Source organism: Polypterus senegalus, chromosome 15 (assembly GCF_016835505.1).
Source record: "Polypterus senegalus isolate Bchr_013 chromosome 15, ASM1683550v1, whole genome shotgun sequence".
Lineage (NCBI taxonomy): Eukaryota > Metazoa > Chordata > Cladistia > Polypteriformes > Polypteridae > Polypterus > Polypterus senegalus.
Window position 1 is genome coordinate 22,053,429 of NC_053168.1, and position 576,716 is coordinate 22,630,144.

Consider the following 576,716-nt stretch of genomic DNA (forward strand, 5'->3'; position numbering starts at 1 on the left):
TTGAATTGCTGTTCCCAGCCCAGCAAACCACAGCATAGAAAATCCCACTGGCCATCAACAGAGTTGTAGAAGTTGTGAAGGATGTCACTTCCCACATTAAAGGAGCTTAGTCTCCTAAGGAAGAAGAGCCTGCTCTGCCCTTTCTTCTCCAGCTTCTTTGTGTTATGAGATCAGTCCAGCCTGCCATTGATGTGGACTCCCAAGTACTTGTAGGAGTGGACCACCTCTACTTCCACTTCCAAAATCGATACCTGGACACAGATGCTCTTTGGTGCAGTTAAAGTCAATTAACAGCTCCTTGGTTTTACTAACGTTAAGTTGCAGTCATTTCCTACTCCACCAGACTGCTCTCTTCTGTCTCATCCCTCATAAGTGCAGTATCATCTGAGAGTTTCTGGCAGTGACATGACCCACTGATATATTTGTATTTGGACATTTAGAGAGTGAAGAGTTAAACAGACAAGCCTGTTCCTTGTGGTGCTCCAGTTTTTGCTCTTGTCATATCAGAAACAGAGTCTTTGAGGTCTGCCTGACAGATAGTCTATTATCAGGACACCATTAGGGCCTGTTCTGCAGTAAGAATGCAGGGACCTCAATGGGCCCAGGACCCTTGTCATACACGGTTCCTGAAAACAAAAATCCTGCAGTGGGAAAGTACTTAATGCTGTTGGAATTAGGAAACAGATTTTAATAGACAAGTATTCATGCTACTCATCCTCTAGGAAAAGAAACCAGACAGAGCTAGGAACCAGGTGGGGTAAACATATGGACAGGGAAGAAGAAACCAGGTGTAGAGGCATGCTGGCACATTAGATAGTATGAGAACCTTACCCTGCTTGGACTTCAGTTTCCAAATGAAATGCTTTTCTGTTCTTCTTGTGTTCACGTGGGTGTCCTCCTACAGATATTTTTAGATTGATTGATAACCTCAAATGGGCCCGATGTGAATGAGCGCTCCAGAATTCTAAAACATTTTTCTTGATGTGTTGTATAAACAAGAGTACATACTGTAACATCATCTCCCACCTGTTTTGTAAGAGCCAGGATTTGTTCTCCGGCTTATGTATATTTTGCTTTTTAGGTGTTTTCACATATGATGCATGAAGCACCTATTGCAATAGCCATGTCTGTCTTTCTGGCCACATGAAACATCTTGGCTCCCCATAGACCAATTTTATTGAGATATGGCACACTTATTCTTTGAATTTGTCGAAACAGTTCAAATTTTTTTGAGATATCTTGAACAGATTGTACTGTATAAACTTTTAACATTTCCAAATCTCCCATTGAAAAGCATTGGTGAATTTGTGAACTCATCCATCTGAAAATGGAGAAGCACTCTGTGCGGCTAAAACTAAGAATTCATTTACTGTTTCAATTTTACCTTGAGAGCAGTTGCTTGAACGTTTGAAAATTTTCCTCTTCTACTCATCTGACAAATTTATTTATTTTGTATTGTGTAGACTTGTCTTCTGGCTATGTTTCCAGTATTCTGTGGATGGAAACCCCAAGCGGCGTGGCCACCATGATGTCACTTCTGAGGGACTGTCCTCCACCTTTATATGCTAATGAAGGAGATGTCGTTGAGTGTTGACAAGTGCAGATTTCTATTGTAAGTGTGTCTTTTTGGTGGTTTATTGCATTGTTTTCTGAATTGCCTTTATAGGCATACCTTTTGGTGGGGATTATTTTCTATTTGTTTTTTTGCTTGACCTGTTTTTGTGGTTTTGGTTTATACCACGGGTTTCTAAACTTTGGGTTGTGTATTGCCTGATTGTGGGTAACAGAGTCTTATAATTGTAATTGTGTGGGCAGTTTAAATAAGAGCCACTGCTCTGCTATGACCTGCATCAGCAGTTCACTAAGGGGAACCCCGCTGGGATAACTGTCAGCAGTGATTCTTCATTGGGGAACAGATGACGGTCAGTGGCAACTCTGGGTCTCAAAGACACAATAAGAGCAAATTTGGGTTTTGAAAAAGTAAAGTTTAAGAGCCACTGGTATATACAAATAAACTCCTTCACTTTCAAAGATTATATTTTGGACTTGTTTTTCAAGCAAGAGGTTTTGACAGTTTCTCTCCCTAGAGAAGTACTTTTGTATATTTTGAGAGATTTAAGATTGGTAACTTTTAAAGCAAGTCACTGTGTAGGCCAAAAAGCCTGCCTATGGGGTTTGGGGCCAGGTTGCTTGGGGTGAGGCCTATCTTTAGGCAGACCTGGCCTGGTCTGTGGGTCTTTTGGAGTCCTGCCACCCTCCAAGAAGTATCAGTGTGGTGAATAGGCATCTGCTTCAGTAAGTGGCACATGTATAGCTAAGGCCTGAAGAGAAGCATTTGGTCTGCTTGTGTCAAGTTAGTAAATCTCACAGCTTGAAGAAGCTGCTCATGTGTAGGAAACATTGTATATGTGGGGACACCATGAATTAGCTACACCTAACACAAATAACACACATACAAATAACATAGTCAATAGTAACCATAGGATAGATGAACCAAAATATCGAACAGAGGAACTTCCATGATCATATCCTCAAGGGATATATAGGGAGGGTTGGCATCAGGCCATAAAAATAATGTTGAAACATAAAACATCAGCCACACATAGAAGTGAGAAAAGATGAAGAGGTGGAAGAAGAGTATAAAGAGCACTTATCATGGGGCATTGGCATATTCTCACAGGGATTAGCAATTAAGAAGTGACGTCTTCAACAAGTAGCTTTGTGGTGAGTGGGCACCTGCTGTGGGGATAGTAGCTCAGGTATGAAGACCGCCATTTGGTCTGCTAATGCCAAGCTAGTAAGCAGCCTTCCATGTGGGGTACCATAAAACAGTCACATTAAAATAAAATTAAATGTCTATGATAACACACCAAGTATGACACTTCAAAGTACAAAAAATGTTTGAATCATCGTGATATTCATACACAACTGCAGCTCGACACGTAAACAAAAATTATATTACTTTATTGAGTTTTTATATTATCCATGACATATTAATATTTATTAAAAAGACAAAGAAAAAAATTACCAATCTTTGTCACTAAATGTCATCTGATCAGGAACAGTCATGTAACTCGCCTGACATTGGAAATGTAAAAAGCAAAAACAAAAGATCCGAATCATTCAGTTTCATCAAGTACATCAGAACAAAAACACACAATTTACCACCGCAGTCATTTTCCTTTGCATACAAAGTGAAAAAAAAAAATAAAACATTGGCATGTACAGTAAAATGTGCTACATTAACATTGCACTAATTTTTAATAATAATAAAAAAAAGATTTAATCAGACAAAAAGGTAAAGGCACACGTAGTAAGGGGAAATATTTCATTACACCTATCTCCCCCCCAAGAGTTTGATTTTGTTCAAATAAATGAATTTAAAGGCAAAAAAGACATTTTGTAAAATAATGTTTCATTGTAATCATGTATAGTTTGACGTTTTAATTATACTTTTGATCCAATTGATTGGAAAAACTTGGAAGAATGTTAAGAACACTCCCAAATCAACAAGGATTCCATTAATGGATGCGGACACACGCCTGTGCCTATGCATATTATACCCGATCCGCCCATCTTATTTAATCCAATTACATTTTTTTCTTAAAAAATTAACACAACGTTTTCTTCATTTGTTATATTTCTATAGCACAGAGAGGCATTCTCGATGCATCAAACCAAACAGTTCAATAAACACGCAATAAGCACTGGAACAAAATCTTACAAAGAAAACATTTTCATACACCGTTCCCTTCTTTTGTTCCTCAATTTTAAGATACCACAGGCTGAGATGCTTTTCACTGATGAAGATACAAATAAAAAAACTTTTTCTTTCCCAAATCTTTTTTTCTGTTGCTGTTAAAATCAGGAAGTGTCTGCAGCATTCAAAATGGCTTGAATGGCGCATTGCATTGTGTAGAGTGGGGAATGGCCTGCTAATCTGATGAATTCTGCTACACAGCTCTCCATTAATATTGCCCTTCCAACAGAACATGAGATCTCAAATCTCGATATTCTAGCTGACTGCGTGGAAGTGTTCGGCCAAGATTCAAACCCTTCTGTGGATAAAAAGCAGGCCGAGCTATAGGAACGTTCCCGCTACATCTGACGACTTATCACAGAGGGGATGGAAGTATAATGTTGTGTGGCTCTTCTACTGAAGCTTGCTGTACATGGCGATAGTCAAAACACAGTTCACCACTGGCAGTAAGCACCAGACTACGTTTATGTTCTGAATGACAATTTCAATGCAGCATTCTAGCTAACCTTTATGTCCCTTGTGGCTTGAGTGGCTGCTAGCGGCTGTGCACTACAAGAACTTAGAAGAGGAGTGGAAATTGTTTAGAACTTCAGAACAACCCAGACAAGAATAGGCCATTCAGCCCAACAAGCTCGCCAATCCCAATTCACTAAATAGATCCTTTCTCCATTCACAATCACTGGTGGACTTGGGCGGGGTTTAAATCCAAAGAATCTGCAATAGCTCCACCCCCATAATTGAAATAAACATATGCAAGTCCGCTTCTCGATTTATGTGAGGGAAACAGTTGTACAGTTCACCACTGTGGCGACCTTAACTACTCAACTCGGACCATGGAGGTCAGCATTGGGTGCAGCTTTTTGCTCCATGAATTCTTGACTGCTATCGTAATAAAAGGCGCCATTATTGTGCCAAATTAGAAATAGCATTTTAAAAGAATTTAGCAATACTGATCCTTCTCTTAAAAGGAGCACACCATCCAAAAATTGATATTATTTATGCGTTACTGACTCCATCTTCTTTGTAGTCAAAGTTTCAAGGTCACATTTTCATGCAGAATGGAGAGAAAAAATGTACAGTAAAATAGAAGGCAATGGGGACCAAAGTTCTAAAATGGGAAATGATGTGAAAAAAGAACAAAAAACTTGCAATACTCGGGTCGCATAATCCACGGGTCAGTTATCCAGTCGTATGCTCAAAATGTGCAAAACGCGGGCATTTTTGCTAAAATGTTTGTTAAATAGTTACTTCCGGGAAAATTGGCACACACGTTTTATTTTCTTCTTTTTATTTCACTTTAACAGAACTTGAACTCCAGATAATGATAGCAGAAAAGAGCAGAAAAAGAAGCAGCTACTTCAAGAGCATCAGTAGCAAGTAACAATGATATTACAAAATAAATAAGACGTTGGAAAATGTTGTCATAGAATTCCTATAAAAGGTAAATATTATGGTATCATAAGCTTAATTAAGACAGGAGCAGGTCTTGGCTGAAACCAAAATCTGTACCCACTGCACAGTCCGAGTTGAGCACCTGTAGTGTAAATTTCAATTTTGCCTTTAAGAAATAAAGCTTGCTTTGAGTTAGAAGACACCATTTTTGGGTAATAACTTTAACCACAAAGTTGACAAGACATGGCAGAATGTCCGGGGGGGTGAGAGAGAAGATGGCTGGCAGATCACCTTGCCTTATGCCAAGGTGTCAGATCTCTCCTGCTCAACTGCCCGGCACTGCCCTCCAATCATCCTGCCAGTCTGCAGCAGCATGGTTTGAAACATGTCATCCCAAAAAAGAGAGACAAAAACGGCAGTAATTCCGTATCTGTGCAATACAATACAAACCTCACATACATCTAGAAGCGTCATTGAAGGTAATTCATCCATCCATTTTCTAAACCCGAGCAGGTTATGCCAGAGCTGGCAACTATCCCAGAAAGCATTGGGCGCAGGCAGGTACAAACTCAGGGCAGGGCAGCAGTTCAATGAGATAAAGGAATATTTTTTTTTTTCCGGAATGGACACTAATACTTACAACTCGCCTTGACTACACTCATACATGATTCTGTTAATAAAGACGGAGGCTACTCTTTGCAATATTCTCATGGTATGTTAGTGGCAGCCAGTGGTGTGCCTGGAGATGTTATCCTAATAAAAATGAAACTGAAAGGCTCAGTACAGAAAAAAAATAAATGGTAGGTAAAGTGTTCATTTTGAAATATTAGCATCTGCCATCATGCACTTTAAAAATGGGACTGAAAGTACAATAAATATGTGATCTCAGTATACAAAAGCTCTTAACAAGGCAAACTGCAGCACTATTGTCACTCCACAATAGTGGTGCGCAGACTAATGAAGGCACTTATTGATATAATGGGCCAATGTGGCTTATGTATTTTCAGCACAGTCTGGAACCTCAATTGATATTCCTTCATTTATAAATAACATTTACCACTCATTTTGGAAGAGAGAGAGAAAAGAAAAACACCTTGCAGAACACTACAAACACACTAGAACATGCAGAATTTCTTGATGAAGCATTAATATCTGTAAATGAAGAAAAAAAAAAACAGTGAAGTGGATTTCTTCTGACTATTTGATGGTTCCCCAGTTTTGTCACAAAATAAGTTCAGTTGTCTTATGTAAAAGCAAACCAACACTAAAAATCACAGACCATCAACGGGGCTTCTGAAGCAACCTTAGGCCACTGTAAATGCCTGGGGTGGAAACGTTTGTGTCCAGAGATTTTAAGAATTTATCGGAATACTGTTGGTAATCAAAATCAGCAGAAACATATGACACTTTCCCAAGACAAAATCTTAAAGAACTAATCTTTCCGACTACGAGTGAGGAGCAACATTTGGACCTGGTGGTGTTTGTGTCAATGCCTGTAAGGCTTAGGGATTTACACACTCAAGTGTAAAATTAACATTTAGGACAATACACAATGAGATCAAAGGTTACTAATATACAAAAGAATCTTTTCAGCTCTTTAAGCCATGTCTGATTTTTGTTGTGGTGGTCTCCAACTGCTATGATTCAATGTATTGAAGAGCTTTTTTAAGGCTTTTTGTAGGCCTGCTATGGCCACCCTGCTCTTGTTGGCTAAAGACAGAGTTATAATCAACAGCAATTATTAAAAACTAGAAAAGTAGAAATAAAATAATGCGGCACAAAAATCGTACTGAGAGGAAGATCATGGTCAGGGATTGGCAGATGGTCTAAACAAAGAGAGTTGTGAAAGAAATTGATTAAATCTATCAAATCTAAAACACAAAAGCAAAAAAATGTAGTCAGAGAAAACCAAAGCAAAGGTACTAACGCTTATATCTTCTTGGTAGCATCTTTTAGTTTCCTTATTCTGAAAGAAATTTTAGAATAGGAAGCCTATATAAGATGCACCACCATCTTTTATAGATGGACTAAGATTGATGTGACTTCCACATTAAAATATGGTTGTGGCCATGCAAAAGACCAAGGTACAACTAGAAATAAAATGGCATTAAAATAGCAATACAAAGTGTGAATAACAAAAAAATAAGTCCAAAGACATCAAACATAAAATTCCACAATCATTACTATCACAAGAAAAAAAGCTGGGGTGAAAAATACCCCCCCAAAAAAGTCAAAAACCATAACCAAAATTATACTTTACAGATGAACGTCTGAAAATGAACTAGTATTTGTTTCCACGTTTGTGGTTTGCCTTTTGTAATCTGGGCCAAGGTTTGGATGGCAAATTGTCACATAAGCACAGATGAGGATTGCTCTCCCAGGCTCATCTGAGGTATGAGATACCATCCCAGGGTGAGAGGGGGCCGATATCACTAAACGTATCTCCCCACAGTATTGAGAAGATGCCCTCTGAGGGAAACTGACTCCGCCCCTTTCATTTGGCACACCACAAAACCCGAGCGCATTGGAATGAGGCGTCACTTGTTAATCTTGATGAACCGCAGGACGGAGCTCTGATAAATTACCAAGGACTAGGAAAACCGTTTGTTTTGGAAAGCCAAGAGGAGGCTATACTTTTGTTGTGCTGGAACGTTTTTCATTGCCTTATTCACCATCGAGCATTTTTTTTTGTTCTTTAAAGACTTTAGTTGAATTAAATGGGGACGACTGGGTTGGAGCCTCAACATTCTATTTTTTCCCCTTGTGTGCTTTTTTGCGTTCTCATGACCACAAAATGAAGTGTGCTGCAATCTGAAATAGTCGTGGAATGAAGATTCAATAACGGGACTAAGCAGAGAGAGTCAAAAGCGGTGGCAACTATTCATAAAACCAAAACACAAGATGCCAGGGCAGTGATACCGCCCTAAGAACGATAAAATGAGAAATCCAAAAGTGAAATAAAATTATTTCTAGGAGTACCAAAATGAGAATTCATTACACTCTAAAGCCAGAAACACATTTGAATATTGAAAAAAAAAAAAATCAGGTGAAACCGACAGACGTAAACCATTAAAGAAAAAGAGACTCAAGAAACTAAAAGAACTAATCGCCACCTAAACGCATGATTTTTGAATCACATTTGCTCCTACCTACAGAAGTGTGGTATATTTAACGAACAGCCGGTGTTCAGGTCAAACCTGAGACTGAAGAACATGGAGCTCTGCTACAATGAAGCGAATCACTTAGCCTAAGAGGAGGCACGGATTGACGCACAAAGTCATCAATCATTAATTGCAAGAACTTTTTCTTTTGCCAGGTTTTCCCTTTTGCATTACATGGGGTGCCTGCAGGCCGCCAACCCTTTATTTTCTCCATCTTGTCTACTCATTTTACAAAATATATTTTAATATTACAAAATATGTTTTTGAGTATTAGCTTTCCAAATTTTTTTTATAATGAAATTTATCATGTTGACACCAAAAAAAAACCAGAGCTAAATTTATTTGGCGACTTTTGTCCTTATTTCTGCTTTGAAAACACACTTTAAAAAGCAGGGGAATGAATATGTGTGCCATTTTTAAACATGGCAATCCCAGCTTTTTGTAATTATAGTGAAGACGCCGACAATAAAAATCTGTAATGAAAGAGACACCCAAAAAAGCTAAAAATGGCAATAAAAGAGATGAGAAATGCAGTCCTTCCTACTCTCAATTTGCCATTGGGATCTGCCTTGGGGGTTCAGGGCTGTCAGACTGCGACACGTTTGCGTTTTCATTTTGTTTCTCCTGTTTTATTGCTATGTAGCCAGATTTTATTCCAGATTACCCTCACCATCCATCCATTTTCTAACCCGCTGAATCCGAATACAGGGTCACGGGGGTCTGCTGGAGCCAATCCCAGGGCACAAGGCAGGAACCAATCCTGGGCAGGGTGCCAACCCACCGCAGGACACACACAAACACACCCACACATCAAGCACACACTAGGGCCAATTTAGAATCGCCAATCCACCTAACCTGCATGTCTTTGGATTGTGGGAGGAAACCGGAGCGCCCGGAGGAAACCCACGCAGACACGGGAGAACATGCAAACTCCACGCAGGGAGGACCCGGGAAGCGAACCCGGGTCTCCTAACTGCGAGGCAGCAGCGCTACCACTGTGCCACCGACCCTCACCATTTTTCCATATTATTCAATGAACATGTTAGCTGCCACTGTACAATTGCTGTGTCTCTGATCTAGACAATGAGAGTGTGGAAAAGGTACGGAAATTAGCAGGACTTCTTGTGCACACTTCCTGTAGTGGTTAGTTTGAGCAGCTGGTCTCACTTGGCAATATGACGCTAATAGAAATTTCATCCAAGGCCTTGAGTGGATTATATTTTAGAATTGATTAATTGAATTGAGTTTTTACTTCACTCTTTTCATGTCGAGCTTGACATACAATTGCAGAAATACATACATTGTTTTAGAAGTTAGCTGAAATGAAACACCAACAGGCACATGATCCCCCCAGGACCAGAATCAGGTGCCTCACTTTAGCCCACCAATAGAGCGCAAATCTACTATAAAGCAGATTATTTCAGAAAATATTGTTTGTGTGTGTCTCTCCCTGTGCTTCTCTGTCTTAATACATTTTTAAAACACAGTACGTCTTTAAATTCCCCTCTTCAGTAACTGGCTTTTTGAACCAATTTATAACTTTGGCCAAAATGAACAGACAATGGCAACGTCCATATTTCAGTCCATATGTAAAGACCCACCCTCATCTGAACATATTGATTTTGCCATTTTCAGCAAGCAGCATGGTGACGTTGTATTCAAAATCGGCATCATGGACCCCCGTGTGCCTAAAAGCTCCAGCTAAGCGGTTATTCTCCCAGTAGTGATGCCAGTTTCCATTACTGTCAGCACCAAATCCATAGAGGTTCACCTGCAAATATAAAATCACAAAAAAAACAAATATATATCAATGCAAATTTAAAACTTCCAAGAAATAAATTATTAAGTGGATTTAACAACATGCCAAGCTAGTTAAATGATTAAATTGGCCTTGTATGAATAACTGTGGGCATGGGTTACTAATGTACAAAAGAATCTTTCCAGTTCTTTAAGCCAACTCCAATTTTTGTTGTGGTGGTCTCCAACTGCTATGATTCAATGTATTAAAGAGCTTTTTGTAGGCCTGCTATGGCCACCCTGCTCTTGTTAGCTAAAGACAGAGTTGTAATCAACAGCAATTATTAAAAATTAGAAAGCAGAAATAAAATAATGCAGCACAAAAACCATACTGACAGAAGATCGTGGTCAGGGATTGGCAGATGGTCTAAACACAGAGTGCTGTGAAAGAAATTAATTAAATCTATCAAATCTAAAACACAAAGGCAAGAAAACGTAGTCGGAAAACCAAAGCAAAGTTCCTAACGCTTATATCTTCTTGGTAGCATCTTTTAGCTTCCTCTATTCTGAAGACAAGCAGAAACAAATTTTTAGAAAGGGAAGCCTATATAAGATGCACCACCATCTTTTATAGGTGTAACAAGATTGATGTGACTTCCACATAAAATACGGTTGTGGCCATAACAAAAACTAACACATATTGGCAGTAGCCAAGGTACAACTAGAAATAAAATGTCATTAAAATAGCAATACAAAGTGTGAATAACAAGAAAATGAGTGCAAAGTCAGCAAACATAAAATTCCACAATCATTACAATCACAAGAAAAAAAAGCTGGGGTGAAAAATACCCCCAAAAAAGTTGAAAACTATAACCAAAATTATAAATTATATTACAAACGTCTGAAAATGAACTAGTATTTGTTTCTCTTAACTATCGCTAACATGTGTGGTTTGCCTTTTGTAATCTGGGCCAAGGTTTGGATGCCAAGCACAGATGAGGATTGCTCTTCCAGGGTCATCTGAGGTATGACATACCACCCCAGGGTGAGAGGGGGCCGCTGTCACTAAACATATCTCCCCACAGTATTGAGAAGATGCCCTCTGAGAGAAACTGACTCCGCCCCTTTCATTTGGCCCACCACAAAACCCGAGTGCACTGGAAGGAGGCGTCACTTGTTGATATTGGTGAACCGCAGGACGGAGCTCTGATAAATTACCAAGGACAAGGAAAACCCTTTGTTTTGGAAAGCCAAGAAGAGGCTACTGTATACTTTTGTTGTGCTACAACGTTTTTCATTGCCTTATTCACCATTGAGCACTTTTTTTGTTCTTGAAAGACTTTAGTTGAATTAAATGGGGACGACTGGGCTGAGGCCTCGATATTCTATTTTTTCCCCTTGTGTGCTTTTTGCGTTCTCATGACTACAATAATTTTTGTTGTGCTGGTCTCCAACTGCTATGATTCATTGTACTGAAGATCTTTTTTGATGCATTACGGCAGGCTTTTTATAGGCCTACTGTGGCCACCCTGCTCTGTTTTATAAACTCTATGCTAAAGACAGAGCTTTTTTAAGGCTTTTTGTAGGCCTGCTATGGCCACCCTGCTCTTGGTGGCTAAAGACAGAGTTGTAATCAACAGCGATTATTAAAAACTAGAAAAGTAGAAATAAAATAATGCAGTACAAAAACCATACTGACAGGAAGACCGTGGTCAGGGATTGGCTAAACATAGAGAGCTGTGAAAGAAATTGATCAAATCAATCAAATCTAAAACACAAAAGCAAGAAAACGTAGTCAGAAATCCAAAGCAAAGGTCCTAACGGTTATATCTTCTTGGTAGCATCTTTTAGCTTCCTCTATTCTAAAAACAAGCAGAAAGAAATTTTAAAATAGGAAGCCTACATAAGATGCACCACCATCGTTTATAGGTGTAACAAGATTGATGTGGACACGTGTGTGACTGATGATGAGCCGGCGTCCCAACCAAGGTTGATTCCTGCCTTGCACGTGATGCCAACACGGTAGGCTCCAGCTCCCCATGACCCCAACATGGAGGAGGCAGATGTAGAAAATGAATTCTTTTACCAGATAGGTTCACATTGGGGTGTTGATTTAATTTAGTCTACTTGTAAAACCATATTTATCAAGTGTCTTCAGAGTAGAAAAGCGATCCTAACCCATTCAAAAATCTCAGAGTGATGCATGTTTGGTCCTACTCTTAGGAGTAAGAGTAAAACATTTGATCAATTTTCAAGGTTAGGAAATTACTCCTAACGTCTTCCAGTGTTTGGAGAGCTGGCATTTAGACAGATATCGGCACACACATAATAGGAAAAGCTGAATGTTTTAGAAACGCTGGACAACAGTAAACTTGCTTAAAGGTAACTCTTTGGCAGAGATGGAATAACATTAGTACCAAATCTTGTACGTTACATGATCGCTCCATCTACGTGGAGTACTATCAGTCCAAATGAAAGTGTTGCCAATGTTAAGTGTACAATGCAGCATTGTAAGAGTGATAATCTGTGCACATCACAACCACTTCTCAAATTTTGCACTCGGTGCAAATTTTGAACTTCCTTATAATGTATGCAATAATATGCAAATTTATACATTTCCCCACAGTACCATGTGAGGTAATGTTAAAGCAAGTTGCATTCATGCAAATCGGCAGCCACACAAAGATCATTGTGGATGAGCACACATATGTGAATCACAAGCAGTACCACCATTGTCAACACACAGGTGGTCATGGGTGCAGACTGTATTGTAGTAGCCAGCTTATTACCCTGAAGAATAGCGGGGCGGGATGTGTGATTGGTACATAAAGCTCTACAATATAATCCATGAGCCCCTGGAACATTCCTATTACATTTTAAAAGCCCGAGAAGGTTCAAGAAGGCAGAGCAGCACAGAAGATAAGAGGGGGACCATGGGGAGAGGCACAGTACAGGACAGTGGAGGACGATTGGGATGCTGAAACAGTGAACGTGACTTCAGAAACAGCACCAGCAATTTGTTTCAAACAAGTTTTGTTAAACTTGACTGAACATTTTTGATTTTAATAAAAAAAAAAATAAAAATAAAAAAAGAAATGGCGACATGGCTGGTTTCCATATAACTGTTACTTTACGAGGCTTTTCCCTTTGTCGTAACAATGGGAAGGTTGATTCATATGAAAGTTACGGCTGTGATCACCCATCCATCCCTCCATTTTCTAAATCTGCTTTATCCTGAGCAAGGTTACAGAAAGCTGGAGCCTATCCCAGAAAGCATAGGGCACAAGGTAGGAACAATGCCTGGGTTATTCATTGTTAAAATAAACGTGCCCGATTTTGGCCTTTACTCTCATCTGGTGTGTGTGTGTGTGTGTCTTGGTCTTGTCATCTCAGTGGTGTTAGTTTTTTTCCATATGTAGTTGCAAAACTGCAACAATTATGTGCAGCGTGACACTTGATAAGGTCTCACATTGTGCTAAATTAGGCTGACCAGACCAAAATGAAACACAAGTGTGCTAGATGCAAGGTTAAAATTAAAAATAGAAGAGCGCCTTATAAAAATGTACATGAAATTGAAGAGCAGTGGTCGGGTACGGGGTTCTTGTGGAGTTTCACGTGTCTTGTAAAAATGTAAAATGAATCAAAGAGCCTTCCCCCCACACCCCTTTACGTTTCAATTGGCTAAAAATTGAACATTTTAATAAATTGTGGGACATTTGTTTAAATTATGGGACGCACAGCATTAAACGGGATTCAATACATATTTGTCCTGAAAAAAACAGGACTTCTGGTCAGCCTTGATAAATTTTAATTGGTGTCAGAGGAGTCACATTTTTACTACATACACTCACGGAACAAATTATTAGGAGCAACTGTACACCTTCTTTTACTTTCCCATGCAATTTTCTAATCAGACAATTATGGGGCAGCAGCACAGTGCATACAGTTGTGCAGATATGGCTCAGGACCTTCAGTTAATGTTCATATCAATCACCAGAATGGGGAAGATATGTGATCTCAAGTGATTTTGACCGTGGCATGATTGTTGGTGCCATGTGGGCATCTGCTGATCTCCTGGATTTTCATACACAGCAGTCTCTATAGACCAGGGGTCCTCAATCACGGTCCTGGAGGGCCACAGTGGCTGCAGGTTTTTGCTCCAACCCAACTGCTTAATAAGAAGCTCTTATTGCTCAAGTAACACTTCTGCTTCACTTAGTTCTTGCTCTCGTTAAGATTTTGAACACTTATTGCTTATTTTAGTCTTAAACATCTGTATTCTTGATTTTTTAATGGTTCCTTATTAGCAATAACATGCAAAAGACAAAAGAGACCAGCATTTCTCCATTTAGCTTGTTACCATTTACTCCTGTGTGTATTTATCATGCACTATAGGGTTTAATTAAATACTTGAAAGGAAAGTGAAGAGAAAAAAGTGAAGGACTGAGAATTACTCCTCCATTTTAGCATTCAACTCATTTGGATGATATCCTTAGAAAGGGGAAGAAAATCTAGGATATGAGAATGGCCTGACATAGCAGAGTTAAAGCACGAACAAGCCGTGAAATTAAATTATTGGCAAGAATTGCTTTCTAATTAAGCAACCGGGTTAGAACAAAAACCTGCAGCCACTGTGGCCTTTCAGGACTGTGATTTAGGACCCCTGCTATAGAGTTTACCCCAAAACAAAAAAAATCTCCCAGTGAGCGGCAGTCCTGTGAATTAAAACGTCTTGTTGATGGGAAATGTCATAAGAAAATGGCCAGACTGGTTGGAGCTGACAGAAAGGCTACAGTGACCCAGATAACCACTCTGTACATCTGTGGTTGGCTGAGCAGCATCCCACAATGCACTGCACAGATGGGCTATAACAGCAGAAAACCACGTCAGGTTGCACTTCTGTCAGCCACATCTGAGCACAGGCTCACTAAAACTGGACAGCTGAAGGCTGGAAAAGCATAGCCTGATCTGATGAATCCTGATTTCTGCTGAGGCACATAGATGGTAGGGTCAGAATTTGGTGCCAACAGCATGAATCCATGCACCAGGCCTACCATGTGTCAATAATCCAAGCAGGTGGTGTAATGGTGCGGGGAACATTTCTTTCGTTAATACCAATCACTCATCGCTTGAATGTCACGGCCCATTTGAATATTGTTTCTGACCATGTGTATCCCTTCATGGCCCCCATTTACCTATCTTCTAATGGCTGCTTCCAGCATGATAATGCACCACGTCACACAGCAAACTGCTTTCATGAACATGACAATGAGTTTAGTGTTCTTCGGTGGCTTCCCCAGCCATCAGAGCTGAATCCTGGAGAGAACTTCGTGATGTGGTAGAACAAGAGATCCACAGCATGAATGTGCGACTGACAAATCTGCAGAAAGTGCGTGATGCAATCATGTCAACGTGGACATGAATCTCAAAGGAAGGTTTCCAACATCATGTGGAATCCACGCCATGTAGAGCTGAGGCTGTTTTCAGTGCAAATGGAGGTTCCTACCCAGTATTAGTGTGGTGGTCCCTAAGAGTTGGCTCACTGAGTGTACAAGGTCTGTCTATTAAATAGCAAGACTGTGTTTCTATCTCTTAAACAAAGCAGTGAAACCCGATTATGAGCGCTTGCCATGCAGGTTTAAATCTGTCTAAACCTACACAACAAACAACAACACTCTCTGCTGTTTAGTTGAATGTCAGTCACTGTTTAATGCAGCTGTGGTGGGCTGGCACCCTGCCTTGCACCCTGTGTTGGCTGGGATTGGCTCCAGCAGACCCCCCGACCCTGTAGTTAGGATATAGCGGGTTGGATAATGGATGGATGTTGAATGCAGTTGTGTTTCCCCTTGTGTGCCAGAATCGTGCTAAGTTTAAAAGCCAAATTTAGTAAAGACATTTTAATAAAATTGAACAAAACACCAACAGAATCTTTTCAAATGCTTTCTGAAGCTTGCGGGGAAGACTGCATGTGTCGTGTGTGTGTTTTTTCTAAATTGAAATTGGTGCTTTTGAGTCAATGGATGCAGTAAAGAAGAAAACATCCGATGTCTTGAAACGGCTGACAGGAACTGATCTGCCCTCACACCTCCGACGAGTGGAAACCAAGACTGCATTGGTGTGTAACTGCGAATGGGGAGTATATTGAAGGGGACAAGCATCAGAATTGTTATATAAATAAAAGTGAGTTATTGTGCAAGTCTCGTTATTTAATAGACAGACCTCGTATATACGTGCTGTAGCTCACTTGTAATTTGAAATAATTCTGATATTCTCTCTAATAAGAGAGCACAGAAACTCTGAACTTCAAATCCTGCCACGCTCTCCTCGAGGTAGTCATTTCAAGTGCTAGCTTTTGTGGTTGGAAACACTATCTCCATTGTTTTATTACTGTTGTAAAGTGGCGTGGGATTTTCTTCGACATAAAAGGCACCATTTATGAAACAAACATTAATTGATTGCTATTGAGGTCCTCATCACAATAAAGAGAGGTCACTTCTGATGAATGAAAAGTTCAAGGATTTGTACTCCGCATTTCAAGGGTTTCCTTAGTGTAAGACACTTTGAAATGAACAGCGTTGCTTGCTTACCTCATCACAGATATGAATTGCGAACATTAAGGTCAGCATCCCGGTGGACGGGTACCTCCCGTGGTTTTCCACCCAGTTGTCGTAGACATATTTAAAAAACTGGGGGCTGTAGATTATGACCTGCAATCAAAAAATAAAAAAGAAAAGCCTTTAATAATCATTGTGCCGATGAGTTTTCACTTTCACAGATTTAGTTTGTTTCAAGGAAGGAAGGAAGCTCTGTCAGCATGCAGCACCTCAAGACTTAAAACAAGTAAATTGGAGGTCAGTTTTCATTCCAACTGGTTTCTTAAGAAGACAGCTTTTGGTGTTATTTGGGTGCTGTTATACCACATCAGGCATTTCTACTGTGACAATTGTTTTCTTTTGATAGAAAAATCAACTTGTGACAGAGGGTTACACTAATGCCGATAAAGGGATTTCTTTTATGTTCCTAAGAATTACTGAAGAATGCATTGAAATAGCTTCTGTTTTTTATTTTTTTGTCTCGCCAGTACAAAAAACCCCCGATATATCAGGTCTGTCTGGAAAGTATCCAGTTATGTAATATGAATAAAATTGAAGAAGATACAAGATATGAGAAACATTTGTCACACACGTGCGAGTAGGAGTCAACTAAAGGGCCTGAATAATGGCAATTCCACATCCGACCAGCGGGCGGTGGGGTGCGCTAACTGTCCCTCTCGATTCCTTGAAGACCATTCTCGGGAACGCCCACAGGGTTCCGGCACCTCCGATGATGTCACTTCTTGTTATTGGTGCCTCCGATGACGTCACTTTCTGTTCAAGCGCCTCTGACGACGTCACTCCCGGTCCCCGCCTCTGATGACATCACTTCCAGTTCCCCCCACCTCTGACAATGTCACTTTCGGTCCCACCCCTGACAACGTTACTTCCCCTTCTGGCCCCGATGACATAATTTCCTACCTTGGCCTTAAAGCCGCCATCTTGACTTCATATAATCAGTTCTGTCTTGGACTCTGTCTTGTAAATAACTCTCAAAAAATTCCTTTTTGCAGCCAGGATATATTATATGGGTGGCTGCCCCAAACCTTTATATTTCATTCTTGTGACACATTGTACATAGGACGATGATGCCTCAGTCCCCTTCAAAGTAGGCACCTCATACAGTTCTCCCAGCCTCTCTTTCCACTGTTGTAAACTCTCTGCAAAATCCTTTGTTGGAATCGCCATCAGCGATATTTTATCGTATTTTCCTGAAATCGCATCCCTTTCAAAGGTGATTTTGGTTTTGGGAAAAGCCAGAAGTTGCAGGGCTGTAGGGAAGCCATCTTTGAAGCATTATTTGCACTGCACTCTTTTCTGAATCATCTGAACAGTTTCCGAGGATGAACGTTCAAGCTTAATGCAAAATCTGATGCAGATTCATTACTCTACTCGTCAATCGTTTTGAATGTGACGGCGACACAGCACACACGCTCGCTCAACAGCATTTAGCACCCCCACTAGTCCTGTGAAGTCGTCGTCCTTCACGAATGCACATTCCAGTCCACTCTCCTTGGCTGCCAGGTTGCATTGATGCCGAGCAAACTGTTCTCGTTGTATTAACAATGGCTGGACTTTTTCTGGACAGACCCCATATATGATATACCGTTCAACTCGCCTTGACGTATTTTTATGCATGACACTGAGCTTTTTCAGGTTCCCTTTGTCACACACATGCGAATAGGAGGCAGCTGAAGGGCTTAAAGAAGAAGGGTAACACATCTGCCCAGGGGGCGGCGGGGTACACTAACTCTCTTTCTAAGTCCCCTGCAGACCTTTCCTGGGAAATCCCACCAGGGACCACTGCCTCAACTCGGGGCATGTCACTTCCGGTCCCGGGCCCGAGGACGACATCACTTCCCCCAGACCTCCTATAAAGCCTCACTCCCTTCCTCTGGAATTCAGTTCAGTTTTGGACTCAGTCTTGCAAGCTACTCTGGTCTTACAATTCTTTACTTTTACAGCCAGGAACATATTATACGGGTGGCTGACCCAAACCTTTCCCATGTCTGAAGTCTCGTCTTGTTACACCTTCTATTTTTGTCTGTCTAGATCCAAAACACCCAAATATTTAGTCCAAGTCTGAACCATATTTTGACCTTTATGATAAACCAATAGGTGGTGTCTTAAGCAAAAAATGGTCAGAAAAACTTGAAGTTGTACACACTGCATCAGCCGACTGCAGGGGTTCACTCCCTAATCGGAGACGAGACATCAGAGTTACTCCTTTTTACAAAACTTTGAGAAGTGGTATGGACGTGGGCAAAAGAAAGACTGATGGGAATGAAAGTACAGAGGAAGAGAAAGTGAGGGGAGGTCAAAGTGGTGGATGGACAAGTAAAAGAGGATCTGAAAGAAAAGGGTCTGACTGGCAAGGAGGTGCAGGACTGAGCTGTTCGGAGAAGGCTGATCAGGCCCATGGACCCCACATAGAAGCGCAAAAAGATGAGGGGGGAGAGCATTGTTTGATGTTAATATTTTTGACATTTGATTCTTTACTGGTGGTTCTAACCATCTAGGAGTCACTCCAAGAAGTTTACAAATGAAACCGCCACATGCTTAAGGGGTTAATGCACCCCCAGATGCCAAAAACTTTTTTACTGCACTTTTTAAGAAAACATCACAATTCACCAATTCATATTATGTGATATCATCTAATGTTAAATCGAGGATTGTTTCTGTTCTGTTCTATGTATTGTATTGTATTGTATTGACCTCCTTCTTTTTGACACCCACTGGATGCCCAACCTACCTGGAAAGGGCTCTCTTTTTGAACTGCCTTTCCAAGGTTTCCTCCATTTTTCCTCTACAGGGTTTTTTTTTTGGGAGTTTTTTCTTGTCTTCTTAGACAGTCAAGGCTGGGGGGCTGTTAAGAGGCCGGGCCTGTTAAAACTCAATGTGGTACTTCTTGTGTGATTTTGGGCTATCCAAAAAATAAATTGTATTATATCCATCCATTTTCCGACCCGCTGAATCCGAAAACAGGATCACCTGGAGCCAATCCCAGGGCACAAGGCAGGAACCAATCCCGGGTAGGGTGCCAACCCACCACAGGACACACACAAACACACAAAGCACACACTAGGGCCAATTTAGGATCGCCAATCAACCTAACCTGCATGTCTTTGGATTGTGGGAGGAAACCGGAGCGCCCGGAGGAAACTCACACAGACACGGGGAGAACATGCAAACTCCACGCAGGGAGGACCTGGGAAGCGAACCCGGGTCTCCTAACTGCGAGGCAGCAGCGCTACCACTGTGCCACTGTGACGCCCATATTGTATTATATATCAAGAAAGAGTTACATTTTAATGGAACACATTTTTTTATGAAAAGAGCATCCCAATTACCCTAACCCTAATTAATGAACCTAATTAATTAACCCTAACCCTAATTAAATGACATTAATCATTTTACACACTTTCAATAACCCTAACCCTAACTAATAATTAATAATCATGATTAATTAATTAATTAATAAATAACCATAACCCTAATTAACCCCAACCCTAATTACCCTAACACTAATTAAATGACGCTGATCATTTTACACACTGCCAATGAATCGTAAAAACTATAAAAAAAACTACTGCAAAAATCTATTATCATATGTACAAGGTGCAACTGACGCCATTGATGAAATTCAGTAAATCACTGAACCAACTGCGCTTGAACACAGAGGCCAATGTTGATGCTTGCAGGCTAAGCTAGTGCAGCGGCTGAATCCCAGGGACAGTGAGGCTGATTCGCTAGGGGGCGCCAGTGGTTATGAGCTGGCTGCTCAACTAATATACGGCACGGACTGATCAGCTCCAGCGTGCTGGCGAATTGCACTGGGAACCGACTCTCGCCGGTTAAAGCGGTTTAAGGGTTAAACATACAGTAAGCGTGTGGGGTATCATTTTAGACTATTTCAAGGTCTGTGATTATGAATGTTATATTATTTTTGATATATTATTGAGCCTTTACTAGAAATCTAGCCCTTTATTGACCTCTATAAGAGGGTGAAAAATGACAATCAAGAATATTCACACTTTAAACATTTCAATTGAAGCACACGTTTTAATATTTCAAATATCTAATGCAATTGTTTGTGTTTATTATGTACTTGCACCTCATGAGGTACATCTTATGAACACGCTGATTTAAGAGTGGCTTACTCTATTTTAATTAATTCAGACTTGTTTTAATTGCATTCATGATGAATGCACATTGGCATTAACAGTATCAAAGGATCAGCTCCTCCATTGGCAATCCTGTTGAGTGCTTTTTAAGCACTAATTCTCAGACCGCTACGACAAAAAAGGGAGCAATTAATCTAAGAAAAAAACTGTTATAATGTGATGTGATAACTTAGTGTTAAAGGTTGTGGTGGTGCCATTCTGAATTTCACAGACAAGTAAAATCTGAAACTGCGGGCAGAGCGGATCTACAGCAGATTCAGAAAGTATTCAGACCACTTTACTTTCTGCACACTTTGCTGTGTTGTAGATTTACTGTTAATTAGATACATTTGCATTTTTGCCAATCTATCAATAACCCGATACGACAAAGTGGAAAGATGTTTTCAGAAAGGTTTGCAAATTTATTGCCAATCAAAAACTGAAATCTCTCATTCCTTTGCTGTGGCACTCCTGTTTGCTTTAATTTCCCTTGAGATGTGTCTGGAACTTATTTTGGAGTGCACCGGTGGAAAACAGAACTGATTGGACATTCTTTAGAAAGGTACATGTATACCCATTGTGAAAGGCGCTATATAGCGCCCGACCCGGCACAGACCACGCAGAGGCACGTGTACAAAAACGCACAGGCTTTATTTTTTCTTCAGCTGTGTGACACGTCTTCCCCGTGCCACACAGCCCAAACACAGTCCCAAACCACAAACTCACAGCAAACCACAATTCTCCACCTTGCTCCACCACTCCTTCCAGACAAGCTTCGTCTCCTTCTTCCTCCCAACTCTGGCTCACCGATTGGTGGTGGCTGGGCCCTTTTATAGCCCACCCGGAAGTGTTGCAGGTGATTAACCACCTGGTCCTAATTGCACTTCCGGGTGGGGCTGCAGGCTCGTCCAGCTGGGTTGTGGGAAGCAGGCAGCTCCCCCTAGTGGCCACGCCGGGCCCCAACCAAGCTGTGGAGGACTCCATCTCCCATGGAGCCCTGCGGGTGGTTGGGAAAACACCGTCGGCCAGGGAGACTGCCACCAAGTGTCCCGGGGGAGGTACTGGACTGTCCATGGCGGCTCCCCCGGAACATAAGCAGCAGGGGCGTCCCTGCCGGGCATGGGACCTGGCTGTCCTTCACACCATATATATAGAAAGTCTCAAATGGTCTCAAAAAAAAGAACTGGAGTGTAAGTTGGGGGAAAATTCCTAATGCAAGAAACTGTATCTGTCGATTAAAGGATTACATGAAAACACACTGCACGTGAGGACAAACACCAAACCATGATGCCCAAGGAACTCTCCATAGACCTCCACAATCACATTGTGATTAGGCATAGATCAGAGCAAGGGGATAAATCCATTTGAAAATTTCCCAGAAGTACAGAGAAATGGAAGAAGTTTGTAAGCTCAAGGTCTCTTCCTGGAGTTGGTCCTCTAGCCGCACGGAGTAACCAGGCAAGAAGGGTCTTGTTCAGCAAGGTGAGCAAGAAGCCAATGATCTCTTAAACAGAGCGTCAGACATCCTCTGCTGGGATGGAAGAACCTGTCAGAAGGAAGACCATCTCAACAGCACTGCATCAATCAGGCATTTCTGGTAGAGTGGCCAGACAGAAGCCACTCTTAAGTAAAAGGTATATGATGACCTGTTTTGAAAACATTAGGAAAAATATTCTCAGATGTGATGAGACACAAATGTAACTCTTTGGGTTGAACTCCAAGCACTGTATTCGACAAAGACCAGGCACTGCTAATGATTTGCCTAAGACAGATCTCTACAGTGAAGCACTGGCTGCTGGCAGTAGCAGCATCATCCTATGGGAGTGCACCTCACTGGCAGATACAGAGAGACTGGTCTGAATTGAGGGAATGAGGAATACAGCCAAATACAGAGAGGTCCTTGAAAATAAACCTGCTCCGGAGTGCATGTGACTTTAAGTTGGCATGATGGTCCACCTTTCAGCATGACAATGACTTGAAACATACAGCCAAGATAACGCCGGAGTGGCTTCGCCCTGTGACAGACAGCCGGGTCCCATGCCCGGCAGGGACGCCCCTGCTTCTTCTGTTCCGGGGGAGTCGCCATGGGCAGTCCAATACCTCCCCCGGGACGCTTGGTGGCAGCCTCCCTGGCCGACGGTGATTCCCTAACCGCCCGCAGGGCTCCATGGGAGATGGAGTCCTCCACAGCTTGGTTGGGGCCCGGCATGGCCGCTAGGGGGAGCTGCCTGCTTCCCACAGCCCGGCTGGACGAGCTTTCAGCCCCACCCGGAAGTTCAATTAGGACCAGGTGGTTAATCACCTGGAATGCTTCCGGGTGGGCTATAAAAGGCCCCAGCCACCACCACTCGGGGAGCCAGGGTTGGGAGGAGGAGGACTAAGCTTGCGGAGGAGTGGTGGAAGAGAAGGTGGAGAAGTGAGTTTTGTGGCTTTGTGCTTTTGGGACTGTGTTTGGGCTGTGTGGCACGGGGAAGACGTGTCACACAGCTGAAGAAAAATAATAAAGCCTGAGTGTTTTGTACACGTTGCCTCTGCGTGGTCTGTGCCGGGTCGGGCGCTATATAGCGCCTTTTACAGCCCAGACTTAAGCCCCATAGAACATCTGTGGGAAGACCTGAAGATGGCAGTTTACAGATACTTCCCATCCAGAGCTTGAGAGGATTTGCCAGGGGGAATGGGACAAACTGCCCAAATCCAGGCGCGCAAGGCTCGTATAGACTTACCCAAGAATTACTGCCAATTGGGCTTTTACAAAGTACCGATTTAAGGGTCAGAATAATGAGAGATTTTAGTTTTTGATTTTTAGTAATTTTGCAGACCTTTCTGAAAATACATTTTCACTTTGTAATTATAGGTTATTTTTAGATTGATGGGCAAAAATGGAAAATGTATCCTGTTATAATTAAATCTACAACACAATAAAGTGTGCAGCATGTGAAGGGGCCTGAATACTTTTTGAATCCACTGCAGGTCCCAGACTACTTAACAGACCATCATAGGTTTACAGGGTCGTTATCATCACGTGCACAGTACTGTTATTACTTGCATGCTCTGACCAACAATAAGAAGTTCTTTGGAATAGAAACTTGCTGCTGCCTTGGCTCCCACAAACAAACTGTGAGGCTCTCAATTTAAACTAAAATTTAACTAGCTGTCCCCCACGGCTGCTCCCATGTAGTAGTGAAACAGGACAAACTTTAAAAATCAATGGATGTTAGCACTGTGTCTGATCGTGTTCAGCTCTGATGGGAGAATGTCACCCGCGTGGGGAGAACAGCATGTGGCCGTGACATCTCTGGCAATCAGCAGCTACCCTCTAAAACACACGTAGCTCTGATCTCTCTCCAAAACGTGAAACGTTACTCCTTAACAATCTCTAGATGATAATGTCTGCTGAACAAACAGGTATCGGTAGCTAAGCGAAGGCAAGGTGCGCTCCAACAGGTGGTGAGAGGTAGAGTGACTCGAACAGAGGCGGGTGCGTGAGTGACGAGGGCCCCATCCCCCTCCCCTTGGCCTGCAGCCGCACTCACAGATTCTCGCAAATAAATCGGTGCCACAACCGAACTCTGACACTTAGCGCGATGAGAGAAGTCACAAAATCAACCAGAATGTTCAAACAAATTATAGAAAAAAATCCGATCTAAATCCGTTAAGCAGTTCTCTCGTGAAAAGCAGACATACAGATAGACAGACATTGGATTTGTTTTATATACTAGCTGATTACCCAGTGGCTTCGCTCACTGAGTGCAAGGGAAAAAAATTAAATGTAGTATTTATAAAATAAGTTAAGTAGTAAAAAATTTTGATAAAAGAATTTGAAGAACATATAAGAAGCGTATAAATTATTAAACAGTAAAACATTTCCATAAGAGAATTTGAATGATATATAAGAAGTGTATAAATTATTAAACATTAAAACATTAACATTTAAGAAGTAAAGATACATTGAGTACTACTGCAGTGGTTTTGGGTTTGCTTGACAACCTTGCGCTACGTGCCTGTGATATAAGAGAAAAATTATTCTGAGAAATGTGGACGCTGCTCTTCTGTGCTTAACGGGCAGAAGGTCCAAATAATTCCCAAGTCTCTCTTCTGTTTCTTTTTCCGGTTTCTTTGTGGTGACGGCCTGTGCCACCACCACCTACTCAAAGCATCCTGATGCACCAACATTGATGGACTGAAAGCCAGAAGTCTACGTGACCATCATCATCAGGTCCTTCCATGAAAACCCTAAATACAAAGAGGACTGTTTGACTTATGTTAGGTAGATTGCCCAGAGGGGACTGGGCGGTCTCTTGGTCTGGAACCCCTACAGATTTTATTTTTTTCTCCAGCCTTTGGAGTTTTTTTGTTTTTTCTGTCCACCCTGGCCATCGGACCTTACTCTTATTCTATGTTAATTAATGTTGACTTATGTTTATTTTTTATTGTGTCTTATATTTTTCTATTCATTTTGTAAAGCACTTTGAGCTACATTTTTTTGTATGAATATGTGCTATATAAATAAATGTTGATTGATTGATTGATTGAAGTCCGATACTTTACTTGAAGAGGTCGGTAAATCATTTTAGATGTAAACCCTCCATCTTCTTAAAAGAATTCATCACAAAAGCAACCTTGAATGTTGTGGGGTTTTAGTGACCCGAACTCACCTTAAGGGGCAGTAAGTAGCCGTGCACCACAATTTACCAAGAGAGTCATGCTTCGATGGCGCCGATTACACTCATTCGCAAAGATTTCCACTGTCCAAGGAGCCAACTGGGCACTTAAAGTGTCACAAACAATGCGAGAAGAGAGGATGCTGCCCGAAACTGTAAAGCTGTTGACCCTGGTAGAGCAGCCCGACATTCTGCGCCTCCCAGCGTCCACTTTGTTGTCACGACCCCTCGCCGCTGAAGGCGGTGTCGTCTTCACATTATTTACAGCTCGGCGCAGTTAAAAAGTAGAAAGACGCAAAGCTGTTTTCTTCATCTCTTCTACTATCAAGTACTGCTAATTAAAAAGTTACAACGTGGCAGCTTCCGCGACCGTCACCTGGACGAATAAATAAAACTTCTCTGTCAGAACGCGCCTGGCAGTGGAGTCCAGAGAGGAAGGCTGGGCGAGGGCGGCGCGGGGTGCACTTCTATGGGCTAGATCGGCGTGTTTGTGTTTACTTCTTTTCAATATCAGTACAATAACTCTCACACAAATAATAACAATTCGCAAAGACGATATAAAAATGGCGTCCACAAACGAAGTGATTAGTTCATGTATTATAATATGTTATAAGGTCATACTTAATTTCCGTTTCGCGTGGTCATACTCAATTTCCGTTTCAAACACGAAAAGAATTTTATATACTGTATATAGATATAGAAATATATAGGGTGGTCCAGATCTAATTATGCAATTTTCATTACGCTATAACTTATTAAGTTTATTACATAGAAAAATCACCCGAAAAATCCCGGACCATCGAGAAGTGTGTGAACTGACGACATGAAGAATCATCTTTGCGCCAAACTGGAATCGTCCCCGCAGTAAATCAAAGTCATCCAGACGATCTGGATGTGCATAATTAGATCTGGACAACCCTGTAGAGTTATAGATATAGATATGGATATAGATGTAACTTTATTACATTTATTTTGACTAGTATTTTGATTAAAGATACAAGAAGAAGACTAAACTTACCTTATCTTTGTCAGCTTTTATTCTGGATAAAACCCGGAAATATGTCCTGTTAAAATTAAAAAGAAAAGTTTCTGTTAGAAATGCACTCCTTCTCCCTGATACATATTTATAACTCTTAGAACTTTAGGAGGCGAATGAATGGAGATCTGGAAATAAAAAGCTTAGCAAGCGGTTTGATAGAACTACTTCTACTCAAACAGGAAGCTGCTGGCGGTGGGTTCAAATACCACCATGGTGACTATGTGCTTACATGTTCTTCTTGTGTGTGTGTAGCTTTACCTTTGGATATTTTGGTGATTCTTCCATATCCTAATAAATCTTACTGGACAGGTTGCCTGGTGGCAGTATGAATGAAGGTGTCCACTAGTGATGAGCGAAACCCGTTAAATTTGCTTCACCTCAAGTTTGACTAAATCACGCAAAGGTTCTGAAATGTCACCAAAAAGTCAGCAAAATGCATTGAAGTCCATGGAGGAGGAGAAGCTGAACTAGGTTTTAGGGGACTATAATGGTGCAATGATCTTTCAAGTGCCCCCTGAAGGCTAGACAAGCATCTGCCAACTATGCTGGACCGATTAAAGTGTCCAAAAATCTGACCTGAGCTATGAGGCAGCAGTGCTATCCAATGTGCCACCCCAAGAAAAAAATTAATAGAATTAAATATCAGAACAACAATAATAATAATAATACATTTTATTTATATATACATTTCTTGTAGACACTAGTCTTGATGTCCTCACAATGCCTCATGGCATGATGGGAAACAAGTTGGTGGAATAGGCACCCCATGTGGTAATTAAGTGGATTAAGCAGTGTCAGATATTGTCTTTGATTTCCAAATCCACTTTATCTACAGTTCACGCTTGCAGTGTATCTGTTTCCCTAGTTTAGAGAAGGCCAGAAAGAGTTGCATTGCATCTTTGTGGACCTGGAGAAAGCATATGACAGAGTACCTCGAGAGGAGCTGTGGTATTGTATGAGGAAATCGGGAGTGGCAGAGAAGTACGTAAGAGTTCTACAGGATATGTACGAGGGAAGTGTGACAGTGGTGAGGTCTGCAGTAGGAGTGATGGATGCATTCAAGGTAGAGGTGGGATTACATCAGGGATCGGCTCTGAGTCCTTTTTTATTTGCAATGGTGATGGACAGGTTGACAGGCGAGATTAGACAGGAGTCCCCGTGGACTGTGATGTTTGCTGATGATATTGTGATCTGTAGCGATAGTAGGGAGCAGGTTGAGGAGACCTTGGAGAGGTGAAGATATGCTGTACAGAGTAGAGGAGTGAAGGTCAGTAAGACCACCAAGACAGAATACATGTGTGTGAATGAGAGGGAGGTCAGTGGAATAGTGAGGATGCAGGGAGTAGAGCTGGCAAAAGTGGATGAGTTTAAATACTTGGGATCAACAGTACAGAGTAATGGAGATTGTGGAAGAGAGGTGAAGAAGAGAGTGCAGGCAGAGTGGAGAAGAGTGTCAGGAGTGATTTGTGACAGACGGATATCAGCAAGAGTGAAAGGGAAGGTCTACAGGATAGTAGTGAGACCAGCTATGTCATATGGGTTGGAGACGGTGGCACTGACCAGAAAGCAGGAAACAGAGCTGGAGGTGGCAGAGTTAAAGATGTTAAGATTGTCATTGGGTGTGATGAGGATGGACAGGATTAGAAATGAGGACATTAGAGGGTCAGCTCAAGTTGGACGGTTGGGAGACAAAGTCAGAGAGGCGAGATTGCGTTAGTTTGGACATGTGCAGAGGAGAGATGCTGGGTATATTGGGAGAAGGATGTTAAGGATAGAGCTGCCAGGGAAGAGGAAAAGAGGAAGGCCCGAGAGAAGGTTTATGGATGTGATGAGAGAGGACATGCAGGTGATGGGTGTGACAAAGCAAGACGACGAGGACAGGAAGATATGGAAGAAGATGAACCACTCTGGAGACCCATACTGGGAGCAGCCGAAAGAAGAAGAAGATCTGTGTTAGTTTCCCTCAGCAGGTTTGGGGTAAGAAGCGAAAATGCTGAAAAAAAAGTCATCAAAATAGGATGAATAGTGTGACTGACTTTATGCATTCTTGCAGGTCTTTTCCGAAATCCCAACACAAACATATCTCTCTCTATATATAAAAAAATCTAACGTCTGTCTGTCTGTCCGCTTTTCATGAGAGTTCTACTTAACGGATTTAGATCAGGTTTTTTGACGTCAGGAGTGGGGAGCCGGGCAGGGCCCTCTTCACTCATGCTCCTGCCTTGGAGTGCATCTTACATCCACTTAGCTAGCGAACAAGAAAACTACTTAAAGGATTTAGATCAGGTTTTTTTCTACAATTTGCTTGAACATTCTGGTTGAGTTTGCGACTCCTCTCATCATGCTAAGAATCATAGTCCACTTGCAGGAGCGATTTATTTGCGCTAATCTCAGACAGAGGCTGTGGGCCAAGTGGAGAGGCAAGCGTGACGTCAGGAGTGGGGAGCCGGGTAGGGCCCTCCTCACTCACACGCCACCCTCTGTTCGAATTGCTCTACCTCTCTCCGTATTTTGGAGTGTACCTTGTCTCTGCTTAGCTAGAGATACCTTTTTGTTTGTTGATTTTTAAAGTTTGTCCTGTTTCACTATTACAGAGCCAGACCGGCGGGGAACAGCTAGTTAAGTTAATAAATATAGGTGGGTGTGCAGAAATAAGTACTGGAACAGACCTGTATCAAGTCCATCATGAAATGATCATGGATGGATGTTCAAAGTAATTTAGCTGTACACAACAAAAGGCACTTACAGTTGCCATTTTCAATACTTCCACAATATAGCCACAAGAGGGCACCATCCAGTAAGAGAAGCCAGTCACATAGTTCATTCATCCTGCTGTTGCCTTCACAAAATATTTAGACACTTTTACTTTTTACACATTGTGCTGTACTGCAGCCTTGCGCTAAAATCACTTACATTCACCCTTATCAAGCAACACTCAATACCCCAGAATGACAAATCAAAAATGGGTTTGTAGCAATCTTTCCAAATTCATTCAATTTCCCATTGGCACAAGTATTCAGACCCATTGCTAGGTACTTTACTGAAGCCCCTTTGGCAATGATTCCAGCTTGGAGTCTTCTTGGGTCTGATGCCACAAGCTTCACACATCAGGATTTGGGGATTTGTCTGCCATTCTTCTCTGTCAGGGTGGGTGGGGAGACTGCCAGTGAGTGGGCAGCCATCTAGATTCATGTCTCTCCAGAGATGACTGATTCAGTTCAAGTCCAGTGCTCTGGCTGGGCCACTCAAGAACATCTGTCCCATTGTCCCTCAGCCACTCCTGTGTTGTCTATGCTTTGTGCTTTGGGTCGCTCTCCAGTTGGAAAGTGAACTTTTGTCCAAGTCTGAGATTCAGAGTTTCGTTAAGGGTATCTCTGTACATTTCTTTGTTCAGCTAGTCTCCCAGTCTCTGCAGCTGAAAAACAAACCCCACAGCGAGATGCTGCCACCACCGAGCCTTACCACTGGAATGGTATTGGGCAGGTGATAAGCCGTGCCTGGTACCCCCCAGACCGGATGCTAATCTTGGTTTCTTATCTCATTTCTTACAGCCTGAGAGTTCTTTAGTTTCCTTTTTGCAAACTCCAGGTGGGCTTTCATGTGTCTTCTGCCCCCTCTGCCATAATGCCCAGATAAATGATGATGTGTCGCAGTGGTGGTTATCCTTCTGGAAGTTTCTCCTCTCTCCACAAAGAGAGCTCAGCCGGAGTGACCACCAGACTACCACGGCTGTTTTTATAGGATTGTTCAGTTCTGTCAGACAGCCTTCTCTAGAAAGAGTTGTGGTCGTTCCAATCCCCTTCCATTTAAGGATTACGGAGGCCACTGCACTCTTCAGGTCCTTCAATACAGCGTACATGTTTTTGTGGCCTGTAACACAATCCTGTCTCTAAACTGCTGCTGGCAGTTCCTTCATACTCCTTCAAGCTCAGTTTTGGGGTCTTCTATAGAGTGGACTACAAGTGGACTCCAAACAAGGTGTACAATACAATCTATATATATATATAATTCACTAAGGCAAGACAACCATGGAAAGCACGCCGGAAGGGGCGTGGATTCACTAAGCCGCCGACAAGTGAGACACCTATGGCGCACGCAGGAAGGAGCCACGCCACCAACTCCAAGACCATTGGATACGACGACAACTCACAGAGCCACGCCCACCAACTCGGACGCGACGACACAGAAAAACCGGCGTCATTTATATTCGTCTGCCTTAGAGGTCACATGCAGCTCCGACCCACGTTGACTGTTAATGGAGGCATTTTTTTCGCGGAGGTGAATTGCCATATGCGGCGTAAAACTGTTTGCGAGGGTATCCCATGGGATCCTTAAAACGTTCCTTTACAACTGAGGTTAAAACACAATGAAGTGAGCAGTCTTTAAAAAACGAGTTTTCGGTTACGACGCACGACGCGTGCACTATAGCAAACTGTTTTACACGCTACATACAGCAATTCGCATCCACAACAAACATGCGTCTTCTTAGATACTCCTGCACTTTGTACACACCCCCCTCCCACCGTGGTCGGGTGTCTTGGTGGATTATATATAGAAAGGCAGCCAAAACCGCACAGAGCAATGAAAAGTCTACGTGAGTCACAGGTGCATCTGGACTGTACAAAGACTCGAGTGACGAGTTGGAGGTGGGCACATGAGCAGGCAGTGTATACTGAACGAGAAACCAGCAGACTAGCATGACGGAGGGAGCGGAGTGGATGTCCTTCTCCTCTCCTCCCGTTCCACCCTGAGCCGCCGCACGGACGATTGTGTGTTGGTTCGTTCCGCATTGGTTAAAACCCAATGAAGGAAGCAGTCTTTAAAACCAATAAGCCCTGTGCCTCTGTTTCATTACCGCCTCACCTGCTTCACCAATGCAGGCCCCGCAACAGACGATCCGCGGCGTCATTCCCATGACCCGCCGGGCAGCCAACCGGGTAACCAAAGTCTTTGGGTTCAGGGGGGAGTATGGTTACAAAGCTGAAACTTAAAGGAATTGACGGAAGGGCACCACCAGGTGTGGAGCCTTTCGCTTCATTTGACTCAACACAGGAAACCTCACCCGCCCGACACGGACAGGATTGACAGATTGATAGCTCTTTCTCGATTCTGTGGGTGGTGGTGCATGGCAGTTCTTAGTTGGTGGAGCGATTTGGCTGGTTATTTCCAAAACAACGAGACTCCCACCTGCCAAATAGTTACACGACCCAACAGCGGTCGGCCCCAAATTTTAGAGGGACAAGTGGCTTTCAGCCACGTGAGATTGAGCATTAACAGGTCTGTGATGCACTTGTATGTCCGGTACTGCACGCGCGCTACACTGAATGGATCAACGTGTGTCTACCCGGCGTGGGTATGGATTAACGTGGGTCTACCCGGCGTGGGTAAGCCGTTGAACCCCATTCATGATGGAGACCGTGGCTTCCAATTGTTCCCCACGAACGAGAAATTCCCAGTACGTGCGGGTCATACGCTCGCACTGATTACGTCCCTGCCCTTTGTAAAGCCCCCCATGGTCGGGTGACTTGGTGGATTATATATAAAAAAGCAGCCAGAACCGCAAAGAACAATGAAAAATCAATGTGAAAACCGACTGAGGCGGTGTTTGGAAAATTAACAGTCAACGTGACTCACAGGTGCGTGTGGACTGTACACAGACGAAAGCGACTCAGGTAGGGAGTTGGGGCGGGCAGATAAGTGGGCAGTGCGTACTGAACGAGCCGCTCAACCCCGCCCTTCGCTTTGAAGGAGAAAGCGCGACGGCGCTCCTCCGGTTTTCAGTCACGGACAATTGTATGTTGGTTCGTAGCGTGCATTGTTGCAATGTTACTTTTCTTGGTGGTTTATTAAATTACGGATTTTTCAAATGTTTATTTTTTCCTCTGAGCTTAAAAATCATTTAAAAAGCGGCCTGATTATGCGGCATATGCTACGCCGCGGGTTGGCTAGTACAATTTGTTTTTGTATAGCCCAAAATCACACAAGGAGTGCTGCAGTGGGCTTTAACAGGCCCCCCAGCCTTGACCCTCTAAGACAAGAAAAAACCCTTGTAGGAAAAATAGTGGAAGAAACCTTAGGAAAGGCAATTCAGAGAGAGACCCCTCTCCAGGTAGTTTGGGCATGCAGTGGGGTCAATACAATACAATACACAGAACAGAACACAAGTAATGCTCAATCTATATATATTATTCACTAAGTCGATGGCAAGACAGAGCCACGCCCGGCAACTCACAGAGCCCCGCCCACCAACAATTCACTAAGCGGCCGACCATGGCACACAAGACAGACCATGTGATATGCACGACAGAGCCCCGCCCACCAACAATTCGAGCGAAAGCGAAAGCATTTGCCAAGAATGTTTTCATTAATCAAGAACGAAAGTCGGAGTTCGAAGACGATCAGATACCGTCGTAGTTCCGACCATAAACGAGGTCCTCCAGTTTTCAGTCACGGACAATTGTATGTTGCTCTCTCCAAAGTTCCATCTTTTCATTCACTTACAGTCGTATCCTCAAACCCACCCCGTTTGGACATCTGTGTCTTTCAGGAAGTGTTCGCCCATCAGTACATAATTATAGGGCGTATGCTACACCGCGGGTTGGCTAGTACAATATAAGAGAGCAATAGAAATATTACAAGTACAGATCAGAATTCAACAGTAAACAGTGGAAACATCTCAGTGATGATCAGTAGGAGATGCACTTGACCCAAATTTCAAGTTTTATAGCAAAATGGTCTGAATACTTGTGACAATGGGGTATTTCAGTTTGTTATTTTTAGTAAATTTACAAAAATTTCAAAAATCTAGTTTCCACTTTGTCATTCTGGGGTATTGAGAGTTGTCTGATGAGGAAAAAAAAATAATTTAAATGATTTTGGCATAAGGCTGCAGCATAGCAAAATGTGAAGAAGTAATGGGGTCTGAAGACTTTCTGGAGGCACTTTATTTATTTCTATAAGGTCTGTTAGAAGAACTTATTGAACACACACTGGACACATCTGTCAATAAACACAGCAAGACCCCCCCGGTGATTCAGTGATTGCTGCTGCTTCTGCTTTTATGGACCTTGCTCCATTTCCAAGTCCTGTCTTTGTATTTGTAGCTTTTGTGTTTGTGCGGCCATTCTCTGGGTATTTCAGTTTTCCTACAGATCCAAATGATACTCCTGTTATGTTAAAAGGTGACTATGAATTGACTCAGACTATGTATGTGAATCTATCTATCTATCTATTAGATAGATCAGGGGTGGGCAATGTCGGTCCTGGTTGGGGGGGGGTTGCAGTGGCTGCAGGTTTTTCTTCCAACCCAGTTTCTTAATGAGAAGTCAACTATTGCTGATGAAGCACTTATTGCTAAAATTACATTTTGAGGTTTCATTTTGGTGGTCTCACTTGTTAAGGTTCCCCACCCTTAATTGCTTATTTCAATCTTAAACAGCTGCATTCACTGCTTTAATGGCTCCTTATGAGCAACAACATGTAAATGACAAAGGAGCCAGCACTTTTCCACCTAGCTTGTTCCCATTTACAACTGTGTGTGTTCATCATGCACTGCTGAATAGAAAATGTGACAGACTGAAAATTATCCATTTTAGGCTTCAAATCATTTGGATGATATTCTTGGAAAGGAAAAAAATCTACGATATAAGAACTTTACATTGCAGTCTAACAAGCCATAAAATAAAATAAGGTCTGAGTTTGGCAAGGATTGGTTTATAATTAAGCAATTGGGTTGGAATGAAAACCTGCAGCCACTGTGGCCCTCCAGGACCGACTTTGCCTACCCCGAGATAGATAGATAGGTTTTAGTATAGTAGGCAGGATAAGATAGATAGATAGATTTTAGTATAGTAGGCAGGATAAGATAGATAGATAGATTTTAGTATAGTAGGCAGGATAAGATAGATAGATAAATATATTTTAGTATAGTACGCAGGATAAGATAGATAGATAGATTTTAGTATAGTAGGCAGGATAAGATAGATAGATAGATAGTTTAGATAGATAGTAGGCAGGATAAGATAGGCAGGATAAGGTAGATAGATAGATTTTAGTATAGTAGGCAGGATAAGATAGATAGATAGATAGATAGATAGATTTTAGTATAGTAGGCAGGATAAGATAGATAGATAGATTTTAGTATAGTAGGCAGGATAAGATAGATAGATAGATAGATTTTAGTATAGTAGGCAGGATAAGATAGATAGATTTTAGTATAGTAGGCAGGATAAGATAGATAGATAGATAGATAGATAGATTTTAGTATAGTAAGCAGGATAAGATAGATAGATAGATAGATAGCTTTAATTTATAGTAGGCAGGATAAAATAAGCACTTTGTTATTTCTTTTACACAAATTAGAAAATGGTGTAACATTCATGTGCATTTGCGCATGGGGTTCATTGTTTTGAAAGTTGGAGCACTTTAAATTTATTCATTTTAACAAAGAAAAATTTTTGTTTATTAAAGATTGTGTCACAGGCAGTGTGTGACATGTGATGAGATTTGTTCAAATTTCCGCACTACTTGAGCTGATTAGACGTGTTTTCCAATAGGAGCTGCAATCAGATGTATAAAAAATGAAAATGCTGTACAAAAATTTTATCTATAAAATGATAATGTCTGTTTGTAGGTCCCCGTGACCATGTGTTTGGATTCAGCGGGTTGGAAAATGGATGGATGTTTGTAGGTTGGCTCCTTCAAAGAATCTGATTGGTCAGTTTTGCTGTGGTGGCTCAGTCAAATGCAAGTGAGAAAGGAAGTGGCAGGCAAAGGTGTTTGACACACACACAAGGATAACTTGGAAAGACTTATTATGAGGAACACTGAGAGTCGCCTTCAAAGGTGGGAAGTACTCACAAGAATACAAATGATATGTTTTTACAGAAGGTAATGTGGGCTCGTCTGCCACTGGCGGTCAAAAAGAAAACAGGAGGCAAGCAAGGCACCTAAGAATGACAGTCGAGAGACAAACACTATATACAGTAAGCTGAAATGGCCTCTCTCAAGCTCAATACAAAACAGTAAACTAATGCAGAACTGAAGTCATACAGAATGCACCTTTGTTGTTTTAAGGTTAGGCAACATGCAAAAGAGAGCTGCTTAGGTGCAGGATGAGTTTAATCATTTGTTGCTTATTAATATAGTTACATTAGCCATGGTCATAAAAAAACATTGGAGTAAAAAATACTATTTTAGCAACCTAGTGTATTCATTAGGGTTGTGCCAGACTAACCACCCTATTAACTCTGCCCATACCTGCTAATTAAAACAGAGGATTCTGTAAATGGATATGCAGACAGCTTAGTGCCTAGGCAGTGAGGTGGAATGGCTGAGGCACTGAACTTCAAAACCCGGGCATGCCAGATCAATCCCAATTTGCACCTCATCGTGTGACCCTCATCAAGTCATTTAACCTGCCTGTGCAGGACATGGTCAAAACATATCCCAATTTCATAAGCTTACTGGCTTGGATGTCCTCCACTCATTTGTGAAACTTCTTATGTTTCTATGTTTGTAACCTAAAAGGCATCAGACAAACTCCATAGTAATAAGTAAGCATTCTCATATTACTGTATTTGCTAAAAACTGTTGAAATTTCAATCGCTACCACAAGAGGGCAACATAATCAAGGCTTTTCTTTTCTTTTTTTAATACCGGTTACTATTACAGTTCTGTTATTCCTTTTATATCTACAGCTGACGCCTTTATTCAAGATGACTAACAAGATCAGGACATACTGACAAAACTGTTTACATGCCACTTTTAGAGCTGGAGTACCAGCAGGTCAAATGACTGGTAGGAAATAAATGGTTCAAGCGCCACTGCCACAGCCACAGCCACTAGGCCACACTGCCTGCCCAAACACCTACAGCTGTTTTATTAATTTTTTAAATTAAACAAATTCATTAAAATATGTAATATTTACAAACTGCTTTCTCTGTAGTATATAGAAATGATTTGTTACGAGTATCGCACCATCTAATGAAACAGATAAAGCACCTTTGTTTAAGTGATCGTGTGTGACAGAAGTAGACAACAGTAAATAAAAACATGTAGAACCCAATTGTGAATTTGACTTTAAATGATGTGTGTATTCACTTTGTGTAATTTATGTGTAAAATTCAGCAGCTGTGTATGTACAGTATATGAAGATGAATGTGTATATACACGTATATATTTATATACACATTCTCTTTATGTACAGTATTCTGCATGTTAGTCAAATCACATTTGATTTTACTTTTATTTTTAAATCTACAGTTATTGAAATGTATTTTGATATGTGCTAAACCTCCTGAATATGGAAATGCTGTAATAAACCTGTTTTAAGTATATAAAAAAATAATTTTGGGTCACGGTAAGCCAGAGCTCCTTTTGGCAACACCAGTGAAAAATTGGAGTCAAACCTGATAGATATGAAAGGCACTATATAAGAGATAGATAGATAGATAGATAGATAGATAGAAAGGCACTATATAATAGATAGATAGATGAAATGCACTATATAATCGATAGATAGATAGATGGAAACACTATATAATAGATAGATAAATAAATAAATAGATAGATGATAGATGGAAACACACTATATAATAGATAGATAAATAAATAAATAGATAGATAGAAAGGCACTACTGTATATAATAGATAGACTGATAGATAGATAGATAGAAAGGCACTATATAATAGATAGATAGACAGATAGAAAGGCACTATATAATAGATAGATAGACAGATAGATAGACAGATAGAAAGGCACTATATAATAGATTTTTTTGTTTTTTCTGTCCCCCCTGGCCATTGGACCTTACTCTTATTCTATGTAAATTAATGTTGACTTGTTTTATTTTCTTACTGTGTCTCTTATTTTTCTATTCTTTATTATGTAAAGCACTTTGAGCTACTGTTTGTATGAAAATGTGCTATATAAATAAATGTTGTTGTTTTTATTGTAGATAGATAGATAGTAGTGAAAGGCACTATATAATAGATAGATAGACAGATAGAAAGGCACTATATAATAGATAGATAGATAGATAGATAGATAGAAAGGCACTATATAATAGATAGATATATAGATAGATAGATAGATAGATAGATATGCTCTATATAATAGATAGATAGATATGGCACTATATGATAGATAGATAGATAGATAGATAGATAGATAAGGCACTATCTAATAGATAGATAGATAGAATGTAATGATCATCATGAGATGAGCATGTATCATTTTGCAAGCCTAAATGTTGGATTACTTTTTATGTGTAATATATTTGAGCTAATCTCACGGCTATATTATTTGTTTTTATTTGTTTTTATTTGTTACTATTTGTTTTTAGTAAGTTACTCTTGGTTTCCTCCCACATCTCAAAGACGTACACTTTAGGCCAACTGAACCTCTACGACATGCTTTAGGCAGTGTGGTGCTGTGGTTAATGCTTTGGACTTCAAACCCTGAGGCCATGGGTTCATATCCCACTAATGACACCATGAACAAGTGTAATGTAACCAATTGTATCTCAAATGCTGTAAGTCGCTTTGGGTAAAGGCATCAGTCAAAGATGTAAATGTCAATGAATCAAACTGGGTGAACATGTCCTGTAGTAAGTTCACAAATTTGGCCTATGAAAAGCCTTTTCAGTCAAGAGGGCACCATGCACATACACGTACAAACACATGCCAAAACCGATTCATCCATTTCAAGGCCACAGGAGTGGAGTATAAGCTGACCGCAGTGGGCACAAGATGTGAAATGACAGTGGACAGGACTTCCAGTCCATCACAGGGCCTCAGTGATGCACACGAAGTGTAATGTATTCTGCAAATCCTTAAAATCCACATGGGATTGTGTCTCTGGTGCCTTCATATTCTCCCCAGGTTTGTGTGGGTTTCCTCCCATGTGATGCTGAAGGTGACGACTGACTAAACTCGAGAGGGGGAGTGAGTGAGTGAGTGGTCCCTGGGATGATATCCACAATTCAGGTCAAGTCAACTGGGCTTTATTGTCTTACCCTCTACAGACATACCTTGGTTCATTAGACAGTACAGTGGTGAAAAGTTATATTTTCTAGGGCCATAGTACAATATTTAAATAGATACTTACATTTATTTGGCCCTTTTCTAGACACTCAAAGTGCTTTACATAGAGAGTTAGAGGGACCACTTCAACCACCACCACCCCAATGTGCAGGATCCACCTGGAAGATGCAGTGACAGCTATTTTTGCACCAGTGTGCTCACCATAGATTAGCTAGTAGGTGATGAAGGGGTAAGAGAGACGGCCAATAGGGTACAGGAGATGATCAGAATGGACGAGACATATCCACAATGTTGGGATACACCCTACACTTTCTGAAAGATGCCCAAGGACCATTTATGACCACAGAGAGTCAGGAAGGTTGGTTTTTTCATCCAAAGGATGGTACCAGTATTCATACAACAGTGTACCCCATCACTGAACTGGGATCCACACACAGACCACAGGTATGTGCTTCCCTGATGGCCTCACCAACGCCTCTCCCAGAAGTAACCCAAGCTTTTCCCAGATGGTCTCTCATGCAAGTACTGGCCGGACCCTACATGCTTAGCTTCAGGAGGATTAGCTGTTCTGAAGTGTAGGTGGTATGGCTACTGGTATTTAGACAATTGGACCCTACATTAGTGCTGCCAGGATAGACTCCAGCCGCCAGGATAGACTCCAGCCCCACGTAATGGACGTACAGCTATATGGGTAGCCCCACGTAATGGACGTATAGCTATATGGTAGCCCTATCTAATGGACGTATAGCTATATGGTAGCCCCACGTAATGGACGTATAGCTATATGGGTAGCCCCAAGTAATGGACGTATAGCTGTATGGGTAGCCCCAAGTAATGGAAGTATAGCTATATGGGTAGCCCTATGTAATGGACGTATAGCTATATGGGTAGTCCTATCTAATGGACGTATAGCTATATGGGTAGCCCCACGTAATGGATGTACAGCTATATGGGTAGCCCTATGTAATGGACGTATAGCTATATGGTAGCCCTATCTAATGGACGTATAGCTATATGGGTAGCCCTATGTAATGGACGTATAGCTATATGGGTAGCCCTATGTAATGGACGTATAGCTATATGGGTAGCCCCACGTAATGGACGTACAGCTATATGGGTAGCCCTATGTAATGGACGTATAGCTATATGGTAGCCCCACGTAATGGACGTATAGCTATATGGGTAGCCCCAAGTAATGGACGTACAGCTATATGGGTAGCCCTATGTAATGGACGCTATAGCTATATGGGTAGCCCTATGTAATGGACGTATAGCTATATGGGTAGCCCTATCTAATGGACGTATAGCTATATGGGTAGCCCTATGTAATGGACGTATAGCTATATGGGTAGCCCTATGTAATGGACGTATAGCTATATGGGTAGCCCTATGTAATGGACGTATAGCTGCTGTTTACGGGTAGCCCCTACTGTGCACATGTTCACTGGCTAACTGACCACCAACTGCCCCATTGTTACTTACAGCATGTTGAGCTGTCTGTCTGTGGTCTACACTGCCAAAACAGGTCAGATTTCAGGATGTATTGCCTGAATCATGATAAAACTTTATAAATATAACTTAATTTTAATATTAATACATTTTATTTTTATATTTTTTTTTTAGCTTGCTAAATTTTAATTTAAAACGTACTCGGATTGATATGTTTGAGAGTGTTATTCTACCATTCATGCTCCTCCATTTTATCATTCATTTGTAGTGTGCAGTGGCAGCCATATTGGCTTGTCATTTGTCAAAACAGCCTTTCACTCTTCCTTCAGTCTTCCTTTGTGTCTGTTTAGAAGGAAACTGAATATTGAATATTCCAATCGTTTTTTTGCACCAAAGCTGGAGGCTATCCATGGTGCAACTGGCACGAAAGGAGAGGCTCACCCCAAATGGGAGGCCAGCCTGGCGCTAGACCTTCACTCTTTCTGATGGCTAATTAGATCTTTAATTAGCCAAACTGACGCGCGATGGTGGCTGGGAGCTGCTTAACCTCCCAGTGGATGTGAGATTCTGAGCCGATTACAATCACGTATTGCCAATTAAAAAGCTAAACTCCAGAGGAGCAGCCCTATAGCATTTCATTGTAACCATTATTAGATTGATTTAATGACACCCAGTGCTCATCACACTTCCACTGCAGTTCTTTATTGGCGTAAAGATTCAAGTTATTGAATGCTAACAAGGTAATAAGATGGAAAAATGACAAATGAAGCAGAACTGCACATTAAGGAACCTGCTTTTTGTTCTCTTGTCATGTAACCACAAAATGTCCCTGCACTTTTCTATATTACTGCTCTATCAAATGTGTCATAGTTCTGCAGACCTGGCTCTCTGTGACTGGTGGGGTTTGTAAGCGTGCCCCACAATAGACTGGCACTCTGTCTGGGGTCAATCCTGCATGGGGCCCAGTGCTACCAGGATAGGCTCTGAAACTCTGTGATCCTTAATACAATACACAGACAGACAGACAGGAAAGGTGCTATATAATGATAGATAGATAGATAGATAGATATGTACAGTAAAGTACTATATGATAGATAGATAGATAGATGTGAAAGGCACTATATAATAGATAGATAGATAGATGTGAAAGGCACTATATAATAGATAGATAGATAGATAGATAGATAGTAGATAGATAGATAGATTGATAGATAGATAAGGCACTATATGATAGATAGATAGATAGATAGATAGATAGATAGATAGATATGATAAGGCATATATATAGATAGATAGATAGATAGATAGATAGATAAGGCACTATATGATAGATAGATAGATAGATAGATAGATAGATAGATAGATAGATAGATAGATAGATCAGCCAATACCGCGCATCTCAGACCCCAAAGACAAGGCGCTGTGTCAGACCCGGGCTCAATATGAGTATTTTATTTAACAAAGTCTCTTTATGTGAATTTCCCCTTGGGATTAATAAAGTATCTATCTATCTATTTATCTATCTATCTATCTATCTAGACGGGCTTCTTTTTCCAAATCAGCACAAACACAATTCAATTCAATTCTTTACTTTTCTTGTATTTTCCCCAGGTGAGCTTTGTCCTTCATTTAATAACAGTACAAACTAAGGGTATGCAAACTTTTGAACAGGGACCGTCTCATTGTTTTCCTCATTCCTATGTTTTGTTTAATGGTTGTGCTGCTCTGTGATGCCTTATAGTTTAACTTGGTTTCCATTAAAAGTAAGTGACATGTCTTTGGCCTGATCCATCGCCTTTTCTTTAAAGTATGGTACACATCTCACAAATTCTGCCAGGGTATGTAAACTTATGAGCACCACTATATAAGCAATGCTTTCATATGGTCGAAAGTTTAGACTGTGTAGATTCTCTCGATTGTTGCCATGCACTTCCGTCTCCTTCTTGTTCTTGGACTTTTTCATGCATGCCTTTCAGCCATTGTGCCTATCTGCTGCTCAGTTGTTCAATATTCAGGTTTGCTCTTGCTTATCAATGTGTTTTAATGTCTAGTCTTCATATTCTTTCTTGTTCTTCCTCACAGAATTGTCCCCTGCAATTTTCTTGATGCTCAGCAGATGTGCCCACTCTTCGAGCTTTTTCTGTCATTATGGAGGTGTTACCCCTTGGTTTCTTGATCACTTTACTGTAAACACATGGCCACAGGTTACTTTCTCATTCTTTATGACCAACAGGTTGGTGCCACCTAAAATTTTATATTCAGGATTACTTCTTCAACTGCGTCAACATTTTGTCTTTTTTATTCTTTCTTTTTCTTCCTAACTTGACAGGTTACTTCCATGATTTACTTGACGCTCAGCAGATGTTGCTGCTATTCTTTTTCTTTCTGCCATAATGGTGGTTATCAGTTAGTCTCTTGATCACTTTGCTCTTAACACATGAACACAGATAATGGCGACCAGGTTCCCACTAACTACTGTCACACATGTGCACTTGGGAGGCAGCTAAAGGGCACAAAAGAAAGTAATTCCTGGTCGGACCAGGGGGTGGCAGAGTGCACAAACCTTTTCTCTTTTTTTCCTGCAGACCAAATGCAGGAACTTCCGCCTGGACCCTTGAACATCACTGTTGGTGCCACTCCTGAAGACATCACTTCCTCCCTCCATCTTTAAAACCCACAATGTCTGTACCAAACCTCACTTCTGTTTTGGACTCTACAACCTTTTTGATTTAGCAGCCATTCTCAAGTATACGGGATGCTGCCCCAAACCTCTTTTTTGTTTCAAGGCGCAATTATTTATCACACTACAGTATATTTTTTTTTACATTTTCAGAACATATCTTGTAATAATCTTTTAATCAAGACTAAGAACAAGGTTCTAGTCGGGCAGACCTTTTACATATATTGCTCAAAACAAATTAAAGGACCACTTTTTAATCAGAGTATAGCATCAAGTCAGTGAAACTTCTGGGCTGTTGATCTGGTCAGTTAAGTAGCAGAGGGGGCTGTCAATCAGTTTTAGCTGCTTTGGTGCACTAGAGGGGCAACAATGAGACGACCCCCCAAAACAGGGATGGTTTAACAGGTGGAGGGAGGCCACTGACATTTTTCCCGCCTCATCTGTTTTGTCACTCATTTTGCATTTGGCTGCAGTCAGTGTCACTACTGGTAGCATGAGGCTATACCTGGACCCTACAGAGCTGGCACAGGTAGTCCAACTTCTCCAGGATGGCACATCAATATGTGCCTGTCATTGCCAGAAGGTTTGCTGTGTCTCCCAGCACAGTCTCAAGGGTATGGAGGAGATTCTAGGAAACAGGCAGTTACTCTAGAAGAGCTGGACAGGGCCGTAGAAGGTCCTTAACCCATCAGCAGGACCGGTGCCTGCTCCTTTGGGCAAGGAGGAACAGGATGAGCACTGCCAGAGGCCTACAAAATGACCTCCAGCAGGCCACTGGTGTGAATGTCTCTGACCTAACAATCAGAAAGACTTCATGAGGGTTGCCTGAGGGACAGGCGTCCTCTAGTGGGCCCTCTGCTCACTGCCTGGCACCATGGAGCTCGATTGGCATTTGCCATAGAATAGCAGAATTGGCAGGTCCATCACTGGTGCCCTGTGCTTTTCACAGATGAGAGCAGGTTCACCCTGAGCACATGTGACAGATGTGAATGGGTCTGGAGAAGCCGTGGAGAACGTTATGCTGCCTGTAACATCGTTCAGCAGGACCGGTTTGGTGGTGGGTCAGTGATGGTCTGGGGAGGCATATCTACAGGCTAGACAACGGCACCTTGACTGCCATTAGGTATCGGGATGAAATCCTTGGACCCATTGTCAGACCCTAAGCTGGTGCAGCAGGATCCTGGGTTCCTCCTGGTGCACAACAATGCCCGGCCTCATGTGGCGAGAGTATGCAGGCAGTTCCTGGAGGATGAAGGAATTGATACCATTGACAGGCCCCCACGTTCACTCGCCTGACCTCAATCCAATAGAACACCTCTGGGACATTATTTTTGGGTCCATCCGACGCCACCAGGTTGCACCAAAGACTGTCCAGGAGCTCACTGATGCCCTGTTCCAGATCTGGTAGGAGATCCCCCAGGACACCATCCGTCGTCTCATTAGGACAATGTCAGGCATGCATACAAGCACGTGGCGGCCACACAAACTACTGAGCATGATTTAAAATTGCTACAATGTAATTTCAGCACAATGGACGAGCCTGCCTGCCGCATCATTTCTTCACTTTGATTTTCGGGGTGTCTTTGAATTCAGCCCTTTGTAGATGTGGCACCATATCAGTCCATATCAGCAGAGATAGCCAGCAGGAGACCTGACGTGTTTTCAAAGTGTTCCTTTCATTTTTTTTTGAGCAACTTATATAGATAAACTCTTATGTCTTTGGCTTCCTGCACAACAGTTTCTTCACATTTCAAAACAACACAGGTTACTGAGAGGCCTTTTACTCACTGTTTGATGGTCCCTGTCGTTAATGCGCTGGTGATCCACTGCAGATCGAGGGTCTTGAAAGGGACTAGGACGAGGATGGTGCTATTTTGCAAGTCTTTGGCACTTTCTGGATACATAAAGTGATGAGTGGTTTTACTCCCGACATCCTTCTCATATCCAATAGTCGGAGCATGGTTCATTCTGCATCCAAAAAAAAAGAAAAATGAAATCATTTAATAATTTTATAAACGTCTGATTTAGCACAGGGGCAAAATACCTTTTCTAAAAGCCCATGATGAATGGTGCACTTGCTTTAAATAATAATTCATTGAAACAGGGTCACAGTGCTAACTGTACTCGTTGCAAAAAAAGAAAAAGTGTAACAAGATGCAGACGGTCGGCTAGACGCGTCGGTTTTATTGTGCCTCTGTGGGTTTCCATGCATGTGCCCAGTTTGTCGACGATCTGCTCTTTTTATTTTTTTTTGCTGTTGGCAGGGGAGTTAAATTTCAAAGCTGCTGCCATTTTTAGGCTGTCTTTACAAAAGACACAATGGACTTTTTTTTTCCCCCTCTCAACATGATCTTGGATTAGCGTCCATGAACCTGTAAACACATCCGTCCTGTTTTATTTATTAATTAGTGGAGCTGCCGTCATGTCAGAACTAATGACTGAGTGGATGTCCTGATTTACTCCTCTTGGCATTAACGGAAAAGCGAGATTGTCTGGACTGACCAATTAATTTTTATCTCTTTTCAAGAGCTCTTTTTTTATAGGATCAAGTCAATTCAGGGCAGCCGGCAAAGCACAAATCAATAATATGAGAAGACGGCAGCAACCACAAAGAAAGCAAATGATCCATTCACTGCGGACTGTAGCAGTCACCAAAGTAATATCAGCTTGTAAACATCTCGGTGGTCTTTTAGAGTTTTCTGAAGATGCTGACAGATGCCTCTCTACCCGTATTACAGCAAACTTCTAAGTTTCTTCACTCTGTCAGAATACATCCATCCATCCATTATCCAACCCGCTATATCCTAACCACAGGGTCACGGGGGTCTGCTGGAGCCAATCCCAGCCAGCATAGGGCGCAAGGCAGGAAACCAACCCCGGGCAGGGTGCCAGCCCACTGCAGGGCACGCACACACATAAACCAAGCACACACTAGGGACAATTTAGACTCGCCAATGCACCAAACCTGCCTGTGTTTGGACTGTGGGAGGAAACCCACGCAGACACGGGAAGAACATGCAAACTCCACGCAGGGAGGACCTGGGAAGCAAACCCGGGTCGCCTAACTACGAGGCATCAGCGCTACCACTGCGCCACCATGCCGCCTTGTCAGAATACAGTCAAAGCAAAAAATAAGACACATAAACGTTCTCAAGAAAGCTTAATTCAGTTATGGGCCGGGAGGTCAGAGCCACAGACACACTGATCACAAGGCAGGAGCCAACCCTGGATGGGCTGCCTTTCATGCAACCAGCCACACGCAAAATAACCTGACCGCATTCTGAACTGCGAAAAAGACTGACAGATCCACCCAGACACAGACAGACACTGAGGCTCACAATGTCCAAAACCACATATATGTTTATTTCTCCTTAGACCTCTTATATCATTGAAAGATGCTGAGAAATGAGTTCACGCGTTTGTTTTCAGTCGACTAGATTACTGTAACGCACTCCTCTCAGGACTACCCAAAAAAGACATAAATCATTTGCAACTAGTGCAGAATGCAGCTGCAAGAATCTTAACTAGGAAAAGAAACTCCGAGCACATCTCTCCAGTTTTGATGTCACTACACTGGTTGCCTGTGTCATTCAGGATTGACTTTAAAATTCTGCTTATGGTTTATAAAGCCTTAAATAATCTCGCCCCATCTTATATATCGGAATGTCTGACACCTTATATTCCAAATCGTAACCTCAGATCCTCAAATGAGTGTCTCCTTAGAATTCTAAGAACAAAACTTAAAAGAAGTGGTGAGGCGGGCGGCCTTCTGCTGTTATGCACCTAAAATCTGGAATAGCCTGCCAATAGGAATTCACCAGGCCGATACAGTAGAGCAGTTTAAAACACTGCTGAAAACACATTACTTTAACATGGCCTTTTTATAACTTCACTTTAATTAAAATCCTGATACTCCATCCATCCATTTTCTAACCCGCTGAATCTGAACACAGGGTCACGGGGGTCTGCTGGAGCCAATCCCAGCCAACACAGGGCACAAGGCAGGGACCAATCCTGGGCAGGGTGCCAACCCACCCAGGACACATACCACACACACTAGGGCCAATTTAGAATCGCCAATCCACCTAACCTGCATGTCTTTGGATTGTGGGAGGAAACCCTGGACGCAGACACGGGGAGAACATGCAAACTCCACGCAGGGAGGACCCGGGAAGCGAACCCAGGGTCTCCTAACTGAGAGGCAGCAGCGCCACCACTGCGCCACCGTGCCACCCCATCCTGATACTCTGTATATTCAACTCATTATAATAACTACAGTATTCATGGTGGCTCTAAAATCCGTACTGACCCCTACTCTCTCTTCTGTTTCCTTTTCCAGTGTTGCGCCACCACCATCTACTCAGCACTGTGATGTTCCAACAATGATGGATGGATTAAAAGCCAGAAGTCTGTATGACCATCAACATCAAGTGACTCCGTGAGAACCCTAGCTACAAAGAGGACCGTTTCATTTATGTTAGGTAGAATGCCCAGAGGGGACTGGGTGGGCTCGTGGTCTGGAATCCCTGCAGATTTTTTTTTTCTCCAGCCGTCTGGAGTTTTTTTCTGTTGTTTTCTGTCCACCCTGGCCATTGGACCTTACTCCTTTTCTATGTTAACTAAAGTTGTCTTATTTTAATTTCTTATTTTGTCTTTTATTTTTTTTTCTTCATTATGAGCTACTTTTTGTATGAAAATGTGCTACAGAAATAAATGTTGTTGTTGTCCTTTGCAACACAGCACAAACAGTGCACAGACCAGCACAATACTCAGTCCTTCTTTCCTTCTGCTGTCTCCACTCCTCTCCTGCAACCTCTGTCCACTGCCACCTGACTCCGGCTCCCCGAGTGGAGTGAGGCGGTCTCTTTTCTACAGCACTCGGAAGTGCTCCCCAACTAACATCTGGCACCACTTCCGGGTGTGGCAGACTCAGGAGCTGTCCTGGCGCCCCCTGGTGGTGGCCACGTCCCCTCCACGGTGTTAAGCTTCCAAGCTCCGTGGCCCCCATCTAATCCAGGGAGACTGCCCTCTTGCGTTCCAGGGAAGACACTGCCCCTTTCCCGGTCCTTTCCTTCTCCCGGCATCCTGGTGGGGCAAGGTCCCCTGACGTCTATCACGAGACATATAATTTAAATATCCCAGAATGCAATGTCTTATGATGTCTTAAAGGAATACTCTATCCGAAAATCGTATTTGTTTTTATATTCTACTAGTGAAACACACCCCCTGCTCGCTTCACTCACCAAACCCGACGCGGGCATCGGGGTGCCCCTCCGTTACAGAAACCGATTGTATTTAAAGAGCTGGTTTAAACGAGAGTATGTGGCGTGCTGGGGTAAGATGCTTTGGTCTTTAGTTAGTAGAGAGTGAAAATCAGTTGCTTAAGTATTTCACTACAACTCTCTATTTTACCAAAGAATAATAAAATGCAGTAAAAAGTAAAAGTGAGAAAATAAATTGTAATTAAATGTAATTAAAATTAAATTACATTAACGCCTCGTCAAAAACAATATTCTGAATTACTTTATCATCTAACTTACATTCTATTAACGTTGCTTTTTTGCATTTCTATTCACATATTGTTTGAGATATTTCTCTCTTTTGTGGTTATTGGACGATTCTCTTTGTTCTTAAATTTTTTTTACTTATATGCAGCTCTTTTTTGTTCATTTTCTTTTTTTGTTTGATGTTCCTTATCAGCTTGTGCTACTTTTTTTCTATCACAGACTAAAATCTGATGTTCTTGAATAGACCATTTGCTTTTCTGCCTTGCCATTATAACCGGTGAATTAGCAGTGAGGGTGTCAGGGGGCAGTCAGGAGCGAGGATGTGCACAGTATGAGTAGTGATTGGACGAGCGGTGTGGAGGGGCGTGGTCACGGCTGAATAATATGGACACGACGGAAAGCCTTTTTAATACAATAGAGAAACTTACTCCTGTGATGCCCTGTGAAATCCAAACCCCTGCACAGACCTAATACCTGGGTAGGGTTACTATATTTCCCCCAAACAAAAAAGAGGACACAAGAATAAAAATGTAAATACTTCCATAATATGCATGGGGCACAATTCGAGAGCTGCAGCAAAGCTTTGCCAATGCATGTTCATTTCTCAACCAGTCCCCACTGGTGCCTCTCCTGTTCTTCTAAATGGGAAGAGCCTCATGTCTTGCACTTTATTCATAGGCCCTCGACCTCAAACTCTAATGGCTCCACTAAACTGCTTTATATATTGTTGAGATGCTGACTGAGCCTTCAAGACTGATCAGCATCTCCTCCAGAATAGAAATGGGTGGGAGGCGAGGAAAATTGGGGAGGTATCCTTTTAGCTAAATTTGTAATTTGAAAGTAGTGGAAGTTAAGTTGTTGGGAAGTTCAATTTGAAGTGTAACTGTTCACAAGTCACAAAAACATTATCTATATACAGTTCTCTAAGTGGTTTAACACTAAATGTTTTCCAAAGATTAAACATTGTGTATGTTCGAGAGGGCGGGAAAGCCAACAAACCATTCAATAGAAGTGTGTCAGGAAACGTTACGGGGGCTCCTTTATACCAACACCAATATGTCTGCGTAATGTCTCACTGGGACTGGGATTGTCAAGTCGTAAGTTTTATTTCTTTTAAGTCACTCTGCTGTGTTTTCAGACCATAGTGTATGTGTGTGTATCTATCTACCACTCATATATAATGTCTTTTCTATCTATCTCTCTGTTTAATGAGCTTCTTTAAAAAGCCAGTCTTCCCTCAAGGAAAAATAAAGTTCCTTTATTATCTATCTATCTATCTATCTATCTATCTATCTATCTATCTATCTATCTATCTATCTATCTATCTATCTATTATATATTCCCTTACAAATCTGTCTATCTATCTATTATATAATGCCTTACATATCTATCTATCTATCTATCTATCTATCTATCTATCTATCTATCTTTGCATTTCTAATTAATGTAAAATGGCTTTTGCATAGTAAGAAGTAAAAATATAGCTTTAGTTATTAACCACAAGGAAAAGATGGCTAAACTTGCTTTTTACATGCAGTGGCCTGGCCCTGCTTTGTACTGCTTGCTTAAACACCAATATGATGAAATGTAAAGCCAAGAACAGTTTGGATTATTAAAACCAAGCAGGCCATTGTTTTACAAATGCAGCTGCTTAAAACTTCAAACTGGAAAGATGCTTATACATCAAGTAACTTTCAGTTGAGTGGCCTAGTATCCCACATACGGATTTTCCTGGCTTCAACTTAAATTGTGTAATTGATCATGGAGTAAGATTTGGTAAAATAATGGGGACATCTGCACAGGGTATGGGGTAATGATGGCCAGTTTTGGTCAAGTGATGGACATTAGGTTATGGTATGGAAGAACTAGAAGGAAGAGAGAATTTTGCATATATGATATGTAATGTAATATAAACTGATGTACTTTCTAGTTTAAGCACTAGAACAGATAGATAGATAGATAGATAGATAGATAGATAGATAGATAGATAGATAGATAGATAGATAGATAGATAGATAGATAGATAGATAGATAGATAGATAGATAGATAGATATGGGAAATTTGGCTTTTTACAGAAGCTCATTAAAAAGTTAATTCTCTCTCTTGAAAGAAGGAAGTCTTGGAGCCCAGATGTAAGTGCAGAAGAATCTTTTTTACACAGTGGAGCAACAAAGAGACTTGGCCATGATATATTGCCTATCTATCTATCTATCTATCTATCTATCTATCTATCTATCTATCTATCTATCTATCTATCTATTGTAAGAAAGGTGCTATATTGCGCCCGACCTGGCACAGACTTGACACAGGAGGCATGTATAAAACAGAAAGACTTTTATTTTTCTTCAACTGGTGTGCATGTCTTCCCCGTAATCCCTCTAGCCACAACACAGTCCCAAGCACTTATCACTGAGTCACCACATTCCTCTCTTTCACCACCACTCCTCCTCAGCTTTGTCCTCCTTCCACCCAACTCTGGCCAACAAGTGGTGGTTTCTGGCTCCCTTTTATCAGGCACCTGGAAGTGTTCCAGGTGGTTGATTGCTGGCCTCCAGCTACACTTCCAGGAGCTGCACAGAACTCCAATCCCCATGAAGCCCTGGGGGAGTCTGAGGCACCACTGCAACCCAGGGATGCTGCCATCTAGCATCTAGGGGGAGATACTGGGCTTCCCACCCTTGTCCGCCTGGCAGATGTTGTGAAGAGGCGTCCTAGCCAGGCATGGGCCCTGGCCATCTGCCACATTATTTGTCTGTCTGTGATATAGTGCCTTTCACATCCATCTGTCATTATATAGTGCCATTCATATCTGTCTGTTAGATAGACATGAAAGAAAGGTACTGTATAACTGATAGATAGATAGATAGATAGATAGATAGATAGATAGATAGATAGATAGATAGATAAGGCAATATATGATAGATAGATAGATAGATAGATAGATAGATAGATAGATAGATAGATAGATAGATAGATAGATAGATAGATAGATAGAAAGAAAAGGCACTGTATATCTATTATTGCCCTTCCTATCTATTTAATACGTTTTTCTAAAAAAGCCAAGCTTCCCCCTGTGGAAAAATGCTGTCTTAGGGAGTCATTTAGTGGTTTCATTGCTCAGTCAAATGAAGCTTTATTTTTTCTTTAAATTGATCAAATAATCCACTCAATTAAAAACATAAACAAACATGATAGCGTTATTGTTGAAAAGTCTGCTCGAATGAAATTTAGATGTTTGTTTAAAATTTTCTATGTATTTTCCTGTAATCTGAAGCTGAATGCACAGAGAATTAAAAAAAAGTCATTGTGTGTGCTACAAAGCATTATATAATAGCAAAGTGAGCCTTGTTAAATATAACAATTGATTTTTCAGGCAAAAACTGCAGCATAATATCAATACTGTATAGATCTGAAGTTAAAAAGCCGCTTATTGAGACTAAGACGTTTTTTTTTTTCTCAATTCCCATCATACTAGGCATTTTAAAATGTCAGAATGAAGCTGGACCTAACAGTCTGTGCCAAGCACTGGAAGGCCTCTTCTGGGTTCAGTTTTAAAGGACTAAAATTATTGTAAATGTGCTCAAACCGACTGAGAAACAGTAAAAAAAAAAAAAAGGGTTAAAACAAATGAGGCGTATCCACCATTACTCTCTTTAAGCCCCTCTCTGTTTTTTTTTTTTTTGTTAAGTTGTTGGGAGTTTTAAACACGTTTGTGATGCCACATTAGTTAAGGCAGCTCCTGGCCTGTACACTATCTGTGTGGACATGGCATGTTTTCCCCGGGTCTGCATGGCTTTTTCATCCTGGTTATTTGGCTTTTTCCCATTTCCAAAAAATGCGTAGTTTAGGCTGATTGGTTACCCTTGATCTGTCCTGTGCAAGTGAATATGGCTGTCGCTGTTGGTTCCTGTGTTAAACCCAGTGGTGCCGACATAGACAGCCTCTTCCTGTGACCAGAACTGAATAAATAGTTACAGCTAATGGCCAGATGTACAGATTTAAACAGAGTCATCGGTACATTGGGGGGAAACAAGTATTCAACACATGAACATTTTCTCATTAGACTTTCAATGCAGTCATGCACATGAAATTCAGACCAGGCATTGGTATTAACGCAATGAAATGACACGGCCTAGCGTTCCAATCCATAAAAACGTTATGTGCAATAAAGTGGAATGAAACAGCAAAAAGTATTGAACGTGCTAACTGAAATGTAGTACTTGGTGGAAAGACAGCTTCCTGTATGAAGTAACGAGTTTCTCTTAATGTCCCAGTGGGTAGCATCTACAGTGCATCCAGAAAGTATTCACAGCGCATCACTTTTTCCACATTTTGTTATGTTACAGCCTTATTCCAAAATTGATAAAATTATTTTTTTCCTCAGAATTCTACACACAACACCCCATAATGACAATGTGAAAAAAGTTTACTTGAGGTTTTTGCAAATTTATTAAAAATATAAAAACTGAGAAGTCACATGTACATAAGTATTCACAGCCTTTGCTCAATACTTTGTCGATGTACCTTTGGCAGCAATTCCAGCCTCAAGTCTTTTTGAATATGATGCCACAAGCTTGGCACACCTATCCTTGGCCAGTTTCGTCCATTCCTCTTTGCAGCACCTCTCCAGCTCCATCAGGTTGGATGGGAAGCGTCGGTGCACAGCCATTTTAAGATCTCTCCAGAGATGTTCAATCGGATTCAAATCTGGGCTCTGGCTGGGCCACTCAAGGACATTCACAGAGTTGTCCTGAAGCCACTCTTTTGATATCTTGGCTGTGTGCTTAGGGTTGTTGTCCTGCTGAAAGGTGAACCGTCGCCCCAGTCTGAGGTCAAGAGCACTCTGGAGCAGGTTTTCATCCAGGATGTCTCTGTACGTTGCTGCAGTCATCTTTCCCTTTATCCTGACTAGTCTCCCAGTTCCTGCCACTGAAAAACATCCCCACAGCATGATGCTGCCACCACCATGCTTCACTGTAGGGATGGTATTGGCCTGGTTTCCTCCAAACGTGACGCCTGGCATTCACACCAAAGAGTTCAATCTTTGTCTCATCAGACCAGAGAATTTTGTTTCTCATGGTCTGAGAGTCCTTCAGGTGCCTTTTGGCAAACTCCAAGTGGGCTGCCATGTGCCTTTTACTAAGGAGTGGCTTCCGTCTGTCCACTCTACCATATAGGCCTGATTGGTGGATTGCTGCAGAGATGGTTGTCCTTCTGGAAGGTTCTCCTCTCTCCACAGAGGACCTCTGGAGCTCTGACAGAGTGACCATCGGGTTCTTGGTCACCTCCCTGACTAAGGCCCTTCTCCCCTGATCGCTCAGTTTAGATGGCCCAACACCAGCAGATGACATGGCTCCCCAAATCATCATTGACTGTGGAAACTTCACACTGGACCTCAAGCGACTTGGATTCTGTGCCTCTCCACTCTTGCTCCAGACTAGGGAACCTTGATTTCCAAAATGAAATATAAAATTTACTTTCATGTGAAAAGAGGACTTTGGACCACTGAGCCATTAACAGTCCAGTCCGTTTTCTCCTCAGCCCAGGTAAGACGCTTCTGTTTCAGGGGTGGCTTCACACAAGGAATGCTGTGACAGTTGTAGCCCACGTCCCGGATACACATGTCTGCGTGTGGTGGCTCTTGAAGCACCGACTCCAGCCGCAGTCCACTCCTTGGGAATCTCCCTCATATTCTTCACAATCCTCTCCAGGCTGCGGTTTTCCCTGTTGCTTGTGCACCTTTTTCTGCTGTCGCATTTTTTCCTTCCACTCGACTCTCCGTTAATATACTTGGATACGGCACTCTGTGAACAGCCAGCTTCTTCAGCAATGACCTTCTATGGCAGGGCTATTCAATTACAAATTGAGTTGGGCCAGATTTTCAATCCAAGAGATGTATCCGGACCAGACGTTTTCTGCGGCCAGTAAGCAGCAGGTAATGACAAATTTGAAATGAACGCAAATTAATGTATATGAAAAACAAGTAACGTTTATTCATTGTGTTCCTTTTAAGTTTGCTCACATCTGACACAGGCACATCTCAAAGTACGTAAGAATATAAAAAAAGTGCACAGTATTAGCTATAACATTTTGTTTCCCCTTTGAAATATGAGATTATTCCCCCAGTTTAAAGGAGTGATCATCACAGGCAAGGGATTGTTTCATAGAACTTAAACTATTTCATTCATCACTGCTATGACACAGGTCGAAATTGAGTTGAACAACAACGCCTTTCCCAGAAAAAATAAAAAACTACTTGAGCAAATGTTTAAGAGCAACTTAACAACAAATATTTTGTCGCGCGCATCTCCACGTCTGACGTCAATTTCGCCACGACCCCCTCACATTCACCGCGGGATATAAACCAGCCTTTATGCGGCTCAGGGATATGCAAGGGGAGCCTGTACTTACACATATGTTAACGGCACATACAGTACGCTCAAGAATTAAAAATGACCTTTTGCATCTGTTACAATATAATAGTTTAAAGTAGAATATAGTATAGCCCAAGTAGAAATGATAATCGTTAAACCTATTTTCGGTCGCATTTGCTATCATTTTAGTTGCAGTCTGGAGCCCTGGCGGGACCACGAGCTGGGACCTCTTGGAGGTTGCTTTTGGGCCGCATTTGGCCCGCAGGCCGCCATTTGAATAGGCCTGTTCTATGGCGTCCCCCCCCTTGTGGAGGGAGGGTGTCAATGACTGTCTTCTGGACAACTGTCAAGCCAGCAGTCTTCCCCATGATGGTGTGGCCTACTGAACCAGACTGGGAGACCATTTCAAGGCTCAGGACCCCTTTGTAGGTGTTTTGGGTTAATTAGCCGAGTGGAGTGTCATACCAGGTCACAATATTCTAATTTTCTGAGATAATGAATTTTGGGTTTTCATTACCTATAAGCCATAATCAGCAAAATAAATGCCTGAAATATATCACTCTGTGTGTAATGAATCTGTATAATATACGAGTTCCATGTTTTGAATTGAATTACTGAAATAAATTAGCTTTTCGATGACATTCTAATTTATTGAGATGCACCTGTAAAGGTAGCCTTGTGCCATTCATGACTGGCGGTGGCTTTGTTTCCTTTGTAATTTCCTTCCATAAAATACCTTTGTGTTGTATATTTTGAAAGTCTGTCACTTCCTTTCTGGGCTAAGATGGTATTTTCGAGATAGAATGGTATACTTAAAGCTCAAGTGGCACACACATGTACTTCAGCAATGATGTCCTGTGGTTTCCATGCTTCTTTACTACAAGGAGCTGTAAGAATTCAATTAACCTTTTCTCACCAGGCACAATAATTACAAGCAGGAATTGACTATGAGGACATTACAGTATATTGCCACCTGCCTGTGACAGGATGTTTCCGTAAATCAAGTTTGTCACAGGGGATGTACAATGTATAAATATTTTAATAACATAATATAAAGGTCAACATAAACCCAATGGAAATGGCCTCAATTTATTACTGCCTAAAAGATTGCATGACATGCTTTGCTGTTATTCAGGCTAAAACAGGATGAGATTTCCTGTTATTTAATGCATGGATAAAAAGGTATACCGCGAGATTAAACTTGGACCTTCAGACGAGGAGTGCGCTTTCAAGGTCAGCTCTTCAGTAAGTCACGCGCTTGTCTAAAAAGCCTTCTTCTTTCAACGTTGTATGCTAAAACAAAAATAGTGGTTTTTAACAGCCTGGCACCACTCCTTTCTGATGCATTTTATTATTATTTACAGTATAGGAAAACACTCGGACCCGTGATTTTAAATAAAAGGGTATAAAACCGTCTTCAAAATAAGGAGCTGTTGATACTTCTCATGTTTTATAAACAGTTAACACAAAAGGCTCGATGTGACGATCTCCTCAGTCGTTGCTGTGCATTTGTCTCTTGTTGGCACTCTTGCATTCTGGATCCTGGCCTTCGTCCTGCTTGCCTATGAGCCATTGTGTTTGTCTGCTGTTCAACGGCTCCATATTCAGGATGACTTCTTGCCTGAGCCGATGCTTTGTTTTCTCGTTCTGTGTTGTTTGATCATCTTCTGTAATGTGCTTGGATGTTGGCAGAGGTCACTGCTCTGTTTTTCCCCTTTCTTCTTATATGGTGCTTGCGATTTGGCTGATGCTCTGCAGATGTCACTGCTGTTCTTGTTCTTTCTTCCATGTCACCTCGTTTTGAACTCACTTTTTTTATTTTTATTTTTTTATTTATTTTTATGCTTTATTAATCCCGAAGGAAATTACTTGGTTTTTCGTATACCCCTTGGGGTCAGAGTGCAGTGTTAGCCATTGTACAGCGCCCCTGGAGCAATTGAAGGTTAAGGGCCTTGCTCAAGGGCCCAGCAGAGTAGGATCTCTTTTGGCAGTGACAGGGATTCGAACCGGCAACCTTCGGGATACCAGCGCAGATCCTTATACCACTCTGCCATAATAAACACACAACCCCAGGCCAAGGTTGCCGCTACCTAAAATTTTTTGAATTTCCAGAACATATCGGGGCACAAGCTTTAGATTAAGACAAAGGTTCTAGTCCCACTAATTTGAAAGTAATCATGTGACAGATGGACAAGCCTTAACACTATATACTATACTATCTAAGATGGATTGAAATCTCAATAATCAACGTAAATTTCAACATATTCAGCACTAACACTTTGCAGTGCACCATCTGTTGAAATGTATTTTGTAATGCATGTAGTAATATAATGCATTGCATTAGTCATTTCAACAGATGGCACGTCACTAATATTTGTACTAATAAATTGCCCTTTTCATTCTAACAGGTGGCACATCACAACCATTAGCACTATTTTTATGAATCCATATTTTACCAAATGGCACATAAGAGAGCCATAGCTCTGGATGAAAACACAGATACAGTGACACACACAGGCACTTGTGTCCTTTTATTAAGGTGGATTAGTGAAATATATGGACCCAAAATCCTAAAATACAATGCATTAGTTCAGGTGGTTCATTTTATTTGTCTGATGATTAGCTGATATCGCTGCTCTTCTTTTTCATACCGCCGTCATGGTGGTCATCACTTGGTTTTGTGATGTATCAGGTTATATTCAAGACTGCTCCCTACTTCTCTATGTGCTTCAACATCCCGTCTGCTTATTGGTGTTTCATTCTTTGTCAAATGACTGCCTTCTGTTGTCATACCTGGCTGGGGTTCAAATTCATGTTTTATGTTTCTTTTGCTTATTTTTAATTCTTTGATTTATGTTGATCCTGTTTTTGATTTTGTTTATGTACGTAAGCTGCCTGTGTTGTGCTCCATATGTCTGTAAGAAACAGCTCATACAGTAATATATATATATATTTTCACACACGTGCGACTAGGAGCGAGCTGAAGGGACCAAGTGGAGGTGATTACCCGCCAGGCCAGGGGGTGACGGGGTGCTCTAAACCTTTGTCTGTTATTTCTGCAGATCAAATACGGGAAAACCTGCCTGACCTGACGTCACTTCCTGTTCCGGCACCTAGACTGACGTCACTTCCTGTTCCAGCACCTAGACTGACGTCACTTCCGGGTTACAAGCTATAAAAGCCTCCATCTTGGCTAACTCAAGCAGTTCAGTGTGGAACTCAAAGAAGCAACATTGCTGTACCAATATAATCCTTTTGCAGCTAGGAACAATATATGTGTTGAGACTCGTTCTTTCACTATATATATATATATATATATATATATATATATATATATATATATATATATATATATATATATATATGATATATATGAGCTGCTTCTCACAACTGAGAGAACTTGGCAGATGTTTGCAGAGTGGCTGACCAACCACATGCATTACCTGGAAGGTAACCACGTAAATAATCAGATTGCAATTCAGAACTAGGAATTATATATATATCCATCCATCCATCCATTATCCAACCCACTATATCCTAACTACATGGTCTGCTGGAGCCAATCCCAGCCAAAACAGGGCGCAAGGCAGGAAAAAAATCCCGGGCAGGGTCACAAGTCATTTTGTCACTTTTTATTTATGCCAGCCTACCGCAGATTTTATATATATATATATATATATATATATATATATATATATATATATATATATACAGTACCTTGGTATACGTCCTTAATCCGTTCCAGATCCTTGGACTTATACCAAACAGGACTTATACCAAACAAATTTTTCCCATAAGAAATAATGGGAAAATGATTAATTCGTTCCAATGAAAAAAAAATCCTATTGTTATTGGCATATTATACATTGATTATGTTGTTTAAAATTATTTAAACACTGCTTAATACTAAAATACATAAATACAAAAGCAATTAGATGAAATAAATGAAAATGACTTGTCCGATAACAATGAGTTTAATTTTACTGCACAACAAAGGAGAGCGTTACAGCCCTTAAAGGAGCCACTTCAGGCGATTGTGTAGCACTGCAGTTGTTCTTCTTCTGGCAGTCTTCAATCCAAATCCCTAAAGCAGATTCCATCCAGACTACTGCCTTATTACATCCACTTACAACTCGTTTTGCACCCTGGTTAAAAAGACACTGCGGCCGTAGATCTTATATTCCTTTCCTACTTTTTAAATAAAAAGAATCATAGCCTTCAACAAATCCAAAGCGTTTACCTTTTCGCAATCGTTAACATCTTCCGCTTTGCTTGGGCACGGCCCTGAAGCAGTAGCAGATCGTTTTAGAGCCATAATGAAGGGCTTGACTATGCACAAAGATAAACACAAAAGAGCACAACTCTTTACACAGCGAAACACGTTGATGCTGAATGAGCGAGACAAGGCTTCCTGGTTAACACTGCATTCAGCACGCAGGAACTTAACTGCGTGCTCTGATTGGTTAGCGTCTCAGTCAGGAGAACTTAACTGCGTGCTCCGATTGGTTAGCTTCTCAGTCAGGAGAACTTAACTGCGTGCTCTGATTGGTTAGCTTCTCAGGCAGGAGAACTTAACTGCGTCCTCTGATTGGTTAGCTTCTCAGTCATCCGCCAATAGCGTCCTTTGTATGAAATCAATTGGGCAAACCAACTGAGGAAGCATGTACAGGAAGTAAAAAGACACATTGTCTGCAGAACCCGCGAAGCAGCGAAAAATCCTGTGACGATGTGGGTTCTGGCTCCACACTCCCTTTGCTATTGGAAGCACTCGAACCCAACACCGTCGATAATGTAACCGAGTGAGCTAGTCAATGGAGGCAAATAAACAATTGAGCAAGGGGTGGTATACAAAAAGTGCAATAGTGCTTTTATTAAAAGCAGTCAACAAAACAAAAACAGTGTTCATAAATAGTGCAGATCTTCATATTCATTAAATAAATAATCCATAAAACGAACGTGGGGTAAAACCAATAAATAGAAACACAACAATCCTTTAAAAACGAAGGTTAAAATCTTCTCCTGGAAGCAGTCTTTAAAACAACAAACAAATCCGGTGCTTTTCTGTATGCGTCTCACCTGCTTATCCCGTACGGGCTTAGCAGCAGGCAAGACGCTCTCTGCAGCTGCCCTCCTACTTCACACGCTCGAGACTGGAGACCTCCCGATGCCTGGCTCCGGTATGGCACTCATCCCAGTCCCCGAGACTTGATTACCCCAATAGCCAGGTCGCTCATATTGGGGACTCCACCACCAAGCCTCCCGACTTCCGCTGCCTTTCCGCGGCCTTCTGCGGCTCGTCGCTTTCACCTTGTCACTCCCGCTACCAGATCGCTCAGCGGGAGCGACATCTACACAAACACCTGGGTGTCGGCCTAACACCCAGCTTCCTCGCAGCTGCCCACGAGCGCCGATCGCGCGCTCACCACACGCTCCGTGTCCGTCTCTCCTGCACCGCTTGCTTCCACGCTCCCTGTAACCTCCGTCCTCTCCTTTCCTTTCTCTCCGATCGATTCTCTCTCCCTTTTAAAACCGACTCGCGCTTCTTTTTAAAATGACGAGGGCCACAGCAGCTGCAGCATCAGCGCGGACAATCATGAATGTGGGCAGTTCCTCACCTGTGCACTAGGTGAGAAACGCCCACACCCTACGGATTGTCCCACGGCCCACTATGGCCCAACGTCCCCTCACTAAGCCGCGAGCACATTGATTATTTATTTAAAAATGGCCTTTACTCAACGAGCTGTGGACCCATAACACCACAAATCCGCGTTATATATTTAGTTATGCTTTCATATAAAATCCATGATAGAGTGAAGCTACGAAAGTCGAAGCGCGATATAGCGAGGGATTACTGTACAGGTGAACACTTGGCCCTTTTTTTTGAAGGCGCGCACCTGGTATACCACACGTGTTGTTCTAGCACACGAGTCGTATTCCAAACAAAGGTTGTATACCAAGCAAAATATTTCGCCTCTAAACAGGACGTATACCAAGTTGGACTTATTCCAAAGCAGACGTATACCGAGGTACCACTGTATATATATTTTATATATATATATATATATACTAGCCATGTGCGCCAACTACGTTGCGCGTGTTAAAGTTATCTGTGAAGGATTCCCTGTTTAAACGCGGCTGCCAGTCGTGAACTGGGCCCTTCGTCGCACAGCATTATGATTTTTTATAAAGGAAACAAAATTACAAAAGAAAATCCTTGGACATTGATTGGATAGGAACGGCCTACTCAGAATCACTGTCCGAATCGTAATTATGTGGTGGTGTAGGAGCATTTCTGCTTCTGTCCGTTCACAGTCCGTCTCATTTTCACGACACTATCATTTCCTCTCACAATGTCTTCTCAACCTTTCTCCAATCTTGCAGGTTGCTTTGTGGCAATCCAAAGAGTAAGGTAATATACACGGAGCAATGGTTATAAAAGGGGGACACATTGGTATCCAGGCTCTTTAAAGCATAAATAGGGATCACTTCACTGACATGTGAGCAAGCCACGGTACAACTGTGAGACGCGCAGCACTCGCTGCTACAACGTAACAATAATAATTTCCGGAGCGTGCTGTTACGTTGTCATTCATTTTACCCACTGTCTTTCTTTCATTCATATGTTACGTAGGCGCGTACCTTTTATCTTCGGCAATCTCATTCTCTAACCAGGCCTCAGGAGCTAACCAGCGTAACACTGTCCACCACCCCTTTCATTATTCCGGCACATTGTTGACATCTGTGAGTAACAATAACGTACTAAACTGGAAGGTGGTCTACGCATGCGTGGAATTCACGGACAAAGAAAGATCAAGATCTAAATGAAGATCTCTTTAGTTAATTTAAAGCACAACAATTTGTTTAGTTTGAATGTCTGTGTTTTGAGGTGTGACTGGAGTACTACAGTCTTCAGTAGTATAAGCCTGGAGGAGATTCTTAATGCAATGCCTATGTTTTAGCTGTCTCTCTACTGCCATCTAGTGCTTCTTCTTCTAATTCCTTCGCGGACAAACAAAGATCAAGATCCAAATGAACATTAAAACCAGCTGCCTAGTATTGTGTAGGCCTTCCTCATAGCACTAAAATAGCTCTAACCCGTCAAGACTCCTCTTAGTCTAAGGTCTGTTCATCTGTGGCACAATTACAAAGTAATGAGGCTAGAACCTTGATTGAAAGCTTATGACCGGATATGTTCTGGAAATTCAAAACATTTCTTGGCACAGTGACCAAGAAACTAAGTGATTACCAACATAATGGCGAAAGAAAAAGAAGAGCGGCAACATCTGCTGAGCTTCATGCGCATTGAATAAAGTAACAAAGAATGAGAAAGAATAAGCAAACAGAATGCTGAAGCACAGATACAAACAAGAAGCCGTCCTGAATATAGTCTGATATGATCTAGAAATTCAAAACAATTTTGGTCACAGCAACCTGGTGGCCAAAAACGTTTACTGTTATAAACGCATGGTCTCTGCAAGCCCATCAATTGGTAATCCCCCAGGGTATGGTACATGCCTTTTCAGCATTTATAATCAAGTCTGAGTACTGCGTTTATTGATCACTGAAGATCAAAGTTTTATTAACTGTAAATAAAAAATGACAAAATGACCTGTGGTTACTGCGGTGGGCTGGCACCCTGTCCGGGGTTTGTTTCTGCCTTGTGCCCTGTGTTGGCTGGGATTGGCTCCAGCAGACCCCCGTGGCCCTGTGTTAGGTTGGAAAATGACTGACTGACTGACCCGTGGTCATGTTTTTACAGCAAAGGGCTGCAATTGATAACTACCATAATGGCAGAAAGAAACAAAAAGAGCAGCAACACCTGCTGAACAGCAGGCAAATTGTAGAAGTCACTTAAGTGACAAAGAACAAGAATGAATAAGTAGACAGGCTGCTGAAGCACGCAGACAAACAAGAAGTAATCCTGAGTATAGTCTGACATGTTCTGCAAATTCAAAAAAGTTTGGAGGTCACTTTACTGGTGGCCAAAAAAAAAACGTTTTGTAATAAAAGCACGGTCTCCACATGCCCATCTATTGATAATGGTGCATATACTGTATGTTCAGCATTCATAATTAAGTCTGAGTATTGTGTTTATTGATCATTGAAGATCAAACTTTATTAACACAAAATAAAGGGCAGCAAAGTGGCCAGTCGTCGAGTGTTTATGGCAAAGTGACGGCACAACCAACTGATAACCATCATGATGGCAGACAGAAAAAGAACAGTAGCAACCAGGATGCAGGCAAATCGCAGAAGGCATTTAAGTGATGAGGAACAAGAAAGAAGAAAATGACAAGTCACTGAAGCACATTGACAAGCAAGACGTAATCCTGAATGTGCGGAAACTGAGCACCAGACAAACACAATGGCTCACAGCCGCTGCAAATCAACATTCAGGAAACAAAGTGCAAGAACGCCCCAAAGACTGAAATGCACAGAAGATCGTCAAGAGTTAAAAAAAACCTCCAGCCATATGAAAGCATTGCTTTTACTACCAAACATCAATGTTTCTTTGAAGACCACCACTTAGCAAGGTTGCTCCAGCGATGTCATCAATGTCAAGTGGAATTTTTTTTAAATGTCAAAAACAAAAGAGTGTGTTGCCAAAATAGAAAAGCTGCACTTGGTCTGGATGCTCCTCCATAAGTAATCAAGTACATTCGGACTTCTAGGAGAACTGAAACAACTATTTAGAAAACATAAGAACTATCAACATCTCCTCGTGCTTCACCTTGCCTTGATTTGCATTTCCACTAGAGACAGACAGAATAATATATCGTGTATGAAGCCACGTGAAAACAGAACAAAAGGCCGTCTGTAACAACTTAAAAAGTCAGAGGCTGAGAAGAGTCGCTCTTCATTTCAAACAGCCTCATTTACCAGTGCCCCCCTACTCATTATACTCAGATCTTCAAAGTTAAACCTACATAAATAAAAGATTAGCTTTGAGCATTACTGTATAGATCCATTCAAACGCAGCGTACCAAAGCATTCAAAGCACTGAACGCTTGCCAGTTTCCTGTCAAAAAGCGAATATTAAATCATGTACTAAGCTCACTTTATGTACGTGTATGCTGAGCGTCCTTCTAATTGATAAGTTGTGTCCATGCCTATCAAATCTCCAATTAAAATAATTAATGACCTTTGTTTTTATGATGGCAGGCTGATTATCTCTGCTCCCCAACCCTTGACTTGCTGTGATAAGTCATACTTTGATAGAATTATGCATCCAAGACCATTAATTCACTCCATCTACAATGTAATGAACTAATACAGCATGATGCTTATCACAATGGAATCACGAAACTAATGACAAAAGTGTTGAAATGATGACATACAGTATGCAGACAATGCAGTGTTAGTGAAGAGGTGGTCACCCCCTAACTAATTTGGGGGAGGGTGCGAGAGGATGAAGGGGTTTTGAACATCTCTTCCCTGAAAAAAACAAAAAAGGGTGGTCATCAAAACTCTGTCAAGATCTATTTACGGTCTACTCCGAAAGTACTGGAATGGCACTTACATGTACACTTAAGACATTTGGGTTTGAGATCAAAAGATGAATTTGAGACAAGAAGTTCAGAAGTTCAGTATTTACTTTATAGTATTAGGAAAGTATTGTAATCGTACAAAAATTTGATGTTGAGATTGTCATGGTTCTTGACCTTTTAGACTTCCCTGACTTTCTCGTACACGAAGTACAGGGAAACTATTGTAATAGTTGTAATATTGTAATAATTCCATTTGCGAGATTTTGATGACTCTCGATGTTTTAGACTTCCCTGATTTTCTCGTATATGAAGTACAGGGAAAGTATTGTAATACTCCAAAAACTCGATGTTGAGATTTTCATGAATCTCGACGTTTTATACTTCCCTGACTTTCTCGTACACGAAGTACAGGAAAAGTATTGTAATCCTCCACAAATTCCATTTTCGAGATTTTGATGAATCTCAATGTTTTAGACCTCCCTGATTTTCTCAAACACGAAGTACAGGAAAAGTATTGTAATCCTCCACAAATTCCGTTTCGAGATTTTGAAGAATCTCATCGATTTAGACCTACCTTAGTCCGAAAACATTTGGAATATTGGAATTATGTCTGTGTGTCCGTATGTAAACACTATAACTTGAGTTCGCTTTCACTTAGGTCAACCAAAACTTGCATACAAGTATGAGGATTTCTATCAAGATTTGAGCTATTTCCGGTAACCGGAAGTGGTACCTTGCCTCAAACGTTTTCCCCACAAGGAGTTAAGGCCTATATGAAGCCCACCAAAAGAGTCACTTTCAAAGATGGCAAGTATAAAACCACACCTGTTGAGTGACCATTATGCTCAGGGTGTGCTGGAGGAGCCAGGAATTAGTAGCGGTGGGAGGACAGTGTCCTGCTAGAATTTTGTTCTAGACTTTTGACAAAATATATACATACATATATATATATATATATATATATATATATATATATATATATATATATATATATATATACTGCTCAAAAGAATTAAAGGAACACTTTTAATCAGAGTATAGCATAAAGTCAATGAAACTTATGGGATATTAATCTGGTCAGTTAAGTAGCAGAGGGGTTGTTAATCAGTTTCAGCTGCTGTGGTGTTAATGAAATTAACAACAGATGCACTAGAGGGGCAACAATGAGATGACCCCAAAACAGGAATGGTTTAACAGGTGGAGGCCACTGACATTTTTCCCTCCTCATCTTTTCTGACTGTTTCTTCACTAGTTTTGCATTTGGCTACAGTCAGTGTCACTACTGGTAGCATGAGGTGATACCTGGACCCTACAGAGGTTGCACAGGTAGTCCAACTTCTCCAGGATGGCACATCAATACGTGTCATTGCCAGAAGGTTTGCTGTGTCTCCTGCACAGTCTCAAGGGCATGGAGGAGATTCTAGGAGACAAGCAGTTACTCTAGGAGAGCTGGAGAGGGCCATAGAAGGTCCATAACCCATCAGCAGGACCAGTATCTGCTCCTTTGGGCAAGGAGGAACAGGATGAGCACTGCCAGAGCCCTACAAAATGACCTCCAGCAGGCCACTGGTGTGAATGTCTCTGACCAAACAACCAGAAAGACTTCATGAGGGTGACCCAAGGGCCCCATGTCCTCTAATGGGCCCTGAGCTCACTGCCCAGCAGCATGCAGCTCGATTGGCATTCGCCATAGAATACCAGAATTGGCAGATGCACCACTGGTGCCCTGTGCTTTTACAGATGAGAGCAGGTTCACCCTGAGCACGTGACAGAAGTGAAAGGGTCTGGAGAAGCCATGGAGAACATTATGCTGCCTGTAACATCATTCAGCATGAGCAGTTTGGTGGTGGGTTAATGATTGTCTGGGGAGGCATATCCATGGAGGGTCACACAGACCGCTACAGGCTTGACAAAGGCACCTTGGCTGCCATTAGGTATCAGGATGAAATCCTTGGACCCATTGTCAGACCCTATGCTGGTACAGTGGCTCCTGGTGCACGACAATTCCTGGCCTCATGTGGTGAGAGTATGCAGGCAGTTCCTGGAGGATGAAGGAATTGATACCATTGACTGGCCACCACACTTTCCTGACCTAAATCCAATAGAACACCTCTGGGACATTATGTTTTGGTCCATCCAATGCCACCAGGTTGCACCTCAGACTGTCCAGGAGCTCAGTGATGCCCTGGACCAGATCTGGGAGGAGATCCCCACAACACCATCTGTCATCTTATTAGAAGCATGCACTGATGTTGTCAGGCATGTATACAAGAACACAGGGGCCATACAAAGTGCTGTGTACAATTTTGAGTTGCTGCAATTAAATTTTGGCAAAATGGACTAGCCTGCCACATAATTTTTTCACTCTGATTTTTGGGGCATCTTTGAATTCAGGGCTCTGTAGGTTGATCATTTTCATTTCCATCAGACGATGTGGCATCCTTTCGTTCCTAACACATTACCCAGTCTATATCAGTATAGATATCCAGGAGGATTTCTTTTTCCCATTGAGATCTGATGTGTTTTCAAAGTGTTCCTTTCATTTTTTTGAGCAGTTTATATATATATGGGAGGCAGCTAAAGGGCCTGAATGAGAGTAATTCCATGCCAGATCAGGGGGTGGCGGAGTGCACTAACTCTTTGTCTCACTTCTCTGCAGACCAATTATGGGGAATTCCACCTGGCCCCGATGACATCACGTCCGGTTCCAGCCCCAGAGATGATGTCACTTCCTCCGCTTGGCTTTAAAATTGCCATCTTGGTGCCAGCAAGTCAGTTCAGTTCTGGACTCTGATCTGTACACTTCAATTGCTATTATTTAGTCCATTTCCAGCCGGGAAACAATATACGGGAGGCTGCCCTAAACCTTTTTTAGGCTTTTTGTCTTTTTTGTGACTATATATATATATATATATATATAACTTCTTATGTTTAATGTTAATCACCATTTGTAAGCCATCATATCATGCCTATAACTTTTGTGTACAAACTCCACAGCCCTGCTGTTGCTACTCCTTGTTCCTCTTCATTTTTTCCCACTTCTATGTAGGGTCGATGTCCCTGATCAGCCTTCTCCAAACAGCTCGGTCCTGCACCTCCTCGCCAGTCAAGTCCTTTTCCTTCAGATCTTCTTTTACTTTTCATCCTCGGCTTTGGCCTCCCCTCACTTTCTCTTCCCTTGTACTTCCATTCCCATCACTCTTTTGCCCACATATTCATTGTCTCTCCTCATCACACCTCCATACTACTTTACTTTCCTGTACTTCCTTAGCTATCTCTCCCACTTTTGCTGTACCTCTGATTGTCTCATTGCTTATATTATCCTTTTTTGTAACTCCACAGATCCACCTCACCCTGCTCATTTCTCCTGCACTCTCTTTACTGCCCGCTGTGATGGATGTCCAGCAAGAGTTGCCGGCCCTCACCCCTAGGCCGCCAGGAGGAGCTCTCCCAACAGCATGGACGTGCCCCGAGTTCCAGCAGGGCCTCATGGACTTTGTAGTTTTTATGCACAGCCCTGCTGGATACCTTGGGGACCACAAGGAGTCGCTATAGCGAGGCTCGTAGACTCGTATGTGCCCTATAACCTGGAAGTGCGGCCTGGTCACGTGAACGGGAGGGATGACGTACTTCCAAGTTGAAGAGAAAGACTTTTACCCTGTAAGGACTTGTGGACTGTGGGGCAGGAACACCTCCGGGTCAGGGGGTATAAAAGGACTCTAGGAAAGCCCAGACACTGAGCTGAGTTGGGAGGCAGGGTGGCTAAGTGTCTGGGAGTTTGGAGGATTGGTTATTGTGTATTATTATTGGAGAATTGTGGAGAAGAGTGTGCTTTGTGCACTTTATTATTATAATAAATAATTATTTGGACTTTTATCTGGTGTCTGACGTGTGATCTGAGGGTGTGAGAAAGCCCTAATCTGTCACACCACGTCTCAGCTCCATATACCATTACTGGTCTTACCACCGTCTTAAAAACCCGACCTGTAACCTTTCCCTTAACTCTTTGATCACACAATACCCTCAACCCCTTCTTCTAATTGTTCCACCTACATTGCACTCCATAGCCCTGCCGCAGGCTCCCTCAATTGTTACTGAGAAGAGTTACGAAGACCCTCTTGATCGGCGAAGAGTCTGGCTAACAGATATCGCCTTTTATAATGTAGGAATTGTAACTCGCTTGTATTTTGTTCAGAGCTCTTCACTTGTGATGATCAGTTTTTTATACCCATGTCCTGTAACACTTGTTCCAAATGAGCCTCCCCAGACTGATGTTTACTCGATTACGTTGACCTCTTTTTCTAAGTCGCTTTGGATAAAACATCTGTTAAGCAAATAAAATGTAAAATAGACTAAGTGGAATCCCAAAATGAATGATCACTCCGGTACGACAGAGTTTCTAATCTAAAAATCTCCTAGACCGGCTGCCCTTCTCATTTTTTCTATAAAAACGTTAGACCTGCTGACCTCAAGCAGCTAGCAAAGTCAAAAAGCTGGAGAATTTAAATTGCTTCCATTTTGACTCCTGTCTGATTAAAAATAAAATTAGGAGAACAGAAAAATAAAAAAAAAAGCACGCCGCTGTCACCCGTGACCTGCTCAATTCAGATCACCCATCCATCACTTCGTTCCAGGGCAGCTCTGATGATTTGGCTTAGGGAATTGCCGTCAACACCTCTCACGCTAAAGCCAAATTCATGCTTAATATTTAAGTGCCTGTCAGAATATGTTTAGCTTTTCTAAATGGTTTACACATTCCCATTAAATCACAACCTTTCAAAAAAAATAAAACAAAAAGAGCAAAATACACATGATGGGTGACCCATGACTGATGGAATCAAGTCAGAGAGCGTGCAAATGAGGACTCCCGTCGCATATAAGATTTACCAACAGGAGAACATAATTATGTTCAATATTTAAAAATGTTAGCATTTAACGGATTAAAGAAATATTTTTGTTTTCATTTATTTATTTTTCTCTTACAGTATTTTCACATCCGGCATATTAAAGCTCAGTATGTGTAAGCAGCAAAGAAAAAATAAAGCATGAATATCACACGAGTCCCGTTCATCATGTCTGGGTTGTACAAACATGTCCTTCTCCTGCTGGGTCCGTTACATGGACTTGGGAAGCCAAAGCTCTCTTGGTAACATTTAGCACAAGACTGGAACATGTCCTGGGTGGGATGTCAGTATACAGTGGGGGAAATACGTATTTGAACCCCTGCTGAATCTGTAAGTTTGCTCACTTACAAAAAAACGAACAGTCTCTAATTTCTATGAAGTTTCATTTTAATGGAGAGAGACAGAATATTAACCAAAAATCTAGAAAACAAACATCTCTCTATTATAATAAAAAAAAAACTTGAGACGAGACGAGACGTGACTTTCTCAGAGAGACACTTTTACGTCCCGAGAGACGAGACTTTGTGCCAAGAGATTTAACCGCACCCGGGTCCAGAAATAAAAGACAAAGAGTAGATGACAAAGTGAACGTCATAAAGAATTCAAAAACGTTGGCATAGTACACATCCAGAGCAGGTCAGAGATAATGGAAGTACGAAAATTCGAAAGTCTCAAAAAAAGGATAGTGAAGATCACATTAGTGCAAACAAAATGGAAATTATTACTCAGTGAAATAACAGAACAGCAAAAAGAGTTCGAATATATTGTTCAGATTTAACCATGCTCGCGGCTAGAAATAAAAGACAAAGAGTAGATGACAAAGAGAACGTCGTAAAGAATGCAAAAACGTTGGTGCGATACACATGCAGAGCAGGTTAGAGATAATGGAAGTAGGGAAATTCAAAAGTCTCAAAAAAATTATAGTGAAGATCACATTAGCGCAAACAAATGGAAATTAGTACTCGGTGAAATAACGGAACACCGAAAAGAGATCGAATATATTGTTCAGATTAATCATTAAGTCGGAGACTTGTAGATCGTCTAATTCATGTTGCCATCAGGGAAAAGTAGTGTTTCTTCCCAATGAAGAGGCGTATCCACGAGAATTAAAAGATTTGTTGTTTGGTGAAAGTGAAATCCCGTGAGAGAAAATTTCAAGCCCCGCGAGACAAGACTTTATGCAAAGAGATTTGGAAAAGTTCTGCCGACATCTAAAACATTTACAACCACACACACGTTTCAATCATTTCTCATTTGTGTGAATGCTATTGTTAGACACAGTTTGTGTAGAGAGAAAGAAACGATATTCACTCACGGGCAGTTATACGTTGCGTTGTCACGATGTAATTCCAAACATGGAATCAAAATTCAATGCGATATTGACGAAAAGGTAAAAGCGAAAAGAGATCGAATATATGGACATGGGTGATATGACAGAAGTATGTAGATAATGTTTGGCTTTACACTTTAAGCCGGAGACTTGTAGATCATCTAATTCTTGTTGCCATCAGGGAAGAGTAATGTTTCTTCCCAATGAAGAGGCGTATCCGTGAGAATTAAAAGATTTGTTGTTTGGTGAAAGTGAAATCCTCATACGCGAGTGGCAGAGATGCGAAGTGGCCGGCGTGTAGCGCTAACAGGGGGGTTGGTGAGTGAAGTTAGCAGTGGGTGAAGCCCCCTAGTTACATAAAAGTTATAAATTGATTTGCATGTCATTGAGAGAAGTAAATATTTGATCCACTACTACCCAGCCATAATTCTGGTGCCCACAGATTGGCTGTGTGCCCATGTGGCATACAGATTAAAATCTATCATTCAATACAGATTAAAATCTATCAATCAATCGATCAATTACAGATACTCCTGATCTCAGAGATGATTTTATTAAAAACTTTATGGATATGGGAAAAATCTGGCAAGTTACACAACAAAATGGATGGGATTACCAGTCCATCACAAGAAACATCCGTCCATCCATCCATTATCCAACCCGCCATATCCTAAATGCAGGGTCACAGGGGTCTGCTGGAGCCAATCCAAGCCAACACAGGGCGCAAGGCAAGAAACAAACCCCAGGCAGGGCGCCAGCCCACCGCATCACAAGAAACAACCGCACCTAAATCATTCATACTGGGTTCATTTGGATCTGCCAAATAACCTAATGAGCCCTTCCTTTGGATTGTGAGTGATGCCCCGTGTCCTTACCTGACCTGGATGCCCTTGGAATGGAAGAACCAGGGGAGAGAACGTGCATGGGGCATTATCTTCCCCAGAGCGCTAGACAGCAGCAAGCACGGGCTCGGTTGCCCGCATGGGTGCCCACAAGGCATGTTGGGTATTGTAGGCCCAGGAGGACAGCCTTACTCAGTTCCCTGAGGGCCACAAGGGGGAGCTTCAGGATTTGGGAGACCTTATTCCGTGGGGCTCCAACCTCACCCGGAAGTGCTATGGAGCTGCAGCATCATATCAGGGATTAGATAAAAGGAGCTTCCTGACTCACAGTCGGGTGAAGGTGAACGAAGCTTGTGAGGAGGAGTGGAGGAGACTGGGAGTGACTGAGAGAGAGAAGAAAACAAGTGATTTTTTTGTGTGCTATTGTACTTTATTCTGCTTGTGGCTATCATTGTGGTGGGAAACACTTATTGGGAAGAGTTTGCCACAAATGAAAACTCTGTGCTTTGAACTTGCGTCCTGAACCTGCTTGTATTGGGTGTTTGGGGAGCTGGAGTGCCCCCTACGGTCCGCAAGATGTATCTTTAATTTAATATTGTTTTTTGTTTTTATTCACTCTTTAATTTAATATTGTTTTTTATCAGTTTGCTGCTGCTGGAGAATGTGAATTTCCCCTTGGGATTAATAAAGTATCTATCTATCTATCTATCTATCTATCTATCTATCTATCTATCTATCTATCTATCTATCTATCTATCTATCTATCATATAGTGCCTTTCATATCTATCTATCTATCTATTATATAGTGCCTTTCATATCTATCTATCTATCTATCTGTGACCCGACATTTGCGCGATAGACATATGCGTGCCGACAAAATTGCACCGATTAAAATGCGGCGTCAAAATTGCCCTGACAAAATCGCGAAAGTTTCATTAAATATGAATTACTAGTTTAAAGCATATATAATAATATTTACTTTAGAAGTCATTATTATGAGACGCGGCATGCCATCAGCACAGCATGCAGATAGTTCTTAAGATCACGCTCTGCATATGTAGGAAGAATTGCAGCAAGGGCGTCCCACTCTCTTGGCCTCTCTCACGATTTTGTCGTGGCAATTTTGTTGGCATGCATTTGTCAGCGCTCATTTGTCAGTTGCGGTTTTGTCGGGGCGCATATGTCTATCGCGCTTTTGTCGGTGAACCTATCTATCTATCTATCTATCTATCTATCTATCTATCTATCTATCTATCTATCTATCTATCTATCTATCTATCTATCTATCTATCTATCTAAAAGGTAACCACACTATCTGGAGAAAACCCATGGAAAAAAAACTCCAGCACACCATCCTGTGCCATTCCATCAAAAGAACGAACCTTGTCTAAATCATTCATATTGGGTTCAGTTAATTAAGTTAGTCAATGTTCGTTATCCGGAGTATCCAGAGAAAGCCACATGGATGTGTTATCATTTTTACATACACAGGCATAATTCTAAAACGCCGAGATTAGTCAAAATCGAATTTTTGGATGACTCTAATACTTTCCTTATACTTCGCATATGAGGACCCAGGGAGGTCTAAAATGTCGAGATTCATCAAAATCTCGAAACTGAATTTTTAGATGATTCCAATACTTTCCCTATACTTCATATACGAGATACTAAAAAAATGATCAAGAAAGTGGGAAGTTTTGACTTGATACCCGACAATAATGTAAATACTAATAAATTCTCCTGTAGTGGAATTCCTAATGTGTCATCAGTATTGCTGTAGGCACATCCCTCAGCCCCCTTTATAAATTGTCCCTTTCAATTGTTCCACAAGCCCATTCCCTAAACCCTGTCATGATTCTCTTTGCCTCCAATTATTACGCAAAACATTGATGGAAAAATATTCCTCATAGCAAAAATCTCCTCATGTGAAAACACCGGCACATAATTATGAATCAGCTGAGGCTTATAATGTATTCAGAACAGTTGCCATTATGGCAACACAGTACATCTTTAGGATAACACATTTAAACATTATTTTAATGCAGAAAATGGTCACACGTGCTAACATGCATATTTATTGCGCTCTTTTAACGACAGCGTGATTATCCTAACATTACAATGAGCACATAGAGAATTCTTAGCCTTTTAGTGCACTTGTCAGATTGAAACTTTGTGATCACGATGGGCTTGTATGCCTTCCTCCTCCATAGGCTCTCACTCATGGCGTCTGGGAGATTTTGTCAACCGGCAGATGTCACTATTTTCAAAGCTTCAAAACTTCTGACCTTTTTCTGGCCCAGTCAGGGAGAAGTTTCAAAAGCTTCACAGGGATCTCTCCACAAATCAATGGCAATACTTACTCTTTTTAGTGTCATCGGAATGGTCAGAGTTTGTGGCGGACATTTTGGATGATTATTCTTTCTCATGTCATGTCTCTCCATCAGCCTATCCTGAGTTTGACAGTATCTAATATATACAGTCGACTCCGTTTAAGTGAACGGCCTACGGAAGAGATCGCCTCGTATGCTTAAGTGGAGTGTGTGCTTACCGTATATACGTCTTGAAACCTGAAAAATCGATCATAAAATCAGACCCCAACTTATACGCCCGTTTAAAAATCCATCCATTATCCAACGCGCTATATCCTAACACAGGGTCACGGGGGTCTGCTGGAGCCAATCCCAGCCAACACAAAAATGCGACACTTAATTTATTTTTATTTTTATTTTTTTACATCTTCTTCCCTCCTCCAATCTCACATCAGTTTCTCAGACACATCGAATTTTGTTACAGCAGCGCAGTTACCAATTTCTTTCGCCACTTCAACAACTTTTAATTTAAAACCAGCTTCATATTTTCTTCTGATTGAACGCTCCATCGTAGATAAGGGAAGCTCTTACGATAAAGATGTATGAAGGTGTGAAAGACAAAAAACACAAAACAGTGCAAACGTCGCTTCAGAATAGTTCGGGTATTACCGTGTGGTCACGTAGGTACAATACATAGAAAAAAAAAGGCTGTGTGCTCCGGGGTTACTCTCTCAGGTGGGCATTAGCATATCATAACCTCTTGGACCAATAGTGTGAGTTTTCTGCATTCGACTTATAGGAGTGACATTAAAAAATACCAGAAATTATACAGTAAGGTCCTGACTGATCTGTTGGAGAACTTAAATGCGAGTACTGTATATATATGGTACTTTAAGAAATCTTGTCAAGTACATTTTGCTTACCCCATTGGCAGATATTTTTTGCTATATAAAAGCAAAACAGCCCCAATTTAAAATAGGATAATATAGATATATATACAGTATATATATATATATGATTTTAGCACAAGGCTGCAACCAAAAAAAAAATGATGTGAGTAAGCGAATGGGCTTAAATACTTTACAGATCTACGGTTCTAGTAACATGGCAATAAGATTTTCATAAATACACAGATAACAAAACTTTAAGCTTTAATGTTTTAGTAGTTTGCTTAAAACTTTTATTTTTCATAATTTACTTAACGTAGTCCTGACAGAGTAAGATGAAGAGGACAGGAAGATATGGTACAAGATGGTCCACTGTGGCAACCCCTGACAGGAGCAGCTGAATGAATAAAAGAAGAAGATGACTTAACGTAGCCCCTTCCTGTTGAGTGTGGCTGCACTGCTGTTTGCCTTTCTAATGCTGCCCCTCCAGGAGCAGCAGAGGGCAGTGTGGCGCTTGCTACGTGTTGACTGCCGTCTAGACAGCTTGTTTGAGTCTGTCCGTGTTTATTGTGAAATGAGTATACGTCTGAAGGAGTATGCTAAGTGAGCGGTTTTAATGGATTTAATTACTATTCTTAAACCGTTTGGTTAAGTTTTAACATCCCACAATTGCTGCAGAACAATTTAGTTGCATATCTAGCTTTACTTACATGATCTAAAATGAGAGAAACTTTGCAAATGAACTAATTCAACAAGTAGAAAAAGTGGAGAGAGTACATTTGTTAATGAGACACAGGGGGGGCTTATTCTGCCTTAGACTTTTGTTTTACTCTGTGTTGCTCCTTGTTTTGTTATCCTGTCTTCTTCTTCATCATCTTTCGGCTGCTCCCATTAGGGGTCTCAGAAGTAGGTCATCTTCTTCCATATCTTCCTGTCCTCATCATCTTGCTCTGTCACACCCATCACCCTCATGTCCTCTCTCAGTTGCATCCATAAACCTTCTCTTAGACCTTCCTCTTTTCCTCTTCCCTGGCAGCTCTATCTTTAACATCCTTCTCCCAATATGCTCAACATCTCTCCTCTGCACATGTCCAAACCAACGCAATCTCACCTCTCTGTCTTTGTCTCCCAACTGTCCAACTTGAGCTGACCCTCTAATGTCCTCATTTCTAATCCTGTCCATCCTTGTCACACCCAATGCAAATCTTAGCATCTTTAACTCTGCCACCTCCAGCTCTGACTCCTGTTTTCTGGTCGGTGCCACCGTCTCCAACCCATATAACATAGCTGGTCTCACTACTGTCCTGTAAACCTTCCCTTTCACTCTTGCTGATACCCGTCTGTCACAAATCACTCCTGACACTCTTCTTCACCCACTCCACCCTGCCTGCACTCTCTTCTTCACCTCTCTTCCACAATCCCCATTACTCTGTACTGTTGATCCCAAGGACTTAAACTCATCCACTTTCGCCAACTCTAGTTCTCACCATTCCACTGACCTCCCTCTCATTCACACACATGTATTCTGTCATGGTGGTCCTACTGACCTTCATTCCTCTACTCTCTAGAGCATATCTCCACCTCTCCAGGGTCTCCTCAACCTGCTCCCTACTTTCGCTACAGATCACAGTGTCATCAGCAAACATCACAGTCTACAGGGACTCCTGTCTAATCTCGTCTGTCAACCTGTCCATCACCATTGCAAATAAGAAAGGGCTCAGAGTCGATCACTGATGTAATCCCACCTCCGTCACTCCTACTGCAGACCTCACCACTGTCACACTTCCCTCGTACATATCCTGTACAACTCTTACGTACTTCTCTGCCACTCCTGACTTCCTCATACAATACCACAGCTCCTCTCGAGGCACTTTGTCATTTGCTTTCTCCAGGTCCACAAAGACGCAATGCAACTCTTTCTGGCCTTCTCTAAACTTCTCCATCAACATCCTCAGAGCAAACATTGAATCTGTGGTGCTCTTTCTTGGCATGAAACCACACTGCTGCTCACTAATCATCACCTCACTTCTTAACAGAGCTTCCACTATTCTTTCCCATAATTTCATGTTGTGGCTCATCAATTTTAGTTACTACAGCTCTGCACATCCCCCTTATTCTTAAATATCAGCACCAGTACACTTCTTCTCCACTCCTCAGGTATCCTCTCACTTTCCAAGATTCCATTAAACCATCTGATTAAAAACTCCATTGCCATCATGTTTTGTTATCCTGTATTTTCTTGTAATTAATCCTCTGGGTTTAGAAGGTGGCCTCCTCTAGAGGATATTGGGGTCTGCTCAGGAGTGTTCCTGTCTGGTCACAACATCTATATTTCTTTGTGTACTATATGTATTGTAAGATTTCTAAAATCATTTGGGACTCCCCCCAACGGGACGACACGGCGAAGAGCATCCTGAAGTGCGATCGCCATGTTTGTGGAAGACAGTTTATCAGTTGCCACTGCAACTGTGGGCTCCTGGTGCTGTGGCAGCTCACCGTGAAAGCAAATCCAAGCTGACTGTGGTCACTCTATAAGCACTTGCTATTGATGGGTGATGCAAGGAACATTATAAATGCAGGGGACAGGATTACTTGGCCACGACTCTGCCTGATTGCTGTGTCAGTGTATAGGAGAGTGGTAGATCCCGCTACAATAAAAACCGTGCTGTTCCTGTTTCAAGTTGAATAAAGCTGGTTTTGCTAAAATACTGAGACTCAGCCTCATGTTTTGGGGTCCAAGACATGGAGTCAGTATATTTGAAGCACCTCCAAGACTCTGACCCTATAGCCTGCCTTCCAGCACACCGATCTGCCGATGGACATCCAGATTGGCAACAAAACACCTGGGAACACGCAATCCTTCGGAAGCATAATCTTTAGTAATTCCTCTGTGACTGAGAAGAAAGGCCTCGACTAGCCTCCTTGGCCTTTGCCGGCCTATGCAGTCGTGTCTTCTGCAATCAAAATCTCCCCATGGCAGCCAAGGTTCTGGTCTAATTATCCTTAGTTCACACTGAATGGATGTTCCCACAGCATGGATGGAAGCCCTTTATCCTTCCTCGCTGTAGTCAGATGCCAACTCTGATCATTTCTGGGTTTCCTTTTCATGGGCTTCCTCAATTTCTTCCTTCAGCTCAATCATAATAACCATTTTGCCTGATGCAGACCATAGCATGATGTCCAGCCTTAATATGACTGAAGTCATTTTGGTGAGAAACCAAAGCTAACAATCCACGTCTACTCTCATTGCCAGAACAAGGCTTGTTTCCGTCTCCCTCCAATTGTTTATCTCACCTTGTTCTACAAAGCGGATTAGCCATTTTTGTGGAGGACACTAACCTTTCCATGCATTTGTTCAGCTTAACTTCTGAACCTCCACTAGCCTTCACAGAAGTTGGTTGACCTTGTGATAGTGTAGTGTGGCAGCTTGACAGAATATGCTAAAGGTTTTCATGTCGGGCATTGTAGAGCCATACCACCTAGAAGAACATCTTAAGGTAGTCCTGGTCATTTACAGTGGGCTCTAACAGACTTCTTTACTTTCTGCTGTCGTGCATGAATGCTTGAGGGGCATCTCAAGGGTTCTGGTGATGGCAGTCACCCGCTGAACTAGGGGATGGTGGTCAATGCTAATGCCTCATCTTTTCTTCTTTTTGCAGAATAAAAGACTGACGGACATTCCATCTCTGACATCACCTCCGTTGTCCACCCTCCTGGAGTTGCCCCTTACTGCCTTGAACCTACATGACCAGCAGTTCAGCCATCTGTGGTTCACTATCTGGAAAGACGTCTACTTTATCTATGTATAAAGACTATCTTCTTTTTATAATACGGGGGTCACGGGTATGCTTGTTTTACACTGCACACTTTTAGGGACAGCTTAGCTGTTAGCTAAACAAATGGACTGAATGGTCTCTTCTCGTTTGTCAAATTTCTTAAGGTCTTATTGTGCCGTATATTTAATTTGAAATGTATACATTTGCCATTGTTGACCATTAATTTACACTCAATAACTCATAATGTCAAAGGGAAAATTGAATACATCTGCAAAAATGTCAGAAATCCTGCTTTTGTTTTGTCATTCTGGGCTATTGAGTCTCCCCTAGACTTTCTCGTATACTCAGATATGGGGATGGATATTTGAGGAGTAAACCACAAGACAATGATTATATGTTTATATTATGTACATTAAAGAACCATCAACAACAAATCAAATCAAATGAATAATATATTGAACAATTATTATAAAAGTAAAGTTGAATAAATCGGACTCTGCAGCTGCATGAATAAAAGGTACCACATCCAGTTAACGGAAATAGCCCAAAAGTAAAAAAAAAAAATCTATATTTTGTACCTAATACTTGTTTGCAAAATATGATTGACCTAAGTGAACGTGTACTCAAGTTATCGTGTTTACACACTCACACACACACACATACAGACAGACACACAGACATAAATCCAAAAATGATATTTTCGGACTCAGAGAGGTCTAAAATGTCAAGATTCATGAAAATCTTGATATTGAATTTTTGGAAGATTACAATACTTTCCCTACGAGGAAGTAAATCAAATTCGGGGAGGTCTAAAACATCGAGATTCATCAAAATCTCTGAAATCAAAGTTTTGGACGATTACAATACTTTCCCTACGAGGAAGTAAATCGAAGTTGGGGAGGTCTAAAACGTCGAGATTCATCAAAATCTCTGAAATCAAATTTTTGGACAATTACAATACTTTCCCTATGGGTAAGTAAATCGAACTCAGGGAGATCTAAAACATCGAGAGTCATCAAAATCTCTGAAATTGAATTTTTGGACAATTACAATACTTTCCCTATGAGGAAGTAAATCGGACTCAGGAAGGTCTAAAACGTAGAGATTCATCAAAATCTCTGAAATTTAATTTTTCGACGATTACAATACTTTCCCTACGAGGAAGTAAATTGAATTTGGGGAGGTCTAAAATGTCGAGATTCATCAAAATCTCTGAAATTGAATTTTTGGACAATTACAATACTTTCCCTATGGGTAAGTAAATCGGACTCAGGGAGGTCTAAAATGTCGAGATTCATCAAAATCTCTGAAATTGAATTTTTGGACAATTACAATACTTTCCCTATGGGTAAGTAAATCGGACTCAGGGAGGTCTAAAACATCGAGATTCATCAAAATCTCGAGGTCAAATTTTTGGATGATTACAATACTTTCCCTACGAAGAAGTAAAAAGTGAAGAGGTCTAAATAGTTTCTAAATCCACTGCTGGTAAACACCATGTTGGCTTTGTGCTCTGGTGGCTAAGATGCTATGGTCTGCCCTGTTGTAGAATGACAGAAACAGACGTATCCGCTTTGAATTAAACACTCAGCTAAATAAAAACATCAGTTCCCCAATTCTATCTCAGTTTGGGGCAGACACATCAATTCAATGCTGTATTTTATGTTTTGCGTTTGTGCCCCCTACTGACCACTCAGAGTAAGAGGACTGACTGAATGGCAGCACTCAATAGGGAATGCTTTTCGGTGAACTCGTCAAAATCAAAGTTTTCTTCGTCGTGTTATCGTGTTACTTTGTTCTGCCAGGTGCTGGCTTGCATCAAAGTGGCTGACAGGACGACTGAAGTGTAACTGAATCCGCCTGCAAAATGGGACGTATTCACGCACTACCACATGATCCCGGGGACCTTTTGAACGGCCTCTTATTGTTCACAACTGGAATATTTTACAGGGGTCGCAGCCACCGTTAGGTAATGATAGGTCTAGTGAATACGCCAGTGTTCAAGGGTATCCCTCAGATATGTGAAAGAGATTTGGGTTAAGGAAGGCCACGGCTGGAGGATTTCAATTATGGTTCATGCCTAATGTGTCCCAGCATCCTCATCTATCAAAATAATCCACTGTCCACTAGAAAGCCCTCACAAAAGCGATGAAGGAGATCCCCTGTGCATTGTAAGTTGCTATTTAGCTTCACCCGCAATTTACCAAATTGCTCTATGAGTCACCAAAAGCCCAACATACACTACGTCTGTGTCAGTTCAGCTTGTTTTTCTGTTTAAAACACATTTTTAAAATGCAACTAAATTAGGTCCCTGCTTAATAATGTTAGGGATAAGGAATTGCCAGAAAACCCAGAAGAAGAACGAGTGATGATGTATGCCTGGATGGGTGAGCATCTTCATGTGTAGTGCTCGCTGGCCATCTATCGTTTTTATAAGATTACCTGTCAGAAGTGTATTACACATATAAAATAACAATGCAGTCTTCTGATGAATGCCCAAGTGGAAGGAAGATAAATGCATGGCTATAAATACACTCTACATGGTTGTTGCTGCAGGAAGGGATATTAACAATTAGTCCAAATGAGGTTTCCCTGGTGCTTCAATGAGAAACAGATGATAACGGGAGAAGCTATTATCCCCCATTTCTCTCAGAGTTGCGAACACTCCGGCCCTGTTTGCTCCTCATCAAAGAGTAACATCGAAAAAGCTGATGGATATCTTTACGGACATCATCAATATTTTCGTGAGGAAGAAAGTTGTCCCCAAGTGCTCCAAAATCACCACCATCATACCCATACCAAAGAAGCCCCTCAGGTCTCTTTCTCAACGACTATTGTGCTATGGCACTAACACCAGTCTCCATCGAGTGCTTTGAGAGGCTAGTCTTGGGTCACCAGAAAGCTGGACATGCCATATCATATGACCCAGTCAAGTTTTCCTATCACCCGGACCACTCCACTGCGGATGTCATATCATCTACTGTCCATCTGAGACACTAATGGTGGAACACTGTTCATAGGTTTCAGGTCGCCATTCAACGCCCTCAAAAGCTCATCAGTAAGTTGGGCCTGCTATGCTACAACAATTCCCTGTGCACCTTGATCCTGGACTTCTGGATACAGAGACCCAAGGCAGTCTACATTGGAAACGTCATGTCCAGCACCATCACTCCCCAGTGCTGCATATTCGACCTCCTTCTGTTCTCTCCACTGACTCACGACTGCATGGCTGCACACAGCTCTAACACCACCATTAAGTTTTCTGATGGTACAAGGGTGGCAAGTCTCATCGACAATGGCGACTAATCACTTTACAGAATGGAGATATGGTGACTGGTGCAAGTAGAGCAACACTCTCTCTCATAATGTGGACAAGACGACAGAGATGATGTTGATTAGTGCTGATTGGGGGAATTCGCCAAAGCGTTTCCCACAGTGAATATGCAGTATTGGTGGTGACCTTTTCTGGAAATTCCTCACGTGCAATGGAAAATCCTAGTAACTGCCATTTTTTTTTCCAAAAATTGAGTATTTTGAGTTTTTGGAGTTACTAGGTCTTTCCTGATGTTACAAGGTAGTGGTGATGGCCAAATATGCCTTAATTCTGGTCATAGCCTGTTGGAAGAAGCTAGCATGTACGGAGTATTTTACATACTGCAAGACGTAAAAGGAGCAGGTCCACTGACCAATGAGGAAAGACCACCTACCAATGAAAACGATCATGTGATTTGAGTGCTGCGACTGTATGATTTAAATGACAGGTGTTGTTGATTTGTGAAAAGAAATTGTGTACATGAAGCTCAGAAAAAATGAAATCTAGAGATCTCTAATTATAGGGGCAACATTTTCTCAATTTGCTGAAATCTTGAAAGATGTGACATAATGGGTTTTACCATAGTTGGTGAGATTTACTGAGTGGGCGACAGATCTATTAGTTTACAAGGCATTTCTAGCTTCTCGACGGAATAAAAAAGTACAAATTATTTGAACAGATAAGTTCGGAAACAAAAAAGATGTGACAGCCGCACCACGCATGGCCAATGTGTGCTCCAAGACTGGAACTCTGTGAGCACAACGTTATTTACCTTTTTAATTACTGCTAATTTGTGGCCATTTATTGTACTTTGGTTGTGGTTATCCTTCAGTGTCCCTCTTCTGTGGTGCAATGATTAGCATGGCTGCCTCACAGTTCAGTTAATATTTTTGGCCACAATAATCAGTCCAGCATAACTGGCAGATGCTTACCTAGCCATCTAGGACATTTAAAAGACCACTGAACCATTACAATCCTCTCAAAACTAGTTCACTTCCTTATATTCTACTTACTTCAATGTATTTTGCAGAATTCAGTGAATTTCCCAGACATTTTTATGATGTTGCTGAATTAATGCAAGGCAAACGCTGCAGTGTTTGTTCATCACTAATGTTGTCTTCAGGAAGGCCAATGTTGTCCGAAAATCAGGGGCTCTGAAGTGGAATTGGCCAAGAGTACCAGAATTCTTAGTGTGCACCTGGCAGATGACCTTACTTGGTCAATTAACACCCCCTACATTGCCAAGGAGGCGCAGCAACATTTCTCTCCCCCCCCCTTCAGCGGCTGAGGAAAGCAAGCAGACTTCCCCCCGTTCTACAGGGGCACCATCACTGTCTGGTTTGGTCCTGCAATGGATAGTACACACAGCAGGGAAGATCACTGGGACCTCCCTGGCCTCCATTAAAGACATCTTTATCAAAACCCCTGAGATTAAGAAGGAGCACTCCCACCCCACCCATGCTCTCCTCTTTGTCCCACTTTCATCTGGCAGAAGGTAATGTAGCATCCAAACCAGTTCTGCCAGGGTCTGCAACAGGTTCTAACCCTTGGCTGTGCAGACTCTGAACTCTGTGTTGCCCACCTACACTCAGATCTGCTCCTAGTAGTTTATCTACATGTAGTACACTTGAAACTATATGTACTGTACTGTTTTAATCATTAGTTCTTATTGATCTGTCTATTACATAGTGCCTTTCATATCTATCTATTATATAGCGTCTTTCAAATCTATCTATCTATTATATAGTGCCTTCCATATCTGTCTATCTATCTATAATATAGTGCCTTTCAAATCTATCTATTATATAGTGCCTTTCATATCTATCTATCTATCTATCTATCTATTATATAGTGCCTTTCAAATCTATCTATCTATCTATCTATTATATAGTGCCTTTCATATCTATCTATCTATCTATCTATCTATCTATCTATTATATAGTACCTTTCATATCTATCTATCTATCTATCTATTATATAGTGCCTTTCATATCTATCTGTCTATCTATCTATCTATCTATCTATTATATAGTGCCTTTCATATCTATCTATCTATCTATCTATCTATCTATCATCTATTATATAGTGCCTTTCATATTTGTCTATCTATCTATTATATAGTGCCTTTCATATCCATCTATTATATAGTGCCTTTCATATCTGTCTATCCATCTATTATATAGTGCCTTTCATATCTGTCTATCTATCATATAGTACCTTTCATATCTATCTATCTATAGTATTGTTCTTTACTTGTCCTGTCTTCATGTATATGCTGCACTGTTGTGAATGCAGAATGTAATTTCATAGGACTGAATACAATATGGTATCTGGATGGTATGACAATAAAGCCACTTGACTTCACCTGACTTGAAAATGCAGTGAAATGTGAGTAGGTTATCCATCAGGCAGCACACTAGTTAACATCTTACCAGCAACAGTGTGGATGAGATCTGAAGATGTTAAGTGTATATCATTAACAGATTTGTGGCCTCAAGCAGTTAGGACAACTTTCTATTTTGACTATTTTGAGGTACATAATACAGGTAACGTAAAACTTGAAGATCGCCACTTACACCTGAGATTTGGTTGAGGATGCTCATCAAGAGCCATTAGAAACATTAGAACAATCTGGACAAGAACAGGCTATTCAGCCCAACAAAGATCACTGGCCCTATCCCCACTTAATTCTTTCCAAGTAATATCGAGTTTTAAAGGCCCCTGAAGTCCTACTGTCTACCACATAAGTCTGTGGTTCTCTGTTTAAAGAAAAATTCTTAATGTTTATGTGAAATTTCCCCTTAACAAGTTTCCAACTCTTTCCTAATGTTCTTGATGAACTCATTTTACAGTCACACCCTTGATCCACTGGACTAACTCCCTTTATAATTTTAAACACTTCAGTCAGGTCTTCTCTTAATCTTGTTTTATTTCAACTGTAAAGGCTCAGCTCTTTAAATCTTTCCTCATGACTCCTGTAGCCCTGAATTAGCCGAGTCGCTCTTCTCTGGACTTTTTCTAACATGGCCTGGAGACCAAAACTGCCCACAGGACTCCAGATGAGGCCGCACCAGTGTGTTATAAAGGTTGAGCAGAACCTCCTGTGACTTGTACTCCACACATCAAGGCGCTATATAACCTGACATTCTGTTATCCTTCTTAATGGCTTCTGAACGCTGTCTGGTAGTATCGAGACTCCTACATCCTTCCCATAAGGTGTATTTTCAATGTTTATCCAAACCTCACATTTTTATTTCCTACACGTAATTCTTTACATTAACTGATATTCAACTTCATCTGTCACAAATCTGCTCAAGCCTGTATTCTGTCCAAGTCCCTCTGTAATGATTCCATGCTGCTTGTGCTTGCGTTATGTCAACTTACGTGGGCTCTTTTTCCAAATTACGCGATCTGGAAGACCTTGAGGGAGTTCTTGAACAAGTGCTTTGAGAAGAAGCCAGGGAGGCTGCGACTGCAACTGCGGGCCTTTGTGTTTGTTATGTGACAGCAGCGTCAGCCATGACTGCACTAACGATGGGTCTTAAAATCAACAAACATGTGGCCGGCTCACTGCATGGGAGGTTATGAGCAGGGAGCAAGTGACGTGGCTGAAAAGGATGTTGGTGTTTTTTAAAGGCCAATGCCGCCTTTTAGTTTTGAAGGCAGCACTTACTAGTCGGCCTTTGAAGCATTCGTAAGAGGAGATCTGAACGGACTCCAGCAGAGAGGACCCGTCTAATGACTCAAATGGATGCATTTAGTGCAGACAGCCTTTGCGACAGACAGAGAATGGTTCTGGGGTCGGGTTACACCTCTGGTTGGTCTTTCCCACGTGGAAGTCCTTAGGGGTTTTTTTTTGTTAAAAGACGTGAGTGGCGACAGGCGGGTATTTTCACTGTCTCTGTGCCTCTTAACACTGAAGGCATGTTGTGTTTTCATCAGACTGGCCTTCTTAACTCTTTAACTGCCACATTCTTGGGGGTTAATGCACAGCCCCTGGATGCCAAATACTTTTTTGCTACTGTGGTCCCAGGAGGACGTGAGGAGGGCTTGTGCCTCCTCCAGACCGCGAGGGGGCGTCCGTCCTGGTTCTGTTGGGAGCCACGGGTCGAGGGCATGGAAGCCCTACCCTGTAGGGGCCCGTGGTCACCTCCAGGCGGCGCCCCGATGCCGGTTTACCCCGTGTGGTCTTTGGCCGGGGATGGAGCCTGGCCGGGACGCCTTGGAGGACCAGAGGAGGGCGTGTGCCTCCTCCAGACCGAGTGGGGCGTCCGTCCTGGTTATGCAGGGGGCCTCGGGTAGGGGGCTTTGAAGCCCAGCCCTGTAGGGACCCGTGGCCACCGCCAGGCGGCGCCCCAGTGCCTGTTTATCCCGGGAGCCCGGCACGGGGAAGACGACCGGGGAGACACGGATGGCTTCCGAGTGCACAGCCGGCACTTCCGCCACACAGGGGTGTGGCCACCGCTAAGTGCCGGGAAGCAGCTGGAACCCGTCCGGGTTCCCATAAAAGGGGCCGCCTCCCTCCAGTCAGGGGTGGAAGTCAGGAGGCAGAAGGACTGAGCTGGAGAGAAAGGACGGGAGGCGGCCAGGAAGGCATAGAGACTGTGGACCTGGACATTGGGGAAATCGGTACAAGAAGGCCCTGGGGGTGCACGTGAGCATAAAAACTGTACATAGTGTAAATAAACGGTGTGATGGGTGAAAACATGTTGTCCGTCTGTCTGTGCCGGGGCCAGCGTTCACACTACCCTTTATCTCTCAAATTAATTTTTTTAAAATGTTTTTGTTTCCGTTGTAAAGTGAACAGAAAAACCATGTAATCATGTTTCTTTTTGTTTACTTATGTAGATACAGCCTGTCCTCTAAATAGGACACTGGGATGACTTGACATAACAGAAGCTCTATGTACAATATGAGAACATATACATTTATTACTCGTTAATTATGACCTTACAAGAAAGGACCAAACATAAGAAGAATCACAGTCCAAATGCCAACACTACGTATCATGATATGGCTGAAAGCAAGTACGGCAAAGTGTTGTATTGCATCCATCCATCCATCCATTTTCCAACCCGCTGAATGCACTTGTTGCAATATGTTTTAGGCTTGCTTTTGCATCCTTCACGCTGACAGCGACACTGTTTATCCCTCGCCAATGTGTCGCATCATGTCAACTCCTGTTGGTAGTCAGGGCACCCTGGGTCTTCCTGCATACTTGCGTTGGATAGCGATCTTCAAATAAATTGTGCCAATTGCTCGTCTGAAATCCTTCAGTGATATGGCATTTCCCCCATGGATACTTTTGTGCAAAATCCACGCATTCACTACTGCCATGTCCATGCCGCGAGTAAACAGGGGCCAGTACCATTTCTTTCCGCGTATAGAAACACGGTATTTTGAAACAAGCCAGTCGCGATGGTCAACACCGCCCATGTACGCATTGTAATCAGATTTCAAGTTAGGCATTTTCACCGTGCTTTTTTCTTTCTGGCCTTTTACACGTCGCTTGACATCATGAAGCGCTCAAGAGAGTCGTGATTTAGTGGCAACTGTTACAATGTTATTGTCGTGCCAACGCACGAGAAGTACCTCTGACGTTCTGTCGTAGACGTACTCGCTGGCACCACGGTCTGATTTCTTCATCTCGTTTGATGTTCTATTGATCCTGTTTTCTCTAATGGTTAGCGGTTGCTCGAAATCCGGTATCTGCCAGTTGAGAGAGCAGATCCATATTTGTAAAGAAGTTATCAAAATACAGAGCATGGCTGCTTGGATCAGCAATATGTTGTACAGCATTCAAGACAACGCGAGAACCAAGTGGCACATCTGTTGCAGTTGTTTCCTTTCCACAATACAATGAGAAGGTGTAACAGTATCCTTCGCTGGAGCACATGGCCCAATATTTATACCCAAATCTGATGGGCTTTCCCTTTGTAAATTGTTTCAGGCTGTTTCTCCCATAATATTTCACGATCATCTCATCAATGCTGACATTGGGTGTAAAATAGCCAAATTTACGGAAATTCTCATTCAAGAGTTCAAACAACGGCTTCACCTTGAATGATCGGTCACCTATGTTGCCGTCTGCAGTAGATAAAGATAAATGAGGTGCACTTTAGATGTAGGCACTACATGCTTGCCATCATCCCAATGTCCTATTCACAGGACAGTGGGAAAATGTCGCAAAATAACGTCGATGTAAGTGTGATTAGAATACAAGTTAGCAATACGGACATGTAGATAGTTTACTTACATTGCGTCAATCTCTCCGTCCCAGCAAACTAGCGCAACATGTCAGAAGCTGCCTCCAAAGACAAAGCACAGCCTGCCGCCCACATATATGGCACATGGCCACCTTCGCGGAAGTGTTGTGACACACAACCTCAAGTCGGCTGTGACTGTACCCCGGATCACGTGCTTGCTTCGGTGCAACAGATATAGGCATATATGTAGCTATCCTACAAATAGGACACTGGTAGATAACAGTTTAAGGCAGTGTTCCTCAAATTCGGTCCTGGGGACCCCCTGTGGCTGCAGGTTTTTGTTCCAACCAGCTTCTGTTTTTAATTGAACTTTTGGGATAATTAAGCGAACTGATATTTCCCAAGTCCTGTGTTTAGGGAACAATATATTAATTAGAAAACTAAGTTTGCTAAAAAAAAAATATTAAAATGTACCAAGCAGTTATATATATATATATATTTTTTTTTTAAACATTCATTCCTCTTTTTGTATTTAATTAATCCATAATTTACTAATTAGTGGGTCTGATGCTAAAGTAGTTGCAGCCTTTGATTATTCAGTGTTGTTTGCCAGGGTGTCTGCTCTGCTCATTTTAAATTGTCATTATTAAGATACAATGAAAGGGGAAAAACTGCACAGAAGGGCGGCACGGTGGCGCAGTGGTAGCGCTGCTGCCTCGCAGTTAGGAGACCCGGGTTCTTCCCGGTCCTCCCTGTGTGGAGTTTGCATGCTCTCCCCGTGTCTGCGTGGGTTTTCTCCGGGCGCTCCAGTTTCCTCCCACAATCCAAAGACATGTAGGTTAGGTGGATTGGTGATTCTAAATTGGCCCTAGTGTGGGTGTGTTTGTGTGTGTCCTGTGGTGGGTTGGCACCCAGCCCAGGATTGGTCCCTGCCTTGTGCCCTGTGTTGGCTGGGATTGGCTCCAGCAGACCCCCGTGACCCTGTGTTCGGATTCAGCGGGTTAGAAAATGGATGGATGGAAACTGCACAGAGAAAGGGCAAAGTATAATGAAATCAACAAAAGAAAGTTAAGCATTTAAATCTATAGCAAAAGCAGAAATATTTATAAATGTAAAAATCATGCTGCTATGCTTATCTGAATGTCGAATAAAAAAAAAAAAATACCAGCTAATTAAATGAGCTCAGTGTTATCTGGTGCTGTCACTGATTAGGAATCTGGCTGGAACAAAAACCTGCAGCCACAGGGGGTCCCCAGGACCGAATTTGAGAAACACTGGTTTAAGGAAACATCACAATTCGCTAAGAAAAAGTGAAATTCGAATGCAACACGTATTTTGTTCATGCAAAGAGCATCACAATTAGTGCCACGCTGATCAGTTGACACACTGCTAATGAACTATAAAAAAACTACTGCCAAAATCTGTTATTATATGTACAATGTGCAACTGACGTCAAGTCAAGTTGGGAAGCATGCACTGGTACAGCAAGTTGTTGCACCCACTACACGGCAAAACAGCTGGGTATCCCGGTTGGCAACCCTCCAGGCAGACATGCGGTCCTGTCCTACCCTCCGGAAATGACCCTCCATCTGCCACAGCCATGTGTTACGTGGGTGACCTCTTGGCCTGGTCCAGCCATTCGGGTCCCAACAATGAGGATCTTACGAGCTGGATCACCCTCGGGTAATCACGCTACACGTCCGTAGTGCCGTAACTGACACTCCCTCACAATGCAGGTAATGCGCCTCATGTGGGACTCCATGAGCAACACAAAGTCAAACCAGCGGTACTCCAGGATTTTCCAGAGAGACACAGTACTGAAGGAGTCCAGTCTTCGTCTCAGGTCACTGGATAGCGTCCATGTCTCACAACCATATAGTAAGACAGGAAGCACCAGGACTCTAAAGACTTGGACCTTCATCCTTTTGTAGATATCGGAGGGGCCACACACTCCTTTTCCAGCGACCTCATGACCCCCCCATGCTCTCCCAATCCGTCTACTGACTTCATAGGAAGCGTCACCAGAGACATGGATGTCACTGCCGAGGTAAGTAAACCCCTCGACGAGGTCGACACTCTCTCCGCAGACAGAGGCCTGATGCTGGTTTTTATCAGGACACTCGCAAGCCCAGACACTCAGACTCCTCACTCAGTCTCTCGAGTGCCCCGAGCAGAGCCTCCATTGACTCTGCGAAGATCACAGCATCACCAACTAACGCCATTAATGAAATTTAGTAAATCACCGAGCCAACGCTGATGCCGGCAGGTTCGTCTAGTGCAGCGGCTGAATCCCAGGGACAGTGATGCTGATTCGCTAGGGGGCGCCAGTGGTTATGAGCCGGCTGCTCAACGAAAATATGGCACGGACTGATCAGCTCCAGCGTGCTGGCAAACTGCACTATAGCCGGTTGTGGCATTCAACGAATATACTCGGCTCTGGCGTGCTGGCAATTTGCATTGGGAACCGACTATATAACCAGTTGCGACGGTTTAAGGGTTAACAAAACTGTTTTCCTTGACCCATTGATGGTTTTGCAAATTCTGTTTTTTATATCACTTAGAAAAGTGTAACAAAATGAGTAGATTGTGTGACGTGTGAGTCGGTGTCTTGCTCCCCGAAACAGGAACAGCACGGTTATTTATTGTGGTGAGGTCTACCATTCTACTATACACAGACACAGCAAACAGGCAGGGTCTGGGGGGCCAAGTGTAGCCAAGTTATAATGTTCTCAGCATCACCCATCAGGCGACTGGCGCTTTGTGTGTGGCAGTGGTCAGTTTGTAGTTGTTTCTGTGGTGCTGCAAATCTGTGGTTGTGTATTTTCAGATATTGTATGATGGTCCCAGTTTGCTGGTCATGTGTTGGCTCATTTTGTATCTCATTATTGTTTGGCAGCTTATAAATGAAAAAGAAACAGTTAAGGGATTTGAGTCTTCAAGAGCAAGTCAATTAAAATGAATTCAAAAGAAGTCAGTCAGTCATTTCCCAACCCGCTATATCCTAACTACAGGGTCACGGGGGTCTGCTGGAGCCAATCCCAGCCAGCACAGGGCGCAAGGCAGGAACAAATCCCGGGCAGGGCACCAGCCCACCGTAGGACACCCACACACCAAGCACACACCAGGGACAATTTAGGATCGTCAATGCACCTAACCTGCATGTCTGTGGGAGGAAAACCCACGCAGACACAGGGAGAACATGCAAACTCCACGCTGGGAGGACCCGGGAAGCGAACCCGGGTCTCCTAACTGCGAGGCAGCAGCGCTACCCACTGTGCCACCGTGCTACCCCCAAAAGATGTTAATTAGCAGCACAAACTGGTCACTAATTAAGAAAAGGGTTATAATGAAAACCTGCAGCCACTGCGGCCCACCAGGACCCCTGCTCTACACACCAATTCTATTTGCCACAGGAGAATTAAAGCAAACCGGAGGCACCTGAGGACACTTTGGAGGGCCAGAACTGAATAGTTCTGTTGGTTATCAGATTTAATGTGGAAAAAACCTGTAAATGTATCCATTTAACAATTAAATCAACAAGAGAATAAAGTATGCAGAAAGCCGAGGGGTCTGAATACTTTGTGAATCTACTATACACAGCACCAGTTGATACTGTTTTGTCAAGATACCATTACGTTTATTTTTCGGGAAATTTTGAACCCACAATTGAATTTTAAGAATGCCAGTACCATACAACTCAAGTGAACAGAATAACAGGTTTCTGCTGTGCCAACACAGTGACAAAGGTTTCTCTAATAACCAATTAGCGTTTAAGACGATGCCCCGCACGTGCACATGGGAGGAAGCTAAATAGTGCAAAACAAGGACCAGCGGGTGGCAGACTGCACTGATCCTCTCTCTTGTTCCTCTGCAGACCGACCACGGGAAATTCCGCCTGGGCCAGACGACGTCTCTTTCCAGAATACACCACTTTACGGTTCCTGCCCAGATGACACATTTCCCCTGCCTGGCTTTAAAACTGCCATGTTTTGTCTGTCTCACCAGTTCTGTGTTGGACTAAAGTGTGATTTTTGATCAAATCTTCGCTTTTGTCAGCCTGTTTCAGGTATACGGTAACCTTCTTTCCTGTGTTGTTTGAATTATTCCACAAGGACTAATTGTGACTTTCCCCTTGGGATTAATAAAGTATCTATCTATCTATCTATCTATCTATCTATCTATCTATCTATCTATCTATCTATCTATCTATCTATCTATTTATCATATAGTACCTTACATATCTATCTATCTATCTATCTATCTATCTATCTATCTATTATATAGTGCCTTACATATCTATCTATCTATTATATAGTGCCTTACATATCTATCTATCTATCTATCTATCTATCTATCTATCTATCTATCTATCTATCTATCTATTATATAGTGCCTTACATATCTATCTATCTATCTATTATATAGTGCCTTACATATCTATCTATCTATCTATCTATTATATAGTGCCTTACATATCTATCTATCTATCTATCTATCTATCTATTATATATCCTTCATCTTCTATCTATCTATCTATCTATCTATTATATAGTGCCTTTCAGATCTCATCTATCTATCTATCTATCTATCTATCTATCTATCTATCTATCTATCTATCTATCTATCTATCTATCTATCTATCTATCAATAGTGAGATTTGAACCCACAGGCCAGGGTTTGAAGTGCAAAGCCTTAAGCATTGTGCCCCATTGCCAACCTGTGCGTGTGTGTGTGTGTGTCCACATTAATAAAAGGACAAGCGTCTGTGTATATGTGTGTCTGTCTGGTTTCCAGGGTTAGGAAGAAAAATGTTTAAAATAGAAAGGTAAAAAAAATCAAAAAGCATAATAAAAGTACCAAATATAGGTCTTAAAATAAGAAAACTGGTCTTATTGGCCTGTTCTGTTGTCCGACTTCATACTCTGGCCAACAGTAACATGGTAGCAGTTTTCTTGTACCCGCTTGGGGTCACATGAATGACGTTTATAGCTGTAATGCTAATAATTGATAACTTCACAACTTCACGTGGTGGGCAGTGGATGAGTGAAAATAAGAATAAATCGACTCGCACATCAAGACAGCAAATCCCCAACACGACTGGGCTAATTTCACTAAAGCAGGCCGGTGGGATAGCAGCTGCATGTTCCCAGCTAAACACTTCGACTGTAAGAGTGGCCAGTTTGACAAGCAGCTATTGATCAAAAATATTTTTGTTATTTATCAAAACTCCCTGCTGCACTACACCTCAAAACAGCAGCTTGATGCAGGACCACTCATTAAAGGAGCCAAACAAAAAGAAAAACTGGCAAATCTTAAAAATCCTACATCTGATGTCAGTATCAGGCTACATGACGGAAGATGAGAACCGGCAGTCAGCACTGATGGGGGCCAACGATGTTTCCCAGATGGACCCCGGAAGGCGGGCCCACCATAAAACTTTAGGACATTTTGTTTAAGGGGTATAAACTGATTTGGCCACTGTGAGCCCAGAGGACTTGCACACAGTATAATATACGAACAAAATAAATACAATAAGGAAAGAACTCGACTCTGATGTAACATTTTCAAGCAATCTGCGGCTCAAGGGGACTGACTGATAATCAAAGCACAAATACGGGGGGGTTAAGCAAAGCGGCCTGCTCCTCATACATTTGCCAGGGCTGTGAAGAACACAGCACTTTTATGATGAGATACATCCCGTTGAATGTATTACTTACCTCAGCACAAAATCATTCAAGTCAATCTCGGCCCCATAATTGGATCCCTTGAGGTTTCCAGAGTTCCCTACCACGGCACACTTCCTGCAGCGCGTGGGTCCCCAGTCCATGTAAATGTCTTGGCCAGGGACGATTTCAAACAGTTTCTTTATTACCTCATTGAAATCGGCAGGCTTCTTCTCTGACTGCAGCCTCTGCACAGATTAGAAGAGGAGAAATGTTAGCAAACAAGCATTTTCTTTTTTTCATTTTTTTTTCCAACAGGGTACTCTAAAGCTACCAATTATTTCCTAAGTAAAATCTAAGATATGCAGAATTTAGCATTCTTAAGCCTCGAGATTTCCCCTGAAATGACTTATCTATCCATCCACTTTCACTCACTGAAATGATTTATTCAAATAAGCAGATTGATTTAGTTTTGGCCCAGCTGCAAATGGAAGATTAAGGTGAATCGTATTGTAGTCAGCTGCCAGGTCAGCGTGAAAATGACAGGCAAGAGGGGTTCTACAGAGAAGGCCGTGACGATAAAGAGAAGCCTGACTGGATAATAAAAGGAGAAGCGTTTGTGTGTCCATCTGGTTGCTGTGCCTCTGCCATTCTGACAGATGATGGAGGACAAACATTTGCTGTAATAACATGCACTGCATTTGTCATTCCAACAGATGGCGCATCACAAATATTTCTAGTAATAAAATTATTGCATTTGTCATCTCAACAGCATCACAAACATTAACTCTACTTTTACAAATCCCATTCCAAATGGTATATAACAGAAACATACTGTAGGCATTGCATTTGTTATTCCAACAGATGGCACATCACAAACATTGTAGTCATGCATTTTACTATGACAAATGTTTGTGATGTGCCATCTGTTGGAATAACACAAGAAAGAATGTTTACTTCTACATACATTACAAAATACATTTCAAAAGATAATGTTAATTTCCTGATCCTGTACAATCAATTGAATTAAACACAGGTGGACTCCAAACAGGTGTTGAAACATCTCAACGAAGACCAATGAAATGGGATGTACGTATCTGACTCACACTGACATCGTACTGTAGTTGGCTGCCTTGTCAACATGAAAATGACATTCAACATGGGTGCTGAAGAGAAGGCCCTAAAGATAAAGAGAAGCCTGATTGGATAATAAAAGGAGAAGCATTTGTGTGTCCATCTGGTTGTTGTGTCTCTGCCATTCAAATAGATGGTGTATGACAAACATTTGTAGTAATAAAATGCATTGCATTTGTCATTCCAACAGATGGCGCATCACAAACATTTGTAGTATAAAATGCATTGCATTTGTCATTCCAACAGATGGTGCATCACAAACATCCATCTATCCATTATCCATCCCGTTATATCCTAACTACAGGGTCACGGGGGTCTGCTGGAGCCAAACCCAGCCAACACAGGGCACAAGGCAGGAAAAAAACCCTGGGCAGGGTGCCAGCCCACCGCAGATCACAAACATTTGTAGTAATAAAATGCATTACATCTGTCATTCCAACAGATGGCGCATCACAAACATTTGTTGTAATAAAATGCATTACATCTGTCATTCCAACAGATGGCACATCACAAACATTTATAGTTATAAAATGCATTACATCTGTCATTCCAACAGATGGCGCATCACAAACATTTGTAGTATAAAATGCATTACATTTGCCATTCCAACAGATGGTGTATCACAAATATTTGTAGTTATAAAATGATTGCCTTTGTCATCCAAACAGATGATGCATCAAGCACGTTAAAACTACTTTTACGAATCCCATTGCAAATGGCATATAACAGACATATTTCTGACTGGAATTCACCTTAATAAAAGGACAAGTGTCTGTGTGTCCATCAGGTTGCAGTGTCTCTGCCATTACAACAGACATCTCAAACATTTGCAGTAATACAATTCATTGCATTTGTTATTCCAACAGATGGCACATTGCAAACATTAACAAAGCTTTTACGAATCCCATAACCAAAGGCATATAACAGAGGCAAATGCATTGGATTTGTCATTCCAACAGATGGTGCATCACAAACATTGCAGTAATGCATTTTACTGCAACAAATGCAATGCATTATATTACTACATGCATTACAAAATACATTCCAATGGATGGCACACTACAAATGTTAATTTCCATTATCACATACAATCAATTGAATTGACCACAGGTGGACTCCAAACAAGATGTACAAACATCTCAATGATGACAAATGGAACGGTCATAGCAAAGGGTCTGAATACTTGAGTCAATGGAATGTTTCAATGGAATTTTAATTTGTAATACATTTGCAAGAATTCCTAAAATTCTACTTCCGCTTTGTCATTCTGGGGTATTTGCCTGCTGCTTGAGGAGGGGACAAAAATTAATTTAAACAATTTTATCACAAGGCTGCAATGTGTAAAAAGTGAAGGGGTCCATATTCTTTCTGAAGGCATCATACATACCTTTGTGCAAGAATAAATAATAACATTAAACTTACATTCTTAAATGAAATTTAGGGTCACAGGGGACTGGAGTCTATCCTGGCAATAGTAATTGTAAGGTGGGAAACTACCCTGGACGGACCACCAGTCCATCCCAGGGCACGGAGTCACCCCACCACTCACTCACACTGGAGCCAAAAAGAAGAACATTCCCGTAAAAGGAAGTCCTGCACGTGGGACTGCGATGACAGAACAGACGTAGTCTTTCAAAATAACGGCATGGCGGCTGATGACAGAATGTAACAGTAGAAGGAGGCAGAGGAGATCAAACAGGCTGCCAAAATAAAGGCCGCCAGGCTAAGTGACTCAGGACGAACTACGGCGATGGAAACCAGAAGACTTAACCACATACCGGCCTGTGGGATTGCACATTTCAAAGTTCTTGTTGAGACTACAAAAAGCCTCATGCCAAACATCTGGGTGGGGTGGGCAAACCGGGGGGCCTTCTTAGAGTACTTCAACACGCTCTTACTTGCTTCTGACAGGGAGACAAGAATTTTCACACACCGCCTAAATTTTAATGAAGCTGAGGCTGACAAAATCCAGACGGCTGTGCCAAAGAAATAACGTTGTATAATTAAAAAAGGAATCAGCATGGGGAAGACCCTCTGCGTTAAGACTTTTAAATGTGTACAGTGCTCTGGGCTCATAAGGGGAAGTGTAATATACTGAATAAGAATAAATTGAATTCAAAATAACACAAATAAGGCATGCTGTATTTTCATTGTCCTGCATATCGGTTTAAATTTGCTTACGACGGAGCGGTTAGTGTGGCTGCTGCACAGCACCAAGGGGACACGGGTTCAATTCACAGTCTAGTAAATGATCAGGTGAAGTGTTCATGTGGCATTCTATACGGCTGCTATGGCAGGCTGTGTGTGACGTATTTGATTAAGACGTGTCCTCTTAACACTAAGCTGCCAGTTCAATTTTCACCACCGGTGTGCTGTGTGACGCTGAGACAGTCGCTTCATCACCCTGTAATTCAAAAAAACATTTTAGGAAAGGCGTAACATTCAGGCGTGTTTGAGGAGCGGGCAGGCACTTGTGAGGGATGGCCGTCAGTTTATCACCCCCAGGCTGCTAGAGGGAGTCCTCCCTGCAACGTGGAGGTGCCCCGAATTCCCACTGGGCATTATGGACAATGGAGTTCGGCTACACAGCCCTGCTGGATACCATGGGGGCCGCTGCAGGGAGACACGAATGTTTCCATCATAGCCCGAAAGTACTATCTCATCACGGGGTCGGAAGAAATGAAGTACTTCCGGGCTGAAGAAAAAAGAATAGTTTTCATCTGACCCGGAAGTGCTATGGCATCACATGGACTGAAGGACAGAAGCACTTCCGGGTCAAGGACTATTTAAAGGACTGAGCCGGAGTTGGGTGGGAGTGTGACGGAGCTGCTGGGTAGAGAGGAGGATTGCTTATGGTATTGATTAGTGTTTATTATTGATTTATTATTGTGTATAGTGGAGGTAGAGGTGCTTTGTGCACATTATTGTATAAATACATTAATTATTGGGACTTTTTACCTGGTGTTTTGGTGTGTTGTCTACGGGTTCAGAGGTCAACAGCGACCCCTGCTGTCACACACTGTAGCCCTCAATGGATTGAGTTTTAGAAAAGGGGGTCTCCTTCAGTCTCTCCCCCTAGTCGTGGAATCAGCCTAGTCACACTTCTCGGGACTTTCTCTGGTGCTGCTATGTCTTTTTGTAATATGGAGACCAAAACTGCACACAGGACTCCAGGTGAGACGTCGCTGCTCGAGCATAACCTCCATGACTTGTTCTCCACAAGTCGTCCTATTAGCCTTCTTAGTGGCTGTCTTGATGTGCAGTAGAAAGTGACAAGTCCACTGTGACTCCCAGGTCCATCTCATCAGATGTCCTTTCAGGTCTCACACCTCCCACTGTGCATTCAAATCTAACATGTTGTCTTTCTATATGTAATAAACTGCTCAAAAAAATTAAAGGAACACTTTGAAAACACATCCGATCTCAAATAAAAATGATCAACACACAGAAGGCTGAATTCAAAGAAACCCTGAAGATCAAAGAGAAAAAAATGATGCGGCAGGCAGGCGAGTCCGTTTTGCCAAAATTTTATTGCAGCAACTCCAACAGATGGCACATTATAAACATTAACACTGCTTTCACAAATCCCATACCAAATGGCATATAACAGAGGTAAATAAATTTTAAGAAATTTGCAAAAACCTCAAGTAAACTTTTTTCACTATGGGGTGTTGTGTGTAGAATTCTGAGGAAAAAAATGAATTGAATCCATTTTGGAATAAGGCTGTAACGTAACAAAATATGGAAAAAGTGATGCGCTGTGAATACTTTCCAGATGCACTGTATATGCAATTCCAAATCGTACTCAGTAGTTTGTATGGCCCCCACGTGCTTGTGTGCATGTCTGACAACGTCCCCATGAGATGACGGATGGTGTCCTGGGGGATCTCCTCCCAGATCTGGACCAGGGCGTCACTGAGCTCCTGAACAGAGACTCTATGATATGGGTGTCAAACTCCAGTCCTGGAGGGCCGCAGTGGCTACAGGTTTTCATTCTAACCATCGTCTTCATTAGTGACCAGTTTTTGCTGCTAATTAACTTGTTTTACCTTAGTTTTAATTAACTTGACTTAGACCCCCTTAGTTGTCTCTTTTTCCTTAATTAGCAGCCAAACAATAATGAGACACAAAACAAGCCGCCACGTGACCAGCTCACCTGTGCCCATCAAGGTTATTATAGTTTTGCCTTTTTAATTTTAGTTTTTATTTCTATATTTTTTCTGACCTTACTTGGAAATTCAGTTTAGTTTTAGTTTTCCTTCATCGTGTATTTTTAGTTTTAGTTTAGTTTTTATTTCACAAAGACATTTCTATTTTATTTTTACATCTATTAGTTTCAGTTTTAGTTTTAGTAATTATGACATGGAGCTCCTACAGAGTTTAGTTTTGTGTCGCTATCAGACAGAACTGTACACTTAACTGTACACTTAAGGTATGGATACGAGTTTAATGTTAGTGGAAGCTTACTGCACTACATGGTTTACAATCTGGTTTTGATTTTGTCTGATAAAAACAAGCATAATCAAAACTAGATAGTGAATATGAACAATTTTCTAAGTTTGAAAATATTTTCTCATGAAAATCACGGGGGCTTAGGAAGAACAGGACTCTTAGACTTGAATCAGTGTGCAGACCCCACCTAGAAGTATTGAGGGAAACAAAGAACAACAAACATGTAGTGTGAAGGTTAGGGGCAGTGAGACTTGAATAGCCCAACATAAAGGACAGTAAACCCATAATGAGCAGAGCAAGAGCAGGTAATAGGAGTACGGATAGAAATAAAACGACAGAGATAGCATCTGAGAGTAAGAACAATATATACATTATCTAAACCTGTTTATCCAGAGCAGGACTGCAGGAAACCTGGAGCCTACCGCAGCAGGTTTGGATGTAAGGCAGGAAAAATCCCCGGTATGCAATGAGGTTGATGTTAAGAACAAAAAGAATATGATATTTCAACTATCTATATTGACAGAGAGAGAGAAACATAAAAAAACTGAGACAAATATTTTAAAATATAATTCTGCTAATGGATTACTTTCACAATATCAGGTATTTTGAGTTGAGAATATGAACCAAAAAAGATAAATGAATAAATATAGAATAAATGCAAAAAACCCATAGTATGTTTAGTTTTTCATCACTTGGCAGACTCTCTTCGCCTACCTACCTTTGTTTGTGTCGCTTCATTGTTAAATAATGTTTTTAAAGGAAAAGTGATTGGTCAGCAACAATACAGAGGGGACTGGGCGGTCTCATGGTCTGGAATCCCTACAGATTTTATTTTTTTCTCCAGCCGTCTGGAGTTTTTTTGTTTTTTCTGTCCCCTGGCCATTGAACCTTACTCTTATTCGATGTTAATGTTGATTTATTTTGTTTTATAATTGTGTCTTTCATTTTTCTATTCTTTAATATGTAAAGCACTTTGAGCTACTGTTTGTATGAAAATGTGCTATAGAAAGTCAGTGTCTCAATCAGTGCCATTTTATTTTCAAAACCCAGGAGTGGTCTCCCGTACACTATCTCGTATACTTGGATTTGGGGATGGATATTTGAGGTGTAAACCACAAGAAAATTATTATATTTTTATATTATGTACGTTAAGGAACCATCAACAACAAATCAAATCAAATTAATAATATATTGAACAATTATTATAAAAATAAAGTTAAATAAATCGGACTCTGCAGCTGCAAGAGTAAAAAAAAAAAAATGTGTTCAGGTAAAGTACCACTTCCGGGTGATGTATTTGGCCCAAATACACATCTACAACTGTAGTGTAACAACCACATGCCGAATTTCATCCATCTATCTAGTTGCGTTTTTGAGTTATCGTGTTTATATACACACAGACACACATACCATTTCAAAAAACGGTATTTTTGGACTCTGGTAGGTCTATAACGTCAAGATTCATCAAAATATCGAGGTCGAATGTTTTCATGTTTATTATACTTTCTCTGTACCTCGTATATGAGAAAGTAAACACGATTTCTCCTGTGCGAAGTGGCAGGTGAATTGCTGTCGACAAAAAGCAGTCACCTGAGAAATAAACTGAAACGTTACTCACGTGGTTTTTCTGTCCTTATGGTAAATGTTTTGTTGACCAGCACATTCTGATTTCAGCCGTTTCAATTACATCTTAATAATATACAACAAGCGCAAAGAAAGGCAGCCGGTGAAATACTTTCTATTTCACACGCTTTACATACCCGTATTCAGCTTGCTCTGTCACCACGAATTCTGTTTAAGGCCTTGTTCACACGGGCGTTAAGTTTTTGGATAAACGAACTTGCTCTGAACGTCCTAGACGTTTATGTTGCATTTGTGGTGGCGATCGATTGACTTCTACACTGGCATTCGTTTGTCTCTGTCTAACGCCAGCCTGCAGCCCAAATTGTAGTTTGTGTGTTAACCTGTGGAGGCAGTGTCGGGAACTGGATATGAAAGCCCTTGTCGTTTTATTTGAGGTGCCTCCTTTCAATATGGACCATTTTGATTTTTGTTTTAAAAATACTCGTAATACGGCGAAGTAAGGGAGAGAAAAAATCGCCGCCGCTACTGGGTTCATCCCCTGACTGCACAACGTCGGGTTAAAGGAAGTTTTTTTGAGCTTTATGAAGAAATGCAAAAATTTCTGCGCAAGTTTTTTAATTACTGTCGGATGTCGGTTTCCACTTTTGATTGTCTGCTGCAGCTGGTGCAATGCCACATTGCACACCGATCAACCAATATGCGACTTGGTGTTAGCCCCGAAGAGAGACTACTTGTCACTTTGAGGTAAGGAAACAGCAGTCGAGTGTGCGCTTACACCGGTGTTATGCACTGAAATGCCCCCATCAAACTCCCCACAAGTCCCTCCGAAGCGTAAAATAAACGGGCAGAAAACGAACTAGAAGCGGTTTCCTTGCGTTCGTTGGGTTTTGAACGCCAAGAAAAAGCTGCATGCAACGTTTTTTTGATGCCGTATTAACGCGCAGCCGGACAAACGCACGTCACCAAAGCCCGTGTGAACACTCTCATTGACTCCTACGTGTAGAAAACACTCGGCTCTTGATCCGCGGTCACCGGACGCTACGAACGCAAAAAAAACCGCTCGATTTTAACGCCCGTGTGAACAAGGCCTTAGAGTTAAACTTACAAAGGTTAAAGACTAACGGCAAGAATATTCATTCAAAAACGAAAACTAAAAATATTTTAGTAAATTATTTCAGTTACTTTAATAGTTTTATTTAGTTTTAGTTTTTAATTTTGGTTTTGTTAATTATTTTATTTCAGTTTATGAAAACGTTTTTTTAATAATAGTTTCAGTTTGGATTTTAGTTGTCGTTAACTATAATAACCTTGGTGCCCATCACACAATATCTGAAAATAAAGAAAGGTGAAGGTCTCAGTAAGGTTGATCTCTCAGTTCACCCAAACATTTTCAAGGTGTTCTTAGAAAAAATAGAAAAATCAGCAGTTGTGGAAATGTCTGCTGTGGCAGCATGAGAGCAGCAACAAGCCATGGAATTACGAGGGATATCCAGAAAAAAAAAGGTTACAAGTGCCCTGGAGGGTGTAGGGAATTTTTTTTTTTCGAAGGTTGGCATACCTGCGTGTAGGGGGGTCCTAACGGTCAAAATAAGCCCGGGATCGCGTCAGTCAGTTGTGAAATGTCACCACAGCAAGCGATTTCGTCAGCCTCTGCTGAGGCCGTTTGCTCCACATACCGCCGATGCGAGATTCGTTCGGTCATCGAATCCGCGGCCGAGATCCATCGATTTTCACCTTTTCACCAAACAGAAAGAATTCTTGGGTGGGAAACGTTTTTCCAACGATGAGGAGGTGAAGGAGACCGTGGAGAAGTGGCTTTCGGAGGTGGAGCGGAGCGTATTCGACGAGGGTATAAAAAAGCTGGTGCCCAGGCTGAAGAAGTGCATCGAAGTTGACGGCGATTATGTTGAGAAATAAACGCATATTTTGTAACATACCCTGTAAATTTGGTTGAAATATACTCATTTTCCGATTTTTAACAGCTGTTGTAACCTTTTTTTCTGGATATCCCTTGTAAATAACGGGTTTAATTAACTGCAAGAATCAGCTTCTCATTAAGAGACTGGTTGGAGTGAAATTGGTTGGAGTTTGAAATCTCAGCTTAGCTGGTCATCTGTTGGCTTGTTTCACATCTCATTTCTGTTTGGCTGCCATTTAATGAAGAAAAGAATCAATTCAGAGGACTGAATCCTTAAAAGCAAGGTGATTAAAAAGAAGGGAAAAGACGTTAATTAGCAATGAGAACAGATCACTGATTAGGAAAGGGTTACAATGAAAACCTGCTGCATGCCTGGAGTTCGACACCCCTGCTCTAAGAGGTGGCACGGCTGGACTGTTTAAAATGATGGTGTGAACTGGTACAGTAGACCCCAGATGTTATGTTGCAACAAGAACTTGTGGGAAATGCTTAGAAACTTGTTAACAAATGTTAGAAAAGAAAAGACATACAGAATAAATGACCAAGTAGTGTGGTGGAGAGGAGGACTTTAGGGACCTTCAGATCTTGATTTGATGTTATTCCAGCTTGTTGGGCTGACGGGCCTGTTCTCATCACAATCATTCGAATTGTGTAATGTTCTAATTTAACTCTTTCAGGGCTGATGTCGACTTTTGTCAAAAGGAGGAGTTGACGATGGTAATCAACTGTAAACTGTGACAAAACCAACCGTTATGTTTCAGTTGGACTCCCGATGCTAGAAGGAAAGTTAGATTCATTGGTTTGACTGAGATTTCCTGCGCTTGCATGAGTAGCAAGGCGCAAACAACAGCATCTGGCGAGAGATCAAAGCGAACGCATAAAGCAAAATACTCTGTGGATGACATTTTGCCTTTTATCTCTGAACTGGACTGTGACTTGTCAGACTCAGATTTTGATACAAGTGACTGAAAATGAATGTGAGGCTCCGGCTTCAGCTGATTGGTCCCCAGTTAATCAGTGTACCGACAATGTTCACCAGGTAGGACTGCCACTTAACAAAGAAACCAGATTGTAATGCACTGCGACCGCATCCCAGCCATGCAAAGACAGCCTGGCCGCAAGCCTGCCACATATTCTTGGCAAACTGGCAGCCACAGCGTGCAGCAACAGACGTTTCATGTTGATTTCTTTGTGAAACCATTCATTTTCAGAAACTATGTTTTTTTGGAAAAAAACATTCAGCCCTCAAAGAGTTAATAACTGCAAAGAGAGCTGTGGGGGCTTTTTGGGATAAAACAAAGCAAAGTTATATACTGTAGCTCTGCATTTCTGGGCATCAGGATCACCTCCGTCTAAAACCTGCTCAGCAATTACATTGGAAAATGCTTTTAAATGCGACAGTACAAAATGAAGAAACATGAATACTAATGAGCTTATGCTTTGATTTTATAAATCTGAGATGCACAGCTTTTGCAGATCAAGAGCAAGGGGTACAAATTGTTCTTTATTAAACTAATTCGAGGTCCATCCCATTTTGTTGTATTAATTGTTGTATGAAATTTTAAATTAATATTCTTAAACCTGCTTAATTCAATTGAAGATTCTCTGGGGGCAGAGCCTACCTTGGCAGGACTGAGCACAGGACAGAAGGTGCCACAAACCGTACCCTAGAACACGTAAAGCGATTGCCCCTAGGAAATGGACTGTGATTACCAAACAGCGAAGTGGCATAATGACTGAGATGGAAAAAATGCCTGCGGTGGGCTGGTGTCCTGCCCGGGGTTTGAGTTAATAACAAATATTACACATCTCTTTGAGGCAAATATTATATGTATCAAAATTAAAAATCCATTTATTATTTATTCTGTGGTGGGCTGGTGCCCTGCTCAGGGTTTATTTCCTGCCTTGTGCCCTGTGTTGGCTGGGATTGGCTCCAGCAGACCCCTGTGACCCTGTAGTTAGGATATAGCGGGTTGGATCATGGATGGATGGAAAGATTGCTATAAATTAGAATTGGAATACAGGTAAGGAATTTTTGTTTGCACTCATTTTTTTTCTGTTACTACAGTACAGTGTACATTACGGTGTATTTATGTCCTCTTCCTTTTTCTGTGGCTAAGTTGTGTGTTTATGTTCTCCAAACTTTTCAGCCCGAGGGCCGCATTAACTATCATGCAGCAGTTTGGGGGCCGACTACACACTCGAGGTCCAAATAAAAAAGAATCAAAACATAGATGTTGTTCTTAATTATTGATTTAATATTATTTTATTCAGTTATTATTTAATAACACATTGATACACTTCACATGAACTCCTGTATTAGTGGGAATGGTGAAATTGTTTCCTTTAATGCCAAAATAGCAGACATTTCTGGCTTTAGATTTGATGTCCCTAACATCAACAGTGACCTGAGATTGTCATCAGACAAGTTTGTTCTCAAATTGTTCTTCACGTATTTCATTCTTGAAAATGTTTGTTCACACAAGTATGTTGTTCCAAAGATTGAAAGGTACCTTGATGCAAAAGTTTTGACATTAGGAAAGTCTTCCTTGGGCAAAAACTGGTAAAAACCCACCAGTCCTTCTTTGAACTTGTCCCTAAGGAAGTCATTTGCTTCATCAGCTGCAGTTCATCTGGGCAACTGGCCACATCTGCTTCAAATGGGTTTTGAAACAGTCTCACTTCTTCTGCCTTTGAATCCAAGTCAGAAAACCGCTCCTGAAACTGCAGCTGATCTCGCATGCAAATGACGTGGGGAACTCGGCTGTTGCTTCAGCCATGAAGACCTTGCACTGCTGAAAGTGCGTCAAGTTGTTGGCCTGTCCTTGTTCCAAAAACAAGACAAGTTTAGATCTGAAGGTCTTAAGGTGGGTGTATAGATCAGAAACTAGATTTTTCTCTCCTTGTAGTTTTAGGTTCAGAAAATTTAAATGACTAGTTACGTCTGCAGCAAAGGCCAATTTCCAGACCCACTCTTCATCAGATAGTAATGGCTATGGCTTACCTTTACTTTCCAGGAAGTCACCTATTTCCTTTCTTAATTCAAATACTCTGCTCATAATTTTCTCCCAACTTAGCCATCTTACTGCTGTGTAATATGGTAAATCTTGTGATTCTGTGTCAGTATCTTTCAACATGTCTTTGAACTGTCTATGGTTGAGCCCATGTGACCTTATTAAATTCACCATCTTCACCACAGGATTCAGTACACTGCTAATGTCCACATATTTAGCACACAAAGCTTGCTGGTGAATAATACAGTGCAGGAACATTGGTTGTGGAATGTTTTTCTCATTACACATCTGCTTCACTTGTCCAACCAAGCCTTTCTTTATGCCACTCATGTTCTTTCCTCCATCAACAGTCTGGCAACTGAGGTTAGTCCAGTCCAAGTTATAATCAGCAAATGTTTTTTTCAATTCATTGAATATATCCTCTCTGGTAACAGTGCCATTCATGCTATGTAGGGAAGCCAGCTCTTGTGTTATGTTCATGTCTTCATCCACACCTCTAATGAACACCGGCAGTTGAGAGGTGGAACAGCTGTCCAGCGATTCATCCATTGCAATTGAAAAATGGCAAAACTAGCTTGCATTTTTCGCTATTTGAGTCCCAATGTTTTCACTCATGTCTGCAACACGGCGGGCAATGGTATTTGCACCCAAAGCTACATTTTGAAATTGTTTCGACTTTTCTGGGCAAAGTTCCTCAGCCACCTCCAACAAACATTCCTTCACTACTTCACCATCTGTAAGCGGTTTGCCACTTTTAGCCGGGACGTACGCAACTTTATAACTGGCCTTAGTTAAGGATTCATTTTCATTTGAGGATTTACTGAACCATGCCCTCTGAGATGTGAGTTGATTTTGTAATTTAGAAAATCTTTCGGCACGAACTTTACCCTCCAGCTGTGCATATTTCTCCTGATGTTTAATTCGATGATGATGGCGCAGGTTGTATTCTTTCATCACAGCCACGGTTTCGTTGCAAATCACACACAATGCTTTCTCATCGGATTTAATGAAGAAGTATTTCAGACTCCATTCTTCTTGAAATTGCAGACACTCATTGGGCACTAAAATAAAGTGACTTCAACATGAATAAATAGTGAAACTGAAAGTATCTTGCGCACAATATCACTCAAAAAACCTGATTATGCGAACTAATTTCGTTGCAATTATAGCTGCAAATGATCCGAAAAATTTTTTGAAAATTCTTATGATTTCTTAAGTTAAACTTACCTGAATATAGTCTGCAAATATATCCACTTATGGTAGAGAAATTGTTGCTTTTAATGTTTCCTCTTCAGAATATTCGGAAAATTCTTGTTAAACTAACATCATTCCCAATACTTCATACACACTGGTAAGTAATTACGCAAAGGAAATTATCACTAAATAAAATAGAGTACAACACGTTTAGCAATTAGACGCTAACTGACACCAAATCCTCCTCATCGCAGCAGTCAACCGCAACTGGCAAACTGTGATCAAAATAATCAAGTCTTGAACAAGCAGCAAACCATTTAAAAACTCTGCCACTAGATGGCGTTATATCATCTCATTGACTGTGAACAGAAGTAGAAAAAGTAAGCAGCGAATAAGGTTTTGCAATGTAGTGATCGGTAATTTGGTAAAAACGTAACGTCCACGTAAGCAGCGGCTGATCTCGGCAGGATACGCGTAAATTTCCGTCATTTTTTTACGTAGATAAAAAAGTTTCTGCGGGCCAGATGAGAGGGCCTCGCGGGCCGCATCTGGCCCCCAGGCCGTAGTTTGGAGACCCCTGTTCTAGATTATGATTTTACAACTGTCTTAGGACAGGTAAGTGACTTAGGCTAGGGTGTGTTTCGACTTACACCAAAATTCAGGTTACATCACCGTCGTAGGAACAGAACTGTGTCGTAACCCAAGGACCCCCTGTATACGGGTGGCTGCCCCCAAACCTCTTTCCTGTGCTGTCTGGATCATTTCACAATGACTTAAAAGAAATGGAGGACTGCTCCAATTCCCCAAGATGAGAGACATTTTTCCTAATTTTGCTGGTGACTCTTCCTATGAAGAGCATTGGGGATGCTGGAAAGGGGTGTGTGGCGCTCCCAATATCTCTGCAAAAGGACGAAGGTCCAAGTTAGAGTCCTGGAGCTTCCTGTTTTGCTATATGGTTGCGAGACATGGACGCTCTCCAGTGACCTGAGATGAAGACTGGACTCCTTGTGTCTCTTCAGAGAATCCTTGTGTCCCGCTGGTTTGACTTTGTGTTGCTCATGGAGGCCCGAATGAGGCACATTACCTGCATTGTGAGGGAGCGTCAGTTACGGCACTACAGCCATGTGGCACGTTTCCCCGAGGGTGATCCATCTCACAGGATCCTCATTGTTGGGGACCTGAGTGGTTGGACCAGGCTAAGGGGTTGCCCACATAACACCTGGCTGTGGCAGATAGAGGGTCATTTCCAGAGGGTAGGACTGGACCGTGTGTCTGCCTGGGGGGTTGCAAACCGGGATCCCGAGTTGTTTCGTCGTGCAGTGGGTGCAGCAACACGCTGTACCAGTGCTTTGGGAGTTGGTACCTGAAGGACTCGCAGACGATGAGAAACGAGATTCTGTGGTCTGATAAAACCAAGATTAGCGTCACGGCTGGAGGAAACCAGACACCAACTCACCACCTGTGCAATACCAGCACGGTGGGGTCGACATGATGCTGTGGGGTTTGGAATTGGGAGACTAGGCAGTGTTGATGGAAATTGATTGAAGGAGTGACAGACAGAGAGAGGCGAGACGGAAATGCAGAAGGAAAATTGTGTGTGTACAATTCGATTGTGGAGGACATGGAGGAACATTCAAACTTAGGACAGTGAGGGACTGGGCAGGGATCTGCACCCAGGGCACCAATGGGAGGCCTAAGCCACTGTACCATTCTAGAAATGTAATAATAACACTGCCAACTGGGACCCTGAGCTGTTTTGTCGTACGTTGGGTGTGGCAACGCGCTGTACCAGTGCTTGCTCCCCAGCTTGAGTTTGGGAGTTAGTACCTGAAGGACTCTCAGACGGTGAGAAACGAGATTCTGTGGTCTGATAAAACCAAGATTAGCGTCACGGCTGGAGGAAACCAGACACCAACTCACCACCTGTGCAATACCAGCACGGTGGGGTCGACATGATGCTGTGGGGTTGGGAATTGGAAGATTAATTGGGAGACTAGGCAGTGTTGATGGAAAGTGACTGAAGGAGTGACAGACAGAGAAAGGCGAGACGGAAATGCAGCGGAAATTCGATTGTGGAGGACATGGAGGAACATTCAAACTTAGGACAGTGAGGGACTGGGCAGGGATCTGCACCCAGGGCACCAATGGGAGGCCTAAGCCACTGTACCATTCTAGAAATGTAATAATAACACTGCCAACCGGGATCCTGAGCTGTTTCGTCGTGTGTTTGGTTCGGCAACACGCTTTACCAGTGCTTTACCAACTTGACTTGACTTGACTTGACCCTACAGACTCATGAAGCTCAATGAATCTGCAGAACCACCCCAAATTCCTTCTGATAATCTTTCAGACGCCATTTCAACTTACCAGCCACCACCTGTAGACATCTTCAGGGAGGACACTGTTATTCTTTGTCATTAGAGGACTTAATGATTGGTTGAATCGTTCATCGAACCAGGGGGAGAGTCCCTGTTCTCCGATGCAGCGTTTACAGGCACAAGGCTTTTTGGGTAAGGAGGCCACCTTGAGAAGAAGGAAATACGGGGAGGAAGGATCGTGGAAACTCAAGCTCCACAGGACGGTGGTCAGTGTCAAGACAATGAATATCAAAGTCAGGGTAGAAATCTTCAGGTTGATGTGTTTAAATCTTTGCAACAAGGGCATTTTAGGCTTGAGAAGCAAAAAAACGGGGGTCCAAGTGGAAAACTAGTCCTGCGTTCTCCGTCGACTGGGAGTTTGATTGGTGTAAGCCTTTTCCTAGTTTTACGCTCTTTGAGAAAATGAAATCATAATTGAGAGTCTTGACTTGTTGGCTCCAGCAGAAAAGGTCAACAACAATGGTGGCCACAGGAATAGAAGATTTAACGTCTCTCCGCTTGGATACACGTCAGGAAGTGTTCAGTACGAGAGTGCATTCCTCAGCAGCCCAGCGTGAAGTGCGCTTTGTAGTTTTGTTTTCCTCATACTGATCATGTGCAACAAAAAAAGTGGGAAAGAAAAAAATTAAAAAAAAAAAAGGCGGACGGGCGCAGCAGTGCAAGCATCTAATTCTTCATTGTGGTTGAGATGCCATCCGTTCTGGCCGCAGATGAAAGGGACGACAAGAAAAAAACGGCTGTCAGCTCGAGCGGGCAGACATGGCAAGACGCTCCGAATGGGACGAGGATTGGCGGCTAACCATTCACAGGATCACAGCAGCGTAGGTGTGACGGGGAGACCACCTAAAGAGAAGAGAGACAAGAGACAAATCAGGTGGGTTAGTGGATTTGCCAGAACGAATCCATTCGTGCCTTCATTTAGGGCTGAGAAGAGAAGGGAAATCAAGGACAGGACAGGACAGGAACCGGCACTTGGCAAGATCTCCAGCCCTGGAGACACTACTGTCATATCAGAAAAAAAATCTACAAAATAAAGGACAATAATTTATAGTTAGAATAGCAGATAAATATAATTTGGATTGGGATATAATTGTAATATACTGCTCAAAAAAATGAAAGGAACCATTTTAAATGAGGGTTAATGAAACTTCTGGGCTATTGATCTGGGCAGTTAAGTAGCACAGGGGGCTTGGTAATCAGTTTGAGCTGCTTTGGTGCACTAGAGGGGCAACAATGAGACGACCCCCAAAACAGGAATACAATGGTTTAACAGGTGGAGGGAGGCCACTGACATTTTTCCCTCCTCGTCACTCGTTTTGCATTTGGCTGCAGTCAGTGTCACTACTGGTAGCATGAGGCCATACCTGGACCCTACAGAGGTGGCACAGGCAGTCCAACTTCTCTAGGATGGCACATCAATACCTGCCATTGCCAGAAGGTTTGCTGTGTCTCCCAACACAGTCTCAAGGGCATGGAGGAGATTCCAGGAGACAGGCAGTTTACTCTAATAATAATAATAATAATAATAATACATTTTATTTATATTGCACTTCATATTTTAGAAATCTCAAAGTGCTACAGAGTATAAATAAAAATAATAAAACAAGAAAATCTATTTATACTTTAACAAAATACCTTTCTAAAAAGATGAGTTTTTAGATTTCGTTTAAAAACATCAGTTGACTGTGGGGCTCTCAGGAGAGCTGGAAACCCTGAGCACAAGTGGGACCAAAATATCCTTTGAGAGCAACTTCTCCCAACCATTCAAGAACAGTTTGGTGACCAACAAGGCCTTGTCCAGCATGATGGAGCACTGGGCCATAAGGCAAAAGTGAGAACTAAGTGGCTCAGGGAACAAAACATTGAAATTTTGGCGTCCATGGCCAGGAAAGTCCCCAGTGAGAACTTGTGGTCAATCCTCAAGAGGCGGGCGGACAAACAAAAACCCACAAATTCTGAGAAACTCCAAGCACTTGATTCTCCAACAATGGGTTGCTGCCATCAGTCAGGATTTGGCTCAGAAGTTGATTGACAGCCTGCCAGGGCGAACTGCAGAGGTCTTGAAAAAGAAAGAAGGGCCAACACTGCAAATATTGACTCTTTGCATAAACTTCATGTCATGGTCAATAAAAACCTTTGAAACTTGTAATTCTACTTCAGTCTACCATAGAAACATCTGACAAAACGATCTAAAAACACTGAAGCAGCAAACTTTGTGGAAACCAAAACTTGTATCGTTCTCCAAATTTTTTTATTTTTTTTATTTTTATTAATTTTATTACAATCCATACAAAGCAATCAAGTTTTTACAAAAAGAAAAATTGAGTTAAGAGCAGATCAATCCCCACCCCTGAGAGAGAGAGAGCAAGCCAAACGGTGTAAAATTTAAGGCTTGTAAACATACCTAAATTAATAAATTCTCTGTGCTTTATGAACTTATATTAAAATATTACTGATTAGCTCCTGCCATGTTTTGAAAAAAGTCTGTACGGATCCTCTAACTGAGTATTTGATTTTTTCCAATTTCAAATAATATAACACATTGGTTTCCCACTGACTTAAAAGAGGAGAGTTTGGGTTCTTCAAGTTAATCAGAATGTGTCTGCGTGCCAACAGTGTAGTGAATGCAATCACAATTTGTTTGTCTTTTTCCACTTTAAGCCCCTCTGGAAGAACCCCAAACACAGCTGTTAATGGGCTAGGAGGGATTGTGAGTCCAAGGCTGTCTGAAAGGTAATTAAAAATTTTGTTCCAGAATAATATTAATTTGGTGCAGGCCCAGAACATGTGACCCAGTGAGGCTGGGACTTGGTTGCAACGTTCGCAGGTTGGATCATGTCCTGGAAACATTTTGGAGAGTTTTAGTCGAGACAGATGTGCTCGATATATAATTTTGAGTTGTATAATTGTATGCTTTGCGCATATGGAGCTCGAGTGAATTCTCTGCATTGCTACTTTCCACTCCTTTTCTGATATATTGAGAGATCTTTTTCCCAGTGTCCTCTTGAATCTTTGAAAGGAAGGGATTGAAAAATGATTTTATATATTGTAGAGATGGAGTCAATCCTGGGCAGGGTGCCAACCCACCACAGGACACACACAAACACACCCACACACACACCAAGCACACACTAGGGCCAATTTAGAATCGCCAGTCCACCTAACCTGAACACTCCTTAACAATTTATACTTTCCCAGAATTCCTGACTATGTCTATTTTGAATACACCCTATAATTTTAATCTTCTTCCAAAGTATGGCAGTGTTGGGGAACTACCTCATGAATATTAATGAGCTAATGAGATCATTGGCACCTGCCTGCCCTTTCAGTTTCAGAACACGTCTGAAGCTCTGAGCCCACAAGTTGACCGTCATTATTTAAATAATCTTTTTATATATAAACATCTACGAGTGGAAGTGTGTGTGTGTGTGTGTGTGTCTGTCGGGCCCGGAAGTGACAGGTGGAGTCGGAGTAAGGGCTCCACCTCTGAGGATACGCAAGTGAGGCCAGCACATCGACAAAGGGAAACCTCTGAAGAAAGAGTCACTCGCTTAGCCGCTATTACAGGAACGATGCAAGCACGTCAGCAAAACAAAACCTCCGAAGAAAGACGTGTGGCTTAGCCGCTAATGCACAGCCGATGCAAGCACGTCGGCAAAACGAAAACTCCGAAGAAACTTTCAATTACCTGATATCTCGGCATTTCATTTTTTTTCTGACAATTTCAGTAGTTTCTATGACCCCATGATGCTTACTCTTCTTATATAATGCCCTACTGTGACTGTCCGTTTGTCTGGCCAGGATTTTAAATCACCTGAAGCTCTCAAACCATTTGACCTTAGGGGACAAGTAAAAGGCCTGAATAAATGTAATTCCACGCTGGACCAGGGAGTGGAGAAGGGTACTAATTCTCTCTCTCAATTCCTTGCAGACCATTCTCAGGAAATCTTGCCTGGATCAGGGGCAACCAGTGATGTCACTTCCTCTGTGAGCATTTAAAAGCCGCCATCTTAAGACAATGATCAGTTCTGCTTTGGACGAGTTGTGCGAACATGTCTGTTTTCTTTAACCAATTTTGCAGCTGGGAAATATTATATGGGTGGCTGCCCCAAACCTTCCCAATGTCTCTGGGTCGTTCTTATTACAACCTATTGACCTGAAATTTGGTACACATATACTACGTGACCTCTACTGTCCACTTTCGTGGTGATGATTTTTATTACTCTTTTTTTTTTATTTTATTTTGTTGTAGAATCAACTCTTGACAGCAGGCAGCAATGCAGCTGTGCTCCGTTCTCATCCCTACCACCTTCGCCGTCACTTCCCTATCTCTTCATATCTTAAATCATTCTTGAGGCAGATTGAAGACTTAAGTGCCAGCTCAAGTGAAAAATTAAGAAAACGTATTAAGAAATTGCAACACACACACTGACTTAATCAGTTTTAAAGTGAAAAGATGCTGACAAAAGAAGAGAAGAAGCAGGCCGCTAGGGTGGAGAAAAAGGAAGAGCTGCTCAGGAAGCAGCAAGCGCATCAACCTCTGAGCAAACGAATGATAAACGTACAGAGAAAGAAAGAGGATGAAAACTAGGAATGCTCACGTCAAGTGTATTTACTGCACAGTATTGGGTAGTGCGCCGTTACTGGTCTTATATAATACTCTACTGTGGCTGTCCAGGATTTTAAATCACCTATTTGACCTATTGACCTGACATTTGGTACACATACACTACGTGACCTCTACTGTTCACTTTCAGGGTGGTGATTGACCTCCAAGGTCAAAGGTCAACCCAGGAAGGTCAAGGTCAAAAATCAAATAATCTGTAGCCTGCAATTTGGTACACATATACTATGCTGAAACTCTGCACTACAGCTCTATATTAAAAGTGAAGAGTTTTGAAATTATTCCTCTCTTTAGTTTTATTTTATTTTATTGTAGAATAGCAAAATACCCGCGCTTCGCAGCGGAGAAGTAGTGTGTTAAAGAAGTAATGAAAAAGAAAAGGAAACATTCTGTAAATAACGTAACATGATTGTCAATGTAATTGTTTTGACACTGTTATGAGTGTCGCTGTGATATATATATATATAGCAAAATACCCGCGCTTCACAGCGATGTCATGTGTTAAAGAAGTTATGAAAAAGAAAAGGAAACATTTTAAAAATAACGTAACATGATTGTCAATGTAATTGTTTTGTGTATTTGGCGGCAGCGTCACAAAGTTGTTTTCGGTAGCTGCATCAGAAAATGTACCACGACGTCTGACACGCCTCCTTTTTACTGTTTTCTCACAGCTTGGATTGCTGCTGTCATATATATACACACACACACACATACACACACACACACACACACACATACATACATACATACATACATACATATATATATAGACATATATATATATAGACATATATATATATATAGATATATATATAGATATATATATATACATATCTTCATATCTACATATCTATATACATATCTACATATACACATATATATACATACATACATACCTATCTACATCATATATTCACACACATACATACATACACACACACAAATTATATATATGTGTGTATGTATGTGTGTGTGTGTATATATATACACATACATATACTTGTGTGTATGTTTGTATGTGTCTATATGTGTGTGTATAGGTTTGGTCACTGAGTGCAAGGGAAAAATAATAAATTATAGTCTATAAGTTATTAAACAGTAAAACATTAATGTTTTAAGAAGTACAGGTACATTGAAATTACATTTTCTATGTGAACGTTCAAATTTGTGCCTCGCCTCGATTGTGAATCGCCTTAATATTATTTTGCCGTGATGTAGAAAAGGGGTCCCGTGTTTGCACTTGTCTGGGCTATAGCGCAGGGGGAGGATGAAAAAAATTAAAAGTGCTCACTTTGACTTAAGGCAGAAGCGCAGTCAGCGTCTCAAAGGCCGGCACAGCTATGCACGCGTGCTGGCTGCTCGACTTTTGCTGGGCAGGAGACCCCAGTTTGCAGACACGTTCATGATATCAAAAGTCTCAGCTCTTTGGAGGTCATTCATATATATATATATATATATAGCAAAATACCCGCCTGGCAGCGGAGAAGTAGTGTGTTAAAGAAGTAATGAAAAAGAAAAGGAAATATTTTAATAATAACGTAACATGATTGACATTGTCATGAGTGTTGCTGTCATATATATGCCTGCCTAAATAAGTCACCCTCGCTTTGCTCTTACTTTATTTACCGTTCATTTAATCATGGCTAGTGGCGGAAAAATTATAAAATGGAAGGAGGATGGCTTTACCAAAACAATTATTAATGGCGAATTGATTATTCATAAAACTTGAATTGGTGATCTGTTTTTCTGTGTTAACCTCATATTTTTTCATACTTCTTCTCAAACTAAGGTGGTGCGAGGGTAAAATGAATCGGGATGCGCTGATCAATGTAATCCGTGTACCAGGAAATCATGCATTGACAAAAGCTCCCTTTGCTTGTAATGCAAAGTGTGATTAAATGCATTATTTTTTAACGCATTATGGAGCACATGCATCGAAGCTTCTCGGCTGTGCTTGTGCTAAGAAAAGGAAAGATTTTAAAAATAACGTAACACGATTGTCAATGTGACCTTTTGTAAGTAGTGCCTGGAGGATTCAGTGTGTAGAAACTCTATAGAGACAGCGTGTGTATTAACTTGTGGATTTTTCTGTGAGTATTTGGTGGCAGTCTGAGGAATTTGCTTCGGAAGACAGCGTTAGCATGAGCTCAGCTCAGAGCAAAATGAGGTGGGAGGGGAGATGATGACGTGACTCCCCCACCCGCCTTAACTGTCAATCCCCCACAAACACAGTCTCTTGGAATTTGCATAAGCACACCCTTTCACCTACAATTTTAACTTAGTTACAAAGTGATCAAAACTCTCGCTTATATCCTCGTCCTCTCATTAAACTTGTATCCCGCATTACCTGTGTGTATGTGAACCGCCAGCGTTAGCCTGTCTATGAACTTAATTTAAAGTTTAGGTTTACACCGTGCTTTCTTTCCGAGCTGGCAACACTCATGAATATGGTAGTATATGTCACTCGCTCGCTTCTTATTGTTTCGCTGCCTTCTCAATTATATAATGCATGTTTTCTTAGCGCTTTTTGGAGGTCTTCCTGGTTTTCTACGTACTGCGTGATTACGTGGGAGGCGTGATGATGTCACACGAAACTCCGCCCACGGCGTTGAAGCTCATCTCCATTACAGTAAATGGAGAAAAACTGCTTCCAGTTATGACCATTACACGTAGAATTTCGATATAAAACCTGCCCAACTTTTTTTTTTTTTTTTTTTATTTATTTATTTATTTATTAATTTTATTACAATCAATACATAGCAATCAAGTTTTAACAAAAAAAAAGAATTATGCTAAGAACAGATCGATCCCCACCCTTGAGAGAGAGAGCAAGCCAAACGGTGTAAAATTTAAGGCTTTTAAAAATACCTAAATCAACAAATTCTATGTGCTTTATGAAATCATTTCAAAATATTACTGATTAGATCCTGCCATGTTTTGAAAAAAGTCTGCACAGATCCTCTAACTGAGTATTTGATTTTTTCCAATTTTAAATAATATAACACATCAGTTTCCCACTGACTTAAAAGAGGAGAGTTTGGGTTCTTCCAGTTTATCAGAATAAGTCTAAACCTGCCCAACTTTTGTAAGGAAGCTGTAAGGAATGAACCTGCCAAATTTCAGCCTTCCACCCACACGGGAAGTTGGAGAATTAGTGATGAGTCAGTGAGTGAGTGAGGGCTTTGCCTTTTATTAGTATAGATCAACTCTTGGCAGAGGCCAGCAGGGTCGCCCGTACGCACGTTCTCATTCCCTATCACCTTAGCCGTCACCTTTCCCTACCTCTTCATATTTTAAATCATTCTTAAGGCAGATTGAAGACTTAAGTGTCAGCTTAACATACTAAGAAACTACAACACAAACACTGAGTTGATCAGTCTTAACGCGAAAAGATGCTGACGAAAGAAGAGAAGAAGCGGGCCACTAGGGTGGAGAAAAGAAGAACAGCAAACACATCAACCTCTGAGCAAACGAATGCTAAACGCACAGAGACGCACTCAGCGTTTTACGACAGACTGACGCAGAGCGAAAGTGAATTGCTCGAGCAACTGAAGGTCAAGGCTCAACAGAGTATGCTCAAGTCAAGTGTATTGTGTAGTGCGCCGTTACTGGTTCTAAAATAAAAGCAAACCTTAATAAAACACACAAATTAAATATTACGAGTCATCTTTATCATACTGTATAAGCTCCGCTTTCCAACAGCATTACAGATGGTATTAAGCAGGTGATGAGCAGTGCCTGTGTTTGAAGTTCTGCCCAAAGAGTTCATTCATCAATCCATTATCCAACCTGCCATATCCTAACTACAGGGTCACGGGGGTCTGCAATCCCAGCCAACACAGGGCGCAAGGCAGGGCGCCAGCCAACCGCAGGGCACGCACACCAAGCATCACCAATGCGCCTAACCTGCTTGTCTTTGGACTGTGGGAGGAAACCCACGTAGACATGGGGAGAACATGCAAACTCCATGCAGGGAGGACATGGGAAGCGAACCCGGGTTTCCTAACTGCGAGGCAGCAGCGCTACCCACTGCACCACCATGCCGCCCCCAAAGAGTTCAGGTTTTGTTTTATCAGACCAGAACATTTTTTTTCCGTCATACTCCCAGTGTCCTTTAAATGCCTTTTCCTCAAGAGTGGCTTCCGTCTAGTCCCGTAGAAGCACCTGACCGATGGAGTGCCACTGAGACGGTCATTCTCCCGACTGGTTCTCCCATCTGTTAGAGTGACCTTTGGGTTCTCGTTGAACAAGGCCCTTCATGCCTTCGATTGATTTCAGCAGGTTTCACTTGCTTTGCCCAAAGAAATCACCCTGATGAACCATGGTGCAATCCCGCAGCGGAGCGTCCATGTTCATCACACCTTGGCTTCAACTGGACTAACAGCAGGGAGCGCTGCTTTGTGCAGTCCAACTCCCCCATGAGCCAGGGATCTCAGACTCCAGTCCTGGATGGCCACAGCGGCTGCAGGTTTTCATTCGAATCCCTTTCTTAATTAGTGGCCTGTTTTTGGAGCTGATTAACCCTTTCGGCCCTGACGTCCTATTACTAGTGTATAAATATGCAGCCATTTTTGTTCGTTAGAACAGGGTGGCTACTATTAACGCAGATTGGAGAGACTGGCATACAGTCTCACAGAAGTGAAAATGGACGCTTACGGACTGTGCGCACCACATAGTATGTAGCTCCACTTTCAATTTTATTTCCTCAAGAAGACTGAAGTATTTGGCAGCTATTGAATAATAATAGTGATCATTTTTTTGTTTTTTGTCTTCATTTTTGAGCTTCCTAGACACCCCAAAAGTAGAATATCTCACAAAATAATTTTTCCCGTAAAAGGGTTAACTTCATTTGAATTCATCGCATTCACTTGGGGTGGCACGGTGGCGCAGTGGGTGGCGCTGCGTACTTGCAGTTAAGACACCCGAGTTCGCTTCCCAGGTCCTCCCTGCGTGGAGTTTGCATGTTCTCCCCGTATCCCCCCCGTATCTCTCCCGCGTGGGTTTCCTCACAAAGACATGCAGGTTTGACGCATTGGCGATTCTAAATTGTTCTTGGTGTGTGTATGTGTGTGTGTGTGCCCTGCAGTGGGCTGGCGCCCTGCCTGGGGTTTGTATCCTGCCTTGCACCCTCTGTTGGCTGGGATTGGCTCCAGCAGACCCCCATGACCCTATAGTTAGGATATAGCAGAATGGATGGATGGATGGATGAATTGACTTGTTTTTTAAGATTCGTTCTTCTGAATTGCTTCTGAAACATGAAGTGAGTGAGCCAGCAGAAGACAGGGCATTAAACTCCAACTAATTTCACTCCAACCAGTTGCTTAATTAGGCGCCGAGTCTTGTTGTTAACTAAACTTGTTCTTTTAATTCTATGGCTTGTTGCTGTTCTCATTGTGAGACAGCATAATTTCCGAAATTATTGACTTTCTCTTTTCTAAGAGCTCTGTGAAAATGTGTCGTGGACCTGAGCAGATCAGCATTCCCGAGACCTGAGACCCTGCAGGGTCTTTATTTTCAGATATTGTATGATGGTCACAGTTTGCTGGTCATGTTTTGGCTCATTTTGTATCTCATTATTGTTTGGCTGCTAATTAAGGAAAAAAGAAAACAATTAAGGGGTCTCAGTCTTCAAGACCGAGTCAAATAAAATGAGTTCAAAAGAAGTTAAATTAGCAGCTGTGGAATATAACAGGTCCACAGACAGACACCGAGACACAAGTCCCCAAAACATACGCTTTTAATTCTTCTTCTGCCTTTATACAACACAAATCAGCCACAAATAATTCAGTCCCTTTTTTCTGCCACCTCCACTCCTGTCCCGCAAGCTCTCCCGACTCCGGCTCCTTGAATGGAGTGAGGCTGCCCCTTTTATAATGCTCAGTGATGACCTTCCTGCAGCACTTCCTGGTGTGGTGGGGATCTGGGAATGGCCATGGACCCCAACAGGGTTGAGCTTCTAAGCTCCGATCCTGTGACCCCGATGCCAACCAGGGCAGCTGCCCTCTCGAGTTCTTGGGGAGGTATTGTCCCTCCCCCTGGTCCTTCCATCTTCCAAGAGGACATCACACAGCAAAAACAACTCACTGTTTTTGAAAACCTGCAGCCACTGCGACCCTCCAGGACTGGAGTTTGAGATCTCTGCCATAGGCCATCGTGAACGTGTTGTATTTGTTTCTGCTTCCTCCGTAGATGTAAAGATGTAATGCTTGTCCTGAATGTCCACTTTCAGTTTTGGCAGGATCCAAATGGCTGTGTCTGATCTCGACTTCAGGTTCTATCCGTTGCTGTTACAGTGAAATTTTCAAATCACCTTTACTTTTTTAATGTACCCTGGACCGAAGACAGCTGTGTGCCAGTAAAATTCTGCGCCATCTTCAGCACTCTCTGCAGTGCCCTGTGGCTGTGAGCTGAGCAGATGCCAGACTAGGAGGGTCACTCAGCCAGCAGGTTCGGGTCCTGCTGTGCACCCCGTAGATACCAGTTGGCCTAAATGGAGACATCCAAGCTTTCTGAAGAAGTGGCGAAATCCGTGAGCCTTACTGATGGCAGCTGAGACGTGTGGCGCTCGCTTCTTCTTCTCAGCCTCTACCTGAGCTGTCTGCCCATATCACCTCATTGTGACACAAAGGCTGCTTTTCTCGCTGCTTGGCACCACAGCCTGCAGCTGTCTAACCTGAGCCCATTCAACTCCATCTTGCTCTTCTAGTTCGCCAGAAGCTAATTGATCCGAGTACTGTTAGCCCATCAATTTCACATTCCCCTTTGGGACTTTCTCCTCATAATATTCAATACTGCAATTCACACATAAATGACCATGAATAAATAATTTGTGTCATTTCAAGGGTCTGAATACAATCGAGACAAACAGCCCATCCACGTGATTTTTTTATTTTTTATCGCCTCAGTCCTCTTTGCAGCCACCGCCACGTACATTAAAATGCGTGTGTGGGATGTTCTCACAAAAAAGGCATCAGAGGAGTTCAAATCAAAGTAAACAAAAACTGAAAAACTGTGCGCTTATGAAATTGCAGCATAACTGCGTCTAGAATTGACAGCCTTTTCTGTTTACTTCCATTTGATATAAAATTGTTTTTAAAAACGTCAATTGAGAAATTATGTTTTTGAGTGATATACTGTTTTGGATGTTCATAAGCACTTGAGCTGAGGATTTAATAAGGTCAGACCGTTATAATATCAGTCTAGTTGTGGCCATGAATTTATCAGCATGTGTAAAGGTCACCCGATTTTAGTGAAATAAGAATATAAAAGGAATTGACTTTGCTAATATCAGATATCGGCACTGCAGGGTGTTTTGACAGCACCAAGCAGGCTGCGAATGTCAGAGTTCTCGTGAGTGACTGACTGCCATTGTTGACCTTTAAGATCTGAGTTCAGCCTTCATGAAAATTACATTCTCACCAGATAAATTCTGGACATGTATTGCACATTATCACTACAAACCACTTCAATTTGAACTGACCTTTTTAAAAACACATTTGGAGATTTCTTTTTTTTTTTTAACTTTTTTATTTTTGAATAATCCTCTTGAGGGTCAGGATTGTGAGGAAGATCACCAGGAGTCCTCGGAGATAGAAGGGTGGGGGGGATCATCGTCTGTCATGGCGGCTCAAGAGAACAATCAACGTGCAGTGGAGTGTCAATCAATCAATCAATCAATCAATCAATCAATCAATCAATCAATCAATCAATTAACCAATCAATCAGTGGACTGAATCCCACACTTCACTTGATTTACGGTCAGGTCCAGAAGTATTTGGACAGGGACACCCGTCTTCATATTCGTGGCTCCGTGTGCCACCATGAAACGATCAAGATGTTCTTTTAATTCCATGGCTTTTTGCTGCTCCCATTGTGCAATAGCAGACATTTCCAAAATTGTTGAGTTTCTCTTTTCTTAGAGTGCCGGGGACCTGAACAGATCAGCATTCCTGAGACGTTCATCTTTCTTTATTTTCAGATATTGTATGATGGACACAGTTTGCTGGTCATGCTTTGTCTCATTTTGCATCTCGTTATTGTCAGTCATCTTCCAACCCGCTATATCCTAACTGCAGGGTCACAGGGGTCTGGCAAGTTACACAACAAAATGGATGGGATTACCAGTCCATCACAAGAAACATCCATCCATCCATCCATTATCCAACCCGCCATATCCTAAATGCAGGGTCACAGGGGTCTGCTGGAGCCAATCCAAGCCAACACAGGGTGCAAGGCAGGAACAAATCCCGGGCAGGGAGCCAGCCCACAGCAGGGCACACACACACACACACACACACACACCAAGCACACACTAAGGACAATTTAGGATCGCCAATGCATCTAACCTGCATGTTTTTGGACTGTGGGAGGGAACCCTTGCAATCATCCCAGCCAACATATCCAGGCTGCTAGATGGAGTCCTCCCTGCAGCATGGAGGTGCCCTGGATTCCTGCAGGGCATCGTGGGAGATGGAGTTCGACTTCACAGCCCTGCTGGGTGTCATGGGTGCCATCGTGTGATGCTGCAGGGAGACACAGGGATTTCTATTTTCCTTATAGCCCGGAAGTACTCCCAAGTCACAGGGATGGAAGAACAGAAGTTCTGGGCTGAAGAAAAATATGAATCTTCAACTGACTCGGAAGTGCTAGTGAATCACGTGGACTGAAGGACAGGAGCACTTCCGGGTCATGGACTATTTAAAGGACTATGGGAAACCCAGCAAGCGGAGCCAGAGTTGGGTGGTAGAGTGACGGAGCTGCTGGGAGGAGAGGAGGATTGATTTATTGTTATTTGGTGTTTGTATTTAGGAGGCACGGTGGCACAGTGGTGGCGTTGCTGCCTCGCTGTAAGGAGACCCAGGTTCACTTCCCTGGTCCTCCCTGCGTGGAGTTTGCATGTTCTCCCTGTGTCTGCGTGGGTTTCCTCCGGGTGCTCCGGTTTCCTCCCACAGTCCAAAGACGCATTGGCATTTCTAAATTGTCCCTAGTGTGTGCTTGGTATGTGTGTGTGTGCATCCTGTGGTGGGCTGGCACCCTGTCCGGGTTTTTTGTTTCCTGCCTTGCGCCCTGTGTTGGCTGGGATTGGCTCCAGCAGACCCCGGTGACCCTGTAGTTAGGATATAGCGGGTTGGATAATGGATGGATGGATGGATAGTATTTGTATTGGATTACTGATTATTGTGGCGTGTGTGGTGTCTACTGTGGCACAATATAAAAAAGAAGAAATTAAAATTATTTCTGGTACTTTTACCTGGTGTCTGGATGTTTGTCTGTGGGGATTGAGGAACAACAGTGACCCCTAATGTCACAGCAGACACACGGAGAACATGCATACTCCACGCAGGGAGGACTTGGAAGCGAACCCAGCGCTACCACTGCGCCACCATGCTGCCCTTATCTCGTTATTGTTTGGCAGCTAACTAAGGAAAAGGAAACAGTTAAGGGGTCTGAGTCTTCAACAGCAAGTCAATTAAAATGAATTCAAAAGAATTTAATCGGCAGCAAAAACTGGTCACTAATTAAGAAAAGGCTTACAATGAAAACCTGCTGCCACTGCGGCCCTCCAGGACCGGATTTTGCGATCTCTGCCATAGACCATCACGAACGTGTTGTATTTTCTTCTGCTTCCTCCGTGGAGGTAAAGATGTAGTGCTTGCCTTGAATGTCTACTTTCAGTTTGGCCGGATCCAAGAGGCTGCATCTGATCTCGGCATTCTGTAAGCGTTGTTTAATGTTGTAAAAAGCGGCACGTTTAGCAGCTGAAAATACGAATTTGGTTATTTTCAAATATAATCAGTTGTTTCTGTCTGAGAAGTAACATTATATGTCACTTAGATGCTCCCGACTCGCGAGGAGTAGATGACAATGTGGAAGCCAAGGCCATTTCCAGTTTCAACGAATCTTCTGGAATCGACGAGCTATCGTGACCTGACTCGCTTGCACATTCGATCCCACTTTCAAATCTGTGCTTTCGCCTGTCTGTTCCAGGTCAGTCTCTGTAAGGCCGTACTTTTGAGGCCTGGCTAGGCTTGGATGAAGCTTTAGCTTTCTTTTCCATTTCTTTCTGAGCACCTCTCCTGCCGTTCATGTTTATATATGCTTGCATATACTGTGATAGACCCTCCTCGGGCTGGGTAAATAAAGGATATCTCGGGATGATAAAGAAATAAGAGATAAAAATAACACCGCTTGTAATAAGTGTATACGTTTAACATGTCACTGTGCTCTGTGCAAATATATTTTACCTGTCAACTTTAATTCAAGGGGTTTAATACAAATGTTTAGAAAAGACAGACATTTTTATACATGGCCCCCCTATTTCCAGGGGCTCCAAAGTATTTGGACAAATTAACATAATCATGAATATAACGATCATTTTCAATACAGTGGAACCTCGGGTCACGAATGTCTCTGAACACGTACAAATCGGGTTCCGACCAAAAAGTTCACCAAACTTTTGCATCTGTTCACGGCCACACACTTGGGTGACGACAAAGCCAGTTTCCCTTCCAGTTCGTACGCGCCGGTCATTTCCACACGTGTTCAGTCGCTCTCTGTACAGTACATTATTCTCGGTCAGACGTGCATCTCGCAGAGGGACTTTACCTCAAAACTTTAATCTCCTCTCCTCCCAGCTTCCTGCTCACTTCCTTCATGCCAGAACTGCAAAGTTAGTTTTCTTGTTTGTTTATGGTTAGTTTTTGTATAAATTACGGATTTTTCAAATGTTCATTTTTTTTCCTGTGCTTAAAACTCATTAAAAAAAAGTGTTTACAGCGAGCGCTTTGTAAGGCTATAGCGTGATCTCTTGCAATGTTAGTTTTCTCTGTTCAAGGTTTTCTCAGTGTTATTCAATGTTTTTACATTTAGTTTACTATTACACTGTGCATTCTATGGTATAATTAACTATCTTTGTCCTTAAAAATCTTTAAAAAAATATATTTACATACAGTTTGTACGGTCTGGAACGGATTAATTGTATTTACATACAATCCTATGGTGGAAATTACTTCGGGTCAAGAGGATCCACTGTGTTTTGTTGAAAATCAGTGGCATAGCTAGAGGCGGGTAGAGGGGGCAGTCTGCCCAAGGCGGCACATTTTTACAGGCAGCATTATTGGCCAAAAGGCTCAGTACAATTCGTGGGTAAGCAGCAGGGTATGGAAAAATATCACAAAAATCATTTTCAGACTGTCCTTTTGTGACAACATCAGACACAGCAGTTGAAATTTATAAAGGCAAAAACAAAAATAAGCCTAAACAGTACACTGATAGTAATATCTAGGAAGATAAACAACTAATTTACAATTCACAATTTTGTTTCATTATCAATCCGAATGTATTCTTGCTCTGTGCAGAAAACATCCCCACCTATCACTTGTACACTACACTGGTTCTGGTTTTCACAGCATAATTATATTAAACTAATAATCAGAACACGGCTTATCAGTGCGACTATACTATATTCTTGTCTAGTTGATGCGTATAAATAATTATATGTAAAAAATTAGATAGATAGATAGATAGATAAGCAGTACAGAATAGATAGATAGATAGATAGATAGATAGATAGATAGATAGATAGATAAGCAGTACAGAATAGATAGATAGATAGATAGATAGATAGATAGATAAGCAGTACAGAATAGATAGATAGATAGATAGATAGATAGATAGATAGATAGATAGATATAGATAGATAGATAGATAGATAGATAGATAGATAGATAGATAGATAGATACTTTATTAATCCCAAGGGGAAATTTGCATACTCCAGCAGCAGCATACTGATAAAGAACAATATTAAATTAAAGAGTGATAACAATGAAGGTATAACAGACAGTCAATAACTTTGTATGTTAATGTTTACCCCCCAGGTGGAACTGAAGAGTCGCATAGTGTGGGGTCTCCTCAGTCTGTCAGTGGAGCAGGACGGTAACAGCAGTCTGTCGCTGAAGCTGCTCCTCTGTCTGGAGATGATCCTGTTCAGTGGATTCTCCATGATTGACAGGAGTCTGCTCAGCGCCCATCGCTCTGCCACCGATGTCAAACTGTCCAGCTTCATTCCTACAATGGAGTCTGCCTTCCTCACCAGTTTGTCCAGGCGTGAGGTGTCCATCTTCTTTATGCTGCCTACCCAGCACACCACCGCGTAGAAGAGGGTGCTCACCACAACCGTCTGGTAGAACATCTGCAGCATCTTATTGCAGATGTTGAAGGACGTCAGCCTTCTAAGGAAGTATAGTCGGCTCTCTCCTCTCTTGCACAAAGCATCAGTATTGGCAGTCCAGTCCAGTTTATCATCCAGCTGCACTCCCAGGTATTTCTAGGTCTGCACCCTCTGCATAGTCACCTCTGATGATCACAGGGTCCATGAGGGTCCTGGGCCTCCTGAAATCCACCACCAGCTCCTTGGTTTTGCTGGTGTTCAGTTGTAGGTGGTTTGAGTCGCACCATTTAACAAAGTCCTTGATTAGCTTCCTATACTCCTCCTCCTGCCCACTCCTGATGCAGCCCACGATAGCAGTGTTGTCAGTGAACTTTTGCACGTGGCAGGACTCCGAGTTGTATTGGAAGTCTGATGTATGGTTGGCTGAACCGGAGAAAGCACAGTCCCCTGCGGCGCTCCTGTGTTGCTGATCATAATGTCAGACCTGCAGTTCCCGAGACGCACACAACTGAGGTCTGTCTGTAAGATAGTTATTGCTGTTTCTCTATATATGAATAAATCTATGAAAAATTGATTTTAATTTTTCTCTATACATCATTTTAATTTTCTATTTAAATAGGTTAACATATTCAGATATGTTGGAGGGTGGCAAATTAAAGCATGGCCCTGCCCAGAGCGGCACAAACTCGAGCTACGCCACTGAGCCTGAAGTGTGACCCCAATGCCATCTCCAAGTGCTGGCCTTCCACCCTACTGATACTTTGCCAGGCCTTTACTACAGTGGGCTTCTGGTGCTGCTTGTTCGCTGGACGTTCTGCCTTCAGTTTGGTCTTCAGTAAGTGAAATGCGTGTCCAGTAAGGTTGAGGTCAGTTGATTGCCTTGGCCTTTGAAGAATATTCCACTTTTTTGCTTTGAAGAGCACTTGGTTTGCTGTCACTGCATTGCACTGTGAAGCGTCCTCCTATCAGTTTTGCAGCATTTGACTGAATCTGCACAGATTGTATAACCCTCTACACTTCAGAAGTCATCCTGCTACTTCTGCCAGCTGTCATATCGTCACTAAACACCAGTGACCGACTTCCATTTGCTGCCATCCATGATCATGTCATAACACAGCCCTCCACCATGTTTCAGAGATAACATGGTATTCATCAGATCATGAGCCGTTTCTTCTATTCTCCATGCTCTTCTCGTTCCAGCATTCTGCTGTATATTGATCTTTGTTCAAAGAAAATTGTTCCAGAACTGGACAGTCAGCCAATCAGTCAGTCATTTTCCAACCTGCTATATCCAAACACAGGGTCGCGGGCTTTTAAAAAATGTTTTCTGGTAAAGTCTAACCTGTCCTTCCTTCCTAGGCTTGAGGTTTACCAGTGGTTTGCACCTTGAGGTAAACCCTCTGTCTTTACTTTCATGAATCCTTCTCTTGATTGTAGACTTAGACCTTTCATTGCCCTGAGAGCGGTCTTGGTTTGGCTAAATGTGATGAGGGGGTTCTTCTTCACCAAGAACAGAATTCTGCAGTCATCCAGCACAGTTGCCTTCTGTGGTTTTCCAGACCTCCTGGTGTTGCTGAGTTCACCATTGTGTTCCTTCTTTCTAAGAGTGTTCCCAAATGGCTGATTTGAGCACTCCTGGTGTTTCTGATGTCTCTCTAAAGGGTTTGTTTGGTTTTCTCTGCCTGTTTATAGTTGCATGGACAGCTATTTGGACCTCATATTGAATGTTCACAGTGGGCAAATTCCACACTTGGAATCAATTCCAGACCTTCTACCTGCTTAATAGTTAATGAGATAATGAGGGACCTGCTCACACCTGGCTATGGAACAGCTTGTCAGTCAAAGGTCCAAATACTTTTGAACCCCTGGAAATGGGGGGCTATGCAGAAAAATGGCTGTCATTCCTTAACGGCTAAAATTATATTTTTGTTAAACCCCTTAAATTAAAGCTGAAAGTCTACACTTCAATCACATAATGATTACTTTATTTCAAATCCACTGTGGTGGCATACAGAGCCAAAATGATGAAAATTGTGTCTCTGCCCAAATACTTATGGACCTGACTGTAGCTCCTAGCCATAATGAGCATCATGCCAAAGTGCACACAAATATCACTTCCAAATTTTTAGAGCTGCTCCCTTGGCAGGTTAGTTGGCTCACTTAGTGAATCGATTCTTTTTTAAGAACTAGATGCTGGTCAGTCATTGTCCAACCCGTTAAATCCTAACACAGGGTCACGGGGTCGCTGGAGCCAATCCCAGCCAGCACAGGGCGCAAGGCAGGAACAAACCCTGGGAAGGGTACCAACCCACCACAACTAGATGCTGGTGCATATGTAAAATTCATGCCCCCCTAATAATTCATACATTATTTTGTACGTATTGGGCTGTGCCCAGCTGGGGCGCCTAGAAGGACCGGGAGAGGGACTACGCCTCCTACGACCACAAGAGGGCAGCCGCCCTGGGTTGTATGGGGCCCACGGGAATGGAGTACGGAAGCTCAACCCTACAGGGGCCTGTGGCCACTGCCATGGGGTGCCCGGACTGTGAAGCCCTGGACATCAGCACTTACGCCACACCTGGAGGTGCTGGCGGAAGGAATACCGGGGACACCTGGAGTGCTTCCGGGTGCACATGTGGCACGTCCGCCACACCAGGAAATTCTGCAAGAAGCTCGTCAGGAGGCACCTGGAGCACATAAAAGGGGCTGCCTCCCTCCATTCAAGGCTGTAGTCGTGAGGAAGAGGACAGAGGAGTGGAGATGGTAAAAGACTTGTTGAAGGACTCAAGAGGGTGATTGGTGCAGAGGCACTGTGTGCTGTGAACTTTGTAAATAAACATGTGCTTTTGAAGACATGGCAGTGTCTGTCTGTCTGTTTCCGGGGCTGGCTTCCACAGTATGTATATATAGTTAACTAGCTGTCCCCCGCGGCTCTGCCCGCTGTAAGATATGGCCGGCCATGTACCCCGGCCAATACCTCCAGGCCACCAGATGGAGCCCTCCTTGCAGCGTACAGGTGCCCCAAATGCCAGCAGGGAATTATGGACAGTGGTCTTTAAATGCACAGCCCTGCTTGATACCATGGGGGCCGCCAGGAGTCGCTGCAGGGAGGCCCAGGGACTATTTTCCTACACTCGAATCGTCCCATTCACATGGACAGAAGAAATGGCGTGCTTCGGGATGAAGAAAAGAGAAGTTTTACCTGACCCGGAAGTGATAGAAAGTCACATGGACTGAGGGACAAACACTTCCGGGTCAAGGAGTATAAAGGACTCTGGGAGATCCCAGACAGACGAGCTGAGTTGGGAGGCAGGGTGGCTAAGCGTCTGGGAGATTGGAGGATTTGTTATTATTTATTGTTATTGGAGTATTTGGGAGTGGAGGGTGCTTTGTGCACATTATTGTTATAATAAATATCATTATTGGACTTTTACCTGGTGTCTGACGTGGTGTCTGAGGGTGCAAGGGTGCGAGCATACCCTTAATCTACCACACCGCGTATTAGTGGAACAGGACAGCGAGGACGGCCCTGCCTGGTTCCCCACTCCTGACGTTAAGCTTTCCCCTCCCCTCGGCCCACACCCTCTGTCTCGGATTAACATGAATATATCGCTCATGCAAGTGAATTATGATTCTTAAAGCGATGAGAGAAGTCGCATAATCAACCGGAATGTTCAAGCAAATTCTAGAAAAAAGCCCGATCTAAATCCGTTAAGTAGTTCTCTCTTTTGCTAGCTTAGCGGGGGTAAGGAACGCTCCGAGGCTGGTGCGTGAGTGAGGAGGGCCCTGCGCAAATTACAGAAAAAAAAACCCAATCTAAATCTGTTAAGTTGTTTTCTCATGAAAAATGGACAGACAGACAGACAGATGTTGAATTTTATATATATAAAGACTAGCAGGAGTACCCGGCGTTGCAAGGGAATCTATAACCGGTGAATTTCTCAAATGAAAGAAACAGAACATAGAAATAGAACAAACAGTTTTCTGATTCACATTTTATTGTAAGTTCCTCCCCTCTGGATTTTGTCTGCCGTTGAAATAGACCTTCTTCTGGCATCTGAAGTGGACCTTCCAATTTTATGTCTTTTTTTCGGTGGCATGGGTATATTAGCGAAAACCAGGACAATTATAATGTGTTACATGGTATTACGTACGGAATAAGCACCACAGTGAGATGAATTTGCCTTATTTACAATACGTCGGAAAGCGAACAAATAGCACCACAAATACGGAAAGCCAGGCACGCGCACTGAGTCGTTCACGTTTTACATCCATACGGCAGTTCCCCTTCACCCGATGAAAGCAGTCAGCCTTCTCGAAACATGGGCAACGAGCGACACACAGGGACCAAATGTGCCGCTAGATGGCGCCACCGTGAACTGCTGTTGCAATGTGCGGTCATCTTGTCGATGATAAGTACGGGAACGTGTGCCGAACATTGTGTCGGTGAAAAGGTGCCCTGCGCTTCACCACAAACATTTTTCACAACCAAACATACCCCATGACCTCCTCCTGGTCACAATGGAGCCCCATGCCCAGTTTGGTGGCGATCGGACGCCCGGTGCAGATTTGTATAGCGGACAAACAAACATACATACATACATACATACATCGACTCTGCTTTATATATTAGATTATATATTTTACATACTGATAATTCATAAGAAATTGTCCTTTTACAGCAGCAACACATTTAAGATTTGTAATTAAAATAAGATGTTACGTTACAGAAACATCATCTTACATAACATTACGTTACAGAAACATCATCTTACATAACATAATCTTTGTTCACAAGTAAACAAAGATTATGTGACTCATTCACAGGTAATGATTCGTTCGTAAATTTAATGTAGGAGAATCGTATAATTGGGTGTCGGTTAATAATTTGTTCACAAATAAAATTATGAGAATCATACAACTGGTCTTTGGGTAACAATTCATTCACAAACTAAATGAATAAGAATTGTACATGTGGTTGTCGGGTAATAATCTGTTCAAAAACGAAATGAATGAGAGTCGTAAAAATGGTTCTCGGATTATGATTTGTTCACAAGCCAAATGCTAATGAATCATGCAACCGGTTCTTGAGTAAGAATTCATTTACAAATCAAATGATTGAGAATCGTGCAACTGGTTCTTGGGCAGTATATTGTTCACAAACCAAATGAACAAGAATCATACAACTGTTTGTTGAGTAATAATTTGCTCACAAACCAAATGAATGAAAATCATTCAACTGGTTCTCAAGTAATAATCCGTTTCTGAATCAAATGATTAAGAATCGTGCAACTGGTTCTTGGGCAGTCAATTGTTCATGAACCAAATGAACAAGAATTGTACAACTAATTTTCGCCTAATGATTCATTCACGAACCAAATGAACGGGAATCATACAACTGGTTCTTGGCTAATGATTCGTTTATGAACCAAATGAACGAGAATTGTGCAACTGGTTGTTGGGTAACAATTCATTCGCAAACCAAATGAATAAGAATATAGAGGTGTGGCAGAAAAGTAATGAGACTGATTTTTTATTTACCAAAGTTTTAAATTTTTTCAAACATCAATGTTATCCCCTTCAAAGTAGTTCCCTTGGGCAGCTACACACCGATGGAGATGTTGTTCCCACTGTTGGTAGCAGCGCTGGAAGTCTTCAACGGTATGGTCTTCAGCATGTCCATTACACTCTTTTGGATGTTTTCTAAAGTCGAAATACGTCCTTTGAGGACATTTTCAGTTTAGGAAAAAGGAAAAAGTCACACGGACTGAGGTCAGGTGAAAAGGGGCTGGGAACCACAAGAATGCGTTTTTTCGATTGTCCTTCTGCTCAATTGTGAGTTTTTTCGGCAACATTTTTGCACAGACCTCTCGCATGTGCAAATGTTCAGTCAAAATTTGATGAACAGTAAATCTGTTCAAATTTAATTGTTCACTCAACATTCTTAATGTTAAACAACAGTCTGATCTCACAAGAGTGTTCACACGTTCGACGTTTTAATTGGTTTTCGAAGTTGAAGGCCTCCCTGAAAAACTTGAGCTCAGGATAAAGAATGTTCCCCATAGGCCTGTTTTAACTTTTCAAACGTCACACTTGCCGATTCAACAAGCTTAACACAAAATTTAATGGCACAACGTTGCTCCAAATTCCGCTGTTCCATTTTTTGTGACGCACAACCAAAAACACAACTTCGCTAATAGCAGTCACAAAAATCACGTAGTTAACGGAAGGAGTTGAAACTCACACTGAGCTATGCGAGGGTACTGATACACGTGCTCTATCAAGGACAACAGCGCAGCGTTGCCAGATTGCTTGCAGTGTTGCCAGTCTCATTCCTTTTCTGCCACACCTCGTACATCTGTTTGTTGAGTAATAATTCACTCACAAACCAAATGAATGCGAATCGTTCAACTGGTTCTCAAGTAATAATCTGTTTCTGAATTAAATGAATAAGAATCGTGCAACTGGTTCCAGGATGATTAATTTACGAATCAAATGAACAAGAATCCTACCACTGGCTCTTGGGTCATAATTCATTTACAAATCAGCAGTCAGTTGGCTGCCATGAGCAGTCACTTCTCACCCTCACTGACACCCTTTACGCCTTCTTCCAAGCAACACCCAACATTCTCCATATTCTCTCCACTGTCTGCCGCTGATGTTTCCAACCTCCTCTCTACTCGCCCCACTACCTGTCCACTCAATTCTATTCCCTCACATCTCCTTCTGGCCATCTCCCCTTCATTCATTCCTGCAATTACACACATCATTAGCACCTCACTCAGCTCAGGCACATTTCCTACCATCTTCAAACACGCTCTGATAAGTCCACTTCTCAAAAAACCAACACTCGATCCATCCCAAGTTAAAAATTACAAGCCTGTCTCCCTCCTTTCCTTTCTTTTCAAAACACTTGATCACACTGTTTCTAATCTCTTCCTTCCTTGTACAGAATGAGTTGCTTGATACCCACCAGTTTGGTTTCAAGAGGAACCACTCGACTGAGATGGCTCTACTGGCTGGTCAGCCAGCTACACTGTGCTAGAGCTACCAACATGTTATCACTCCTGAGTCAGCCAGATCTCTCTTCTGCCTCTGACACGGTCCACCTAACCTAATCCTAACACTCAGCTTCAACCGTGTGCGTGGGACAGTGAGCAATTGCTGATCTGAAGACCCCCACTGCCTGGCAGAAGAATATGGAACAACAAGATCAGCTGAGTACGGTAGAGCCGACCCATGACGGGCTTTAAAAACAAAAAACTAAAATCTTAAAATTCATCCAGGGAGCCAACGAAGAGAGGCCAACATCTGGAGAGATGGTTAAAACTCTAGCAGCTTCATTCTGCACCATTTGCAGGTGAGACAGAGTCGTACGGGATAAGCCAACATGCAGGGCATTACAGTAATCCAAATGAGGCATAACATAAGCACGAAAAAGCTTTTGTAGGTCAATGAGTGACAAAAACGGCTTGGCTTTATTGAAAAAACTCTTCTTTACCACAGCATTGATCTGTTGGTCACGTTTCAAATTTGAATCCAAGATCACCCTGAGATTTTTAGTACAAGACAAGTGGACCCAATGTGCTAACAATGTTTCAGGTAACAGTGGGTTGACCAAATAGAATGACTTCAGTTTTTGACTCATTTAACTGTAGGAAGTTAAATGCCATCCAGGAAGTTGCGCTTTTGCCAAGAGGAGCCTGGATGGGCAGCGTTAGCAGGGTCTGGACTGGCTCTCTGCGGGACACTGTGGATCAGGCGGCGGGGACACGGGCCAGGTATAATGGATATCTGCGCCTGTTGGGGTATGTCTCTCCGTGGTGCAAAGCCTTAGAAGGATAAGCCAAAGAGGTGTCACTTTGAAGTTGGAAGCAATCAAAGATTTTTAACGTTCCCGGTGGTATTTTAACCTCAGATTTAAAGGATTTATTTATTGGATTTGAACCTCCACATTTCACTCGGATTATTTCTGTATTGACGTTCTACAGCACTGCACTCTCTTTTGAACACTGGGTTTATTTTGTTTGGTTTTCATAACACTGATAACACTGCTCTCGGTGCTGGGTAAGGTCCTTGCTAGGGTCGTCCTCAATAGGATCCATGATCACTTGCTCACCTACCAGTGACCGGAACAGTCTGGTTTTACTCCTAAGAAGTCTACCATCGACCGCATCCTGGCACTGACGGTTCTCGTGGAGCGCAAACGCGAATATCGGCAGAGTTTCTTTGCAGCTTTTGTTGATTTTTGCAAAGTGTTCGACTTAGTTGATCAAGCTGCCCTGTGGGACATCCTGAGGGTTTGCGGGATCCCCTCAAGGTTGCTGGACATCATGGCCGGCCTGTACGCTGGTACTGTGAATGCTGTGTAGAGTGGAGGCAGGACCTCTGCGTTTTTCCCAGTTGATTCTGGGGTTTGTCAGGGTTGTGTTCTGCTCCTACTCTGTTCAACGCTTGTATGGACTGGGTGTTGGGCAAGGTTGTGGGGTTTAGCGGCTGTGGGTCATCTGTTGGTGAAGAAAAATTCATGGATCTTGACTTTGCTGACGATGCTGTGATCTTCGTGGAGTCAATGGAGGCTCTGATCAGGGCGCTCGAGAGACTGAGAGAGGAGTCTGAGTGTCTGGGCTTGTGAGTGTCCTGATAAAAACCAAAGTCCAGGCCTTTAATGACCTCTTCTGCACGGCCATCAGCAGTGTGTCTGTCTGCACAGAGAATGTCGACCTCCTCGAGCGGTTTACTTACCTTGGCAGTGATATTCATGTCTCTGGTGACTCTTCCTATGAAGTCAGTAAAGGGATTGGGAGAGCATGGGGGGTCATGAGGTCACTGGAAAGGGGTGTGTGGCGCTCCTGATATCTGCCAAAAGGATGAAGGTCCAAGTCTTTAGTGTCCTGGTGCTTCCTGTTTCACTATATGGTTGTGAGACATGGACGCTATCCAGTGACCTGAGATGAAGACTGAACTCCTTTGGTACTGTGTCTCTCCAGAAAATCCTTAGGTACCATTGTTTGACTTTGTGTTGCTCATGGAGTCCCGAATGAGGCACATTACTTGCATTGTGAGGGAGCGTCAGTTACGGCACTACGGCCATGTGGCGCATTTCTTTGAGGGTGATCTGGCTCGTAAGATCTTCACCGTTGGGGACCCGAATGGCTGGACCAGGCCAAGAGGTCGCCCACATAACACCTGGCTGCGGCAGATAGAGGGTCATTTCCGGAGGGTAGGACTGGACCGCATGCCTGCCTGGGGGGTTGCAAACCGGGATCCCGAGTTGTTTTGATGTGTAGTGAGTGCGGCAATGTGCTGTACCAGTGCATGCTCACCAACTTGACTTGACTTGTTTTTCATAAAAGCACTTCTGCACTTTGCACCTTTCCCTTTGCTTCGTTTGGTGTTCTCATTGTCCAGCTCATCCGGTTACATTACCGACGACGTCGGGTTCAAGAGGCTCCCGAAAAGGAAGAGGGAGCAAGGAGCAAGAACCCGTATCGTCACAAAGGTGCTCTTTCTCTGCATTTGAGTTTACCGAGTGCCTGTGAAGAGACTGACTGATGAGTGAATGTTAAATAGGTAGGGACTGGTGTGGCGTACGTGCGAATCAAACGTAATCATTTAAGCATTTCCAGTATGAGAGAACCTTTTCACCACCCTACACCCTACACCTTTCAGTCCACAGCATAGATAGGAAACGAGAGCTTAGAAAGAATGGGGGATCAATGAACTGGATTGTGTTGTGAAGGATGATGATTGTTAACACTAAAAAACAAATCTAAAGTCTGGCAAGTTTAATCGGATGGAAAATGTAATTATGTTTTTATTTCTTTATGTGCTATTGAATACTCAAAAGAATGAACAAATCATGCTCATCCATTTGTAGTCAGGCTTAAATAAAATGATCACATTTACACCACCGAGAGGTGAAGCGAGTCCAGGGTTAACAAATTGCATCTAAATTGGTGGTCGCTTGCTGCCGATTTACTCCCTGCGGTGCTTTAAAAGCTTTGCAGTTCTACCAGCTGTTGCCTCCAACCCATCAGATTGTAATCATAATGCCTGATATAGCAAAGCTTTGTGATGAAACTACAGAAGAGGGGATGGGGGGGAACTGTCACCAGTAACCACAAGGCAAGGTGCCATCTCATTATCTTCCAAAAAAGACAGCACGTTTGCACAAACTGGGCCCATCAAAACTCCCGAGTGGGCAACACGTCACGTCATCGACAGCACGCTAACAAGCGTAACGTGGGAGTTTAATGATAAGTGACACTCCATTGGTCTTGAATTGTTGTGGAGCTGCTGAAGCCTCGTTCAGTTTCCCCGAACTGTCACACACGGTGCCATTGGTGTTTACTGCTCACTGAACTTCACAGAGCGATCAGAGACGGGCAACCACCCAACTAACTACCTGACCTCCATAAACTCTCATTTAGGGGGGCAGATGCAGTTATTTAAAAATTGTAAACTGTGAAACAAAAGTCAATTACTCTTGAACTATGGGCAGCGGTACTTTTAGTTTTCTATTACTCCATTTAAAAATTTATGAACAGAGAAATGCATTTGAAATGTGCTGACAGGACTCCATCATTATACACAGAAGTTCAATATGGTGTCCCGCTGGGCTCAGTACTGGGACCTTTACTGTTTTCACTTTACATGCTTCCACTGGGATCTCTTATTAGGAAACATAATGTTAATTTCACTCGTATGCAGATGACACCCAGTTATACCTTTCATTTAGATCAAATGAAGTTTCGCCGATGTTGTCTTTAATTAGTTGTGTTATTATTCAGCGGGTTAGAAGATGGATGGATGGATGGATGGATAGTGAATTAAAGGACTGGATGGATGAGAACTACTTGTCTTTAAACACCAATAAAACAGAGATGTTAATTATTGGAGGGAATGACGCTGATCACCACAATATTTTGTCATCATTTTACTCAGATCGAATCCCCATTAATTTTACTGAATCAGCCCGCAATCTAGGAGTTCTCTTTGACTCTAGCATGTCATTTAACGCGCACATTACAAAGTTGTCCAAATCAGGTTTCTTCCACCTTAAAAATGTTGGAATATTAAGTTGTATTGTAAATAAGCGGGATTCTGAGAAATTAATTCATGCATTTATTTCTAGTAGGATTGACTACTGCAATGCGGTGTTCACTGGATGTTCAAACTGTTCTTTATACAGCCTCCAGGTAATCCAAAATGCTGCTGCAAGAATTATTACAAGAACAAGAAAATACAAACACAGTTCTTAAATCCTTACATTGGCTCCTGGTTAAGTTTAGGGCAGATTTCAAAATCCTCCTTTTAACATATAAAGCATTAAATGGCCGAGGTCTGGGTTACTTGTCTGAACTTATCATGACTTACAAACCAGAGCGCACATTAAGATTTCAAGATGCCGGTCTGCGTATGATTCCAAGGATTAATAAAATAACTGTGGGAGGTCGAGCTTTTAGTTACAGAGCCCCTAAACTGTGGAATGGTCTTCCTGCTACTATAAGAGATGCCCCTTCAGTCTCAGCCTTTAAATCTCGGCTGAACACTCACTACTTCAGTTTAGCACACCCTGACTAGAGCTGCTGATTAGCTGATCATACTGCATCTCTGTTGTTAGTCATTAGAACCAAACTATAAGTTATATAATAGTTAGAATGTGTTACTAACCCTCACCTCTCTTTTTGGTACTCAAATGTGGCACTTGGTGCCAGTGCCCACCTGCCAAGTTGTTTTGCCTGCCTAAGGTAATATCAGCTCTGATGGAATCGTCAGGTAGAGGGGTCCTTTCATCGGATTGGCCAGCCCAGCGCTGACTCAGCTGTGGAATGGCCAATAGGAGGATTCAGTTTGATGGCTGAGGTCTCCAGGACTCTGAACAGATCCAAATCGTATTATGTGATATCATCCACTGTTGAATTCTGCTCTGTACTTGTAATATTTCTATTTTACTATTATATTGTATCGAGGATTACTTGTGTTCTGTTCTGTGTATCGTATTGTATTGACCCCCTTTTCTGACACTCACTGCAGACCCAACCTACCTGGAGAGGGGTCTCTCTTTCAACCGCCTTTCCTAAGGTTTCTTCAATTTTTTCCCCTACAAGGTTTTTTTTGGGGAGTTTTTTTCTTGTCTTCTTCGAGAGTCAAGGCTGAGGGGCTGTCAAGAGACAGGGCCTGTTAAAGCCCACTGCGGCACTTCTTGTGTAATTTTGGGCTCTTATAAAAAATATTGTATTGCATTGTATTGTAAGTTAGACCCTGTGGCTGGAAATTACATTCAAATATTGATCGGCATAAGGGCTGTCATGATGTCTGACATGTGTGTCAACTGCTAATTGACAATATACTGCAAATCCCATAATGCAGGATCTCTCAACTACTAGGTGGTGAACAACTTTTGGGATGTGTGCTACCCCTGTTGGGTTGTGAGTTGCTATTGTTTATCATAGCAGCGTGTCTTGGTGGGTCCTGACAGGTCCCTCCACTGATTACATTTGAATCACCAAGGGGGTCCCCCTCACTCTGACCATCTCAGAAAAACGTGGGTTGAGACACCACAAAAACTGAGAAACACTGCTGTAAGCATCTTGTTTTTGTGATGAAGTAGATCAGGGGTCCGAGGTTAATCTGGTGGGTGCAAGATTTTAAGTATCGTGCGGCTTAGACTTTGTGGGCACAGGTGTGTTTGAAGAAAAATCACGTGGCTGCGCAGTGCTTAATGGGGGAATTGGTGGATTGCTTGTCCATGTGTGTGACTGCAGTCGGCACAGCCATCCCTCAGTAGTGCTCTGTGGTTCATTAGGGAAGCACCGTCACTCACTAGGCTACTAGGAGAGGGCTGAGTAGGCCAGAGAGGACGAAACAGGAAGAGGAAGATAATATTGAGGAAGAGGGAGAAAAGAAGAGCAGGATCAGGCATGTGGGGCCACTGCGATGGAGAGGAGGTGAGCGGTCGGGGATGCCCTGCAGTGGAGCCAAAGGAACGACGCTCCAGTGGGGGATCAAGGATGTTGAGTAGGTGGGCTCCAAGGGTCCTAATGGAGGTGGCGGGATGAGTGAGCCGGGCTCAGTGTGTGTCCCAGTGGGACGGGGCTGCATTCATATGTGTGTCTCAGACCTGCTGATTAGACCTTAGGGTGAGTACTGGGAGAGCACTGGGAACTAGGGGAAAGAGTGTCGACTCTGTCTGTGTTTTTATCCTTGGTTTTAGCTGACTGTTGTTAGGGGACAGCCATCAGGCCCAACAAAGTACAAAATAAGACGCAGAATGTGAGCACAGGACGGTGTATTAATGCCTTTCTTCTCTTTTTCTCCAGAAAAAAACGATCCTTCAACACCCGAAGACAACTAAAGAAGACCCACCAACAACAATGTCCTCCGTACTTTTGCGTCAACCTCCCTGACAATTTTATTTTCCGGCTCTTACCGATGTCCTCACTTCCGGCTCCTTTTGATGATGTCACCTCCGCCCCTACTCCATTCATGTTATCTTCACTTTCCCCTTCATCTGTGTCATTTCCGGTGGTCCGGCTCCATAAAACCTCCCCCTTGCTAACTGTTGATTGTCTCGTATGCTATGTGTGTGCATCTGACCGGTAATTCAGTGTTGTTTTCACTGCCTGAGTGCTCTACACTATATGGGGACGGTTCCCCAACTCTTAATATATTTCTCCTGTGCTTTATTTCTTGACTCTGTTTATTAAACTTATTTATTGACTTGAAACTTCCTCACAGCTTAGTTTTATTGATTATTTTTGGATTACAAATATAGCACGGCACTTTGGTAGACACTGTTGCCTTTTTGCTGTGTGAATAAACTTGTACTTTGCACTTCTTCACCATAACTTGTTGTTGTGTCCACGCTTGCCTTAGTCCATCCTCAGTGATGACTTTTCTAAATAGCACAATAGAAAATCGAGATTGATTGATTACCCTGGCATGACCGCTGTCTGTCTGTATCCCACCTTCTCATCTTCAAGTGGGCTTTTGCCTTGAGAGATTGCACCTCAACTCGCTACACCTTATAAACCCTTTGTACAGCATCGGCTTCATCAAGCAACACATTATGGGCTGTCAGAACAAGTGGGGGGCACGTGAAACTTTGGAATTGTGAAACCATCACAATCTTTTAGAATACTTCCGTTTTTATGATCCGCTGTGGGGACCCTTAATGGGAGCAGCCAGAAGAAGAAGAAGAAAAAGATGAAAAAGTATTAATGTTTCATGTATTCAAGGCATAGTGTAATGGGCTATAATTGCAGTTGTAAAGAGAAGGACATTTCTATGTGTTGCTTTTAGGAAAAACACATGGAAATAATCCATCCGTCCATCCATCCAACCATTATCCAACCCGCTTTATCCGTAACTACAGGGTCACAGGGGTCTGCTGGAGCCAACCCCAGCCATAATGAATGTACTGTAAAGGCCAAGAGATGAAGGAGCAATAGGCACTCTTTGCTTGAGACTGGCATAAGCGAAAAGGTAAATTTCCTGAAAAATTCTATTACAGGTTATTGTTGATGGCTCTCTACAGGACATCGATATTTACCCGTCTTTTGCTTTGATTGGCATCTCATTCACATACAATACTGCGACACAGAAGTGCCTGCCTCCTTTGAAAATGAACGAGTTCTGGGGACCCTGGTTTCTAATCAGCATACAGTGCTACAGTATGTGCACCATTTGATAGCTAACAGCAATGCTATTGTTTAATCAAAGAAAATGTGTTTATGCTATTGTCCAGCAAGGGAAATTGGTATGTATCATCGTTTCACTGATGATCATGTTAATCTAAATTATATAGAATAAAAAAAAATAAACTATGCTCACAGACTCCGAACTGCTGCCTGCTTCTTTTATGCTTTTGGCACCTTACAGCTGTGGCTACACCCTGTAGTAACAGTGACTTGTAATACAATACAATACAATACAGTTTATTTTTATATAGCCCAGAATCACACAGGAAGTGCCGCAATGGGATTTAACAGGCCCTGCCACTTGACAGCCCCCCAGCCTTGACTCTCTGGGAAGACAAGGAAAAACTCCCAAAAAAAACCTTGTAGAGAAAAAATGGAAGAAACCTCAGGAAAGGCAGTTCACAGAGAGACCCCTTTCCAGGTACGTTGGGCGCGCAGTGGGTGTAACTGGCCCAGGGTCCCTTAGGCCTGAGGCCCCTAACAATAGAACAAATAAACAATGGCAAACAAAAAAATCGTGAGTGCTCTCCCCTCGACTTTCTCGTATACTCAGATATGGAGATGGATATTTGAGGAGTAAACCGCAAGACAATGATTATATTTTTATATTATGTACATTAAAGAACCATCAACAACAAATCAAATTAATAATACATTGAACAATTCTTATAAAAGTAACGTTGAATAAATCGGACTCTGCAGCTGCATGAATAAAAAATTTGCCATGATAATTTTGTTTTGGCGAACAATTCAGGTAAATTACCACTTTCACTAAGCGGCAGTGGGTCAAAAGTTGCAAGAGACTTTAGTAATGTAATATTTGTACACAAAATTTTGTTTACGTAAAGCAAAACATGTACTCTATATATTACCATTTGAACTTTAAACGGAAAATTGCGATTATCTTGAAAACCACTCGTTTCTCGAAAAAATGCAAGGCAACAAAAAATGCTTAGAATGTGGTACCTTACAATAATATGATGTGAAATTATCACATATATATATATATATATATAATTCACTAAGGCAAGACACCCATGGAAAGCGTGTGGATTCACTAAGCCGCCGACAAGTAAGACGCCCATGGCACACGCAGGAAGGAGCCACGCCCACCAACTCTAAGACCATTGGATATGACGACAACTCGCAGAACCACGCCCGTCAACTCAGACGGGATGACACAGGAAAAACGGCGTCATTTATGTTCGTCTGTCGTAGAGGCCACATGCACCTCTGAGCCACGTTGACTGTTCATAGAGGCATGTTTCTCGCGGAAGTGAATCGCTATATGCAGCGTGTGAAACGGTTTGCGAGGGGTATCCCATGGGATCCTTAAAACAATCCTTTACAACTGAGGTTAAAACACAATGAAGGAAGCAGTCTTTAAAAACCAATAAGCCCTGTGCCTCTGTTTCATTACCGTCTCACCTGCTTCACCAATGCAGGCCCTGCAACAGTCGAGACGCTCTCTCAGCAGCTGAGCTTCTCTGTGCTGACTGGTTCACACAGAGGTAGTGCGAGAGAAAGCCGCACACAAACACAGGCAGCGCCAGAGACAGACAGAGGCACACACACAGGCAGCTGGTGGGCAGCTCTACGTGAGTTTCTCTTGTGGGTGGGCACATGACCAGGCAGTGTTTATGCTTCAAGTGCGAGGGTGGATGTGACAGGACCATCTTGGAAAAATCATGTCGCAGATGTGAATCGCTGTATGCGGCGTGTAGAACAGTTTGCGAGGGGTGTCCCATGGTCTTACAGTATGCTACGCCGCGGGTTGGCTAGTTTATAATATTTCTGTGGAAACATTTCAGGTAAAGTACCACCTTCAGTTAAAAATAGCTGAAAAGTCAATAGAGATCTACGTTTTGTACCTTATACTTGTATGTAAGATTTGGTTGACCTAAGTGAAAGTGTACTTGTTATCATGTTTACATACACACACACACACACACACCCACACGGACACACATACACACATAGTTCCAAAAATTGTATTTTCGGACTCAATGAGGTCTAAAACGTCAAAATTCATCAAAATCTCAAAATCAAATTTTTGGACAATTCCAATACACCTTTGTATACGGGAAAGCACAAATAAGTCATGAAATCATTAAGTGTACAACCTCCATCCATCCATTATCCAACCCACTATATCCTAACTACAAGGTCATGGCGGTCTGCTGGAGCCAATCCCAGCCAACACAGCGCGCAAGGCAGGAAACAAACCCCCGGCAGTGTGCCAGCCCACCGTGGGACACACACACACACCAAGCACACACTAGGGACAATTTAGAATTGCCAATGTACCTAACCTGCATGTCTTTGGACTGTGGGAGAAAACCAGAGTACCTGGAAGAAACCCACGCAGACACGGGGAGAACATGCAAACTCCACGCAGGGAGGTCCTGAGAAGCGAACCAGGGTCTCCTAACAGCAAGGCAGCAGCGCTACCCACTGCACCACCGTGCCACCTTCTATCTATCTATCTATTATATAGTGCCTTATATATCTATCTATTATATAGTGCCTTACATATCTATCTATCTATTATTCTATCTATCTATCTATCTATCTATCTATCTATCTATCATATAGTGCCTTACATATCTATCTATCTATCTATCTATTATATAGTGCCTTTCATATCTATCTATCTATCTATCTATCTATTATATAGTGCCTTTCTTATCTATCTATCTATCTATCTATCTATCTATCTAGTGCCTTTCTTATCTATCTATCTATCATATAGTGCCTTACATATCTATCTATCTATCTATCTATCTATCTATCTATCTATCTATCTATCTATCTATCATATAGTGCCTTTCATATCTATCTATCTATCTATCTATCTATCTATCTATCTATCTATCTATCTACCATTGCCTAAGGAGTGAATGTAGAGAGGTAAGAGAAGTGGACCTGGCACCAATCCTCGAGGCACAGAGTTTCAGCGGTGAAGACAAGGTGTTAAACGAGGACAGTCACAAAGATTGGTTGGCAAGGTAGAACCTGATCCAGTAAAAAAAAAAACACAGAACCGTGGATTCTTAGTTTATCCCAAGGAAAGGATAAGGAAGGAGTTATTAACAGTATGGAAAGCTGATGAAAGGTCAAGAAGGATAAGGACAGAGGGGAGAGAAGCAGCTCGAGCAGATCTAAGCCGTTTGTGCTTGATAGCAGTGCAGGCTCGGCAGAGCGACCCTTGGGGGTTTCAGACTGGAGAGGGTCTTGTACAGCAGGTTGTCATCAGAGAGATGAGAGGACAGTTGTTTGTGGACTATGTGGTCTTGGACAGGGATGGCAGAAAGGAGACAGGATAGTAATTCTCGGGTTTCTCCAGAGTGTTGATCGCATTGGGAGTTCTTGAAGTCAGCAGTCATCAGCAGCCATGCCCATGCAGACACCGGGTAGAACATGCAAACTCCACACACACAGCGAATGGGGCTGCTGCAGCTGTGAGGTAGCACTGCGCCATTGTGCTCCCCTCCATTTATCTCTAATGTTTGTGTAAAACTAAGGCAGTTTAAGCAACTTGTTTGGGTTCGCCCAGCAGTCAGAGTTGTGGTTTAAATGGTTGGCCAGTAATGACACCATCTCCTGTAATTCATGGACCCCAGATGGGCGTAAACACAGATTCATAGGAAAGGTTAGAAAACATCAAACAAAGAGAGCACTGAGGACAGAAATAAACTGAGAGCGGCTGTGCAGAAAACAAAGCAGCGATTACCGTCGGTCTTCTTTTACCTTTGCATTTTCAAGGCTCTGCCCAGTGTCTTCTGTAAGCGGTGCCACCACAACCCTCGTGCGTTTTATTTCCCCGAGTGACGAACTATAAACTGCTGTACTGTAAGCTAACTTTGTTGAAGTCAGTCAAGATAAAAAAAAGGAAAGAAAATGTCAGCTTCAGTGTAGGTGAAGTACAGAAAAAACAAATAAAAAACGGTGCCCACAATGGAAACAAATTGCTCCATCTAAACGGTATTTTTCCTCGGGTGGAAAGGAATTAAAAGACTGTGTACGTAAACCACTTTGGAAAATGATGAATGATTTGCCAAGGGTTGGGCGCATTCCAGCCGACTGCAGGCCCAGATAATGGGAGGCCGAGCGGCGGACTGGCAGCCAATTAGCTTTAGTAGCACTGAGGGCGATCGATACGCGCTGTTGGTGAGTCTGCAGTCTCTTATTTTAGGCAGCATTTCTAAGAGACCCAGGCTACGCACTGTGCCGCCATTATTTTCATTTGGGCCGATTAAGATGAGATAGATTTTTGTTTTACTTGTTTAATTTACTTTTATTCTTATAAAGAGAATGACAGAAAAATCTGATAAATTCCCTTATGGGCCGTTAGAAAAAGACCGACAAGAAAAATTGGGGATGCAAGATGGGGGAATAAGAAGGAGGCACAATCACATTTCAGACTGCGAACAACACAGTTGTTAAAATCCAAATGGCATAAGAGATGGGATGTGAAGTGAGTCGTGTTTGGGGGGTTCACCCTCGACACTTATTGCTCTGATGCAGTGTATGGGATGGTACCCCAGGGAGGTGGCTATGAAGAGTGATGTGGTACAAAGTGTGGTGACATCAGGAGTTCACGTGGGACCCTCTGCCTTTGGAGGTTCTGCTCAAGCTTTATAACTCACTGGTGAGGCCTCATCTGGAGTCCTGTGTGCAGTTTACGGTTACAAAAACGACATAACAGCACTAGAAAAGGTCCAGAGGAGAGCGACTTAGGCTGATTCCAGGACTACATGATGATGAGTTAGGAGGAAAGATTAAAAGAGCTGAGCCTTTACAGGAGATTAAGAGGTGACATGACTGAAGTGTTTAAAATTATAAAGGGAATTAGGGCAGTGGATCAAGACGGTGACTTTAAAATGAGTTCATCAGGAACACGGGGACACTTGTTAAGGGTAAATTTCACACAAACGTTATCAGACTGTGCAACATTACTCTGTATGTACCACCTTTATTTCAACACCAGGCGTCTGCGGGTTTTCTTGTTTCCAAATAAGAGGAGTTTGTTTTATGGACAAAATAAACCCTCAGTTTGGATTATATTCCTAAATATCTATTATGGAGTAAGAGTGATAAAAAAATATAATGCAGGCACCTGTGTGAAGAAATCAGCAGCTCCCTAGCGATCAGCGGCTGGCGCCTGTCTGCTTTAGTGACTGGCGATTTGTGAGCGATTCGTTCTTTTTGAATGACTTTCTTCAGTAAATCATATGAGTTCATTCATGAGCACAAACGGAGCTCAATGGGATTAGTGCTAAAGCGCATGCGCATCCTGTGTGACTTCATCATCGGCTTACGTTTTGCCCACTGGTGGATGTATAAAGCGCATTCGCAAGAAACGCCTGGCTTATGAGTTTCAAGGCATTTGATTCATGAATGAGTCGCTACCCCAGAATCGGTCGAACACTTCTCGTTCATTGGAATTACGAACAAGTCACTCCCCGAGAGTCAGTCACATGATTCTTGATCATCTAATCCGTGAACGAGTCACTACCCAAGAATCAGTCTAACAATTAGTTGTTCATTTGACTTGTGAATGAGTCAGCACCCGAAAATCAGTCTAACAATTCTCGTTCATTTGTTTTTCGTGAAGTGGTCAGTATCCCAAAATCAATCTAACGATTCTCGTTCATTTCATTTGAGAACGGGCCACTCCCTGAGAATCAGTCTAATGATTCTTGATCATCTAATTCGTGAACGAGTCACTACCCAAGAATTAGTCTAACAATTCTCGTTCATTTGACTTGTGAATGTGAAATTTTCATTTATTTGATTTTAGAATGAGTCAGTACCCGAGAATCAGCCTAACAAAAACTTGTTCATTCAATTCGTAAATTATTCAGTATCTGAAGATCAATCTAATGATTCTCGTTCATTTGATTTGTGAACGGGTTACTCCCTGAGAATCAGTCTAACGATTCTTGATCATCTAATCTGTGAACGAGTCACTACCCAAGAATCAGTGTAACAATTCTCATTCATTTGATTCTTGAATTATTCAGTATCTGAAGATCAATCTAATGATTCTCGGTCATTTGATTTGTGAACGGGTCACTCCCTGGGAATCAGTCTAATGATTCTTGACCATCAAATTCAAGAATGAGTCACTACTCAAGAATCAGTCTAACAATTCTCGTTCATTTGACTTGTAAATGAGTCAGCACCCGAAAATCAGTCTAACAATTCTCATTCACTTGATTCGTGAATTGGTTAGCATCTGAAAATGAATCTAAAGATACTCATTCATTTAATTTGTGAACGGGTCACTCCCCGAGAATCAGTCTAATGATTCTTGACCATCAAATTCAAGAACAAGGCATTACCTAAGAATCTGTCTAAAACTTCTCGTTTATTTGACTTGTGACTGAGTCAGCACCTGAAATCAGTCTATCATTCATTTGATTTGAGAATGAGTGCAGGAATCAGTCTAATGATTCTTGATCATCTAATCCGTGAACGAGCCACTACCTAAGAATCAGTCTAATAAATCTCGTTCATTTGACTTGTGAATGAGTTAGCACCCGAAAATCAGTCTAAAGATTGTTGTTTATTTGATTTTTGAATTGGTTAGTATCCAAAAATCAATCTAATGATTCTCATTCATTTGATTTGTGAACGGGTCACTCCCTGGGAATCAGTCTAATGATTCTTGATCATCTAATTTGTGAACAAGTCACTGCCCAAGAATTGGTCTAACAATTGTTGTTCATTTGACTTGTGAACTTGTCAGGAATCTGACATGGAATCCCCAGGAATCTGACTAAAAAATTTCATTTATTTGATTTTAGAATGAGTCAGTACCCGAGAATCGGCCTAACAAAAATTTGTTCATTTAATACGTGAATTATTCAGTATCTGAAGATCAATCTAATGATTCTCGTTCATTTGATTCGTAAATTATTCAGTATCTGAAGATCAATCTAATGATTCTCGTTCATTTGATTTGTGAACGGGTTACTCCCTGAGAATCAGTCTAACGATTCTTGATCATCTAATCTGTGAACGAGTCACTACCCAAGAATCAGTGTAACAATTCTCATTCATTTGATTCGTGAATTATTCAGTATCCAAAAATCAATCTAATGATTCTCGTTCATTTGATTTGTGAACGGGTCACTCCCTGGGAATCAGTCTAATGATTCTTGACCATCAAATTCAAGAATGAGTCACTACTCAAGAATCAGTCTAACAATTCTCGTTCATTTGACTTCTAAATGAGTCAGCACCCGAAAATCAGTCTAACAATTCTCATTCACTTGATTCGTGAATTGGTCAGTATCTGAAAATCAATCTAAAGATTCTCATTTATTTGATTCGAGGACAAGTTACTGTTCAAGAATCAGTCTAACAATTCTTGTCAATTTGATTCGTGAATTGGTTAGCAAATTGAAAATCAATCTAAAGATACTCATTCATTTCATTTGTGAACGGGTCACTCCCCGAGAATCAGTCTAATGATTCTTGACCATCAAATTCAAGAACGAGGCATTACCTAAGAATCGGTCTAAAACTTCTCGTTTATTTGACTTGTGACTGAGTCAGCACCTGAAATCAGTCTAACACTTCTCATTCATTTGATTTGAGAATGAGTGCAGGAATCAGTCTAATGATTCTTGATCATCTAATCCGTGAATGAGCCACTACCTAAGAATCAGTGTAACAATTCTTATTCATTTGACTTGTGAACGTGTCAGTACCCAGGAATCTGACTAAAAATTTTCATTAATTTGATTTTAGAATGAGCCAGTACCCGAGAATGAGCCTAACAAAAACTTGTTCATTTAATTCGTGAATTATTCAGTATCTGAAAATAAATCTAATGATTCTCGTTCATTTGATTTGTGAAGTGATTACTCCCCGAGAATCAATCTAACGATTCTTGATCATCTAATCCGTAAACGAGCCACTACCTAAGAATCAGTCTAATAAATCTCGTTCATTTGACTTGTGAATGAGTTAGCACCCGAGAATCAGTCTAACGATTCTTGTTCATTTGATTTTTGAACGGGTCACTCCCTGGGAATCAGTCTAACGATTCTTGATCATCTAATCCGTGAACGAGCCACTACCTAAGAATCAGTCTAACAAATCTCGTTCATTTGACTTGTGAATGAGTTAGCACCTGAAAATCAGTCTAAAGATTCTCGCTCTTTGGATTTGCGAATTAGTCAGTATCCGAGAATCATTCTAAATATTCTCGTTCATTTGACTTGTGAACACATCAGTACCCAAGAATCCGACTAACAATTTTCGTTTATTCGATTTTTGAATGACTCAGTCCCCGAGAATCAGCCTAAGACTTCCCGTTCGTTTGAGTCGTGAACAGATCAGTACGAGTTATACAACACTCATTCACCTGTGATTCTGTAAAGTCTTATTTTAATTAGGCATCTTAAACGTGTTATAGTGCTTTGTGTAAGCAAACATTGCAATGCCGTATGAATTATCATGTTAAATATATAATGAATTATATATCTATATGTAATTAAACATATATTTATAGGTAATGAATTAAATATACATTAACAAGCAATAATGTTAATTATATATGTATATACACACATATGTACACATATATATTAAACTAATGTATGAATTATTACATTATTGATTTGCGATGCGATCAGAAGAGACCCCCTCCACAGAACTACAGTATAAGATATCCCTAAAAATGAATTAAAAGAATTGATTCACTTAAACTGGTAGTTTGAAAGAATCGATTCAGTGGATTGAATTGAAATGCCCACCTGTGATCAAAAATCAGACAGAGACAATAAACCCCACTGGTGTTACTGAGCATCTTTGTTACTTATCAGAATGATGATGTGTTACCCAGCATGCCCTAGTACACTAGTGTATTGATGGCTAAATCTGTAGGAAAAAGAATTTAAATGAATCCATACATCCATGTGGGTTCAAATCTATTAAATGCTTTAGAAAAGAGAGTGAGACCACTAGCAAAGCCACCAGTGTGTGCCGAGTGTGTCATGGTAATTAAAAAGCCACATCCTGCTGAGGGGCCACCATTACAGACGGTGAAGCTGCCCCGAGGCCCCATCCCGACAAGGCCGAGTCCTTCTAATTGTGACTTGCTCTTTGACCTTTCAGGAATCAAAGCAACTATTTTTACAGCCTTTCTTTCTTCTCCCATAAAGAGCACATAGCTAGACACTCAATGAATGGCTCACCTCCCCAGCACTGGTTACAGCCCCTTAAAACCTCTGGAATTCTTCAAGGCACGGATTCAACAAAACGCTCAAAATATTCCAGACGTATTTGGGTCCACACACTGACTGCTGGTAAAATGCATTTAAATGCTGATGGCCTCATGTCCATGTCAACTGTTGGATTGAGACCTGGGGACTGCGCTCAGGTGATGGTCACACGATGCTTAGATTCACACCATCCTAAAATGGAGATTAGTTTTGTTTATTTTGGGGAGCCCCGAAACACATTTAGTTTCAACCCATGACATGTAAAACAGTAAAACAGTGACAGAAATGCACTGATAATAATGAATATGTTATATTCATAGTCTTTCTATTATAAAATAAAATCTTGTGATGATACGTGATCTTTGAAAGAGAGACAGAGAGACACTTTTAGGTCCCGCGAGACGGGCAGGTCACGTCATACTTACAACCTTCAGACACAAGTCCCATAATACACATGCAGAGCAGGTTAGAGATAATGGAAGTAGGAAAATTCGAAAGTCTCAAAACAAATGAGTTTAAAAATCGCATTAGTGCAAACAAACGGAAAACATTACTTGGTAAAATAACGGAACAGCGAAAAGAGATCGAATAGTGTTTGGGGATGTCTGGGGGAGAAGAGAGACAAGGCAGTGGGACAAAACTGCACAGGCCTTTAAACTTTTGAAGCGCCGCACGAGAAGCTGATCATGTGGCACCGTAGCAGCAGCAAGCCAGCAGCTGATCGAGCAAAGAGGAGGTAAAAAAAAAAAACTAGATTTGTTTCTGATTGTATCACCGTTTAAGAGGGGCTTCACAACAGTGTGTAACACTGGTGTTTGGGAAAGGGGTTGGCAAGTGAAGCGAAAAAGGGGCAAAGTCCCCTAGTACAGCGGTTCCCAAACTGTGGGGCCTTTTCAGGCGGTACGCATCGCGGTCCCTGAAATTTAATTTATCTGTGCAAAACCCTTTATGACAAGCCTGTTGTGAGCAAAAACCAATGAAACTGTTTAAATACAATAATATGTGGATTCCCAAATTTAGTGTGGTGTGAAATTTCGTCATCTGAATAAATAAAACCTATTATTCAAATCAGTATTTAGTTCATTTAACGCTACCATAATTCCGTTTCGTGGAATTCAACTTCTACTTCTTCACTGTTTGAGCTTTTGGTCACTAGATGAAAGCACAACGCCGACACTATTTAGTCTTCGGTAACTCTGCCTCACAGAAACCGCTCGCGTTTGTTGTTATACGTGCCTGGCGCTGTATCGCATCGTAGTCACTAAATCTGAAACCATTTCGTCTTCAGTAACTGCGTCACATACAGGCCGAAGGCAGGATTTAGTTTCGGGGCGGAATTTATCAATTTATGTACATGCACAAATTTTTTCATTAATTTTATGCATAATTTCTTCCAATTCTTTAACTTTTATTCAGATTTTGGGGCGGTTTAGACCCAAACCGTCCCCATTACAGCTCTCCCTCCCTTTCAACAAGGTGTGGGTGGTACGCAACGCAACTCACTTAACCTCAGGTGGTACTTGACGTCCAAAAGTTTGGGAGCCCCTGCCCTAGTATATTAAACAAACAAACACTGCACATGCAAACCCTACCTGATTTCCCCAATGGTGATAAGTATTTAATTAACACCAAACAAAACCCAACAAAGCACTAAGTACAAAAAGATCAACAATAAACACGACAACACAAAGTCCACACACAGTCCAGTTCATGATGCTAATGCAGATGCTGAGTGAAGACCCAAGTGAACAGCTTTCTGTGTAATTTGTAAAGTTTTGTCCTTCCCTGATAAGTTGTAGGTGAAGAACTGCAGGCGTTGGGTGTGTTCCACAGACAAATACATTTACTAACTCAGAGCAGAGCACACAAACATCAGGCACAGAACACAAACATAAATCCAGAAATCTGTAATCCTCAGGTAATCGTATTGGTAATCTGATATATAAAATGGACGACTGAGCTCTTGTCAGCTTCTTCTGGTTCATCATTCAAGTCTGTGCCAAGCCTTATTTCCACCGACAAACCCTGCGACAACACAGTACTACAGGGACTGCTGGGATTTGTAGTCCATTGAAGTAACGCTGCTACACTGTTTATGAAACCAGTAGGAGATGCAGCATTATCAGAACGTATTTAGACTCCTTCACTTCATACACATTTTATTAAATGCTGAAGCCTTATGCTAAAATCATTTAAATTCACTTTTTACCTAATTAACCAATACTGAATATTCCAGAATTATAAAGCAACATTTTTTGACAATTTATTAAAAATAAAAAGTACAATATCACATAGACATCAGCATTTCATGACCCTGAATTTGATGAGCAAGATCACAAAATGGATGGATTGGCATGTGGATGTTTAATTTTTGAGATTGCTTTAAACATCACAGCATATTTTTTTTCTACTTTTGCTTCCTGCTGTGTTTTATACATCTTTCTGAATCCACCTTAATAAAAGGACAAGGTGTCTCTGTCATTCCAACACAGGGCACATTAAAAGCGATAACACTGCTTTTACCAATCCCATACCAAATGGCATTCAACAGAGACATATTCATAACATTTGTCATTCCAACAGTTGGTGCATCACAAACAATAACACTGCTTTTACTAATTCCATACCAAATGACATGTAACATAGACATGTGCATTACATTTGCCATTCTAACGGATGGTGTGTTACAAATATTAACACTGCTTTTACCAATCTCATACCAAATGGCATATAACAGAGACATATTCATAACATTTGTCATTCCAACAGTTGGTGCATCACAAGTATTAAAACTGCTTTTACCAATCTCATACCAAATGGCATATAACAGAGACATATGCATTACATCTGACATTCCAACAGTTGGAACATCATGAACATTAACACTGCTTTTATCAATTCCATACCAAATGGCATATAACAGAGACATATGCATTACATTTGTCATTCCAACAGATGGCACATCACAAATGTTTGTAGTAAAGCATTTTATTCTTCAAATGAATGTAATGCACCATCTGTTGAAATGACAAATGCAATACATTTTATCACTAAATGCATTAAAAATAGTGCACTGCAAATGTTACAGCTGAAGTCTGTTTTGATTTGCTAGATTTCAACCCACTTTACATGGGTAGCACAGCTAAATCTTTCCTAAATTTGTAAATATTTAAGGAGCTCTGTTTAGTTTTCTTAGTGTCAGATGTTTTTCATGTTTTGTCCGTCTCTCCTTTGGATATTTGAGACTTTACAGTCTTTGCTCCACTTTTAGGCCTGTGCTGGTAGTGAGCCTGCCTTTTGAGTTTGGTGCTAGCTTTCCAGAGGTGGTGAAGTCAGTCGTGAGTTAAGAGTGTATGTCTGCCTTTTATTTTAACAGTCCAGTTTTAGAATTCCGTAGGTGACAGTGTGCCTTGACAAGACCAACACAAACACGGAACACAAGACAGGATACCAACTGTCGTCAGGTGAGGGGATCACCAAAGCCTAAAGAAATGTTGGGACACCAAGTGGGTCGTCCCGTTTAATTTGTTTGAGGACTAAAAGCAAAACAAGTGGTCATTGGCATGAGAAATAAAAAGACTTTATAAAGAGTAACCTAGTGTAGCCTTTGGGCTGCTTTTAGTCGCCTCTTTTGGGCAGCTCATTTCGTACTGTGGTGTGCTCAGGCCACAAGTGTGACCTCTATTCTGGGGGTGCCTGGACTTCATAGGGGTCAGACCAGAAGGGACAGAGTCAGTTACCCTAATTGGGCATCTTCTTGGCACTGTGGAATGAAAGGGAGGTGACACAGTTAGTGACAGCGCCCCCTCTCATCCAGGGGTGGTATTACATTCAAGGTGATCCTCTGTCGCCCATGCATGACACAGTCCATTGTAAGGCACTTAAAAAGCTACACTTAATCATTCATACTGGGCCAGAAACTGTAATAGCAATCTAATTCCCATTCCTGGGATAAAACAAAATATCCAAAATGTTAAATATTATATAAATATTTCAGTAATACAGAAGTACACACCAAAGTGGCATACCAAAAATATAATTTTATTTCAGCAAAGCATATTTGAGAGACTGGAGTAACTCAATCTTAGAGTCTATATTTAAATGTCACAGACACTAAAACAAATTGACTTTTCATGTCAGAAAAAGGAAAGCAATTTGATTTCTCAGTAATTGTTCACAGCTTTTTTTCCCCCCCTGATAAATAATAAATGAAGCACATAACACTTTTTTATTGCTAGCCAAGTGCCAGTTTGAGAGTAGAGGGGGTCAATGGGTGCAAGTCCAGCCCTCCTCTTCCTAGACTGGATGCTGATGTGAACGCCGCTAAGTCACTACTCAATCTAACAGAACGTGTTTGGCGTGAGGGTCGAAAGCAGAGTCCTTACAAAGAACTCATAGAAACTGGGAAAACATGCAAACTCCACAAAGAAGACAGGATCCTGGCTGAAGAAAATTCTAGATAACGTGCAACTTCAGTGGTCAACCAATCCAACATGTGCAGATGGCAGATATACTGGCAACGTTTGCTTCATCCAGTTCATAGGTATGGAGGGTCCGGGCGTATTCCAGCAGGACCGACCCCAGTGTGGGGTCTCTGTCAGTCACCTCGCTCACACAATGTGACAGCCTGTGCTACAGGGACCTCGGGATGGATGACTTTGGGCATCCTGTACTTCATGTAATGAGGATAAACCAGGGTGGTGGAGAAAATCGCAGACAAAGAAACAGTACAAAACTACTCTGGGCTCCAAAATCTCACAGTTATGTGCCAAGCAAGCAGTCATTCAGAAAAAAAAGTCAGAATTATAACACAAAATGAATTAATACAAAATAAAAACAATTCACTGATTCATTTCAAGAATCAACGCTCGACTGTAGAAGTTACCTCCACTCCGCTGGGTTCCTCGGAAGGTCTTTTCTCCTGGTACTACACAACCTTCTCCAAAAAGGTTAACTTATTTTTTTTTCTACTTTTGCTTCCAGCTTTGGGTTTTATACATCTTTCTGACTCCACCTTAATAAAAGTATAAGTGTCTAGGTGTGTGTGTTTCCGTCTAGAGGCTATGTCTTTGTCATTCCAACAGTTGGCGCATCACAAACATTAACACCACTTTTATCAATCCCATACCGAATGGCATATAGTAGAGACATGTGCATTAAATTTGCTATTCCATTTTACTAATACCATACTTAATGGGATATAATAGAGACATATGCATTACATTTGTCATTCCAACAGTTGGCACATCACAAACATTAACACTGCTGTTACCAATCCCATACCAAATGGCATATAACAGAGACTTATCCATTACATTTGTCATTCCAACAGATAGCACATCACAAATGTTTGTAGTAATGCATTTTATTCTTCAAACGATTGTAATGTTGAAATGGCAAATGCAATATTTTTTACCAGTAAATGCATTAAAAAAGCGCACTGCAAATGTTACAGCTGAAGTCTGTTTTGATTTGCTAGATTTCAACCCGCTTTACATGGGTAGCACAGCTAGCTCTTTCCTAAATATGTAAATATTAAAGGAGCTCTGTTTAGTTTTCTTAGTGTCAGATGTTTTTCATGTTTTGTCCATCTCTCCTTTGGACATTTGAGACTTTACAGCCTTTGCTCCACTTTTAGGCCCGTGCTGGCAGTGAGCCTGTCTTTTGAGTATGGTGCTAGCTTTCCTGAGGTGGTGAAGTCAGTCCTGAGTTAGAGTTACCTCCATGCTGCAGGGTTCCTTGGAAAGTCTCTTCTCCTGGTACTGCACAATCCTCTCTAAAAAGGTTACCCATCACCTCACCTATAGAAGCTAATTCCACATCTCACATGCGTGTGCATGGGAGACAGCTTTCAGCTTAAATAAATGTAATTCTCCGCCGAGCCACACGTTGGCACTGTTCTCTGATTGGCACCATTCACCTTTCTCTCTTTCTCCCTCTGCAGACCAGGTGACTGACGACCCTACCATCGCTGATGTCATCTACTGTGTCCGTCCTCCTCAACCGACCCCTTCCTACCATCTCACCTTCATAAACTGGCAAACCAGTTACCTACTTCAATTCTTTTTTGACTTCTGTCTGTAAAGACATCACCACAACTAACTGTGAGTATATTTTTCTCAACTGTCAGATTATACCCCAAATCTTTGTCTGTGTCCTTTATGTCATTTTACGCACTCTACAGGGTTCCTAAGAGGTCTCTTCTCCTGGTACTACGCTACCTTCTCTGAAAGGGTTAATCAGAAGGGTCTCATCATCTCATCTCCAGAGGCAACCTCCACTCCACAGGGCTGGTAAGTGGTCTCTTCTCCAGGCAAAACACAACTTTGCTTTAATGACATTCAACTGAGGGAATGCATATGCCAATCAAAGGAAAAACAAAACTTACCAACATCTATGGGAAATGTCTGCTTAGCACGCGTACTTCGATGGAGCTCCTAATCTTCTTGTGATGTTGGCCTCTAGTTGTCATCAAAAGGTGTCCTAAAAAAGGGACAAGGATGTGTCATCAGGTCCGGAAGACAGTCCAGTGTACAAATAATCCAAATGCTCTTGTGTCCAAGCAAACTTACTATAAATGATCAAGACAGATAGATAGATGGATAGATAGATAGATAGATAGATAGATAGATAGATAGATAGATAGATAGATAGATAGATAGATAGAGGTTATATGTAACAAATGTCCCCCTGGGAACAAATGAAGTTCTATCAATCCATTTATCTATTATCTATTGCCTTTATCTATCTATCTATCTATCTATATATTATATTGTGCCTTATCTATCTATCTATCTATTATATAGTGCAGCCTTGTGAAGTAGCTAAAGCACTAGACCTTAAACATCAAGAATGCCAGTTCAATCCCAACCTCTTTCCGACTGTGTGATTCTAAGAAATTTACTTAACTTTTCTGCTTCAGCTGTATAAAATGCCTGTGAACATTTGCGAAGTAAGTTACCTTGCATAAGAGCCAATCTTAGAAAAGTAATGTTAAAATTCACCTGTTTGCTTAAGCTGATGTCACATTACGTGACTTTTTGTCATAAGGTACGTCAGATTTGCTGATTGCTGTCACGGATCTCATCGCTCCTCCATGTCAACTTACATGGCTGAAAATCGCAGCCCATGTCACATTTAGTAACTGAGTGCCAATCTTTCAGGTGAGCCATGCTCGCTGTCCTTCTTCTAACACCCAATAGAGTGCTGCCTGACGGAGATGGCGTTGTATGGAGGGTTAACAGCAGCAGTCTCTGCCCTTAATTTATTTTTGACATTCTGCTATGGCATGTAAAATATGAGACATCAGACAGAAGAGCTTCCCACTTTTTTTTTTTTTTGAGGTCCACATCCGCTGTGCTCTACTGGTGCTGTGTTGAGGGTTAATAGCTGTGGTGTTTTCAGCAGCAGTATTGGCCCCTTTTTTTCTTTTCTCCATTCTGTTTTAGTATATAAAGCATGATATATGAGACATAGGAGCTTCTCTTCTGTTTGTTAGGTTCCAAATACACGTGTTCTTTACTCCACGTCGCTACATTCTATGCACTGGACTGAACACTCATTAGTTCTCAACACTCGCACACAAAGAGCCCGGCTCTCCGACCAAACAGAAACTCACAGCTGTTTCATTTTATCCAAGCCAGTCATAGACAGTCCATCTCAGTTGTTGGGTATGTCACCTTAGATGATTGCCTTTACAGGTGCCCACCGCCAACTGTCTAAGATTGTGTAAGTGAAAGCTACGACTGCAAATTGCTGGAAAAATCATCTATTGTGACATGGCCTTTAATTTGAGTAGAATATAAATTTCAATAGTCATTTAGAGATTGGTATAATCCTTTACTCATTTTGACCACATGGGGGCGCCACTGAGCCCCAAGCCCCAGACCCAATAGTACTCCACACAACCCTGGTTAAAAAAATAAAGTAATTTATTAAGTACAGGCCACCAAATGTGCAATAAAAGACCAATTAGAAATAATCCAAACAATAGTCTGTCCCTGTCTGTCTCATCTCTCCTTCTGTTCCTCCTTTGAGTGTTTCCCGTTGCCTCCCGACTCAGACTCATCCAATGGGCTTCTTTTCAAGCCAAACCTGAGAATCCTTCTGGGGCCACACGGGCCGTACAGAAATTAGGTAGGTCCTCCCCTGACAGAACCCTCTACCAGCACCTAGGGACAGGGTTTCATTTCCGGACTCCTACTCCCAAGCACCCCTGCGGGTGTCCGAACTGGGCTGCCACACAAGGACCACTGCCACCTGTTGTATGGGGGATTGCAACTGCTCCCAACTTCTAGCTTCCACTGGTCCAAACAACATATTACTCGCGTATAAGTCGGGTCTTGAAACCTGAAAAATCGATCATAAAATCACACCCCGACTTGTACGCCCGTTCAAAAATGTGACACTTAATTTTTTTTTTTACATCTTCTTGCCTCCTCCAGTCTCGCATCAGTTTCTCAGACACATCGAATTTTGTTGCAGCAGCATGGTTGCCAATTACTTTTGCCACTTCAACGACTTTTAATTTAAAACCAGCTACATATTTTCTTCTGAGCAAACGCTCCATTGTAGATAAGGGATGCTCTTACGATAAAGATGTTTGAGGGTGTGAGATACAAAAAACACAAAACAGTGCAAACGTTGCTTCGGAATAGTTTGGGTATTACCGTATGGTCATGTAGGCACAAAAGAGACAGAGAGAGAGGTTAGGAGCACATGCTGATACAGCGCATTTCTGCACCCACATAGAAAGAAAAGGCCATGTGATCACAGCATATCATAATCTCTTGGACCAATAGTGTGAGTTTTCTGCATTCCGACATTATAAAATACCAGAAATTATATGGGAAGTCAAGCCCGCGGGAGAACTTGTCTGACTGGACAATAAGCTATTTCTTGTTCCAGCTGGCCAACTGTCCTTCTGTTCCATCCGGGTAAGAAACTGTCCTCCTTCCTGGCCGGGACGCCTGTTCTTAACATGTTGTAAGGTTTCTAAACTCGTTTGGGAAAAATGGGACAACACGCTGAAGAGCATGCTGAAGCGCAATCGCCGAGTCTGTGGAAGACAGTTTATCAGTTGCCGGTGCAACCGCGGGGTCCCAGCGCTGCAACGGCTTGCAGCTAAAGCAGATTCGAATCAATCGTGGTTGCGCTATGAGAGCCTGCTGTCGATGGGTGATGCAAGGAACATTTTAAATGCAGGGAACAGGATTACTTGGCCGCTAACCTGCTGTGTCTGTGTATAGGAGAGGTCCCGCTATAATAAATAACCGTGCTGTTCCTGTTTCAAGCTGAATAAAGCTGGTGTTGCTAAAGTGCTGAGACTCAGCCTCGTGTTTTGGGGTGCAAGACAGGGACTCCACACGTCACAATGTGATAGACCTTTCTCAGCAATATTTCTAACAACACAACACTAGTTAGCCATTTAGGAACACAGCCCGTCTGCCAGAATCATGAACTGTTAGACTGGCTTACAAAGAGAACGATGGCAGGCAGTTTTCTGATTTAAAACAAGGCTAGCTGCGTTTGTCCAAAGTTTCCAAAACTGTGCAGCGTCATCTTAGTTCAAAGAGTAATTAAAGCAGTAAGTGTGTCACAAAGGTGTCACTCAAACATCCCATAATAAAGTTTAACCTTTGACAGGGCTGCTGTGTCCAGTCAGCATTACTCATGAGGGGGCCAGAGAGCACACGGCAATGTGTTATTTGAGCCAGGTCGGCACATAGCTGGCAGGCACTTGGAGCAGATGTTACTAGTTGACTAGACCCCAAGTCTACATGCATGGGAAAATGAAAATTACAAGCTGTTAATAGCCACACAAACGAAGACGAAGAAAAAAAAATGAAAGAATGAAATGCACAGTCCTTTATAGCCACTGCAGTAAAAGTCGCAATGAGTGGCTGGGTGCAGGGGGACTTCAAAAGCCCCCATCCTGCGTTATCTGACATCTCATAAAAAAAGGCAGAGTCAGACACATTTTCCTCTTCCTTTTGACAGTGCTGGGCACACGGCTTTACGATTCAGGGACCAGGGTTCAGGTCCTGCTCAGTGTGCTTTTGTGGGCCTGCAACCTTACCCACAGCGGTCTTCTGTCAGGTCTGCTCAGGTTGGGGCAGACACGCAGTCCAGTCCCACCGTCTATCAGGTGTTACGTGGGCGTCACCTTGGCCTGCTCCAGCTGCTCAGGTGCACAACAATGAGAATCCTGTGATCACCCTTGGTACTCGTACCCGTACTGCCATAACTGCCTCTCCCTCACAATGCAGGTGATGGGCCTCATTCTCTAACTACCACTGTTTCTGCCTGCATCTCAAAAACAGGCGGTTAGATAACTGGTATGAGTTATAAGGGGTACGGGTATGAGTGTGTGCCCACAGCTTTAATGGCAGACCCTTCAAGATTGGCTTCTTACTTACCGCTTCCACCCTCCACTAGTGCTAAGATGATACTAAATTAAATAATGGTTAACCCCCTCCATTATTCACTCTAGTCTGTTGTGCCGCATAATCGTGCACCTCCCTACCACGTCAATACAAAAAACAGTTCCCCTTTAAATTCTACAGCATGTTGAAAGGTGGAGGGGACCCCTGGGGATTTTCTAGCATGTCAAAAAGTAGGTGCCAACCTCGTCAGAGAGTAGAATAACAAAGAGCTGAACTTCTTGAAATACTGGAACCGTATTGTTTTAAAAATTGTTTATCTGGCACTCTTGCCGTACTGATTTACCGCCTAACGCTAATTGGCACCTGTATGATTCCTCTCTCTGAGCAAAGAGCTGAATACGATGGACGCAACAAAGACAAGCGAAAATATTTGAAATGCATCTGTTCATCATGTTGGGCACACAGAGTATTGCACTCGCCCTTCCAGACCCTAAATCTACTCCTTTCATTTCCTCTTAAAGCCAATAACAACAGGCACAACGCTTCTTCTGTTAGCAGAGTCTCATTGAGCGTATCCATTGTGGACTGTAGGGGGCGCTCCAGCTCCCTAACCACTCGACACAAACAGACACAGGCACAAATGAAGGCTTTTGTGTGGGAAACTCTTCTCTGAAGCGCTTCCCACGCCATGACCACAAGCATAAACACAGTACAAAGTACACCAAGCAGCACACAACAACCCTTTGTGTTCTCTGCCATTATTCCTCCTGGCAAAAGCTTCACCATCCTCGTCCTGACTCTCTGAGCTTCTTTTATGCAGCACCCGAGTGTATTTCTGGTATTCCGTCAGCGTGGTCTGGAAGCACTTCTGGGTACGGTGGGAGCCTGACAAAGTAGGCCTCCACAGTTCCTGCAGCACCACCTGGTGGTAACCCCCAGATCCCAACAGGGGGTTCTCCAATTCCAAATATGCCCTGTGGGAATCTGTAGCACCGTAGCAACCCAGGGAGGGCTGCCACCTAGTGATCCGGAGGAGATAATGCCCTCTGCATGCTCTCTCCTCCGGTCCTTCCATTGAATAATAATGTAAACAATTCACTTCCTCTGCTGTATGCCACATTGAGCAAACACTGCTGCCCACCGATTAGGAGAATATCGATGTGCCAATTGAACGGGGCACCACAAGTACAGTATAACTGTGTAATGGTAGCAGACAGCACTTTGGGTCTCAGACTACACGCAAGCTTAATGCGGTAAGTATGAACAGAATTCAAGGAAAGAAGGTCTCAGAACTGGCCTGCCTCTATATAACGATGTGATCACTTTTGAGTGAAATGGATTAACTGTCACATCACATCGCGAGTCACGACACATTCACATACTGTGGGACTTTGTGTATCGCAGAGAACCGGCTTGAACTTCTTATTCCACACTCTGTTTTATTGCTGGATGAATTTCAGCTTGATATGACCAGACGGAGTGAAAAAAAGGCAGCTCTTCCCAGCTCTGCCGTATGATGGATGCAGCGTTAGCTTTGCAGGCAATTCCTTCAGTCCCGCGCTGTCGGACCTTCAATGGACAGGCGTGTGGCTTCCCTAATCAGTCCAATCAATTAAAGTGACCAGAGGCGGACACCAAACAAGGTGTAGAAACATCTCAGCAATGACCATTAGGATGGGATGCTCCTGAGCCGAACATCAAGTGTCAAAGTAAAGGGTCTGCTTGCTTGTGTCAAAGGGATATTTGCGTTTTTTTTTTTATTTTGAATAAAACATCTACAATCTTGTTTTCACCTTGTCCATCCAGGGGAATTGAGTGTGGCTTAATGAGAACTAAAAAAAATGAATTTCAAACAATTTTAGCACAAGGCTGCAATATATAATAACATGTGAAGAAAAGTGAAGGGGTCCCACTCTGTGTGTCACTAGTCCACTGTCCCCATTTGTGCCCCGAAGCCTCAAAGTCACTGAATGTCCATTAATAAAGTCAGATGCGATGGGGGCTCCACATATTAGCTTTATCGCGACGATTTCCTTACTCACCACCAGCACATTTCCGAGACCGCTAGAGTAGAAAATAATATAACAAGGTTCAACGGCTTTCAATTGTGACACGGAAAACCATCAATAGGCCAGCTACTTGATATCGACATAATGTGTGCAACGCCAGGTGAACGCATTAGGAAGCAAAATGAAAGCACTGAATTGTAAAGCGCTGACAGGTTGACAGATTTCTTGTAGAGTGAAAATTCAGGGTCTGAAAGAAAGAAAGAAAGAAAGAAAGAAAGAAAGAAAGAAAGAAAGAAAGAAAGAAAGAAAAAAGAAAAGACAAAGCATTTCATGCTGACTGATCTCTTTTTGATTTCATTTGTGTGCATTTCAGAACCTGCTTTTCCAAAGAAGTACCATGAGACACAGCCCACTCCAGCCACCATATATATATATATACTCAGCAAAAAAAGAAACGTCCCTTTTTCAGGACTGTGTATTTCAACAATAATGTTTTAAAAATCCAAATAACTTTACAGATCTTCATTGTAAAGGGTTTAAACAATGTTTTCCATGCATGTTCAATTAACCATAATCAATTCATTAACATGCACCTGTGGAATGGTCGTTAAGACCTTAACAGCTTACAGAAAGTAGGCATTTAAGGTCACAGTTCTAAAAACGCAGGACACTAAAGAGACTTGTCTACCGACTGTGAAAAACACCCAAAGAAAGATGCCCAGGGTCCCTGCTCATCTGCGTGAACGTGCATTAGGCCTGCTGCAGGGAGGCATGAGGACTGCTGATGTGGCTAGGGCAATAAATTGCCATGTCCGCACTGTGAGACACCTAAGACAGCGCTACAGGGAGACAGGAAGGACAGCTGATCATCCTCGCAGTGGAAGACCACGTGTAACAACACCTGCACAGGATCGGTACATCCGAATATCACACCGGCGTGACAGGTACAGGATGGCCACAACAACTGCCCGAGTCACACCAGGAACACACAATCCCTCCATCAGTGCTCAGACTGTCCGCAATAGGCTGAGAGAGGCTGGACTGAGGGCTTGTAGGCCTGTTGTAAGGCAGGTCCTTACCAGACATCACCAGCAACAACGCCGCCTATGGGCACAAACCCACCTTCGCTGGACCAGACAGGAGTGGCAAAAAGTGCTCTTCACTGATGAGTCACGGTTTTGTCTCACCAGGGGTGATGGACGGATTCGTGTTTATCGTCGAAGGAATGAGCGTTACACCGAGGCCTGTACCCTGAAGAGGGATCGATTTGGATCGATGGCTAGGGCCATTCCCCCCAGAAATGTCCAGAAACTTGCAGGTGCCTTGGTGGAAGAGTGGGGTAACATCTCACAGCAAGAACTGACAAATCTGGTCCAGTCCATGAGGAGGAGATGCACTGCAGTACTTCAAGCAGCTGGTGGCCACACCAGATACTGACTGGTACTTTTGATTTTGAGCCTCCCTTCATTCAGGGACACATTGTGAAACATTTTTAGTTTATGTCTTATGGTGTTGACTCTTTTACTGTTCATACAAATATTTACACATTAAGTTTACTGAAAGTAAAAACAGTTGAAAGTCAGAGGACGTTTCTTTTTTTGCTGAGTATATATAAGGTTGTAGCCCACCCCGGACAGCAGTCTGGTTCATTGTAGGGCACGCTATCATACACACACACACACTCCTACATAATTAAATTAAAAGTGAACCATTAGCCGTGAGCTCATGTCATGTCCAGAGATGGTTGCTGCTTCTGTGATAAGCTTTGGCCCACTTTGTGACTCTGATTTGGACTAAGTGGGTTCGAGAACATTACGTTTGTTAATCAGCCCTGTCCAGTGTGGGCTTCTGCCCTAATGCTGCCAGAAATGGCTTCAGCCTCTCCGTGAACCTGAGAAAGGGTATGTAATAAGCCTAAAGCTTTATTCAGACAGGGTAAGCTTTCAGGACGTATTTACAAATGTAAAGGAGACGCTCACTCTAAATCTTTACGTACATATCAACGAAGAAATGATGAAACAGCTTACTTACTTATCTTGTCTCTACTAATAAAAGGCAAAGCCCTCACTGACTGACTGACTCATCACTAATTCTCCAACTTCCCGTGTAGGTAGAAGGCTGAAATTTGGCAGGCTCATTCCTTACAGCTTACTTACAAAAGTTAAGCAGGTTTTATTTCGAAATTCTACACGTAATGGTCATAACTGAATCCTACTTACGTACATATATACGTCCATAGCCTGCAGCTCGGTCACCGTGTGGCGGCGTTGGGTCCCCCATCCCAACGCCTCCCGTTGTTGGCTGCCTGCCTATATAAGGCCGTCCGTCGCTCCAGTCTCTACATTCCCTTCCTTGCTTCGCCACGGGATTCACGTCTCCCTGCTGATAACTACAGCCTTTTTATTTAATCCACGGCTTCTCCGCTGTTTAATTCTTCGTTTATTACGATTATAGTTATTGTGTAGGTATTTTAGACTTACTTTAAATTGTTCAGGTACCCATTTCCTTTATCGTTCCAACCGTACCCGCATTAACATGTCTATCGAGGTGATCACCATCGATCAAAGAACTGTCACTTACCGAGTGGTTTCCATGCCCAGAGATGACACCTGCCTTTTCCATTCTCTTTATTACATATTGCACGGCCATATCAGGCTCACTCTTGATATCCAGAGGAACATTGTGTCTTATGTATTGAATGACTGGGACAGGTTCAAGGTGTGGACTGATGACGGTACAGGAGATAATTATACTACACAGGAGCACTATAAGAGTGAAATGCTTAAGCCCTTCACCTATGGATCTGCATGTGAGTTGATGGCTGCCGCTGAATTGTTCGGTTGTCGCTTTCAAATATTTTACACCTTTCGACAACCACCTATGCCTCTTAAACATCTTAGGGCCGATTTATACTTCACGGTCAGAACGCGTACGCGCCCGCATCATGGCTGCCACGCGTTCCCAGCGTTCATTTCCCGCATCCTCTGAGCAGGTCCTAAGAAATTAGCACGACGAGTGCGCGAGTTGCAGTACCAGCAAAAAGTCGGGGGGCGCAGTGTGCTAAAAGTCGGAACGTGACGTCAGTGTCTCTGTTTACTATCTACATGTGACAGAAAGCCTCTATTCAGATCCTACGGGATGAATGCTTCGATGTGGTGAAGCAGAATGCCGGCATACAGATGCATTCGTGGTGCATTTATATTCAAGCGTCGCATATTCTCGATCGTAATGACACGATACATTTTAAAAGTCTCACATATCATCTTTTGTGCCGTCTTTTTTTTTTTTCCCAACTTAACAACAGCAATATAATGTATAGCGTTATATTTGAGCCACTGAGAAAAAAATAAAGGACACGGTGAAAACGTGTATTTTGTGATTAAAGTGGAAATTTCGGCTTTAATCTTGAAATGTCCACTTTAACCTCGTAGTTTACTTTATCATTAAAGCAGACGGTCGTAAACGTCATCCCAGTTTTTAATCGCTGCGAGCTTCTTGGACCTGACAGCTGCGGAAAGCAGCAATAGATCACCACACAGAACAAATTAAATGTCTGATATTCCAACTCTCTGCACACTTAGAATCTTTAGATTTATACTTGATATCACTTTCATGATGAAATGCATTAAAGTGTGTATGTTACATTTTATATATAATTTCGTTTAAATAATGAATACTCTTAATAATTACACACATGGGGGTGTCACGGTGGTGGAGCGATAGCACTGCTGTCTCGCAGGGTGTTATGTTGCTGGTATTTCCTGCTTGTATTCCACACTGTGCTCCGGTTTCCTTCCAAAGATATGCAGATTTGGTGCCGTTAAAATGACGCCAGTGTACGTGTGTGCTTGTATTCACCTTGCGATGAGCTGAGGCCTCGTCCAGGGACTGTTTTTCTCACTCGTGCCCAATGCTTGCTGGAATGGACACATCCCTGGATTGATGGATTCAACCAATAAACATAATTTTCAGAGATAATTCGGTAAGGCGTCATTAGAATTTAATGAGTGTTCTAAGCAATTCACAACACAGAGAAGCCGAACATGTTCTCACCGTGACAATATCTCGCACTGCCACCTGGTGGATTCCTCCAGATTTACGTAAAGTACGTGCGCAAGTATGAACACTACAACGCTTGCGTCGCAGGAGCGTCTGCTGCAGCATGCGTCGCGTCGCGTGAAGTATAACTCCGGCCTTAGATTTACAGGTGACGATTTGAGTAGTGGACACTTTGATGTTTATGAATGTTTCAACTCTCAAAAGCCGGATGCGAAGTTATCGATGAAACAGCAGCGCTACCCACTGCGCCACCCTGGCAAAAACATGTTCTGTGTAATGGATGTGCATCTACATCATATAAAAACTGGATGTACATGTCAGCTAATGGCTACCAGCCTGGCCTGGCATGACTGAGTGAAGCTTGACAGAGATATTCTTGACCCGTCGGCCAATCGCCGGAGAGGTGTAGCTGATAAAAAATTGCTGAAAAGCCAAAAAAGTGAAATTATGCAGCACTGACTGTCTAAATGGGGAACTGAAGTACAGTCTGTGCTTCATATTCAACACTCTTCAGGTTTAATACGCTTGTCACAATGGCGCAGTGATACAAATTATTATAATTCTTTGAATTCCATGAATGAACTCCGTGAATTATTATAATTCATATCACACAGCCATTATTACAATATATTTTATTATTATATTATATTAATGCGTTTCAGTTGTCATTTAGCTGGTTTGGCTGCATTTCCCTGCTTTATCAAAGGGGTCGTCATTTCCCACTTTCTCCAAAACGTTGCGCACGCATGGGTCAGAGTTGCTATAAATATAAGCTCAATCACCGGTCAAGTTTTACTTTATAAATCCCGATGTTTGCGAGGGAAGTTGCCCACACACATTTCAAGGCTCTTTTTTTATGCATACACAAACTTAATAAATGAGGCTCCTGGACATGAGAAGTTGCAGTATTCCAAATGTATGCCAGTCACACCAAAAAGCATAACGTTCATATCATACGGCGTTGGAATTTCCGTTGTCTCAAGAGTTAATAACATACCACAGGTAACTGATAACAACCGCTCATCACGTCCCTCTGAAAGTGCTTATTGTGAAGAAGGTGCAGCATATTCTGCTGACAGCTGAGAAATTGATCATTTATGATAATGCAGGGTCTGCCAGAGCTGAAAACCCTTAGAGACAACCCTGAAGGCACATGCATATTAAAAAGGCCCAGTCTCAAAGCAGCTGAGTCAAAAGATGCTCGTCTTCATTAAAGTTTGAAAAGTATTCAAAGGCCTGGAGTGCAGTGACAACTGGTTAGAATGGGAACCTGTGTGGCCCTCCAGGCCAGGAGTTGGACACCCCGGCTTAGATGATGAAGATGGTGTGCCAACATGTTATAAGTAAACTGTGTTATTTGGTTTATTGCAGCAAGCATAAGAGAAAGTGAAAGTATTCAGCGTAGACTTTCACTGATTTACGACCATCGTTCATAAGTAGTGTAGATCTCTTCATATTTCTGGTGTCCTGGCTGGAAGTTGAGACAGTGATCTTTGGGGACTTAAAATCCTCTCACACACAGATGTTAATTGGGTGTCCCTGGGTGGGCGTCTTACTAAATTGTTTTGCTTAATCAATTGCTGGCATTGTCAAAGGCAACACTGATAATGAACTCATCGATTAACGTCAATCCATCAATTCTTCTTTTCACATCATACACATCTCCTCCAGCATTACCACAAGATGTGGTAAACATTTCCTTTGAGATTCTGATCCATGTTGGCGTGACTGCATTATGCAGGTTTTGTGGATTTGTCAGCTGTACGTCGATCAGCCACAATCCCCAATGTTTTTCTGTTGGATTGAGATCTGGTGACTGAACTCACTGTCATGTTGACAAGGCCAGTTTTGCTCTCTGACATGGTGCGTTATCATGGTGGAAGTAGCCCTAAGAAGATGAGTCAGTTGTAGCCATGAAGAGATGCACATGGTCAGCAACAGATAGATAGATAGATAGATAGATAGATAGATAGATAGATAGATAGATAGATAGATAGATAGATAGATAGATAGATAGATAGATAGATAGATAGATACTTTATTAATCCCAAGGGGATATTCACATACTCCAGCAGCAGCATACTGATAAAAGACAATATTAAATTAAAGAGTGATAACAATGCAGGTATAACAGACAATAACTTTGTATAATGTTAACGTTTACCACCCGGGTGGAACTGAAGAGTCGCATAGTGTGGGGTCTCCTCAGTCTGTCAGTGAAGCAGGACGGTGACAGCAGTCTGTCGCTGAAGCTGCTCCTCTGTCTGGAGATGATACTGCTCAGTGGATGCAGTTGATTCTCCATGATTGACAGGAGTCTGCTCAGCACCCGTCGCTCCACCACAGATGTCAAACTGACCAGCTACATGCCTACAATAGAGCCTGCCTTCCTCACCAGTTTGTCCAGGCATGAGGCGTCTCTCTTCTTTATGTCGCCTCCCCAGCACACCACCGCGTAGAAGAGGGCGCTCGCCACAACCGTCTGATAGAACATCTGCAGCATCTTATTGCAGATGTTGAAGGACGCCAGCCTTCTAAGGAAGTATAGTCGGCTCTGTCCTCTCTTGCACAGAGCATCAGTATTGGCAGTCCAGTCCAATTTATCATCCAGATGTTTTCTGTTTTTCGCACCATTCTGAGTAAACTCTAGATAAATGTTGTGTATGAAAATCCAAGGAGATAAGCAGTTACAGAAAAACTCCAACCAGCCCGTCTGGCACCATCAGTCCCGCCAGGGTCCAAATCACTGAGATCTCATTTTGGCCCCCATTCTGGTGTTTGTTGTGAACTTGAACTGAAGCTCCTGGCCTGGATATGCAGAGTTTTATGGATTGCATTGCTGCCACATGATTGGCCAATTAGATAACTGCATGAATAAGCAGGCATTCCTAATAATTTGCTCAGTGAGTGTAAATTATACACTGTGGCATATGGCTGGGACACCTCCATAATGGATGGACCATGGGAGGGAGCATTACCCAGCACCACCCACCCAGAATGCTAAGTTGCAGTTCCCCGGTTTGCAGCGGTGCCTTGGACTCCTGCAGGTCTCAATGGGAGCTGGAGTTTGGTGCAGCCCTGTTGGGTTCCGTGGGCACTGCCAGGGGGTGCTGCAGCTGCTGCTGAACCCTTGTTTACTGCCAGAAGTAGGCCAACGAGCATCTGGGGCATTTCTGGATTCCTTATAAAAGGAGCCAGCAGCCACCACTTCGAGCACCAGAGTCAGGTAGGAGTAGACAAAGCTTACCAAGAGGAGTGGAGTAAAACAGAGAGAGAGAGAAAGAGTGAAAGAAGAAGAAGAGGATTTGGTGCTGGACTGTGTCTTGCGCTTTTGCTGTGCTGGAACCCGTGTCATACTTGTGGTAAACGGGGGAAAGCGTTTCCCACGAGGGAAAAGGAAAAGATTAAAAAGCATGTGTGCTTAACTTGTGTCCTGCATCAGTCTGTGTCAGATTTGGGTGGCAGGAGCGCCCTCTGCAGCCCACAACACATTAGGCTGCACACCCCTTGCCATTTAAGCCATTCGAAAAAATTAAACCCTGATACATTCACTCATTTTGTTCTGCACGCATGCCCTTGTAAAGCAGTGTTCACTTGGGACAAGCCTGTAGTGAGCCAGTGGCTGAATACCTGGATCACAGGAACCATCTGGTAGAGGGGTCCTGTCATTGGATTGGCTGACTCAGCAGTGGAATGGCCAAAAGGGGGAGGCAGCTTGATGGCCGAGGTCTCCAAGACACTGAACAAATCCAAATCGTATTATGTGATATCATCTGCTGCTGAATTCTGCTCTGTACTTGTAATATTTCTATTGCACTATTATATTGTGTTGAGGATTACTTGTGTTCTGTTCTGTGTATTGTATTGTATTGACACCCTTTTTTTGACACCCACTGCATGCCCAACCTAACTGGAAAGGGGTCAAGGCTGGGGGGCTGTCAATAGGCAGGGCCTGTTAAAGCCCATTGCGGCACTTGTGTAATTTTGGGCTATATAAAAATAAATTGTATTGTATTGTTTTGTACCTGGGCGGCACACTGGCGCAGTGGGTAGCGCTGCTGCCTCGCAGTTAGGAGACCTGGGTTCACTTCCTGGGTCCTCCCTGCATGGAGTTTGCACGTTCTCCCCGTTTCTTCCGGGTGCTCCGGTTTCCTCCTACAGTCCAAAGGTGGATCGGTGATCTTAAATTGTCACTAGTGTGTGTGCTTGATGTTTGGGAATGTGTGTGCCCTGTGGTGGGCTGGCACCCTGCCCAGGGTTTGTTTCCTGCCTTGCGCCCTGTGTTGGCTGGTATTGGCTCCAGCAGACCCCCATGACCCTGTAGTTAGGATATAGCAGGTTGGATTATGGATGGATTGTATCTGTGTGTCAGCACATTATTGAAAGTAACCAGAGCCAGACCCAAATATGAGAGATGATGGAACTCTCCTGAGAAATCTCTTTGAAAATGTAAGCATACGAAATTCTGGCATTGGATTTAAATCCCGCTGGGGTCGCTGTTTATGTGGATGTATGTGTGCAATATTTTAAATCTATTATGCTTTTTTTTTTACTGCTTTTTGCTAACCTCTCCTTTGAGGTGTTTTAAAAAAAATAAACTAACTGAAAGCGTTGATCATAATTAAGTGAGCACTTTCATGGAGGACAATGAGATATTTTGAGTCGGCCTGCACTGCACATGTTATCGGCACGTCGTCATAACAACAAGCCCCTAATCTGCGGCTCGTTTCATTCATCACCTCTCAGCTTCCAGTTGCAGGAAATGACGACTTCAGATGCCTGGGGGTCCCACGCCTGCCGCCTTCCAGAAATGACTGACCTGCTTTGAGGCTGCACTGGGCTTCCACCATAACAAACGCTTGTGAAATTTTAGGCTTTCACAATAAAACTACAGCACAGTTTTCTGAATAGATTGATGGATACAATGAGGGGTTTGCCTCAACTTCACAGATCTATCTTTCTTATCATTATAACAAAATACAGAGTATTCCCAAAGCTGCCCAATACTATTTAGGGTTTGCTGGGAGCTTGAACCTATCCTGGCAGCACTCTGCACAAGGCAGGAATGAGCCTGGAAAGCTCAGGGCTATGTGGACATATCAAGATTTGATCTTCATTTGAACAGCATCTTTAGGTAAAGGTGATGTCATTGAAATAAAAACAGTGAAAATGTACATTTCTAATAATTCATTCAATGAAATGGAACATAAGGTATATATCATTTCTGAACATGGTAAGTCCCTCTTGGCTCTAAGCTGGTTTTGCCCATAGCTACTGTCTATCACAATATATATCCACCCATCCATTTTCTAACCCGCTGAATCCGAACACAGGGTCACGGGGGGTCTGCTGGAGCTAATCCCAGCCAACACAGGGCACAAGGCAGGAACCAATCCCAGGAACCAATGCCAACCCACCGCAGGACACACACAAACACACCAAGCACACACTAGGGCCAATTTAGAATTGCCAATTCACCTAACCTGCATGTCTTTGGACTGTGGGAGGAAACCCACGCAGACACGGGGAGAACATGAAAACGATGCGAACCCGGGTCTCCTAACTGCGAGGCAGCAGCGCTAACACTGTGCCACCATGCCACCCACAATATATATTATATATATTAATATTAATAATAATATAGTTCATGTATATATATACATATATATACAGTATGTACGTAAGTAGGATTCAGTTAGCGTTGGGAACCCGTGTACCAAAGTTCTTGAAGATGGGCCCATAAGTAACAAAGACCATTGAAAAGTTCAATATGGAGGCCGACAGTGGCATCATACCACCGAAATAAGTACCAAATTTCAGCCTTCTACCTACATGGGAAGTTGGAGAATTAGTGTCGTTGGAAAGTTCAATATGGCGGCCGACAGTGGCGTCATACCACTGAAATAAGTATGTACATCGGTTTCGGTTAGCGCAGGGAAGCCGCCTACCAAATTTTGTGAAGATGGGGCCATGAATAAGAAAGTTCAATATGGCGGATGTTGTCGACCGTTATGACCGTTACGCATAGAATTTCGAAATGAAACCTGCTTAACTTTTGTAATTAAGCTGTAAGGAATGAGCCTGCCAAAGTTCAGCTTTCTACCTACACGGGAAGTTGGAGAATTAGTGATGAGTGAGTGAGTGAGTGAGTCAGTGAGTCAGTCAGTGAGGGCTTTGCCTTTTATTAGTACAGATAAAAGCACACTTGTTTCATTATACCTTTGCAAAAGAGATAAATGCCATCAACTGAGAGAGGGAGAGGCAAGTTTGTTGTACCATGTGAACGTCACTGAGAGAGTAAAACTGAATAATTAAACAAGTGTAAACTTTTACAAGTAGCTAAACTTTTAACTGGATGTTACAGACTCAAAACAATTGTATGTTTTTATTATATTACTAGACATTAAGCCCATTAAAATAACGGGCGCTAGAACAGTAGTGCATAAACATTAGTAGGAACAGTCTATATTAAATGGCAAGGGACCTTGTATGTGGCTGTAATATGCGTCACTGTATTGTGTGCCTTTAATTTTCTCTCAGTAATCCTGGTTTCTATTTCCGTAAAATGCCTGTAATTTTGTCGGAATGTAATACAGTGGAACCGAAGTAATTTCCCCCATTGGATTGTATGTAAATACAATTAATCTGCTCCAGACTGTATGAACTGTATGTAAATATGTGTTTTTTTAAGATTTTAAGCACAAATATAGTTAATTACACCATAGAATGCACATCGTAATAGTAAACTAAATGTAAAAACATTGAATAACACTGAGAAAACCTTGAACAACTGAGAAAACTAACACTGCAAGAGTTTGCGCTATAGCCTTATGACCCGCTCGCTAAAAACACTTTTTTTAATGAGTTTTAAGCACAGGGAAAAAAAAAGAACATTTGAAAAATCCGTAATTTAATAAAAAACCAAGAAAAGTAACATTGCAACAATGCACGCGTGCATGTCTGTCTCTGTCGCGGGCCTGCGTGTGTGTGTGTGTGCGTGTCTCTCTGTCGGGTGGGCGGGTGTGCGTGTCTCTCCGTCTCTCGCGTGGGCCTGCCTGCCTGCACGTGTGCGTGCGTGTGTGTGTGTGTGTGTGCGTGCGTGCGTGTGTGTGTGCGTGCGTGCGTGTGTGTGTGTGTGTGTGTGTGTGTGTGTGTGTGTGTGTGCGTGCGTGTGTGTGTGTGCGTGCGTGCCTGTCTCTCGCGTGTGCCTGTCCGTCTCTCGCGTGGGCCTGTGTGTGTGCGTTTCTGTCTGTCTGTCTCTTGGGCGGGCCTGCGTGTCTGTCTGTCTGTCCGTCGTGCGCACGCACCTGTGTGTGTCTCTCTCTCTCTGCACACACAGGGAATGCACAGGAAGAGACTGAACACGTGCCGCGTGGCCCCGCGCATGCACACTTCACCAGAAGACACACACACACGGACACTGGACGCACACAAGGGTTTTATTAAAGAGGATGATAGTAATACTAATAGCAGCTGACTACTTAAAACGCAGAGCGCCCGGTCTCAAACCCGGAACCTATGGGTTATAAGGGAGCAGTTCTTACCTCTACACCATTCAAGAATACATATTAGCTGTCTGTCGATTGACATTTGAGCTTGGGTTTTTAACTCATTGACAGCCACATGAAAATCAAATGCTTTTTTTCCCTTTGGTTATATTCTTGAATAAAAGTGCACATGTTTATTTGATATTTGGACTAAAGTCTTCACACATTATATACTTCACGTCATTATTAGTATAACGTGGAAAAAGTTTCTGCTTTAGGTATGTGTTCAGCATTTCTTGCATTTCTCGTATTTCCTTTCATCCTGCACTTACCCAGATATTTGTAGATGCATGTATTTCACATAACGATATACTGTATTATTTACCAAATACAACTCTAGGTACCTCACATGCAGATAAGGGGCCTTGAGCTGGGAGAACTTTTTGCCTCAGTTGAACTCTGTCGGTGGGGTTGGATGGGACAGCAGGCTGCTTGCTGCTTGTACTGATTGACACATTTACAAAACAAAAGACGCTAATGGTGGAGGTGTGAAGGAATTTAAGGTGGGCTGGGATTACAAGTTTTTTCGTAAGCTTCAGGGATTCTAGTGTTAAATATGACACAGATTCTATCACATTTGAGAAATTATCTGTCAGGTCTTAGTAAATAATTGACTGTCCTGCCTTTATTTTTTGAATAATAAAATATATGAAAATAATAAATAATAATTTAAATAATAATAATAAAAATAATAAACAATACTAATAATAAAAAATAAAAATAATTAAATAATAAAATAATAATCTCCCCCAGGTAGAGAATGATGAAAAAATGCCCCCTGGGCGTAAAAGTTTTAAATGAAGATCAAATCTCGAAATTTCCACATATATTAAAAAAGTAAACACATTTCATTGGGGGGTATTTACTTTTTCACAATCTTCTTCAACTGTTGTGTTTATACCTGTTCAGGTCTGAGGGGACTGCAGCCTACCCTGGCAGCAGTGGGCATTAGGCAGGAACTACCGGTAGGTGGGACACCAGTGTGCGGCTTAAAAATATTAATTAACTGAATACAGTTGCATTTCTGGGCACAGGCAAGTTTTACTTATTTATGAATTCACTGTACATGACAATAAACGTGACCCTGAATTTCAATGCAAGGCGGACGGTTATCCGGGAAGCACCCAAAGTGCACATCTCATTATAAAAAGTAAAATATTTAAAAATTGAACACTGTATATACTGTTATGGTTAGAATCTGAAATGTTTTTCATAAAATTGTGTGCCAGCTGTGCCCATTTTCCTCAGGTTGCTTTGAGTGGTTTTCAGTGGACTATGGAGATGTTTATGATACACCAGGCTCCGATGATACTGACTGTAAAAATGGAGCTGATGGACCACAGCAATGTGTGCTTGCCACAGTCCACGATGATTAAATACTCTTCTCGTGATAACGGCAATGCCAATCATTTTTGTGTGCTGTTCCCTTTGAGGCTTTCGATGAAGTAATCTGAAGAAACAAATACAAGCCCAGATAGAGAGGGCAAGCCACCGGAGACGGGCAGAGCAGAAATGAAGTCTTTTATTGTTACATGCCATGAGTATTGCAGTGGGACGGATGCTCACAAAGCACACTTTCAGAGGTCACGTATCCAATTTAATGACAATTCCAAAGATAATTTGTTTTCTCTGCACTCTGCGAGGGCCAGAAAGGTTAAGGTAGCAGCATCAGTGGTGGCACACTTGGGCATCTCCTTGTTTTGTAGTTGGATGTTTCTTGGGGGAACCCCTAATCCAAAGACGTGCTGTCAGACTGATTGGCAATATTCAGTTTGTCAGGAGGGTTTGGTGGACTGTTCAGCTCAGCTGACAGCAACAACAGCATTGCTGTTTTATAAAAGTACAGCACAGGCGACCGGGCCACTAACTGATCCTGGGCTATCACAGAGCAAAACCTCGAACTGTCTAAGCAAATTGTGAAGCCGCTGATCACAGGGACTAGGAGTTTATACCAGCAGTAACACGGCCTAGATAGGCTGCGGCGATGGTGCGGGTCCTCTCCCATTCGGGAGCCTCTCGACACCGGCGATAACGTAACCGAATGAGTTGACAGATGAGGACAAAACACATGCTAAGCAAAAAACAATAAACAGTTTGTGTCCAAAAGTGCAGATCTCAAAGTTCATAAATAATCCATAAAACACTGAAAAATCCAAATGTTTAAAACCAGGTTAAAACGAGAATAAAAACCTCCAGACACTGGGTCATACGAGCCGAGACCAACTCCTTCCACGTCTTCCAGCTCACCCATCTCTCGTCCAGTTGGAGAGTTCTCTCAATCCCGGATGTCCTCTTGTCATCCTCCACACCCACGCAGGTCGTTCCTCGGATCCCTGGAGAGGACGCCCCCTCGATCGCACCTACTGGTCAGCACAATCAGTGGGTATGATCTGCCCCTACAGCGCTGATCCCTCGCTCTGTTGCGGGACTCCGGACTACGCTGCCTCCTCTGTTTCTCTAGCCGGCAGGCTCGTCCTCCTTCTCTGCCCCAATGCCGCACTCTCATTCTGTAAGCCTTTCTCTCTCTTTTGTTTTTCATCGTCTTCATCTCCTGTGCCGGCCCGTACTTATACAGCTCCGTGGGCGTAGCGTCTCAATCATGTACTGCAGGAAGCTGATGAAGCAACGATAACAATTACCAATTACCTCACCAACTCCCCGTGGCTGTCCGAGCACGCCCATGGAGACTGACACGGCCAAACGGATTATTTATTAAAAACTGACCATTCGTTCGGAGCCACGAGCCCACAATATCACAGCTGCCAGTCCCTTGCAGTGAACATAAGAACATAAGAGAGATGAAAGGAGCCCATTCAGCCCATCAGACCTGTTTGTATAGAGTGAAATGATATAAAAGACACCACAAAAAGCAAACTATGATTCTTAGCGCGATTAGAGGTCGCAAAATCAACCAGAATGTTCAAGTAAATTATAGAAAAAATACCTGATCTAAATCTGTTAAGTAGTTCTCTCGTTCGCTAGCTAAGCGGATGCAAGATACGCCCCGAGGCTGAAGCGTGAGTGAGGAGGGCCCTGCCTCCCTTCCCTAGGCCTGCTGCGTCTCTCTCGGATTTGTGCAAATAAATTGGTACCACAAGCGAACTATGATACTTAGCACAATGAAAGAAGTTCCAAATCAACCGGAATGTTTAAGCAAATTAGAGAAAAAAAATCTAAATCCGTTAAGTAGTTCTCTCGTGAAAAGTGGACAGACAGACAGATGTTGGCACAGGGTAGTCTTAACAGCATCATAGGCCCCCCCAGGTAAAGCAGTGCACTGGGGCCACTATTTTGATAACAAAACAGACATATACATAGGCATCAGAAACATCATGGACCCCTATGCTCCTGGGGCCCCTGGCCAGTGCCCATTGTGCCCATATGTTAAGATGGCCCTTTCACCATCACAGTTTAGGCGGCAAGGTTGGCAACAACAACACGGATCTGAAGAGATAACTGTCTGCACTAAACCGCATCTGCATGTTAGTGGCAGACAAGAAGGCAGAAAGATGGAAATCCCAGAGCAGCAAACGGCTGACGTAGCCAACAACACAATCCCTGGCAACCCTCTTGAAAACAAAGATTTCCCTTCTGACAAGGAGCCACCCAGAACACAGAAACCTTTCATCACGTTGCCAATATGTCTGATTCCGGCGGCCTGGAAATGACAAGGAAGCTTGAAGATGCGTTGTGTGGCAGCTGGTGTGTGGAGTCAATCAGAAGTAATTTGCTCTGGCTATGCTGCAGATCTGTCACTGGCGCTCTTCATCATCAGAGAGACGTGTCACCAAGAACAGCGCTGGCTCAGGATGCTTCTTAAGGCAGCCAAACCGGATGTCAGCAAAATTAATGTAGAGGCAAGGGTGTCATATTTCGTGTCCCTCTTCGGACTGTGGGATCAGCCGTCACACACACACGTGGGCTGAAGTGTATTCCAAAATTAAAAAAGAAAATAAAAGCATTTCATTTATTTTGCAGACCACAACTTCTAACAAAGACTTGTGAAAGAATGGTGGTTATCCTGACACCATCATAGGACAAGATCACTGTGTCACTTTTGAGTCACCAGTCATCTTAAACCTGTTAGATAAGAGCAAAGCAGCAGCCATTCCTGGAGAGTGCACCAGTTCACCACTCGAGACACATAAAGTCCACCGTGACAGAATAGTTTTAGGATCAAATAATCTTAAGAAATAGCAGAGGAAGTAAAAATGCCAGGTTTCAATACACAATGGGTGGTCTGAAAATCAAGAGTACGCCTTATGAGAAGGATTTAAGAGTCATTGTGGACTCGACATGATCAACGTCCAGACAGAGTTCAGAAGACTTTAAGAAGGCTAACAGAATGTCAGGTTATATAGCGCCTTGATGTGTGGAGTACAAGTCCAAGGAGGTTCTGCTCAAGCTTTATAACACACTGGTGAGGCCTCATCTTGAGTACTGTGTGCAGTTTTGGTCTCCAGGCTCCAAAAAGGACACAACAGCGCTAGAAGAAGGTCCAGAGAAGAGCGACTAAGCTGATTACAGCTCTACCGTGGGATGAGTTATGAGGAAAGATTAAAAGAGCTGAGCCTTTGCAAATTAAGCAAAAGGAGATGAAGAGGAGACGACTGAAGTGATTACAATTATGAAGTGAATTAGTCCAGTGGATCGAGACTGTTATTGTAAAATGAGTTCATCAAGAACATGAGGACACAGTTGGAAACTTGTGTAAATATCGCACAAACATATCAGACTGTGCAAAGTTGATCTACTGTATATGTACCACCTTTATTTCAAGACCAGGCATCTTTTTCTTTACACAAAGGACAATTGACACTTGGAATAAGCTACCAAGGTAGTGTAGTAGACAGTAAGACTTTAGGGTCTTTTAAAACTCGACTTGATGTTTATTTTAGAAGAATTAAGTGGCTAGGACTGGCAAGGTTTTTTGGGCTAAATGGCCTGTTCTCGTCCAGATTGTTCTAATGTTCTAATTAAGAGTTAATAAATGTCAGAAACCTGTTCAAGCATATCAGGAAACCACATAAAGGTCAAGTGAACAATAAAGACAAGGATATAACAGAAGGAGGTCAGGTTAGGGAGTATGCACAGGTACAGTGCATTGCTGCACCCAACACATGGCAAAACAGCTCAGGATCCTGGTTGGCAAACCTCCCAGGCAGGCACATGGTCCAGTCCCACCCTCCAGAAATGACCATCTGCAGCAGCCAGGTGTTACGTGGGCATCCCCTTGGCCTGGTCCATCAACAATGAAGGTCCTGTGAGCTGGATCACCCTTGGGGAATTGTGCCACATGGCCGTAGTGCTGTAACTGACGCTCCCTCACACTGCAGGTAATGTGCCTCAGTTGGGACTCCATGAGCAACTGCTCATGCAACATAGTCAAACCAGCAGTACCCAAGGATTCTTCAAAGAGACACAGTGTTGAAGGAGTCCAGTCTTCATCTCAGGTCGCTGGATAGCATCCATATCTCACAACCATATAGTAAGATACGTAGCCCCAGGACTCTAAAGACTTGGACCTTCGTCCTTTTTGCCGATATTGGGAGAGCCATACACCCCTTTCCAGCGACCTCATGAACCTCCATGCTCTCCCAATCCATCTACTGACTTCATAGGAAGAGTCAGCAGAGACATGAATGTCACTGCTGAGGTCACACCAAACGATAAATAAGAGATCAGCAGATGTCCTCTAGGCAACAAGACTGGACAGTTGTCACATACACAGTGATTGTTAAACCTAAAGACATAATAAAATATGAGAGAATAGACTTGTATTTACTGTGTGTAAGCCAACAAACCAATCAGGTGACATGTATGCATTAATCGGCACTATTACCATATGTAAATTCAGTTGTTTATAAAACAGACCTCTGCCCTTATTTCTTTGACCAATCGGATCATTTTGTAACAGACTGCTGTGATGAACGCTCCCTCTTTGACATTTGCTTAAGAGATAATTAAAGATGCAATGGACAAGTTTCCTGCTGCCTGGATTCTGACTAAAAGAGGTTTTTATGAAACTTGTCCTATTAGAGGATGCATTTCTTTCTTTAATTAATATGTTTGATTTCTTGCACACCACGCAGACACTGACCAAGCTGGGAGATGAAGCCCAGACTTTGGAACCATGAGACAGCAGCACTAATCCCTGGGCCATTCTGCGCCTAGAAAATAAATTATAAAAACACGAAAGTGAAGTCTAATGCTGGTGAACGTCATGATGGTGTGATCGGAATCGAGGTCTCAAAGGATAAAGCATGAGCCAATCCAGGATTATGACAGGTGAGCCATGAAGCAAAATCAGGCTTTTCCCCTTTTGCACATAAGAGACTCTTGCTCATGGATGTGGAAATAAAATTAATATTGTAGAGATGACCAGGTGGGAAGATGAAACGAAATGAGACTTTTGTTCAGGTTATGGGCGCAAAGAAGAAAGCCTCTGGTCATTAGCTTCAGATCTCCCTGGTTCAGACAACTGTGTTGGAAGGATTTTTTATTCCCCTCGGAGCCCCACCAGGAGCAACCACACCAGACCAGGTTTCCTCACACATCCCAAAGACGTGTGTTTGAGAGGAGTGGTCACCTGAAACTGGCCCTGTGTGAGTGAGTGTGGCAGTACTGTATGTGAGAGTTCGGCCAGTGGAGAACCCCTCACTTTCTATGTTGTGGATTTCATTTTGATTGCATAAATTTGCTGTTTTTGCACATCGCTCAACACTCACTAACCCATCATGACAAAGTGAAAACATGTTTTTAGTAGGATAAAATTTAATAAACATCAAAAACTGAAATCACTCATTCATACAAACATTCAACCGAGGGCCTGATTAAGACCTTCAGAGGGCCTAAGCACTTCAAAGATTTTGGTGCCCCCATATATATGAGCTGCACTCACTCTCCGTGGACCACTGCATGGGACAGCCAACATGACCAAGACAAGAATGATCACGCAAGTCTTGGTGGATTGTGTGGCAGTTAACAGATTTGAAATTTGTTGTACAGTAAAACATCGATGAACTGTCAGGGTCGGGACCGAGGCCATGACAGATAAGAGGAAAGATGGATAACAGAACAGCAACTTTAAAAATGATATACCGTTGATTAGTTTAGCTAATAGTCGTATTTTTTTTTTTACAAAACAAGACTATATTAACAAAATGTAATATAGTTTTAACAAAATTAATTAATTTCTATAATTTTGTAACGACTAGAGTAACAAGCAACTCACCCTGGATAAAGGTGTCAGCAAGTTAAGTCGATGTATAAAATGTCGAAATCCAGGTATGCAAAGCTTGCAGAGACCTTCCCAAGAAGACCTGGGGACTTGCCAAAGTTCTGAATTAACACTAATTAACAATAATAAGTAATATTTGGACTACAGGCTTCACACATTATATACTTCATGTCTACATTTTGTCAATTACTACTAAAATATGAAAAACGTTTCTGTTTTAACGATGTGTTTACATAGATGTTTGCAGACACGGAACACACATGAAATGCAAGTGTTCCAAATAACGATATAGTATTTATAAAAGGTGTCATTTTGCTTGACATCTCACTATATACAACTCTAAGTAACTGACACGCAGGTAAACAGACTTAGCTGAGAAAACTGTGCAGGGTGGGGGGATGTGATAGTAGGTTGCTTGCTGCTTATCGACACATTTACAGGACAAAACACGCTGACGGAGTGGTGCGAAGTGATTTAAGGTGGGGCGGATCTACAAGTTTTTTTGTAGGCTCTGGTAATTCTAGTGTTAATGCTTCTAGGAATGAGAGATGTCAGTTTTTGATGTTTGATAAACACTTTATGTTTTATTGAGTGCAGACTGATAAGACAAAGAGAGCAAATGTAGCCATTGGAAACTGAAATCTACAACACAATAAAGTGTGCAGGAAGCGACTCCACTGACTCCACTGTATAAAGGTCAAGTATTTTTACAGAATTAAATAGACACATTAAATGGAGGCAAAATATTTAGTTGAATGGCTGAACAACATTTGAAAAATAAATAAATAAGTAAATAAAATAAATAAATAGCAGCTAGAATCGTAGTCGCCAGCACAGTAATTTTCTTAAATGTCCAACGATTTACATGAGGTGGCGGCACAACAGCTGAACTCAGTCAGCTGGCAGACTACGATAATAGGAAAGTGCTCTCATTATTATATTTCTTTTTTAAATCTTATACCTGCATGAAGAGAACAAGAAGTTTCATTATGTTTGTGTCAATTAACTGACTCTTAAGCGTTACGGGCTATGTTTTCATTACTTGTTGTATACGAGATGCTGATTCTTTCTTCTTTCTTCATTATTCTTCTGTGTGACTTGACAGTTACGGGCTCTCGGTTTGACAGCTGTGTGCTCTCAAACAGTGGAGACCTTTTTTTATTTTCTTGTCTTCTTCTTTAAACTAATTATTTCTTTATTACAGCGTCAAGCCTATCAGGTGTAAGGCAGGACCTGACTCTGGGACGGACCACCAGTCAGGCCATTGTGGAGAACATCCCATATCTACACAGACTCATTCTGGGCTAATTTACAGTTGCCAGCGTGTCCCTCTCTGAGGATCTGAGAGAAAAACACAACACAAATGACGACCCTGGGAGAACATGCAAGGTGTGCACCGAGAGTCTGGAAATGAGAAATCAAATGGCCGCCAGAGTCTGTCTTTTACCAGCTAATGTAATTTGCCACACATGCACACTGGAGGATCTCCTCACGGGTTCAACTGATGGATGTCCCCGCTGCATTGAGAAACCGCCCAGTGAGGGCACTTAGCCCCGCCCCTTCTAGTTTGCACACCACAAATGCAGCCCAGCTGCCCAGAAGGAGGTGCTATTCCCACAACAAGTGACCCGCCGTGCAGACCTCCTTTCAACGCCCCCTATTGGGACAGCCTAGAGCTTATTCTTTGTGGTTTTGCTCGGTAGGCTCTTTGCTTTCTCCCCTAAAGGAGCGTTTTATTTTTTCTTTTGGACTAAGCATTAAACAGAGTGACCTGGTTGGTGTCCCAACTTTTCCTTTGTTGCTTCGACATGTCATTTACTTCACTTGGCCACAAACTCTACTCTTTACATATTAACTATTCTAGTTATTCAATTCAGTAAAGTTTCATTGACGGTTTCATTATGTATTTGTAAAAGAATAAAGAAAAGGGGAAATAAAAAGAAGCTGCAGGTTTATGGATTTTAAAATAGAAGATGTTACGTTCTTCAAGCCTTCAGTACTTTGAAAATGTATAAACCACCCGGACCTGATGGGATTTTACCAGACGTACTGAAAGAACTGAAAGGTGTCAACTATAAACCTTTATTGGGCATATCGTGTGAGCAAGGAGAAGTACTCAAGGACTAGAAAGTTGCAAATGTGAGTTCTTATCCTAACTTCCATCTAATGGACAGTTGACACACTGATTAGGCGGCTTGTCCTAAATGTTCTCTCTCGTGCTTGCAGAGTTTCTTGTGTCCTCATGTTGAAAGAAATAAGAAGTTCTCTTACTTCAGTTCTCCTCTGTGACTTCCAGTTTAAATTGGAAACCAATTTCCAAATCCTCCTTGTGACTTACAAAACCGTGACTGGTTTAGTTCCCCTCCGTCTTGCTGAACTTATTAAATCTTATACTCCAGGGAGCTCTCTGCAATCACGAGGCACAGGCCTCTTATAATTCTGTAGCTGGTGGAGCCTTCAGTTAGGGGGTCTTTTTCAGATGTTTTGGGCTTGTAGTATTATTTTTGTATTTTTATTTTAAACCTTTGAAACATGCAAACCTACGGTTCTGAAATGAAGGTGGTTCACATAGAGCAAGCTGTGCTTTTCCCATTTGGCAACACATTCTTTTATTTTTATCATTAAAAAAAATTACAACTTAGGTCACATTGGGGTTTTGACTTCCCTCAGTCGTGCCCCTCACGCAAACATCGACCTAAGGATGTAAATGCAAGGCTTAAACGTGGTCACCAATCCACCTAACCTACATGTCTTTGGACTGTGGGAGGAAACCCGTTCAAACCCAGTTAGCTGGCTTCCTATTGGGCACTGATATCCGGGGCTGATGCCATCTAGCATGCTGGGGGAGTAAAAAACCTCCAGTGACATCTTCCCTTTTCAGGGGCTGTCCGTCCATCCCCTCTGGTCTTTCCTTGCGGGTCTGATCCCCTTCTCCTCCCTGGCCAGGATGCCTATGCTTTTTAGGAGCCTCCCGTCCGGGTAAGGGACCATCTATGTTTCTGGCTGGGATGCCCGTCCAGCCCATATGGCATCTACAAGTTATACATCACTATTACATATTAAAGTTACATATAACTAATATATATAGTTAGTTATATCGTTATACAGTTAGTTATATAAAGTTACTTATCACTATTTTATATAGTTATATAGTTATATAGTTAGTTATATAAAGTTACTTATCACTATTTTATATAGTTATATAGTTAGTTATATAAAGTTACTTATCACTATTTTATATAGTTATATAGTTATATAGTTAGTTATATAAAGTTACCTATCACTATTATATATAGTTAGTTATATAGTTATAGTTAGTTATATAAAGTTTCATATAACTAATATATATATAATTAGTTATATCGTTATACAGTTAGTTATATAACGTTACCTATCACTATTATATATAGTTAGTTATATAGTTATATACATTTAGTTATATAAAGTTACCTATCACTATTATATATAGTTAGTTATATCATTATACAGTTAGTTACATAAAGTTACATATAACTAATATACAGTAATCCCTCCTCGATCGCGGGGGTTGCGTTCCAGACCCCCGCGATAGGTGAAAATCCACGAAGTAGAAACCATATGTTTGTGTGGTTATTTTTATATATTTTAAGCTCTTCTAAACTCTCCCACACTGTTAACATTATTAGAGCCCTCTAGACATGAAATAACACCCTTTAGTCAAACGTTTAAACTGTGCTCCATGACAAGACAGAGATGACAGTTCTTTCTCACAATTAAAAGAATGCAAATATATCTTATCTTTAAAGGAGCGCCGTCATAAAGGAGCGCGTCAGGAGCAGAGAATGTCAGAGAGCGCTGCAAAGAAAAGCAAACAATCAAAAAATCAATACCTGCTTTTAAGTATACAGAAGCACCACGATAAAGCGGCATTTTGTACAGGAGCGTCCGTGTCCTTTGTGCAAACAGCCCCTCTGCTCACACCCCATCCGTCAGGTGCAGAGAATGTCAGAGAGGGTGAGATAGAGGCAGAGACAAGCAAACAATCAAGCATATCTTATAGCATTGAGGAGTTTTAGTTACGAGATAGAGGCAGAGACAAGCAAACAATCAAGCATATCTTATAGCATTGAGGAGTTTTAGTTAATATGTAATACATGCTCTGATTGGGTAGCTTCTAAGCCATCCACCAGTAGCGTCCCTTGTATGAAATCAACTGGGCAAACAAACTGAGGAAGCATGTACCATAAATTAAAAGACCCATTGTCCGCAGAAAGCGTCGAACCAGCGAAAAATCCGTGATATATATTTAGATGTGCTTACATTTAAAATCCGCGATAGAGTGAAACCGCGAAAGTCAAAGCGCGATAAAGCGAGGGATTACTGTATATAGTTATATAGTTAGTTATATAAAGTTACCTATCACTATTATATATAGTTAGTTATAAACTTATACAGTTATATAAAGTTATATATCATTATTATATACATTTAGTTATATAAAGTTACCTATCACTATTATATATAGTTATATAGTTATATAGTTAGTTATATAAAGTTACCTATCACTATTATATATAGTTATATAGTTATATAGTTAGTTATATAAAGTTACCTATCACTATTATATATAGTTAGTTATAAACTTATACAGTTATATAAAGTTATATATCACTATTATATATAGTTAGTTATATAGTTATACATTTAGTTATATAACGTTACCTATTACTATTATATATAGTTATATCATTATACAGTTAGTTACATAAAGTTACATATAACTAATATATATAGTTATATAGTTAGCTATATAAAGTTATCTATCACTATTATATATAGTTAGTTATATAGTTATATGGTTGATAGCCATATACAGTGTACAACCCGGGGGTAGGACAGGCTATCCCAGCCAGAATAAAGGATGGATTTCATACCCGGCCAGGAGGCCATAATGAATGGACTGGGTGATTGGGCTTACAGGGAGCAGTTAATTCCCCCTCACAACAGGTGGCAGTGTTACTCAAGGCTGGATCAGATTAAGACACCTGCAGTTGGAAACGTTGCCCTGTCGGGGTCTTTAGACACCGCTACAGGGCACTGCTGGGGTTGGACTGCCATTGTTTCCACACAACCTGGAAATGCTGTAGACAACCTGGGCATGAGACCAAAAGCAGTTTAAAAAAGAGCCCGCCGCCTCACTTACAGGAGTCCGAGTCGAGAGGCAGTGGGTAACTCTCTCAGAGAACTGTGAATTGGTGTCATTTTGCTGGTGTTCTTGTGAAGAAGGTGTTTGTGATAAATAACAATCCTTTATTTGATCCCAACTTTCATTGAAATGCAGAATGGGTATTGTGAAAGCTAGGGGGTGACCCTGAGCCCCATACACAAATGCACAACACAGTCTTGGGTTCAAATCAAAGTTTTTTTTTTTAATTACACAAATTCCTTGTATAACAATAAACAGGTTCATTCTGCCTTCTCTCCTCTTCTCCCCAGATTATTACTCCACCAAGACACATGTTATCTGCTTGCCTTTCTTCCTCCGAGCTCCAACTCATCGAGCTATGGAAGTGGTCTCCTTTCATGCTGAAACCGGAAGTACGTCTGTTGACATGACATGACCCCTACTCCTGCCCAGGTAGCGCCCTCTACTGTCTACCAGGGACCCCCTACAGGGCTACACCTCTGGACTCCACCTCCCATGTAGATCTATGGGTGTCCAAACCGGGACTCTGCATGAGGGACACTGCCACCTACTATAGTGGCAGATGAACTGCTCCCTGCCATCCTCTCTTTGTGGTTCCCGCAACCTTCAGGTATCCCAATCAGGCCGGGCATCATAAGGCTTCCCAGACTGGTATTGCCCCTATTTAGTCCACTTCCATTATGGCATCCCAGCTGGGTAAGGATTCCACCTCTGCCCTGGTCATCTACAATGCATATTAACAAATGAAATGAAAAGTTGGCCAGACAGAACGTGAAATAGCGTGGGTTTATACGGTCTGCAATGAAATAAAAGTCAAAGTCAGTTTAAGAATCGCTGCGTGTTTTTTTTTGTATTTGCATTTTCCATACTGTCCCAACTTTTTCTGAGCTGGGGATGCATGACATCTCGCCGGCAACAGGAGACACCACAGCATTACTGTGTAAACTCGGAGAGAGCTGGAGCCGTTCCATCACCTAGCATTCTGCCCACCCGCACTCACAGTCTTTCTTGGAAGCTTGCCCGGCCAGTTCTTATCAGTTCTTATTATTTACTCTGCCGAAAGAGACAGCAGTTGGGCAGCTGGCTGACAGTTTTTGAACCTTCCACGTGTGCAAGATGTGTGAGCCCACTGGGGTTTGTTTTTCTTTCTGGATTCATTTCATGCTGGTGGTTTTGTTTTCTCTGTTGTCTCTGCACCTTCAGCTTATCTCTCTACTCGTACTAAGAAGTCTTTAAAATTTGATGAAGTGTTTACAGTATTTGGAGGCCAGAACTGCATTCTGGGAAATACCGTGGATTCAGAATGTACTCAGACCCCTTCAGTTTTGGGACTCTTTACTGGCTTGTAGATTTCATTTTAAAAAAATACACTTGACATTTTTGGCCATTCATCTATGCTCAATAACCCATTGTGACAAAATGAAAACATGTCTTCAGAAAGGTTTGAACATTTAATAGAAATTGAGAATTTTTAAGACCTGGATGAGGTCACATGCTGTGTCCTTTGCCCGAGACCAAACAGGTTTAACCTCCTTAGTGTTAGCCCGAGGTGTCACTCTGTCCTCTTCTTCTTTCATTATGTTATCCCAGCCTGGAAAGAGAACACTGGTCAGGACGATGCAATGGTGCGGGTCGGCTACGTGCCACCACTCCTGTTTGGACGTCCCTTGAACCCGGCACCGTTGATAGTCATAACCGAAATGAGCCAGGCAAATGAGGACAAACACATCAAGACAAGGGGGTAGGTGCAAAGCGTCAACTGCTTTTATTAAAGTCATCCAAAATCAAAATAGTGATCCTAAAGTATATATTAAAATATCTAAAATCCAATCTCTGTCTGTCTGTCCGCTTTTCACGAGAGAACTACAGTGGAACCTCGGGTCACCCGAAGTAATTTCCCCATAGAATTGTATGTAAGTACAATCGCTCTCGCTCTCTCTCTCTCATTCTCTCTCTTGCTCTCTCTCTCTCGCTCGCTCTCTCTCGCTCTCGCTCTCTCTATTTCTCACTCTTGCCCTTGCTCTCTCTCGCTCACTCTCACTCTCGCTCTTTCTTGCTCGCCCTCTCTCATTCTCGCTCGCTCTCTCTCACTCTCGCTCTTGCTCACTCGCTCGTTCTCTCTCCTTCTCGCTCTTGCCCTCGCCACCGTTGATAGTCAGAACCGAAATGAGCTCAGGGTTGGGGGAGAGATCCTGCCCCAAGTGGAGGAGTTCAAGTATCTCGGGGTCTTGTTCACGAGTGAGGGAAGAATGGAGCGTGAGATCGACAGGCGGATCGGTGCGGCATCCGCAGTGATGCAGGCTCAGCATCGGTCTGTCGTGGTGAAAAAAGAGCTGAGCCGTAAGGCAAAGCTCTCAGTTTACCAGTCGATCTGCGCTCCTACCCTCACCTATGGTCATGAGCTATGGGTAGTGACCGAAAGAACGAGATTGCGAATACAAGCGGATGAAATAAGTTTCCTCCGCAGGGTGTCTGGGCTTTCCCTTAAAGATAGGGTGAGAAGCTCAGTCATCCGGGAGGGGCTCAGAGTAGAGCCGCTGCTCCTCCGCATCGAGAGGAGTCAGATGAGGTGGCCCGGGCATCTGATCAGGATGCCTCCTGGACGCCTCACTGGTGAGGAGGAGGCCCCGGGGAAGACCCAGGACACGCTGGAGGGACTATGTCTCCCGGCTGGCAAGGGAACGCCTTGGGATTCTCCCGGAAGAGCAGGAAGAAGTGGCCGGGGAGAGGGGAGTCTGGGTATCTCTGCTCAAGCTGCTGCCTCCGCAACCCAACCTCGGATAAGCGGAAGAGGATGGATGGATGGATGGATGGATGGGCGTGGTAGTCATGGAAATCAGCAGCTCCTGGGAACAATTACGGATGCAGACCGCTTCTCACCTGTGCACTTAGGTGAGAAACACCCACATCACAAACTCCTCAGGAAGCGCTTCGGCCACACACCACCAAGTTTGGTGAATTTTTTGGTCGTAACCCGATTTTTACATGTTCAGAGACGTTTGTGAACCGAGGTTCCACTGTACTTAACAGAATTAGATCTGGCTTTTTTCTATAATTTACTTGAACATTCTGGTTGATTTTGAGACTTCTCTCATTGTGCTTATTATCATACTTAGCTTGCAGGAGTGATATAGTTGCGCCAATCTGAGAGAAACGCATCAGGTCGAGGCGGGGTGGAGCCCTCCTCACTTACACGCCAGCCTCGGGGTGTAACCTTAACTCCACTTAGCTAGCGAACGAGAGAACTACTTAACGGAATTAGATCGGGTTATCTATACTAATAAAAGGCAAAGCCCTCACTCACTCACTCACTGACTCATCACTAATTCTCCAACTTCCCGTGTAGGTAGAAGGCTGAAATTTGGCAGGCTTATTCCTTACAGCTTACTTACAAAAGTTGGGCAGGTTTCATTTCGAAATTCTACGCATAAGGGTCATAACTGGAAGCTATTTTTCCCCATATAATGTAATGGAGTCTTGAGTTGGAGATGGCCGCGGGGGGCGGAGTTTCGTGTGACATCATCACGCCTCCTACGTAAGTACGTAGATAACAAGGAAGAACTCCAAACAGCGATCAGCACAAAACGCCATTTCACAATTGAGAAGGCAGAAAAACATTATGAAGCAAATGATGCATACAAGCATATTCATAAGTACAGCTACTGCGGAAACAAAGCACGGCGTGAACCGTAAGTTTATATTAAATTAAGTTCATAGACAGGCTGCCACTAGCGTTTGTAATTTAGTGCCTGCCCATATAAGGCCGTCCATCAGCGGCAATCCAATACAAACACTGCCGGTAAATGTTCACGGGTGAAGGACTGTGCTTATGCAGAGGAAGATGAGATGGTCAGGGTGGTGTTTGGCACAAACTCATTGAAACTGCGAGAGAAACTTTTAAGTGCGGGTCTTAGCTGACATTACGAGATGGCACCAGTACAGCTGGGAACCTTCGATGCAAGAACACCAAGCTCCGTGAACTGACGCAATGCACAGACAAAAGCAACAGTTCCAAAGAGTGCTGAACAAAAACCGAATTACACAATTGAGAAGGCAGCAAAAAATATGAAGCGTCTTATACATACAATCATATTCATAAGTGCAGCTACTGCGGAAACAAAGCACACGGTGGAAAAAGTGAATGTCCTGCTAAAGGAAGACAGTGTAAAAAAAACCGTGCATGCAGTTTGTCACATCACAGATAAAGGGAAGGCGAGCTGTTTATTGATGCAGTAAGGAACTAATCGATGAATGAAACCTCTTATCTTTACAGCGATTGACAAACACGGAATGTAACTTGAACACATCCTACAAATACGAGCCTGATTGAAAGAAATAATGATAATCAAATCCTTGATGACAGCAACATTCAATAACACTCACAAAACAATTACTGTATATTGACAATCATGTTACGTTATTTTTAAAATGTTCCCTTTTCTTTTTCATAACTTCTACTTCTCCACTGCGATACACGGGTATATATATATAAATGTATATATATACCCGATCTACAATACATACTTTAGCATAGACAAGCCACACGCTGTGGCTAATTGTAGAGTCTTAAGCCTCTAACGCCGACATTCGAGGTTCGATTCGAGAGGGTGTACTGACTATGTCTGCGCTACCGATTCATTTTACCTTCGCATCTCCTTGGTTTGGGGCGTATGAAAAAATATTAGGTTAACGCAGAATCATGTTACGTTATTTTTAAAATTTTCCTTTCTTAGCACAAGCACAGCTGAGAAGCTTCGATGCATGTACTCCATAACGTTAAAAATAACGATTTAATCACACTTTCAATTCCAAGCAAGCGGAACTTTTGTCAATGCATGATTTCCTGGTATATCCATTACACTGATGCACACATTACAGCTACAAAAATGTTAGAGTCGGAATAAAGCGCGTCCTACGACTGATCATTTCGACTTCCGAGCGAAGCCTTGATAAAAGCATGGTTTTGTGCACACTGAAAAGCAAGCAAAATTAGATGCATTACAGAAAGCGGACTTTGTGGCTCTTACTGGGGATCATTGGACTTCCGTGACCGTTAGTAATTCTAAATACATCTAATTACAAAATGTTCAATGATCACACTGTTTTAGCCTAATGTACAAAATAATTTTGGCTAATGTTACTCAGAGTTTAAAGTTGGTCAAATTACCTTTTATGTTTCTGACTTATTTTTTTAAGAAGAAAAACTGCACTTTATGTTGAAATTTTGGTTATTATTATTTAAAGACAATACTATTCTGAAAATGTACTTAAAGTACTTAAACTACCACTTTATTTTTAAGTCTGCCCAATTTTAACCAGGGATGATATTTTTGTTTCTGTTTTGAATTCAAATGCAGTTTAAAGCTTTTTTCAGAAATTAAAACAGCTTCAGTTTACAATATTCATGTCCATGTCTATTATTTGATTCTGTAAGCCCACTAAAACCGTTTTAAATTAAAAAAAAAACATTTGCGATTTGGGGCAAATTTACGTGTCGATTACATACGATTAATCAAGATTAATTCTTACACAGCCTCTAATTAATTGGATTAATTTTTTAATCGAGTCCCACCTAATATATATATATGTAGATATATATATGTAGATTTGTATATATATGTGTATATACAGTATATATGTAGATATGTATATGTTGTATATACAGTATGTATATATGTGTGTGTGTATATGTATATATATATATATATATATATATATGTGTATAGATGTGTATATATATATATATATATTTATATATATGTTTATATGTATATATATGTTTATATATGTGTCTGTGTGTGTGTGTATATATATATATGCCAGCAACACTCATGACAATGACAAAACAATTACATTGTCAATCATGTTACGTTATTATTAAAATGTTTCCTTTTCTTTTTACTTCTCCGCTGCCAATCGCAGGTATTTTGCTATATATATATATATATATATATATATATATATATATAAATAGCTAGATATGACAACAACACTCATATCAATGACAAAACAATTACATTAACAATCATCTTACGTTATTTTTAAAATGTTTGCTTTTCTTTTCATAACTTCTTTAACACACTACTTCTCCGCTGGCCGGGTATTCTGCTAGTTTTCTATAATTTGCTTGAACATTCTGGTTGATTTTGCAACCTCTATCATCACACTAAGTATCAGAGTTCTCTTGCAGTACCAATTTATTTGGGCGAATCTGAGAGACACGCAGTGGGCTGAGGGGGTGGGGCCCTCCTCTATTACATGCCAGCCGGGCAAAACCTTAACTCCGCTTAGCTAGTGAATGAGAGAACTACTTAATGGATTTAGATCGGGTTTTTCTAGAATTTGCTGCGACTTCTCTCATCACGTTAAGTATCATAGTTCTTACAGGTGTGATATATTTGTGCTAATCCGAGGGAAGGGGAAGAGTGACGCCAGAGTGCCGAGAGGGACTGGGTGGTCTCATGGTCTGGAATCCCTACAGATTTTATTTTTTCTCCAGCCGTCTGGAGTTTTTTGTTTTTCTGTCCCCCATGGCCATTGGACCTTACTCTTATTCGATGTTAATTAATGTTGATTTATTTTGTTTTTCTTATTGTGTCTTTTATTTTTCTATTCTTTATTATGTAAAGCACTTTGAGCTACTGTGTGTATGAGAATGTGCTATATAAATAAATGTTGTTGTTGTTGTTGTCAGGAGTGGAGAGCGGGCAGGGCCCTCCTAACTGTCCTGTTTCACTATTACACGGGCAAAGCCATGGAGGAAGGCTTGTGATAAATAAATAATCCAATAAAATCCATAGTGAATGTGGAAGTTAAAATAATCCATAATAAATATCCATAAAAACTAGGCAGGACACAAGTGGAGCGGTGCCTCTGAGGCTAAGGATCTGCACTGGCATCCTGAAGGTTGTCGGTTTGAATCCCAGTTACTGCCAAAGGAGATCCTATTCTGTTGTGCCCTTAACCTGCAAATTGCTCGAGGGGCACCATACAACGGCTGACCCTGCGCTCTGACGTTAAGGGGTATGTGATATCTAACAAATTTCTAATACAAGAAATTTTATAAGATGAAATAACAAACAAACAAAAAAACTCAGTCCTTGGTGCAACTCTTTATAACTGACGTCTCCTTCGCTTACCCCGCATGAGATCCTACAGACAGTGGAGACATTCTGCCAACAGGCACAGCTAACCGTTCGGGTCACTGCTGTCCATCTGTTGTCCCGGCAGAGTGCCATGAGAGTCTCCCGTCTCAGACTCCCGCCGCCCCTCCTTGGTCTTACTTATAAGAGTCGCTTGACCAATTCTCCCTACACACACTCAGCCGGAGCAATCCTCTTGAGCTCCCCCTGAACGACGGCCCTACGCTCCTCTGAGGGGCTCTCCTACCGGCTGCCTGCCTCCTTTTTTTCCCCCGTGCCAGCTCTCTCCCGTTCCGTCTTTGACCTTTGTCTCTTTTGCTCTTTTTGTGTTTTTTTTTTTTCTCTTTTCTTCTCTCTGTCTCAGCCCTCTCTGATATTCGGCTTTCCTAATTGGCCAGAGGTGTAATGTGCCCCTCTCTCCGAGGCAATAATGAGCCACCTGACTGACGCTCGTATTCGCACGTGGATACGTAGTTAGCCGGCCACTCCATCCGTCCTCACACACATTAACACACACATACCTGTGCCCGATCGGAGCCTGTGCTTTACATCCATCCATTATCCAACCTGCTATATCCTAACAAAGGTTCAGGGGGGTCTGCTGGAGCCATTCCCAGGCAACACAGGGTGCAAGGCAGGAACAAACTGCGGGCAGGGTTCCAGTCTACCACACGGCACACACACACACACCCATACACCAAGCACACACTAGGGACAATTTAGGATCGCCAATGCACCTAACCGGCATGTCTTTGGATTGAGGGTGGAAACCAGAGCACCCGGAGCAAACCAACACAGACACGGGGAGAATTGAACCCAGGTCTCCTTACTGCGAGGTAGCAGCACTACCACTGCGCCACCATGCTGCCCTGCACTTTACATGGCCCAATTATTTATTAAAAACTATCCCAACAACACGGACCACATAATACTCATAATACTCCAGATGGGATCTTACAGTACATTACATAGATTGAGCATCATGTCACTTGACTTAAATTCAATTGTTTTAATGATATAACCTAACTTTCTAATTGCCAAGTAGATCCAGAAGAGTTATTTCATCTTAATGGTGAATTGCCGACTTGAGTACAGGTCAGGTCAGGTTGGGGAGACACCCGACACACAACAGAACAGCTTGGAATTGTGGGTGGCAACCTCGCCAGGCAGAGTCCCACCCACTGTAAATGACCATCTGTCTATGTGGGCATCCCCCTTGGCCTAGTCCAGCTGCTCGAATCCTCGACACGGCGATTCACCAACCGTGTAGACACGCAAACAGAAGGAGAACATGCAAACTCCACACAGGGAGGACCGGGGACTTGAACCAAGGTCTCCTTACTGAGAGGCAGCTACGCTACCACTGTGCTACCTCGTCACCCATTTTGATTACTTTTCGCCTGATTTATTTGTACTTACAGTGTATGCGTTTGCACTTATAACCTTCATGAGGTTACATTATTTGTATGAAAATGTGCTATATAAATAAATGTTGTTGTTCTTGTTGTTGTTGATGAGAGCTGTCTTCATTATTATACTTAATATTGTGATTCTGCGTTAAATGTATATATTTGTTTATTAACTTCAGTTAGTACATTTGGATTTAGGTGTTATACAAATGTATGTTCTGGTCAGTCGTTGTTTTACTTTGTAATTCAGTTTCCTTATAATACAGCTATTATTCATTTTTGGGTTATACAATATTTGTGTTCCTTTGTTACTAGGACAGGTCAGGTCAGGTTGGGGAGCATGCACTGGTACAGCACATTACCAGACCCACCACACAACAAAACCACTCGGGATCCTGGTTGGCAACGGCCATACATGTGGTCCAGTCCCACCCTCCAGAAATGACCATCTATCTGCCGCAGCCAGGTGTTTATGTGGGCGTTCCCTTGGCCTGGTCCAGCCACTCGGGTCCTCAACAATGACCCCTGGGGAATCGCGCCACATGGCCGTAGTCCCGTAACTGACGCTCCCTCACAATGCAGGTCATATGCATCATTTGGGGCTCCATGAGCAACACAAAGTCAAAACAGTGGTACCCAAGGATTCGCCGAAGAGACACAGAACTGAAAGAGTCCAGTCTTCATCTGAGGTCACTGGACATGTCTCGCAACCATATAATAAGACAGGAAGCACCAGGACTCTAAAGACTTAGACCTTCATCCTTTTGTAGATACCAGGAATGCCACACACCCCTTTCCAGCGACACCCCCATGTTCTCCCAATCCGTCTACTGACTTCATAGGAAGAGTCACCAGAGACATGAATGTCACTGCCAAGGTAAGTAAACCTCTCGAGGAGGTCGACACTCTCTCTGCAAACAGACACACTGCTGATGGTCGTGCCCAAGAGGTCATTACAGGCCTGGATTTTGTTTTTTATCAGGACACTCGCAAGCTCAGACCCTCAGACTCCTCGCTCAGTCCCTCGAGAGCACTGGTCAGAGCCTACAATTGACACAGCACAAGATCCGTGAATCTTTCTTCACCAACAGGTGCCCCACAGCTGCTGGACCCCTCGACCCTGCCCAACACCCATTCGATTCAAGAACTGAAGAGAGTAGAAGCAGAACACACCCCTGACGACCACCAGGATCAACTGGGAAGAACGCAGACCCTGCCTGCACAAAGCTGCAAAAAAAAAGTCGGCAACAACAACACAGAAGGTTCTGTGTGAGACCTTTAAATGTATCGCGTCATTACGATGGGGAATATGCAATGCTTGTATTGCTTATGCGAGAAATTGATGAAGAAAAGCACCTGGAATACTTTTGTATGTCAGCATTTAAGTCACCGCATCGAACCAACACTGAAGCTCTCACATTGGTCCTCCTGGAGCTGCAATGTGGCTTCCCTTCACACTGCGTTTTCTGTGGTGGGGTACAGCAGGGACGTCTCCATGCTGGAAGGACCAGGAGAGGGTGCATATCCACAGCAGTACCTCCCCCGGAGCGCTAGGTGACAGCCCCCCCTGGGTTGCAGCGGTGCCTCAGACTCCCGCAAGGCTCCCTGCATGTTGGAGTGTGATACAGCCCTGTTGGGTTCTGTGGGTGCCACCAGGGGGTGCTGTATCTGCTGCTAAGCCCTTATGGGCAGCTCTTGCGCCACACCCAGAAGTGCTGCCGGAAATGGAACAACAGGCACCTGCTATAAAAGGAGCCAGCAGCCATTACTCCAGGAGCCAGAGTCGGGTGGGAGTAGAAGAAGCTTGCCAGGAGGAGTGGAGGAAGAGAAAAAGAAGAAAAGAGTTTTGTGCTGTGCTTTGAACTGTACCGTGCTTGTGGGAAACGGGGAAAGCGTTTCCCATGAGGGAAAAGAGAAATAAAAAGTGTGTGTGCTTGCACTTGTGTCTCTACGTCTGTCAGTATTGGGTTTGGGCGGAAGGAGTGCCCTCTACAGGCCACACTGTGTACTCCTTTTATCTGACATTTTCCTCTTTGCATGAACGTTTCTGTCTCGAATTTGCTTCCATTTCGTGTCCACATCCATTTTCAAAGAGTTGGCGATTCATGCCAGCTGTTCTGACTGGCATGCCTGTCACTATGGAGATGTCGATAAGAAAGAACGATACTGACGTGACGTACCAAAACCCGAACACACTGGCCACCCACATTTTGGCTGGTATTGTTAATTTTTGCAGACACGTCAAAAGAGCGCAGAGAACGTGTGGCAGCCATGATGCGTGCACAGAAGCGTCAAGTATAATCGCAGCCGCACTACCACTGCGCCACCCCCAGCCTGATAGAGACATTAGGAAATTGTACTTGACTACTGTCTGAAATGAACCAACTGACCGACCGAAAAGGAGGAAGACAGATGAACGAGGTGACCAGCATTTAAAGAACAAAACCCTTCATCTTCATCATAATGACGTCCCGTGGGAACACAAGAAGAGGCCACTTTCTCCATAAGATGCAGCCTACGTTAAAAGAGACGAGCCTTCTGCCTCCCCTCTGCCAGTGCAGCTGCCTAAACACGCCGCACTTTTGGAATCTCGGCGCTTTTCAATTCGAGCTCTTTAACGCAGACTGGAAATCGACATTAATTTGAGCGCCTATTTGATGCTTGAGCGGCGTTTTTCATTCTTTGATAAATCTCATTTTAATGCGAGTGCTAGAATTTGAAAATGAACACCGCCTACACGTTCTGCATGAATATGAGGGAGGCTCAAACATCTTTAAAATGCTGATACAGTTGTAGCACCAAGCGAAGGGAATTGTGCTTTGGAACCCTTTTTTTTTTGATAAACACGACAATTTGTTCGGTGCCTTGGGCATGGATTGATAAATCTCCCCTCACGATCAGACATGCAGAATGAGTTCACACCAGGGGTCGATAAGACAAATTAATAGTGGGAGCAAAAAAAAAAAAGAAAACTTCAAAGTTCTATAAAAATTATACTTTAATGAGTGAAGGGAGAAAAAAAGAAAAAGCGACGTTTTCAAGTAATTGGAAGAAAATGCGCCAGTGCCAGGGTGACACATCTAGCATTTAAGATGAAGGCCGGGAGGATTTTGGAGGCCGTGTCATGTTTAACAAGACAAAATGTCAGACAGGGAGTCGGATCATGACGAGGACACCGTCGTCTATTTGGGGGGACAGGTTACTCACAGTGGCATGGTGGTGGTGTGGGGCTTAGTGCTGATGCCGTACAACTGCAGTGTCTTGGGATCAAACCCTAATGAGTCTGTGTGGAGCTTTGGGTTTTTCTCCTGTATCTCAAAAGGACGTGCATTCGTTTGACTGGCAACACTAAACTGGCACAGCATGACTGACTGTGCCCTGTAATGCACTTACTACCCATCTTGTGATGGCTCCTGCCGGGTCCCCAGTGCACCTTGTAGAGACCCCAGCCCCTGTAGCCCTGTATTAAGAAATGAATGAAGGTCTATACACCAGATCTGGTCCTGGGCTATATGAGTCCTCTTGTGAAAGACCACCTGGACCCATTGCAGCTTGCCTATCCGATAAAAACTGGAGTGGAAGATGCAATCAGCTAGCAGCTCATCACATCTGGACAAAGCTGGCAGCACTGTGAGGATTCTCTTTATGGATTTCTGCAGTGACCATCCAGCCATCCCTGTTAAGGGGTACACTCAGAGATAAGCAGGTGGATGAGCCGATGGTGTCCTGATAATAGATTATCTGTCAGGGAGACCTCAAGGACTGTGTCTCTGATATGATGAGAGCAACACTGGAACATCACAAGGAACAGGTCTGTCTGTGTTACTCTTCACTCTCTAAACCTCCAAATACAAATATAACAGCAGGTCATGTCACTGGCAGACCTTCTCAGATGATTCTGCACTTACGGGGTGTATAAATAAGGGGGATTAGAGAGAGCAGACGAGTCCGGGGAAAACTCCTTAACATGAGCAAAACCAAGGAACTGGTTATTGACTTTCACCGCACTGAAGAGCCGCCATGTTCTGTCGCTATCCCGGGAAAAGCTTTGGGCTTTTCTCCTGTATATCAAAAGGACGTGCATTCGTTTGACTGGCAACAATAAACTGGCACCGAGTGACTGACTCTGCCCTGTGATGCACTTACTACCCATCTTGTGATGGCTCCTGCCACATCCCCAGTGCAACTTGTAGAGACCCCAGACCCTGTAGCCCTGTATTAAGAAATGAATTAATGGCTACATGGGTCTTCACCTAGGGTCTACACACCAGATCTGGTCCTGGGCTATATGAGTCCTCTTATGAAAGACTACCTGGACCCACTGCAGCTTGCCTATCCGATAAAAACTGGAGTGGAAGATGCAATCAGCTAGCAGCTCTACAAGACTTCATCACATCTGGACAAAGCTGGCAGAACTGTGAGGATTCTCTTTATGGATTTCTGCAGTGACCATCCAGCCATCCCTTTTAAGGGGTACACTCAGAGATAAGCAGGTGGATGAGCCGATGGTGTCCTGATAATAGATTATCTGTCAGGGAGACCTTAAGGACTGTGTCTCTGATATGATGAGAGCAGCACTGGAACATCATAAGGAACAGGTCTGTCTGTGTTACTCTTCACTCTCTAAACCTCCGAATACAAACATAAGAGCAGGTCATGTCACTGGCAGACCTTCTCAGATGATTCTGCACTAACGGGGTGTATAGATAAGGGACAGAGGAGACGAGTCAGGGGAAAATTCCTTAACATCAGCAAAACCAAGGAACTGGTTATTGACTTTCACCGCACTGAAGAGCCTCCATGTTCTGTCGCTATCCCGGGAAAAGCTTTGGGCTTTTCTCCTGTATATCAAAAGGACGTGCATTTGTTTGACTGGCAACAATACACTGATAGATAGATAGATAGATAGATAGATAGATAGATAGATAGATAGATAGATAGATAGATAGATAGATGGAGATAGATTGCCGATAGATTTCCATGCCGATAGATCCCATGCCGGTCCGCACCCCAGGCCACCAGGAGGAGCTCTCCCTACAGCAGGATCGTGCCCCGAGGTCCAGCAGGGCCTTATGGACCTTGTAGTGTTTATACACAGCCCTGCTGGATACCTTGGGGGCCACCAGGAGTCGCTGTTGGGGCGGGGGGCTTATGGGCTCTTTTGTACCCTATGACCCGGGAGTACGTCATGGTCATGTGATAGGAAGGAACGATGTGCTCCCGGGTTGAAGAAAAGGACTGTTTGCCCTGACCCGGAAGGAATAAGGAACTGTGGACTGTTGGGACAGGAACACCTCCGGGTCAGGGGCTATAAAAGGACAGTGCCTCAGTCCAGACGCTGAGCTGTGCTGGGTGGGAGAGGAGCAAAGTGTCTGGGCGAGGAGGAGTGATTAGTGTTTTGTTATTGGTGTTTAATAGTGATTTAATAGTTAATGAGAAGTGTGGAAGGTGCTTGGTGCACTGTGTTAAAAGAAAATAAAAAGGTCGTGGACTTTTACCTGGTGTCTGGAGTTGTACCTGAGGGTTCAAGGGTGCACTACTGCCCCCTACTGCCACAATAGATAGATACTTTATTAATCCCAAGGGAAAATTCACATACTCCAGCAGCAGCATACTGATAAAGAACAATATTAAATTAAAAAGCGATAAAAATGCAGGTATAACAGACAATAATTTTGTATATTAACGTTTACCCCCCCCGCGTGGAATTAAAGAGTCGCATAGTGTGGGGGAGGAATGAGATTGAGGGGTAAAGATGGCAAATGTATCAGTTTAAAATAAAATCTGTAACACAATAAAGTGTGCTGAACGGTCTAGTAATTGGAGCTGCACTGTGAGCCACCATGCAACCCTGCTTTATAAAATTAAACTTGTCAATACTATGACAGACATTCTTTGGAATAAACTGCCCAGTTATTAAAAAATATAGTCCTGAGAAAAAATCTGAGCTGACAATGGTTAGACAGAATAGGGCAAGGTCAAGCGGCTTGTTGCAGGTCACTCCAGCATGCATCAGACTTGAACATAGTGACCTTCAGGCTTCAAAATGGATTCCTTAACCCTCAGAATATGCCGCCTTTATAACCCCCGTTCATTTTTAATTTTCATGGCACACAGTGGGTGCTTGTCTGACACGTCTTCCTTCATGATGAATTTAATGTACACACAGATATCATGGAGGATACTTACAACTTGACAGTGATGGGTATTTAAAAGCTCAAATAAAGCACCCTTTGTTTTCAGTGTCAGGGGTTTCTGTGCTCCACATCCTTTGTGCAGTACAGTCAATGAGGGAGTGTAAACGTCTTTCTAGGATCAATTCTAGTCACACAGTTCATCCTTTTTTTATTCTCCTTCAGAAGATCCCACTGTTTAATTATGAATAAATGTATTATGTTAACTTTTAAAGGTTTGGACAATTAATCACAATAACAACATAAGGACGAGGCTATTTTCAGCAAGATTCTCACTCAATTGGTGGTAAATTACACAGACAGATCACAGAAGCAATTAGCAATAGTAATCAAAATTCTACACGTATGTTTGAAAAGTTTTCAACGTCCATTTATGAGAGGCGGCAAAACCCAAAGGGCAGACATGAAAGTGTGCAGGCTGATTGCTTTCTGTTATTTACTTCAATCACAAATTTATCAGAATGCCACAGATTGGGAATGCTGAACTGCCGAGGCTGGGCATGGAGGAAGACTTGGCACAGAGTGGGCAAGGAAGAGCAGTAGTGACCAGTAAATGGGTTGGCTGACTGTACTAGAAGGTCTGGTATTGAATGTTATATATATATATATATATATATATATATATATATATATACATATATATATATATATATATATATATATATATATATATATATATATATATATTTTACATACATGTATGTTGTCAGAGGTGGCTGGGGTGGCAACCCGGCCGGGACACCCAGGAGGACCGGAGGAGGGCTTGCGCCTTCCCCAGACCATCTGGGAGTGACTGCCCTGGTTCCTTTGGGGGCCACGGGTACAGAGCTTTGAAGTTCCACCCTGTAGGGGCCTGTGGTTGCCGCCAGGTGGCGCCCCCATGCCTTTGGAGCCCTGGACCTCAGCACTTCCACCACACCAGGAAGTGCTTAGGGGAAGAGGAGCAGGGACACCTCCAGGGGGTGTGTCCGTGGAAGATTGCCGGAACCCACCTGGAGCACATCCGAGTGATGATAAAAGGGGCCGCCTCCCATCATTCAGGGCGAGAATCGGGAGTGGAGTGGACTGAGCTGGAGAAGAGAGAAGGAGGCGGTCTGAAGAAGGCATTGTGTGGCCAGGACTTTGGGGACTTTGGGGGTTTGTGGTGCACTTTGAACTGTATATAGTGTAAATAAACGTGTTTGTGGGTGACATGAACGTGTCTGCCTGTCTGTGTCCGGGCCAGCCTCCACAATGTATGTTTGTGTATGTTGTAACCAATATGAGGTACAACCAAACTCCAGACACAATCACACCCAACCGGTTCAAATATTGTCCATTTTATTAATCACAGCACCTTAATAGTCTGTGTTAATGTTTGTGATGTACCATCTGTTGGAAGCACAAATGCAATGCATTCTATTACTAAAAGTGTTTGTAATGCACCATCTGTTGGAATGACAGATAAATAGCAATCAGACAGATATACAGACAGACACACAGACACGTATTATTTTATATATCTATATATAGTATATAATATACATATAAATATATAGTCCTGTGGTGGGCTGGTGCACTGCCTGGGGTTTGTTTCCTGCCTTGTGCCCTGTGATGGCTGGGATTGGCTCCAGCAGACCCTGTAGTTAGGATACAGTGAGTTGGATAATGGATGGATAGATATAGTCATGCATGTGTATTGGAGGACCTCCTCATAGGCGCTAACATGGTCAACTCCTTCTTTCTCCACAGTGCAGAGAAGCATTTGACCCTACACCCTCTGGTCCAGTCGCTATAAAACCCCTGGCATCACGAAAGGAGGAGTCATTACTGGCTCAAGCAAAGTGACAGACGGAGATCTGCTAGAGGCGACTACATGCTTCCAGTGCTTTACCAAACTGAATTCCTGCATATGGGATAAACATCGAAGAGTGTTTCTTTTCTGCTTTGTCCTAAGACAATAAACAACCCGGATGGTGCTGCAAAATTTGTTCCTGTCTGCCTGTCCTTTCTCTCTCTCTCTCTCTCTCTATATATATATATATATATATATATATATATATATATATATATATGCGTATACTGTATTTATTGTCTTGCATACACTTGGGAGCCAGCTTTACCAAAGATAGGTACTGTGTGCTAAAGCCTCCTCTCTTCCTTCATCTGCAGAACATAAGACTGACAGCCATTCTGCCTATGATGTCACTTTCGTTGTCTGCCCTCCTGGACCCGCCCCTTCCTGCCTGGAAGCCATCTGACCAGCAGTTTGACCATCTTGGAAAATTTGTTCAGATCTAAAGTGCCGTCTGAAAAGATCTTTCCACAACCTATTGCATCTTTTCCTTGTTTATTTTGGCTTCTAATCATGTGGGGTCACCAGGGTGGTTCCCAACTCTATCACATTGTTGTGTCTTCTTTTATTATATATACATATATTTAGGTATAGGTATAGATATAGATAAATATATAGATGTAGATATATATATTCTGCGGTTGGCTAGCGCCCTGCCCGGGGTTTGTTTCCTGCCTTATGCCCTGTGTTAGCTGGGATTGGCTCCAGCAGACCCCCTTGACCCTGTAGTTAGGATATAGCGGGTTGGATAATGGATGGATGGATGGATGCTTAAAGACCTAATGAGCACCATGAAATCTCATGTCTGGGGACAACGGCAGGGTACTAACCTTTCTCTCTTTGTTCCCTCAGGAAAAACGAAGCAACACCGCCGTGAGTTCACCCGAATTCGATAAACTCAAGCCACTTCCGGGTTCCTTCCTTCCCTCTGCTCCCCACCTGATGATGTCACAACCACCCATCTAGCACTGCGGTTCCTTCCCAGCATTCCGTGTGTCCGATAAATTGTCCGCCTGTCATTGTACCAGTTATCTGTGTTCTATGTATGAACTGACCCAATGAAGAAAGAAATCTCGACTGTATACAGGGACGGATACCCCAAACCTTTATTATCTCTTTGTCTTTTCTTTATAGTATATATATTTATATATTGTGGCGGATGGCTGGGGATCCTGCCCACCTGGGACGCCTGGTACCACTAGGAAAGGGACAATACCTCCCCTGAACCACGAGAGGGCAGCCATCCTGGTCTGCATGGGGGTCACGGGATCAGAGCTTAAAAGCTCAACCCTATTGGGGCCTGTGGCGGAGCCCTGGATTGCAGCACTTCCACCACACCAGGAAGTGCCACCGGAAGATCATCATAGAGCACATCCAGGGTGTTATAAAAGGGGCTGCCTCACTCCATTGAACAAGCCAGAGTTGGGAGGGAGAGGACGGAGCTTGTGACTGGAGGAGTGAAGGCGGCAGAAAGAGAAGAGTGACAGAAGGAGGAAGAAAAGGACTGAACTATCACTGTGGTGATTACTGTACTGTGTGTGCTGTGCTTAAGAAAAGAACTGTAAAAACGTATGTCTGTGGACATCAGGTGTCATTTCTGTCTGTGTCCGGGCATCTTTTACAAAATACTGTATATATATGGATAGATAATGATAAAGATATAGAAATATTTGTAGCTATAAATCCACAAAGTGAGAAAATAGTATCTTAATAGTATCTTAAATATGCAACTGTATCACAGACCTTCACCTCTCTGTCTCTTTCAGTCTCTCTGTCCGTCTCTGTCTCTGTCTCTGTCTCTCTCTCTCTCTCTATATATATATAAATACAGTATATTCAGTTACTCCTCTTCTTTGCACCCCATCGTCCTGCACTGTCAGGACCAAAGGTGGGAGCGTTCTGCTCTGACTAGAGTCCTCTCCTCTCCTGAGCCAAGCGTCCTGCACTTTGGATATCCATAGTAGTCCATTCCCAGACACCATCCCATCATCTTCTTTTCTGCCTTCTTCTTATTCTCATTCCTCCATCTCTTTGAAGCATTGCTGTCTTTATTGATCCTTCATCCTTTATCCTCAGAGCTATCCAAACATTGCCAGTTTCCTCACTTTGATCTTTGCCTTGTCTGTTGCTCTCCTGATCTCTGCCTCCATGTATGTTCAGTTAGTGTGCCCTATGCCACCGAAGGGCTTACAATTGGATTAGGTGGCTTTGAGAATGTTATGTCATTGTGAATGGTGCACTCGCTGAGCAGGGGCTCACAGCGCTCACTCACACAGATTTCTAAATGTAACGTGGCTTCAGTAAACCTTACAGCTTTAGTAAACATGAGCCCATGTACCAGGGTCAGTGTACAAAAGCAGGGTCACAATGTACCTCACCGCCAATACAAAACAGGGAGTATCACAGGAATCTGCTTACGGTTTGAACCTACGTGTTTCAGTCTCCTGGAGGACACATGCCTGCGACTATTAAGTGTAACACTTAGTGCTACCCCGGCAGCCCACGCCTTATACATTAACGGGGCCTGATGCTCAGGTCACTGCCGACACTCTCCGGTTAACCCCCACACCACCACGTCCTGTCAGACCCTCATCTTAAAGAGGAGTTCAGTTTTCAGCATTGGGCTGCTCTTCATGCAGGTTCTCGGTAATTCCTTTTTATGGTAATGTGAAGATAAATGTTGGTGCTGCCAGCTGTGATTGCCCAGTCAGTCGCTTTCTTCTGTGAATGCTGATTAGTCATTAAATGACAGTCTCCTTTAAGGACACCTCCGCTTAGCCTTTAAATATTAGAATCAAGGCATTTAAAGCAAGTCTGATACTGAGCCGTCCTTAGAGGATCCCAGGATGTCTACTTTATACCAAAGGAATGGAATTAGCAGGATAAAAACCTGATATGTTATACAAAGTGCTTCAAAGTAATTGATTCTTTCGTGACAACAGATGAGAACTACATGCATGACCGCTACAAAGACCAACAACAGAAAACATTCAGGTCTTCAAGTAAGAGTGCATGGGTGGCAAGGTGGGCATACAACAGGGCTGAAATAACAGAAGAATCATTATGGCTGTGGAGTCTGTAACGCCTTCTAAAGTGCGCGCAGATCATGTTGATTGTGGATTCTAAACTGAAGGAGTGTGTGTGTGTGTGTGAGAATATTCAGTGGTGCACTGGGGGTCCAGTCTAGGCTTGGTCTTGCTTTATATTTGATGGTTTAAGAACCCCATGACCCAAACAATGAAGTCAGTGAGTTTGAGTAGATCTGTATAGGCCTAAACTCTCTAAATGGTGAAATGAACGTGAACTCCCTTTAAAGATCTTTGCAGATCAGCTTGTACCAGTGTTCACGTTAATGTTTAATCTCTCCACAACCCAGTCCGTCATATCAACGTGCTTTAAAAGATCCACCATTGTTTCTGTATCTAAGAAATCCCATCCAATCTTCCTGCATGACTTCCGTTCCATTGCACTAACTCCTACTGCAATTACAAGCGTTACGTATGCTCTGCCCATAACACTAAATCCCTTACAGTACACATAATCACTCCAATAGATCCACGGATGATGCAATCACCTTCAACCTACATACAGTTCTCCCCACTTGGAGAACAAGAGGAGGAATTATGTGTGAATGCCATTCATAGGCCTTAACACAATGAACCCCTCCAAGCTCATCACCACGCTCAGGGACCTGCGTCTGAACACTTCACTATGCAATTAGTTTTTGACTTCTTGACAGGCAGGTGGTTCATGCGGTAGGCCACACGTCATCATCCCTCACTCTCCACACAGGGGCTCCTTGGGGCTGTGTTCAGAGTCCTCTGCTGTGCCCCCTCTACACCTATGACTGCGTGGCTGCACACGACTCTAACACCGTGGTCAAGTTTGTTGACAATGCTGTAGCGGGCCTGATCTTTAACAATAAGAAACGGTCTTAACTGGATGAAATGGAGAGACTGTGACACAGTTGTTTGGAAAACAGCCTACTCATAAATGTCAGCAAGATAAAGGTGTTGATAGGGGGCTTTGGGAGAAAACAGCAGAGGTACGACCACCACCACCCCAGAATTAACAACACTCAGGTGGAGAAGGTGGACAGTTTCATATACTTCAATGTTCTCATCACAGAAGACCTGACCGGGTCCAAGCACATTCAAATCTTGGCGAAGAAGGCACAACAACATCTTTACTAACTCAAATGCCTGAAGAATTTTAGGCCGTTCTCCCATTCACTAAACAGCTCCTACTTACCCACCATTATGTATCCTGACAGGATGCCTGGGTAAGAAACAGCGTGTTGCAGGACCACAAGGCTCAACAGAGAGTGGTACGGTCAATTGAATTCATCACTTTGGTGTAGACTCTTTAACCTCTGAGACATCTATCTACACCAAGTGATGTTGGACCAGGGCAAAGGAAACAATCAGAGATAGCTGCCATCATCTCTGTGCAGCGGTTAAGGAAACGCTACCTGAAATGCCCAAAGCCAAGATCACCGGTGCCTCCTTCTAGATGGGCATCTTGAAGATTGGAAACTGAGGATGTACTAGGGCAAGTAAGGAGACCACAAGAGGCATGCCAAATCAAAAAAAGCTAAAGTTTATTGCCAACAAAATCATTGTGCCAAAGTGAACATAGAAAAATTCATCTCTCTATTATAAAAAGAAATCCTGGAATGCAAAAGCAAGGCGACGATATGTGATTTTCTCGGAAGTTCTCGGCAGACATTTAAAAGACCTGCGAGACAAAAGAGACTTGCCACGAAGCATCTCGCGGGGACTGTAAACATGAGACTCGGTGCCAAGAGACTGTCCCAGGGCCATCTCGCAGGAACGTGGAACATGAGATTCTTGCAAGACACCCCCTACTTACAACAGATCTATACTAATAAAAGGCAAAGGCCCCACTCACTCACTCACTCACTGATTCACTCACTCACTGACTCACTCATCACTAATTCTCAAACTTCCCGTGTAGGTAGAAGGCTGAAATTTGGCAGGCTCATTCCTTACAGCTTACTTACAAAAGTTAAGCAGGTTTCATTTCGAAATTCTACGCGTAACGGTCATAACGATCGACAACGTCCGCCATGTTGAACTTTCTTATTTATGGCCCCATCTTCACAAAATTTGGTAGGCGGCTTCCCTGCGTTAACCGAAACCAATGTACATACTTATTTCGCTGGTATGATGCCACTGTCGACTGCCATATTGAACTTTCCAATGTCACTAATTCTCCAACTTCCCGTGTAGGTAGAAGGCTGAAATTTGGTACTTATTTCGGTAGTATGATGTCACTGTCGGCCGCCATATTTTCAACGGTCTTTGTTACTTATGGGCCCATCTTCAAGAAATTTGGTACGCGGGTTCCCAATGCTAACTGAATCCTACTTACGTACATATATACGTCCATAGCCTGCAGCTCGGTCACCGTGTGAGGCGGCGTTGGTCCCCATCCCAACGCCTCCCACGTTGTTGGCTGCCTGCCTATATAAGGCCGTCCGTCGCTCCAGTCTCTACATTCCCTTCCTTGCTTCGCCACGGGAATCACGTCTCCCTGCTGATAACTACAGCCTTTTTATTTAATCCACGGCTTCTCCGTCGTTTTATTGTTCATTTATTACGATTATAGTTATTGTGTAGGTATTTTAGACTTAGTTTACATTGTTCAGGTACCCATTTCCTTTATCGTTCCAACCGTACCCGCATTAACATGTCTATTGAAGTGATCACCATCGATCAAAGAACTGTCACTTACCGAGTGGTGTCCATGCCCGGAGATGGCACCTATCCTTTCCATTCTCTGTGTTACATATTGCACGGCCATATCAGGCTCACTCTTGATATCCAGAGGAACATTGCGTCTTATGTATTGAATGACTGGGACAGGTTCAAGGTGTGGACTGATGACGGTACAGGAGATAATTATACTACACAGGAGCACTAGAAGAGTGAAATACTTAAGCCCTTCACCTATGCATCTGCATGTGAGTTGATGGCTGCCACTGAATTGTTCGGTTGTCGCTTTCAAATATTTTACGAATTTCGCACGAAAGCGCTCATCAGCCCGACAAGTCCCCTGCGGAACATAAGGAAATGCAATAAGCTCCAAACTCACGTATATACGTATACATTATGACACGAGACTGGATAAGATACAATAAAGTACAGTACTTACCATCTACTCGTCGTCTGAATAGGTAATGATTGCTTCGTTATTTGCGACTTCTTCTTCCTATTCCTCTTCTTGTGATGCAATGGGAGTACTTGTATTGCCTTGTTGTCATGCAGTAATCAGTTTTATCAGGATTAATGTGTCGAAGATGGCATTTTCATGTTCTTCCCGCCACCTCTGCCCTCCCTGTGGGGTTATGATTGACGTGGAGACGAAAGGGGAAAATGTACACAAAGAAATTTCTTTTTGACTTTCTCGCTTCCTCGATAGCATCCGACGACAAAACATTTTTGACACAAAAAGGTACTTACCGTATGATTCACTGCAGGAGGGCTGTAGCCCAGGTGGTACGAAAAGAGGATTTGCGTATGAAAAAGGCGGTGGGTCATTGGAGATCAGCGTTTACTACAGACTGGCGCTTAAAGGAGACCGGATACTATTAGAGACCGGCGTCTATTTATTGCGACATCTCTTCAAACCCGGCGTTTATTGGAAACGGGCATCAATAAGAAGCCGGCCACTACTAGAAGATATACAGTATGTACATTTAAGATCCATCAGCTACAAATCAAATTAATAATATACTGAACGATTATTATAAAAGTAAAGTTGAATAAAGCTGACTCTGCAGCTGCATGAATAAAAAAGTACCACTTCCGGTTTGGGAGTCAACCAGAAGGACCAGAAAATGCCAATTCCACGCCTGGCCAGGGGGCATATGGTTGCACTAAATCTCTCTCTCTTCTCTCGGAAGACCAGAGACCGGAAATTTGCCTGAATCTGAGTACGGTCTGATGACATCACTTCCTGTCCCGGCCCCAAGGATGTCACTTCCGGTTCTGCCCCGATGACATCACTTCCCTTGAGACACCTTAAAAACTTGCCATCATCCATACCAAGGCTGTTCTACTTTGGACTCAAACCTGTACACATTGTACTAAAACGTAAGCGCTTTAGCAGCCAGGGAAAGTATATGGGTGGCTGCCCCAAACCTTTGTTGTGTGTCCAGCCGTTTATTTCACAATAGAAATCTACGGTTTGTACCTAAGACTTGTATGCAATTTGGTTGCCCTAAGTGAAAGTGTACTCAAGTTATCGTGTTTACACACACACACACACACACACACACACGGATGTAATTCCAAAAATTGCATTTTCGGACTTAGGGAAGACTTAAATGACAAGTTTTCATCAAAATGTTTAAATTTAATTTTTGGACGATTACAACACTTTTTCTATGATAAAGTAAATCAGACTCAGGGAGGTCCAAAATATCAAAATTCATAAAAATCTCGAAATTTAATTTTTTGACAATTACAACACTTTCCCTATGAGGAAGTAAACTGGACTCAGGGAGATCTAAATGTCAAAATTCATCAAAATCTCAAAATCAGTTTTTTGGACGATTACAATACTTTCCCTATGAGGAAGTAAATTGGCATTAGGGAGGTCTAGAACATCGAGATTCATCAAAAAAAAAAAATTTGGATGATTATAATACTTTCCCTATACTTTTTATACAAGAAAGTAAAAAGTACTATCAGTGCTATCAAAGCTATGAGTGAACGAACCCATAACAAGTGATAACAGTGACAAACACACATGAATACAACGTTTATGGCACACTGAGGGAACTTTGGTTTGTTTAAATCACCTCATGTGTGATTAGCAGAGCCTTTTTTGTAAACGAAAAGGTGGCCGAAGACATAGATTGTTTTTTGATCAAGTTCGAGGTACTGTGAAGGTATACAGAGCCTGAGAGTCCTAGTACTTCATTGTTTTGTTGATTTGGTGAAAAAACACACTGTTGAAAATTTGAAATCGACAAATCGTCAGGTATAGCAATAATAATTCTTCACATGTCAGTAGTGCTTTACTCACTACTCAAAGTGCTTTTCAAACTCCGCGCAGAGAGGACCCGGCCCGCAAACCCATGATCTCCTTATTGCAAGGCAGCAGCGCTACCCACACACCCCCACACAGGCGAACTGTACTGCATAATAATGTTCTTGACAGTTTAAAATGACAAACACAGAATTTCCAGAATCGAAGAATATCAACCGCAGGTTAGTAACGAGCTCTACATTCTACTATAAAGATGTTATGTAGTCCTGCAAACCAATCACTGTTTAATTTGATTTGAGTTTTAAAGAAAATTTCAAACTTTTTGCATCTTTTCATCACCTGCAGTCATTCTAATAATGTTTAGAAAATTAACACTGACCTGGCTTTGATCTCCTCTACCTCACACTCTCCTGATCTCTCTTCCCTTGACCGCATCTGCCAGAGCAGTGATTCTGAGCCACTGGTGTTCTTTAAATCTAAACGTGGGAACTAAAGCAGGACGATCGCCCGTGTCTCAGCTCCTAATGGCTCTGATTCTGAATGAAGTCTTGAGACTGTACCTGCCTTCTCTACATATTAGTACCATTGTTCTCCTTGGAACCTGTCTCTCACGCAACTCTGTAACCCATCCATCCATTATCCAACCTGCTATATTCTAACTACAGGGTCACGGGGGTCTGCTGGAGCCAATCCCAGCCCACCACAGGGCACACACACACACCCACACACACACACACCAAGCACATACTAGGGACAATTTAGAATCGCCAATGCACCTAACCTGCATGTTTTTGGATTGTGGGAGTAAACCGGAGTACCCTGAGGAAACCCACACAGACACGGGGAGATCATGCAAACTCCATGCACGGAGGACCCAGGAAGTGAACCCAGGTCTGCGAACTGTGACACAGCAGCGCTACCCACTGCACCACCGTGCAACACTGTGACCCAAGCTTGACAATACCTGTATAAAAAAAAACAGCTCTTCTTAAACCACAAAAAAATTTTATTTGAAAATGAGACACTAGATTTAACTTTTTTTTTTTTTAAATAGAAATACAGGTATGAAAATCAGAATGAGAACGAGTCATTAGATGAAGACGAAGGCGCGATTCCAAAATGCTTCTGTTTTCATTCCGGAATAAACTTTCTCCAGGATTGCTAATTTTTCTTTCTGACACCATTTGTCACATATTTTTGTTCATCTAAAAGAAAACTTTGAGAAGACTTTGAAACTCAAACACCATGAGATCTACACACGACACAACTAGCCACGCGAACGGCAGGTGAAGCACTGACTCAGAATTCGACTACCTGAGACTGGAAAAAGACTCACTCTTTTTTTTTTTGAGACAGTCTGTTGCAGGTTCCCCGAGACTCAACGTGGAAAGTGTAGGTGCGGCATTACGTAGTTTTTGCATCGCATTATTAACAACAGTGACCATTTTTGGTGAAACAAATGGTTGTTTTACTGAAATGTACATTGTGTTAAAATGAAATTTGTTTAAAACAACGTTGTATGAATGTTTGTTACTTCAGTATTCACTATAACAGGATTTTACCGGTATTTAAATGTTTTAAACTTATGAATTCTGATCATCATTAATCCTCATATATTTCATCTTCTTCCTATTTATCTTCAGTTTCCAAAGCTCTTCTCTATTCTCCCAACTTCCTCACCACATCCTCTTTTCTGGTGCTACACAAAACAATATCAACAGCAAATAACACAAACCTTTGGGTGGTGGTCTTTTATCACATGACTCAACACATCCATAACCAGATCAAAGAAGTAAGGCCTTCAAGAAGACCCCTAGAGCAGACCTCCTCTAACTGGGACCTTGTCTGTTACCCCAACACAGTTATTTTAACCTGAGTCCTAAACACCACTTGAAAACCTTTCTGTTTTTCTCAATGCTTTCTATGAGTGACTCAAAGCAAAGACTATCAGTTGTAAACAGTTAAGTTGTAAACGACTATAATATAAACAATTAATAAGTTGTCTTTGTGAAGCTTTCTAAATATAACTTGGATCACAGCCTGCCTAAAGCCGGACCCTGATGATGACCTCTGGGCTGTCTCACTGTACATAACTTACGGAAAGTCGACATGTCCACACACTACCAGGGTGATACTGTATCTGAGAGACAGAAAACAAAACAATCACCACTTCACCCTCGGCTCATGATCACTTGGAAAAAGGGACATAATTATATTATATAACTAGATGGATTCATATCTTGAAAAGGTCAACACAATCAGTCTTTATTTGATGTAGTACTGTTAATAGCACAATCCATCACAAGACATTTAAAAGAACAGACAAGCCATAAAACACCCAAGTAAGCACGCCAATAAAAACAGCAACTCCAAAATATACAGAGGGATACCAGCTGGAGCTCGGACACAAGTCTGGGAAAACAAAAAGTCAGCCTGAGCACCTGAGCTTTGTGCTCATCCAGCTACTGAGTGTTGGTATGATACCTTCTCAAAAGACCAAAAAACGACAATCAAAGCAAAAACCAAACTCACCAACATCTACGGCAAATGTCTGCGCAGTGTCTGATGCAGCTCCTTAGCGCCTTGTGATGCTGGCCTCTTGCTGTCATCAAAGTGTGTCCTAAAACAGGGACATGAATGTGTCATCAGTTCTGGAAGATGGTCAAGTGTACAAATAATCCAAATTACTATAAATGATTAGGACAGATAGATAGATAGATAGATAGATAGATAGATAGATAGATAGATAGCTAGATAGATAGATAAATATATAGATGTGAAAGGCGCTGTATAATAGATAGACAGAAAGATAGATGTGAAAGGCACCATATAATAGATAGCTAGATAGATAGATGTGAAAGGCACTATATAATAGATAGATGTGAAAGGTGCTGTATAATAGATAGATAGATAGATATGAAAGGTGCTATATAATAGATATATAGAAATATTTGACAGGCTCTATATGATATATAATAATTGTAAATTGACAGTTATATGTTATTATAGCTTTAATAATATATATTTATACAGCGTATTCAGAACATTCTCAGACCCTTCATTTTATTGTGTTGCAGATTTCATTTTAAGCAGATACATTTGCTATCTTTGCCCTTTAATCTACACTCAATAACGCATTATGATACAGTGAAAATGTCTGAATACTTTCTGGATCTACTGGTAGGCTGGTTGGTAGATGTGAAAGCCGCTATATGATAGACAATAGACGAAATACACTTTATTAGAATATTAGATAGATGGATTGGAAAGGTGCTATATTATAGGTACCTAAAAATTTTAAACTGACAGTTATGATACTTTATTATGGCCATAATAATATGCATTTTTAAATTCATTCACAGAGACATTAATGAAAATAATTCAGAGCCCATTTATTTTGATTGATCCTTTTCACATTTTTTAATTGTCTGTCCATACTGCATTGTTATTATTATATGATCAGTTATATTTGGGTTATGAATACCTCTAAAACTTCACAAAAAAAGCACATTCCAAAAAGTCATATTGAGATATTTGGAGCCTAGCTCTGTCATATTAGTTCATAATGTAATTTAAGTATGATTATTTCTGCATCGCATCACCGAAGAAAATGGAAAAATATTGCACTCCATTTACAGAATCTAATTAGTCGAAGTACCCACTTCACCTGTGGTGTGAAGGCCTTCATAGCTAAAATTATGGGTTTCATTCATAAAGTGTATACAGAACATTAATATTAACCACATTATATAAAACCAGCGCTTTATACCTTTATGATTACACGCATCAGTTAGCACATCTCTGTTGGTAAGCTACACTGCCAGCCATGAGTTTGTGCTGCTAACAAGATGGGCTTTCTTTTCATTGTACTTTTTTACTTTGGACACGCAGAGGAACTGTCTGGGCATTCAAAATTAAAGTTTAGAGCACTCATCATGGTCAGTTTATCCTTACTGTGGATGAGGCAGCAGCTTTGCCGCCTGTTACTGTCTACACTGTGTGCAGATGGCATGTTCTCTTGTACCAATGCCCCCCCTCTCCTCGTATCCTGCTAAGGCCCTTTAGGGTGGCGCAGTAGTCAAAGGAGCTTCCTCGTAGATTCAGTCATCCTGGGTTCACCTCCTGCACGTGGTTGTTGTTTGCATTTGCTCTCCATGGCTGGATTCTCTTCCCACCTCAAGACACATATGTCTGATGGATTGGTGATTCCCACTTATCCCAGTGGATGTCCAGGGCTGGCATAAAGTCATGCAAACAATGTTGCGTTTTTGATTGGATTTGGCTAAATCAACATTAGAATGAATTCACACTGCAGGTCAGGTCAGTAGCAGCACTCATTTGCTCGATTTCTATAGTTAATCGTCTATGGCACACAGTTCACCCCATTGTGTTGTCTTTTCACCTCCACTGAGAGTTCATCCACATTTTCTGCTATTGTTGTTTTCCAGGTTATTTTTTGGGATAGTTGCGCCAAGTTAGCACTAGCCCAGCTTCTTCGGTTTGAATGCTGCTGACAAGTTTTGCCCTTGATTACAAAAGGGTCCTCCAGTTTGCCCCCCAGAGTAACATCTCTGAACTGATACTGGGGCGGCACGGTGGTGCAGTGGTAGTGCTGCTGCCTCGCAGTTAGGAAACCTGGGTTCGCTTCCCGGGTCCTCCCTGCGTGGAGTTTGCATGTTCTCCCCGTGTCTGTGTGGATTTCCTCTGGGTGCTCCAGTTTCCTCCCACAATCCAAAGACATGCCGGTTAGGTGCACTGGCAATCCTAAATTGCGCTTGGTGTGTGTGTCCTGCGGTGGATTGGTGCCCTGCCTTGCACCCTGTGTTGGCTGGGATAGGCTCCAGCAGACCCCTGTAGTTAGGATTTAGCAGGTTGGATACTGGATGGATGAATTGGTATTTCAAGTTTATAAACCCCCACATTCGGTGCCTTTGTGAAGCCTGCGGTTGTTGGCCACCTTTCACACGTTGCTGCTGGTGAGTTCAACAGCTTATGTAGAATTATCCATCCATCCATTACCCAACCCACTATAATCTAACTACAGGGTCTGCTGGAGCCAATCCCAGCCAACTCAGGGCGCAAGGCAGGAAACAAACCCCAGGCAGGGCGCCAGCCCACCGCAGATGTATAATTATGTATACAGTATATGCATTAGCGGCAATGTATGAGAAGCCGGTATTGTATGGAGTGCCTAGGAAATCTATTGAACACGTGACATTATTAGGCAAACCATGAGATATCTGTGTTACTTAAATGTGCTATATACTTTCCCTAGGTATTGTATAGAATATGTAAGCATTATACTGAACACAAATACTATTTAGGCAAAGTATGAAAAGTGAGTCATGAAAAGGCCTTTATTGGAAAGATGTCTATGAAAGTAAAAAAAAAAGGAATACAAACGAAAGGACAGGACTATCTTCCTGTCATACGTTGCCAAAGACAGAGGTGGAAATGGTGCAAGTACTCTAAGTGTGTGGGTGCCCGGCCACACACTATTTTTAATGAAATTGCGCATTGTGTTTTATTTCCCGTGCACTCATCTGATAATCTATTATTAACTACTCATAAAACATAGATATTGCACTTATTTAATTTTGTCAATTGCAAAATTATACAGGGCACCTAAGAAAATAATTAGAGGAAACATTGGTTACTAGCGGAATTATTTTATTCTTTTGGCATTGTGTACAATGTTTAGGAAATGTTTGAAATTTTAATCGTATCTTATTTTGATGTCCCATTTTTGTCATTCCCAGGAATTCTACACAGTGCCTAATTTAACACATGGACGGTAACATCTCTCTATCTATACTAATAAAAGGCAAAGCCCTCACTCACTCACTCACTCACTCATCACTAATTCTCAAACTTCCCGTGTAGGTAGAAGGCTGAAATTTGGCAGGCTCATTCCTTACAGCTTACTTTACAAAAGTTAAGCAGGTTTCATTTCGAAATTCTACACGTAACGGTCATAACGGTCGATAACGGTCGACAACGTCCGCCATGTTGAACTTTCTTATTTATGGCCCCATCTTCACAAAATTTGGTAGGCGGCTTCCCTGCGCTAACCGAAACCGATGTACGTACTTATTTCGATGGTATGATGCCACTGTCGGCCGCCATATTGAACTTTCCAATGTCACTAATTTTCCAACTTCCCGTGCAGGTAGAAGGCTGACCCCGTCTTCACGAAATTTGGTAGGTGGCTTCCCTGCGCTAACCAAAACCAATGTACGTACTTATTTCGGTGGTATGACGCCACTGTCAGCCGCCATACTGAACTTTTCAATGGTCTTTGTTACTTATGGGCCCATCTTCAAGAAATTTGGTACGCGGGTTCCCAACGCTAACTGAATCCTACTTACGTACATATATACGTACATAGCCTGCAGCTCAGTCCCCCATCCCAACGCCTCCCACGCTGTTGGCTGCCTGCCTATATAAGGCCGTCCGTCGCTCCAGTCTCTACATTCCCTTCCTTGCTTCGCCACGGGATTCACGTCTCCCTGCTGGTAACTACAGCCTTTTTATTTAATCCACGGCTTCTCCGCTGTTTTATTGTTCATTTATTACGATTATAGTTATTATGTAGGTATTTTAGACTTACTTTACATTGTTCAGGTACCCATTTCCTTTATCGTTCCAACCGTACCCGCATTAACATGTCTATCGAGGTGATCACCATCGATCAAAGAACTGTCACTTACCGAGTGGTTTCCATGCCCGGAGATGGCATCTACCTTTACCATTCTCTTTGTTACATATTGCACGGCCATATCAGGCTCACTCTTGATATCCGGAGGAACATTGTGTCTTATGTATTGAATGACTGGGACAGGTTCAAGGTGTGGACTGATGACCGTACAGGAGATAATTATACTACACAGGAGCACTAGAAGAGTGAAATGCTTAAGCCCTTCACCTATACATCTGCATGTGAGTTGATGGCTGCCGCTGAATTGTTCGGTTGTCGCTTTCAAGTGTACCGAAATGGCCAAATATTTTACACCTTTCGACAACCAACAATGCCTCTTAAACATCTTAGATTCACATTTGACGATTTCAGTAGTGGACACTTTGATGTTTATGAATGTTTAAACTCTCAAAAGCTGGATGTGAAGTTATCGATGAAACCGGTTGTATGCTTACAACTCTTGACAGATGCCGAATGTCACTTCAACACAAGTCCTACAAATACAGTCGTAATTGAAACAAACCATGAAACTCAAACCGATTATGACAGCAGCAATCCAAGCTGTGAGATTTGAAACAAGATTACTGTTCAAATGGCCAACTGTACATCGCATGCTCAAGAGTAAGCTCAGCGCACAGCTTGGTCATATTACAACCGGAGGGCTGAACTCAAAATGTGGTATACAAAGAGATCCTTAACAAATAATTATTGGTATATTTTCCCTCAGTTTAAAAAGGTTTAATTTTCCTCTTAATAAAAATTTTAAGGAAGTACTTCGCCGCTGCGAAGCGTGGGTATTTTGCTAGTTATGTTATAAGTTTCCCGTTGTGTCCGCATAATTCAGCCTTGACCACGCCCCTCTATGCAGCTCGCCCAATCATTACTCCTGCTGCGCACCTCCTCCATCCGCCCCGCCCCCTGACACTCTCAGGGCTGCTAACTCGCCCTTCAGTGCAGTCGCTTACAACGGGAAGGCAGAAAAGCAAATGATCTGTTCAAGAACACTGAATTTTAGATGGCGATGGAAAAAGAGTGGCATAAAGAATGTTGAAAAAAAGAAAATGAACAAAAAAGAGCTGCATATAATAAAAATAAACAATAAACGAAAAAGAGAAAAATATCTCGAACAATATGTGATCAGAAATTCAAAAAAGCAACGTTTATAGAATGCAAGTTTGAAGGTAAAGCAATTCATAATATTGTTTTTGATAAGGCGTTAATGTAGTTAAATTTTTATTTGCTTTTATTACGTTTTAATAAGGGTCCCGGCTGGGTAATGTTCCTCAATCCAGCCCCTGCACGGATGCCAGCCTATCCATTTTCACACTGGCATCTACCATCTGTCTTCTGGATGAGGTCTTTCTTCTTATGCCACCGAAAGGCTGGACTCCTGCCCAGGTAAAGTACTTTGCTCCATCTAGGTCGGGACCCCTGTTCATCACAAATAATAGACAGCAGAACCCCATGGACGAATCAGAAGTCTGAATTAATAACTTGGCCTACACCTTATATCTCCATAATTTTGTTACTTATGGAGCAGAACAAAGGTACAGTACGCTGTCTACATCATTTCAACTTTCCCCACCAATATCTCCTGACGTATTTTAAACTTGCTCTACAATTATTTCTGCAAATGTATTTTACTTGCTCATTTTCAATTACATCTAATCGCTGTAATCATTTACCAGAGCCTAAAATTAGCATTAAAGTATAAGAAACGCACCACATACACAATATGATTATGTAATCCCATCAACCGCAAAAGCAGCCTCGTGTTTTCTAATGAGATTAAAGAGCAGAAGGACACATCACCCTGCCTGTGCTCAGGAAGTCTCCTTGTCTAATTCCCGTTCAAGCCTTAATCTGATTACCGTCATCCAAATATAATTAGCCGGGAAAGTGACACAGCCAGGAGAAAGGGTCATCCGAGAAGAACTTCTCATCCATCCAACGGATCACTGGGAGGCAGGGTCTGTTGAACAAGATACCCGACGGAGAACCACATGCATGTCTGGGATATGGAAATGCCAGTCCTGGACTGGGCAGGGAGCGTTTACTCACCAGTTAGCATAACATGTGGTAAATGCCCTTAGACTGTCTTGGATGGGGCGCCACTTTATCATCGAGTGGCCCAGAGACAGGCGTCCATCAAAAGCACCGAGCCCTTTGAGGCCGGACATGCAAGCCAGACGTTATAATGCTACATTTATGAAAATGGCCGAGGCCATCGCCTGCCTGTTTCTGATATTAACCCTTTACAGAAGGGCTCATTTGTGTAGATTGAAATTAAAAAAAAAACAAACAAACAGAATAACTTTCACAGGCACCAGAACTCAATCTGGAATGGGTGTCGACCCACCACAGGGAGTACCAAAATACAGAGATCCTAATTTCCAGGGGCTGTGACCAGGGTGCCACCAAACATGACATCATCTGCGCCACTATAAGGGTAAGTAAGAACAAACAGTGGAAAAGGCTCTGCTTACATCTGCCAGGCGTCTCCATGAGAAGACGAGCAAGGAAGAATAAACGTACAATGAATACCTGCTGCCACGTTTGAGTTAAGAAAAAAAAAAACAAAACAGTCCAATGTGTCACACGTTCATTGCCAGTTCCATATCTTTGTTCTTTACATGCAATAACGGGATTACATTTCTTTTTCAATTTCAGTTCTGGGCAGAATTTTCCCTGAGTGTTTATACCACTCAGAAGCAGAATTAATCTTCGGAGTTTCGTTTTGTGTTTCATTTTCGCCCCTTCTTTTTGACTTTGATTTGGTCACCTCAGTCACAGGGGTTAAAATCTAAGACATTGTTTAACGTTAACATAAACTGCCAGCCCTTTAATAAGAAATTACAGCCGTTCACATTCCAGGATAACAAAAAACACGCATACAAGCATTGATATACAATTTTACAAAATAAATGCACAACTACACAAACAAATGTATTGAAAAAAATCAACTATATAACAAAACACTAAAGTCTCTGTGTCCTGTCAGTCCTGAGCAATCTGATTGACCAGTTTGGCTTTGTTGGCATTGGTCAGTTTGGCTTGTGTGCGTGTTCAGCCTGCGATGGACTGGTGCCCTATGCTAGCTGGGATAGGGTCTAGCAGCCCCTGCAACTGAATTTGTAATATACAGGGCATAGTGAAATAATGGATATCTTACTGGGATCAAGACTTCCATGATACCAGTTTGCCCCTTTGTACTTTGTATAAGTGTCACACTGCTCTTTATTTATTTTGGTATTTGCCATTTAAAAAGAGCTGAGTGACCAAAGAGAAGGTAGACCCACACAGACATGGAGAGAATGTGCACACTGCAGACACCACCAGTCGGAAACCACATCTTTATAAAATTCACACGTTTATTAATCACCAAATAAACACAGTCCCACACAGTACACAGTGCCCAAGCGCCAATCAGCTCTAATTCAGCTTCTCTATCACAGTCTGTGGCAGCCTTTCCTCTGCTTATGGGAGCAGACTCTAGATCTCCGACTGTAGGAATGGTGGCCCCTTTTATTCCGCCCGGATGTGCTCCAGGTGTCTGATGATGTCCTTCCGGCAGCACTTCCTGGTGTGGCAGAAGTGCTGCCCTTTGCACCGGAAGCGCTCCAGGCATCCCTGGAAGTCTCATCCACCATCTTGCCGGGTGTGGCGGAAATAACTGTTTCCTGGGTCCCACGAGGCTTGAGGCGCCCCCTGGCGGTGGCCACGGGTCCCAACAGGTTAGAACCTCTTTGCTCCTCTCCCGTGGTCCTCTCCTAGTCCAGGGCGGTTGCCCCCTCGTGGCCCGGAAGCTATCAATGCCACCTTCCGGTCCTTTCAGGCGTCCCGGCTGAGTAAGGGCCCCAGCAATCTGTGACACTGGGAATATGGACACCTGAGGTAACACTGATGACCACCATGCAGCTCTGACGGCTTTGTGCGTCACTTTACTTTATTTCAATAACTGGTATAGTTACGGCATTGCTTCAATTACTAGACACAAATAGGTTTATTTTTATTATATAAGGTTTAAACTCATATTGTTGCTACTCTTGCCAGATTTCCCACTGGGGACAAATTAGGTTTGTTTATTAATTTCATTGATAGATAGATAGATAGATAGATAGATAGGAAAGGCACTATATGATAGATAGATAGATAGATAGATAGATAGATAGATAGATAGATAGATAGATAGATAGATAGATAGATAGATAGATAGAAAGGCACTATATGATAGATAAACAGATAGATAGATAGATAGATAGATAGATAGATAGATAGATAGATAGATAGATATGTAAGGCACTATAAGATAGATAGATAGATAGATAGATAGATAGATAGATAGATAGATAGATAGATAGATAGATAGATAGATAGATAGATAGATAGATAGATAGATAGATAGATAGATAGATAGATAGATAGATAGATAGATAGATAGATAGATAGATAGATAGATAGATAGATAGATAGATAAAAGGTGCTATATAATAGATAGATAGATAGATAGATAGATAGATAGATAGATAGATAAAGCATTATATAATAGATAGATACATAAGGCTGTATATAATATGTATCTATTTGATAGATAGGAAAGGCACTATCTATCTATCTATCTATCTATCTATCTATCTATCTATCTATCTATCTATCTATCTATCTATCTATCTATCTATCTATCTATCTATCTTTGCTGGATCAATGCTCTATATTTAGAGTAATATGGCGTGTTGAGAACCAAATGTCACCCCAGTGTCCTTTATTTTTGACTGCGATGATGTAGAAGGTGAGGCTCCCCTGTAAAAGACCGCGTCAGCCTTGCACTATTTTTCATGCCTGTTTTCACCCCTGTGGTGTTTCCTGCCTGACACTTTTAAATGAAGTGCCAAACTGGGTCAATTATGCTGATGGGTTCATCATGTGGACTGCCGTTGACTAGGAGCTGGGCTACGACCACCAGAACTCATTTCACCGCGGGCCCTGAAACAAATGACATTGCTTTCAATCTTTTCTCCGAGAGCTGCATTTCAAATCATATCTTGGAGGTCATACCGTATGTGAGAGACCATTTCACTGCAAACCACTCAAATCCTCGATGAATTAAATTGATGGCTTGACACAAATTTTAGAAGAGTAAGAGTACAGAAGGTTATTTGTGACAGGTGAACGGCCTTTATTCATATAGCGTCTTTCTGAAGGCAACTTTTTTTCAAGTCAACTTAAAGATTAGGGAAGACGCCTCAGTGATAAATAATCTTGTATTCAATTTGTAGTTTTTGCATTTTTTTCTAGGTGCATATTATGATTGATTGCACAAAAAAATAGCAAATAGTGTGTGGCCTTGAAAAAGACCCATAATGTTAGCACGGCCAGCGGCAGGCCTCACCTGAGCCAGCTTGATTTCCTGCTCTGCTTCGGCCTAAAAGCATCCCGTCTGAGCCAGTATCGCTGTCCCAGCTTATCTGTAAGTTCCCTTTTGGATCCTTTTTTGTTCAGTTTTGGTCTGTATGTTTATTGCCATTTACTTCAATGTTGTTATTTATGTTTATTATTATCATAATTAAGAATGTTGATTGTTTGGTTTCTAAATGTAGATGTTTTTTTCTGCCATGTCCCTTGTGTTTGTGAGTGGACCACCTGTGAGTCTCTGTTGAGGGACTACTATCACCTCTATGAAGGCTTCCGGGAATTGCAATCCCTCTGCAGTATGTTGTATGCGCTTAGCGACTGGTCAGCTTTTCCATTTTTTTACAATTGGCCAATTCTTTGTTTTTTACTAGCTTTTCAACTCATTGTATTCTGAAAATCTCTAACGCTCATCCTTTTGTTAAGGTGAACAGTATAATTTTTTGGTCTAGCAGTTAATCTCTGTTGGACATATTCAAAGTTTACATTGGCAGTACACCTTCTATTGGAATGTATGATGTATCACATTTTTCATTCTAACACATGGCACATCACAAGCACCAGCACTGCTGTAACAAATCCCCCATACTAAATGGCATACAATGAAGACTTTGCACCCCGATGGACACACAGCCACTTATCCTTTTATTAAGGTGGATAAGCTGGTTTCTATTCGTCCTACAGTTACTCTCTGTTGGATGTATTCGGCATTAACATTTGCAAAGCAGTGTGTCCGCCCCAGTTGCTATGTTTCTGTTATATGCCATTTGGTATGGGATTTGTAAGAGCAGCAATAATGTTTCTGATGCACCATCTGTTGGATAGCAGAGAAACATCAACTGGACAGACACTAAGACAAGCAATCAAACAGTTGTCCATTCATTATGGTAGATTTGGTCTGGAAATTATTAAAGCAGTGCCAACGTTTGTGATGAGCCATCTGTTGGATAACAGAGACTAAGCAACCGAATGCAAACACAAGTACTTATCCTTTTATTAAGGTGGAAAAGCTAATTCCTGTCCGTCTGGCAGTTACTCTCCATTGGACGTATTCAGAATTTAGTTTGTAGTGCACCATTTATTGGACTGTATTTTGTAATGCATGTAGTGATGAAATATATTGCATCTTTCATTCCAACAGACGGCACATCACAAACACCAGCACCGCTTTTACGAATTCCATACCAAATGGCATACAACAGAGACATAGCAACTGGACAGACGTACAGATGCACTGACACACAGACACTTATTAAGGTAGATAAGCTGATTTCTTTCCATTTGGCAGTTACTCTCTGTTGGATGTTTTCAGAGTTGATGTTTGCGGTTCAGCATGTCCATCCAGTTGCTATGTCTCTGTTATGCACCACTAGATGAAATCTAAGTAAGTAACACAGACCTCAGTATTAACATTTGCAGTGCAGTGTGTCTGTCCAGTTGCTATGTCTCTATTATATGCCATTTGGTATGGGATTCATGAGTAGAGCTAATGTTTTTGATGCGCCATCTGTTGGATAGAAGAGAAACAGCAAAGAGACGGACATACAGACAGGCGCACAAACACTTGTCATTTTATTAAAGCGGTGTCGCCCTCTAGGGTTGGCTCTTGTCTTACACCCAATGATATCAAGTTAGGCATTGCCCCCCCATAACTCTTTGTAGGATTAAGTTTGGGTTGACAGATGTTAGGTGTTAAAGTCGTAGAGCAAATGGGCTTCAGTAACAGCCTCAGGGTAACACCTTGGCTATTAGAGACAGAGAGGTTAGGAGCATGCGCTGATACAGCACATTGTTGAACCCACCACATGACAGACCAACTCAGGATCCCAGATTACGACCCGAGGAGTGCAGCCATGTGGTGGGTGACACCTCAGCACCACACTAGTTCACGTGGAATGCAATAGGGTGAGGCTTTTTTACGGTGGCTGGAGTGCTAATTCTGCCACCAACCCACAGATTTTTCTCTGCAGGTTGGTGGGCCTACTTGCAGGGCTGGATGCAGATTAAAATCCTACCCATGATGGAGCAATTGCAAATTAAGGGCCCAACAGAGTAGAGTCACTTTTGCCGTTTACGGGATTTGAACCAGCAACCTTCCGATTGCCAGTGCAGACCCCTGTCCTCAGAGTCACCACTACTCCGCATCTGGCTACTAGACCAGGTGGAAATTCAATTTACATGCCTTACGCATGGGTACGGTGCTATATAAATAAAATGTGTCATTATTATAATTATTATTATCTATTGTCACGCACGAGCACATCGGGAGCAACTGAGCGACTCGACGCGCACCGCAATAAACCCGGCCGGGGGACCAAGACAGCGTACTAACCTCTCTCTCCTTCCTCCCATAGAAAAGACGAAGCAACGTCGCCATAAAGCCCGGAGCACGCGACGGTCTTCACTTCCGGGGTCCTTTCTTCCCTCTGGTCCCCCAAAGATGACATCAACCTCCCACAATCCATCACGCCTTCCCAGCAGCCATCACATTTGATTTCCGGTCCTTCCCGATATATTGTCCCCCTAAACCCGCCATCTTCGTCTTATAGTTTTGGTGTTTATGTCAAACGAAGGCCTGTTTTTTGTTGCAGTACAAGGGGTACAAACTCCCCAAAACTTCATGCTTGTGTCCTCTGTTTCTTTTTACATCCATCCATCCATTTTCTAACCCGCTGAATCCGAATACAGGGTCACGGGGGTCTGCTGGAGCCAATCCCAGCCAACACAGGGCACAAGGCAGGAACCAATCCTGGGCAGGGTGCCAACCCACCGCAGTTCTTTTTACACCATCCATCCATTATCCTACCTGCTATATCCTAACTACAGGGTCATGGGGGTCTTCTGGAGGCAATCCCTGCCAACACAGGGCGCAAGGCAGGAAACAAACCCCGGGCAGAGCGCCAGCCCACCGCAGGCCACACACACCCCCACACACCAAGCACACACTAGGGACAGGGTCTCGGGACTAGGGTCTTTGGACTGCGGGAGGAAACCCACGCAGACACGGGGAGAACATGCAAACTCCATGCAGGGAGGACCTGGGAAGTGAACCCAGGTCTCCTAACTGTGAGGCAGCAGCACTACCACTGTGCCACCATGCTGCCCATTATTATTATTATTATTATTATTATTGTTATTGTTATTATTAATAATAATAATAGTAGTAATAATAATAATAATAATAGTATTATATTTAAAGCAAATCTGACCTTTTAGGGCAACCTAAAAAACCCTTGCTTGAGCCGCTGTCAGCATGTCACAGTTTGGACTTACAGTGAAGAAATTAATGGCTTGAGAGGTAAGGGGGGCTGCCAGGAGTTTAATAGAAGAATCTATGATTGGAAACTCAAAAAAGAGAAAAAAAAAAGACCACAAATGACAAATCGGTGTCACACCATGTCTGCTCACACTCCGGGCGCACAGTTTCTTGTGCTGATGGACCTCTCATGTGACTCGTGCCACAGATGATTGGCGGTTTTTACATGTGATGCACTTCAGCACTTGGGGAGCCCCATTCTGTGCGTTCGTGTGGACCACCACTTCTTGGCTGAGCTGTTGTTGCTCCTTCCACGTCACAATGATAGCACTTAATAGTGAGCGGGCAGGTCAAGCAGAGCAGAAATTTCATGTACAGACTTGTGGCATCCCATGATAGTCAGTCAGTCAGTCATTTTCTAACCAGCTTAGTCCTGAACAGGGTCACGGGGGTCTGCTGTAGCCTATTGAAGCTGGCATAGGGCGCAAGGCAGGAACATACACTGGACAGGACATCAGTCCATTGCAGGTGCCACGTTTAAAGTCTTCAGTGCTGGCCATTCTAATACCAAGACACCTCCTTCATTATTGGGGTTGTCCGCATACTTTTTGCCATATAGTGAAGCGCAAGACACCTTGGATGATACTCCACTAGACTCCAGTGCAGAGCACACTCAGCCAAATCAGGGCCACCAACTCACCTAATCACCCTGGATTTGAGTTCCTCAACGTCTCCATGAGGATTCCAAATCCACTAAGACGATGTTCTGATGAGGAATCAAAGCCATAGGCAGGCAGTGTGGTGTGGTGGTTAAGGCTTCGGACCTCAAATCCTGGGGCTGTGGGTGCAAATCCCACTACTGACACCACTGTGTGAACCCGAGCAAGTCACATGACCTGCCTGTGCTCCAATTGGAGAAACCAAATAAAATAGAACCAATTGCATCATACACGTCACCTTGGAAAAGTAAATGTTCAGAAATGTCTGAAAAAAATGTATTGGATGATAATTCCTGATACAAAATATGGAGTCGAAGCCATTCAGAATGAATCTTCAGACCTCCATTCTGATGCAACCAAATGTCGAATTTATTGAGTGCCTTATACGCAGATATTGATTCGTGGCGCATTCACCCTTTGGCTGATCTGCTTTCTCTGTGTTCTCAAAAGGGGCCGAATCCTGCACAGAAGGCAGACGGGGGCAACTGGGGTGACTCACACAGCCTCGCATACTCCACTGGTGTCCTTCACTTCACCCGACGAGGACGGAGCGGATGTTGATTTAGTCATGTGACCGGGATTAGTGTGACAGCACGTCACGGAGCCGGATAGTTAAAAGCAAAGGACACAATGAGATTCACATTAATCCAATTAACTCGTTGATTTGGAGCCTAATCCTGGCTGGAGAATGACAGTAGTCTTTAAGGCTGCATAGCAGGACTGACACATCTGAGTGGAAATGGCAGTGACCTTGAATTTGATAGCCATCGCAGACCGACGGTAGCACGTTCCGAGCTAATGATCTGATAGGGGAAAAGCTCATTAGTACTATAATTTGACTTTTGGGCTCCACAGCACTTCAGTTAGGTTCATAAGGAGTCCTGTAACTAGAAACGTCCAACAGCTAATGACCTGATTTTTTTTTTTTTTTACTTTCAAAGTCTTCGACTTGCTTCACTCGATAATAATTTACAAGCCAGCTGGCAAACCCCTCGTGTCTGTTTTACAGTGTGGACCAAAAAGTGCAGGAAATGTTCGTAGAGAAAAGCCTGCAGTGTTGTGCTGGATGGGCATGTGCGATTTGATTGGTCTATCCTTCTGCCTGTTCAGCCAATAGAAAAGCTTCAATCTTGACCCCTCTCATACTGATTTATTGTTGGCTCTCTCTCTTTTTTTTTTTTAAAGGGTGGTCTGTTTTTCTTCACACGCATAGAACTGCCTTCCTCCCCACTGGAAACTTAATGCCCCCCTCTCATTAAGCAGACCTGTCAGTTTCACAGTAATGTGAGTAAGTGAAGGAGGCACAGGCCGGCATATTGGAATTCCTGTCATACCTGTGCAGTTCTATAAGCTGTGCTGTGCTGGGCTGGTCACATCACTTCAAGAGAGGCCCACCGAATCAACACGCTAATTAAAAGGGCAGGCTCAGTTGTGGGACACACTGTGGACCCCCTGAAGCTCATAGAGAAAGAGAGAAGTCAAACAAAACCAAGTGTCATTATGAACAACTCTGCACATTCTCTCTGTGACACACCAACACTGAGGACTTTCAGCCAACAAATCATTCAGAAGAACCAACAGCAGTCTGCCTATATAGCGCCTTACTGTGACGGGGGCAGCCAAGGCAGACGTTTTCTTTATTTTTAATTTTCTTCTTTGTTCAGACCAAAGTGTGTGTGTGCATTTAGTTAACTAATTAATTAATTAAATAATTAAATACATTTATTCAGCCATCCAAAAACTCAAATCCTTCCATCCATCTAAGCATTCACTCAATCTGTTAACCCATTTAGTGCAAATCAGGATAAGAGGGATAAATAAGAATCACTACAGTCAGTCATTGTCCAACCTCCTATATCCTAACTACAGGGTCATGGGGGTCTGCCGGAGCCAATCCCAGCCAACACAGGGCACAAGGCAGGAAACAAACCCCAGGCAGGGTGCCAGCCCACAGCAGGGGGTGTATATCTCTTTCAGAATCCAATCTAATTTAATTTAATTTTGTATAAAGAGCTTCTGTAAAAAGCCAAACATCCCCCTTGGGGGCACATAAAGTTCTGTCTCTAGTCAGTGCTGCGAGAAACAGGAAAGATGTATGCATTGAGAGTGTGTATTATATGTTGCGCCTGTTTGTGGACGGCTCCTTTGGCTGCTGAGATCCCGCCTGGGGTAAACGGAGGAGACGTCAGTTTTTAGGAATATGGTGCTGTCACCAGGGAACTGTTTTTAATGGAAGAAACCTGCCAGAGATTGTAACTTCATTTTTATGGCATATACTGTATTTGTTTGTATTTTATCCTCCACATGGACGCTGCTTTTATTGTGGACTATTTATTTATTAGGAGCACTGCACCTTTATGGACACGATTTGTTTGGTTTTTGTAAATAAAAGCACTTCTCCGCTTTTCACCAACTTCTGGTTAACTTAGTGTGTCCTCATTTGCCCGCCACAACCTTCAGTACTTTATCGATGGTTTTGGGTTCAAGAGCAAGGGAGCCTGGAGCCAACCCAGACTGTCACACAGTTATACAAGAAATATACACGTTGGTATGGAGGTGTCACCAGGGAGTTACAGTCCCTACCATTCAGGGCTTCTCTATGACCTGGAAGTGCTTCCAATGGGCAAAGCCCTGGCACCAGAAGTAATTCCAGGTCTTACATAAAAAGAGCTAAACTGCAAGTCAGAGATGGGAGCGGACAAAGGCAACACCTGACAGGAGGAGGAGTAGCAGTGCACTGGAGGAAGAGAAGGAGACAGAAAGAAGGGGAACACAGTATTTACACATTGTACAAGGTACCTGTGTAATAAAAACCCCTTTGATTTGAACTGTGTTTATGTGTTCGTGCTTGGGGTTTGGGGTTCTGTGGTGCCCCCTAGCTTTCACAACCTGTATCAGCCGAACAGTAATAATAGTGATGAGTACTAGGGGGCCTTTCTGAACCCACTCTTTGATTTAATACCTTTCACATCTATCTATTATGTAGCACCTGTAACATCTATCTATCTATCTATCTATCTATCTATCTATCTATCTATCTATCTATCTATCTATCTATCTATCTATCTATCTATCTATCTATTATATAGTGCCTTTCCTGTCTATCTATCTATCTATTATATAGTGCCTTTCCTGTCTATCTATCTATCTATCTATTGTGGCAGTAGGGGGCGCTAGTGCTCCCTTGAACCCTCAGGTACCACGCTAGACACTGGATAAAAGTCCAAGACTTTTCATTAACTAACACTAACGTGCATAAAGCACCCTCCACACTACTCATATACTTAATAAATACAACAATAATTCTCTTTCCTCCTCACCCAGACACTTCGCCCTCCTACCTCCCAGCTCAGCTCAGTGTCTGGACTGGTCCATAGTCCTTTTATACACCCTGACCCGGAGGTGTTCCTGCCCAATCAGACCACAGTCCCTTATTCCTTCCGGGTCAGGGTAAACAGTCCTTTTCTTCAACCCGGGAGCACATCGTTCCTTCCTGTCACGTGACCGTGCCCGGGTTATAGGGCACACAAAAGCCCACGACCCCCCCTACAGCGAATCCCGGTGGCCCCCAAGGTATCCAGCAGGGCTGTGTATAAATACTACATAGTCCATGAGGCCCTGCTGGAACTCGGGGCACGATCCTGCTGTCGAGAGAGCTCCTCCTGGCGGCCTGGGGTTGAGGGCCAGAGCACTAAGCCGGCAGACCTCCACACTATCTATGTATTAGATAGAGAGAATAGATAGATAGATAGATAGATAGATACTTTATTAATCCCAAGGGGAAATTCACATAATCCAGCATTATATAGTGCTTTCCTGTCTATCTATCTATCTATCTATCTATCTATCTATCTATCTATCTATCTATTATATAGTGCCTTTCCTGTCTATCTATCTATCTATCTATCTATCTATCTATCTATCTATCTATCTATCTATCTATCTATCTATCTATCTATCTATCTATCTATCTATCTATCTATCTATCTATCTATCTATCTATCTATATAGTGCCTTTCTATCTATCTCTATCTATCTATCTATCTATCTATCTATCTATCTATCTATCTATCTATCTATCTATCTATCTATCTATCTATCATATAGTGCCTTATCTATCTATCTATCTATCTATCTATCTATCTATCTATCTATCTATCTATCTATCTATCTATCTATTATCACACACATGTGCATGTGAAGCAGCTGAAGGGCTAACACAAAGGGATAATTCCATGCCAGACCAAGGGGTCACAGGGTGCACTGATCAACCAACTTTGGAAAATTTTGCCTGGAATCAATGACATTACTTCCGGTTCCAGCCCTGATGACATTACTTGCCCTCTCCCAGACTTTAGAACTGCCATATTTGCGTGTCTGTACTGTTCTGCATTCTACTCTAGTCTGTTAAGACCTGTACCACTTGAACCACAATTTCCGATTTGGCAGCCTGTTTCAAGTATGCGGGAGGTTGCCCCTAAACCTTTCTCTGTGTTTTATGAAATCCTTTCACACTATCTATCTATCTATCTATCTATCTATCTATCTATCTATCTATCTATCTATCTATCTATCTATCTATCTATCTATCTATCTATCTATCTATCTCAGTAAGGAGACCAGAGTTCATATCGCAGGTCCTCCTTGTGTGGTGTTTGCATGTTCTCCCCGTGTCTGTGTGGATCCCCTCTGGGTTTTCCAGTTTCCACCCACAGTCCACAGACATGCAGGTTAGGTGAACTGGCGATCCCAAGTTGGCACTAGAGTGTTTTTGGTTTGTGTGTGTGTGCCCTGTGAGGGACTGGCACCCAGCCAAGGGTTTGTCTCCTGCCTTGTGCCCTTTTCTGGCTGGAATAGGCTCCAGTAGACCCATGTGACCCTGTTCAGGACAAAGCGGGTTAGAAAGTGACTGACTGACAGACTCCTCTTCCTCCTCCTCCTCCTCCTGGAGCGTTCTCAAGGTCTTCTCCTTCTCCTTCCTCGTTTGTGATTTCCATTCCTGTCACAATGGAATGCCCGGAGAAGGATGACTGACACTTTGTGGGCTGAGGTGTCACTTAATATTTAATATGCAATCATGCATATAATTGAAGTTCTCCCTCGTGTGAGTGGCTATATATAATGGATGTGCAATTAAAAATCAAACAAACGCTTCAGGAAAGCGTGTTTTCTAATGAGCAATTTGCCCATTTTTGACTCTTCATAGTTATCAGGCTTTTCGAGGGATGCCGTGCTATCTAAATATTATTAGAAGCAGAGACCGCCTTGAGATGACTTTTCCCACCTGGATGTGTGCCAGAGTTTCTTTCAGATTACAGACATTGGTATCTTCTCGTAAAAGTCAAACGGCAAACAGATTGGTGACGGGCACCAGCCTACTCCATTCTAGGCCTGACCTTCACCAGCCGCATCCCCTGCACCTGCAATTTGCAAATCAATCCAAGGTCTCCATTCGTGTTACCTGCGCTTGTAGCGAAGTCACAGTGAAATAAATAAAGTGACGTCCGTAAATTGTAAAACAGCACCGGCTTTCTCCTGCAGATGTCCAGCTGTAAACAAAGCCATCCGTAAACTGCTAATTGGCTCATTAAACAAAATGAGAACAAGACATAACTAAAAATGAAAGCTAATTAGCTCCAGTTTAACAAAGGCTGGGAAAAGGAGCGGATGATACATTGCAGATTTTCTTCTCTCTCTCTCACACTCTCTTTTGCTTTTAAACAAGAATCAATCATTAAACATGAATAATTCTGAGTTGCCAAGGGGCTGTGGTTTATAACACTCTTGACAGGTGCAAACCAAGACTTTTGGGTTCTCCACCAACCCCCACCCCCCTTTTCAGGAAAGGAACCGAGAGTCTCCTTAGTACTGTGATGGTGCATCACAAGCATGTGTAGCAATAAAATGCATTGCATTTGTCTTTCCAACAGATGGTGCATCACAAGCATGTTGTAACAGATGGTGCATCATAAATTGGTCTTTCCAACAGATGCATTGCATTGGTCTTTCCAACAGATGGTGCATCACAAGTATGTATGGTAATAAAATGCATTGCAATGCATTCATACATTAAAAAGTCAGACCTAGACCCACACAAACTAAATAATTATAGGCCTATTTCAAATTTACCCTTTCTCTCTAAAATGCTAGAAAAAGTAGCCTCCAGTCAGCTTCAGTCTGGTTTCCGCACTGGTCATAGTACAGAAACGGCACTAACACGAGTTGTAAACGACATTCTGATATCCTCTGATGAAGGACACTCCACTGTAATTATGTTGTTGGACTTAAGTGCAGCATTTGACACCATTGACCATTCTATTTTACTGCACAGGCTAGAAAACGAAGCTGGGCTTACAGGCTCCATGCTCGCTTGGTTTAGTTCTTATTGATCAAATCGATTCCAATATGTACAGAAATGTGCTGACAGGGCTCCATTATTATACACAGAAGTTCAATATGGTGTCCCGCAGGGCTCAGTACTGGGACCTTTACTGTTTTCACTTTACATGCTTCCACTGGGATCTCTCATTAGAAAACATAATGTTAATATTCACTCATATTAGGATGACATCCAGTTATACCTTTCTTTAAGATCAAATGAAATTTCGTCGATGTTGTCTTTAATTAGATGTGTTAGTGAATTAAAGGACTGGATGGTTGAGAACTGATGTAAACACCAATAAAACAAATATGTTAATTATTGGAGGGAATGACGCTGATCACAGCAATATTTTGTCATCATTTTACTCAGTTGGAATCACCATTAATTTTACTGAATCAGCCCGCAATCTAGGAGTTATCGTTGACTCTAGCATGTCATTTAAAGCACATATTACAAAGTTGTCCAAATCAAGTTTCTTCCATCTTAAAAATGTTGGGAAATTAAGGCGCTTTCTAAATAAACAGGATTCTGAGAAATTAATTAATGAATTTATTTCTAGTAGGATTGACTACTGCAATGCGGTGTTCACTGGCTGTTCAAACTGTTCTCTATTCAACCTCCAGTTAATCCAAAATGCGGCTGCAAGAATTATCACAAGAACAAGAAAATACGAACACATAACTCCAGTTCTTAAATCCTTACATTGGCTCCTGGTTAAGTTTAGGGAAGATTTCAAAATCTTCCTTTTAACATATAAAGCATTAAATAGCCGAGGTCCGGCTTACTTGTCTGAACTTATCATGACTTACAAACCTGAGCGCACATTAAGATCTCAAGATGCCGGTCTGCTTAGGATTCCAAGGATTAATAAAATAACAGTGGGAGGTCGAGCTTTTAGTTACAGGGCCCCTTAACTGTGGAATGGTCTGAGAGATGCCCCTTTGGTCTCAGCTTTTAAATCCTGGCTGAAGACTCACTACTTCAGTTTAGCATACCCTGACTAGAGCTGCTGATTGACTGTACAGACTGCATCTCTGTTGTTAGTCATTAGCACTAAAACATAAGGAACATGATAGTTAGAATTTGTTACTAACCCTCACATATTCTGTTTCTCTTTTTGGCACTCAGATGTGGCACTTGTTTTGCTTGCCTAAGGTAAAGTCATCCCTGATGGAGGATCGGAGGAATCGTGGGAAAGAGGGGTCCTTTCATCAGATTAGGACTGTTTCAGCTGTGGAAAGGCCAAATGGGAGAGGCAGCTTAATGGCTGAGGTCTCCAGGACTCTAAATAAATCCAAATTTAATAATTCCATATTATGTGATATCATTTGCTGTTGAATTCTACTCCGTACTTCTAAAATTTTTATTATTATGCTGTATTAAGGATTTGTTCTGTTCTGTGTATTGTATTGTATTGACCCCCTTCTTTTTGACACTCACTGCACGCCCAACCTACCTGGAAAGGGGTCTCTCTCTGAATTGGCTTTCCTAAGGTTTCTTCCATTTTTTTCCCTACAAGGGTTTTTTTGGGAGTTTTTCCCTGTCTTCTTAGAGAGTCAAGGCTGGGGGGCTATAAAGAGGTAGGGACTGTTAAAGCCCATTGCGGCACTTCTTGTGTGATTTTGAAATATACAAAAAATAAATTGTATTGTATTGTATTTGTCTTTCCAACAGATGGTGCTTCACAAACCTTAACATTGCTTTAACAAATCCCTGCTTTAATCAAATGGTGTCCTGAAATGGTGGGGGGTGGTAGGGGGGCCATGCAGAGAAAGTCATTTCTACTTGGTGCAATCAAAATGTATGGAAGTCCCCGTAAATGAAAATCTGCAATATGCACTTGAATGACATCTGAAGTCTCCATACACGCTAATGTTATTTTGAATCATCAGTCATAGCTTTGGGGTGTGGGAGAAAAACCGGAACATCCAGAATGAAACCCATGTAGACATGAGGAGAACAGGCACACTGGCAAGGACTGAGCAAGGGATTCAAACTTGTGGGTCCAAAACATGCAAACTCCACACAGAAAATTAACAGATAGAAATTTGAACCCAGGAGCAGAGAAGCTGCCATCCCAGTTAAACTCCATCCATCCATTTTCTAACCCGCTGAATCCGAATACAGGGTCACGGGGGTCTGCTGGAGCCAATCCCAGCCAACACAGGGCACAAGGCAGGAACCAATCCTGGGCAGGGTGCCAACCCACCGCAGTCCTAGTTAATCTGAAGCACAAAAAACAAAGATGACCGTGCCCGAGAGTGGCACACACCACTGCATTCACTGAGTACTCCCTGTGTGTGTTAAATATAGCATGGCACCACTCTCAGATTATTTATTTTTCTTTACTTCACCTGCCTGGGCTTCTGCTGGTAACCAGGGACGCCATTCATTTGATTACACAATAAATAGAAGAGAATGGACTTAAAAGCACTTGAAAATGTTAACTTGTGAGGTTGGCACAGAGACAGAAGCTAAGAGGAAACATAACACTTGGGCACCTTTGTGTTACTGAGTAAGCTGACACAAAAGAGAGTATGACAGAAAACTGGCGGGCTGTCTTCGGCCGGTTCCTCCATCCATCCAACTAGTAGATGAGACCACCTTCATTGGGCTAAAAAACAAGAATCAGCCCTGGACGGGATGGCGCAAATGCTCTGCAATTACAGTATATATGGAATCGGGCACATTCCCAGCACTCAGATGGCATTTTATGAAAGGTCCATTCATTATACAGCATGCAGTTGTCTTACAAACCAGTTTATTTCTTTCTTTCCATGGTTGTTGGAGGAGCAGTAGGTAGAAGGGTCCGGTAGGAAACCAGCCGGGATGGGACAGCTCAAGAGTCAACCAAGATCCAATCAATAAGATCAGATCCAGCCTTGAACAAAGTGCCAGTCCAACGCAGGGCACACTCTCACACACATCGTTTTACAAATCCTACTTGTCTTTGACATGATGTAAGGAGAACGGCAATGACTTGAGAAACCCGACAAAGACACAGAGAGAGCGGAAGGGAGTTCCACACTGACAGTGACCGAGAATTAAACTCATTTTCCTGAGGATGTAAGGTTGCAAAATCCAAGGTGGTGCCAGTCGCTTTCTATCAGTTTAAATAACAGCAGCTAACATAAAAGAAAAAATAAACAGCCACCATAGCAACATCAGCTTGTTTTCACTCTTCCAGCTGGTGTTGTTCTCTTCGTTTCCCGGTTAGGACATTGGGGTGTCAAAGAGCAGTGGGCTTGGAACGAGTTTCACGTTTGATTATAAGCTCACCGGCCACTTTATTAGGTACACCTTACTAGTACCGGGGTGGACCCCCTTGTGCCTTCCGAACTGCCATAATTCTTCATGGCATTGAATCAACAAGGTGCTGGAAACATTCCCCCGTTATTTTGCTCCATATTGAGATCTGTCAGCTGCACATCCATGATGTGAATCTCCTGTTCACACCACCGCATCCTAAAGGTGCTCTACTGGATTGAGATCTGGTGACTGTGGAGGCCATTTGAGTCCAATGAACTCATTGTCATGGTCAAGAAACCAGTTTGAGATTAGAACATTAGAACATTAGAACAATCTAGATGAGAACAGGCCATTCAGCCCAACAAAGCTCGCCAGTCCTATCCACTTATTTCTTCCAAAAAAACATCAAGTCAAGTTTTGAAAGTCGCTAACATCTTACTGTCCACCACACTACTTGGTCTCTTATTCCAAGTGTCTATCGTTCTTTGTGTAAAGAAAAACTTCCTAATGTTTGTGCGAAATTTACTCTCGACAAGTTTCCAACTATGTCCCCGTGTTCTTGATGAACTCATTTTAAAATAAGTCTCGATCCACTGGACTAATTCCTTTTATAATTTTAAACACTTCAGTCCTCTTAATCTTCTTTTGCTTAACCTGAAAAGGCTCAACTTTTTTAACCTTTCCTCATAACTCATCACTGGTAGCCCTGGACTCACCCTAGTCGCTCTTCTCTGGACCTTTTCTTGCGCTGCTATGTCCTTTTTGTAGCCTGGAGACCTGGAGATAATTTGAGCTTTGTGACATGGCGGGTTAGCCTGCTGGAAGAAGCCATCAGAAGATGAGCACACTGCAGTCATAAAAGGATGGACATGGTCAACAACAATACTTAGGTAGGCTGTGGCATTTAAATGATGCTTAGTTGGTACTAAGGGGCCCAAGGTCTGCCAAGAAAATATCCTCCACACCATTAGACCACCACCAGCAGCCTGAACCGTTGATACAAAGCAGGATGGATCCATGCTTTCATGTTGTTCATTCAAGGTTTGACGTGTTGTGTGTTCAGAGATGCTCTTCTGCATATCTCGCTTGTAACGAGTGCTTATATGAGTTACTGTTGACTTTCTATCAGCTCAGACCAGTCTGGCCATTCACCTCTGACCTCTGGCACCATCAAGGCCCGGATAACTCTCACTCACTGGCTATTTTCCCTTTTTCAGATCATTCTCTGTAAACCCTAGAGATGGTTGTGTATCAGCAGTTTCTGAAATACTCAGAGTAGCCTGTTTGGCATCAACAACTATGCCAAGTTCAGAGTCACTTCAGTCAACTTTTCTTCTTCCCCATTCTGATGCTCAGTTTCAACTTCAGCAGGTCATCGTGTTAATGTCTACAGGGAGAAATGCATTGAGTTGCTGCCATGTGATTGGCTGATTGGACATTTGCATTACAAGCAGTTGAACAGGTGTACCCAATAAAGTGGCCTGTGAGAGTATATTTTTAACATTTACATGAAACTCTTGGCATGCCTGGGTACAGGGTGGCATACTGGTGCATTGGCTAAAGCTGCTATCACATTGGAGCCCGGTCCTATTACTAGTTGGGGTGCCTTCCATGGGCAGTTTGCATATTTTCCCTGTGTTCATGTTGGGTAGGCGGGTCTCTATAAACCCTGGGGGTCCATCAATAGTCCACTTTAACTGATGACACTACATGAGTAGATTATGGACATATACACAGGGGGAGTCCAAATTCTGTTAACACTAGATAGATAGATAGATAGATAGATAGATAGATAGATAGATAGATAGATAGATAGATAGATAGATACTTTATTAATCTCACTAATGGATTATTTTTATCTAAACTGACCAAACCTTTCCAGGTCGATGGAGAGGTCGGTATTGGACCATTGCCATGGCCTCCACACTCCCCTGATTTGACGCCCTGTGATTTCTGGTTATGGGGTCTGGTGAAGGAGCGCGTGTATAGCAGGAAGGTTTGTGATATCAATGACCTGAAGGACAGAATACGGACTGTGGTATCCTCTATTCCCCATGAACTGTGTGTCCAGGCTTTAAATGGTACTGTGGCTTGTTGGTTTTTGTGTGTTGAACATGATGGCGCACAGCTTGAGACATTCCTGTAAATCATCTTGCACATATGAAATATGTTTTGTGAATAAATTGCTTATTTTAACATAATTTTGACTCCTCTTGTATATGTGTGTGTGTGTGTGTGTGTCTCCCAGGCCTTCAATCCCGAGTTGTCTTATTCTATTGAGAAAAAAAGGGTTGGCGCTGTTTTCAAACACTTTCTGCTCTTTTAATCAGCAGAACATCAGAAGACACCACCTCCTAGTGACATCACTTCCGCTTCCGGCCCCCGCAGAGCCCTCCTCTTCCTGCTGCCACGTTGTTGTTATTTCTCAGTTCTGTTTTGGACTCAGGTCTATAAAGATATATTGCTATTTTCTTTTGCTCAATTTTCCCAAGTACACGGGGTGGAGACCCTAACTCTTTATGATTGCTGTCTCTCTCTCTCTGTTTTACTATATAAATATAAACTAGCAAAATACCCGCGCTTCGCAGCGGAGAAGTAGTGTGTTGAAGTGATGAAAAAGAAAAGGAAACATTTAAAAAATAACGTAACATGATTGTCAATGTAATTGTTTTGTGACTGTTATGAGCGTTGCTGTCATGAAGGATTTGATTATATTATTTCTTTCAATCAGGTTCGTATTTGGAGGACGTGTTGTGTTCAAGTTACATTCCGTGTTTGTCAACCGTTGTAAAGATAACAGGTTTCATTCATCGAAGTGTTCACTACCCAAATCGGTACTCGTAAATCTAAGATGTTTAACAGGCATTCCCAGTATTAAGTTGTGGATCTACCTGTGAATATTTAGCGGCAGCGTGTCTATGAACTTAATTTAAACTTAAGCTTTACACCTTGCTTTCCTATTGATATGTCCTCAAAGGCTTGTTCAGCTTCAGAGGGTTGTTCCTTTCTTACTGCATCAATAAGCAGCTCGTCTTCCTCTTTATCTGAGACATCACACACTGCATGCACGGGTTTACCTTTCCCAGTCCTGCAAACTTTAGCAAAGTGGTTCAATTTACCACATTTTTACACTGTCTTCCTTTAGCTAGACATTGACTTTTTCCACCGTGTGCTTTGCTTCTGTAGTAGCTGCACTTATGAGTATGTTTGTGTGCGTCACTTGCTTCATATCCTTTTGCTGCCTTCTCAATTGTGTAATGCGTTTTCTGTTCAGCGCTCTTTGGAGCTCTTGCTTGTTGTCTGTGTACTGCGTTCACAGTCAGATCACGTGAGCCGCTCGGAGTACATGCATTGAAGGTTTTCAGCTGCGCTTGTGCTATCTCGTGCGATGTTGCGATGTCCATGGCTTCATTTAATGTTAGCTCAGACCCAGCACTTAATAGTTTCTCTCGCACTTTTGCTGAGTTTGTGCCAAACACTATTCTATCCCTGACCATCTCATCTTCGTTTGCATTAGCGCAGTCCTCCACCAGCAATTTTAACTCCGTTACAAAGTGATCAAAAGTCTCGTTTATACCCTATGTCTTCTCATTAAACTTGTATCTCGCGAATATCGTATTCGTCTTAGGGATGATAAACGCCTCGTAGCGGCAGCGTGTCTATTGGATTGCTGCTGACGGACTGCCTTATATGGGCAGGCACTCAGTTACGTGGGAGGCGTGGGTATGAGGGACGCAACTCCGCCTCACATGGCGACCAAGCTGCAGGCTATGGATTCAGTTATGACCGTTATGCGTAGAATTTCAAAATGAAACCTGCTTAACTTTTGTAAGTAACCTGTAAGGAATGAGCCTGACAAATTTCAGCCTTCTACCTACACGGGAAGTTGGAGAATTAGTGATGAGTCAGTCAGTCAGTCATTGAGTGAGTGAGTGAGGGCTTTGCATTTCATTAGTATAGATATATATATATATAGTAATTATATATATAAATAATTATTGTTTTGATATTCATCCCGGGGTGACACAGTGGCGTGGTGGGTAGCGATGCTGCCTCGCAGTTAGGAGACCCGGGTTTGCTTTCTGGGTCCTCCCTGCGTGGAGTTTGCATGTTCTCCCCGTGTTCGCGTCGATTTCCTCCCACAGTCCAAAGACAAGCAGGTTAGGTGCATTGGCGATTCTATATTGTCCCTGGTGTGTGCTTGGCGTGTGGGTGTGTGTGTGTATGCCCCGCGGTGGGCTGGCGCCCTGCCCGGGGTTTGTTTCCTGCCTTGAGCCCTGTGTTGGCTGGGACTGGCTCCATCAGAACCTCGTGACCCTGTAGTTAAGATGTAGCGGGTTGGATAATCGATGGGTGGATGGGTTTTCATCCCAAAGATGTTATGTTAGATTAAATGGCAACTCTGAAATGCTGGCCAAGTATGACTGACATTGCTTGTTGTAGGAGTGTGCCCTGTGGCGGGCTCAGTGACACCAGAATAGGCCCTGAATTGGGTAAACAGGCTCAGGATCTGAATGGATGGATGGATTCCAATGATATAAGGAGCCAATTTGTTTCTTTGAGATGGGAACAGAAATGTGTGCTCCTGCTGCTCTACACACATACACTGTTGTTATACAACCTGATGGTTCACTGTGAGGTGGCAGGAGATGCCAAATGTGTGCCAGTCTGCAGGAATGCTGCTTAACATCAGATTGACTCCATTCCTCCTTGAGAGTAAAGTATGACCTGATGGCTCCTAAAGTGCTTTTGATCTCCAGAGGTGTCCATTGCATGTTCTAAATATTGCAGGCTCAACCATCAATGAGCAGTAAGTCTGTCCAGGCCTCGTCTTGAATGCTCTAAATTGTTTTCAGCTCATCGACCACTAAAATAATAAAAATAATAATAATACAATAAAAAAAAAAATGGACTGATGCAGCCAGTCCCTCCAAAGTAAGTTGGATCTTGACACAGAAAACTTGAGCCAGCCAGTCAGCCACCACTATTCCTTGTGACTACAATGTCACCTTTTTATTCTGACAGAATGGGGGCTTCTCTCAGTGGGGCTGTCGATCGTTAAGACCACTCGAGCAGTTTTAGCTGGGAGGTGCCGAATTGTCTCCTGATGAGGATTTTTCAGGGCTGGTGGCTTTCTTTGTGTCTGTTAGATATGGCCCCCTGCCGTGCCAAGTGAATGGCCACCTCTGGCTTGAGCACATCTGACACTGCTGGAAAAACAAAGGACAAAAGGAAGTAACTTTGAAGTAAGGGACCCTGCAGGCTATTCATTTTAATTGTCAGTTCCTAGGGCCGCAATTTCATGACGGCCTAACATTGTCTCATTATTAACAGGGTGACCAAATGTCCCCTATTCCCAGTGAAAGTCCTGCATCTCAAGTTATTCTTAAAGCATCTTTATTTGTCCTGAATTTTAGTCACGGCTAAGTGAGGCCTGATTCAGCTAATGCAGACGTTACACCCTGCATGCCTTTGCATACCATTTCTTGGTGGCTTGTCGATGAGAGGTCCTCTGGTATCCCCTGGTGTCACAAACAGGACAAGAGAAGGTTTAGGCCTCCACAAATACCCATAAAGCAAACCAGGTTTCACAATTTGGCATGATTGTGTGTCCTCAAAGCTCACCAGTGCTTATTTCCATTGTTAGGTCCGATTCTAATGTTGCTTCGGTTGTGGCATTTGAAGTGGGGACCCCTGAGTGATCAACACAACAGGATAAAAGGAGCGCTGTGAATGCAAATCCATATCCAATCTGCGGATACCAAGTCTCTGAACTTTTCAAAGCTGATCTTTGTGCTCTTTTCTCCCATGTACTTTCAATATTGACTTTGTTCTCTTGACTGCGATTATTGTCTCTCATATTGGCCTTCAGTTTATATATATACAGTAAATCCTTGGATTGCGAGTAACTTGGTCTGTGAGTGTTTTGCACGACGAGCTAAATTTTTTAAGAAAATTTAACCTGATAAACGAGCCAGGTCTTGCAATACGAGTAGTATGCATACGCCTTGTCCGCCAAGCCTCACGTGGGGATTGTGGGTAATCGTCTCCCATGCTCGGTCTCAGTCGGTGTTCCTCATTCATATAGTCAACATCCGTATGAGTGTATACTATTTACTATAGCATGGTGACAACGTGTGTGTGCTGCAAAGTGCAAGTCTCTGTCATGCACCCCAAAACACGAGACTGAGTCTCAGCACTTTAGCAAAACCAGCTTTATTCAGCGTGAAATAGGGACAGCACGGTTATTTATTGTAGCGGGGTCTACCGCTCTCCTATACACAGACACAGCAGTCAGGCAGGGTCATGGCCAGGTTAGTGGCCAAGTAATACTGTGCCCTGCTCATTTATAATGTTCCTTGCATCACCCATCGATGGCAGGCGCTTATAGCTTGACCGCAGTCTTTTCTGATTCACTTTTACGGCGAACTGCTACTGCGTGTTCTCCCGTTGGGGTGGAATCACAAAAGAGTTTAGAAACCTTACAGTGCGTAAAGCATTTCTTTTATTTTGTGTCCAAGTTTAGTGACTCTTCAGGCAAAAGCAACTGTCGTTAGATAGATTCCTTGTTAAAGTCGCAAAAAAGAAGAAGATTCCAGTGAGCCAACAGATGGCAGAAATTCCGTTAGTTAGAGTGAAAGTCGTCCTACACAATAACCATCTTCCTCCTCCTCCTCCTCTTCTCTCTCTCGTCTCCCTCACACCAGCCACGATTCTTTTCAAAGGTAAAGTGCAGGTTAATTTGTTTTACGCATTTTACTTTATATTTTGTATTAATCATTTATATAAATATTTTTGGGCTGTGGAACGAATCATCTGAGTTTCCATTATTTCTTATGGGGAAATTCACTTTGATATACGAGTGCTTTGGACAGCTGAATCTATATCCCGCTATTCAGCTTCTCAGAAAGGTTAAACTAAAAATCTAACGGAGACCAACAGGTATATTCAGCTAGCACTTGCCATTTTCAAACAACGGGCGATAATGTACATTGGACTAGGAATACGGTAGGAAGGGAGTTCGCACATTGGATTAGGTGAATGTACTAAGCTCTCGTATATGCGGGGTTATGATGACTTTATTGAATGTAAATTAAGAGACGCAGCTTGGACAACGGACTGAAATCTGTGTGATCTTACTGCTGCTCCACAGACCACAGACTTCAGGGCCATAGACACATAGATTGCAGCACCATTGGATGTCAGTTCCAGACTTTCTTCTTTAATGTATCTTATCCTCTGCTGGAGGCGAAGCTCGCATACACTTCAGGATTTGCTGCTGTATCATTTTTGTTGTTGAGGCCCGTAACACGTGTACACAGTAGACAGCTCAAGGACTAACTAGTCATCCTAATACCTTTTTCTCTTCCTTCCCTCTGCAGACCAGATGATTGACGGCTATAACCCTTCTGATGTCATTTCCTGGTTGTGTCTACCTGGACCCGCCTCTTCCTGCCGGAAGGACTGAAAACCAGAAGCTCTGTCGTCTTTGTTATTTCAATTTAATTTTGCCGCTGAAAAGACGTCTCTGCAACTTAATGCGTGCTTTTTACTTTCACGTATACGAATTACAGAAAAAGTATAGTAATCACGATAAATTCATCCTTCACATTTTGATTAATCTTGATGTTTTAGACCTCCCTGAGTCCAAAAATACTGTTTTTTGGAATTATGTTGTTGGTGTGTGTGTGTTTGCAAACACGATAACTCAAAAACGCAACGAGATAGATGGATGAAATTCGACATATGGTTGTTACACCAAAAATTGTAGATCGGTATTAACTTTTAGGCCAAATCCATCAACCGAAAGCCGTCCGTTACCTGAACATATATTCGATTATTTTTTTTTTATTCATGCAGCTGCACAGTCCAATTTATTCAACTTTACTTTCATAATAATTTTTCAATATATTATTAATTGGATTTGATTTGTTGTTGATAGTTATTTCATGTACATAATATAAAAATATAATCATTGTCTTGCGGTTTACTCCTCAAATATCCTTCCCCATACCTGAGTATACGAGAAAATCAAAGGGGAGACCATTCACGATTTTTTGTTTAGGAAAAAACTTTCCATTATAGAGGGTCACCAGGCTGGTACCCCAACTCTTTATTGTTGTTGTGTCCTTCTCTTACAGGCTGCTGTTACATGAAAAAAGAGAACCTGTCTAGATTTTCACCTCTACTCCTGTAGACATTATTGCTCTCAGGTCATTTTGCCGTACAGGTAAATGTTGTTTTCCCTATGGATTCTTTTCTCTTGGTTTCTGTTGATATTGCGCACATAAGGTTAATAAATGAAATCCTTGTTTCATTATTTCACTGCCAATGCACTCCAGTGCTCGACATACCAACGCGACTTTAAAGGTAAGCGTTTGTAAGCTCCAGTGTCTGCTGCCCTTTTCTCTCCAGTTTCACGTTACCAGATTCTGGATTTTCACAGCTCATACCAGGAGAATTTATCACAGATGCAAATTGATAAGCTAGGAAATCTCGGCTGAAAGACGGCAGATACACATCAGCATTTCTTCAGGATCTGGGCAGGCGGTCACCCTCAGATGAGTCTTTTACTTGACCATCGACACTTTTCTCTTTTTTCATGTAATTTTGTTTCTGTTCTTCTGGTCTTCTTGGAGAGCATTGTTCAGCTCAGATTGAGACCCTCATTGAGGGCGGAGGTTGCCCCTCTTGATATGCTATAGTGTGCAGTATTAGCAAACAAAGTGACTACCTAGTGGTGTCCTCAACACTTTATTGTTGTGATCTATTTCTGTGATGCCCATTCTGCAACTGCTTTCAATTATCATATTATTACTCAATTAATATTTTTATATTATTATTTCAAGTATTATATTATCCCTTGTCTTATTAATATGTTTTCTCCTTAATCTGGTATTGGATAATTAGTTTTGATTATTTTTTGTCATGTCAGGATCTAACCTGCTTAATCCAGACAAGGATCGTGGATGGACCCTATCTCAACTAGCATAGGGCACAAACCAAGGACTGAGTGCCAGGCCATCACAGGGCACACACACACAAGCGCCAATGTAGCACTGCCGATTCACCTAACCTGCATGTCTTTGGACTGTGAGATGAAGTCCATGCAGATACGAGGAGAACGTACAAACTTCTCACAGGAAGGACTTTGGTCTCCTTACTTGCAAATGCTACCACCATGCCACCCATTTTGATCATTTTTTTTTTTCTCGTGTCATTATCTAACCTACTTAATCCAGATCAGGATCACGCATGCAGCCTATCCCAGCTAACATAGGGCACAAGGCAGGAACACATCCTGGAAAAGGTGGCAGTCCATCACAGTGTGAACACGCACACCAAACACACCAATGTAGCTTCATCAGTTCATCTAACCTGCAAGACACTTGGAGGAAACTCAACACAAACATGGGGAGAACATGCACACTCCTCACAGGGAGGACCTGTGATGCAAACCCTGGCCTTCTTACTGCATGGCAGTAGCATTACCACTGTACCATCCATTTTATGCCACTGTGCCACCCGTTTTGATCATTTTTTTTATAATGTCATTATCTGATGCCCATCACTAAGAAGCACCCCCATAGCCTTATGCCACCACCACCTTGCTTCATTGTACAAATGATATTAGACAGGCAATGAGCAGCGCATGGTCTTCGGCAGACATAATGCTTAGAGTTCTGCCCAAATACTTCAATATTTGACGCATCAGACCAGAGAATCTTTTTTTCTTCCTGCTCTGTGAGTCCTTCAAGTGCCATTTGACCAACTCCATTGGAGAGTTAGCCATTCTACCATAAACATGCTGAATGATGGAGAGCTGCTGAGATGGTCATCTTTCCAAAAGGTTCTCCAGTCTCATTAGCTCTGTTAGAGTGACCATTGGGTTCTTGGTCACTTCACTCATTAATGCCTTTCTTGCCTGATTACTCAATTTGGCCAGAAGATTATCTAATAGGGAGAGTCCTGGTGGTTCAAAATGTCTTCCATTTTCACAATTATTGAGACCACTGTGCTCCTGGGAACACCCAAACCTTTACAAAATTCTTTTATCCCCTTGCCCTCACCACAACTTGATCGCAGATGTCTACGGAGAGTTCCTTGGACTTCATGGCTTGATTTTTGATCTGACATGCAGTGTGAATCTTCAATATGATGTCCAATGAATTCAGTATGCCACAGATGGACTCCAATCCAGTTGAAGGAGAATTAAAGGAAACAGGATGTACCTGACCACAATCTGGAGTACCACAGCAAGTACTTATATGCATGAGAAGCTTCAATTTTTGATTTTTAATAAATCTGCAGACCTTTCTGAAAACACATCTTCCCTTTGTCATTCTGAGCTATTGAGTGCGGATTGATGGGTAAAAATGATAAATGTATCCATTAAAAATGAAATCTGCGCCACAATAAAGAGTGCAGAAAGTGAAGGGGTCTGAATATTTGCTGCTACTCGTACCAAACTGATGCAAACTTAAAGAAGTGGGAGTTCAGGGTGATGTTTTTAAATGGGTGCAGAATTGGCTCAGACTGACCTGCACTGTCACACGTCCATGAAACATAACACACAGTCATCAAACCAAAAATCAGAATTGTAAATCTTAGTCAACCCATTCGCCTGAAACAGCAAAAGTTATACACACCCAACTATTAGTTTTCACTCCGTAACCTCGGATGGTTTAAGAAGTCTTTCTACCGACAGGATGGTGTCACTCCTAAGCAATGTGGTTGCCACCACTCCACAAAATGGCAGCACGTAAAACAAACAAAACGACTTTGAAAAAGAAGCAAAACAAATTCACTAATCTCCATAATTGGAATCTACATGTGCCAAAAGCTAAAATAGATCTGAAAATGCCACAAGAAAGCCAAACAAAGTTAGAAATGAATCCAAACCCTAACGCCGTCATTCTCCTTCTTCTCTCACATACAAAGCAGCCGAATCCTCCTCCACCTCCTCCTCCTCCTCCTCATCCACGCCCTTCAGTTTACTCGTCTTCCGACTCCAAGGGGGAAGACATCCTTTTCAGAGAATACTCCCAGTGCTTCACCCAGTCCCCAGAAAAGCTCTTCCTGGTCAACAAAACCCTCTCCAGAGGAGTATGGTTCCATTTCAGGAGCCCCAGGTGTCACCACCTTTCCAGTCAGCCCCACCCTCTTAATAATACAGACCCCCTAGAGAGGACACCAGAGATCGTCCTCAAAACTCATTGATGCCTCCCTCCAGTTCCTCAGCGTACTAAAACTTCAACTTCTGGCCTTAATGGGGCACCTTGTAGTTCTGATCAGGCAGAGTTCCAAATAACCTCCTGGGTGAGATGATGCCATCCTATCCAGAGAATGTTCCAGATATTTCCCTGGATGGAATTAAGGTCTCCATATACCGTGTATATTCGTGTATAAGTTGGGTCTTGAAACCCGAAAAATCGATCATAAAATCAGACCCCGACTTATACGCCTGTTCAAAAATGCGACACGTCATTTTTTTTTTCATCTTCTTGCCTCCTCCAATCTCACATCAGTTTCTCAGACACATCAAATTTTGTTGCAGCAGCGCAGTTATCAATTTCTTTCGCCATTTCAATGACGTTTAATTTAAAACCAGCTTTGTATTTTCTTCTGATTGAACGCTCTACCGTAGATAAGGGATGCTCTTACGATAAAGGTGCATGAGGGTGTGAGATACAAAAAACACTAAACAGTGCAAATGTTGCTTTCGACTAGTTCAGATATTACTGTGTGGTCACGTAGACACAATACATAGGAAAAAAGGCTGTGTGCTCCGTGGTTACCCTCTCAGATAGGCGTTAGCATATCATAATCTCTTGGACCAACAGGGTGATTTTTCCTCATTCGACTTATATGACCGACATTATAAAATACCAGAAATTATACAGTAAAATCAAGTCCTGGCTTATCCATGGTAGAACTTATCTGTGAGTATATCCGGTAAAGTGCCCCAAGATTTACATCTCCATCAAATATGCTAAATTGCATTGTCCCTTCATAATTGCAAGATTAAGAAAATCAAAATCAAATGTACCTGCCTGACAGCTCTGATGAGAAGAAGAAAAATATGAAGGTGAAAAACCACAGGGGAAGTCTTGATGGAAGCTGGATGTGCTCTGGCTCCCCGTGACCCTGAAATAAGAATAAGTGACATCAATAAATGGATTGGTAGATCAATGAGATTGCATGCAGATGGAGAAATAATGATATTTAATGTACAAACAGATCCAAAAGGCAGTGTTACTTATGCAAATCACATGCAACCACCGCGATATCCACTGATAAACAAATGCGGACCACCCTACAGAATGTGGTCATCACTTTTAAAACCCACCAGTTACAGTTAGCTGAGCATCGGGACACTAGTCAGATTGTGGTGCCTCTGGACATGAGACATGACTCAAGAACATGGTCAGGTTAGGGTTAGGGTGAGGGTTAGGAATTAGGGTTAGAGGACAGCACACATCAGGAGTGTAAATTATTAGATAAGCGCAAAGGAAGACGGTCACCGCAGAAGACCACCAAAGTCATATATTCAAGAAGAAAGATGGGAATTTGAAATATGTAAACTAAATTGAGCAGTTCTGAATTACATAAAAGCTACACTTGGAATATTTCTTAACAGCAAAAAATGACATTTTCACTCACAACCCTCCCTAAAGATTACTTAGAATGGTGTGAAAAACAAAAAGAAACCTCCAGTGACCAGACAGAAGTGGCTTACTGATGAGAGGGGTCAGAGGAGAATGGCCAGCATGAGGTAAACTGACAGAAAGGCTACGATGACTACTCTGCGCTACTGTGGTGAGCGGAAAAGCATCTCAGAATGTACAACACGTCGATCCTTGAGGTGGAGGGGCTACCACAGCAGAAAACTATGGTGGATTCCACTCCTGTCAGTCAACAACAGAAAGCTGAGGTTGCATTGGACAGAAGCCCACCAAAACTGGACATCTGAATACTGTAAAATAAAGCCTGGTCTGATGAATCTCGATGAGGCACACAGGTAATAGGTAGGGGAAGAATTTTTCACTAATGGCATGAATTTGCACACTCAACATGCCTTGTGTGGTAGTGGTGAAACAGCGTGGGGAATGCTTACTTTACAAACTTTGGGCATGTTGATACCAATCAATGATCACTTGAATGACACGGCCTATCTAAGAATTGTTGTTGGCCACAAAATCTTCGAATGCCTATGTCCAACATGACAATGCACCATGCCACAAAGCAAAAGTCACCTTAAACTGCTTTCGTGAACAGGACAATGAGGTTGGTGTTCTTCAGTGGCCTTACAGTCACCAGACGAACCTGCAGTGAACTGTGTGATGCAGTTGTGTCAACATGGACCAGAATCACAAAGGAATCTTTTCAACATCTTGTGGAATCCATGCCATGAGGAACTGAGGCTGGTTTGAGAGCAAAAGGAGGTCCCAATTACTACTAGTGCAGTGGTCCAAAGAATTTGGTTAGTGAATGTATATTAGTATTGTGCAATTATGGTAAACTATTTACATTGTCTTAAGATGCATGGTATACATCTAGACCCTGACAGACAGATAGATAGATAGATACATAGATAGATAGATAGATAGATAGATAGATAGATAGATATGAAAGGCACTATATAATAGATAGATAGATAGATAGATAGATAGATAGATAGATAGATAGATAGATAGATAGATAGATAGATATACTCAAATCTGATAGATAATTTTCCTTTTCTGGAGGCATGATCCGTTTTGTTCTTTTTTCTCTTTGTGGCTCAGTGTCATAAAGTGGCCTATCAGATAGATAGTGATAGATAGACAGATAGATAGATAGATGGTTTGAGAGCAAAAGTAGGTCCCAATTACTACTAGTGCAGTGGTCCAAAGAATTTGGTTAGTGAATGTATATTAGTATTGTGCAATTATGGTAAACTATTTACATTGATAGATAGATATGATAGATAGATAGATAGATAGATAGATAGATAGATAGATAGATAGATATGAAAGGTACTATATGATAGATAGATAGATAGATAGATAGATAGATAGATAGATATGAAAGGCACTATATAACAGATAGATGCAAAAGTCACTATATGACACATAAATAGATAGATAGATGTGGAAGGTACTATATAACAGATAGATATGAAAGGCCTATATGATAGATAGATAGATAGATAGATAGATAGATAGATATATATAGATAGATAGATAGATAGATAGATAGATAGATAGATAGATAGATAAGGAAGCTCAATAATGCATACATATATTAATATTATAACAAACAACAAACCCTCTCTCACACATCTCTACTTTCCGGCACCATGATACTCAAATCCGTAATAAAATGCAGAGTTTCTCTCTAATTTTCCTTTTCTGGATGCATCGAGTGTCCATCCGTTTTGTTCTTTTTTTTCTCTTTTGTGGCTCAGTGTCATAAAGTGGCCTATCAGATGCCAGCCCTGATGGTTTTTATTTATGTTTGAATGGAGAGGTTTATAATCGAGATGACGGGAGTCGGGTAACGATGACTGCTAGGTAGCCGATTGCTGTTAATATCCGTACAGTCGGTGAAAATGTGTCATTTCCGGTTGATGGGCATTTTATTTTTCTTTCCTGACAAGTGCTATGTAGGACCCCAGGGTGCACACCCAAGTCACCCTGATAGTAAGTAGATCTGGCTATGCCTATCTGGCTTCTTCAGCTTTTTAAGTTTCTGGAAATACAAAGATGACATGATTGGTGCCAGAAATGTTTCAATAACACCTTAGTTAGTACTCGTATGTAACAGGACCGTAAGAGACACTTCTTTGGGTCTTCATAATGCTTACGAAGCCCCAGTAAAGTGTTGAGTCATCTCTGAAATGTGACCGACTAACAACACGTCACTTTGGAGCGGCCTGAGGTCATTTAACGGACACACATTCGTCCTGCTATTACGTATTTAGTATAAGACCCGTGTATCCTTCATATCAACAAGTCATGTCAATACGCCACAGGGCACCGAGATGAATGACCCGTGTACTGCTGCTTTAGAAATGTTACCCAAAGAAGCCTTTGTTAAGGTCTTGTTACATAAGAGTAAATGAGTAATGGATGTATTATTGCAGTACCTAAACTGAAGTGTTACCAATGTTATATGAAATACTAGAAAATGACCCCCACACCATACAGCAATAATCTTTAGAATGCTTCAGCAGGTTGACGTTATTTTTAGTAGATGGGCAGGTCCCGTTTACTACCATAAGTAGTTCAGAATTCTTTTCTCGGATATAAAGTGCCTTTTTTAGTCATCATAGACTACATAAGAAACATAACTACATAACAGAAGTGAGAAAAAGGTGCAGAGCAGACCCCGGGGTAAGGGGGCACCCCACACATCTGCTGTGAAATGTCCTCTGGGTGCGTTCAGTCAGATTATTATAATGATCCTCATGATCAACGGAATCATAAAGAATGCTGGAATGTGTCCAATTCCAACACAATACCTATTCCAATAAATAAATAAATAAATAAATAAACAAAAGGAAGGCAAACAGAAGCGACAGCAGGCATTGCATTTTTAATAAATGTTGCGTAACCCTTTGCTGCCCAAAGTGAAAGCACTCCGCACGTTCCACTTGCTCTTTAATGGATGTACGCAGTTAGGTTGAATTTCTCGATTTTTCTGTTAGTTCTCCACTTCATTGGGGGAAAATAAACTAAAAGCATCTCTTCACCCACCTTCTGTCTTTACTTGTCTGTTTACTCGTCTCAATCCCAAATTAAAGAACACAATCGTGCAGACCACAGCAGCAGCACCCATCTGAAGAGCTTTGTAAACACAGGACCATGGCACAATTGCTTCACTTCCCTCATCCACTGTTGGGGTCTACTGAACCCGTGCAGGGCTGCGGGAGATGAGGTTTATCCCAGCAATGCAGGACCGAGCAATGGATGACACAGATCCACAACAACACTTATTTACATGAAACCAATTGACAGTCACCAGTTAATCTAAAACACACAGCTATAGAGTACTGTGACCACCAGGGGCACTAGAAGCCTCAGACATAACCTCACAGACACAAGTCTTGGTAAAAATAAAACGTTTATTGGCACAAAATACCAAAAAGCGACATAAACTAACACAATTCTCCTTCTTTTTTTCCCCTCTCTTCTTCCACTCCTCCAGGTGAGCCTTGTCCTTCTTCCACCTGACTCTAACTTGCCTGGATGAGGTCGAGCGGTCTCTTGTATCTCAGACCCAGGAGTGCTAGGTGCTAGGGTATAGCCGGATGGGATTATTTCTGGGTCAATCGGAAGTTCCTTAAAGTATGGATTAAGAATCCCATCAGCTCCTCCTGGTGGCTCTCACGGAACCAAACAGGGCTCTCTCATGGGACTACAGTTCCCATCATGCCCTGCAGGCATCTGTGTGGGAATCCTACATGAAGAAGGCTGCCACCTAGCGTATTTATCAATGCTCATCTCCCCCCAGTGCTTTCATTGTCGGGTAAGGGGCCTTGTTCAAACCCAGACATGATGCCAGTCCACATGTGCCATCCATTACGGTACCCAGAGAAAAGTGAAAAAGAGCATGGGGGAACTTAGTAACTCTATAATGGCTAGTTCAAGATTTCATGTAAGAATACTGGTGCTGTTAGAAAATACAGCAAAAAACATTTCCCAGCCCACCTCATGTAGTTCAGGGTCTTGTGTTCCCAAGCCAAATCCAACTGCATCTGCCCTATATGTGGTGCCACTTCAATGGGAGACAAACCCATGCCCCTTATTTTATAAGGTGCCTATAAAAAGAACTCACTCTGTTGGAAGTTTTCACTTTCTATTGATATACAACATTGAATCACATTTGGCTTTATTTGGCTTTTTTGAAACTGATCAACAGAAAAAGACTTTTTAATGTCGATGTGAAAATGGATCTCTGCAAGGTGGTCTAAATTAATCACAAACATAATACACAAAAGAATAATTAGTGTATTCATTATACTTAAGTATACTTCATGAGTATTCACCCCCTTTAATATGCTTGGTGGCGCAGCACATTGGCTTTGGAAGTCACAGAATTAGTTCAGTGGAGACCACCAGGCTGGGGGGTTTCAATTGATTGTAGTATAAATGCACCTGAATATGGAAGGGTCAGCTTATGACAAGCCAGCATAGTGGTCTAACCTATACAATGAAGACCAAGCCCAGATTAAGACCCCCAACAGGTCCATGGGTGAGTATGTTCCTTATAGAGAGTTCTTCAACAATGCAGCACACGGATTAGAACATTAGAACAATCTGGACGAGAACAGGCCATTCAGCCCAACAAAGCTCACCAGTCCTAAACACTTACTTCTTCTAAAATAATATCAAGTCAAGTTCTGAAAGTTCCTTAAGTCCTACTGTAGTCCTACTCTGGGTGTTTGGCGCTTGGAATCGTTTTATCAAGCAAAGGGTGGTTCCTCCCCTCTGTCATTTCAACTCTCGGACACTTGATTATTTTATCAAGTAATTTCCCCCCTTGGTCATTTCAAATCTTGGAAGACTACATTGTTATATTAAGTAAGGGGGGGTCCCCCCTCTGTCATTTCAACTCTAGGGTCGTTCCCCTTGGTCACTTTGGCACTCTGAGACATCGATTGTTTTATCAAGTAAGGGAGGGGGTCCTGCCTTGGTCATTTCAACTCTTGGAGTCTATATTGTGTTATCGAGTAAGGGGATGGTGTTCTCCTTGGTCATTTTGGTACTCAGAAACTCAATTGTTTAATCAAGTATAAGGGGGATCCCCCTCAGTCATTTCAACTCTCGGAGACACGATTGTTTTATCAAGTAAGAGGCGGGTTACCCCCAGTCATTTCTACTCTTGGAGACTCGATTGTTTTATCAAGCAAAGGGTGGTTCCCTCTCTCTGTTATTTCAACATCTCAGAAACTTGGTTGCTATATTAAGTAGGGGGGTCCCCCTTTAGTCATTTCAGCTCCTGGAGACTCAATTGTTTTATCAAGTAAGAGGGGGGGTTGGGGTTCCCTTTGGTCATTTTGGGGCTTGGAAACTCAATTGTTTTATCAAGCAAAGGGGGTTCCCCCTCTGTCATTTCAACTCTAGGAGACTCGATTCTTTTATCAAGTAAGGGTCGTTCCCCTTGGTCATTTTGGCACTCAGAGACTCAATCGTTTCATCAGGCTAGGCCTGGTTTTCCCCCATTGGTCATTTTGATTGGAGTCTATATTGTTTTATCGACAGAGAGGGGTACCCCTTGGTCATTACGCTGTGTGGAGACTCGATTGTTTCTTCAAGCGAGAGACTGGGGATGGCCTCCTTGGCTATTTCAGCATCATTTCATTTTAGAATGTGGGTTGGTTGAAAGATCTGACCCAACCTAAGATAAGCGGTGGATAATGGATGGATGGATGGATGGGTTGGTTGAAAGGCCCCTTGCTATCACAGGCCCAGGGGCACACACTTAGAACACCTTGAAGGTACATCCGCCCCTACTAAAGACAAAAGAACATGCCATGCAACTCCATGACATGATGACTGAAAATTACAGGTCAGGGATAGGAGACGAAAGAAAATATCCGAATCACTGAATATCCAAATGAATCATTAAGAAATGGAGAGAGTGTGGCAGAGCTGTAAATCTGCTAACAAACAGAGCACCAAGAGTGAGTGTCAATAACTGACAGCCTCAGTACATCTGTGGGCACTCCACAAGCTTGTCGTTTATCTCCTCTTGTGTGCATTCTGTTTACAAATGACTGGAGGAGTTTACACAAGGAGAGACTAATCCTGAAATCTGCAGACGACTCTGTTATTGCGAGTCTTTCACTGGATAAGTAAGACAGCCATGGCCCTAATGTCAACGAGTTTGTACAATGGTGTGATCCCTCTAATTTACGACTTAATAATTCTAAGACAAAAGATATGTTTGTAGATTTCAGGTTCTGTTACTTGTAGGAATGCTGCTAAGTGTTCAATTCTGCATTATTATTTTGTGTACTGTTGATAGTAATTATGCTTCTTTGTGTTGATCTTGAGTGTGTGTTTATGCACTAACACGGGTTGTCAAATGTTGTGTCTCTGTTTATCTACTGGATCTCTGTAACAGTGTCTTCTGATTTTGTACTTTCCTGCTGCAAACAAATTTCCCTCTGGGAATAATAAAGTCTACCTAAACCTAAACGTGAGAGCAGTCCATCCGTGATTATCATGAAGAAGACTATGGAGAGGGGGCACCAAAAGACCAATGAGAGCCCTGAAGGAGTGACAAGCTGCAGTGGCTGAGACTGAAGTGACCATGCAGATGACAATTGGTGCCCTGGTGCTCCCCCTGTAAGAGCTTCACGGGTGAGCAGCTAAGGGTCTACTCACAATAGGCAGGTTTTTTTTTCCCTATAGTGCCAAGGTACAATTGTGGTGGCTCTGATGCTAGGGGTTTGCACAGACAATTAGAGAGGTTGCTGGTTCAAATCCCATAAATGCCAGAAGTGACTCTACTCCATTGGGCCCTTCAGCATGGCCCTTAACCTGCACTTGTTCCGTCCTGGATATGACGTTAGTCTGCATCCAGCCCTAAAAGCTGGTCATCGAACTTGCAGGGAAAACCTGGGGGTTGGCAGCAGGATTGACACTCCAGCCACTGTAAAAAAACCTCATGCTGTTCAGTGCGGTGCTGAGGTGACACCTGTTGCACAGAGGCACTCGGATCTTGCCTGCGATGACAGGAGGACAGCCTTACCACCAGCCTGGAGAAGTTCACCCCAGATACCATAGAAGAAGAACCTTCAGTAAAGCCAGTAAATTCCAACTTCACTCAGTCTGGAGTTTCCTGGAGCTGAGAGGCAGCAGTGCTAAACGTTGTGCTGCCATGTTGTTCCCACTAGAGTTTAACCACAGCCAAGTAAGCTGTGGTGCTTTGGGTCACCCAGAGGTGAGAACTGTCCCATCAACAGTGGGCTTTAATATCCAAAGGGAAATTCAAGTTGTTACTTCTGACCCGCTGTGCTCTTGCTGTGCCCCTGCTGTGCCTGCCTCTTTTCTTCATCTCTTGAAGTACCCTGCAGTCAGGCAGCTGTCTGCCAGCCTAGGTGCTACAAACAGCTTATCCAGCTGTGGCGTCCTCCAAATATTTGCCGTCTTCATTGGACCCCTGCTGTCCTTCGGGTTTCATCTTAACTCCCTGTGACATGTGCCAATCACTCAGCCTCAGCCATCGAGAGCTTCCACAAGGCATTAGGCCACATTTTCTTAAAGTAGAATCCCCAAAAGCCGCACAAAATCAGACAGAAACGGCTTGCAGGAGTTAGAAGAAGAGCGCATTAAAATGAGTGGCCCACCTGCCTGCACAGTGTGATTGTGAGCTATCAAGAAGCATTCGTATCCACCCACCCCGAGGCTGCCTCTTCCATTACTCTAAATTGTGGTCTGTCACTTCTGTCCCCATTTTTGTCTGCACTACAGTAGTACTGGGCTGTTCTACCATGTTAGCCATTATGGATGTAATGAGAAGTCAAGCAAAATGACACCTTTTATTGGCTAACTAAAAAGATTACAATATAAAAGCTTTCGAGGCAACTCAGGCCCCTTCTTCAGGCAAGATGTGATACAGAAACTGGAATTCCCTGTGTTTATATGGACAGCAGCACAGATACAGCATTGGAAAACCTTTAAGTGAGACACCTTAGATGTGAAAAATTAATAGACCACTCCAGGCTAAGCTTCATTCTTGAATGTAAAAACTTTCAAAGACTTTGTTGGACAGTTATCTTATCCAAAGACCTTGAGTATATATTGTTCTCCTCTCTTGCTAAATGAATCTTAGCCTGGAGGGGTCTATTAATTTTTAACATCTAAGATGTCTCACTTAAAGGTTTTCCAATGCTGTATCTGTCCTGGTGTCCATATAAACACGGGGAATTCCAGTCTCTGTATGACACTGTGCCTAAAGAAGGGGCCTGAATTGCCTCAAAAACTTGTTCAGTTGAGTTAGCCAATAAAAGGTGTCGTTTTGCTTGACTTCTCACGTCTGCACTACAGACAGTACCAGAAATGGGAAAGCTATTCAAAAAATGGTGCTGATAAGTTCAACATCGTGGATCTGTGCGATCAACTTGATAAACATTTAGATCCTGCCATATCTGAGATCTTCGCTTTTCTTATTATAATCTCCCTTCATTTGCACAACCTGTGCGTCTTGCTGAGAGCTCATTGTTGAACTCAAGGACACGTTCCTGCCATCAATTACCTCATTCACACTCGAGAGCCTCTCTTTGTAAGCTCCTAGGTCAGCAGGATCCTTTCATTCACCCCTCATGCCCGTCATTTCTGTGGGCGTCTCGTTTCACGTGAGACATGGGGGAAGAATGAAAACAATTTAGCTGGTCGGCTCCCAGCAGATCAAGAAAGCGTTCAGTCCATGACTCGTAGGCAAGTGAAAACGGCTGGGTCTGCTCTGGGAGAATACTTGGAGATTTTATTGATTAACTGTTTACTTTCAGATATTTTATTTTATAAATTTACAAAAGACCTCCGTGTGGGTGCAGTGATGACTGCCGCTAGCTCACGTTTCCAAACATCTGCCTACATGGAGTTTACATGTTCTCCACGTGTCTGTGTAAAGTCTTGGTTCCTACCACCTTCCAAACACATGTAGCTTAGTTTCACTGGTTACTGCAGAGGAGTGTGGGCACTCTAGAAGACTGGCATCCTGCCCCGAGTTGATTCTTGATCCTAATTCTGCCAGGATATTCAGCTCAGTTTATTTGATTTTTGTTTGGTGATCATCACTAAGTGCAGGATCAAAGTGCTGTAGACATCTGACTGATGGAGTCCTGCTATCCATTAAATTGCCCAGACAGTTAAATTTTTGTCTCATCAGACCAGAGACTCTTTATCTTGAGTCCTGCTAATATAATTTGGCAGAAGAGTCAGCCCCACTACCATAAAAACCTGATTGATGGAGCGACACTGAGATGGTTCTCCTTCCACCAGGTTCTCCCATCTCATCAGAAAACGCCTGAAGGTCTGTTACGTTGACCATTGTGTTCTTGGTCCACCCCCAAAACCAAGGCCCTTCAAGCCTGGTTACTCAGTTTGGCTGGACGGCCAACTCTAGGAAGAGTCCCGGTGTTTCCAAACTTCACTGTGCTCCGGGGACCACCCATAGCTTTAGATAAATGGTTCTGTCCCCTTGGCATGATCTATGCCTCACCACGGTTTGATCATGGGACTTCATAGCTTGGTTTTTGGCAGTGTGAAATTGTTGGGCCTTCAGTACACAGGTAGGTGTTTTCCTAAATGATGTCTACCCAATTCAGTTTGCCAGAGGCGGACTCCAGGAGACTGAAAGCAAACAGGATGTGCCTGACCTCAATTTGGAGTGTCACAGAAAAGGGTCTGAATACTTAAATAAACAGTGTCACACACGTGCGCATGGGAAACAGCTAAAGGGCCTAAATAATAGTAATTCTACGCCACACCAGGGGGCAACAGGGTGTGTTGACTGTCTCTCTCAGTCTCTTGCACACCATTCCCGGTAAATCCCGCTTGATTCCGACACCACTGATGACGTCACTTCCGGCTTTCCCTGTGCCAACGATGACATCACTTCTGGTCACGATGACATCACTTCCAGTTCTGGCGCCAGTGATGTCATTTCCCCTATTCTTGCTTAAAACGGCCATTTTGTCTCAAGGCCAGGTGGTTCTGTTTTGGTCTCTGTTTTATGCACATTGTGCTTATTTCAAATCAACGTTTTGCAGCCAGGAAACAATATACAGGTGGCTGGCCCAAACCTTTATGATGTCTATCACTCATTCTTATGACAATAGAGAAATTCAGTTCTTGATACTTCATTCATTTGCAAACATTTCTCAGTGTAAATTGGCGAGCAAAAATGGCAAATGTATGCATTTAGAATTAAATGTTCAACAGAATAAAGTATGCAGAAAGTGAAGGGTGGGAGTCTGGATACTTTGCTCAGTCCACTGTGTGGTTGGTTTTTCTCCGGCCATGCAGCATGAATTGTTGGTCCTTACATACATTAAACCTTAAATGGCTGAGGCCCTGCTTACTAATCTGAACTTATCATGACTTACAAACCAGAGCGCACAGTAGGATCTCAAGATATCGGCCTGCTTTTGATCCGAAGCATTCATAAAATAGCAGCGGGAGGTTGAGCTTTTAGTTACAGGGGCCCTGAAATTGTAAAATGGTCTGCCAGCTACTAGAAGTGGTGCCCATTTCAGCCTCAGCTTATAAATCACAACTTGAGTTTTGCATACCCTGACTAGAGCTGCCGATTAGCTGTGCATACTTTATCTCTGTTGTTAGTCAGCAGTACTAAAACATAAGTGACAGGATACTAGGAAGAGTCCTGGTGTTTCCAAACTTCACTGTTCTCAAGGGACCACAAATCGTTGACGAAAAAATTGAAATTTTTTGACAAATCTAAAGCTTTCAAAAGACGACAGGTTATGGTGAGGGAGGGCGCAAAGCAAAGAGGGATCTCGTTCTTAACACGGTGACTTCCTGTATTTCAACTCTTTTGTATCCTCCTATGTGCTAGTTGTTCAGTATTTAGTGAGTGTTGTCATCTGTTCTTACATTTTGCCTTGAGAGTTGTCAGTCGTGACGTTCTGCGCCTGCACTTGATGAGGAGTGCTGTGGCTGTGCAAGTAATTTCTGTCATTGTGTTGTATTTCGGAGGTGGCCATGACAGATTACCTATCTAGCTCTGTGAAGAGGATGACTTGTGTTCTGCTCTGTGTGTTGCATTTACCCCATTTTTTGACACCCAACATCCCTTTCTAACATTCCTAAGTTTCTTTTTTTTTTGGTAGTTTTCTTCCTGTCTTCTTAGAGAGTTAAGGCTGGGTGGGCTGTCAGAAAGCAGGGTCTGCTAAAACCCACTGAGGCATTCCTTGTGTGATTTCGGCCTATAGAAGAGATCAGTTGTTCTTGTTATTACGTACACGGCTGCGTGCCTTTCTAAACAGTGTCAAATCAGCTCAGTTTGTCACAGATGGACCCCAATCCAGTTCTTGACACACCTCAAGCAAAGAGGGTGCACCTGAGCACATTTTGAAGGGGCCACAGTGAAGGGTCTGAATACTCGTAGAAATGAAAGATTTCACATTTTGATTTTTTTAATAAACCTTTCGGAAAACAGGTTTTCACTATCATTATGGGTTACTGAGTATAGACTGATGGGTAAAAAAAGTATCCGTTTAAAATAAAATCTACAACACAATCCAGTGTGCAGAACATTGAAGACTTTCTGAATGCACTTTCCGCTCAATTTGAACTGACCGTCCAACCGAAAAGGCAAAAGTAAGCGCAGAATAACGACAGCTCACTTTCATCTGCCACTTAATAATTGAAAACCTGCAGGTGAGGTGGACTGAAACATAAGGATTTGCAGTAAAATTTCCCCAAAGTGGTCCGGTTTTGCTTTGAATGGCTTTGGGCCAGACGGATGAAATGAACCTCAAGAGGGGAACATGAATCCCCCTCCTTCTTAAATGTCTTCTCTCCCCTCTGTCTCTGTCTTATCAAACACACCAAAGCTTAAAAACGTGGCTAAGAAGAAACGGCATCAAGATTCAGAGGAGAATTTCGTCTCAACAGCTTTGATGTACGCAGGGAAGGGGCAATCAAAGCAAACTGATAGTTTAAAAACATTCAGCTCTAAACCTGGCGCTCAATATGCGCCACCCTGCTGGGCTGTTGTGTTTTTAATTCATTATAAACACTGTTGGCACCAGTTGGTTGTCTCCTAAATAACAGGAGGGCCGTTAATCTTGATTACGCCTACACAGATATTTCCACACTGGAGAATCATCAGCTCCTTACACTTGGATTCTCACAAGTTTTAAGCAACTCTCCGAAACGATTCTGCACAAGATGCTCAGGTTACCAGTCTCCCCCATCAAAGGTCCTTGTCCTGCCACTATGATGGAACCTGGAAAGGAACTCTGCCTGCTGTGTCCTCCAACCAAATGGTAATATCATTATAGAGGTAAGCCTCAGGATTGACCATCAAAACCTACCAGTGTCGTTCACTAGGACCAGAATCACACCATGCCAGTCTAGAAAATCATCAAATGCAAAGGGCAGAAATCATACCATATTTTGGAAACAGTTTTCCCTCTTCAAACGCCTTGATCACCTATTCTTGTGTATTGAACATGGTGGTAAATTATGCCTACTCTGGGGGTAAATTTGCTTCAGGATCTCGCTGTTGTTCCCACAGATGACATAAGACTTGCTCTTTCAGCAACTGAGCCAAGAATATCCAAAATCATAGGTGAAAACCAAGAACAAGCATTGATGTGTACTCATCGACTCAACGTGTCTCGTTCTGGTATTCCACTATCTGCTTGTCATTAGTTGTTTTTACATAAGTGATTAGCGTTATTATATGCTACCATTATTGATATTTGTCACTCCGAAGATCAACTCACAGGCTTGTTCACGGTGTGTAATAATCCCCCGGGACAAGAGGGGGCGCTGTCGCTAACATACATTTCTCCTTCTCTTCCCTGCTGCACCGAGAAACCGCCCAGTGGGGTCATTACTGTTAAATTCTGCTACGTACTTCTAAAAATTTTATTTGTATACTGTATTGAGGATTTGTTCTGTTCTGTGTATTGTATTGTATTGTGTCGACCCCCTTCTTTTTGACACCCACTGCACTCCCAACCTACCAGGAAAGGGGTCTCTCTTTGAACTGCCTCTCCTGAGGTTTCTTTCATTTTTTCCCTACAAGGGTTTTTTTTGGGAGTTTTTCCTTGTCTTCTTAGAGGGTCAAGGCTGGGGGGCATTCAAGAGGCAGGGCCTGTTAAAGCCCATTGCGGCACTTCTTGTGTGATTTTGGGCTACACAAAAAATAAATTGTATTGTATTGTATTGTATTGTATTGTATTGTATTGTATTGTATTTAGCACCTCCCCTTCCAGTCCACACCAGATAATAAGCCCATCTGCCTGGAAGGAGGCGTCATTCGCACAGAGCTCCCTGAAAAGACCTCGATATCGACGGCTGAAGAGTCTACTAGTTTCTTTTCCTTGATTCATACTCTCCATAAAGGTGTAACTGGTGAAACACTGTGCACATTCTCTCCAAGCTTGGAACTCCTTCCCAGTTATCAAAGGTGTCTTGGTGGCCTCCCTCCCTCATCTTCTTCTTCATGCACTAATGTAACGTGTGCATTCAGTAATATGGTTGAACAACAGGGGAGGGCCAAAATAACTAGCACAGCAGCCTAATAGATCACAGGAGAACATTTGAACGTAAGAGATTAAATTCACAGGACATTTACTGTAAACATAAGAGTAGACACATAAAGAGAAGATTGGAATATTAGAACATTCTGGATGAGAACAGGACATTCAGACCAACAAAGCTTGCCAGTCGTGTTCAATTAATTCTTTTAAAAACATCAAGTTGAGTTTTGAAAGACTGTAAAGTCTTACTGTCTACCACACTACTTGGTAGCTTATTTCAAGTGTCAATCGTTCTTTGTGTAGAGAAAACTTTTTAATGTTTTTGTGAAATTTACTCTTAATGAATTTCCGACTGTGTCCCCGTGTTCTTGATGAACTCCTTTTAAAATAACAGTCTCAATCCACTGGACTGATTCCCTTCATAATTTTAAACACTTCAATCATGTCTCCTCTTAATCTTCTTTTTTTAAACTGTAAAGGCTCAGCTCTTTTAATCTTTCCCTCATAACTCATCTCCTGCAGCCATGAATCAGCCTAGTCGCTCTTCTCTGGACCTTTTCTAGTGCTGCTATGTCCTTTTGTAGGCCAAACTGCACTCAGGAGTCCAGATGAGGCCTCACCAGTGTGTTATAAAGCTTGAGCAGAACCTCCTGTGACTTGTACGCCACACATCAAGGCTATATAACCTGACATTCTGTTAGTCTTCTTAATGGCTTCTGAACTAGCGTAGAGTCCACTGTGACTCCTAAATTCTTCTCATAAGCCGTACTTTCAATTTTCAGACCTGCCATTGTGTATTCAAACCTCACATTTTACTTCCTACATGTCATGCTTTACATTTACTGACATTAAATTTAATCTGCCACAAATCTGCCCAAGCCTGTGTGCTGTCCAGATCTGTCTGTAATGATATACGGGGTCCTCGGGTTACAACGTTTCGACATACAATGTTTCGATTTTACAACGCTCACTCCCATAAAAACTTTAAAAAATTGAGACATGAGAAGGAATAAAGGTATGCATGTTTTACACTCATTTTTCTGTTACTACAGTACAGTGTACAGTACAGTGTTTTCATGTGCTTAGATTTTGTGTTTTTATGTTCTAGATTATGATTTTGCAAATGTGTTAAGATAGGTAAGTGACTTAGGCTAGAGTGTGTTTCGACTTACACCAAAATTCGGGTTACATCACTGTTGTAGGAACGGAACTGTGTCATAACCCGAGGACCCCTGTAATGGATTCCACAGTATCTGCTAATCCAGCTATCTTGGTATCATCTGCAATCTAAACCAGCTTGTTATTTATATACCTATCTAAACCATTTATATATATTAAAAATAGCAGCGCCCTAGCACTGACCCCTGTGGGGCGCCACTCTTAACTTCACCCAATTCTAATCAGGTTCCTTGTGTGACCTTCCACTTCCTCTTTTCTTCCTTCCATAGCAGGCAATAAACTGAGCATACGCCCGCCATTTTAAAGAATCTCAGTTACTTTATTTACTCCAGGAAGCCAAGTACGTGTCTGCTGAAATTCCAGAAAAGCCAAAAAACAAAGAAAGAAAGAAAGAAAGAAAGAAAGAAAGAAAGAAAGAAAGAAAGAAATGACAACACAAAATGGGGCTCTGGCAGTGGCAGTGTCCTGTCCTGGGGTGATTTTATTCCAACTTTTCTCTCTAGCAAGCCAAACAGGCACCTGCTGAAACACTTAACACAAAATAAATTGGAAAACAGACATTAAAACAGTTTAAGCACTGTGATAATACTACAAGGAAGAAAAGGTACATAATGTTTTATAATGGCCTCTAACTACAAGCAAAACGCGCTATCAGACAGATATGAACAAGCAACAATACCTGGGAGAGGAAATAAAAATGAAAGAAATTACAATGTAAAACGGGGCTCTGGCACAGTTTCCTGGGGTGCTTCAATTCCAACTTTCCTCTAAACGAGAGGAGAAACATTACGACCAAAGAATCACTTCAATGCTAAATAAAAAAAAAAGAATTTTAAACCAAAAATAAGCAGAGCACCACAAAGCCCATCCTACGTCTAGCAAGCCAAATACGTACCTGCTGAACACACAAATGCACCCTGACTGAGAGCCTGCAATACCTGCTCTCCTGATAATCGGTACCTACCTAAGGTTATGTACATGTTATATAAAAGTGGTATAACAATTTTGGGGAGATACAAAAAAATGAAAAAACACAAAATATAAATATAACACTGAAAAACAGATTAGCTTTGTTACACCCACCCCATCACCGTCAGCTTCCTGCGTCTGAGCCAATTCTGCTCTCATCTACACACATCACCCTGAACTCCCACCTCTTTTTGTTTGATGCCCAGCCTCTCCTGTGGTACCTTATTAAAGACTTTCTGAAAGTCAAGATAAATAATATCATCTGCTCCACTTTGATCATATCCTTTTGTTGCTTCCCCATAGAATTCCAGCATTTTAATAAAACATGACCTCCCCTGCCTGAACCCATGCTGACTATTCAGTATAACTCCTGTTCTTGCACTGTGTTGCTCAGTCCTTAATAATTATAATATATATATATATATAAAACTATTGTCGCTGCCCTACCGTGGGCTGGCGCCCTGCCCAGGGTTTGTTTCCTGCCTTGCGCCCTGTGTTTTCTGGTATTGGCTCCAGCAGACCCCCGTGACCCTGTAGATAGGATATAGCGGGTTGGATAATGGATGGATGGATATTGTCACACACGTGTGACTAGGAGGGAGATGAGTGGACCAAGTGAAGGTAATTACCCGCCAGGCCAGGGGGTGGCAGGGTGCACTAAACCTACCTCTGTCATCTCTGCAGGCCAAATACGGGAAAACCTGCCTGATTCAACATCACTTCCGGCTCCCAGACTCACGTCACTTCCGGTTCCGGCCAGATGACATCACTTCCGCCTTTCAGCTTATAAAGCAGCCATCTTTTCTCAACTAGTCAGTTCAGTTCAGGACTCAAAACAGTGCACATGAGTGCTGTGTCAAAATCCTGTTGCAGCCAGGGCCAATATGCGCATGACTGCCCCAAACCTTTTTGTGTGTGTCAAGGCTGTTCATTTCACTATATATATAGGGTGGTCCAGATCTAATTATGCAATTTGCATTACTCTATAACTTATTAAGTTTATTGCATAGAGAATTCACAAAAAAATCTTTTTGTTGCCGATAGATGGCAGCACCTGCCCTGCATTCCAAAATGGCGTGGAGACGATTGTCAGTTGAACAATGTGTTCGCCTTTTTATAATTGCATAATTAGATCTGGACCACCCTGTATGTATATATATATATACTGTATATAATGTCACAAACACGAGACAGAGTAATATAAAGGTTTGAGGCAGCCACCCGTATAATCTGGTTTCCTGGCTGTAAAGTAGCTTTTGATAGATACAGCACTGATGTGCACAAAACTGAGTCCAAAACAGAACTGAGGGAATAGGGAAAAGGTGGAGGCTTTTAAAGGGGAAGACAGGAAGTGAAGTCAAAGGGGTCGGGCTCATGTAGGTCTTCTGCCATTGGTGCAAGCCCGGACGTGACATCACAGGGGCCGGAGCCGGCAAGGTCTCTTTCCATTGGCTCAGACCTGGAAAAGACGTCAAGAGGACATCTGCAGGCAAGGGATATAAAAGTCAGTGCACTCTGCCACATCCCGGTATGTCTCTGAACTGTCCTTACTCAAGCTCTTTAGCTGCATCCCATGCGCACGTGTGTGACTATATATATATATATATATATATATATATATATATATAGTGTCACGGATGTCTGGGGACACTGCCCGGACGGGACACCTGGATAGTCCCCGAAATGGACAGTATTACTCCTCGGCCACGAGAGGGCAGCTGCCCGGGCCTATCTGGGGGCCACAAGGAGGGACCTGGGACGTTCCTGAGAGGACGTGGCCACCGCCAGGGGCCGGCCGGACAGTAAGGGAATCCTGGATGGCACCACTTCCGCCACACCAGGAAGTGCTGCCGGAAATACTTCCAAGAAGACCCGGAGTGCTTCCAGGTGCTTTCCTGACACTTCCGCCACACCAGGAAGTGACGTCAAGGGGAGCACCTGAGGCTCATCCGGGCCATGATAAAAGGGGCCGCCTCCTTCTAGCAGACGAGCCAGAGTTGGGAGGAAGGAGACGAAGCTTGTGAGGAGGAGGAAGGAGGTCCAGAGAGAGAGAGAGAGAGAGAGAAAAAGAAAGAAGAAGAAGAAAGGAAAGAGAATTGGTAAAAGAAGGCATTGTGGTGCTTTGGAAAAATAAAGGAGTGTGCTTTGGACATCCTGGTGTCAGTCTGTCTGTGTTTGGGGGTACGGTTTCCACAATATATATATATATATATATATATATATATATATATATATATATATATATATATATATATATATATCCATTATCCAACCCGCTATATCCTAACTACAGGGTCACAATTGGTCTGCCGGAGCCAATCCCAGCCAACACAGTGTTTAAGGCAGGAAACAAACCCTGGGCAGGGCGCCAGCCCACCGCAGGATGCACACACACACACACACACACACCAAGCACACACTACAGACAATTTAGAATCGCCAATGCACCTAACCTGCAAACCATGCAAACTCCATGCTGGGAGGACCCGGGAAGCAGCAAAGCGAAACCTCCGAAGAGTCACTCGCTTAGCCGATAATGTAGAAGTGAGGAGAGCACATCTGCAAAATGGTATCCCTTTTACTTTTCCTCCTGTCGCTAATACATAAGCGAGGTGGGCACGTCGGCAAAACAAAACCTCTGAAGAAAGAGAAAGTCGCTTATCTGCTAATACACAAGCAATGCGATTGATTGATTGAAGTGCCACAATTGGTTTCTAGGAGACTGGGTGTTTTACAGCATGGGCTTACACAGCTAGTATATATATAATATCCTATAATTTCCTTTATATATATATATAAATAATTTCCATAATAATTCCTTCCATTAATTTTCCTGTGATGCACATTAAACTTACTGGCCTATAGTTACTTGGATCTGCCCAGTCACCCTTTTTGTATAATGTGATAATATTTGCCATTTTCCAGTCCTTTGGAATCTCTCCAGTGCGGAGTGACTTCCTAAAACTATTTGTCAGGGGTTTACATCTGTCCTCACTAACCTCTGTAAGAACTCAAGGATACATATTACCTGGTTCTAGTGATTTTGTTGGATTTCAGCCTATTTAATCTACACAGCACTTCTCCCTCTACAATTTCCAAATCCCTCAGTAGACCTCCTTAGTAGTCCCATTTACCTCTGGGAGGTTATCTACTTCCTCATGACCTCAGACAAAACGCAAGCTTAGAGCATCTGCTAACTCACTGTCTGCATTTTTAACCCCCCTTTGCACTTCACCTTCTCCTTGACCGTTCTTTACGAGGAAAAAAGACCCTAAATTAATGGGATTGGCTGATATGTTAAGCATCTTCAAAATCACTGCAGACTATGAAGGACAAGATTTGGACTGAGGTGAAGTGAAGGAGCCTGTCACACTGATCAAACGTGATACGCAGTTTGTGTAACAGTGATAGGACATGCCTGGAACTCCATGCTTGACAGAACCTTCACTTCTGTGTTATTAAGCTAGCCCTCTATTTTTTTAACAACACCACCATTTATTTCTATAGCACGTTTTCATACAAATGATGTAGCTCAAAGTGCTTTACAAGATGAAGAAAGAAAAGTTTATGAAAAAAAATAAAAATATAAAAGACTCTACTGTGGGTGGCATTAGTTTGAATGCACACTGTGTAACTCATCTGAACCACTGGGCCAAATGGCGTCCAAATAAATGGCGTGACCAAATTGTGCCAAATTCTTCTCAGACTCAGTTACTGTTCTGCTATCCTTCTCACAGACATTCTAAATGCCTTGATTTGGGGCAAAAGGCTCCCAATTAGCACTTCTTTGTTATACGGAGGCTTCCCTTGTCTTTGAAGTAAACGTTTAGTTGGTGTTTGCCTATGAAATACAAGCTGCAGGACCAGAGCTTCATGGTTTCCAGAGACTGAAATTAAATCAGAGATTGATCCCCCTCTTTATGTTCTCCCTGTCCCTCCATGGATTTTTGTTTTTTAAGGTATGAATTTGGTGACCTGCAGGTTTTCTTTCAATGTTAATGTTTCTTTAAACTGTAACACTAAAATGGCCCACTGTGACACAGCGGTGGGCTCCACTGCCTCATAACTCCAATGACCTTTATTTAGAGTTTGTGTGTTCATTTTGGTCAAGGTGCTGTGTTTTCAGATTCCAGCCTGGTCACCATCTCTGTGGAGTCTGCAACTTGTCTCCATCCATCCATCCATCTTTGTAACCCACTCATCCAGGGTAGGCCTGAGGGGCAGCTGGAGACTATCCCAGTAGGGTGCAAGGCAGGAACATCACCTGGATACACACACAACTGGGGACAATCGACCCCCGTTACTCCAGTTTTCTATGGGAAGGTAAAGTTAAGATATCTTGAAATGCATTTTAGGATACCTTAATATGAATTACAGATCTATGATCCTTCCATCCATCCACCTTCCTAACCTGCTTATCCAGGGCAGGCCTGTCGGGAAACTGGAGTCCATCCTGGCAATGGCAGGAAAAAACGCCCGTGCAACGTCTTTATTAGGGCATCTTAGAGTTGATGTGCACTCGGGTCCCAATCCAGGTGGTTCGGCGTGTGGTGGGTGCGGTGACGCGCTATTAGCATATGCTGCCAACCAACAGACCAACCTCAGAGTCGATAAATGGTCTGAACAGGTTAAAAAAATATCTCAAACTGGGTCCTTCTCTTGAGGGTGGGAGTAAAAACATTTGAACCTTTTTTTTTTTACAGTTTAGGAACCTACTGCTAACTTCACCAGTTTAGGAGAGCTCATGTCCTAAAGTATCGAGGAGCTGCTAGAAGATGGCTATGGCACAGATCGGTACACACATCCTGGGAAAGGCAGAATGTTTTGGATATGCTGGACAGTGATGAGCTTATAATAAGAGATCGGTATGACAGAGATGGAGTCATATTAGTAACAAGTCTTGTATGTTACATGATCGATCCATGAATGCGGAGAAGCCATGCACTGTCAGCCGAAATGAAAGCGATGTTAACGCTGCCTGCAGCTTTGCAATAGCGATGATTTAGGTATGACACCACCAACCGGTTCTCAGATTTTGCATCAAATGCTTCTACGGCAAATATACATATGTGTACATTTCCCCACCGCTCCACATAAGGTAAGGTTATAACAAACTGCTTTCATGCAAATCGCCACAAATCCAACATAAATGTCATTAGCCAAAGTGATGTCACACTATCAGCATGCCGGTGGTCATAAATGCACATTGTATTGTGGTAGCCAGCATATTACTCTGAAGGTACTGTATGGGGCAGGGTGGGTGACTGACAGCCAAATATTACACGGGTACACCGACCTCTGCATTCCACGAATCCCTGGAATATTCACATTACACTTTACAAGTCAGGAAGGTAAGGCAGAAGGAGACTCCTGGGGCATTCGATAAATAAGAGCCTCACAGAAGATAAGAGGGGCTCACAGGGATAGGCAGATACTTCATGCGATTTTGGAAGATGATTTTGAACACTGGAAGAGTGAACACGGCTTCAGAGACAAAAAACGAATAGTCTCACTAACTGCTACTTTATGTTAATTAAATATGCCTGTTATTGAGCTTTGCTCTCATTCAGTGTTTGTCTAGATTTTCCTCCTCCTCATTGTTCTTCTTTTTCTTCTTCGCATACTGTTGTGTATAATATTATGCACCTTGATAAAAGGATAAATGTTTATGTATCTGTATGTGTGACCACCTGGTTGCTATGTCTCACACGACGCACCACAAACATTTATATCAAGAAAATGCATTGCATTTGTCATTCCAACACGTGCTGCATCACAAACATTTGTAGTAATAAAATGCATTGCATTTGTCATTCCAACAGATGGCGCATCACAAACATTTGTAGTAATAAAATGCATTGCATTTGTCATTCCAACAGATGGCGCATCACAAACATTTGTAGTAATAAAATGCATTGCATTTGTCATTCCAACAGATGGCGCATCACAAACATTAACACTGCTTTTACAAGTCCCATTGCAAATGGTGTGTAACAGAGATATGTGCATTGTATGATGAACTGCTAATGTTAACTCGGATTAGTTAGACTTCAGTCAGCCTTTGATGGCTAGCACAGCTAGTTTTAGTATAAGACTGCAACACAGCAAACTGTGAAAAAATGTTTACAATTTCGATACCAAATGGCATATAACAAAAACTCATGCATTGCATTTGTCATTCCAGCAGATGGTGCATCACAAACATTTGGGCTAGCAAAATGCATTATCATTTGTCATTCTAACAGACAGTTCATCACAAACATTAACACTGTGTTTATAAATTCCATACCAAGTGGCATATAATAGAGACATCCATCCATTTTCCAACCTGCTGAATCCAAACACAGGGTCACGGGGGTCTGCTGGAGCCAATCCCAGCCAACACAGGGCACAAGGCAGGAACCAATCCTGGGCAGGGTGCCAACCCACCACAGGACACACACAAACACACCAACACCCACGGGCCAATTTAGAATCGCCAATCCACCTAACTGGCATGTCTTTGGACTGTGGGAGGAAACCGGAGCGCCCGGAGGAAACCCACGCAAACACAGGGAGAACATGCAAACTCCACGCAGGGAAGACCTGGGAAGCGAACCCAGGTCCCCTAACTGCAAGGCAGCACCACCGTGCCGCCCATAATAGAGACATTTACATTGCATTTGTCATTCCAACAGTTGGCACATGACAAACATTAACCCTGCTTTTACAAATCCCATTTCAAGTAGCAAATAACAAGGACATATGCATTACGAATATACGATTGCAACCAGTCGTCCTGTCCCTGCAGCTGAAAAACACCTCCACAGTATGATGCTGCCACCGCCATGCTTCACTGTGGGGACTGTATTGGACAAGTGATGAGCAGTGCCTGGTTGTCTCCACACATACCGCTTAGAATTAAGGCCAAAAAGTTCTATCTTGGTCTCATCAGACCAGAGAATCTTCAGGTGTCTTTTAGCAAACTCCATGCAGGCTGCCATATGTCTTGCACTGAGGAGAGGCTTCCAACAGGCCACTCTGCCATAAAGCCCTGACTGGTGGAAGGCTGCAGTGATGGTTGACTTTCTACAACTTTCTCCCATCTCCTGACTGCATCTCTGGAGCTCAGCCAAAGTGATCTTTGGGTTCTTCTTTACCTCTCTCACCAAGGCTCTTCTCCCCCGGTAGCGCAGCTTGGCCAGACGGCCACCTCTAGGAAGGGTTCTGGTCGTCCCAAACGTCTTCCATTTAAGGATTATGGAGGCCACTGTGCTCTTGGGAACCATAAGTGCAGCAGAAATTTTTTGTAACCTTGGCCAGATCTGTGCCTTGCCACAATTCTGTCTCTGAGCTCTTCAGGCAGTTCCGTTGGCCTCATGATTCTCATTTGCTCTGACATGCATTGTGAGCTGTAAGGTCTTATATAGACAGGTGTGTGGCTTTCCTAATCAAGTCCAATCAGTATAATCAAACACAGCTGGACTCAAATAAAGGTGATCTCAAGGGTGATCAGAAGAAATGGAAAGCACCTGAGTTAAATATGAGTGTCACAGCAAAGGGTCTGAATACTTAGGACCATGTGATATTTCAGTTTTTCTTTTTTAAAAAATCTGCAACAATTTCAAAAATTCTTTTTTTTTGTCTGTTAATATGGCGTGCTGTGTGTACATTAATGAGGAAAAAAAATTAATTTATATGATTTTAGCAAATGGCTGCAATATAACAAAGAGTGAAAAATTGAACGGGGTCTGAATACTTTCCGTACCCACTGTATTTAGTAGAAAATGCATTGCATTTGTCATTTCAACAGATGGTGCGTGAAAAACATTAACCCTGCTTTTACAAATCCCACTTCAAATGACACAGAACAGGGACGTATGCATCACAAATATGTTTAGGGTTAGGGTTAGGGTTGCATTGCATTTGTCATTTCAACAGGAACACTGCTTTTAAAAATCCCATACCAAATGGCATAAAACAAAGACAAATGCATTGCAAACATTAATGATGAGGTCTACATTGATTATTTAGATGTCAATCCGTCTTAGATAGGAGGTATAGCTAATTACTATTATTATCTTTGAAATGAAGACTTAGAATTAATATCAGAAAACTATAAAACGCCTTGCAGGTCGGGGTGCTGTAATATCGTGAAGTCATATGCTGTCAAACGTGAAGTCATACTCATAGCTGGGAGTTGGTGTAGGATGCTTCATATTCACTTCTCAGGTCCTACTCTGGGGTGGGGCAAATTCTTATCCTAGTTAGACTTTTAGTGTAATTTCTAGGAGTATTTCTGAGACACTGGACAAATGTGGGCAGAGACCTCTGCAAACATTTTGCGATTTATCACATTGGTCAACGATGCATTTTAAGATATGCTGTTTGACATTAGTGGAAAGCTGAACATGATGGTGGTAGTCTTCAGGTTGTGGTTTCACTCTTGAAATGGGATGTTTTTGCTTTGTTATTTGTTATTTAGATTCCAGAGTTTGATCCTGAGGCCACTTTTGTTTGCATTAACTTTCATCCGTGTTGATTCTTATATGGTGGTGCAGTGGTAGCACTGCTGTCTTGCCACAAGGACACTGGTGTTCGTGTCCTGGGTGCTCACTGCATGTTCTCCTTGTGTCCGTGTCAGTCTCCTCTAGCAGTCCAAAGACACACCGGTTAGGTGAACCAATGTTGCTAAACTGGCCTGTGAGTGTGTTGACCTTACGATGGACTGGCACCCTCGTCCAGGGATTGTTCTAGATAACTGTTTTAAGAAAACAGAAAACTACTTCTTAGGTTTGCAGGATAAATTCAAGCCTTACTTACTGTGATGGCCACCCTGTTTCTGGACCCCACAACCTTGATCTAGTTTCAGATTGTTATGTGATGCTATGTACCCACAATGCACCACCCAGCTGGGCTGTTGTACTGTAACTTCAGTATGAACTTCACTGTAAAGAATCTGTTGAGTTGTGACTGAGGGACTTGGACAGCAGACCAGGTTTGTGGCAGATGGAATTTAATGTCAGTAAATGTAAATGTGAGGTCTGAGTACACAATGGGAGATCTGAAAATCGAATGACGTGAAGGATCTAAGAGTCGTAGTGGACTTGACACTATCAACTGCCAGACAATGTTCAGAAATCATTAAGAAGGCAAACAGAATGTCAGGTTATATAGCGCCTTGATGTGTGGAGTGCAAGTCACAGGAGGTTCTGCTCAACCTTTATAACATACTGGTGAGACCTCATCTGGAGTCCTGAGTGCAGTTTGGCCTACAAAAAGGACATAACAGTGCTGGAAAAGGTCCAGAGAAGAGCGACTAGGCTGACTCCAAGGGCTGCAGGGGATGAGTTAGGAGGAAAGATTAAAAGTTTAAGTAAAAGAAGATTAAGAGGTGACATGATTGAAGCGTTTAAAATTATGAAAGGCTAGTGGAACGAGACCCCTACATTAAAATGAGAACACGAGGACACAGTTGGAAACTTGTTAAGGGCAAATTTCACACAAACATTAGGATGTTTCTCTTCATACAGAGAAACACAGACAAATGGAATAAGAGGCCAAGTAGTGTGGTAGACAGTAGGACTTTAGGGGCCTTCACAACTCGACTTGAGTAAGTGGATAGGACTGGCAAGCTTTGCTGTGCTGAATGGCCTGTTCTCGTCCAGATTGTTCAAATGTTCTAATATTCTTCTATGCGACGACTCTTATTTTAAAACGTCCTATGGATTTAACTCTTATTTTCCTTACTGGACAACAGGTGGGTCGCTCGACTCGGCTCTACACGGATAAATATGCTGTGAGGCTGCAGGACTAAGTGCTGCCCCACCAGGCTCTCTACTAGCTTATAAAATAACTAAGTAAATACAAAGATTTAGGAGATTTTGTGAGGCCTTCCAATAACATTCCTAGCACAAGCCCTTTGTCAACAGCTCTGTTGCACTTCTTTTAATAAATAAATAAATAAATCAACATTTTCCTCCAAAGGAAATCTCTTTTTGCTTTTTGACTACAGGCCACGTAAGAAATTTTTCCTGGATCCCGTGGTCTGCGGCTCCTTTGGGCTTTGCCTGTGGTTCTTTCTCTTGCTTTTCTTTTGACTTCCTGATGTGAAGAAAAAATGTTTTAATAAAGCAGGGCCAGGGCCAATAAATTATGGTGCTCCGAGGGTTTTGACACTCACATTACAGGAGCCTCAGAGATGCACTTGTCTACTACTGGAGTTAAGTGAGATTAACTGAAAACAAAACTTTAATTAACAGGAGTTTTCTTAATCAATAATATCCTTTGGTTTATTGATGTTGGCACATCACGGCGACAGCACAGTAATAAAACACACGTCTCCTTCTCTCTCTCTCTCTGACTGTCAAAACAGAAGCTGAACATCGAGGTCAGCGGTAAAAGCCAGCAAGCGGACATAGATCATGTGTTTGGGGATAGACGTCTCTTATAAAACATGGAGCAAACAGTGGAAAGATCTGTTGACAGTGACTGCTGTGCATTGCACATTCTTCTGTCCTTCGTCACGACAGGCAGTCTTTGTGAAGCAATATTTATAAAGGACTTGAAAATAACAAACCATCAAATCATTTAAATCTTTCATTATCAGAACACATTGATGTTAGCTTTACTTCAATGGGGTGGGATGGCGCACAGCTGTCAGCCTGGTCTGGTCACTATCTTACGATGGTCAAGAAGTGCAAAGGGGCTTTGTGCATTTAACAGAACAGAATGGAAGTGGGTGGCAACAATTCAATAACAGGGAAAGAGAAGAAAAGGGGTGTGTTTAAAATTCAAAAGGGGTGTGAACATTTAAAGAAAGGGATGGACCTTATTTCAGTCAGGGTGTGGAAGTGGGTGGCAACAATTCAAAGACGGGGTGTGGCAATCTTAAGATAATTACAAGGGGTATGTTTAAAATTCAAAAGGGGCAAAAAACTATTAAAAATTGGGGCAGAGAATATTTCAGTAAGGGTGTTGAAGTGGGTGGCAACAATTCAAAGACATGTGTGTGGCAAGCCTAAGATTAGAGAAGAGGTGTGTTTAAAACTAAACAGGGGTGTGAACTTTTAAAGGATGTGATGGAGCTTATTTCACTTAGGATATGAAAGTGGGTGGCAACTATTCAAAGACAGGGGTGTGGCCAGCCAAAGATTAGAGAAAAGGTGTGTTTAAAATTCAAAAGGGGCATGAACTATTAAAAATTGGGGCAGAGCATATTTCACTTAAGGTTTGGAAATTGGGGGCAACAATCCATAGTAGGTGTGTGGCAAGCCTATGATTAGAGAAGAGGTGTCTTTAAAACTAAAAAAGGGTGTGAACTTTTAATGGAAAGGATGGATCTTATTTCACTTAGGATGTGGAAGTGGGTGGCAACAATTCAAAGACAGGGGTGTGGCCAACCAAAAATTAGAGAAAAGGTGTGTTTAAAATTCAAAAGGGGCATGAACTATTAAAAATTGGGGCAGAACATATTTCACTTAGGGTTTGGAAATTGGGGGCAACAATTCAAAAATAGGTGTTTGGCAAGCCTAAGATTAGAGAAGAGGTGTGTTTAAAACTAAAAAGTGTGTGAACTTTTAAAGGAAGGGACGGAGCTTATTTCACTTAGGATATGGAAGTGGGTAGCAACAATTCAAAGACAGGGGTGTGGCTAGCCTAAGATTTTTAGAAGAGGCGTGTTTAAAATTCAAAAGGGGCATGAACTATTAAAAATGGGGGAGGAACGTATTTCAGTCAGAGTGTGGAAGTGGGTGGCAACAATTCAAAGACGTGTGTGTCTAAAATTCAAAAGGAGTGTGAACTTTTAAAGGAAGGGACGGAGCTTATTTCACTTAGGATATGGAAGTGGGTGGCAACAATTCAAAGACAGGGGTGTGGCTAGCCTAAGATTTTTAGAAGAGGTGTGTTTAAAATTCAGAAAGGGCATGAACTATTAAAAATAGAGTCTGAGCATATTTCAGTCAGGTTATGGAAGCAGGTGGCAACAATTCAAAGAAAAGGGTGTGGCAAGCCTAAGATTAGAGAAGTGGTGTGTCTAAAATTTAAAAAGGTTGTGAATATTAAAAGAAGGGGCAGAGCTTATTTCAATTAAGGTGTGGAAGTGGGTGGCAGCAATTCAAAGACAGGGGTGTGGCGAGCCTAAGATAAGAGAAGGGGTGAGTCTAAAATTTAAAAGGGGTGTGAACATTTAAAGAAGGGGCAGAGCTTATTTCAATTAAGGTTTGGAATTGGGGGGGCAACAATTCAAAGATGGGTGTGGCAGGCCAAGAGAAAAGAAGGGATGTGTTAAAAATTCAAAAGGGGTGTGAACCTTTAAAAATGGGAACGGAGCATGTTTCAGTTAGCATCATCGGGCAACATTTTTCAGAAAACGTCTGCAGGAAATGAAAATGTATGCCAGAAATGATGTCACGCATACAATACTAAAAAGTGAACGGAGCCTTGGGGTGATTAAGAAAGATATTAGCATATGTTATTTAAAGCTAGTAATCTAATTTTTTAATTGCATTACGTGGATCAAAATCTACACAGCATTTTGACAGGAGAAATGCCATCTGCAAGGCAAAAAATGTAATAAAAAATAAGTAACTGCATTTTGTTTTATTAATGCGGTTTTTCATTTATACAAGAGCATGCTTGTTTTCACTCTAGTAATTCTATACTTTAAAATAAGTACACATTAAAGTACGTATTTTTCAATTGAAAATGACTTGTTTGAGGCTTGAAATCAAATGTAGCACACACCCGCTCCGTTCACTGTTTAATATTGTATAAGTGATGCCATGCATTTTTATTCCCTGTACTCATTTTCTGAAAAATGTTTTGTGCTCTCTCTTCTGAATGCTGCTCAAGTACATTTATTAAAAAATGTTCTGCCCCTTTATAAAAAGTTCAAGTCCCCTTTTGAATTTTAAACACACCCCTCTGTATTTGCCGCCCACTTCCAAACGCTGTAGACATCTCTGGAGCTCTCCTAAATCCTGGTGAAGTTAAGAAAATTTGGACAACTGCTAAAGTGCAGATTTGCATCACTCTGAGAATGCTGAGTCAGTTAAGACCGTTTCCCTCCGGACACGGGACTCTTGAGTTGTGCCACCTGGGGTGAAATGATGCTCCTCTGAAACATGTGGAATATTTCTTGAGGTCCTTGAGCTGTGTAACGAGGTCTCTTCCCTCTCAATGACAGCTCGAAAACAAAGTAAACCAGTGAGGGCCAACGTGAATACTAAAAGCTCACTTCTAAGACTCCACTCGCCGGTGCCACACAGCCATAAAAACAGGCCGCTGCCTACTGAGCCCTTTAACAGGCGGGCAATAAGCCTGAGAGGTTTAATATTTTGGAGCACTCCTGATAAGATGAAGAGGCCTCGTATAAGGAAAGTCTCCCGGGACTCCCAGCCTCCTTTAAGTTGAAGCGATGACAGCTCAGCTTCAAGGGCAGGCGAGATACCCACATTGATTCGTTTTTTTTTTTATTCGCATACCTTTTTTCTCACTTCAAATGTATTTTTTTTTCAAGTAAAATAATAAAATCCTAGTCACACACTTAAAGGTTCTTAAAGGCTATAACCAGATTTCCCCAATAGAGTTTGTCCTTTCATCAGCTTTGCCTTTTTTTGTACGTAATGTAGTGGCATTGAAATTAACATTGCTGCTTCACAGCTCCAGGTGCCCGCGTTCAAAGTTACTACCCATGTGGAGCTGGCACAATCTCCCAGGGCACTTGTTGAGTTTTCTCTGGGCATTCCAGTTTCCTCTCACAAGAAACAAATTCCCCTTTGATTCATTCTTTGGGATTCTGTGTGCGCATAAATGTGCTCTGTGATGGGCAGGCATTCCATCTATAGGTGGGCTAATCTTGTAAGGGGAAAAGTGAAATTCAGATGATGAAAAACTGCATGGATACTATGAAGGAAGGGTGCCCTATCGGCATGAAGTTGACGGACTGATGCAGGTTATCACAAGGCAGATCTGCCAAATGAGACGGCTCGTGGTGTGAGTGCATTCATGACAAAACATTTGGCGTAGTCGGCAGGATTGATACTGTCAATAGGTGCAGTGCAGTGATGGTACAGCACAGAAGTTGGGGCCGAGAATGAGAGCTCAGCTAACTTTACCAGGGAGGGTTCTGTTCTGCAGGGCATATAGGCAGTCAATGAGTGCTTGACTTCTCAATTTCTCGGTTTTGACCCTTTTTTTGCCTCTTGATTATGTCTTACACCTACTGGTCCTACTCAAAAATATTTTCAACACTCCCACTAGTACAAAAACATAACATATTATGTATAACAAGATTCATTGACCTTGAAAACCCCTAAAATAAAGTCTTACTCATTTCTAGAGATTAAGGGGAAATTATAAAAATTAATTAGATGCTACGATTTTCACTCTGAGTAACGAAGGTAGATCGGATTAGGAATAAGTGGGGACAACACAGGTACAACATTTTTTTCTGACCAAGTGAGAGAGGCTCGATTAAGACATTGGGCACATGCAGAGGAGAGATGTGGGGTACATCGGGAAATGAATGTTGAGGACAGAAAAGGAGGAAAGTCAAACAGGAGGTTTATGGATGTGGTGAGGGTAGACATGAAGGCAGTTGATGTGGCAGAAAATGATATAAAAGACAGGGATAGATGGAGACCCCTAAATGGGAACAGATAAAAGAGGAAGTAGAAGGGGAAGTTATAAAATTATCAACAAATATCAAGTCAAGTCACATTGGGGAGCATGCACTGGTATGGCACGTTGCCGAACCCACTACATGATGATCCAACTCGGGATGTCCAGGCAGACATGAGATCCAGTCCCACCCTCCGGAAATTACTCTCTATCTGCTGCTGCCAGGAGTTCAGTGGGCGACCCCTTGGCCTTGTCCAGCCACTCGTGTCCCCAACAATGAGGATCCTACGAGTTGGATCACCCTTGGGTAATCGCGCCACATGGCTGTAGTGCCGTAACTGACGCTCCCTCACACTGCAGGTAATGTGCCTCATTTGGGACTCCATGAGAATCACAAAGTCAAACCAACAACACCCAAGGATTTTCCAGAGAGACACAGGAGTCCAGGCTTCGTCTCAGGTCACTGGATAGCGTCCATGTCTCACAACCATATCGCAAAACAGGAAGCACAGGACTGTAAAGACTTGGACCTTCGTCCTTTTGTAGATATCGGGAGCGCCACACACCCCTTTCCAGCGACCTCATGACCCCCCATGCTCTCCAAATCCGTCTATTGACTTCACAGGAAGAGTCACCAGACAAATCAATGTCACTGCTGAGGTAAGTAAACCTCTCAATGATGAGGTCGACACTCTCTCCGCAGACAGACATGCTGCTGATGGCCGTGCCCAAGAGGTCATTAAAGGCCTGATGTTGGTTTTTATCAGGACACTTGCAAGCACAGACATTCAGACTCTGTTGAGAATCAGAGCCTCCATTGACTCCGCGAAGGGGAGCTGAGACTGGAACTTGTGCCTTTACTGGGGCCGGTGAAGAGTGCGCACTGCATGTTAAGGTAAAATCTAAGAAGAGTGAAAGATATGTAGAAACATACGCCTTTGTAGACCTCGGCAGTACAGTAACAATTTGCACTGAAAAGCTCCAGAGACAATTAAACCTTCCAGGGAGAAGAAGACAAGTATTCCTCAAAACTATGAGTAATTATGATGATGTTCTGTCTTATCAGATTTGCAAGTCTGTGGTCTCAATGATGATGAATATATTGATTTGTCAAAGGTCTTCACACAGGTCTCCATTACTACAAGAAGATATTGATAAGTGGGCATATCTTAAAGAGATACATTCCCTTTCAAATATGAACATAATTTATTTTATAATTATAGAAATTATAAAAAAATCAAACGTAAAAGTCTGATCCCGACACTGACATGGAGATTAAATGGCACAAGTAAACTGAGAATTTCTTTCATGAACGTTTTGATATTGTTTGCTGTTGTTCAGCGTTTGCTCCCATTGAAGCCTGCTGTATTGAGAATTTTGTTACCTCCATTCTCCATTAAAACATGACATTAAAATTTTTTATTGGTCATTGGTGGAAACATAGAGTAAGTAACAGTTAAGAAATGATCATTTTTGGGGTGGATTAAAGTTTAAATTTAATTTAAAGGGGCATCCTGGGATGCTACTGGAATACCAAGGTTGAATTTTTAGGCCGGATTTACACTTCACGCGATGTGATGCACGCTGCAGCGGACGCTCTTGCTACACAAGCGTTTTACTGTTTATACCTGAGCGGATACTTTACGTAAATCTGGAGGAATCCACCAGGTGGCAGTGCGAGATATCATCACGGTGAGAACAGGTTTGGCTTCTCTGTGTTGTGGATTGCCTGGAACAGCCATCAATTTCAGATGACACCTTACGGCAATATCTCTGAAAAGGATGTTTAATGATTACATCCATCAATCCAGGGATGTGCCCATTCCAGCAAGCATTGGGCACGTGGCTGAAACAATCCCTGGACGGGGCATCAGCTCATTGCAAGGTCAATACAAGCAAACACATACACACTAGCGTCATTTTAGTGCCACCAAATCTGCATATCTTTGGAAGGAAACCAGAGCACACTGAGGAAACCCAGCGGGAAAACATTCAAACTGCAGGCAGGGAATACTCGCTGTGAGACAGCAGTGCTACCGTGTCACCCCCATGTGTGAAATTATTAACAGTGTTTATTATTTAAACGAGATTGTCGATTTATCTGTAAAATGTCATCATGAAAGTGATATCAAGTATAAATCTAAGGATTCTAAATGTACAGAGAGTTGGAATATCATAACTGTTATGTGTTCTGTGTGGCGATCTATTGCTGTTTGCCGCTGCTGTCAGGTCCGGAGGAAGCCCTAGAAAAAAAAGACAGCGCAGAAGACAGTATGTGAGACTTTTAAAATGTATCGTGTCATTACAATTGGGAATATGTGACGCTTGAATATAAAAGCACCATAAATGCATTTGTATGTCTGCATTTTGCTCCACCAAATCGAACCACTCATCAAACATCGAATCACACACGTCGATCTCGTAGGATCCTCAAAGCGGCTTTCTGTCACATGTAGACAGTAAATAGAGACTCTGACGTCATGTTCTGACTTGATCACACTGCGCCCCCCGACTTTTTGCTGGTATTGCAACTCGCGCATACGTCACGTTAATTTCTGAGGACCTGCTCAGAGGAAGCGTCAAACGAATGCTGGGAAAGCGTGGCAGCCATGATGCGGGCGCGTACGCATTCAGAGCGTAAAGAATAAACGAGCCCTTAAGGGTGACCAAAAGGTTCTGCTAGATGCGTGATCTCAATATTTACCATTAAAGGTCACCGGAGGTCTTGCTGGAGCCCTGCCGAGTATTCAGGCTGCGGACCAATGTGTTTCCACCAGGAGCGTAATTAGATTATGGAGGGTGACATCAGGGAGGCTGGCTCACACTCTTTATCTAATCCCGTTTTGGCGCTTCAAGCTTTCCTCGTGTGTGCCAGACTTTCTTGGCATTGCGAAGAAGACAGCAACAATTACTCTTAGGATCGCGGCAGGGTTACTGTTATGGAAAAGCTCTGAGGCAGCAGACGCGGAGGCCTAAACTGTAGCAGCTGATCTGAAGTCGTGTGGCTTTCACGGTGGATGAGAGATTATTCAGCTGTACAAGGCTTTTGTTTGCACGGTTAACGTGAATGTCAGTTCAGTTATTTCTCTCACTCCCTTAGTTTGCCGGTTCTTCAAGGTAGCACGTTCAAGAGCTAATCACTTATCCTGGATGCAAGTGTGTACCCTCCTTCCTTAGCAGCTTAAAACAATTCTGACATTTTCTGCTGCTAAACCTCAGCCGTTTCGACTCGTCCTCTTTAGTCGTTAATCTGATGAGCTCCTGCTTCTGGAGCTTTGTCTTTGGTTTTGTGTGGCTTAGCTATCTGACACGTTGGTGGTGATGGCCCTGGTTCAAGATCACTACTGGAGGTGGATTTCGTTTCTCACACGCACGCATGTCAGCTCTGAAGTGCTTCTGTCTGCAGAAAAGGGACTTTCCGCGTTTCACTTGACAAGGGTCGCCACCAGCTCCCCGTACTCGAGTAACGTGAACAGCTGCTGGTGTTGACAATGTGACAAAACACAAGGCTGTTTTCCATAAATCATTCGGATGATTCAGCACAGTTGGGCCTGAAAGTGAAGTCAGTTGCTACAATTTCTCTACAGTCTGGACGAGAAACTGCTCATCCAGTGTTCAAGACAAACCTTTGCAGGAAACGTTTTGAAAGCCAACTCACGGGTGAAATTTGGGAGCTGTTCTCAAAACGTTTGGTAATGAGTTTTTCACATGACTGAGGAAAGAGCAAAAAAAAAGAAACAAATTGTCAGAAAGGCAAAACGCTGCTACTAGATCTTCCATCCATCCATCCATTATCCAGCCCGCTATATCCTAACTACAGGGTCACGGGGGTCTGCTGGAACCAATCCCAGCCAACACAGAGCGCAAAGCAGGAAACAAACCCCAGGCAGGGCGCCAGCCCACCGCAGCTAGATCTTCCTAATACTAAAATTAATATGAAAGGACCGGACTCAAAAAAACCAATCACTTTGTTCACATTCACCTACGCTTGCCTATTACAACGCAGGATTGTGAGTGGCTTGCAGCCTCCACGCGTCCATCGTAGGCCATACACAAGCTTCTACACTATGGAGTCCTTTAATCTGACTAATACTAAGCTTTGGTAGGATTTTAACACGCTGGGTTGGCCACTCATTTAATCTCTATGCCAAATTTTTTATTGTATTCATTCTTTTGTGGGATGGCATAGTGGTTGTGGCAAAGGCCGGGACGCCCCATCTGTATATGGTCTGGGGGAACTCTGATACTTAGCATGATTAGAGAAGTCGAAAAATCAACCGGAATGTTCATGCAAATTATAGAAGAAAAAGACGATCTAAATCCGTGAAATAGTTCTCTCGTGAACAGCGAACAGACATACACACAAACAGATGTTGGATTATATATATATATATATTGTCACACACGTGCGCATGGGAGGCAGCTAAAGGGCTTGAGTGAAGGCAGTTCTGAGGCAAGCCGGGATGTGGCAGAGTGCACTGACTCTTTTTCTCCCTTTCCTGTAGACCATTCCCGGGTGATTCCACCTGGCTCTCTTGACGTCACTTCCGGGACCGAGCCAATGGATGTAGACCTTACCAGCTCCGGCCCCTCTGATGTCACATCCGGGTGTGATCCAATGATTGAAGACCACGTGCCCGATCCTTATGACCTCACTTCCTGTCTCCCCCTCTAAAAGTCTGCCCCTTTTCCCTTTTCCCTCAGTCTTGTTGTGGACTCGTTTGTATGCACTTCAGTGCTGTGTATTTCTATAAAAGAACGACTTTGCAGCCAGGATACCAGATTATACGGGTGGCTGCCCCAAACCTTTATCTGAGTATGTCTCATTATTGTGACAATATATATATACACTCACCTAAAGGATTATTAGGAACACCTGTTCAATTTCTCATTAATGCAATTATCTAATCAACCAATCACATGGCAGTTGCTTCAATGCATTTAGGGGTGTGGTCCTGGTCAAGACAATCTCCTGAACTCCAAACTGAATGTCAGAATGGGAAAGAAAGGTGATTTAAGCAATTTTGAGCGTGGCATGGTTGTTGGTGCCAGACGGGCCGGTCTGAGTATTTCACAATCTGCTCAGTTACTGGGATTTTCACGCACAACCATTTCTAGAGTTTACAAAGAATGGTGTGAAAAGGGAAAAACATCAGTATGCGGCAGTCCTGTGGGTCGAAAATGCCTTGTTGATGCTAGAGGTCAGAGGAGAATGGGCCGACTGATTCAAGCTGATAGAAGAGCAACTTTGACTGAAATAACCACTCGTTACAACCGAGGTATGCAGCAAAGCATTTGTGAAGCCACAACACGCACAACCTTGAGGTGGATGGGCTACAACAGCAGAAGACCCCACCGGGTACCACTCATCTCCACTACAAATAGGAAAAAGAGGCTACAATTTGCACGAGCTCACCAAAATTGGACAGTTGAAGACTGGAAAAATGTTGCCTGGTCTGATGAGTCTCGATTTCTGTTGACACATTCAAATGGTAGAGTCAGAATTTGGCGTAAACAGAATCCATCATGCCTTGTTACCACTGTGCAGGCTGGCGGTGGTGGTGTAATGGTGTGGGGGATGTTGTCTTGGCACACTTTAGGCCCCTTAGTGCCAATTGGGCATCGTTTAAATGCCACGGGCTACCTGAGCAAGGTTATTATAGTTTTGCCTTTTATATTAGTTTTATTTCTATATTTTTCTGACCTTACTTGGAAATTCAGTTTAGTTTTAGTTTTCCTTCATCGTGTATTTTTAGTTTTAGTTTAGTTTTATTTCACAAAGACATTTCTATTTTATTTTTATATATATTAGTTTCAGTTTTAGTAATTATAACATGGAGCACCTACAAAGTTAGCTTTGTGTCACAATCAGAAAGAACTATACACTTAACAGATTTGGATAGGAGTTTAATGTTAGTGGAAGCATACTACACTGCCTGGTTTACTATTTGGTTTTGGTTTTCTCTGATAAAAACAAGCATAATTAAAACTAGATACTGAATATGAACAATTTTACACAATTTTTAAAATATTTTCTCATGAAAATCACAGGGGCTTAGGAAGAACAGGGCTCTTAGGCTTGAATCAGTGTGCAAACCCCACCTAGCTGTATTGAGGAAAACAAAGAACAACAAGCATGTAGTGTCAAGGTTAGGGGCAGTGAGACTTGAATAGCCCACCATAAGAACAGTAAACCCATAATGAGCAGGGCAAGAGCAGGTAATAAAACAACAGGCATAAAACAACAGAGACAGCATCTGAGATTAAGAACAAAATATACATTATCTAAACCTGTTTATCCAGAGTAGGATTGCAGAAAACCTGGAGCCTACCGCAGCATATGTGTGATAAGGCTGATGTTAAGAACAAAAGAATATGATATTTCAACTATATTTTGAGAGAGAGAGAGAAAAAACATTGAAAAAGGGAGACAAATATTTTAAAATATAATTCTGCTAATGGATTACTTTCACAATATCAGGTATTTTGAGGTGTGAATATGAACTAAAAAGATAAATTAATAAATATGGAATAAATACAAAAGCGTCAAGATTCATCAAAATATCGAGGTGAATTTTTCATGATTACTATACTTTCTCTATACTTAGTATGAGAAAGTAAAACATTTCTTCTGTGCGAAGTGGCAGGTGAATTGCTATCAACAAAAAGCAGACACCTGAGAAATAAACTGAAACGTTACTCACTCGTGATTTTTCTGTTGACCAGCACATTCTGATTTCAGCCGTTTAAATTACATCTTGATATACAACAAGCATGCAAATCGCTTTCTATTTCTGATGCTTTACGCACCGCACTCAGTTTGCTCGGTCACTGCAAATGCTGTGTGAACAGCCACCCTCTGTCACGAGCCGCTGTTCACTGGATAAATATGTGTGGATGGCTCGTGGCGGATGACTTTCTGTTTTAAAAGCGTACAAGGGTTAAAGACTAATGGCAAGAATATTCATTAATGGCAAGAATATTCATTCAAAAGCGAAAACTAAAAATATTTTAGTAAATGATTATTTTATTTCAGTTAGTCTTTCCAGCTACTTTAACAGTTTCGTTTAGTTTTAGTTTTTCATTTCGGTTTTGTTAATTATTTTATTTCAGTTTACTGAAAATGTTTTTTAATAATAGTTTTATTTTTGATTTTAGTTTTCTTTAACTATAATAACCTTGTACCTGAGCATTGTTTCTGACCATGTCCATCCCTTCATGACCACCATGTAGCCATCTTGTGATGGCTACTCCCAGCAGGATAATGCACCATGTCACAAAGCTCGAATCATTTCAAATTGGTTTCTTCAACATGACACTGAGTTCACTGTACTAAAATGGCCCCCACAGTCACCAGATCTCAACCCAATAGAGCATCTTTGGGATGTGGTGGAATGGGAGCTTCGTGCCCTGGATGTGCATCCCACAAAACTCCATCAACTGCAAGATGCTATCCTATCAATATGGGCCAACATTTCTAAAGAATGCTTTCAGCACCTTGTTGAATCAATGCCACGTAGAATTAAGGCAGTTCTGAAGGCGAAAGGGGGTCAAACACCGTAATAGTATGGTGTTCCTAATAATCCTTTAGGTGAGTGTATATATATAAATATGTTGTGGTGGACGGCTGGGGCCCATGCCCGGCCAGGTCGCCCCTTCTGATATGGTCTGGGGTAACAGACATGGGCTGCACAATACCTCTTCCGGGTCGCTGGATGGCAGCCCCCCTGGGTGGCGGCAGTGCCTCAAACTCCCGCAGGGCTTCACGGGAGTTGGAGTTGGTTACAGCCCTGTTGGGATCCAAGGTGCCACCAGGGAGGGCTGCAACAACTGCTGTGCCCTCTTGGGTGGGTTTTCTGCCACACCTGGAAATGCTATAGGTCAACGAGCACCTGGAACACTTCCGACGGGTGTTATAAAAGGAGCCAGCAGTTGTTACCCCGAGAGCCAGAGTCGAGGGCAAGGAGTGGACAAAGCCTGAGGAAGAGTGAAGGTGGATTGACTGTATATTGGTGTGGTGTTGGTGGTTCGTGCACTTTTAATTATAAATAAACACGGGTGTTGAATTGAACTTGTGTCCTGCCTGTCTGTGTCGGCGGTTAGGGGTGGTGGGATGCCCACTAGTGGCTTACACGGTGTAGTGGCCGCTCTGCTGCCTTGCAACCAAGAGGGCAGTGGGGTCCTCCCTGTGTGGAGTTTGAATGTTCTTCCTGTTTCCTCGCTGGTTTCCTTCCGATGCTTTGGTTTCTTCCCACAATCTAAAGACATGCAGGTTAGGAGGCTTGGCGACGTTAACTTGGCCCTAGTATGTGTGTGTATGTGTGTGTTTTTCTGTGGAATCACCCTGTGATGGACTGGTGCCCTACCCAGGCATTGTTCCTGCCTTGTGCCCTGTATTGCTGGGATAGGCTCCACCTTCCCGTGACCCTGCTCACGATAAGATAGATTGAAAATGGATGGATCATTCTTTTGCATGAGCTGAGCAGTGACACCAGCAGTGACTGTGCTAAACTTCAGTCTGTCTCTCTAGCGCATAAGCCTTCATTCCAAATAATAATATTTAGGACTACAAGACAGACTCATTCCTAAGCACCACGTTTAGTGAAATGTATCAAAATATAATCAAAAAGAATATCAAAGTGCCTGTTTATGCTTATCAATATGAAAACTTTACATAGCCTATATATATTTCTATTTCTATTTTCTATTTCTATTCCTAGTAGGATTGACTACTGCAACACGGTGTTCACTGGCTGTTCAAACTGTTCTCTGTTCAGCCTCCAGTTAATCCAAAATGCAGCTGCAAGAATTATCACAAGAACAAGAAAATACGAACACATAACTCCAGTTCTTAAATCCTTACATTGGCTCCTGGTTAAGTTTAGGGCAGATTTCAAAATCCTTCTTTTAACATATAAAGCATTAAATGGCCGAGGTCCAGCTTACTTGTCTGAACTTACCATGACTTACTAACCAGAGTGCACATTAAGATCTCAAGATGCCGGTCTGCTTAGGATTCCAAGGATTAATAAAATAACAGTGGGAGGTCGAGCTTTTAGTTACAGGGCCCCTAAACTGTGGGATGGTCTGCCTGCTACTATAAGAGATGCCCCTTCGGCCTCAGCTTTCAAATCCCGGCTGAAGACTCACTACTTCAGTTTAGCACACCCTGACTAGAGCTGCTGATTGACTGTGCAGACTGCATCTCTGTTGTTAGTCATTAGCACTAAAACATAAGTAACATGATAGTTATAATTTGAAACTAACCCTCACCTATTCTGTTTCTCTTCTCTGTACTCAAACGTGGCACTCGGTGCAATGGCCCACCTGCCAAGTTGTTTTGCCTGCCTAAGGTCATCGTCGGGAGGAGGGGGACAAAGCTGCCAGAGAGGAGTGGAAAGAAGAATTCATTTTGTGTTGTGCTATTTGAGCTTGTGGGACTGTGTTGTGCCTGCGGGACACGGGGAAGAGTTGACCCCCAGGCGAAGAAAATAAAAGTTTATTTATTTTTATAAGTGTGCCTCTGGTGTCAGTGTGTGTTGGGTCTGGCACCAATATAGCTCCTTTGTCACTATATATATATATATATATAGTAAAAGAAAGCACAGACAGTATAAAGGGTTGGGGTTTTCCGGCCCCATATATTGCGGACACTCCACAATAAGCAAACAAAAGGTCAAAGATATAAACAAAACAGTTCATATGCGCGCCGTTCAGAGGCGTCGGCGGCCATTTTATAGGGGAGGAGCCGGAAGTAGAGGAATGCTGGGAAGGAACCGTGAAGGAGGATGGGACTGCTGACGTCAAAGGAAGATGGCGGAGGAAGGGCAGAAGTGGACGTACTGCGGGAAGGTTACAATGGCGGAGCGTCTTTTTTCCTGGAAGACAAAGGAGAAAGTTTAGTACCCCGCCACTCCCTACTGGCGAATGTCTTTCGAAGCGGTTCAAGGTCCGTCTGCGGCCTCCTACTCGCGCATGCGTGACAATATAGGTACATAGGTCCAGGTATATATATAAATGTATATACACACATATATATATATATATAGGGAGGCAGGGTGGAGCTGCTGCCTCACAGTTAGGAGACCTGGGTTCGCTTCCCGGGTCCTCCCTGCGTGGAGTTTGCATGTCTCCCCGTGTCTGCGTGGGTTACTCCAGGTACTTCAGTTTCCTCTCACAGTCCACAGACATGCAGGTTAGGTGCATTGGCGATCCTAAATTGTCCTTAGTGTGTGCTTGGTGTGTGTGTGTGTGTGTGTGTGCGCCCTGCTCAGGGTTTATTTCCTGCCTTGCGCCCTGTGTTGGCTGGGATTGGCTCCAGCAGACCCCCGTGACCCTGTAGTTAGGATATAGCGGGTTGGATATATATGTATATATATATAGATAGATAGACAGATATATATGCACATATATCCATAGATCTGAATCGCAATCGCAACCTGCAAGGCTTCATTTACTTGAATTGCTGCAGAACATCTGCAGATGTAACCTATTAGTCGTTTCCTGAAGAAGGCCCATTTGTAATCTTTTGAAATTTCCTTGTTTCAGTTTATGCCAAGATGAACTTTAAACCTCTGGTAGTTTACTGCTTACCTTTTTATCATTTTAGGTCATTCATTGCTAATTTTCAGCTGATTACATTTGGAGAAAATCTGGAAAAAACGGAGGTGTTGTAAAACTTTTGACGAGTAGTGTATGCCACAGTGAATGAGATCAGGTGAGAATGCACATCACTCCTTCTTGCTCATAGTTGCCACGCTTCTTCACACACTATTGCACAGCGTGGACCGAGTCCGACTGATTGTATCGATCCAAATGTCTCACTTTTTCTAATGCTACTGCATGCCATGATGGTGACTGAGATACAACTAAAGTACAGGAGGAATTCAGTTTGCTTCTTGATTTTTGCCTCACCATGTGCCATAGTGCTTAGACAGAGTGAGAGTATGGCAGCAATGTGTCTCTGTTGTTCTCATCCTATATGTTTCTCCATGCAGGGCCAGTTTGAATGTTTGAAATCTTTTCCTACTTTTTACGCTCCTCTGCCAAGTGGATGTAGAAAAGGATTACTAGATGGACAGAGAAGACACATGGAAATAGACATATATGAAGGAACGTACTGCTACACCTTTAATGAAAGTAAAAGTCACATTTGCTTGGCACAGTTTATATCGTTGGGATTATGGGATTAACAAACTGTCAGATTCTGTTTGTATTCCAACAGCAAAGTAGTAAAACAGATTAGCTCCCGCTCCCCACAGCCATTTCTTTCCATCTCGTCTTTCAGTTCTTCAGACCATCTGCCAATCTAATTGAAACCTCCCACACTCAACATCTGCCTGTGGTCAACATTAGTCAGCACTTTGTATATCTGGAATGGGACCATCTTTAGTGTGCCACCCCGATCTAAAACAGAAGAGCCAAATGAACACAACGCACATCAAAGTAGGGCATTTTGTCTTGGCGAATACACAAAGAGAGGAGGATCATAGTCAGTAATGTAAAATGCCGTAAATTACAAGAAAGAAAACACACTGGGACTTGTGAAATTAGGATGTCAACCTTATCTCCCAGAGAATGTGTGGGAAGGGCACTTGAATAGTCCAACATGACAAATGAACAAGACAATACTACACAGAGTGCCTAAGGAGATAAGACGCATGCAGTGCCTCCAGAAAGCATTCAGACCCCTTCACTTTTTCAGTTTGCTGTGTTGCAGTCTTAAACTAAAACTAGATGTGCCAGCCGTCAAAGGCTGACTGAAGTCTAACTAATCCGAGTTAACATTAGCAGTTCATCATACAATGCACATATCTCTGTTACACACCATTTGCAATGGAATTTGTAAAAACAGTGTTAATGTTTGTGATGTGCCATCTGTTGGAATGACAAATGCAATGCATTTTACGATTAAAAATGTTTGTGGTGCACCATTTGTTGGAATGACAAATACAATGCTTTTATTTACTACAAATGTTTGTTATGTACCATCTGTTGGCATGACAAAGGCAATGCATTTTATTACTAAAAATGTTTGCGATGCACCATCTGTTGGAATGATAAATGCAATGCATTTTAATACTAAAAATGTTTGTGATGTATAGCAGTTTGGATAATGGATGGATGTACCATCTGTTGGAATGACAGAGACATAGCAACCTGACAGTCACGAATATAGATAGATAAAAAGATAGATATAAAATTAAGGTAGAAGGAACAAGAAGAGCCAAAAAATACATAAAATAGGTGCAGAAATATGAGGGACAGACAGTTGGCAAGAAGTCTGGTGTAAGCCAATCATGGTGATATAAGCTGTGCTACCCATCTAAGGTGTATTGAAATCTAAGCAATCAATGTAAACCTCAGCGTTAATGTTTGCATTGCACCATGCAATGCATTTGTCTCTGTTATATACCATATGGCGTAGGATTCATAAAAGCAGTGTTAATGTTTATGATGCCATCTTTTGGAATGAAAAAAATGTAATGAATGTTATTACTAAAAATGTCATGTGCTATCTGTTGGAATGGCAAATGCACTGCATTTCATTGCTGCACATGTTTGTGATGTGCCATCTGTTGGAATGACAAATGCAATGTATTTCATTTATAAAAAATGTCTCTGATGCATCTTCTTTTGGATTGACAGAGACATAGGAATCTGACGAACACACAGATTGATAGGTGGAATACCCACAGAACCAATTAAGACATAAGGAACAAGTAGAGCCAAAGAAATACACAAAACATGTACACAAATCTGGGAAACAGGCAAGTGGCCATAAGACCATCCTTTGGTCTAACTCCCGAAAACTTGCTTACGTCACTGAGCCGACGGTACTGTGCAAGGATGCAATTAAGGAAGCATTTGAAAGTAAGAAGCTGTGGTATGCCAACTTGACAGCTGAGGCGGAGGACAGTGGCTGGAAGATCAAGGTGCGCCCGATGGAGGTGGGGTGTAGGGGGTTTATTTCCAGTACAACAGCGAAACTACTTGGAGAGGTTGGAGTCAGGGGACAGGCCCAACAGCAGGCTATCAGAGAATTGGCTAACACTGCTGAGAGGACCAGTCACTGGCTATGGCTGAAGAAGGATGATATCACTTGGGCAGCTAAGGCGATCAGCTAACCGGGAGACACACACCCAGACTTGATCAACCTGTGGTGGGCTCTGCCTCAACAGAAGGGGTCTTGTGGTAACACCCTGCGAAGTTGAGACATCCTGCTGGTAAAGCTTCCTGGCTGCCATTCCTCATAGCAGCCATCCCTCAAGACTTTCCCCATTAGAAGCGATGCAGATATCAGGGATTGTAACATCTAATCCTTTCATTGAATCTTATTTATCAGTTTTGGTGTTTCACTCATTCAACAGATGTTGTTCTTGACTCCCTGAAAAGGGCTATTTGCCCGTCACTAGTAGCTGGCACCCTGAAAGGTCTCCTGGGTTACCCTTTTCTTCTTTTTCTTCTCCTCATCCCGGGTGCTGCTCAGTAGTGTCCCTAGAATTTGATTCAGGTCAAGTAGGTAAGCTACTTAAAAGGTCAGTACTGTAGTCATAATTTATTTGTATGGAGTTGTGGGAATGATAACACCGTTAGCCTTTTTCATTCCGATGTCAAGCGGGCAAGCATTTTAATAATGAAGAATTATGAAACAACAATATGTAGTATCACCATGGGCCCCATCCACCCTGTGTCCCACCTGCACTGCTGTTCCAGGGCACTGAGCTCTCCAACAGGATCCACTAAGCTCTTTCTTGATGCTCCAACAACGATGGATGGATTTAAAGGCAGAAGTCTACGTGACCATCATCATCATCAAGCCCTTCCGTGAGAACCCTAAATCCAAAGAGGACTGTTTCATTTAAGTTAGGTAGAATGCCCAGATGGGGACTGGGCGGTCTCATGGTCTGGAATCCCTACAGATTTTATTTTTTTCCCCAGCCGTCTGGAGTTTTTTTTTGTTTTTCTGTCCCCTGGCCATTGGACCTTACTCTTATTCGATGTTAATTAATGTTGATTTATTTTATTTTCTTACTGTGTCTCTTATTTTTCTATTCTTTATTATGTAAAGCACTTTGAGCTACTGTTTGTATGAAAATGTGCTATATAAATAAATGTTGTTGTTGTTGTGCCCTGGCATGACAACCTATGGCAGCATGTCTTCCTACCAGTCATACACAGATTTCAATTTGGAAAACTGCAAGGCTCAATCCTCAAACCCACAATTTTGGGTAAATTTTCTTTTGTTGTTCCAGTTGGAGCTCAGGCAGGTCACATGGTGTCAGTAGTGGGATTTGAACTCACAACCTCGGGCCTTGAATTTCAGACCACTAGGCCGCACTAATCCAAACAAACTCTTAAAACCTCAATCACCAATACAACCAATTGAAATGTTACTCGAGGATATAAGAAAAAAAAAAAAACAAGACGTAAAACTTACCAAGAAATGAAAATAAGGAAATAAAATGCCACCTGAGCTCTCTAAAAGGTGTGACTCGTTCAGACATAAGCTTATTAATAAAACAGGCGCTGCAACCGGTGTTTACTGCGTGGTGTGAAACTGACAAATGCTTATGAAAAGCCGGTATTTTTAGATTTCAAGTTAGTTTAAATTTGGAGAGCCTGCCACCATCATGGGGCACAAAAAATAAAAAATACCACTTTTCAAAGGTGTAAATTAAAAAAAAAGGGGTCTAATAAGAGCCAATTAGTGTGATCCTCCTTTTACAAATGCAGGGTCAGGTCAGCCGTAGGTGCAGGTTAGGAGTACAAACCTGAACAGGATACCAGCCCACTGAAGGTCACACTGGCACAGCCGGGGCCAGTTCAGACAGATAACAATACCCTCCATAATATGTGGCATAAAGACATTTTACCTTGATTTACTCCTCTGTGCCACAGTTTCAAATTAGAAATCAGACAATTCAGACATCGTGACTAAAGTGCACATTGCAGACGTTCATTTAAGGGGATTTGCTCACGTTTCAGTCACTGTGTGTTGACTTGACAACACTTTTTCTACAGGCCCTCCATTTCAGGGCAAGGTAATGTTTGGGACACAGCAATGGCAGGTCTGTTTAGAACTTTATCACATATTCCTTGAATATAATACTGAAACAAAGGGCAAAGGGCAGCCCTGGCGGAGTCCAGGTCTCACTGGAAATGGGTTCGACTTACTGCCGGCAATGAGGACCAAGCTCTGACACCGGTTGTATAGGGATCGAACAGCCCTTATCAGGGGGTCTGGTACCCCATACTCCCAGAGCACCCCCCACAGGATTTCCCGAGTGACACGGTCGAACGCCTTTTCCAAGTCCACAAAACACATGTAGACTGGTTGGGCAAACTCCCATGCACCCTCCAGGATTCTGCTAAGGGTGTAGAGCTGGTCCACCATTCCGCGACCAGGACGAAAACCACTGTTAACCTCCTGAATCCGAGGTTCGACTATCCGACGGACCCTCCTCTCCAGAACCCCCTAATAGACTTTTCCAGTGAGGCTGAGGAGTGTGATCCCTCTGTAGTTGGAACACACCCTCCGGTCCCCCTTATCACATCCTTCCAGGTCTCACTGTCATTGTCCACGTGAGCATTGAAGTCTCCCAGAATTACGAGGGAGTCCCCAGAAGGTATGCCCTCTAGCACCCCCTCTAGGGACTTCAAAAAGGGTGGGTACTCCAAACTGCTGTTCGGCGCATACACACAAACAACAGTTAGGAAAGAAGGTGGAGGGAGGCTAACCTCTCATCCACCGGGGTAAACCCCAATGTACAGGCTCCATGTCGGGGGGCAATAAGTATGCCCACACTCGCTTGGCACCTCTCACCGGGGGCAACTCCAGAGTGGTAGAGAGTCCAGCCCCTCTCAAGGAGATTGGTTCCAGAGTCCAAGCTGTGCGTCGAGGTGAGCCAGACTATATCTAGCCGGAACCTCTTGACCTCGCGCACTAGCTCAGGCTCCTTCCCCTTCAGAAAGGCGACATTCCACTTCCCAAGAGCCAGCTTCTGTAGCCGAGGATCGGACCGCCAAGGTGCCCGTCTTCAGCCACCACCCAACTCACACTGCACCCGACCTTCTTGGCCTCTCCCATAGTTGGTGAGCCCATGGGAAGGGGGACCCATGTTGTCTCTTCGGGCTGTGTCCAGCCAAGCCCCATGGGTGCAGGCCCGGCCACCAGGCGCTCACTGTCAACGCCTGGCTCCAGAGGGAGGCCCCGGTGACTCTCGTCCAGGCGAGGGAAAACGCCATCCAAATTTTTTAATTATCATAGAAGGTCTACTGAACCACTGCTCTTTGTCACCAATTCTGTTCATAACTTTTATGGACAGAATTTCTAGGCGCAGCCAGGGTGTTGAGGGGGTCCAGTCTGGTAGACTCAGGATTGGGTCACTGCCGTGATCTTCAGCTCTCTCTGAATCAGTTCGCAGCTGAGTGTGAAGCGCCTGGGATGGGAATCAGCACCTTCAAATCCGAGACCATGGTCCTCAGCCGGAAAGGGGTGGTGTGCCCTCTCAGGGTTGGAGGCGAGATCCTGCCCCAAATCGAAGAGTTCAAGTATCTCGGGGTCTTGTTCACGAGTGAGGGAAGAATGGAGCGTGAGATCGACAGGCGGATCGGTGCGGCGTCCGCAGTGATGCGGGCTCTGCATTGGTCTGTCGTGGTGAAAAAGGAGCTGAGCTGTAAAGCTCTCAATTTACCAGTTGATCTACGTTCCTACCCTCACCTAGGATTGACTACTGTAATGCGGTGTTCACTGGATGTGCAAACTGTTCTTTATACAGCCTCCAGTTAATCCAAAATGCTGCTGCAAGAATTATTACAAGAACAAGAAAATACAAACATATAACTCCAGTTCTTAAATCCTTACACTGGCTTCTGGTTAAGTTTAGGGAAGATTTCAAAATCCTCCTTACGTATAAAGCATTAAATGGCTGAGGTCCGGCTTACTTGTCTGAACTTATCACGACTTACAAACCAGAGCGCACATTAAGATCTCAAGATGCTGGTCTGCTTATGATTCCAAAGATTAATAAAATAACAGTGGGAAGTCAAGCTTTTAGTTACAGGGCCCCTAAACTGTGGGATGGTCTGCCTGCTACTATAAGAGATGCCCCTTCGGTCTCAGCTTTTAAATCCCGGCTGAAGACTCACTACTTCAGTTTAGCATATCCTGACTAGAGCTGCTGATTAACTGTACAGACTGCATCTCTGTTGTTAGTCATTAGCACTAAAACATAAGTAACATGATAGTTAGAATCTGTTACTAACCCTCACATATTCTGTTTCTCTTCTCAGCACTCAGATGTGGCACTTGGTGCCACGGCCTACCTGCCAAGTTGATTGCCTGCTTAAGGTAAAGTCATCCCTGATGGAGGATCGGAGGAATCATCAGGTAGAGAGGTCCTTTAATCGGATTGGCTGGCCCAGTACTGACTCAGCTGTGGAATGGCCAATAGGGGGAGGCAGCTTGATGGATGTGGTCTCCAGGCCACTGAACAAATCCAAATCACATTATGGGATATCATCTACTGTTAAATTCTGCTCCATTTGCATTTTTATAACGTATTGATTTGTTCTGTTCTGTGTATTGTATTGTATTGACCCCTTTCTTTTTGACACCCACTGAATGCCCAACCTACCTGGAAAGGGGTCTCCCTTTGAAGTGCCTTTCCCAAGGTTTCTTCCATTTTTTTCTCTAAAGGGTTTTTTTTAGGAATTTTTCCTTGTCTTCTTCGAGAGTCAATGGTGGGGGGGCTGTCAAGAGGCAGGGCCAGTTAAAGCCCATTGCGGCACTTCTTGTGTGATTTTGGGCTCTACAAAAATTAACTGTATTGTGTATTGTATTTATTAAGTAAAACATTTGTGATGCATCATCTGCTGGAACAACCGAGACAATCTAGTTTGTGTCTTTCTGTAAGGCGTCACCTTATTGGACATCCTAATCACACCCCACAATTCTTAGAGCAACATTTGTCACATTAACATAAGGGTTATGGGAAAAATGAAATGGTTGTATGTGTGGTTCAGTCTTTTCAGAAAAGGAAAGGAAACATGGAGAGGCGTTTGAGTCCCAGAAAGTCTGGCTTATTCTGTAAAACTAAGGGAAAAACAAATAAAGGGTCTGCATCCCAAGTTTCAGCCTTAAACACTCATTACACAGCCTTGTAGAAAAAGACCTAGCACTAAAGATTATAAAACAATCCGTTCAACTCTCAGGAATTGTCCTGACGCATCACAAAATGTTGTAGCTATGCGATTACAGGCTGCCCAAATGAGGATCTGATTTTATGCTTCATGTTAATCCGAAGTGAGTGATCTCACCAAGAAAAGCAGAAGAACCAAAGGACTGCAACTGACTTTCAAATTACAAGCTGCACACGAGAACCTCTAATTAAAATCGAGTCTGCTTTGGCATACGTACTTTACCGTTGGCAGCACCACTGAAAAAAGAAGCCAACCTCATTCCCTGGCACTTGTTCTCCATCTCCTTCAATAATTTGTTCAATTATTTGGTATGTTGTATAGTTTTGCATGTTCTCCTCCTTTTTCTGGTGTCTGTGGTCCACATATTCCCAGTTGCATCCGACATCCCAGAAGGAAAGAGTTCAATTCCCAGTCTGGTCACTGTCTGTGTAGACTTTGTATGTTCTCCTCCTTTTTCTGGTGTCTGTGGTTCACATATTCCTGGTTTCATCTGACATCCCAGAAGGAAAGACTTCAATTCCTGGACTGGTCACTGCCTGTGTGGATTTTGCATTTTCTCCCCATTTTTTGTGTCCTTTCCCCACATATTTATTCCAAGATTCCTTCCACGTCCCAAAGTAAAATATTTCAGTTCCTGGCCTGGTCACTGTTTGTGTGGACTTTGCATGTTCTTGGCATTTTACAAGTGTCTTTTCATTCAACTAGGGGCTACGCCCCCTGCTCGCTTCGCTCCCCACCCCAGAGTTTGGTTGACTGGATATACAATTTGAAGAGATTGCTATTTTCATGGGTATGTTACATGTGCATTATTTTCACTTTTACTTTAATGCTTTAGCAAAAACAATATTTGGAATGAACTTTACTTCAAGATTGCATTCAAATGTTCTTCCACTCTGTTGGCGTCCCAGCCAGGTAGTGTCCGTGGCCGCCCATCACAGATAGTAATAATAGAGAGCACAATGAGACATACGGAAGTGGATAATCTGAGACCACTGTATAGTGACTAGCGATGAGCGAACTCCACGGTGTTTGCTTCACCTCAAGTTCAGAGAAATCACAGAAGTGTTTGCGTGAATATCGGCGAATTCGCCGAACTGCATTGAAACCAAAGGGGAAGGACTAACTGAACTTGATTTGACAGGACTACGAGGTGTGGCAGAAAAGTAATGAGACTGGCAACACTGCAAGCGATCTGGCAACGCTGCGCTGTTGTCCTTGATAGATCACGTTTATCAGTACCCTCCCATAGCTCAGTGCGAGTTTCATCTTCTTCCGTTAACTACGTGATTTTTGTGACTGCTATTAGCGAAGCTGTGTTTTGGTTGTGCGTCACGCAAAATGGAACAGCGCAATTTGGAGCAACGTTGTGCCATTAAACGGCAAGTGTGACGTTTGAAAAGTTAAAACAGGCCTATGGGGAACATCCTTTATCCCGAGCTCAAGTTTTTCGCTGGTACAAATCATTTTTGGAAGTCAGAAAACACGTTGAAGATGAACACCGTTCAGGGAGGCCTTCAACTTCGAAAACCAATGAAAACATCGAATGTGTGAACACTCTTGTGAGATCAGACCGTCGTTTAACATTAAGAATGTGGAGTGAACAATTAAATTTGAACAGATTTACCGTTCATCAAATTTTGACTGAACATTTGCACATCCGAAAGGTCTGTGCCAAAATGGTGCCGAAAAACCTCACAATTGAGGAGAAGGACAATCGAAAAAATAAGTGTCTTGATCTTCTTGACAGAATCGCTAATGAGCAAGATTTCTTTAGTCGTGTGATCACAGGTGATGAATCATAGATTTTTGAATACGATCCTGAGACCAAGAGGCAAAGTCAGGAGTGGCACACTGCAAACTCTCCTCGACCAAAGAAACCTCGAATGAGCAAATCGAAGATCAAATCAATGCTGATTTGTTTTTTTGACAAGAGGGGAATCGTCCACAAAGAATTTGTTCCTCCAGGACAAACTGTCAACCAAGTTTTTTATAAAGACATCCTTGAAAGGCTCAGATAAAGGGTCATTCTCGTGAGACCAGACATTGCAGACAAATGGATGCTCCATCATGACAACGCCCCATGTCACACTGCCCTCTCCATAACAGAATTTTTAACCTCAAAAGGCATTCCTGTGGTTCCCCAGCCCCCTTATTCACCTGACCTCAGTCCGTGTGACTTTTTCCTTTTTCCTAAACTGAAAAATGTCCTCAAAGGACGTCATTTCGGGACTTTAGAAAACATCCAAAAGAGTGTAACGGACATGCTGAAGACCATACCGGTTGAAGACTTCCAGCGCTGCTACCAACAGTGGGAACAACGTCTCCATCGGTGTGTAGCTGCCCAAGGAAACTACTTTGAAGGGAATAACATTAATGTTTGAAAAAAATAAAAACTTTGGTAAATAAAAAATCAGTCTCATTACTTGTCTGCCACACCTCGTATGACGGTGTAATTTAAAGTGCACCTGAGGGCGAAAGAAATGTCTGCCAACTACACTGGACCGATTATTATGGCTAAAAAGGTGACCTGAGCTGCCAACCAGTGCACCTCCGGGCCTCCGTGAGATGAAAGAAGAAAAGAACGCAGTCAGAGACGCACAATCATACGTTTCATCAAAACAAGCAGGAAACAATCATAGTCAAAAGTCAGAAAAAAATACGTAGGTCTTTTAAAAGGTACAAAATTCAAAGTGGCGTGTCATGATTGAAGCCGAGGTCTGACTCGTTCTGTTTGTTTTTTGAAGTGATGCTGACATCTCTCCAAACTGTCCGTGCTGACGCTTTACACTTTTTCTTCTATGAAAAAGACAGAAACGTCTTTTAAATAGTAACAAATCTTATGCTTTGATTATTATTTCATGGAGTCCCCCGTGTTTGGCGTCAGGCTCCTTCACTGCGAATAACACTTGGGTGAAATTTGCTCACCGACACTAATAGTGACTTCCAAAGTACTAGAAACCGTCCAAAAGCTCTCTCCTTCCGACAGTCCCGAAATATCATCTACTTATCACAAAGCCCACATGACAGCTAAAATCTCCAATGTAACCCGGGCCAATTAAAAACAATTGAAAAGCCTGAGTCACGCTGTTTGAGATAATAATTTAGTGATTACAAAGGGAGTCCCCCTCCACCCCCAAAAGGTCTGGCCTTAAATTGCTTCTAGCATGACCTTCCACACTGGCATGAAAACATTTGTCCCAGGCAGTACCCGTCTTCAACAAGGCTCGCTTTTACTTCCTTCCTGGCAGCGTTGGCTGCTGACTCAGAATACAAAAGAGAGAAATGCGAGCCGTAAACTGGCCGTCCGCGGGCCACGCATCTCAGGTGGGGAAGCTGACAGGTGCTTTAATCAAAGACTGTGCCCGTCAAGATAGCCGTCTCTTTCCGTTTTTTAACAACGATGAAACTTTCCGAGTCACTGAAGCGACGGGCAGCTGCTCAAGTCAACCGTTTCTTCTTTACAGCTGTCACTGTGGCTCAATAAAAAGGCTTGATGCACTTCTGTCTGCTAACACAGCCACTCTGACTCGTTTTAACTTTACTTCATAATCACTGGCAGATTTCAGAGGATTATTATAATTATATGCTGTGTTGTTTTATGTATTATGGATTTACTGTGCAATGTGTGATACACTGTGGTGATGATGATGCACATACTGCTGCCTTATTACAACATTATGAACAATCTGGACGAGAGCAGGTCATTCAGCCGGGTCTTATTCAAAAAGCGGACGCCGCTTGAGACGGCCTTCCCCTCACCCAAACACTAACCTTAAGGTCAATAAAATAGGTCCCTGATGTTAAGTCACTATTTTAGGGTTAAAACGATAACAGAAATGTGAAACCTACTTATATACCTAATCTTAATTACTGTGAAACAACCAAGTGGAGTCCGCTTTCTGAACAAGAGCCATTCGTCCCGACAAAGCTTGCCAGTCCTGCCCACTGGTGGAGGTCTGAAGGTCCCTAAAGTCTTACTGTCCTCCACTCTACTTGGTCACTTATTCCAAGTGTCTGTGGCTCTCTGTGTAAAGACAAACTTCCTAATGTTTGTGCAAAATTTACCCATAATAACAAGTTTCCAACTGTGTCCCCGTCACAGTCTCAATCCACTGGACTAATTCCCATCATAATCTGAAACACTTCAATCATATCTCCTCCTCAATCTCTTCTCATAACATCCCCTACAGCTCCAGAATCAGCCTAGCCGCACTCCTCTGGACCTTTTTTCTAGTGCTGTTATGTCCTTTTGGGAGCCCAAACTGCACACAGTACTCCAGATGAGGCCTCACCAGTGTGTTATAAAGCTTGAGCAGAACCTCCTGTGACTTGTACTCCACACATCCAGGCGCTATATAACCTGACATTCTGTTAGCCTTTTAATGGCTTCTGAACACTGTCTGCAAATTGATAGCGTAGAGTCCACTACATCTCCTAAATCCTCCTTATAAGGTATACTTTTGATTTTCAGGCCACTCATTAATTATTCAAACCTCACATTTGTACTTCCTATGTGTAATACTTTACATTTACTGACATTAAATTTCATCTGCAACAAATCCAAGTCCCTCTGTGATGCTTCAATAGATTTCAGATTATCTGTCAATCCAGCTAGGTTGGTATTATCTTCAGACTTAACCAGTTTATAAATCTCTATGTATATAAAATCCAACATCTGTCTGTCTGTCCGCTGTTCACAAGAGAACTACTTAACGGATTTAGATCGGGATTTTTTTCTATAATTTGCATGAACATTCTGGTTGATGTTGCAACTTCTCTCACATTCAAATCCTATTATGTGATATCATCTACTATTAAAGTCTGTTCTGTACTGTTTTACAATTATATTGTATTGAGGATTACTTCAGTCCTCTTCTGTGTATTGTATTGTATTGACCCCCTTTGTTTGAAACCCACTGCATGCCTAGGGTTGCCAGACATCCCTTATATATGGGACATGTCCCATATTTGATCATTTTGTCCCCTGTCCCGTACTGACCTTTCATCCATCCATCCATTATCCAACCCACTATTTCCTAACTACAGGGTCATGAGGGTCTGCTGGAACCAATCCCTTTCAGGGACACCCAAATGTCCCGTATTTAGTTCATTTTCAAATTTCTTAATAAAAATATATTTTTACTACCTTCCTATGGCAACTTTATAAGTAATTATACTTTTTTTTTTCTCAGATTCTCTTGATGAAAATAACCCAAATGTAACGAGGAAACGAGTGTTTGCTGCCTGTTTGCAACTCGTTCAGTTGCTGTGGTTTGCTGAGGACACTCTCACCGTTTTGCTCTCCAGCCGCGCTGCTGTGCAGTTCTATGTCAGCATTGCAACATACAGGGTCAACCAAAGTGTGTTGTTACTACTTGCCACGGCCCACTATTTCTCTAAGTGCCTGTATTAAATAATAATAATAATATTTCTCTGTTGTCTGTATTAAATAAATATTTTCAAATGATTTCACTTTTACAGAATTTTTTTTTAGCATGGATTAAATCATTTTCAAATGATTTTACTTTTGTTTTCCTCATCCATCCATCCATTATCCAACCCGCTATATCCTACCTACAGGGTCACGGGGTTCTCCTGGAGCCAATCCCAGCCAACACAGGGTGCAAGGCAGGAAACAAACCCCGGGCAGGGCGCCAGCCCACCGCAGGGTGCACACGCACGCACACGCACACACACACCCACATACCAAGCACACACCAGGGACAATTTGGAATCGTCAATGCACCTAACGTGCTTGTCTTTGGACTGTTCGTAACCCATTAAAATCCTTGCTTTATGTTTTTAACTTGTGTCTCTATTCTTATATAATATATTGGTCTGGGCGTGTAGGGGGGCATGTATAAATGTATATATACAGTATCTCTTATATATATATTTCTCTTCTGGTTCGTCCTGCTTCCATTTCAAAACCGTTCCCGCCCACACGCAGCCGATACGCCATTTCTCGATTCCTATTCATCCTCTTCCATGTCTTGCACTATACTGTCCTGCTGAGCGTAATATATCTAAATACTCGAGGTGCTGCCACAACGGTAAAGTAGGTTTACCACCTTTGCGGGAGCCACCAGTGTCTTTACAACAGCTTCTTACACAGCAAACATCAGAAGGTAAAAATTATCATGAACACATTCGAGAATACAACTCTTCTCTAACGTTTGCTTCCATGGGTGCACAGATAACTCAACCTTTTGGCCACAGACCATACTGTTTTAAAATACACGGGCAAATTTATCACCAAATCTCTCTACTATACGCTAACACTTCTACCTCACCAGGATATGGACAGTTGTATGTTTTTGACACAGCGCAAGCTACTGAAGTACACTTACAAAATAGAGCAAACTCTGCATGCAGCAAAAATTTATTTCTCCAGTTAGATTCCATGCTCAGAACCATCAACCCCTTCACTAAATCATACAAACACATGCATGAAATCACTCAGTCCAATCCAACAGCATCTGTACAAATGCTTTTCGAGGAAAACTCTAGGCAGGATTTACGACGATACAATGCCCCGACATGTCACACCGATGTTGCAGCGATTTTCGTCGGAGAAGATGGCGAACCGCCTGCCAAAAGGGACATTTGCATCTATCCCATAGGCAACTCCAGTAAACAGATTTCCACGCTCAATATGAATTGCGATCCTATGGTTTACCCACTTTTATTCCCTTATGGAGACATTGGCTGGCACAAAGATTTACAACATAGATAGATAGATATTTTATTAATCCCAAGGGGAAATTCAGGGAAAAATCATGTTCCAGATAAAAGAACCGCCAAGCGAAGAAGGCTTACTCAATGCCAATTTTACGCGTACAGATTAGCAATGAGGAATACATTTAGTATTTTGCACTCCAGCCGCAAACTATTCCAACAGTACGTCGTAGATGTGTATGTTAAAACAGAGGGCGCACGTCTCAGCTATCTCAGATTAGATCAACAAGATCTGCACGTGGAATAATACAAAGGACTGTCAGATGCACTGCAAAGGCTGAAAATACCAACGCATGTGTAGGCAAAATGATCATATTACCGTCCACATTTTCAGGAAGTCCAAGATACATGCAACAAAACTATCAGGATGCCATGGCCATAGTACGTAAATTCGGAAAGCCTGATTTATTTATCACTTTCACATGTAGTCCTGCTTGGCCGGAAATTCTACATGCACACTGCGTCTTTCAAGAAGTACTTATTTCTTCTTGATTTCTGAATTCCTTTCTCATTGTTTTTCGTTCCTATTCTTACACGGCCGTCGGCTAGTATAGTAATATAGAGAGAGATTTAAAGAGTGTCCCGTAGTTCTAAGTTTCTAATCTGGCAACCCAATGCATGCCCAACCTACCTGGAAAGGGGTCTCTCTTTGAATTGCCTTTCCCAAGGTTTCTTCCATTTTTTTCCCTACAAGTTTTTCCTTGTCTTCCTAGAGAGTCAAGGCCTTTGTCAAAAGGCAGGGCCTGTTAAAGCCCATTGCTGCACTTTTTGGGCTCTTCAAAAATAAATTGTATTGTATTGTAAATATTTGTGCTTAACCGAGACAGAGGCTGCAGGCCGAGAAGCAGGGGAAAGTGTGACGTCAGGAGAAGGGAGCCGGGCGGGACAGCAAGTATTGTATATCTCTCTATTATATAAAATAATCCTGCGATGAGGCGAGACTTTTTGTAAGTTTTTTTCAAGTCCTGCGAGTTGAGACCTTGGCCATGAGATTTTTTAAGGTCCCACCCTCCTCGCAACCATTTTCAGCCTCTCACCTCTCATTTGTGTGAATGCTTTTGTCCGACACAGTTCCTGCTCTCTCAGCTCTCATAAATTTGAACGTTTTCCTCTCTTTAAGTTCCCAATAAAAGGAGACGTATTATGTCCAAATCTTATTGAAGAATTTCATCACGGAGGGTTATCAACAGAAGAAATGAGTACACAGGCTATCCTAGCACCGAGAAACGATGAAGTCAAATGATTTGACGCCTTAAATGTCGATCGGTTATGTGGCAAATTGGTTAAATGTGTATCAATAGACTATGCTGAAGCAGTTGGTGTGATCGTGTGGAAGATAAAAACATCAACTTACAATTTCCCGAAGAATATCTACAACTGTTAACACCGCCCGGTCTTCCACCGGCCGAATTACTGTTGAAAGTAGGATGTATCGAAGAAACGTAATGTAGTACATCTCCCGCAGATAACATTAGACACCAAAGCAGATCTTGATATGCCATTCGTATTAAAACATTTACAGTTTCCCGTTAGAATAGCTTCTGCAAAGACAATTAACAAACCTCAGAGCCAAACATTCAAAGAAGTCGTTTTATTTAACAGAGAGAAAGAAATGAAATTCAATCATGGGCAGTTATACGTTGTGTTGTCACGATGAAAGTCCAAACACGGAATAAAAATTCAATGTTGACGAAAAATTGTTTTTACTGAAATTTTACAGTAAAAGTGTAAGTTTAAAAGGTATTTGCATGTTAATTTCAAAGCTAAACAGAATGAAAATGAATAACACAACAAATACCTCTAATGCAACATGAAACATAATTTAATTTCAATTTATTACGTCTTACTATTTTTTACTATGGTTAATTACTCGCTGTAATGTAAAATAGTTCTATTATGCATAACAATTCCCATGAAAATAACAATCTGTTTAAATTGTACAACCGAATCCCCATACACGAGCAACAGAACTGCAAACAGGCTAGCATGTAGCGCCCGACTGGGGGTTGCCAAGCGAAGTGAGCAGGGGGCAAAACCCTCTAGTTATTATTATTATTATTATTATTATTATTATTATCCCTTCCAGTTCATGTTTTTGTGAGTAGGTTAGGTTGATTGAGGACTCTAAATTGATCTGGGTGTTTGTGTGCGTATCTTACAATGACATGGCATTGTTTCTGCCTTGGGGCCCACTGAGGTTGGCAAGCAAAGCCTATGTGGAAGGTGACCTGGACACAGACAGACGGACATCGTTGGATCCACCACACACTGTTTATTTACAAATATTTACAATTTGAATGTGCACAAACCCCAGTGCCTCTTGCATCGATCCCCAAAGTTCAGGCCTCTCAGTCACTGTGCCTCTCTCTCTTGGCCACCTCCCGTCCTCTCTCCAGCTCTGTCCTCTTCCACCCGACATCCACTAATGACTGGAGGGATGCGGCCCCTTAAATGGGAACCCGGATGGGCTCCAGCTGCTTCCCGGCACTCTCCTTTGGACACACCCCTGTGTGGCAGAAGTGCCGGCTGTGCACCCGGAAGCCGTCCGGGTGTCTCCTGTTCTCTTTCCCCCAGCACTTCCGCAACACCAGGGTTCCAGGGCTCCAGGGTTCCTCAGGCACCAGGGCGCTGCCTGGCAGTGGCCACGGGTCCCTACAGGGTTGGGTTTCCAAGCCCTGTACTTGAGGCCCCCAACATAACCAGGACGGACGCCCCCTCGCGGTCTGGAGGAGGCACAGGCCCTCCTCTGGTCCTCCTGGGCGTCCCAGCCGGGACCACACCTAGTATTTCTATATATTAAAAACAGCAGCGGCCCTAGCACTGACGCCTGCTAGACAGCACACTTATCAGTTCTCATGAGGTTCCTCACACCATCACCCTCTTCTTCCTGTGTTTGAGACAATTCTGCCCCCATCTACAAGTAACACCCTGAGCTCCCACTTCTTTAACTTTGCTGCCCACCCTGTCACGTGGCACCTTATTTGATTCTTATTGTTACACAGTATGTATTGTATTGCAAGTATATTTTATGCTCATATGGTTCATGTGAACTATTGAAGTGGGGTGTCAAGGCTTTCCAGGTTGGTTTCTTTGCAGGGCTTTATCTCAACTAGGGATAATGGGGGCTGCAGAGAGGAAGGCCATAAGAGTCATGAGAAAGGCTACTGGAAAAGCCACTTGGGAGCCGATCCAAGACAGGTTGCAGGTGGGATGTGAGCTGAGATGTGATCAGCCCCGGCTGGGTCGCCTGGACGAAGGTGTACGATATTAAAATATCCAAAGCACCAATTATGAACAGGATCGGCTTCAAAGGCCTGCAAAGCACATGTTGAATCTGCTAATCGGTTAAAAATGTGACCTGTGTAATTAGCTAAAATGAAAAATCGCTCCAGTAAAGAGTTCTCCATACAGTCTGACTTATAAATAAGTTGTACTATGCCAGGGCATTTATACTCGAGCCGTGGTGGTTTGCCTTGGTTTTTTCACACTTCTCCCAGAGCTTCATGGTTTACTGAGCCGCTTACGTCAAAAAAGGCGACCTTGTGAATAATAATCAATTTGAGAGATTGTGGTCAGCAGACTGAAGTTCAGATGTGTGCAGAGCTCCTTTAGGAAGAGGCCACATGGTTCTGTGGTTTTTGAAAAAGACATCGCAGAACAAAGAGGTTCACTGTTAGGGCCACTGCTTAGTCATGAAGTCACTGAGGAGCGTTAACCATGTTACTTCACTTTACGAAACTGTGGCACGGGAAGTGTGAAAAAATAGTTCAGAGCGTGACTATCAGAGCTGCAAAATGAACTGAAGTATTGAAGGAGGCCCTGGAAATGTCATTTTAAGAGGTGGAATGTTCTGCTGTGGAAAACATCTTGCATTGTTCTGGTTCCAAAATAGGCAGGAGCCTCTACACCCAATGGCTACTTGTGACCATGGTCTGGTTGATTGTTAATTCATTTATTTTTGAACAGAAACAAAACATGTTCTTCTTAAAGTTGCAAGCCTCCATTTTATATATTCTTACAAGTATCCACACACTGGTCACTTTATCTATAGTAAGCTTAAACATACACGCACTCTAATAAAAAATGAAACTCCTTAACAATTTATACTTTCCCAGAATTCATGACTAGGTCTATTTTGCATAAACCCTATAATTTTAATCTTCTTCCGAAGTCTGGCAGTGTTGAGGAACTACCTCATGAATATTAATGAACTAATGAGGTCATTGTCACCTGCCTGCCCTTTCAGTTTCAGAACACGTCCCACATGAGCTCTAAACCCACATTATTTAAATAATTCTAAAACAAAAACAGACTGAAACAAAACAAATTAAATAATATGAGTCACATTTAACATAGTATAATAATAGTATTATACTTGTATATATTTGAAAGGTGTTTGTTGTTGTCATAATACAATAATATCACTTATTTATTTATTGAGCTTCTGTAAAATGGCAAATTTTCACACGGTGACAAATAAAGTTCTATCTATCTATTGAAGATGCCACATGGGCTGGACGGGCATCCCGGCCAGAAGAGGGGATGGTTCCTTACCTGGACGTGAGGATCCTAACAGGCAGATAGGCATCCCGGCTGGGGAGGAGAAGGGGATCAGACCTGGAAGGAAGGACCAGAAGGGATGGACAGACAGCCCACTGGAAAGGAAAGACATCGCTGGGAGCTTTTAACTCCCCCACCACGCTAGATGGCAGTAGCGCTGAATAATCAATCCCCAGTGTGAAGCCTGCATGGCATGCTGGGAAATGTAGTCCGGCAGAGCAGTCCTGCTGGGGTCACTGCAAAAGGGCGCTGCAGGATGACAAGCTCCCTGTTATAAGGATTTTCACAAGACCCAGAAGTGCTCAACAAGATCCAGTTGAGTGTTGCCCTATGTCCTCCCAGCTCCAACTGGCCTGGGTAAGGGAGTGCGGTCCCTTTTATTAAGGACCCAGGAGTGCCATCAAGCGTGGTGGGGAAGTAAAAAGCCCCCAACGACGTCTTTCCTTTCCAGTGGGCTGTCTGTCCATCCCTTCTGGGCCTTCATTTCAGGTCTGATCCTCTTCTCCTCTTCAGCTGGGATGCCTATCTGTCTGTTAAGAGCATCCTGTTAATTAATCAATTAATCAATTATAAGTTCAAGAAGCAGTGCTTAGTGCTGCTACCTCATAACTCCAGGAGTTGGGTTCAAATTCTAGTTTGGTCACTTTCTGTGTGGAGTTTGCATGTTTTCTCTGTGTTTGCAATCGGGGTCTTTACCCCCAAGTTTAACCCGATTTTTCTTAGATGTCCATTTTAAGTTAATTGTTTGTTGGGGTTGTGGGTGTCAGTGGGGACAGTAATGGACTGGCACATTGTCCATGTTTGGTTCCTGTCTCGTGTCCAATGTCATCAGGACTGACTATGGCCCTAGTAACTAAAATGGATTAAACAAGTGTGGACTAGTCAAGCTAGGGTACAACTCAGGCATCATTGGCCTAACAGTGCACACCAGACTAGGAAAAGATAAGTGAACCAGGCTAGTGAGGGGGCATGATGCTGGTAAAGCCAAGTACTCCAGTCAGAAAGAAGTCAAGATCATCATGAAGAACTACTTGAAGAAGAACGTTGCTCAAAACGTCAAGAACCAGGTCAGGGTGTGCATCGAGTGAGAGAAAACAGAACTTCTGTTTTTAGAAGAAAATGTTGGCAGCGTGGCTGTAGCCTTGGACCACCCAGGTGAGGCTTGATAGCCTAAACCGTTTCAAGGATTTTTCCTCCAATGCAAGGCGAATGTGTCCATCACTTGCATTTTTGGCAGTTTAGTCTGGACGAAGACCCTTTTGGAAACAGCATGTAAACTCTAGTGTGAACAGAGATAATTTTTATTTAAAAATGTAATTTTTAAATGAAAACTTTGTTAATGTGGATGTAGCCTTAGACTTAACTGTGTCAGGTTTCATAGTTTAAACCATTTCACGGATTTTTCCTGCAATACACATGAAGATTCAGTGTAGGTGAATGTGTCAGTTTAATATGGATGAAGACACTTTCGGAAAACAACTTGAAAACAATAGGGAGAAACAATTTAAAAATTACTTGAAAACTTTAATAGGGAGATAGTTTAAACCATTTAAAAGAATTTTCTTGCAACGTTGCTTAGCATTTGTCATTATGCTTGTTTAAAAGACACTTTCAGGAAACATGAAAACTCTGGTGTGGACGGAGATCTTTTCATTTAAAAATGCTGTGTCAAGTATTTGATAGTTTAAACCATTTCAAAGAATTTTCTTGCAACGTCCAAGAATGCTTAGCATAGGGAAATGTGTCCATCATATGCTTGTTTAAGTGTGGATGCAGACACTTTCAGGAAACAACATGAAAACTCTGGTGTGGATAGGAAATGATCGCTTTTCATTTCAAAATGCTCATTTTTCAAATGGCAAACTCTAGTAGCTCACATTGGCGAATGTGTCTGTCATATGCATTTTGTGTCATTTTACTGTGGATGGAGACACTTTCAGAAACAACATACAAACTCTAGTGTGAAGAGAGATAATTATCATTTAAAAATGGCATTTATAAATGAAAAGTTTGGTAGTGTGGATGTAGCCTTGGACTTAACTGGGTCAGGTTTGATAGTTTAAACCATTTCAAAGATTTTTCCTCCAATGCACAAATGCTCAGCGTAGGCGAATGTGTCTGTCATGTGCTTTTTGTCACTTTAGTGTGGACAGAGACGCTTACAGAAACAACATTTAAACTCTAATCTTAACAGAGATAATTTATATTTAAAAATGGCATTTTTAAATGAAAACGTTGGTAATGTAGATGTAGGCTTAGACTTAACTGGGTCAGGTTTGATAGTTTAAACCATTTCAAAGAATTTTCTTGCAACGTACAAGAATGCTTAGCATAGGGAAATGTGTCCATCATATGCTTGTTTAAGTGTGGATGCAGAGACTTTCAGGAAACAACATGAAAACTCTGGTGTGGACGGAGATCGTTTTCATTTAAAAATGCCATTTTTAAATGGAAACTCTAGTAGCTCAGCATTGGCGAATGTGTCTGTCATATGCATATTTTGTCATTTTATTGTGGATGGAGACACTTTCAGAAACAATATATAAACTCAGGTGTAAACAGAGATAATTTTCATTTAAAAATGGCATTTTTAAATGAAAACTTTGGTAGTGTGGATGTAGCCTTAGACTTAACTGGGTCAGGTTTGACAATCTAACCATTTCAAGGATTTTCTTGCAATGCCCCTGAATGCTCAGTGTAGGTGAATGTTTCCGTCATATGCGTTTTTTGTCAGTTTATTGTGGACTGAGACACTTTCGAAAACAACATGAAAACTCAGGTGTGGACACAGATCATTTTTATTTAAAATGCAATTTTTAAATGAGAACCCTAGTAATGTGGATGTAGCTTTAGACCTGATTGATATTAGAAGCCATTTCACTCTTTAGGGCCAGACTTGACAAGGGTAGCCATTTAATAGTCTCCATAAGCGCCCAGCAGCCCTTTTCTCATAAATGTTACCAGCAGATCTGATAAGCCATCCCATCCAGCCAGCCTTCAGATGTTTATCCAGCTGACTAAAATGGCCCTGACTTGCTGGGTTCAGCCTGTTGCTTGATAAAGCAGTTGTTTTGTTTTTTGTCCATGGTATAACAATATGGCTGCTCATCAGTGTAATTCAAACAGTTATTTTAGGGCTTCTCAGCAGATTACAGTTTGGCTCAAACTCTCTCACTGTCAGGAGAATGCCTGCCACTACCTGCTGCCGGGACCGAAATGCTAGCAGACTTAAAATAGTTTAGCCTGCTATTTTTACTGAGCTACTGTACCATCCATCGACCACAGCCTAATTATATCTTAGACAGCTGCTAAGCTGTGTGTATAAGGGCGTGATGCTTCACTTTATTGCAGTAGTCTTCTAAAAACACAAGGGAACCATAATGATGAACACATACACAGTACGAGTAAAAGGATTTTGTCAAATGAGCAGAATGAACACCTAGTAATGGCAACAAATGGGGGTCGTGTTGGCTAAGCTAAAATGCAGGCAAGCTTGCAATCAATTTCAAGACTTTACTATCAGAAATACCTTTGCCAAGCGGCCTAATAGTCTGACAAAGTTTGGAAAGGATGACCCAGTGATCTCAGTTATCATCATCATCATCCTTGTTATTCGAGTTTCATGTGTCCTAGCATAGGTGACGGTATGCAGTATGCTAAAGTGGGCTGACTAGGCCTTCCTGGAAACTACAAGGCCTGGGCCTACTGGCCGTGCCAAGACCCGTTAAGGTATAAAAAAAAAAAAGCTACATCCACACTGCCATGTTTTAATCTAAAAACAGCATTCAAAAGCATCTCCACCCACACTAAAACGACTGGAAATGCATGTGAAGTCGCCATTTGTCTACACCAGGTTGGGTTTCTGCCAAGGTTTCGCCACCGGCTGGGATTCAAATTCATGTTTTAGGCCTGCTTTGGTCATTTTTGATTCTTTTATTCCCATTATTCTCGGCTTTTTAATTGTTTCTATGTGTATAAGCAGTCTGGGTTATGTTGCATGTGTTTTGTGAGGGGTCTCCCAAGAGGCGCCAATCACCGTCAGAAACTGCTCTTGGCCCTATAAACTCAGAGGGTCTCCCATAGTCCCTGGTGGTCCATTTTGAATGCTCTTGGTTAGTTGTGAATTTTTGCTGTGTCTATTGTGATTTATTGGATTTTTCGACTTTCTGCTCTGTTTTTTGACTTTGAGATTCTAATTTTGGACTTTGTTTACTTGGATTGCCTATTTTTTTAGGCAACATTGTTCCATTGACCTTGTCGGTGCTTCACCAAATTACAGAGTATGTTTTGTGAGGAATAAGCCCTTTTTATTTTTGTGACGTTTCTGTGTTCTGCTCTGTTTATCTAGCTGGGGTTTGCCAGTATATCCCCCTCTAGTGGGCATTATTGAAAGTCCTTTTGCATTTTATTGAGAATTACCATACATATTTGCGTATAAGTCGAGTCTTGAAACCTGAAAAATCGATCATAAAATCCGACCCCACTTATACGCCCGTTCAAAAATGCGACACTTCATTTTTTCTTTTTTTTCGTCTTCTTACCTCCTTCGATCTCACATCAGTTTCTCAGGCACATCAAATTTTGTTGCAGCAGCGCAGTCACCAATTTCTTTTGCCACTTCAACAACTTTTAACTTAAAACCAGCTTCATATTTTCTTCTGATCGAACGCTCCTTCATAGATAAGAGATGTTCTAACGATAAAGTTGTGTGAGGGTGTGAGATACAAAAAGCACAAATCAGTGCAAACGTTCCTTCAGAATAGTTTGGGTATGACTGTGTGGCCACGTTGGCACAATAGAGAGAGAGAGCGAGAGGTTAGGAGCACACGCTGATACAGCGCATTGCCACACCCACATCGAAAGAAAAGGCCGTGTGCTCCGCGGTTACTCTCTCAGGTGGGCGTTAGCATATCATAATCCCTTGGACCAATAGCGTGAGTTTTCCGAATTCGACTTATACGTCCAACATTATAAAATATCAGAAATTATACGGTAAAATCACGTCCTGACTTATTCGTGGGAGAACTTATCCACAAGTATATACGGTATGTGCTTTGGAACTCCTAGTCATAACACACTGGCCATGTGGGCATTGGCGGAAACAGGAAGAGGAAGTGTCCTCCAAAGTAGACATTTATCTGCAGCTTACGTTTACAAGTAGAGAGCAGCAATGGTGAATAAGAGATATGAAAACAAAATTGTTTTGTATAGGCTGATGATTGTTACAAACATGGGGTACAAGATGTCCCAATAATCACTTCAAAATGCTCATAACTGTAAAACCCTGGCTAGTCAGGAAAATGGCAAACATAGAATCTTTAAAAATAACTTTATTTTTGTCAAAAAGCTCTGTGAAACAAAAGAGACTTTGAGGGGCACAAAAAGGAAAACTGGATTTGCTGAAGATAGGCATTGTAAAAAACAAAAAAAAGATTGAAGTTCAGAACAATAAACCCCAAACAAGGTAACAGACACAAGAACTCACCAACACCACAAGCGCATTCAATGAACTGCAAGGGACTGTTGGTCTGCTCATCCTTTATAGGGCTGAGGGCAGACCCTTGTTGGTGATGGACAGGTGGACCACCCACAAAACACACTGAACACGGCACAAGGATACTTACGTAGAAATAAAAATTTAAACAAAATTAAAGAAAAAATGCAAATAATTAACCACAGTAAAATTAGCTTAAACAAATGAATCGTAAATGAAGGAAGCAAAAGGAAGGATGAATCCTAGCTGCAACATAACATAACATTGAGAGTAACACATGAAATAAAACGAGTAAAGCAGCTGAGAAAATGTAATGAGCAGGAGCCAATCGGGGAAGGGCTACATAATAAGCAGAAACCAATCAGAACGCAGTTAGACTGTGCCTTCAAAACTCTCCATTTTCAGGCCTCCACACTGCAACGCTGAGCCGCCATTTCCGGACGTATAAAGTCCAGGAGAGCGTTTTCAAAAATCTCTGCTTTTCATGGGTTAAAAATGCTGGGGTAGTGGGGACGAAAGCGTAGAAAACTGAAACTAATGTCTACGTTTTGAACTGAAAATGCAGTAGTGGGACGCAGGCTAAGTGGAGTTTCAGTGCTGTGGCAATTGATCTTGAAAGTTAAGTTTAGCGTTGTGCCTTTTCATTGCACTGTACACTACAAATGAAATGAATTAAACAGCAATGTGGTGACCCAGCTCAAGAACTGAGCTTAAACTTCATGGCGAGTTATAATCCACGTTTGCACATCCCCTCCATGTCTGTGTGGATTGTCCTATAGGTGGTCTGGTTTACCCCCCTGCCCCAATTCCACACAGTGTGGCTGTGTGTTTGTGCTTGGGTCCTGAGATGATCTGCTGCCCCACTCAGTGCTGTTTTCTGCCTTCCTCCCTGTGTGTTAGGCTCAAGCCATCCATGGCGGTGAAGTGGATTAAGAGAATTTGAGAACGTGTACAGTTTCTGTACGGTATAAAACTGTCACAGGCGAGGAACTGCTCAGAGTGATGCTCAGATCTCTCTCTTTCTCTCTAGTCATCCTTGAGACAGCACAAGTGAGATGTGAGCCCGGGCCATTGGGATTACATGCTGCCTTTCTTAGCAAGCTGAGCTAAAGGGAGAAACTCCCCTCATGGTTACGCAACAGCGAGCTTTCCTCTCAGCTTCTCTGCGTGTGTCACCAGTTACATTTGCCTCCCTCCTTTACTCAGTCGCGACTCGTCAACGTCAGCAAGGGGAACCATCAGTTTTGAAGGTGTTGTTCATTAGCCAGCTGCACATTCTGCTCTTGGATTTGTGATGCACAGTGGCTCTCTCAGACATGATGTGCACAGGGTCTGTTATGAAACTGAACTGGAAAAATGAAGTAACAAGTGCTAGGTAGGTGCTGCCATGACAGGGTCTGCTCCAGTGGGTTTGTCTTCTATTCGCATTATATATAACACTCGCTGCCTTACAAAGGACAACATGCTTATGAAAGACCTCCGCCATCCTACATAGTCTCACTCGTACCAGGAGATTCACGGATGGTGCCTACCCAACCGTCGTAACGTTACTAAAGAGCCAGTTCTAAAAACAAATATCGAAACATAATGAACAGTGGGTGTGTAATACATACCGTATATAAACGGCAGTTTCGTTTTGCCGATGTGCTCGTCTCGCTTGTCTAGCAGCGGCTAATCGAGCTTCTCTCTCCTCTGAGGTTTCAATTTGCCGAGCTGATTGCCTCGCTTATGTATTAGTGGCTAAGTGAGTTTGTCTTTACTCGGTGGTCTCACTTTGGAAACTGTGTCACTTTCTTTCAGCTTCATGCTGCAGCCTCATGTTTTCTTCTTTCCAAAACGTTAACTTGGGGCCGCCTTGTTGAGCTTCATACTTTAGCCTTGCACTTCCGGGTCTGACAGACAGACACACACACTTCCACGTGTAGACATTTATATATAAGATATATATACACACACTAATGGTCAAAAGTTTTAGAACACCTCAGCTACCTGGTAGGAGGTGTCCTTTGCAATCCAAGTGACCCACTGGACAGAGCTCCAGTAACTGACCTTCCATTTTGCAGAGGAAGCGAATACTTTTGTAGTTTTGTCCAAGAGGCTGTTTGCACGGCGTTTTCTTTTTTTGTTGGAATTGCTATAATTAAACAGGAAGTTGGTGTCCCAACTTTTCATTTGATCTGTGACCTGTCATTCAAGCATTTATAAATTATACATACATACAGTACATACATGCATACATACATACATATACTGTATGTGTATATATATATATATATATACACATACATAGTGGATTCAGGAAGTATCACAATTTGATATGTTGTAGCCTTAATGCTGAAATCACTTACATTATTTTTTCCACTTCAAATAACACTCAATACCATAGAATGACAAAGCGAAAACAAGATTTTAGAAATTTGTACATTTTTGACACTATGTGTATTGGTGCAAGGAGCACTTAGGGAGTGTCTAATTGCTTATAACAAAGTAGGAGAATTGACCACATGTTGTTATTATTGCTTTCTTTTTGACTTTCATTTCTTATTATTTATTAAACAGAGTACATTGTTGGCTTCAATCACTAAAGAATGCATACTTGCAAATATTCATTGCATATATTGAATATAGATAGATAGATAGATAGATAGATAGATAGATAGATAGATAGATAGATAGATAGATAGATAGATAGATAGGCACAATAGAAGGCAGATAGATAGATAGATAGATAGATAGATAGATAGATAGATAGATAGATAGATAGATAGATAGATAGATGATGTGAAAGGCACAATAGATAGATAGATAGATAGATAGATAGATAGATAGATAGATAGATAGATAGATGATGTGAAAGGCACAATAGATAGATAGATAGATAGATAGATAGATAGATAGATAGATAGATAGATAGATAGATAGATAGATAGATAGATAGATAGATAGATGTGAAAGGCACTGCTGTCCTGATTTATAGTCACCTCTAGAATATTCGAATACGCAGACTTTCTAACAGAAGTGTTCAACTTTATTTATCTGTTTTTCAATACTGAGACCTGGTGGAAGGGCTACTTTGATAACACTGGGCACAAGCTGGGAATCCCCCTTAGAGGTGGCACAGTCCCTCATCACCCACGCCAGATGACTTTAGTGTAGTCAGACTAAGCTGCAGGTGTTCGAGATGAGATGTGAGTGATATCTGGAGTGCTTAGGGACAAGCCACATGTACACTTGGAGAACATACAAAGCGCACACTGCTAGTGGATCTGGAGCTGTTAGGGCACATGCATCACCACTGAACTACCTTGCTGGCTGATTAATACATTCACTAAAGCTAAACTACGTCCTAACTTATCTGATATTAGAGATTTTGCTTCATTGGTTAAATGTGTACAAAAATAAACAGAATTGACACGAACTTTTTCTTCTCTTCACAGCAGGGCTTTCCTGTGCACAATAGGAAGACAAACAACAGAATGTGAATTCGTTGCTCTTTCACCGATAAGCCCCCCTAGCCCAGCCATTTCCATTTTATCACACTAACAGAGGGTCAAAGCGTTAGACGACGCAGCCCTCATGTAATTTCCTGCTCTATCTCAGCTTGTATCTCTGCAAAGCCTGGCAGCCGAACAAATACAGAGAATGGATGAGGCTTCACTAAGAAATGTTTGGGACTTTCCCATATTTTTATAATGAAGATGTGCCTTAGTGTTTGTATGGCAAACAGACAAGGAAATCACAAAGAAAAGCTGAAGCATTGTGGATCTGTAGACAGCTGCTTCTTAGAAAAACTTTTAAGGACCCAACAGGAAGAAGCAGACAGAAAAAGGAAGCTATGAAGTCATTTGTCTTAAATATCATTGTCGAAAATGCTGACACTACATATATACTGCTGTGCATGTCAATGAGCGAAAATAAAAAATGCAAATAAACAAATAACAGGTTCTGGTTGAGTGTTACCGTCATTACAAACTTGTGCTGCTCGACTCTGTGGCTTCTGACCCCAGGTGCTACTTCTTCTAACCTGTTATTACTGACTTTTGAGGTTCTCTTATGAAGGTTTCATGTATTTCTTGCTATTGTCAAAAACTTCTCAATAACTAAAATGGCACATTCCAGCTCTCACGGCTATAATACCTCCGTCAGCTGAAACACATTTATTTATAAAAGTTTTAATGTAAATTTACCCCATTTCAGGTACCAAATTAAAAAAACAGCCCCTTGTAAGACACCTGTTCCAGGATTGTGGTCCTCTCCTTTGGTCATTTGGATTCTCTTTGGTCTGCTGCCTCCTTTTCTCCTCTTCTTCTGGAAGTGCTAGCTGTCTTTTCATTTTTCATCTCCGTTCTCTCATTTTAAGAGTGGACTCACACTCACAATTCGTTCTGTGCCCGAACACCTTTGTCCGCATGTAACCCCGCAACATGTCTAGTTTGTTTGACTAGTGTGTTCACTCCATGCCAGGCTCACGGTACCATGCCCTGGCCAGCTTGGAACAGGTTAGGCCGAGCACAGTTCAGTAGCATTCGGGAACAGTGTGATTGCTAAATGTGCCAGAACACAGAAAACAGACATGACGCAAGTGATGTGACAAGTCAGATAGTGCAATTCTCATTTCATTCAATACTATTTGAGTTAAAAGCAGATTTTTATTCTCACCTTACACATGAACGTGAATTGTAGTTGGCAAGAAAAGCTGCAAATTCCTCCCTTAACATCATTTGTTAAATGGTGCGACTCAAGCCACCTACAACTGAACACCAGCAAAACCAAGGAGCTGGTGGTGGATTTTTAGAAGGCCCAGGCCCCTCATGGACCCCGTGATCATCAGAGGTGACTGTGTGCAGAGGGTACAGACCTATAAATACCTGGGAGTGCAGCTGGATGATAAATTGGACTGGACTGCCAATACTGATGCTCTATGTAAGAAAGGTCAGAGCCGACTATACTTCCTTAGAAGGCTGGCGTTCTTCAACATCTGTAATAAGATACTGCAGATGTTCTACCAGACGGTTGTGGTGAGCACCCTCTTCTACATGGTGGTGTGCTGGGGAGGCAGCATAAAGAAGAAGGATGCCTCACATCTGGACAAACTGGTGAGGAAGGCAGGCTCTATTGTAGGCATGGAGCTGAACAGTTTGACATCTGTGGCAGAGCGACGGGCGCTCAGCAGGTTCCAGTCAATCATGGAGAATCCATTGCATCCACAGAACAGGATCATCTCCAGACAGAGGAGCAGCTTCAGCGACAGACTGCTGTCACCATCCTGCTCCACTGACAGACTGAGGAGATCATTCCTCCTCTACACTATGCGACTCTTCAATTCGTTAACACGTTAACATTATACAAAGTTATTGCCTGTTATACCTGCATTGTTATCACTCTTTAATTTAATATTGTTTTTTATCATTGTACTGCTGCTGGAGTATGTGAATTTCCCTTTGGGATTAATAAAGTATCTACAGTTACTGTAGGTCCATAAATATTTGGACAGAGACAACGTTTTTCTAATTTTGGTTCTGTACATTACTACAATGAATTTTAAATAAAACATCTCAGATGCAGTTGAAGTGCAGACTTTCAGCTTTAATTCAGTGGGTTGAACAAAACGATTGCATAAAAATTTGAGTCAACTAAAGCATTTTTTTAACACAATCCCTTCATTTCAGGGGCTCAAAAGTAATTGGACAAATTAAATAAGTGGAAATAAAATGTTCATTTCTAATACTTGGTTGAAAACCCTTTGCTGGCAATGACAGCCTGAAGTCTTGAACTCCTGGACATCACCAGATGCTGGGTTTTCTCCTTTTTAATGCTCTGCCAGGCTTTTACTGCAGCAGCTTTACTTTCAGTTGCTGTTTGTTTGTGGGCCTTTCTGTCCGAAGTTTAGTCTTCAACAAGTGAAATGCCTGCTTAGTTGGGTTAAGATTAGGTGACTGACTTTGCCATTCAAGAATTTTCCACTTCTTTGCTTTAATAAACTCCTGGGTTGCTTTGGCTGTATGTTTTGGGTCATTGTCCATCTGTATCATGAAACGCCCACCGCCCAATCAATTTGACTGCATTTAGCTGGATTTGAGCAGACAGTATGTCTCTGAACACCTCAGAATTCATGTGTCACCTCACCAATAAACACTAGTGTCCCAGTGCCACTGGCAACCATGCACGCCCAAGCCAAGCCATCACACTGTCTGACTCCACCGTGTTTTACAGATGATGTGGTATGCTTTGGATAATGAGCTCTTCCACTCCTTCTCCATACTTTTTTTCTTGTAGAGGTTGATCTTGGTATCATCTGTCCAAAAAATGTTTTTCCAGAACTCTGCTGGCTTTTTAGATGTTCTTTAGCAAAGTCCAATCTAGCCTTTCTATTCTTGAGGTTTATGAGTGGCTTGCACCTTGCAGTGCACCCTCTGTATTTACTTTCATGCTGTCTTCTCTTTATGGTAGATTTGGATATCGATACGCCAACCCCTGGAGAGTGTTGTTCACTTGGTTGGCTGTTGTGAAGGGGTTTCTCTTCACCATGGAAATGATTCTGCGATCATCCACCACTGTTGTCTTCCATGGACGTCCAGGTCCAGGAGTTCACCAGTGCTTGCTTTCTTTTTCAAGATGTACCAAACTGTAGATTTTGCCACTCGTAATATTGTAGCAAATTCTCGGATGGGTTTTTTCTATTTTCGCAACTTAATGATGGCTTCTTTCACCTGCATGGAGAGCTCCTTTGACCGCATGTTGTCTGTTCACAGCAAAATCTTCCACATGCAAGCACCACACCTCAAATCAACTCCAGGCCTTTTATCTGCTTAATTGATAAGACAGAACAACGGACTTGAACACACCGGCCCATGAAATAGCCTTTGAGTCAATTGTCCAATTACTTTTGAGCCCCTGAAATGAAGGGATTGTGTTCAAAAAATGCTTTAGTTGACTCACATTTTTATGCAATCTTTTTGTTCAACCCACTAAATTAAAGGTGAAAGTCTGCTCTTTAACTGCATCGGAGTTGTTTCATTTAAAATTCATTGTGGTAATGTAGAGAACCAAAATTAGAAAAACGTTGTCTCTGTTCAAATATTTATGGACCTAACTCTATCTATCTATCTATCTATCTATCTATCTATCTATCTATCTATCTATCTATCTATCTATCTGTCTCCTTAAAAATCTTCTCGTATCTTCCCAATTAACTTCAAAACACAGTTCTGTGCACTCAATAAATCTGTAAGAGGGTAGAGCGTTATCCTGCTCTACACGACTCCAAAACAACCAGAAAACAAGTAAAATCATGTTGACATGCATGCTGTCACTTTGTTTTGGCTTTACACGAAGTTGCATGGTCATGACTAAAAGTGTGCCCGGGCCCAGAATGTTAAACACAGTGTGAGTGCAGGCCAGCAGGGGAGTATTGAGGGAGGAAACAGAAAATACCCAGCTAGTGTGATTACACCCTTTGTCTGCCTTCTTATCAAATGAATCCCCAGTAGCACCTTTTGACTTTTTCTGTTTTCCCCTTCAAGGTACTACGGTCTTTAAAATCCTTGTGGCTTCCACTACACATTTGTGGCATTTGACTCTGTGGCTTCTGACCCCAAGTGTTACTTCTCCTCATTAGTTCTCCTTTCCTCAGATGATATTTTTATGTATTTCTTAGTATTGTGCAAACACTTCTCAATAACCAGAATAAAAAAATTCTAGTCCTCAGAGCTATAATGCAACTGTTGGCTGAAACACATTCACTTATAAAAGTCTTAATGTAAATTTACCCCATTTCAGGCACCAAATAATAAAAACCTCAGCCCCTTGCAAGATATCTGTTCCAGGATTTTTACTTGATCCTTTGGCCATTTTGATTGCCTTTGGTTTGCTGCCTCCTTTTCTCCTTTTCTTCTGGAATTGTTAGCTGTCTTTCATTTTTCATCTCCATTCTCTTATTTTAAGTCTGTCTTCTTATCTAATGTATCCCCAGCAGTTCCTTTTGATTTTTGTATTTGCCCCTTCTAGGTACTACTATCTTCAAAATCCTACTGTCCTCAAGGGCTAAACGACCAGGTGAGTGCCACACGTAGGTACAGTAAAGCGAATGTCAATTATAAACACAACATGGGAGCCACTGTCCTGAAGGAAGCAGCCTCTGTAAAGGATTTAGGAGTTTAAGTTGGCACAATAATTTAAACATCTCAGCAATGTTCAGATGCATTTAAAAAGGCAAATAAAATGTTAGGTTATACCATATACGATGTTGCACTCAAACTATGTAATTCATTTGTGAGACCAATTCTGGAGTATTGTGTGAAGTTCTGGTCACCACCCTACAAGAATGACATAGCAGCAGAGGAGATCAGCCAAGTGCATCTCAGGACTTCAGGACGTGTCGTTCTATTACAGACTCCAAGAGTTAAACCTGTTTAGCCTCAAGCAGTGGAGATTATGTGGGGACCTAGTCAGACCTTCAAAATCCTCAAAGGCATTGATCAAGCAGATCCATTAGAATTCTTTCATCCAAATCACATACTCAAAGACACCAGTGGAAATTATGGAGAAGTAAGTGTAAGATTTAAGCCTGGAAGCACTTCTTTACTTAAAGAATTGTGCAGAAATCTGGAGCAAGCTACCAAGACATGGAGTTAAAGAAGAAACATGTGACAACTTCTATGTGTCAGGATGAGATGCTGGGATGGCTCAGGTATTGGTTAAATAAAACAGCTTGATGGATTGAATGGTCTCTTCTCGTTTATCAATGAGTCTCCATTACTGGTCACTCATTGTGCTGTAGTCCCACAGGAGAAGGATTCTCAATGAAGATTTTATGAGAAAAGATTGGGAGAAAAAGACATAGCCTGAAAAACAGAGCAAGTGTAAAAAGCGCGCTCATCAAAGCCACTAACGCAAACCTCGCCAATGTCAAATGAGGATGTCACCACCCATCTACGCTACCTGCCCGATTTGTGTCACACATGCTCAGAACTTTCACAGATGTGTACTTTAAGTGTCATATTCCTCACATTTTATGGTGCTGCCTGATCTACTTTGTGCACTTTGTGCCTTCATGAATAATTTACAGCATATGCACGTGTGCATGATGTCACTACCCGATCGCAACCCACATGCGTTTAAAACTATATCCAGCAGAATTCTTTCAACTTAATGGTGAATCACAAACTTGAGGACACTGGTGGAATAGAATGTGAAGAACATTTAGGACTAAAGCCAGAAAGCACTTCTTTATACACAAAGACAGATGATGCAGACACCTTGGGAACTTTTAAGAAGTGTCTGGATGACACATTGGGACAGCTTAGCTATTAGCTGGACAAGCAGGCTGGATGGACTAAATGGTCTCCTCTCGCTTGTCATATTCCATATGTTCTTATGCACCTACCTATTCTTCACATAGGTCACCATACATATACTACACCGTAACACTTTAAGGGTCTGTTTTGTCGCCACACCGTATCAGATGTACTTGTGAAATCTGGAACAAACTATCGAGCCATAGATTTGAAGCAGAAACCTTGACAGCCTTTAAGAAGTATCTGGATGGAATACTAGGACGGCTTAGCTATTAGCAAACAGGCTGGATGGACTGAATGGTCTCCTCTCGCTTGTCATATTCTGTATGTTCTTATGCACCTACCTATTCTTACCATAGGTCACCATACATATATTAAACCATAACGCTGTAAGGGTCTATTCCTGTTTTGTCTCCACACTGTATCAGATATACTCGTGGAATTTTGAAGAAACTATCGAGCCATGGATTTGAAGCAGAAACAGAAAAGTATCTGGATGAGATATTAGGACGGCTTAGCTATTAGCAAACAAGCTGGATGGATTGAATGGTCTCCTCTTGTTTGTCTAATTTCTTATATTCCTATTTGGGGGAGCATTAGAACAATCTGGATGAGAGCCCACCAAAGCTCACCAGTCCTATCCACTTAATTCTTCCTAAATAACATCAAGACACGTTTTGAAAGTCCTTAAAGTCCTTCTGCCTAACACAATATTGAGTAACTTAGGCCATGTGTTCCCGTTTAGGTTGCCATTGTGCTGTTTTGATGTGTGTTGCTCATCTTCTGGATTCATTAGAACATTCTGGAGGAGAACAGGCCATTCAGCCCTACAAAGCTCACCAGTCCTATCCACTTAATTTTTCCAAAATAACATCAATACAAGTTTTGAAAGTCCTTCTGTCTACCACACTATTGGGTAACGTATGTTCCCATTTAGGTTGCCATTGTGCTGTTTTGTTAAGTGCGTTGCTCATCTTCTGGATTCATTAGAACATTCTGGAGAAGAACAGGCCATTCAGCCCTACAAAGCTCACCAGTCCTACCCACCTAATTCTTCCAAAATAACATCAAGTGGAGGTTTGAATGTCCCTAAAGTCCTACCGTCTACCACACCATTTGGTTTCTTATTCTGTGTATCTGTGAGTCTCTGTGTATGAAGAAAAATGTCCTAATGTTTGTGCAAAATTTACCCTTAATAAGTTTCCAACTGTGTCCCCATGTTCTTGATGAACTCATTTTAAAATACAAGTCTCGATCCACTGGACTAATTTCGTTCATAATTATAAACACCTCAATCGTGTCTCCTCTTAATCTTCTTTTGCTTAAACTGTAAAGGCTGAGCTCTTTAATTCTTTCCTCATAATTCATGCAATGTGTGATACACTGTGGTGATGATGATGCACATACTGCTGCCTTATTACAACATTAGAACGATCTGGACGAGAGCAGGTCATTCAGCCGGGTCTTATTCAAAAAGCGGACGCCGCTTGAGACGGCCTTCCCCTCACCCAGACACTAACCTTAAGGTCAATAAAATAGGTCCCTGATGTTAAGTCACTATTTTAGGGTTAAAACGATAACAGAAATGTGAAACCTACTTATATACCTAATCTTAATTACCGTGAAACAACCAAGTGGAGTCCGCTTTCTGAACAAGAGCCATTCGTCCCAACAAAGCTTGCCAGTCCTGCCCACTGGTGGAGGTCTGAAGGTCCCTAAAGTCTTACTGTCCTCCACTCTACTTGGTCACTTATTCCAAGTGTCTGTGGCTCTCTGTGTAAAGACAAACTTCCTAATATTTGTGCAAAATTTATCCATAATAACAAGTCTCCAACTGTGTCCCCGTCACAGTCTTAATGGACTAATTCCCATCATAATCTGAAACACTTCAATCATATCTCCTCTTCAATCTCTTCTCATAACATCCCCTACAGCTCCAGAATCAGCCTAGCCGCACTCCTCTGGACCTTTTTTCAAGTGCTGCTATGTCCTTTTGGGAGCCAAAATTGCACCCAGTACTCCAGATGAGGCCTCACCAATGTGTCATACAGATTGAGCAGAACCTCCTGTGATTTGTACTCCACACATCAAGGCGCTATATAACCTGACATTCTGTTAGCCTTCTTAATGCCTTCTGAACACTGCCTGGCAGTTGATAGTGTCGTCCACTATGACTCCTAAATCCTTCTCATAAGGTGTACTCTCAGTTTTCAGACTTCCTATTGTGTATTCAAACCTCACATTTTCACTACCTTCATGTAATATTTTGTTGGTATTAAATTTCATCTGCAACAAATCTGCCGAAGCCTGTCTGCTGTCCAAGTCCCTCTGTGATGCTTCAATGGATTCCAGATTATCTGCCAACCCAGATATCTTGGTATCATCTGCAAACTTAATCAGCATGTATATCTCTCTATTATAAAAAAAAATCTTGGGTCGAGACGTGATTTTCTCGGAGACACTTTAACATCCTGGGAGACAGGGAGGACAGCTGCTGTACAGGCTTTTAAATGTTCGAAGCTCAGCGCGACATGCAGAGCATGCATCAAGCCAGCTGATTGAGCATAGAGGAGGTAATAAAATAAACTATTTGTTTCCCATTGCATCGACCCTGTGGTTAGGATATAGCGGGTTGGATAATGGATGGATGTATCACAGTTTAAGTTCATTCCTTAGAGTGTGTGCAGCCCCCCTCTTCACAAGGCGAGAGGCAGAGACACGAAGTGGCTGCAGGGTATGGCGGTGGGCGAGCGAAGCGAGCAGGGGGCAAAGCCCTCTAGTATCTTATATATTAATGTCTACACGTGGAAATGTCTGTGTGTCTGTCTGTCTGGCCCGGAAGGAAGAGGTGGAGTAGGGGTAAGAGCTGCACCTCCGGGGAAACAAACTCGCTTTGCCGCTGATACACAAGGGAGGTCAGCACGTCGGCAAAACAGAACCTCTGAAGAGTCACTCGCTTAGTTGCTAATACAGAAGCGAGGCGAGCACATCAGCAAAACGGTATCCCTTTTACTTTTCCTCCCGCTACTAATACATAAGTGAGGTGAGCGTGTTTGCAAAACGAAGCCTCCAAAGAAAGACAAAGTCACTTACCCGCTAATGCACAAGTGATGCGAGCACGTCGGTAAAACAAATCCTCCTAGGAGAGAGATGCCCAGAGTAGTTCCATTCAGTTACCTGACATCTCTACATTTCATTTTTTTTCTGACAATTTCAACAGTTTCTAGGACCCTGGGGTTTCTACAGCACAGGCTTACACAGCTAGTTGTATATATTTCTATATAATGAAAACAGCAGCGGCCCTAGCACTGACAACTGTGGATCACCACTCTTAACGTCAGACAATTTTGATGAGGTTCCTCACCCCAGCTCCTCAAGTCAACCGTTTCTTCTATACAGCTGTCACTGTGGCTCAATATAAAGGCTCGATGCACTTCTGTCTGCTATCACTCTGACTTGTTTTAACTTTACTTCATAATCACTGGTAGATTTCAGAGGATTATTATAATTACAGTATATGCTGTAATGTTGTTTCATGTATTATGGCTTTATTGTGAAATGTGTGATACACTCTGCCTTACTGTTATGGTGATGATGATGCACATACTGGATATTATGCTCTTTATTTTTCTGCCTTATTACAACATTAGAACAATCTGTACGTGAACAGGCCATTCAGCCCAACAAAACTCGCCAGTCCTATCCACTTAACTCCTCCAAAATAGCATCAAGTCGAATTCTAAAGGTCTCTAAAGGCCTACCAAACTACTTGGGTCGCTTATTATCTCTGTGTAACATTGCCGACTATAACGAGAATATTCATTGTTGGGCATAAATGTGTTGTACTTTGTGCCCTCACAGACTGCTCCTCGCTACGTAGTGCAGATCGGGTAGTGACAGCGCCAGCTCCCTCACCATCCCAGGATATAGTGCTGATCCCCTGCATCACACTCTCGATTTCTGTCAATTAGTCGTAGTGATAGAAGCTCAGGAGATGCACAGAGAGATAAAGAACTCGGGACTTTTATCTCAGGGAGCCACGGTGGCACACGATGGCCTCACAGCTCAGGTCACATTTTCAGCCTTTTATTTATCAGTCCAGCATAGCAGGCAGGCACTTCTCTAGCCCTTGGGGACCGCTGGTGCAAAAGCCAATGTTAGAAAGTTAAAGATCTGAGTTAAATCCACATTAGCGTTTGCTTAGTCATAGCCTTAGACATTTGTAGAGCCTTTTACCCCCTGTAAGTTAATAAGAGATAGAACTTTTTTGCTATAGGTAAGACACAGTGTGGTGACTGAGTCAGTTGTAGTTTAGAATTGGTCCCAGTACACAGGGACTTAAAAGACCCATTTCAGCATAGAGATGGGACAGGCATACAGTTTTCTGACCATTTTGAAATGGTTCAGAAACGTTTAGAACCGATTTTTGTAACAAATAAAAATGAAAGAAGATTTATAAGCTTTGAACAGAACTTCTCTTATACAAGAACGTTTCTAATTTTTGCTATTTCAATTTTCTCTTTTTTTTGTGTGAACTGTTTTACTAAAGTTTTTAAAAACGATGACATTTTATCTGCTGAACCATTTCGACGTGTCAGGCTTTTGCTGAATCCCATTTACAAGCTGGAGCTGCTTAACTTTGTAATTCTGCGTAAACGCAGCTACAGTTCGAATCCACTGAGCACGCTCGGTTCCTCCTCGGTCATTGACTTTAATGCATTTTGCCATGTTCACTGAAATTCCCAAACCTTTTTACATTCTCACCAAATGTTCCTCACTAGTGCATAAAGAAGCATTAATTAGGAAAATGAAATTAAATGAAGTATTAAACACAAGTTAAATACGTTAAGAAGGATCAGGAGATTGACAGATGGATGGGGGTACCTCCTTATGTCACCCATTAGAAAGATATGTAAGATGATCATAAACTAGAGGCCTAAAATCCCCCAAAAAAATCAATAAATATAAGCCGAGTTTCTGCCGACAAGCAGCACAGTCCAATATGAGGTGAAGAGGATGGCAGCGCTCCTGTCAATAATCTCGCCCTGACAGCCATAATGGCTGAAAATATTTGAAAAACACAATAGAAGATGAAGATGTATATCAACATAAATAAATAAACAATGAAATAAATCAAATGGGCTCAATTTTCCCATTTCTGTGAGCAATCCAAAATTAAATTGATGGCAAGGAGAGCAGAAGGAGTGATTTGCAAGCCAATTTTAAAGTTTTATTGCAGCATTAGGCAGTGCAAAATATCTTTTGATGGCTTCTCTGTTTTACTATGAGGGCTTTAAATCTGCAAAATCAATGAATCAATCTTTATTTTTTGTTTCTGTATCATTTTAGACAGCACAGCAGGCCTTACTGATACAATCAAGAACAACAAGACAACAAGAAAGCAAATCAGCCGGCTCAGTAGACAAACAGGAGTGAAAGGAGGCCATCAGCTTGTAACTGCACGTCGGAAAAACCACTCCAGGTGAACAAGAAAGTAAAACTGTAACTGGATCATAAGGAATGCGTACATTTCTTGATTATATTAAGCTCATTGTCAAAAAAAAAGAAGAAATATCCATTTTAAAAGTCATTTTTCTAACCCCATAGTTCATGATATCCCATCCAAGGATGGGTCACACCTTGACCACACTGCTGTTTAGAAAGGCCCTGAACTGGATATTAGGGTTAGAAAATGGTCGGCCATACACGCATTACTTAAATATAACACCTGTCTACTGTAAACACCATCTCAGTGATCTTAGATTTGTTACAGTTGATGTTCTGGCAGTTTACGTAACTCACACAGTCACACAACGTTTCAGACATGGGACTGAATTGGCAGTTTTGTCCTACGCACTGCACAGACAGTTTGATTAGAACATTAGAACAATCTTAGTGTAAGTGCCACATGGGAGAGACGGGCATCCCCACTAGAAGCGGGCATGGTTCCATAGTCGGATGGAAGGCTCCTACAGGACAGACAAGACATCGCGGATAAAGGAGAGAAAGATGCCAGACCTGAAAAGGTCTTCTCGGGAGGATGGATGGACATCGGGAACAGGAAAAAAGATTCAATACCCGGGGGACTGGTGTCCTGACCGGAACATATTTTTAGGGCCTTCCATGGCCAGGATGAAATGACAGGACAGAGATGAATTGTCTGTATTATTTCCCCTGTGATGGACGGCTGGCAGCTTAACCAGGCCAGGACGCCCAAAGAGTGGAAGGACGGGGGGAAGGCAGCTACTTTGGGACACTGCCTCCCTGTTATGGTGTTTCTGATGAAGTCATGTCCGATCACGGCGCCTCTGATGACGTCACTTCCGGTTCCAGCATAGATGACATCATTTCCTCCACCAGCCCTTAAAACTGCCATCTTACCTCTGCATATTCAGTTCTGTTTTGGACTCAGTCTTATAAAATAACTCACTCAGTACTAACCTTTTGCAGCCAGGATCATATTATGCGGGTGGCTGCCCCAAACCTTTTTGATTGTCCGGAGTCAATTTGTTACTACAGTCTTCCACCTCAGCTTTGCTGCACTGATCAATGTAACTCCTCTATGATCTTTTCTAATATAAAGATTGGAAATAGCCACCAGCAGATGACTTTGATTTATGGTTTTACTTATTTATATAAACACATTTAAAACAACCAGACGTTGACCAAAGTGCTTTACATAGAATAAAAGGTAACTATGACATAAAAGCCAGATAAGGAATTATTAAAAAGATAAACAAAAGGAAACATTATACATATGCCAACACACAGACATAAATAGAAATATAAAATTATGCAAAATAAAAATACACTAGCGCTGCTGCCTCGCAGTTAGGAGACCTGGGTTTGTTTCCCGGATCCTCCCTGTGTAGAGTTTGCATGTTCTCCCCGTGTCTGCGTGGGTTTCCTCTCACAGTCCAAAGACACGCAGGTAAAGCTGCATTGGCGATTCTACATTGTCCCTAGTGTGTGTGTGTGCCCTGCGGTGGGCTAGCACCCTGCCCGGGGTTTGTTTCCTGCCTTGCGCCCTGTGTTGGCTGGGATTGGCTCCAGCAGACCCCCGTGACCCTGTAGTTAGGATATCGCGGGTTGAATAATGGATGGATGGATGGATAAAAATACACACATAAGATGAACTCAGTAGTAAAATAATACATAGAAAGATTTAACCACTCAGACTCGCAAGTGAATCAAAGTGCTATTTTAGCAAAAACTTAAAACTATGAAATGTGGGAGCCGACCTTATCACGAGGGGCAGACTCGTGTCCCACCGCAAAGGCCCCATCGCCCCTCAGCATTAACTGTGTGCGTGGGACAGTGAGCAATAGCTGACCTGAAGACCCTCATTGCCTGGCTGACAAATATGGAACAAGAAGATCAACTAAGTACGGTGGAGCCGACCCATGAAGGGCTTTAAAAACAAAACACTAAAATCTTAAAATTCACTCAGGGAGCCAACGAAGAGAGGTCAACGTCTGGAGAGATGTGCTCCTTTTATTCTGCTGGTTAAAACTCTAGCAACTGCACCATTTGCAGGCGAGACAGAGTCGTACGGGATAAGCCAACATGCAGGGCATTACAGTAATCCAAATGAGGCATAACATAAGCACGAAAACGCTTTTGTAGGTCAATGAGTGACAAAAACGGCTTGGCTTTATCGATCACCCTGAGGTAGAAAAAACTCCTCCTTACCACAGCATTGATCTGTTTGTCACGTTTCAAATTTGAATCCAAGATCACCCTGAGATTTTTAGCACATGGCTTTAAGTGCCGGACAAGTGGACCCAATGTGCTAACAATGTTTCGGGTAACAGTGGGTTGACCAAATAGAATGACTTCAGTTTTTGACTCATTTAACTGCAGGAAGTTAAGTGCCATCCAGTGCTTTATAGGAAACTTCATACATGGAACATTTTATAAATGCCCTTTAAGCTCTCAACTGTGGAGGAAAGTTCTGGTATTATTAGAAAATCCAAGCCCCTCTACCTGTCAGCTAGATCCACTTCCTATTTATTTGGTTAAATCCTGCTTATCTTCTCTTTCCTCTCTAATAGCTAACATCATACATTCTTCCCTTATCTCTGGTCTCTTCCTTTATCTCTTCAAGTGGCTGTGATAAATCCAATTCTCAAGAAATCTGGTGTGGATCCCTACAACCTAAATAATTATTGTTCGGATCTCAAATTTACCTTTCCCTTGAAAAAACTGTTGCTGTGCAGATTCATTCTCACCTTACTGACAATTGTTTGTTTGAACAATTTCACATTTGTCCATTTTACGGTACAGAGTGAGCCCTGGCTAAAACCACTAATGATCTGCTGATGGCAGCGGACTCTGGGCTGTTGTACTCCTTGAACTGAGTTCTGCCTTCGACACAATCTCGCATGATATTCTCCTTGAGAGACTAAAATCGACTGGGATTATTGGCACTCCACACGCTCGGTATAAATCTTATCTCTCAGATTGTACACCATTTGCACAATTTAAAATTTCCAGATGACAGGTTTACCCAGTTGTTAGTATTGTTCCTCAGGGCTTTGTCTTCGGGCCTCGTTCCATTTATTATTTATCTGCAGCCTCTTGGTCAATTCTTTAGGAAATTTGATATTCATTTTCACTGTTATCTGTGGTGGGCTGGCGCCCTGCCTGGGATTTGTTCCTGCCTTGCGCCCTGTGCTGGATTGGAATGGCTACAGCAGACCCCCGTGACCGTGTGTTAGGATAATGGATGGATGGATTTTCCCTGTTATGCCGACGACACTCAGCTCTACGGGTCTACTAAGCCAGATTCCACTCTTCTACTTTCTTCCCTCTCAGACTGCCTACAGGAAATTAAGCCATGGCTCAAAGACGTAGCTCGAGTTCGTGCCACTCAGGGCAGGGCGGTGCTTCAATTTGCTGCCCTCCAACACATCTGAATATGTTAACCTATGTAAATTGAAAATTAAAATGACGTATACAGAAAAATTAAGATACATTTTGCATAGATTTATTCATATATAGAGAAACAGCAATAATTTTTCACATATAGTATAGACGCGCTGATAAGTCGTGTCCTAATTATTAGTTTAATATAATTACGCTGTGAAAACCAGAACCGGTGTAGTGTACAAGTGATAGGTGGGGATGTTTTCTGTGCAGAGCAAGAACGCATTTGGATTGATAACGAAACGAAATTATAAATTGTGAATTCATTTTTTATCTTTCTAGAAATTATTAACGGTGTAATGTTTAGGTTTATTTTTGATATTGCCTCATAAATTTCAACTGCTGTGTCTGATGCCGTCACAAAAGGACAGTCTGAAAATTATTTTTCAAGCATTTGTGGATAACAAATTAGAGAATTTTACTTTTTTCATTCATGAGTAATATTTTTCCGAACCCTGCTGCTTTACGCACAAATTGTACTGAGCCTTTTGGCCAATAATGCCGCCCCCAAAAATGTGCCATCCGGGAAGGACCGCCCCCTCTGCCCACCTCTGCCATGGTTGTCTGCTAATTTCCTCAAATTAAATAGTAATAAAACAGTTCCTCTGGTAGGAACTCAACCAGTTTTGGCCAAATGTGATAATATTCCGTTGACTATTGATAATTCTCTAATCTCTTCTTCCTCGCAGGTTAAGAGCTTAGGTGTCATTTTTGATAGCACCTTCATATTTGATGCGCCTATTAATATAATAGTATTACTCAGTCTGCACCTTTCCATCTACATGATGTCAGCAGTTTACGCCCGTCTCCTTCAGCCACCAGCTACTGCTGCTCTTGTTCATGCTCTGCTTACATCTCGTATTGATTATTGTAATTCTATTCTGCTCAGGTCCTCCAATTGGAAGGGAAACCCCAGGGTTTGGTGGCACGATTGACACTCCAGCTACTGTAAAAAAATCTCACACTGTTCAGTGTGGTTCTGAGGTATCACCCATTGCGTCCCAATTCGGGTGGTTCATCGTGTGGTGGTAAGCAGCCCATTCTCCCTGCCTCTGCCCTCTCTGGTCTTCCTCACAAACTCTTTCTCAAACTTTATTTGGTTTCAAACGGTTGCCGCTCATATCATTACCAGAACTCCTTCCACAGAAAACATCACTCCAGTCCTTCAGCAGCTTCACTGGCTCCCTATTAAATATGGCATTGATTTTAAGATTCTGCTTATTACTTACAAGATCTTCCATAATCAGGCACCTCCTTATCTGTCTGATCTTCTTCACATCTCTATTCTTACCCATATCCTTAGATCTTCCTCCTCTATTAATTTTATTGTACCTCCTGCTCGCTTGACTACCACGGGGTTTAGAGCTTTCAGCAGAGCGGCCTCTCGCCTCTGCAACTGTCTCCCACAAGACATCCGTAATATCGACTCTCTTCCTACCTTTAAATCTCACCTTAAAACACATCTTAAGATGGTTTATTCTCTTTGATATACAGGAAATTTTAGTTGATAGATTTCATTTTATTATTGCATTTATTCTGGTTTTACTATACTATAATATTTTATTCATTTTGCATTGTGACTTGTGTGTTATTAATGTGTTCTGTTGAAAGGTGCCTATAAATAAGATAAATTAATATTATTATTGTTATTATTATTATTATTACAAGCCCATCTCTGGGTCCGCTCGCCCATACCAGGCCAAATGAGGAGACCTGAGGATGGTGTGCTGGTATGAGGATTAAGGCTGATGCCTCACAGTCCCAGAGTCCTGGGTGTAGCCTGCATGCTCTCCCTGTATCTGAGTGGGCTTTTTCTGGGTACTGCAACCCAAAGATTTTACTGCTTTAATTTAACTGCACTAATCTGTAGCGATAGTAGGAAGCAGGTTGAGGAGACCCTGGAGAGGTGGAGATATGCTCTAAAAAGGAGAGGAATGAAGGTCAATAGGACCACCATGACAAAATACATGTGTGTGAATGAGAAGGAGGTCAGTGGAATGGTGAGGATGCAGGGAGTACAGTTGGCAAAGATGGGTGAGTTTAAATACTTGGGATCAACAGTACAGAGTAATGGGGATTGTGGAAGAGAGGTGAAAAAGAGAGAACAGGTAGAGTGGAATGGGTGGAGAAGAGTGTCAGGAGTGATTTGTGACAGATGGGTATCAGCAAGAGTGAAAGGGAAGGTCTACAGGATGGTAGTGACACCAGCTATGGGCTAGAGACAGTGGCACTGACCAGAAAGCAGGAGACAGAACTGCAGGTGGCAGAGTTAAAGATGATACGATTTGCACTGGGTGTGATGAAGATGGACAGGATTAGAAATGAGGACATTAGAGGGTCAGCTCAGGTTGGACGGTTGGGAGTCAAAGTCAAAGAGCTGAGATTGTGTTGGTTTGGACGTGTGCAGAGGAGAGATGCTGGGTATATTGGGATGTTAAGGATAGAGCTGCCAGGGAAGAGGAGATGAGGAAGGTCTAAGAGAAGGTTTATGGATGTGCTGAGAGAGGACATGAGGGTGATGGGTGTAACAGAACAAGATGGTGAGCGCAGAAAGATATGGAAGAAGATGATCTGCTATAACAACCCCTAACAGGAGCAGCCAAAAGAAGAAGAAGAATTTAACTGCGCAAATCCTCTCAAATATGAACTGGAAAAAACAAATGAATGACTGAATGAACGAATCTACTCTCTATATATAAAATCCTAAGCCTAAAAGTGCAACGATTTTATGTGCCGTTTTTATGTCACGTTTTAAATAGGGCTTATTTTAGAAGATACATATATATGTTAGGTGTCATTCTTTTCAGAATTTATTGAACTTTAATGTGATGTTGTTAGATTTTCAGATTCTTATTCTGTTTTTAAATTATAAACTAAAATATCAAGAACTCAAGTGCTGCGAGATGAGACTTTGTGCCAAGAGATTTAACCACGACAAAAAGACAAAGAGTAGGGTAGCTGCTGTGCAGGCTTTTAAATGTTTGAAGTACAACACGAAATGCAACTCACACAGCACGTCAGCAGCAGCAAGCCAGCAGCTGATCGAGCAAAGAGGAGGTAAAAAAAAACTGTATTTGTTTCCCATTGTATCACCGTTTAAGAGGGGGTTTCAGAGGAGCAACCGTGACTCCTTGGGGTGTGTTCAGCCCCCCTCTTCACAACACGAGCGGCAGAGACGTGAAGTGGCTAGCGTGTAGCGTAGGTAAGTGAGTGAAGCTGGCGAGTGAAGCGAGCAGGGGGTAAGCCACCTAGTACTACATAAACGTCTTTATGCCGGCACAGTCACGCTGTCCTGGAATCCTGTGTGTAGTCTGCATGTTCCCTCGGTGTCCCGGTGGGGTTTCTCTGGGTAGTCCGGTTTTCTACTGTATCGCAAAGATGTGCTGACTGGCGACTGTACATTGGCCAAGTGTGTGTGTGGGTGTGTACGCGTTGTTCTACCAGGTGCCACCATCCTTAGTTGGTTCCTGCCTAATACTAAAGAGACGATCACAAATCCTCTCAAATATGAAATGGAAAAATGAATGAATGAATACTAATTAAGTTCCTTTATGCCAGCACAGTCACACTGTCCCGGAGTCCTGTATGTAGTCTGCTTGTTCCCTCGGTGTCCCGGTGGTCTTTCTCTGGGTAGTCCGGTTTCCTACTGCATCTCAAAGATGTGCTGACTGGCGACTGTACATTGGCCAGGTGTGTGTGTTGGGGGTGTGTGTGTGGGGGGGTCTGCCCTGTACCCCCATCCACAGTTGGTCCCTGCCTATTACTAAGGATATAAACACAAATCCTCTCAAATATGAACTGGAAAAAATGAATGAATGAGTGAATAAAATTACTGAACTAATTAAACCACTTTATACCGGCAGAGTCAGTTTAAAAATAAAAGACACTCTGAAAAAACAAAACAGCAGCTAACCAATTTAGTAAAAGTACATCAGGGACAGCATCTCAGTATGAGATCCAACTTAGACGATAAAAAAACACAAAAAAAAACAGTGAGAGAGATGGCCTCCGCCTTCAGAAGTCACCCAGGCTCTGCTCCGCATTCTTGGTGCTTCCCTCGCTCTTCACACGGCTGACTGTTTCTTTTTTTGTGTTTTTTTTCCCCTAATATGCCTGTCTGCTCATTTTTCCTTCATTTCATTTTCTGCTTTTCACGCTAAGATGACAGCACTAGTTTGAAAGTTCATTACTTTTTTATTTAGTGGCCAGAGACAGAGCCGACTTGATGTGGCTTTATTAGTTAAAAGGATTTGTACATGCGTGCTGCTTATATTTAGTGTAGGCAAGAGGTCTGGTCACCCAGTGACAGCTAGTCACGGACAAATAATTACAAGGTGCCCACTTCAGACACTGTGGCAGGACTGGGGTGTTTAATAATGCCACCTGAGGTCATGTGCGTTTTTGCAGCCCCCCTGAATACCGTTTAGCTTTACTAGGCTTGAGATGATACATGTTGTGATACACGCTTCATGATGCTATGCATCCTCAGAACAATGAAAAAATGATGAACAGAATTATTCAGATCTATTGTTTTCTGAAAACGAGTACAAATATAAAGTTTGAATGGACAATGGGGGTCTGAAAGTTAAAAGAACACCTTATGAGAAGGATTTAGGAGTCTCCAGAGCCCCGTTTTATGTTATCATTTCTTTCATTTTTATTTGCTCACCCAGCTGTTGTTATTTGTTCATATCTGTCTGATAGCGTGTATTGTTTGCAGTTAGTAGCCATTACAAAACATTACGTACCCTTTCTACCCTTTTAGTATTTAGATAGATAGATAGATAGATAGATAGATAGATAGATAGATAGATAGATAGATAGATAGGAAAGGCACTATATAATAGATAGATAGATAGATAGATAGATAGATAGATAGATAGATAGATAGATAGATAGATAGATAGATAGATATGAAAAGCACTATATGATAGATAGATAGATAGATAGATAGATAGATAGATAGATAGATAGATAGATAGATAGATAGATGTGAAAAGCACTGTATAAGATAGATAGATAGATAGATAGATAGATAGATAGATAGATAGATAGATACTTTATTCATCCCAAGGGGAAATTCACATACTCCAGCAGCAGCATACCGATAAAAACAATATTAAATTAAAGAGTGATAGAAATGCAGGTAAAAAAAATGTCACAGTGCTTAAACAATTTGTCTGTTTGCCAGTTTATTTTGTGGTACGAGTTTCAGCAGGTGCCCGTTTGGCTTGATAGAGAGAGAAGTTGGAATAGAAGCACTCTAGGCCACCGCCAGAGCCCTATTTTATGTTGTCATTTCTTTCTTTCTTTCGTTTTTTTTTTTTTTGCTCTCTTCAGAAGACACGTATTTGAGTTAATAAAGTGACTGAGATTCTTTAAGGCAACGGGCGTATAGTCAGTTTCTTGCCAGCCATGGAATAAAGAAAAGAGGAAGTGGAGGAACCTTATTAGAATCGGACGAAGTTAAGAGTGGCATCCCACAGGGGTCGGTGCTAGGGCTGCCACTACCTATATCTACAGTATATCTTCTTCTTCTTCTTTCGGCCGCTCTCATTAGTGGTTGCCACAACGGATCATCTTGTTCCATATCTTTCTGTCCTCGTCATCTTGCTCTGTCACACCTACCATCTTCATGTCCCCTATCAGCACATCCATAAACCTTCTCTTAGGCCTTCCTCTTTTCCTCTTGCCTGGCAGCTCTCTTCTTAGCATTCTTTCACCAATATACCCAGCATCTCTCCTGTGCACATGTCCAAACCATCGCAATCTATATATAAAATCCAGTGTCTATCTGTATGTATGTCTGTTCACTTTTTGTGAGAGAACTACTTAACGGATTTAGATCGGGTTTTTTTCTATAATTTGCTTGAACATTCTGGTTGATTTTGTGACTTCTCTCATTGTGCTAAGTATCATAGTTTGCTTGTGGTACCAATTTTTTTGCACAAATCCGAGATGCAGGCTTAGGGTAGGGAGGCAGGGACCTCCTCATTCACACTCCAGCCTCGGGCGTATCTTACATCCGCTTAGCTAGCGAACGAGAGAACTACTTAACAGATTTAGATCAGGTTTTTTTTCTGTAATTTGCTTGAACATTCTGGTTGATTTTACGACCTCTCTCATCGTGCTAAGAATCATAGTTTGCTTGCAGGAGTGATACAGGGTGGTCCAGATCTAATTATGCAGATCCAGATCGTCTGGATGACTTTGATTTATGCAGGGAGGATTCCAGGTCGGCACGAAGACAATTCTTCATGTCGTCAGTTTGCACACTTCTCGATGGTCCGGGATTTTTCGGGTGATTTTCTATGTAATAAACTTAATAAGTTATAGCGTAATGAAAATTGCATAATTAGATCTGGACCACCCTATATATTTGCGCTAATCCAAGAAGCTGTGGGCCTTTTAGTGGTGTCTTTTATATCATTTCACTCTATACAAACAGGCCTGATGGGCTGAATGGTCTGCTTTCATTTGTCTTATGTTCTTATGTTCACTGCCGGGGACTGGCAGCTGTGATATTGTGGGCTCGTGGCTCTGAACGAATGGCCAGTTTTTAATAAATAATCCGTTTGGCCGTGTCAGTCTCCATGGGCACGCTCGGACAGCCACGGGGAGTTGGTGAGGTAATTGGGGTAAGACGCACCTGCACGTGAGGGTGCTATTGTTCTCAGTTGCTTTATCGGTTTCCTGTGGTGCGTGATTGAGACACTACGCCTATGGAGCTGTATAAGTACGGGCCAGCACAGGAAATGAAAAGGATGAAAAACAAAAGAGAGAGAAAGTCTTGCAGAATGAGAGTGCCGCATTGGGGCAGAGAAACAGGATGAGCCTGCCGGTTAGAGAAAGAGAAAAGGCAGCGCTGTCAGGGGTCCCTCAACAGAGCGAGGGATCGGCACTCCAGGGACAGACCGTACTCGCTGATTGTGCTGAGCAGTAGGTGCGATCAAGGAGGCGTCCTCTTCAGGGATCCAAGTGATGACCTGAGTGGTGGTGGAGGATGACAAGAGGACAACCAACCCCCGAGCGGTCTGGTAGACGCCGACGGAGGCAGCCAAGATGGGGGTCAGGATTGACAGGTTGATATTGTGACTTCTCTCATGGCGCTAAGTATCAGAGTTCACTTGTGGTACTGATTCATCTGGGAGACGTTGCAGGCCGAGGGGAGAGGAGAGGGAGGTTGGGACATCAGGAGTAGAGAGGGGTCCTCCTCACTCGTGTGCCAGCCTCCGTTTGAGTCGCTCTACCTCTCGCCACGTGTTGGAGCGTACTTTGCCTCTGCTTAGCCAGCGATACCTGTTTGTTCAACAGACATTATCATCTAGAGATTGTTAAGGAGTAACATTTGATGTTTTTTAGAGAGAGATCAGAGCTACGTGTGTTTTAGAGGGTAGCTGCTGATGGCCAGAGATATCACGGCCACACGCTTTTCTCCCCCTTTGGGGGAGGCTCTCTTGTCAGACCTGAACACGATCAGACACAGTGGCAACATTTGACATTGGAGCGCACCTACCTTAAGCTTTCCTAGAATTACATTTTTTTTTTTTTTTTATTGATTTTCAACGACAACAGCAACAACATTTATTTCTATAACACATTTTCATACAAATGATGTAGCTCAAAGTGCTTTACATAATGAAGAAAAAGAAAAAAAGACAAAATAAATAACAAAATAGAATTAGGGGGGTGGCACAGTGGCACAGTGGGTAGCACTGCTGCCTCGCAGTTAGGAGACCCAGGTTCGCTTCCTGGGTCCTCCCTGTGTGGAGTTTGCATGATCTCCTTGTGTCTGCGTGGGTTTCCTCCATGTGCTCTGGCCAAAGACATACAGGTTTGGTGCATTGGTGATCCTGAATTGTCCCTAGTGTGTGCTTGGTGTGTGTGCTTGGTGTGTGTGTATGCCTTGTGCCCTGTGTTGGCTGGGATTGGCTCCAGCTGACCCCCGTGACTCTGTAGTTAGAATATAGTGGGTTGGATAATGGATGGATGGAACAGAATTAGGGAACACTAATTAACATAGAATAAAAGTAAGGTCCAATGGCCAGGGAGGACAGAAAAAACTCCAGACGGCTAAGGAAAAAAATGAAATCTGCAGGGGCTCTGAGGCCACGAGACCACCCAGCCCCCTCTATCAAACATCAATGACCTCACAATCAGTCCTCATGGTATTCAGGGATCACATAGAAGAACTTGATGATGACGGTCATGTGGACTTCTGACCTTTTCAAAGTTTGTCCTGTTTCACTACTTCATGGGCCAGGGTACAGTACGCTTGGCCCGGCATGAAGTGATCACACTAGTTAAACGAACTAGACGTACGCGTTTTGCTCGACTTGGGACTCCAGCAGTGCCCCTGCTGCGCATGCTCAAAGTTGTCATCGTAACTGCAAGAAAAAGTTGCACAGAATTCCCGTGAGGCGACTTTAATTTCTATAAACGCCAAACTCGTCCACAGGAGCCTGCATCCGAAGTGCCTGCTGTAAATGTGGCATTTAACGGCCGAAGGTTTAAGTCCGGACAGTTCACCAATCAAAACACAGCACTCGCTAGAGCCCGCCCTCTCTGCTTTGACGAGCCAAAGTGACAGTTATAAATTGTCGCGTTTCATGGTGCGTTTCGGGGAATATATAACGGACAAAATTAAAGAAATAAAGTAGCAAAAAACTTTCCGTCACACATTATTATTCTATGCTCGCGTTTAATGTCCATTTCTTTATTTATTGCCTCATTTCACAGTACTTTTGATTTGAGTAAGTTATTTATTTACTTGTTTATTTGTTTAACTTTTAAATATTCCTCCATACGTTTGGAGGAGTTACAGGCTAAACTAAATACACAGAAAAAAAGTAGCAAAAAAACAAATACAAAATAATTTTTTCCGTGACATATTTATTTATTTATGAGCCTTTTCTTTGTTTATTATCACATTTCACAGCACTTTTGATTTTCGTATGTTATTTATTTATATACTGTATTTAACTATGCCTCCATACGTTTGAAGGAAGGAATGTTACAGACAAAATACATAGAGAAAAGAGCAGCAAAAAACAAATACAAAATACATTTTCCATGACACATGTATTTATTTATGCGCTTTTTCTTTATTTATTGTCATATTTCACAGTACCTTTATTTATTTTATTTTATTTTGTCCGAAATCTTCCTCCAGATATGATTTGTCACTGTTGTCAGAAATCGTGTAAGTGTTGCTTGGCACCGTCAATTTATCAGACATGCCATATTAGTCATTGTGGGTGGAATATCAGGAAAATGACTTGAAAAGGGATTACGGCTGCAAGTTTGAGCAACGTCTCGAAGACAGTCATTAAACTAATGTGTCTCGTCCCACAACCCACAAGGCAGCACGGCGGTGAAGGGAGACCACGGCGGAATTTTCCATTTTTTTTTTTTTTTTTTTTATCTGTCCTAAACTCAGACGTAAGGAATAAACCTGCAGACCAAAGATAAGCAAGCTCTTTTCAGTAGAATTGTTGCCGCCTCTACAGATATCGCCATTTAGGATCACTTATCTAATCATCTGCGCTGGCAATGCGCAGCGAGAAGGCGATCGCCTCGCTGAAAGAAGAAGGCGAGTGATTTGCCTCACTTCACTAACTTTGGATTTGTTGCTGCCTAGTTGTGTTAAAAGAACAAGAGAGAATACTACAGGGAGGTAAGATCGAGATGAAGAGAGGGTGAGCGAGCAGATCGATGACGCCGTTAACCTCAAGAGAGTGAGTCCCGCCCTGCCAGTCGGCCACAACGCTCCGTGTTCCCGAGATATTTTGCTGCCTCATCACAGTTTGCTGCAATGGGTGTCAAATAACGGGAAAGCAAAATGTGGCTCGATTGTTCAAGCGTGCTATTTAATAAATGTGTAAGGCAAGAAATCAAAATAAAGAAGGGGAACGTGTAATTTGAAGGGCATGAATATTGATTAGAGACGACTTTAAAGTGACATAGGAATGTTGAGTGGTGTCATCTGTGACCACAAGGGGGCGCCACTGAGCCCCAAACCTCAGACACAATGCTACCTGAACACAATTCTTGGTGCAAATAAACCTTTTTTTTTAATTTTTCACCTACACTATTACACACAAATGAAAGCCACAACACTCCAAAACAAGAAAATTTCATCCTCCTTCTACCTCCAGTTGAGCGTTGCCAACTACCTTCCAACTCTGAGTCAGCTGGAGGAGGCTGGATGGCTTCCTTTTACGCTGGACCTAGGAGTATTGCCGGTGCCAATGGAGGAAGCACTATCACGTCATGCGGAAGTGCTATGAAATAGGTGGTCCCTCTCTCCACAGTGCCCTCTGGTTGCCACTATGATTCCCATAGATTTCTGCTGCAGGTGTCCAAACCGGGTCCACACCAGAGGATCACCGGAAGAGGAAACAACCTCCTTCAGTCCTACTATTTTAATCCGACTGAGATAGTAATCAAGTCTCATCCTGACCAGGTTTCTCCTCCTTCCATGTTGTGAGCCAAAATGAAGTACCACATTTCCCAAGGTCACTGCACGAGGTAGAGGCAGCCAAGTGGGTTGGGGTTTGGGTCCTTTGATAGGCAATCCCTTGTAGTTTTCAGTCAGCCGGTGCACGCTGTGCTTTCACTGTTGAAATATTCTTCAGAAACAAAGCCCAAAGCAATTTCTCGAACAACCATCCATGAACAGTTTGGTGACAAACAATGATGGCGCACCGGGCCGTAAGGCAAAAGCGAGAACTAAGGGGCTTGGGGAAACAAAGCATTGAAATTTTGGGGTCCATGGCCAGGAAACACCCCATTGAGAACTTGTGGTCAATCCTCAAGAGGTGGGTGGACAAACAAAAGCCCACCAGTTCTGAAAAACTCCATGCATTGATTATGCAAAAACCTGCTGCTGCTATCAGTCAGGATTTGGCCCAGAAGTTCATTGACAGCCTGCCAGGGCAAATTGCGGAGGTCTTGAAAAGAAGGGCCAACATTGCAAATACTGACTCTGCGCATAAACGTCATGTCATGGTCAATAAAAGCCTTTGAAACTTCAGAAATGCTTGTAATTCTATTTCAGTATACCATAGAAACATCTGACGAAAAGATCTAAAAACACCGGAGCAGCAAACTTGGTGAAAACCAAAACTTGGGTCATTCTCAAAACTTTTGACCACGACTGTATATTTCTTTATCTCAGTCGGGATGCCAACCCAACCATGATGGCACTCACCCCTCACTTATGTGAATGTTGTACTGGCCAAGAGCTACGTTGCTGCCTTCACATACACCCACAAGTTCTGGGTAGTGACCACACAGACAAGATTGCAGATACAAGTGGCAGAAATGAGGATGTCTGGGCTGAGCCTTGGGGCAACGGTGAGGAGTGCAGACATTCAGATGGAGCTCAGAGTAGAGCCGCTGCTCCACCACAGGTGCCAGCTGAGGTGGTCCAGGCATCTGATTAGGATGCCTGATGGATGTGGTGGGGTCTCAGGCATATCCAATTGAGAGGAGACCTCAGGGCAGAGACAGGACATGCTTTAGAGATTAGATCTGCCACCATGCCTGGGGAGATCCTGGAGGAGGTGGTGCGGAAAAAGGATGTCTGGGCCTCTTTGTTTAGACTGCTAACCCCCCCATGACATGGACCTAGATGAGTGGATGGATGGATGGATTTGAAAGACTGAAGGATGGTGTTATATTTCTCATCACACCAGGATAACAATTATGTTACCTACGCAGACCACACAGCCGGTCCTCGGAAAATAACCGTGTCTGCATTTTCCCAGGGCAGTAAGATGAAGTAACACAATCTAATATTTCATATCACATCTTCTTGCCCCAGTTTTCCAGTTGTCTATCGGCCCAAGTGACTAATAATACCCATCTGGCTCAGTCATCAGGAAACACAGGCAGTTATGGACTAGGAAAGGCACTTGTGTCTGGGGCTAAAAATAACGTGCAGTGACAGAGTCTGCTCAAAGCTTCACTTGTTCGAGTAGCAAGGCACCATTGTGTATAAAGCAGCCAGTGGGCAATACGACCCAAGTGTGCCATCCTGAATGACAGAGCTGGAGCGCGGGCCGTTACACATCGGAAAAGAGATCAAGCCATCATTCAGAAGCTCTTCTTTGACAGACAGGGCCAGCTCTTCTGGAAACTGAACTGACGGTGGGTCAGCTTCTTAGATGTTTAGCACACACACGTCTGCAGGCCTTTCACATCCGTTACGTGTTTATCTCTGAACTTGTCGCAGAACTCAGTGAAGAGCGCAATACCCAAATAAAATTAAAATGAATTCACTTCAATTCACAGATATTGGATTTGTCAGTTTTCAAAGGACAACTCAAATGGGTGTAATGAAGATGCACTGTGTTGCGGCCCTCATTTGAAGTGTCAATAAATGCCATCGACTGGCAGTCTGTCCAGCGCTGGGTCACGTCTCGAAACTGAGCCGACATTTGGGTCATCAATTAATGCCATCAACTGTCAGTCTCTCCGGGGCTAGGCTAAAACCCGAAGCAGAGTCAACATTTGGGGCATCAATAAATGCCATCAGCTGGCAGTCTGTCCAGGGCTGGGTCACGTCTTGGATCAGAGCCAACATTTGGGTCATTAATCTATGCCATCGACCAGCAGGTCAGGTTCACATCTTGAAAACAGAGTCTACATTTGGGGTATCAATAAATGCCATTGTATGACAGTCTGTCCAGGGCTGGGTCATACCTTGAATCAGAGGCAACATTTTGGGCAGATTGTCCAGCGCTGGGTCATGTCTCGAAACTGAGCTGACATTTGGATCATCAATTAATGCCATCAACTGGCAGTCTCTCCCGAGCTAGGCCAAAACCCGAAGCAGAGCCAACATCTGAGGCATTAATAAACACCGTCAGCTGGCAGCCTGTCGAGGTCTGGGTCACATCTCGGATCACAGCCAACATCTCGGTCATTAATCAATGCCATCGACCAGCAGGTCAGGTTCACATCTTGAAAACAGAGTCTACATTTGGGGTATCAATAAATGCCATTGTATGGCAGTCTGTCCATGGCTGGGTCACATCTCAGATCAGAGTCAATGCTTTGGGGCAGATTGACCAGGGCTGGGTGACGTTTCAAATCAGAGCCAACATAATGGCATCAACTGGCAGTCTCTCCAGGGCTAGGCCACAATCTAGAGCACAGCCAACATCTGGGTCATCAATAAATGCCATCGACTATCAGATTGTCCAGGTCAGGGTCACATCTCGAAACATAGCCAACATTTGGGGTATCAATAAATGCCACTGCATGGCAGTCTGTCCGGAGCTGAGTCACGTCTTGGATCAGAGCTTCTGGAATAATGAAACATTCTGAGTGTGGAGAAAATCAAAGTGCCTTATCCTTCATGAAGAACTTTTAAGAGTTTTAGAGGGAGCGTGGAGTGCTGAATTAGATGAACGGGAACAAAACAATGGCATTCTTGTAGAATGGAATATAACCAATTACAACCAAAAAGAAATAAATATTTACGTACAGTACATATAATCTGTGCTTCTCCAGCTTTGACTCTCTGGTGACTTTTCCATCCCTGTCCTGAATAAACTCTGGCTGGGATTGATGCCACAGGTGCCCACACACTCGTGCCAGGCCAGTTTACAGATTTCCACGACACATGGCCATTGATTAATTACTGAGATTTCAATTAAAAAAATTCATTCATTTGTCCACTCGCTCAACATTTAATTTGTACAGTCTGTAATTTGTCTGTTCATTAACTCAAACGTTTTCTCATCTCACATGCTCATTAATTCATAAATCATTAGTTCATCTACCAGCTAATTGATTACTTATTACTGATATAATTAATCAATGAGTTCATTCATTCACTCACTCATTCTCTTACTTATTCATTTTATCATCTGTTTAACATGTTTATTCACTTGCTCATTCACATTATTAATTATGAACGAATTAGCCATAAATTCAAATTCTGATTTATTATTATATAGTTCATCCATGTATTCATCCATTCATTAATTTGTCAGTTCCCTCACTCTGTCACTCATGTAAGTATTCATTCATCTGGCACTTGATTAGCAATTTTTCCATGAATGAATTAATAAATGTGTTCACTTTGATCGCTCACTCACTTATTCACCTAGTCATGTTGTCATTTGTTTGTTCAGTAACTTAATCGTTTACTCGTGAATTCATATGAAATTAATTAAATTATTAGTGCATCCACCTGTTCAGGGATTAGCTATACTATGATTAATCAATGTGTTCATTCATTCATGCATTTGTTAATTTAATCACTCTGTGATTCATTCATTTATTCACATTTTCATGCATTAATTGATTTATTAATGCATTCACTCATCCATCTATTTCATTTGTTCCCTTACTTGCTCATTTACTTATTATCATATTAATTTTTTAACCTAATTTATTAAACTGGAATGCTTGTTTGTTTACTGATTAGAGCGCTCATTCACTCACTTGATCACCTACTCATTTCATTCATTCATTCAAGTGTTCCTTTACTCACTCAATTACTATGATGTTAATTGATTAATTAATTATTAATTAATCATTTGTTTGTATTTTATGTATTAAAAGCAAGTAACATTCCATACAAACAAGTCAAACTTAACAGAACCAACTTCAATTCAGCCCCCACCCAATTCTTTTATTAATTAACACTGAATGTTCCGTTCATTCATTCCTTCTTTCATTCCTTTGTTGTTTTTATAAATAAAATTGGCTTGACTTATCCATTTTGTCCTTTGCGCTCTTACTCACTCACTTGGATGTTCATTGATTAATATGTTTTCTGTAACACTGAATTTTCATTTATTCATCGATTGGATCATTAATTCACTCACTTGATCACATGCTTACCTACCCATTTATTCATGTATTCATTCATTCCTTTGTTAATGTTCATTTACTCACTCACTTGCTCATTATGACGTGAACTGATGAGTGTATTTCCTGCATGCTCATTCATTTATTGCTTTGAGCGCTCATTCACTTACTTGCTCATCTACTCGCCTACTCATTCATTTATTTACTCCAGAAGAGGGTTTCTACTCTTTAACCTCCCTCTAACTCTAACCTTCTTGGTAATGTGACGCTTTAACCAGTCTTTAATGGAGAGTTCCTGACACGCACACACACACGCGCGCGCGCGCGCGCACTCGCCCAAACACACCCAAACACGCACGCACGCACATACACGCACACACACCAAACACAGCACACACGTACACTGAGAGCGGTCACATACCATTGCTAAGCTAACCTGGATGCCTAGAGATGTGGACAGAAAGCAGACAACTGGAGGTAAAATTGTAGATGCAGGGAGTGCATGCCCCCAATCCCCAACTTGATTAACTCAGGACACGAGAGCCTGTGTGCCCACCTGCTGCTTTTACGTACCCATCTAGGTACTACAGTAACTTTAATCAGAGTGGCATGTAAGCTTGTGCGCCACATTGTCCCAAACTGTTACCTGAGCCCCAAATGATCTCAGCCAGATCAAGAATTGTCTGCCACTCGAGGGTCTACCCATCTAGCCGAGCAGGAGGTTATGAGAACATTAAGGAGTCCCAGCAAACCCCGACACTCGTTAGCCGGCCATCTGTGGTCACGCGCTAACGCTCTGATTCAGTAGCCTTCACAAGCGATGCGCCGATTCTCTGAAATGATCAAAACAATTACTTTGTGCACAGGAGCGGAGCCACTGGACATCCTGTCAGTGACAAAGGACGTAATCGGCTGAAAAGTGCCAGCTAATGTCTACCCGGCAATAAAGCTAATAATTAAAAGGCGAGAGCGGTAGAAGGTCCTCGGTTGGTCGCTGCGGCCCGTCTACAGACATTGTGAAGGTTCTTCTTCAAATTAAGACGCAAATCGTGTGCTTGAGCCGACCTGGGGAGTAAATGAGGGTTAATTGGGAGACGATTCCAAATAATCCAATAAAATCCACCCTGGTGATTTTTCAAAGGCTCGTCACTTCGTCCCCCATACACTCATTCGCTAGAACAAATTTATCGAGAAAGACACGTCAGTTACCACTGCTGCTGCGCGGCTCTCCATAGTCCTCAGTACAAATGGCTGCTTGGTGACCGCATGAGTGCAGTTTGCGTGTTTTTCCATTGTAGGTGTGGGCCGTTCTTCTGGTACTAAAATCCATCCATCCATCCATTTTCAAACCCGCTGAATCCGAATACAGGGTCACGGGGTCTGCTGGAGCCAATCCCAGCCAACACAGGGCACAAGGCAGGAACCAATCCTGGGCAGGGTGCCAACCCACCGCAGGACACACACAAACACACCCACACACCAAGCACACACTAGGGCCAATTTAGAATCGCCAATCCACCTAACCCGCATGTCTTTGGATTGCGGAGGAAACCGGAGCAAACCCACGCAGACACGGGAGAACATGCAAACTCCACGCAGGGAGGACCCGGAAGCGAACCCGGTCTCCTAACTGCGAGGCAGCAGCGCTACCACTGCGCCACCGTGCCGCCCTGGTACTAAAATATTTCTTTAAAAAAACAAAATCACAGATGCTGAGAAAACTGGGAGTGTGCGAGTGTGAGCCCCATGAAAGATCCATGTGACATGGAGTTTCAGGTTCTGCCTTTTGTCCAGTGATGCTAGCATTGACCTCTGGACCAGAACTGGACTAGGCAGCTCTGACAATGAGGGCTGGCAGATTTTCTGTTTATGTAGGCCTAATGGCAGCTGGAGTCTAACAGAAAAGATGGGTGGTGCACATGGGCAGGCATCCTGGCTGTGGGGGGTCAAGGAACAATATCTGGTCAGGAGGCCAGTATGATGCAAGGACAGGGGGACACAACCTGTCAGGACGACATGCCCAATACACTGGATACCAGAGAAGAGAAGAGGAATATTATGCTTATGTCACTTTTGCCTTTGTGCACTTTATTTGTGCTAATAAACTTTTAACTTAAACCGGGACGTGTAGGTGAGGTTGTGCTTGTGGTTTGGGGTACTGCATCTCCAAGTAGTCAGAGCTTTAAAGGCAGACATCATTTAAAACTGTGCAATTTGTTCATGTCATCAATCTATCAGTTATATACTGACTTTCATAAACTATCTGTGCCATATATTCATTTTATAGTGCTTTACGTATCTATCAGTTATATAGTGCCTTTCACACCCATCCATCTATTTTACACTGCACTACATAGCTATCTACTTATCTATCCTTTATATAGTGACTTATCTATTGATTTTATAGTGCCTTACATATCTCTCTTTTTACACAGCCTTACATATCTATCTATTATATAGTGCATTACACATCTATCTATCTATCTATCTATCTATCTATCTATCTATCTATCTATCTATCTATCTATCTATCTATCTATCTATCTATCTATCTATCTATCTATCTATATCATTTTTATTGTGCCTTTCATAACTATTCATCTGTCTCTCCATCTATTTTTATGTGTATTACACATGTGTTGGCATCATTCTATTAAAGCAAATTGGCCTTTCGACTGGTGTCACAAAATCGACTCGTGCAAGACAAATTCTGGAGGCCTTTTTATTGTTTTTGAAGTATAAAAACAACTATTTTGATGTTGATAGGTCTAAGGCTCCAAACACTTGTCTCCATGTTGCACAGCTAAGCTCTCATTTCCTCTTCTCAGACTGAGTGACAACCCGTTCTCTGCAATCCGTCTCCATAAATAAAGAGACCAATGTCACTGCACCTGTTGCCCGTCTCACAGCCTGCCAGTTAAATGAAATCTCAATCTTATGGGGTTTCGGTGTCTGCAAGATAAATTATTTCAAAGGAAATGACCCCCGACCCCAAGTGGATTTACATTGTATGGTTTCTCCATTTGTAGCACCCTGCAGCTGTCATTTGGTGTTGTTCCTCCATTTGTTTTTATTAAAGTGCTTTATTTCAAATTAGAGCATTTCTTACCCTGTCCATGGTATTGATTTATGGATTTTCTTCCCAGGACCCTAAACTGAGTGAACAGTTCAAATTCCTACACACTTACTGAAAAGTGTGACACGCTGCATATTCTCTAACCTTTCCATGAATGCAGTGACTCCATCATGGATTTTATTATAACGCTTGGCAAACGGCCACTAAGATTTTAAAAATGAAATCTGACACTAAAAAAATGTGCTGCTGGAAAAAATGTGTAACGTGATAGGGCCTTTAAGATGCTTTATAGATAGATAGATATGTAAGGCACTATATAATAGATAGATAGATAGATAGATAGATAGATAGATAGATAGATAGATAGATAGATATGAAAGGCACTATATAATAGATTAGAACACTTAACACATGGCTTCTTCCTCACACTCTCTCATCTCTCTTCTCCTGACTGCGTCTGCCACAGTGGTGACTTCAAGCCGCTAGTGTTCTTCTAATCTGAACATGGAAGCTAAAGCATGACGATCGCCTATGTCGCGGCTCCTAACATCTCCTATTCTGAATGAAGTCTTGAGACTGTACCTGCCTTCTCTATACAATGATAAAGTTCTGGTATTTTCCTTGGAAACCTGAACTTACCTTCCTGTCTCTCGTGCAACTCTGTGACCCAAGCTTGACAACACCTGTTGCTAATTAAACTGCAAAAAATATTGAATGTGATAATGAGACGTTAGATGTAACTTTTTTTTTAAAATAGAAATACAGGTACAGAATGAAAACGAGTTGTTAGATGAAGATAAATTCGCGATTCCAAAATCCTTTCGCCATGTCATTTTTCTTCATTTTGGAATCAACTTTTTCCAGGATTGTTAATTTTTTCTTTCAGCACAAACTGATGCCATTTCTCACTTTTTTTTTTTTGTTCATCTCAAATAAGACTCGCACACGACACAGCTACCCACGTGGATACTCGGCGGAGCACGGACTCAGGTTTCGGCTATGTGTACGATGTGTTGTTGCAGAAACACGCTGCTCAAAGAAGGCACACGGAGTCTCAGGAAGGCAGCAGAATCCATTTTTATTGCAACCCAAATCAAGTGAAATGAGCCATTAGCAAATTCAGCGAGCATACATTTATCACAATCCTTATCACTTGTAGAAAATACTCTCCTCCTTCTGGCTCTTCCCATCATCACCTAATGTCCATCACTTGACCCAAACTGCCATCATTACTTCATACCCTGTGGCAGGTGTCCAAAACTCATTTATCAATCGATTCCCACCAGTAAGTCGGAGTCAGGCGGACCCACACATGAGATACTGGGCTAGAGGTTGGGGCAGCTGTGCCCCTACAACAATAACGCTGTCGCTTATAAGCTACATTTTCCTTGACTTGTCATCACCTATCCAGGCAGACAGACATGGAGGCAGAGGCCCAGTCACTGCAAATGGAAGTAAAATGGCTGATCTGTTTTTCTCTCATGGTTGAGGCCTCAGTAACTGCATTTCTTAAAACAATGACCCGTTTAGCCCTCTAAAGGTACACAATGTTCTTGACTAAAGTGTTTAAGCTTAGCAGCTGCAAAGAGAAAAATAATAAAATAGACAAGCGAGGGCTTTTTATGGTTTAACCCTTACTATGCTAATGTGCCAAGTCAATTTGCCTGCCTAAGGTAAAGTCATCTCTGATGGAGGATCGCAGGAATTGTCGGGTAGAGGGGTCCTTTCATTGGATTGGCTGGCCCAGCAATGTCTCAACTGTGAAATGGCCAATAGGACTCTGAACAAATCCAAATCGTATTATGTGATATCATCTACTGTTAAATTCTGCTCTGTACTTGTAATATATTTATTTTTATACTGTATTGAGGATTACTTGTGTTCTGTTCTGTGTATTGTATTGTATTGACCTCCATCTTTTACGATGTGTAGGGAAAATATTGGAATCGTACAAAAATTCATGTCGAGATTTTGATGAATCTCAACGTTTTAGACCTCCCTGAGACCGAAAAATAGTATTTTTACTTTCTCGTATACGAAGTGTAGGGAAAGTATTGGAATCGTTCAAAAATTCCATGTCGAGATTTTAATAAATCTTGACGTTTAAGACCTCCCTGAGTCCGAAAATACCATTTTTGGAATTATGTCTTTGTGTTTGTCTGTGTGCGTAAACACGATAACTTGAGTTCGCTTTCACTTAGGCCAACAAAATTTTTCATACAAGTATGAGGTACAAAACGTAGATTTCTATCAACTTTTGGGCTATTTCTGCTAATCGGAAGTGGTACCTGAACACATACAGCTGCAGAGTCCAATTTATTTAACTTTACTTTTATAAAAATTGTTCAATATATTATTAAATTAATTTGATTTGTTGTTGATGGTTCTTTAATGTACATAATATAAAAATATAATCATTGTCTTGTGATTTACTCCTAAAATATCCATCCCCATATCTGAGCACACACAAGGCTGGCATGAATCAGGGCATAGACAGATCCAACACTCACATTCAGTTCACCTGCAATCTCTTCAACTGTTATTCTTCTGTCTTCAGGGTTCTTTCTTCATTCCTTGTGGTTGTAGGTGTAGCTGGACTTCTGGAGCGCTCTGCATCCGTCGCACTAGTAACGGCCATTATCGAACATGTCGATCCACTCAAAGGCGACTCTACGAGAGAGAACTATATCCCCAGTCTGAGCACACATATGGAGATGAATTTGTGCTCCCGGCACACCTTCTGCCCACAAAAAGCATATGACAGAACGCTTGTTCCTCTTTGGTGCAATTTATAAGTTTTGCGGCCGTCTTCTACTAAACTGAAAGGGCAGCCAGCTTACAAGACAGAACTACTCACATGATACTCTCAGACATGACCAATTGCTACTCTTCCCGCCTTCACCATTTCCAAGGAAAATATAAAAGTGCAGAGACTTTTTGAATGTCCCTCATATTATTGATAATATTCATAAAATAGTAACAATAAGCAAAGTACACATGAATATTGGCAACCCTTCAACCTGGTAAATGCTGATGTGTAGTGTCAGGCGGCACACAGACTTGTAGTTAATTTAAATGACTCTAGTTAAGTCGTCACTTCTTGCTTTCTTCAGCACAGGCCACTTGCCTCTCCCAGTATGGTTGCTGAGCTGTGCTTGCTGCTTGTGTTCTTGTTTTCATACCATGGTGTATGTGAAAGAGAGAGCGAGAGAGAGAGAGAGAGAGAGAGGGAGAGAGAGAGAGGGAGGGATTAAAAGCAAAGAAATTTCTAGGTTTTCTATCCAAACCCTACAGCCAACAGGGCATCGCGGCACAGAATGGCCTCTGAGTCAAAACCAAACAGCCAACTTTACAACCAACAGAATTCTGGTGCAACGCATCCCCCCAATCACTGGCTTATTTTCACATTTTTGTTGAGTGAAGCTTGCCAGCCAGGTCGGGTTGGGTTATCCTGTGGGGGTTTGACTGAGAGGGGACGTCCTGCAGAGAATCATTTGCCAAATCAATTTTAGGCCGCCCCTCCCCGAACCTGCAGTAAAATTCAACATCCTGACTCAGTCCTAAATTGGTTTGCGGTCAGTTAAACATCAAGCTATTGCTGTTATTATCAATGACAGAACACCCTGAAACAATAATATATTTACTTTGTCTAACCTTAAAAACAAAGACATACAAAATATTTATCATTTTATACACAAAATGCCATGCCACAACATTTTGGAAATGTAAAAACTGTGCTGAAAAGTCTTTGCAGAGTCATTCATCTCCTTCTAGTCATGAAATCCGACATCCTCAAGGCAACGAGATCAGCACCTGCAGTTGTCAAGTTTGACATCCCCTCTGACTAGAAGTGACATAATGTGTCACCAGCCTAATCTGTCATCCCTGGAATTTCAAGTCAAGAGATCTGGCATCCTCAAGGCAATGAAACCAACACCTGCACCTCTGCCTAGAGATCCTGTAATGTGTCACCAGCTGAATTTGTTATCTGCTGTGACATCCAGTCGTAATCTGTCCTCCTCAAGGCAACGAGATCAGCACCTGCAGTTGTCAAGTTTGACATCCCCTCTGACTAGAAGTGACATAATGTGTCACCAGCCTAATCTGTCATCCCTGTAATTTCAAATCAAGAGATCTGGCATCCTCAAGGCAATGAAACCAACACCTGCACCTCTGCCTAGAGATCCTGTAATGTGTCACCAGCTGAATTTGTTATCTGCTGTGACATCCAGTCATGTAATCTGTCCTCACCAAAGCAACAAGATCAGCACCATCACTCGTCAAGTCTGACATCCCTTCCGACATGAAGTCATTTAAGGTGTCACCAGGCTAATCTGTCAACCCTACAATTTATAGTTGTGTAATCTGTCATCCTTAAAATGACAAGGTCAATAACTACAGTCATCGAGTTTGACATCCCTTACAACTAGAGTTCCTGTAATGTGTCACCAGCTGAATTTGTTATCTGCTGCGATTGCCAGTTGTGTAATCTGTCCTCCTCAAAGCAACGAGATTAGCACCAGCAGTCGTCAGGTTTGACATCCCCTCTGACTAGAAGTGACATAATGTGTCACCGGCCTTATCTGCCAACCCTACAATTTATAGTTGTGTAATCTGTCATCCTCAAGATGACAAGGTCTGTAACTACTGTCGAGTTTGACATCCCCTCCGACAAGAAGTCATGTAATGTGTCACCAGCCTAATCTGTCATCCCTGTAATTTCAAGTCAAGAGATCTGGCATCCTCAAGGCAATGAGACCAACACCTGCACCTCTGCCTAGAGATCCTGTAATGTGTCACCAGCTGAATTTGTTATCTGCTGTGACAGCCAGTCGTGTAATCTGTCCTCACCAAAGCAACAAGATCAGCACCATCACTCGTCAAGTTTGACATCCCTTCCGACATGAAGTCATGTAAGGTGTCACCAGCCTAATCTGTCAACCCTACAAATTATACAGTAGTTGTGTAATCTGTCATCCTCAAGATGACAAGGTCAGTAACTACCATCATCGAGTCTGACATCCCCTCCGACTAGAAGTCACGTAATGTGCCACCAGCTGAACTTGCTATCCCCTGCAATTGCTAGTCGTTTAATCTGTCATCCAGAGGGTGGCAAGGTTAGTGACAGCAGTCTTCAATTTGACATCCCTTCTGAATGGAAGTCGTGTAATGAGCCACCAGATTTTGAGATTTTGCTAGCAGGGGCCTGGCCTGCTTTCTTAACCTTATCTATTGTTAACTACACTGAAGACTTTTCAGGGATTTTTTTTTCCACATGAGGTTCCAGGAAATGGGATCATTGACCCAGAAGGAAGCAGCATATCAGATAAGTTGATTTGTGTTTTCTGTTCATTAAAATGTACGCCTGTATTTTATTTTTTTTTTAATCGTGACATGTAAGAGTGGTGATGTGTTGCATGTTGGTAAGAATTTAACTGCACTCTTTGTATGTGACAATACTACTACTACCACCACCACCACCATTACTACTACTACTACTACTACTACTACTCATTTAATACCACTGAATCCTTTCGACTTTCATCAATTTTCATTTCAAATGTTTCTGCTAACAAGAGCATGAATGTGAAGGTGTGTGCCTTGTGATGGCCTGCCACCCCAGCCAGAGCTGGAAGCAGCCATGTGCCCAATGTTCTCCAACCCCCTACTTGGTGACCCTGAATTGGATGAAGTGAGTTTAAGAATGCACATATTTTGTATTACTAGTGAAACACGTGGGCCCACGGTCCTATAATAAAATGCATTCCTTCTGGTGGCTCCTTGCATTTGTGCGACACTCTTGTTTTTCTTTTGGCCACGTCACTTGGTCCACATTTAATATTCGATGAGCAATAAACACAAGACTTGATTATGAGTTCTGAACATGTGTGTTCCATGAGCAAAGAGATTCTCAATAGATGAGTGTCCATGGACCATGCTTTTATCACAATAAACTTCTCTCCTCACCAGTAAAGTGGCCACCAAGTTTCTGTGACCTGACATTTTGTGAACGTCTAGAACGTACCAGGCTGTGTTCAGGATTACTCCTTGCTAACATAAGTACTTCACCATCCTGTCTGCTTATTCTTTCTCATTCTTTCTTACTTAATGAACTTTGGCCATTTGCTTGACACTAAGCTGATGTCGCTGTTTCTGAATTTCTTTCTGCTATGTCACTAGGTTCTGTCTATCACTTTGCCATAATAAACACACAAACACAGGTTATCCTGATAAAATTGCCTCTGATGAAACATTTTTGAATTTCCAGAAAAGAGCAGGTCACAAGCTTCCAACAAAGACCAAGATCAAGGATCTAGAGCCAGTAGTTCACACATAAACATGTGACAGATAGGCATATCTTAAGTATTGGGAATCTGGGCAAAGTGACAGAAAAAGCTAAGTTGTTTTGAATAACCAGAACATAGAAATGCATAAGCTTTCAATCAAGACCAAGATCAAGGCTCTAACCCCAGTAGGCTGCAGATAATTCTGTGACAGACAGACAGACAGACAGATAGATCTTAGCTTTTCAGTATATAAATCAGGTCACACTGCCAAGGTTGCCACTACCTAAATTATTCTGAATTTCCAGAACGTACCAGGCTATATTCAAGATTACCCCTTGCTAACGTATGTGCTTTGGCATCCTGTCTGCTTATTCTTTCTCATCCTTCATCACTTAATGACCTTTGGTCATTTGCTTGACACTCAGCTGATGTTGCTCTTTTTCAATTTCTTTCTGCCATGTCACTAGGTTCTGTCGATCACTTTGCCATAATAAACACACAAGCACAGGTTCATCTGATAAAATTCCCTCTGCTGAAACTTTTTTGAATTTCTAGAAAAGGGCAGGTCACAAGCTTCCAATAAATACCAAGATCAAGGTTCTAGAGCCAGTAGTTCACATGTAAACATGTGACAGATAGGCAGATCTTAGCTTTTTCTGTCACTTTGCCCAGGTTGCCAATAGCTAATTTGTTCTGAATTTCCAGAACATGGAAGTGCATAAGCTTTCAATCAAGATCAAGATTGTAGACCTAGGAAATGTGTGACAGACGGACAGTCCTTAGCATTTTATAGATACAGAGCATATTAGCCATTCAGATCTTAGCTTTTTCAATATATAAAACAGGGCACTTTGCCAAGGTTGCCAATACCTAAATTATTTTGAATTTCCAGAATGTATCAGGCTATATTCATGATTACTCCTTGTTAATGTATGTGCTTCACCATCCTGTCTGCTTATTCTTTCTAATTCTTTATTAATCACTTTCTGCAATTTGCTTGACACTCAGCAGATGTCACTGTTTTTCAATTTCTTTCTGCCATATTGCACAGTCACATCACTGCCATATCACTAGGTCACTTTGCCAAGATGGCCACTACCTAACTTGTTTTGAATTTCCAGAAGACAGACGCACACAAGCTTTTAATCAAGATCAAGATTGTAGACCTAGGAAATGTGTAATAGACGGACAGTCCTTAGCATTTTATAGATACAGAGCATATCAGCCATTCAGTCAGCCTTTATTTTATAAAGCAAGAATTTTATAAAGCAAGCAGGAACAAAACCTAATGCAGTATCTACTGATTTTCCAACTGGGTGGAGGTGAAGCCCGTCCCAGAAGCAGGAACCAACCCCGGTCGGGACACCAGCCTTTCAGAAGCCATAGCCACATACTGTATGTCACATACCAAGACTCGACCTAAAGGGGGAACACCAATGCAGACCCTCCACACTGGCAATGGACTGATGGGAAATGGGGCTTTGGGTCACAGAACTGGGAGGCAGCAGCGCTAAGCCAAGCAGGGAGAGGAAGTTGTTAGTCTTTAATGGGAAACAAAAAAAAAAAAAATTTAAATGAGGAGATTTTAATTGATGCTGCATTTACTACAAATAGAAATTCACCAGGCTAATACTGTTGATCAATTAAAAATTAAAAAAAAAAACTGCTAAAAACCCATTATTTTAAAATGGCTTTTTGTCGCCATATTTTAGTTGTACCCCCCCCCAATAGACTATAGGGCGACGGTTCTCAACCTGTGGGGCGCGCCCCCCAAAGCAACAAAAAAGGGGGCGCGAAGATGTGAAAAAAAGAAAACAAGAATCGATAATTTGAAAAATACATCTATTGAAACCAAAACAAATTAACTTAAACTACATTCTCATTCTAAAAAATGAAATACTGAGTTAGTTAAATGTTGATAAAAGTTAAGTAGGTATAATAAAACTTGTAGTGGTGTATCGGCAGCAAAAAATACAGGAATACATCTTATTAGGGTTTCAAAAAAATGTTAGGAGGGCGCAATTAAAACTGTGATGAAAACTCGGGTTGCGAATACTTAAAGGCTGAGAAACGCCGCTATAGGAGCATTGTGTTATCACTCTTCTCTGCAGTCCATCCTAATCTCTACTACTCTCTGCCGTCTTTTCTGGTTCTTCCGTGGTGGTGATTTGTGCCACCACCACTTGACCAAGGGCACCATGCTGCCCCCTGTGTTTATGGACTAAATGGCGGTGGTCTGAGATGTCCATATGACCATCATCATCAAATTCTTCCATGTTAAGCCTGTAATCCAAGAGGACTAATTTAGAACATTTATGTTGGGTAGAATACCCGGGTGGTCTCTTTGGCTTTGGAACCCCTGCAGATTTTATTTTTTTCTCCAGCCTAACTTTTATTTTTTTATTTATTTATTTTTTTCTGTCCTCCTGGCCATCTGACCTTACACCTTTTTCCTTGTTACATACTGTATAATATTATTGCTAAATTTTGCTTTTATATTAACTTCCTTTTTATTTTACCCTGTAAAGCACTTTGAGCTACGTTGTTTGTATGAAAATGTGATTTAAAAATAAATGTTGTTGTTGATGTTGTTAAGCACTGGTTTGATGAAATTCAAATAGTAACGCGTATTTGGATGTTCCTCCTGCGTGTGCAGAAGTGTCAATGGCATAAAAGCAGCTGGCATCCTGCTCTTAACTCAGCATCAAACACAACTGGCGGTAGACTTTTACGGATGGTTTCAAAAAAATTCTGCACATAAATAAATAAAGAGCCGAGGATAATGTATAATTTACTTGAAAGGGTCACTTGAAGTTCTTAAGACATTCATACAGACTCAGACGCAGAACAAGAGAGACGTTGGCACAGGTTAGGCAAAAATCACTGAAGTCGTCTCTTCGTCCCTTTTCTAAGTCGTTTGTTCCGTTCGGGATTGTGGTTTGTGTTTGCTTTTGGGTGGCACGGTGGCACAGCAGTAGCACAGTACCTCGGAGTAAGGAGCACAAGGTTCACATACATGGAGATGCCATGTACTCCCCGTGTCGGTGTGCGTCTTCTCCAGGTGCTCCAGTTTCCTCCCACGGTTTATAAAGCATGCAGGTCAGGGAGGCTGGTGATGCTAAATTGGCACGTGAGGGTATGAATGTGGCGTGTGTGTGATGAACAGACCACCCTGTCCAAGTGTTCTTACTGCCTGGCACCCTCTGCTTGCTGGGATGGCTGCAGTTCCACCACAGCCCTGCTTAGAAATAAAACAAACTTAGAGAATGAATGAATGGATGGAGGTTTATCTTTATTGTAATTTTTGTACAGGGTGATTCTAATGGGTGGGGTCCCGAGTTCTGATGTATTACAGTCTTAATAATAAAGCAATCCAAACAACATAAAGATCACAGTATTCCTGGATAAAATTATGAACGTGTGAGGCATGGCGCTCCTTTTGACTTATCTGTGAATGATCTGGATGAACCGCCAGATCAGCAAACGTTATTTCCAACATGATGGGGCAACCCTGTCACACCTCTCAGCTCACAGCATGGCACTAACTGAATCATTTTTTTTTTTTTTGCAATCGGGACATTTCAAAGGAACTACAGGTACTCGTCACTTCTGGATTTCTTCCTCTGGGGAGTGCTGAAAGGAAAAGTCTACAAGAAAGAGTCTTACATGATTACAGCGGAAAAAAAGAAGAGGAAATTGCTGCCATCGCCCCTACAGTGCCTGCGGATACCCCCTTTGCCAATATGGAGCGCCGTGTCAATTCGCAAGAAGAAGGCCCAGAATTGCCCATTGGGGACTGGGTGGTCTCGTGGTCTTCAAAGCCCTGCAGTTTGTTTTTTTTTCTGCCCCCCCGGCCATCAGACCTTACTTTATTCTTTGTTAATTAATATTACTTAATTTTAATATTTTTTTCTCTCTTCATCTTGTAAAGCACTTTGAGCGACATCATTTGTATGAAAACGTGATATAGAAATAAATGTTGTTGACCATTTCTAACACCGAATGTGATTGGATCGTCTATCAAGATATGCTCTGTATTTATTTCATTTCTATCGCTTCATTATTAGGTGAGTGACATATCATAACTTGGGGGGGGGGGAAGGCCCATTAGAATCTCCCTGTAGCTTTTAAATTATTTTTCATTTTTCAAATGTCATTTTGTTAGTATTGATTTATGCAAATATTGTGTAATTGTAATGTATTATGTGTATGTGTTTCAAGGCCATTCATATTTCTTGTGTCTTGTGGGTGGAGCCCCCAAAAGGGTGGGGCCATTGTGATGTCACTCTGTGGGCCCGCCCTAATCCTTTATATTGAAATTGAGTGGATGGTGCCAGTGGAGTAACATGCATTGTTGTGGAGTGTGGATCACCATAAATATTGTTATTTAAAATACTATTATATTAATGTTCTCCCTGTGTCTGCGGGGGTTTCCTCCGGGTGCTCAGGTTTCCACCCACAGTCCAAAGACATGCAGGTTAGGTGCAATGGCGATTCTAAACTGTCCTTAGTCTGTGTGTGTGCGTGCCCTGCGGTGGGCTGGCGCCCTGCCCGGGGTTTGTTTCCTGCCTTGCACCCTGTGTTCGCTGGGATTGGCTCCAGCAGACCCCTGTGACCCTGTAGTTAGGATATAGCGGGTTGGATAATAGATGGATGGATGGATTATATTATTATTATATTATTGCTATTTAAAATATTTATATTTTTTTGCTTTGTCTTTGGATTTCTGCCTTTGGATTACAGACTGGACTTGTTAGCTTTGCCTTTGCCTGTTTTACGCCTCTTTTTCCCCCCTGTATGCTCACATAAGTCTTCATTCACAAAGATTTTCCATCTGCCATTTTTATGATGCAGTCACACTACAGTGAGGAACCAGTGCCTACTAAACCACTCATGCCTACAATGAAAATGGCACAGAAACAAAAAAGGGACTGGGAGAAAGACAGGAGTCGACATCCAGGAAAAGAGACCATGGCCTTAAAGATCGAAAGGCTTGGCAGCAACAAGTGAAAGCAAAACCCCAACTCATAATTGAAGAACATAATTGAGCACAAAAGCATACATGCTTATTCTTTGCTTAGGCATCGCCAAACCCAAATAATGCAAATAATGCGGATATCCAATGGATCAAATGTTTATAGCTGACGCTCAGAATGCTTACATGCACACGTCTCCTGATGCGTCCTCTGAACACGTCGCCAGAAATTAACGAGACGCGTGTGCCAGTTGCAGTACCAGCAAAAATGTGGGTGGCGTGCGTGTGTGTGTTCAGGTTCTGGTATGGGACGTCAGCATCGTTGTTTCCTATCAACAGACACGCCTGTCAGAACAGCTGGCATCAAGTCGCCGGCTCTTTGAAAGTCGATGTGGACCCGTGCGAGACGAAATGGAAGCAGATGCGTCTGTGCAAAGCGGAAAACGTCCGAGTAAAGGAGTGGGGAATCGGCCACTGCAAGGAAACGCGGAGTGACGGCAAGCCTCATGGCAGCTCCAGCAGGATGAATTTGTGTGCTTCGATATTTTTGGACGGTTCGATGCGGTGAAGCAAATCATCCAACTTAAATACTGACCCGCAAAAGTATTTGTGGTGCATTTCTTCATCCATTTCTTGCATAGGCAACACGCATGTCGCATAATAATCGTAATGACGGCGATGCTTTTCAAGGTCTCACACTGAACGTTGTGTGTCGCTGTGGACGCAGCAGCATCAGAATGCACAGAATTTCTATCTTCAACATCTTATTTCCCTCAACTCAAAACACAGTATTGTTTTCTCAGCGTGACAAATTTGTCGCACTGCCCCCTGGTGAACTCCTCCAGATTTACATAAAGTACGCGTGCATGCGTAGTCAGTACAGTGCTTGTGTAGCAGCAACGCCCTCAAGCAGACGCGTCGCGTAGCGTTAAGCAAATCCCCGGCCTTAGACTTCAGATAAAATGTACAGTGTGACCCCCATCATCACTGCATAACAACTCCTTAGCAACACATACACAAAAAAGCAACCTGTAAGTAGAATTTTAAACACGTTGAAATGAAAGAATTTGGAAGAAATAACAACAGAAATAAATTCTGCTTCCTAAAAGGCACAATAGAAAGAAAAATTCAGACGTGAGAGCCAGTAGGCGTTGCACCCTAGGAACCAAGTTACCCGAACTCTTCTCTAATATTTCAGTACTGATTTACTGCTCCGATGCTAATCTTTCTGATCATAAAACGGGTCGTTACGATAGCAATTGATGAGAAGAATTCATAATTAATTGCAGAATTACGGAATTTGAGGGTCCCTCTACAGTGTCTCTTGCACGATTTCACTCAAAAAACTAATCAGCACATCGTCATCTCATACCAGGCTTACATTTCGAGTTTGATATTTTTCCGTCCAGCCGTTTCAGCTGAAGACCGTCCTCAAGAAACTGTGACACACAGACAGACTCACATCCATCATCGAGATATCAAGGTTTTCAGTATCAGGGGACCCTAAAACATTGAGATCCATCGAAAACAAGAGATCGAAATTTTCAACAAACCTAAAGCTTTTCGCTCCTCCCCCATAGACGATAGGTGATGGTGTTTGCTAAGCAAAAATTGTACAAATTTGCAATATTAACTACCAGTAACGGCGCACTGCACGAATCCACTTGACTTGAGCATTCCTAGTTTTAATCCTCTTTCTTTCTCTGTACGTTTATCATTCGTTTGCTCAGAGGTTGATGCGCTTGCTGCTTTGTGAGCAGCTCTTCTTTTCTCCACCCTAGCGACCCGCTTCTTTTCTTCTTTTGTTGCCATCTTTTCACGTTAAAACTGATTGTCAGTGTTTGTGTTGCAATTTCTTAGTACGTTTTCTTAATTTTTCATTTGAGCTGGCACTTAAGCCTTCAATCTGCCTCAAGAATGATTTAAGATATGAAGAGGTAGGGGAAGTGACGGCGAAGGTGGGAGGGAATGAGAACGGCGTTCGTACGCATGCACCACATGGCCACCCTGCTGGCTGCTGCTGAGAGTTGATTCTACAATAAAATAATAAGAGGAATAACCATGGAGGTCAATCATCAACCCGAAAGCGAACAGTAGATGTCACGTAGTATGTGTATATCAAATTTCAGGTTAGGAGGTCAAAGCTATGCGAGCAATCCTGGACAGACAAACAAACAAGAAGATAACAAAGAAAATGAATGCAAATCATACCACACATAAAGTAGGAACCAACTCCAGATGGGATGCCGGCCAGTCACAGAGGCCTACCCACAAAGGATCAGTTTAGAGAGGCTAATTCACCTAATAGAGGCCATTCGGCTTGGAGACAAATGCATGGAGAAACATGCTAACTCCACTTAAATATGGACCAGGGCTAAGATTTGAACCCAAGACTCTGAAGCTGTGAGGCGGAGGCACAAACTTTAGAAGGAAGAGCAAAAACAATAAAATAGAGAGAAACCCACCTCATCGTTTATTTACCTTACCATCTCAGAGTTAAAAGTTCCACATCAATGCTGCAAAAAAGCACAACTTCCCGGCTTTTTACCTCATCCTTACATACATATTCATCAAATAATGGACTTTTTTTCTGCAGCAACAAGAATGTATTGTTAGGCACCCTTGCCAAGCGTCATTGTAAATATCAATATAATGAGTACGACTGCAAGTCATTTTTACAAAACAGAAAATGAAAAACAGCCACGCTGAAACTTGATACTCAAGCCAAGACCCTCATGGCTTTCAGGTGACAGGAGGGCAGTCACCATGGTAGCCAAACACCCCCCACCCGCACACCGGTAGAAACTAAGGAAATATGGAGGATTTATTCTTGTCTTTACAAATTACTATTGCAAAAACAAAAAATAATAAAAAAAAGGTTCATTTTCTTATTTTGACAATCTGGGAAAATTTTGCTTCAACAGTAACATAACCCAGTTCAGGGTATGAGGTGGCAGGGGCACAGGGCAGGTGCCAACTCTGGGCAGGGTGCCATAAAGATATGTCAGAAATGAATCCACATATTCAAAATTTCCCAAAAAAAGCCAATGAGTCCAAATCCCACTGTACCATAGACAGGCTTGTCATTGAACTTGAATCGCACTCCTTGTATGCTCTAACATGGAACCTTTCCTTCAGTCACCAAAATTAAAATGCAGAAGGGCGATTAGACTGAGGATGAAAAAAAAAAGAACACCAAATTGAAATTATTCGATTCTGTGCTGTTTTCTGCAGAAAATAACACTTCATTAGGAGAAGCGGATTGATTTTCCACTCAATGTGAAATCTGCCTGATTTATCTGACTGGGTTACCGCTGGACTCAAAGCCTCTGTAGCAATGTGTTAACAGGAGACACCATCCGGTGGTCAGAATTACTATCTGATCACTGCTATTAGCATAATAAAGGAAACAGTGAACAATAAACCTGTCAAGGGTGTTAGAGTGGTCCCAACTGGCTTACGCTTGACACTTTTCTGATTCAGCTTACCTGCTGCACTCCTTCTTGTGTATGCAGTGGCAAAGGAGAGAATTAAGACAAAATGGAGTGCCATTATGAACAATGCTGCACATCCTCTCTCTGACACAGCAACACTGAGGGGGCTTTCAAGAAATGAAACATTCAGCAGAAGTGTGTGAAGAAACACTGTTGGGACTCCTTAGCACCAAAACGTCTGCATAAGGCCTCATTGGGACTGCAACAGCCAAGTCAGGTGTTTTCTTTCTTTTCAAATGGATTCCTTTTAATTCATGCTGGTGTGCTTTCAAACCATAGTTTATATTTATTATTGTATTTATGCACTTATTTAAGTAAAAGCAGCTTATGTAAAAGGACAAATTCCTCCCTAGGGACAAATTAAGTTGTGTCTATCTATCTATCTATCTATCTATCTATCTATCTATCTATCTATCTATCTATCTATCTATCTATCTATCTATCTATCTATCCATCCTTCCATCCATCCTTATATAGCACCTTTCACATCTCTCTATCCTTTTATAGTGCCTTTCACATCTATCTCTCTATCAATCTATTCTTATATAGTGCCTTTCAAGTCTATACATCTAGGATAATGGTTAAGGATGGGGGTTAGCGGACAGGTAAAGCATTTCTGTATTTTTCTGTCATGCTCTACAGTGGATTCAGAACGTTTTTAGAATCCTTCACTTTTGATACATTTTGCTATGCTGCAGCCTTGTGCTAAAATCACTAAAATTCACTTTTCCCCCAAGCAACACTCAACACCTCAAACTGTACAAAGTGAAAACAGGATTTTTTTTTTTTTTTTGCAAATCTTTTGGAAATATGTCTATATCTATACCTTATATAGTGCCTTTCATGTCTATCCTTAAATAGTTCACATCTCTCTCTCTCTCACTATCTCTCTATCTTTATTTGGTGCCTTTCACATCTCTCTTACTATTTATCTATCTTTATATAGTGCATTTTACATCTATTTATCTCTCTATCCTTATATAGTGCCTTTCACACCTGTCTATCATATTGTGCCTTTCATCATCTATCTATCCTTTTACAGTGCCTTTCACATCTGTCTCTATCTATCCATATTTAGTGCCTTTTACATCTATTTATCTATCCTTATATAGAGCCTTTCACGTGTATCAATATATCTATCATATAGTGCCTTTCACATCTATCTACCTCTCTATTCATATCTATCTATCTATCTATCATATAGTGCCTTTCACATCTATCTACCTCTCTATTCATATCTATCTATCTATCTATCATATAGTGCCTTTCACATCTATCTACCTCTCTATTCATCTATGATGATGATTAAGGATGGGAACACATTTCTGTATTTTTCTCTGAATATAGTGCCTTACACATCTACCTACCTCTCTATTCATATCAATCTATCTATCATATAGTGCCTTACACATCTATCTACCTCTCTATTCATCTATGATGATGATTAAGGATGGGAACACATTTCTGTATTTTTCTCTGAATATTCTACAGTGTATTCAGAACTTATTCAGAACCCCTCTCAACACGTTTTATACATTTTGCTTTGCTGCAACCTTGTGTAAAAATCATTTAAATCAATTTTTCCCTCTTAAAAGCAACACTCAACACCCCACAGGATTTATTTATTTATTTTTTGCAAATTTCTTAAAAATACTAACTGTGCTACCCATTTAAGGGGTTGAAATTTATAGTAATGAATATAGACCTCAGTGTTCCTGTTTGTAGTACACCATTGAAATGTATTTTGTAATGCATGTAGGAATAACTTCCGTTGCATTTGTTTTTCCAACAGACGGTGCATCACAAACATATGGAGCCCGAGGCAATGGATCTGGGGATCGCACTCCTCTTTTAGTTACCAAAACGGTGTCTCTTGCCGTCCTTAGAGTAAGATGTGGAGTTTGTGGCCCTTATAAAGTGTACGGTGTCCTTGAGTGTTTGAAAGGCGCCTATAAATAAAATGTATTATTATTATTATTATTATTATTATTATTATATAATAATAATTATTATTATTATTATTATTATTATTATCTATCAGAAACGTCACCTCTGCAGCTGCCTAAAGGATTGATCATCTCTGACCAAAACATCCAATGAGCCAAGGTTACAGCACTGATGAAGTGTCCAAGTGCATTAACAGATACATATATAACATTTTTATTTTTACAACTGTGGTGCCTTTGCTCTTTTCGCCTTTCTTTGTAACATCATATTTTTCAAACCAGTTGAATCCATTTTAAGATCTTGGCCGGAGTGGAGCCTGTGCGAGCAGCAGCGGCAGCAAGGCAGGATGCAACCTGGACAGGTCGTGAGTCCATGAAGTATATTTATTAACTAATGTGACTATTTTTATCTGTGGTTTGATGGCTGTTAACAGGGGAAGCTGTTGAAAAAAGGCAAAATGTAGGATGTAAGGTCTGTTTATTCACCTCTTGTTTGCATTGGCTTCGTCCTTCGGTTCACTTTTAGGTTAATATTTAATGCCAGGTGAGCGTTCCTGGAGGGAATCCAACTTTATTAATATTTTTAAAGTTTCTTTGCATGAAGAGAGTTGCTTAACAGGTACAAGTGGATAAACATTTTAAAGATGCTTTGCATAAGACGGTTTGACAAATAAGAAAATTTGAATATACAAAAAGCGGGGCCAGTTCCTACAGAAAAGTCGTTCAGATGAGCAGCTTCACCACAAAGGCAAAAGGCGCTCTAATCTGCGCTCAGCGGCCGTAAGACATTGCGCCTTCCACGCTGGGTCCCCATAGAAGGAAACGGCAGTTTCCACTGTCAGTGGTCCAACTGAGGTGATTTAACACAAAACAACGCTGACAAACCCACCGAGTCTACAACATCCCGCCGCCCCCCTTCTTGTTGAACTCGCGCCTCGGGTTCACCCGAACATGTTGAAATTCGTCCTCGACTTTGTTTCTGTTGATTTTGGCAAAATAAAGAGATCGCAAAGCAACACCCCAACCCTTTTGAAAGCGCTTTCGTTAAAACCCACCGGTCCGCTATTCCCCCAAGGGCAGATATTCCTTCTGCTTTACGGAGCTGTAAGACGGAGGTCCGCAGTTGAGAATACAGCATTCCATTCTACCCGGGACACGCGCTTACACTTCTGCTTTTTTGTTCTTCTTCCTTTTTTTTGTTTTACTGAAGTGAATTAAAAATAACCGTGCTTGCATCTGAGGACATTTCGGTGGACACGTCCGCCCCCGTCTTTGCTTTTGTTCTCCGCGCGACGCTCCAAACTGCGAGCGCGTTGGCTTTCCGAGCCGATCCCTGTGCGCCCTTAAATATATTGAACTCTTTTGGATTAGGACAGAAATCCGATTCTTTGTAACAAATTTCCGCAGGTTTTCTATGAGAAACTGTCCCCTTCCAAATCTGACTTGACTGCCTTGAGTTCGGTGAGGCACACATTGGCTCCAAAACGTCGCCACTACTGGCATTAAGAGAATATCCCGATAGTGCTGTTTGTATGATCGTTAACCTTTGAGCCGCGCAATGAAACCATCGATACTCAGTGTTGTCGTTGCAACAGTCTGAAGAAGCTCACATTTGTAATGGCTTCTTAGGAACACGAAAGCCCGCTGAAGCATTGGCCACATCATTTACACGGACCGAGAAGAATGCGAATTGTCACGGGAGTTGTAAGTGCGCGAAAGAGAGTGAGCATGGAGCCATCCAGTCTGCCGGCTTAACACAACACCAGGTATCAAAGAACAGGTTAGTATTTAACTCAATCGCTCCATTTTACAAGTGAGTGGACAAGCCCGAGCTCAATCAACGGTCCACACTGGAAGGGTCGGGACGCCGGACCCAACATGGGGCAACCCAAACCAAACACACACACTAACAATTCTAAATCTATTTCATATGGGCGGTAGAAAGAAATCCGAATTAGCAGGACCAATGGGCATACAGCATAATTTGACAGTAACAGAGCATCTCATCTTTCAACCCACCCATCCATTCATTTTCCAAACCCGCTATAATCTGTGCAGGATTATGGGGGAACTGGAGCCAATCCGAGAAATCACAGGGCACAAGGCAGCAACAACACCTGGATAACTATAACATTTTAATGTTAGTAAGAATATCATCATCGTAATTGTGATACTCAATACCTTCCATCCGCTAATCTATTCATATATTTGTCTCCACTATAGGCGCAATACTACTACTACTACTAATAACTGTTATAATAATGATAATCCATCCACCTTCCTATGGCCCGCTTATCCAGGCATACTGTAAAAATTGGCTGTTAATTTTACAGTGTAAAACTACAGCGAAGGCAAACTGTAAAATGTCAAACGGGAAAGCACTGTTTCATAAGCACTGAAATGAAACGTAGAGAACAATATAATATTGTTTACAGTGTGAACCCGTAACAAATAAATTCTTTTTCTGAGAAAAATGGTAACCAAGGAACCAACAAACGAGATAATGCTAACAGAAAGAAATATCCGGTTTTCTCCAATGCACTGCCACAACATATGTTCTTAAACTTTAAACAGCTACCTTGCATTAATTTAACTCAAAATGATCAGATGTATTTGGTGTATGTTGATATTTACTTTTAATTAATGTGCACCCGAGGTAAAAAAAAAAGGTTTGTGTGGTTGCCATAAAGAATAGGATGCAATTTTTCAGAGCTTAAAACATTTTTTTTGTCTTGGCACCGATTTCTAAATTAACATACAATTACAATATTTGCAGAAGGAAACGCTACATTTTACCATATTTTTCCTGATGAACTACATACATTTGCACACTGGGGGCAAAAAAAACAGAGTTAAACAAATGTACTCCAATGACCCGAATGCAGAAGGCTTTTTTAGGTCATGGAAGCTGATTTATGGTGGGTTGTTTTCCATAAACTAGTAACGCTGTAGGACGCCATACACCACAAAAGCAAACTTTTCTTCTCCGCTAGACAACGTGCCATAACTTCGTTAAACCTTCAGTTTTATGAGTGTATACGACTAAATGGCATCACATGTTTTACTATGGATTGTCGTATTTTTTACCGATATAAAGTGTACACTGGTCTGTGCTTCTTATCGCATTTTTGATGGGTTAAAGACTGGCATCTTTATTACAGTGTGTGCATTTCAGCTTATAGTCAGACGTCCACACACATTGTAATGTGTCTCAAAGAATAAACAGTTAGTTACTGTAACTTGTAACATTATTTATATTATTATTATTAATAATCTTTTCTTTTTTTTTTTTTTTGCAGTGTGAGGTCACAGGGCAGCCGAAGCCTATCCCAGCAATTGTAGGGCACAAGGTAGCAACAGCACCTGAATAATAATCATAATTCTTTAATAATAATAATAACATCATCATTATAATAATTGTTAACCTCAATATTTCCATCCACTAATCTATTCATATATGATACAGGAACAATAATAATCACCATAATTCAGTCATCTTCCTAACTCGCTTATCCAGGGTAGGGTCTCAGGAAAGCAGGAGCCAATCCCAGCAATCAAAAGGCTATAATGTTATAATAATAATAATAATAATAATAATAATAATAATAATAATAATAATAATATCATCATCATTGTAATTGCTGTCCTCAATATCTTTCATCTTTTAATCAGTCCCTATATTTGTCTCTACTATAGGCACGATACTACTACTACTACTGATAATAATAATAATATTATTATATTGTGGAAGCTGGAGCCTAGCCCAGCAAACATCGGGCACAAGGCAGGAAAGCACCCGGACAGACCACCAGCCCATCTGCAGAATGAACACACACACTGGGGCCAGTTTGTAACACCAGCTCACCTAACTTTAATGTCTTTAAGAGGAGAGTGGAGTAAACCCACACTGACATGGGAGAACATGCAAGACGCAGGGAATCCCAGGGAATTAAATTGCAGTCTCCTTGTTAGAGATGGATGGAGATTCCTTGTTTACCTTTTGTTCAGATGTACACAGGAAGTCTTACTCACTCTGTCCAGTCAGGTACATGAAACTTTGTACGCATCATCCATATACAATACGACAAAACAAGTGCAGGACAGCACAACTACTGTACAGAACAGGAGAGGAACCTTACATTAGTATATCGTACCATGTTTAATGTACACGGATGTTATTGTACAGTTTACTTATTCTAACTATGGCTCACATTATAGCGACGACGGACTGCAGAGGAGTAAAAACTGTTCTTGAATCGAGAGGTGCTGCCTTTGATCCTGGCATCCCTACGGCAAGAGCTCAGTTTGATGAACAGACTGTGTCTGGTGTGAGTGGGATCGCGCAGAACTGACCCCGTGCCGTTTCTGCAGCATTTGGTGTATATGGACTTAATTGTGGGAAGACCGGAGCCAGCCACTCGCTGTGCCTGCTTCACCACCCTGTGTATCGTGAACTCTTTTCCTGGGCTGTGCTGTTTCCATACCTGCCTGTAATCTCAGCGGTCAGTAGACACCCTCAATGACGCTGCGGTAGAAGTTCGCCAGTTGTTACTGCATACCACACTTCCTCAAGCATCGGAGGAAGAGAAGCGCTGCTATCTATCTATCTATCTATCTATTTATTTATTTATTTATTTGTTTATTTAAATAATGGCAGTGGTGTTTTGTGACCAGTTCGTCGGAGAAGTTTCAGTTTCTTACACGGCAGTAACGCGAACACTGCGCCACCAATCCCTGGGCAGGACACCAGCCCGCAGCAGGGTGGACACACGCACACTTCAGGGGCATCACAAATCTACTCAACCTGCAAATCATTGATCTGTAGGAAGAAACCCACGGGAACCCGGGGACGACATGCAAACTCCACTCACCCGGCACACGCGCCGCGATTCCCGGTCTTCATACGACTGCGCAGCTCGGCCACCCGTCTGATGGCAGCACAGAGCAGTTCCCAGACTCGCACTCAACGCCAGGCTAGAGTCACCAGGCTAACCGGCACGAAGTCTGGTAAGAAGGAAGGAGTCATGCGCTACTTCATCAATTTGTGCTTTAAATCAAAACTCATAATTCACGCACTTAATGGAAAAATCAACAGGCCAATGAGATCTGTAAAGTTGCGAATCCAACGCCAACCTCAGTAAATGAATGCTTCTTGTAGTTTATTGGGTTATTATTTATACAGCTTGAAAAACGTCGTGGGTTAGGCAGCGCACTGCTGAACCGCGCACAAACCCCGATTCGAATGGACCGAAGTACACTTTCTATGTATTTCTTCCAAATTATTAAAGATAAATCGTGATTTTAATGGCCGGCTCCACGATGACTGATCTCCAGTCCAAGGACGATTCTCGCGTTTAGCCTCGTCGATCTCTCGAAAACTTAACAATAAGGAGAGGATCCACAAAATAAGAAAATGGGAAGCACTCGGAGACAAGCTGGTAGAAAGACGATAAATTGGATCATGAAAACCCAAGGACGGGTGTATTTCTTAATTTTACATGTATTTTGGTTAAAAAAAATGAACGAGTACCTCCAGAAGTGTCAAAGAACTTGCGCTGCACATTTGTATAATCTTGGGAAAATGTGGGCTAACAAATGAAAGGAATTCTATTGCTTTGATCTGAAAAAAGTGTAATGGGATGGGGTTGTGATAAAGATACCCCGATAGTGGCAGTGTAGGACTTCGCATTCCATTGAAAAGGTTCATCTAAAGAACAATACGGGGCTGGTCTACAAAGGAAGTTGAGACAACTGCGGAATTCTGCGTAAACACGGAGATTTGTGGGAATTTAAAACAACCGTAACTACTTCGTTTTTTCGTAAAACATGCATTACGTAGAAAGAGAGAACTTGAGAAAATAATAAAGAATAATTATCAGGTTATACGGAGTGAGAAAAGATCGTGTTACGCTAAGTGTTCAAAGAAAGAAAGAAACAAGGAAAGAATATCTTAACAAAATGCGCTACTGAGGTTTGCTGTTCCACAAAATGTAACTTTTTTTCAGAACCCACTGCATTTATTATTCTGTATTCATCTTTTTAGTCAATGTCAAAACGCGTGTCCCGCTGTACTTACTTCAAATCCGAAAAGTCTGCAGCTCCTGATTTACCGCTATGCCGCTAATCCCATAACGCTCTCTTTTTGTCACTCCGTCACTTCATCGCGCAGCCGCTCCTACTATCCAGCATGAAACAAGTATCCCACAAACCGCACGGTAAACAGCGTCTTAGTCTCTCCTGGTAAATGAAATGCACGTCCGACTTTGCTCCTCTCACGAACCCAAAGCGCTCACGGTATCCAGTAGGGCTTCGTCGCGGCGATCCCCAGTCTCTCTCTCTCTCTCTCTCTCTCTCTCTCTCTCTCTCTGTGTCTCTCTCTCTGTCTCGCTCTCGTTTTCTCTCTCCACTCCTCTGTTTAACAGCCTGCCCTGTTACATCCACGTGGATTGGAGAATCTAAATATTGAAAGACAGCAAAAGCTCCGCCTGCTGGTAGTCTTGCTATCTCGCATGCACTACCTTCTCCGTAAGAAGCCCCGAGAGTTATTAGCGCACATGAACAGACAAGTTTGACTGTCAAATGCATTTATAAACAGGTAAGTGCATTAATACGTGCGTGAATAAACAGATACGCATAATGAACGCATTTGGTGGTGCGATAGCAATTCCCGTCTTGATGGATTGTTGCGTGGAGTTTGTACAATCATTCTGGATATCCGAATTACAGCCCAGAGGCTTTTATATCACCTTGATCTCAAATCTAGCTTGAAGTGTGCATGTGAGATGGACTGACGTCCCACACGGGGTTTATTCCTGCCTTGCGTTCGGTGTTACTGCCGGGAAAGGTTGCGGCTCCCCAGACATTCGGTAAATGAAGAGCGAGTTTAGGACATAGCTGGAAACGTACCTAAGGGGTTAATCTTGATTTTAAAGCTAGAACAGGTCAAAGTTACAAAAAGACAAACCAGTTCTCTATATTCGTTTTAGTGTCCGTTTAATCTTATTCAGAGTCGCGCGGGCTCTGAGTCCAGAACCGATAGCACCAGCCATTCAATACGTGGACAATGGAATGCACGAGGCATCTGTCAAAGTTTAATAGATTGACAACTAGTGTTTGTGCGAGTAGTTGTCACTTATTTCAAACAGCCTGGCACCGCATTCATTTGGTTGGCGTTCCTGCCTTACAAGCAGACTCCGGCCGCGATGGTCCTCAACTGGAAAAGCGGGTACAGAATAAAGGATGGCGAGTATGAACCATAACTTTATCGAGTTGATCTTTGGCCGGAACACGCTGCACGTATATATTTATTAACCTATTGAAATGACTAGTTTGTGGACATGCATGGTAACAAAATCACATAATCATCCATCTACTCATCCGATTAGGAGATCTAAACACATGTTGGCAGAACCAGGCATGAAATAAGACCCCACCTTGACCAGAACGCCCCTCTATAGCAAGGCCGTTTTAACTTATTGGCCACAGGAGCATAGGGGCCCATTTCTGATGCCTATGTATGTTTCTGTTTTGCTATCAAAACAGGGGACCCAGCAAACTACTTTGCCGGCGTGGCTGTTAAGACGGCCCTGCTCCATAGCAGTCCGCACTCACAAACACGTACGCACTCATTCTCAGGAGGGCACATTAGAGTTGAACGTATATGGGGCGTGGGAGAAAAAAAAAACAAACCGCATAAACACACCGATGAAATAAATAAATAAATAAATAAATAAAATGCTGAAATGACTTAATCCAGCTATGCCAGCTGGTTCCATGTAGATGACTGTAGCAATCCAACAAAAACAAAAGCCAATAACGCTGACTCTAACGGAATTTAATCTAACGCTATATATATATATATATATATATATATATATATATATATATATATAGATAGATAGATAGATAGATAGATAGATAGATAGATAGATAGATAGATAGATAGATAGATACGGTAGGGTGGAACGGTGGCGCAGTGGGTAGCACTGGTGCCTCACTGTTAGGAGACCTGGGTTCACTTGCCTGGGTCCTCCCTGCATGGAGTTTGCATGTTCTTTCCGTGTCTGCGTGGGTTTCCTCCGGGTACTCCAGTTTTCTCCCACTGGTTAGGTGCATTGGCGATTCTAAATTGTCCCTAGTGTGTGCTTGGTGTGTGTGTGTGTGTGCCCTGTGGTGGGCTGGCGCCCTGCCTGGGGTTTGTTTCCTGCCTTGTGCCCTGTGTTGGCTGGGATTGGCTCCAGCAGACCCCCGTGACCCTATAGTTAGGATATAGTGGGATGGATGGATATATGGTTCTTTAGTGCAACATTACATTTTTTTATCTTAATTTATAGCCAAATAAATAATAAGAGGCGGAACAGTGGCGCTGTGGTAGCACTGCTGCCTCACAATTAGGAGAACTGGGTTTGCTTCCCGGGTCTTCCCTGTGTGGAGTTTGCATGTTCTCCCCGTGTCTGCGTTGGTTTCCTCCTGGTGCTCCGGTTTCCTCACACAGTCCAAAAGACATGCAGGTTATGTGCATTGGTGATTCTAAATTGTCCCTAGTGTGTGCTTGGTGTGTGTGTGTGTGTGCCCTGCAGTGGGCTGGCACCCTGCCCAGGATTTGCTCCTGCCTTGCGCCCTGTGTTGGCCGGGATTGGCTCCAGCAGACCCCCGTGACCATGTGTTAGGATATAGCGGGTTGGATAATGACTGACTGAGAATAATAAGATACAAGTTGAGTGAATACATGACCAGGTGACACGTGTCCATCATGCAATATCTGAAAATAACAAAAGGTGACGGTCTCAGTAATGCTGATCTGCTCAAACATTTTTACGGTATTCTTAGAAAAAATAAAATTAATAGTTTTGGAAACGACTGCCCAAAATGTCAGCAGCATCAAGCCACCAGATTAAATAACGGGTTTAATTATCAACAAGAATCGTCTTCTCATTAAGAAACTGGAATTTGCAGCTCCTATTCTCTATTGGCTCACTTCATGTCTCGTTTCTGTTTGGGTGCTGTTTAAGAAAAAAAAAAATGAAGCGATTCAGAGGACCGAAACTTAAAAAAAGCAATTAAAATGAATTGAAATGAAGTTAATTAGCAGAAAAAAGATCACTAATTAAGAAAAGGGTTAGAATGAAAACGTGCATCCACAACGGCCGGATTAAGACCTTTAGATGATCTAAACACCTAAAAGGTTTTGGTGCCCCCATACTGTATATATATATATATATATATATATATATATATATATATATATATATATATATATATATATATATATGTATATATATATATATATATTTCAAAATATAAACAATAATAAACCATAGGAGCGTATACTGTTTACTACAGCATTGTGACCACATGTGTGTGTGCTGTGACATGTGAGTCCCCGTCATGCACCCCAAAACACGAAGCTGAGTCTCAATACTTTAGCTACACCATCTTTATTCAGCTTGAAATTTATTGTAGCAGGATCTGCCACTCTCCTATACACAGACTCAGCAGTCAGGCAGCGTTGTGGCCAAGTAATACTGTGCCCTTCTCATTTATAATATTCATTGTATCACCCATCAACGGCAGGCACTTATAGCATGACCGCGATCTTTTCAGATTCGCTTTTACTGCGAACTGCTACAGCGCTGTGTGCCTGCGGTTGCTTCAGGATGTTCTTCCACGTTTCGTCCCGTTGGGTGGAATCACAAAAGAGTTTAGAAAGTCACTCACACCAGCCATGATTCTTTTCAAAGGTAAACTGCAGTTTAATTTGTTTTATGTATTTTTACTTTATATTTTGTATTAATCATTTTTATATGAATAGTTTTGCGTTGTGAAACGAATCATTCGAGTTTCCATTATTTCTTATGGGGAAATTCACTTTGATATACGGGTGCTTTGGATTGCGAGCACGTTTCCGGAACGAATTATGCTCGCAAACCAAGGTTCCACTTGTATTCTTCCTTTCCCTGTTCACTGTCTGTGAGGAGTTTGTGCCGCTATGCCGCCACAGTTTGTGTGTGGTCATGTGACTGCATGGCTACGTCTGATTTGTGAAACGCAGCCATGTGATTATTGTTGTTACATCTGATTGGTGAAACAGTCGTGCAGTATGATCCACTGGCAAAAATATAGTGTGACCCGACATTTGTGCAATAGACATATGAGCGCCGACAAAATAGCGCTGATTAAAACGTGGCGTCAAAATCGCGGCAACAAAATCGCGCAGACAAAATCGTGCCGACAAAATGGCGAAAGTTTCATTAAATATGAATTGCTAGTTTAAAGCACATGTAATAATGTTTATTTTAGAAGTCAATATTATGAGACGCGGCATGCCATCAGCACGGCACGCAGATCACGCCCTGCATATGTAGGAAGAATTGCAGCAAGATGTCTTAGTAGTTGAGCGTATTTAGACTTGCTGGCTGCCTGACTGCTGGTAATTCCGCTTTGTATACGACGCGTTATGCCAACCCTCGACTGAGTTATTTGTTCTTAGCATGCCATCAGCACTTATAACAGTTATAACCTAGCACATAATGTGTACATAATGCTCACATAACCGTCCCACTCTCTTGGCCTCTCTCGCGATTTTGTCAGCGCACATTTGTCAAAAACCAGTTAGTGTTCGTCGGCGCTCATTTGTCCGTCTCGGTTTTGTCGGGGCGCAAATGTCTATCGCGCATTTGTTGGTGAGCCAAATATAGCGTATCTAATGGAAAAAAAGTAACCATTCGAGTGTTGCCCGATGTAGCGAAGTAAGAATAGCGTTTCTTCTTCACAAGTGTACTCAAGTAAAAGTAAAAAATATGGTGCAGTAAAACTACTCTTTGAAGTACAATGTTACTCAAGTAAATGTAACGGATTAAATGTAACTCGTTACTAAACACCTCTGACCATATCCATCCATTCATTACCCAACCCGCTATATCCTAACTACAGGGTCACGGGGGTCTGTTGGTGCTAATCCCAGCTAACACAGGGCACAAGGCAGGAAACAAACCCCGGGCAGGGCACCCGCCCACCGCAGACCTCTGACCATATGGTCCATTAAATCCAGCAATGGAAAAATTCTGTGGTGCCCCCTTTTCCTGCTGCCCTGAGCATGTGCTTATTTTGCTTAATAGTTAATCCATCCCTGGCAGCCACAGTAGCGGTCCAGGACTGGAGTTGGAGACCCCTAGCTGTTGTAGAGTGATTGTTTGATAAAATCAGTTCCATTCTGCATGGGATGGGTTGTATGAAATTGGTTCTCTGGGTTTTGAACTAAAACATACATCTTAATGTACAGCAGAGTCCAACAGATCAAGGAAACCTGAAATTCCCAGCAAGAGCATCCCTTGGTCGCAAAGAGCCCAATCCAGCGACTAAACACAAAGTCAAACCTGTCTGAGGTTGTTGAGCGAGGTCTGGTTTGATTGGAGTGAGTCGCTGGGAATGTAACACTAGCACCTTAGCGTTACGTTACAACATAACAAAAAAAAACAAAAAAAAAAAAGTTACAGATTTTGGCTTGGAAAATGACATTTTTTATTAAATCTCATCTTCCTACTGTAAAAGTGCAAAATCAGAAGTGTAAAAAGTATAATAACGGTACAAATTGTGGATACTGACTTGATTCGGGACCCCTTAGGACGCCGGCTCTGGCTGCTCCGTTTGCTGCAGCGTGTCGATTAAACACACAGATGTATCCGGAAGGCTTGCATTGCAACGTCACAAAGGGAACGAAGACCAGCAGGCACAGAATCCTCAGTATTCTTTATTAAAGGATCAGGCTGCATTCAGATAACAAGTTCAACGGTGTAGTAATCAGCGTCTGGCCCTTTTATTCTTTCTGTTACAAGTATAAAACCAACAACAGTTGAAACTTACAGACATGAACAAACATCACATTTATATTTCTTCTTTACATATAACATTGAATTGCGATACTGAACTTAACTCTGCCTTAAAAGAATCACAAGTAACTCTGCCTTAATGTACTGCACCAGGCCGCTCGCTGTACACCAGCCATTTTTGAAAACACCCGCACACCCGCTGCATCCACACATTTGAAAGGCATTTCTTACACAAATAATAATAACTAGGGGGCTCTGCCCCCTGCTTGCTTTGCTCGCCCACCCCTGTGTTTGGTTTACCGAATATACAATACAATACAATTTAATTTTTGTATAGCCCAAAATCACACAAGAAGTGCCACATTGGGCTTTAACAAGCCCTGCCTCCTGACAGCCCCCCAGCCTTGACCCCCTAAGAAGACCAGAAAAAATTCCAAAAAAAAAAACCCTCGTAGGGAAAAAATGGAAGAAACCTTAGGAAAGGCAGTTCAAAGAGAGACCCCTTTCCAGGTAGATTGGGCGTGCAGTGGGTGTCAAAAAGAAGGGGGTCAATATAATACAATACAATACATAGAACGGAATAAATCCTCAATACAGTATAAAAATAAAAATTCTAGAAGTACGGAGTAGAATTTCACATTAAATGATATCACATAATATGATTTGGATTTGCTTAGAGTCCTGAGGACCTCATTCATCAAGCTGCCTCCCCCATTTTGCCATTCCACATCTGAAATAGCGCTAATCTGAAAGGACCCCTCTTTCCCACGATTCCTGCGATCCTCCATTAAGGATGACTTTACCTTAGGCAGGCAAAATACAATTTAAAGAGATTGTCATTTTTCATTGGAATTGTTAGATATGCATTATTTTTACTTTTACTTTAAAAACTTTTGTAAAAATAATACTTGTCCTTTATTTTTGGCCCCGCGCGTGGTTACATCTCTTCCTCGCCAGACGTATAACTCTACTCGCATTGTGAAGGGGAGGGCCGGCTGAACGCACACTAAGGATATGCCGTCGCATCATCTGCTGTCTTCCTGCTGCTGGCCAGCTGCACGTTTTGCTCGTCTCTTGTCGTTGTTTTAAGAGCTGGGAGTACATGATGCTCGTCTGACAGATACAATCCAACAACTGCTAGGGTTAGATGTCTGTGGACTTGTTTTAAATGATGGCTCACTGCCTTGTCTCACGTGACATTCTAAAAACAATACTTGTCCCTTTATTTACGGCCCTGGGCGTGGGTAAATTATCGTCTACTAGTCATTCATTCCACAGGATTTTTTTTTACAATAGAGAGATATGAAATTAACAATAATAATAATATTAATAGTAATAATAATACTGTCTATACTGTCAAAATATGTCTTTTGTGTGGTATATAGTTAAACATGAGAACTGCTTAGGTTTCCGTGCTTTTACCCAACACTGTTCAGCATAACGGTTCTTTTCAACAGAAATTCTTTTGATCACGTCATCATCAAGAAATATCTTCAGGTCCGTGGATCTTGGTTGTCAACCTTCACTGTTATTCCTGGCTGCCCCAACAAAATCAAAACGAGGTGGTGCTGGTTTATGTGAAGCAGGGTCAACAGAAACCCAGATGCGATCAAGCGTCACTTTCCGATTCATCCGAATCTCTTTCGGTTTCACTGTCCGTTTCAATCTCACTTCTTGAAGATAGATTCACTTTATCCTCACTGCTGATGAGAGGCTCCTCAACATCACTGCTCCTGTCACCGTCAAGAGCGTGCAACACCTGGGCTGCTGGGAATCTTTTCTTCCAAGACGCCATAATGAGGCTAGGAGAAGATCAATCAATCAATCAATCAATAAATCAACATTTATTTATATAGCACATATTCATACAAAAAAATGTAGCTCAAAGTGCTTTACAAAATGAATAGAAAAATAGAAGACACAATAAAAGATAAACATAAGTCAACATTAATTAACATAGAATAAGAGTAAGAGTAAGATGTGGCCACAGCGTTGCCCGGGTAACGCTTGGGCCTGACACTTGCGTAAGACACGCCTATACTGTTGCCCGGGTAACACTCGGGACTATCGCTGTTAGCACTTTTACAGTCCGAGTAATCCTCGGGTCTAACGCGCACGCGAGGCACGTCTGTACAGTTGCCTGAGTGTCAAACTGGACTAATGCTTCTAGCATTGTTTTCACAGCCCGAGTAACCATTGGATCTAACACTAGGGGTGCTAGGCGACTGTACTTGATGGCTATGACTGAAAATGGATGGAAGCATCTTTTAAAGCCTATGTTACATTACTGGACCTTTCCAGTGATTTTCAGTCGTAGTATTAGCCAGTCGGACACAGTTGTCGGCGCTCTCACGTGAAGCCGATTGTCTTATGTGACATACCCAACGACGGAGACCAAGTAGTCCGCTACTGGTCATGATAATATCAAACAGGTATGATTTTTCACTTTGGTCAGAAGGCCGGACTCTTCGTGTGCCTGTGAGTTGAGAACAAAAGAGTGTTGAGCTGGCATGTAGAATTCAGTGCCATGGAATAAGGAACACGCGTGTTTTGAACATCACAACTGGATTAGAAGCTCCTCTGTCTGCTGTCTCATGTTTTCCATCTTAAAATAGAGTGGAAAAAGGGCAGAGACTGCAGGCTCAATTCACCACAGTTGTTAACCCTTCGTACAGTGCCGGCCACTTTCAACAGAATTCAGTTGCATGCCCACAATACCTACACTCTTAAAACCCCTGGTTCTTTAATGGCACTTTATGGTTCTTTTCTGGTTTGTGTGGTTCTATTGCTTACTATTGCTTGACTAAGCATACATTCATTGAAGGGATATTTGCATATGAAGTTGGTTCTTTGCACTTTGACAAACTTCATGTAGAAATAAAAATTAAATTTACTTTACTGAATGGTGGGCTACCTAGGAGGACACTAAAAGATTAAGAAAACCTTAACTTAGCCTTTTTGCAGGAGTCCTTTCAAAATCAGGAACTCATTGGGATTTCACAAATGTGTTATCATCTAAGGGAGGCAAGATGGGGCAGTGGTAGGGTAGCTGTCTCACAGTAAGGAGACTAGAGTTCATGTCCCAGGTTCTTCCCCTGTGGAGTTTGCATGTTCTACCCGTGTCTGCTGGAGCTTGCTCCAGGTGCTATGGTTTGTCATGAAGGTTAGGTAAACTGGTGATCCTAAACTGTCCCTAGAGTGTGGTTGAGGTGTGTGTGTGTTCGCCCTGTGATGAACTGCCGCTCTGTCCAGGGTTTGGTCCTGCCTTGCGCCCAATGTCAGTCACAAAATGCCCATCGAATGCCCGGTTACACCATGGTTAAGGTTAGGGTTGGTGACTGACACTGTTTAGGGTACGTGATATCGTTATACTGTGGTGGGCTGGCACCCTGCCCGGGGTTTGTTTCCTGCCTTGCACCCTGTGTTGGCTGGGATTGGCTCCAGCTGACCCCCGTGACCCTGTAATTAGGATAAAGCGGGTTGGATAATGGATGGATGGATGGATATCATTATAGCTTTGGACCTCACAAACAGAGGAGAGGCTGTCTTGTGTCTGTAGACTGAAATAACATGTCAACTGAGAGAAAAGGGAAAAAGGACAGAGATTGCGGTTTCCTGAAGCTATTAACCCTTCGCACAGCCCTGCTCTGTCAGGCAGCATGATTTTTGGCTGCCAGAAATGAAAGAGAGCACGAATGTGCTGGAAAGTCCTGTAACCCGATCAGTAAAGTACACATGCCCAGCGATTTGCAGTCATTTAACCTGACTTGGTGCACCAGCGAGATCAGTGACTTCGGTCGGCAACAGTGACAAGTCCCACGACAGAAAGCATAGCCTGAGTTTGACATTTAGGCCTTTTTTCGGAAGATGAACTGTAAAATAATAACCGTGCTGGTACATATTGACACCATACCCCAAATGACATAAATTGTCAGGTAATATAAAATCAAAATATAACCTAGATCTAACATTAACACATATAAAACTTTGAAATTATGAAGAAGTGCAAAAGTTCCATTAACGATATTGCAATGATAGAAAACTTTTTTTGTCTGCCTATTGTACTTGTGACAACTTTATTTTTAAACAAGTCAGGAAATGTATGCAAGGCGTAATATTCAAGTGTGCAGCTTCGAATGACATGCGTGGGCAGCCGATCATCGATACTAAATTGGCCCTGATATGTGTGTGTGTGTGTGTGTGTGTGTGTGTGTGTGTGTGTGTGTGTGTGTGCGCGCGCACCCAAAGATGGGTGGCTTCCTGTCCAGAGATTGTCTCTGCCTTGCGCTCGATTTCTTGCTCGGTTAGGCTCCAGCTTCTGTGCTTTGGGTAGGTTGGTTTAGGAAACCGAAGGATTGGTGGAAACCTGGAGGGTTTTCATTTTTTTATTTTCTTCTTTAAAGGGAAGTTTTTATTTAATGAATATTTTGTCACGAGGAGTGTGTGACTTGTGATTAAGGTTTGCTTTAGAGCGCCGTGCCGCTGCTTATAAAGGCGGCACTTTTAAGCCTGTAAGATGCGTGCGCGACTGCTGGATGGTCCCTTTTGTGGTCAGGAGCTGCTATCTGACATATAAAGGAGGACAATACTGAATATAACATATACAAGCTGGAGTGATTATACGGCAAGTTAAATCAGAAATAGGAAAGTAATCCGTAATTTATTAAATTAATAAAATAATTTTTTGAGTTTTATTTTAGTAACTGGGCAACCATTAAGGTGGGCAGAACCCTTCTAACTCCCAACCAACTCCGTCTATGACAAAAAAGTGTGACATCGGCTTAACTTGACATGTCCTCAACACGTAACGTTTCTTCTCTCCTTAAATCAAAGAACATTACAATAAAATGTGTGCAGTAATCCTTAACTAATTACAATCCAACACAGTTTTGAAACCGAGTGATCTGGTGGCACAGTGGATAGAGGTCACGCCTCAAATCTTTGCCCCTCAACATACTGTTACAAACAGACACACTCGATTTATCAAAAAGAACACTTAACCTTTTTTTCTTTATACTGGTAGCGCTATACCCACAAGTAATGGAGAGAAGCACTACAGACGGTAATATTCAAATCCAGCCTCCCCCTTTATGTTCCGATACTGGGACGCATAAACCAGGCAGCATCAGTTAGTGGAGGTAGGCAAACTCAATCAACAAATTCAATAGAACAGTCTAAGTTGCAAACGTTATAAAGCAAAAATTAAACACAACAAACTGTTTTTAAGACTCGAACTTCAAAGAACTTATATTTAAAAGTGTAGTTTTGGGCGCAGCGCCGCAGAGCATCCTGGGATGTCAAAGCTGTCCGTTGCTACAGAATACGACGCGCGGTTTACTCTGATTGTCAAGCCTAAACTGAGCCCTCCTGAAACCTTTGGGTAAAACATTCAAAACATCAACTAATACACAGTTAATCCAGTACAACAAGCTGAAGAACAAAAATAATAAGATGATGTTCCAAAAAATCAACGGACGTCATTTATTAAAGCGCTTGCAAAATATGTAACCGTGGTCAAAAGATATGAAAGTCAAAAGATATGAAACTACTGTGTATATATATATATATATATATATATATATATATATATATATATATATATATATATATATATATATATATATATATATATATATTTGCGATGAAACTATTAGAAGCCTTGAAATATAGCAAATATTCTAAATACATAACCTGAATACCCGGTAAAAAAAGAAAATGGATATAATTTACTTCTCTGCACATGATAGGCAAAAGGAATTTTGGCAATTGTGGTCACAAGACGACCGAATCACGCGTGTGCGTGAAGATACCGGCGGCGGGCAGGCAGGCAATATCTGAGAAACAGCGCAGTTATTTTGAGGGGCGATGAGAGGAGCTTTAGAGAACCCTGTGCTGACAACCTCTGCTTTCTCGGTAAATAAGACCACATTATGTTTTCAGTATTTGCATCACAGTGTTACCACAATATCGTAGTCGCTTATTTAAGTAACAACAAACACATAAATAAATTGTCCGTGCCGTTTATGGCTTAAAAATTGTGGTCGAGCCACACGGACCTCAGACCTAGAAGCGGGGAGAAGCCAGCAGGCGAAGCCGAGCAGAGTGTGTGCGCGCTCACGTTTGTTCGTGTGTGTGCGTGTGCGTGTGTGGATGATGAAGCACTTATTTGAGCGCAGATCAGCCTTTTAAATCCATTAGCCTGAGTGTGTGCCCGTCGGGGATTTCGTGAAAAAAAATGATCATCAGAGCCACATCGAAGGAGCCGTGGCAGATCGAAGCGATGGTGGGCGGCCTATCAGTTTTAATCTATTGAATCTAACCGCAAAACAAATGTATGCAAAGTTGTAATGTTTTTGGAGGAAAAAAAAAATGTCCGGCAGTTTCTTTGCTTCTGTTTCGGGTCTAGATAAAACATAAGTGAACATTAGGAATTATATTGTAAATCGCTTTCAATTAAGGAGTGTTCGGATTCAACGGGTTGGAAAATGGATGGATGGATGGAAGTTACAAGTTAACAGTGTGGTGTTGTCCCTGGGCGATTGTAACGATAGTCCCGTGCCACGATGGGTCAGATGACGTGCATGTCCGCTGTGCAGTGCTGTGTGTGCGGAATAAGGTTGGTGGGCGTCACTGGACCGTAATAGTACTGACTTCTAACTGCTGCTCCAGTCATGTTAGGTTTAATCAATATGATAAAATTGTATTGTGTAAAACAATAATTTGTAATAAATCAATACGACGAATTAGCAGCTGTACTTTTTCACTTGTACCTGTGAGTATTTAATGATTTACACATTACTGTTATATGGATATTACAGTATATTTACACTTCAACTGAAATTCAAGATTTGAGAACGATGTCGCCTCAAAGAAAAAGGGGCAAGGTGCTTCTGTGATGTACTATAGGATGTGGGTCTGGTGAATTTTATCAAAAATGTGTCCCACTGCCACCAACACACATACTGTACATACGCAGTTTAGATTAGATTAGATACACTTTATTAATCCAATGGGGGAATTCAGATGTATAGAGCAGCAGAAACATAAAAACAAGACTACAGACTCACAGGACAGATAATACAACCAATCAATCAATAAATAAATAATAATAAAATTATCAAGTACATCACGTGGGAACCTTGACTTGACTAACAGCAATGTCGAAGACAGCCAGAGGCACTTCTTAGCTAATAATCTTTAACTTTGTTTCCGACTCAGAAGGGTGTTAGCTTCACAACCATTCTTTACCACTTTTTTTTTAACTAACACTACATTAATTTATAGAAATTACTTTTTGTAAATATAAAATGTTCCACCAGGCAGAATAATAATAAAAAAAGAGAAATAAAACACAGATAATGTTTTGCAAAATATCCTGTGCAACCCACCACTCTAAAATAATCGGGCTGAGGGAAAAGCCTCCTGCATAGTGTGCAAAGTAATCACGTACAACATCATCAAATCGTTGATTTTAAGTTAATTCATCTTAGTAGACCTACACATATATTGGCATTTTTGAATAGAAAAATGTCTTCATTTTCAGTAAGATTAACTAACATAAGGTAGGTAGATAATAGCAGCAGTCCCTGAGACTGATTATGCCTCGGTTTAAACAAATGAAAGCTGTTGACATCGTTTTCAAGGTAAAGTAAATGGGCTAATGGAAGACCCTGGCCTAAGACGAAGAGTTTTACGAAAAAAAAAAAAAGCCATATCTGAAACTGGCAAATAAAATGAAACGATTAAAATGGGTGAAAGAGCACAGACATTGGACAGATGAAGAATAGAAAAGTGTATTAGCATTGTCAACGTGCCGGGGTCGTCTTTTCTCTGTTTGCAAGTGACACTGGTGTTTGGTGCCAACTGAGGACCTGTAGGGCATTTGTTTCTCAAACTACACACGTTGGTGTCCTTATATCTTCTTATGTGCATCTTTTTCTACCGTTATCTTCTCTCCAGACACCTTTATATGAAATCTTCAGTTTATTGGCAATCTGTCTCCTTTATTCTTTCTTGAGAAAGCCATTTTATTTTGGCTATACCCAGAATTGAACTTTAGCAATTTCAGTACCTTGAAGCTCGAATGGACACAATCAAAAGTTTTTATCTAACAACCAATTAGCATTTAAAATGACTAATCAAAGCTTAACTAATGGAGTTGGCTTTAAGGACACAGAAGGAAAGGCTTCTAAAACTGAATGTCAGGCAGTCATTTTCCAACCGGCTATATCGTAACTACAGGGTCACAGGGTCTGCTGGAGCCAATCCCAGCCAACACAGGGCGCAAAGAAGGAACAACCTCGGGCAGGGTGCCAGCCCACTGCAGGGCACACACACACACCAAGCACACACTAGGGTCAATGTAGGATCGCCATTGAACCTAACCTGCATGTCTTTGGACTGTGGGAGGAAACCCACGCAGACACGGGGAGAACATGCAAACTCAACGCAGGAAGGACCCGGGAAGCGAACCCAGGTCTCTCTGTGCTGCCCCTACTGTATGTCAATAATGAATTAAAAGTCAATCCTTTTAAGCAGTAATAGTAAAGGAAAGCAGTAAATAGAAAAGTCTTGTTTCTATTTTTAAATACATTTAATGGTAAATTGATAATGAAAGGTATCCATTTCTATCAAACACATGAAGACTACAGAGTATGTCCAAACCTTTGACTCCTACTCTCTATATATATACAGGGTGAGTCCAAATTCTGTTAACACTAATGGATTATTTTTATCTCGACTGACCACACCTTTCCAGGTCGATGGAGAGGTCGGTATTGGACCATTGCCATGGCCTCCACACTCCCCTGATTTGACGCCCTGTGATTTCTGGTTATGGGGTCTGGTGAAGGAGCGCGTGTATAGCAGGAAGGTTTGTGATATCAATGACCTGAAGGACAGAATACGGACTGTGGTATCCTCTATTCCCCATGAACTGTGTGTCCGGGCTTTAAATGGTACTGTGGCTTGTTGGTTTTTGTGTGTTAAACATGATGGCGAACAGCTTGAGACATTCCTGTAAATCATCCTGCACATATGAAGTATGCTTTGTGAATAAATTGTTTTCCGCCATTCAAATGTTAGCATAATTTGGACTCACCTCGTATATGAGTCCCAAACAGGTAGAAGCATGTGTCGTGTACACTGTATTATTTCTCAGGTGCTCTGTAACATGTATATGATCTGATTCTCGCAACTGAGAGGATGTGGAGGATGTCTGCCTGCTGGCCGACTAACCACACGCATTACCTAGTAGGTCACCACCCAAAATATCAGATTGTGGTCAGACCTGCGGATGTAATACTCTGACCTGCACCCTGTCAAATAAGAGAAACAGCTGACATGGCACAACGTTAGAGGATTGGCGCTGGTTCAGTCCCTGCAAGAGAAGCAAAAGTGTGTATACCTGATGAGCCCTAATAAGGGCAAAAAACGTGTCATGTGGTCTTTATATTATTCGGCCATGACAGTATATATATCTATATACAGTATATATGTGTGTGTATGTGTTTGTGTATATATATATATATATATATATATATATATATATATATATATATATATATACACTGCTCACAAAAATTAAAGGAACACTTTAAAGAAACACATTAGATACATCAGATCTCAATATGAAGTTGGATATCTATACAAATAACGACAGGGCAATGTCTTAGGAACAAAAGGATGCCAAGTCTTTTAATGGAAATAAAAGTTTTCTGCCTACAGAGGGCTCAATTGTGTAGACACCCTAAAATCAGAGTGAAATGAAGATGTGGCAGGCTAGTCCATTTTTCAAAAACTTAATTTCTGCTACTCAAAATGCTTTTCAGTATCTTGTGTGGCCCCACGAGCTTGTATGCATGCTTGACAACGTCGGGCATGCTCCTAATGAGACGACGGATGGTGTCTTGTGGCATTTCCTCCCAGATCTGTATGAGGGCATCCCTGAGCTGTTGTACAGTCTGAGGAGCAACCTGGCGGCGCCTAATGGACGAAAACATAATGTCCCACAGATGTTCTATTGGGTTTAAGTCAGGGGATCGTGAAGGCCATTCAATTGTTTCAATTCCTTCATCCTCCAGGTACTGCCTGCATACTCTTGCCACATGAGGCGGGCATTGTCGTGCATTAGGAGGAAACCAGGACCTACTGCACCAGCGTAGGGTCTGACAATGGGTCCAAGGATTTCATCCTGATACCTAATGGCAGTCAAGGTGTCTTTGTCTAGCTTGTAGAAGTCTGTGCGTCCCTCCATGGTTATGCCTCCCAGACCATCACTGACCCACCACCAAACTGGTCATGCCGAATGATGTTACAGACAGCATAACATTCTCCATGGCTTCTGCAGACCCTTCAACGTCTGTCACATGTGCTCAGGGTGAACCTGCTCTCATCTGTGAAAAACACAGGGTGCCATTGGTGGACCTGACAATTCTGGTATTCTATGGTAAATGCCGATCGAGCTCCACTGCGCTGGGTTGTGAGCACAGGGCCCACTAGAGGACGTTGGGCCCTCAGACCACCCTCAAGAAGTCTGTTTCTGATTGTTTGGTCAGAGACATTCACACCAGTGGCCTGCTGGAGGTCATTTTGTAGAGCTCTGGAAATGCTCATCCTGTTTGTCCTTGTCCAAAGGAGCAGATACCAGTCCTGCTGATGGGTTAAGGACCTTCTATGGTCCTGTCCAGCTCTCCTAGACTAACTGCCTGTCTCCTGGAATCTCCTCCATGCCCTTGAGACAGTGCTGGGAGACACTGCAAACCTTCTGGCAATGACACACATTGATGTGCCATCCTGGAGAAGTTGGACTACCTGTGCAACCTCTGTAGGGTCCAGGTTTCGCCTCATGCTACCAGTAGTTACACTGACCATAGCGAAATGCAAAACTAGTGAAAAAAACAGTCAGAAAAGATGAGGAGCGAAACATGTCAGTGGCCTCCACCTGTTAAACCATTCCTGTTTTGGGGGTCATCTCATTGTTGCCCCTCTAGTGCACCTGTTGTTAATTTCATTAACAGCAAAGCAGCTGAAACTGATTAACAACCCCCTGTGCTACTTAACTGACCAGATTAATATCCCATTAAGTTTCATTGACTTGATGCTATACTCTGATTAAAAAGTGTTCCTTTAATTTTTTTGAGCAGTATATATATATATACATATATACAGTAGAGTCTCACTTATCCAACCTTCGCTTATCCGACATTCCATATTATTCTACGTCCCACCGCAAAAAAAACCTCAAAAAAACGCATCAATCGGCAACAAGAACTGCAAGTTGTGAGCGTGAGTTCGGGGACTATCTACATGTGACAGAAAGCCTCTATGCAGATCCTACGGGATGAATGCTTCGATGTGGTGAAGCAAAATGCCGACATACAGATGCATTCGTGGTGCTTTTATATTCAAGTGTCGCATATTCCCGATCGTAATGACACGATACATTTTAAAAGTCTCACATACCATCTTTTGTGCTGTCTATTTTTTTTTTTTGCAACTTCACATCGGCAACATAATGTATAGCGCTGTATTTGAGCCACTGAGAAAAAAATAAAAGACACGGTGATTAAAGTGGAAATTTTGGCTTTAATCTCGAAATGTCCACTTTAACCTCGTATTTTACTTTATCATTAAAGCAGACGGTCGTAAACGTCATCCCAGTTTTTAATCGCTACGAGCTTCTTGGACCTGACAGCAGCGGAAAGTAAAAAAATAAAAAATAGACGGCACAAAAGATGGTATGTGAGACTTTTAAAATGTATCGTGTCATTACGATCGAATAATATCGACGCTTGAATATAAAAACACCACGAATGCATCTGTATGTCAGCATTTTGCTTCACCACTTTGAACCATTCATCAAACAGCAAAGCGCGCACATCGATCCCCGAGGGATCTCCATAGAGGCTTGCTGTCACATGTAGATAGTAAACAGAGACTCTGACGTCACGTTCCGACTTTTAGCACACTGCGCCCCCCGACTTTTTGCTGGTACTGCAACTTGCGCACTCGTTGTGCTGATTTCTGAGGACCTGCTCAGAGGACACGTGAAATGAACGCTGGGAACGCGTGGCAGCCATGATGCGGGCGTGTACGCGTTCTGAGCGTGAAGTATAAATCGGCCCTAACGGTCATAACTGGAACCTACTCTTGTCCATATATACGGCCATGCAGCTACTGCGGAAATCAGCACGCCTCCCACGTAATTGACTGCCTGCCCATATAAGGCCGTCCTTCACTGCGGTGTCTTCATTCCTTTCCTTGCTTCGCCAACGAAGCAGCCTTTACATGGCTTCTCCGCTGCTTTATAAACGAACGCCATATAAGGCCATCCTTTTTCCTTGCTTCGCCAAGTAAGCAGACTTTTTATTTAATCCACGGGTTCTCCGCTGTCTTATTGTTCATTTATTACGATTCTAGTTATTTATTGATTCCCTTATTTGGCTGACTGCCTGCCCATATAAGGCGCTCCGCTGTTGTTTTTGTGAAGCAGCCTTTACACGGCTTCTCCGCTGTTTTATAAACGAATGCCACATAAGGCCGTCCTTTTTCTTTGCATCGCCAAGTAAGCTGCCTTTACACGGCTTCTCCGCTGTTTTATAAATGAACACCATATAAGGCCGTCCTTTTTCCTTGCTTCGCCAAGGAAGCAGCCTTTTTATTTAATCCACGGGTTCTCCATCCATCCATCCATCCATTTTCTAACCCGCTGAATCCGAATACAGGGTCACGGGGGTCTGCTGGAGCTAATCCCAGCCAACACAGGGCACAAGGCAGGAACCAATCCTGGGCAGGGTGCCAACCCACCACAGGACACACACAAACACACCCACACACCAAGCACACACTAGGGCCAATTTAGAATCCTCCCCGTGTCTGCGTGGGTTTCCACGGGTTCTCCTCTGTTTTATTGTTCATTTATTACGATTGTTATAGTTATTGTGTAGGTATTTTAGACTTAGTTTACTGTTCAGGTACCCATTTCCCTTATTTAATCCGCAGCTTCTCCGCTGTTTTTTGGTTCATTTATTACGATTATAGTTATTTCTTGACTCCCTTCTTTGGCTGACTGCCTGCCCATATAAGGCACTGCGGTGTCTTCATTCCTTTCCTTGGTCCACCAAGGAAGCAGCCTTTTTATTTAATCCATGGGTTCTGTAAGGCTCTGGTTTACAATGACAATTAATAAGTCTCAGGGACAAACCCTACAAAAGGTTGGCATTGATTTGAAACAAGATTACTGTTCACATGGCCAACTGTACGTTGCATGCTCAAGAGTAAGTTCAGCGCACAGTTTGGTCATATTACAACCGGAGGGCCGAACTGACAACGTGGTTTACAAAGAGATCCTTAACAAATAATTTTTGCATATTTTCCCTCAGTTTAAAAATGTTTATTTTTTTCTGAATAAAAATTTTAAGGCAGTATTTTGCCGCTGCGAAGCGCGGGTATTTTGCTAGTACAAAATATAAAGTAAAAATACATAAAACAAATTAACCTGCACCTTACCTTTGAAAAGAATCATGGCTGGTGTGAGTGAGTTTCTAAACTCATGTGGGATTCTACCCAACGGGAAGACATGTGGAAGAGCGTCCCAAAGCAACCGCAGGCACCCAGCTCTGTAGCAGTTTGCCGTAAAAGGTAATTGCGGTCATGCTATAAGCGCCTGCCGTTGATGGGTGATACAAGGAACATTATAAATGAGCAGGGCACAGTATTACTTGGCCATTAACCTGGGCATGACCTTGCCTGACTGCTGTGTCTGTGTATAGGAGAGCGGCAGATCCCGCTACAATAAATAACCACGCTGTTGCTGTTTCAAGCTGCGTAAAGCTGGTGTTGGTAAAGTACTGAGACTCAGCTTCGTGTTTTCAGGTGCAAGACAGGGACTCACACGTCACAGCACAAACACACACACACACGCAGTCACAATGCTGTAGTAAACAGTATACACTCGTACGGATGTTGACTATGTGAGTGATGGAGTTAAGGCTCTAGAATCTGCAATTAAATACATTGAGCAACAAGAGGAAGCCACAGGAATCGACATAATGATGCTACAAAGATTGCGAGACTTGGCAGCAAAGAAATGGCACTCATCAGGAAAGCAAACTACGATCAAAAATTTCTTTAAATCATCACAGGACTAAACTTTTTAAGTACAGTACGTACTGTATTTAACTTCAGACAATTCTGTAACTGTAAGTTCATTTTTTCAGTTAATTTTTTCTGTTGTTTTGTTGTAAAACATGATTATTAGGTTCGTAATGTGTAAAATTATAACATAGTTTGACGTTTAATAGGCTTTTTCTTAACACCCCTCATTATCCAACATTTTTGCTTATCCAACGTTCTGCCGGCCCGTTTATGTCAGATAACTGAGACTCTACTGTATATATAATCAGTCAGTCAGTTATTCTCCAACACGCTATATCCTAACACCGGGCGCAAGTCAGGAACAAACCCCAGGCAGGGTACCATCCCACCGCAGTATATGGGTATATATATAAATATATATATTGTCACAGGTGGCTGGGGGTGGAGCCCAGCCGGGACGCCCAGGAGGACCGGAGGAGGGCTTGTACCTCCTTCAGACCGTGAGGGGGCGACCGCCCTGGTTGTATTGGGGGCCACAGGTAGAGGGCTTGGAAGCCCAGCCCTATAGGGGCCCGTGGCCACCGCCAGGCGGCGCCCCAGTGCCTGAAGAAACCTGGAGCCCAGCACTTCCGCCACACCAGGAAGTGCTGGGGGGAAGAGGACCAGGAACACCCGGAGGACTTCTGGCTACACAGTTGGTGCTTCCGCCACACGCGGGTGTGTCGGCGGAAGCTCCTCAGGAAGCACCTGGAGCCCATCCGGGCATACATAAAAGGGGCCGCCTCCCTCCAGTCGACAGCAAGAGTCGGGTGGAAGTGGACGGAGCTCGGAGGAGAGGAGTGGAGTCTGAGGACTGTGCAAGGCATTGTAGTGCGGCCAGGACTGTAAGGGGTGATTGGTGCTGCGGCACTGGGTTTGTGCACTTCTGTAAATATAGACTTTGTAAATAAACATGTGTGTGGCGAAACAACATGTCTGCCTGTCTGTGTCCGGGCTGTACCCCACAATATATATATATATATATATATACAAGTGGGCTTTGCCCCCTACTCACTTTGAAACCACCAGGACTCTTCCTAGAGCTGGCCGGCCATCTAAACTGAGTGATCGGGGCTGAGTGATCGGGGGAGAAGGGCCTTAGTCAGGGAGCTGACTAAGAACCCGATGGTCACTCTGTCAGAGATCCAGAAGTCCTCTGTGGAGAGAGGAGAACCTTCCAGAAGGACAATCATCTCTGCAGCAATCCACCAATCAGGCCTGTATGGTAGAGTGGTCAGACGGAAGCCACTCCTTAGTAAAAGGCACATGGCAGCCCACCTGGAGTTTGCCAAAAGGCACCTGAAGGACTCTCAGACCATGAGAAACAAAATTCTCTGGTCTGATGAAACAAAGATTGAACTCTTTGGTGTGAATGCCAGGCGTCACGTTTGGAGGGAAACCAGGCACCGCTCATCACCAGGCCAAAACCATCCCTACAGTGAAGCATGGTGGTGGCAGCATCATGCTGTGGGGATGTTTTTCAGTGGCAGGAACTGGGAGACTAGTCAGGATAAAGTGAAAGATGACTGTAGTAATGGACAGAGACATCCTGGATGAAAACCTGCTCCAGAGCGCTCTTGACCTCAGACTGGGGTGACGGTTCATCTTTCAGCGGGACAACGCCCCTAAGCACACAGCCAAGATATCAAAGGAGTGGCTTCAGGACAACTCTGTGAATGTCCTTGAGTGGCCCAGCCAGAGCCCAGACTTGAATCCGATTGAACATCTCTGGAGAGATCTTAAAATGGCTGTGCACCGACACTTCCCATCCAACCTGATGGAGCTTGAGAGGTGCTGCAAAGAGGAATGGGCCAAATTGGCCAAGGACAGGTGTGCCAAGCTTGTGGCATCACATTCAAAAAGACTTGAGGCTGGAATTGCTGCCAAAGGTGCATTGACAAAGTATTGAGCAAAGACTGTGAATACTTATTTACATGTGATTTCTCAGTTTTTTTATTTTTAATAAATTTGCAAAAACTTCAAGTAAACTTTTTTCATGTTGTCATTATGGGGTGTTGTGTGTAGAATTCGGAGGAAAAAAATGAATTTAATTCATTTTGGAATAAGGCTGTAAAATAAGAAAATGTGGAAAAAGTGATGCGCTGTGAATACTTTCCGGATGCACTGTATGTATATATATATATATATATATATATATATATATATATATAGTGACAAACAACCAGGGACTTTGACCCATCGGGATGCCTGGAGAGCAGAAGGACCGGGAGAGAGGCAATACCTTCCTCAGGACACAAGAGGGCAGGGCCCCTGGTTTGCATTGGGGCCATGGGACTGGAGCTTGGAAGCTCAATTCTCTTAGGGACCGTGGCCACCACTAGGGGGCACTTGGACAGTCCCAGACCCTTGGACTTCAGCACTTCCTGATGTGACATAAAAGGGGCTGCCTCACTCCATTCAAAGAGCCAGAGTCGGGTGGCAGAGGACAGAGCCTGTGAGGAGAGGAGTGGAGGCGTCAAAGGAAAAGAGGAAAAAGTAAAATAAAGGACTGTGAGTTTGAGCTATTTGTAGTGCTTTATGCACAATGTGTGGTGTGCTGAAGAAGAAAAATAAAAGTGTGTGTTTTGGGACATTCTGAGTCCGTCTCTGTCTGTATTTCGGGCATCTTTCACAATATTTATAAAATTAAAGGAACAACTTGAAAACACACCAGATCTCAATGGTAAAAAAAATTCTGCGGGATATCTATACTGGTATGGACTGATATGGTAATGTGTTAGGAACAAAAGGATGGCACATCGTTTGATGGAAATGAAAATTATCAACCAACAGAGAGGGCTAAATTCAAAGACACCCCGAAAATCAAAGTGAAGAAATGATGCAGCAGGTAGGCTCGTCCATTGTGCTGAAATTTCATTGCAGCAACTCCAACTCATACTCAGTAGTTTGTGTGGCCCCCACGTGCTTGTATGCATGCCTGACAACATTGGGACATACTCGTAATTAGACACTTGATGGTGTCCTGGGGATTTCTCCTCCCAGATCTGGACCAGGGCATCACTGAGCTCCTGGACAGTCTGAGGCATCGGATGGACCGAAACATAATGTCCCAGAGGTGTTCTATTGGACTGAGATGAGGCAAGCGTGGGGGCCAGTCAATGGTATCAATTCCTTTATCCTCCAGGAGCTGCCTGCATACTCTCGCCACATGAGGCCGGGCATTGTCGTGCACCAGGAGGAACCCAGGACCCACTGCACCACCATAGGGTCTGACAATGGGTTCAAGGATTTCATCCTGATATCTAATGGCAGTCAAGGTGCCGTTGTCTAATCTGTAGAGGTCCATGTGTCCCTCCATGGATATGCCTCCCCAGACCATCACTGACCCACCACCAAACCGGTCCTGCTGAACGATGTTACAGTCAGCATAACGTTCTCCACGGCTTCTCCAGACCCATTCACGTCTGTCACATTTGCTCAGGGTGCACCTGTTCTCATCTGTGAAAAGCACAGGGCACCAGTGATGGAATGGTATTCTATGGCAAATGCCAATCGAGCTCCACGGTGCCAGGCAGTGAGCACAGTGCCCACTAGAGGACGTCAGGTCCTCAGACCACCCACATGAAGTCTGTTTCTGATTGTTTGGTCAGAGACATTCACACCAGTGGCCTGCTGGAGGTCATTTTGTAGGCCTCTGGCAGTGCTCATCCTGTTCCTCCTTGCCCAAAGGAGCAGACACCGGTCAGTCCTGCTGATGGGTTCAGGACCTTCTATGGCCCTGTCCAACTCTCCAGGAGTAACTGCCTGTTTCCTGGAATCTCCTCCATACCATTGAGACTGTGCTGGGAGACACAGCAAACCTTCTGGAAATGACAGGCACGTATTGATGTGCCATTCTGGAGAAGTTGGACTACCTGTGCCACCTCTGTAGGGTCCAGGTATGGCCTCATGCTACCAGTAGTGACACTGACCATAGCCAAATGGAAAACGAGTGAAAAAACAGATGGAGGGAAAGATGTCAGTGGCCTCCCTGCACCTGTTAAACCATCCCTGTTTTGGGGGTCGTCTCATTGTTGCCCCTCTAGCGCACCAAAGCAGCTGAAACTGATTAACAGCCCCCTCTGCTACTTAACTGACCAGATCAACAGCCCAGAAGTTTCACTGACTTGATGCTATACTCTCATTAAAAAGTGTTCCTTTAATTTTTTTGAGCAATATATATAGACTCTACACTGTATATACATATAGATGTAAATGCCTTTCCTTTAATTAAAGTATAATTCACGGTTTTGTAAAGTATTGTGAAAATGAAACTCTTAAATGCAAGAACACCTTCTATTTATTTCTTTATTATTGTATTGCCAAGGGCCATAAATGTACCAGTTCCTTGGCACTCCTTACATAAATACCTGCAACCATGTAACACGAATACACTCAGTTTTTATTATGTACTGCGTGGCACAATATTTCAAAAGATGTTAGGTGCACATTAGATACGCACAAAAGTAAACTAAACTGTCTGTGCGGCTGCCACCGATGTAATCCTTCATTCTCTAAGTCGCCTGTGCCAAAGCAGACATTTCAGAACGGCTATGGGTGGCATCACCATCTGGTATGGTGACAGGACATAAAGATTCTGTTTCTCTTCTCGGTACTCAAATGTGGCACTTGGTGCCATGGCCCACCTGCCAAATTGTATTGCCAGCCTAAGGTAAAGTCATCCCTGATGGAGGATCACAGGAATTGTGGGATAGGGGGGTCCTTTCATTGGATTGGCTGGCCCAGCACTGTCTCATCTGTGGAATGGCCAATAGGGGGAGGCAGCTTGATGGCTGAGGTCTCCAGGACTCTAAACAAATCCAAATCATATTATGGGATATCATCTACTATTATATTCTGCTCCGTACTTGTAGAATTTTCATACCACTGTGGCGACCACTAACGGGAGCGGCCAAAAGAAGAAGAAGATTGAGGAATACTTGTGTTCTGTTCTGTGTATTGTATTGTATTCACCCCTTCTTTTTGACACCCAGTGCACCCCCAACCTACCTGGAAAGGGGTCTCGCCTTGAACTTTCTTTCCTAAGGTTTCTTCCAGTTTTTTCCCTATAAGGGTTTTTCTGGGAGATTTTCCTTGTCTTCTTAGAGAGTCAAGGCTGGGGGACTGTCAAGAGGCAGGGCCTGTTAAAGCCCATTACGGCACTTCTTGTGTGATTTTGGGCTTTATAAAAATACATTCTATTTTATAAGGGCGGCATGGTGGCGCAGTGGGTAGCGCTGCTGCCTCATAGTTAGGAGACCCGGGTTTGCTTCCTCCCACAGTGGCAATTCTAAATTGTCCCGTGTGTGTGTGTGCTCGCCCTGTGGTGGGCTGGCGCCCTGCCCGGGGTCTGTTTCCTGCCTTGTGCCCTGTGCTGGCTGGGATTCACCCCAGTGACCCTGTAGTTAGGATATATCAGGTTGGATAATGGACGGATGGATGTATTGTATAAAGGACAGTCAGATTGTGGTAGCGGATTTGACTTGTCTTTGCTCAATGTGATCTTGCTGTTTCGTAACGCATTATTCAGATCAGCCCGGGTTCAAATCGCTCTCACTTTTCATGCTATGACACTTCAACAGACCACCGAGGTGCTACAGATTTTTCCGTCTCCAGTGGTCCAGGTCATTGGTAGCTAAGAGCCCACTGACAGACCGCCTGCTCTCCACTACAGCCATGAGAACTAAATGTTGCCTTACTGTGCTGCAGGCTGCTCACGGCTCACACCCGGCCACTGTTCTTATTTTACGACTGAACTACTTGTGTAAACATTTATTTTTTTATAGCTTCATGGCCATTTATAATTTATCTACAGAGCAAGCAAACAAGATTTGCAAAGTACTGTACTTGTTGAACTTGAACTCAGCCTGAGGTTCTCCGTGTGTGGAGTTTAAATGTTTATTAATACGACTTTGCTTTCCGTCTTCTGTCCTGACTGTCATGGAGTCGGTGTTTGTGTGTGTGATGAGCGTACGCGCTGTTCCTGCTTTAGCTCAGTCGTGAATGATATATAAAGTCTATAAAGTACACTGACGTCTATCAGTTTGTCTCATGTTAAACTCTTTGATGCAGTCATTTTTAAAGAGGGGCTCCCCAAAGCCATGCCAGGTGCTTGAATTTTGCTCCCTAAAGCCATTTAGCACACCCTCTACTGGTCTCATTCTCGAATTGCGCGTGTGACCCTTGATATTTGCCCACTGTGAACAACACAAGTTCAAAGTCAGGACTTCGCCAGATAACCGAATATGAGCAGCGCCATACAGTCGGAGTACAAATGAGTAACTTTGAAACACATGGACTTCTTTTCATTTCAGATACGTGTTGACAACACACTTTAAAGGCGGCGCATTGCATGTGAGCAGGTTGGATGAGAGGAGGCGTAAGTATGATGGATGGCACATGAGACAATATTTGTTTTGCTTTGTTTGCTTCATTTTTATACAATTATGATCCAGTGCCCTTTTATCACAGTTGTGGGAGCGGTGGAGGCCAAAAAAACATCTCCATGATGGGCTCTCATTTGTGATCATACTGTATCCTGGAGAGAAACAGGAAAAAGGAGAAGTGGACTCATCCGAGGTGCTCTGTTTCTCCCAGTGGTGCACAAAGGCTGACATGCACTTCCCGGCTGTGTAAATGTTGAGCCATTCATTTATCAGCTTTTGAACCTGCAGTTTGCAGCAAGCTGGAGTGCACTTTGTTCACAATGGGGGCCTGGAGGAGAAAAATCCACAAACCATTGTTAACATCGGATTCACATCCAAATACCGAGCATCACCGGTCAGCCAGTGGACAAGATAAGCAGGTTAGGATAGATAGATAGATAGATAGATAGATAGATAGATAGATAGATAGATAGATAGATAGATAGATAGATAGATATTTGAAAGGCACTATATAATAGATAGATAGATAGATAGATAGATAGATAGATAGATAGATAGATAGATAGATAGATGTGAAAGGCACTATATAAGAGATAGATAGATAGATAGATATTTGAAAGGCACTATATAATAGATAGATAGATAGATAGATAGATAGATGTGAAAGGCACTATAAAAGAGATAGATAGATAGATAGATAGATAGATAGATAGATAGATAGATAGATAGATATTTGAAAGGCACTATATAATAGATAGATAGATAGATAGATAGATAGATAGATAGATAGATAGATAGATAGATAGATAGATAGATAGATAGATAGATAGATAGATAGATAAAAGGCACTGATATACATATATTTATATATTATATACTGTTATACTGTATATACCAAGCACAAGCATTACTTTGTACGTAACCACTTAAATAATCAAATTCAATTCAGTATATATCCTGTCATCCATATATATGTGTATGTGTAGGTGTTTGTGTATATATATATATATATATATATATATATATATATATATATATATATATATATATATATATATATAGTAATGGATGCCAGGATGGGTTCCGGTCCCTTACCTGGGAGACCTTGGCAGGGAGTGGACACAAAGAAGGGCAAGATATTTCCTAACCTTGTCAGAAGATTGATAAAGTATGCCAATTTGTAGGTGGGCACAGTGGTTTCCCAGCAGGGATGGACCAAAGACCCTTACGCAGTCAAGAGGCCAGTGGGATGGAAGAACATTTGTACTACAAATGTTTGTGATGCACCATCTGTTGGAATGACAAATGCAATGCATACATCTCTGTTATATGACATTTCGTATGGCATTTTTAAAGCAGTGTTAATGTTACTGATCCGCCACCTGTTGGAATGACAAATGCAATATATTTTATTACTACAAATGTTTGTGATGCACCATCTGTTGGAATGTCAGAGACATTGAAGCCAGATGCACACTCAGACAGTTTTCCTTTTGTTAAGGTCGATAACAAGAAAGTTATTATTATTTTCAAAGCTGCTGTCCAATGCCAGGTTCATTGAGGTGCAGGGTCACTGGGAGCAGGAGCCAACCCTGGATGAGACATCGGTGTATAACAGGGTGCCATCAGACACACAAACACTGACACTCACACACAGAGCTAATATGGAATGGTCACTTCAGCCCAGTATTTTTATTTCTGAGTGTTTCAGTCAGTTTTATTTATCTGAAGTCATTATCTATTGAAGTCTTCCTTTGTGCCAACCACTGAACATTTCTGTTTGTGTCTGTGCTGTTCCTGGAAATATTAAACATTGAACTCCCTTTATAATACGATAACCAGTAAGGGGCAGACAGAATCTTACATTTCTGAAGACTGGTAGCACACTGCATACAAATGACTTTTAACTGACACAAAGCCAGACAAGGCATAGTGTGAGTCCAGTAATAACAGGAGGGCTTTTTATGTTTTTTGTTCTTAGGACACTATAAAATAAAACTATGCGCCTTACCAGATTCAGACTAGGTAAAATCGAAAAGGTTTAAATTAATGTATCATGTAAAGTCAAAAAATGTTTAAAATATAGATACATACGCGGAGCTGCTACTGAAATCCAAAGTCATAGGGGGCTGCAGCCAATCCTGCAAGCAGTAAACACAAGGAAAGAAGCAAATTCTGGACAGGGCACCAGCCAATCTCAGGGTACACAAATGGACACTGATGCCACTTTACAGATGGTAACCCACCCAGAATACATGACTGTGCAAATGTGGGAGGGGAAGTCAGAGCGCCCAGAGGAAACACAAAATAAACATGGGGAGAACATGCAAACTCCACACCGACAACCGCCGTACATGGAATTCAACGCCACTGTGCTGGGTCCTTTTCTTGGTAGGACTACATAAGATTCTCCACCCCACAAACGCAGGGCAGGTACACAAACACTGGGGACAACGTCAAGTCAGCAGCCCACCCAGCACACACATCTTTGTGTGAGCCACTAAAAAACTGACAAATGTTAAGCGGGAGATTTAGTCTGACTTATGAAAGATGTTGAGACTCCAGTGCTGGAGTTGGAGTAGTTAACTCCATGACTCTGACTCCATCTTATAACCCTGTGTGTATGGAATGGAGGAGTTATAACCAAGGGGGAGTTAGTAGCAGTGCTACTTAGGTGGACTGCAATTCCCAGCAGCCAAGGAAGCACTACAACAAGAGGCAGCTTTGAATTTGCACAGGGGAAGAGTCACGGTTAGGAGCTGACTTTCTCTCTCAGTCCTCTGCAGACCATCCATGGAAAATCCTGCATGTTTTCCGGTGCCACTGATGACATCACTTCCAGGTTCCGCCCCACAGTGATGATGTCATGTTTGGGCCCAGTGATGATGTCACCTCCAGTAAGACAATTTCACTTCCAGTTTTGTGCCCATTGATGATGCAACGTCCGGTCCAGATGACCTCACTTCCTGCCTGGGACTTTAAAGCCACCATCTTGGCAACCTTAAAGTCAGTTCTGTTTTGGACTCAGACCTGAACACAACTCATTGTTAAAACCCGTTTGGCAGCCAGGGCACAATATATGGGTGGCTGCCCCAAACCTTTTTGATTTCTCTTCGTTATTCTTATGACAATTCCCAAAATAATAACCTTGGATTACACTTTTTCTGGACTTTTGTTCTTGTCCTCGGCTTACTTGTTTGTCTGGTTTTGTCTTGCTGGGACATGTCTTTATCTTTGGAATATATTATATATTGTCAGGGATGCCAGGGGCAACGACCCGGCCGGGACGCTTTGAGGGACCGGAAGAGGGTCTACGCCCACCCTGGATCACGTGGGGGCCGCCACCCTGGTTGCTTTGGGGGCCACGGGTAGAGGGCTTGGAAACCCAACCCTGTAGGGACCCGTGGTCACCGCCAGGGGGCGCCCCAATGCCTTGGGTATCCTGGACTTCAGCAATTCTGCCACACCAGGAAGAGGAGAAGGGACACCCGGAGAGCTTCCGGGGGAACAGCCGGCACTTCCGCCACACTGAGGCGTGTTTCCAGGGAGGAATGCCGGGAAACACCTGGAGCTCATCCAGAATGAGATAAAAGGGGCCATCTCCCTTCATTCGGGGCTGGAGTTGGGTCAAAGCAGGACAAAGCAGGAGAGAGAGTGGAGGCGGCCCGAAGAGGAAGGCATTGTGTGGCCAGGACTGTGTTTGGGGTTCGTGTGTGCACTAGGACTTGTAAATATTGTACATAATAGTATTGTAAATAACATGTGGTGATGAACAACATGTCTGTGTCCGGGCCGCGTCCACAATATATTATATATATTATAATTATATTATATTTACATCCACTTACAACTTGTTTTGCACCCTGGTTAAAAGGACACTGCGGCCGTAGATCTTATATTCCTTTCCTACTTTTTAAATAAAAAGAATCGTAGCCTCATTGTTGCCGTAATGGCATCCTACAGCGGTGTAGCTTTTCCCTTCCTTCAACATATCCAAAACTTTTACCTTTTCGGCAGTCGTTAACATCTTCCATTGGCGCTTGGGCACAGCCCCTGAAGCAGTAGCAGGAGCAGATCGTTTTGGAGCCTTAATGAAGGTCTTGACTACACACAAAGATGAACACAAAAGAGCACAAAAGTTAACTCTTTACACAGCGAAACACGTTGATGCTGAATGAGCGAGATGAGACTTCCTGGTTAACATCGCATTCAGCACACAGGAACTTAACTGCGTGCTCTGATTGGTTAGCTTCTCAGCCATCCGCCAATTACGTCCCTTGTATGAAATCAACTGGGCAAACCAACTGAGGAACCATGTACCAGAAGTAAAAAGACCCATTGTCCACAGAACCCGAGAAGCAGCAAAAAATCTGAGTTATATATTTAGATATGCTTACATATAAAATATAATAGAGTGAAGCTGCGAAAGTCGAAGCGCGATATAGCGAGGGATTACTGTAATCCTCCCAGTGGGCCCTACAGTATGTCTTTCCTCTTCCCAGCTGCTCTTGCCTGTAAAACCTTCACAGGGACCACCTCAATTGGCTCCTTCTCATTATGGAGGGTCTGCAGCTCTACTCCAAGTCTCTCCCTGTCATTCTTCTCTAAGGGAGAGCCCAGCCACCCTACCGAGTAAGCCCATTTCGGCCACTAGTACCCGTGATCTCATTTTTTCTGTCGTTACCTAAAGTTCATGACCATAGATGAGGGTAGGGACGTAGATCGACTGGTAAATCGAGAGCTTTACCTTCGCAACACGGATTGGTATAGTGGAAGACCCCTATAAGCCCCCCACAACTGGAAACCTGGAAGGATAAAACTTAAAAATTCATTCAGAAGGCTCACCATCATCATCTGCATTTGTTATACCGGACTATGTTTGGAGTTTTGTCGTGAGAGTTGTCACACATGTGTGAGTAGAAGGGAGCTGTATGAACCAAGTGAAGGTAACTAAACACCAGGCCAGTTGGTAGCGAGGTGCGCTACACCCTCTTCTATTGTCTCTGTAGACCAAAAATGGGAAAACCTTTCTGATTCACTCATAAAGACATCACTTCCGGTTCCGGCACCCACAAGAATGTCACTTCTGGGTCCAGCACCCAGAATAACGTCACTTCCAGTCATGGCCTTTAAAGCTGCCATGTTTTGAAGAGTAAACCAGTTCAGTTCAGGACTCGATTCAGGGCACATGAGTGCTCATTCAAAACCCATTTGCAGCCGGGGACAATATATGGGTGGCTGCCCCAAACCTTTTTGTGTGTGTCGAGGCTGTTCATTTCACAGTATTTATCGTTGAACGTTTTGTGCTCAGTGTTTCGCCAGGTGTTGTTAGTGTTTGTTAAATAGTTATCGCTATCTGGGTAAATTGTGTGGGATTTGTGTGCACATTGTTTGTTTGTTTTTAGCCCTCTCTATTTGTTTAGTTTATTCTTTACTAGCTGTTCCCCCCGTGGCTCCACCGTCACAGTAGTTTAACAGGACAAACTTTAACAATTGTGGCGGGCGGCCAGGTCCCATGCCCGGCGGGGACGCACCTTCTACACATGTTCTGGGGGAGCAACCATGGACTACTCAATACCTCCCCCAGGACACTTGGTGGCGGCCTCCCTGGCTGACGATGGTGCCTCAGTTTCCCCCAGGGCTCCATGGGAGATGGAGTCCTCCACAGCCCTGTTGGGCTCGGCTCGGGGGGTGGCCGCCAAGGGGAGCTACATGGGTCCCGGAGCCCTGCTGGAGAAATCTTTAGCCCCACCCGGAAGTGCAATTGGAACAAGGTGGTCAAGCACCTGGAATACTTCCGGGTGGGCTATTAAAGAGGCCAGCCACCACCAATCAACAGCCAGAGTTGGGAGGAGAGGACGAAGCTTCAAGGGAGGAGTGGTGGTGCCAGAAGGGCATGTTTTGTTTTAGTTGTGTTGTGCTTATTGTGGGACTGTGTTGTGCCTGTGGGGTTCACGGGGAAGTCCATTTTTGTGTTATTTTATACGTGCCTCCGTGTCAGTGTGGTATAGCAGGTCCACAGCTCTCAGCAAAGGCCCGTTTTAAATAAATAATCACCACGCTCGCAGCTTAGCGAGGGGGTGTGGTGGTTGTGGCTGCAGCAGTTCTCAGGGTGATTTGCGATGTGGGCGTTTCTCACCTAAGTTCACAGGTGAGAGATTGCCCGCATCTGTGATTGTTCCTGGGGCTGCTAATTTGCAGCAGCTGCTATGCCCTCCCGACTTATATAGAAGCACGAGAAAAGAGTAGAACAAGAAAGGAAAGAAAGATGGAGGCTGCTGGAGAGCATGGAGCAGGAGAGAGAGAGAGAGAGAGAGAGGGCTGGTGCGGGTGAGCGAGTGAGCGAGTGAATGCTCACAGGCAGCTGTACGGAAGCCTGGGTGTTAGACCGACACCCAGGAGTTGTAGTAGTGGTTGCTCCCGCTGAGTGATCGAGTAGTGGGAGTGACCAGGTGAAGGACGACAGGCCACGTAAGGCTATGAAGGCAGCGGGAGTCGGGAGGCCTTGGTGGTGAATTCCCCAGCGTGTGCGTCCTGGCCATTGGGTGAAAGCCAAGCCTCAGTCTGGGAGGAGTGCGCGACCGAAGTCAGGGATCGGGAGGCCTCCAGACCAGTAGTCGAACGGACAAAAGGTCAGCTGCTGAGAGGGCGACTCTCCTGTTGCGGGGCCCAAAAGGGTGGAGCAGGAGAGACACCAGGTAAACAGACACCGGGCTTTTAAATGTTTTAAAAAGACTGCTTTCTGCATTATTTTAACCTCGTTGTTTTAAGAAGACTTTTTTTCTATTGTTTTAAACCTCCACGTTTCTTTTATGGATTATTTATTTAATGAAGAAATTGAATGCACTGCTTTGTTTTGTTGGATTATAAATAAAAGCACTTTAGTACCATCCCCTTGCTATGTTGTTGCTTCACTGTCTAGCTCATCGGTAACATTACCGATGGTGTAGGGTTCAAGGGCTCCTGAACAGTAGATACAACAACAACAACATTTATTTATATAGCACATTTTCATACAAAAAATGTAGCTCAAAGTGCTTTACATAATAAAATGAAAATAAGTCAACATTAATTAACATAGAATAAGAGTAAGGTCCGATGGCCAGGGTGGACAGAAAAAAAAACTCCAGACAGCTGGAGAAAAAAATAAAATCTGTAGGGATTCCAGACCACGAGACCGCCCAGTCCCCTCTGGGCATTCTACCTAACATAAATGAAACAGTCCTCTTTGTATTTAGGGCTCTCACGGAAGGACTTGATGATGATGATGGTCACGTAGACTTCTGGCTTTTAGTCCATCAATGTTGGAGCATCATGATGCTTTGAGTAGGTGGTGGTGGCACAGGCCGCCACCACAAAGAAACCGGAAAAAGAAACAGAAGAGAGAGTTGGGGTCAGTACGGATTTTAGAGCCACCATGAATAGTTATTATGAAGAATTGAACATACAGAGTATCAGGATTAAGTTAAAGTGAAGTTATGAGAAGGCCATGTTAAAGTAATGTGTTTATGGGAGATGGGAGCATGGAGCCGAACCTGCATCGTCACAGTCAGTCTGTGTCGGGTTGACACCACTAAAGCACTTTTATTACACAATCAATAAAAAAACAAAAAAAAATTAATAATTTGTATTGAGAAGTATTTATATTGATAGCTTTCATATCCAAGGGCCTCTTGATATACAATATTTTTGGTTTTGCTGTCACGGTCAAGTTTGGTGTCCTCAAAGGGGATGGAACCAGAAGGGTTCTCATCCATAGGTTAGGACCTGGAAGTGACGTCATTAAAGGGGACGGAACCCGGAAGGGTCCTCATCCATAGGTTCGGAACCAGAAGTTACATCATCAAAGACCCCAGAAACTGGAAGTGATGTCATCAGGCCCAGTCCGAATTTCCCATGAATGGTCTGCAGAGAACTGAGATATAGAGTTAATGTACTCTGCCACCCCCTAGTCTGGTGTGGAATCACTCTCGTTCAGGCCTTTTAGCTGACAACAGATGAATGAAAAATTATCCCAAAATAAATTAAAGAAACACAAACTAACTTAACAGAAGTTGCTGATTGCCAGATGTGAGGACCTGTGCAACAAGGGGGGTCCTGAAGGGGTAGGCAAAAGAAGAGAAAGTGAGAAGTCAATGTGTGCTAAGTGGGGACAGCAGGCCAGTTGTCCTTTTAAAATGACACACTGGGCACTGGGAGAAGCCAGTGAAGGACACCGTTGCGTGCTTGGTGGGCTGCGTGTTATTATCTCTCTGACTTTTCTGCGTAGCCACCGATGGAATCACAGTGATGTCATGATCATAGATTCTGTCTTACAGCTCTGAGGACCTGCGTTCAGTTCCCAGCCTGGTCACCATCTCCCGCACCCTTCCACATCCCAAAAATGTGCTTAACTGGTAAGTCCAAATTGACTGTAGTCATCTGAGGGAATGACAGGCTGATACTGCGATGAATTGTTGGGTACAACCTGGCAAAAGTCAACAAAAACAATGACACAATGGCATTCAAAAAGGGAACAAAAAGCCTGCCCCGTAACACTCAGGCCAGCTCAGTCCGCACAAATAAAGCAATTATGTACAGGCTGTGGAGCTCTTCTCCTTAGGTGGCCTCCTTCTGGATGGTCTGACTTTAAAGACCCAGGGACTGGAAGGGGCGAAGTCAGTTGCCCTCACTGGGCGGTTCCTCTGCATTGTGGAGGAAGGACAAGATAAAACAGTTAGCAGCAGCTCCCCCTCTCGACTTGGGGTGGTAGCACATACCTGGGAAGCACTTAGATGGTGACCCTCTGATATGCATGCATGACAATCCCGACGATTCCTGCATTACAGAATAAATTCCAGGGCTCCAAAACCCTGTAATGGCAAAGACAGTCATAAATAGTTGATTCTGTAAAAGCTTTAGTGTGTCAGATTTCATGTCTGGCTGGACAGACCCACCACGATATGGTATATAATGCATTATTTTGTTGATACTGACTACCCATTCACAGAATTGAAGGAATGTGGCCTGTAATGCCCTAGAGCCAATTCTTATTCACAAGTTGACCAATCTAACCTTTCTATCTGCTTTATTGTGACATGCCAGATGATGGTGACGGTGCCATTATGACTCACGAGGTTTCCATTAGGACCGTAAAAATTTATTGCAATCATGTTTACATTTATCAAAGCATCTTTTCATCCCCAGAGGGGCAACCAAGCACTCGGCTCAAAGCCTCAACTGTCAAATTGTGTTTGAAAGGTCCATTTGTTATTAGCTCAAGTTATTAAATTACGACTTTTGCTGAAACAGGTTGCGAAAGGGGATCCATTCTGGTTTTAATCCTCCTCTTCACCCCCAGAGTCTGCGGCTCAGATAATTGAGGCAAAGCGAAAGAAATGCCAAGCTCAAAGTTTAACCCCAACAGCCAGCCGTCAACCGAAAACAGATGGTGCCTGCAGACCAAATGGCAGGGGGGCAGCAGCAGTCCAAGGAAATAATGTGCACTGAATAGAGCAGAAACACAAAACTACCCTTCACCTACACAAAATAATTTTGCGGCCCTGGTGGTATTCTGATCATCTTATTGAGATGCCCTGAGCTTCTTGTAACCTTAGAACAATTTGGTACCCTGGGCACCTAATATACATTCGTACATACAGCCGAGGGACAAAGGAAAACAATAGGGCAATAAAGTTCTAGAAATTGCAGTAATACTTCTTCTTCTTTCTTAGTGTTTATCGAAGGGTCTGCTTTTCTGGATGTCGATATCCACTTCTTTTGATCGAGGGCGTCGTCAGGGGTGCCATTAGCGAGTCCCATGTCTTCTTTAAGTCATTTAAGCCACCATTTTCTTGGTTGTTCACAGGACTGGCGTCCATCTGGGCTGAGGCGGAGGGCCACCTTGGCCACTGACTGCTTTATGCTGTGCATGATGTGGCCATACCAGGCAGGTGGGTTTTGAGGTTGTTGTGTGTATACCTTCGACTTGAGATAGCCCCACAAGAAGAAATGGCATGAAGCAAGATCAGGCGATCGGGTGAAGGCCACCTGGCATCACCACGTGTGCAGGGAGATCAGTTTCCCCAGAAACATCTCCCGCAAAATGTGTTGTATGAGCTGTGGCTCCATCCTGTTGAAACCAGGCATCCACCACATCCATTTCTTCCAGTTGGGACCGCAAAACGTTCTTTAGCATTTCAATGTAACGTTCTGAAGTGACGGTGACCATTGCTCACCCCTCCTCAAAAGAGTAAGGGCCTACAATGCAAAATTCTGCAACGGCGCACCAAACTCTTAAAATGCTCACTGTGCAGGGGTCTCTGATGAAGTTCACGAGGGTTGATTTCAGCCCAATAGCGAAAGTTTTGCTTATTCATGCAGCCATTCAAAAGGAAATGTGCCTCGTCGCTGCACATGATGATGACATCTCGATGAACGGTTTGCAGAATGTTCGAGCACAACTCTCTACGGCTCTCCCAGTCTCTCTCAGTGAATTCCTGCACTACCATCATTTTGTATAAAGTCCTCATGCAGAGTCCTCCTCAAAGACATGTTGGAAATGCCTAAGGCAGAAGCAGGTTTGTGCACTGAACGTCTAGGAGACTGCAGAATCGATGCCCTTATAGCTTGGATGTTTTCAGGCATTCGTACAGTCCGAGGACAGCCTGGAGATTTTCTGTTCAATGTTGTACCCGTCTGTCTAAATTTAGCCACCCAATGAAGAATTGTTTTCCAATTTGGGACATCACCGTTAGGAGAAATACTGCAGTGCGTTTGGAAGGCGCGTTGCGTATAGATGATGGATTCATTGTTTTTGAAGAACGCTTCGACAGTGAATGCATAGTGTGCACCGGAAAAAGGCATGTTGTTGACTGAAAACTACAAAGGATCGCCTAACAAAGGACCCCCAATCCAACCCACTCGGCTGCCTCTACCTCGCGCAATGACCTTGAGAAATGTGGTACTTCATTTTAGATCCCACTGTACCTACGAAAATAAAATCTGATGGTCAAACTCACTGCATCATTTTTCAGTGTAATCCCCCTCACTTTAACACAGTTGATCCTCTCGTTCTGGAATAGACCTCCTTGAGGTCATTATCATCGGGAAGTCACCATCCACGTAGGAATTTCTTTAGGTTTCAAAAGATGAATTAATCACTGTGGGCCAAGTCTGGACTGTACGGTGGGTGGTTAAGCTTTATGAAGCTACATTCCCTGACAGCAGCCTTTGATTTCTGGGATTTGTGAGACGATGCATCGTCATTAAGCTAACCGTTTTCCACAGCATTTCTGTTTGATGACCTCAGGTAATGACTTAGGTTGCTCACGTGATGGATGACTTGTGTGGAATGAATTCCAAAAGTAAAGCCCACTTTTGTATTTCAAAAAAATGTTACCATGGCCTTTCTGAAGGGTCTTTGACTTGTTATGCTTCTGTTGCATGGACTCTTGTTTGGTTTCAGGGTCATGCGTGGTAAACCCAACATTTCATCCCCAGCCACAATCCATGAGTAGAAGTCAGTGGGATTTTCTTTAAGAAAGTCCAGGTTTTTGTGACTGAATTCCTGGCAACATGCTTTCTGATTCCATGTCAGCATTTCGGGGAAAGCATCAAGAACGGACCTTTGACATTATCTAATAAATATGGTTGATTGTGGAAGCTGTGTCAGCTAAATGCCTAGTACATAGGCTACACCGGTAACCTTAACACAATGATCTTCCGTAATCGTGGTCTCCAATTGTTGTCACACTTCCTGTGAAGATCCCTCCACAGGACACCCTGGGTGGGGCGGGGTCATCTTCAAACGATGCTCGAGACCCCATTTAAATGGTATGGCCCAAAACTTTATCTTGCATCATCACCAACTACAGCATTCAGCCTCTCATGGGTTTCTTTTGTCTTCTTCCCTGCTTTCATATTTAGGAATTTAATGATGGAACGGCACTCCCAATCTGTCAGGTTCTTTGTATGCATGCAGGTAGATGCCATTGTCATTTTCTCTCTCTGAGTGATTGATATGACATGACCTCAAACTGCATGGTGTGGAAGGCCAAGACATGTCGTGATCTCCAGTGACAAGTTTAGATCTTCAACATAAATACATGATACTCAGGTAGATAAATTATGGAACTCTCCTCATACTTTGGCTTTTATCAAAGTATTTCCCTCACACGTGCACATGAGGTCTCCAGTTGGACTGTCGCGGTGTCTCTCTCTCTCTTCGATGGGTCCTGTGTGTGTCTGACAGTATTCTTTACATGTGCCATGACTCCATAACAGCTCAACTCACAGGAATTTCGGTCCCATCTCTACAGTTTCTTCTTCACCATTAGGCCTCCAGATGGACTGTTCTTCTGCTGGACAAGCCTGCCACTGAAGCTTATGCATGCCATTATGGATGTGCAATGCTGCTTTAACCATTTCTAGTGCACCAGCTAAGCACAAGATGCTGTGATCTTCATGAAGTCAACAGAGGCTCTGATTGGGGCTCTTGAGAGTCTGAGCAAGGAGTCTGAGTATCTGGGTAAAAACCAACATCCAGGCCTTTAAAGATCTCTTGGGCACGGCCATCAGCGGTGTGTCTGTCTTCGGAGAGAGTGTCAACCTTGTTGAGAGGTTTACTTACCTCGGCAGTGACATTCATGTCTCTGGTGACTCTTCTGATGAAGTCAGTAGATGGTTTGTGAGAGCAATAAGGGGTCATGAGGTCACTGGAAAGGGGTGTGTGGCGCTCCTGATATCTATGCAAAAGGTCGAAGGCCCAAGTCTTTAGAGTCCTGGTGCTTCCTGTCTTGCTATATGATTGTGAGACACAGTGACCTGAGATGAAGACTGAAGAGACACAGTGCAAAAGGAGTCCAAAGATTCCTTGAGTACTGCTGCTTTGACTTTGTGTTGCTCATGGAGTCCTGAATGAGACACATTACCTGCATTGTGGGGGAGCGTCAGTTACGGTACAACGGCCATGTGGCACTATACCCCGAAGGTGAATCCTCATTGCTGAGGACCAAAGCAGCTGGAATAGGCCAAAGGGATGCCCATGTAACACCTGGCTGTGGCAGAGAGATGGTCATTTTCAGGTGGTTGGACTGGACCACGTGTCTGCCTGGTGGGGTTGCCAACTAGGACCCCGAGTTGTTTAATCGTTTGGTGAGTGTGGCAACATGCTATACTAGTGCATGCTCCCCAACCTGACCTGACCTGTGCACCAACCCTCAAGCTGTGAAAAAAAAAGTAGTTGCACCCTTTGACTATTTAGAATCGTGTCCAGGCAATAAACACTTAAACACAACTAAATCGTATGTAAAACCTCTCATATTCACATTCACTGAAAATATCTTTGAGGTGTGAGGCCTTCAAAAAGAACCAGGGAAGTTACACCAAAAGATAGTCTTGCTTCCACTCAGGTCTACACTAAGATAAAATATGCTTATAATGTCCCAAAATAAATGCAAAATGCCCATTAGGGAGGGAAAAACCATCAACCTCTGCAATTACAGTGCAAGGCAACATCAAATCTTTATAACAGTAGAATTCATCAATGAAAATAAAAACAAAATACATAACAAAATTCTCAAAGGAGTGACAAAGAAGCAAATGGAATTATCAGCAAGGTAATCCAAAAGACTCAAAGCACTAACCAGAAATCAAAATCTCCAAATCAGAAAGACAGAATAAAAAAGTAAAAGAGCTAGTCAGTATTATGTTTTTATGAAAGGACCTGGAGATAACCGTAGTAAGGAAAACGAAGCCAGGTCGATACCAGAAGATCAAGAAAACCAAAATGCAAACCCAAAGAGTGGCAGGAGTCAATAATAAGAAAGAAAATCATATGAAACACAAAGTTTTATCTAATTTTAGACAGTGAGTAAAGCCCCAGTGTGATTCTTTGTACTGTCCCACAAAATGATGTCAATAACTGCGTACCCCCCAATGGATTATGGGAAACTGCTGTAGCAACAATGCAAATAAACTCTCAAACAAAGCAACAATGTCCATTAATGAAACAAAAGAGCATCAAAAATGATGGTAAATCATTTTAACTTTTGAATTAGGCAGTAATTTAAATAACTAATAGCACAATTAGATTCCTTGTTTTAAAAAGAAAACAAACAAAACAAGACAGTTTTGATTTTTTTTCTATAAATAAAAATCCTCAAGAAAATAAAGAAGATTGCAAGTGATGGCACCACTAAGCACATACCATGTACAGTACTGTAGAGAGACTGCAATTCCCACAAACCTCTGTAAGAGCTGGGAGCAGTTTCTCAACGATGATGGACAGGTAGCCCCGCCTCTTGGGGGAACCACCAATAAAATACAAGGTATATGGCAGACTGCGGTGGGTTGGCACCCTGCCCAGGATTGGTTCCTGCCTTGTGCCCTGTGTTGGCTTGGATTGGCTCTAGCAGACCCCCGTGACCCTGTGTTAGGATATAGCGGGTTGGAAAATGGATGGATGGATGGTATATGGCAGAACAACACACACAAGTAAATAATAAACAAACTAATGAAAAAACACAATTGTTAAAGAGTAAATATAAATAATATTAAGATGAATAATATTAACCAAATAAATAATATTAAGATGGATAATATTAACCAAAGAGTTAAAAAATGAACAAATCATAAACATAAGCCAATGGGAAGTCTGGCTTAAACATAGCAGGTGGGTAGAGGGGAGGGGTGTGGGTGTTTCTGTACCAACTGTCAACTAAATATCTCTAACAAGCTGAAGTTCTAGGAATGGTTGGGTAAGTCTTACAGTAGGTTTAACGAGTTCCTGTGTGCGTATTTATTTTTACCTTTTTAATGTTTTTAATGCTCCAAGTTAACCCTCGACTCATTATGCTGTGAATGACACGACGTAATTACCAACAGTAGACTTCCACAGTGTGCACAATTTCATCCACAATGTACAGTGTTTCCTGTAGGTAGGTCGGTGCCATTTCAAATCACTCTCCAGGATTCCTTTGGTACTTTCCCATGAGACCACCCCTTCTATTTTATTTTATTGAATTTATTAAAATCAAATAATATTCCATACATCCATCCATTTTCTAACCCGCTGAATCCGAACACAGGTTCACGGGGGTCTGCTGGAGCCAATCCCAGCCAACACAGGAACCAATCCCGGGCAGGGTGCCAGCCCACCGCAGGACACACACCACACACACACTAAGGCCAATTTAGAATCGCCAATCCACCTAACCTGCATGTCTTTGGATTGTGGGAGGAAACCAGAGCGCCCGGAGGAAACCCATGCAGACACGGGGAGAACATGCAAACTCCACGCAGGGAGGACCCGGGAAGCGAACCCGGGTCTCCTAACTGCGAGGCAGCAGCGCTACCACTGCGCCACCGTGCTGCTAACATTCCATACACATAACTCAAATTTAACAAAAAGAAAAAAAAAAGGTTTGAAACAAATCAACCCCCATCCCCGAGAAAGAGAGACAAATGAATAGATAAAATAATAAATGAGTAAAGATAAATGGAGTAAAAGAGGGGAGAGAACCTGCTTCCTCAATTGAAATGCTTATTCTAAAATGTTATTGATTAGATCCTGCCAGGGTTTGAAAACGTTTTGTACAGATCGTCTAAGTGCGAATTTGATTTTTTCCAGTTTCAAATAATATATAATATCAGTTACCCACTGACTTAAAAGAGGAGAGTTAGGATGCTTCCAGTTGAGCAAGATAAGTCTACGTGCCAATAGTGTAGTAAAGGCCATCACAGTTTGTTTGTCCTTCTCCACTTTAAGCCCCTCTGTGAGTCCACCAAACACAACTGTTAGTGGATTAGGAGGGATTGTGACATCAAGGCTGCCTGAAAGGCACTTAAAGATTTTGGTCCAGAATAATGTTAATTTGGTGCAGGCCCAAAACATGTGACCTAATGAGGCTAGAGCTCGATCGCAATGTTCACAGGTTGGATCTTGCCCTGGAAACATTTTGGACAATCTTAAATGCGACAGATGTGCTTGATATATAATTTTGAGTTGAATAACTGTATGCTTTGCGCATATGGAGCTCGAGTGGATTCTGTGCATTGCTACTTTCCACTCCTTTTCTGAGATATCGAGTGAGAGATCCTTTTTCCACTGTACTCTTGGATCTTTGAAAGGGAGGGACTGTAAAATAGTTTTATATATTACAGAGTCCTCAAGACTGATACATATTTTTTCCGGCATAGAAGTAGGTGGGAAGTGAGGAAAATTGGGCAGGTTATTTAACAAAGTTTCGAATTTGAAAGTAAAGAAAGAAATGTGTTGCTGGTAAGTTAGATTTGGAGTGTAATTGTTCATAGTACAGATTTCTAAGTGATTTAATCCCGGATGTTTTCCAGGCATTAAAAACTGCGTGCGTTTGAGAGGGTGGAAAAAGGTGGCTCTCGTGCAGAGGCGCCATAGTTAAACGCTTCCCTATCTTAAAATACATCCTACATTGTTCCATATTCTGAGTGAGTGAAGCACAATTGGGTTGTTAGTATATTATCGATAACTTGTATTTATTGGGGTACAAAGCAAGGGATATAAAGAAGCACTGCAGGATTTTATTTCTATTGCAGACCAAACCTGTGTATGTTCATCTATTTGTGTCCATGTCCAGGTTTTTATAGTTTGTATGTTTGCTGCCCAGTAAAGGGTGTTGGTATAGTTGTTATGGTCAACACCAGAGAGACTGACCTTCTGGGAAATCAAAGTTCGAAAAAAGAAATTTCACACCAAATAAACTAGGTGTGAAAACGCCTTTAGACACCTGTTCTAGCAGGAGAACATTAGGCATGAATATTTGAAAGGTGTCTTTTTAATTTTTTTTTTTTTAGTATGGCACATTAATTCTGAATGGTGTGTAAGGGTGTGAGTGTGAGTTGTTTTCTATCGACTCCTTGCTAGAAATTTTGAGGGGTGTACGTCTTCTTAATTTTTGTGCAATAGATCTCAAATCCATTTAAGTTTATGGCCAGTGCTGGTGCCAGGTTATTTTGCAGCCTAGGCCAAGTTTATTGTGCCAACTGACTGTTCAGTAGCTGACCTGTGCGGCTGGGTCCCCAGTCCCCCTCTTATGATCTGCACCCTAAGCGAATGCCTAACTCGTCATAATGGTGGTTCTGGCCCTGTTAATACCCATCATCTTTTTAACTTTTTGTTGGGCGATATTGAACATGGGTTTTTAAAGTGTAACTTGATTTTATTTTTGTGCATTGCATCAGGACTCTGTCTGAGCTCATGACCAGGTAAGATCCCCTTCAGCCTTGGAGAATAGTAAAGGTGGATTTTCTGTGATCATAATTTTATTAAGAGAAAGGAGAAAATTTGAATATCCAAATTAATAATAAATGGAACCATCCCATCATCAAGCCCCCAACCACCAGTTACTCCAATCACATTGTGGTCGTACATCTGTACCAATAGATTGTCAGTTGCCTAAACATATAAAAGATAGGAATGAAGTTGTCGCTCCAATTCTAACCATAGAGAAAAAGGTAAAAGGGAAAAAGGCGAGGAGGACAGAAAGCAAGAGACAGTTAGGAATTGATACGGTACTAACAATACAATTAAGGAGTAGGTTTACTCTTGGAATCTCTGGCCCATGAGCCCAGACCAGACTGATCATATTGTTCAATTTATCAATATTAGAGCGGTATGCTCCTTTGATCTTCACAGCTTAGAGTTACAAAATCATTAGGTTAAAAAAGGTTGATCTCCAGTGAATATGTATGAGAGGATTAATAGAAAATCAACCAAAGGCTATTGCAGTATTTGCAGTAGGCGACATCAAGGGAATGTCTTTGCTTTATAATCCTAAAGCAAAGTACAGAGAAGTCCAGTTAAAGAGAGATGTGAAGAAGAAAAGGAGTACAGTATTTATAGGATGAGTTCAGAAATTCATGAACAGTAATAACTCGGTTAACGAATCCCCTGAGAGGAAAGCTCCTTTATAATAAAGCCGGCATTTAAATGTGCGATGATGCACAAGCAAGTTCAAGTACCTGTCACCTAGAGTGCTGTGGAAGTCATTAATTGTGGTCGTCCGCTGTTCGCTGTAATTATTTTCTGGTTACATATTTTTTCCTCCTTTTTGTAAGTGTATTTCTAAATTATTATATAAGTGTTATTTTTTTGGGAAGTTGAGTCCTTTCATGTCTGGGAATAGAATGAATCATCTCCTTCCCTTTTTGTACTGAGATGGAACATCTTCTGAGCAATTTCTTAAAAGCACTTGGAGAAGGATGCTACCGATGGCGTCACGAACAGGTACTAAAGGTAGTTGCCTATCGCATTGCCACAGCTATTGATGCTAACAAGCACTACCATCCTGCAAGGAGTATTATGCCCGTTATCAATGCCAGTCAAAAGGCCCACCCAGAGTCTAGAAGAAAACCAGACCTCTTACATATATTTGTGACTGGCAGCTGAGAATGGATTTGGCCAAGCAGTTGAGGTTTCCCTGAGAATATCCCAATTACAACTCTCCACCCAGACATGATAATTTTTTCAGAGGTGATTATTAAATGGTCATGGTGAATCTCACTGTGTCCTGGGAATGAACTAACAAGCTGAAACATTCAAAGTACCAGGAGCTAGAAGAACATTGTTGGAGGCAAGGCTGGAGAACATGCAACTAATCCATTGAAGTGGACTGTCTTGCATTTGCAGGGCACTCAATGTGAAAAACCCTAACAACTGGTGGGAGTCATGGGGAAGCTTAAATGGAAATCTGTCAGATTAGCTACTGAAGCCTCAATGAGAGCCACCAGGTGGCTATGAATTTCGAGGGCAGGACTACAGTCAGTTGCTGGAAGGACACAAGACAAGGCCTGGTCATCCCTGGCTGGGTCAGTTGAGTGAAGGAGTCTCATGTTGAATGACCCCATGTTACATCACTGATGATGTGTCCCATTGCATTTGTAGGATTTATTTCACAACTGAGGTTAGTTTTCAGTTTCACTTTTTTTTAATACTGTTAGAGTTTACTTGCATCTTTTGGCAAAGCCATTGTGTTTTTTTTTTAATGGGGGATGCCATTGTGGCAGTTCAGAGATCACAAGATATGTCATCAGCAGTGTGACACTAAAAAGCTCATGCTTGTCATGTCCTCTTTATCCAAGTTTGCTAAACAATACATATGACAATTAGCACTGCACTTTCCTGGTATTTGATTCTTTGGCAACGTTATCTTGACTGTGATTTTGAATTTTGTTTAGTTTGATGAAAGATTGTCTTGATTTCCTGATTTAAAAACATGTTTCCTGAGTTACATTTCATCTTCTAGTCCTTGACTCAAACTAATTCTGCTAATTTTACCAAATATTGTTGATATAGTGAGTACTGTAGAAGGGAAACTAATTATACTTGACTGCTTAGTTATTTCACGTTGTGATGAACTAGAGAGTTGCTAAGCACAGAGTACCAAAAAGCTGTAGCAAACAATACTACAAGTGGAAGGATAGTTTGAAGCAAAAAGAGGCAAAGAAAGAATCATCTCTATATATATAAAATCCAACATCTGTCTTTCTGTATGTCTGTCCGCTTTTCATGAGAGAACTACTTAACGGATTTAGATTGGGTTTTTTTCTAGAATTTCCTTGAACATTCTGGCTGATTTTGCTACTTCTCTTATCAAGCTAATTATCATAGTTTGCTTGCAGTACCAATTTATTTGTGTGAATCTGAGAGATATGCAGCGGGCCGGGGGGAGAGCAGAACCCTCCTCACTCACACGCCAGCCTCGGGGCGTATATTACATCCGCTTAGCTAGCGACGAGAGAATTTAGATCTGTCTTTTTTCTAGAATTTACTTGAACATTCCGGTTGATTTTGTGCCTTCCCTCATCGCACTATGAATCATAGTTTGCTTGCAGGAGCAATATATTTGCGCTAATTAGAGACAGAGGCTGCAGGCCGAGGGGAAGTGGAAGTGTCACGTCAGGAGTGGGAAGCCAGGTAGGGCCCTCCTCGTTGTCCTGTTTCACTTCTCACATCAAGTTATAAATAAAAATATTCACAAAGAACACAGGAAATAGCAAACAAGCCCAAAAGTAAATCTGAAAGAAAAAAAGGGTCCCAAAATCCAGGAATCCAGAACAGCACAGAATAAAATCAAAAGAGCACTTACTGAAACCACCAAGCAAATCCAATGAACCGCAAGGGACTGCAAGTTTTCTCAGCCTTTATAGGGTCCTATTGAATAGAGACAAAAATACATAGACACACAAAAACTAAGTTATCAACAACATGGATGAAGAGTACATAATTATACAAATAATAAACATGAACAGTAAAAATAACATTAACAAAAGGATCTACAATTAACAAAAAAGACATTTGAATTTGAACCCCAGCCAGGGGAGGAACCTTGTCTGAACCATAACACATGTACTGAAATAATGAAAAGAATTTGTCTGGTATTTGAAAAACATATAAAGTTCTCTTCTCTTTTCCCCTTAATGGTTGATTTTGCAGAGAGGCAGATGAACCAACAAAACTCTCAGTTCTTGGTGCAAATATATATAAGAAAAAAGTGTATGCTTCTCTAAACAACACTAAAAATGTAGTCTAGATTTAAAACTGATCTTCTTGTGGGAAATGGGAAGAAATAAAAAACACTAAGAGGAGTGAAGACAGAGTTAGAAAAACAAAACATAGCCTCTAACCCTGATTATTTCTTTGGTCAGTTTCAGTCCACAAAAATGGTATTAGCAGCCTTAAGAGAAAAACTAAATACTACTAAATCTGCCCAAGATTTAAAAATGTAACTCCTCAAAAAAAATAAATGATGCAGCGTACCTTCAAAGCTTAACAAAAATGGGCTCCCCTGTGGCTGTAGCTGTCTTTCTGGATTTCGGACATCCGCGACTGTACTTAGCCGCCAACTTTAAATACTACGTGTGAGGTCTGTAGCTGAAACAAATGGCAGAAGGTCCGAAAAATACCAAGACAATTTGTAGGTAAGTCCAAAACTTCTTAAATATTTTTCTTCGCTGTAAACCAGCTGTCCATTACAGATGTTTACGGAGTGTCTTGTTACTCTTGTGTCGGTTTACACTGTCCCGGTGTGGCTACAGCGTCCCATGTGGTCTTTTTAACCAGAAAGCTGAAACCGTGTGTCAATTACAAAACATGTGCTTGAAAGTTCCTGAAGCATCTACCTGGCTAAAGCTGTAGTGATTGCAACAACGCCAAGATTCACACCATCTGAAGAAGGTGATTTGTGCTTTTTATTATGGAGACCCCAGGAACACACCCAGCCTTGACCCAGCATGCACACACTCTTACACGGAGAGGCAGCTCAATGACTCAATCAATAATTAAGTATACATTAATCAAATAATGAGAAGAAAAAACAATATTAAAAAAAGGGGCATACACAAAAGCCCCGACCCCATTCCCCAACGGTGATAATTATTTACATGCACTACATACATGGAACCGAATGAAACAACAGACACTACTCGGTAAGCACTTAGCACTAATAATAGATGCCGACACAGTCCTGTACAGAAGTGCACATGACGATGGTGTCTGGAATGGAACCCCCTGTGAACAGCCCTTTGAAGGAAATGTAAAGTTTTGTCCTACCAGGTTCCAGATTTGCTGTGATTGGTAGCGCTCCCCAGATGAAGACGTATGCAGCCACAGGACAGCACATACTGTACCTCCAGAAGAAACTGTGATCTGTAGTAGTTGTAGTTATAATCTGTTAGTGTGGGTGATGCGTAGACACAAATACAGACAGTTGATCATGATCCCCTCGGCGTCTTTTTGCCTCCTTTTAAAAGAGCTCACTTAATTACTCTTCTTCCCAGCAATTCCTGCACTCTCTGAATCTGCCTGATGGCAGAATACCGCCAGTGTTGCTGGGAGATGTAGGCAGTTTTAAGTAGCATTGCCTCAAAGTGACATTGGGGATCTTGAGTCGAACCCATGGCACATGTGGAGTTTTGATGGACATGATTAGTTCCTGCTTTCCTCCCAGGATAAGCTCCCAGCCTTGAAAAGGAGTCTGAGAGTGTTGCGTTATGTTATGCTAGGTCTTAATTTAATGTTTGCCTGACCCATCCTTTCCATGATTGGGCCCATGAGGGTGGGATGAAGAACTGTTTAGGTGCGTCTCTAATTTATTTTTGGATGGAGATGTCACTTTATCATTTTTCAGTGGATTATGGGTGTGGATTTTTTTGACGGACATTAAGTGGATATGTGGAGGAACCTTTTTATTCCTTACATTTTCTGTATGGGGAAAATGGCTGTCTTTTCAAAAAGTGTGGGGCCCACATTTTACATTTATTCTGAAAAGAGTAGGAGATAAATTACTACCATCATGACAGTTTTGCCACTGTTGGCAGCTATGAGTTTAAAAACTTGCCTTTGGGGAAGAAAAAATTTTGTGCTGAAGACTCTGTTCATAGAACTCTTTTGAAATTTCAGTGGCCAAAAATTCAATATCCAGCAGATGAATTGTACGTTGTTGAATGTACTTCCTTTATTCCTACACCCTGCACTTCATCATACATCAACGTCATGTAAATCTACGAGCCACAGATATTAGCAGCGCCAGGAATGCAGTGTGTGGGAAGAATGAATTACTGGAGGCACGCAGTCTTTCACTTTCATTCCTCCTCATCTGAAACATCAGCAGCTAAAAGGCTGTGTGTATTCTTGCCCTGAGTCTGTACACTCGCTCTCTCTATCTGCACGACCACCCTGGTGGTCTCAGTGATACACGCACTCACTCAATCCCCCTCTTCAGAACAGCTGGTGCACTTGTCACTATGGCAACTACTGTAGCAAGTTGGATTGTCTTCCAACACTGTGTACATTCTCAGCACTTCTACAGTTCAGGCCGGTCATGATGCTGACAAACAAGTTCTCATATCTTACCACTTGCCATTGGTAGGTAAACTCAGGAATAAAACCAAATTTATAAGCACAAACTGAAAGTTAAGAATGCAAGAAAAGTTTTTACTGGAACAGACTGTTCAGCACAGAATAGGTGAAAACATAATGTGGTCAGCCCACCATACAGAGCAATGTTTCTCGAACTCTTTGGTGCTGCTACCCACTAGAAGGCAGCCCGTCTTGGAAAATAAATGACAATCGTCAGAACTTGTGCCCCTTGAAGCATCAGTAATGGACAACAGATCAGGTGCCCCCCTTGGTGAATCATGACTATGGGGAGTGGAAATGTATTGCGTTGATCACTTAGGCAACCCACCATGACCCAGTACATGATCCACCTTGACCCACTACAATTATAAAGAATAGGAACTCTCAGCCCATTGGCAGCAGTGATCAAGTGGTTCAGAAACACAGTTATAGAGGACTAGCTGAAGTACCGGCTGCTGGGCAGGAATCCACATTAATAACAGGACAAGTGTCTGCATTTCTGTGTGTCCATCCTCCAGTTGCTATGTCTCTGTCATTTCAACAGATGGTGCATCACAAATATCTGTAGTAATAAAACACATTGCATTTGTCATTCCAACATCACAAACATTAACACTGCCTTTACAAATCCCATATCAAATGGCACATAACAGAGACATATTCACTGCGTTTGCCATTCCAACAGATGCATATCTGTTGTAATTGTAATAAAACGCATTGTGTTTGTCATTCCAAACAGATGGCACATCACAAACATTTGTAGTAATCCATTCATATACTGTATATAACATACATACAGTATATTATAACATGACATATATTACATATAGTGTATAACATACTAAACAGGATTACTTTCATGTTTTACAGATTCTACAAAAATAAAACACATAAAACCTTAATTCTTAAATTTCAGCCAGTGGCCTCCAAAAGACATGTGTCAGGTGAGGTAGCTAGGCATGCTTCTGTGACCCTGAAAATACTCTTTGAAATGGGAATTTTAAAGCCATGAAAAGGAAAATCAGAAATATGGCAGCTATTTACTCTTACTTTTAATAACAAAGGAAACCAGCTTCTGTTTCCTATGATCTGATGGCCCATTTTTGAGTGTTGATCCCCCATCACGCCACAGACTTCTCACCACCATCTTTTCCACTGAGTAATGAACGTGTAATATAGTGCCTTTCATATCTATCTATCTATCTATCTATCTATCTATCTATCTATCTATCTATTATATAGTGCCTTTCATATCTATCTATCTATCTATCTATCTATCTAGTAATTATATAGTGCCTTTCATCTATCTATCTATCTATCTATCTATCTATCTATCTATCTATCTATCTATCTATCTATCTATTAATTATATAGTGCCTTACATATCTATCTATCTTTCTATCTATCTATCTATCTATCTATTAATTATATAGTGCCTTACATATCTATCTATCTATTCTACAGCGCCTTTCATATCTATCTATTAATCTAAGAGCTGGCTGATGTCATTCTTAGTGATAATAATAATAATAATAAACAGCACCATGCCACTTGAGCCCACAATCGCTTGCTCTTTGAGAATTCCTCTCATTCGTCTTTCCTGTCCTGACAGTTCTCCAGGGCTGACCCCTGACACACCAAGGCCCTCACTTTTCATTTCACTCCCCGTTTTTCTGCCCTTTCTCTCCTCTGTCTGTTTTCTTCAACTGTGTTTTCCACCTTTTGCCCTGAATAGTTGAGGCACTGGAGCAGAAGTAACACATTTGCAGGTTCATCTGCCAATACTAACTCAAGGTGAGATGCTGAAATAGTCTCTTAAGATGTCTGAACTCCAGTACTAGAACAATTTCCATTGCATTTATAGAAGCATTTGTTCTTTTGGCATACTGTTTTCATAAATGCATTTTTAAGTAAAAGCAGTACTTTGGGATGAAAGATGCTCTAAGAACACAGTTATACTTTGTATTTGATCCACAGGACCACATTTGCAACTCATATTAACCAGTTCAGGGCCATAGGACACTGGTAACACCTTAACACCTTAACGAAATTGGGCTCAGTTTGGACAGGACGCCAGTCCATCACGGGGCACACTCATAGAGACACATACACTTAATCATAGGGAGCCAGTTCAAAGTCACTTATCAGCCTGACGTATGGGATGTATGAAGGAAAAACAACAAAGACAAAGCACATGTGAATTCCACACAAGCAGGTAAATTCAATGTCCTGAAATCACAGTTGTGGAGGATGGTTTGTCTGGTAGTGCTTGTTATTTAAAACCAGGATTGCCTAATTTATTATAATAGATAATTATTAAAATACAGCATTTTTCAATTTATGGTTACAGGGGACCAAAGTCACAAACTTGGGCAGATAGCCCAGGCCTGTCCTCAGACTTAGTCCAGCATACGCCTTCATGTGACAGGTTAGAGAGATTTTAAATGAAAACGATCTCTGTCCACACTAGAGTTTTCATGTTGTGTCTGAAAATGTCTCCATCCACACTAAAACAAGTAAGATCAAATTTGGCAGAGATGTTCGCCCACTCTGGGCATGCCTGCATAGCAGAAAAACCCTTGAAATGGTTTAGACTATCATGCCTGACCTGGGTGGTCTTAGGCTACAATAAAAGTGCAAAAGTTTTCATCTAAAATCAGCACTTCTGTTTTCTCTCACTCGATGCACACCCTGACCTGGTACTTGATGTTTTTGAGCAACGCTCTTCTTCAAGTAGTTCTTCATGATGATCTTGACTTCTTTCTGACTGGAGTACTTGGCTTTGCCAGCATCATGCCCCCTCACTAGCCTGGTTCACTTATCTTTTCCTAGTCTGGTGTGCACTGTTAGGCCAATGATGCCTGACTTGTACCTTAGCTTGACTAGTCCACACTTGTTTAATCCATTTTAGATTTACCAGAGCCATAGTCCATCCTGAGGACATTGGACATGAGAAGAGAACCAAACCTGGACAAGGTGCCAGTCCATTACTGTCCCCACTGACACTCATAACCACAACTAACAATTAACTTAAAATGGACATCTAAGAAAAATGGGGTTAAATTTGGGAGTAAAGACCCCAATTGCAAATACAGAGAAAACATGCAAACCTCACACAGAAAGTGACCAAACTAGAATTTGAACCCAACTCCTGGAGTTATGAGGTAGCAGCACTAAGCACTGCTTCTTGAACTTATAATTGATTAATTAATTAATTAATTAATTATCAGTTAATTACCTGGCTGGGCGATTGAATGGCCCATTGATCCATACATTGAGGAATCAATTAATCTTGACTAATTAAGAACCTGATTAATTAATTTGTTCATTATTTATTACTCTGGCGTACTGAGGGGGGTTTAACGCTAGTGGAAGGATCTGTTTAATATCAAGATTTATTCTTACATTCATTTACGTATTTACTAATTAATTGGTTAGATGACTGGCTGAAGCAAGCAATCAATCAATCAACCAAATAGTTCTTGATAAATTAATGAATTGATTAATTCATTTATTAGCTCCTGTAATATGTTTGATTTTTTTGCTGATGTTCACATCAGCGGGCTTTGACTTTAGCATGAGGTTCCTTGTGATCTCAACTCCTTTGCCACCAGTAGGACTAAAACTAACAGTGATAGATAGATAGATAGATAGATAGATAGATAGATAGATAGATAGAAAGGCACTATATGATAGATTGATAGTCATGAAAGGCACCATATAAGAGATAGATAGATAAAAAGTCATTATTTGATAGATAGATAGATAGATAGATAGATAGATAGATAGATAGATAGATATGTTTTGATGTGCCATCTGTTGGAATGACAAATGCAATACATTTTTACTACATGCATTACAAAAAGCATTCTAACAGATGGTACACTGCAGACGTTAGCGTTGAGGTCTACATTGATTACTTAGATTTCAGTGGAGGTGTCAGATAGATAGATAGATAGATAGATAGATAGATAGATAGATAGATAGATAGATAGATAGATAGATCTGATCAATCTATCTATCTATCTACATATTATATAGTGCCTTTCCTTTCTATCTATTTTATGGTGCCTTTCATATCTATCTAGCTGACTCATACATATTGTACACTTAGGCAGAGTGGCCTGTTTTTGAGTCACCCATTAACCAATTAAAATCCAGTTCACAGTTACTGGTAGGCTGGAGTCTGTCCTGGCAGCCTAATTCAGGGGCCGATCCAAGACAGGAGGTCAGTTTTTCTTCAAAGGACATTCCCACACACAAACACATACAGATAGAAACATATTTACTCATGCCAGGCCAATTTTGGGTTGCCAGTTATCTAGGCAACCATCCAGTTACTGAACTTGCCTAATCCAATTATTGAGGAAACCAGCCTGCCTCGCCAGCATCAGGGGTGTTGCAGGACCCAAGCCTGCAAAAGGTGCCAGTCCATCACACTCCCATTTGCTGTCCAAATCATTCAGTGTTACCAATTCATCTAATGTGAAAATTAATAAGTTGTGAAAGTCTGGCACCATAAGCCCCCTGGCACAGGCATGTCTTAGCAGTGAGGAAGAACCTGCAGCACACAGAAGAAGCCGGTGGAAATACTTGCAGAAATCAATCACAATTTTATTTTTATATAGCACATCTCATGACAAGTAACAGCATAATGAACTTTAATATGCAAAGTGAATTAAAATGCAATCAGCGTACAAAGTTAAAAGAAACCCAGGAATAGCAACGTTTAGAGAACAAGGTAAAGCATACAGAGATAGAGCTTCACACACAGGGCTGTCAGGGCTAATGGGAGTTACAGCAGAGCACAGGCCCAAGTGTTGACGTTTATATGGGGTGCGAGGAAAGACCTGAGGAAATGTTCAAGGAAAGGAAGAAGACTGGGAGAGATGCCAAGCCCAGAAATAAAGTGACCATGCCTGAGTAGACAAGGGCCCCACTTCCACACATCAGTAACAATTTAGAGTACACTGTCAGCAAAAACAGGCCCAGAACAAAACGATTGTCTGGTGGGTGTGGGACTTCCACATAAAGCCTAGCCAGGCTGTTGTTTTTCAGTTTGACTAACAATTCTTTTGTCATGGCTTTCCTTGTTAGGGAGAGGTTTATTTACGTTACATACAGGATATAAAGATTTGGCTTGACACAACATTCTCAGGGAATTGGTAATATGTAGAAGCGATTAACATAAGGAAGTATTGTAAAATGAAGGTTTGAAGGACTAACTGGCATCCCACCCAGTATGATTTGAATGAATGAATGAATTTGATAACAGAAGGCCAGGGAGGGAGCAATGTCTCCTTTCCTGTCTAGAACATGGAGATGGAAGGATGTTACAGTGGCTACATCAGGAGTGGCGTCCTTACATCCTCTGAGCAAAATCCAGGATGGACTAAGAAACCTGGAAGATCCACACAACAGTCGACTGCCTAATATGGACGGAGAGTCCCACTATACACTGCATGACAGCATCCCACCTGGCAAGCCCAAATATGGACTCCCGCAAGGCAGCATGGGAGTTGTGGTCCTGCCCTGTCAGGTACTGTGGGGGCCACTAGGGGGAGCTCTTGGATTCTGATGTTAAAGGAACATGGTGGTCCTGCCTATCATGATTATGGTCATGCCTGTCATTGCCTGACCTGGAAGTGCTTCCCACGGGCAATAGATTAAGCACTGGAAGTAGTCCCAGGTGGTCTGGAGTTAAAAGAGAGGCCTCCGCTCGCTTCAGAAGGATGGATAAAGATGGCCTAGGAGGAATGGAGGAGACGCAATAAAGAGAGAGAAAAGAATTTGCATTGGTGATTATATTTATTTATTCATTTAAAAAATTTAAATGATTTATGTATTTAAAGAAGCCATTTTGTCAGGTATCACTAAAAATACATCTTTTATTGTGCCAGACCTTGTGCAGGGGTTTGGGGTATGGCAACACTCCACAGAGGTCACAAAGGATGTTAGGCTCAGATCTTTTCATGAGCCAGTCAGGTTCATTTTTAGGTGATCTGTGCAGCTGTGGTCCCACCACAAAAAAAAAAGACATGGGACATAGGAAGCTGTGCTGGACTGAAGCACATGGCCTTCTCTAGCAGACTGAGGGGATTAAATCTCTTTGGTCTTACAGAGAGAAGGCCATGTGGGGACATGCGGGAGGTCTTCAGAATACTCAAAGGCATCAATGGCCTGTACAAGTTTTACATCACAAGAAGAGATGCTTGAATCGAGTATACAGCAACACCTTGTTCTGAGATCTGTCAGGTAAAGAAGACAGCAGCGTCAAGTTAAAGTGGCATCACTCACTGACTGTGGCGCCAGAGAGTGGAGATGTCTTGCATGCTCATTACCACATGGCATGAGTAAGAACTTCGCTGTACTCTGGGCACGGATCAATATGCACCTATAAACCTATAAATCTATTAGGCTCATCCAGCACAAAAATGATTTTTGATTCTGTTACTTACCTCATGTTGTTTGTCGTAATTATTCTCATGTTTTTAAACCAAATGTAGACAACAAAGTTCCTTATGTAATAGGCTTCTATGGAGGTGAAAGCTGGACAAGCAGCAAACAATATCCAAACATTCATATTCATTTGTATAATCCATATGTCACATATCCAGTTGTAGGCTCACAGTGTCCCCAAATCCATATTGTTTGAGTAAAATACTTAGCAAATATACCACTTCTGGAATAGCCTGTCATGAATGGCTGTGAAGTGCACTCAAATCAGAACTGAACTGAACTGAAGGCCCGCCCCCCTTCTCAGTCATTGGCTGTTAAGCCACTGAGCTCTGAAATACCTCTGAGATGCTCTTGTATCCTTCTCTTAGATCTGCACCGCTCTATAACTTTATCTTTGGCTTGTTCTGAATGCTCATGTTCATGTGCTTTGTGGAAAATCTCTACCATAAATCTGGACCACTGCGATTAGAGGCAGGGGACGGGGGTTGTTTTTGGGGGGTTTGGTTTGAGGTTTTGAGGTTTATCCTCATCAATTCATTCAAACCAGTTGATCCACCAGGTGAAGTGAAGTGAAGGAGCTGGTCAAGTGATTCTTGGTAAACGAGCAAAGTTATTTACAAAGGGCAGGAATACTTTTTAAATCTCATTGCAATATTTGCTTTTCGGCAAATAGCTGAAAAGATGTCATATTTTTTATTTTGTAGATCAGCAGGAAAAATCATTAGTTTAATATATTGTACAGTATTTATATTAAAATGTGAAAATAGTTTTGGGGATTGAAGGCATTATACATTGTGATTCTCTCTCTCTCTATATATATCTACATATATACTGTATATAACATATTTTTATCTCTATTTCTATATACTGTATATAAATATATACAGTATACACTCACCTAAAGGATTATTTTATTAGGAACACCTGTTCAATTTCTCATGAATGCAATTATCTAATCAACCAATCACATGGCAGTTGCTTCAATGCATTTAGGGGTGTGGTCCTGGTCAAGACAATCTCCTGAACTCCAAACTGAATGTCAGAATGGGAAAGAAAGGTGATTTAAGCAATTTTGAGCGTGGCATGGTTGTTGGTGCCAGACGGGCCGGTCTGAGTATTTCACAATCTGCTCAGTTACTGGGATTTTCACGCACAACCATTTCTAGAGTTTACAAAGAATGGTGTGAAAAGGGAAAAACATCCAGTATGCAGCAGTCCTGTGGGCGAAAATGGCTTGTTGATGCTAGAGGTCAGAGGAGAATGGGTCAACTGATTCAAGCTGATAGAAGAGCAACTTTGACTGAAATAACCACTCGTTACAACCGAGGTATGCAGCAAAGCATTTGTGAAGCCACAACACGCACAACCTTGAGGCGGATGGGCTACAACAGCAGAAGACCCCACCGGGTACCACTCATCTCCACTACAAATAGGAAAAAGAGGCTACAATTTGCACGAGCTCACCAAAATTGGACAGTTGAAGACTGGAAAAATGTTGCCTGGTCTGATGAGTCTCGATTTCTGTTGAGAAATTCAAATGGTAGAGTCAGAATTTGGCATAAACAGAATGAGAACATGGATCCATCATGCCTTGTTACCACTGTGCAGGCTGGTGGTGGTGGTGTAATGGTGTGGGGGATGTTTTCTTGGCACACTTTAGGCCCCTTAGTGCCAATTGGGCATCGTTTAAATGCCACAGGCTACCTGAGCATTGTTTCTGACCATGTCCATCCCTTCATGACCACCATGTAGCCATCTTGTGATGGCTACTTCCAGCAGGATAATTCACCATGTCACAAAGCTCGAATCATTTCAAATTGGTTTCTTGAACATGACAATGAGTTCACTGTACTAAAATGGCCCCCACAGTCACCAGATCTCAACCCAATAGAGCATCTTTGGGATGTGGTGGAACGGGAGCTTCGTGCCCTGGATGTGCATCCCACAAATCTCCATCAACTGCAAGATGCTATCCTATCAATATGGGCCAACATTTCTAAAGAATACTTTCAGCACCTTGTTGAATCAATGCCACGTAGAATTAAGGCAGTTCTGAAGGCGAAAGGGGGTCAAACACTGTATTAGTATGGTGTTCCTAATAATCCTTTAGGTGAGTGTATATCAGGTCAGGTTGGGAGCATGCACTAGTGCAGAGTGTTGCCGCACCCATCACACGACGAAACAGCTCAGGATACTGGTTGACAACCCCGCCAGGCAAACACACAGTCCTGTCCCACTCTCCGGAAAAGAACCTCTATCTGCCACAGCCAGGTGTTACGTGAGTGCCCCCTTGGCCTGATTCTCAACATGAGGTCCTGTGAGCCAGATCACCCTCGGGGAATCGCACCACATGGCCGTAGTGCAGGTAATGTGCCTCATTCAGGACTCCATTAGCAACAAAGTCAAACCAGCGGTACCCCAGGATTCTCTGAAGAGACACAGTGCCAAAGGAGTCCAGTCTTTGTCTCAGGTCACTGGATAGCGTTCATGTCTCACAACCATATAGCAAGTCAGGAAGCACCAGGACTAAAGACTTGGACCTTTGCCCTTTTGCAGAGATATCAGGAGTGTCATACACCCCTTTCCAGGGACCTCACAAACCCCCCATGCTCTCCCAGTCCGTCTACTGACTTCATAGGAAGAGTCACCAGAGACATGAATGTCACTACTAAGGTAAGTAAACCTCTCAACAAGAAAACCTTGACAGTATAGATAAGTGTGTGTGTGTGTGTGTGTGTGTGTGTGTGTATACAGTGGCTTGTAGGGGGTGCTCCAGCTTACTAAACACCCAACATGCAAGCTTTCGAGGCAACTCAGGCCTCTTTTTCAGGCAAGATGTAATTACATGTGAGTATATCTTGCCTGAAGAAGGGGCCTGAGTTGCCTCAAAAGCTTGCATATTGTAAACTTTTTAGTTAGCCAATAAAAGGTGTCATTTTGCTTGGCTTTTCTCTACATTCATAATGGCTAACACGGTACAACACCCTAGTACGATAAACACCCAACACAAAGGCAATAAGGTGTATAAAATAAACAAGAGGATTTATTGTGTCAAACCCTTCCCCAGAAAGACTTTCCCACAGCACAAGGCCAAGTCGAAAGCACAAACACAAACAATTCTTTGCTTTTGTCTGCTTTCTTCCTCTCTCTCTGCCTCCTCCACTCCTCCTGGCAAGCTTTGTTCTTCTTCCTCCCAACTCTTTCTCCCTGAATGAAGGTAGTGGGCTTCTTTAATGCTACACCCAGGAGTACTTCTGGTGGCCAGTAAGTGTGAGGTGGAAGCCCAACAAAGTAGATCTTTACAGTCCTTGCAGAACCCCCCCTGGCGGCACTCACAGAACCCAATAGGGCTGAGTCTGAAAACTCAAACTCACAGCCTTCCATTTGGGAATCCAAGGCACGGCTGAAACCTAAGAGGGCTGCTGTCTAGAGATCTGGGGGAGATAATGCCCTGTGAATGGTGTTTCTCCATGTCCTTCCATTATGAAGGTGTCTCTGGTTGGGTCCTTACCTGGCCACAATATATATATATATATATATGGCGAAACACATGTCACATACTCTTTGCATTATTTGACAGTAAAACTATTCAACCATGCTATGATCTGCTTCTCGCAACTGAAAGAGGGCACCGTGGTGGATGTTTGCCGACTTGCAGACCAACCACAAGCGTTACCATGTAGGTAACCATCCATACAATCAGATTGTGATTCAGACTATGAATGCCATGAATATATACTCCTCAAAAGAATTAAAGGAACACTTTTTAATCAGAGTATATCATAAAGTCAATGAAACTTATGGGATATTAATCTGGTCAGTTAAGTAGCAGAGGGGGTTGTTAATCAGTTTCAGCTGCTGTGGTGTTAATGAAATTAACAACAGATGCACTAGAGGGGCAACAATGAGATGACCCCCAAAACAGGAGTGGTTTAACAGGTGGAGGCCACTGACATTTTTCCCTCCTCATCTTTTCTGACTGTTTCTTCACTAGTTTTGCATTTGGCTACAGTCAGTGTCACTACTGGTAGCATGAGGCAATACCTGGACCCTACAGAGGTTGCACAGGTAGTCCAACTTCTCCAGGATGGCACATTAATACGTGTCATTGCCAGAAGGTTTGCTGTGTCTCCCTGCACAGTCTCAAGGGCATGGAGGAGATTCTAGGAGACAAGCAGTTACTCTAGGAGAGCTGGAGAGGGCCATAGAAGGTCCATAACCCATCAGCAGGACCAGTATCTGCTCCTTTGGGCAAGGAGGAACAGGATGAGCACTGCCAGAGCCCTACAAAATGACCTCCAGCAGGCCACTGGTGTGAATGTCTCTGACCAAACAACCAGAAAGACTTCATGAGGGTGACCCAAGGGCCCCATGTCCTCTAATGGGCCCTGAGCTCACTGCCCAGCAGCATGCAGCTCGATTGGCATTCGCCATAGAATACCAGAATTGGCAGATGCACCACTGGTGCCCTGTGCTTTTACAGATGAGAGCAGGTTCACCCTGAGCACGTGACAGAAGTGAAAGGGTCTGGAGAAGCCATGGAGAACATTATGCTGCCTGTAACATCATTCAGCATGAGCAGTTTGGTGGTGGGTTAATGATTTTCTGGGGAGGCATATCCATGGAGGGTCACACAGACCGCTACAGGCTTGACAAAGGCACCTTGGCTGCCATTAGGTATCAGGATGAAATCCTTGGACCCATTGTCAGACCCTATGCTGGTACAGTGGCTCCTGGTGCATGACAATTCCTGGCCTCATGTGGTGAGAGTATGCAGGCAGTTCCTGGAGGATGAAGGAATTGATACCATTGACTGGCCACCACACTTTCCTGACCTAAATCCAATAGAACACCTCTGGGACATTATGTTTTGGTCCATCCAATGCCACCAGGTTGCACCTCAGACTGTCCAGGAGCTCAGTGATGCCCTGGTCCAGATCTGGGAGGAGATCCCCACAACACCATCTGTCATCTCATTAGAAGCATGCACCGATGTTGTCAGGCATGTATACAAGAACACAGGGCCATACAAAGTGCTGCCTACAATTTTGAGTTGCTGCAATTAAATTTTGGCAAAATGGACTAGCCTGCCACATCATTGTTTCACTCTGATTTTTGGGGCGCCTTTGAATTCAGGGCTCTGTAGGTTGATCATTTTCATTTCCATCAAACGATGTGGCATCCTTTCGCTCCTAACACATTACCCAGTCTATATCAGTATAGATATCCAGGAGGATTTCTTTTTCCCATTGAGATCTGATGTGTTTTCAAAGTGTTCCTTTAATTTTTTTGAGCAGTTTATATATATATATATATATATATATATACACACACACACACGGAGAGATGGAGAGCCTATAAAAAGTATTTAGCCCTTGGAAGTTTTCACATGTTATTGTTACACAACAATCAGTGCATTTACATGCAAGCATATAATCGGGTTAAGGTGAATAACCCGGTTAAGGTAGAAACTTGGTATCTTACATGCACAAGTATTCGCTCAGATGGCAAAACTCTCCAACATCATTAAACTGCGTAACAAAAGAATTAAACACCATCATCACTGGCTTCCATGACTTAGAAAATGAGCATGACCTCTGTGAGAATTACGTTGTGTTTTAAAAATATGTTTAGACAAAATGCTGCATGCACTTCAGTAACAGAAGCCTATAAATAAAAACCTAGAAATAAAGTGTCTATGTGGTAACAGAAACTTACAAATGAAGCGATTGAGCCCATCAAAGGACCCGGTATGTGTGCTTCCTGCCTTACACCCAGTGCTGCAGGTATAATAATAGCGCAGGTATTTTTACTTCCGTAAGTTAAGTATTGTGTTAGGTTACTCATTTCTTTAGAAAGTAATCAGCCTACGTAGCGCACCTTACTTTTAATGTGTTACCCTACCGCTCTTGAGATTGTGTTGCTCAGTTTCGCATTATATGTTCGGCTCATCAATAAGGACATAGTGATTTCTGAAAAAATCAGGCAGGTTACTCCAGCCAGGTCTTTTTGATCATCTGAACATTTGCCTCTGGAAATGTATTTTGTGGACACTTTTACTCGTAGCTACTGAAAGTGTGTGCGAAGCAAATAAATGTGCAGCCGACATGTGCAGAATACAAAATCCGTAACTGTCACCCGGTTCTGGATTTACAACACACCGTCGGATTATTCACAGAGAAGTCTACAGTATCTCTGCTAGTCTGGTTTCTTAGAGGCCAATAACCTGATTTCTCTCGTCAAAGTAAGGGTTTACATGGCAGATTTAGGCTTCTGTGAATAATCAGGTTATTGAAGTGCATGTAAACGTGGGAAATGAATCACAGCAGATTTAATTTGGATTTCTTCAACACTAATCAATAGAAAAATGCTCTTTAATGTCGAAGTGAAAACAGATCTCTGCAAAGTGGTCTTAATTAATTACAAAAATAAAACACAAAATAATCAATCACGTCAGTATTCATCCCCTTAATCTGGCACCCCTAAATCATCACTGGTGCAGCCAGACGGTTTTAGAAGTTACGGAATTATCTCAATGGAGATCGCCTGTCTGAGGTTTCAATTGACTGTAGTCTAAATGCCCAAGAATGTGGAAGGTCCAACTTGTTGTGAGTCAGTATGGTTGACAAACAACAATAACATAATTTATTTCTTGTGTCACCCAAAATCACACAAGAAATGCCTCAATGGGCGTTAACGGGCCCCATTTTTTGACAGACAACAGCTTTGACTCTCTATGAAGACAAGAAAAAACTTCCAAAACAAACCTCGAAGGAAAACAAATATTAGAAATCTTGGCAAGGGAAATTCAGAGAGAGAGAGAGAGAGAGACTATCCATCCATTATCCAACCCGCTATATCCAAACACAGGGTCACAGGAGCCAATCCCAGCGCACAAGGCAGGAACAAATCCCGGGAAGGGCACCAGCCCACCACAGGGCACACACACCAAGGACAATTTAGGATTGCAAATGCACCTAACCTGCACGTCTTTGGACTGTGGGAGGAAACCAAAGCACCCGGTGGAAACCCACGCAGACACGGGGAGAACATGCAAACTTTATGCAGGGAGGACTCAGGAAGCGAACCAGGGTCTCCTTACTGTGAGGCAGCAGTGCTGCTAGTGCACCACCGTGCCACCTGAGAGAGAGACCCCTCTTCCAATTCATCTGGTAATACAGTACTATGGGGATCAAAAAAAAAATGGGATTAATGCAACACACAAAATCGAACACTTCACAGAGCTAGATGGACAATCTATCAACAACAACAGCATTTGTTTATATGGCACAAATGATGTTGCTCAAAGTGCTTTACAGGCTGAAGAAAGAAAAAAGAGAAAATATGAAAATAAAACTAGGCAATACTAAGTAACACAAAATAAAGTGAGGTCCAATGGCCAGGGAGGACAGAAAAAACAAAAAAATAAACTCCACAGGGCTGGATTAAAAAGAAAAGTCTGCCAGGGTTCTGAGGCCACGAGACCACTCAGACCCCTCTAGGCATTCTACCTAACATCAATGATCTCAATCGGTCCTCAGGCTTTCAGGCTTCATGTGGAAGAATTTGATGATGATGGTCATGTGGACCTCTGGCCTTCAATCCATCAATGTAAGGACTGCATGGTGCTTTGATCAGGTGGTGATGGCGCAGAAAACCAGACAAAGAACAGCAGAGAAAGTAGGAGTTAGTACGGATTTCAGAGCCATGATAAAAACAGTAATTAAATGCACATACAGAATATCAGGGTTACACTAAAATGAAGCTCTGAAAAAGCCATATTACAATAATGTGTTTTTATCAGTTTTTTAAAGTGCTCCACATATTAGCCTGGTGATTTTCTATCGGTCAGCTATTCCAGATTTTAGGTGCATAACAGCAGAAGCCGCCCGCCTCACCACTTCTTTTAAGTTTAGCTCTTGGAATTCTAAGCAGACACTCATTTGAAGATCTAAGGTTACGATTTGGAGTTTAAGGTGTAAGACATTCTGAAATATAAGATGGAACAGATTATTTAAGGCTTTGTAAACCATATGCAGTATTTTAAAGTCAATTCTGAATGACACAGGTAACCAGTGTAGTGACATCAAAACTGGAGAAATGTGCTCGGATTTTCTTTTCCTAGTTAAGATTCTGGCAGCTGCATTCTGCACTCATTGCAATCTATTGATGTCTTTTTTGGGTAGTCCTGAGAGGAGTGTGTTACAGTAATCTAGTCGACTAAAAACAAAAGCGTGAACTCATTTCTCAGCATCTTGCAAAGTTATAAGAGGTCTAACTTTTGCTATATTTCTTAAGTGCAAAAATGCTGTCCTAGTGATCTGATTAATATGTGATTTAAAGCTCAGGTCAGATTCAATACTTTCCCCTAAATTCTTCACCTCTGTCTTGACTTTTATCCTAATGGATCAAGTTTATTTCTAATACCCTCATTATAACAATTTGTACCAATCACAAAGATCATGGCCACTTCAGAAATAAAATACAACATACAACTAGACATTATTCTCCTCTCTTGCTAAATGAATCTTAGCCTGGAGAGGTCTATTAATTTTTCACATTTGAGATGTCTCACTTAAAGGTTTCCCAATGCTGTATCTGTGCTGCTGTCCATATAAACACAGGGAACTCCAGTTTGTACTACATCTTGCCTGAAGAAGGGGCCTGAGTTGCCTCGAAAGCTTGCATATTGTAATCTTTTCTGTCATTTTGCTTGACTTCTCCACAGTTCAAAATACTGAGGGGTTCTTGCCTAACCTACACACTGAAGGCATAAGGACATTCCAAGCAACTCCATGAAGAGGAGACTGAAGAGCACAAGTCAGAGGATGGAGACCAGAAAATATCCAAGTCACTGAATACCCCATGGGGTCCCGTTAGATGAGGAACTGGGATGTGTATGGCACAGGTGTAAATCGACAATAGCAGGCCGTCCACAAAAACTGAGAAATCATGCAAGAAGAAGATGAGCGAGGGAGGCCATCGAGAGATCTCTGAGAACTCTGAAGGAGTTACAAGCTATCGATGGCTGAGATTGGAGGGATGGAGAGGATGACAACTGTTGCTCAGGTGCTTCACCAGTTGCAGAGAGTAGCAAAGAGAGAAAAACGCATGAGACATTTTGACTAGGGCTTGCGAAAAAGGCTCCTGGGAGACAATGTAGTCACGTGGAAGAAGGTTCTATGGTGTAATGAGACCAAAATTAAGCTTTGTTGGCCACTGCACATTATCAAAAACACACCATCCCCACGGTGAAGCATTGTGAAAGGCAGCATCAGACTGTCGGGGTACTTCTCTTCAGCAGGCCCTGAAAATCTTGTGAGGGTAAAATGAACTGCACAATATGGACAATTCCTGGAGGAAGGCCTGATGCAGTCTGTAAGAACACAAAGACGTGGGAAAAGATTTGTTTTCCAGCAGGTCAACACCTCCTTCCTCAAAGCATAAAGTCAATGCTACATAGGAATGGCTTCAAAACTACAATGTGAACGCCCTGGAGAGGACCGAGTCAGAGATCAGATCTCAATCTAACTGAGAATTTATGGATGGACTTGAAAAAGGCCCTTCACGCAGGATGGAGACTTGCAAAGGAGAAGGAGGACTAATGGTTAGATGTGCAAAGCTGATAGAGAGAGACAGAGACCTGAGCACACAGATTCATGGCTGCTTAGGAAACCAAGCACTTTGTAAAGCTGTCTTGGTGCTGCACATTACCAAAATACAATTCTTTCAGGAAAGTTTCTGTTTGAGGTGGATCAAAGTCACAAGGGGTGAGACTCTGCAAATTAAATGAAAGATTTGGCTAACAATTTGATGTTGATGTGTCACTCTACTCTGGGATGGTATGGGCACCAGTTCATAGCTGGGCACACAGACACACATGCACATTCGCCTATACCAGACCAGTTAATCTTTGTCATAGTAGCTGAGGTCTTGTTCTCCAGCCATGCTAGGCACCATTTTTATCCATGACCTCGAGCAGGCTGGAATGTCAATTACTTAATTAACACAGGAAGTGCCTGCCTTGTGTTGAGCGTTTACTGAAACGTTTCCATATTGCCAGCCACTGTCTGTCCATGCAGCAGTTACATTTTAGAGTGGCAAAAAATGTAGGCCAAAGTTGAAACTATGCTGGCAGAAACCAACGCTAGAAAAGTGGAGTTTCAGCTTACTGGCCTTTCTTCTGTCTGGTGTGTATAGAAGGAAGATGTCAAGGCAGATCAATTTGCAAGATACGAAGACACAAGAACACGATGCAGGTTAAGGGTAGACGATGGTGAGCGGTCTTAAAATAAGAGTGTTAGGCTGACAGTGCGATGGTGTCGTGTGGTGGTGTTTAAATTCCCGATTCTTCAGATGACTGTTCGGAGACAGCGTGCGATGAACTCTAGGACTTGCTCCAAAGCTGAATTTAGATCACACACCATTGTAATTTTTAAACTACAATTTTTAGAAATCACTTTTTTCCTTCATTACATGTTAAACCAGATATTTCTATAAACAGTTATCAGACACATATGCTTCAGGGTCACTTTCAAGGATCCGACAAGGTAATTAACAACAGAGCCATCCTTCCTATACGCACATCGCAGTACCAAAGTACCATAACTCAGTTGCCAGAGTAATAGCATAACATCTAACAGTTCTGATATCGAGTGTTTAACAGACGTTATCTGACGTTACAGTGCCTAGCTGTCACATGGTTGACAGGCCTGTTAAGGCTGCTAACGTTAGTCGACATATGAAGTGAAAATGGCAGCACTACACTCAAGCTCTCTTACTACTGTATGTGCAGGGAAAGCGACAGGCAAGCAACTTTCAGACACAAAAAGAGCAATTAGCTCAGATTAACGTTGGTTTTTGGTTATTTTATTGGTCTCTAACAGTACTCATTTAGGTAATGCATTATTGCAAAATAAAGTGTACAGAAATTCATAGGTGTAGGTGATACAGTCACATGTTCACTTTTTAAATGGCTACATATTCAGCTTCAGTTTGACCCTATATTTACTGCATTAAGTACAATTATTAAGAATGTTCAGGAGTATTATTAGCAGGTTTAACTTTATTATTATCATTATTAGTAGTAGTATTTTTATTGTTATTGTTAGAAATAGTAGTAGTATTTCTTCTTTTGCTTTTTAGGAGTAGTATTAATATTTATTATTATTTTATTAGTAGTAGTAGTACTAGTAGAAGTGCCATTTTTATTACTATTATTAGTACTAGTAGTAGTATTTCTTCTTCTTCTTAGTAGTATTATTCAATTATTATTAGTAGTAGTAGTTTTTTAATTATTAATAGCAGTATTCATATTTAAATTTTTATTATTAGTAGTGGTAGCAGTATTTTTTATTATTATTGCTAGTAGTAGTAGTATTTCTTTTTGTTATTATTATTAGTACAGTAATCCCTCCTCGATCGCAGGGGTTGCGTTCCAGAACCCCCCGCAAAAGGTGAAAATCCGTGAAATAAAAACCATATGTTTATGTGGTTATTTTTATATATTTTAAGCCCTTATAAACTCTCCCACACTGTTTATAAATATTCCCTGCACAGTTATACAGCATAATCCCTTTGTATTCTCTTAGATATTAGGTAAGATTCATTGAAATTATGTATGTAAACACACTGTTTATATACAGTAAAACCTAAATATTATTTTAAAGATATCGAGTGTCTCCGATACCACATATGTTACAGCCATTACGACAAACAGGCCACCAGCAGTAAATACGTACACTGCAAGAAAAATTGTATACAGTAAAATGTGTGTACAGTGACACTAAACTTATGTACATGTAATAAGTACTGTATGTAGAAAATTAATTATGGTTACTCACCAACAATAACACGATTACTTGTCCTATAACAATGAGTTTAGTTTTACTGCACAACAAAGGAGAGCGTTACAGCCCTTCTAAAGGAGCCTCTTCAGGCGACTGTGTAGCACCGCCGTTGTTGTACTTCTTCCAGCAGTCTTCAATCCAAATCCCTAAAGCAGATTCCATCCGGACTACTGCCTTATTACATCCACTTACAACTCATTTTGCACCCTGGTTAAAAGGACACTGCGGCCGTAGATCTTATTTTCTTTTCCTACTTTTTAAATAAAAAGAATTGTGGACTCATTGATGCTATAATGGTGTCCTGCAGCGGTGTAGCTGTTCCCTTCCTTCAACATATCCAAAACTTCTACCTTTTTGGCAATCGTTAGCATCTTCCATTGGCGCTTGGGCACGGCCCCTGAAGCAGGAGCAGATCGTTTTGGAAACACAATGACGGGCTTGACTATGCATAAAGATAAACACAAAAGAGCACAAATGTTAACTCTTTACACAGCGAAACACGTTGATGCTGAATGAGCGAGACAAGACTTCCTGGTTAATGCAACGGAATCGAATTTGGTGCTCCGTTGCTGAACCAATCAGCACACAGGAACTTAACTGCGTGCTCTGATTGGTTAGCTTCTCAGCCATCCACCAATAGTGTCCCTTGTATGAAATCAACTGGGCAAACCAACTGAGGAACCATGTACCAGAAGTAAAAAGACCCCTTGTTTGCAAAAACCCGCAAAGCAGCGAAAAATCCGCGTTTTTAGATATTTAAATATGCTTACATATAAAATCCGCGATAGAGTGAAGCTGCGAAAATCGAAGCGTGATATAGTGAGGGATTACTGTAATAGAATTAGTAGTAGAAGTTTTTCATTATTTGTAGCAGTATTCATATTTTTGTTATTATTTCTATTGTTAGTAGTAGTAGTATTAGTAGCAATATTCATATTATTATTAATATTAGTAGTAGTAGCAGTACTAGTAGTAGCGGTAGTAGTAATTGTATTATTATTGTTAGTAATAGTAATAGTAGTAATAGTATTCATACTATTATTATTATTATTATTATTATTATTATTAGTAGTAGTAGTAGTAGTAGTAATTTCAGTATTATTGTAAGTAGTAGTAATCCATCCATCCATCCATTATCCAACCCGATATATCCTGACTACAGGGTCACAGGGGTCTGCTGGAGCCAATCCCAGCCAACACAGGGCACAAGGCAGGAAACAAACCCTGGGCAGGGCACCAGCCAACCGCAGAATAGTAGTAATATTTTTATTATTATTGTTAGTAGTAATAATAGTAGTAGTATTCATATTATTTTTATTAGTAGTAGTAGTAGTATTAATAGTAGATTTATATTATTATTTTTAGTAGTAGTAGCAGTATTGATATTTTTTATTATTGTTGTCAATAGTAGTAGAAGTATTTCTTCTTATTATTAATAGTAATTAATATTTATTTTTATTATTATTAATAGTAATAGCATTTTTCAGTAGCAGTAGTAATTTTCATATTGTTATAATTTATATTAGTTTTAGTACTAGTAGTATTGGTATTTTTTATTTTAATAGTAATTGTAATATTTATTCTTATTATTAATATTTATTTTTATTATCTGTAGTAGTATTAGCAGCATTTTTTATTAGCAGTAGTAATTTTCATATTATTGTTATTATTTATATTAGTTTTAGTAGTAGTATTAAATTGTTGGTTTTCTTGTTGTTGTTTTACATGTCACATGTCATATTGTTGGCTATATCAAGTAATAAAGAGTAATAGCACACTGATACCCTGGAAAATTATTTCTATTATTATTATTATTATTATTATTACTAATTAGGCCTTAATAAAGGAATTCAATCAAAAATTGTTGTTAAGTTTGTGATGTGTGCTTGTTTATTTATATATTCATCCATCCATTGTCTAACCCGCTGAATCCGAATACAGGGTCACGGGGGCCTGCTGGAGCCAATCCCAGCCAACTCAGGGCACAAGGCAGGAACCAATCCTGGGCAGGGTGCCAACCCACCACAGGACACACACAAACACACCCAAGCACACACTAGGGCCAATGTAGACTTGCCAATCCACCTAACCTGCATGCCTTTGGATTGTGGGAGGAAACCCATGCAGACACGAGGAGAACATGCAAACTCCACGCAGGGAGGACCCAGGAAGCAAACCCGGGTCTTCTAACTGTGAGGCAGCAGCGCTACCACTGCGCCACCGTGCCGGCCTTATTTATATATTTCTTGTTTAAATTAAAGTTGTTATAAGAAATAGTAATGACTTTGGTCTCGTCCGATGCGAGTGATGGACATCTGAAGTGGAGCTCCGCTAGCAGCGGTGTTATTTTTCATATTATTTGCTTATTATCCTGAGATATCTTGTATTTATTCAACCCGAAAGGGACTGCTACAGTATATGTAAGCATATATAAACATGGCCAACAAGAAGGGGGGTCCGAAAGAATCGAAAACTAAAGCTACACCCAAGCTACGATCAAGAAGCCCCAGTTCAAGATACGGCCTTTCAGAGACAGACCTGGATCAGATGGGCGAAAGTACAGACTCCTCGGGACCACGGTCCGCTACATCGTCGCCGGCTGAGAGCGAAAAGGGGAGCGAAGGTGCAATCGTGCGTGCAGATCGGGATAGCTCGCCGATCGGAGAAGATCAACTAAAAATGGAAAGGGCCTTGAAGTCCACGGCTTCAATTACGCGATTATGTGAGCCGGGAGCAGCGGGGACACCGTCTTCAGCAGAGTCTGCTGCTTCATTTATGGTACAAGAAAGCACAATTGAAATGTCTAAACTGGAGGTGATGCTCGCTGAGCTCATGCAAGATATAAAGAAAAGCGAGAAGGCTAATGAGAAAGCAACGGCAAAGGCACATGAGAGACTGAAACATGAATTGAAACAGGCCAATGAATGGCTACGACAGGAATTCCAACAGGCAAATGAAAGGCTGCGTCAAGAGGTGCAACTTGAGCTTCGACAGGTGCTAGGTAAAATTGAAGAGTGCATTCAGGAAAACTTGGTTAAACTGAGCACGCTTACTGATCAATTGGAGGATCTCAAGGAGACATTCACGAATCGGATTGAAATGGCGAACATTTCGCTGCCAGTGCCGAGGAAAAAGCATTAAATGCCAGCTCCGAATGCAAAAAACTCGGAGACAGACTGGCTGCTTTGGAAGATGGGAGTAGAAGGTATAATGTCAGAATTGAAGGTCTGCCTGAGAATCGAGAAAGTTCAAACCCTGTGAAATTCGCAGCTGAACTTTTTTCTAAAATAATCGGGAGGACTTTAAAGCAGAATCTGAGATAGCAGTGGCTTACACAGACGCGATCAAACACCGTTAGACCTCGACCAAGATCTTTTATAGTTCGTTTTGAACGATTATCATTTAAGCTAGAGGTGATGGCACTCCTCAGAAACAAGGAAGATATTATATATGAAAATAACCACATTCATATCTTCCCTGACTTCTCTCCAGCCACAGCTACTAAACACGCAGCCTTCTATAACATTAAACAGCGGTTCGGCAAGCCAGCGTCAAATACAGCCTCTTGTATCCGGCAAAACTGAAAGTGGAATGGCAGGGTCAATTCTATGTCTTCGCTAGCAAGGAAGAAGCAGAAAAGGAATTAAGAAAGCTGATCCCGGACTATTCTGATACATAATAGTGAGTCATGGCGGTTAATGATAAAGCAAGGATTAATAATCTACTGTCTGATCTATTCGTTTTAAAATACGGGTTTTTATCAGCATATATTCTCATATATTCTCATTATTACTTAGTATTACTAGGGGGCTATCTGTTTATGTTTTATTGTGCTTAATTATTCTTTTTTTTTCTCTCTTTTTCTTTTCTAATTATTTCATCTCTACCTTAAACGAGACTGTTCAATATCATACCCTTGGTTTATTGTTATTGCTATTACTGCATTAAGACTTGTTATGCTTATTCTGGACACATTTTTAACACCATCCCCCGGGTTTATTATCTGGGTGTATCATCTTAATGCACTAAAATTGCTGAAGACTATATATATATTTTAAGTGCAAAACTTTTTTTTTTTTTTTTTAAGACTATATTGGTAATAGATATCTCTATCTTTTAACCCTAAAGCACCGCTGCATTGGGGCTTGTTTTGCTTTGGACGTGCTCTGTCTCTGGGTATGTCAGAGGACTGGGACTGTGAAGTGGGTTTTAGCCTCACTTGGGGAGGCAAAAAGGGAGGGTGGGGGGTTAAGGGGAGAGAAAGAGAGCAGGCCTGATCTATACCTAATCTATCCTCTCAATCTTTATAATTATAACTATCAACGTAATAATAAGCTGCATGGCAACAACTCTAGACTATAAAATGACATCAAAAACTCAGAATCAGTGTCTCCATGATGGGACAGTTAACTTCGTAAGCTGGAATGTTAAAGGCCTGAATCACGAATTAAAGAGAAAGAAAGTACTTTCTCACCTAACAGGTCTAAATGCTAAAATAGTATTTTTACAGGAAACCCACTTACTAAGCAAGGATCAGTTCCGCTGCAAAAGACTGGACTGGTCAAATGTTCCATTCTAGTTTTACAAAGAAAACTAGAGGTGTGGGAATTCTCATACATAGAACAGTACCATTTGTAGCATCAGATGTAGTATTGGATCCTGAAGGGAGATATGTAATGGTCATGGGAGACTTATCTAACTGTAAAATGATTTTGATAAATGTTTATGCACCTAATGTTGATGATAAGGAATTTATACAAAATTTATTTGCATCCATTCCCAATCTGAACACTCATAAAGTTATAATGGCTGGGGACTTTAATTGTGTTCTAAATCCACTTTTAGATAGGACTTCCTCCACAGGGGAACGCATCTAACACTGCAAAGATAATTACAAAGTTTATAACTGATCACAACTTATCAGATCCCTGGAGGTTTTTAAACCCAAATTCAAGAACATATTCTTTCTACTCACCAGTACATCATTGCTACTCAAGGATTGATTACTTCTTTATAGACAATAACTTCTTGCCTAAGATTAAATCTTGTAAATACGATGCTATTGTTATTTCTGACCATGCACCTATGATCTTGGAGCTGAAATTACTAAGCCCCATACACTCACCCCAGATGGCGCTCAACCCGCTTCTATTAGCTGACGAGAATTGTACGGAATTTATATCCAAACAAATCAAATTCTTTCTAGAGACAAATACATCCCCTGAGATCTCTGCAGGAATACTCTGGGAAACTCTTAAGGCCTTCTTAAGAGGACAGATTATCTCATATCTTTCCCACAGAAATAAATCCGAAGCGAAGAAAGTAGCAGAGATAAAAAGCGAAATTACTAAAATAGATGAAGAACATGCCAGACTACCAAGCGAGACTCTACATAGGAGGAGGCAGGCTCTACATTCAGAATTAAACCTCTTGACAACTAAAGAAACTGAACAACTAATTTACAAATCCAGACATCATTACTATGAACAAATTCACAAGCAAGAAGTGCAACGCAATCTCGTAATCACTAACACTAACGGAGATAAAATCATCGAACACAAAAATATAATGCACACTTTCAGAGACTACTATAAATCCCTATATACTACTGAGTTTAAAGAAGACAATACACAATCTAATGCATTTCTGGATACATTACAGATACCACAAATAGACGCTTTTAGTGTGGAGGAACTTGATAAACCTCTGGCATTATCAGAATTACTAGATGCTATAAAGTCACTCCAAGGTGGAAAAGCAGCAGGCCCTGATGGCTACCCTGCAGAGTTTTACAAGAAATTCTCCGCTCAGCTAGCTCCCTCCTATTAGCAACATTTACAGAAGCCAGAGATAACCAATCTCTTCCACAAACCTTTGCCAAGCACTAATCACTGTCTTTCCAAAACAAAATAAGGACTTATTACAATGTGCATCATACAGACCAATTTCACTTCTGAATAACGACGTTAAAATACTCTCTAAAATCATAGCTAGAAGGATGGAGAAAGTGCTCCCTCGTAATATCACAAGACCAAACTGGATTTATTAGGGGCCGACACTTATCTTCAAATCTTCGACGCCTGTTTAATGTAATATACTCACCAACTAAATCAAACACCCCAGAAATATTATTATCATTGGATGCAGAAAAAGCATTCACATGATTGAATGGAAATACCTTTTACTATATTGGAGAAGTTTGGGTTTGGCCCAACATTTGTGCATGGATTAAATTACTGTATACTAACCCAGAAGCTTCAGTTTGCATCAATAACATTTGCTCAGACTACTTTAAACTAGAACGTGGCACAAGACAAGGATGCCCTTGTCACCTGCTGTTTGCATTGCCATTGAACCACTGGCAATACATTGTCGAAATACTGATCAGATAAAGGGGATTAGCAGAGAAGGACTGGAACAGAAAATCTCATTATATGCAGATGACATGGTACTGTATATATCGGACCCAGAAAATTCTGTGCCTGCAGTCTTAGCAGCACTCACAGAATTTCAAAAGATCTCTGGTCTCAGAATTAATCTGAATAAAAGTGTACTCTTTCCAGTGAATTCTCAAGCATATAATATTAGATTAGACACCCTACCTTTTATCATTGCAGAACAGTTTAAATACCTCGGGGTAAACATCACAAGTAAACATAAAGCTCTTTATCAACAAAATTTCGCGTCTGCATGGAAAAAATTAAACAAGACTTGCATAGATGGTCAACCCTTCATCTCACACTAGCTGGAAGAATTAACACTGTTAAGATGAATATTCTTCCTAAGCTCCTTTTTATTTCAAAACATCCAATATACATTAATAAATCATTCTTTAAGCAATTAGATTCAACAATAACCTCATTTATTTGGAATTCAAAACATCCACGCATCAAAAGAGCGACCCTACAAAGACAAAAGGCAGAAGGCGGCATGGCTCTACCTAACTTCCAGTTTTATTACTGGGCAGCAAATATACAGGCGATAAGAACCTGGACACAAATAGAAGAACATACACAGGCTTGGACCACAATAGAAGTAAAATCCTGCAGTACTTCTTTGTATTCCTTGCTCTGTGCTCCAATAAACACACGCTATCGGCAATACACTGATAACCCAATTGTGCTCCACTCACTTAGAATCTGGAACCAATGTAGAAAGCATTTTAAGACGGAGAAGCTTCTATCTGTGGCACCCTGCAAGAGAACCACCTCTTTCAACCTTCACAAACATATGCAGTTTTAATATCTGGAAAAATTTGGAATTAACTTGCTTAGAGATCTTTATATAGACAACGTCTTTGCATCCTATGAACAATTACATTCCAAATTTAACATTCCAGCTACACATTTCTTTCACTATCTTCAAATCAGGAACTTTGTTAAACAGAACCTTCCAGATTTTCCTCATCTTGCACCCTCATCCATGCTGGAAAAATATTGCTCAATCTCAAGGACTTAGACTCCATCTCTACAATATATAAAATCATTTTACAATCCCTTCCTTTCAAAGATCCAAGAGGACACTGGGAAAAGATCTCTCAATTAATATATCAGAAAAGGAGTGGAAAGTAGCAATGCAGAGAATTCACTCGAGCTCCATATGCAAAGCATACAATTATACAACTCAAAATTATATATCGAGCACATCTGTCTCACTAAAACTCTCAAAATGTTTCCAGGGCATGATCCAACCTGCGACGTTGCAACCAAGTCCCAGCCTCACTGGGTCACATGTTCTGGGCCTGCACCAAATTAACATTATTCTGGACAAAAATTTTAATTACCTTCAGACAGCCTTGGACTCACAATCCCTCCTAACCCATTAACAGCTGTGTTTGGGGTTCTTCCAGATGAGTTTAAAGTGGAAAAAGACAAACTAATTGTGATTGCACTCACTACACTCTTGGCACGCAGACTGATTCTGATAAACTGGAAGAACCCAAACTCTCCTTTTTTAAGTCAGTGGGAAACCAATGTGTTATATTATTTGGAAAAAATCAAATACTCAGTTAGAGGATCCGTACAGACTTTTTTCAAAACATGGCAGGATCTAATCAGTAATATTTTAAAATAAGTTTATAAAGCACAGAGAATTTATTAATTTATGTATGTTTACAAGCCTTAAATTTTACGCCGTTTGGCTTGCTCTCTCTCTCAGGGTGGGGATCGATCTGTTCTTAACTCAATTTTTCTTTTTGTAAAAACTTGATTGCTTTGTATGGATTGTAATAAAATTAATGATAAAAAAGAAATAGTTATGTAGTGGTTTCGGGGAGGGACAGTTGAGGGAGTGTTGTTAGCCCCAGAAGACGGTTCTGCTTAGGACCACAGTTTAGCCAGGAACAACAATGGGCAACACCACCCATCAGTATGTCCATCTTCTTTTTTGTCCACAGATCAGTAGCTCATTGGCTGGACGATAAGTGACCCATTTTCTGCTTCCACTGTGAAGACCCACCCCTTTCAGAATGGCGATATAAAAAATCTCAAAGCCGCCTGAAGTCAGCATTCAATAACGGATCAGACTCATCAGCACTGTTTTCTTTTCAAATGGCTGATACCAACTGTTCGACATGTGCATTTGCATTTTTCTTTTCACAGTTTTAAATTAGGATTACCAGGCGGGATCCCAACCCCTTTTCTGCCTCCTTGCAGTGGTGCACAAAGTTCAAAATGAGGAGGCGATCTTCATTTCTGTAGCAGTTGTGTAGCCGGTGACAATGATACACCTTGAGCGCTTCACTGTCAGGTGGCGCGTTGGGGATGCTTGATGCTACATTGTCAGTGTGCTGCACTATCATTCAGGGCAATAGGGAAGATGTTTGTTGTATATTTCTGTATGGTATGGTATGGGCAGATTTACCTACTTGTATGAAACTGCACACGTATCTTTTGGCTGCCTTCCTTTACTGCATCACAGCTTGGAGACTCCCCCTCAATAGCTACTCAGTAACACCTCTATGATCTGCCTCACCCATTGTGCAGTTTTATCACTGAGGCGGGCGGCAACTCCATCTACCTCACTCTTAACCAGCTCCATGAGCATTAAGCCTCACTGGCGACTGTTCATGCAGGCCAAAGCACCTTATCAGATGGAGAAGTGGTGGTGGTCTCCCAGCTGCCATTCCTTTCTGTACTTTTGCTGCAAACGGTTGTGCAGATCCTTGAAGTCAACTTTTGGTATCCATGGCATTCACCGATTTTTGCAAAGTCAGCTTATAGGTTTTAACTATTAACCCAATTCTAACACCAACATCGTACTGGCGCAGAGTGCCAATATAGATTCTTTGCTCTTTATATCACTCTTTTTAGGTAGCTTGCTCTCTTTAAAAGGACTGTTCACTGTTGCCACACTAGATGGAATTCATAGGTGATTTTACAGGTTCACCGTTTTTAAGGGATCACCTGCAGTTGGCTCTGAAGCCGCTACTTTTGTATGCTGGAATGCAGGCTTATTGTGAAGTTGAGTCATCTCCAAGTTGTGCCAGTGCCATTACAATATGAAGGAAAAATCCCTGAAAAGATGTAACGGGGGAGCGGTAAGCCCCTGGTAATGTGGGATGAAAAATTAGGTGCAATCTGTGAAACCATGAAGAACTGGACACACCAATAATTTTTAGAACCTAATTTAATGTTCTTAAAAGTATTGTTTTAACCTAATGGAGGTCCGCGTGGAGACCATTAGTCCGTATATTTACACTTGCAGGAGGTTGATGAAGGGACTTATACAGTTGTTAATAGACTGCAAAGCTCTATTCATTTCAATCCCTGTGCTTCAGTCAGCCATCCTCTATATAAGTTCTTCCCACTCCAGGCACACAAAGGACCTTCTTCCTTTATCATTCTTCCTTAAGATCCATCACGTCTGTAGTGATATAACTGACTTCCACAACCCCTCGGGATATTGCAGCTTTTTTTTTTACATTCAGACAGGATATCCTTTTCAATTTTGTTTTACTCAGATTTCAAGAAGAGCAAAAAGATAGATAAAGACGTGAACTCCAAGGGCTCCTTATGCTCAGGGCACTGGGAATTGTCTTTTCCCAGAATGGAAAACTAAACGTATTGTACGTCCTCCAGAGAGCAGAGGACTAATTTTCATGCATATTTTCCATGAGTTATAAGCAGAATATATCACAGAGAGAAAGGAGTTGCATCTGCTATGGAGAAGAGAGTCGCTGAAGGAGAGAGACAAACAGCCCACTGTTATGGAAAAGTGCACTGCTTAAACTATTAGGGGCTGGTCGGTTATTATATCAACACTATCAAAGACACACACACCCTCATTAAGATTTCCACTTCTGCTGATGTAACGTCTGAAATCAAGATAAACCATGAATGGCCTCTTTTAACATTTAGTTATCAGCCCATACCAGATCATACCTCCCACAGGGGCAAACGGATTACCCCTCAACATAAGGAAATGATCCAAGGAAGTGGGCAGGAGGTCACAAATGGGCGGCAGCCAATGGCCTGAGGGGGAACAGAGGGGGTCCTGTGGCTCATTTGGAAGTGCAGGCAGGATGCATGTGCCTGGACCTTTGATTAAGTCCTTAGACACGGGGATGCATGGAGACTTCAGGCTGCCAGATGGAGTTCTGAGTGAGGGGGGTTAGGATTTCAGCTTTTTCCTGTCTTATTTGACGTTTTTCTTTGTGTCATGTTCCTTTTGTTTTTAATTTTTCTTAATGGTGTCTTGGCCCTTTAAAAATATTTCAAACGTCAATTTTTGGTGTTTTCGAGTCCATCTGATCTAGTGGTGAAGTTGTTTTTTTTTTTTAGCAATGTTAAAGATGAATGGTGCCGTCTTGTTTTTCATATGGGTGTTGCCTTTCCATTGATGGCCCCTGTGCCCTTGCTGTTATAATAAGGATAATTCACAAGTATAATGGGTTGGGATGCCTTAAGGTTAAACTCATTTACCTGGTGGATTGTTCTGCCAAAAAACAAAACAATAAAACAATAAAATTCATTATGGACTTCACACTGGACTTATGGTATCATATTATTCAGACACAAGTCTTAAATAATTCCAGGAACGAAAGAGGTGGGACTTTCTCTGAAAATGCAAGAGACATCAGAGTTCCTTCAGTCTGCAGTCTTTGGACAAAAGAAGGAGAGGTGTATATGACAGTGCGAACCTGTGGCTCGGGGTGAAATTGCAGTTGTTATAGGAGCCCTGAAGATACCCCACCAATGAAATTGTGTGTGACACTAGGGAGGGTCAAACCAAAGTGTACATCTTCAGTTTAAAATTATAAAGATAGACGGATAGATAGATAGATAGATAGATAGATAGATAGATAGATAGATAGATAGACAGAGAAAAGCACTATATGATAGATAGATATGAAAAGTGTTATATGATAGATAGATAGATATGAAAGGCACTATAAGATAGATAGATAGATAGATAGATAGATAGATAGATAGATAGATAGATAAGGCACTATATGATAGATAGATAGATTATACTTTATTTGTACCCAACAAATAAGAGGAAATTAAAATAAATGAAAGTAAAAGTCAGCATTGTGCACTTACTAGTTGTCCAAGTCTCCGGGTGCTACGTAAAATCTTTGCTTGGATTTCTTAGAGTTTGTATATTGATTTCTTGTTGTTAACTTTATCTGTCTTTTGACTAATTTATTTCTTGGCTCAGTTCATGAAAAATGTTACTGTTTTTCTATTCTATTGTTTGTGCCCGTTAATGATTTTGGTTTCTGGTTCTGAACTTGTTTCCTCGACCCTTGATCTCCTGGCTTTAATCCTGACTAATCTATATTAATAATTCTCCTTGCCTAATTTCATTCTCATTTAAGAAAGATGCCCTTTAGTGCAGCCAGCATATTTTATCTTGATTAAGTTTTGTGTTTTCTGTTTCCTTCCGCACCCTTACCTTTATTTGTGTCAGTGAGGACTCTCAGGAGCTGTGTTAGTTAAATCAGCAGTTTCCTGATGTTCCTATCCTGTACTCTGACAATACTCCTACTATTACTTTTACTATATAAGGCTCAGCAACTCACTGAGGCATTAGTTTCCATATGTTACTGTATTCTCTCCTTTTTTGTTTTTTTTTCTGTTCAAAATCAGTGTTACTCAAATTTTTTTTGGTCTTTTTGGTTTTATTTCGATTACTTTCTTTCACATTTGTTGCTGTGGCAGAGACTTTACTTCACTTTATGGTGCCAGTTTCTAGTTTTTATGTCAATCCTGCATAGCCTTTTTGTCTTCTATCAGTGGCACCCAGTACTAATCGTCTGTGTTACGTTTCTACGCACACGTCTTAAAAATCGGTGGTGTTCAGCAGTGAAGCCCTATCATCTACATTCCTTCTGACCCTGTCCCAGCTGGACACAAGACACCCGCTAGAATGCTTTTCGTTGACTCCAGTTCAACTTTCAATACTATGATCCCTCAAAAGCTCATCGTAGAGTTGGGTCTTCCAGGCTACAAACCTAATTGAAATATAACAGGCATTAGCGCAGCAGCACTGGACTAGAAGTATAAAAAGATTGAGGTGGTAGTGGACTTTCCATCCAATAGCTCCGAAGTTATGAATTTAGTTAAATCTGAATCAAAATCCAAGCTGATGATACGAGAAAGTAGGACTTTAGAGTCTTGTGAAAAAAAAACCCAACAGTGAAAGAAAGTGTGACACACTGGAAAAGTGAGAAGATGTTTCACCCAAAAAGCAAGCTGACGCCATTATACCCTTCCTTGTAATTTTGAGTTTTAGGTGCTTGATATGCATTAACGTTTTACCATCAAGGCTACTTGAGACGGGTTGCCTCCTGTACTCAACACAACTTCATGATGAACAGCCCAGCTAGGAGTTTCAAGTCCAGGAAGCTCAAGTTTCTTTACTGCAGCTTAAAATGGTGATGCCACTGGGCGGCCGAGTGTAACAAGTTCACTCCTTAACTCTGTTCCAATGTTTCTCATTAATTCGCTTCTTAAGGGGTTTAGAACTTAATCGGCCTGTGAATTGCTGTGATGGCAAATCATGAATAGTCAGCTGCTATTAGTATTACTATAATATAATAAAAACATACATTTGATTTGAGTCTGTAACACCCGGTGTAAATTTTGGCTACTTGTAAAATTTAGCACTTGTTTTTTTTTTATTATTCAGTTTTATTCTCTCAGTGACGTTCACGTGGTACTTCGACGTTGCCTCTCCCTCTCTGAGTTGATGCCATTTATCTTCATTCTTTTCACAAGTGGCTGATGCCTTCTCAGAACTATTTGTTGTACCTGAAATCAAAGATACAATGTCCCGTGACTGCTATCAAACTCTCCACGCTATTGTTTAGATTTCATTCTAGTTAATAAATTTGCAAACCTTTTGGAAAACACATTCTCGCTCTGCCATCATGAGTTATTAAGTGTAGACCGATGGGCAAAAATGGCAAATCTTCCCATTTAAATTTAAATCTACAGCACAATAAAATGTGCAGAAAGTGAAGGGGTCTGAATACTTTCTGAATCCACCGTATCTAATATTGCAGTCCTCGTCAGGAGTTTTTAACAAGTTGGCTGGTGTAAGCATAACAAGTGGCCATGTGGTGTCATCCAATGAAATAACCAAGCTGTCTGGAATAGGGACAGTCTGTATGTCTGTCACATAGACTGGCAACGTGGTCAGTGGTTTTAGATGTTTGCTTGTCTTTGACTTACTAACCAAGCCACTGGGGTCACACAAGCCAGTGCAGTCTCAGTGCCAGTCCCAGCCCTGGGGAAGGTGGTATCAGGAAGGGCATCCAGCATAAAACCTGCACCAAATCAAACATACGGATGAGAAACAGGATATGAATGTAGACAATGAGAGAGAGTGTAGGTTGGATGAAGTGGAGAAGGCAAATCACAAAGTACCAGGGATCAGCAAGGCTGAAGTGAGTGAAGCTATGAAGAGGATGACAAGTGGAAAAGCAGCTGGCCCGGATGATATTGCAGTCGAGGAATAGACATGTTTAGGTGAGATGGCAATAGAGTTTCTAATTAGATTGTTTAATAAAATCTTGAACAGGTGAGATGATGCCTGAGGAGTAGAGTAGAAGAACAACAACAACAACAACATTTATTTCTATAGCACATTTTCATACAAATTATGCAGCTCAAAGTGCTTTACATGATGAAGAAAGAGAAAAATGACAAAATAAATAAAAATTAGAATAAGGGAACACTAATTAACATAGAAAAAAAGTAAGGTCCGATGGCCAGGTAGGACAGAAAAAAACTCCAGATGGCTGGAGAAAAAAATAAAATCTGCAGGGGTACCAAGGCCATGAGGCCACCTAGCCCCCTTTCGGCTTTCTACCTAACATAAATGACCTCAATCTGTCCTCATGGTATTCAGGGTTCTCATGGAAGAACTTGATGATGACGGTCATGTGGACTTCTGGCCTTTAATACATAAATGTAGGGACATCAGGGTGCTTTGATCAGGTGGTGGTGATGCAGGTCACCACCCCAGAAAACCAGAAAAAGAACAGAAGAGAAAGTAGAGGTTAGTACAGATTTTGGAGCCACCATGAATAATGAATTAAATATACAGTGCATCAGGATTAAACTAAGATGAAGCTATGAGAAAGCCATGTTAAAGTAATGAGTTTTCAGCAGTATGCTTCACTGTATTCACCTGGCGAATTTCTATCGGTCAGCTATTCCAGATTTTAGGTGCATAACAGCGGAAGGCCGCCTCACCACTTCTTTTAAGTTTAGCTCTTGGAATTCAAAGCAGACACTCATTTGAAGATCTAAGGTTTACAATATGGAATGCAAGGTGTAAGACATTCCAAAATATAAGATGGAGCAAGATATTAGTACAAGTTTTCAAGAAAAAGCTACAGGGGTATAAAGTTGATCTGCCGCACCATGAAGATATGGGAAGGATTGATGCATGCCAGGCTGAGAGGAGGGGTAGCAATCTGTGAGCAGCCTTTGCCTTACTGGCTGCTGGGTGAAACAAATGGTGTATCACAACACACATTTATGCCATTTTCATCACATCTGCCTCTTTTTTCTTCATGGCAACAGTTCCTCTGATGCAGAACATGCAAAGAGGAGCACTGATAGACAGCCACCTACCTGCAAGCACTTTGGAAGCATTTCTCTGCTGCTAAAAATCCATTGCCCTGGGAATGTGGCCACCAGCATGCTTCCGGTAAGATCCTGGCTTGGATCAGCTTAGAAGGTTTACACAGATGATTCAGTCAAGAATGCGAGATGGAACTGGCCACATGACCGTTCTAACAGGCAGATTAACAGAGCTTGGAGCTGCATGGAAGGAGACATGGAAGGTCAGGATTGGGTTGAAGGATGACCAATGAAGAAGACAGTAGTTTGGGCTTTTAGGTAGCAATATTCATTCATGATATGCTTTCTACCTGAAAAAAAAATTAAAACTAAAACCTCATTTTAGCGAGTTTCCCATTTCACAAATACAAAATTATATAGATAGATAGATAGATAGATACTTTATTAATCCCAAGCGGAAATTCAAATTGCATGTAAAACAAATCTTTAGGGTCAAATTTGTGTAACCGTATGCAAACTGAATCACTCATAAAAGAGGAAGAGAAAGTCTTGGGAAGAGCAGCTCAACTGCTTCCTTGATTGGGTTAAGAGAGAAGAAGAGTCAAGGGCTAAACGCCATGCTCTAGTACACTAGTTTTCATTATACAAACATTTAGAATCTCAGTGCCCATAAGTTGTATAATCATAATTTTTCACCTTAAAATAAAAGGAATAAATAAATTACTGCCCTACAATATCCCTTTCATGGAAAATAATTAGCTCACACTAACATTCCTTAAAATTCTGTCTTTTAGAGATCTGCTATGATATCAAACTTTCGACCAATTCAGATCTACATTCTTCTTCTTCTTTCGGCTGCTCCCATTAGGGGTTGCCACAGCAGATCATCTTCTTCCATATCTTCCTGTCCTCGTCATCTTGCTTTGTCACGCCCATCACCTTCATATCCTCTCTCTCCACATCCATAAACCTTCCTTTAGGCCTTCCTCTTTTTCTCTTCCCTGCCAGCTCCATCGTTAACATCCTTCTCCCAATATACCCAGCATCTCTCCTCTGCACATGTCCAAACCAACGCAATCTCGCCTCTCTGACTTTGTCTCCCAACCTGAGCTGACCCTCTAATGTCCTCATTTCTCATCCTGTCCATCCTCATCACACCCAATGCAAATCTTAACCTCTTCAGCTCTGCCACCTCCAGCTCCTGCTTTCTGGTCAGTGCCACCGTCTCCAGCCCATATAGCATAGCTGGTGGTCTCACTACCGTCCTGTAGACCTTCCCTTTCACTCATAAACCTCAAAAATCATTTAATCTGTTAAAAGCTCTATCCATCCCCATTATCGAGATATGAGGCATTTGTTATCCATCACATAATAATAAAGAAGAAAGGCACTATGTAAAAACTTTTTTAATTTTCAAGATCTCTAGGGTTAAATTTTGTCCCCAAATACGAATATAACATTAGGGCCTCATTAAGATCCGGGCTCATATATACTCATTTTAAGTTTAGAATGAGGGGTTATAAAAGAGTAGGATCCGGATGAATTAATCTTAACATCTGGGTGTGACCATTGATATTTTAAGATTAGGGTTGTTCCCTTCAATTTTAGAATAAGGGAAGGTATAGTCTATCAATAAGTTTTCATCCAGCTGTTAAATCAGGGTTAGGGTTAGGGAAAGGCACAATTGCCATAGGCTCCATCCACAATGCTGCAAAAATGAGCTGTTTGTCTCTGGTTCTATGGGTATCCAGAAGGCACGGACCATTAACGCCAATATTTTTGGCTTTTTAGTCAACGAGGTCTCCTCATGGTTTAAACCTGTTGAAAAATGTGTTTTGCATAGTTTTATCGCATTTCTTTCCACCTTTTTTCCACCTATTCTGTCCTTACAAGTTTAACTCAAATTAACCTTAGAGTTGCAATTTTAGGATTAGGGTTGGGTTTAGGTTTAGGGAGCCTATTCTCAGTTATTTTTGGTGTGTGTTGGTTATGGTTAGCATTTGTTGTGGGGTTAGGGTTAGCCTCATTAGCTATGAGGACAGATTGGATGATGGAGACGTCTTGGGTTTAGGCAAACAAGTGATCATGTGTCAAAACAGAAGTGCATGTAATTAGGAAGGGAAGATTCAAGGTTCATTTTTAGTAAAGGGGCACTGATGCAAGGAGGTTAAGGGTACATTTTTCCAAATATTTTAAATATGTATGACTTCACGCAGAGACGTGGAAGAAGTTACCCAGCAGTGTAATTGATACTAGCACTTTGGGGGACCTTCATATTTAGATGTGAATGATGAAGGTGAGCAGAGATTGTCAGTCTTGGCTGACTCAATGGCCGTCTCTCATCAAAACTTTTCTTGTCTCCTGTTTTTCTCTTTTCTTATTGAAAAGCAATTTGCATAAAGTATCAAAAAACAGACAGACTGAAATATGTGGGAAGCATGATTGAGCACTCCGCTCACAGCAGAGTGCCCACATCTCTACAAAATTCGATGCTAAAAGCATTATCTCTGTGCCCAGAAGCGCTGCGTAGATGAGTACAGGTATATATGTTATTTTAAAATATGACATAATGGAGAATTTATCAAGCGCAGGAGTAGCGAGGCCATCAAGAAAGGGTTAGAAGTTCATCCACTTGAGAGGCAGCCATTGCTATGGGTACAGCAGCTGATGTTTTAGTGTTATGAATCCCACCCCTGAGCACATGAAACGCGCAGCAAAGGCTATTAGCAGAATGACTTATTTTGTAGCTATTCCCTCCCCCAGGCAGTATGAGATATAAAGCAATCAGAATTAATAGAATTTATTTTTATTTGCTATCGTTTATCTCTGTCTTCTCCCTACTGACAAAAACAGCATGTTTATTAATATGACATTTTAATGTCTTTTATATTCAAAAATATTTACCAGTATAAAATTAGTGACTCATTAACTCATACAATTGAAGCGTGTGTGTGTGTGTGTGTGTGTGTGCGGGTGTGCTCATATACTGAATGTGTGACCTCAGAAATGTGGATGTAGTGGAAACAAGTGCAGGGTGCCAAATGGGAACTGAGGCCTGGAGTTGTGTGCCACTCTTTGTTGAACTAGAAATGCTCATTAGCTGTCCTGTACACATCTTATTTGATAACAGAAGCCCCCAGAAGGAACTGTGTATGATTATAAGAGTGGTTCTGGACAGAGCTAGAGGGCCTGGACTACTAACAGTTATGTCCTATGTCATATAAATGATTTAGATTGGAATATAAGTAACAAGCTGGTTACGTTTGCAGATGATACCAAGATGGGTAGATGAGCAGATACTTTGGAATCCATTATATCATTACAGAAGGACTTGGATAGCATACAGCAGGGGTCCTCAATCATAGTCGTGGAGGGACGCAGTGGCTGCAGGTTTTTCTTCTAGCCTGGTTGCTTAATTAGAAAGCAATTCTTGCCAATAATTTAATTTCATGGCTTGTTCGTGCTTTAACTCTGCTATTTCAGGCCATTCTCATATCCTAGATTTTCTTCCCCTTTCTAAGGATATCATCCAAATGAGTTGAAGGCTAAAATGGAGGAGTAATTCTCAGTCCTTCACTTTTGCATGATAAATACACACAGGTGTAAATGGAAACAAGCTTAATGGAGAAATGCTGGTCTCTTTTGTCATTTGCATGTTATTACTAATTAGGAGTAATTAAAAACGGAGAATACAGCTGTTTAAGACTAAAATGAGCAATAACTGTTCAAAATCTTAATGAGCGAGACAACTAAGCAGAAGTGTTGCTTGAGCAATAGGTGCTTCTTATTAAACAATCGGGTTGGGACAAAAACCTGCAGCCACTCAATTTATATGCTTCCCCTTGGCCATATTATTTGTAGCTATGGACTTGGCTATTATTTGTATGCAGATGATACTCAACTCTACTTCAATGTTAAATGAGGAACTTCATCAGAGCTTTCTCAGCTCACAACCTGTCTTCGTGAAATTAAAACCTGGATGGAGCAGAACTCTTTAAAATTAAATTGCAACAAAACTGAAATCCTGCAAATTGGGACTAAAATGCAACTTAATAAAATGAGTTACTTCCAAGTCCATCTTGGTGGTGATCTCATCAGACTTGCCTCTACTGCAATGAATCTCGGTGTCATTTTTGATTCCTCCCTCTCTTATTCCACCCACATAAATCACATTAAGAAACTTTCTTACTGTCACCTCCGTCACATATCCCGTGTTCGCTCCTTCCTCTCCTTTTCTAACACTCAGGAACTTGTCCATGCTTTTATCGCATCCTGCATAGATTATTGTAACTCGCTGCTGGCAGGTGCCCCTTCTAATCTTATATCACAGCTCCAGCTTATTCAAAACTCGGCTGTAAGAGTCCTTACTTGAACCAGCAGCAGCGAGCACATCACACCCATCCTGCTCCGTCTTCACTGGCTCCCTGTGTCTTACAGAATCGAATATAAAATCCTACTAATAACCTACACAATCTTAAATAACCTCACGCCAAACTACATCAGTGACCTTCTCCATCACTATGTGCCTGCCCGCCCACTAAGGTCCTCTGATTCTGGTAATCTTGTTGAGCCCCACACTAATCTACACTCCATGGGTGACAGCAGGGCCTTCAGCTGTATAGCGCCCAGACTCTGGAATGACCTACCAAAATTAATCAGATCAGCCGACTCCATGATTTCTTTTAAAAAACAACTCAAAACTCATCTGTTCAGGAAGGCTTTTAGCTCGACTTGACTTTATTACCCTTCTCTCAGTTTACCTCTCTGTCAAGATGCTCATGTAACCTGTATGTGTGTGTGCTGGACCATCAAATATGTTGTCTGTTAGGCTTTTTTTCTCTAAATTCACTGTCGTAATCTTCATTATTTATTTATTTGGTTTGTACAATACTATATACTGTATACCCTGCTGTTCTTTCTTATATTCTGTAAGCGCCTTGAGCATGGGAAAGGTGCTATATAAATAAAATGTATTATTATTATTATTATTACTGTGGTCCTCCAGGACTGTGATTGAGGACCCCTGGCATACTGGCTTGGTCAGATTTGTGGCAGATGAAATTTAAAGTCAGTAAATGTAAAGTATTACACATAGGAAGTCAGAATGTTAGGTTTGAATACACAACGGGCAGTCGGAAAATCAAGAGTACACCTTATGAGAAGGACCTAGGAGTCATAGTGGACTCTGAGCTGTCAACTACTAGACAGTGTTCAGAAGCCATTAAGAAGGCTAACAGAATGTCAGGTTATATAGCGCCTTGATGTGTGGAGTGCAAGTCACAGGAGGTTCTGCTCAAGCTTTATAACACACTGGTGAGGCCTCATCTGGAGTACTGGGTGCAGATTTGGTCTCCAGGCTACAAAAAGATCAGAGCAGCTCTAGAAAAGGTCCAGAGAAGAGCGACTAGGCTGATTGCAGGGCTACAGGGGATGAGTTATGAGGAAAGATTAAAAGAGCTGAGCCTTTACAGTTTAAGAAAAAGACGATTAAGAGGTAACATGACTGAAGTGTTTAAAATTATGAAGGGAATCAGTCCAGTGGATCGAGACTGTTATTTTAAAATGAGTTCATCAAGAACACGGGGACACAGTTGGAAACTTGTGAAGGGTACATTTTGCACAAACATTCAGAAGTTTTTCTTTACACAAAGAAGGATAGACATTTGAAATAAGCTACCAAGTAGTGTGGTAGACAGTAAGACGTTAGGGACTTTCAAAAATCAACCTGATGTTTTTATTGGAGAAAATAAGTGGATAGGACTGGCAAGCTCTGTTGGGCTGAATGGCCTGTTCTCGTTTAGAGTGTTCTAATGTTCTGAGAGGCTCGTTGTAATAATACAAAGATGACAGAGTAGCCTCTTCACGTCCATCTTTGCAATATACAGTGCCTAGGAAAAGCATCACATTTTTCTATACAACATTGAATCACAGTGGATTTGTAAGCAGAATGGAAAAATAACTATTTGAAAAGTGTGATCTGTGAGCCTAATTATCTCAGCATACAGTTCTTTCAGGCTGGCCTACAGATAACTCTGTTCACAGAGAGTCAAAAGAATGTGCTGTGTTTGGGTCATGGAAGAGCACAATTCATACAGGGGTAACAGCTCAGTTGGCAGTTACCCCTACCTGGTAATTCTCACAAAATAGCTCATTAATTATGCTAAAATGGCGTTTGTTATTTTTTTCTATCATTTCCTGGACCTCTCCTCCTACTGTCCGACTGTTCTGCAGGGGAGAAGTGGTTGGGCAGGCGGGGATCTCCAAAGGGGATGGTGGTGGTCACTGTCCCGCATGGCTGGTGGTCGGGGAGACTATGACCCACCTACCGATGAGATCGATGGGTGCACAGAGTCCGACGAAGGAGGGCCTTGGGCAGGCCGGCTCAGACCGGTGCTTCAGGCCCCATAGTTCCTCTCACCCTTCAGACGAAGTTATGTGGGCCTCAGGGTCTCCATCCTCCATCCCTACCTCTCTGTGAGGACAAGACCAATAGGCCCCCAGATCAGTGGGTGTTCCTCCCATGCTGAGCGGTCCTACACCTCAGGATCCATGGGGAAGAGATCGGCTAAACCCCATCTGCCTGCATGGGCCCTAGGTTCCCAGAGAAATGATTTATCTGGCACCCAGAGACGAGAGTGTGGATCAAGAGTTTCTTGGATAAAGGCGTCGGCCAAATAAGCAAATGTAAATGTTATGTTATGGGGAAAAATTTGGATGTGACACTGCCACTAACACAATTTCTGTTTTTCCTTGGATGGCGGAGCACAATCCAGAAGGACCGTGATGTCACTTCTGCTCAAGCTGATCTACACTCCACCTCTGCCACTCGGGGCTCTATATGTAATCACCTGATCCAAGCCTCCTTGTCAGTTGAGACCTTGGACTCGTGAAATGGGAACCTCTCCAACGAGACCTTACTTACTGTACATCATCATTGACGTCACTATTGACTGCAGTTTATGTAAGTTTTTTTATTTTTTCTTCAACACACATGATACTCCAAATCTTCTTCTCCCTGCTTTTGTCTTTTTACAATACTTAAAAGAAAAATATAATATGAATAAAAATATACTTAAAAAGGAAACACCAAAACTATGTGATTGGAATAAAATAGTATGTGATAGAAACATCCATCCATTCATCCATTATTATCCAGTTGAGGCGGCTGTCAAAAATCAAGCCTGTCTTGTCTAAGTGCAACCTTGAAACAGTGATACATGCTTTTATAACATCTCGTCTAGATTACTGCAATGCACTTCTTTTTGAAATTAGCCAGGCCTCCATTGCTCACCTACAGCTGGTACAGAACGCTGCTGCTCGATTTTTAACTGGCACAAAAGCATGTTACCCCGATTTTGGCTTCCCTTCACTGGCTTCCACTTCGTTTTCGAATTCATTTTAAGATCCTTGTATTTGTTTGTAAATCCTTTAATGGTTGTGCCCCTCTTTATTTGTCGGATCTGCTGCTCCCTTATGTACCGTCTCGCTCTCTCAGGTCAGCAGACCAGATGCTTTTACGTGTTCCCAAGACACGATGCAAACTCCGAGGTGATCAAGCTTTTTCAGTTGCAGCTCCAAAACTCTGGAACGATTTGCTGTTGCACGTTAGGCAGGGCTCCTTCGCTGCCTTTAAATCCTTTTCAAAAACACATTTTTACTCTCTGGCTTTTAACCCAGTATGATATGTTGGCTATCTGTATATTTTTTATTAAGAATCTCCTCAGTTCTTATGTGATTATGTGTTTCTGTTTCATTTACCGTTTGGTTTTGTGTTTCTGGTAATTTGGGTTTTTATTGTACAGCACTTATGTCAGCCTTGATGTTGTCTTTAAAGTGCTTTAGAAATAAATAAATAAATTATCCAACCCACTATATCCCAACTACCGGGTCAACCTCAACTACCTGGAGCCAATCCCAGCCAACACAGGGCACAAGGCAGGAAACAAACCTCAGGCAGGGCGCCAGCCCACCGCATGATAGAAACATGTAAAGATGGTATTTGTGAAGACCCATGTGATCTGAGTTTGCTGAAAACATTTTAACAATATAAGAAATTATTGATTCAAATTTGCTACTTTGTTAACTCTTTCAGGGCGGGTGTGGAGTTTTTGTCGAAATTCAGCAGTAGAGGATGGTAATCAGCTGTAAACCGTGAGAAAACTCAACGTTACGTTTTAGTTTGAATTTTTCTAGAAGGAAAGTTAGCTTTGTTGATCTGAGTTCAATTCCCTGTGCATGCATGAATAGCGAAAGAGCAAACCACCTCTAAAATGGCTACGATATCTGGCGAGAGACCAAAACGAATGCTCAAAGCAAAATACTCCGTGGACAACGTTTTACGTGTTATTGCTGACTCTGATTTTGATGGAGATTGAAAACGAAAGTGTGGTACCAGCATCAGCTGATCGGTCCCCAGCTGATTGTGGTGGTGAACACAATCGTGTAGCTGATGCTCCTGGGAGGACCTCTGACAACGATGACAAGAGGTACAAACCAGATTGTATCACACTGTGACTGCCACCTGTGGCACAAAGACAGCCAGGCACCCAGCCCGCCATGCATTTCTACTGGCCATCGAGGAGTCTCATCGCAGCCGTAGCTGCTAGGGATGCCAAAAAGGCGCCAACAGTAGCCACAGTATGCAGCAACACATGTTTTATGTTGATTTATGTGTGAAACCGTTGGTTTGAGTGCTTTTCAGAAAACTGAAGGTTTTTTTAGAAAAAATATTCAGCCGTCAAAGAGTTCATTTCTACCCTTAGGAAAAATGTCCTGCCTAAAGGCGGATGTACGAGCCAATCTTAGAAAGTTAATGTGAGAGAGAAAGAGAGATTACAGCACGTTACTGCACCCACCACACAACGGACCACCTGAATTGAGATCAAGAGTGAAAGCTTGATGTTAAATTCATAAAGTACAGCGTGACGCAGGGAAACGGGAAATTTTCAATTGACGTTCAATGCATGAATAAGCACATTACAAAATGATGAAATGTATTGTATAGGATACGCAATTAATGATGGTAATCAATATTCATTTTATGTTTTGAAGAAAACATCATGGAGGTGTTGTCCATTTCTCTGTTCACATTCTCTTCTGGAAATTCTGCATTGCTCAGCGTAACATGTCAAGAGGAATGCCAGTGATTTCCTCTTCAATCCTCCATTTTGGGTCAACAATGTTTGCAAGATGTGTGCGGTACACTTGACTTTTAAGATGTCCCCACAGAAAAAAAAAAATCACAAGCAGTGAGATCTGGGGATCTCGGAGGCCATGGAATGTCACCTTCCAAACAATCGTCGAATAGTTTTCAACTATTGTCGGGCAGTATGTGAAGTGGCTCCACCTGGGGACTTCTTTTTTAAGGCTGAACCCGTTTGTTCGAAATTACGCACCTATGTTGTGAGCAGACGGAAAACGACCATGATGTCCTAACTGATAATGACACCAAAATTCCCTTTGAGCAGCAGTCACACTATCACCATTCTTATAGAAGGCCTTCACAGTGAATGCTCATTGCACACCACTCCACTGCTCCATTATAACTAATGGCAAGGGGTTCTAAACAAGAGTCGCCAACAGCTAGTTCCACAATTTCTTGTTTCCCTGTGCCACCCTGTATTAGCTGAATTTCAATAGAAGATCAGTTTCTTATAGCTACCTAGGATATGGTACAGCCTTTCACCCCCTAGATAGAGCTTTCTTAGCTTTATCTGAAGAACAGATTGTTAATTAAGCCAGTTAGGAAATAGTTTTATGGCTAGCATGTTCTATTAGATATGAGATGGCATACAGTTTTCTGACCATGTTTAACACGTCTAACGTATTCAACATGATTACGTGCTTAGTGTGCCTCAAGTATGACTGAATAACCAAACTTAGGGAAGTGAAACAAGATATATAAGCCTTAAGCAGAACTATTCTTTTCTTTAGTATCAATTTTTTCTCTATTTTTGTGTGAACTGTTTGGCTTTGAAATTTTACTAAAGCTTAAAACGAAGATTTTTGGTCTGTGAAATTATTTGATCACACGTCACACTGGTGCTTGTATCATCCTGTGAAGTGAACGAAATGCTGCAGAACTTTGATAAATTTGCTTAAACGCAACTTACGGTTGATCTATGACTTTAAAAGAGATTCTCATTTATGTTTCATTCAAGAATCGGCTTTGTCAAAGATGTTCCTCCTAAAATTCCTTAGGAGAAATAGCTTAATACAAAAATGAGACATGAGATTCAACTGAGGTAAAAGAAATCAGAATTGAGAATTTGATGTGAAAAACATGTGATACGAGGGACGTTCAAAAAGTTTCCGCACATTTGTTAACTATTTATTTAGAATTTCAAAAACAAATTACATCACTTTCTACTTAGTCACCTTCCTTTGCAAAGCCGCTTGCTTTCGGGCTTGTAATGGTGAAACCACGTTTCATCACCAGTGTCTATCTGCTGCTGAAAATTGTTACCTTCTTCACGAAAATGGGCCAAGTGTCGGGAACAAACATCTAAGTGCTTGCGCTAATGTTTCTCTGTCAGTTGCTTAGGCACCCACCTGGTACACACTTTACTAAACTTAAGGCGGTCATGAATCAGGGCATCGGCAGATCCAACACTCACATTCAGCTCTCCTGTAACCTCTTCAGCTGTTATTCTTCTGTTTTCGCAAATTTTGTGACAGACGGGTATCAGCAAGAGTGAAAGGGAAGGTTTACAGCAGGGGTGCCCACACTTTTTCGGCTTGCAAGCTTATTTTTTAAAATGATCAGGTCGAAATGATCTACCTACATTAAAATGCTATATATATATATATCTATATATATATATATATACTAAATTAAAGGAACACTTTTAATCAGAGTATAGCATAAAGTCAATGAAACTTATGGGATATTAATCTGGTCAGTTAAGTAGCAGAGTGGGTTGTTAATCAGTTTCAGCTGCTGTGGTGTTAATGAAATTAACAACAGATGCACTAGAGGGGCAACAATGAGATGACCCCAAAACAGGAATGGTTTAACAGGTGGAGGCCACTGACATTTTCCCCTCCTCATCTTTTCTGACTGTTTCTTCACTAGTTTTGCATTTGGCTACAGTCAGTGTCACTAGTGGTAGCATGAGGCGATACCTAGACCCTACAGAGGTTGCACAGGTAGTCCAACTTCTCCAGGATGGCACATCAATACGTGTCATTGCCAGAAGGTTTGCTGTGTCTCCCTGCAGAGTCTCAAGGGCATGGAGGAGATTCTAGGAGACAAGCAGTTACTCTAGGAGAGCTGGAGAGGGCCATAGAAGGTCCATAACCCATCAGCAGGACCAGTATCTGCTCCTTTGGGCAAGGAGGAACAGGATGAGCACTGCCAGAGCCCTACAAAATGACCTCCAGCAGGCCACTGGTGTGAATGTCTCTGACCAAACAACCAGAAAGACTTCATGAGGGTGACCCAAGGGCCCCATGTCCTCTAATGGGCCCTGAGCTCACTGCCCAGCAGCATGCAGCTCAATTGGCATTCGCCATCGAATACCAGAATTGGCAGATGCACCACTGGTGCCCTGTGCTTTTTACAGATGAGAGCAGGTTCACCCTGAGCACGTGACAGAAGTGAAAGGGTCTGGAGAAGCTATGGAGAACATTATGCTGCCTGTAACATCATTCAGCATGAGCACTTTGGTGGTGGGTTAATGATTGTCTGGGGAGGCATATCCATGGAGGGTCACACAGACCGCTACAGGCTTGACAAAGGCACCTTGGCTGCCATTAGGTATCAGGATGAAATCCTTGGATCCATTGTCAGACCCTATGCTGGTACAGTGGCTCCTGGTGCACGACAATTCCTGGCCTCATGTGGTGAGAGTATGCAGGCAGTTCCTGGAGGATGAAGGAATTGATACCATTGACTGGCCACCACACTTTCCTGACCTAAATCCAATAGAACACCTCTGGGACATTATGTTTTGGTCCATCCAATGCCACCAGGTTGCACCTCAGACTGTCCAGGAGCTCAGTGATGCCCTGGTCCAGATCTGGGAGGAGATCCCCACAACACCATCTGTCATCTCATTAGAAGCATGCACCGAGGTTGTCAGGCATGTATACAAGAACACAGGGGCCATACAAAGTGCTGCGTACAATTTTGAGTTGCTGCAATTAAATTTTGGCAAAATGGACTAGCCTGCCACATCATTTTTTCACTCTGATCTTTGGGCGCCTTTTGAATTCAGGGCTCTGTAGGTTGATCATTTTCATTTCCATCAAACGAGTGGCATTCTTTCGTCTAACACATTACCCAGTCTATATCAGTATAGATATCCAGGAGGATTTCTTTTTCCCATTGAGATCTGATGTGTTTTCAAAGTGTTCCTTTAATTTTTTTGAGCAGGTACCCTCTCATTTGCGAGAAGCAGATCATAAAATGTTACATAGTTAACTGTCAAATAATGCAGAGTACGCAACACATGTTTCACCCTATTTTGGGCTCATCAGGTGTACACAATCCACTGCATCCTTCATCAGGGATCGAACCTCAGACGTCAGACAAACGCACTTTGTTTGTGACATTGTGAGAAAAAAAATCCTCTTCCAATTCCACATCCAGCCCATACCCTCCCCAAACAATTTTTTTTAAATCCCTTCTTTAGTCAATATAAATTGGAAGGCTAACTAGATCACAGCCGGAGTTTTGCAGTAGCTCGCGCGTTTGATCGTGCGTGCAGGATGACCAGTGTGTCAATCAAGTGGCAAATGCCATAGGTAGGATATATGATAGACTAACGTTTAAAAAAATTATTTTTTCAATGCAACGCTATCTACCTGCACTACCTTTGCGATCTACCGGTCGATCACGATCGACGCATTGGGCACCCCTTGTCTACAGGATGGTAGTGAGACCAGCTATGTTATATGGGCTGGAGACGGTGGCATTGACCAGAAAGCAGGAGACAGAGCTGGAGGTGGCAGAGTTAAAGATGCTAAGATTTGCACTGGATGTGACGAGGATGGACAGGATTAGAAATGAGGACATTAGAGGGTCAACTTAAATTGGATGGTTGGGAGACAAATTCAGAGATGAGAGATTGCATTGGTTTGGACATGTGCAGTGGAGAGATGCTGGGTATATTGGGAGAAGGATGTTAAGGATAGAGCTGCCAGGGAAGAGGAAAAGAGGAAGGCCTAAGAGAAGGTTTATGGATGTGATGAGAGAGAATATGCAGATGATGGATGTGACAGAGTAAAATGAATAAGACAGGAAGATATGGAAGAAGATGATCCGCTGTGGCAACCCCTAATGGGAGCAGCTGAAAGAAGAAAAATTCCAGGGTTGTTTATTCATTCCTTGTGATTGTGGCTGTAGCTGAAAGTCCAGAGTGCTCTGCATCTGTCACACTAGTATGGCCATTTTCAAACATTTCAGTTCAATCATAGATGACTCTACAAGACAGAACTTTATCCCCATACTGAGAACACATGCAGAGGTGAATTACGAATTACTACTCCTCCCACCTTCACCGTTTCCAAGAAAAATATAAAAATGCAGAAACTTTTTAAACTTCCCTTGTATTCGGTGAGATCTCTTTCTAGTCTTGTTTTAGCATCTTTCAAGACTCCATAACTTTTACTTATTATTGGACTGATGCCTTTATCCAGGGTGACTTTCAACATTTGATTGGTTACATTTCTTTTGTTCTTCCAGTTGAGGCACAGGCAGGTGAAGTAATTTTCTCACGGCCACATGGTGTCAGTAGTGGGATTTGAACACACAACCTCGGGTTTTGAAGCCCAGAGTTTTAACCGCTATGCCACACTGCAAGCCCTTTCTTCTAGAATGAATGTGCTTTAATTGGAGCACAGCAATATAAATTAGAGCAACTACACTAGTCATATTCCTACACAATTGTAATCAATGCAAAGTGTTTTACTGCCACAAACAACTGTCCATACATTTCAAAATTTATTACTAAGCACACAATGCAAATACTTTTAAAGTAAAAAAAAATGTCAAGACAGTACTTGGAAGATCTGAGCTCGTTGTGTGGCATCTCTGCTGAAACTCAAGAGGAGACACAAGTGAGAATTCTGGGGTATTTTGTGTCAGAAGAAAAATCTGACAAGAACGAGACAAAATAACGTCTCCATTTTATTTCTTTCTGAACTCACTAAAACCAAAGAGATGTTAAGGAGATCTCTTTTTTGATTTTTCGCTCCTATGGGTACGCAACAGTGCCAGTTGCTGGGGAATGAGGGTATTACAGCAGGTGCCCTTAACACATAGACATCACTCTGTGGGAAATGTTTCGGCTTTAATTGAAAACTGGGTAAGAAATTGTGTCAGAATGAGAACTAGTGTTAAAGTCTCCTTTTTTATTTTTCTCCCTTTTTATTTTACGACTAGCAGGAGTACCTGGCGTTGCCAGGGAATCTATAACTGGTGAATTTCCCAAATGAAAGAAACAGAACATAGAAATAGAACAAACAGTTTTCTGATTCACATTTTATTGTAAGTTCCTCTACTTTGGATTGTGTCTGCTGTGGCGTTTGAGACGCCCTTTAAACAGACTTTTCTCTGGCATCTGAAGTGGGCCATGAAATTGTACGTTTTTTTTTTCGGTGGCACGGGTATATTGACGTAAAGCAGGAGAATTATAATGTATTGCATGGTATTACGTACGGAATACGCACCACAATGAGATGAATTTACTTTATTTAGACTATGTCGGGAAGTGAACAAATCATACATATATAGATAGACGCCGGATTCACTGTGTCGCCCAGTCGACATGATACGTCAGTGCATCCGCCCAATTGCGAGTGGCAAAAGTGCCATTTAAACTAATTCAGGTAGACGTGGAAACTGGGTTTTCTGATGAAAAAACAATAATGTTTGAAACAGTATCATTTACATACAACAGATTTTGGTGAATCGTTTGAATGTAATTATTTATATCCATTTATACACTAATAAAGGCAATTATTAAATAATAATAATAATTATTATAAAAATTATTATTAAATAATTCCTCCCATATAAGTAACATTTCACGGACTGCCTTCTTCTATCTGTAGACTTCGCCCCGTTCTACGCAACACAGAACTGAAGTATTGATTAATGCCTGAGTCACCTCACGTATAGATCACTGTAATGCTATTCTATCTGGCCTCACACAAAAACTTACCCATCGCTTACAATTTCTTCAAAATTCTGTTGCCAGGATAATAACCTGCTGTTCTAAATCCACTGAACATATTACACCGATTCTCTCTCAGCCTCCGTGTTAACTACTGAAAACAATACAAAATACCACTCTGAACATTTAAAGCTCTCCACGACCTCACTGATCTCCTCCAGACTTGCACTCCTCTCGCTCACTCAGATCCTCATCTGCAGCTCTACTTTCTGTACCACATGTCAGACTCAGTGCTATGGGAGCTTGAGCGTCTCTCATAGTGCTCCTGAACTCGGGAATTCTCTTCCGGCTCATATACGTCAGCTCGATTCAATAACATTTTAAAACACCAAACTTACTGTTATGTGCTCAAGCCAACAACGACTTACTATACTCGGCCGTCCAGCGGCGTCACTGTAACATTCGAACATTCTTAGTCAATCATGCAATAGATAGATAGATAGACAGATAGATAGATAGATAGTTAAAGTATCTATCTATCTATCTATCTATCTCTATCTATCTATCTATCTATCTATCTATCTGTCTATCTATCTATCTATTGCATGATTGGCTAAGAATGTTCGAATGCTGCTTCCGCGTTTGCCACCTTATGCTCTAACTACAGAGGCAGAGTCCCATTGCATGGTTCTAACTTGTATTGAGTCGAGGTATTGACGTAAACACCATATATACGGGGTATTGAGGCGAACACCATACATACGGATACTATCAAATTATATATAAAGATTATGCTTCCCTTTGTTGTTAATTGTTGACCCCTTTCCAATTAAGGGTACAACTAAAGAGGTGGGTGAGAGGAGAGCAACACCAAGAGCTCACTTATTGCTGAGTCAGCAGAGGCAGTAAATAAGAGAAAAATGATTATGACCGGAAGATGACAAGGCCAAGATCACAACCAGAAGTTAAACCTGATCTCTGACCAAAAGAAAATCAAAGTCAACGTTCAAAGCAAGAATTCCTTAAACGGGAATAACTAGAAAGAACTAGGAGGTTTAATCGTCAAGCTTGGTACCGAAGGACTATTGTGGGTGATGTTTATACCGTTGCCCAAGTAATGTCACAAATGAGTGCTTTACAGAGAATTCTGGCAACAGTTTCCATATGTTCTGTCAGTGAAATGGCAGCTAAACTCTTAGAGCAAGGCTGGAAGAGGCATGAAGGAAAACAAAAAAAAAAAGGACGAGAAAAAAAGAAAACCAAAGCCAAAACCAGAGACAAGATTTGAGGTTGAAAGAATAATCAAGAGATCAATACCAAAAAGTAACACGCACGTAGAGTTTTGGTAACCCGAGATTGGATATGATAATAAATCCCTAACTGTTCTTTAATCCTGTGGCGCAAATTGAGCACAGGCTACGACATCCCTAGAAACACGGGAAAGCAGACTTAACGGCTGGAATTTAAGATTCAAAAAATCAAAACAAAAAATAGCAAAATGGCATTGTGGCAAAATTATACAAAACTGACCTATTGACTGAAGTAAGATACAACAGCTGCGGTGGGCTGGCGCCCTGCCCGGGGTTTGTTTCCTGCCTTGCGCCCTGTGTTGGCTGGGCTTGGCTCCAGCAGACCCCGTGACCCTGTAGTTAGGATATAGTGGGTTGGATAATGGATGGATGGATGGAAGATACAACAAAATAAACTTCAAATTCAGGATCCTTGATATTCAATAAAGCATATTTGACAAATAGAGTGTTGATAATTCTGCATGGGGAGTACAGTCTGAGCCAGTCAATCCATTAGTGGTGCCACTTACAAAAGTTAAGGGTTGCACACTCACTCTGACTACCAGCTATGGACACCGAAGGGATCCTCTCCCCTCCTAGGGCTCCAAATGGGCTTCGCCAGGCACTGGTTACACGCTGTTATGCCCAAGGGTGCGTACAGCCGCCCTAACCCCGACACAGGCAGGCGGGACACAGGTTTAGCACAGAATGCACACTTTTATTTAGAGCTGAGGAGCGCTTCTCTCTGCCCCCGACAGCACAACACAGTACAGCAAAGCACCAACACACTCCCTTTGCTGCCATCTTCAGTCCTCCACACAGGCTTTGTCCTCTTCTTCCCGACTGGCCTTTGGATGTTGGTGACTGGCCCCTTTTTATAGGCCACCCAGAAGGACTCCAGGTGCCCAATGAGCTTCTTCTGCTGCTAAATAGGGCCCTGCAAACATTCTTGCACCCCCCCTGATGCTGGCCATGGGCCCCAACAGGGTTGAGCTTCTATGCTGGAAACCAAGAGGGATTCCCTCTGTCGGTCTGGAGGAGAAACTGTCCTGGAAGTATTCTCTGCCCCGGTTCTTCCATAATCAGGGCATCCCAGATGGGTAAGGGCCCCAACCGTCCGTCTCAACGTCTCATTTAAACAGTTCCAGAATTCAACAAATTTAGAATTCTCTGGCACCAGCTATTTCAGATAAGGGACCGTGAACTTGTGTTATGATCCTGTCCATGCCATCGTGTCAAATGATATCTTATGCCTCTTTTTTGCTAGTAAAAACAGTAAAGTAAACTGCTTTGAGTTAAATGTTACAATAAATTGTCAGTTTTTAATTTAATCTCTTCAGGTTAGAGATATATCTTGAAAAAATGTACTACACAGTTGCGTAATCAAAATATAAATTTGTGTAATCAAAAGCAGTTGCTGCTTAGTGTTTATAATTGCTCAGTTAAGCAGCAGTTCATTTCTGTGAGGCTTTGCTGTATTAAACATGAAAAGCTGCATATTCATAATGTCGTAGCTACTTTACTGTTAACAAAATCATTAAGATACCATTATTTTATTAACACAATTCTGTCTTTGCAGAATGAACCTTCATATATCAGGGCAAAAGATTTTCAATTGAATTTCCAAGACAACAAAGTGAATCTGAACCAGTACACGTACATTAGTTGAATACAATCCAATACAATGCGACTTATTCTTTGTATAGGGCGCTTCACTGAATGCAGGCGCAGAGCGCTGAGAACAATTCTCAGTTAAAAAGCAAATGAAGATTTTTACTAATTACTAAATACAGAACTGGTTCACATCTAAATTGTTAAAACACACAGATAACAAAGTAGAGTCAGATCAAACATAAATCGAAACCAACAAAATCTGTCCATTAATTAACCGATGAACTATGGTCAGGTGACAACGGTGGAGATTCAAATTGTAAAAAGAATGTCAAAAACAAAGTCGCAGTCCTGGAGACCTTGGCTAACTGGCCGCCTACCTACTCCTGTGTTTTCTATAGTGGCTGTCCAGGCTGATGAGAGAATCTTTCCAATCAATGATTTCAACGCTCCTTTATCTGAGATGATTTTTTCATGTGCAGGAGAGCAGCCTGGCATTAGAGCAGTGGCACCAAGTGCCACATCCAGATTCTGAGAAGAGAAAGAGAACAGTGGAGCGTTAATAAGAGATTATAAATATTGTATTATTTCTATTTATATACAAATGACTAACAAATGGAAATGCAGTTTGCACAGCTAATCAGCAGCTCTAGTCAGGGTGTGCCAGACCAAAGTTGTGTGTCTTCAGCCTGATTTAAAAGCTGAAAAAGAATGTCAAAACAAAGTCGGAGTCCTGGAGACTTCGGCCAACTGGCCGCCTATCCACTCCTGTGTTATCTATAGTGGAGTCTTTCCTAGCTGTCCAATCTGATGAGAGAATCTTTCCATCTGATGATTCCAATGCCTCTTTATCAAAGATGACCTTTCCATATGAAGGAGAACAGACTGGCAGTACAGCAGCGGCACATTCAGACACTGAGAAGAGAATCAGAAAAGAGGAAGGTTAGTAACAATTTATACAGTGTAACCTCTAGATACGATCACCTCTGTATACGAGAAATTCAAGATAAGAGGAAAGTATGAGCGAAAAATTCGGATCTAAATACGAACATTGGCCCATGTAACGAGCCACGAGCCAGGCTGTGGTTATGCGTGACGCGTTTCCCGATCCGCCTCGACTCGGGGATTCACCCAAGCTGACGCTGCCAGCCCGTCAGCTCACTCAGTGTTGCTTGTTCTCCCGTAGCGCGAGGATCTACGCGTTTGTGCGCTTGTGATTTTATTGTTTCGCTGTAGCAGTTCGCCGTATAAGCGTATCCAAAAATATCGCGGACATGCAGACGGAGAATAGGAGATGATTGCCCTCAAGAGGAAAGAGAGAGAGAGAGATAGAGAGATGCGCGCGCAAGCGAGAGAGATAAGGAGAGAGAGATATGCGCATGAGAGAGAAGAACCATCAGCTCAGTTATGCTCACATGACGCTCAGCAGACAAAGTGTATCCATACAGTTACTTGTATTGCAAGACATCGCTCGTTTTATCAAGTCAAAATTAATTTAAAAAATTTAGCTTGTCTTGCAAAACACTCATAAACCAAGTTACTTGCAAACCGAGGTTCCACTTGTATATATTATTTATCAGTGTTATTTGTTAGGAAACTTGATTTTTATGTTGATATTTTTGGGGGTGCGGAACGGATTAACTGGATTTCCATTATTTTCAATGGGGAAGTTTATTCTAGATACGAGAAATTTGCTATACAAGCTCAGTGCTGGAACGAATTAAACTCGTATCTCGAGGTTCCACTGTAAATATTTCTGTAAAAATGACTAACAAATGGAACTGCAGTTTGTACAGCTAATCAGCAGCTCTAGTCAGGGTATGCAGGAATACAGTCGGTATGCCAGACCAAAGTCATGAGTGTTCAACCTGATTTAAAAGCTGAAAAAGAATGTTAAAAACGAAGTCACAGTCCTGGAGACCTCGACCAACTGGCCACCCACCTGCTCCTGGGATTTTCTATAGTGGACTCTGTGCTGGCCATCCAATCTGATTTTTCATCTGATGATTCCAACGTTGCAGATACAGAGAAGAGAAACAGAACACAGGAAGGTTAGTAACAGTTTATAAATCTTGTATTATTTCTATTTCTGTACATATGACTAACAAACAGAGATGCAGTATGCACAGCTAATCAGCAGCTCTAGTCAGGGTGTGCCAGACCAAAGTCACGAGTCTTCAACCTGATTTAAGTGGAGACTGAAGAAGCATCTCTTATATTAGCAGGCAGATCATTCCACAGACACCTCGAAATATAATAAACGACACTGCACTTGCCTATATTGCTGATCCCCATTTTTTACAAGTTTAGCAAAAAGGAGCAACTTTGACCCCTCACATCCCATTAAGGTGTTAAACCTCTGGGGTTAGTTGGTGTGTCCTGCACAACTTCAAGTCCTTCTGATCATTTTTGATACTAATCGTTTAGTGTTTATCATAGGAAAATGTGTTTCTGCACAAAATATGGTGCCAAAAGTGCCTGAAAGGATTTTTTATTTTTTCACGTTGTAGCGCTGCCACATAAGGATAATGTGTTCTGCTGTCGATCGGTTGTTGGGGGGGGAATTGCTTCTGACAGAGATTGACAGCGGTACCCCAGAGGTGGAACTTCCGGTTGGTTCGGGGATTCATTAGCATAAAGCGCGCCGTCTTTGAGAAAGGAGAGGAAGAAGGAGAAGGAGAAAGAGAAAGAAGGAAGAACATTGGTTAAAAGAAAAGGCAGATCAGCTTTTGCGCTGGCCATGGGAAAAGCCTAGGAGCTCCTATTCAGTCCTGTCTGAAGGTGGATGGTCTTCTGTTTAATACCTGAAACGATCGTTCGCTTATTACCGACGGACTCGGGTGAGCTACAAAACGGACTTACTATTACATTAATCATGGCGCAAGTATGACTGTATGTCTTTTATGACGAAGAGGAGATAGGTTGGGTAGTCCGCTATTTTCAGGACTCCTCATCAGCTCGCCGCCGTAGCGGGAGTATGACAGGGGACTACCTGCGGATCTATTTATTACCTCTGGAACAGGAATTGAAGGGGTGAAAACGGTTTATGGGTAGATACATGTATATGTGTGTGGCGCTGCAAATCAAGGGTTACTTATATTCGAGTGGGGTGATCTATGTGTAGGGGATTGTTTTTCTATTTTGTTGTTTATTTTGATGGACTGCAAGTATAAATATGGTTTATTGGTGGCAGTGACCTATAAATGTATTGATATTTGGGGGGTTGTTTTATATGAATAAAGGTGATACGGGAAAAGTATTAAGGTGTGATATTGGCCTAACCTTTTATCATCTGCCTTTAGCTAGGACAGATATAGTGGTAGCATTACTCTCGGGCGAGTGCTCAAGACAAATTGTTACAACGTCTAGATGGCCAAAAATAAGGGAGAACCACCAAACGCTCAATGCCTTGCATAACTAGACCTCAGGATGAGTCGTGTGTACATATAATGTTTGGGGGCTCTCTTGTGCTGGTGAGTCAGGCTACATCAAACAAAAAAAAACTGAAGTGATTTCAAAGAGTTCATAAGTAAATGTTATGAATACAAAAATGTTTTTAATTAACACAGAGAATTCAGGATTTACAGCAGTATGCCAAACGTCAGCAGCACAGCTGATTGAAAACATGTTTATAACAAAGTACTTTCCTGTAGCAAATTAGGATACATTAACAGCCAGAACTGGTAAATTAACAGATTATTTAAGATGAAGGTTTCAGGCTGCGCTATAACTATTCTGCTTCTTCTACTTGTTATGATATGCAATCCCAGTTCTTAAATTTTGTCTGATTTTTACGAAGCAGGGATGGACCACAAGTCCATGGGCAAGTAAGTGAGCCAGAACCTTCCTACATACACACTGAATAAGATGTAGAGCCTAAAAACCTCAAAGCAGCAAATCCAACATAACCACACATCAGTGACGTGCGGTGAGGTTCACGGCTGGTCACTCTTTCAGAGTCAGATTTACACATATATGAACCCAAAAGAGTAGCTTGGCAGCATGCACATTGACTACTGGTTATGTTTCATATCTCATCAGCATTCTTTACACACACATAGACAAGTAAGATACATGTCTGGCTAAGAAAGAACGTTACATTTCTAGCGGTGAGAGAGAGCGGAGAGAGCACATTTGCTCGGCACCCTCCATGCGTTCTAAATTTGCCGTTGCAATTCCACAAATGAATGTATAGAGTGGTGTACAAAAAAACGGATTTCAATTCTGACCATCATTGAAATATTTAGTTGTTTTTAAAAGCTTTTAATTCTGATGCTTTCATCAATTTTAATACAGACTGTTCAACAAAAGGATTAAAGAAAAGCAAACGATTATTTTATTTAAGGTCAAAATTTAGTTTTTAAACACAGTCGGATCCCTCCATGCGCCTATCCTTTTCCACGAAAATCTCCGGCCATTTCTTTAGTACTAGGGTGTTGTACGGTGTTAGCCATTATGAAGTTTGCAAGAAGTCATTTTGCTTGACTTCTTAAATAAATTTCTTGTAAAAGTCCTCCTTATTTTCCTGTAGTTTTAAAAGTCTTAATCTTCCATTTTGGCAGTCAGTTGGAACAAAAAAATAAAAACAAATGGACCACTGCAGTGCACTTGACTTTCTGATATCGCTAACTTATTGGCAACGAGAGCCTCTGCGTAAAAGAACAGCAGCAACGAGCACCTGTTGGGCTCACATGCGCCCCCTTCAGTGCACCATAGTACTGTCTGCCTCACCTTGTGCCTTTTAACTGCGGTTTTGTGTCCAATCAGTAAGACTAAATACGTCACACACATTCATTATAAATATTAGACAGACTGTGGGAAGTCAGGGTGTATAATAAATGTATCTGCAAACATTATATTGGCGACATACAGAGAGACAGCAACAGGCAGGCACCAATTGCATGCATCAACCCCGTGTGTGAAGGACAGCGCAGTCCGAGGAGAGGTGAGACTCGTCTTATCTCTGCCGCACCTCCTCGCGTTTCTCCCCTGGATTTGAACAGGCAATGCGCAAATTCAGTGATTTTAACTATCACTTTTCATACAGAAAACACATTTATAGCACAGACCAGTGGACACATTTTTTTTTTAAGTTATCGTTATTAGTTTTTTGACTTTTCATGATGACAGGTGACCTGCCTCCCCTGACCGCACGTCCCTGCCACACATGACTGTGATGTCCCGTGTCCACTGCCATGGGCACCAACCCTCCTTAGCCAAGCCATGACCGAGATGGACCAGGGCAAGTGAGGAGGCAGACAAGACTTTGTTTTCAAAAGTGAAGCAGACGTTTGTGATATTCAAGTAATGAACATGTCTAAAGTGCAACAGTGAATTGAATAAATAACCTTTCTTTAAAAACACTGCGTCAGGGTGCTCCACAGACAATTACAATTTATCTAATAGGTCCACCTTAATAAATAGATAAAGAGTCTGTGTGTCCATCCGGTTGCTATGTCACTGTCATTTCAACAGAAGACACATCACAAAAATTAACACGGTTTTTTGGGAATCCCAGACTGAATGAGAAGGAGGCTGATTACAGCGCACCAACGACACGACGAACCACCCGGATTGGGACCTGAGTGCAGCAATGCAACAGGTGACACCTCAGCACCACACTGGAACAGTGTGAGGTTTTTTAATGGTGGCTGGAATGCCAATCCTGCCACTAACCCCCAAGCTTTCCCTGCAAGTTGGAGGACCTGCTTACAGGGCTGGATTCACATTAACGTCCTACCCAGGAAGAAGCAATTGCAGGTAAAGGGCCTTGCTCAAGGGCCCAATGGAATAGAGTCACTTCTGGCGTTGACCTTATGGAGGTTCAGCCCCGAACACAGACAGACAGACGTTTAAGATTTTCTTCACTATTGTACAGCACCACACAATGTATAAATCAGCTGTATCGCTCACAGTCCCTTCTTTCCGTCCCTCTCACTCAGTATTTTTACCACCTCTACTCCTCTCTTCACAAACTCTGTCTTCTTCCTCCCGACTCCGGTTCGACTAATTGAGTAAGGCAGCCCTGCTGCCCGTTGTACTTCGTCCCAACGTTCTTCTGGTGCGGCTGTGGTGTTTGGAGGCTGCGACGCTCCGGAGTAACAGACAAGGTGCGTGGTGGACGCTGTTCGCGGGCTTAAAAGAAGTACATGGTGCAGAGTGTCGGCAACATTAGAACACTCTAGACGAGAACAGGCCATTCAGCCCGACAAAGCTCACTAGTCCTACCCACTTATTCATCCAAGAAAACATCAAGTCGAGTTTTGAAAGTCCCTAATGTCTTACTGTCTACCACACTACTTGGTAGCTTATTCCAAGTGTCTATCGTTCTTTGTGTAAAGAAAAACTTCCTAATGTTTGTGCGAAATTTACCCTTAACAAGTTTCCAACTGTGTCCCCGTGTTCTTGATGAATTCATTTTAAAATAACAGTCTCGATCCACTGTAATAATTCCCTTCATAATTTTAAACACTTCAATCATGTCTCCTCTTAATCTTCTTTTGCTTAAACTGTAAAGGCTCAGTTCTTTTAATCTTTCCTCATAACTCCTGTAGCCCTGAATCAGCCTAGTCGCTCTTCTTTGGACCTTTTCTAGTGCTGTTATGTCCTTTTTGTAGCCTGGAGACTAAAACTGCACACAGTACTCAAGATGAGGCCTCACCAGTGTGTTATAAAGCTTGAGCAGAACCTCCTGTGACTTGTACTCCACACATCAAGGCGCTATATAACTTGACACTCTGTTATATTAATGGCTTCTGAACACTGTCTGGCAGTCGATAGCTTAGAGTCCACTGTGACTCCTAAATCCTTCTCATAAAGTGTACTCTCGATTTTCTGACCGCCCATTGTGTATTCAAACCTAACATTCTGACTTCCTATGTGTAATACTTTACATTTACTGACTTTAAATTTCATCTGCCACAAATCTGCCCAGGCCTATATGCCAGGGGTCCTCAATCACAGTCCTGGAGGGCCACAGTAATAATAATAATAATACATGTTATTTATATAGCGCCTTTCCCATGCTCAAGGCGCTTACAGAATATAAGAAAGAACGGCAGGGTATACAGTATATAGCATTGTACAAACCAAAGAAATAAATAAAGAAGATTACGACAGTGAATTCAGATAAAAAAAGCCTAACAGACAACATATTTGATGGTCCAGCACACACACATACAGGTTACATGAGCATCTTGACAGAGAGGTAAACTGAGAGAAGGGTAATAAAGTCAAGTAGAACTAAAACAGATGAGTTTTGAGTTGTTTTTAAAAAGAATTCATGGAGTCGGCTGATCTGATTAACTTTGATAGGTCATTCCAGAGTCTGCTTGAGTAAAGTTTGAGCAGAACCTCCTTGGACTTGTACTCCACACATCAAGGCGCTATATATCCTAACATTCTGTTTGCCTTCTTAATGGCTTCTGAGCACTATCTGGAAGTCGATAGCTTAGAGTCCACTACGACTCCTAAATCCTTTCATAAGGTGTACTCTTGATTTTCCGACCGCCCATTGTGTATTCAAACCTAACATTTTTACTTTTTATGTGTAATACTTTACATTTACTGACATTAAATTTCATCTGCCACAAATCTGCCCAAGCCTGTTTGTGATCCAAGTCCTTCTGTAATGATATAACGGATTCCAAATTATCTGCTAATCCACCTATCTTGGTATCATCTGCAAACTTAACCAGCTTGTTACTTATATTCCTATCTAAATCAGTTATATATATTAAAAATAGCAAGAAATACAACAACAACAACATTTATTTCTATAGCACATTTTCATACAAATGATGCAGCTCAAAATGCTTTACAGGATGAAAAAACATAAAAAAGACAAAATATAAAAAATAAATGTAGGCAATACTAATTAACATAGAATAAAACTAAGGTCTGATGGCCAGGGAGGACAGAAAAAAACTCCAGACGGTTGGAGAAAAAAAAAATCAAATCTGCAGGGGCTCCAAGGCCATGAGACCACCCAGCCCCTCTAGGCATTCTTCCTAACATCAATGACCTCAATCAGTCCTCATTGTATTCAGGGTTCACATGGAAGGATTTGATGTTGATGGTCACGGGGACCTCTGGCCTTCAATCCATCAATATAAGGACATCACGGTGCTTTGATCAGGTGGTGGTGACGCATTTCGGCACCACAGAAAAGGACCAGCAGAGAAAGTAGGGGTTAGTACCGATTACGGAGCCATCATGAATGATATTGATAATTAAATGCATATACAGAATATCAGGATTAAACTAAAATGAAGCTCTGAATAACAACAACAACAACATTTATTAATATAGCACATTTTCATACAAACAGTAGCTCAAAGTGCTTTGCATAATGAAGAATAGAAAAATAAAAGACACAGTAAGAAAATAAAATAAGTCAACATTAAGGTCTTGTTCACACGGGCGTTAAGTTTTTGGATAAACGAACTTGCTCTGAACGTCCTAGACGTTTATGTTGCATTTTGTGGTGGCGATCGATTGACTTCTACACCGGCGTTCGTTTGTCTCTGTCTAACGCCAGCCTGTAGCCCAAATTGTAGTTTGTGTGTTAACCTGTGGAGGCAGTGTCGGGAACTGGATATGAAAGCCCTTGTCGTTTTATTTGAGGTGCCTCCTTTCAATATGGACCATTTTGCTATGTTAGATATTAATCTTCTTGTTTTAAAAATACTCGTAATACTGCGAAGTAAGGGAGAGAAAAAATCGCCGCCGCTACTGGGTTCATCCCCTGACTGCACAGCGTCGGGTTAAAGGAAGTTTTTTTGTGCTTTATGAAGAAATGCGAAAATTTCCGCGCAAGTTTTTTAATTACTGTCGGATGTCGGTTTCCACTTTTGATTGTCTGCTGCAGCTGGTGCAATGCCACATTGCACACCGATCAACCAATATGCGACTTGGTGTTAGCCCGAAGAGATTACTTGTCACTTTGAGGTAAGGAAACAGTAGTCGAGTGCGCTTACACCGTGTTATGCACTGAAATGCCCCCGCCATGGATTGCCCCCTACATAATCGTTATCAAATATTATATTAGAACATAAATTAATAGGTTCATGGTTTACAAATTACATGAGACAATAAAATAAAATAAGCAATATGAAAATATATATCCGGTCCTCCGAAGCGTAAAATAAATGCGCAGAAAACGAACTAGAAGCGGTTTCCTTGCGTTCGTTGGGTTTTGAACACCAAGAAAAAGCTGCATGCAACGTTTTTTTGATGCCGTATAAACGCACTGCCGGACAAACGCACGTCACCAAAGCCCGTGTGAACACTCTCATTGACTCCTACGTGTAGAAAACACTCGGCGCTTGATCCGCGCTCACCGGATGCTACGAATGCAAAAAAAAAACGCTCGATTTTAACGCCCGTGTGAACAAGGCTTAATTAACATAGAATAAGCCATGTTAAAATAATAGACTGGTATTCCGATTTGCCAGGACAAATCAGCTTTAACCCCGAGTTTTAGGATAGGGGGAGAAAGCAGGCTAAGATTATTTTTTACTGAAGAGCTTATTAAAAAGGGGGTCGATCCTTTATTTTTTGGTGCATGCCATTTATTGAATGCAGTTTTTGGAACATTCTTATTTGTTTGTTTGTTTGTTTTTCATCTTATTTCATCATTGCAGTGTTTGGGTGCCTTTTTTATAATTCTCTTCATGGACTTTTTCTTTTCTTCAATAAATACACCTTTTTAGTTGTGACATCAGCTGTGTCTTCCTCCCTTAGTGTCCCACTGACTCTCGGTCCTGATACTTCATGTCCCCAAGTTCCTGCTAAAGTCTATGATAGGGACTTTGGGATATGACAGTGCTTTTTAGAAAACTGAGTTTTTTGGAAAAATATTCAGCCCTGGGACAAAAGGAAACCAAAAAATAACTAGTCCTCAAAGAATTAGAGTGTCAGGAGTGATTTGTGACAGACCGGTATTAGCAAGAGTGAAAGGGAAGGTCTACAGGACGGTAGTGAGACCAGCTGTGTTATATGGGTTGGAGACGGTGGCACTGGCCAGAAAGCAGGAGACAGAGCTGGAGGTGGCAGAGTTAAAGATGTTAAGATTTGCATTGAATGTGACGAGGATGGACAGGATTAGAAATGAGGACATTAGAGGGTCAGCTCAAGTTGGACTGTTGGGAGACAAAGTCAGAGAGGCAAGATTGCGTTGGTTTGGACATGTGCAGTGGAGAGATGCTGGGTATTTTGGGAGAAGGATGGTAAGGATAGAGCTGCCAGGGAAGAGGAGAAGAGGAAGGTCTAAGAGAAGGTTTATGGATGTGGTGAGAGAGGACATGCAGGTGGTGGGTGTGACAGAGCAAGATGACGAGGACAGGAAGATATGGAAGAAGATGATCTACTGTGGCAACCCCTAATAGGAGCAGCCGAAAGAAGCGGAAGAAGAAAGTGTTAAACCAATGCCGCTACTCCTGTCTGTGTGTGTCATTCCAGAAGCCTCTCTCCATTTTCGTCTGCTCTCTTGAATCAGTCAACAGACTCAGAATAAGTCAGTGTGACAGATAAGGAGCGTTGTCATCCCTTTGAACCCTCAGACCAGATGCCAGACACCAGATAAAAAATCCAAATGTTGACTTTATTTATAACAATAATGTGCACAAGCACCTCCACCTCCACTATACTTAAACAAATCAATAATCACAATAATAATAAACAATCCACAATAATTAATTCCTTCACACCTCCCAGCAGCTCAGTCACCCTTCCTCCCAACTCGGCCCACTGCTGGGATCTCCCACGGTCCTTTTAAACTCTTTGACCCGGAAGTGTTTCTGTCCCTCAGTCCATGTGACTTTGTAACACTCCCGGGTCGGGTGAAAACTCTGTTTTCTTCAGCCCGGGCTATACGGAAAATACAAGTCCTTGAGCCTCCCTGCAGCGTCCTCTGGCGGCCCCCACGGTATCCAGCAGGGCTGAGAATTAAAACTCCAAAGTCCATGATGCCCTGCTGGAATTCAGGGCACCTCCATGTTGCAGGGAGGGCTCCATCTGGCGGCTTGGGGGTATTGGCCAGGATAATCTGCCGACCATATTCCACATCAGTCACTCTGTGGACCCTCCAAACCAGCAATTGGTCCTGCTCCCTGTACAAAGCCTGTCCTTTCCTTTCCATGCGTGGAATCTTTGGCAAGCCAAACTCTACTAAGTGATCTTTTGTTCTCTTTTCATTCTCTCCCCCTTCTCTGGCACTAGCATTCTTCTATGCCAGCTTACTTCCAGCTGGCACCCGTTAATTACCAAGCCACTTAGCCGGTAATCAACATAATGTCACACGCACACCATTGGGCAGTGGTTCAAATCCATTAAAACCATTACATCATTTAATTAACTTAAAGCACCTTCCCTGGACTCAGCTTATCACAATGACTACATAGAGCTGTCTCTGGCGAACTCTGTCTAGGTTTTCCTTTCAGATTTCTTTTTCAGACTAGTAATAAGATCTGCAACGCCTTACACCACATGCTGTTTTCTGCATTTTGCCTGTCACGGCTAACACCCAGATGGCTCAGCAGCTTGACTGCAACTCCTGAATCATTTGTATTGTGCCAGCCAAGTTAAGACAGAAGCAGCATGGTGTAATCTGAACACGGCCCACCCAGTCTGTAGACTTTTGCTGCCACTGAGTTATTATCCCCTGAATTATCCTTTTAATATAAAACACTACATTCAACAGGAGTTTCAAAATGGCTTTAATTATCTTCATGTGTGAAGCACATGGGAAGCTGAAGAAGTGTGCACCACTTGTACTGAGAACTGACAAATAAATTCAAGATGATTCCTGCAGCGAGGTACACTGTATAGCCAAGAGTATGTGGACATCCCTCTAAATGATCGAGTTCAGGGGTTTCATTGTTAACAGGTACATGAAGTCAATCCCCATTGGCAGTAGAATGACTCAGTGACTTTAAACGTGGCACTGTCATGGGATGGCACCTTTACCACAAGAAATTCCTGCTCTGTTCGATGTGCTCTGGTCAACCATAAGTGTAAGGTGTTGAGGAGCAACAACAGCTCATCCACGAAGTGGTAGACCACACAAACACACAGAGTGGGGGGCACCCAGTGCCAAAGCACATAGCACGTCCAAATTACCCATCCTCTGAGACGTCAAATCACAACTGCCTCTGAAACCAACATCAGCACAAGAACAGTGTGTTGGGAGCTTCATGAAAGCTGTGTGCACACAAGCCCAAGATCACGATACACGATTGCAAGCGTTGGATGGAGTGGTGTAGAGCAAACCGCCATTGAATATGGAGCAGCGTAAGCGTATTCACTGGAGTGATGAATCACACTGCACTGTCTGGCAGTCTGATGGATGAATCAGTGTTTGATGGATTCCAGGAGAACACCACCTTCTGAACTACGTATTGCCTAATGTAAAGTTTGGTGGAGAAGAGATGATGGTCTAGGGCTGCTTTTCAGGGTTTAGGTTAGGCCCCTTGGATCCACTGAAGGGTACTGGTGATGCGACACATACAAAGACATCTTAGACAACTGTGTGTTTCCAACTTTGTGGCGAAAGTTTGAGGAAGGCCCTTTATTGTTCTCAATGGTATGCAGAGGCTAGAAGATGCCCAAGGCAAACTCCTTGATTGTATGTCCCCTAAGGTGAGGTGCCAAAAGTGAATGGTAAGGTATCTCTCTACTATAAAAAAAAATCTTGGGAGGGAGACTAGGGAGACGAGACGTGATCTACTCCGAAGACAATTTGACGTCCCGCGAGAGACACGGCAGTGAGACAACATTTAAAACAAGTTCACGGACATCTAACCAAGCAGTTGTTGGAATGCTTTTGGCATACACCCTTTATGTGCTCCCAGCTCTTAAAACAACGACAAGCAACAAGCAGAGCAAGCAGCTTGCCAGCAGGAGCAAGCCAGCAGATGATCAGACCGCTTCTCCTTAGCGTGCGTTCAGCCAAATCCTCCCCCCCCTTCACAACGCGAGCGGAAGAGACGTGAAGTGGCAAAAAGACAGCCATTGTACAGGCTTTAAAATGATTGACGCGCAGCGCAACAAGCAGAATACGCAGCTCACCAGCAGCAACAAGTCAGCAAAAAAACACTTTATTCAAATTAAACATTCATTTAAGTTTGTTTCCCCAAATTATATCTCCTCTCCGAAAACAATTGTACTCCTTCATTTTTGACATCATCTTTAAGGAATTCTTTTTCAATGCTGATTAAAGCCGGGTTGGTTAGACGCTCTTGTGACATGGGATATCTGAAAGATCAAGAACCCTGACCGAACTCCTGTACATGCAAGAATTTTAACATAACCCCGATTTACTCTGACTACACAGACTAGATATTTCTCTGACTTACCTGACTGGACTAGCTAGAAAAAGAGCACGGGAGATGAAATAAGTGAGTTAAATTCAGTCTCAGAAAAACACTTCACTCCTCCAAGGCTGGACAACTGACCCTTAACAAGTTCACTGCACATACGGGACTGAGAGAGGCAGAGGAAGAGCAGCATCTCTCTCGTGCTGAAGCCCTTTTCAGGGTTGTTTGACTTGTGGGTTGACTCCTTGGTTCAATTCCCTGCCCCATGCGAGATAGATAGTTTTCGTTTTCATAATGGTTTCAAGGGAAGGCCTCTTTTCGCTAGCAGAGCCTGGTCATGCCCGGTGCGAGCACTTCTAGCGCTTAGAAGTCATAGTGCTTTGCTAAAAATGAGCTATAATAATTTATAATTGTTCATATTAAATTAAAATTATTTTCAAAACAGGGCTCTCCTAGAGAGTTACAATCTTTGGATTGGATTCCCCCTAGATATGGATGCCCGGGGTCATCGCCCCCTTTGCACGCCACTGATTGTTCCAGCGTGACTGTACCTCCACAAAGCCAGGTCCATAATGCAAACAATCATAGAGAAGCAGATCAATAAGACAGCTAATTATAACATCCACCACAATCCCATTATACACAATGAAAAGCAGAAGAAAACAAGTAAGTCTTAAGCCGGCTTTTAAAAACCGAGATAGAGTATGAAGACCTTGATGTGAAAATGTAGGTCATTCCACAGCCTAGGAGCAACAACTGAGAAAGCTTGGTCTCCCCTCGACTTCAGCTGAGATTTTGGCACTACAAGGAGAAGTTGTCCACATGACCTCAGTGCTCTTGGTGCCACATAGATTGTGAAGGAGGCCACAGTTATATTTTGGAGCGAGGCCATGCAAGGCTTTAAAAACAAACAAGAAGATTTTAAAATCAATCAGTTGGTAAGCCGTGATCTTCGTCTTCTGATTCAGCTCCTTCTTCACCACCATGGTTTGGTACAGCGACTACATAAGTACAATACAATACAATACAGTTTATTTTTGTATAGCCCAAAATCACACAGGAAGTGCCGCAGTGGGCTTTAACAGGCCCTGCCTTTTGACAGCCCCCCAGCCTTGACTCTCTGAGAAGACAAGGAAAAACTCCCAAAAACCTTGTAGGGAAAAATGGAAGAAACCTCGGGAAAGGCAGTTCAAAGAGAGACCCCTTTCCAGGTAGGCTGGGCGTGCAGTGGATGTCAAAAGTAGGGGGTCAATACAATACAATACACAGAACAGAACAATTCCTTAATACAGCATAATAAAAATTTTAGAAGTACGGTTTAACAGTAGATGAATAACACCCTCAAGTTTTCAATGTCGCCCAGTATGCTAATTTTTCTAAAATTGTCCCGTAGCCTCCCTTAAGCCCCGCCCCCTCCGTGTGAAGTGTGAAGTCCGTCTGTTGATCTCACCATCCTTATTCTTCTCACTTGTGTTCAAGACCTCCAGGTACTTAAAACCCTCCACTTGAGGCATTGACATTAATTAGCAACTTTAACTGGCGGCAAATAAACACCAGGATACCAATTAGCCACAAGATGAAAATGACAGAGGAATAGGCAGCTCACCATCTAACCTGTGAATTACCTGTTTGACTTTTCTCGTCACCGGCCAGCTGTTTATTGAATATTTTCAAACAAATCAAATTGAATTGAACTGTACGGAACACAAGTTACACAATCTATACCCTCACAATGCCAACCCACCCCAAATGAACTGTTTTAATAAAAAGATTGGAAAGAAATGGAAGAGATGTAAGTGAAGGACTTAGAATTATTAAACTGCTCTAGGCTTAAATTCATTTGGATGGCATCACTGGAAGTATAAGCAGGAGCTGACGGGCCAGAAGGAAAACATCAACAAGCCATAAAATTGAATAATAAGGTCTGTTACTGGCAAAGATCAGCAACTAAGTTAACAAAAGTGCAGCCACACCAAGACTGAACCCGAGCACCACTGTGCCAGTTTTCTTCACATTGTTGTTTCACTTTGGCTGTTTGGGGCTGTTGGCGTGCTAGAAAACAAATCTTCTCAAGGGTCAAAGGTTTCTTCTTAAGTTGATTGGTGATTTACAACGGGCCCATTGTGGACATAAGCGTGGCATCTGATGGACTGGCATACCATTCACAATTGCTTCCTACATTGCACCTATGATTCCAGAATAAACTCCACAATCCTGTAACCCTGAACTGGATTAAGACAATTTAATAACAGATGGACACTCTATAATCACAACAAAAGCCTCCTACATGGTATTGTTGAGTGATGCCAATGAATGTTGGCTCATTCTTTTGTCTGTTATCTTAACTGTGAACTACTTTCAGTAATATGCTTGAGCTGAGCTAACTGGAGAAAAGATCAGTTTGGCAGGAGCCGGAGGAACAAGCATGAGGAACTGTATGCAAAGGAAAAAGATTACATCAGTGTTTGAAATGTGCAACTAAACACAAATATGAATTTATATCTTTTCTTTTGATTAAATGCTAATTAAATGCAAGAGACCCGAAGGTCAGTATCCCACTGCCCAGTCCTATACTACATGAGAAAACCAGTTGGGAGGATTACTAGATCAGCTCTTCTAATAATGAAGTACTCAGTTTCAAGACAAAGCTTCTGGGATTATAGTGCCTATAATAAAAAATATTCGCCCCGACCCCAGCAATCCATTTAACTTCTTCTGACACTCACTGACACTTTAATGTCAAAGAGAAAAGAGATTTTTGCAAAATGGTTTAAACCAGGGGTCCCCAACTCTGCTCCTTGAGGACCACAGTGGCTGTAGGTTTTCATTCTAACCCTTTTCTTAATTACTGACCTGTGTTTTGAGTTCTTTTGAATTAATTTTAATTGAAATGTTTTTTTTTTTTTTTGTTCCCCTGAATTTCTTCATCGCTCCTCTGAACGGCTTCATTTCTTTCCTTAAATGGCACCTAAGCAGAAATGAAATGTGAAGTGTGTGAGCCAACAGAAGATCACCTAAATCAGGGCCTCAAACGCCAACCAGTTGTTTAATTAGGCGCTGAGTCTTGTTGTTAATTAAACTCGTTCTTTAATTCCATGGCTTGTTGCTGCTCTCATTGTGCATTAGCAGACATTTCTGAAATTGCTGATTTTCTCTTTTCTAAGAGCTCTGGTCAAATGTTTAGGGGACCTGAGCAGATCAGCATTCCTGAGACCTTCACCTTTCTTTACTTTCTGATATGGTATGATTGACAATGTTGGTCAGGTTTTGCTGGTCATATTTTGATTCATTTTTACTTTCTCGTATACAAAGTATAGGGTGGTCCAGATCTAATTATGCAATTTTCATTACGCTATAACTTATTAAGTTTATTACATAAAGAAGTCACAAAAAATTGGAGGACAAGTGGGACATTACATGAATCAGTGAATTAATTCAATGTAAGTCCATTTTCATTTATTACAAGATATGTCAAACAATTGTTTTGTCTTGTATTGTTTTCCTGCATTACATTAAAAGTTGCATAATTAGATCTGAACCACCCTGTATAAGGAAAGCATTGAAATCATCCAAAAATTTGGTGTTGAGATTTTGACGAATTTCGACGTTTAGACCTCCCAGAGTCCAAAAATACCATCCTTGGAAATATGTCTTTGTGTTTGTCTGTGTGTATAGATGTAAACACGATAACTTGAGAACGCTCTCACTTAGGTCAACCAAATTTTGCATACAAGTATGAGGCAAAAAAATGTGGGTTTCTTTTAACTTTTGGGCTATTTCAGCCAACCAGAAGTGGTATTTTACCTTTTATTCATGCGGCTGCAGAGTCTGATTTATTCAACTTTACTTTTATAGTAATTGTTCAATATACTGTATTTACTTGTGTGCCCTAATGTAAGACGCGCACCCTAACTTTTACAAAGAAAATCGCGGAAATCGTTTTGCCTCGTGAGGCAAAGAGAGGGAGAGAGAGCATGAGCGAGAGAGAGTGCAAGAGCACAAGCGAGAGAGAGAGAGAGAGAGAGAGCGAGCGAGCGAGTGTGCAAGTGAGAGAGAGAGACCGTGAGTGCGCGAGCAAGCGAGGGAGAGAGAGAGAGAGAGCATGAGTGCGTGAGCAAGCGAGGGTGAGAGAGAGAGAGAGAGCGCAGGTACGCGAGCGAGAGAGAGAGAGAGCGCGAGTGTGCAAGGGAGAGAGAGAGAGAGAGAGAGAGCATGAGTGCGTGAGCAAGCGAGGGTGAGAGAGAGAGAGAGAGCGCAGGTACGCGAGCGAGAGAGAGAGAGCGCGAGTGTGCAAGGGAGAGAGAGAGAGAGAGAGAGCAGGTGCGCAAGGGAGAGAGAGATAGCGCGAGTGTGCAAGGGAGAGAGAGAGAGAGAGAGAGCGCGCAGGTGCGCAAGCAAGCGAGCGAGAGAGAGAGAAAGTGAGAGTGTGAGTGTGCGAGCAAGTGAGGGAGCCCAAGCAGAAGAAGTAAACATTACAGAATTACATTTCCTTGTGTATGACGTGCACCTAATTTTCTAATGCTAATTTTTAGGAAAAAATGTGCTTGTGGTACACGCGTAAATAAGGTATTATTAATTTGATTTGTTATTGATGGTTCTTTAATGTACATAATACAAAAATATAATAATTGTCTTGCAGTTTACTCCTCAAATATCCATCCTCATATCTGAGTATACGAGAAAGTCTACAGGAGACCACTCCTGATTTTGTATCTCATTATTGTTTGGCTGTTAATTAATGCCAAAGAAACAGTTAAGTGGTTTTCAGTATTCAAGAACAAGTCAAATAAAATTAGTCAAAAGGAGTTAATTAGGAGCAAAAGCAGGTCACTAATTAAGAAAACAGTTAGAAGTAAAACCTGCAGTCACTTGGGCCCTCCAGTACTGGAGTTGGGGACCCTTGGTCTAAATGAATAACAAATACAGGAAGATTCACTTGAAAGAGGCCCCGAATATTCTGTAATAACTCTCGCTAGGACAAAGCAATCTGAACGAAACAACATGCAATGTGCTCCTCAGTATATGGAGCTTCGAACAAGCCAGGATGCCCCTGCGTCAGAGCAATGAATTAGGCACCAGATAGCCATCGCAACATTTAACCTCCGTTTGCAGCTTCTGGGTGCATAGTGCCCATACCCCTTCACTCAGTCACCTGACTCCTCATCAGGATGGTGGTCTACAGTATTGAGCAGCGTGTCTTCATGGTGTAAACCAATTGGGTGACCAATTCGTTTAAGTGACGTCAGAATCAATTGGGTGATTGTGAGTTAACAGAGAGTTACTTCCAGCAAGATGGAGCAACGTATCACACATCGGCAAGGAGCATGGCAGAAATTGAGTTCTTCTTCAGGAACAGGGTAATTTAAAAGGTGCTTTGGCCACTATGGTTGCTGGATCTGAGACCACCACACTTCTTCCTATGGAGTATGCTCAAAGGAAAAGTCTATCGGAACAAACCTCACACTGTGGAAGATGTGAAGGAAAACATCCAACGTGAAATTGCTGCTATTTCCCCCAAGACACTTGCTGATACGTTCAGGAACATAGAACACCGTGTCGAAATGTGTCTGGCAGAAAACGGAAACTACTTCCATCATCGCATGTAATGTAATCGATTCCACATACTTGGATGGGCTGTATCATCATGTGGTGGTTGCGGCAACGTGCTGTACCATTGCATGCTCCCCAACCTGATCTGAAACTAACTCTCCTCTCTTCTTTTAATCTTCTCTGTATCCTGCTGGGGCACTTGGTGCCATTGCTGTATAGGGTGGTCCAGATCTAATTATGCAATTTTCATTATGCTATAACTTATTAAGTTTATTACATAGAAAATCACCCGAAAAATCCTGGACCATTGAGAAGTGTGCGAACTGATGACATGAAGAATCATCATAAATCAAAGTCATCCAGACGTATAATTAGATCTAGACCACCCTGTACATCCAAGCTGTTCTCCTGCTTATGGAAAAGACACCCGAGATCCTGGAAATGAACGGAAGGAAAGATTCTGCCTTTACATTTGACAGCCCAGCACACACTATATGGTAGAATGGCTAGGAGGGAATGGGCAGCCAGGTGGCTGAGGTCTCCAGGTCTGTGGCTTTATCTTCACCTTCCTCTGGTATAACTGACTATGGAGCCTCAATACATTTATTTCCTCCAAGGACACTGCTGACTGGAGTTTTTGTTTTCCTTTCCACTGGTATAAACTGTCCTCAGTTCAACAATTCATTAGAACTTTAGAATATTAGAACAGGCCAGCCCAACAAAGCTTGCCAGTCCCGTCCACTTAATTCTTCCAATATAACAAAAAGTGGAGTTGTGAAAGTCCCTAAAGTCCTACTGCCTACCACACTACTTGGTAACTTCTTCCACGTCTCTGTGGTTTGTTGTGTGAAAATAAAATGTTTATGCAAAATTTACTCTTAACAAGCTTCCAACTTGTGTCCTCATGTTCTTGATGAACTCATTTTAAAGCCACAGTCTCGATGCATTGTAATTCCCTTCATAATTTAAAAATTTTTTTTTTTTTTTTTTATATTTCTTTCCCTTGTTGTCACTGAAATGCTCTGTTTTAACTCCCTTTTCTGTAAAAGTAATAAGAAAAAAAATGTTACAATCAGGAATTGAACTTCACATCCCTAAAGTATTACATCATCATCCCTACCACTGAGCAACCAAATCTGAACTGACTAATCAGATTGAATCTGAACTGACCAATCAGATTGCTCAGAGGGACCAGACACACACAAATATGCAGAGTGACAGTTTATTACATAGCAGAGAATCGATTTAGTCAACTTTGCAGAGACTTGTGTTCACTTTGACATTAAAGCGCCTTTTTCTGTTGCTAAAATAGACAAATTAAATCCATTGTGATTTATATGAATAAAATTTAAGAACTTTCAAGAAGACAAATACTTTTCATAAGCACTGTATGAAGTAGTTGCTGCCTGATGTTTGTTTTTAACCTCCTTAGCATTAGACTCAAGCGTCATTCAGGCTGTAAAAACAGGGCTGAAAGTGTTAGACACATTAGAAAAAGATCACATTAGAACAATCTAGATGAGGACAGGCCATTCAGCCCAACAAAGCTCACCAGTCCTATCCATTTAATTCTTCCAAAAAAACATCAAGTTGAGTTTTGAAAGTCCTTAACGTCTTACTGTCTACCACACTACTTGGTAACTTATTCCAAGTGTCAATCGTTCTTTGTGTAAAGAAAAACTTCTCATCGGTAGGTGGGTCATAGTCTCCCCGACCACCAGCTATGGGGGACAGTGACCACCACCATCCCCTATGGAGATCTCCACCTGCCCAGCAACTTCTCCCCTACAGAAGAGTAGGACAGTAGGAGGAGAGGTCCAGGAAATGATAGAAACAAATAACAAACGCCATTTTAGCATAATTAATGAGCTATTTTGTGAGAATTACCAGGTAGGGGTAACTGCCAACTGAGCTGTTACCCCTGTATGAATTGTGCTCTTCCATGACCCAAACACAGCACATTCTTTTGACTCTCTGTGAACAGAGTTATCTGCCCTAATCACTTAGGCCAGCCTGAAAGAACTGTATGCTGAGATAATTAGGCTCACAGATCACACTTTTCAAATAGTTATTTTTCAATTCTGCTTACAAATCCACTGTGATTCAATGTTGTATAGAAAAATGTGATACTTTTCCTAGGCACTGTATATTGCAAAGATGGACATGAAGAGGCTACTCTGTCATCTTTGTATTATTACAACGAGCCTCTCAGAACATTAGAACACACTAACCGAGAACAGGCCATTCAGCCCAACAGAGCTTGCCAGTGCTATCCACTTATTTCTTCCAAAAAAACATCAAGTTGATTTTTGAAAGTCTGTTAAGTCTTATTGTCTACCACACTACTTGGTAGCTTATTCCAAGTGTCTATCGCTCTTTGTGTAAAGCAAAAACTTCCTAATGTTTGTGCGAAATTTACCCTTAACAAGTTTCCAACAGTGTCCCCGTGTTCTTGATGAACTCATTTTAAAGTCATAGTCTCGATCCACTGGAATAATTCCCTTCATAATTTTAAACACCTCAATCATGTCTCCTCTTAATCTTCTTTTGTTTAAACTGTAAAGGCTCAGCTCTTTTAATCTTTCCTCATAACTCATCCCTTGCAGCCCTGAATCAGCCTAGTCGCTCTTCTCTGGACCTTTTCTAGTGCTGCTATGTCCTTTTTGTAGTCTGGAGACCAAAACTGCACCCAGTACTCCAGATGAGGCATCACCAGTGTGTTATAAAACTCAAGCAGAACCTCCTGTGAGTTGTAATCTACACATCAAGGCGCTATATAACCTAACATTCTGTTATCCTTCTTAATGGCTTCTGAACACTGTCTTGAAGTCGATAGCTTAGAGTCCACTGTGATTCCTAAATCCTTCTCATAAAGATGTGCTTTCAAATTACAGACTGCCCATTGTGTATTCAAACCTAACATTTTTGCTTCCTATGTGTAATACTTTACATTTATTGACGTAAAATTTCATCTGCCACAAATCTGCCCAAGCCTGTGTGCTGTCCAAATCCTTCAGTAATGATATAACGGATTCCAAACTATGTGCTAATCCACCTATCTTGGTATCATCTGCAAACTTATAACTTAAAGACCTGAGGATTAAAAGTGCCAACAGCGTTAATGCCAAGCGTTTCCTGGGAAATGACATCGGCGTGTCTTGCATAATTGACAGGTCCGAGTGTTAACTGAGCAACGGTGCAGACACGTCTTCTCCTAGCCTCTTTATCTTATTGTGGCGTCTTGTAAGAAATGTTTTTCAGTAGCCCAGGTGTTGTACACTCTTAATGGTAAAGGGAGCAGTGATGATGAAGTGAATCTGAAAATCAAACGGACAATGAAATCGAAAGTGATTCTGATAAATCCAAACGTGACGCTTGACTGAATCGCACATGTGCCATGTACTGTTAAAAGCTGATCAGTCTGGAAGAAAATCCGCAAGGAGTCACGTTACTATTGTCCCGACTGTGACGTTGGATTGTGTATCTCACCGTGCTTCTAGAGATACCAGACAAATGACACATTTTGACAGTATATATGGTATTAACATTATTTTTATTATTATTTGTTTCATTATTATACTTTCTACACTTCTGATTTTGTACTTTTAGTGTTTTGCTCATTTTACAGACATAAGATCAGATTTAATAAGTATGTGATTTTTCAAGCAGAAAAAAAATACAATACTTTTTAAATGTTTTTTCAACCCCTAAGGAGGTTAATGTTGGTAGGAAGGTCCACTCAGACGGATTGCCTCCTCACAGATTCTTAAGGCCAAGTTTATATCCCGGCCTGGACACTGCATTTGAACATTCCCTCTTTGTCTGCGTTAGTTTTCCTCTGACATTCCAAAATTGAGTCGCTGCGGTGGGAGCACATGTGCCTTTTGTTCAACTGTCACCATGTCTGTGGTTGTTTCTTGCTTTGTGCTTCGTACTGCCTGAAGTAACCTCCATGTCGCTTTAAGCCTAAAATGGATGCTTAGAATGTCTGACATCTTATATCCTCTCAGATGCTGTCCTGAGTTGACTGTCTCATTTTAACTGAAAACTTTCCTTCAAGAATGTTTGCCACTTTCTCACTTTTATCTGCCAAGTAAAAAAAGTACATAACTTGGCCTTGCTTTTAAAATAAATTATCCTTGAAAGGTTGGCATGAGGAACAGCATTGCAAATGGCTCAGATACTTCCAGAAAACACTGCATTTATAATGATTTGTCTCAATTAATGTAGCACTGACTTGAATAAGCCTTAACTTCTGTCTGTCCCTCTGACCAGTCTTGTATTTTGTTAAATTGCAGTCAGGGCCCTGAAGCCATGGAATAGTCTTCCAGCTGTGGTGGTCAGCCGGGGCCTTTGCCTGGCCAGGACACCTCTCCCTTGTACGCATAGGGGGAGCAAGCCCGGTCAGGACAGTACATCCCTGGAACACTAGATGGCAACCCGCCTGGGTTGCAGCGGTGCCTAGGACTCCTGCAGGGCTTTATGGGAGTTGGAGTTTGGTGCATCCCTGTTGGGATGTGTGGGCACTGTCTGGGGGGACTGTAGCTGCTGCTGAGCCCTACAGAGCAGCTCTTCCATCACACCCAAAGGTGCTGCCGGGAATAGGTCTTGGAGCACTTCTGGGTGCGTTATAAAAGGAGCCAGCAGCCACCACTCCGGGAGCCATAGTCGGGAGGAGGAAGACAAAGCTTGACGGAGAGGAGTGGAGGAGAAAGAAAAAGAAAAATAAAGTTAAGGAATTGCGATCGTAATTGTGTTTGTGCTTGGACTGTGTTGTTGGCTAGTGGGAACGGGTAAGACTCCATGAGGGAAGAAAATAAAAAGCTTGTGCTTTTATAAGTGTGCCTCCTGCGTCTGTCTGTATCGGGTTAAGTGCTGGTATAGTGTCATTGTCACACCACTTATATAAGAGATGCCCCTACAGTCTCAGCTTATAATCGAATCATAACCATAATAGAGGGAGGCAGATGGGTGCACACCTCCAAAGACCAGTTTGGGTAGACAAGGGTCATCAACGGGTGGGAAGCCCCGGTAAAAGTAAAAGGATATCGGAGGCTACAAGGTCACTTTGCCATTATAATTCTTTCAAGCCATCCCATTATGTTGGGTGATCCCCATATTGAGAATGAGGGTCCGGCTGCCTGTTACAGAGGTCTGGAAGTCCAAACGTCATTAAGGGCAGCAGCTACTACAACCCTGTTTCCAAAAAATTTGGGACACTGTATAAAATGTAATAAAATCTGAATTTGTAAACCCTATACAGTGGTACCTCGGTATACATCCTTAATCCGTTCCAGATCCTTTGACTTATACCAAACAGGATGTATACCAAAAGGGAAAATGATTAATCCGTTCCCATGAAAAAAAATCCTATTTTTATTGGCATTATACATTGATAGATAGATAGATAGATAGATAGATAGATAGATAGATAGATAGATAGATAGATACTTTATTAATCCCAAGGGGAAATTCACATAATCCAGCAGCAGTATACTGATACAAAGAAACAATATTAAATTAAATAGTAATAAAATGAAAAAATTAAAAATAAAATAAAATTAATGTTAGCATTTACTCCCGGTGGAATTGAAGAGTCGCATAGTGTGGGGGAGGAACGATCTCCTCAGTCTGTCAGTGGAGCAGGACAGTGACAAAAGTCTGTCACTGAAGCTACTCCTCTGTCTGGAGATGACACTGTTAAGTGGATGCAGTGGATTCTTCATGATTGACAGGAGTTTGCTTAATGCCCGTCGCTCTGCCACAGATGTTAAACTGTCCAACTTTACTCCTACAATACAGCCTGCCTTCTTAACAAGTTTGTCCAGGCGTGAGGCGTCTTTCATCTTTATGCTGCCACCCCAGCACACCACCGTAGAAGAGGGCACTCGCCACAACCGTCTGGTAGAACATCTGAAGCATCTTACTGCAGATGTTGAAGGATGCCAACCTTCTCAGAAAGTATATTCTGCTCTGACCTTTCTTACATAGAGCATCAGTATTGGCAGTCCAGTCCAATTTGTCATCCAGCTGCACTCCCAGATATTTATAGGTCTGCACCCTCTGCACACAGTCACCTCTGATGATCACAGGGTCCATGAGGGGCCTGGGCCTCCTAAAATCCACCACCAGCTCCTTGGTCTTGCTGGTGTTAAGGTGTAAGTGGTTTGAGTCGCACCATTTAACAAAGTCTTTGATTAGCTTCCTGTACTCCTCCTCCTGCCCACTCCTGATGCAGCCCACAATAGCAGTGTCATCAGCGAACTTTTGCACGTGGCAGGACTCCGAGTCATATTGGAAGTCTGATGTATATAAATTGAACAGGACCGGAGAAAGTACAGTCCCCTGCGTGCCCCTGTATTGCTGAACACAATGTCAGACCTGCAGTTCCCAAGACGCACATATTGAGGTCTGTCTGTAAGATAGTCCACAATCCATGCCACCAGGTGTGAGTCTACTCCCATCTCAGTCAGCTTGTCTCTAAGGAGCAGAGGTTGGATGGTGTTGAAGGCGCTAGAGAAGTCCAGAAACATAATTCTTACAGCACCACTGCCTCTGTCCAGGTGGGAGAGGGATCGTGTAGCATATAGATGATGGCATCCTCCGCTCCCACCTTCTCCTGGTATGCGAACTGCAGAGGGTCGAGGGCGCGGCGGACCTGTGGCCTCAGGTGGTGAAGCAGCAGCCGCTCCATGGTCTTCATCAGATGTGACGTCAGAGCAACAGGCGGAAGTCATTCAGCTCACTAGGACGTGATACCTTTGGGACAGGGGTGATACAAGATGTTTTCCAAAGCCTTGGGACTCTCCCTGTTCCAGGCTCAGGTTGAAGATGCGCTGTAGAGGACTCCCCAGTTCCAACGCACAGGCCTTCAGCAGTCATGGCGATACACCATCTGGACCCGCTGCTTTGCTGGCACAAAGTCTTTTCAGCTCTCTGCTCACTGGGCTGCTGTAATTGTGGGTGGGGATGTCTCACCTATGCTGGTATCAGCAGAAGGATGGTTGGAGGATGCAGTACTCGAGGTGAGAGTGGGTTAGTGATCAAACCTATTAAAGAAGTTGTTCATTTGGTTTGCTCTCTCCACGTCTGTCTCGATGGCGGCACCCCCTTCGAGCTGCAGCCAGTGATAATCTTCATCCCATCCCACACTTCCTTCATGCTGTTGTTCTGCAACTTCTGCTCCAGCTTTCTCCTGTACTGCTCTTTCGCGCCCTGAGCTGGACTCGGAGTTCCTTCTGCACACTTGAGCTCATGCTGATCACCACCTTTAAAAGCCCTTTTCTTCTGGTTCAAAAGGCCCTTGATGTCACTTGTAATCCATGGCTTGTTGTTAGCATAGCAGCGTACTGTTCTTACTGGAACTACAATGTCCATACAGAAGTTGATGTAATCAGTTGTGCATTCAACAGCCTCTTCAATGTTCTCACTATGTGACCCAGCAATATATCCCAGTCTGTAGTTCCAAAGCAGTCTCTCAGAGCCTGCTCTGCCTCAGGGGACCACTTCCTGAATGAGCGTGTAGTTGTAGGTAGCGCCCTCACTCTTGGTTTGTAGTGAGGCTGAAGCAGAACCAGGTTATGATCTGCTTTCCCAAGCGCAGGCAGCGGGGTGGCGCTGTATGCGTCTTTAACGTTTGCATACAGTAGGTCGATAGTCCTGTTTCCCCGAGTGTTACAATCCACATACTGGGAGAAGGCAGGTAATGTTTTGTCCAGCGTTACATGGTTAAAGTCTCCAGCGATTAGCACAAGTGCCTCAGGGTGCTGCGTTTGTAACTTAGCAACTGCGGAATGGATGATGTCACTCGCTATCTCTGCGTTCGCGAGGGGGATGTAAACAATAACAACAATCACGTGTCCAAACTCTCTGGGCAAGTAATAGGGCGCAGACTTACGGCCAACAGTTCGATGTCCCTGCAGCAAGTGGAGATTTTAACGTTTACATGTCCTGAGTTGCACCACTTTGTATTGACATAGAAGCGAGTCCTCCTCCTTTCTTCTTCCACAGGTACTTGCGTCTCTGTCCGCTCTAACTGTGCTAAACCCGGGTAGCTCCACGTTAGCATCTGGGATGGTAGTTGTTAGCCACGTTTCACTAAAACACAGCAAGCTGCATTCTCTGTAGGTTCTGACATTTTCACCAGCACAGCCAGTTATCGATCTTATTTGGTAGTAAGTTCACATTTCCCAGGATCACAGAAGGCACCGACGGTTTATAACGCCATTTTCTCTGAAGTTGCCTGGCTTTTATCTTATCTTTTATCTTTGCGCCGGCTCGGCTGCCCCGATATCGTCTTCTTACCTCGTCAGGTAAATAAGGAACCACACCTGCATGAGCATTTCTTCTCAGTGCTTTAAGTTGACTACTTGAATAGGCGAGTCTAAGAGTGTAAAAATCCATGTCAAGTAGTAAAATAGTAAAAAGTGTCCACGGAGCAATTCCACATAAAAGAAAGTGGTAGAAGTGATCAGTGAAATAGAGAAAAATAGAGATAAAAAGGTAAAAAGATAAAGTCGTATACGGAGCTGCTGGAAAGGCTGCCACTCGGATGCGGCGCCGGAAATACAAAATGATGGGGTTGTATAAAATAATATAAACACTGCTTAATACTAAAATACATAAATACAAAGCAATTAGATGAAATAAATGAAAATTTAATCTCACTTTACTTTTTAATAAAGTGTTTGTTTTTCACAATCGTAGATACCGTCGTTCTCGGCATACAGTATGCAGCAGCCATGTCCCGGATACACATACCACCTTCATACTTTTCAACAATTAATTCAAATTTACGTGAAAAAACACAAAATCACATGAAAATTCACAGAGACTTATAGCGCAGGTTGTTCACTGAATGCTAGCAACTGGCGTACTGACGCTCATGGGCAGTTGTGGCTTTGTCTTGAGAAAGGTAAACAAGGGTAGTGCGCGTTGTTCTAGCACGCGAGTCGTATTCCAAACAAAGGTTGTATACCAAGCAACAATTTTCACGTCCAAACAGGATGTATATCAAGTTGGATTTATTCTAAAGCGGATATATACCAAGGTACCACTGTTTTTAATTAAAAACGGCAACATCAGATGTTGTTTTTTGAAAAATACCTGCTCATCTAGAATTTAATACCGGCAATGCTTTTGTTGGGACAGGAGCCTGTCAACCACTGTTTTGCCTCCCCTCTTCTTTTAACAATACTCTGTAAACATTTGGGAGACCTGAGGAGACCAACTGCTGTAGTTTTGAAGGTGAAATATTGTCCCATTCTTGCCTGACAGAGGATTTCAGCTTATCAACACTTTGGGGGTCACCCTTGTCATATTTTTCGTTTCATATATTGTCAATGAATGACAGGTCTGTACTGCACATAGGCCAATTTAGCTCCCAGACTCTTTTCCTATGCTGTTGTAATACGAACGGAATGCAGTTTGGCATTGTCTGGCTGAAATATGCAAGGCCTTCCCTGAAGAAGACGGAATTGAAAAAAAAATTATTTCAATAATTTTTACTTACTGACACTTTAGTCTCCTTGCCCTTGTCCCAACGGTTTTCCCTCTGGTGGAAACATTTTTGGAATTGCTGAAGAGGAACGTTGTCCAAGGCCTGCAGTGATTTTTCTTTGACTTCCGCACGGTACAAAAATGCTTTCCTTTCAGTTCTTTTTTCATATGCAGGAACAAGAAAAAGTCACATGGAGCAAAGATCAGGCGAGTAGGGAAGGTGGCAAGAACTCCAAGACACACAAGTCAATTCAGAAGTCTCTTAAATAGTTTGACGACGATCTTCATAAATTGCATTGAGAATTTTTTCAAGATTTTTGTCATTCCTAATTGTGGAAGGTCGGCCAGATCTTGGTTGGTCTTCAAGTGACATTTCCCCTTGTTTGAAATGTGAAAACCACTTGTGTACCTGTATAATGCTTCCTTTTTAAAAGCAGTTTCAAGCATCACTACAGTTTCAGCAGCTGTTTTCCCAAAGAGAAAACAAACTTTAACGTGACTCACTGTTCTTTATGATCACCCAACGCAAAAATCACAGAACACGTTTAACACTAGAATTACCAGAGCCTACAAAAAAACTTGTAGATCCGTCCCACCTTAAAATGCTTCGCACCTCTCCATCAGCGTCTTTTGTCCTTTAAATGTGTTGATAAACAGGAAACAGCAAGCAGCCTGCTATCATGTCAATGTCGCACCCTAACACGGGTTGTTTTTCCTGCAGTCATATTTTTGAATGGAAGCGCACTTGTTCTGTTACATTGTGAAAGTGTTTCTTTAATATTTGGACTTCAGGCTTCACACATTATACACTTCATGTCTACATTTTGTCAATTATTACTAAAACATGAAAAACTTTTCTGTTTTAATGATGTGTTTAAATAGATCGTTGTAGACAAGGAAATCACACATGAAATGAAAGTGTTCCAAATAACGATACAGTACTTATAAAAGGTGTGATTTTGCTTGACTTCTCACTCTATACAACTCTAAGCAACTGACATGCAGGTAAACAGACTTGAGCTGAGAAAACTGTGTGGGGTGGGGGATGTGATAGCAGGCTGCTTGCTGTTTGATGCTTATCAACACATTTAAAGGACAAAAGACGCTGACGGAGAGGTGTGAAGCGTTTTAAGGTGGGATGGATCTATGAGTTTTTTTGTAGGCTCTGGTAATTCTAGTGTTAATAAGCACCAAGAAAAACCAACACGGAATGGTGTACGAACAATACAGAGCAACGGCACCTGGCACAGAATACAGTAAGTATGCTACACCTAGCGGTGAAATTCAAAACTAAGTCTAGATTGCACACCAGGTACAGATTCCGGTGATTTTTGGGTACCCCCTTGTATTATTCTGCATTAATGATGACTTCTCAGATGTGCAACTTACTCATGCCATGTACAGTAGTGCACGCCCATACCATCATGGATGCCAGCTTTGTAGCAAACTGGATGGTTTCCCTCTTCTTTAGCCCAGGGGATGCAGTGTTCATGATTTACAAAAACAATTTCAATTTTTGATTTGTCAGACCACAGGACGGTTTTCCACGTTGCCTCAGTCCATTAGCTCAGGCCCATAGAAGGTTGCAGTGTTTCTGGATCATGTTGATTTATGTTTTCTTCTTTGCATGGAAGAGTTTTAACTTGCATTTGTGGATGCAACAATGCGTTGTGTTCACAGACAATGATTTTTGTAAATGTTCCCGAGGCCATGCAGTGATTTCCAGTACAAAATCATGACTGTCTTTAATACAGTGCCACCTGATGGTCCAAAGATCACCGCCATTTAATATTGGTTTTCAGCCTTGTCCTTTGTCCCTTTAATGATACTAAGGGGCTCTGCCCCCTGCTCGCTTCGCTCGCCAACCCCCCGGTTTGGTTGACCTGATATACAATTTAAAGAGATTGTTATTTTCCTGGGAATTGTTGCATATGCATTATTTTCACTTTTACTTTAAAACTTCAGCTAAAACAATATTTGGAATTAACTTTTCCATGACTTTCTGTAACTTTTGATTCCGTGTTTGGATTTACATTGTGACAAAGCAACGTATAACTGCCCTTGAGTAAATATCGTTTCTTTCTCTCTAATAAATAAACCAACTTTTTCGATTGTTTGTTTTTGTGATTTGTTAATTGTCATAGCACCTAATCTAACAGGAAACTGTAAGTGTTTTAATACGAATGGCATATCAAGATCTCCTTTTGTGTCTAATGTTATTTGCGGAATATGTACTACATTACCTTTCTTATCTCCTGTTAAAATGTTACATATTAGAATTGTTCGACCAATTTTGAATACAACTAATCTTGTCCTATTGCATAGCCGATAACTCATACATAAATTACTCAATAACATTACGATACATCCTTCTTTCAACAGTAATTCGGCTGGTGGAAGTCTGGACGGTGTTAACGCTTGTAGATATTCTATGGGATATTGTAAATTGATGTTTTCATCTTCCACACGATCACCACCAACTGTTTCAGCCTAGTCTATTGATGTGCATTTAATCAATTTGCCGTGTAATCATTTTTCACGTTAATTCCTTTGACTTCATCGTTTCTTGCAGCCATATTTAGATGATTGGGTGATTCTAAACTGGATCTTCATAAGTGTGTGTGTGCTCATAAGTAAACCCTTTAATGGATTGGTGTCAGCACCTGATGACCATGGTCTTGTTTGAAAATAGTTGTAAGTATGGCGTGACTTGAAAGAATCTTATGGTAAAAGTCTCTGTCTCGCGGGACCTTCTTCCAAAAAGTATCTTCAAAAAGTCACATCTTGTCCCAAGACTTTTTTATCATAATAGAGAGATTATGTACCATAGATGGTGAAATCTCCAAATTCTTTGCAATTTTACCTTGAGGAATCCATCCATCCATTATCCAACCCACTATATCCTAACTACAGAGTCACGGGGGTCTGCTGGTGCCAGTCCTAGCCAACACAGGGCGTAAGGCAGGAAACAAACTCAGGGCAGGGTGCCAGCCCACTGCAGGGCACACTAACACACATACTAGGGACAAATTAGAATCGCCAATGCACCTAACCTGCATGTCTTTGGACTGTGGGAGGAAACCCACGCAGACACGGGGAGAACATGCAAACTCCATGCAGGGAGGACCTGGGACGCGAACCCGGGTCTCCTAACTGCGAGGCAGCAGCACTACCCACTTTGCCACCGTGCCACCCCACTTTGAGGAATGTTACTCTTAAATTATTGAACTTTCTGCAAAGATCTGTTTTCACAGATTGTGGTATAGCAGGTCCGCGGCTTCAAAAAAAAGGGGCGGGTTTTTTTTAAAATCCAAATAGCCGTGCCGTTCTCCATGGGCGCGATCACGTGACCGCGGGGAGGTAGTGAGGTAATTGGAGCGAGTTGCACCTGCACGTGTGAGTGCTGTCATTCTTGATTGCCTCATTGGCTTCCTAAAGTGTGTGATTAAGGCACTGCGCCCACGGAGGCACCCGTGGAGGTGTATATGTGCGGGTTGAACCTGAGAGAGAGGAGGGAAAGAGATCAATGGATGGATGGATGTGAAGTAGATCGAGGTTAACGTAAATGAATGAATAGCAGCTTGGCAGGACGATCTGGCCACCTTGGATGATAAGACACCATGAGCTGGGGCCCCGTGTAGGAGGGTTAGTCAGTTGTGCTCTAGGGGCTAGTTCGCCCCACTGAAATCCAGTGAGTGGGGTGACCAGAAAGGTGTCCTCCCGTGGGATCTGAGGAGCGACTGTGGGTGCGCGAAAGATCAAGGGAGGAGAGCTGACCTCGATGGTCTGGCAGTGACGTCCGGAAGGGGGTCAAGATGGAGGTTAGCTGAAGGAGCTTGTGGCTGTTGGTCTCCGCTGGCTGCGAGTAATGGTGAGCTGGGGAGAGAGTGACGGAGAATAACGAGAGAGAGACTGCTTTTTAAGTTCTGCACATTTTAACCTCAGATTTTAATGGATTTATTTATTGGACAGTTTTTATTCCCACTAGACACTGTTTTTATGGATTTATTTATTGATCTTTGGACACTGCACTTTTGCTCTTTTTGTTTTGATGATTGGTTTAATAAAAGCACTTAAACCTTTTTTGAATATATCCCCTGGCTTCATGTGAGATTTGTCCCCATTTGTCAGCTCATCTCGGTGACATTATCGACGGTGTTGGGTTCAGGACCCCCATCAGGACGTTGGGAGCCTGAAGAGAACCCGCATCGTCACACAGATCTCTGCTGTGGCAGGGCACAGAATGACAGGCCAGGCAACGTCAAAAGTCTGGGATACCAACCGGGTCGTCCCGTTTACTTCAAAACAAGACAAAAGGAAAAGTAATGGCAGCAGGTGGAAAAGAAAAACAGCCTCTGGAGCAATTGAACAAATAAGCTCAGTGGCAAATAGCGGGGTCGTTCTTGGGATTCCCATCCTGTGGTTCGCTCTCATGAGTGAATGACGAGGCTTCTTTATAGGGGTGGAACTAAGGGCTCTCACTGGGCAGTTTCTATGGGGGCAAAGAAGGAGAAGAGAACGTTAGTGACAATGCCCCCTCTCGCCCCGGTGGATTATCACATATCTTGATTGAGTCCATGAGGAGGTCCTCCAACGCACATGCCTGACAGTGTGAATACTTTTTATAGACACTGTACATCCATCCATCCATTATCCAACCCGCTATATCATAATTACACAGTCACGGGGGTCTGCTGGAGCCATTCCCAGCCAACACAGGGCGCAAGGCAGGAAACAAACCCCGGGCAGGTCGCCAGCCCACTGCAGGGCACACACATACACACACACACACACACACACACACACACACTAGAGACAATTTAGAATCGCCAGTGCACCTAACCTGCATGTCTTTGGACTGTGGGAGGAAACCCACGCAGATACAGGAGAACATGCAAACTCCATGCCAGGTCTCCTAACTGCGAGGCAGCAGTGCTAACCACTGTGCCACCGTACACTGTACATACATACATACACTCCCAAATGTGCTTAATTCAATTCAAGGGTTGCAGGGGCCAAATTTTATATTGTAACATAAGGCCAAACTAAGAAATCAGCCCTGGATGTTGTGTCATTCTACTGATGTGCCCACTCACACACAAACACACACAATGGAGCCAAATTAGAGTCGGCTATTAACCTCACTTCACCACTCTGGTGGCGTGAGATGAACACTGGCGTACCCATGCCATGCACACATGTCAGATTCAAGCCCAGCACAATGTATCTATGAGCCATCTACACTCACCTCTGTGCCACCCCAACACATCACATCAAGTCATATTTAGTGGAGGATGGCATGGGCTCGGTGGTGCTACTCCTTCCGTGTATCTTCAGTTCCGTGTGATCAATTATTTCCTAACAAGTGGGTTAAATCTCCTCTCAACCACCTCCATCTGTGACCTTGCTGAAGCACTTATTGTTAAGTAACAGATGGCTCTCTCCATGCTTACTCTCTTAATAAATTGAAATATTTCGGTCTTGTCTCTTTTAGCCTCCATTTGCTTATAATAAACAGTGTAAAAGTTGAAAGCTGTATTCATAGGGGACAGGGGTACTACTAGATGAACATGGGCCTTTATGAAGCCCTAGACTAAATTGCAGAGTGCAATTTTAAAATATGAGTAACTCCAAGATTGCTAAATGGCAGTGTGAAGTCCTGTCACAGTAGGTGTGAACGTCTCCCGGATGGCCCGTTTCAAGCTCATCATGGTGTATCTAACCCAGAAAGGCTAGAAAACCTTTGGTCCATTGTGGTGGTGGTGGTGGTGGGGGGGGGGCTCTTAATCAAAGGCCATAGGGGATATTTATGGCATCCAGGACCCCAAAAATAATTTCTGGTGTGTACCCAGAAGTAATAATGGGCCAGGGCTTAGGAGGGGTCTCCTAATGGATGTAGCAGAAGTAGTATTGTTGTGTGTAAAGAGAACATCCTGCAACACATCGCCAATCTCAGGCGCCACAATCAATAAGAATGTATTACCAGTAGACCATTGGGCTTTGAGTCAGGAGATGAACATTACTGAAACACAGAATGTGTTTGAGGATTATTAAGAGAATAAATAAACCAGGAGATGTTTATCACAAAATAGAAAGGCATTCCCTGAAGAAGATGGCAGAATGTGTTGTACCAAAACCTATATACATCCATCCATCCATCATCCAACCCGCTATATCCTAACTACAGGGTCACTGGGGTCTGCTGGAGCCAATCCTAGCCAACACAGGGCTCAAGGCAGGAAACAAAACCCTGGCGCCCTCCGCCCACCGCAGACCTATATACATTGTTTAGCATTAATGATGACTTCTCAAATGTGAAAGCAAGGGGTCAGAATTTAAAAACAGCAATCAAATTCAAAAAAGGTGTAAACATGTAAATCAAAGGTCAGAAGCATAATGAAGCTGAAATCCAAAAGTGAAACCTAGAACTAGGCCTACTTAAAATCACAAATAAATACACTACAGAGAGATGGTGTTCGTTCCATGAGGGTTAGAGCAGGCTGTGAACATGGCATTTAAATCTTGTCACATCAATGGCATCAACTGCGAGATGACAGTTCTTGTGTTTCACTGACTCAAAATGTCCAAAGTGCTGTGAGGTCTCCAAAATGGCCAGAAAAACAGGTGGAATCTACACCGTTCTGCCCAGAGGGGATGTACACAAAGACAGCCTGAGATCTATGAATACTGGGAGGCTTTGGCCAACACTGGGCCCATAATGTGCATCTAAATCAAAGTTCAAATATATATTCTGAATATATCAAAAATGTTCAACTAGAGAAGGTATAACCGTAAACCTTTGGCTAGGAAATAAAAAGAAATATTTATCAACAAAAATAATGATTTCAAAATATATCCGTGTAACAAAACAATACTTAAAAATCAGAAAGGCACCAAAAGAGTTACCTAGAAAGGGAAATTTAGTAACAAAACAGAAACCCAATACACAGAAGTTCAAAAATCAAGAAATCCAATAATAACAAAGCAAAAGCACAAGAGCGCTCACTACCAACCAGCGCATACAATGTACAGCAGAGGGACTGCAATTCCCATGAGCCTTTACAGGGCTGAGGACAGTCCCTAGAGGGAGAGGGACAGGTGGCTCCACCTCTTGTAGAACCACCCAACAAAATACATGTTCTAGTATTCAAGAGATCCCAAGCACAAAAACCAAAAAACTTCCAAAACTGCCCACTAGAGGGGGATATTACCATCAAACCCCAGCCAGTAATAAGGGCAAACACTGTTTCTTTATAAAGTAAAAGATGCTCTGTGATAACATGAAGCTCCATGGAACACAAAAAGGCAAAAAGGAGTTGCCAGCAGAGGCAATCAAAGGTGACCGTATGTGACAGAATGTGCAGCACAAAGTCTGCTCCGGACTTTGATCTTGTGACATCTGGACTACAGCAACTTTCTCCCGGCTCTGGCAGCTACAAGTTTTACCAGGCTGATGCAGATGTTTCAAAATGCAGTGGCACTTTTTGCATTCCACCAGCCAAGGTGGGCCCATGTCACTTCTCTTTTCAGGTCACTTCATTGTCTCTCTGTAGCAGCGCATATTAAGTTTCAATTCTTGTTGCTTGCTTACAGAGCAGTCAGTGGGTCAGCATCTATGATGTAGAGACACTCATGAGCTCCTGTGCTCCTTCTTGCCCACTCTGATCTGGTGATGAATAGTGTCTGGTGATGCCACCTCAATTCTCACTCCAAAGACTCTTTTTACTTGTAGCTTCAAGCAGGTGGAAAGGAGCTGCCAACTTCCGTCTGAATTGCTGACTCCCTCAGTGTGTTTATGAAGCCTTTGAGGAGTTTCTTTTCTGTGAATTTCTGTCTAATCGATAATGACTTCAATAGGGTTCTCGTAACCAAGGAGTTGAAACTAGCTTGTATTTTATTCTGAGCTCTTCACTTGAGGTGATCAATTTTGTTACTGTGTTCTGTAAAACATGTTGAAAAACAGTCCCCAGACTGAGGTTTACACAATTATGTTGACCTCTCAGGCCAGGAACGGAATGTCACAGTCAGATGAGGCAGAGAAGACATCATCTACATAAAGCAATAATAATACCCCTAATCCCCCTGCCTAACTGGACACCCTCACATCTTCAGCTGCACCTCAATATCCTATTCATGAAAACCACAAACAGGAGTAATGACAAGACTAGGCCTCGAGGGAGCCCAATACCCATGAAGTACAAATCGGACCAAACACCAAGTGTTTGAACACAACTGCATTCACAAAGGGAATGAACAGCGTGACTTGCTACTGAATGTGAAGCAGCAGCGCCACCAAGTTTGAGGTCATAGGTCTCTCAAGGTAGATTGCTCTCTCCAGGTGAATAGGGGGGTACAACTGACCCTATTGGTGGAGTTCAAGTATCTTGGGAAAAGGAAAAAGTGAGATTGACGAGGAGATTGGAGCAGCGGCACCTGTTCTGTGGGCACTGTACCAGTCTGTGGTGGTGAAGTGGGAGCTGAGTCTACAGGCAAAACTCTCAGTTAACTCGTCAATCGCTGTCCCTGTCCTCACCTACAGTCATGAGCTGTGGGTAATGACCAAAAGAATGAGATTGCAAGTGCAAGTGGCAGAAATGAGATTTCTGTGAAAGGTGGCTGGGCTGACACTCCATGATAGGACGATTAAGGGAGAGCCTCTGAGTAGAGTCACTGCTCCTCCAGATCGAGAAGAGCCAGCTGAGGCAGTTTTGTATATATTTTAAGGATGCTGCCTGGGCGGCTTCCCCTAGAGCAGAGACCCAGCACATGCTGCAGGGATTAAATCTCTCGGCTGGATTGCTAACACCTTAGTATTCCCAGGAAGAGTTTAAATTAATCAGTGGGGACAAAGAAGTCTGGGCTGAGCTGTTTGACACCACAATACTCACCAGGAAAAGCTGATTAAATGTAAGTTGCTTTGGATAAAAGCACCTGCTAAGCAATCAGATAGATAGATTGATGTGAAAGGCACTATATAACTGATAGATAGATAGATAGATAGATAGATAGATAGATAGATAGATAGATAGATAGATAGATAGATAGATAGATAGATAGATAGATAGATCTTTATTTGCCCCCAGGGGAAAATTTAGCTTCTCACAGAAGCTCTTTAAATATATACACACAACATGGTCTGAACACAATCCAGAATGACTAGAAAGGAAGAAAATTTTAAAAAGAAAGAAAATACAACATCTGATTCATTATACTGGTGCACTGCTATTAGTATAGCATTTCTTGACACATTTCTTCTGAATGATTTGTTGCCTGAAAGTCCTCAGTGTTGGAGTGTCAGAGAGAGGAGGTGCAGCATTGTTTATAATGGCACTTGGTTTTGTTTCCATTATCTCCTTTGCTGTGACTTCCAGGGGTCCAGAGTGTGTCCCATAACTGAAACCTGCCCTTTTAATTAGCTTGTTAATTTTTTATTTAAATAGTGCCTTTCATGTCTATCTGTCTAGGAAGTGATTTTCCCCTCCCGCACACCACAGAGTAGAAAATCCCACTGGCCATCATAGTGTTGTAGAAGATTTAAAATACGTCACTACCCACATTACAGGAGTGAAGTTTCCTAAGGAAGAAGAGCCCGCTCTGCCCTTTCTCCTGTAGCTCCTCTGTGTTATGAGACCAGTCCAACCTGTCATTCATGTGGACCATCAAGTACTTGTAGGAGTGGACCATCCTGACATCCACTCTCTGAATAGTGACTGGACATAGAGGCTGTTTGGTATGATGAAAGTCAATAACCAATTCCTTGGTTTTGTTGATGTTAAGTTTCAGTCAATTCTTTTTGCACCAAGAAACAAAATCCCCCACCTGACTGCACTCCTCTGTTTCATCCCTCTTTATCAATAAACTCTGTAAGTGTAAAATCCTCTAAGAATTTCTGTAAGTGACATGACCTGGGGCTTCATGCATAACCCCATGTGTAGAATTCACACTAAAACATGGTGTACGGGCAAAAGTGGAAATGTGCGTACGCACAAAAAAATCCAGATGCATAAATCTGTGCATACGCCAACTTCCATGTTCTTCCTCTCCATAAATCCTGGTCATTGTAATGCACGCAACTGCTGTCCCGCCCCATGTCCTCCCAGAATTACGCCACTGAATATGCAAATCAATATAAATAGCCCTTAAGTTCAGCATTCTGTGAAAAGACAATGGCAAAAGCATGGGGGAAATAGAAGAATTTCAGAGAATACTAAGTGGAGGCAAAGAAAAATGTATTATTTGTTGGTTTAAACAGTGGTATAAACAACAAAAGGAAGCTGATCGAGTAACATAGATTGTCGGAGAAACTTGTAAGTTCAAGTTTACAAAGTCGCACAGTGCCCAAAATAAAAAAGAAGTTGTCAGATATCAAAGTCGCCATGAAAAGGCGAGTCGCAGCCCACAGTCTGAGTGTCATGTGAAAGCATATTAGGGTACAGAGAAAAGAAAAAAAATAGGGATACAGTTGAAATAAATGTCCAAATGTCAACTTTAATCTCGAAATTTCATTTTAATTATGTAGCTTATTTTGTCATTAAAGGAGAATGTCATACATTTCATCTTAAAATCGTTTAATTTACAAGGTTCTCAAATACCATCGTAACTAAAGTAGCACGTTAAATGCTTTTTTTGTATGCGTTCTTCTATGTGCTCTATGTGTGTGAATCACTATGTGCTTCTTGAATGGGCTTTCTCTTCCTCTAATGGGACACAGAATCCATTACATTTGTTATATCACAGCTCGCTGAACAATTTAAATACTAAGATATACACTTAATATCATTTTAATGATAATAGGAATTAAAGCATGTATTAAACATGGGAACACGGAGGTGCAGTGATAGTGACAAAGTGGCACCCTGTCCAGAGATTGTTCCTGCCTCCCACAAGATGCTTGCTGCACCATGTGCGACCGTCGATGAAATAATATATTGCAGCAGTACTGTCTCTTCCAAACATACTAACCCCTAATTTCTCTCTTTACCTTTCTTTCTCCAAGTAACTAATCGCCACACAATCAGCTCTCTAACAGATGTAAAGAGATCTGTAAACTTTTAAGGAACATTGAAATATCTTCGTAGTACATGTTTAATTATTCTATCCATCTATCCATCCAGGGTTGCACCAGCCCCAGCAAGAGTACAGCGCGAGGCAGGAACAATCCCTGAACAGGGCTCCAGCTTGTCACTACCGCTGTCCACCATGTCCTTACATGTTTAATTATTAACAATATAAATTATTTAAATGGTATGAAAAATTTATCTGCCTAATGTAATAAAATATTTTGCTGCATTTCATCTTAAAAATGATATCAAGAGCTCCAAGAAGATAGCACTTGGAAATCTAAATCGACATAGGAGCCAGTTGTCGTCATCTGTAAATACACTTTTCATAACTGTATTGCAAGTTTGCAGCAAGGTAATTGTACTTATAAGTACAAACATTTCTACCAGGAGCATTTGATGGACCAATTGAGTGTGTTTTTAGTTCTTGAGATGAAACTGTTTCTGAACCGCGAGATCCGTACAGGAAAGGCTCTGAAGCTTTTGCTGTATGGAGGATTTTCAAATAGACTGTGTGAGTGGCTGAGGCAGCGTGTGCTTGATGCTGTATACCGATAATTCTCTTTCCGCTCAGCTGCTGTAGAGCTGTGATTCCACACTCAGATAGTGTTGGATAAATACTCCGAATGGTGCAGTGAGAGTAACAATGCTAAAGCAGCTATGGTATTTGGAATTAATTGTGGTTAATTACAATCAGATACCTTAAACTAATAAATGATATGCGGTTAATTTCAGTGCATTTGATAAAGCCACGTCAGGGATGTAAATCTAAAAAATAAAGGGAAACTACACTGGAACAGTAGCACTGCTTTAACGCTAGGTGCTGCCAGTTTGTAAAACCGAGCGGAGAACTTGCGTACACAAGAGATTGAGCTGGTGTGAAAACGTATGGCAAGTTTAGTTTTTATACATCGCTATGTGAGCGTGGAAATGGGAGTACAGAACATTTTTTTTGCGTACGCACCGTTTATACATGAGGCCCCTGGTGTTATATTTGCAGTCAGAGGTGTACAGATTGAAGAGGAAAAGCAGACAGGCCTGTTTCATGTGGTGCTCCAGTGTTGCTCACATCGTATCAGAGACACAGTCCTTGAGCCCCACAAACTGTGGTCTGCCAGACAGATAATCCATTATCCAGGACACCATCATCCATCTGCATATCTCTGAGCTTACCCCTTAACAGGGATGAATGAGCACTATGGAAGGATTCGGAGAAATCAACAATCATCATCATCACCTTGTGGCTGGCTTTGCCCAGGTGAGAATAAGCCTTGTGGACCAGCCAGATAATTACCTGTGTGGATAATGCACATTCTCCTTGGGCCTCTGTGGGTTTTTCTTTGTTTACGCTGGTTTTATTCCCATATCCCAAACATGTGCAGGCCTGCTAATAGTGAGTGGGTTAAGCCAAGGAACTGCATCCCACCTTGGGTTATTTCTGGCCTTGTTCTTGGCCCTCTGTGGCCATGAAGTGGGCATGACAAGAGATGGATTTGCCATTTCCTTATTATTGAAGAAGAGACTATGACTCATTGCTGTTTATTTCAGAACATTTGAATGTTTATTTTCTTGCTGGTGAGTCAATGTTTTGCTTTATTAATTAATCCGTTCATTTTCTGAACCTGAATATTTCAGTCTCAAGTCATGGATGCCAATGTTTGTCAGAATTCTCGTGTTTTCTGTGTGCTCTTACTGTTAGCCGCAAGACCACTGCTGGTTAACCCCTGGTCACCGTGTCCTGTTCCTGACATCATCCTTTAGTTTTTTTATTTTTTATTTATTAGCCCACTTTTCTATAATTTGTGATCAAGTCTATCTGGAATCACAGCACCGTCAGGCATAACCAAGTATGAAAATGTAAGCAGCATGTCTAGCATATGTGGTGAGGACTTGCTTGAAGGCAGATTATGTTCTTAGTAAAATGTTCTTTATTTAAATCAGCAAACTAATGAAAATCTGGGATATCTCTGATTTGAATAAAGGATACCAGATAGGTGTGTTGTATTGTGATCTGTGCTAAAGCGAGCCTTCAAATGTGTTGAATTGTCATCTGATTTTGCGATGGCTGCTTATGTAGCAGATGATGAAAAGCAAGCTGGGTTCCTTTCATTTTTTTTTCTTTCTTTGGGCTTTAATAAAATATGCTGTGCTAGAGAGTTATGAAAATGTGTTTATCCACAGTGGCATTGTCAGTTTTCTGCATTATCTCTGCCAGCACGCCTCAAGCTTGCCCTGGAGGGACGGCTTTCATGGGAATTCTCTCGCGGTGACAAGCGTTGAGGAATGATTCGACTTGCTGGGACTAGGGGAAGACTGTGGCTTCAGAGTGACCCCTTGCTAAAAACTGTCAGGTGGCTATATGAACTTGGTTTGCCACCCAAGTGCCCGGAATACCAACAGATGGTTTCATAAATTCTTTTGTTTTATTTATTTTATGCTTAGTCGCAAGGGGATGAATGTAATGACTGGATAATCAGCTGAAACACTTATGAAGTGTACAAAAATATTTTTTAGCTTTACAGTTTGATTAGCATTGCCTTCTGAAACAAGAAGATGGAATAATTTAAGTAGGAGGGTTTCCTTGTAGGGCGGCACGGTGGCGCAGTGGTAGCGCTGCTGCCTCGCAGTTAGGAGACCCGGGTTTGCTTCGGGTCCTCCCTGCGTGGAGTTTGCATGTTCTCCCCGTGTCTGTGTGGGTTTCCTCCGGGCGCTCCGGTTTCCTCCCACAATCCAAAGACATGCAGGTTAGGTGGATTGGCGATTCTAAATTGGCCCTAGTGTGTGCTTGGTGTGTGGGTGTGTTTGTGTGTGTCCTGCGGTGGGTTGGCGCCCTGCCCAGGATTGCTTCCTGCCTTGTGCCCTGTGTTGGCTGGGATTGGCTCCAGCAGACCCCCGTGACCCTGTATTCAGATTCAGCGGGTTAGAAAATGGATGGATGGTTTCCTTGTAGCCATGAATCTTATAACGCTTTTACAACATCCACTGTATGGTGGCCGAGTAGTTTCGGCTCACTGCCTTGTTGGAAATTGGGCCGTGTGGCGTAATAATGTTACGTCTGCATCAGCAATAAACTGCTGTGTGTCTCCAGGAAAGAAAGATTTCCTCTTATATAAAGATGGTCTGTGTCAGAAACACCATCCTCCTGAGCACTGCCGGCGCCACAGGGCTGCGTGTTCAGCCCACTTCTGTTCATTCTGCTCACTCATGACTGTATGGCTGCGTTCAGCTCTTACACCATCATTACGATTACTGATGACATAACAGGGGTGGGTCCCATCAGAAATAGGGACAATTCAGCTTTTTGAAATGGAGATACGATGACTTGCAGTCTGGTGTCTCTTAATGCAGACAAGGCAAAAAGGATGATTGTTAAAATCAGGAAAGGCTCAAGCCATCCACACCCCAATGCACATCGAGGACTTTGAAGTGAAATTGGTCAAGAGCACCAAATTCCTTGGTGTGCACCTGGTAGCTGACCTTACTTGGTTATTTAACACCAAACTCCATAGCCAAGAAGGCACAGCAGCATCTTCACCCCCTTTGGCAGCAGAGGAAGGCCAGCCTGCCTCCCCCTATTATCAACACATTCTACAGGGACACCATCAAGACCGTTCTGACCTGCTGCATCACCTTCTGGTTTGGGAACTGCAGTGTCTCTTACAGATAGGGGACAGAGCAGAAAAGATCAATGGGACCTCTGTGTCCTCCATTAAGACATCCTTATGAAGCACTGAATCATCAAAGTCTCCAGCATTGTAGAGGACCAAATCCTCTACCCCTACCCCTACCATGGTGTCTTTGTCCCACTGTATCTCACTGTAGCATCTGAATGAGTTCTGCCAGGTAATGTAACAGCTTCTACCCCTTGGCTGTCTGGACGCTGAAATGCACGCCTCAGATCTGTGTCTAATCGTTTATTTACATGCAGTACATTTCTTGCATTTGTTACTACTGTTGCTTTTATTATTACTTGTTGTTATTGTGAATTTATATACAGGGTAGCTCAGGGAAACGGGAAATTTTGGAACTAGGTGTTGGCGACATTGGGACGTCGGCAGTTGTTTGGGACCAAGGTAACCTCGTTTTGGACCCCTTGCCCTTAGTTATAATGGAGTAGTGGAGTGGTTTGCAATGAGCGTTCACTGTGAAAGCCTTTTATAAGAATGGTGATAGTGTGACTGCTGCTTAACTCTTTGAGGGCTGAATATGTTTTCCAAAAAACAGTTTCTGAAAAGTGATGGTTTCACACAGAAATCAACATAAAACATCTGTTGCTACATGCTATGGCTGCCAGTTTTCCAACAATGTGCAGCAGGTTTGCTGCCAGGCTGTCTTCACGTGGCTGGGGCAGTAGCAGCAGTTATCACGGTCGCAGTGCATTGCAATGTGGTTTCTACCTCTTATCATTGTTAAGTGGCAGTTCTACCTGGTGAACATTGTCAGTACCATGATTATCTGGGGACCAATCAGCTGAGACTGGAACCTCACATTCGTTTTCGACCACTTGTATCAAAATCGAAGTCCGACCAGTCATGGTCCAGTTCAGAAATAATATGTAAAATGTCGTCTGCGGAGTATTTTGCTTTACGCATTCGCTCAGATGTCTCACCAGATGTCACGTGAGCACAAGAAATCTCGGTCAAACCAATGAATCTAACGTTCTTTCAGACAATGAGAGTCCAACTAAAACATAACAGTTGGTTTTGTCACAGTTTACAGTTGATTACCATCGTCAGCTCCTCCTTTTGACAAAAGTCGACATCAGCCCTGAAAGAGTTAAAAGCAATTTTGCTGTCATTACCAGGTAGAACGTCATGATCGTGTCCCATCTGCTCATGTGATTACAACATGGGTGCATAATTTCAAAGAAACGGGTTCAGCTTTTAAAAAGAAGTCCCCAGGTGGAACCACTTCACATACTGCCCGACAATCAATGGCAGCTATTCGACAATTGTTTGGAAGGTGCGTTATTTCACGCAATGGTGACATTCCATGGCCTTTGAGATCCCACAATATCACTGTTTCTGATTTTTTTCTGTGGGGACATTTTAAACGCCAATGGTACAGCACACGTCCTGTAACCATTGCTGAACTAAAAAGGAGGACTGATGAAGAAATCGCTGGTGGTCCTCTTGATATGTTACGTCGAGCAATGCAGAATTTCCACAACAGGCTGTTAGAATGTGTACAGAGAAATGGAATGAATATTGATTACCGTCATTAACTGCATATCCTGTACGATACATTTCATCATTAAATTAATCTGGTAATGTGTTTATTCATGCATTGAACATCAACTGAAAATTTCCTGTTTTCCTGCGCCACCTTGTATTACTACAGCAAAACCTCGATTATCCTTCAGTCTCCATTAGCTGCCAGGGCCCAAAAAAAAAAAAAAAATGTGCACGGCAGTGCCATCCTATTACTGTCCTACAATTGCGCTGTGAGCTCTGCACAATGAAACATCTGTCCCTTGTGTTAGCGTGCTTTTCCTCAGCACCACAGTGTCAGTTAGGTACCTGCAGTTTTAACAGCATTTTGTAACTTATCTCTTTTGTTATAATTACTCTACTATACATGGTTACGACCGTTACGAACGTGTGGTGTTGGAATTGACACAAAAAATTAAATTATTAAACATTTATGAAACAGCGAAAGTGTTTCAAGTATTGTTTCAATTTGCAGAGTAGGAAGAACAGTGAATGATACAAAGGATGATGCCAACATAATTGAAAAATGTGTTGAAAATAGAAATCACTGATGGCAATGTTATTCTGTATTAATGTTAATGTTCTTCTTAAAATGCTGTTATATTGCATTTTATTTATATATTGTGATGTGCAGGCAGCTTGTGAATTGCTGTATTGGAGCAGAAAGGGTGGAATGAAGGCTATAAGTGATGGGACTCGGGGGAAGGGCTTCTGTTCTGTAAGGACCCGCCCCTTAGGAGACTGATTGACAGGAGAAGTTGGGAGAAAAAGCAAGGTGCAGCAGAAGGAAGTTTTGAGTAGAGAGTCAGGTGGCAATAAGCAGGAGTGTTAGAGAAAGACAGAACGTGAGTGGCAGGAGATAAACTGATGGGTAGGAAAAGCTATCTTTTATTGTTTTGGAGGTGTGCTCTGTAACCCAAATAACAGAGTATAAGACAGGGCACCGTTTGTTATGAAACAAAGACTACAAGTATAAATTAGAAAGCTAAAGTACCTCTGAGATGTGTTTGTTTATTATGCTGGTTGTTAATAATAATAATATTATACAAATTAATTAATTTTGTTAAATCCATATCAGATTTTGTTAATATAGTTTTGTTTTGTAAATAAATACAGCTATTAGCTAAACTAATCTGCAGTATATCATTTTTAAAGAAGCTGTTCTGTTATCCATCTTTTTGCTTTTCCATCATGTCTCGGTCCCAACCCCTGATGGGTAATCGAGGTTTTACTGTATCTATTTCCATTTATTACTAGTCACTCATTACCTATTATTTATGCATTCATTTATCTGTTTATAGTATGGTATACTGTAGTTTGTCCCTTACCTTCTATTTGTCCTGTGTTTATTTCATACCACTGTATGCTGCAACAGGGTGTATGGATGGTATGACAATAAAGCCACTTGATGTGACTTGATTTGACTTTTTCTCGAGAACTAAGCTGATGAAATTCTTCCACCACTCAGCCAAATGGATTGTCAATCATTTTAATATCTTCATAGGCCATTGGAAATATGCTAAATATTTTTATGGAATGTGTAATTTCCTTATCGTCACGTTTGGTCTTAAATTAATACGGTGAATCTTTTGGGGTTGTTTTCAGTAAAGCATGTTTCTGTCATAATTCTTCAGAAAAACTTCCTCTATAAATATGCATATTAACAAAGTAATCCGAAGCTATGCCTTCTCAGAGTAAAATGGTGGGTTTTATAACATGCAAAATATCAAACTGTTTCCCCCTCTGTTTGTTGTTCTTGGTAGCAAATGGAACTGATGTCACATCTCAGCTACTCATTTTCTTGTTTGGTTGAACTTTGATCTCTGACTAACTTTAGGTTCTCAATGTATAAAAAGAATAAGTTTGGTTTTTGATAGAAAAGGTAAGTATGTTGAGAATGCATGCCTGTGAATTTCTAGTATTCTCTTTTTGGTAACACTTTAGGTTCTACAACCTAAAATGCATCAGTTACTCATCTACTCTTATGTAACAAGACCTGCACAAAGGCTTCTTTGGGTCTTCATAACACTTACAAAGCATTAGTAGACGGGTCATTCATCTCTGTGTTGTGTGGCATATTGACATGATGGTGAAATTTGGTAAAATGAAGGATCCACAGGCATTAAAGTAAATATGTAATATCAAGAGATCTGTGTCTCAGTTAAGCCCCTTCATGCCACTCCAAAGTGACGTTTTGTTAGCAGGTCACATTGCTGAGACTAGCAAACACTTTACTGGTGCTTTGTTAGTGTTATGAAGTATTTGTTGGGGTCTTGTTACAGAAGAGTAAATATCAGTATTATATGCATTTTTACAGTACCTAAACTCAAGTGTCACCCTTTATTTCACTGTACTTACGGGGGACATTCAAAAAGTTTCCGCACTTTTTTTAACTATTGATTAAGAATTTCAATAACAAATTACATCACTTTTCTACATAATCACCTTCCTTTACGGTGCAATTTTCCCAGCATCGTACCAGCGTTTTAATAATGTCATCAGCATGTTGAGTGCGTAGCCACTGATGCACCGCTGCTTTCACATCATTATCACAAGAAAATCTTCTTCCCGTTCAGAGTGCTCTGCATCCGTCACACTAGTACAGCCATTTTCGAACATTTCAATCCACTCATAGATGACTCTAAGAGAGAGAGATTTATCCCCATACTAAGCACACATGCGGAGATGAATTTGTGCTCCCGGCACACTTTCTGTATGACAGACCGCTGTTCCTCTTTGGTGCATTTTAAAAGTTTCGCAGCCATCTTCACCACAGAATGACAACTCTTATATTAAACTGCGAGGGCAGCCGGCTTGCCAGACAGAACTAGTCACATGACACTCTCAGACATGACCAATCACTACTCATCTCTCCTTCAACGTTTCCAATAAAAATATGAAAGTGCGGAAACCTTTTTGAACGTCCATCGTATAACTTTATTCTATTCTGTTACTATATATAATTTAGAGTTTGCTATTAATAAATTGTCGATTATTGTATGGATTTTTTGCCTCCTGTCATCGTAACTAATGCTGTAAGGGTGTAGCACTTTTTCTGTGGACACATGCAGGAACTCAGCCTCTGAGGTTCTCCGTGTCAAAATTCATATTCGGTAAGAATTCTTTAATGGTTAGGCTTTGAATTAACACACAAATACTTTTTAAACTTACACTTTTAATGTAAAATTTCAGTAAAAACAATATTTGGAATTAACTTTTCATAAATATCGCATTGAAGTTTGATTCCGCGTTTAGACTTACAACATAGCAAATAACTGCCTGTGAGTGAATATCATTTCATTCTCTCTAATAAATAAACCGACTTTTTCAAATGTTTTTCCCTGTGATTTGTTAATTGTCATAGCAAAAGCTATCCTAATGGCAAACTGTAAACGTTTTAATACAAATGGCATATCAAGATCTCTTTTGGTGTCTAATGTTATCCGTGGAAGATGTACTAGATTATCTTTCTTGTCGCCTGTTAAAATTTTACACGTCAGAATTGTTCGACCAATTTTGAATACAACTAATCTTGTCCTAATGCATAGCCCATCACTCATACGTAAATGACACAATAATATTACGATTCATCCTTCTTTCAACAGTAATTCAGTTGGTGGAAGACCAGACAGTGTTAACAGTTGTAGATATTCTATGAGATATTGTAAGTTGATGTTTCATCTTCCACGCCATCACCACAAACTGGTTCAGCATAGTCTATTGATATACATGTAACCAATTTTCTGTGTAACCGATCGACAATTTTCACGTTAATGTGTTTAACTTCATAATTTCTCTGAGCTAGGATTGCCTGTGTGCTCATTTCTTCTGTTAATAACCCTTCGGGATGAAATTCTTCAATAAGATTTGGACATAATATATTTTCTTTTATTGGGAACTTAAAGTGAGGACAACGTAAAAATGTATAAGAGCTGAGAGAGCAGGAACTGTGTCTGACAAAAGCATTCACATGAATGAGACGTGAGAGGACCGAGGACGTGGGCTGTTAACCTGAAATGATAGAGAGAAGGACAGGACATGAAAAAATCTCTTGGCAATAGTCTCATCTCAAGATTTTCATTAATGGCACACAGTCACACAGTGCTTAGTGCTGCTGCCACATGGATTCTGCATCCTGTTGTAGTCTGTGTGGAGTTTCTTCCTTTAATTATTTGGGCACCATGGTTTTCCTCCCATAGCCCCAAAGATGTATTTCTTTTTAGGTTAATGAGAGTTTATCAACTAATCCTGTGTGTTCATTACTAGGCTTTGTCTGTTAAAATCATTTGCACGAATGAGAGGTGAGAGGATCGTGGGTGTGGGCCATTAACCTGAAATGGTTGAGAGGAGGGCTGGACTTGAAAAAATCTCTTGGCAATAGTCTCATCTCAAGATTTTCTTTTATAATAGAAAGATATATGCTGTATATATATAAATATATATATAAATAATATATATATATATATACACACATATATATACAGTATATACAGTATTTATATATACTAGCAGGAGTACCTGGCGTTGCTCAGGAATCTGTAACCAGTGAATTTCCCAAATGAAAGAAACAGAACATAGAAATAGAACAAACATTTTTCTGATTGGCATTTTATTGTAAGTTCCTCCACTCTGGATTCTGTCTGCTGTGGTGTTTCAGACGCCCTAGAAATAGACCTTCTTCTGGCATCTGAAGTGAACCTTCCAATTCTACATCTTTTTTTCGGTGGCATGGGTATATTAGCGGAAAGCAGGACGATTATAATGTGTTACATGGTATTACGTATGGAATAAGCACCACAGTGAGATGAATTAACGTTATTTACAATACATCGGAAAACGAACAAATAGCACCAGTCAGTCAGAAAGAGCATCACTGAAATCGTACTGTGAGTCGGAAAGCGAGCAAATAGCACCACAGATACGGAAAGCCAGTGAGAAAGAGTAGCACTGAAACCGTACAGGGAAAAATGGCACCATCTAATGGACGTTGGTGTTGGTAACTACAGAGAGAAGTGACATACAACCGGTGCTGTATTTGGGGAAGGATGCTCTCTTTTTAAGGCGAGCCTCTGTTCAAACGTGCTTGCATATAACGGACATTGGCGAAAGAAATACAGCACTATCAGTGTGTGTGGGAGTGTGACATGAGGAAACGCAGGTGTGTCAGCCAGTCACGCTTACTGGGTCATTCATGGTTTACATTGATACGGTAGTTCCCCTTCACCCGATCAAAGCAGTCGGCCTTCTCATACTTGGACAGTTCCGCCATCTCTTGGCAATTTAAAGAAACATGGATAAAGAGCGACGCACAGGGACCAAAGCTGCCGCTAGATGGCGCCATGGTGAACGTCTGTTGCAACGTTCGGCCATCTTGTCGATGATAAGTACGGGGACGTGTGCTGAACGTTGTGTCGGTGAAAAGGTTGCCTGCACTTCACCACAAACATTTTTCCCAACTAAACATACCCCATGACCTTCTCCTGGTCACAAAGGAGCACCATCCCCAGTTTGGTGCCGATCGGACGCCTGGTGCAGATTGGTATGGCAGACAAACAAACATACATACTCTTCTTTATATATTTGATGAGTAGACTGTATGGAATTCTTATGTGTGGTTCTAAATGGAGACCAGAAGGACTAAAGTAAGAAAAGGAAATTGTTTTTATCAACAATGAGGGTGAGCAATCAAAACAAACACCAGAATAAACACATACAACTTGAGAATAATGAAACCTAGTCTTCTTGACATTTCTCTTTGGGTCTTACTTAGTTCACCTCATCGTTTCAGCCTTTTCTCGTCACTTTTGTACTCTTTGCCTATCCAACCATTGGCAGTGGCTACTTTTCAACTCCAAACCCCTCCCCTATATACTGAACATAAGGGCTTTTTTATGCCTGGGTCCAGCTTTTGAAAGTAACTTCAGGTAACCTAGGCAGCACTCAAAGCTCTGCTGGTACCCCTGAGGAACTCCCCCTACAGGTGCCAGGATTCCCTGCAGGCTCCTCTTTTCACAACTTTTTATGGGGGGCCGAGCTGCACTGTCTGTCCTTTCCAACACTCCCACTAGTGTAACCCCCAGTACCCTCTAGTGGCCTGTTTGACAATTTAAAAGGGTAATAAATCTATCATTGCATGTCCCTTGAGAAAGTATTCATCCCCCTTTGCTTTTTTCACATTTTGTTTTGTGCTGAAATCAATTACATTTATGTTTTCCCTCATCAAGAAACACTCAATAGAGAGACTGAAATCGACCAGTCTAGTCAAAAGACAAACCTAGGATCAGAACCGGGAGATCAAAATATCAAGTAGAGTACTAAAGTCTGAAACGCAGCGTTGTTGTGAAAATAACCCTCAATTTTCCTTAATAATGGCCCCAAAGTGCGTGTAGGGATGCTGGCAGATCTTCAAAGCCTGAGAGGTCCTGGCCTGCTTTTGTGGCTTATTTTGGATGCTTTGACCCCTTTCCACTATGTCCATTACCCCTAATCATAACACTTCAATTGGACTTCACTTTTTGTAATCAATACGCGATCACTGACATTAAAGAGCTGTCTTCATGCCCTTCTCTTGTCACTACCTCCGCCACTAACACAAAAAGCTATGGCTTCAGAACGGACTCCACCTTCGCCTTAAAGTTCACACTTACACATTCCGGGAAAAGTAGAGGAAACGTTCATTGCTCATTGATCCAATGTAAAATTTGAATGGGGTGTGTTGCTTTGCAAATGACTACATTTTCTTTTTTTTTTCCTAACTAAAGAATTAAACACCAACTTCAACTTCCCCAATGACCGAGCTGGCACAGCAAAGAAATACCCTGAAGGCACGATAAGGATTCTATGCATTTAAAAAGCACTGCTGCCTGGCGTGTCTCTTTAACAGATGATTACATGTCATTGAATTCATAGGCTGCAGACTGCATGAATGTCATTTTTTTTTTTTTTTGCTGATATCTAATAAATATTTTAGCGACACCTCCTCCTTCCGACCCTACGCTCCTGTTGTGCTGTGAATTTTTATAAGTCCAAATGCCATTTCAAGCTGTGTGTCTCTGACATCAGTCCTGCTATTTACAGAGTCTTTCCCAAAGGGGCCAAAGAGCAGCCCTCGGTGACATTAGTGGGTGGTATTTTAACTAATTACCCTTAGTGCCATTAGTAACCACTTGAAAGTTCAGAGCTCTGAATGTTCGACAATGTTTCCTTTTCGAGGAGCTGCTCTTCTAAAATAGCATCTCATCCTTCCCTCTGGCCTAAGTGCAAAGGCCATAAAAATTACTCGCTGCTTTAATGTTTTCTAATTTTTTTGAGGATACAACATGGAATCTTGAGGATGTTCAGTTGGATGTTTCTGCTACTGATAAATAGGAAAAGTGAAAATACACCCTTCTATATTAACAGTTAATAATGGAAAAAAAATGGATAATTATGTACCAAGTGCTGTTACAGTCACTGTGTATGTGGAGATCTCTTAGATCTTCTTAATTTAATTATTATCGGTTATTATGGCCACTGTGAGAAGAAGGCATTGTGATCCCACGTGCCCTTAAATGGTGTGACTCGTGGACTTGTGGTACCCATCTTATTTAAACTAGTGGCCTCAGTTCTGAAATTATCTGCACTTTGTTTTGATAAATCACAGAACTTTTCGTTATGACAGTTAGGTCCTCTACAAATCAAAAGAGATTATTTGTAATGGCCATGTCACATAATTGAAGACAGGTGGGGCAGTTGATAGCTTTAGGGCAAAATTCATATTCTTGCTCGCAACACTGACCAAACTAAAAGAGATGAACGTTGACTAGAAGGATGGTCATCCTTACTATTCTCCATTGAGTGGCTCTGTTGTAGAGAAGGTAAGTAAGTACAAGTCAGGTCAGGTTGAGGAGCACCCACCACACGACGAAACAGCTCAGGATTCTGACATGTGGTCCAGTCCCACTCCCCAGAAATGACCAGCTATCTGCCAGTGCCCTCCATAATGTTTTGGACAAAGACAATGTGGCCGACTGTAAGAATGACAGGTCAGAAAAAAAAACTAAAATAAAATTTGGGACACCGACCGGCTTGTCCTGTTTAATTGACTGAAAATGACCAACATAATAATAATTATAATTATTTGCATTTACTGTATATAGCGCTTTTCTCACTACTCAAAGTGCTCAGCAATTGCAGGTTAAAGGCCTTGCTCAAGGGCCCAACAGAGCAGAGTCCCTTTTGGCATTTACGAGATTCGAACCGGCAACCTTCCAATTGCCAGTGCAAATCCTTAGCCTCAGAGCCACCACTCTGCTATAAACACAAATAAATAAATAAATAAAACATAAATAACATACAGTAAATAACCCCTCTTTGCTAAAATGCATCTCGCTAGCTGCAGATTCAGGGTGTGTCTGACCGGAGTTTCATCAGAACCTCTGGTCACAAAAGTCACCTCCTTCCAGGCAGCTGGGTTTCTTATAGGTGTGAAACCAGAAGGGGCGGGGTTAAGTGCCCTCACTGGGCGGTTTCTTGGTGCTATGGGGAGAGCAGGGGAAGAGAATGTTAGCGACAGTGCCCCCTCTCATCCTGGTGGGTTATTGCATACCTCAATTGGGCCTGTGAGGAGATCCTTTGATGAGCCTTCTTAATAATGGCTGAGGTGTTATTGCTGGAGGTCATGTCATCAGTCAAACATACACATGTGCCCTCCACAATGTTTGGGACAATTCATTTACCCCTATGTTCCACAGTTTTAAAATTGCAGATCAAATTCACCTGTGATTAAAGTGCCATGGAGTCAAGCAGAAACTGGATGAGATGTTGGGACAGCATTAGCTAAACCAATGAGACCAATGGACTGAGTGGTCTCCTCTCGTTTGTCAAAGTTCCAGTGCCATTTTATTTTGTAAACTTTAAAGAAGTGGCGAGGCAACCTTCTGCTGTTATGCACCTAAAACCTGGAATAGTTTACCGATAGAAATTCACCAGACTAATACAGTGGAGCACTTAATAAAAAAAAACTACTAAAAACACATTATTGTAACATGGCTTTCTCATAGCTTTATTTTAGTGTAACTCTGATATTCTTCGTATGCATTTAATTATCATTTTATTTCATGGCTCCAAAATCTGCACTAACTCCTACTTTCTCTGCTGTTCTCTTTCCGGTTTTCCACCTGAACAAAGCACCATGATGTCCCTACATTGGTGGATTGAAGGCCAGAGGTCCACATGAAAATCATGATCAAGATCTTCCATGAGAACCCTGAAAACCTGAGGACTGACTGAGATCATTGATTGTAGGTAGAATGCCCAGTGGGGTGGCCTTGGCACCCCTGCAGATTTTGTTTTTTAATCCAGCCCTCTGGAGGATTTTTTTTTGTTTTTTCTGTCCTGCCTGGCCATTGACCCTTATTTTATTCTTTGGTAATAAATATTGTTTAATATTTATTTGTTTTTTCATTTTTTCTTTCTTCATCTTGTAAAACACTTTGAGCTACATCATTTGTATGAAAACGTGCTATAGAAATAAATGGTGTTATTGTTGTTTAAGGATGCTGCCATTTTCTGATCATTAGGACTCCGAATATGGTAATCATAATGCCCAGTAGAGGGCACAATTTCAAAAATATCATTATATAACATTTTTCCAATATCTCCTACCCTTAGTTATACCCCTCCTTTTATGCTGTTTAAATATAACACCTAAACTGTCTGAGAAATGCCCCCAGAGCATTAGAGCATGGATGAGTAGAGTCATAAAGGGAAGATGTCCAGTCTGGATCATTGTGATATTCCCCTCTATTTCCCCTTTTCTTATTTTCTTTAGGGTTACGCTTTCTCATCAGGTTTGTCACTCGGTTGGTCTACTCTTGCACACATGCATAGGTTTACACATAAATACAGACCCTAACCACAAAAGTGTCATATGAATGACGTACAGTATACACAGCCCGTTACTCTCTTTAGTGCTTTAACCCACACAAGTGTCATTCCCTAGTACTCCAACGGAAAATGTCTTAGATATAGCTCAGACCTAAATATTACTTTTGGTTTCCAGAAATACAGTATATTCAAACACACAAAGGCTCAACATCTTGATTGGCTGCCTATCTACTGCATATAACAAATGACTTTGCCTACAGTCACTGATCTTTTAAGTATATATGAATTCTTTCTTTTCCCAAGCTGGCAATTTCTTGTCCGAGGTGCCCATCTGTTTGGAGGTTATAAAGTAATCAATAAAGCCAAGACATCCTAGCCATTTACAAGGCTTCTGCTTGTTTGCACAGATATTTAATACAATGCAAAAGAAATATTACAAGTACTGAGCAGAATTCAACAGTATTTTATATTATTTATATATGTTTATATTATTATTATTATTATTATTTATATATTTATATTATATAGTATTTTATATTACATAATACAATTTGGATTTGTTCAAAGTCCTGGAGACCTAAATCTTTTCAGTTCAAGCAATCTAAGAGGTGATATCATTGAAGTTCTTAAAAGTGTAACAACTGCGCTTATGTTCAGAGAACTCCAAAATAAAGTGAAAGTGGGGTCTCGGTCACAGCAAACCATACTTGCCTTAAAATACCTCATCCCACCTTCACACCAATTGACAAAAAAGAAAAAACAGTTACATAAATCAATATGATTATTTTTTTAAATGTTAAGTGTGGTGGAAGGCAAATAAGGAAGAGGAGAGCCAAAAAAAAGTTGGGGTGCCAACCGGGTCATCCTGTTTACTGCCAATGTCCAAATAATTGAATATCCACGCAGTTGGCACAGTGGTAGTGCTGCTACTTTGTAGTAGGGAGATTGTGGGTTTGCTTCCTGGGTCCTCCCTGCGTGGCAAGCTTTGAGTAGTGAGAAAAGCGCTATATAAATGTAAAAAAATATTATTATTAAAAATTAATGTACTGCGGCAAAACAGAAAATAGGTACAAAATCTGCTTATTAAGCCTCAGTGGCTTCATCAAGCAGGTCTGGGTTTGGTCGCTCATACATGACATAGGACCTCCAAATGAGACGCCATCTGATTTATATTGCCCTGACTGAGAGAGGCGTGGCTTAGTTGAGTGGGGGTGTGGCTGGGGTGCCCTCCTTGGGCGGCTTCTTGGAGCTAGGGAGGAGAAAAGAGATGGTATTGTTATTGTTTGTATCCCCTCTTATCCTGGAAGGTCATTGCATACCTTATCCAAGCCAGGAAGGTGATCTTCAGGTGCCCATGCCTGACAGTGTATGTATTAAAAAGATGAAATGTTAAAAACTTACCCAATATTAAAACCCAAAATAAACAAGAATATTTACAGTGATGGGTGGCACGGTGGCACAGTGGTAACCGCTGCTGCCTTGCAGTTAGGAGACCTGGGTTCACTTCCCGGGTCTTCCCTGCGTGGATTTTGCATGTTCTCCCTGTGTCTGCGTGGGTTTCATCTGGGTGCTCCGGTTTCCTCCCACAGTCCAAAGACATGCAGGTTAGATGCATTGGCGATCCTAAATTGTCCCTGGTGTGTGCGGGTTTGTGTGTGCGCGCCCTGCCCCGGGTTTGTTTCCTGCCTTGAGCCCTGTGTTGGCTAGGATTGGCTCCAGCAGACCCCAGTGACCCTGTAGTTAGGATATAGCGGGTTGGATAATGGATGGATGTATATAGGTTTTGGTACAACACATTCTGCCATCTTCTTCAGGGAATGCCTTTCTATTTTGTGATAAACATCTCCTGGTTTATTTATTCTCATAATAATCCTCCCACAGTCCAAAGACATGCAGGTTAGGTGCATTGGCGATCCTAAATTGTCCCTGGTGTGTGCGGGTTTGTGTGTGCGCGCCCTGCCCGGGGTTTGTTTCTTGCTGGCACCCTGTGTTGGCTGGGATTGGCTCCAGCAGACCCCGTGACCTTGTAGTTAGTATATAGCGGGTTGGATAATGGATGGATTTACAGTGATGATGAAAGCACCAATCAATCCCGACATCCTTTCCCAGAAGTACAAGGACTGATGGAAAAGTAATGAGTGTTTTCCTCTTCCATGGAAGTAGACATAGGAGTGCTGTTCAGGTGTTTGCGAACAGCATACGTGGATGTGTGTGAACCTGCGGTTGGACTACTGTATGCTACAGCATTTTGTCACAGAAAGTGGAAGCACATCACACCTGTCATCAAGGCGGATGAAAACATTCTGTGAGAGTACAGCAGAGGTGTGTGATTCAAGTTTAGGAAGAACAATAATGAAACAACAGCTGAAAAAAAACTGAAGAAATAACTTTGTGGAAAGAACATGGCCGCATCCCTAAAAGTGATGCTGCAAAACAGTCTGTTACTTGTCTTTGAATCATTTTTGAAAAGCTGTAATAAATATATTCAATGAGAGAGATGCGACTTCGAAAAAGAAAAGCTTTCCGAGCCTGTGGAGTCATCTGATTCTAAATAAAAAAAATCAGACTCATTACTTTTCAATCGGCCGTCATACAATACATAAATATTTACAAAACGAGGGCTCCACAGCCACATACAGTACACACTCAAAGTCCAGTATTAAGTAAAGTAGATGTGAAAAATGAATGATGGATGGAAGCCAGCAAGTCCAGGTATGTAAGTTACCAATTTAAATGGGGCCAGTCTGAAAAGAAAACCTAAACAGTCTCACCTGTAAGTCCAGAAAGAAAATTGACCGCTGTGGGCAGTAGATGATGAAAGTGCTTTACTGCTGAGTGTAACCAGATGAGAAGTGCTGATGGGTTATTCTGTTCAGAACGTCTGGGATGTCCATCATATTCCAGATGTTTTACAGCCGATCTCTCTTCTTTCTAGTTTGGTTGAAATGCTCAGTCTGTTTTATCAAATTATAAAATGAGGAATTAGTTGTTACAATCTCAGGAAATCCCCTTCTCCTGGAAAAGGTTAAGTGTTGCAATTACTGATGTCCTTGGTGTTTTCAGAGGAAGATGCTTCTTCACGTACATTTAAACATACAAGAATATGTATGAGAGACACAACACTTATACTCATAGAACAACTGAAATTTTATGTAGATATACTACAAAATCATGAAAGGAATTAACATAGTGAATCCCAGCTGTTACTTTCAATAAGTGTTTCAACAAGAACGTAGAGACACAGATGGAAACCACGTCTCCATGTACCTGTAGTTAAGGGTGAATTTCGCAGTCGTTAGTAAGCGTTTCTTGAGACAAAGAACCATAGACACGTGGAAGAAACAACCTTGAAGTGTGGTAGAGAGTGGAGAATCAAGAGAATTTTGTGCCACTTGATGCCACATCCAGATATTAAGAGAAATAGAGTAACTAATAATATTGCCAGCAGGGGGGCACTAACCCCATGGTCTAAATGTGAATCTCAATGCCTCAGTTCAGTGACTGGACACTTTGCTATAATAATGTCACCATCCTTCAGATGAGACGTAAAACCAAGGTCCTGACTCTCGGTAGTCCCTTCGAAAAGAGTAGGGTGTATCCTGATGTCCATGGCCTAGTCATTCTGGGCCCCTAATCATCCCCTGTCTGTAATTGAGTAACTCACTCACTCCTTCACCACTTCACAGCTAATGTGGGGTGAGCAAACTGGCACAAAAATGGCTGTCATCGCATCATCCAGATGGGTGCTGAACATTAGTGGTGGTTGAAGTGGCTTCCCTCTCACTGTGTAAAGTGCTCTGAGTAGTGAGAAAAGTACTATATAAATGTACAGAGTTATTATTATTATTATTATATTACCAACACAACTGCTGTATAAACAGCTAATCAGCAGTTCTAGTCAGGGTATGCTATACTAAAGTAGTTTAGAGCTAAATTGGATGGATACGATTGGTGATGTTTGGAGAAACTAGGTGGATAGGAGTGGCACACTTCTTTGGGCTGAATGGCCTGTTCTTCTCTAAAGTTTTCCGATGTTCTAATGTTTTATTTATTCAGAATTTCAGAACGACAATGTATGAAGACAACCAAAAAGATTTCCGTCCATATTCAGACATTAGTTTTATATCCAACACAACTTATTTTTTGTATAGCACTTTTCGCTGAGTGCAGGCACAGAGCGCTGTGAACAATTCTCAGTTAAAATACAGGTACAGATCATACTAATTACTAAATACAGAATTGGTACACATTGTGGTCCCCGGCCGGGACGCCCAGGAGGAGGAGAGGAGGGCTCGTGCCTCCTCCAGACCGCGAGGGGGCGTCCGTCTTGGTTGTGTAGGGGACCACGGGTACAGGGCTTGGAAGCCCAGCCCTGTAGGGACCCGTGGACACCGCCGGGTGGCGCCCCGATGCCGGTTTACCCTGTGTGGTCTTTGGCCGGGGATGGAGCCCGGCCGGGACGCCTTGGAAGACCGGAGGAGGGCGTGTGCCTCCTCCAGACTGAGTGGGGGCGTCCGTCCTGGTTAGGCAGGGGGCCTCGGGTACAGGGCTTGGAAGCCCAGCCCTGTAGGGACCCGTGGCCACCGCCAGGCAGCGCCCCGGTGCCTAATTATCCCGGGAGCCCGGCACTTCCGCCACACCAGGAAGTGCCGGGGGGAAGACTTTGGGTGGCGCCCGGAGAGCCGCCAGGAAAGCAGCCGACACTTCCGCCACGCTGGGGCGTGGCTAAAGAGAAGAGGCCGGAAACACCTGGGGCTCATCCGGGGCATTATTTAAGGGGCCGCCTCCCTCCAGTCAGTGTGGAAGTCGGGAGGAAGCAGACGGAGCTGGAGAGAGGACAGGAGGCGGCCAGAGGAAAGGCACAGTGACTGTGGGCCCTGGACTTTTGGGGGATTCGGTGCTGAAGGCACTGAGGTTTCGTGAGTGCACAAACTTAATAACTTGTATATATTGTATATAATAAATAGTGTGTGGTGCAAAATATGTCGTCCGTCTGTCTGTGCTGGGGCCAGCGTTCACAACATATAAACGCAGATTTGTTAAAAACACAAAAAACAAGGCAGAAACTGATTAAACATAAATGGAAACCAATAACATCTGTCAATAAATTAGCTGAAGAAGTACCGCAAACTGACAACAGAGGATGTAGCCGAGTGTTTTCCACTTTCCCAAAATCGGGCTGCTATTGAGTCGGCAAGGTAGGATTCAACATGAGTCAAACGTAACAAAAGAGATTTCTCAGTCCAGTAAAGTTTGGTTTAAAAAGGGATTTAGTGAAAATTCAAAGCTTAACAGTTCACACAAAAATAGAGGAAAATGTTGTTACACACAGAGGATAACAGGCAAAAAAGGAAAAAAAAAGCTTTAATCTACAAACTAAGATTTCTCTTGTTGAACTCTGGAAGAATAATTTTAGGGTAACATAGCATTCATCTTAAAGAATAGCATAAACGGTTAATAAATGTGGGAAACCAAATAAAGGCCAAGTAAACAACAAAATGCACACTGAAATATAAGATTTGGTTTAGGAAAAATACTGAGATAGTCAAGTACCGTAAATAAAGAATGTACCAGAAGAAAGGCTGATGTAGTATACAAAATGTACTAAAGGATGACTAAGAAATCAGCAGATGTCCTATAAACGAGAACACAGGAGTTTCAACGGTGGTGTCTAATCTCAAATAATATAAGAAGAAGCAGAATATAGTATAATAGACTTTTATTTTATATAAATCATTTTGGTGTAAACCAATGAACCAACCAGAGTAAAATGTATGCATTGATTGACACTGCATGTAAATTCAACAGTTTATAAAATGAACCTCTGTCCTTTGTTTCTCTGACCATCCTGACGCTGACCAGGCTGTAACAGACTGCTTTTGAAGAATGCTCCCTCCAAGGCATTTTGCTGAGGAGTAATTAAAAGATACAATGAACAGCTTTTCTCCTGTCTAATAACGGATTTGTCCTGTTAAGGGGATGTTTCTTTCTTTAATAAGATGTTCAATTTCGACCACAAAACTTCAGTTACTTTCTATACTTAAAGGCTGTGTTACTTCTCAATGGCAAACTTATATATGCTTTACATAATACATTCAATGTGTTTTATACTGTGATGTCCCATTGAATAAAACACGCTTGTCTGGGGGAGTGTTCTATATGCTGACTGGCTTTTTATTTGATACTAGCCAACCCGCGGCGTACCATACGCCGCATAATCAGGCCGGTTTTTTAATCATTTTTAAGCACAGGGAGAAAATTTAACATTTGCAAAATCGGTAATGTAATAAATCAGCAAGAAAAGCAACATTGTAACAATGCACGGAACGAACCAACACACAATCGTCCGTGCGGCGTAGCGAGGTGGGAGGGGGGGTGCGTACAAAGTGCAGGAGCATCTAAGAAGACGCATGTTTGTCGCGGATGCGAGTTGCTGTATGTAGCGTGTACAACACTTTGCCATGGTGCACGCGGTCGTGCGTCGTAACCGAAAACTCGTTTTTTAAAGACTGCTCACTTCATTGTGTTTTAACCTCAGTTGTAAAGGAATGTTTTAATGATCCCATGGGATACCCCTTGCAAACAGTTTTACACGCTGCATATGGCGATTCACCTCCGCGAGAAACATGCCTCTATTAACAGTCAACGTGTGGGAGGGTGTGTACAAAGGGTAGGGACGAAAACAGTGGGAGCGTATGAGTCGCACTTAGTGGCAATTCCACGGTTTGCAGCCCGAATGGGGTTCAACGGCTTACCCACGCCTAGACACACGCTCAATCTCATGCATAATTATTTATTGAATGGTAAACACTTCTGGAAAGACACGGTTGTCTAAAACAGGTTAGTGTGAGAATACAACAGTAAGTGAATGAAAAGATGGAACTCTGGAGAGAGCAAAATACAACACAATAGTGAACCCGCGGCATAACAAACGCCGCATAATTATTTATTGATGGTTGAACACTTCTGGAAAGACACAGGGACACCCCTCGCAAACTGTTCTACACGCCGCATACAGCGAATCACATCCGTGACATGATTTTTCTTAGATGGTCCTGTCGCATCCACCCTCGCACTCGAAGCATACACACTGCCTGCTCATGTGCCCGGTCGCAAGCCGCGTCCAGCCTCGTTCTCGAAGCATACACACCGCCTGGTCATGTGTCCGCTCGCAAGGGAAACTCACGGAGAGCCACCCACCAGCTGCCTGTGTGTGTGCCTCTGTCTGTCTCTGGCGCGGCTTTCTCTTGCGCTGCCTCTTTGTGAACCGGTCAGGCACAGAGAAGGTCAGCTGCTGACAGAGCGTCTCGACTGTTGCAGGCCCTGCATTGGTGAAGCAGGTGAGACGGAAATGAAACAGAGGCACAGGGCTTATTGGTTTTTAAAGACTGCTTACTTCATTGTGCTTTAACCTCAGTTGTAAAGGATTGTTTTAAGGATCCCATGGGATTCCCCTCGCAAACCGTTTCACACGCTGCATATGGCGATTCACCACCGCGAGAAACATGCCTCTATGAACAGTCAACGTAGCTCGGAGGTACATGACATTAACCTGACCTGCACTGCATGTGGCCTCTACGACAGACGAACATAAATGATGCCATTTTTTTGTGTCGTGCGTCGAGTTGGTGGGCGTGGCCCTGCGAGTTGTCGTCGTATCCAATGGTCTTGGAGTTGGTGGGCGTGGCTCCTTCCTGTGTGCGCCATAGGTGTCTCACTTGTCGGGCTTAGTGAATCCACGCCCCTTCCGGCGTCCTTTTCATGGTTATCTTGCCTTAGTGAATTATATATATATAGAAGATGCCGCGATATTAACGGTGCCCTACGGTCACCCATTGTCTGAGTCACGGGGACACCTCGAAAATAATAAGAATAATTCGCCTTTGTCCTTTCTACCTCTGGCCTGCTCTTTAATTATTCACTCCCTTCTCACCCTGATGCTGTCTTCCTCTCGCTCCAGCAACAACTACTCTTCCCGATTACCCATCCTCCCCTTTTCGCCACGTACCCTTAATTAACCCTGATCCCTGTCACTCGGCTCTCTCTCTAGGGAGGTGCCCCAAGACTCCACCCCAACACTGCTTCCACCTCCCTATAGTCCAAGCAATGGCAAGACACATCACAATACGTATGGCATATTTAATATGGTCAATGCGATATGTTATGGGATATGGCTTGAAACTGTGTGCCCTCCATACCTTACCAACTGCAAGGCAGATCATAAATTCAGGCTAATCGTTAGTCAGAGGGACAACAAATAATTAGAATATTCCATTTCAGTTTAGCTTCTGAGGGTATAATAGAATCTCCTAAAAGATTGTGCATTAATATACAGTCAAACATATTAACATAACTAAGTAAATACTTCTGTCAATTTAACATAACCTAATAACTAATAAAATTAAAATCATAAAAGAGAAAGTCAAAAATAAAGTCACAGTCCTGGAGACCTCAGCCAACTTACTGCCAAACCCGCTTCTGGGCTTTCTATAGTCAGAATCAGATAATTCCGATGCTCCTTTATCTGAAAGGACTTTTCCATATGCAGGAGATCAGCCTGTCAGTAAAGCAGTGGCTTCAAGTGCCACATCCAGATACTGAGAAGAGAAATAGAACAGAGGAGGGTTAGTAACAGTTTAAAAATACTGTGATACGTAGTATATTTCTGTAGAAATGCAGTATTGATATCTAATCAGCAGCTCTAGTCAGGGTATGCTAGACTAAAGTAGTTCAGATATTCTTTACAATTTGACTTATTTTGATGGATATGATTGGTGAGCTTTGTTGAGGTAAATAAGCCTGTTTTCATCAAAGCTGTTCTAATGTTCATCGTACTCTCTTCACAAATTATTTTCTTCCGTGCTTTCAATGCGTCGTCAGTTTTACACACATTACTCCCCCCATTGGCTGTTGACGCACGTTTTGTGTTATTTGTTTCAATTAATGTCATCCATAATGTTTGACAAGGCTCTCAGATTTCAAATTCCTGCAGCTGTTTAATAAATGATACAGTAAATGCTACCGGTTGAACTCCCATCTTTGTTATCTTTGCACTTTTCATGACCAGTTATTGCTGCAGTAGCACCCCATCTGTGGTTAAGCCTGCTAACAAATGCCATGGCAGACTGGCTGTGATGTTCCACTGTTTCTGTGAAAGGGTAAAACATTTCTCTAGCTGTTCTTCTTCACAAACTGCGAATCATTCATCCACGTCGCTCACAAATATCCTCAGCTGATCGAATGCCCTGCTTCTCTTGGTGTCCCTTGACGTGTTTTGAGAGCTTTAAAGTGTAATCGGGTGTTGGGTTTGACATTCGATATCTCTGACTTTAATTATATTTTCATAATTTCCCAATCTTGCATGTCAAGCTGTTCACTCGGACTCTTTTCACACTTTCTGGAAATGTGGTTGCTTCACATTTGTGAGTCTTCATCTTTTCTCTCTCCTTCTTTCTCTGTTCTCTTGTACATTTATCACATTTCTGCGAATCTTTCATTATATAACATTTTCGAATGTTTTGGTGTGCTTTACTTTGGCAGATGCAGAATGTGGTAATTTGTGTCTATTCAGTTAAAAAGAGCAGCTCAATTATCTTCATTATTTCAATGCATTTCTTCAGGATGGAATAAGACTGTACTTTTAAAATTATCTTCAATACAAAAGCTCTTATCACATGCAAGTAAACACGTCTTGGCACAGATTGCCATCCAAGCCCACACGTGCCAGCAGCCCACTGATGGTGGTTTGCAATTGAAGCACTCGTTTGATGATTTAAAATGATGGTCTGCTCCGCACCCTGGAAACATCAATTATTAGTGATGCCACAACAAATTAACTCCTGACCCAGGACACTGGCATTAAGGGTCTGTCGCTATAGAGCAAAACCAACAAGATGCACTCCAGGCAGAAGTCCTGCCAAAGGGATTATTTGTTTACTTTTCTTTGACGTCTGTTGAGCCTGTTCATTAAATGAGAATGAAGCTTAAAATTACTCTTTAAATAGAAATAAATACATTGGAAAGTCTGAAAAGAGAGAGAGCAAGCTGTGAAATGTGCACTCATCATACTTGTTGCTTGGCCCGAGAATTGGCAAAGTTAAGTATGGCAGCATTCACAAGCTTTTCTTCATTGCTGCATCATCTCTCTAGCTAGGCTTTCCACAAATTTAAAGTACCATTCATCCATTTTTGAAGCTGTTTAATACGGGTCAGGGACAGAATGGGCACAGACTGCCCTCACAACATGGAGTGGGAGGTTATAAAAAACCATGGATTGGGTGCCATCACCAGCCACATTCACAGAGACATCCACAATCCCTCAGAATTAACTCTTGTTAAACCGGGCGATTCATGTAACGTGCATGTTGATGGTATGTGGGAGGACAACCCGAGAAAAGGGTGAAAAACACACAATCACGGGGAGTAACATACAGAGTGTACACAGACAGTGACCAGCCTGTGATCTGTGCCAAGTCTCTTAGAGATATGAGGCAGCAGAGCTACCCACAGTGACAGCCATGATACAGGTACAGAATAACAGAAGGCCCAAGAAATAGAGGGATAGAATAACATAAATTGCACTGTATGTTAGATAGATAGATGTGAAAGGCACAATATAATAGATAGATAGATACATAGATGACGGACACAAAATCATTATATAATAGATCATTATGAATGACATCATATAAAAGATAATATGTACAGTAAGTTATTATAGGTAAATAGATAGGAAAGACACCATAAAAGCACAATATAAAAGATACAGGTCCAAGAAGAAGATTGGATACCAGGTGACATTAACATTTCCATATCAGTGCCATTGATTTAGATTGTATGTGAAAGGCACTATATAATAGATAGATAGATGTGAAAGGTGCTATATAATAGATAGATTATTAGATATGAAAGGTGCTATATAATAAATAGATAGATAGATGTGAAAGGTGCTATATGATAGATAGATAGATAGATGTGAAAGGTGCTATATAATAGATAGATAGATAGAGAGATGTGAAAGGTGCTATATAATAGATATAGATAGATAGATAGATAGATAGATAGATAGATAGATAGATAGATAGATAGATAGATAGATAGATAGATAGATAGATAGATAGATAGATAGATGTGAAAGGCACTATATAAATTTAGATAGATGTGAAAGGTGCTATATAATAGATAGATAGATGTGAAAGGTGCTATATAATAGATAGATAGATGTGAAAGGTGCCATATAATAGATGGATAGATAGATAGACAGAGAGTTGTGAAAGGTGCTATATAATAGATAGATAGATAGATAGATAGATAGATAGATAGATAGATAGATAGATAGATAGATAGATATGTAAGCCCCTCCCATTCTTTCCATCCTCCAATCCCACTGATCCTGAGTACTATTTATTAGCCCATTTTATAAAGTTCAACAACACTATAAGCTCAGAACGCAAACTGTAACTTATCATCATCATATTTACAAAGTACAGTATTCACACACCACACTTCCTTGCAGATAGAAAATACACTATGAAATAGATGTAAGAAGAACTATATAACAGACTCATGTGCAAGGCACTATATAATAGCTAGTTGGCATTGTTTGATATCATCTTATAGTGGGTATTTAAGATTACACTACACTTCAGTCACCATCAAAGATTCTGGGTATTCATAAAAACAAACTGTGCATTAATTATTTAAAATCTTTTTCACATCTATTTAAGAATATAGGAATTTCATGTGTTTTCTGTACTTTGATTTTTGACACTTATACTGGGCTTTGATGGTGCTTTTTCTTTGTCTTTCTTAGTTTTTGACTGCTGCTTTGTATTTATGTTTAGAATTCTGTTTCATCCGAGGGTTCAGCATGTTTTTGCCATTTCTTCACCTGACCATAACAGCAGAATTTTACCATTATAATTATTAGGAACTTACAACTGCATAGAGTTAAATACAAAAACATCATATAATAGATTGATATGTAAAGCTAATTCTAATTACATAGATTGATAGATAGATATGAAAGACACTATATAATAGATAGATAGATATTAAAGGCACTATATGATAGATAGATAGATAGATAGATAGATAGATAGATAGATAGATAGATAGATAGATAGATAGATAGATAGATAGATAGATAGATAGATAGACACTAAAACATAGATCCCAAGAGGCAGTTTGTGTGTCTGGGTTCCAGTCTGCCAAGGCCTATTCCTTCAACTCCTGCCCCGATGACATCACACTTAGCTCCTATTCCTCCTGAAGGTAGTGAGCCCACAGGAGGGCAGTCCCCTGTTGTAATTTTGGCCTGTGCCCGACCAGGTCCCATGGTAGGCCTGGCCACCTGAAACTCATGTGTGGGCTCTATCCCCCAGGCCTGGTTCCAGGAGAAGGCCCTGCTTAGTCCATACTGAGCAGGGTGCTCTTTTTAAATGTGTGGATTTGCTTCATTTGGGACCGTGAATTGAGCTTTGGGGGTTCAAGTCCTGATGCTGACACTGTGTGACCATGAGCAAGTCACTTCACCTGTCCCACAGGGCGGGATTGCTGAACATAAGAAATGTAACCAGTAGTTAATAATTATTATGTTGGATAAAGGGGTCAGTTGTAAATGTACTATATTTGCCTTTAGAATAAGTAACTAGTTTGAAAAAGCTGTGTAAAAAAGTACAGTTGCAGGTTGCAAGCGAGCACGTAGCTGGGAGTGAATAAAAAGACGGCCGAATACAAACCTAACTTCAGCATTGTGTTCATTACAAGGGTAGATTCTGTTAAATAGTAATAATTACCAGCAAGTCCTTTAGCAAACATACTGTGCGGAAAAAATACTACGCTGTTTAAACGCAGATCCCTCTCCTACCAACTTCTCCACATACTCCATGATTGTACCGGCCCTTGAGTTCCTCCCATTTCCACTGAAGATCACATGAACAACCAGTATAGTTCGCACGCATGACCGATGTAGTTCATACACAAAGTTGCAAAAGGGTGCGCACGCATAACCAGTATGTTTCGTATGAGAAAATGACATAGTACAGATTGTAAAAAAGAGCAACAGACAATATAAAGGGTTGGGATTTTCCGGCCCCGTATATTGCAGACAATTCCACAAATTTTCAAAAAGAACAGGTCAAAATATAAACAAAACTTTCAGAGGCGTCGGCGGCCATTTTATAGAGGCAGGGCCGGAAGTGGAGGAATGCTGGGAAGGAATCGTGAAGGAGGATGGGACTGCTGACGTCAGGAAAGATGGCGGAGGAAGGGCGGAAGTGGACGTACTGCGGGAAGGCTATGATGGCGGAGCGTCTCTGTTTCTGGAAGACAAAGGAGAAAGGTTAGTACCCCGCCACTCCCCGCTGGCGAACGTCTTTCGAAGCGGTTTAAGATCCGTCCGCGGCCTCCTACTCGCGCATGCGTGACAAGATATACAACCAAAAGAGTTCAAGCACAAAACCGACATGTTACCCACATGAAACCAGTGTAAGAAGTGCCTGAAACCAATGTAGTTTATACATAAATCCATTGTTAGACCGGCACAGAACGCAAGCCGATATTGTTCATACGCAAAACGATAACATGCAAGCCTAAACCGATGTAGTTCACTCACAAACCAATAACAGACATACTGGAACCAGTGATATACACATGCAAATCAATATAGTTCATATGCAAACCAGTGCTATGCACAGTGAAACGCATATAGTTCACGCACAAACCGATAATATACATACACAAACCGATGTAGTTCATATGAATGAAACCAGCATTGTTCACACGCAAACCGATATTAATTATTCATAAACCAATAATGTTCACACGTAAACCAATCATTTTCGTACAAAAATATTTGATTTATGGCCTGTTTGGCCCCTCATACAATTGAGTTGGTTCGGGCTTCTAATACGGTTGCTTCCTGGATGCGTCTCTGTGAAGGTTTTATGGGCATGACTGTCTGGGGGGAGACCCCATGGAAGACCCAGGGCTTGCTAGGAGGATTATAACTCCCTGATCCCCTGGGAATGTCTTGGGATCCCACAGTATGAGTTAACAAGTGTGGTTGGGGAAAGCAATATAGGTTGCCTCACTGCTAAGACTGTTGCCCCTATGACTCTGTTTCAGAGAAGTGATGGAAAATAAATGAAAGAATGAAAACAGATGTAAAAAATTAAAGAAATATTACACACATGCTTGTATGTGTGTTATACTGTCTAGGGTGATTGGGGTACATTGTGAGGCAGGATTATATGATCTAAGGACTGTGGAGAGCCAGTGGTGCTTCTTAACACACTGTGGTGGCTTGTGCCTGTGACACAAATTGTTCCGCTGCAGCACGTCAAGGAGAGGATGAGCACCATTACTCATGACAGCCTCTAATTTCCTATTTCTGGCAAGGACTACAGTGAGTCAGTCCTATGGATGGTCTTCCTGGTCTGTTGCTTTGGTCCATGAATAAGCAAAGCTGTCTAATAATTATGGAAAGCACCATATTAATCATAAGAGAACAAAAACTGTTTTTAATACGCATCCAGTTCTTTGGTTCTTTGCATCATGTGGTTTATGTGAAATAAGGATGTTGTGGCATAAAAACACATCCCTCTTTTTTAGTGACACAATGTGTAGACCTTATTATGAGCTAAGCATAATAAACTAATCACTGCTGATGTACCCAGAATGCATAGGGCAGCAGTCTCGAAAAAAGTCATCCTGCACTGCCACTGAGAATACTGGGTGAAATGAGCTGATGGCTGATTCATTATGGCATTCTGTTGGCCATTTCAGCAGGATAATCTGCAGGATAAGACATTAAACTGAGGTCCATAAATGATCCCAGAGTATCTTTCAAAAAGAAGAGTGTGTACCCATGCTGGGTATCTCTGGTACTGCCCTCCAGTGGTCCTATCTGACTGATAGGCAAGAGTTTGTTAGCCTTGGCAACAGCAGATCCAGCTCGGTGCCAGTCACACAAGGAGTTCCTCAGGGCTCTGTCCTCGGCCCTCTTCTCTTCTGTATTTATATGCTTTCTCTTGGCCATATTATTCATAGCTATGGACTGGGCTATCATTTTTATGCAGATGACACTCAACTCTACTTCAATGTTAAAAGTGAAACTTCATCAGAGCTTTCTCAGCCCACAACTTGCCTCAGAGAAATTAAAACCTGGATGGAGCAGAACACTTTAAAATTAAATTGCAACAAACCTGAACTCCTGCAAACTGGCACTAAAGCACTACTTAAGAAAATGAGCTCCTTCCCAGTCCATCTTGACGGTGATCTCATCAGACCTTCTTCTGATGCAAGGAATCTCGGTGTCATTTTTGATTCCTCCCGCTCTTATTCCGCCCACATAAACCACATTAAGAAACTTTCTTACTTTCATCTCCGTAACATATCTCGTGTTCGCTCCTTCCTCTCCTTTTCTACACAGTAAAATCTCCAGTGTTAAATCAACTCTGTAAGTGTTAAAATGAACACTTTTGCAGTGTTTATATAATTCTCTCTGGCCAGTGTTAATTTAACTCTCATTCCAGTGTTAGGAATTTAACTCTATCTCAGTGTTGTTCAATCTACTCTGTTAGTGTTAAATAAACAACTCTTGATAGTGTTGTTTGAACTCTTACTAAAGGTGAAACATTTAGTCAGGAGAGTAAATAAGTAACTCTAATTAGTGTCGTTTTAACACCATACAAGTGTGATTCATATCTACAAAGAGTGAATAAAATACCCTGACTGGTGCAGATTAAACACTGATTATCGGTTCATAATACATATGAAGAGTGAAAGCAAACTCTGAACAGTGTTAACATTAGGCTGCATCCATTGGAATACAAATTTTAAAAATCTAATAAATTGACATTTTAGTAACATCCATCCATCCATCGTCTAACCCGCTGAATCCGAATACAGGGTCATGGGGGTCTGCTGGAGCCAATCCCAGCCAACACAGGGCACAAGGCAGGAACCAATCCTGGGCAGGGTGCCAACCTACCGCAGGACACACACAAACACACCCACACACCAAGCACACACCTTAGGGCCAACTTAGAATCGCCAATCCACCTAACCTGCATGTCTTTGGATTGTGGGAGGAAACCGGAGCGCCCGGAGGAAACCCACGCAGACACGGGGAGAACATACAAACTCCACGCAGGGAGGACCCGGGAAGCGAACCCGGGTCTATTTTAGTAACATTTCTGGACAAATGAATTTCAGTTAAATTTTTCTTGTCTTGTGTTAAGGGTTTAAAGATGGTAATAAATCAAATCTACTCATATTTTACTTTTTTTATTGAGCAAAAAAAAAATCTGGGCTTTTTAAACAAGCCTTACCTCGTCTGAATCAAACTGTCCTCAGAATGTCGACAATACAAACATTTTGTATTTGACTAAATACAACTTAAATAACTTACAGTCTGTAATTACACTCAGACATAAATCCAGTATAAAAGTTTATATCAAACACTGGAGAAGCACCACATGCATGCTGTCATCTGGTCCACATGAACACTGAAGATCAAAACGGTCTATAAAAACGCAAACTCTGCAACTCAATGACAGCTTCTTTTTCTTCCCCATCACATAAAGTAAAGGCATGGTAATGCTCATTGAACGAAAGTGTTACCAGAGAATTCACCAGAAAATAAATACTACCACGCATCAACAGAATTTGTGTGATTCTGGAAAAGACTGGAAGCTCGTGCTGTATCTCATTACAAACAATAAGACCAATTCGATATTCTGCACCATCCATTTTAACCCAATTAGTGCAACAGACATTTTCATTATGTGGAATTGAAAGAGACATAACCAATTCATCAACAACACCAGACTCTTCAAAACGATACAAAGACATTGGACCATATTCTTTACGTTGGAATGTCAATGTGTCCCAATGATACCCAATAGCCATCTGGTGTTTTTTGGCTAAAGACTTGGTGATGTTTTTAAAGTTCTTGAGAGTGTTTTTGAAAAGCTTATGCTTTGATTCAAATCTCATACTCCAAGTGTGCAAAAGAGGACCAATTTTCCTAATGCAAGATGGGTAATGTATCATGAAATGATGTTTGGGTATTAAATTTCGGTCTGGGTACAACAGCTTAAAAAATTGGTGGTGTTCATGAATTAAGTGCTTAAGTACTACAGTCATCCCATAAGTAATGCTTGGTGAAAAAATAATGTTCATTATTTGTAACAAAAGAAGCAGCAGGTTCCAGTTTTGATTTGCAAGTGGAACAACATCCCCAAACAGCAAGGGGGTGTTCCTTACAAGGCATAGAGTTTGAACTGAATTCAAGCCCAAACTGTTTCCAGTGTGGTCCAAGTTCACATTTGTTGGACGGTTTTTACGTTCCATGTAACCATAGTCATATGAATTGATACGTGAAAGCAGCTCTTGCTTTGAGAGAAAATGTTCAGTCAAATAGGCAAACAACAACTTGAGCTCATACTGAGCCACTCCTTCAAGGACATCATGCATGATGTCAAAGGAAAAATTGTTGCACACATGAAAAAACAGTAAAGTGTTTAGTGCTGAATTTCTCTTGACCCCATAAACATTGTTAAGCTGTGGGTCTGATTGAAGAGTTTCACAATGCATTTGGAAACTTTGCTCATCACACATTATGACCCTGTGATCATCCTCGCAAAATACATCTTGAGCATCCCATTTACTTATCAAACACAATCGACAAAAATAGTGGCTACTGAAGGACTCTGTAAAGCCAAGAATGGAGTGAAGTCCTAAGTTATCGTCTGTAATTTGACATATTGTTCCATATGTTCTTTCAGATGATATAGGCAAATGCACTCCTTCACTCAAAATTCACATCAGAATCAAATCAAAGCCGTATTTCTTAATATCTAAAGAATGAAACAGAGACACTAAATGAACGTTTAGTACTGATGAATTAAATTGGGGTAAATTCAAAACCAAAATACAGACATCCTACTTTGTGAATTCAATGTTTTGAGCCAAGGGGATTGGCTGTTTCAAATTCGTCATAATAAAGCTGTATTTGTAAATAATGTGAGCATCGAGAGAACAGTGGGTGGGTTTTACAATAACTTCCATCCCTGAAGTCTTTGTATAAATTTGGAATGGATGCGATGCCTGCTTTGGTCAAATTACAAATCTCTGGGTTTCTGAACATGAATTTCAAACTCTCTAAAACAGGAATGTATATAAATGTATCATTTTCAGGCACCTGGCAATAAGTAGCCATTTTTTTGTTCCATCTACTATCATACCGAACACCTAAAACTATTTAAACAGGCTCAACAATTCCCCATTTTTCAGTAAAGTAACTATTTCTTTTAGAATCTGCATTGAAAAAAACAAAGGGGTTTTCAAAATCATTTAAACTATATTCTACTTCTGACTTTAAAGAATCGTTCACAGGAAAAGCAGAGAGTACTCTGTGCTGAATCTCAGAGTGTATCTCAGTTACCAATTCCTCTAGATCACAAACAATTGATGATACTACATTACTGGAAGCACCACTTCCTTGTAGTTTTGCTACAATATCTGCGCACATGTTTTTCACATCACCTGGTGAAAAACCAGACTCACTGTTCTCAAGATTCCCTGCATTGAATACAGACTCATCACCTAAAGTGCATGGTGTCTCTGATGTATTGTCTTTGGAAGAGAAATGTCTATTTTCATTCACAATGCTTTCAGGGATGTACGGGGATGGATGACTAGTATCTAAATGTTTTCTAAATCCAGAATAAGTGCTAAATTGTTTTATGCATGTTTCTTGTCCACAAATCAACTTGAATTTTACAGTGGGATAAAAGGCATGCTCGAACCTTAAATGTGAAATGAGTGACTGACTAGATGTATATAATGCTTTGCATTTAAAACAAGACGGCATTCTCAGCTGCTTTACAAATATTAGTCAGTCAGTAGTTTAGCGCGAAGCTCTTTTACTCTTGGGGACTCTCTCGTCTTGCCTATATCAATTTTGTAGATGGTCGTTTGAATGAAAGTGTAGAAGTTTATGAGTGCATTGTCATATGTTAAATTAAAAACAAAGTGTGCTTTGAAAAGCTCGTCGAATGCATTGAGGGAACCAACCACCTGACAGGGCATTAGATTTTTGTCAAAGACTACATAAAAGATGTCAATCTGGTCTTGGCTTCTTCCTACAGCAAGGAGGTATGGCTGCCATTCTTCACTTTGCTGAACATGCTCATCAATGCTGTTGCAAGACTATAAAGAAACAAGAAAGTATTACATTAAATTAAAGTATTACATTAATTAACTAGGCCTACGAAGAACATGGGATCTACAAAAACAGTTTACACACACCATTATCTTATGAAACACAACAAGGCAATCAGCAGCATCAGCAGCACTGATTTTGGCAGTTCTCTTGCCTCCCGGTTGAGGTGGAAGGAGATGAACGAGCAAAAGCAGAGTGGCCAAGTCACTGTCCCATTCTGACAATAACAAAGATGAATTAATTAATTAGCCTTAACCCATCATATACATTTGTTGCTACACAGGTCTTATAACTAAAAAATACTAAAATCTTTGTTTCTGATATAATAATACGGTAATAGTATACGGAAATACAACTTACTGCAATTGTCTTCACCGATTGTCTGTTTTCTTGCTGATGAGATGAGGGAATGCACAGCAGGAGTTAAAGTCAAGCCCATGGCTTCCTCAATGATTCCTGGCTTGAATACAGCGTCCCACTTTTCCAGCAATGTATTAGCTGTTTCAGGATTGAAGAGGAGTGTGAAGTCTTGGTTAACCTTTAAAATACCAAAATCATGCATTTCAGGACCATTAGGTAATTTCACATTATTATTTTCACATTATGCCAACCACTGGATAAGCCTACCAGTCCTTTGGTGTCTAAAAACCGTGGAAATGTTTTCAGAATATCCATGGTTTTATCTGGGTCATGGACAAGTCCATGTCTGTGATGGAACATTTCCTTCATCTTAAAGAAGATCAAACCTTCTTCAGAAGTATGGCGGAGCAAGGCAATGGCCTCTCTCATTGCGTCTTCATCAAGGTGCTCTTCAGGGTTGATGGATCTCTTCAAGGAAGGTCCTCCCAGTTCAGAGCTAGCTGTATCACCCTTAGCAGCACGATGAGATGTATTCCTCTGCACCGTCTTTAGTCGCCAGGCAAGGTAGCCAGTTCCGCTGTCAACATGATAGAAGTGCTCCTGCATAATTAAGAAACAAAAGATTCACTTATCATTGTGATCACAGTCAAAGCAAAATACACAATAGAATTCAAAACGAAGTAGTATGGATCTTGCAATGCTGGAAAAAGTGTCACAATACCAAGGGCATACTGCTCTCTTTGGTTCTGTGTAGGAATCCGCCTTAAAATGATTGAAAGGATTTCAAAAGAAAGGTGTATTTAGCCAGTATTTTTAAGATCAACAGCTGGTACATCCCAAATACTGCCTGAGTGCATAATTATGCAAAGTATAGGGAATATTAAGGTTAAATTGAGATCAAATTACATAGGGGAAAAATAAATGGACTTACCCATGCATCTCTACCATGTGTCCAACCAGTATGTTGACAAGAACACGCCTTGTTTCACTTGTCAGAGTGTTTTTGGACCTGTACTCAGCAAGTATGGCATCGCCACCGGCTTTGTGGTTTAAGGCAGCAAGGACAACCTTCAAAACAACTCAAATACATGAGTTCCATCCATCCATCCATTCTCTTCCGCTTATCCGAGGTCGGGTCGCGGGGCAGCAGCAAGCAGAGAGGCCCAGACTTCCCTCTCCCGGCCACTTCTTCCAGCTCTTCGGGAGAATCCCAAAGGCGTTCCCAGGCCAGCCGGAGACATAGTCCCTCCAGCGTGTCCTGGGTCTTCCCGGGGCCTCCTCCCGGTTGGGCGTGCCGGAACACCTCACCAGGGAGGCGTCCAGGAGGCATCCTGATCAGATGCCCGAGCCACCTCATCTGACTCCTCTCGATGCGGAGGAGCAGCGGCTCTACTCTGAGCCCCTCCCGGACGACTGAGCTTCTCACCCTATCTTTAAGGGAAAACCCAGACACCCTGCGGAGGAAACTCATTTCAGCCGCTTGTATTTGCGATCTCTTTCTTTCGGTCACTACCCATAGCTCATGACCATAGGTGAGGGTAGGAAGGTAGATCGACTGGTAAAACTTTTTCACCACGATAGACCGATGCAGAGCCCGCATCACTGCGGATGCCGCACCGATCCGCCTGTCGATCTCACGCTCCATTCTTCCCTCACTCGTGAACAAGACCCGAGATACTTGAACTCCTCCACTTGGGGCAGGATCTCTCCCCCAACCCTGAGAGGGCACTCCACCCTTTTCCGGCTGAGGACCATGCTCTCGGATTTGGAGGTGCTGATTCTCATCCCAGCCGCTTCACACTCAGCTGCGAACCGATCCAGAGAGCTGAAGATCACGGCCTGATGAAGCAAACAGGACAACATCATCTGCAAAAGCAGTGACCCAATCCTGAGTCCACCAAACCGGACCCCTTCAACACCCTGGCTGCGCCTAGAAATTCTGTCCATAAAAGTTATGAACAGAATTGGTGACAAAGGGCAGCCCTGGCGGAGTCCAACTCTCACTGGAAGCGGGCTCGACTTACTGCGGCAATGCGGACCAAGCTCTGACACGGTTGTACAGAGACCGAACAGCTCTTATCAGGGGTCCGGTACCCCATACTCCCGAGCACCCCCACAGGATTCCCGAGGGACACGGTCGAATGCCTTTTCCAAGTCCACAAAACACATGTAGACCGGTCGGGCAAACTCCCATGCACCCTCCAGGACTCTGCTAAGGGTGAAGAGCTGGTCCACTGTTCGCGACCAGGGCGAAAACCACACTGTTCCTCCTGAATCCGAGGTTCACTATCCGGCGGACCCTCCTCTCCAGAACCCCGAATAGACTTTTCCAGGGAGGCTGAGGAGTGTGATCCCTCTATAGTTGGAACACACCCTCTGGTCCCCCTTTTTAAAGAGGGGGACCACCACCCCGGTCTGCCAATCCAGAGGCACTGTCCCGATGTCCATGCGATGTTGCAGAGGCGTGTCAACCAAGACAGTCCTACAACATCCAGAGCCTTAAGGAACTCGGTATCTCATCCACCCGGGGCCCTGCCACCAAGGAGTTTTTTGACCACCTCGGTGACTTCAGTCCCAGAGATGGGAGAGCCCACCTCAGAGTCCCCAGGCTCTGCTTCCTCGTGGAAGGCATGTTAGTGGGATTGAGGAGGTCTTGAAGTACTCCTCCCACCGACCCACAGCGTCCGAGTGAGGTCAGCAGCACACCATCCCCACCATATACGGTGTTGACACTGCACTGCTTCCCCTCCTGAGGCGCGGACGGTGGACCAGAATCTCCTCGAAGCCGTCCAAAGTGTTCTCCATGGCCTCTCAAACTCCTCCCATGCCCGAGTTTTGCCTCAGCAACAACCGGAAGCAGCGTTCGCTTGGCCTGCGGTACCTATCAGCTGCCTCCAGAGACCCACAGGACAAAAAGTCCTATAGGACTCCTTCTTCAGCTTGACGGCATCCCTCACGCGGTGTCCACCAGCGGGTTGGGGATTGCCGCCACGACAGGCACCGACCACCTTGCGGCCACAGCTCCGGTCAGCCGCCTCAACAATAGAGGCACGGAACATGGCCCATTCGGACTCAATGTCCCCCACCTCCCTCGGGGCGTGGTTGAAGTTCTGCGGAGGTGGGAGTTGAAGCTACTTCTGACAGGGGACTCTGCCAGCCGTTCCCAGCAGACCCTCACAACACGTTTGGGCCTACCAGGTCTGACCGGCATCTTCCCCCACCATCGAAGCCAACTCACCACCAGGTGGTGATCAGTTGACAGCTCCGCCCCTCTCTTCACCCGAGTGTCCAAGACATATGGCCGCAAGTCCGGCGACACGACCACAAAGTCGATCATCGACCTGAGGCCTAGGGTGTCCTGGTGCCAAGTGCACATATGAACACCCTTATGCTTGAACATGGTGTTCGTATGGACAATCCGTGATGAGCACAGAAGTCCAATAACAAAACACCGCTCGGGTTCAGATCGGGGCCATTCCTCCCAATCACGCCCTTCCAGGTCTCACTGTCATTGCCCACGTGAGCATTGAAGTCTCCCAGCAAAACGAGGGAATCCCAGAAGGTATGCCCTCTAGCATCCCCTCCAGAGACTCCAAAAAGGGTGGATACTCCAAACTGCTGTTGGGGCATACGCACAAACAACAGTCAGGACCCTTCCCCCCACCCGAAGGCGGAGGGAGGCCACCCTCTCGTCCACCGGGGTAAACCCCAATGCACAGGCTCCGAGTCGGGGGCAATAAGTATGCCCACACCTGCTCGGCGCCTCTCACCGGGAGCAACTTCAGAGTGGTAGAGAGTCCAGCCCCTGTCAAGGAGATTGGTTCCAGAGTCCAAGCTGTGCGTCGAGGTGAGTCCGACTATATCTAGCCGGAACCTCTCGACCTCGCGCACTAGCTCAGGCTCCTTCCCCTTCAGAGAAGTGACATTCCACGTCCCAAGAGCCAGTTTCTGTAGCCAAGGATCAGACCGCCAAGGTTCCCGCCTTCGGCCACCACCCAACTCACATTGCACCCAACCTCCTTGGCCCCTCCCATAGGTGGTGAGCCCATGGGGAGGAGGACCCACGTTACCTCTTCGGGCTGTGCCCGGCCGAGCCCCATGGGTGCAGGCCCGGCCACCAGGCGCTCGCCATCGAGCCCCACCTCCAGGCCTGGCTCCAGAGGGGGCCCGGTGACCCGCGTCGGGCAAGGGAAAACGTTGTCCAGTTTTATTTTCATTGGAGGTTTATTGAACCGCTCTTTGTCTCATCCCTCACCTAGGACCAGTTTGCCTTGGGTGGCCTACCAGGGGCATAAAGCCCGGACAACATAGCTCCTAGGATCATTGGGACACGCAAACCCCTCCACCGCGATAAGGTGACGGTTCAAGGAAGAGTACATGAGTTCTGAATTCAGTATTTAAAGTTGTTAACTGATTAGATGAGATTAACAATATAGACTTTAGGTAACTTATACAAATGTAGAAAGAGACCAATGTTATAACTAAAGGGCACATAATATGACCGTATGGCAAAATATGACAATGCTAACAAACGAAGCAAGACAATGACATTGCCGGATGCTCCGGTGTTTGGTCTTGGTCACTTGATGAACGGCTAGATAAGGACAAAGTATCAGTGCAGGAACTGCTTCCTGGAGCTAACATCTCCAATTCTGGAAGGAAAAATAAGCATTCTAAGGGATGAGGATATGACAAAATGAAAGAGAAGAGAACCAAACCTACCAGTATTGTGGTCTCTGACTGTTAACATAATTTCAGGTTTTGCTTGAAGTAAATCATGTAAAATGTCCTCCTCAATCTCAGTTTCAGTGTCATCATAAATATGAAGAGCTGTCCCTGAAGGCAGTCCAAATTTATTGTGAACTAAAAATGAAGTATAAAAATTACTCCAAGCATGGAAAAAGTACTACAGCAAAGAACTCAAATCAGATATGAAACTTACCTTCATTTATGAAGTCCACATATGTAAATCCATCTTGAAGCTTGATGAATTTTTTGGAGTTCCAAAACTGAACTTTAACAAACATGTCTTACACCTGAATGAGAAACAGTAAAAATCGCACAAATGAAAACAACTTGCATTTAAAATAAATATCACGTATGCACAACATAAAAAAATCTCTTTAGAGCTTTGTGGATTCGTTTTTTCTGTTTTAACTTGTATTAAGTTACATAAACGGCTCTTGGACAGGAGACGTTCACGACCAGCACACAGGAATTTTCCAACCGGCCAGTCCGCCACTGCACTGAACCATGTCACGCAAAAAAGTTTTAAGTATATGCCAGTTAAATGTATTTCTCGTAACACACTCGCTACACATACATGCACTTTAAATGCAAATTAGCACGGTTTTTACCCTGTCTTCATGTTTGCTTCAGTGGTGTTGGCTAGACAAATGTACTTAGCCTAGCTTTAAAAGAAGCCACGAAAACTTGCTACATATAAAATAAAGGCACAGACAAGTACTGGAATTGTAATACTATTCAAAGTTAATGTTGGATTACCTGCGTAATTTAAGTTATGGCGAAAACGGGTTGAAAAAAATAAATGAAATTCATGACAGCATATATGAAGCTGATATAAAAATGAACAGTGTTCTGTTTTAATGCATTTACCTTGTGTGGTGTTCTTCAAAATCGTAAAATGGTGCCTAAAAGAGAAGTACGATAACAATTAACTATTTCAACTAGGAAGGAAATACTGTTAAAACAATTAACATGCAGCAAATTTCACAACAAATTGTACATACTTATTCGTAAAACCATAGATTAAAGCAAAAACCAATCGACATATGGATTATTTCTTTACCTCTGTAATTTCAGCTGCCTCAGAACTTGTCTTCCACGCCTAATGAATGGGAGGAGCTTCAATTAACTTCTAGCCAGTGTTTTCTGATTGGAACACTAGGAAACAACTCACTTACTGGGGACTTTTCAACTATGGTGGTGTTAATAACATCTTAATGAACACTGGAATCAACTCCAGGCAACTCTGACATGAGTAACACTGAAAATTCAACACTAGCAATTTTGCTGTGTAATGCTGATAAACTTGTCCGTGCTTTTATTACATCCCGCTTCGATTATTTTAACTACTGGCAGGTGCCCCTTCTAAACGTTTATCACTGCTCCAGTTGATTCAAAACTCGGTTGCAAGAGTCCTTACACGGACCAGCAACAGCGAGTACATCACACCCATCCTGCTTCGCCTTCACTGGCTCCCTGTGTCTTACAGGATTGAATATAAAATTCTATTAATCACCTACAAAGAATTAAATGGCCTTGCACAGGACTACATCAGTGACCTTCTAAATCACTCTGCTCCTGTTCGCCTACTACTACTACTAATAAAAATAATAATAATTCTTTGCATTTATATAGCGCTTTTCTCACTACTCAAAGTGTTCAGCAAGGTCCTCTGATTCTGGTGGGTGACAGGGCCTTCAGCTCCATAGCACCCAGACTTTGGAATGACCTCCGGAAATTAATTAGATCAGCTGACTCCATTCATTCTTTTAAAAAACAACGTAAAACTCATCTATTTAGGAAGGCTTTTAACTTAACATTCTGCCCTTTATTTCAACTTACCTCTCTGTCCAGGTGCTCAGGATAATTTGTGTGTCTGTTATATCACAAATTAGGTTATTTGTTAGGTTTTTCTTTTAGTATTGAATTTAGTATTTTTCTCTGGTTTATTGTCCTTTATTCTATTTAATGCTTTGTTATACATATACCCTGCAGTTTTTTTCTAAGACTCTTTGAAGCGCCTTGAGCATGGGAAAGGCGCTATATAAATAAAATGTATTATTATTATTATTATTAATGTCCTGGCTACATATCCCATGATTCACCGGGAGTGTGACATCCCTGATGTCATCAACACAACATTATTTAGACTGTTGCTTGAATCATCCAATATTTCGGATTGAAAGAGCTGTATATGCTGCTCATTTTATTTAGTTTATTAAGGCTCTGCTTTGTTAGTAAGAACTTTGATTTTTGAGTAGCATTTAGGGTTTGATGACAGATCAGTTTAGTCCTACTTGGCACGATTTACTCACCACGTCTTATTCTCCTGATCATTCCTCATAAAATCTCTTTTTGTCTTGTCTGAGATACAACACTGATGGCATATAAACCCAGAAGCAATGGCAAAACAATATGCCCACAAACAAAACAGCACTGGAAATGGAGGGAATATATGGAGCTCTGTAGGTGTCTGACAAAAAAAAGAAAATCCTTTTGAACAATAGTAAATTGAATAAATTATGTAATTTGTTCGAACAGATTATTTTTTATTTTTTTCTTATTTCAATTCCTATTTTTCCAAGTATGCAGTTTAGTGAACCAGAATTAGAAGAGTATAGCCAGCCAATAGTTTCAGTCTGTTGTATCTACGCTGTTTAGTGCCATTATCAACAAGATTTCAAACTTAACTTTTCATCTATTAACGTTACCACCACTGACTCCGGAATATCTCGTTCTTGGACAAAATTCCATGACTCCATTCTCGTAACTTCTGCGTTTGAAACCTTGTTTCAGGGATTCTCAAAAGAATCTTTTCAACCGCGGTGGTCTTCCAACTAGTTCCTCTTCCGGCTTCACTGATGTTAAGACACACGTTATAGTTCACGTATGGTTCGCTGAAGTGTATGCCAGGAAAACTGCATGGGGCTCTGTAATAAGAACTGAACTGCAAGATGGAAAAAAGTAATAATAGTCTGTTTGAACGAATTACAGTAATCCCTCGCTATATCGCGCTTTGACTTTCGCGGTTTCACTCTATCGCGGATTTTAAATGTAAGCACATCTAAATATATATCACAGATTTTTCGCTGGTTCGCGGATTTCTGCAGACAGTGGGTCTTTTAATTTATGCTAAACGCTTCCTCAGTTTGTTTGCCCTGTTGATTTCATACAAGGGACGCTATTGGCGGATGGCTTAGAAGCTGCCCAATCAGAGCATGTATTACATATTAACTAAAACTCCTCAATGCTATAAGATATGCATCCCGTGCAGTGCTTGATTGTTTGCTTGTCTCTGCCTCTCTTTCACCCTCTCTGACATTCTCTGCACCTGACGGAGGGGCTGTGAGCAGAGGTGCTGTTTGCTTAAAAGATACTGACGCTCGCCTAAAAAAATGCCGCTTTATTGCGGTGCTCGGCATATTTAAAAGCACAAAAGCACATGTATTGATTTTTGATTGTTGCTTTAATCTCGCTCTCTCTCTCTGACGTTCTCTGCGCCTGACGGAGGAGATGTGAGCAGAGGGGCTGTTTGCACAGAGGCTGTTTGCTTAGAAGATCCTGACGCTCCTCTAAAAATGCTGCGGGAAACTTAAAAGCACAAGTATTGATTTTTTAATTGTTTGCTTTTCTTTGCGAGCTCTCTCTCTCTCCCTCTGAAATTCTCTGCTCCTGAAGAGATCTATTTGCATTCTTTTAATTGTGAGAAAGAACTGTCATCTCTGTCTTGTCATGGAGGACAGTTTAAACTTTTGACTAAAGGGTGTTATTTCATGTCTAGAGGGCTCTAATAATGTTAACAGTGTGGGAGAGTTTATAAGGGCTTAAAATATATAAAATAACTACACAAACATATGGTTTCTACTTCGCGGATTTTCGTCTATCGCGGGGGGTTCTGGAACGCAACCCCCGTGATCGAGGAGGGATTACTGTAATACAGAATTAGTCAGGGAAAAAAATTAAAATAATCCGTTCGAACAAGCTACGTAATTCGTTCTGACTTCATAATTCGTTTGATTGAGTTACGTATTTCATTTGAATTGATTTTTTTCTTGATATCTATAGGGCTTCATGGAAATACAAAATGATGTAAATGAGAAAAAAATATCGAAACAAGAAGCATATTGTGACAGTTAATCGATGAAATTTCAATTTTCCGGTGGTGGGTTTGTCTGAGTGTGCTCTATGTTGCCCTGGCACCTTATGCAAGACTGGTACCTGCTTTTAATTCATTGCTTCAAGGATGAGGCGGGTGGTGTTGGGTGGGGTTATCACTGGTCTCATGTTACCCTGATCATTGTTTGGGGGTAGACAGATATTTTTACATGAAAATTGTTTTGTTAAACTAGTCGTCTCCCGTGGCTTCGCCTGCGTAGTAGTGAAACAGTACAAACTTTAAAAATCAACAAATAAACAGGTATCACTAGATCACTAGCTAAGCGGAGGCAATGTACACTCCAAAACGCAGAGGTACAGCGACTCGAACAGAGTCCCTACTCCTGACATCAAACTTCTCCCTCCCCTCGGCCCGCAGCACAAATAAAACGGTACCTCAAGTGAACTATGATACATAGTGCGATAACAGAAGTTGCAAAATCAACCGGAATGTGCAACCAAATTACAGAAAAAAACCCGATCTAAATCTGTTAAGTAGCTCTTTCATTTGCTAGCTAAGCGGAGGTAAGGTACATGCCCCGAGGTTGGAGTGTGAGTGAGGAGGGCCCCGCCGACTTCCCCTCAGCCCACGGCTTCTCTCTCGGATTAGTGCGAATATATCGCTCCTGCAAGCGAATTATGATTCTTTGTGCGAAGAGAGAAGTTGCAAAATCAACTGGAATGTTCAAGCAAATTCTAGAAAAAGCCAGATTTAAATCTGTTAAGTAGTTGTCTTGTTCGCTAGCTAAGCGGAGGTCAGATACGCCCTGCGGCTGGCGCAGGAGTGAGGAGGGCCCGCCCCCTCCCCTCTGCCGGCTGCGCCTCTCTCAGATTCACGCAAATAAATTGGTACTGCAAGCGAACTATGATACTTAGCACGATGAGAGAAGTCGCAAAATCAACCAGAATGTTCAATCAAATTACAGAAAAAACCTAAGCTCCAGATACCTTGCCATGTGGCAAACTTTACAGAAGCTCTCACTCCATCCTTTTATTAACAGTTATGTTTTTAATGCTATTAATTATTATTGTTAGGATTCAGCCTCTGGCTTGTTACTATAAATGATTGAATTAATTCTTAAATTAAATTGAAGAGATGCTGCTGTCACCGCAGACCTGAATGTTGTCTTATCTGAAACTGCCTTTCAGGTACTCTGTGAATGTGAGAGATGGCACTGGGAAAGCGTAAAGGATCTGATGGCTACCCGCGTCTCTAACAGGCACTGGGAAAGCATAAAGGATCTGATGGCTACCCGCGTCTCTAACATCTGTGAGGAGTGTAAAGTGGGATATATTAAATAATATTAAATATTAAATAATAGCACTGCCATCACTGCTGCCAAATGAGCTCCATTACACCTTGATGGAGGAGCTGCTAGAGATAGAAAGAGCGAAGATCTCCAGTGTCGATTAAAGCTACGAGAGGCAAAGATCTGCAGCGAGGATAAGAGTAAGATAGAAAGGATTCAGGCTTGGTCTGACTCCATATAATGAGAAATTTTGATGGCTTTTATATACATTGTATGAACTGTGATATCTCATAGCGAGTTACGGCGAGTTGAGGTACCACAGCAGTTTGGGTACCATGGGGAATTGGCTTAAACCTCTTATTTCAGACACTATTTTAACGCTGGATGCATTTCATCAGAAGGAGTGGAAAGGCAGGGGAAGGACAGGAGATTTATTTGCATGTGCAGTAGTAAAAAGGGGGCACCGTACAATAAAAACTACTTACTGCCCAGGGAAATAAGTTACATCATCCTGGAGGAGTCAGCAACAGAAATAATTGCCTTTGTTACCAATGGCTTAATGATGAATCATTCTGAATGCTGGAGATTTCAAACAAGGAAACAGAGGACTATAAGCACATTCCATTTGATGACACTTCAAGCTAGACATGCTTTATTCAAATGTTAAGGATTTTACGCATAAGCCTGTGGTAGAATCCGAGCAGGTCTGACCTCATCTTATTGCCACCTTCAGGACTCGACAGCAGCGGCTTTCTGGTATCCAAGCCAGAAGTTCTTAGTTGTGTTTTTGGTTGTTGTTTGTTTTTATTAGGACTGCTGCTCGATTAAAAATGTAATTGTGATTAATGAAAAAATAAAAATGTTTAATTGAAATTAACTGCTGTGCTCATGGCAGCAACTGAAGGGCTCAAAAAGGGATAATTCCCTGTCGGACCAGGGGGTGACAGAGTGTACTGATCCTTTTTCATCTACAGAGCAACCACAGGAAATTCCGCCTGGACTCGATGACGGAACTTCCAGTCCTGGGCCCGATGATGTCACTTCTGGCTTCTGGTGGTGTTTTTAGGTTGGGTCGATGACATCACTTCCAGTTCCTGCTAGAATGACATCATTTCCCCTGCCCGACTAAAACTGCCATATTTGTCTGTCTGAACTGTTCTGTTTTTGGATTGAAGTCTGTCAAGACCTTTTCATTCTGAACCTAACCATCATATTTGGCCTCCTTTTCAAGTTTATGGGCGGCTGCCTCCCAAACTTTTTCCTGTGTTTTTGAATTGTTTCACACTGATTATAAATAGCTTTCTTGGAAACTTTGTTTTAATAATCTGGTATTGCTCCAGTTTATGATGTCCTTTTCAATACTGCTGTACCAGATCTTTTTTTTTTTTAATAAACCTCAAATTTTAATTTATTAATAGAAATTTTAAATCTTGCATAGACAGCTATTATGACCTTGCCAGTGTGTCTGTCTTTTCTGCCCTGCATCTTAAATCTGTAAAGCCGGGCTGGCATTACCTTATAGAGTGTAATTTTGCTCTTAAATCTGTAATGTCTGAACTTCCAGATGGCAATGAACTCTGCTAAATGCTCGTATAACTCTATTTATTTAGCCAGTAATGACTTCTACAACCAGATGTCATTACTAACAAGACTCCCTAGGTGGTGAAAGTTAAGTTTTCCCCACACAGTAATTCTAACATTTTTCTATCTGTGGTAATTAAAGGAGCTGATGTCATGCTCATACTTACTACTTAAGGTTTTAACTTGTTGATTTTTCAGGCCATTCACTTTTAAATGCAGTGTTGGAACAAATTTGAAATAGTGCTGTAAGATCAGGAGCAAAGTACGATCCTCCAAGTGTCACAATTAATCCAGTTTGTGCCACATGTTTCATGACAAGTGACTCAGGTAAATATGATAAGAAGCAAATGGAAGAAGGGACACAGAACCTACAGTATCTGAGAACATGTCCAAGCTGCTCAAAGTGTTTTCGATGAAAATGTCCGACTTGCAGCGTTCAAGGATCTTTTTGGTTCTTGTGTAATTTAACTTGTCTGCCTATAACCCTGTAAAATGCCTCTTCCTGAGCACTTGGACTTATCCTGAAATGGGCAGGAAGGCAATAGCATATTATAAATGTGGATTACACCTGAACACCAGCAAAACCAAGGAGCTGGTGGTGGATTTTAGGAGGCCCAGGCCCCTCATAGACCCTGTGATCATCAGAGGAGATTGTGTGCAGAGGGTGCAGACCTATAAATACCTGGGAGTGTAGCTGGATGATAAATTGGACTGGACTGCCAATACTGATGCTCTGAGAAAGAGAGGACAGAGCCGACTATACTTCATTAGAAGGTTGGCGTCTTTCAACATCTGCAATAAGATGCTGCAGATGTTCTATCAGATTGTTGTGGTGAGTGCCCTCTTCTACGAGGTGGTGTGCTGGGGAGGCAGCATAAAGAAGATGGACACCTCACGCCTTGACAAACTGATGAGGAAGGCAGGCTGTATTGTAGGCATGGAGCAGGACAGTTTGACATCTGTGGCGGAGCGACGGGCGCTCAGCAGGTTCCTGTCAATCATGGAGAATCCACTGCATCCACTGAACAGGGTCATCTCCAGACAGAGGAGCGGCTTCAGCGACAGACTGCTGTCACCGTCCTGCTCCACTGACAGACTGAGGAGATCATTTATACAAAGTTATTGTCAGTTTTACCTGCATTTTTATCACTCTTTAATTTAATATTGTTTTTTATCAGTATGCGGCTGGTGGAGTGTGTGAATTTCCCCTTGGGATTAATAAAGTATCTGTCTATCTATTATATTTGATAGGTGTTGTATAGTGCTTAAAATCATGTTTTTCACATTATGTGGTGTAACCACAAGGGGGACGCGACAGAGCCACAAACTGCAGACATAATGTCACCCAACAATACATTTTTTTTATTCATCTCCAACACCTTTTTTATAAAAGCACCAGACACAATACTCAATAAAAATCCTCTCCTTCCACCTCCAGTAGAGGACCTCCTGACTTATCCAAGAGCACTTCCGGGTCATGTGGAAACTTCTGGTCGTACCCAAAGACCCCAACAGAGCTGCATTCTCGGACTCCAATTCCCATGCTACACTGAGGAACACTGCCATCTGTCACGTGGGGGAATGAACTGCTCCCAGCATTCAAATTCATCCAGTCCAGTCAATATGGCCTCCTGGCCGGGTAAGAGTTCATCCTCCATCCTGGCTAGGCTCCCTGTCCTTCCTCCATGGCACCTTCAACGGTAATAAGATGTATGTGGTGTCCACATGACTGTCATCATCAAGTTCTTCCATGAGAACCCTGAATACAATGAGGACTGATTGTGAGGTCATTGATGTTAGGTGGAATGCCTAGAGGGGCTGAATGGTCTCGTGGTCTCCGAACCCCTGCAGATTTTATTTTTTCTCCAGCCTGGAGTTTTTTTTTTGTTTAGTTTTTTCTGTCCTCCCTGGCCATCGGACCTTACTTTTATTCTGTGTTAATTTGTGTTCCCTTATTTTAATTCTTATTTATTTTGTCTTTTTTTTCTCTTTCTTCATCATGTAAAGCACTTTGAGCTACATCATTTGTATGAAAATGTGATATAGAAATAAATGTTGTTTTTGGAACATTGGGGTGTTTTTATTTTGCTAACTGTGTAGTAACTTTGGCTCAATAAATATATTTGGTAACCTTGATTCATATATGGATTTATATATAATGCTACAAACAATGTAGCAAAGAAACGTGTGATGTTTTGGGTACTTTCTGTGGTTGAAACGGTTCATACTAAGGTTGTTTTAATGTCCAAGGACTAAAGAAATCGGGAAGATGTAAGACAACACATTCTTAGTATTAGCCTGACTGCTTGCTTTCTTTAGGTTATTTGTTCATTCAATGAAATGCAAAGTAATAAGGAATGTATTATGACATACATGTCAGCTCGTAAAAGTGACCTGGCAGCTGCAATGTGTGCCTGTGTGTGTCAAGCAATAAATTGTGCAAGGCTGATTGATGATTAACGTGTCTTTGATTTATTTTACATATAAGTAATTTATTAAATCCTCCACAGTTTGGTGTCAGAGTAGGATTTCATCATCTTTCCTTTAAATTTGTAGATCAACTGGTGTTGAATTATCATCATTAAATTATAGGGAGTGAAAATGTTATTGTCTTCAGTTGAGATGGAGGAGGAGAAGCAAGCTCATCAAAATACGAAAATGGAGGTGGCAATGCATCGATATTAGAAGGAAGGGGTGAAGGTGGAAGACAAGTTGAAACATATTATTAGCTCTAGGTAACTCAGTCAAAACTGTCCTCAGGACTGATCTGATCGATGAGTAAGGTGTCTTTGAGTTATTTTTCATGTAAGTAATTACCTAAAAGCCTCTAGTTTGGTGTCAGCAGTGGGATTTCACCTTCATTTCTTTATATTTGCAGATTGGCTGCTATTGATTACTATTCACAACCTTTATTAAATTATAGGAAAGAGTGACATGTTCATTATCTTCAGTTCAGATGGGAGATGGGGGTCGGCGGGGGCTCATCAGAAGAAGAGGGTGAAGCTAGCAACATGTGACATAAGTAGTAGTCGGGCAGGGTGAAGGTAGAAGATTAACAAAGGGAACAAGTTGTAATGTATTATTAACTCTAGGGGACTCAGTTAAAGTGCACTCAGGAATGATCGGCTCAATGATTAAAGTGTTTTTGAGTTATTGTTTGTATAGGTAGTTTCTTAAAAGCTCATAATATTTCATTTTGTGTCTTGTGTTAATAAAGGAATATTAGATAAGATGCAGCTTTTAAGTGACAACTCACAAGGGAAGGCTAGCATTGGTTTTGATTGTGTGTATTTAAACAAAAGTTTAACATGAAAGTACTTTTTTTGCGGAGAAGATTTAGGCAGAAGGTATATTTGCAAATTAATAAATAGTCAAGAGGCATGATGGGAATATACAGATGTTTAAACAGATAGCAATACTGTGCCATGACTATAAGATTTAAGCTCAGGTAAAATAATCAGCGTGTGTATGTCTGCTTGTAAGAAGATATAAAATAAGTGTTTCAGATCTATTTAATTAACACGTTGTTGTATTTGAGCTGAGTACATGTTTTCCTTAAGCATTTGGATTTGTAGAGGAAGAAACAAAAATGTCCCACACAGAAGTAAAAACAAGTTCTAAGTTTAAAACAGAAGAGTCAGACACGCTTCAAGCCCTCAATATATTGCAGAATAATTAAAGCCCAGACTTGAAGAGATTTTAACAGTTGTACTGAAAAGCAATCAAAGATGTCATCTATGAATCCTTAGTAAGCATATCTGAGCAGTCACTTGAGAAAGGAGAAGTATCCAAGGACTGGAAAGTTGCAGACATGAGCCCTATCTTAAAGAAGGGAGACAAAATGGATCCTAGTAATTACAGACCCTTCTCCTCTGCTCTCAATAGGTAAGTTTAAATTTAGCCGCTCCACAAGAATCCTCATCAGACATTGTTCCTGCTTCATCACCGATGTCTGTTGAGGTACAGCAGAGCCAATGCCATTCATCCTGCCACCCCATATTACTCTTCTGTAGACCTCTTCTTTCTTTTTCATTTGTTTTCTCTCATCTTTCTCTCCACTGACACTTACCTTGCCCTCTTTTAAATTGTAGCCACCCCAGCTGACGCTTGTTAATTGTGCGCCACTCCTGCCAGAAATGAATGAACCACAAGTGACCACACGCACTCACGTGTGAATCGCTAACTATTGATGGCTAAGCCTCCAAGAAAGTGTAGTTAAAAACTGCAAAAATCTACTAATACAGTGATTCTTAACCTTTTTTGAGTCACGGACCCCTTTAAGAATTCATTGAAAGCTATGGACCCCCTTCCCCAGAAATATTCACGTAAACATAACTTCACATGCAATTAATATAATATACTTGGTTTATCGAGATTTGATTGTCTCTTACATATATGACATACACAAAGTATTATTAAACTTTAAAGTAAACAATCTGAAAAAAACACACCTTTTTTAAGCAATAACTAATGGCCACTCGTTACAATTATGAAATACAATCCTCTTGTGCAAATTTAAACACATCTACAGTACTTCTACTATGTTCTCCACTACCATTACTACCATTACATCTACTGTAAATCAACAGTACCAGGCCATAAAGTGAATATAAATGTTAATTTTTATTTGACCCTCATGGGCCCCCAGAAACCCATCCATGGACCCTCAAAGGCAGGGGTGTCCAACTCCAGGCCTAGAGTTTTACAGTGGCTGCAGGTTTTCATTCTAACCATCTTCTTAATTAGTGAGCCATTTTTGTTGCTGATTAACTTGCTTTGCCTCAGTTTTAATTGATGTGATTTAAGCCCCTTAGTTGTTTCTTTTTCCTGATCAACCAAATAATAATGAGACACAACACAGGCCACCACATGACCAGCTCACCTAAAAATAAAGAAAGGAGAAGGTCTCGGTCATATTGGTCTGCTCAGGCCACCAAAACATCTCGACGGTGGTCTTAGAAAAAACAGAAAATCAACAGACTGCTGTGGCAGAATAAGAGCAGCAACGAGTCCTGATATTCAATAACGGCTTTAATTAACAGCAAAAACTGGCTTCTCATTAAGAAACTGGTTGGAGTAAAATTGGCTGGAGTTTGACGTTCCAGTTTAGCTGGTCATCTGTCGGCTCACTTCACATCTCATTTCTGTTTGGCTGTCATTTAATGAAGAAACAAATCAATTCAGAGGCTATTAAAATGAAGGGAAAGGGAGTAAATTAGCAATAAAAACTGGTCACTGATTAGGAAAAGGGGTTAGAATGAAAACCAGCAGCCACTGCGGCCCACTGGCACTGGAGTTGGACACCCTTGAGGGCCGCAAGTGGCTGCAGGTTTTTGTTCCAACCCAATGGCTTAATAAGAAGAACTTACTGCTCAAGTAACACTTCTACTTCACTTTAGTTGTCTCACTCATTAAGATTTTGAACCCTTATTGCTTATTTTAGTCTTAAACATCTGTACTCTCTGTTTTAATTGCTCCTAATTAGCAATAACTTGCAAATGACAAAAGAGAGCAGCATTTCTGCATTTAGCTTGTTACCATTTACTCCTGTGTGTATTTATCATGCACTATTGGGTTTAATTAAATACTTGGAACGAAAGTGAAGAGCGAAAAAAGTGAAGGACTGAGAAGTACTCCTCCATTTTAGCCTTCAACTCATTTGGATGATATCCTTAGAAAGAGGAAGAAAATCTAGGATATGGGAATGACCTGACATAGCAGAGTTAAAGCACGAACAAGCTATGAAATTAAATTATTGGCAAGGACTACTTTCTAATTAAGCAACCGGGTTTGAATAAAAACCTGCAGTCACTGCGGCCCTCCAGGACTGTGATTGAGGGTCCCTGGCCTAGGGGGACCTCAGGTTAAGAACCCGTTTACTAATACATAACACCATTATGATACATTGCAACTTATCGACTTATCACATTGCATTGCAAAAGTAAGAGACATTTAGCAAACATTGTACCTGTGACAAAAAAATGACAATCACTGTGGACTTCCAGAGCTTCTTTCCATTGAAGAAGTCGTCGCTTTACTTTATACATCGGTGATAACGCCTGGTTGCGCTATGCTTAAGATTAGGGGTTTTTGGGGTTATCTGACTCAAGTCAAGTAAACCAAGAGAACAAAACCTGCAATCCAATTGGCTGTCCAGTGGAGCTACTGAATCACAGATCTACGGAGGTCTGCAGCTAAACCCATCTTGAAACATCAGGGACACCAATATCAGCTACTGACATGTAGCTTTGAGATGGACATGTGCTGTTTTGATGCTCAGATGCTCTTCGACATGCTCAAGATGACAGATTTGAGCCTCATTATATTTATTTATTTGGCTGACACCTTTAAATGCTGCAAATAACAACCCTTATGTTACAATTCCTTACATTTCTTTTAGTTTTTTAAATGGAACTTACTCACGGTCACAAAGTGTCAGTAGCAGGATTTGAACCCACGGATTCAGGGTTTGAACTCCAAAGCACCACTGCCAGCAACTCCTCTGAGGAGGCAAGCAGGTCCTTTTTAGGTTTCCAAGGCACTCAGTGCTCTTCTTTCCCTACTTTTGACACCAATGTAGTGTTGGTGCTGAGTACCGCAATGCATTGATTCTCTGCTCTTGACATGACTCGTTGAGGTGGCTCGCTAGCTTTAAAAGGACTGCTTGCTTTTTACTGTAACACACTCCTCTCAGGACTACCCAAAAAAGACATCAATCGATTGCGACGAGTGCAGAATGGAGCTGCTAGAATCTTAACTAGGAAAAGAAAATCCGAGCACATCACCTCAGTTCTGATGTCACTACATTTGTTAACCGTGCCATTTAGAATTGATTTTAAAATACTGCTTATGGTTTACAAAGCCTTAAATAATACAACAACAACAACATTTATTTATATAGCACATTTTCATACAAACAGTAGCTCAAAGTGCTTTACATATTAAATAATAGAAAAATGAAAGACATAATTATAAAAAATAAATCAACATTAACATCGAATAAGAGTAAGGTTCAATGGCCAGGGGACAGAAAAACAAAAACTCCAGACGGCTGGAGAAAAATAAAATCTGTAGGGATTCCAGACCATGATACCGCCCAGTCCCCTCTGGGCATTCTACCTAACATAAATGAAACAGTCCTCTTTGGATTTAGGGTTCTCACGGAAGGGCTTGATGATGATGATGGTCACGTAGACTTCTTCCTTTTAATCCGTCCATCATTGTTGGAGCATCATGAAGCTTTGAGTAGGTGGAGGTGGCGCAGGCCACCACCACAAAGAAACCGGAAAAAGAAACAGAAAAGAGAGTAGGGGTCAGTACCGATTTTAGAGCCACCATGAATAGTTGTTATGATGAATTGAACATACAGAGTATCAGGATTAAGTTAAATTACGATTAAAATGAAGTTATAAAAGGCCATGTTAAAGTAATGTGTTTTCAGCAGTGTTTTAAAGTGCTCTACTGTATCAGCCTGGCGAATTCCTATTGGCAGGCTATTCCAGATTTTAGGTGCATAACAGCAGAAGGCCGCCTCACCACTTCTTTTAAGTTTTGTTCTTGGAATTCTAAGGAGACACTCATTTGAGGATCTGAGGTTACGATTTGGAATATAAGGTGTCAGACATTCCGATATATAAGATGGGGCGAGATTATTTAAGGCTTTATAAACCATAAGCAGAATTTTAAAGTCAATTCTGAATGACACAGGTAACCAGTGTAGTGACATCAAAACTGGAGTGATGTGTTCTGATTTTCTTTTCCTAGTTAGGATTCTAGCAGCTGCATTCTGCACTAGTTGCAAACGATTTATATCTTTTGGGTAGTCCTGAGAGGAGTGCGTTACAGTAATCTAGTCGACTGAAAACAAACGTGAACTAATTTCTCAGCATCTTTCAGTGATATAAGAGGTCTAACTTTACTTATGTTTCTTAAGTGAAAAATGCTGTCCTAATGATCTGATTAATATGTGATTTAAAATTCAGATTACAGTCAACAATCACCCCTAAGCTTTTTACCTCCGTCTTGACTTTTAATCCTAATGTATCCAGTTTATTTCTAATAGCCTCATTGTATCCATTATTGCTGATCACTAAAATTTCAGTTTTCTTTATTTAACTTGAGAAAATTACTATTCATCCATTCTGAGATACTAGTCAGACATTGTGTTAGTGAATCAATAGAATCGGGTCATCAGGTGCTATTGATAAGTACAGCTGTGTGTCATCAGCATAGCTGTGGTAGCTCACGTTGTGCCCTGAGATAATCTGACCTAACGGAAGCATGTAGATTGAGAATAACAGCGGACCCAGGATAGAGCCTTGTGGAACACCATATTGGATATCATGTGTCTTCGAGTTGTAATTCCCACAACTAACAAAATATTTTCTCCCTGTCAGGTAGGATTCAAACCAATTTAAGACACTGCCAGAGAGGCCCACCCATTGACTAAGGCGATTTCTAAGAATGTTGTGATCAATGGTGTCAAATGCAGCACTCAGATCTAAGAGGATGAGAACAGATAAATGGCCTCTGTCTGCATTTACCCGCAAGTCATTTACTACTTTAACGAGTGCAGTTTCTGTGCTGTGATTTGTTCTAAAACCTGACTGAAATTTATCAAGAATAGCATGTTTATTTAGGTGGTCATTTAACTGCATAATGACTGCCTTCTCTAGAACTTTACTTAAGAAGGGCAGGTTAGAGATGGGTCTAAAATTTTCAAGAGCGAGGGGTCAAGATTATGTTTCTTAAGTAGGGGTTTAACTACAGCAGTCTTAAGACAGTCTGGGAAGACCCCAGTATCTAGTGACGAATTTACTATGTCAAGAACATTATCAATTAGCACGCCTGATACTTCTTTGAAAAACCTTGTTGGTATCGGGTCAAGGACGAGGTGGAGGGTTTTAATTGAGATATTATTTTTGTAAATCAGGTAAATCTATCCTAGTGAAAGAGTTTAATTTGTTTATAACAGGATGTTGGGGTTTAGGGGATCCTTAGTGTTGGGGAGATATACTATGTTATTTCTAATATCATTAATTTTTGATTGAAGAATACAGCGACAGCCTCACAGGTTTCACTGGAAGCACTTAGGAGGCATTCCTTTGAGCTACCTGGGTTTAGTAGGTGATCAATTGTTGAAAATAAGACTCTAGGATTACTAGCATTGTTATTTATAATATTAGAGAAATAGCAGCTGCTCTCAAGACGGACAGTGTTATTGTATTCTGTTATTTTGACTTTTAATATTTCGTGGTGGATAGTAAGTTTACTCTTCCTCCATTGACGCTCAGCTCTACGGCATGTTCTCTTTAAATCAGACACTCTTTGGGTCTTCCATGGTATACCAATGCTAGAAGATTTTTTCACTGTCTTTTCAGGTGCAACTATGTCAACAGCAGCTCTCACTTTAGAATTAAATCTTTCCACCTTACTATTTACATTGTCCTCGCTATTATAGCTGGCACTATAAACGGACTGATTGCTTAAAATGTTTGTAAGTTTTAAAGCTGCTGCGAATCAAAGAAGCGTTTTTTAACAATATGCTTCTCATGAGTGTTTTTTATCATTATTTCTATATTAAAAAGTAGAAGAAAATGGTCTGATAGACCAATATCAATGATCTGTTTTATATCAACTTTCAGTCCTTTAGTAATCACTAAGTCTAATGTATGACCTGCTTTATGTGTAGGCTGATTTATGAGTTGTCTCAAATCAAAAGAATCCAGGAGGTTCATAAATTCTTTTACTTTTAGATCACACTGATTATCTATATGAAAATTAAAGTCGCCAACTATTAGGAGTGTGTCATAATTAGTAATTAAAATTGACATTAAGTCAGAGAATTCCTCAAAAAACGACGCGTTATATTTAGGAGGTCTATACACGGATAGTATTAGAACTTGAGAATCTCCATGAATAACAACGGCGAGATACTCAAAGGACTTGAACTTACCAAAACTGACATCTTTACATTTTAATCGGCTCGAGTAAATGTTAGCCAATCCGCCCCCCCTTTTTCCCTGGCGGTTTGAATGAGTAAAACTGTAATCCGGAGGCGCAGATTCGATTAAAACTGACGCGCATCTGAATTCAGCCATGTTTCATTTAGTGCAATAAGATCTATTTTTTTATCACTAATAAGATCGTTGATAAAAAACGTTTTGTTAGTTAAAGCTCTGACATTTAATAGTGCCATATTTAATGTTTCGGAGGTGCAGAGATGAGTACTATGTCTAATCTAAAGTCTAATGTACTAATCTCACTCCATCTTATATTTCAGAATGTCTTTCACCTTACACTCCAAATCGTAACCTTAGAGCTTCAAATGAGTGTCTGCTTAGAATTCTAAGAGCTTAAAAGAAGTGGTGAGATGGCCTTCTGCTGTTATGCACCTAAAATCTAGAATAGCTGACCGATAGAAATTCACTAGGCTAATACAGTGGAGAACTTTAAAAAACTGCTAAAAAACACATTATTGTAACATCCATCCATCACCCAATGCGCTATATCCTAACTACAGGGTCCCGGGGGTCTGCTGGAGCCAATCCCTGCCAACACAGGGCGCAAGGCAGGAAACAAACCCCGGGCAGGGTGCCAGCCCACCGCAGAATAAATAATAAATGGATTTTGAATTTTGATACATATGATATTTGCCTCAAAGAGATGTGTAATATTTGTTATTAACTCAAACCCCAGGCAGGGTGCCAGCCCACTGCAGGGCTTACTGTAACATGGCTTTCTCATAGCTTCATTTTAGTTTAATCCTGATACTCTGTACATGCATTTAATTATCATTATTATTCATGGTAGCTCCAAAATCCATACAACTCCTACTTTCTCTTCTGTTCTTTTTCCTGTTTTCTGTGGTGGTGATATGCATCACCACCACCTGATCAAAGCACCGTGATGTCCCTACATTGAAGGTGTGATGGACAGCCACGGCCATTACCTGGCCAGGACGCCGACAAGGTGGAAGGACCAGCGGAAAGGGCATTGATGAGGCAACACCTCCCCTGGGACACTAGAGGGCAGCCCTCCTGGGTGGGTGTGGCACCACAGATTCCTGCAGGGCATGTTGGGAACTGGAGTTTGGTGAAGCCCTGTTGGGTTCTGTGGGGGCCGCCAGGGGGAGCTGCAGTGCCCTGTAGAGGACCTCCAGCGCACCTGGGAGTGATTCCAGGTAATAGTGATGAGCCACCTGGAACACTCCCAGGACCTGAATAAGAGGAGCCGCCTCACTCCATTAAAGATCCAGAGTCAGGAGGAAGGAGACAAAGCCTGACGAGGAGTGGAGGCGGATGGACGGGCGGCAACAAAGGGAATGGACTGTTTATTGTGGTGTTTGTAGTGTGCATAAACTGTAAATAAGCACGGGTGTTGAGTGAACCCGTGTCCTGCCTGTCTATGTCCGGGGGTTAGGGTGGCAGTATGCCCCCTAGTGGCTTACAATGGATTGAAGGCCAGAGGTCCCCATGACCATTATCATCAAGTTCTTCCATGTGAAGCCTGAAAACCATGAGGACTGATTAAGATCATTGATGTTAGGTGGAAGGCCTAGATGGGGCTGGATGGTCTCATGGCCTTGGAACCCCTGCAGATTTTTTTTTTTTTTTCTCCAGCCATCTGGAGTTTTTTTCTGTTTTTTCCTGGCCATCAGATCTTACTTTTACTATATGTTAATTAGTATTGCCTAATTTTATTTCTTATATATTTCATTTTTTTTCTCTTTCTTCCTCCTGTACATCATTTTTATAAAAATGTGCTATTGAAATAAATGTAGTTGTTGATGTTGTTGCTGTTTGCCACACTAGCTGGTAAAGCATGTGACTTTGTAGGCTTGCCATTTCTATAGGCACCCCTGCCACTGGTGATGTACTGCCAGCTCATACTTGGGGGACTCTTCCCTGGCTAATGTAATTTGTCAGCACAATTACTGAAGTCACTGTCCCCAATGTCCATTTTTAACTCTTTGCAACGGCGCACAAACTAGCAGAGTGGTCTCCTCTCTCACTTCAGTCATGCAGCCGGTGACAAGGACACAATTAGCAGGGATCGTGAGCGCTGTGTTGTCAAATGGCACAGACGGTATGTTGTGCTGCGCTGTCATGTGGTACAGCAGAGGCGTTCACCTCTGGTCAGATGTAAGCAAGCAGGTGAACCTCCTTATGTGGAGATGCAGATGTTTTGGTTTCTTGGCTGTTTTTCCTTCACTGAACTGCCGCTGAAAACCGTGTTTCAGGTCTGGATCTCAGCTTTGAGACTCTCCCTTGGCCTTCACTTTACAGCGCCTCTCTATGACCTGCCTTGTCCTTTGCTTGTACATTTTTACCACCGGCCCCCTGCTTCTCACAGCTCACTTGGGGTCAGGGGTAACTCAATCTGCCACATTTTACCCAGTTCAATAAGTCCAAAGCTCCACCAGTGTCTATGCACCTAGGCTAATGGACCTTAGTAAATGGAGAAGCGGTGGTGGAGCTGCAGAGGTGCCAGTCTCTCAGCTGTTAACCGCACCCCCCACCCTGTACTGCTGATGCACACAGCCCTCAAGATTACTGACTTCAGCCTTGAGACTCTCCAGCAACTCCTCCGAATGGCCAGGCAGGTCTGCTTTAGGTGTCCGAGGCACTCAGCACTCTGCTAAGTCGGACTGTTCATCTTCTCCATGTCCAGATTCTGACACCAATGTAGCACCGGTGCCAAGGACCACAATGGATGGGATTTCTGCTCTTTTCATGGCCCTTTGAGGTGGCTCACTATCCTTAAAAGGACTACTTGTCTGTTGCCACACTAGTTGGAAAAGCATGCAACATTGCTGGCTTGCCACTGGTGATGTAATGCCAGCTCATACTTGGATGACTCATACCTGGATGATATAACTTGTCAATGCCATCACAATATTTAAACTTTTGAAATAAAAATATTTGTTGCAATTCTTAAAGGCAGTGCATAAACTAGGTACCTGTTATGTGTGTAACTCATATGATTCACACCTAGCTTTTGTTGTTTTGTATTATGATTTCGTAATAAAGAAAAGAAAATTCTATTGCATTAGAATGCCACCCTGACTAAAGTGCTACCTGAGGTGACTGCCTTGTCATCTCACTCCACGTGCTGGCAATGGCTCATTTAAACCCTGTGATCCTAAGAATGTTTTAACATGTCAGTGTCATGAAAGACAAAATATAATAATTGCAATAAAAACAAAATTGAAAGAATAATCATGTTATGACATTGTTTTTAGGTGGGCAAATACAAGGCAACTATTTAAATGTTGAATGAAACAGTCAAAATTATGGGGCAGCAATTGGCAAGCAAACCACTAGCTTTTTTATTTATTTATTTTTTTTGGGAAAGCAGACACATGAATTCATTCTTTCTTCTTTTCTAATCAGAGTGATGCCCACTGTTGATGTCTTTGTGCCACAAACAACAGCTGATGGTTGTACTGCTCAGTACCTCCGAGTACAGCAGTTGCATCAGCCTTGTTTCCCATCTGCTGTTTGTAATTGTTGAGGGCATCCAAGAGATTTCTTCTTTGCAGCTGCCCTGTCTGCAGGTTGGCCAGTGGCCCTTGATGACCTTGGCACAGAACCTCATCTGGTCCCTGTTCACACAATCTCCCCATCTGCTCAGAGTATTGCAATTACTCATACCTGGCATATGCCTCTTATCACTGTCTGCTCCTTATCTGGCTGCCACTTCTTTTTAGTTCTAAAGAGTTAGAAGCAAAGAAACTGAATGTGGAGCATCAAGGGGAATGTTTTATTCTCAAATAAACACCGTAAACGGCATGGCTCTGCATTTTCACATTCACACTTTAGGCCGATGACATGTCTTTAACTGTTAAAGTGTTTGGTGAGAAGGCTAGATTGAGTTGGACTACTGATCTGAATTTCTCTTTGGTGCTGCAATCAGGAGATCTTTATAAAGTACTGTGACAATGACGCCATACCAGCTCTCAGCCCGACACAGACAGACGTAGGAGGCACACTGATAAAACAAATAAATGTTTTTATTTCTTTCCCGTTCCCCATTCCCCACAGGCACAACACAGTCCCACAAGCACAAAACTAATAATTCTTTTTCTTTTTACTCTCTTTTCTCCTCCACTCTCCCTCCAGCAAACTTAGTCTTCCTCCTCCTGACTCTGGCTCCCGGAGTGGTGGCTGCTGGCTCCTTTTACAGCACACCCGGAAGTGCTCCAGGTGTTTGATTACCTAGTTTCGGCTGCAGTTCTGGGTGTGGTGGAAGAACGGCCCACACGGGCTCAGGAACAACTGCAGCACCCCCTGACGGCACCCCCGGAGCCCAACAGGATTGTAGAGAACTCCATCTCCCATGGAGCCCTGCGAGAATCCGAGGCACCACTGACACCCATGGGGGCTGCCATCTAGTGTCCTGGGGAAGGTACTGTTCTGACCATACTTGTTCCCCCAGACCATACAAAGAAGAGGCGTCCCAGCCGCCAACCACTGTATACATTAACTACGGTCTATCGAGTACTAGCTGAAGTACCCGCCTTTGCCTTGATATATTTGTAGAATGGGTTTTGGTATGTTTATATTTTATATATATTGTGCCCGCTGCTGCAGGGGGACACAGCAGCCCTTCAGAAACACCCTATTAAACAGTTTATCAATGGGAAACAAACACACTCTTACAGTTTCTCCTTGCAGGATCAGATGCAGGCATGTTCCCTCGAACATTTAAAAGCCGCGGCCATCCTGAGGTCTTACTTTCCTGTCTCCTTTCCCCCAGACCCCCTCTACTCCGGCCATTGAGCAGCTGTACCCCCTTGATGAAGAAGACTTTGTGTTCTATTGGGCAGGAGTTGGGGCCGATGCGTCAAGTTTGACAGCCTCTAAAAGAGACTTGTGTTTGTGTCTGCCCGTACAGCAATAAAGTTTTTACTCATTGGAAAACCTTCTGTACTCTCCTGTGCAACTTTAACTTTAGGGCCCAAGTTTGACTATACTGTACATATATATATATATATATATATATATATATATATATATATATATATATACATTAGGGGGTTCGCTCACCAGCCCCCCTGGCCTGTGCCTTAACACGAATTCCTGAAGCCTATGATTAAACTTGTAATTCCCGGCCCACCTTGAACCCTTTCACACCTCTACCATCAATGTCTTTTGTTTTGTAAATGCATCGATCAGCACAAGCAGCAAGCAGCCTGCTGTCCAATCCCTTGCCTTGATGGAGCTCAGCTCAGGCAAAAAGTTCTCCCAGCTAGAACCAAGGCTCCTTATCGGCGTGTGAGGTACCTGGAGTTATATTGTGTAAATAATACTGTACAGTATATTGTTATTTGGAACACATGCATTTCATGTGTGTTCTGTGTCTACAAACATCTGGATAAGGGTAGGATGAAAGGAAATGCGAGAAATGCAAGAAATGCTGAACACATACCTAAAGCAGAAACTTTTTCCATGTTATACTAATAATGACGTGAAGTATATAATGTGTGAAGACTTTAGTCCAAATATCAAATAAACACGTGCGCTTTTATTCAAGACCAGTATTGGCGCATGTGCTGCACAGTTGACCTGCTGCCCGTTGCCAAGAGAAGATTCTACAATAAAATAAAATAAAAAGAGGAATAACCTTGGAGTTCAATCATCACCCAGAAAGCGCATAGTAGACATTACGTAGTATACAGTCATATGAGAAAGTTTGGGAGCCCTTCTTAATTCTTTGGATTTTTGTTTATCATTGGCTGAGCTTTCAAAGTAGCAACTTCCTTTTAATATATGACATGCCTTATGGAAACAGTGGTACAGTACTTCAGCAGTGACATTAAGTTTACTGGATTAACAGAAAATATGCAATATGCTTCACAACAAAATTAGACAGGTGCATAAATGTGGGCACCCCAACAGAGATATGACATCAATACTTAGTTGAGCCTGCCTTTGCCAATATAACAGCCTCTAGACGCCTGCTATAGCCTTTGATGAATGTCTGGATTCTGGATGGAGGTATTTCTGACCCCATTCTTCCATACAAAATCTCTCCAGTTCAGTTAAATTTGATGGCTGTCGAGCATGGACAGCCGGCTTCAAATCATAAAATAGATTTTCGATGATAATCAAGTCAGGGAACTGTGACGGCCATTCCAGAACATTGTACTCCTCCCTCTGCATGAACGTCTTTGTAGATTTACAACTGTGTTTTGGGTCATTGTCTTGTTGGAATATCCAACCCCTGCTCAACTTCAACTTTGTGACTGATGCTTGAACATTATCCTGAAGAATTTGTTGATATTGAGTTGAATTCATCTGACCCTCGACTTTAACAAGGGCCCCTGAACTAGCCACACAGCCCCACAGCATGATGGAGCCTCCACCAAATGTGACAGTAGGTAGCAGGTGTTTTTCTTAGAATGCGGTGTTCTTCTTCCGCCATGCAAAGCGCTTTTTCTTATAACCAAATAACTCAATTTTTGTCTCATCAGTCCAAGGCACTTTGTTCCAAAAGGAATCTATCTTGTCTAAATGAGCATTTGCGTACAACAAGCGACTCTGTTTGTGTTGTGAGTGCAGAAAGGGCTTCTTTCTCATCACCCTGCCATTCAGATGTTTTTTGTGCAATTTGCGCTGAATTGTAGAACGATGTACAGATACACCATCTGCAGCAGGGGTGTCTGTAACCATTCTCACAATCCTGTGCATATTCCTCTCCTGTATTTTTCTTGGCCTGCCAGACCTGCTGGGTTTAACAGCTACTGTGCCTGTCGCCTTTCATTTCCTGATTAAATTCCTTACCGTTGAAACTGACAGTTTAAACCTCTGAGATAACTTTTTGTAGCCTTCCCCTAAACCAGGAGACTGAACAATCTTTGTTTTCAGATCTTTTGAGAGTTGCTTTGAGGATCCCATGCTGTCACTCTTCAGAGGAGAGTCAAAGGGAAGCACAACTTGCAATTGACCATCTTAAATACCTTTTCTCATGATTGGACACACCCGTCTATGAAGGTCAAGGCTTAACAAGCTAATCCAACCAATTTGGTGTTACAAGTAATCAGTATTGAGCAGTTACATG

The 576,716-nt window shown here is 42.1% G+C and overlaps 1 protein-coding gene and 1 long non-coding RNA gene across 3 annotated transcripts; one reads left to right on the top strand and one right to left on the bottom strand.

The window, feature by feature from the left end:
- Positions 1-9,268: 9,268 nt before the first annotated feature.
- On the bottom strand, positions 9,269-373,628 carry LOC120515892 (CMP-N-acetylneuraminate-beta-galactosamide-alpha-2,3-sialyltransferase 1-like). 2 transcript variants are annotated; one of them, XM_039737250.1, is made up of 10 exons: positions 373,314-373,628; positions 248,478-248,575; positions 213,249-213,336; positions 156,082-156,176; positions 108,945-109,798; positions 93,336-93,529; positions 44,469-44,648; positions 26,486-26,531; positions 16,638-16,757; positions 9,269-10,084 (listed from the first exon to the last, which is right to left on the bottom strand). In XM_039737250.1, exons 5-10 carry the CDS (start codon positions 109,239-109,241, stop codon positions 9,917-9,919), a joined length of 1,005 nt encoding a protein of 334 aa, XP_039593184.1. In that variant the 5' UTR covers positions 109,242-109,798; positions 156,082-156,176; positions 213,249-213,336; positions 248,478-248,575; positions 373,314-373,628; the 3' UTR covers positions 9,269-9,916. The 2 variants fall into 2 exon arrangements, with proteins under 2 accessions (XP_039593184.1, XP_039593185.1); XM_039737251.1 differs by lacking the exon at positions 156,082-156,176.
- Positions 373,628-409,930, top strand: LOC120515893. The gene is made up of 3 exons (XR_005630727.1): positions 373,628-373,832; positions 399,516-399,580; positions 409,435-409,930. It is a non-coding gene; the product is annotated as an uncharacterized LOC120515893 (long non-coding RNA).
- Positions 409,931-576,716: the final 166,786 nt, after the last annotated feature.

Coding starts and splice junctions, on each gene's coding strand:
- LOC120515892 (XM_039737251.1), bottom strand. CDS start 109,241: ATGCCCTTGTTGCAAAGATTTAAACACATCAACCTGAAGATTTCTACC. Junction 44,649..93,335: donor TTGAATGATTTTGTGCTGAG/GTAAGTAATACA, acceptor TTTTGGATGCAG/AATGAACCATGCTCCGACTA. Junction 10,085..16,637: donor CAATTCATATCTGTGATGAG/GTAAGCAAGCAA, acceptor TTATATTTGCAG/GTGAACCTCTATGGATTTGG.